The 532,542-nt window shown below is 46.1% G+C and overlaps 2 protein-coding genes and 1 pseudogene across 2 annotated transcripts; 1 reads left to right on the forward strand and 2 right to left on the reverse strand.

Moving 5' to 3' along the window:
• Positions 1 to 110,613: 110,613 nt before the first annotated feature.
• MYO18B (myosin XVIIIB) lies at positions 110,614 to 349,232 on the reverse strand. Its single transcript, XM_066260272.1, has 44 exons — positions 349,104 to 349,232; positions 337,508 to 337,658; positions 335,600 to 335,758; positions 326,851 to 328,071; positions 326,236 to 326,302; positions 325,348 to 325,460; positions 323,890 to 324,066; positions 318,469 to 318,667; positions 316,728 to 316,870; positions 315,814 to 315,914; positions 313,863 to 313,926; positions 303,436 to 303,580; positions 285,478 to 285,651; positions 281,186 to 281,276; positions 278,319 to 278,511; positions 276,193 to 276,273; positions 274,083 to 274,227; positions 271,549 to 271,708; positions 268,104 to 268,287; positions 267,104 to 267,326; positions 263,499 to 263,608; positions 251,753 to 251,818; positions 246,841 to 246,969; positions 244,947 to 245,090; positions 243,345 to 243,434; positions 232,772 to 232,891; positions 232,326 to 232,434; positions 230,355 to 230,479; positions 225,654 to 225,808; positions 220,559 to 220,682; positions 219,548 to 219,748; positions 215,594 to 215,704; positions 211,001 to 211,105; positions 203,654 to 203,806; positions 181,401 to 181,514; positions 180,417 to 180,533; positions 179,226 to 179,309; positions 178,022 to 178,159; positions 175,508 to 175,693; positions 142,725 to 142,855; positions 133,253 to 133,297; positions 131,520 to 131,657; positions 113,398 to 114,682; positions 110,614 to 110,810 (listed from the first exon to the last, which is right to left on the reverse strand). The coding sequence occupies exons 2-43, from the start codon at positions 337,544 to 337,546 to the stop codon at positions 113,410 to 113,412; spliced, it is 7,647 nt and encodes a 2,548-aa protein (XP_066116369.1). The 5' UTR covers positions 337,547 to 337,658; positions 349,104 to 349,232; the 3' UTR covers positions 110,614 to 110,810; positions 113,398 to 113,409.
• On the forward strand, positions 170,196 to 171,993 carry LOC136324192 (phosphatidylglycerophosphatase and protein-tyrosine phosphatase 1 pseudogene; annotated as a pseudogene).
• An 8,715-nt stretch (positions 349,233 to 357,947) lies between the features above and the next one.
• On the reverse strand, positions 357,948 to 465,698 carry GRK3 (G protein-coupled receptor kinase 3). The gene is made up of 21 exons (XM_066260274.1): positions 465,350 to 465,698; positions 445,021 to 445,097; positions 421,916 to 421,989; positions 410,341 to 410,442; positions 408,465 to 408,539; positions 402,661 to 402,722; positions 399,043 to 399,094; positions 397,241 to 397,332; positions 395,476 to 395,575; positions 388,228 to 388,306; positions 386,320 to 386,450; positions 383,769 to 383,863; positions 381,766 to 381,873; positions 374,414 to 374,480; positions 373,845 to 373,945; positions 371,621 to 371,687; positions 370,736 to 370,831; positions 366,629 to 366,791; positions 363,294 to 363,430; positions 360,589 to 360,702; positions 357,948 to 359,713 (listed from the first exon to the last, which is right to left on the reverse strand). The coding sequence occupies exons 1-21, from the start codon at positions 465,460 to 465,462 to the stop codon at positions 359,552 to 359,554; spliced, it is 2,067 nt and encodes a 688-aa protein (XP_066116371.1). The 5' UTR covers positions 465,463 to 465,698; the 3' UTR covers positions 357,948 to 359,551.
• Between the last annotated feature and the right edge of the window lie 66,844 nt (positions 465,699 to 532,542).

Below are 532,542 nucleotides of genomic sequence, written 5' to 3' on the forward strand. Positions count from 1 at the left end.
GTGGACTGTATTATACAGATCTGCTTGGGCTTATTATATGTATATATTTATGTCTAGACCCAGAAGAAAGTCCAGCTGAGGTTTAGGAGACAGAATAAGGAAAACTCCCGAGCCCATCAGGGACTTGGCCAATCTAACCCATTTTTCATGTGACGCCTCACTCGAAATTAAATGAGGCAGCGCTGTCCTGTTCAATTGCAGAAACATCCTCTCCCCTTCGCCTCCCTCTCGGACCTCATCAGTCTCTTCAGTATGGAATACTGAAAAGGCCAGGCCGTGTCAGGTCCCTGCTGACTGATATCCTGGCCTTTCTCCCAGCTCCCCAGTGCCAAGAGGACAGCCATTGTCCCCAGGAGGACAGAATTGGGCAGGAAGAGGAGGACTAAGGCCTGAGGTCCCTCTGAGGCTCAGGGGGGCCGTGTTTATCCATTACCCCACACTGTTCCGTAGGAGGAAGCCTCACCCAGTATCAGCAGGAATGGGAGCCAAGCAATTATCCTCAGACCTCCTGGATGGGCTTGATTCCAGGAGCCCAAGGGACAGTGGGTAGAAGTAGGAGAGCCCAGAGTCATCCCCACTAACCCCTGTGTAATGTCTGTATGTCCCCGTGCCCTCTTGGATTTTTAATTCACCCCTATGACAAAGGACTATCATTAGAAAAATGATCTCTTATTTTGAAATTTGATCATTCTGTGGCATCAGCTTCCACACCCAAGCGATGACAGGTTCTACAGTCATCCCGGTGACAATAAAGTTGGTATTTTTAAGCAGCTGCTTAGAGTTTGCCACTTGATGTCTCGTTTCATCCTCACAAACCACCCATGGAGGTTGTATTATTATAACCCAAGCTCCTACCCTAGCCCGTAGGGCCCTGCGGATCTGGCCCCTTCTTCTTCTCTGAACATCTCTGTGTTCGCCCTTGTGAAGTGCCAGCTGCAAACATTCCAAACTCAGTCTGCCTCTCAGGCCTTCGCTCTTGTTGTCCTCCTGAGAGATACACCCTTTGTTCATCCTTCTGTGGTCAGCAAGTGTCACTATCTAAAATTATCTTTTTTATTTACGTATGTGTTTGCAGCTAGACTGTATTATCTGTGTTCTCCCACTAGATTCTAAGCTTTATGAATGCAAGGACCTTTTCCAGCACAAAGCACATGGGAGGTTTTCAATGCTGCTTTGTTTAATATTGAATGAACGAACGAATGAATGAATAAATGAATGAATGAAGCATTAAACAGAGGCTCAGAGGGGTGATGAAATTTGCCAACTGTCACCCATTAGTAAGTGTGACAGAACTGGCACTCAAACCCAGGGCTGTCTGACCGCCAGCTGAAGTTTATAACCACTGGGCAACACTGCTTTTCCGATCAGGAGCAGGTAATGCTTCCCAGCAGCGAGATTCTAAACCAGTGGGACTTCGCAGCCAGAGACATGATCTAAGTGCCGGTGTCTGAATGTCTGTGAGCATCTCAAGTCGTTTTGAGAAAAGGCGACGTTAGTGGCACCGTTAAAGCCTGCTGTTCTCCATCCCATCACTGCCATCCCCATCTATTAGAATAATGGTATGAAAAATAAACAGCCTTTATGGACAATTTTATACGGCGCGTACATTGTTTGTTTCTCCTACTGTTACCATGGCGGTGATGTTCTCCCATTAACTTTAGGTTTCTACGTGATGGAAGGGAATGGAATAAAATTGCTTGGGGGGAAATTGCCAAACAACGGCTTTTCCTTCTCTGGATGCCCCACCTCCCCGCACTCAAAAGCAGCAGCATCTCACCGTGAATTCTGGTGCACAGGATAAAGGCTGCCTCTTAACAGATAGCCTCCCGTAGCTCCCCAGTGCCTGTAATCAGAAGGCCAAAGGTCTCTGCACAGCTGTAAGTCCCTGCTATCTGGATTCCTCTCCCGCTCCTTGTTCCCTTGCACTCTCGATGTCTCACGCAGGCACGCACTTGCTCACGCTGTTTCTGCCGCCTGGGCTACCCTTCTTTCTTCTACCTCTCTGCCGGGCCGCCTGCTACTCATTTTTTCTAGTTGAAGTTTAAGTATGAGTCTGCAACCCCCCATCTTTCCCACCCATCCCCCAATCTGGCTGAGATTCTTTGCCTCCCAGCTGTGAATGAGTCATGCAAGGACCCCTTTTGGGGGGTTTTCATGTTTCTTCCTTCTAGCCATCTGAGCCATGGGAACAGTGAGGGACAAGCAGCAGGTTGCATAGAGGGGCACGAGCACTGGAGGCAAAGCTATGGACTCAGGAGTCCCAGTTTCCCTGCAGTCCACCCAAACTCTGTTCTGGAAGAAGCACAGCCAGATTTAAGGGCAGGCGCACTGGGTGCACGCCCTGGGCCCCGATTTCTGAAGGGCCCCACAAAACCCCAACTCTACACTCTTCTAATGTAAGGGGCCCAATATTTTCTTCTGCACCCAGGGTCTCAACCAACCTTAACCTCCCTCTGGGAAGAAGGTCCATCAGTCTGGGAGTTGCCAAAAGCAAAGGAGCCATTAGTGGACTCCGAGCAAGAGGAGCAAACCAAAAAGTAGACTCGATCACAGACACCAATCGCTGTATTAATCAGTCTAGGCTTGGTTATGCTGCTCTAACAAAGAAACTTTAAGACATCAGTGGCTTTAATGAAACAACTGGTTATTTTTCATTCACAAAAATCCTGCGGGGATCCAGCTGCTCTCCAGGATAGCTGTCCTCCCTTCAGGACTTGATGATTGCAGTCACTTCAATCTTGCAGTTTTGCTATCTCTACATGTAGTTTCCCGGCAAACGGGAGTGACATATTTCTGTTCACATCTTTTTGTTTAGGAGGAGTCACACAGCTTCACTCTAACTGCAAGGGATGCTGGGATATGCAGGGGAGCACACGAGATAGTTAATGAGCTCTGCACAGACAGATGACAGAAACACTTCTCAGCAATTAATGTGATGACAGCAGGACATGGCCTAGTAGGCAGAAGCACAAAAAAGCCTTTGGGTGAAGCCTGGTGATTAGAAACCTAGAGATTCTTTATATTATAGTCTATATATACCACCAGCAGCAGTCTATTGAGGGAATGAGACTGAATATTGGAGATGGAGAATCAACATGGCGTAAACGGCTAGCTCCTTGCTAGGCATGATCCATATCCCTCACCACATCTCCAAGACCCTTGAACATTGTGCTCCTATTACAAATGAGGAAACAAATGGAGAGGAATAGAATGGCTTCTCTGAACCCAAAGTTACGACATTTCCACTGCACTTCCGATCCACCAGAACCACAGAAGGCATCCCAAAAGACTTCTTTTCACTGGATAAAAGTAATAATGATGATGTGAAGAGCGAGAAAGGTGATGGTGGTGATGATGATGATGATCATGATCATGACAATGATGGTGGTCATGGTGGTGATGATGATGATAATGGTGATGATGATGATGAAGATGCTAGCAAATCCTAATTATTAAAGTATTACTTCATGTTGAAAAATCTGATATCTCCTTAATTCCAATTACCCTATCAGACAGGCTCTACCATTATCCCCATTTCACAGATGAGGAAACTGAGGCTCAGAGAGTAAAAAAAAAACATACCCCAACTTGTTCAAGATCACATAGTCAGTAAACAGCAGAGGTAAAATATGAACATAAGGGCTGCCTATTTTCAAAGCCACTCCACCAGGCAGAAAAGAAAATAATTCAGCCCTGGCCAGTTGGCTCAGTGGTAGAGCATTGGCCTGGTGTGTGAAAGTTCCGGGCTCAATTCCTGGCCAGGGCACACAGGAGAAGCACCCATCTGCTTCTCCATCCCTCCCCCTCCCCTCTCTCTCTATCTCTCTCTTCCCCTCCTGCAGATAAGGCTCCATTGGAGCAAAGTTGCCCCGGGCGCTGAGGATGGCTCCATGGCCTCCACCTCAGGTGCTAGAATGGCTCCAGTTGCACTGGAGCAATGGCCCAGATGGGCAGAGCATCGCCCCCTGGTGGGCATGCCAGGTGGATCCCAGTCCGGCACATGCAGGAGTCTGTCTTCTCTGCCTCCCCACTTCTCACTTTAGAAAAAAAAATACAACCCCCCCAAAGAGAATAATTCCATTCAATGAATTGCTTTATCTACATACCTCTAATGATCAACTTTCATTGGCTATTTTTCTTTAAACTCGCCACTTCTTGTTTAGGCATTTCTTAGATGTTTCCACGACTTGCATCTTTTTTTTTTTGGAAACAGTTCTTTAAAAGAAATGAGAACAGACTGTCCTGCCCCACCTAAGATCCAGAAAAGAAATATGAATGCCTGATTATGTTCCCCGTGAAAACATACACCCCCACGTCACTTTCCTTAACAAAAGGCAGATGCTAATTAGAATTTCCACTAGCATTTACAGGTTCAGAGTTAATTACACAAGATCTATGTGAATTTACTGTAGCTCTCTGATGAACAGGGGAGGAAAATCAATAAGCATACCGAAAAATTTGGATGTGTTCTACGGCTAATTCCAATTTTATGTTATAATCATGTTTTAATGTTGGTCCTAATTACCATAATTAAGCTGCCTGTGACAGTGCTGGCTGGGACAGAAGCTGTTACTATTCTAAGATGCCTTGTCGAAGGCTTTTCCCAGATTTTGGGTACATTTTGCCATTTGGCTGGTTTGGGGTGTTATGGGGCTGGGAATAGTGTGGGTGGAGAGGTGATATCTCCTGGAACCCTAACTCTGCCCAAGAAAGCCTTGGTTCTAAGTTTACGGCTGGGCCAGGTACCATGCCTGTGTTGTTCATTAAACATTTATTGAGCATTTACTATGTGCCAGGTCCTAAGATGAGCACTGGGAATACGGATGAGAGTTTCCATTCCACTGGGGCTGAATTAGTCATTAAATAACTAATTATCTAAGCAAGAAATGCCAGGTGATAGGAGATGAGAGCTATTTTTGTTATTTATGCATGTAACGTTGAGTCTGGGAGGCTTCCCTGAGGAAGCAAATTCTTAGTTGAGACATTAAGAATCCCAGGAGTTAAGTAGGCAGATCATTAATAAGAGATGATCCCTGGCTAAGGAAACAGCATTTGCAGAGACCCAGAGCTGAAAGGAGGCTGGTAAGGAGTGTTATGAAGAAGGTGCAGGTTGAAGCTGATGAGTAAGTAAGGACCAGAACATGGGGCCCCATCATGATTGCTCAGTGCCTGGCCACTTCAGGCTCCACGCCTCCTTGCCTTCCTTTTTTCCTCCCACCCACAGGAAAAGCATTTATGAAACACTTACTAGAGTACCAGGACATAGATTTCTAGCTCTTGACTCTATTTAATGATCATCCATCCATCCATCCATCCATCCATCCATCCATCCATCCACCCATCCATCCACTCTTTCCAAAAGCATTTTTGTACCATAAATGTAAGTACTAGATGTGTTTGGGGTCTACCCTGGTACCCATTTACTAAATGCTATTCACTCAGCAGCCTCCTATAAAGGCTTACTGTGTTTTAAGTATATAGTACTTTAGCACTCTACTTTGATTTACTAAATGTTTAATCATTCATCCATCCAACAACTGTCTTACCACGAGGTCCCTCAGAAGTGGTCACGGAGGCAAGGATCTGAATGGAAGTAGTTGATTTGGGACGTGATCCTGGGAAATACCCGTAGTGGAGTAGAGAAGGAAGAGAGAGGAGGGAAAGGAACCCCCTAAAGTGTGTGGTATCAAGCAAATGACCACTGCGGGCTACTGGGGCTCTATCGCACTGGGGACCTGGGAGGGAGACCTGCCTCTTGAAGTTATCTTCCTGAGCCACGAGGGAGATGAGGTTTTTAAATGCCAACTTCATCAGTCCTGTCTCCAGGACTGCTGGGGTCATGAGAATTCCCCAGGACTCCTGACCTGCTCAGCTTGTACAGTAGAGAAAGCCCTCCAGCAAAGAGATGCCCATGCTAATAGCTGGGGGCCAGCACAAGGAAATATGAAGAGATGAATGGATATGGGGAAGGGGAGGCCACCATGTGCACCTACCACAATAGCCTATAAATACCTACTATGTACCAGTATCTGAATTTCACTGAGTGACACTCATTTGTCCAACAAATATTTCCTGTCCACCACAATCTGCTTTGCATGTAGGATCCTCTCTCACACTCCTCGTATGAGCCCCAGTGTACTGCTTTCATAACTCCACCCATTCATCAGGCATGTACTGTGCCCCTGATAGGTGCTGGGCACTAGGGACTTCAGCCTTAATCTCAGGCTCTGGGCAGCAAGGCAAGTCCCCACAGGCACCACCAAAGAAGACTGGACAGATCCCAGACTTCTCTTTGTAGATCGGAGGCCCAGCCAGTGCTGGAGTGGCCTCCTGAGGTCAGAGTTATTATGGGACAGACCAGCCATGGCCACTCTGGCTTCTGTCTATGAGCTGTGGAAGGCTGCACAGCAGTGAAGTAGGTAGCCAGGTGTCGGCGAGCCCCCTCCCTGCAGCCTGGTGTAGCTCCTGCAAGTGCAGGCGAGGACTATCACATTGGCTATCACATTAGCAGGGCTAATGCCTTCCTCCCCAAGAAAGAACAAAGACGACTTTGGAAATTAGCTATACAGGATGTTTAACCGCAGATCTGTGGTTTCCAACCTTTAGTATTCCGTGAGCTCCATCTATGGGACTTGGTAAACCTACAGACCCCTGGGCCCCACCCAGCATGGGGTGGGGTGGGGTGGGGTTCGAGGGACCTAGGGTGAGGCAAGGGGATCTGCATTTTAACTGCTCTATAAGTGATCCTGAAACAGCTGGTCTGCAGGGCACCCTGAGAGAAACATGACTTCAGCCTAAAAGCTACCTTTTACAGATGGGACAACTGAGGCCCAGGGAGAAGCCCAAGTTGCAATACCTTATAGCAGTGGTCCCCAATCCCCGGGCCGCGGACCGGTACTGGCCCATGGGCCTCAGAGAAAGAATAAATAACTTACATTATTTCCGTTTTATTTATATTTAAGTCTGAACAACGTTTTATTTTTAAAAAATGACCAGATTCCCTTTGTTACATTCGTCTAAGACTCACTCTCGACGCTTCTCTTGTAAGTTCGACAATTATATTTAAAAATACCACAGTTATTACACCGGTCGCATAATTTTATTTTGTGCATTTATCCATCCCACCCTAAAGGCCGGTCCGTGAAAATATTTTCTGACATTAAACCGGTCCATGGCCCAAAAAAGATTGGGGACCACTGGCTTATAGGGTCAAACCCCAAGCCCTGCGCCTCCAAGGCCAGAGCTGCTCTGCCCTAGAGAAGATGAGACTCCCGGGTACTTGCGTCTCAGGCCCGCTTCCTCGTATTGACAGGCGCTAATTGTGGTAATGAACTAAGGAGACCTAAGTTCACCCAATAAGCTGCAGGGGAGACTAACAGAGTAAATATGATTCTCATTAATGTAAATCAACCTCCTCTACTATAGAGATCTTATGTGAAGCTTTAAGACTTGGCACAGCCTAACTATATCCTTTAAAGTTTTGCTTCTTTATTCATTTAGTTTTTAGGGGAAAAAAAATTTCAGCATACTTATAAAATCCATACAGCAAGAGAAACCAAAGATAGACCAAGCTGCCATAATCCAATTCATGTATGTAATTATATATTTAAATAAAATGACAGGAGGGTGGGCACAGGCACCTTCCTATCTGGTCTGATTAACCGGCCAGAGGGGCAAGGGGTGCATGTGGGAAGGCGTGAGAGAAACAAATGTAGCAAGATGGAACAATACATATGGTTTAATGTTAATTGGATGCAGGATCCAAAATTCTTTATATACATTACTGCAGAGGTATAAAAATTATTTTTAAAAAAATGCATCTACGCAAGTCTTGAGAAGAACAAAATAAGAAAAAAAGGAATTTCCAGGTATTTTTTTTTTAGCATCAATCTCCCCTCCCCGTCCAAAAAGAAAACAAATAAAAGACAATTTTTTTAAATTAAAATGTAATAGCAAGAGCGAGTGAGAAAAAAATTTATATTTCTAGATGCATGTCCGAGGCAGGGATGCTAAAACCTTCCTGGAACCTAGAAGTGTCTGGTGGGTTTGTTAAAGTGAAATTCGGCCCGTCCCTTGGCAACGCAGATGCCAATGAGCTTCTCAAGTGGTTCTGGTCTCATTGTGACCAGGACACAATTTGGTCCGAGACAGTAATGTCTGCCCCTAGCCCCTCCTCACCCAGCACAATTTGATCAGGCCTGAAATCCCAGTTAGAATCTGTTTGCTGTAACAAGACCACATTAAAATGTACTCCCTTCCCCCACCCCCAGCCCTGGGAAATGATCTCTTGAGACTGATCTTTATAAGACAGTGTGACAAGGTGAGTCATACCTTCTGAACCTGGCCTGAAATTGGTTTCATGTACTAAAAAGAGCAAGTATTTAGTAACCACTTATTATGGGCCCCATGCTAAGAACCTGATATACTCTCCACAAGGTCAAGAGGTAACACTCTGGTTATTGCCATTTTCCAAGAGAGGAAACTGAGGCACAGAGAGGTTAGGTAATCTTCCCAAACTCACAAAGCTAGTGAGTGAAAGAGCCAGGTTTTGAATCCATATTATTGTATAAAATAATAATATGCTACCTCTTCCCAGCAGATACAAAAGGAGGGGACAGCATCATGACTCAGGGAATTCTGAAATGAAAGAAAACACACCAAGAGAAAGTGGGATAGGACTCCAAACCAAGCTTGATGACCATATTGTTTTTTAAAATTTTTTATCCAGCCCTGGCCAGTTGGCTTAGCGGTAGAGCATCGGCCTGGTGTGTGGAAGTTTCGGGTTCGATTCCCGGCCAGGGCACACAGGAGAATCACCATCAGCTTCTCCACCCCTCCCCCTCTCCTTCCTCTCTGTCTATCTCTTCCCCTCCCTCAGCCAAGGCTCCATTGGAGTAAAGTTGGCCTAGGCGCTGAGGACAGCTTCATGGCCTCTGTCTCAGGAGCTAGAATGCCTCTGGCTGCAAAGGAGCAACACCCCAGATGGGCAGAACATCGCCCCCTGGTGGGCATGCCGGGTGGATCCCAGTTGGGTGCGTGCGGGAGTCTGTCTGACTGCTCCCCGCTTCTAACTTTGGAAAAATACACCCATACACACACAAAATAATAAAAAAATAAAGTAAATTTTTTTATCCATTTATTGATTTTAGAGAGGGAGAGGAAGGGAGAGAGAGGAAAAAAACCACTGACCCATTGTTCCACTTATCCATGCGTTCACTGGTTGATTCTTGTGTGTGCCCTGACCAGGGATCAAACCTGCGAGCTTGGCATGTGGGGTCAAGGCTCAAACCAACTGAGCTACCTGGTCAGGGCTTGATGACCATATTTCCCGAGCCAAAATTCTTGTGTGTGGTTTGGAAAAGAGTGTTGTTTTTCATTTTGCAAAGGTATAAAGATGTAATCATGCTTACTTATATTCTTGTGGACTAGGATATTATATTAAAACAAAATGGCATCACTTTATGGAAATGAGACTAGATCCTTTAATCAGGGCGGAGATATGGGCTCTGGGCGTGGAAGGTATAAAAGCCAGGGTGGGTCTATAAAGAAATTAGGATACATCCTTGGAGTGTTTTATTTTAAACTCTCTGCTATTTGGCTGACTTCCCCTAGAGTCTGGTGCTGTAAGGAAACATGCTGAAAAACACTAGACGTTCAGACGGCTCAACATCTCAGAGGTTGAAATGTGATACAAATAGATGTATCACATTTGTCTTCCCACTCACCTGTTGGTTGGCATTCAGATTGTTTCCACCTTTTGGTGACTATGAATAAAATGGCTACAAGGATTTGTGTACAAGTCACTGTGAGAGCATAGGTCTTCATTTTTCTCAGGTAAGCAGCTAGAAATGAAATGTCTGTATCACATGATGGGTGTATCTTTACCCAATGGTTTCCCAGAGTGGTGGTAATATTTTACATTTCCACAAGTACAGTAGTGGCCTTGACACTTCATAGCCTTATCAACACCTGGTATGATCCATTTTTCTAAGTTAAGCCATCCCAGTGGGTGTCTAAGGATATGTCACTGTGGTTTATTTTTCATTTTCTTAATAACCAATGAAGTTGAGCATCTTTTTATGTGCTTACTTGTCATCCATATATCTTCTTTCAAGAAGGTATATGTTCAAATCTTTTACTCATTTTGGGGGGTAATTTTTAATTATTGAGTAGTAAGAGTTCTATATAGAGAGAAACAAAACGTTCATTGAATATGTGTTCTATTAATATTTTCTCTTGATCTGTGGTTTGCTTTTTCATTTTCATAAGTGTATCTTACAAAGAAAAATATTTAAATATTGATCTCACCCAGCTAATTGGCATTTTCTTTCATAGCTTGTGCTTTTGTGACATATTTTAAAAAACAAACAAACAAAAAAAACCTTTGCCAAACCCAAGGCCACAGAGATTGTTTCTTGGAAGTTTTACAATTTTCACTCCTATATTTAGGTCTATGATTTTTAGTAATATTTATATATGGTTTGAGGTAAGAGTGTAGGCTCATTTTCCTTTCTTTCTTTCTTCCTTTCTTTTTTCTTTCTTTCTTTCTTTTTTTTTTTTTTTTTTGCAAAAAGGTAGCCAATTGTCTCAGCACCATTAAATGAAATGATTGTCCTTTTCCCATTGAATGGCCTTGGCAGCTTTATTGAAAATCAATTGGCCATATACACATGGGTCTATTTCTCAACTCTCTATTCTATTCCATTGATCTATATGTCAATCTTTATGCCAATACCACACTGGTACTGTCTTGATTACTATGGTCATATAACACATTTTAAAATCAGGCAGCGTAGGACCTTCAATTTTGTTCTTCTTTTTCAAAATGATCTTAGCTTGTCTAGGTTCTTTGTCTTTCCATATGAAGTATATAATCTTCTCGTAAATGCTTGCAAGAAAACACCTGCGAAGATTTTGAGTGGGATTGCCTTGAATCTGTTGATCGAGGTGGGCAGCACTGACATCTTAGCAATATTAAATGTTCTGACCCATATATCTTCCTATTTATTTATGCCTTTTTAAATTTCTTTCAACAATATTTTATAGCTCTTAGAGTATCGGTCTTAAATGTCTTTTGCCAGATTGTCACCAAGTAACTCCTATTCTTCAGGCTTTAGTGGTAGTATTAACTTTAACTTCCAAAGGGTTGCTACTACTTTATAGAAATACAATTCCTTTTTTGCATTTTGACCTTGGTAAAGTCACTTACTACAACTGGTAGGTCCTTTGTAGATTCCTTAGGCTTCTTTCTTTGTAAAATCCTCAGGATTTTCTATAAAGATGATCATGCCTTCTGCAAATAATGTTAGGTTCACTTCTTCCTTTCCAATCTGTATGTCTTTAATTTTTTTTTCTTTTTTGCTTCCTTACCCTGACTAGAAAATCAAGTACAACACTGAATGAACATGATGAGAATGTCTACCCTAGCTTCATATCTCATCTCAGGGAAATCATCTGTCCATCATCAATAAGGATATTAGCTATGAGATTTTTTTTGTGGGTGCCATTTATCATATCAAAATATTTTTTCTATTCCCAATTTAACGAGAATATTTATAAAGAATGAATGTTAAATTTTGTCAAGTGTTTTTTCTGCATCTATAGAAAATACCATTTAATTTTCCTTCTTTAGTCTCTTGATATAGTAAATTTATTAACTTTCAAATTTTAAATGAAGCCTGCATTTCTGGCATATGCCACACTTCGTCACGATGTAGTATCCTTTTATAGATTGTAGGATCTGATTTGCTAAAACTTTGTTTAAAAATTGTGTTTATGTTATAAAAAATATGATCTGAAGTTTCTGTAATGTCTATGTCTGAGTCTGGTATCAAGGTAATGCTGGCCTCATTGAGTGAATTGGGAAGTGCCCATTTTTGTAAAAAATATTTTATGTTTAATTGTACTATTTTTTTTTCTATAAATGTTCGGTAGAATTCACCAGTGAAGTCATCTGGATCTGGACTTTTTGTTTTTGTTTTTGGAAAGCTTTCAAATACAGTACAAATTCAAGTTCTTTAATACACACAGGGATATTCAGGAAATCTACTTATTCTTAAATGAGCTTTGGTAGTTGGCTTTTCCAAAGGAATTTGTCTATATTACCTAAGTTATTGAATTTATTAGTATAACATTGTTCATAATATTGCTCAATTAGCATTCTAATATATATACTTTTTTTTTTAATTAAATAATTTTATTTTTTTAATGGGGTGACATCAATAAATCAGGATACATATATTCAAAGATAACAAGACCAGGGTATCTTGTCGTTCAATTATGATGCATACCCGTCACCCAAAGTCAGATTTCCTCTGTCACCTTCTATCTTGTTTTCTTTGTGCCCCTCCCCCTCCCCCTTTCCCTCTCCCATTCCCCCCTCCCCCCCGTAACCACCACACTCTTATCAATGTCTCTTAGTTTCACTTTTATGTCCCACCTACGTATGGAATAATGCAGTTCCTGTTTTTTTCTGATTTACTTATTTCGCTTCGTATCATGTTATCTAGATCCCACCATTTTGCTGTAAATGTTCCGATGTCATCATTTCTTATGGCTGAGTAGTATTCCATAGTGTATATGTGCCACATCTTCTTTATCCAGTCATCTATTGATGGGCTTTTTGGTTGTTTCCATGTCCTGGCCACTGTGAACAATGCTGCAATAAACATGGGGCTGCATGTGTCTTTACGTATCAATGTTTCTGAGTTTTTGGGGTATATACCCAGTAGAGGGATTGCTGGGTCATAAGGTAGTTCTATTTTCAGTTTTTTAAGGAACCACCATACTTTCTTCCATAATGGTTGTACTACTTTACATTCCCACCAACAGTGTATGAGGGTTCCTTTTTCTCCACAGCCTCTCCACATTTGCTATTACCTGTCTTGCTAATAATAGCTAATCGAACAGGTGTGAGGTGGTATCTCATTGCTGTTTTGATTTGCATTTCTCTAATAGCTAAAGAAGATGAGCATCTTTTCATATATCTGTTGGCCATTTGTATTTCTTCCTGGGAGAAGTGTCTGTTCATATCCTCTTCCCATTTTTTTATGGGATTGTTTGTTTGTTTGTTGTTGAGTTTTATGAGTTCTTTGTATATTTTGGATATTAGGCCCTTATCTGAGCTGTTGTTTGAAAATATCATTTCCCATTTAGTTGGCTTTCTGTTTATTTTGTTATCAGTTTCTCTTGCTGAGCAAAAACTTCTTAGTCTGATGTAGTCCCATTCATTAATTTTTGCCTTCACTTCTCTTGCCATTGGAGTCAAATTCATAAAATGCTCTTTAAAACCCAGGTCCATGAGTTGAGTACCTATGTCTTCTTCTATGTACTTAATTGTTTCAGGTCTTATGTTTAGATCTTTGATCCATTTTGAGTTAATTTTAGTACAGGGGGACAAACTGTAGTCCAGTTTCATTCTTTTGCATGTGGCTTTCCAGTTTTCCCAGCACCATTTATTGAAGAGGCTTTCTTTTCTCCATTGTGTGTTGTTGGCCCCTTTATCAAAAATTATTTGACTATATATATGTGGTTTTATTTCTGGACTTTCTATTCTGTTCCATTGGTCTGAGTGTCTATTTTTCTGCCAATACCATGCTGTTTTGATTGTCGTGGCCTATAATAGAGTTTGAAGTCAGGTATTGTAATGCCCCCAGCTTCATTCTTTTTCTTTAGGATTGCTTTGGCTATTTGGGGTTTTTTATAGTTCCATATAAATCTGATGATTTTTTGCTCTATTTCTTTAAAAAACGTCATTGGAAGTTTGATGGGAATTGCATTGAATTTGTATATTGCTTTGGGTAATATAGCCATCTTGATTATATTTATTCTTCCTAGCCAAGAACAAGGTATATTCTTCCATCTCATTATATCTTTTTCAATTTCCCTTAACAATGGTTTATAGTTTTCATTATATAAGTCCTTTACATTCTTTGTTATGTTTATTCCTAAGTATTTTATTTTTTTTGTTGCAATCGTGAAGGGGATTATTCTTTTGAGTTCCTTCTCAGTTGTTTCATTGTTGGCATATAGAAAGGCTATTGACTTCTGAATGTTAATTTTGTATCCTGCGACCTTACTGTATTGGCTTATTGTTTCTAGTAGTCTTTTTGTGGATTCTTTGGGGTTTTCGATGTATAGGATCATATCATCTGCAAAAAGTGATACCTTTACTTCTTCTTTTCCGATATGGATGCCTTTTATTTCTTTGTCTTGTCTGATTGCTCTGACTAGAACCTCTAGTACCACATTAAATAAGAGTGGAGAGAGTGGACAACCCTGTCTTGTTCCTGATTTAAGGGGGAAAGCCTTCAGTTTTGTGTCATTTAATATGATGTTAGCTGATGGTTTATCATATATGGCCTTTATCATGTTGAGATATTTTCCGTCTATACCCATTTTGTTGAGAGTCTTAAACATAAAATTGTGTTGTATTTTATCAAAAGCCTTTTCTGCATCTATTGATAAGATCATGTGGTTTTTGTTCTTTGTTTTGTTGATATGGTGTATTACGTTAACCGTTTTACGTATGTTGAACCATCCTTGGGATTCTGGGATGAATCCCACTTGATCATGATGTATTATTTTTTTAATATGTTGTTGTATTCGATTTGCTAGTATTTTGTTTAATATTTTAGCATCTGTATTCATTAGAGATATTGGTCTGTAGTTTTCTTTTTTTGTGCCATCCTTGCCTGGTTTTGGTATGAGGGTTATGTTGGCCTCATAAAATGTGTTTGGAAGTATTGCTTCTTCTTCAATTTTTTGGAAGACTTTGAGTAGAATAGGAACCAAGTCTTCTTTGAATGTTTGATAAAATTCGCTGGTATAGCCGTCAGGGCCTGGACTTTTATTTTTGGGGAGGTTTTTAATGTTTTTTTCTATTTCTTCTCTACTGATAGGTCTGTTTAGGCTTTCTGCTTCTTCTTGACTCAGTCTAGGAAGGTTGTATTCTAGGAATTTATCCATTTTTTCTAGGTTGTTGAATTTAGTGGCATAAAGTTTTTCATAGTATTCTACAATAATTCTTTGTATATCTACGGTGTCCGTGGTGATTTCTCCTCTTTCATTTTGGATTTTGTTTATATGAGTTCTTTCTCTTTTTTCCTTGGTAAGTCTTGCCAAGGGTTTGTCAATTTTATTGATCTTTTCAAAGAACCAGCTCCTTGTTCTATTAATTTTTTCTATAGTTTTTCTGTTCTCTAATTCATTTATTTCTGCTCTGATTTTTATTATCTCCTTTCTTCGGCTGCTTTTGGGTTGTCTTTGTTCTTCTTTTTCTAGTTCCTTAAGGTGGGAAGTTAAGTGGTTCACTTGGGCTCTCTCTTGTTTGTTCATATATGCCTGAAGTGATATGAACTTCCCTCTTATCACTGCTTTTGCTGCATCCCATAGATTCTGATATGTCGTATTGTCATTTTCATTAGTCTGTATAAATCTTTTGATCTCTGCACTTATTTCTTCTTTGACCCATTCATTTTTTAAAAGTATGTTGTTTAGTTTCCACATTTTTGTGGGATTTTTTTCCTCTTTTTTGCAGTTGAATTCTAGTTTCAAGGCTTTATGATCAGAAAATATGCTTGGTACAACTTCAATTTTTCTGAATTTGCTGATGTTGTTTTTGTGGCCCAACATATGGTCAATTCTTGAGAATGATCCATGTACACTGGAGAAAAATGTATACTCAGTCACTTTGGGATGAAATGTCCTGTAGATGTCTATCATATCCAGGTGCTCTAGTGTTTTGTTTAAGACCACTATATCTTTGTTGATTCTCTGTTTGGATGACCGATCTAGAGCCGTCAGCGGTGTATTGAGGTCTCCAAGTATGATTGTATTTTTGTCAGTTTTTGTTTTAAGGTCAATAAGTAGCTGTCTTATATATTTTGGTGCTCCTTGGTTTGGTGCATATATATTAAGAATTGTTATGTCTTCTTGATTCAGTGTCCCCTTAGCCATTATGAAATGGCCATTTTTATCTCTGAGTACTTTTCCTGTCTTGTAGTCAGCATTATCCGATATGAGTATTGCTACACCTGCTTTTTTTTGGATGTTATTTGCTTGGAGTATTGTTTTCCAGCCTTTCACTTTGAATTTGTTTTTATCCTTGTTACTTAGATGAGTTTCCTGTAGGCAGCATATAGTTGGATTTTCTTTTTTAATCCATTCTGCTACTCTGTGCCTTTTTATTTGGTGAGTTTAATCCGTTTACATTTAGTGTAATTATTGATACTTGTGAGTTCCCTATTGCCATTTTATATCTTGCTTTCTGTTAGTTTTGTGTCTTGTTTGATTCTTCTCTTTTGTTTTTCTATCTTTTGTTTTTATTTGGTTGTATTCCATACATCTTTCCTCTGTTGTTATCTTTTTTATCTCATGTGCTTCTGTGGTGGTTTTTTCAATGGTGGTTACCTTTGAGTAATGAAAAGGGTCCCTACCCTGTTCATTGTAGCAAACTATTTTGTGAGTACTTTTGCACTCCATCGTCCTTTGCTACTGTTAATCTCCGTCTTCTCCCCCTCTTTCTTTTTGTTGTTGTCACAGTTTAAATTTGGTTTTATTGTGTTCTTCTTGGAGCTTTTACTTGTGGCTCTGTTTTTTTTTTGTTCTTTGTATCTGATTGGAGAACCCCCTTTAGTAATTCCTGGAGTGGGGGCTTTCTGATGATAAATTCCCTCATCTTTTCTGTATCTGTGAATGTTTTTATTTCTCCTTCATATTTGAAGGATAGCTTTGATGGGTATAGTATTCGTGGCTGAAAGTTTCTCTCTTTCAGGACTTTAAATATTGGGGTCCACTCTCTTCTAGCTTGTAGAGTTTCTGCTGAGAAATCTGATGATAATCTAATGGGCCTTCCTTTATATGTTGTATTCTTCTTTTCCCTGGCTGCCTTGAGAATTTTTTCTTTGCTGTTGGTTTGTGTCAATTTCATTATGTTATGCCTTGGAGTAGGTTTGTTGGGGTTAAGAAAACTCGGTGTTCTGTTTGCTTCTTGAATTTGAGGCTTTAGTTCTTTCCACAGGCTTGGGAAGTTCTCATCTATTATTTGTTTGAGTATGTTCTCCATTCCATTTTCTCTCTCTTCTCCCTCTGATATACCTATTATTCTTATGTTATTCTTTTTGATGGAGTCAGATAATTCTTGTAGGGCTATCTCATTTTTTTTTTAATTTTTGAGTCTCTTTCTTCTTCTCTCTGTTGTGCCTCAAGTTGCTTGTCTTCTATTTCACTAATCCTCTCTTCTATCTGACCTGTTCTATTAGCTAAGCTTGTTACTTTGTTTTTCAGCTCGTGAATTGAGTTTTTCATCTCTGTTTGATTTGTTTTTATAGTTTCAATTTCTTTGGACATATATTCTTTGTGTTCATTGAGTTGTTTTCTGAGCTCCCTAAATTGCCTTTCTGTGTTTTCTTGTATATCTCGGAGGATTTTTAGGATTTCTATCTTGAATTCTCTGTCATTTAGCTCCAAGGTTTCCAATATATTAAATTTTTTCTCCATAGATTTTTCCTCTTCTATCTGTGTTACCTCTCTTTCTTTTGTATCCATGATATTCGATTTTCTCTTCCTTAATGGCATCTGAGGGTGGTTTTGTTGATAGTATTAATGAGATTTAATAAAGAATAAAAAGTTAAAAAAATAAAAAATCAAAAAGAGTTGTTTTTTTTTAAAAAAATTAATAATGAAATAAAGAAAAATAAAATAATAATTTTTTAAAAAAGGAAATTATTCCCCCCCTCCTTTTTTCCTCTCCTCTCCCCTTTTTCTTGAGAAAATCTTGTGGTGAACTGTGAATTATAACAAACAATGCCTGTGATGGAGGTCCTGAATTGGGGAAAAGTAATAAAGGGGCAAAAAAAAAAAAAGAAGAAAAAAAAAAGGAAAAAAAAAAAGGGGGGGGGCAGTATGGACCCACAAAAAGCAAATAAGGAAAAAATTTGGGTCAAGAATAAAATGATTTGCTTTTAGGTGTTGGTGTTGTCTAAGAGTTATGATGAGAGGAATAAGAGAACAGAAAAATGGGGGGACAAATTAAAAAAATACTATTGTATTTAGTGGAACAAGAACTAGATAAAATGGAGAGCCAGGGATGGGAGCACTGCTAGTGAGTTAAAAAGGTGAAGTAAAAACCCCCCAAAATGCCACAAACATAAGTTTGAGTCCCAGATAAGATAATTTGTTTGTTATTGAGGTTTGAATGAGAGGAGATGTAAAGGAGAAAGGAAGAAACTAATATAGAGGGAGAAAAGAAAGAGAGAGAGAGAAAAAAAGAGGGAACCAGTAAAAGAAGAAAAAAGAAAGGAGAGAGAGAGAGTTAAGGGTTTTGGAGTGCAACCCTCATAGAGAGAAAGGAAGAGGAGAAAAAAGATAATGGGAGATGTAACACTTATGGGTAGTGTAGTTCAAGGAGAGGAGAGAGTAAGACCGGCAGAGAGTTAATCGGCCAAATTGGAGGAGGAAAAAAAGTATCAAGAATGAAGATAAGAGAAACAAACGAACAAATATAATAAAATGGGATAGGTTATAAAGTCTGCAGATTATTCTTGATTTTGAGAGGTTATCTTCTTGTTTTTTCTTTTCTCTCCCTCTTCCTGGTCGGTGACTCTGTACCCCAGGTTCTGCCCCTTTGGCACGCTCAGGTAGAGGTTTGCAGTTGATAAGTCTCTATGGCAATGTCATGTATTGTGCTTTAGTCTCGTTGGGAGTCAAGGCTCATTAGCTTTCATAGGCTCCGACAGTGAGAGAGTCCGTGTTCCTGGAGCCTTTCTCCTAGTCTTTCCTTCCTCAATTAGTAGCCTGATAATCCAGCTATGGGGTTGTTGCTGCCTCTGCCTGGATAGTAAGAGGTTCAAAGAGCTGGCAACTCCCCACTCTATTTCCACTCAGCACAGGGCTCTGGGTAAGGCTCAGTCAGTCAGAGCTGCTAGCATAATCAGGCGGGCTTTCCGCCCACTCAAAGACCTCTGGCTCTGCCACTCTGTCCGGTAACACAGGCGGGCACCCACTTCCGGGGTGCTTGGAGGAAACTCTCATTCACTATCTGCGCGCGCAGACCAGGATATCCGGCCAGTAGTCTCACGCTCTGAGTGAAACCCCCAACCGCATGGCAATTTGCAGCGCTGGAATTCGCTCTCGCTCCGTCCCCGTGCGCGGCTTTTGCAAGGCGCTGGGGCGGCCCGAGATTCCGCTTTTGCCCACACAAAGGCCCCTGACTCTGCCCCTCTGTGCGATAACACGGGCGCGCCCTGCCGATGCACTCGGAGGAATCGCTCACTACCTATCTGCGCGCGCACACCAGGATATGAGGCCGGCCGCGTTTCCCTGAGTGAAACCCTCACCAGCACGGAAAATTTCCACCGTTGGAATTAGTTCTCGCTCCCTCCCGTGCGCGGCTTTCCCAGGGCGCTGGGGCTGCCCAGAGATTCTGCTTTCAGCCCACAGAAAGGCCTCTGACCCTGCCTCTCTGTGGGGCAACACGGACACCCACTTCTGGGGCTTAGGAAGAGATCTCTCGCCCACTAACTGCGCACCAACCAGGAGAACGGGTAAAATGGCTGCCCCGCTTGTCTTTCTTTGTTTGGGTTTGGCGCGAGTGTTAGCTTGTATTGCCCGGCTTGCCACAGGAACAGTTTTTCCTCCGCTAGGATCTCCGTGCCACAGCCTGGTTCGGCCTTTTGTGCGCGGCCTGGATGTATTCACCCCCTTTGCCCGCCTCAGCTTCTATATTCACAGTTACCAGAGAAAGCCGCCCTGTTTAGGTTAGTGAGGAAGGCGGAGCATTTCTTACTCCCTATTTCCTTCAGGATTTGGTTATATATTTAGCCAATTTTTCACTCGACCATACCTTCGGGTGTATTGTGAAGCATCTGGAGGCTCCAAGTATAGGTTTTTCTGTTTCTGGTTGAAGATCTTGTTGAGTTTTGGGGGAGATTTATCGGTATCGCTTCCTACTCCGCCATTACTCTGACGTCATCTCTGATATACTATTTTTAATGTCTATAGCAATGCTATCTCTCATTTGTGATACAGATATTGATCAACTTACGACCTATGCAACTTACGACCATTCGATATTACGACCATAATCGTTAGCCATGACTGCTCCGCATCTGGCAGCGGAAGCATTGCCCAGCTGGTGTACGACAGTGCGGGCCAGCTTCCAGCAGCACTACCATCTCCGTGTGCACCATTTTAACTGTTATCCCAGACTCGGTACAGCAATTTGTGTTTTGTGTCTTGGATATTTTTCATCAAACCCCCCCCAAGATGTCTACCCAGAGGAAATTGTCTTTGTCTACGCCTCAGCCTATAAAGAAGGAGAGAAAGGCCATTGATCTCCACATGAAAATGAGCGTGGGCTCATCTGACTTGAGCATGGGTTCACCAGCTTGAGTGCAGGGGCGCTGGCTTGAGCATGGGATCATAGACATGACTTCATGGTTGCTGGTTTGAGCCCAAGGTCACTGGCTTGAGCAAGGGGCCACTCGCTCTGCTGTAACCCCCTGGTCAAGGCACATATGAGAAAGCAATCAATGAACAAGTATGAAGAAGGAAAGAAAGTGAATGTGATCACACATGTTTATGTAAAAACCAACTCAGGTAACCCCAACTGCTGCCTCAGATGATGACATCAATGATCCGCAGCCAAGCACCAGTGGCCAATAAAATGTTTTGTTCATATTTCTATATTTTGATATGTTTTGCAATTGGGAAAATGTTTCCTATGGTATTTTTTACACCTGTATTTTGTAATTTTGTATGTTTTGCAAATATTAAACCAGTTGTACTGGTAATGCAGTGTTTTACTTAAACCTGATGAATGTAAAAATAAACAAAATGGTGTAGAGATGATACAAATGGCATAAAATGAACAAAGAAAATTATGATCTATAACAATGAAAGAAAATTATGATAAAATATGACTTAAAGATTTTTATAACATCATTTCACAGTACTGTACATATAGCCTACTCAACTTACGACCAAATTGTGTTACGACCAGTCTGTTGGAACCAATCATGGTCGTAAGTTGAGCACTAGCAGTACTAGTAATTTGCGTCTTCTCTCTTTTTTTCCTGATCATTCTGTCCAGAAGTTTATTACTTTTATTGATTTTTAACAAAGAACATGCTTTACTTTCATTGATTCTATTGAATTTTCCCCCCATTTTGTTGATTTCTGCTCTGATCTTTATTACGTCCTCATTTCTGCTTACTTTGGGTTTAATTTGATCTTCTTTTTCTAGTTTCTGAAGGCAGAAACTGTGGTCGTTGACTTCTCCTTTTCTGATATAAGCATTTGCTACTATAAATTTTCCTCTCAGTACTGCTTCAGTTGCATCCAAATTATGATATATTGCACTTTCAAAAAAATTCAGTTTCAACACATTTTAATTCTCTTCTGCTTTCTTCTCAGCCTCACTGGTTATTTAGAAGTATGTTTTTAGTTTCCAAATATTTGGGAATTTTCCAGGTATGTTATGAATTTCTAGTTTTATCCCACTGTGATTAGAGAACACACTTCATATAATTTGAATCATTTCATATTTATCAAGACTTGGTTTATGGCCCATAATATGGTCTATATTGCCACAGTATTTCATCGGCACTTGAAAGGTATATGTTTGCTACTGTGGTTAGGCAGGTGTTCTATAAATGCCAATTAGATCAAGTTGGTTGGTTATATTCTTCAGGCATTGATACACTTTTTGATTTTATGTCTCCTGTTTCATCGCTTATTAAGATAGGAATGAAATCTCTGACTATAATTCTGGATTTGTCCATTTTTTCTTTTTAGTTTTTAGTTTTATCAGTTTTCATTTCAGGCATTTTGAAGCCAGTATTTGACTTCTTAGAACAGGCTTATCGAGGTATAATCTGCATAGCATAAAATCCATCCATTTTAAAGGGTACAGTTCAATGACTTTTAGTAAGTTTATTAACTTGGGCAACCATCGTCACAATTCAGTTTGAAAACAGTTCCAGCACCCCAAAAGCACTGCCTGTTTGCAGTCAATCCTCCATTCCTGCCCTAAGCCATAGCTGTCTGCTTTCTGACTCTATAGTTGCACCTCCTCTGAACATTTCACATAAATGAAATCATCCGATATGTGGTCTTTTGCATTTTTTCACTCGGCATAATATTTTTGATACTCATCCATGTTTAGCATAGATCAGTACTTCATTCATTTTTACCAGGAATAGTAGTCCACTGAATGGATACATTGTATCTTGTTTCTCCATTTGCCTTGAGATGGACATTTGAATCATTTCCAATTTTTGATAATTACTGGTATGTGTAATGTTGCTATGAATATCTGTGTAGCAGTGCTTTTACTTCTCCTGGCTAGATTCTGATGGTAACTTTCTGAGGACCTGCCGGACTGTTTTCCCTAAGCACCCAACTTTCATTCCCACCAGCAGTGAGTAAGTTCCAGTTTCTTTATAACCTCACTAGTGCTTGCTATGGTGAGCTGTTTTTTTGACCCATTCCAATGTCATTTCATAGGATTCCATGTAATATTGCCACCCCATTTTATAGACGTGAAGGCTGAGACCCAGAGGTAAGAGGTGGCAGAAATCGGATTCGAATTCCCATTGGCCCATCATGCAAACCTGAGCTTCATGAGCTGTGTGTGGCTCTCTGCATTTCTCCCTGGCAGCTGGGTCCTGGCTCTCTTTCCAGCCACCCATGAGCCATACGCCAACCTCAGACCCTTTCCTCTGAGGCCAGCTTGGCCTGGAGGTTTGCTGCCTGTCCTGGCTACAGAGAAAGGCTCGTTCCCTACCTGTAAGGCTGAGACAGAAGGAAATCAGTGCTCACTTAGGTGTGTCTGAGTCCTGGGGGCCTAGTCCCAGCTTGGTATTCATACCATGAGCTTCCCAGCTTCTTAATGCAGCCCCTAAAAATTGTTCTATAAGCCACTCTGAGTCTATTAATACGTTACTGTTATAAGAAACTGTCTTTTAGGTTTGCTGAATTTGTGCAACTACCTAGAGAAGAAAAAAAGTTATATATATATAATTTATTTTTCTCCAGCTATTTATTGCTGACTCTTTTCTGAAAACACAATATTTCAGAAATGTCCTCTAACAACCCACGCCTCTTTGCAATAGCCCCTAAAAGCCTTCACGCGGGGGTGGGGGAGGCAGCACTTTCAAAACACTGGCCTGGAAACCTGGCTGACTTCTGATGAGGTTTCCACTGGTCTAGGGGGGAAAATGAGAAGAATCACGTTGAGAAAGCCACATTTATTTAATTTAAAGGGCTCTCCTCTAGGCTATGCTCCTGGGCTTGTTTGTTTTGTCTTTTATTTTTCCCCCTCTTTCAGGTGTTAAAATGTCCTTGCTTGATGAAATGGTGGTAGTCATTTTTATAAAATGTCTTATTTGGCAAAAAAGAAAAAAGAAAATGAAATACATTACGTCAGCCCATCCATATATCTTAATTTTGTTATTTATCATTATTCCATTTATACTCTGATTGACAAATGTCTGGGAATTAGTGACCTGGAAGCAAACACATGGGTGTGGGGGAAAATTTTTACAGACTTGGATTTAAATGTAACTCTGCCACTTTGTAGCAATTTTATCTTGGTTAATAATAATGATAACAACAAACAATAATAATAATGACAGAAAGAAATACAGAGCTCTTTCTCTGTGCTAAGCACTGTTCTAAGTACTTTATGTTCATAAAATTCTTTAGGACACCCCATGAGATAAATAAGAGTTCAAACTACCAGGGGGCTAGTGCTGAAATTAACCTGACAAGGGGCTGTGGTATCCTAGACAGCTATACGGCCCTTCTGCCTGGTTCCCTGAACAGGGCTTCAAAAACCCTGGAGTTTCCTGAGTGGTAAGCATGATAGGAGCACCTTTTGTTCCAATAAGGCGACCTAGTGGGTCCGTAGAGAGCTTCAGGATGGGGGTGGGTTGACAGAAAGACCAAGCCTTGATTAGAAGCTTGGAACTTTCAGCCTCACCTCTCAGCTCCAGGGGGTGGAGGGAACAGGGCTGGAAAATCACCCCTTGGTGGATTATATAATCAATCATGCCTACATAATGAACCCTCCACAGAACCCTTAAATGATGGGGCTCTGGGGTGGTGAGTGCATGGATATGCTGGGAGGTAGGTGCGCCCGGAGAGGGCACGGAAGCTCCGCCCCTTCCCACATACTTTGCCGTGTGCATCCCTTTTATTTGGCCATTCTTGAGATGTGTCCTTTATATAAACCAGTATTAGTAGGTAAGAACCATTCCTCAGTTCTCTGAGTCATTCTAATGAATTATCAAACCTTGGAGGTGGGCTATACAATTGTCCCAACAAGATTTACAGCCAAGTGTGTGTAACCTGGGGACCCAATACTTGCAATGGGCACCTGATGCGACAGCAGTCTTAAGAAATTGAACCCTTAAACCTGTGGGAGAGTTAGGTCAGAAGTGAATTGAACTAACTGTAGGACCTCCAGTTAGTTTTGAGGAATTAGAGAATCAGCTGGTGTCAGAAGTTTAAAAACTAACAATAACAACAAAAATATCTCTACCGGGCCAATACATTGCCAGATTCATTGTATGTGCCCAATTTTTTTAAATTAAATGAGAGGCAGGAAGGCAGAGACAGGCTCCTGCATGCACCCCAACCAGATCCACCTGACAAGCCCCCTATGGGGCAATGCTCTGCCCATCTGGGGCTGCTGCTCTGTTGCTCAGTAACCAAGCTCTTCATAGCACTTGAGGTGGAGGCCATGGAGCTGAGCTCAGCGCCCAGGGCCAACTTGTTCAACCAATTGAGCCATGGTGTAGGAGAGGGAGAGGGAGAGACAGAGAGAGAGAGAAAGAGAGAGGAGGGTGAGGGGTGGACAAGCAGATGGTCGCTTCTTCTGTGTGCCCTGACCAGGAATCAAACCTGAGACTTTCACATGCTGGGCTGATGCTCTACCATTGAGCCAACTGGCCAGGGGCCTGTATGTGTCCAATTGATATTTGTTTTTCTCTTTTTTCTCTGGGAATACCTCTCAATTTCTCATAGAGGGGAGATAGCTGGTTAACAGCTTGGGTTCAGAAATCTGGATTTAAGCCCAGGCTCCTCCCTCTCTTGGTTAGGAGACCCTGGGCTGGTTGCTCACCCTTTCTGTGTGTCAGTGGTTGGAGGTTGAAGGGCAGCGGAGGGCAGATTTCACTTTGCGTGATATTCGTCCCCTGATGGGGGTGGGGGGAGACCAGAAATGTGAGACGTGGAAGCAGCGTCTGGATTCTCTCCTGTTTGTCTCTTCTTGGCCGCATTCCACCCCTGACTGCAGTGATGTGAGACTTAGAGGCTCCCGCCCACTACCTGGCAGAGCTGGCTCCCCTGAGGCCCCCAGTGCCCTGCTACGCTCAGCCCCGTCTCGAACCCCAGTGGAGGGAGGCCTGGCCAGCTGCAGTGGAGCATTAATGAAAGCCCGATTCAAACTTTATTTCCTTTTGTCCAGAGAACCTGCCTGCCGTGGGCTAGGTGCCAGGGCAGAGCACTGTTGGCAAACGAGCAGAGCCAAGTAAAATCGCAGCTCACAGGGCCCAGCAGAGCCGGCACTGGCACACCCACCCTCTCCCCTGCCATACCCGAGCTCCTAGGAGCACCTATCCTTATACCCACGGTGCAAAAGAGAAAATGGAGGCTTGGATAGACAAAATTATTGGCAGAACATCTCAGAGTGAAAGAGGACAAATGGGGTTTGATTCCAGGTCCCCTCCAATGCTCACTGTCCTTCCAATTATAATATTTTTTTCCTTGTTTGCTCTTAGGCGTAAATGACTCCTTAACAAAGCTCAGAATACAATGCTCTTTTTGGACAGCTGTATGCAAAGAAAAAAAACCCAACAGGTGGAGGGAAGGATTTTAGTGGCATCAGAATTGTCCTGCAGGTTCTTTTTTTTTTCTGCAGAGACAGAGAGAGAGTCAGAGAGAGGGACAGATAGGAACAGACAGACAGGAATGGAGAGAGATGAGAAGCATCAATCATCAGTTTTTCATTGCGACACCTTAGTTGTTCATTGATTGCTTTCTCATATGTGCCTTGACTGCGGGCCTTCAGCAGACAGAGTAACCCCTTGCTCAAGCCAGCAACCTTGGGTCCAAGCTGGTGAGCTTTGCTCAAACCCGATGATCCCGCACTCAAGCTGGCGACCTCGGGGTCTCGAACCTGGGTTCTCTGCATCCCAGTCCGACGCTCTATCCACTGCGCCACCGCCTGGTCAGGCCCTGCAGGTTCTTGAATGGTACCAACTACCATTTTGTGAGCATCTAATATGTACCAGAAGCTGTACTTTCCATAAATCATCTCATTTAACCCTCACCACAATCCAGCAAGGCAAATACTGACTCTCCCCATTTTGCAGATGCAGAAACTGAGGCTCCAAGAGGGAAAGTAGCTGGCCCGAGATCACGCAGTCAGGAGGTACAGGGAAAAGGATTTGAACCCAGGACTGTGGCTTCGGAACACATCTGCTGTCACCCCTGAATTTCAACCAGCATGGCAGCAACCTGTCCGTCCTGTGACTGGCCCAGATGCGTGAAATTTTGGCAGTCTTTCCTGCACACACAGGACGTGATGCTGGTCACAAAGGAGCTATAGCTGCAGCGGAACAGCAAGGTGCAGCTCCTGTGGAAAGTACCCAGTTGGGGAGCAGGATACCTGCTTCTGTTCTTGGCACTGTCACTCACTGGTTACCCTTTTCCTCTTGGAGCCTGAATTCAGATGCAATCAAAGAGGGTAATTTTTCCCAACTCGAATGCCAACTCGGATCACTTGGTAATTGCTGAGTTTGCATGGAAAAGAAGCGTGAGGCTCATCAATCAGTTTGAAATGTCTGTCACTACATGGGGGGAGGGGGTAGATGGGTTCGGGGGCTGCTTCTGTGCTATGCCTTTGCAAATCCCAAAGCAGGGGCTCTCTAAAATTCTTAAAAAAAAAACAACCCCAATCCCTTATCTTGAAGAGCAGGTTGCTTCCACTTGAGCACCCAGCAAGGGGGAGGGGGGACAGCCAAGAGCTTAGAGTAACCAGATAAAGTACGGGTGCCCTGTATTTTTATTTGTTCAATCTGTTTACCTTATAGGAGCTTCAAAATTCAAGAGACTCCACGAGTACCTTGTCAGCAGCTCGATTTAATCTCCGAGTTGGCCACAGTTGACACAGTCCCGGCTAACCCCGGTTTCTGCGCGCTTTCTTCTTTAAAGCAACACCGCTTATCTCCGGAGCCTCTTTGCTCATGACAGGTGTCAACTTGGCCAAGTCAAGGCAAGGGAGTCACTTCTGGTGGCAGGCGTGGTTAAATCAGCTGTTTGGGGTAATTCGGGATGCTCCTCCATCTCTCCTGAGTGCCTTCTGAGTCCAGAGAAGGCTTCTGTCCTGGCTGACCTCTGCTGAGCCCTGCCAGGTCTCAGGGGTCAGCCTGCCCCTCACTAATGCCCAAAGCATTAGTGTCAGGTCCACGTATCAGTTTTCTTTAATTTTTAATATATTTTTCAACTGCAGACTACATTAAGCATTAGTTTGTATTAGTTTCAGGCGTATGTGTAGTGGTTAGTCGTATACTTTACACAGTGTTCCTCCTGGTATCTCCAGTACCCACCTGGCACCACACCCAGTGATTACACTATTACTGACTGTTTCCTAGCTGTACATGCCATCCAATCTGTAACCACCAATCTGTCCTTCTCAGTCCCTTCCCCTTTTTCACCCAGCCCCCTCAGCCCACCTCCCCTCTGGCAACCATCAGTCTGTTCTCTGTACTGATGAGTCTGTTTCTGTTTTGTTTCTTCATTTATATTGTTCTTTAGATTCTTGTCCCCTTTACTGCCCTCTGGGGAGCTCTGCGTGGCTGACTCGGGTCTGGCCATCCCTCGGCCATTGACAGTCTATGGTCTAGGGGGTCACACTGAGCTTCAGGCTTATCTGGGAATCTGGGAGCCCTGGGACACAACTCAACCTCAGAAGGCTTCGGTGGCTCCTGTCTCTTCTCCTGACTATAAAGATCAGGACCCCAGCGTCCTCCTCGGGACTCCTGCTGACTCTGTCTTCCCAGCCCACCGCCACGAGAAACTGGACGTTTTGCTTTCACACGTATTTCTGCTGTCTGCCTTGACTCTCCACGTTCTTCATGTGTGAACCCAGCTTCTAGACTCTCAAAAAAGGAAGAGCATTTTTTTCCCTCTCCTGCTCAAACATTTGACATTTTCCATTGAAATCCATGGCTTTCAATACCATAGTTTTTGTTATAGATTCACAAAAGTGTTTCTAAGAACTCAAAAGCCAATACTTTGATTCTTGATTCTTTTCTGGCCTCCCTTCCCTGAGGAGGATCCGATCAGATTCCCCACTGCTGTTAGAAAAGTAGGCAAAGGCAGGCAGGGACAAAGACCTGAATATAAATATGGTTTTTAATATGAATCTATTACCTCTATGGATATGTTTGGAATAAAGAATAAAATCCGCAAACAAAAAAGATTCTATCTCCCATACCAAAAAGAAAGAAAGAAAGAAAGAAAAGATCACGTAAACACAAGCTGTGCATCTTGTCTGCTTATTTCCAGGGATGTTCTCTCATCTATGGCTGTGATCCGGCTCTCCAAGGGTGATCCATCCATCCATCTCCCACCATCACCACACTTGGAAAAGACTGCCCCCAGACTTTATTTCTAGAGTGCTGGTGCCAATTTTTAATTCATCCTCTTGGTCATTGATGTGTCTGCTTTTCTGCCATATGTCTTGCACCTGCACTCTGAGTGAGGGACCCAGGCATGAATAAACCAGAGGTGACGCCTTCTCTCACAGAGCTCACAAATACCTTGCATGGTCTTGGGAAATCCTTGGTGAGCAAATGATCCTTTATTTTAATCTTTTTTTAAAAAATTCAGTGAGAGGAGGGGAGGCAGAGACAGACTCCTGCATGGGCTTTGAACAGGATCCACCCAGCAAGCCCACTAGGGGGTGATGCTCTGCCCATCTGGGGCAGACGCCATGGAGCCATCCTCAGTACTGGGCCAACTCACTTCAATAGAGCCACGGCTGCAGGAGGGGAAGAGAGAGAGTGAGAGAGAGGGAGAAATGAGAGGTGGAGGGGTAGAGAAGCAGATGGTCACTTCTCCTATGTGCTCTGATTGGGAATTGAACCTGGGACTTCCACACACCGGGCCAACGCTCTACCACTGAGCAAACCAGTCAGGACAAAGGAGCCAATTCTTATTGAACATCCCTTGGTCATTGTGCTAGTTTGCAAGGGCTACCATGACAAAGGCACATAGACTGGGTGGACTAAACAACAGAAATGTACTGTCCCCCGGTTCCGAAGGAAGTCAGCAGGGTTGGTTCCCTGACCCATCTCTGGCTTCTGGCACTTTGCCAGGGATTTCTGGTGTTCCTTAGCTTGTAGAAGCATCAGCCTGATCTCCATCTTCACATTCATGTCGTTTTCTCCCTGTGGGCAAGTCTGTGTTCAAATGGCCCCTTTGTATAAATAAGGGCAGCGGTCTTGCTGGATAAGGGCTCACCCTAGTAACCTCATCTTAAAGTAATGACATATGCAAGAACCCTATTTCCAAATAAGGTCACATCTGGAGGTCCTGGGGGGTTAAGACTTCAGCATACAGATTTTAGGGGATATAATTCAACCCATATGGGCTTGCATTCTGCTATCAGACACAAGCTCCTTGAAGACAGACTGTACCTTATACTTGCGCACCCTGAGGACGAGGAGAGGACATGGCCTGTAGTGGGTATCCCATAAATATGTCTTGAACCTGAGAATCAGACACCAATTCAAGGAGCAAAAAAAATGGCAATGGCCAAGTTAGTAACTGGCCCAGAGTCAAAGGCATAGCCAGTGTGAACAGAGGAGAGTATGTGAATATGTTAGAATGTGTGTTTGAGTATGATTCTGTGAGTGAGTGTGACATGGTGTTTGTGAACATCCAAGATATATGAGTGAGTGTCTGATTGTGCATGCAGGCGAGGAAGTGTCAGCTTGTGAGTGAGTGTGTGGCTAAGAGTGTGGATGAGAATGTGGAAGCATGTATGACTGTGGGAACATCAACCTGGGAGTGCGTGTGTATGTGCATGTGTGAGAATGGGGGTGCAGTGACTTCCCCGGAGCAGGCTTATGGCTAGGCTCATGCCAGTGCTGGCCTGTGGCCGTGGACATTAAGAGCTGGGACATGCAGGGAGAAGAGGGGAGGGAGGCAATTCTAACCCCACAGTCTCACATACTGTTTTTTCATGAACTCCACCCTTAGCAGGAAGCCCGTTAAACCTGAGAACAAGGTTCATGTGTGCATGGTGGAATTTTTATGGCTGGGAGCATAGAAATGAGAGTAAGGGTGTGTGTGCATGTGTGCAAATGCCAGTTAACCCTTCCTGAGGTGGATGCCACTGACCATAAGGATAGGTGCACCAATGGTGGAGCACAACTAGGTTAAAAGGTTTTTCATTTCTTAATTTCCATATTTAGCGTTAGTATTTAATTATTCTATGACATTTTACTGCCCACGGTAGGAAGTTAAGAAATAATAAACATACGTTTCTATGTCAAAGACTGCACATCCTACCAGTAGCTTGTACACATTTCTGAACCCTTCATATAGTGAATTCATTGGCACCTATTCTTTACCAGGTCCTGGGGGGTTGGGGGTGCTGGAGCTATAGTAGTGGTTATGAAAGAGGAGTCATTCATTCATTTATCAAGTGTCTGACTACTTCCCTGTGGCTCTGTGCTAGATACTGAAGCTACCATATGAAATTCATATCCATTCATTCAACAAATGCTCATTGACCACTTATTATGTGCCCTCCCAGAGAGGCACATTTATTCATTCACACATTCATCCATTCATCAAATTTCTGACTCCTACCCTTGGTTCTGTGCTAGACAGCAAGCCTACTACAGAGTACCACCATTTATTCAACCAACTCTCATTGAGCATCTACTACATGTGCAGCAGAATGACTCCTTCATTTATTCAGCAAATATTCACTGGGAGCCTGTTCTGTGCCTGTCCGGTCCCTGGTGCTGATCCGGGACCCAGATGTGGCCCTGGCCCTCTGAGCATCTTGCAGGGTCACCTCTGTGGTAGGAGTTTTAGGGGATTAGGAGCTCAAAGAAGAGACACCATTTCAGGTGACAGGACAGACATGCTCCAGGGGTCACCTGAGGAGCTGATGGTAGGGACAAGGGTGGGGCCACATCCTTCAGCTATCAGAGCCCATCTTCAGCTGTATTCTTTATATGCAGCCTCTGTGGCCACACGTGAGCCTCATGGAACCTCTGCTCACCAAGGCCAGGGCCCGCCGCCCCACCCCCTGTCGCCCAGTCTAGCAACCTCAGGGGCAGCACTTCTCCCCTCTGACAGAGATTTTAGCCTTCAGCCTAAGAGGTACCCTTCATATAGTGAAATCCGCCTCTAAAGCACTATTGTGACGCATGTCCAGCCCACGCCTCTCCTCTTGGCACCCTGGTCAGCCCTCAAAGCCTGGCCTAGGGGACCATGCATCTAATACAATGCTTGTCACAGCAGTCAAGGCTCGCCCAGCCCTCATTCTGAGCACACAATTCAAACACCACAATGGCTTACCAGCCGGGGCCGCAGCTCCCGCCCCAGCCCTCCTGCAGAAACTCTGGGCTCCAGGCAACTACCTAGGGATTCCGGCTTTATTTTTGCCTGAACAAGCTGATTTTTTCCTCGCTTATTCTCTCAAAGTTTTGTTCCTGGCACTAATGCTAGAGATGCTCCGGCTCTGCAGTGAACCGAAATGTTATTCATGCAGAGGAGTAAGATCCCAGCAAAGTAGAGACGGCAGCTCCCCATAAGACAGGGTATTAGTCAGCAGGGAAAAGCTGTGGTGATGAGTGGAAGGAAAAACTTTTAACTCTTGTGGTAACCACTTTCCACCTGCCTCAAGGAGTCTACTTGGGGTCCAGACACCAGGAGGCCTGTCAGGAATAGAGGCTAAGAAGGGCAAGGGGGCTGAGAGGCAGCCCAGGAGACGGGTCTCCAAACAGTAGCTGATTCACTCATTCATTCACTCACTCATTCATTCCATATTTATCAATCATCTTTTATGTTGCAGAGACCCTGTTAGGTGCTCTTGCAATACACTGATGAACAGAGTGACCACGCCCTCTGCCCTAATGAATCTTTCAGTTGTAAGAGGGAAAGACACTACAGAAAACTACCCAGCAGCCTATGGGATGGGAGAAGTTATTTGATAATTGTATATCTGATAAGGGGGTTCATATCCAGAATATATACACAACTTCTATAACTCAACATCAAAGAAAACAAACCTGATTAAAAAGTAGGTAAAGGACTTCACTAGGCATTCTTCCAAAGATGATATACACATGGCCCACAAGCACATGAAAAGATGCTCAACATGATTTGTCATTAGGGAGACAGATGCAAATCCAAACCACAATGAGATGCCACCTCATTAGGATGGCTGCCATCAAAACAACAGGAAACAGGGGTGGGTGGGGATGTGGAGAAACTGAAACCTTGTGCACTGTTGGTGGGAATGTCAAATAAGGGAAGTAGACCGGTAACAAAGAGACAAATACTGTAACATCCAGCTTACCATGAAGCACCTAGAGTAGTCCAATTCAGACACAAAGAGTAGAATTATGGTTGTCAGGGGCTGGGGGAGGGGGGCATGGGGGTTTTCTAAACTGGTGCAGAGTTTTAATTTTGCAAGATGGAAGGAGTTCTAGAGGTAGATTGTGGCAATGATTGTGGGAAAATGTGAATGTCCTTAGCACTAATGACTGTACAATTCAAAGTGGCAAGGCTTCCAGGTGGGATTCCAAGACGGCGACGGAGTAGGCAGACCGACGTTCCAGTCACCTCCTCCCAGGACCAAACTTGAGTTATAACTAAATTTAAGAACAATAGTCCTAAAAAGTTAACTGAGGAGTCCATAACCAAGGAGTCCCAGCAGCCGCGTGGAGACTGGTAGGGAGGGCGGAGACGTGACAGGGCTGCCCGCTCCTAGGAGGCTTTCCCTGAGAGGGGAGGGTCCTCAGCCCCAGGCTGCACCCCAGCCCAGAGTCCCAGAGCCTAGAAGAGGCGCCCACATAGCATGTGGCTGGAAAAGAGGCGAGGTTTCTGTCGGCCAGAAAGAGAGGGGAGCAGAGATGCAGGCCCCCTCCTCAAGGGGCCACATAGAAACTCTCAGTCACAGCCACTTACTGGGCTCCGGCGAGGGAGGGCTGAGAGGACTCTAGTCCCGTGAGGAGAGTGTGAGGTTGGTGGCCCAGGGAGAGATGCTGTGCAGAACAGCCACGGAAACCCCTGTGCTGAGTCCTTCTCCAACACCGCAGTTGCCATCTTTCTTGGGCGAGCAGCTCCCTCCTGGGGAAGCACCTGGGGGAGGGCAACTGCCCGCCCCACAGACCTCTCAGGCCCCGCCCTATGGAGACACTTCTCCAAAGAGGACATACAGATGGCCAATAGGCATCTAAAAAATGCTCAATGTCACTAATTATTAGAGAAATGCAAATTAAAACAACCATGAGATATCACCTTATACCTGTCAGAATGGCGCTCATTAACAAATCAACAAACAAGTGCTGAAGAGGGTGTGGAGAAACGGGAACCCTTCTGCACTGATGGTGGGAATGCAGACTCATGCAGCTACTGTGGAGAACAGTATGGCGTTTCCTCAAAAAATTAAAAATGGAACTGCTTTATGACCCAGCTATCCTATTCCTATATATTCTAGGAAATATTCCTATATATTCTTAGGAATATATTCTGAGAATCCCAAAACACTAATTCAAAAACAGATATGCACCCACCATGTTTATTGCAGCATTGTTTGCAATAGCCAAGATCTGGAAACAGCCCACGTATCCACCAGTGGACAAATAAATAAAAAAGCTGTGGTATATATACACAATGGAATACTACATGGTCACGAAAAAGAAGGAAATCTTACCTTTTGCAACAGCATGGATTGACCTGGAGATTATTATGCTAAGTGAAATAAGCCAGGCAGAGAAGGACAAGTACCATATGATCTCACTTATATGTGGAATCTAATGAACACAATAAACTGAGAAACAAAACAGAAACAGAGGCAGGGTCACAGGGAACAGATGGACAGCTGTCAGGGAAGGGGGAAAAGGGGATGGGATCAAAGAAGGTGAAGGGATTAGTGAAATTATACATACATAACACATAGCTACACAAAACAAGGTAGCAATAGCCAGAGGCAAAGGCAGGTAGAGGTGGAGGGACAGTGGGGGGACAAAGAGGGTGGAAAGAGACTTTGCATGGAGCATGGGGGCATGGCGCAGTGGATAGGGGGTGTTATATTGAGTGGGACACTTGAAACCATGTCAACACAATAAATTAAAAATTAAAAAAAAATTTCAGATGGTAAGATTTCGTATTATGTGTATTTTACTACAGGTTTTAAAAATTCTCCAAAGCCATGGTTTTAAATTTTAACAAAGGCTACATGGGAAAAGCACAGGGAGCTGTGACCAGGTCCAACAGGGGTTTCAGATCCTGTCGGGTGAGTGGTCTGGGAAGACTTTCCTGAAGAGGTGACATTTAAGCGGAGACCTGGAGGAGGAGGAGGAGTCACAAAGATGGAGAAGGAGGAAGGGCGCTCCAGGCAGAGGGAACAGCTTGGGAAAAGCCCGACGTGGGAGGCAGGATGTCTGTGGGCTGCACACATCGAAAAACGCCGGGGATATCCTAGCAGGAGGCGAGGTGGAAGAGGCAGCGAAGACCGGAGTATTTATCTGTATTCAAAGTCCAATGGGAAATTATTGGAAGGCTATAAACCAGATTCGTCATGACGAGATTCTTATTTTAAAGAGCTGACTCCGACTTCATTAAAAAGATAACTCTCCTGTAGAGTGGACTGCAGGGAGAAGAGCAGAAGCAGGGAGGCCAATTAGGAAGTTATTACTCCAGCGCAGGCGGGAGAGGGTGGCGGTCTGGCAAGCCAGGGCTGAGGTGCAGGTGGAGATAAGGGGCAGCTTTGAGAGATACGGATGAGGGGAGATGGGCCAACTGCTGGCGATGGGTAGTGTTTCTCATGAGTCCAGGCCTGAGCCAGGATTCTGATGGGGCTTCTGTGCCAGGTTGTGATCTGAAACGGGTAAGACCATTAACTGGAAACAAGTCACAAGGTCAGAATTAGAAGCAAGGAAGGGAATAGGGGCTGAGGCCAGGGGTTCAAGAATGAATGCATTGGCCCTGGCCAGGTGGCTCAGTGGATAAAGAGTCATTGCAGCACACAGAGGTTGCGGGTTCAATCCTCAGTCAGGGCACATATGAGAAGCAACCAGTGAGTGCACAACTAAATGGAACAACTAAGTGGAACCACGAGTTGATTTCTTTCTCCGTCTGTCTGTCTGTCTGTCTGTCTCTCTCTCTCTCTCTCAAATCAATAGGGGAAAATGAATGGGTGCTTCTATAGCCCTCAAAGCTGCAGATTTGCTTGTGAATTTCATGGCACCGAGGCAGGCCTGACACCCCGGAGGGCTGGAACATCTCTGTGTGTCTCCTGCCATTGTAACAACCCATTCTGCAAAACAGCAGAACATTCTAGTGGGACTAACCAGTATGAGGCTATTGAGGAAAAATTCTAAAGCCGGGCTCAAGGCTGAGCTTGTGAGAGCTAATGATCACCTTAAGTTTTCCGTGCTGCTATAGTAACCCTTCCAGGCGGTGGACCTGGGACCCCATAAGGAACGAAGCAGATTAAATTGGCAGCATCTGAAAGGAAGATGGATCATGTGACCTTAGGGAAGAAATCGCTATTTGGGTTTATTAAAAACTTGCACTGCTGTTCTGTGATGAACGTGTTTTACTTGTGTGAAAAAATAAAGAGACAAACATGCTGTTGGACTCATTCATTGCTGGAGGCCACTTGTATTGACACGGGTTCCTGCAGGAAGCTGTGGAGGCAGTTGGATATCAAGAGTCTTTAAATTGCTTATGACTTTTGTTGCAGGAACTGTACTTCGGAGATTCTTTCTTCATAAAATAATCCTAAATGTAAGATAAAAGCTTTATAGACAGAAGCTGCAGTGGTACCTGTAAATGTAAAAAAAAAAAAAAAAAATCTGAAAATAGCCTAACTGTCCAAACAAAACGAGGGCCAATATATTCTACATTGTTCCACTCAATGGAATATTATGTAGCCACTGAAAATGTTGCATGCATGCCAATCTAGGCAGTGCTTATAACACAGTGGATTGTAATTCATCTCAACGACAGGGAAGCAAATCCACAGAAGTAAAAATAACATTCTGAGCAGAACGGAAAGGAAATATATCAAAACATTAACTACTCTTCTGTTGCGGTGATGGAACCATTAATACTTTCCCCCATTCTGCTTTAATTGATGCAACAATATTTTTATAATGTGTGTATTTGATAATGAGAAAAGTTATTTTAAATAAGTTAATTTTAATAACTTTCTCAGTTAGCTTAATACGGGAGAAATTATCTGAGCCTTTCAAATACCCAGGTCTTCAAACACCGATGCAGGGTTCACGGGGAGGAAGATGAAAACCGTGCAGGCAGGCATGTTTGCTGATGATTGTGGACTTGGCTCGGCCTAGGTGTTAGACAGAGTCTGCGTCTTGGCTAGATGGACCTGCCGACTAAGTGACCTTGTGTGAATGACTCAGTCTCTCTGTGAGTGGTCCCTCTTCCTCATCTGCAGTGTGGAGATAATAATAGCAACCCCTTCATAGGGTTTGTGGAGGGTGATTTAAAATGATGTGGGTAACCACTTCACAATATGCCTGGCATGTGGTCTGCCCTCCATAAGCATTAGCTATTAGTAGGATAGTTATTGTGAAGGGACTAGCTTAAAGAGGTATTTGTACCAATGTTTGACAACTAAAGAATCCAGGTTTCATCGGTCCAAGAGAAGCAGACGGAATAGGCATTTTGCTCTGAGAAAAGGATGTTGCCATTGGGTTTCTATGGAGCTTTCTGAAGGAAGTTAATGGTACATGCCTGAGGAGCTACCCAGGGCATCGAATCAAATGGGTTCGTGCAGTCACTGTCAAGCCTGACTGGGGCCACCTTAGGGTACCCCTGGTTGAAAAAGCAGCATCTATTGCAGGAGTATTGGCCCCCAGTGACCAAAATGCCAGGCCAAGCTCGTTAGCATACACTTCTCAAAGTAGAGACTTGGTTGCCTCAGTTGCTCATTCCCAGTCCATGGCCTGTTTTCAGGAACATGTAATACCTCTTAACTCCTGGGAAAAAGCGGGCTCCCAAAGTTCAGTTTGGGGGACCAAGTTCTGTTCCTCCATTTGGGGAGCATGGCCTTGCACTTCTGTGGTGCTGCACAAGCTCTTTCCTTCCCTTTCAATGTTTCTCTCTTTGCTTTCATGTACCTCTGAACTCCTACTCTGCCTTCAAGACTTGGCTCAAATGTCACCTCCTCTGAGAAGCCTTCCCTGAATTATCGCCCAAGTATTAATTCCTTCTTATAGATGATGCTTTTGTACCTTGTGCACCGTTAGAGGTACACATACCTCTATTATAACTCATGTCTTGCTTCTCCTTTGTAGTTCTCAACTTAAGTACACCAAAATAGTTAATTTCAAACTGTCTAAGGTCTTCATAATGGCAGGGATCGTGTCTCTTTTGTGGTGGCCGTTATCCTTAGAATTACCTGGCACACCATAGTTGTTTAATCAATATTAAATAGATGAATGAATAAATGAACAAATGAGTGCATATTCACCTGCTCGGTTGCTCAGTGTTCCACAGAACAGGGACACTGTCAGGGTTAGGGTTGTGTTTTTCTTGTTCATTGCTCTCTCTCTCTCTCCTATGATGGACATGGGGATGCACTGCTCAGATCCCTTTCCAGGTGCTGTTGCTAGATGGTCCTGCTCTCAGCCCCTCCAGGGATGCTCCAGCCGCAGACAGCTGCCTCGCCCAAGGGCATGCCCTTCCTGGGATGGCCCACACCCAAAGACTGGGGAATAAAGGCCTGGTCATCTTGGCCCAATTTGGGTCAATACATTCTAGCTTTGGGGGTTGGCCAGGGTCAGTGCTGGTCTGTACATGGTCTTCTCTCTGCCCAGTCCTGCATCTTTCTCTACCCATCTCCAGAGGTCCCTCTAAAAGGTTCTCTTTTCTGCTTGTGAACTTTGTCTTAGGGTCTGCTTTTCCAAGAACCCACCCTACATCGTCAGTCCCTGAGCAGTCAGAGGCATGGAGCGGTTACTTACCAAAGAGTTCCTGAGAGAATAAATTGGTACGTGAACCTCCAGTGGCAGCTCTGCCTCCCTCTCCACCCCCCTGCTCCAGCATGTGCACTCTCCACGAAAGCAGTTGTGTCTTTTTCATCTCTGTAACCGTTAGCACTTAGTATCATGCCAGGTATACAGCAGGTGCTCCATAAATGTTCAAGGAATAATAGATATATGGGTCCCAGAGGACAGATTTGGGCAAGAGAGTATGGACGGGTAGCACAAACCCGTCTCCACTCTCAATCAGACCCTCCACTTGAACTTCTCTCACGGCAGCTGCCTTGCCAACCGTGGGCCAGGAGCGCCGTCTCCGGAGCGGTTAGATGGAATGGGTTTTCTTCTCCACTTCCTTCTCAAAGGCCCTTTCTATATCACTTATTAGAGGCATAAGATGCTTGGAACACAGCCATTCACTGGTAACAATAAAGTCCTCTTTTAAAATGACTTCCATTACCTGTGGTCAATTTGGGGCTTGCAGGCTATAGAAACAGATCTTAGCAGGCTCGGATTTATGGGGGCGGTGAGCACAAATTGATTCTGGCAATTAACATGGCAGTTCTCCAAAGCCCAAACCCATAAGAGGCTCCCTCTCCCTCCCCCTGCAGCCTGAGATGGGCCGGTCCAGAGGCAACCAGGGCAAGACCTAGCACCCAGACTGCACCCTGAGCTGTGTACCTTGGGCAAATGACTTCACCTCATGGAGCCTCAGTTACCTTCCCGACAAAATGGAGCCACTCCAGGTATCCATGATGCTCTAGAATAGTAACCATCACAAGCTAAATTTTGAATTGAGTTGACAGGGTCTGAATTCCAACATTGCCACTTGCCCAGCTATGTGACCTTGAACAAGACAGTCACCTTCTCTGAGCCTCAGCTATTTTGCCTGTAAAATGGGCCTATAAATGCCTTTTCACAGAGGCCTTTGGGAGAATTGAAATACTGTTTGCAGCACATTTAGAGCACTGCCTGACTCTTAGCGCAAGTTTAATATAATAGAAGTTTGCTACTGTAAGAATTCAGGCTGTGGATACAGTTCTATTGCCAAGGCAATTATTTGGAGCCTCTGTGGAGTCCACAAATTGGCTGACAGAGGCTGTACCACTTCCCCGTCATTGGCTGGCCCAGTTATTTCTTACCAACCTGGCATAATTCACTTTTTTTTATATTATACTTCAGTTTCTTTCTGATTATATAAGTCACACATGCTCATTGTAGTATATTTAGAAACCACAGAAAAGCACAAAGAAGCAAATAAATATCACTCAGAGATAAACATTGCTAAGGTTTTGGCTTACTCTCTCACTGTCTCTGTTCCATGTGGCATTCACTTCTGCGCATGTACACACATGGTGCTCTCCTCCATCATTGGGGTCCCGGAAGATTGGATGGGAAAAATCAGACTGTACCTTGCCTTTTTCAGTTAATAAACTTGGGACATTTTCCTGTGTAATAAAATATTCTTCAAAAACATGACTTTTAATCATTTCACAGTATTCCATTTTATGGATGAATTCTATTTATTTAACCATTTTCTCTAATAAGGTTTCTCCTGCTCCTACATTTCCTTCTTTCCTTCTTTCCTCCTTTCTTTCTTTCTTTCTTTCTTCCTTTCTTCCTTCCTTCCTTCCTTCCTTCCTTCCTTCCTTCCTTCCTTCCTTCCTTTCTTCCTTTCTTTCTCTTTTTTATAATTGTTATTTATTGATTTTAGCAAGAGAGGAAGGGACAGGGAGAGAGAGAGAGAGACAGGAACCTCAATCTGTTCCCGTATGTGTCCTGATTGGGGATCAAACCCACAACCTCTGTGCTTTGGATCGAAGCTCTAACCAACTGAGCTATCCGACCAGGTCACCTCCCACATTTCACAATGGTGAACAGTACAATGGTAAAGGCCTTTTCGATTATTTCCTTAGGCAAAATTGTTACAGGGGAAGTTCTAAGTGAGAAAGTTTACATCTTTTAGGCAGATTCATGCATCCAGGGTTCCTGTATCATATGATCTATTTGCCTATTAAATGTCAACATGACTTCTAACTCTTCTGTTGCCACATGGCCTCCAGAGAGGTTTACCGATTTGTACTCTTTGTAGTTAGTATATGAGTGTCTATTTCCTTGTACCATGTCAACATTGGCTATCAGCATTTTTTTAAAAAAGGTTTTGTTTCATATGTAGTTTTAAAATACAAAATCTTGGCCCTGGCCGGTTGGCTCAGTGGTAGAGCGTCGGCCTGGTGTGTGGAAGTCCCGGGTTGGATTCCCGGCCAGGGCACACAGGAGAGGCGCCCATCTGCTTCTTCACCCCTCCCCCTCTCCTTCTTCTCTGTCTCTCTCTTCCCCTCCCGCAGCCGAGGCTCCATTGGAGCAAAAGATGGCCCGGGCGCTGGGAATGGCTCCTTGGCCTCTGCCCCAGGCGCTAGAATGGCTCTGGTCATGACAGAGCAACACCCCGGATGGGCAGAGCATTGCCCCCCTGGTGGGCGTGCCGGGTGGATCCCGGTTGGCGCATGTGGGAGTCTGTCTGCCTCCCCATTTCCAGCTTCAGAAAAAGTAAATAAATAAATAAATAAATAATACAAAATCCTGCCTGACCTGTGGTAGTACAGTGGATAAAAGCATTGACCTGGAATGCTGAGGTCACTGGTTCAAAACCCTGGACTTGCCCAGTCAAGGCACATATGAGAAGCAACTACTAGGTGTTATGCTTCCCACTTCTCCACCCCTCTCACTCTCGCCTCTCTCTAAAAGCAACTAATCAAATCTTTAAAAAATATTCAAAAGTCAATCCACATTGGATTCCACCTGGATTCCACCACAAACTACGTGACCTTGGGTAAGTCAAGTCCATCCTTATCTATCAAATGAAGGGGTAAACTCCCATAGGATTCTCTTGGTTGCTCTCTTGGTTGCCAGTGACAAAAGTCAAACTCAGCTGGCTTCAGGGAGTAATAATCATTTATGGTCCATATAACTGTAAAGTTTAGGAGTAGGACTTCAGGCAGAGCTGCATCCAGTACCTAAATGATATATATCATCAAGAATTAGTTTCATCTGTTTTCCAGAGGTTGTGTTTTGGTTTGCCTCTTGGGCAGCCACCCTCCAGGTAGTGAGCCCATATTCTCCCAATTTAGTATCACCTCTTTTGTGATAGAATCCCAAGATTCATTCTGATTGGTCCAGCTTGAATTATGTGCCCAATATAAACCAATCAGTGTGGGGAAGGGGGCTTGACTATGCTAACTGACAAGACCTAAATCTTCTCTTTGATGCCCCCTAGAGGTGGGAAGTAAGGGCTTCCCAATGACAATCAGGTAGAATCCATGCTGGGCAGGTAAATCAGCCCACACAACTTCTGAGGGCCCCCTAACACTGACATTGTAGGAATCTGGGAAACTCTGGTTTTCCCCAGCACCTTTCTTACAGAGGTTTTGTATATCTGGTTTCTCCATGGCCAATATCTCCAGCCCATTAAATTCATGGGTGACTTGTTTCAATAATTTCTGCTTTTAGGGGGGCTGAAATGAAGGGGAGAACAATTACCTTAGAAATTTATAGACCTCTTCTCAACACACAGGGCCCTTTCCCTGCAAAGGCGCAAAGCCTGCCCTATAAATATTAATCAGAAGAAAACTGCAATCAACTCAAGTGAGAGAGGAAATGGCAAATTGCTTTTTCCTCTCTAGGACATAAAAACAAAATTCGTTTGTTGCATGACCAGAGACTGTCCAGTGGGCTGCCTGCCTCTTCAAGCTTTCAATGATAATAATAATAACAACAACAACATTAATAATAAAATAATAATGATATAATAATAATAATAATAATAATAATAGCAGCTACTATTTATGAGATACCTGCTATGTGCTACACATAGATATGGCACTTCATGGACATTAATTCTAACTCCAATTTTACATATGAGGAAATTGAGGCTCTAGAACTTTAAATCACTTGCCCAGGAAGACATAGCCAATAAGAAGTCGCGTCAGGATTCAAACCCAGTCTGCCTGACCACAATGTCTGAACCCCTTCTGCTTAATGGGCTGCCGAGGGTTTCTCCAGAGGGAAGACTTGATTGTCCTTTGTTCTTTGGTGCTGGGGACACCATTAATCAGACTTCTATTTTATGTCTTATTGAGGCAGGATAGTAGGAATCTAGGGGAATTCCTTGACAAGTGGAATAAGGGAAATGGAGAGAAAATAATTAAACAAGGCCAAACAATTTGAGCAATTTACAGCCAGCTAATGAATCACAAGGCTTTATCTTCCCTAGCCAAAGACACTTAGGAGCAAACAGTTTACACATTCCAGACTGTCCAGGGTAGTCCAGCCTCAATCCTGGTCCCTCTTTGATAGCATTCTTTAAAAAATGAAACCAACCAGAAAATAACCCTGATACCTCTTTACACACATTCTGATGAATCGACATATTGAAGGACACACCTGGAAAGCTAGTGAATATTCTGTTAAGACTCTCCCGAGACCTCACCTAGAATTCTCACAGCTAAAGGAAGATAAAAAGCTTCGAGATCAAGGACTTCTCTTTAGAGCACATCCATACCTTTCTCTGTTACTCTCAGGGTCCCCACAAGGCTTACAACCAGCGGAGCAGCGGGCAGCCGCAGCTGGTCCAGGACTTACCCTTGAACCTGTCTCCAAGGCCCCCTTTTGCTCTGACTTTTCAGAGAGCCAAAGTAGCTCCACCTGGGCTCTCTCCTTTTGCTTCTTCTATTCTCAGCCCTTCCTTCATTGCACTGTCCCTAGCTTTAGTAAATGTACTTCCAAAATCACCTGGACTATGTTGTGAAATCTTTCCTGCAGGAAGTCAAGAACCCACACACTATGAGCCAGACCAAGGAAGGCGTGCTCCAGGCCCTCCCGCCATCTGGTAACATTATGAGCGTCAGGGAGATAAGAAGGGGCATCCAGGCCACTTTTGCAAGAGTTGTCCATGTGCAGACTTCACAGGCAGAAGGCTCTGGAAAGATCTGCTTTAGCTCCAGCTCTGGGCAGGAGCCAAGTGTCAGGTTTCTACACTTTGTCCTGATTTCATGCCCTGACAACTTTGCCACTTAACTAATCTTAGGTCCATTATACAGATAAGGACATTGAGGCCAGAGGGATGATTAAGACTAGATCCCAGATCATTAATTTATTCAGTAACTATTTAACTGAACGTTTAAGGAAATACTTAACTGAATCTTTGCCAACTTCCACTTAACCAACCTGCAAAGGCAGGATTTGAACGAGAGCTGCATGGACCCCCAAACCCATGCCTATACACCTGACCTTTGAACAACATGGGTTCAAACTGCACGGGTCCCCCTTAAACATTTTTTTCCGGTAAATACATACAGTACTGCAAATGCATTTTCTCTTCCTTATGATAAAACATGATAATGGATGCCCATCGCCAGCTGATGGCGGGTAGTCATCGCTCATTCCCCTGAATTCTTGATGCCTCTCAACCGACCTGCATGCTTTCTCCAAGTCAGCTGCGTCTGTTCCCAAACCTGTACTTGTGATTATAATTATATGACTTAATTAAGTAAACAGATTGCATTAAATTTAGTGTGAAAAGAAAAAAGAAATATTTCTATGAACAGGAAACAGAATGCTATAAAAAGACTCAAGAACAAGGAGAATTTCTGGGGTAAAGACACCCTGCTATCAAACCAAATCTTGGAGGTTCAGCATCAACACATATCACACAGCAGTGGCTTTGCAAGAAAAGTGGCACGAAACTCCAACAGCAAAAACACGCTCAGGAAAACATCCTCACCTTCTGTCATAGGATGAGTGAATCAATGACCATGTCTTCAAGTTTTTTTTTTTATAAATTTTTATTTATTTATTTATTTTTTTACAGAGACAGAGAATGAGTCAGAGAGAGGGATAGACAGGGACAGACAGACAGGAATGGAGAGAGATGAGAAGCATCAATCATTAGTTTTTCATTGCGCATTGCAACACCTTAGTTGTTCATTGATTGCTTTCTCATATGTGCCTTGACCATGGGCCTTCAGCAGACCGAGTAACCCCTTGCTGGAGCCAGCGACCTTGGGTTCAAGCTGGTGGGCTTTTCCTCAAACCAGATGAGCCCGCACTCAAGCTGGTGACCTCGGGGTCTTAAACCCGGGTCTTCTGCATCCCAGTCCGACGCTCTATCCACTGCGCCACCGCCTGATCAGGCCATGTCTTCAAGTTTTAAAAAAGAAAATGTTAAGGAGTTTATCATTTTCATTTTCATTTTAACCCTCTTTGAGTTGTAAGGAACTGCAAAACTATTTTCCAGAGCGGCTGTCCCATTTTCTTTCTGTGCCCCCCCCCAACAATGTAAGAGAGTGATCTAATTTTCATCCATCTTTGCCAGCATTTGGTGTTGTCACTATTTTCCGGTTCGGCCCCTCTGATAGGTGTGTAGTGCTATCCCCTTGTCGTTTGTTTGTTTGTTCTTTTTTTTTTAACAGAAACAGAGAGAGAGAGTCAGAGAGAGGGATAGACAGGGACAGACAGACAGGAACGGAGAGATGAGAAGCATCAATCATTAGTTTTTCGTTGCGTATTGCGACACCTTAGTTGTTCACTGATTGCTTTCTCATCTGTGCCTTGACCGTGGGCCTTCAGCAGACCGAGTAACCCCTTGCTCAAGCCAGCGACCTTGGGTCCAAGCTGGTGAACTTTTGCTCAAACCAGATGAGCCCGCGCTCAAGCTGGCGACCTCGGGGTCTTGAACCTGAGTCCTCAGCATCCCAATCCGATGCTCAATCCACTGCGCCACCGCCTGGTCAGGCTATCCCCTTGTGGTTTTAATTTGTTTCCCTAATGGCTGGTGATGGGGAGCATCTCTTCATATGCTTAGCTGCCACCCGCATGTCTGATGCCCTTTTACAAGTTTATCACTCTGTCTGTACTGACAAACCGCTTCCTCTAATATGACTTGAGAGCAAGCTCTGACCCATGGGATAATGCTCAATATGCTCCTCAGTGAACAAACTCAGCACTAGACCAATGTCAAAGCTTGGACGCAGCCTGTCCTGGGTCAGTCTCCGTCTACAGTCCAGAGATTGCTGTCCAGAGCCTGCCGCCAACGGCCCCCATCCCACCCCTGCTCGCCAGCCTGCAACTGACAGCACCAATAAATTCCATCTAAGAAGGATTTGATGCCCGGAGACTTGCACTTGCTGTATAATTAGGTCTAGCAAAGCTTATGAATGTAGTCCCCGATTATAATCACTTTTTAATTATATTTACCTTTGTCTGCAGAGAGGTGAGATGTATTATTGGCTCTGGGACGTAACGATTCAAACCTTCATCCAAAGAAGCAGGTGCCTCGAGGATGGGCAGGCAGAACCAAAGAAATTAAAACAGGTCTGCAGACACAGAGCTCTGGCCTCCCAACGGTGTCTTGAATTCTGAGGCCAGGAAGTTGAAGGTCTTAATATTTTCTATTCCCTATGCACTGGGAGGGTTGGAGACTAATAACAGAGTTCAGTTCTTGAGCACTGAATATTTGTTAGGTATGCTAAGCATTTTCAAATAAATCTAATTTAATCTGGGAGGTAGACGTTGTTAGTATCATTCCTATTTTACAAAGAAAATGGAGGAACAGAGAGGGCAAGTGGCTTACCAGGGTCACACAGCTAGGGAGAGGCAGGGCCAGGATTCAAATTCAGCTTTGCCAGATGTCAGAGCTCTTTAGGGAATTCTGATGCTATAGATGACCATGACTTCGTGTTCCTACAGCTAAATCCTCTGATTAATACCCCAGCTCACTCTGTTTATCCTCATTGTCTCAAGAAGTAGCCTTCTGGACTGGTCTCTTAGCTATTGTTACCTTTACTTTAATGAGGAAAGGTTGGTAAGTGGCAAAGCCAGGATTTGAACCAAAGCGGCCTGGCCCCTCAAACCCATGCCTATACACTAGACCTTTGAACAACATGGACTCAAACTGCATGGGTCTCCTTCTACATGGTTTTTTGGGGTTTTTTTAGTAAGTACTTAGAGTATTGCAAATATATTTTCTCTTCCTTATGATATTATCAACACTGTTTTCTTTTCTCTAGCTTACTTTATTGTAAGCATACAGTATGTAATACATGTAACATACAAAAGACATGTTCATTGACTGTTTATGTTATTGGTAAGGCTTTTGGTTGTCAGTAGGCTATGAGTGGTTAAGTTTTGGGGAAGTGAAAAGTCCTCTGTGGATTTTCGACTGTGTGCTGGTCAGCACCTCTAACTGCTGCATTGTTCAAGGGTCGACAGTGTGTATTACGGGAGAGGCAGCATGGGTGAGTTAGGCAATCTCTCCGTGTATGGTCTGGGCTGTCAAGGACCGGCACCTGTGGCTCAGACCCTGCAGGGACTGTCACCTGACAACGCAGAAAGCCAGCTCTGAGTGAACTCCCACGGCGGTGATGAGACTGGCACCCGTGCCCTCCGTATGCACCCGTGTCTGCAGCTGACAAGAGGGTTGAGGTGTCAGAGCTGTCAGCCCAGACTCTCACCCGAGTGGTGAATTCCCAGCAAATGGGGTGTGCGTATATAATTATCAGAGATGTAGATCCTGACATGAAAACAAACTGTCTCAAAGCCCCATCATCTCTAAGGACAGCAGTTGAGGAGGGAGCTGGGGTAGAGCTGGCATGTCAGCAATGATTAGGAAAGGCGTATAACTCGGCACGCTGGGGAACGCGTACTGCAGGAAAATAGAGGAGGCATTTAATAGCACAGATTATGTTTGTAATTACTTCAGCAAACGAAATGTTCTTGTGCGCGGGTGGAGCTGCAGCAGAAGCCACCCGTGGTGTTCCCAAGCTGCCTGTGAGTCACCACGAAGATGGGGGCTGGGCTCAGGGAGCCAGAGAGCTCACAAGGCAGCGTCATGGGGCTTGCCAGTGATGCCTCCTTCCCAGCAGTCCTTCCCCCCACCCACCTGTGGGGCGTTCAGGCCCGTATCCGCAGCACGGTCAAGATCACAGACGCTGAAAAAAAAAAAAAAAAAAAAGATCACAGATGCTGGAGGCAACCCTAACTGGACTGAAAGCCTGGCTCCACTACTTACTGGCTGTGTAATCTTGGATAAGATGAGTGTTATGGGTTGACTTGTGTCTCCCCCTCCCCCTTAAATATGTGCACTGAAGCCCTAACCCTTTGTATCTCAGAATGTGACCCTATTAGGAAACAGGGTCATTGCAGATGGAATTAGTTAAGATGAGGTCATGCTGGAGTTGGGTGGGCTCCTAATTCAATGTCACCTGTGTCTTTCTCAAGACAGGCAATCTGGATGCAGACACACACACACACACACACACACACACACACACACACACATACACACACGGTCAGAATGCCATATGAAGATGAAGGCAGAGAACAGCAATGTTTCTACCAACCAAGGGACATTCAAGATCACCAGCTACCCTATTAGAAGCTCGGGGGACGCATAGATGGATTTTCCCTCTGTTGGGCAGATAAAATGTATTATGCTCACTTTGTTAAAGATTACGCTGCCCACGAGGAGGCCATCGCCCAGGTGATATTAATGTGTGTTGGGGTGGGCTAAAGGCAGGCAGAATCCTTGTAGCCTGGGGCTTGGTTTTGGGTTTAGGCCTTTCCCACCCGTTTTGATGTGGGGCGGTACAATCCAATCATGCCTCAGAGAAGTGACTTTGTATTAGAGACTTCCCTATTTTGTATATTGGATTAAAGGTTGTGAAGCTACACTATAAAATGGGGGCAGAACGGGACTTGGGGCTTGGTTCCTGAGGTTAGCATGAGAGAGCAGAGAGAGTAGAGCCAGCAGCGGAAAGAGGCCACGTGGAGGAGGCCAGGAAAAGCAGCCAAGATGGTGGAGTGCTGAGTGAGATGCCAGTTTGTACAGAGTTTGTATCTGGGATAAGGAAGGAGATGGGGAACTGAGGAGAATAAGGCTGGTGAGCTAGAAACCTTTGATTCTAGGAAACTCGGATAAGTCAGTAGCTTTGTGAGCACTGAATGTGATTGGGTTTTGGAGCCCAGTGTGTGTTTTTACTTGCCCACCAGGTGCAAGCTAGGATTAAAGACTATGGCCCACCAGTTTGTGGCTCCGTTGTTTCTTTACCGACTGTCCAAATCCAATGCAAACCTGCATGGGCCTGGCTGCTCTGATAGTGGCCCTGGCCGTGGCTTCTGGCTTTACACCCTCCCAGCCCTCAAAAGGAACCAACCCTGCTGACTCCTTGATCTCAGACTTCCAGCCTCCAGAACTGACAATATTTCTGTTGTTCTAAGTCACCCAGTTTGTGCCACTTGATTACGGCAGCCCTAGGACATTAACACACCAACTTCTCTCTGCCTGTTTTCTCATCTGTAAAGATAACAATGGTGTCTATACCTGTCACTGGTGGTGCGAGGATTAAACACAACTTACATAAAGCGCTTTAAACCATGCCTATGAGACGACACATTCTCAATCACTATAAGCAGTTTATTATTGAAAACCCTTTTTGGAAGAGTGTGGTTGGTTTCAATGGTGATTAGGCAAGGAACACCAACTTGGATCAGTACCTAACATTGAATGGCAGCCATCCTGGGTCCCTTTCACACCTTGTTTCATTTGACATTTAAGCATGAAGGCATTCTAACCCCATTTTGCTGACAAGAAAGTTGAAGCTCAAAGAGGTGAAATGACATCTTACTCCAGGTCTCCCAGGCTGTAAGTAGTGGATGAAAGAGTTGGGTGTCTGACCTGGCAGCAATGGCCGCAGCCTCCCCGGGGGCTCACATCCCGAGGGCGCTCGGCCCGGGAAAAGCAGGAAGGGACAGTAAGGGAACAGGCTGCATAAACTGTGAGAGCCACAGAGCCACTGGGGTTCTGGATTCAGGGCCATCATCATTCCCTGGCTATCTGACCATGGCCAAGTCACTTCCTGTTTCCTAGAGCCATAATGTTACCATCTGTGAAATGGAGACAAAAAAGGCTACTTTGAGGGGTTAAGGTGAAGACTGCGCTTAGTAATGCAAATGAGGCTCCTGATGGCTATTCGGTCAATCTTCATTATTATTACAACAATACAGCTGTGAGGAAGATGAAGCAAGAGCTAGCTGAGACCCCCCCTCCCCACCCCTCCACCCCTAGGCAAGAGGTGGGGCAAGCACCCTGCTTGGTAAGTGAGCAATGGGAAGGGAGAAGGAAGGCTGTGTGTGCATGCCTGTGTGCACATGTGTGTACACAGCAGGCAGAGTGTTCACTAGATGAGAGCCAGCTGCTTGTGCAGACACACACACTCACACATGCTCATGTGAGTGTTTCTCACCTGTCATTTCAAATGCCCAGGAAGACCCTTTGACTCAGCCAACTGTTCTTTTTGTAGCTAGGGAGATGACCCTAGTTCCTAACCCGACAGGCCGTGGAGAGATGCCTCAAGCAGAAAATAAAGTACAGGCCTGTGCTGTTCTTGTGATTACAAACAGGTCACATTTATAAAGGCCTAGCTTTGTCCCAGGTGCCGTGTAAGTGATCCTCATGATTATCTTGTTGACCCCTCTGCAGTCTCCCACGTGGGCCATGGGTTGGCTGGAGAAGACCTTGCCTCCCTTCATTCTGACCTCCATAAATGCTCTGTGAGATGAGATCATCAAGGGGCCTGCTGGGTCCCAGAGCCGCCTGTTTCTGATGGCCCTACAACCATGTTTACTCGGGGCATACGTCCCTGTTAAACAGGATCTGCACCATCCATGCCCTTGCTAGGAAGTTTCTACAGACACCTGGACTCTATTGGCTTTCCAGCAAATGCAGCAGCACCCTCAGCTCCATGGAAACACGGGGAGGGGAAGCCTCAGGCAGCGGCCGGGGGGCCGGGCGACCTCTCCACCCCCTTCTCCAGTAACCCAGGAAGTCCATTCTCTAGCATCATCACAATAGCCCTGGGGGAGTAGGTAACCCTGTTTTACAGAGGGGGATCCATTTGACAGATGGAGACACTAAGGCTCAGACAGGTGGCATCATCTGAGCATGGTTACCCAGTTAGCAAGTGGTGCAGGTTGGACAAGAACCCAAAGGTTCTGAATCCGGTGCTCTTTCCCAGTGCCCTAAACAACACAGTGTGATACATTAAAGCCACGTAGGACTGGAGCATTCTGCCTGTGCCCTGAGAAAGAAGCAAAAAAAAGACCCATGACTTCAGAAGGGACAGGGCTATGCGGCTGGGTCTTCCAGGCTGTGGAGAAAATTGGCAGGTGAGGAAGGCGTGGCAGTTGGAGGAGAAAACGGGGTATGCAAACACGTGGCACTGAGATGAGGTGAGTTGGGGAGTTTGGCGTGGCTGGGAAGAGGGGTGCATGGTGATCGTGTGAGGCAGGAGGGAGAGCCCAGGAGATGAGCCAGGAACCCTATTTAAAGCCTTTGGTGGCCGTGCTGACATGTGTGGACATCAGGGATACAGAACTCCACAGAGGGCAGCCGTGGCCAGGTTTGCTTGCTGACGGGAGGCAGGGTGCTCGGTGGTTAAGAACAAGCAGGGAGTCCGGCTGCTGCACTCAGATCCCAGGTCTATGTCTCCTAGTTGCGTATTCTTCCGTAAATGGTGAGACTTCTCTAAGCTTTGCTTTCCTCATCTTTAACAGGGGGAAGATGGTAATAAAAATATGTAACTCAGAGTTATAGGGAGGAACAAAGGCCCAGCATTCAGCAGGGTGCCTGGCACACAGCAAGTGACCAGTTAATATTCATTGCCTTTATCATTGTTATTGAAGGACATCTCAGGAGGCAACATTCAAGTGGCACAAACAGGTGTGTAGACAGGGGTCAGGGGTTTGGGGGCTGTAGCCAAAGTTCAGACCAGCAGTGATCAACTCTGGATCAGGAACAAAATACAGAGGGCAGACGGACGAGCACCACTGAAAGAGAATAAATAAGCTAACATATATGGAAGGGTTTTGTAAACTGTACACATTTGAATATAATTACAATTAGGGCTATTTTCATCAATTTTATTTCTGGGCCCGTCAGCTTTGGTTCTCTAGAGAGAGGTTGCCATTTAATTCTCCCAGATCAAATATTTAGCAAACACAACACTGAATAAACCCAGCCTTGCCTATTTAGCATGCGCTCAGTATTTATAGTTGCCAAGAGCAACTCCAGAGATTTACCACCTTGGCTGACATGATTCTCTGCGTGAGTTTGCTTATCTATAATAGGGACTGTACGTACTGGGTCATGGCCAAGAATTCAGGACCTGGAGCCCCACTGCCTGGGTTTGGATCTAGGCTCTACCCTTAGGCAAGTGACTCAATCTCTCTGTGTTCCTAATAGTAAAATAAAACAAATTGTAGAATTATCTTATGGAGCTGTTGTAAAGATTTAATATGCTGGTAGGACAAGGTCTAGAATGTGAGCATATCCACCACCACCATCACCACTACAGTCACCATCACCATCACCACCACCACCACCACCATCATCACCATCACTATCATTACCACCACCATCATCACCATCACCATCACTATCATCACCACCACCATCATCACCATTACTTTTATCATAATCACCATCATCACCACTATCACCACCACCATCACCACCATCATCACCATCACTATCATTACCACCATCACCATCACCACCACCACCACCATCATCACCACCACCATCATCACCACCACCATCATCACTATCATTACCACCACCATCATCACCATCACCATCACTATCATCACCACCACCATCATCACCATCATTACCATTACTTTTATCATAATCACCATCATCACCACTATCACCACCACCATCACCACCATCATCACCATCACTATCATTACCACCATCACCATCACCACCACCACCACCATCATCACCACCACCATCATCACCATCACTACCATTACTTTTATCATAATCACCATCGTCACCACTATCACCACCACCATCACCATCACCATCATCATCACCACCAGTATCCTCACCATCATCATTAATGCCACTCTTCTCACTATTTCATTTGGTTGTGCAAAAGTGTGGTTATTTTTCACCAGAATGTGTTCTGTATTTTAGTTATAATGTGTTGACAATTGTTACTGTAAACTAATAAATGTTTTAAAAATGTTTCAGTTTTGATTTCTAGTATGATCACTTTTATTGCTATAACCTATATACACAAAAGTCCTTCAATTAATTTTAAGAATGTGACACAGTCCTGTAACTAGTAGGACCGAGAAACAAGACAGAGCCTGGGCAGTTACAAAGGGATGGGCCTGTCATTTCCCTCAGGAACCTGGGAGCAGATTGTGGGGTTTCTGGCCTTATCCTGGCTAGACAAGGCTCCTATGACCACAGCTGAGTGGGCCAGATATTGTGGGGGTCAAGTCTGACACCCTCCCAATCAGCAACTACGAAACCACTGTGGGCTGACTGCCCTCCAGAAGCCTCAGACTGAACCTAATGGTTGTGGCCTCACTTCCAAGCCATTAACCTCCCTGCGGTCAGGATGGAGAGCTGGGCTCAGGCCCACATGCTTATCCATGCTGGGAGTTGCTTTGTTGTCTCTTTACTTTGGCTCCAAAGAGCACCCGTTCTACCAGTTAAAGCAGCCTTCATTCTAGAGCCCTTCACAGAGGCGCACACACTGAGGCTGATCCCTTGTCCTTAATGGTGTCCTTTTGGGGACAAGAGCAGGAACAAAGCTCTCTAAGTACATACTAGGCACAAGTCAGGGTGTCCTGACATTTTCCTGTGTGGTTAAGAATGCAGGTGTCCCACATATATATAGTCAAATAATTTTTGATAAAGGGGCCAACAACACACAATGGAGAAAAGAAAGCCTCTTCAATAAATGGTGCTGGGAAAACTGGAAAGCCACATGCAAAAGAATGAAACTGGACTACAGTCTCTCCCCCTGTACAAAAATTAACTCAAAATGGATCAAAGATCTAAACATAAGACCTGAAACAATTAAGTACATAGAAGAAGACATAGGTACTCAACTCATGGACCTGGGTTTTAAAGAGCATTTTATGAATTTGACTCCAATGGCAAGAGAAGTGAAGGCAAAAATTAATGAATGGGACTACATCAGACTAAGAAGTTTTTGCTTAGCAAGAGAAACTGATAACAAAATAAACAGAAAGCCAACTAAATGGGAAATGATATTTTCAAACAACAGCTCAGATAAGGGCCTAATATCCAAAATATACAAAGAACTCATAAAACTCAACAACAAACAAACAAACAATCCAATAAAAAAATGGGAAGAGGATATGAATAGACACTTCTCCCAGGAAGAAATACAAATGGCCAACAGATATATGAAAAGATGCTCATCTTCTTTAGCTATTAGAGAAATGCAAATCAAAACGGCAATGAGATACCACCTCACACCTGTTCGATTAGCTGTTATTAGCAAGTCAGGTAATAGCAAATGTTGGAGAGGCTGTGGAGAAAAAGGAACCCTCATACACTGTTGGTGGGAATGTAAAGTAGTACAACCATTATGGAAGAAAGTATGGTGGTTCCTCAAAAAACTGAAAATAGAACTACCTTATGACCCAGCAATCCCTCTACTGGGTATATATCCCCAAAACTCAGAAACATTGATACGTAAAGACACATGCAGCCCCATGTTTATTGCAGCATTGTTCACAGTGGCCAGGACATGGAAACAACCAAAAAGCCCATCAATAGATGACTGGATAAAGAAGATGTGGCACATATACACTATGGAATACTACTCAGCCATAAGAAATGATGACATCGGAACATTTACAGCAAAATGGTGGGATCTTGATAACATGATACGAAGCGAAATAAGTAAATCAGAAAAAACCAGGAACTGTATTATTCCATACGTAGGTGGGACATAATAGTGAAACTAAGAGACATTGATAAGAGTGTGGTGGTTACGGGGGGAGGGGGGAATGGGAGAGGGATAGGGGGTGGGGAGGGGCACAAAGAAAACAAGATAGAAGGTGACAGAGGACAATCTGACTTTGGGTGGTGGGTATGCAATATAATTGAATGACAAGATAACCTGGACTTGTTATCTTTGAATATATGTATCCTGATTTATTGATGTCACCCCATTAAAAAAATAAAATTATAATAAAAAAAAATAAAATAAAAAGAATGCAGGTGTCAGAATTAGTTCTGCTATGCTGTATCTTAGCTTGTGACCTTGAGCAAGTTGCTCTACCTCTCTGGTCCCCAGTGTCTGCAGCTGTACAATGGATATGATTATCACACAGAACCCTGTGGAACTGTGATAAGGATGAAGTGAGAATCCCATCTGAGGATGCAGATTAAGTAATCACTAATCAGTGCCTAAGACTATCATTAGTAACAGATATCACGACTATTTTAGTGCAACTCCCCCCCCACACACACACACACGCACACACACATACAGGTAAAGGAGCAGGAGCCAAAGGCTCAGAAGGATGAAATTAATGTCCAACGCCACACAGCCATTAAGCGGCAAAGTCAGGGTTTGAACCCAGTTCTGCCTGAATCCTAAGCATTCAGTCCCATCCATGGCTTGGGCTGGGATGGGGGGGCGGGGAGAGGAGTTGAATCTAGCATTTAAGGCAACAGCCTGCCTAGTGACTCCTGCTGTTTCCATCTGAGATCTCATTTTCCCTCTTTTTTTCACCTTGAAGCGAGTTGCTAATATTTGATAGGAAACCCGAGGAACAAAGACGTGAGACACAGGATTTGTGCAATCATTTTGTCTCTTCTTTCTGTCCCTAAAGGTGAGGAAGGGGTTTGCAAACAGTCTCTGAGTGGAGCAGCTATCCTGTTACAAACAGCTTCAAAACGATCCAGAGATATTTCAAATCATTAAGATTTTTTTCCCACTGGGGGGTATCAGTCATAAGAACAAGGGCTTAAAAACACTATTTTGATTTGCAATGAAGGAAGGGAGGCGATAGGAACGAGGTGTGGGTGGGGTGAAGGGTGGGGAGATGTGGGGGGAAGGGGCCCTTGGAGGGAAAGGAAATTAACATTTCTAAAATCAAGCCGCTGAATTAAGGAATTGTGAAACTGAAACTCCCCCAATTATGGTATCAAATGGAGGCCACGGAGACATGAAACTTACTCTGTAAATGAGTAAGATAGTGGAAAATTTAGCACCTTGCAGATCAAGGGCTCTGCCTGTTGGAGAGAAAGAGCTGCCTTTATCTCCTTGTTATCACTTGGGAAAGAAGTGAAAAACTGTCAGACTAAGTGTGTGTGTGTATGAGAGAGAGAGAGAGAGAGAGAGAGAGAGAGAGAGAGAGAGATACAGAGAGAGGGGGAAAGCCATGGAGAGCGACAGAGACAGAGAAAGGGAAAGAGACAGGGATGACGGGTGGGTTCAGTGAATGAATGACCCAGGTTTAGCCTGACAGAGGGGTCAGTGGGTCCCCAAGTTCTCTCTGTTTGTCCCAATGCCCTCTTTCCCTGCCCTTCCAAGCCCTCCAAATAAGAAAACCCACTGACCACCATCAGTGTGGAGACTGTGATCCCTAACTCCTGGTTGGGACACTCTGTCTAGGTGTCCCGTCCGTATCTATGGGCTGGACTCCTGCCTGGGAAGTGAGCAGACTCTCCGCTCTACCAGCAGGAAGGGATATAGCAGACCGGCCAGGATGAGGCACCAGAAAGCCCAGGTCCAGAAAGCCCTGGCTCTGCTGGGACATGCTGGTGATTTTAGGCAACCTCACCCAGTCTGGGCCTCATTGCCCGCCCTGCACAATGGGAAGGATCATTCCTGCCCTTCCTACCTCCCAGCACTGGTAAGAGACTTACATGAGATCATGGTTCTGAACTGTCTTTGAAAAGTTTAAAAAAATGTATATAAAAGTGAGAACCCCTGGTGTTTAGGTGGGGAGGGGCATCAAGTCCCACTTTGTTATATTTTCTGGACAACTCTTCAATTCTCCTCTAAACTAAGAGGAGTCAATCCGGGCAGAAAAAAACAATCATTGTGTTTTCAGGCTGTGGGAGGAAAATGCTCAGAGAATTTATATCTTGTTCTATTCCAGAGGAAAAGCGCTTACAACAGTCCATGAAACTCAATGGGGAGAAGAATGGTAATGATAATAGAATAATAATGGTAATAAAAAAGGAAAAACAAAGCCACTCGGATCAACTACAATAACATACTGCGGAGGGAAGTGCCACATGCTTCCCTTCTCCCCCACAAACCTCCTGTCCTGATCTCTAACCCCCTCTCTGAATGGGCCCGTGGCTGCTGGGTAATTCCATTTGGAAACGGTTTATGAACCAGACCTGCCAGTTTCATCGTGCGGGGCCCCTCCTCTCTTTCTGTCTTGCAGTGGATTCTGAAAGGAAATGGCTCATTAGAACCCTCCTCAGCTTGCTTTCCATATAAGCATCCCTCCCCAGGCTGTTAGGACACAGCCCAGGGAACTGACCGCTGGGAAGAAATCACCACAGCAACAGTCTTTCTGGCCAGGAGCCAGTCGCCCCTCCCTCCAGGCCTGAGGGCAGCAACTCGGTCATTGTGTCCTAAATCAAGGGGGTTGGCAAGAAGCGGAGTCCTCTAGACCAGTGGTCCCCAACCCCCGGGCCGCAGACCAGTACTGGTCCATGGGCCATTTGGTACCGGTCTGCAGAGAAAGAATAAATAACTTACATTATTTCCGCTTTATTTATATTTAAGTCTGAACGATGTTTTATTTTTTAAAAATGACCAGATTCCCTCTGTTACATCCGTCTAAGACTCACTCTTGATGCTTGTCTTGGTCACGTGATACATTTATCTGTCCCACCCTAAAGGCCAGTCCGTGAAAATATTTTCTGACATTAAACCTGTCCGTGGCCCAAAAAAGGTTGAGGACCACTGCTCTAGACATCTCCTTCCTCATGGCCTCGAATTCACCAGAAACAGGAAATGGAATTACATCATGGGCAAGAATCTTCTAGATTAAGTAGCTAAATTGTAATCAGCCGGGACCCAGGAGCCCCTGTGCCCCTGCAGGTGCAGCCAGCAACAGTGCTGTCATCTGGGTGGTCCCTCAAAATCAATCCTCACACCTGCCCTGGCAGGTGAGTTTCCCAGGTGGACAGGTGGAACCTGGAAGCGACACGACGACATGGAAGGTGTGTGGGCTCTGAAGACAGAGATGAGGCTGGAATGCTGTCTGTGGCTTGCCATGTGACTACTGCAATCTCTGGGTCTCGCCAGCCTAAACTTTCCCATCTACAAAGTGGTGGCAACGATTTCTGCCTTGGTTTGTGGAGTAGAGCAAAAGTGTACACAGAAATGTCCTGCTTCCGATAAGAAGTTATAGAAATAAAAACGTATAAAAGATGACTACCACTAACTCATTTTTAGGGGCCTCTATGAGGTTTAGGAACTTGCCCAGAGAAATGATGAGAATAGGGTTTGAAGCCTATGGCCACAGAGGTGATAAAGTGGATGAAGCCACAGTGGCTTCGAAGGTACATTCATCTACTCCCAATCCACTCCTTTTTCTGCACTGAGGTCTACCTAATTCACACTATTGTGTAAATGATTGATGGAGCCCTGATGTCATTCTTAGAAAGGTGACAGACATGGTGGAAGTCTGTTCACTGTAGCAGTATGTTGGGAGACATTTGAGAGTTAAGGAGCTATTTGGCCCGTACCATGTCAAGTGTTCATCTCCACAGCATACATTTATTTCCTACAAGGACAGGGCATCCTCACTGTTCACAGGCAATGGTGATGCCCATCACTTCCTGCTTATTTTCAGGCAAGGGAGACTTCTCTGGCTCCGTCCTAGGGGAACAGCTCATCAACTCTCTGCCACCCATCCACCCCCAGGTCAAAGGCTTTCCCCAGCACAGGAAGTAGCCTGGTAATAAATGCAAAGTGATGCTGCCTGTCTTGTTATATTTTCTTGTGCTTTCTGCAGGAGAAAAGGACGCCTCATGTACTTCATTTGAATTCCACGACCTTTGCAAACACACGCCTGCTTATGTTGCTCTGTTGCAAAGGAAAATGTGAAAAGCCTCGTGATGAGGGAGGAAGGTGTGAGACCCCTCAGAGTCTCCCTCGGTCGGCCTCAGTGATATCCGTGTCAGGAGGCCGTACATGTTTTTGGACAGAGTGGCGGTTTGTGCGATGCAGGGGTTTTAAGGAGCCTCTGTTTTCCCGTCTCAGGAACTGTTATAAAGATAAAACCGGAAAACGCAACTCCAGGGCCCAGCACAGCGCCCCCCACACTGTGAGCACTTAAAATAAAGCGTGCCGTGAATCAGTCTCAGGGGAGGCAGCCTGTGGCGCAGGGTGGCAAACTGTGGCTTGTGGGCCAAATGGAGCAAATGCACTCTCGATGGAAAACAGCCATGCCCACTCACTGGGGCATTATAAGTGGCAGAGATTGAGTGGACTAGTTGCTGAAAAAAAATTGCTATCTGGCCCTTTGCAGAAAAGGCTTCATGACCTCTGACATAGTAGAATCAAACTGAGCTGGGTTCTTGGCTATGGAACAGGTGGCTTTGTTTCCCTAAGCCTCAATTTTCCCATCTCAAAACTGGGAATGATCATTGAAACTTCTCATAAGGATGTCAGGAGCAGACACTACAGGGCCTGGTACATAACCACGGCTTAACTGGTGGTTCCCTCTCTCTTCCATGTCTGTAGTCTTGGCTTTGGAGGTCTTGGCCTGTCTTCAGGGCTCTAGAGCAGATGTCCTCCAATGCCCCTTCGCATCTGGGGTTCTGGCTTTCTGTGTCGACCCTCAGCTGCCCACTGTGGAGTCGGGAGCCTGGAGCGGCCGTGAAATTCAGGTCACATGGGCTGAAACATGCTGCTCATTTTCCAGCGGGACCTGCCTTCCCACCGGCTTCTAACATGCCCAGCAAAACGGAAACCAGAGAGACTGAATGCTTTTATCAAAGGAACAGCTCTGGAGGAGCTGGGAGGCTGTGAAACCTTGGGAAAGCAAATCAAAGGCGGACTTTGAGGAAACACTTTGTGAAGCAAAAGAAAAAAAAGAAAAAAAAATTCCATGGGGCTTGTGAGAGCACTGACTCATGGAAGGTAATTTACTTGAAACACAGGGAGGCTGCCTCTGTTCATGTCTCCGTGCTGAAAAAGCAGACCCAGAAGGGAAGTCGGACTAATACCCAGGCAATCTGTTTGTCAGGTAATTGGCATAAAAATGTAGCTTTTCCCTCACCTCTTGAATTATTTGAATGCTTCAAGAAAAATCTTCCATCCTCAAATTTTATGTGGAAACACAGTTGTAAAGAGTTCTTTATTATTTATTTTTCCTCCTATCTGTCTGTCTGTCTGTCCGTCCGTCCATCCATCCATCCACCCATCTATCCCTGTAGCTATCTGAATATCTACTAGATATAGATTTGATTCTATCTATCTATCTATCTATCTATCTATCTATCTATCTATCTATCTATCTATCTCTGAATATATATTTGATATATTAGATCCTGTTTATCTTCTTTCTTCCTACCTATCTAGTTATCTATCTAAATATATATCATACATGTATGTAGATATAGATATGCAATCCTATCTTTATTTCAGTCCACCAACTATTTATAGGATCTAATATGTTCTATATAACATAAGAGAATATAGGATGTATCATAGAGAGAGTGAGAGAGAGGGAATCTATGTATCAGGCACTGTGCTAGGCTCTGGAGAGTCAGTGACGAACAAGATAGACATGCTCAGACAAAGATGATCTGGCTTCATGGAGCCCATCATCCACCCTAGCTACAATGTGCAGGTTGGAGGAAGTGTGGAGGAGGGAGAGGCTTGGGTGGGGACAGCCTAAAGGGTGGGACAAATGCTAGTGGTTAGGGAAGCATTCCTGGAGAAAGACAATATCGAACAAAGAGCATTGGACTAAAATTCAGGACCAACATCTATGCTTTCTGTCACTTTCTCTTTATGTGCTAGTGAACTGAGTATCCTCGCACATAAAATCAACTCAGCATTTCTCAAAGTATTTATCACAGAACACTTGTTCTTCATGATAGTCTATGCAAGATGAGTTTCCAGGCCAACCAGATGTGAGATACCCACGTGAGATCTTCTATTAAGAACGCATACTGAATTTTAAGGCATAATAAAGGCTCTGACAAGTCCTGCAGTAAAACAAAACTGAATTGAACTCCATTTTCAAAACTTCTTTGATAATACATATTTTTAAGTAGAATTCACTGTCCTAGGATTCTACAGGATGCTTTTTGCAAATGCAGAAACATAACAATGTTTTTAAAAGCACCTTACTTGAGCGTATTTCTTTAAATTTACAAGCATGTTCATAACGTCCTATTTGATTCTCACAAAAAGTCTGAGAAAGTGATACCACAGCTCTCCTGTCCCTCCTTTCCTTCTTTCCTTTCTCTTGCCTTTCCTTCCTCTCTTCCTTTTTCCCTTCCTTTCCTCCTCCAACAATTTTTGGAGAGTCTACTTGTACCAGAATTTAAAAATTATAAAACATGAGGAGATTGAGGTCTACAGACAAGTGATCTGCCTAAGCACTCACTAAGAGCTGGAGTTACAATCCAGGCTATGTAGTCCAGGGGAAAATCGAAAAGCAGCGAGTCGAAGCTGGAGCTTGCTCTCTCACCTTCTTATAAAATAAAGAGTCACAAACTGAAACCGTACAGAGGCCAGGGAGGCAGCACAAATGATCCTAACGGGTTAAGTGTAGGGCAATAGGGAGTGATGGGGACTGAGGCAAAGTGGAGCACTGAGCCCTTTTAGGAAGGGTAGCCCTACTCTTCTCCAGCTGATGGTTAGTATATGGAAATCTAGGGTTGGTGTTTCCAGATCTGATTTTTCATGGAGAGCTCTAAGTGTAGCTAATATAGTGGTGCCTTGACACACGAGCACTTTAAATCACGAGCAATTTGAGAGATGAGCAGTCACTCGTGGGATATTTTGCTTTAAGTCACAAGCAGATGTTTGAATCATGAGTGTTGGGCAAATGAGTTTGTAAAATTTGTGTTTTTTAAGTTTGCTCACTTTTATTGTTAAAAAGGGTGCTGGGGCCCTGGCCGGTTGGCTCAGTGGTAGAGCGTCGGCCTGGCATGTGGGAGTCCTGGGTTCGATTCCCGGCCAGGGCACACAGGAGAAGTGCCCATCTGCTTCTCCACCCTACCCCTCCTTCCTCTCTGTCTCTCTCTTCCCCTCCCGCAGCCAAGGCTCCATTGGAACAAAGTTAGCCCGGGTGCTGAGGATGGCTCTGTGGCCTCTGCCTCAGGCGCTAGAGTGGCTCTGGATGCAACAGAGTGACGCCCCAGATGGGCAGAGCATCGCCCCCTGGTGGGTGTGCCGGGTGGGTCCTGGTCGGGCGCATGCGGGAGTCTGTCTGACTGCCTCCCCATTTCCAACTTCAGAAAAATACAAAAAAAAATGGGTGTGCTTGCCCTCAGAGCAGGGCAATTGATTGCAAATTGTGGATTACCTTCCTGCGTGGGAAGGGCCATTGTTATGCTAATGTTGGCTAGAGGAGAGGCTTTGGTGCCAGAAAAGTTTTAAAAAGAAGAGTAGAAGAAAGAGGAAGAGAAGAAGCCAGGATGGCAGAGTGAGCGCACAGAGGATGCAGAGTGCTGAAGGAGAAGCCAGTTTGTGCAGAGAGAAGGGAGAAGGTGTACAGATAGGGAACCAGAGGTGACTGGGACTGGTGGGGCCTTTGATTCTAGGAAAAACCAGAGAAGATCTTCCTGGTTGTGGAACCGGAGAATATGTAAGTGCCTTTGGGAGCCCTGTGTGTATTTGCTCGTTGGCCAGTATGAGTCTTGAATAAAGGAATGACCCACCATTTTTTGGCTCCACTGTTTCTTTACCATCTGCCTGAATCTAATGGGAACCTGCATGTGTATGGATACAACAGCCATGACTACTGGCCATACATTTGGTGTAGTTTGCAGCAGGATTCAGATCAGATCAGTATGGAGCCACCACCATCCTTGAGGGGTGGGGTAGAGGACTGGTTGTTGTTATGGTTCCCCATGGCTGTTCTTTCGGGGACTGTGGGCTGGCTGATTTTTACAGCCCTGCAAGAGGAAACCGTGCAAGAGGCTTCCTGAGGCCTGCAAACCGAGGAGTAGAAGGTGTTGGAATGGCCATGGGAGAAAGATGCAGATCCTGAAATCAGAGCAAGTGCTGGAGAAGGAGGCCGACCGGGTTTGTGAGTTGCACCTTGAAATGGAGCAGTCTCTGGAGAAGGAATTACAGGTTTGTGAGTTGCAATTTGCACTGGAAGTTGTGGAGAGCTGGCAGCTGCAGGAGCCTAAGCTGGAGCCGTGCCAGTGGAGTGGCTCTGAGTGGGCGGGAGCAAGTGTTTCCAGCTTCTCTTCTGAGGATGAGGAGACTGGGGCTGAAGTTGCTGTCCACAGACTCCAGAAGGTAAAAGCCCAGCCTCAAAGAGTACCTACTAAGCCCTGGTAGGTTTGCTATGATAATGGGACATAGGGGTGGATGACAGCACGCTCTCTGGAGCAGAGGTGGAAATGCTGGCCACCACTGCCACGTGCTCCCCCTTGGGGCAGCATCTTAAGAGCTGCCAGGATGGCAGGGATGCGGGGGAAGGCCTGAGGCCCCATGTGCGTGGACTGACTCTTGGACTGAGACCAGAGGGCCACCAGCTCTGTTGTTGGATGGGCATGCAGCTTTTAGACAATATGAGAGACCCTGATAGAGGGGGGAGCAGGTCTGGTTGGAATTGTATGACTAATGCTGTTGCTGTAATTTGTTTGTGTGATGTGCCTAATTCCTTGCACAGGAATGCCTGTGGTGTAAATTGCAAAGTGAGCAAAAGGGGTGGAATGTTGGACAAATGATTGTAAAATTTGTGTTTTTTGAGTTTGCTCACTTTTATTGTTAAAAATGGTGCTGAGCAGCTGTCTGTGAAATTGCTAATTACCTTCTTGCTTGGGAAGGGTCACTGTTATGCTAATGTCTCCTCCCCTCTGCCAGCATCTTTGCCTGACTTTGAAGGTAAATACACTTCATAAACCAATTTATTTCTTTACATTCTCTCTTATTATGAGAGAATATATATATGTGTGTGTGTGTGTGTGTTATTTATAAAGTACATTTTCTTATTTAAAAGCATATAAAACAAAAAGTTCATGTTTGGGGGCTGGAATGGATTAATTACATTCCCATTAATTTAAATGGGAAAATTTGATTTGACACATGAGCAAATTGAGTCATGGGCTCGGCCATGAAAAGAATTAAACTCATGGTGTCAAGGTACCACTGTATTTATGACACAAGTTTAATATTCATGACAGCCTCAAAACAGGCTGATGGGTTAGATTAGACTGAGAGCCCACTTGTTAGAAGCCCCTCCTCCAATGAATATGCTTCCATCACAGCCCTCAGTCCCCCTCATTATACTTACTAACTTAATGTATCTATCCCCCCCCCCCCGAATTGGGCTGTAACCCCCTTGAGGAGAGAGACTGTGACTTAATCATCTTTGTAGGTCCCTGTGCCCATCACAGGGCTGGCGTGAGAAAGGGGCATAACAAGTGTTTATTGAATGAAATGCTTCCATTCCCACCCTCTACAGCAGCTGTAAAAAATAAATATATGATAGCTTTTCATTAAAAAGAAACAGGATGAAATATGCATGAGCCTCCTACTCTCTGACAGGAGGCAATGTGTTAAGGAGAAAGAGTTTCAAATTATATTCGCCAGTGATGCTCCTGAAAGACTAAGCAGTTTTCCGGGCATGCGGCGAGATCTTGATCGCAGTCCTGCTTTGCGCCTAGTGCTATGTTTGGATCGTTCACAAAGAACCAGAAAGCCGCTTGTTAGAACAGGGCCCCGCCCTGGCCAGCTGTAGAGACCCGCTGGTACGCTAGCCCTCCACACAGCTGACCTCGCTGCAGTCATTTGGACAGTTCCTCCCCAAGAGCGTCTTTCCTCACAATCACGACGAGATCACACTAATTAGAAAATGGCTTCTCTTAAGAGATATGATGCCGCAGACGGAAGGTTTCATTACTGGCTTCAATATTAGGCCCATCTTAATTGGCGTCCCTGCTTTGGCCCAATGGCCAAGGTGACCTTGAGTCGAAGACTGAACCTCTCTGGACCTCTGTTTCCTTTTTCCTCATAATGTGGAGAATAATGTTGACCTCGCAGTTTTGTTCCTGCGGGGTTGGGAATAGTGTATGTGAAAGGCTTGGTATATAATAGGGCGTAGATGCCGAATTAAGTGACAGCCACCATCATCCAAGGAGAGAGTTTCCAAACTTCCTGTAAGCAGCAGATTTTCAATTAAATCATACCTGGAACCCTGACATGAAAAATAGAGCAAATGAGGATGCTCAGGTAGGGTATAGGGACCCGAATCTCCCTGCTCCCAAGCTTGGCCTCCCTCTCACTTGGGGACACTCTGCAGACCCCCAGGGCTCTAAGAAACACAGTCTGAGAGTCAGGCGTCTATTCTGACTGTCTCTTTCCAAAATGTGAAGGCTGAGGTCCAGATGGGGTGTGACTTCCTTGGTCTTCAAAGGAACCTGGATTTGGACCCAGGAAACTGGGTTCACAGGCTGGTTGGTGCTAAGAGATCGACGGGAGATTAAAAGGAATGGCTTTGGGATCTCATAGCCTGGATCCATTCTCCCCTGTCTGTGGGACAATGAGTGAGTCACCTTCCATCTAGATACTCAGTTTTCTCCTCTGTAAAATGGAGACAGTGGTGAGCACCTAACTTGCAGAGCCATGATGATAAATAAATAACATTTAGAAAAGCACCAAGCAGGGTACCTAGCACAGAGCTGACTGTATACCAAAATTAACAATAGAAATCTTTGCAACTGTATTCACAATGTCTGATGCCTGCACAGAAATTCATAGTGCACAAAGGTCTTGAATAGTCATTTTACCCTCAAAGACACTAATGAGGTAGTGATTACTCCTCCCATTAGACAGAAAAGAAAAAAAACCCCAGAAGCTCCAAGAGATGTAGTCATTTGCTCAAGGTCACAGGGGAAGCAAGATGGTAGAGGCAAGATGTAGACTTACCTTCTAGATAGGGTCTACTGACGTGACACTCAGCCCTATTGCCTTAAAGCCACAATCTCATCTAGCTGGATGGATGTGCTCTCTACAAAAACATCCTAGATCACAGATGGCTGATATATGGCACACATACCACCACTCTCCACTTCCATGTCAATAGCAGACATTGCTAATCAATCCCCACACTCTTTCCTACTGAGCCCTAAAACCCTTCCTTGCACAGGGCTGTTGTAAAAGGGCAGCCCTCTACCACAGACTGAGGTCGGGCCCAGGAGCAGAAACCCTTTGCCCATAGCCTGTCCTCGCCCTCACCCCCAGGCCCCTGGCCTGGGCAGTTGTGAGCCCAGGAACCCAGGCTGCTATGCCTTCCTGAGAATACAGGGCTCCATGTTGGCTAGGTCACTGAGACCTTTTCCTTTGTCCTCTGGCTCTCTGCCCAGGGACACCTGAGAAAAGGAACAGCTAGTACAGAAAAAGTTACTTGTGCTTAAGAAATCCTTTATCTGGGTGTTGAATCACATAATTAGGAGCCCTTCCCAATAAGACTGAGCACTCTCATCTGTACTGGCGGCCACTGTTCCCACTGTCCCCATCTCCCGGCTGAATTAGCTCCCTGCCCACTGCAGGTCTCCGACATTTTTCTTGTATATGGACTAGATGCCGATGAGAGTCTGCTTGCCCCAGACGAGCCCCTTTGAGATTCGGGCCTTTCCCAGGCGGGAGGAGAAAGAGAACCACCCGGGGCCCCTCATGTCCTGGGACTTAGTTTCAAAGACACACGGGGCTGGGAGGATGAAGAGAGCAGTCTCAGATGCACACCCCGAGTTCTGTGGTGGTTGTTCCCGTTCCCCCCTTTCCAGATGCGCACAGTTTTTCTTTGTTTTTATCCTCTGGTTTGATGGGGGAAATATGCCGCACCAATGCAGAGCCGATAGAATAGTTACTTTAGAATCAAAATGTACGCAGCTCTCTTCCCAATTACAGACTTGTCACATAGCTGACAGTTCTATCGTATTTCTGAAAGTGACAAACAGCTCCCCCCACTTCCCCTGAAGGTGTCTAGGTGGGTTGATGTGTGTGTGTATATGTGTGTTTGCATGTGTGTGAGAGAAAGGGAGAGACAGAGAGATGAGCCATTGTTAGAACCAGTCCTCTGCCTTCTTCATGCTCACCTGGCAAAACCTCAGCTGAGGTTAAACCCAAGCACTGGCCTTTTCCACATCTGTGGCTGCACAGATCAACATGGTTGGAGCCATTTTTCACTTTAAATTCACACCTGCTCACCTCACACTCCTATGGTTTCCTCACGATCCCAGCTGCTAGACAGCTCTCATAATTGTCTCTTTAAACCCTTCTTGATCTTGGCTAATAAATAGCCTTGCTTCCTTTCCCCTGAGAAAACAAGAAGAGATCTTCCCCATGCTGTGGTCCTGCCACCACCGTACCCACCAGTCCTCGCCACGTGACACTGTGCACAGGCCCCCTTCCGGTGCGCACGGAGGCCCCATCTGGGCTGCCAGCCCCTCCACTGGGGTCCTGGGGCCCTTGGCTCCCACCTAATTAAACACATCACCCCAGAAGTTAATCCCTTTTTTCCCCTGCATCATCAGTTTTTCTTTTTTTACTGGGTCATTCCCATCAGCAAGCAAACAGCTTCCTTCTTAAAACAAAGCAAAACAAAACAAACAGAAATAACAACAGCTATAACAAAAACTTCCCTTGGTCTCACATCCTACTCCAGCCACCATCTGTTCCTTTCAGAGAAAAAGGAAATGAAAGAATTGTCCAGATTCCTCTAATTTTTCTTCTCCCGTTTTCTCTTGAATCCACGTGAGTCAGGCTGCCCTGAAATTGCTCCTGGCAGGCTCCCCAGCGACCCTCGCCGCGCCACGCCACGTCCTATGGGGCCATCCGTTTGTCCATCCCACCTGAGCTGTTGGCCGTAGTTTCACAGCTGATAACTGAGATGCTTTCGTCTTAACACGCTTTCTTTACTTGGTTCCCTGGATCAACAGGCTCTCAGTTTTCCTCCTCACTACCTGGCTCCCCCTTCCTCTTCTTTTCCGGACTCTTCCTCATTGCCTGCCCTCTCCATACCCGGGCATCTCAAGACTCAGGACTCCTCCCCCTTCACATTCACTCCCACAGGGTCTCATCCAATCTCTGCGCTTCATAGACAGGCTGGGCTCCGGCACCTCCTGCGCAAAGCAGGCGTCTCCAGCCCCAGTCTCTCCAGGCCCAGAAGGTCCTGCTCAGCAACTTCACGCCGATGTCACTAGGCATCCAACATAAGCCCCCGCCCCCCCCACAGCTGTACCCCCCACTCCTCATACATGGCAACGCCATCCTTCCTGTGGCGTGGAGTCCATTTTGTTGCTTCCCTTTTCCCACTTTCCACATATCATTTGTCAAGAAGTCTGACCTTACACATAATCGAGAATCTGAAGACCTCTTAAAATATGCCACCATGATAGCTCATCTGAATTATGGTAGTTGCCTCCCAATGGTCCTCCAACCTTGTCCCCACAATCCATTCTCCACACAGCAGCCAGAAGGAACCTTCTAAAATGAAATCAAATCATGTCGCCTCTCCACTCAACATTCTCCAGTGGTTTCCTATCTCATTCGGGTGAATGCTCAGGTACCCTATCTGTTACAGGATTTCTTGTACACAGCCTCCCATGACCTGTGCTTGCCACAAAGCATGCTGGGCAAATCCCTGGAACATCAGACGGCTCCAATGAAACGTGCTGCCACGGGCGATAAAACTCTTCCCTCGGAGACACTGCGTGTCTATGGCGGAGGATCTTCTGTTTTTCCTTGGGCATTTTGCTTCTCAAAAAGCACTTGAGAAGCAAGCCAGTCTTCTTCAATTCCGAGGAAGGTAACTGCTGAAGAGCCTAGGGTAAAATATGAAAGCCTCCCTCTTCACGCTAACCCTGCCAGCAATCTTAAAGAGGGCAACCACCACCCTTTTATCTTCATCTATGGATGAATGTAAAACACACTGCCCGGGGGATGATGGATGGGGCAGGCTGCTGAACAGATGAGTGTCTCCCCAGAAGGTTGAGGCCCCCTTTGTGAAGGCGCATACATCATGCAGGAGCCTGCTGAAAAAGGCTCGACTTCAGCTGGGAGGGGGGAGAAAAAAGATGCTGATCCTTTTCAATAGCCAATTCCATTTCATCTTGAAAAAAAATTTGTTTTATTGTTAAACACATCCTACGTACAAAGTGGTGAAAATCTATATAGACAGTTCAAGAATAATAATAGCATGGAATATCTGTGTACTCACTGCTTGGCCCATAAAACAGAACATTATTAATAATTTAGAAGCTCCTAAAAGAAACCACTAAGAATTTTGTTTTAATCATCTCCTTGCTGCTCTTCTTTATAGTTTTGCCATCGGGTAAAGGTTCGTAAATAATGATAATAATGACTGTGGTAATAACAGCAGCAAAGACAAAAGTAATAATAGAAGCTAATATTTATATAGTGTTCACTTGGTTCCAGGCACTCTTCTAAGCGCTTTGCACATATTAATTATTTTCATCCTCATACAACAACCCTTTGAGGTAGGGACTGTTGCTGTCTTCAACATTCTGCAGATGAAGAAACTGAGGCACAGAGAGGTGGAGAAGCTCAGTAGGGACACACAGCTAGGAGGAGGGAATGCTGACTCCCGAGTTCTTAATGGCTCTGCTATTTTATCTCTCAATAGAGTATTTAGTTTGCTTGTTATTAAGCTTTGTATACCTGGTCTTTATGCTCTGAATTCTTAAGGGATTTATTTCTTTGGCTCAATATGAGCTTTCTGAGATCTATCAACAATAATGCGTGTAGCTATTGTTTATTCATTTTTTATAGCTGCATAGTATTTCATTCTATCCATCCTTCTGTTGATGGAGACTTGGGTTGTTTATAGTTTCTCAATCTCTGTAGAGATCTCACCACCAGGTAGAATATGCTCCTTTCAGTTTTACAAATGAGGGAGTTGAGGCTCTGAGAAGAGGCTTTCCCAGGTCAGAGCCAGCAAGTATAGAGAAAGGCTTCAGATCTGGAACCATCTGACATCCAAGCTCTCACTAATTTTTGTGTGTGTGTCATTGTTGTTCTGTGTTTAGACTTCAACTGCTGAGCATAGATTTTCTATTTGAATCTGTGGTGCTATTTTTAGCCCCTATCCCCTCTGGGAAATAGCTCTTAGGTCTCCTTTCTCTTCCTTCTGGGAGAAGCCACATTCATTCTTTCAGACACACAAGGCAAATGGCAAGCCCCGAGTTAAGTTCTGTGGATGGAGACAGAGGAAGGAGGCACACCTGACTTTGGAATTGCTCTGACCGTGGATGAGGAGACAGACAGTCCTATGGATAGGACAATAAAATGGACCTTAGGTCTTGTAGGAGAGAGAAGTACTAAGCTATCTAGAAACACGCAAAAAAGTGAAATCAGGGAAAGTTTCCTGAGGAGGAAACATTCAGGGCCTTGATGACTGAATAGGAGTTATCCTGTTAGATGAGGGAGCACATTTCTAATGGAGAAAAGCACAGGTCAAGATCTTGAGGTAGGGAAGTCATGGCATATTCAGAGAGCAGGGGGAACAATGAGGTGGCCTGAATGCTGACTGTCAGAGAAAAGGGAACACTAGAACAGAAAAGCTTGAGTCTGACCAGGTGGTTGTGCAGTGGATAGAGTGTCAGACTGGGATGCGGAGGACCCAGGTTTGAGACTCTGAGGTCACCAGCTTAAGCACAGGCTCATCTGATTTGAGCAAGACTCACCAGCTTGAGCCCAGGGTTTCTGGTTCAAGCAAGGGGTCACTCTGTCTACTATAGCCCCCCAGTCAAGACACATGATAAATCAATCAATGAACAACTAAGGAGCCACAGCGAAGAACTGATGCTTCTCATCTCTCTCTTCCTGTCTGTCTGTCCTTATATGTCCCTCTCTCTGACTCTCTCTGTGTCTGCCACACACACACACACACACACACACACACACACACACACAGCTTGAAGGTGAGTGCTATCAGATGCCAGGTTAAGGTGTTTGGATATGGTCTTATGGGCAACTGAGGTGGTCATCACTGAAGGTTCAAGGTATGAGGGTAATATGGTAAAACCAAAGTTTTGGCACAATCTCCTGAGTCCAATATGGAGCATGGTTTCAGGGGACAGTCATGAAGATTCTTTCTTGAGGGAAGGAAGTTCCGGGAGCCGACTGTGGGAAGTGCTGGGATCTACAAGGGAGTTTGCAATCCATAATTATACCTCATCCTTTGTTTCACAGCAATACTTGTCTCCTATGTGTTTAGCTCCTACTGCATTAGCTTTATGAGCTGGGAAAAATAATTGAAATCCTCTGTGTTGTGACTTCCTCATCTATAAAAGGAGCATAATGAAATCCAATAACATAAGGTAATTTTATGACAATTAAATAAACTCACACGTAAAGTAGTTAGAACAATGCCAGGTACATAATCTACAATTTTATTGAAAGTATAATATGATTATCATCATCATCATCACCACATTTTCAGGGCACAAAACCAGACTTGAAAACACACTTCATGATATTGAATCTTTTAAATATCTCAGTGGAGTAGGTAGCACAAGCATTTTCCTCCATAGACAGAGAAGAGAGAGGTTGAGACCAACATTACCAGAATCAATTAGCAGACTTGCAATCTCAAGCTATGTCTTCTTATGGGTTTCCAGCCATGACTTCTTACATTCACTCCCAGACCAAGACATCATCCCATGCCTTACCTAAAATGTGGAAGGTCTTAGAAAATGGTCAACTACTTAGATGCTACAAGAGCTCAGTCAGTACCTTGGACAGTGACAGAAATTCTTAAAGAATTGAGGGCTTCCAGAGAGGAGCAAGGTTTCCCCAATGTCCATTCTCACAAGAGTGCCAGCAGTCTTGCGATGAATTAAACGGCATTCTCAAGGAGGACTGGAACTTCCTTACTCATTTTATATTGTAATTCCGCAAGTCACCCCCTCCCAGCCCTGAGCTCTTATTGTTTATTTTCAGGGCTAACTCTTTGCTCTCACCACCATGGGTAGGATGTGCCCAGTTCCTGAACAGTTAATTAAGGTCAAAACTCATTTCCACAAGAAAGAGCAGTGAGGGTGAAGCTTTCATTATTCAGAAAACAGGTCTGTGTGTGAGAGGGGCTGGGGAGGAGATAAGGAGAAAGAAAGGAGTGAAAACAACAGAACACGCTGGCAAGCTCACTGGTTAGACTATTAGAATTACAACTCCAAAAATCCCATTTGTTGGGATGTCTAGGGGTTGAAGTGAGAACCAAGAAGTTCAAATTGTGACAAGGTCCGAGGACCACAATAAGGTCTGAGGGTGATGTCATCACACCTCTACTGAATCTGGGAACGAAGGAAGATTCACAAATGAACAAGATAAATGGAGTGATTTCTCTCTGCTTCGGCTTCTACTAATCCTCAGCTTTTGGATGAATTCTGGCCACCAGGAGCCTATGTGTATTGTTCCTGGTTTTCTAGCGGAAAAGAGATCCGGACCAGAGGCTGGAAATTCGGACACAGCACCAGATTGGTCTGTTCCCTAAATCCAGTCCTTTCTTCTCTCTGGGCTTCAGCATCCATATTTGTCAAAGGCAGATAACCCCTATGTTGGCTTCCTTGATGGGCTGTTTGGGTCTAAGTGCTATGATAGATAGAATGATATAAGTCCTTCACAAAAGTAAATCAACACACGAGAGTCTAGCTCCCATGTTTAGCTCTGATCACAAATAATTTCGTAGTTATCTATTTGTAACTCATTCATCCTTGCCTCTTTAACACCCAACGCAGTACCTAGCGCAGAGTGGTCCTCACTAAATAGTTGTGAAACGAGAGACAGGATAGCCTAATAGTTCAGTGAAGGGTCCTGCCCTGATTCTGCCACATCTCAGCAGGGTGACCTTGGGCAAGTCTCTTAACCTCTGTTACCCTCCATCTGTCCATTTGTGAAAGGACGATTACCCCTCATTGGGGCACTGAGAATGCAAAATGAGGCCCTGAATATAAAACATTGGGGAAGTTTCCAGAATTTAGGCAACATTGAACAGACCTGAGTGAACCTACTGATCTTATATATTTCAATCCTTTTTACCATGCGCCACCAAGGGAAGCTTCATGAAGATGCCTACAATTGCTCAATGGGTGCTCTGCCATTTTTGTGTGTGCAGTTATTTCAAATCTACTGTGGTGTGACTGTTCCATCAGCCAGCAGATATCCAGATATAGCCAGTGCATCTCCAGGTGCAGCAGAAAGGCAGACCGATCTCCACTGGCTCTGCCACTCACCTGCTGTGTGATCTCACGCCAGTCGCTCCTGGTCTTAGTTTCCCTACAGGTAAAGAGGGGGCCAGGATTGATTTCTGAGTCCCCCTTGCTGTTCTAAGCACCATGAATCATCTCTGTGCAGAAAGGAGGTCACCCTTTGCTTCCAGGGAGAAGTGGAACCTGATAGAACAGGAATGCCTGCTTTGGACGGAGCCAGGACGGTCCCATGGGCCTCAGTGTTGACGACCCAGCCCAGGGCTGTGCTGCCTGAAAGACACGATTCAGGGCAGAAACCAGAGCTGGCTGCTCCACATTTTGTTTGGGGAAACCTGAACTTGAGGGCGCTCCCGGATCCCACCCCCACTCCCCCAAGGAGTCATTTTACTCGGGTAACCATTTTTGCCCCGAGCTGATCACTCGCTTTAAAAAAAGTCACCAATGATGGTGATTCAGCAAGGAGACCATTGGTTCTGTACAAAAAGGACATACAACCCATTGTCTTTTGGGAAATGCAATGCTTGCTTTGGGAATTGAGGGGGTGGGGAAGTAAGATTTTCTTACTCCCTTTGAAAATTAGAGCAAGTACGGCAATCTTGAGATTTCAGCAGTAATGGGAACCAGGCTTTCTTTGTGTGGCCTCTGTCAGCACTGAGAACGTCCCTGACGAGACTTGGGAGAATTGCCCTGCCTTTGCCATTGACAAGCTGTGCGACTTTGGGCAAATGCTTCTCCCTCCCTGTACCTGGTGCTCAGTGCCGGCTCTGACACTGGCTCCTCCTACCTGAACACAAAAGGAAGTAACAGAAATTGTCCCGGATGGGTCAAGTGCACCTGCTCTGAGTTCAGTACTGTCCTAGGAGCTGGGGATGCAACAAGCTAGAGTTTCCACCTGCCTAGAGCTGATGAGTGAGAGAGGCAGAGATATAGAAAAGTAGGCAGGTAATTGCTTCACCAGGAGATAAACGCTGGGGGCAGAGGTGGAGAAATTACAGGTGTCTCGGGAAGATAAGGGAGAGAATACACGTGCGTGCATGCATGCGTTGAGGAGAGTCGGAGAACCTTTCCCAGAGGAGGGGCATCTAAACTGAAACCTAAAGGAAGAAGAATCATAACCATCATTTTCTGAGCCCTCACTATATGACAGGTTAACGATGATCTCATTTAACCTTTAAAACATTTTTTTTGAGGCAGGAGGTACTACTCTCATTTTCATTTCAGGGACAAGACAACTGAGGATCAGAGAGGTTAAACCATCTGCCCAAAGCTACACAGCAAAAACAGCAATAAAATTGGGTTTGAACACAGGCCCTTCAGTTTCCGAGGCCGAGCACCGACCAGCCATCACCTCACCTCTCATAATGGAAGCTGGACAAGCATTCACTTGGACAGTGAGAGGGAGCTCCAGGTGGAGAAAGACAGCACATGCACAGGTCTGCAGTGAATCTTAGGACTTGTATGCTGTGTGCACAGGCTGGAATGTAGCATGTAAGATGCAGAGGGTCAAGGGGGCATTTGGTGGCAGCAGATGAGGCCAAAGAGAAAGGTAAAATCTCTTAAGATATTGAGACTTTGTGCTGAGGCAAAGAGAAGTCACTATACAGTGTCCAGCATAAGGTGGCTATTGTCAGGCTATCTGGAAAACCATTCAGCCGCCTTGCCAAGAATGGAGTTTCCCTGCCTGGTGCTGATGGCCAGGAGGGGACTTTGCCAGGAGAGACAGTGAGATGTCATCCCAGAGGAGAGAAGGGCCCAGTTGCCCTCCCCATCCCCCTCACTCATTGTCATCTTCTCTCCATGTATGACCCAACAAGCTTCCATTCCATCATTGTGACAACGTCTCACAACAAGTCAGACTCATCAGTTAGAAGGCCGATGCTCTGTGACAGGCACAGCCAGAGGCTCGTGTGTGTTTAGCAGGAAAGACTACCTGCTACTCCTCAGTTATTCCCAGTTGTGGTTTGGGGGAGACACGCACAGAGAAAGAACTGATGTTAAGGTGGAGAAAGACCACAAGACAACAATGGACACAAGGTCGACATTTGATTCCTTATGCAAACTGTGCTCCCTGCTAGATTGGTTAGTGACACCTAAGCTTTGGAGCCTCAGTTTTCCCATCTTTAAAATGAACTGGCTAAAGGTGGTCAATGTTTTCCCAAGGATATTCCAACAAAATGGATTTACAAGATGCTCAGTGAATAAAGGAACCCGTAACCAAATACTGCTGGGGACGGCTCTGATCCTCTTTAGGAGAGCCACATCACACATCAGCAAGCTAAAGGCTCTGATAAGTCCTACAGGAAAGGTATTTACTTAGTTCATAGGCTTTTACACTTGACAATGGATTTTTCTCCAGTCATATAACATGTGAGCATCATATCAAATCAAACCAGTGTTCGCTGACACCCACATAAGGAAATTTTGGAATACATGCTAACTTCCTTGTTCTGAGAGTTTCTAGTTTAAGACTAAGAGTTCCTGGGAGTCAGAGAGAATACCCCGCCCAGTAGGTGCTGATAAAATATAGGATGAAAAGAAGAAATTCATGATTATTTCACGGCTCTGTGAATCCAAAGATAATTCCTCATCTTTCCTATATGATGCTCTTGGTAATTGCGATAACCACTTATTAATCACCTACTATGTGCCAGATTTTGGAGCATCAGATATGACCAACCTTCAGTGGTTTTCAGTTTCTGGGGGACCTGGACCAACAGAGGATGGTGAGTGTCAGCATCTTTTTTCTTCCCTTTTATTTTTTTCTACCCTGTTTTGACCACCATTGTTTTTTTTTTATTTTTTAAATTTATTTATTTATTCATTTTTAGAGAGGGGAGAGACAGAGAGGAAGAGAGAGGAGAGAGAGACAGAGAGGGAGAAGGGGGAGGAGCTGGAAGCATCAACTCCCATATGTGCCTTGACCAGGCAAGCCCAGGGTTTCGAACCGGCGACCGCAGCATCTCCAGGTCGACGCTTTTTAGCCACTGCGCCACCACAGGTCAGGCTTGACACCATTGTTTTTAACTGTTGCCTTGACTACTATGTGGTGTGAACACAGAGAGTGGAATATTGGGGATATAGAACTGGAGAAGGAAATTAACCCTTGGAAATGAGGATGATGATCAGTAAAGGCTGTAGACATTTGAAGGTTGGGTTTTAAAGGCTGAATAGGAGTTTTCCAGGTTGATGTTATTTCAAGGAGGCACACACCTGACTAAAAGTAAAAGGATATGAAGAGACAGAATATTTGAGGGAACAGCTAAACATGAAATGATGTTGGCTTTTCTTTAAAATCATCCCCCATGTCTCTGAAACTGACCATCTTAAAAGATGTGGAAGCAAGCTGTGGTCATGAATTCACCAAGATTTACTGGCAAAGATGCTGAAAATGAGGCCTGGCTGCTCAGAAATTGTAAACAAATAACCTGTGGACCAGATCAGACATGTGAAGAGTTCTACTGTACTGAAAAACATCTTTAAGAAAACTCAGATCAACACTTAAAAGTTAAGATATTTTACTTCAAAGTTCTGGCTGCCTCCTCCTCCTCCCCTCTTCCTTCTTGCTTTTCTTCAAGACAGTCTGGCAGCAACATACCTGCATTCCCATCTGGCAGCATCACTGGAGTTGGGAAGCTCCTTCTCCAAGACTAGGCACAGGGTCTGTAGTTTGCCACAGTCCCCAACACTCCCTATTGTCCTGACCAGGTTTGGATTTTTTTTTTTTAACTCTTGTCCACCAAGTTCTATAAAAATAATCTTCTGAGCTCCTAATAATTTAGACTGATAACCCTGGCTTTAGAGATTTCAATCCCATCTATAAATCCTCACCACCCTTTTCTCTCTGACCATGCTTAAACAAAGAACTTTTCAATACTCTGACCAGCTTTTCTCCAAGGTCAGTGTCTGGGAGGGGCTAGAGCACATTTTCACCTTTCTCAGCCCTGTTTTTAAGCAAGCAGAGGGTGGGTTTGATCTGCCTCGTGTGATCAGGGGTGGCGGAATTTACAAGACGGCTCCAGAGAACAGCTCATTCTCTGATACCCGATGCCAGCCCCAAGAGGGCTCTGGGAGTCTCAGAATCAGTCCCCTCATTTTGCAGATGGGGGAACAGGGAGAGAGAGCAGTAGGGACTCACAAGGCTCACGCAGGGAGTAGGGGTCGGGTGGGGGTGAGAAAGAATCAGCATTTTGTGAATTTCTATTAGGCGCATCAAAGGAGGTGTCTATGTTCTTCTCACAGTCACATAGTTGATGGCTAAGTCCCTTTTTACAAATGAAGTGATGAGTGTTTAGAGCAGTGGAGACCACACAGCCAAAAGTCTTCATTTTTTTTTTTGAAGTGATGAGTACTTAGAGCAGTCAGAGATCACACAGCCAAAATCTCGCAATGGTTCTGAGGTTGGGGAACCCAGAGTCAAATGGGCACATGTGCAAAAATCAGCTCTGCTACTGACAAAGGAGGAGTTTGCTCCACAAAGACTTTGAGACCCCTACTTCTTCCCATTACTGTCATGTTCTAGAGTGAGGTCGGGCAGGACTCAACTCCAGTTTACAGATGAGAACACAAAGACTCACGTAGTGGGAGGACGGAGGGGACCGTGACAGCTGGACCACTGACCAGTGGCTCCAGTCTCTTGGTCTGGAGGGTTTGCCCCTGCAGTGTGTGAGCTGGGGTCACCCCCTGTGTGCCCCAGGCAAGCCAATGGGTCTCAAACTCACACACTATAAGGACCAGGTGAGCACCAATAAAAGAGCACACTGAGTCTAGGTAAGTAAGTAGGGATGAGAACGGTGGTGAACTGGTGGCCAACATATGACATTTCCTTATTTTTGAAGCTCTGTACTCACCAAACACAAACATTTCAGTCTACAGGCCACAGCCTTGAGCCCCTACCTTAAATTCTCACCACACCCGGGTGAACCCCGGGTGTGAACCCCGCCAGGGTTGCCAGAGTTAGCCGATAAAATATGAAATGCCAGGTCAACATGAATTTCAGATAAACAATGAATAATTTTTAGTATAAGTACATCCTAAGTAATGTGTCATGGGATATACTTATGCTAAAACAAATATTTGGTTTTCATCTGAAATTCAAGTTTAACTGGGGTTAGGGTTAGGGTTAGGATTAGGGTTAGGGTTAGGGTTAGGGTTAGGGTTAGGGTTAGGGTTAGGGTTAGGGTTAGGATTAGGGTTAGGGTTAGGGTTAAGGTGAGCAACCTTGTTCCTCCAGCAAATCCAGTTGGCTCACTCAACACAGAAAATGCCTTGGCTCCAAAGCCACCTCCTGGCTCACCTTGGGCTCATGTTAATTCTGCACTCTCATCAGTAAGCCGTGGTGCTCAGCCCACAATTCCCCTGGAGACTCATCCTGTCACCTTGTCTTACTGCCTTTGACGGATGGGGACCAGAGAGACTCATCCGATGCAACCACAATAGGCCCTGCCTTGCCACCGGGGCTCCCAGCCTCCACAATGCAATGTCAGTACACTGAGTATCATCTGTCCTTCAAGTCTACACAAGAGGAGGAAGCACCCCTGCTCCTCACAAAGCCAGGAGCTCCAGGTCTCCGGCGTCACTGAGAGATTCCGGAGGTTCTTTGGGATCCCACTTCCCCAGGTCGCCTCCGATAAGCCGAGAATGTGTCATCTTACTTGGATGCACGGCTGGGGAGTGTCCAAATGGCTGAATACAAGGGTTTCTTCCTCTGCCTATCACATTTACACGCCCCCAGTTGCAAAAAGTCTCTTGTGGATGGCTGGGTGATTAGGGTGTTCTGTTTCTCGTTTTCCCTTCCAAATGTCCTCCATAGATGCTGCTGAATGCCGAGCCAACAAAGGGCCCTGTTGTCAGGGCGAGATGAGCAGATAGTGGGCAGTGATTCCTCGGACTGCGCTCGCTTCCTTTGCCAGGTCCGGAGGCCTGGACACGCACTCACCTGTCCTTCCCCTGCCTCTGGGGAGAGACGCAAATGGCCATTTGCACCCAGGACACAATGATCAGACCTGACCGAACTTCTTTTGAATTTGGGCATCTGTTTGCCTCCTCTCCCCCCTTTCTGCTTCTCTGGCTCCATGAGTCTGTTGTTCTTTCTCCCTTCCTCTTTCAACTGCCCCTAATGCACCTCCCTGACACCCATCTCTTCTGCCTTCTGGGTTGTCCGCAGAAGAGGTGAGCCTCTGCACAAACCCTATGGTGGGAGGCAGCAACCTGTCCCTAATCCCCTTTATAATAAGCAGTGGAGTCAGGTTCAAAGTCAGGTGCAATGGACCCCAGCGCCTTCGAGAGACCCAGACTAGGTGTTCAACCCTCAGGAAGTGAGGGGGTTTTGCTGTGCTCGCTTCCCCTTTCCCCTCGGCTCCAGAGGACACAGCAGATCCCAACCCCCTTGCAGCTTCCTTTGCTTTGCTAGCTCTTTAGCCCTGATCTGTGTTTCTTCCCCCTTCCAGATAATTATTTACACAGAAGGAGAATAATTAGCAGCCCAGGAAATGCGGCTTTGTCCTCAGCTTCCTGCCGCTGCCTGCCTCTCCTGTCTGAAGTGGTGCCTCTTGGAAGAGGGGACATCAAAGCCTGCCAGGGAGGCTTTGCACGGAGAGGGATTCTATTTTTTTTTTTTTTTTTTTTTTGGTCTTTCTGAGAAGGAAAGGAAGCTGATCTGGGCTTGTTTGTCTCTGCCTCCCCCCTGCTGCTGTTTCTCTGAGCCCCGGGACCTCCCAGCCACCCCAGAGAGGTTAGAACAACAGATTGCTTCCCAGGCTGGGTGGGTGTTTTCCTATTTGGGTTCAGTCTCTTTCCATGGGCTGTGAAGGGTATATTCTGCCTCCTTAGAAAATAAAAGAGAATGTTTGGTCTGGAGAACACAAACTCAAATGCTTGTGTGTGTGTGTGTGTGTGTGTGTGTGTGTGTGTGTGTGTGTGTGTGGCCAGCAGGTCATTCCCCGAGCTGAGCTGAGGGAAGCTGGCAGGAGGAAAGAGTGAAGACCGGGAATGTAGAAACGGAGTCACCTTATCCAAGCTGCTGAAATCATTAACATTATGAGGAAAGACTTTGTCCTTGTTCTAAACCAGCCGGGGAACTGAAACTTTTTAACTTTCCAGTCCTGTGTCAATGCCTGGATACACATCAGACCTCCAGTTACCCTCTGATAACCCCTGAAGGACTCACGTATCCAGACCACTGGATGTGACCGAACCACCTGGTATCCATTATCCCATCTGTGTGACATGTGATCGATAACCATCCTGCACCAATCCTAGGACTAAGAAGGCAGGACTGATCATTCTCCAGAATGTACTTTTTTTTTTTTACTCTAAGAACTCAACTGTTCTTTTTTGAAACACTTTTGAGTTTTGGGCTGATGGTGTGCCCAGTTTGCAAACTCTAAGACCCTGGAATTAATCTTTATTGTTTATTTCTGCTGCTGGTGGAAATGGGGCTTTCACGGGGTTACGAGAAAAGCATTTCTGGGGACCCACGTGTGAGAGGTTGAAGCTCTGTGGCAAGATTCGTTCGTTGGGGTTGAAATGGAAGGCTGTGTCTACCGTCTTCCTGAATGGTGGTGAAGTACACCCCGTGAGCAGAGTTCATACTGGCCATGAAGTTCAGAGGCCAATGTTTATCTAGGGCCAACAACAATTAAGTTGCTTTTGTGTTGATTTCATTATGTCATCTTAATGGTTTATTTATTCATTCAATGATTTTATTATTTCCTCATTTAAGCCCCTACTATGTGCTCAGTGCTCTAGTACTGCTAAGTTCATACAGTGATGAATAAGACAAGCACATTGCTCTCGGAGCTTATGACTGAACTGGGGAGAAATGTTTTAAATGATGGCTGCTGTCCTCACTAGGGAATGTTAAAGCTCATCTTAATAGAGTTGGTTGGGTCTGTTAAGGGTGACAAAAATTTAGGCTAACCTAGCTGGTTCGTTCAATCAGTTAGAGCATCATCCTGAAATGCCAAGGTTGTGGGTTCGATCCCCAATCAAGGCACAGATGGGAAGCAATTAATAGTAACTAAGTGGAACAACAAATGAATGCTTCTCTCTTTTTCTCTCCCTTCTTTCTCTGTCTCTAAAATCAATCAATAAGAAAAAGAGTGATAAAATTTACTTATGCCTACTATGTTTTCAAGGACTATCTTTGAAACACTTTACTTTCCTCTCCCCTCAAAAGTACTTTTTGATTTGTTAAGGTGCCACAATGGGCCCACAGTCACCAAATCAAGAAATGAATGATTGGGAGAAAGAGAAGCCTAACTCACCATCACACTGTTTTCAAACTCTGATCCTTTATGGTCTGAGTTGGAATCTACAGTCACAATTCCCACAGGTGGCAACTGGAAAGGCTAGTGATGGAAAACACACCATCTAGCAAATGATGTTTATTGTTGGAGAGTAAACTTTAGAGCTGGGGGTGGGGATTAAGGGCAGACTCACTGTATCCACTGGCTGGAAAAATGGGAAATAGCGTTTCACGTTGATCACAGATGGTAACCAGCCAAGGCAGCCTCGTGGGGTCGTGTGCAAAGAGAACTGGATCAGAGCCAGGTATCCCTCATTCAAGCCCCATCTGTTCCTCTCTCATATGTCACTTCATATTTTTGTTTGGCCACCTTGATGATCTCCTCTGCAAAATGGGACTAGTCATCTCTGTCTGCTCAGAGGGCGGTTTGAGTTACCCATAGGTTTATTGTGGAGGCTCTTTTTTGACGGTGAGCGGCGCTGAGCCACGCTGAGCCTGCAAGGTGGTGTTTTCATTGTTCTCGCCACGCATCAGGTTCTTCCCATTTCTGCCACTTGATTACACCTGTATTCTTGGCACTTCTGCCATTCCACATGGGTAATTTCCAAATTGAAACTGCCACTCAGCTGGAAGGCCTCGGAGTCTCTCGTTTATAGATCTGAATAACATTCAAGTCAACATATGTTGTTTTCTAGTTGCACCAAGTAAATTGTTCCAGGGCTGGAACCAATGATCTTCAGTGTTGGATCAGCGTAACAGCAGAGAATGGAGACATTTAGAACAAACACAGAATCAGGACGTGATCCAAGTGGAAGCATGGGACTGGGTGACCACGTCCTGTCAGAGCCTACCCAGTGAGTTTGCATATGACCGTCCCCAGGACGTGGAGGATGTTACTGAATGATTGCATTAGAAAGAAGGATTATGGATGGAGGCCACACTGTGCTCTTGCGTTGTTCCATCTGTCTGCTCCGTGCTCAACCCCTCACATCTATACAGCCTTCTCTCTCCAGGGAACCCGAAGTAGGTAGACCAGAACACCAGCCATAAGGCTTGACTTTGGGGACTGTATTCTGAGGACTTGGGGACAGCAGGGGGATTCTGACTCAGTGTGGCATGACACATATGTTGAGCCAGATGAGGTTGGGTTTTCTCCATCAGTTTGTTGGGTATGTGTTATTTTTATTTTTATTTTTTTGTATTTTTCTGAAGCTGGAAACGGGGAGAGACAGTCAGACAGACTCCCACATGCACCCGACCAGGATTCAGCCGGCACGCCCACCAGGGGGTGACACTCTGCCCCTCTGGGGCGTCGCTCTGCCGTGACCAGAGCCACTCTAGCACCTGGGGCAGAGGCCAAGGAGCCATCCCCAGCGCCCGGGCCATCTTTGCTCCAATGGAGCCTTGGCTGAGGGAGGGGAAGAGACAGAGAGGAAGGAGGGGGGGTGGAGAAGCAAATGGGCACTTCTCCTATGTGCCCTGGCCGGGAATCGAACCCGGGTCCCCTGCACGCCAGGCCGACGCTCTACCACTGAGCCAACCGGCCAGGGCGGGTATGTGTTATTGATTAGAGATAAAAAGTGAATCAAACTCAAACTAGCTCAAGCAAAAATAAATTTGTATAAAGAGAGGTGGGATTCATTAGCTCATGTAATTAAGAAGTCAGAGGCATGGTACAAGCTTCAGACTTGGCCGAGCCCAGGGGCTCAGGACACACTGACAGGGTTCTGCTCTCTTTCCGTCTCTCAACCCTTCTCTCTTTGGCTTGGCTTCCCACTCCAGAGGTTCTCTCCACCACAGAGCCATTGGATCCCCTGGGCCACTAATAGCCTTGCAACTCAACACCCCTAGTGGAAGAAAGAATAAGTCTTTCTGAAACCCTGGCCAGAAAAGTCCCAGCAAAGGTTCAGATTGGCCCAGTTTAAACTACAGTCTCATCCTCAGCTCAGCTTTGTGGACCGTCCTGGGTCACATCCTCACGCCTGTTGCTGGAGATGGTGGCAGTGAAGTCAGTCCCACCCACACTGGATGGAAAAGGTCTCTAACTGGAGGGTGGCATCCTGTTGGGTGGAGGAAGGATGGAAGCTGGACAGACAAAAAATGCCAGCCTTTCAGCATCTCAAACAATACGGCACGATCCAAGTCCCACGAGACGGTCTGCACGCAGAAAGGAAGAGTTCCATGCTCAATTTAGCTCGGAAAACCCCGCAATCTCAATTGCTTTGTGTTTTAAAGGCTCTGAGAAGGCCTGCAGGACAGAGATCGCTTTAAATGTGCCTAACCCAGCATTTCCTGAAATGTTTTGACCACGGATTCTTTTTGTTTTTCAGAATCAATTAAAAATAAAACAGATGGGCTAGGGAAGGCCAAGTGTGACATGCCAAGAACATTAAACCCAAATGATGTGAGGCAGGGGTGAAGTTGGTGTGACTGGACCACAGGGCTGGAGGTGGGAAGAGGTACGTTGAGAGTGTGAGCAGTTTGGGAACAAGCCAGGAGCGTCAGGTGGCTGGACGTCCATGGATGGTCGGGGCAAAGTGCATGATGTGCTGGAGTGGCCAGAAAGGTCGGCAGCTGGCAGCTGTCATCGCCTCTCAGGGTGCCCATCTCCCTGTGGGCAGGGGGGCAATACTGAAGGACTGCCATACGTATTCATCTGGTGTTGGTGGAGAAGCCATGGTCCTAGCGAGGATTCCTGAGCTGGTAGAACTGTCTGCTCCCAACGCATGGCGGAACAGGGCCATTGAGAACTGGAGGTTCTAACAGCTCAATCTCAGTGGAAAGCCTGAAACCGACTCTAATGGGACTTTCAGGTTCTAACCCGGGATTCAGGGGCAGGACTTGTATCTGTCAGGAAAACAAACAACTCTATATGGACTGAACACAGAGGATCTGGCACAGGGTGCTGGTTCTACAGGTGACAGAGGGGCTGAGAAGCTGAACAGGCCCCAGTGAGACACCCCAGAGAGAAATAATACAGCGGGAAGGCGCTGCCACCTCTTGGGTGAAGGTTCAAAGGGAGAGACAGTATTACTGGAGTTGGGGATCCCCCCGCAGTAGCTGGCATTACAGGGGGCTAGTCCAACAGGATCTGGTGCCACAGAAGGGGACATAGTTGCTACTGAAGATGCTGAACAGAGTGTGGTGTCTGTGTGTGTGTGTGTGTGTGTGTGTGTAAATAACCCTTCCTTCCCTCCCGTCTCCTATCATTGTCATTGCCGGACACAGACAGAAGCCAGCTGACTCAGGAGACTCAAATTCATCCACAGGAATCAGCTGCTTTTCAATTTCCTGCTTTGCCGAACAGAGCAGAAAAAAAGGCAAGAAAGGTCATGGTCCAGCACAGAATCCCAGCTTCAAAATGCAGGATTATATGGTTTCCCAAATATTCTCCTAGACGAGGATCGACCAACTTTTCCTGCCAAGAGCTGGGGAATAAATATTTTAGGTTCTTCCAGCCATTCAGTTTCTGTCACAAGTACTCAACTCTGCTACGGAAGCAGCAGCCACAGACCAGATATGAACAAACACGCTGTGTTCCAATAAAGCTTTCTTTGTCTGAACAATTCTAGGCCAGGCTTGGCCCACCAGGGTGTTTGTGTCTGGGAACTTATGAGAGACAGTGACCACCTTTGCACCCGACACCCAGGAGGTGAACTCTCACTTCTCCCAACAGAAACAGAATCCTGGGCTGCACAGATCACAAGGCTAATAAAAGAACCATTCAAACATATTCTTAGGCTTAAAAGGGTTTCTCCTAGGATTTCTGACATGCAAATTCTTTCCTGGGCTGCCACAGACATCTACTCCATTGTTACCACGTGGGTCTTTAAGATGCATCAACATGTTGCAACCAGGACCCACACACCATCTCCACCCTTCTCTAGGACAACATGTAATTTCTTCCTCCAAGAGCCCCAGGCCCAGGAAAGCTTGAACAGCAGGGGGTTGATTTGGAATTGTTCATAATGAACCACCAGTCAAGCACTGCTCTCTCATTGGTTGGAAGAGGTTAATTCTGTCTCTGGAATTGTGGAAATAATTTTCTAAAATGCCCTCTTGGGGTTCGAGGATGGATTGAGGCAGACGGCAGCAACTATTCGAGTTGGAATTGGTCCAAAGTGGTGCAGACAGCAGCTGCTTTAGCTCATGGAGATGCTGTCCCATTCTGCAAGCTCAGGGCACAGAAGACTCCGGCCTGAATTCCCCTTCCTGGGGGAGGGGTTCAGTACTAAACTTTGACACTCCCAAGACACAGAATCTCTCCCTGGAAGACAAACTTTTCTAGAGAGTTTTTCATCTAGAGTTTTCGAGACAATCCCTCATTTTTTGGAATTTCAAATGGAAATGGAAATAGTCATTTTGGCATGCGCAGTGCCCCTCCTCCCAGCCCCGGTTGCCCTGCTGTAGATGGAGTGCTCACACCATCTCCGTCTCCTTTGCCCCACATGTTGGTCCTCTTCTCTTTGTTCTTTTGACTCCCTTTGTTAATGCCACCGAGATCCATCCATCAGCCCAGTAGCCATGGCCTTCAGTGAAGTGCAGTAACAGCAAGAAGACAGAGACTTGCTCGGCTGGATGGGTCTTGGCAGAATTTGTTGACCATGTGCATCCACCAATCCCAGGAATCAGGAAAAGTCCTCATCCAAGTCTACTCCAGAGAGGTTCCCAATGTTTTGTGAGGGCCAATATTATATTACCCTTTTCTCCTGATTCTATTACCTTGTCTGGAGGTCTTTAATCTATATATATATTTTAAAAAATTTTTTTTTACCTGTTTCATCAACCTTAGAATCTTACCTTTGTCCCTGAAACCCAGGGCATACCACCTTCTCTCTCAGCCGTCGATCCATCTTTGTCAGACTGTATTTCCTACTCCTTGGCTTCATGCACTCACAGGTTACACTCAGGTTGTTGTCATCTCATAGTGACTGACCCTTCAGCTATGGACTTCTGCCACTCACATCCAGTCCCCTCATGGTGGTCCCCAGCCCTATTCCCATTCTTGTTCATCTTGACCTTGTGATCAGGGTATAGACCTCAGCTCGTGACCTTGCTTATCTGTCTCCAAAAATCACCAGCATTAGAAGTCAGACTTCCTGACTGCTTTGAAAGAAACTACTTTGGACTGATAAAATTTTTGATAGCATATACTGATTTTGGACTTGTGTCTGCTGAAGCCCTGGAATAGTGCTGTGCACAGTGACAGTAGTAAATAGGGTTTATCTCACTTGCCAAATTTGGTTGGTTGGGAGTACTTGCCTAGAGTCACATCCAGACTCAGCAGGAAAGAGTTCCATGATTGATTAGTAATGTCTGCAGCAGATAGAAGGTAGGAGAGTGATGATAGGTGTGCTACCTACCTGCTGTCCCTGTGGAAGGGGTTCAAATACTACTTGCTGAAGCTGAATGGGACATAAAGAGATCAGAACCCAGAGACAGAAAAGCAAGGATTGAAAATGAACATTGCTGCTAATTTGCTGGGTGAATATTTAGCAAGTTTCTAATCCTCTCTGGACCTCCCACTGCTTTAAATATTACGGGAAAAGTTGAGACCAAAACAAAAATATTGGACTTGGCGCCTCCCACCTGATGAACATTCACCCAAATGACTGTCACTATTTCAGAAAGACTAATAAAGAGGCTGTAGCATGTAATAATTAAGAGGGGCTTTGTGGTCAGACCAACCCAATATTGAAGCCTATCTGGGGCAGTCACAGAACTCGTCTGTACCTCAATTTCCTAAACTGTGAAGTGGCAGTCTAGGGGGGATTAAGGAAGATAAGGTTTATAAATCTTTTGGCTGGGACCCAGGAGACATCCAATAAGTCAGTGATCCCCAACCTTTTTTGGGCCACGGACCGGTTTAATGTCAGAAAATATTTTCACGGACCGGCCTTTAGGGTGGGATGGATAAATGTATCACGTGACCGAGACAAGCGTCAAGAGTGACTCTTAGAAGGATATAACAGAGGGAATCTGGTCATTTTTAAAAAATAAAACATTGTTCAGACTTAAATATAAATAAAACGGAAATAATGTAAGTTATTTATTCTTTCTCTGTGGACTGGTACCAAATGGCCCACGGATCGGTACTGGTTCACAGCCTGGGGGTTGGGGACCACTGCAATAAGTCATATATTTATTTTAATTTTTTATTGAATTTACTGGGGTGAGTGACATTGGTTAATAACATGATATAGGTTTTGGGTGTACAATTCTATAATACATCATCTGTATATTAGTGTGTTTGCCACCCCAAGTCAAGTCTCCTTTCGTCACCATTCACCCCCTTTACTCTCTTCTACCTCCCCGATCCCCCTTTCCCTCTGATAATCCCCATACTGTTGGCTGTGTCTACCAGGTCTTTCCTTTCCTTTCCTTTCCTTTCCTTTCCTTTCCTTTCCTTTCCTTTCCTTTCCTTTCCTTTCCTTTTCTTTCCTTCCCTTTCCCTTTCCCTTTCCCTTTCCCTTTTTTCCTTTCTTTTCTTTCCTTCCTTCCTTCCTTCCTTCCTTCCTTCCTTCCTTCCTTCCTTCCTTCCTTCCTTCCTTCCTTCCTCCCTCCCTCCCTCCCTCCCTCCCTCCCTCCCTCTCTCCCTCCTTCCCTTCCTCTTTCTCTCTCTCTCTCTTTCTTTCTCTCTTTCTTTTTTGCTTAATCCCTTCCAAAAAGTCATATTATTATTGATACTGTGACCATCTTAGACAAACTAGGCCACTTATCTTCCAGAGGCATCATATGAACTGTACGATCATTACCAATAGAGATCCATGGCTATTCTGTGGGAAAACACCCCTTTTTGGATGATACAACCAGTTTAGTTTGCTGGCTGCATCTTTTAAGAACTTAGATTGGGGTGGGAACATATCAAAGAGCCTTCTGATAAAGAAAAAGCCGGGGTCCTTGGGGACAGTCATCCTCTATGCCCTTTCTTATTTCAAATGCCCGCAGTCCTCTAAATGCCACGAACATGTCTACAAGGCCTGGCACACGGGCAGCTTTCAGGGTGGGAGGCAAACCCATTCAGAGATGTATTTCTGTTCTATTCTGTGGCTCAATGTACAGTCCGTGTCCCCTGTTGGGCCAATTACTGACTTAAAATGTTGTTAGGTAAGGCAAGCACGTTCATTATGTGGCTGCGAGCACTCAGGCCCAGTGGTTTCCTATTTATGCTGTTTGAGAAATCCATTCTCCCCTGGTCTCTTTGTGTGTGCGTGTCACTGAAAGGTCTCCCAATTCGCGGATTCCTCCCTGGAATCTGTCCACCTTCCCACCCCATGCCTGTCCGTCACTCTATCCCGCTCTGCAGGGATTGGCCAGAACGGAATTGTAGGGGCTGGAGAACAGAGTAAGAGCTGAAGTCATTGGTAGAAATAATGCTGAGTCCCGTAAGAGGGAAAGAAAGGAAAGGAAAAGGAGGCAGGAATTGATTTAGCAGGTCAGCGTTCATGTGGCTCATACGGAGGTGAGGTTGCGTAATGCCATGACCACAGGTACCTTCAATGAAGATGCTTGAAACCACTAAAAAAACCAACAGCTCTCCTGGTGTGAAAGGTAGACGCGGCTAGGAGTGAGGACACGGGGTTCTGGTTGCAACCTGTTTGACCTTGAGCAAGTAACGGAACCTCTCAGGCTCCTTCTGCACATTGAAATTGTTGGGTACCACCTCCATCAGACCACTGTTCAGCACCTACAACCCATCGATCTATGATTCCAAGAACCAAAGCTGGTGCAGGAACTAAGTCCCTTTGTGGGTTCTATTCTAGCTCCATAGAGACGCATCTCAGTCCTTCTAACAGAACCTCGACCAACCAACCACAGGCAGGTGTTTCCCAGACTTGGCTACACCTTAAATAAATTGTTAGGGCACAGAACTAAAAACTCAGCAACCTAGAGTACTGCTTACTCACCTGGTCAATCCATCTTTTCTTCTCTTCTGATAAATATTTCATTGCTAGAGACACAGACATAGGCGCTTCTTATTAATCCAGTTCCGCTACCAGTTGGGAAATAGAGGAATGCTCTCGCTTCACTGCTGCTGAGCGGGCAGAATGAGTTGGTGTCAGGCGGGGGATGACGCCTCCAGGAGTGTGGAGTCCTGACTGCATTCTCAAGCCAGCCTGAGAGAGAAGGCCTGGCCTCATCCGGACCTGCGTCTCTAACTCGGCCACAAACAGGCATGCGCTCTCTCCTAAACTGGCTCCCCTCATTTGGTTTTTCCTTATTTTCTCCTGTTTTTTTTTTTAATTTTTATTTTTATTTTATTTTATTTTAAATCTCTTGCTCTAATGGATAAAGCACCAGGTTTGCAGAGGTAACTATTGGGAGGCTAGATTTCTTACTAGCTAAAAAAAAATAAAAAATAAAAAAAGAATACTAGGGAGTTTCTCCACCCTCCCTGCCTCCTTGCTAGCCTCATGGTGAACAGAAAGAGAAAGCATTGCAGAGTGGTTGGATCTGCTTTTCCAACACCGGTCCCCACAATGGCTTTTTCTTCTTCAGTCCGGAGGGAGAGGTTTTCCTTTCTCAACAGAGGAAGCCTCTCCTTCTTGCTAGTATCATCAGCAGTGTTTACTGAGTTAATACGACAATGGTCTCCTTAGCAACCTCACTTGCGTAGGATTAGAGGAGACGAGTCTCTCTTTAATGATCAAGGTTACAAAAATCCCAACCTAGACCGGAACATGGCTTGCCTCAACATCGGTAAACAGAATATATTGAGACGAGGTTATTAAATAAATAAATAAAACCTAACAATCGCAACAACAAAAACCCAGGGATGTAAGATAGTTTCTCTTCAAGTAGCCAGGGAGGATTGTTAAGCTGCACGGTGGTACCCGGCAACCAAGGGCTGGTAGGAGTGGGTGGAGCACCATAACTGTCCCATCTGTAAAAGAACATAGTATTCTAAAGAGGAAAGACATTGGGCTTTTGATCAAGGCTCACAGATTATAAATGAGAGCTCCTAGCATGGACTCTAGGACGTACTGTGTAGTGACCAAGGATGCCTGACGGGTGTGAAGAGCTTATGATCTACTAGACTGCACGTTCTAAGAAGACGGGATCAGTCTGTCCTCATTAGCTATTGATGGGTAGCATGGTGTCCGGCACATAGCCAGACACATAGTTAGTGTTGCTTAGAGCACTTTATGTGTTATTCTATCGTTAGATCCTCATGATACAGGAGGAGGTAGATAAAAACCATTGCCTTGCATTTTACAGATGAGAAAAAATGAGACCCTGAGACCAAGTCTCTGGACTCAGGTCCCATGGTAGATGGCAGAGCCAGGATCTGTCCCCAGGTCCAGTTGACACTGGTGCCAAAGCTCTAAACTTTACTAAACTGTCTCAACAAACAGTTGCTTTTTCTCTGGGTTCTGTGAACAACAGAAAGAGGCTCAAAATCTCTCCAGAGTTCTCGGCCCTGTGTACCTGCCAAGTTGGGAGAAGCACGCATGCCGTGGAGATTGCCCCAGGGGGACTTGAAGCATCCTCCATGCTCTGAAATTCCATGACTCTGCCTGTCCACGCTCTGCCTCTCTGTTCCCCGTGGATGTATCTCCAGATTCAAAGCTTCAGTGATCCGGTTTCAACATGGCTGATTCTAATTCATCGAGGAGTGCCCATTCTCTGTTGTTTCTCCAACATGTGCATCCAAGTTAATCACAGTAATGGGATTGCGTGTCCCTGGCATGGGGCTCTGCTGCCCGGGCAGGTTTTCCTGGCAGGGAACCCATGCACACAGGACTCGGGAATGGGGAGGGCACAGATCTAACTGTACAGAGCCATGGTGAGGTGCTGCTAGCCTGCTTCCCTAGAGCAGGATGATGGAATAAGACGGAGGCAAACATGTGGTTGTGAATATCTGGGGCGAGGCAACGAAGTTCATGCCTCTCAAGTGGGGGCCCCTGAGAATAGGTGACCCAGCAGCACTGTCTCCTGAGGCTGCAGAATTTGTATCTGGTCTTGAGACTCCCTGCTCCGGGCTGATACTAGTCATTGCTGTAGAAAAACAGTCACCCAGACTAGAGGCATCCTGGGATCGTCCCTTTTTCTCAACCTCCACATCGCTCAGTTTCTAGGTTGTGTCAGCTCCTCTCTGTCTGAGCTCACCCACTATCTCTCACCTGGACTTCTGCACAGGCGCCCCATCCTCACTGCCCATCAGGCGTCTGCATGGCCCCCTTTCTATCGGGCCACATCCTTTGCTGCTGGAGTGATTTTCTTGGAGGGAAAATCGACTCAAACCCTCTCAAAGATTTCTGATGTCTTTATCATAAAAACAAACAAACCCCAGCCCTGGCCGGTTGGCTCAGTGGTAGAGCGTCGGCCTGGCGTGCGGAAGTCCCGGGTTCGATTCCTGACCAGGGCACACAGGAGAGGTGCCCATCTGCTTCTCCACCCCTCCCCCTCTCCTTCCTCTCTGTCTCTCTCTTCCCCTCCCGCAGCCAAGGCTCCATTGGAGCAAAGTTGGCCCGGGCGCTGGGGATGGCTTCATGGCCTCTGCCCCAGGTGCTAGAGTGGCTCTGGTCACAACAGAGCGATGCCCCGATGGGCAGAGCATCGCCCCCTGGTGGGCATGCCGGGTGGATCCCGGTCGGGCACATGCGGGAGTCTGTCTGACTGCCTCCCTGTTTCCAGCTTCAGAAAAATATAAAAACAAACAAACAAACCCCTTAGCGGGGCATTTAAAACCCTTGATGAGTTGGTCCCTGTCGAGTCCTGTGGCCTCATCTCTCTGGCCCTGATTCATCCTTTCTGAGCATCAATAGACTTACTCACCTCTGTGCCACTGCACCTGCCATTTCTGTCCCTAAGGGCAGGCTCCCGCTCTGGTCACCTTCAGACAGTTCTTTAGAGCTGACATGGACCTTTTCCACAAGGGGCACGCTTCAGCTCTCCAGGAAAAATTGAGGTGGCCATGAATTTTGGGTTAATTCCTGAGAGGCTGAAAGGCATAAAGTGCAAATAAAACACACAACCCTGCATGAACACTAATAAGATACTAAACAGATGATCGGGGATTAGAGTGTGGGTGTTTGATTGACACCCATGGATGTAAATCCCAGCCCCGGCACCAGCCCTCAGGCCATCAGCAAACCGCCGAACCATATTCAGCCTGGATCTCTGCCTCTGTATAATAGGAGTAGTCATATTATCTATCTTATTGGTTTTAAAAATTAGGTAAAACACCTAAAAATTCACGGCAATGGCAATGACAGCAGAGCCTGGGGTACCACACAGACTAGGTTGTGACAAGTGTCACATTCAGAGAAACACAGTCCAGCAGTCAAAGGTGCAAAAAAGCAATTCCAGCATTTACCTATCTCTCTCAAAGAGCCACCCAGTTCATAAGTTACAGCGCCATGTTTAGAACCTCCTGCCCCAATGTCCCTTATCTTCCTTCCATTCGGTGGTTGTCCCCAAGATGATGCCTTTCCTAACCTCCCCTCAAGTCTCAACTCTTAGTCAAACACTCAGCCTGCAAGCTGTCAACATTCCCTCTTCCCCTTTCTTTTCTCTTCTGTACACTTCTCTTCCCTCCTAAACAAATCTGTCCAACCTCACCTCTTGGTTCTCCCCCAACTGGCTTGTATTTTTCTGCATAATAAGTGCTTAGGGATCAAGGGAGGGAGGGAAGGAGGGAGAGTGAGGGAGGGAGGGAAAGAGGGAGGGAGAGAGGATGAGCAAACAATGGGAAAATTTTCCTGGGTCAGTGAGGGGTTGGGGATAATGATCTACATCCATTAGCCCCATATTCCTGCTCTAACAGCACCATTGCTATGGAGAATGCAATATCAACAATGAGTGGGTGAACTGCCATCTCCATCCTTGAAAACCGACCTGTAAATTGAGATGACCTTTCTTAGTCTACAAGAAGATGAGGTGTAAGATTAGCAAAGCCATCTCGAAGCAGCTTGCAGTCAAGTAGGAAGGATGGCTAGCTACCAAATCGATGCCTTTAACCCCCACAAACTGAGCTCCAGCAGCACAGCCCACGGCGGAGGAGGAACTCTGGATCAGTGGGAAACCACACCAGGTGTTTGAGTTTAGCAACAGCCGCTAACATACACAAAAATGCACTCAACCTTTTGATTTCATCTTCGAGAATTTATCCTACAATGACCTCAAACATCTATCCAGAGATAGAATCAAGGATATTCACTATAATATTGTAGAAGAACAAAACAAAACCCCAGGAAGAACCTAAATGTTCACTGAGGAGGATTGGTTGGAAAATTATGGTAGACGCGGGCAGTGAGTGTCGTCTTCTGTGTGTCTGCTTTGGGCTGATAGAGGAAACTCTCCAAGATGTGTTTTTAAGCGTAAAAATAAAGTGTGAAAGCATTTGTTTAATATGCTCTCATTTGTGTTTCTTAAAATCATTTTATACATTTAAAATCTGTATAAATGACATTTACGCTTGTCCATGCCTAAACAACGTCTCAGGAAAGGTTCACAGTCAATCACTAGGAGTGGTTTATCCCTAAGGAGTAAGACCAGGGGTAGCGGTGGGAAGAAAACATGTTTCATTGCATATTATCTTCATACTTATTTTTTTTCTACCGGCAGGCCTTACTTTATAACGACCCTTTTTCTATGTAGAAGGAAAATCGCACTCACTTGGAGATTGACCCGGATTCAAAGCTCTCCTATTCACTCATTAGGTCTATAACTTTGGCAGAGCCTTGCACCTCTCAGACCTCTGTTTTCTCACTGTAAAGCAGGAACGATTATCTAGATCTTGCTTGATTGTGAGAGTTAAGGGAGATCATATACACAAAATACCCAGCATGTATCTGGGACATAGCAGGTGCTCAATAAATGGTAGCCTTTTTTATTTGGCCCCGTGCCTTGTTGATCACACAACTCTAGGATACTCCCTGTTTCCTGGTCTCCCCCCTCACTTTCCTCTCTCTCAGAACTACACCTGCCCTTGAACGTAATAGCGATCCAGCCTTACTTTCAATCACTCGCTTCTTGACACGGTTGCCGTCTCTTTCCAGCAGGTTTTCTACCCAACCTTATCCAACCTCAGGCCCTACAGGGGAGCCCATTAGCAGCTGGACCCTCTCAGTCCCCCTTACCACCACCCACGAGCAAACACAATAATATACAATATTCATTGGGCATTTTCTATGCACCTAACACTGTTCTAACACTTAAGTCATGCAAATACCCAAGGAAGGAAGAGTTATTACCACCTTTATTGTATAGACAAGGAAATACACATACGGTTAAGAAACTCGCTAAGAACAGGAACGTGGCAGCACCGTGTGGTTGTTCTGCCTCCTGTATTCCTCCTGTGCCCTGTCTAGACAGTTCAGACCTAACAAGACATGGAGACCTCCATCTCATCACAACCATGGAAGAACCCTCATCCATTCCTATAGGTTTGTCATCCTCTTCCTCATCGTCCCTCCAGCCAACAACTGCCAAATGAATGACTGCAGAAGAAAACCGTTCATGGCTTCCCCAGACTGGCCTAGACCCGTCCGAGCTCTGAGAACTCTCCAGGCCACACTCCACTTATCAAAACTTCTGAGGAAGCCACTCCGCCCCAGTGACGCTGGGGTTCCGACTGGACTCCAGAGCCTGTAACTACATGCTCGCGGTGTACAATTATGATGCCCTAGGCGCATCTCTGAGCCCATCTCCAGCCACAGATAAATGACTCAGGTCCCCACACTGCCAACCCGTATTTATCTAGTGGCTGTGCAGGCGGATGGTGCATGTAATGACAGCCCATCAATTTCCACTGCGGGGCCTGCTGGGTGGTGCTCATTCTTGTTTTATTTGTTTTATAATCTGATTTCCCACCAGAGATAAACAGAGTTGTTTTTTCTGAGGCCATGCCTTATAAGAATTGAAATCAATTTAAGCATTGACTCAGAATCGCTTTACAAGGGCAGCTGCACTTTAAATTTGGACCCTCCGATCCCGGACTGATGGTTGCTCGACTGACGGTATTTTGATCTTAGATGGTGCGAAAGGGATATGCCTAATAAATTACACGAGATGGTCAGCTGTTTGTTTTCAAATAGGCTTTGTGTTCGATGATTTTGCCCAATTGTGGGCTAATGTAACTGTCCTGAGAATGTTTAAGCTAGGCTAGGTAAGCTATGATGTTTGGTAGGTTAGGTGTATTAAATGCATTTTTAACTTACAATATTTTCAACATATGATGGGACATATAACCCCATTATAAGTCAAGGAGCCTCTGTATTTAATCTGGATTTTGGCTTTGCAATGCAAAAGATGGTTTGCCTTTATTTGGCACTTGCTATATACCAGCCACTGGGCCCAGCACTTCACAGACCTTTTCCCACTGAATTCTCAGGGCAGCTTCAAGGGGCAGATACTATATGATACATGGGGAGACAGAAGCTAAGAGGGGTGATGTGAGGTGCCCGGGACCCCCCAGAGCTCTGGTCAGGACACAAACTCAAGCCTCTGGAATCCCGGCCATGTGATTATTCATTTCTCCATTCAGTCACTCATTTATCCTACAAGTGTATATTCATCATGGGCCCTGGGGACTCGGCACTGGACGAGACGGTCACAACTCTGCCTTTATGGAATCTATATTACATTTTGCCAGGAGCACACTGTCCTTGCAAAATAACCATCACTTTTGATTTGCCAAGCATTTTAAAGTTTACGAAATGCATTCGCCCCCATTATCGCATTATGAATAAATTTACTGCACTCCCTGGCGCTTAAATGAACGGCAGATGAGACCTGTGACTTTGGAGTGGCCTGTTACTGAAAGTGCATCCTCTTCCACTCAGTCTTTCCCCAACCGGAGGCATGTGTTTATCTATTCGTGCAATTGCATCTAAATGAAATTGCCATCTCTCTTTGATTCACTTCACTCTCCGCTTTCTGCTGCTCTTAAAATGCTCTCCAGGTCTCCAGAGCTTGGCTTTCCATCGCCATTGCGTTTGGATGAACAATACATGTTCTTCGGGGGCTGGGCATCACCTTGCAGACCTCCAGGGTTCGATTTGACAGCTGAGGACTGAGCAATCAACCTCTCTCATGGAAGCCCATGTATCTATCAATTCTTTTTGAGATTTCCTTTTTTTAAATAACTTTAACAAACAGAGAGACATCAGCTATGTGTCCATAGCCTTATGGACCATGATAAAGGATTTTGTTCCCAGGGTAATCGGGAGCCATTGAATGCTGTATCCCGATGTGAGAGAGCTGTCAGCTTCTGCACCACATTCCTTTCTGCTGACAGAAAAATACCCTGTAAGCTGATGACAAGCGCCATGCTCTGCCTCTCTGCTCTGTCCCTGAGAACTCCCTGCAGGTCCTTAATCCTCAGCTAATCATCATCATTATCATCATATCATTACACATGAGTCTAAGCTTTGATTTTATAAGCTAGGATCCACTATACATTTGTCTCATTGGTCTAGAGTTTGGGAGGCTTTTCAGCTGGTATCCTAAGTCTTTTCAGGGCATGCACCTAACAGCTGTATTTTGAGCTCCTGCTTCATGCCAAGAAAGATTTCCTGTTATTGTGGATTTTACTGCCTGGGGGGGTAAAACAGTGCACAAGCAGACCAATAATTAAAGTACAACTTGTGGGATGGGCCATAAAGAAAATAAGTAGGAAGTGAAATATTGAGTAACCAGAGGGGTCCTATTTGGAATCTGAGCAGAGAGGACATTTAAGCAGAGATCTGAGGGATGAGAAGGAGCCAGCCACATGGATGTCAAGGGAAAGAGGAGTTCAGGCACGAGGAACAACATGGAAAAAATTCAGAGGGAGGGAAAGAACTGACAGGAAGCCAGTGTCGCAGGGGCTGGTGAATAAAACATGATATTAGATAACAATAAGATTTCACCTAGTACCACTTGTTCTAAGTGGGAGACGATCAAAACATTCAGGCAAAAGAAGTTGACAGGTAGGGGCTGAGAAAACGCTCTACAGTAGAAACAGAACTGAAGCACATCAACATTTCTAGGTATTCAAAAGAGTAGAAACAAACAGGTAAAAGTAACTTTAAGAATATATTGTGCCTGACTAGGTGGTACAGTGCATAGAGCGCCGGCCTGGGATGCAGAGAACCCAGGTTCAAAACTCTGAGGTCGCAGACTTGAGTGCCAGCTCATCCACTTTGAGCATGGGGTCGCTGGCTTGAGTGTGGGATCATAGACATGACCCCATGATCACTGGCTTGAGCTCTAAAGTCACTGGCTTGAAGCCCAAGGTTGCTGCCTTGAGCCCAAGGTCACTGGCTTGAGCAAGGGGTCACTTGCTCTGCTATAGCCCCCCACCCCCAACCCTACCCCTGGTCAAGGTACACATGAGAAAGCAGTCAGTGCACAACTAAGGTGCTGCAACAAAGAATTGATGCTTCTCATCTCTCTCCCTTCCTGTCTGTCCCTATGGCTAAAATAAATAAATAAATAATATATTGTATTTACCCAATATAGCCCAAATATGATCATGTCAATTTGTAATGCACATATAAAATTGTTCATAATGCACTTTAAATGTTTGCATGTCTTTGCAACCTGGTTAATATGTTATATTCACTTTGAACCGGCTACATTTCAAGCATCGATAACCACATGTGGCCAGTAATTACCATAGTCACTATGGACAGAGCAAAGCTAGATTGTGTGAGGCCTCGTAGGAAGTCTGTGTTGGTGACCTCCCCCACCTTCTCCAAACAGACCATTCTTCCCAACAGCCATGCCCTTCTACAGTACCCTCTCACAATAAAAATAGGCCAACCAAAAGAATAAAGCAGAAGTGATGCTATATATTCCCAAGGATAGGCTTTCAGAGTGCTGCAACCTTCACCTTCACCTCTTATAATACTTGCCCTTGGACTTGGCCACCATGCTGGGAGGAAGCCCGAGCAGTCATGTGGTTAGTGTCACGTGGAGGAGGAGCCAGACACCCAGCTGGTGCCCCAGTTGAGCTCCCAGCCAGCAGCCAGCTCTAATTACCAGCCAGGTGAGTGAGGTCACTTTGGACCTTCTGATTGTCCCAGTGTCCCCACAGGAGAAGTGCACAGACAACCCACAGAATGAGAGAAATAATATATTGTTATCTTAAGCCACTAAGCTTTGGGGCAGTTTGTGTCATAGCTATGGAGAAAAAAAACACACCCTGGTAAGATTTTGTTTTTTATTGGGAGTGAGAAGGGGAATGACGGAATAATTCTGAGCAGAGGAGTGACTTGATCTGACTTTATTTTTAACCACGTCGCTCCAACTATTGGGCTGAGGACAGACTGCTGGGGCAAGAACGGGAACATGAAGTCTAGGTGGGCGCTGATCACAGCATTTGGGCAGGAAATGCTCATGGCTGTGACAAGGGTGGCCATAGTGGAGGTGGAGAGAAATGGACCTATTGCACATATTTTGATGATAGGGTTCTAAGTCCCTCTGATGGGCTGGTAGTATGGAGGGTGGATTCTGGATATATGTGAGGAACTCTCGGGACAAGCCTCTGAGGATGCTTCTGAGCCTTTGCCTCCATTGTGGTCCCCACTTCAGACTAATTCTGAGTCAGTGAAAGAAGTTGAAAAGGGTCCCTGCTCCTCTCCTCAGGGGCCGGGAGTTTACGGCATTTCCCCAGGTTGGGCGAGGACTGGCCAACGATGCCCACCCCTCCTCCGAAGCCTCAAGTGCGTAAGTGGATGAGCGTGGATAATTAGCAAGTGTCCCAAGGTTTTCTGATACTTGCTCCCCCAAACAGCTGCTGAAGTGCCACGATGGTGCTAATCATTACAAATTGCTACTTAATGAAGTCATAAGCGCAGACATTATTAAATGGAAATGGGTTGCCTGGTGGAGTCAGACCCATTCGTGAAGACTAACTGCTTTTTAAATTTTATTCATTTATTTGGCTGGAGCAGAACTTCCTCCCCGCACCCCCAGCCTCCACGAGAAGTGAGACGCTCATCAATGCAGAGCAGAGCTACCTCACTGCATCAGTTACCTGCGGCCACAATGATGTGCATTACAGATGTCCCCTAAGCCCGGGGGTATACAAAGGTAAGTGTTTCTCGCTCCTGGGCTTGGGTTGGTTAGCGAGGAGGCTCTGCTCTGCTGGTCATAGCTGGGCTTTCTCACCTGTCTGCGTGTGGCAGACGTGGAGGTGCACTGTTTCTATATTGCTTCAAAAAGGATATTACACTCGGTCGCAAAGACTGCAGTTCCGTAACAACTACCAGTTGTTGATCAGTTCAGGGTCCCCCTTAGCTTTCAAGCCGAGGCCACACGCTTCAGGGACGGCCTTCAGATAATGACTGAACACAGGTTAGCAGGGGCTGGCCATTTCTGCCCACTGCCGTGCTCCTATACAGGGGAGTCTTCGCTCCAGAGCCCCCCTTGGGTTGTCTGAGGTTTTATCAGATGTAGACCGTGACAAGGCTCTCTGCCCAATCCTACTTCCTCCACCCTTTAACGCTTGTCTGATCTGCACTGTGGGCCCCAAAGCTCTTTCCTGCTCAACTCTGCTTTCGTTCTGCTCTCACTGGCAATACCCCCCGATGAGCACCTTGCACTCTGACCTGCATCTGTGCGTCTGCATCCCATGTGACTCAGGGGAGACTCAGGGGATTGACTGGCTGGCTGGCTGTGGGCAGGTCGTGGATGGCCTTGGCTGAGATAACTGGGATGAGCTGGCTCTGCTCCCTGTGTTTCTCATCCATCAGCAAATCAGCTTGGGCATGTTCCCACGATAATGACAGAGGCTCAAAAGGGCCAACAGAAACACACAAGACCTCTTGCTATAGACTGAATGTTTGTGTTATTTCAGAATCATATGTGAAGCCCCAGTGGGACTGTATTTGGAGATATGACCTTTATGGAGGGAACTAAGGTTAAATGAGGTCATGAGGATGAGGTCCTAACCCAACAGGATAGATAAGCGTCCTTATAAGAAGAGACATGAGGCCCTGGCCGATTGGCTCAGTGGTAGAGCGTCAGCCTGGTGTGCAGGAGTCCTGGGTTCGATTCCTGGCCAGGGCACACAGGAGAAGCGCCCATCTGCTTCTCCACCCCTCCCCCTCTCCTTCCTCTCTGTCTCTCTCTTCCCCTCCTGCAGCCAAGGCTCCATTGGAGCAAAGTTGGCCTGGGCGCTGAGGATGGCTCTATGGCCTCTGCCTCAGGTGCTAGAATGGCTCTGATTGCAACAGAGCAATGCCCCAAGATGGGCAGAGCATCACCCCCTGGTGGGCATGCCGGGTGGATCCCGGTCGGGCGCATGCGGGAGTCTGTCTGACTGCCTCCCCATTTCCAACTTCAGAAAAATACAAAAAAAAAAAAAAAAAAAAAAAAAAAAAAGAAGAGACATGAGAACTTTTTCTCTCTCTCTCACCTACTAACACCAGGAGAAGGAACCACAGAATGAACTCTATCTTGCCAGAACCATGATCTTGGATTTTCCATCTCTAGAACTGTGAGCAATGAGCTTCAGTTGTTTAAGTCACCCGGTGTGTGGTCTTTGTAATGGCAACTCTAGCAGACTCTTGAGACCTAGGCCTGGAACTGGCAAGCTGTAGCTCCTGCCTCATTCTATTGTCTAAAAATTGTTGCACAGGGAAAGAAGTGCTTTGCCTATAGGGGAGGAACTCCAAGGTCTCAGGACAAAGCAAGGGGACAAGACAGATAAAGAACTGGGGCCCTCACTCTGACTGACCACTTCAGTTGCCACGGGACAAACCAGCCCCCTGACAGGAATGCCAGCCTCGAGCCTTTGCCTGGGCATCGCCTCTCCCTCCATGTCTTTTCTCCTTGTACTTGAATATTTGCATCTTACTCAACTGCCCAAGGCTCTCCCAAGCCCTCTTCTTCTGTGAGGTCCCTCGTGACCACTATCACCATCTCCTTGTGTCCCCCAGAACCTCCCTGGGTGGGCACAGAGAGTCTTCCACATGCAGGTCAAACACAAATAAAAGGGCAGGTCCATCTGCTCCAAAGTGAATCTTAGACAAGTATTTGTCAATGAATGAGTGAAACACAATAAAATCCCTAAGGGGAAATAGAAATGATGTCGGTACCTGCTTCAAAAAAATGAAGGAGAATTAAGGAAGACACTTCACGTTAAGTACTTGACATGCCTGGTCTGTTGTGAGTGAAGGCAGGCGTACACGTCAAGAGCTAAAACAACAAGCTGCTAGAAGAAAAAGACAGAGGAGAATATCTTGACTTCTCAGGCAGGCAGCGGTTTCTTGGGGTTCAAAAAGCATGAATCACAGAAGAAAAAAATAATAATAAAAGCTTCACCAAAAATAAAAAAAAAACTTTTGCTCATCAAAATATATCTGTAAGAAAATACACAAACAAGCCACAGACAGGAAGGAAATGGGACAAAACGTATCTGACAAAGGACTTATAGCCCAGACATAGGAAAGATTCAAACAACCTGGTAACATAAAGACAAGCAATTCAATAAAAATTACTTGGACTGACACTTCACACAAGAATAGATGCAAATGGCCAATCAGCACATGAAGAAGCACTCCACACCATTAGTTATTAGAGAATGCCAATTAAAATCACAGTGAGGTACAGGCCGCACACCCACCAGAATGGCTATAATTAAAAGAGCAACACCACCCAGTGTGGGTGAGAGGTGGGGGGAGCTGAGACCCTCCCACGCCACTGGTGGGAGCACACGAAACGGCCCAGTCGCTTCGGAAAGCAGTTTGGCAATCTCTCAAGAAGTTAAACATACACTTACCCTCTGACTCAGCAATCCATTTCTGGGTATTTAACCCCAAGAAATGAAAAGAAACGTCTGTAAAAAGATCTGAATGCAAATGTTCGTGGCAGCTCTTTTTATAACTGCTCCCAAATGGAAACAGGAAAATAGATAAAAAGATTGTGGTCTATTTGAACAATGAAAATACCACTCAGGAAAAAAAAAAAAAAGGCCATGAACGACTGAGTCATCCATAACTGATGAATCTCAAAAGCATTCTGCGGAGCGAAAGAAACCTAAACACATACACAAAAGTATATTTTGTGTCATCTCATTTAGGTGAAATTCTAAGGAAGGCAGAACTCACCTAGAATGTCACACATCAGGACAGTGGTTCCTTAGGGGAGGAGAGAGACATGTGACCAGGAAGGGTCACGAGGGAACTTTCTGGGGTGACTAAATGATCTGTTTTGATCGGCATTGGTCAAAATCAATTGAATAGCACCCTTTAGTTCTGAGTCTTTCACTGTATGTGAAGCTGATTTCAAATACAAAATATGAACTATTGTTATTAGGATAGCCATTACTGTTTTTTTTTTTTTTTTTTTTTATGCACCAGGTACTATGGTTGATACTTAAGGGCCTTGTCTTATAGTTACTGGGATATAAACACCATTAGGACAGGTTCCTATCCCTTTTATTCCTGCTTGGTCCCCAGTGCCTAGCACCACGCCTGGAACATAATAGATGCTCTGTAAATGTTTGTTGAGTGAATTCCCGAATGAACAAGCCAGTGACTGTTTGAAGAGGAGAGAGCAGGTGTGAAAGAAACACCTGACTTCAGAGACCGGAGCTGGGAGAAACAGTCCTGACACTCACAGGCTGCGAGCATCTCGGTTCTGCTTTGCGGGACAAGTGGGAGCTCAGCTAACACTCATGTCTGTGTATTTACAAGACAGCCTGGAGGCTGCTGGGGAAGGAATTTGGCATCTGGAGGAAATAATTTGCTTTTAGAAAAGAAGATGTAAATACTCCCCACTCGGCTAACTAGAATGGCTCCACTGGGCTCCCTAAAACAGTCCTTAAGAACACCCTTTAAATCCATGCAGGAAGACTTTGTAGGTGGGGGCTAGGAGAAGGATCCAGGGAAGGAGAGAGAAGCTGTCATTATGGAGGGTCTACTCTGCACCGGCCCCCGCCCGCCGCCCCCGTGCAGAGCACTTTCACATGGATGGTCTCCTTTATTATTATGATGATGAAGCAAGCAAGGGCCGCCAACTCCATCTCACAGATGAGAAAACAGACCCAGAAGTGTCCCAGGTGAGTTACATTCTGCTGGGGTTGGCACGGAAACCCAGGCCTGCCTGATACCAGGTGAAGGTGGGAGTCCCAACTCTGACAAGTCACTTTCTGGGCACCATGAGTATATAGCATTCTCTGATCTTCAACCTCCTCATCTGTGACAAGACAGTCCATGCCCCGCCTTCTGTGCACCCGCAGGCCAGAGCCATGATGACAACATCCTGAAGAGTGCTCAGAAGATGCAGCGACTCCCTGCTTCCCGGCTCCTCCCACCCGGGAAGAGGTGGGGCTGAGCAGAAGCCCAGGGAAGGCAGAGATGCACCTGCTTCTCATCTCATGCAGGGAAGGCTGGGCATGTCACCTGCCAGGAGGCCACCTGCTAGGTTGCCCATGCAGGGAGCACCCACTGATTTCTCTTTCCAGTGGATGCTGCCTTCTAAATCTATCCAGAGGGTCACCACTTCCCACCACCTCCACTGCCACCACTCTGGCGGGAGCTGCCTCATCCCTCACCTTGACTGGTGGCCTTTAAACTGTTCCCCTCATTCTGCTTTTGTCCTCTGGAGTCTATTCTCTACCCAGCAACCAGAGTGATCCTTACAAATCTAAGGTCAGATCACATCACAGCTCAGCTCTAAACCTTGCAATGGCTCTAGGGTGACCATCTTGTCCTGGTTTGCCTGGGACCTTTCCTAGCACTGAAAGTCCTTTGTCCCAGGAATCCTCTTAGTCCAGGGCAAAGTGGGATGGTTGATCACCCTAAATGGCTCCCAAATGTTTCTGTGTTAAAAGCCACCATCTTTATAAAATCCTACACCACCTGGCTCCTGTCACCTCTCCAACCTCATCCACCACTCCTCTTCCCTCACCTAACTCGAGCCACATTGGCCTCCTTCCAGATGCTAAGCACGTCATTCACACATCTACCTCAGGGCCTTTGCATTGGCTGTTCCCTCTGTTTAGAATGCTTTTCCCAAATTTACAGACATGGATGTCAGTCTCACACCCTGCAGATCTTTTACTTAGATGTCTCTTTCTTAAGGAGTCTTCCTCTGCCCTACTGTGTCTACAATACCCTCCACACTGCTCTTAACACCCTCAGCCCTCCTTACTCCACACCCCCCACTTTTCATTATCTATTTAGGCACTGCTTGCCTATTTTACTCTCTTCTCTTGTTTAGCATTTGCCCTTGCCCCTGAATAAAAAGACATTCCCCTGCCTGCAGTGTCTGCTCCTCAGCCACAGAGAACATCCCTGCCTGCCCCTCTCCCAGCCCCTGCCTTCCAAATTTGCCTCAGGGATCTCCATGCAAAGGTAGGATGGGCAGCAGTCCAGGGACCATGAGCCACGGCACCCACCGAGCTCTGATGGAGACAACTGTTACCTGCAGCTGAACCACCAGCAGCGAGGATCATTTCAGTTACCTCTCTCTTAGAGAGGACACATTTAAATCTATCCAATGGCATCTCATGGCACGGCAATTTGGTATAAGTCACTCTACCCAGCAGGCATGAAATTGGGTTCCTTTGAAGTCAGTGGAGCTGGCCGGGCAACCGCGGAGCCATCCTCGCGCCGTGTCCTTCCCCACCTTTGAGGGGGGTGGTTTGAGATCGGAGCTGACAACAGAGATGAATGACTGACGGGGCTGGACCCTGGCTTAGGGTGTCCCCACCTATGGCAGAACCAACCCCCCCTTTTAGCCTCTCCCCAGACTGGCCCGATGACCTGGCCATGACAATGGAAGAAGTCCAGAGGGACCACCTAAGGAAGAGTCCTGACCGAGGGGTCGGGAGCTCCGGATTCCGATCCCAGCTCCTTCATTGCTGACTCGGTCCTCACCGGGGCTTCTCAGCCTCCGTTTCCTTCCCTATAAAATACAGTGGCTCCCTATCATGGGAAATATGTTCCAAGACCCCCAGTAGCTCCCTGAAACTGTGGGTAGTACCGATCCCTCTATAGACTATGATTTTTCCTATGCATACACACCTATGATAAAGTTTATAAATTAGGTACAAAAAGAGATTAAGAGCAATAATAAACTAAAACAATTGTAACAACATATTGTAATAAAAGTTACATACAACTGGTCTCTCTCTCTCTCTCCATATCTTATTGTACTGTACTCACCCTTCCTCTTGTGATGATGTGAGATGCTACAATGCCTATGTCGTGAGATGAAGTGTGGTGATTGACGTAGGCATTAGGACACAGCATTGGGCTACTCTGAGGGTGACCGAAACAACAGCACTGAGATACCGTGACAGTCGATCTGATAACTGAGCCAGAAATTAAGTGACTAATGAGAAAGGAAGGTATACAGTGTGGAGAGGCTGGATAAAGGCATAACTCATGCCCCGGGTGGGACAGAACGGGCGGGCACAAGCTTTCAGCGCACTGCTCGGAGTGATGCACGATTATGAAGTCTTCCTTTCCATTTCACGTTGTTGGACAGCAGGAGGCTGAAACCCCGGAAAGCGAAACTGTGGAAAAGGTGGGACTCCTGTGGGCGCATCATCCTTGTCCTGGTGTTTTTGCGGCCCAGACAGGCTCTAAAATCTGTCTTCCCTCCAAACCTTTATTGCTGGAGAAGAAACCAAGGTCTAGAGCAGTGATCCCCAACCCCCGGGTCATGGACCAGTACTGGTCCGTGGGCCATTTGGTACCAGTCCACAGAGAAAGAATAAATAACTTACATTATTTCCGTTTGATTTATATTTAAGTCTGAACAATGTTTTATTTATTTATTTATTTATTTATTTATTTTTGTATTTTTCTGAAGTTGGAAACGGGGAGGCAGTCAGACAGACTCCCGCATGCGCCTGACCGGGATCCACCCAGCACACCCACCAGGGGCGATGCTCTGCCTATCTGGGGCATCGCTCTGTTGCAACCAGAGCCATTCTAGCGCCTAAGGCAGAGGCCACAGAGCCATCCTCAGTGCCAGGGCCATCTTTGCTCCAGTGGAGCCTCGGCTGTGGGAGGGGAAGAGAGAGACAGAGAGGAAGGAGAGGGGGAGGGGTGGAGAAGCAGATGGGCGCTTCTCCTGTGTGCCCTGGCCGGGAATTGAACTCAGGACTTCTGCATGCCAGGCCAACGCTCTACCACTGAGCAAACCGGCCATGGCTTTTTTAATTTTTTATTTATTTATTTATTTTTGTATTTTTCTGAAGTTGGAAACGGGGAGGCAGTCAGACAGACTCCCGCAGATGTTTTATTTTTTTAAAATGACCAGATTCCCTCTGTTACATCTGTCTAAGACTCACTCTTGATGCTTGTCTCGGTCACGTGATACATTTATCCGTCCTACCCTAAAGGCCGGTCTGTGAAAATATTTTCTGACATTAAGCCGGTCCGTGGCCCAGAAAAAGTTGGGGACCATTGGTCTAGAGGGATTTATCGAACCGCTCGAGGTCACGGCTTAAAAACTAGTACAGATAAGACTAAACCTGGGCCAGTTCCTAGACAGGACCCCATCACCTCCCACACAGAGCAGGCAGAGTTGGCTTTGTTGGATCCAAGGGAGATGGCGAAGGTGAAGGGGCATGTCGTGCCAGCTGACCTGTCTACGCTGCCAAGCATGGCCCTTGGTATTATTAGCAGGAATGCCTGGTTTGGAGCTAGAGCCCTGGGTTGTTCATCTCCTTGTCCTCCTTGAACTTCCATGCCTGATCTGAGGGGAGGAACCCTCAACCCTCTCCTCCCATGTTTACCTTCTGCCCAATTCTGGTTTGTCCTCCTCTACGTCTGCACTGAACAATGACTGCCATTGATTTAATTGGCCAGAGTTCGCCATAGCCACCAGATTGTTTGCCAGGGGGCAAGGCCACTGTGCCTTTAAGGATTGCATCCCCCAGAGTCCTCCCACCTCCTGCTGCAGACCCTCCCCTCCAAGCACAAGCTGGGGGCAAGGTCAGGCCAAGAGCTTTGGCAGATGCAGCTATGCCCCCCCCATCTCTGCAGCCAGCCTGAGCAGGAAGACCACCAACCTAGAGCACAGGAGATGGAGAAGCCATTCCACGGAGCTCTGCAAGCTGCAGGCGTGTGCTGAGAGCCCACAGGAGGGCCACCGGGCCTTCATGAAGCTAGTTACCAAGCAGCGTTTTGAGTCATTTTTAATTCTCCCTTGCAGGCATAGAATGCATAGAGTGATTGATAGGGCAGCGTTCCTCAACACCTGCCTCTTAGAAGTGCTATTTGAAGATCGCCAAGCACAGCTCCTGGCTCCTAGCAGACATCCAAGGAGTGGGAGCTATGATTGTTCCTCACAAAGGGTGACAAGGACACTCTCTCACCTTGTCACCAGGACTGCTGCTTAGTGTCTGTCACCATTTGCTCTGAAGGTAGCTGCCCACATTGAAAGGTAAATAAGCAACCAGGCTGAGAGTGGGGACACAGCCCAGGCTGCCCATCACCCCTGACGGACAAGTGGGGGAGCTTGGCCGGGCCTTAATTACACCTAGAGCCTCCCATGGTTGTATCTGACCCCGCTGCCAGGTTCCCCCTCTTCTGTTCTTCCCAGTTATGAGCTTTGGGATCGAGGAAGAATGCAGAACCTCAATTCCTCAGCCCCGAACTGCGCAGAGAGCCGGGGGCCTTGGGACAGGGCTGGGCTGGTGCAGACACAGGAGGCAGACGACAGGTGGGGCATCAGGTGACAGGGGTACAGCCAAGTTTATTTCCTGTCTCCTCCTGTAGACCGTGAACTTCACAGAGTCACCCTGTTCTCGGCTTTGTCTTCAGTGCCCTCAGCAGTGCCAGGGACACGGGGCTGTGAGGTCAATAAACACCTGAATGAATAAGTGTTCATTGAGTTCTAACACAGATCTGCCTTTGAGTATCTTTGGATACATCGGTTTTTTTGTTTGTTTGTTTGTTTTTTGTTTTTTTTCTGGGAGCCTTGATTTCATTACCTGTATAATTATCTTGAGGCTTTCTTCTAGTCCTTAGAGTCTAGTTTTTTTGTTTTTGTTTTGTTTTTAAAGACCTAGACACACTGTTTAAAATGGCCTTTGTGTCTGGAAGTAAGAGAAGACATTTGGGGTGGCCACTGCATCGTGACCTCCAACACTCTCACCTTTGAAGTCCCTTTGGTGATGTTAGCAGGGAAGCTGCAGCCGGGCACGGCCATGCCACTGGAGCCTCAGACTTGGCCATCAGGGAGCAGTGTTTCTGCCCCCAAAGATGAGGGGTGCCACCCTGTACCGCAGGCTAGTTGCCACGCCCTGTGCTGTGTGCTCCATGAACGTCAGGTGCCTCACAGGATGCTGGGGGGGCTGGCCCTTGGCTAGACCCATTGTCCTGATGGGTAGAGGGGGCTCAGAAAGAAGTGACCCGACTACAGGGAGGAGAAGGCAGAGTTCAGAGCATGAGCCGTTTCGATACTCCAGGTAGCAGACACCACAGAAGTGAAGGCTCGGGGTCCTGTTGTCATGATGTTGCCATGACAACAGGGTCCACTGTGGAATCTCTGGAGTCAGCTTGCAGGGAGGAGGACCCAGTACAGGAGTCAGAAGTACATTCTGCAACAGGTTGTGCTGGGTTGGTGGCTCTGAGAGGCAGGGGACAGGTGTCATGTTCCAGGATGTTCAGCTGCTTCTCTGAGCATCCCCGGGATGTCTCTGTCCTGCTGAACAATGAGGTAGAAAGCTTTGCCATTATTACTCGGGCTGGTGCTTTTCCGGGTGGTACATCACTTGCTCATCATTGAAGAATAATATGACAGGTTTCTTCCTTTACAAAAACATACTTCATAAAATCAACGTCCAGTACATCTTTAACAGGGAACTCACAAGATAACTTCATCTTTATTTTTCTTTCCAGCACTTCTCACTCTCTGACAACATATTTATTTTCTTGTCTGTCTCCCTGGCCAGGATGTTCCCTCTAGCAAAGCAGGGGGCGTTCTGCCTGCTCCACATCGATCCCCAGTTCAGGAAACAGTGCCCCGCACGTAGCGGATGCTCAACAAACATTGTCAGAATGAGTCATCCTGCTGGCACAGGAAGAGCTCACGGAAACTCACAGGTACCGGGTCTATTAATATCTGCAAATCTCCAGTGCCAGGGAGATGGTGGGAACCTTCTCCCAACATCTGTCTTTGCTTTTCTTTGGGGATCAAACTGGCAGCTTGGGACATATTTATCAGATTATGACATGAATAATAATTACTATGAATAAATTTAAACCTCGACCTATTCTTGCATAGTATGTGTTGTGGGCTGAATTGGGACTCCTACAAAATTTATGTGTCTGAAACCTTAACACCTCATATACTTCAGAATGTGACTGCATTTGAAGATGCGGCCTTTGGTCCACTCTTCCACTGGCCAGCTCCACCAGAAAGACGGGGAAAAGGCGAGGTCTTTCCTGATGGGATTCAGTGACTTTCCTTCTTTCTCAGCTGCCCTCCCCTTCCTGCGCCTACCCACAGCCTCTGGGGAGGAGACCAGAGCTGAGAGCTCCCCTTCTTGGCACGAGCTCCAACTGGGAAGTTGTTATGGGTTGAATTGTGTCTCTCAATCAATCCTCCCAAAGAAACGGCCTAACCCCCAGCACCTCAGAACGAGACCTTATCTGCAGACAGGATCTCTGCACAGGTAATCAAGTCAAGATGAGGTCATTAGGACAGGCCCGAATCTAATACCACTGGTGTTCTGATAAAAGGAGGAATTTGGACACAGGGACAGACACACACAGAAGGAAGACAGTGTAAAGGATGAAGATGATGGCCATCTATATAGGCCAAGAGAGGGACCCTCACAGCTCTCAGAAGGAATCGACCCTGCCAACACCTTGACTTTGGACTTCTGGCCTCCAGAACCATGAAATGATACATTTCTGTTGTTTATGTCACCCATTCTACAGCACTTTGTTACAAGTAGCCCCAGTAAACACAACAGTGATGCAAACAGGACTTTTCTCTCACTGGTGGGAGCTGTGGTTGGTTACCCAAGGACTTCCTGGGGACAGAGGCCCACTTGGGGAAGGGCATGGGGTCTATGCCAGTGGAGATGAAAAGAGAGTCAGCACAAAGGCTACTCAAATGCGGGCATAGCTAGTTCCATCTTTGTAAATAAAGAATAATAAGTGCATTTATCTCTGGGACCTATCATTAGGCTGTGGTGAGATATACTGTGTATAGCACTCAACACAGTGGCTTGCTCATAGTATGTGATCAAGAAACAGGCAATAGTTATTCTGTTAATACTTCAAGGATGTTTGAAGAAGCAGGTATCCAAGCTACAGGTGTGCCTATGAATGTGGTTTATGGGCATGTGCATATTGGTGTGTGTGTGTGTATGTGGTAGGGCTGTGTATGCCAGCAGGTGTATGGGTGGCTGGGAGCAGATGTTCACACATTCTTGAATGTTGATATGGGCAGATATTTGTAGGGATGCCCATATGTCAGTGTGAGCATGCATTCAGTGTGTGTAGGCTCATTAATTTGTTCACTAGTTCCTTCATTCATTCATCAAAATTCCTTGGCTGCTTTCCCACACATACACACACAATGTAGATAGTAAATAGACAAGGGAAATATGATAGAGGTAAGATGGGAGTTAAGGGAGAATGGAGAAGTTATTTCAGTTTGGCTTATCAGGGGAGACTTCCTGGAGGAGATGACACTTGTGCTGAACCTGGCCAAATGAAGAAAAGGAGCAAGACCACTGCATGTAGACATACAGGGAGAGAAAGAGCAGAATTTCACCCCAAACTACAAAGAGTTTGGGTTGGTTCTATTCCTTAGAGCCTTTCAACCCCCAGCTATAGCCCGTCAACCCTCCAAAGTCCCAGGGAACAGGACCACAGAACAGAGGGAAGGCACAGATGTCAAGAAGTCAATACTTTATTTTGCACCAATCAAACACACTGGGAACCCCATGACCCCCAGGCTAGGCTCCTGCTGGGCCCCTCTCGCCTCTGGGGGGCGGCCACACTGGCTGCGTCTGGACTGAGTGCCCCTGGGGAGGCCAGGCCGGTCTCTCTGTGGAGCTGGGAAGTCTTCGAGGGCAGTGCATCTCAGGAGGCTGGAAACAAACGTAGGTCAGAGCTGATAAATGGGACACTGGAAGTGCATCCTGGTGAGGACAGCAAAAGTGTGAGTGGGGGGGGGGGGCTGGTGGCCCATATTCCCAGGTGGCATCCTGCAGAGACCCCACCAAGAAGAATAAAGATGCATAGGCGGCAGAAGGGAAACATGTGGCGGGAAATGGGGACCGGGTTCCTGAAGGACCACGATGTCCCTGAGCAGGTAACCTGACATTCTACGTGGGCGCTGTGTGCCGGGCTCTGTCCTCGGGCTCTCTCACATTCTCACCCGACTCACAATGCTACTCTGCATAGTTGGTAGTATTATCTCCATCTTCCAGCTGAGAAAACAGATGCCCGGCAGAGTCACATCGCTCGCCCACGGTCTCGTGGCCAGCGACAGGAAGACCTGCACTCGTCTGGTTCTGAATCCTGTCACACGTGTGCATCACGGGGGACGGGGCTGTACTGCTTAGCTCAAGACTCCAGCGAGGAAGTCAGGGCAGAGGTACATTTTTAGGCCGGTGTTGTGTTATCACGGTGAGCACTGCTGGGAGGGGGAAGGGACCTTGAGTTTAAAAAGACATGGCAGAGACAAGATGTTCCATGATGACTGCTGCTAAGGGCTGCTCCCATTATGGACATGTGCCCTTTACTTGGCCTTTGGAACTGCGTTCTGTGTCCCCAAGAGCATAATAATGTAAATGAGTATCAGATCTCTCCTCGGTAATTGAGAGCAGAGAGAAGGCCATGTAAAGTCAAATTAATTTGCTCTGAAACATCCGAGACCATCTCCACGGATGGGGCAATGGCTTTTTGATGGGCTGATGGTGTCTCTCAAAGTAGCAGGTCTGCAGAAGTGGAGGGCGTGCCCAGCTCGTTTTGGTCCCGGATGCCTTCGGGAGGAGGGCTGGGGAGTGAGGCCAGGCCCTGGCGGAGTGCTCACCTGCAGCCTGAGCCTGGAGCAGCTGTGAGTTCTGAGCTTTGATAAGGGGGAGATTAATGTGGCCACGGACTGCCCCTGGTCTGTGGGTTTGTACTGTGTCAGGACCTGGGGGGAGGTTCTTCCTCCTCCTCCACTGATGCGCATCCTGCCCTAAGGGGCTCTGTTTTTCAGTTGGGGCCATGACGTGTGGTGTTCAGTGCCCTGAGATTTGGACATGCCCTTGGAGAGGTTGTCAGGGGCTAGTCCTGCCTCTGGGCAGAGGGCAATAAACTGAGAGTCAAGATGGCTGGTTGACCACAGACCCACTCAGGGACCTTGATCTTGAGGTCTCTCTCATTGGTTCAACAGTGAGGTTGGAGTCTGCGAGTTCCAACACCCCTTCTGATATATGACTACAAGGTCCACCTCTTTTGGGGGCTGATGGAGGCAACCTCTTTACAGATCCAGCTCCACCAGAGTGGCTGAGTTTATGCAGGAAGATGGCCGGACTATGGACCCAAGGAAAAGAATTACAAATAAAAGTGGCAATTTTGGACTTTCAGATTCCTGTTCTGTCTGAGTGATCTGGTACAAGTGGCTTAACCTCTTTGATTCTCAGTGTGTCAACCTGTAAAATGGGAATAAACACTAGTAACCGCCTCTTGGGGTGATTGTGGGTACTAAATGACCACTCAATGAAAGGAAGTCATTGTTCACCATCAATTCCTCTTCCTGCCTTTCTTTCAGAGAAGAGCCAGGATTAGGACTGGGAGCAGAAGGCGGGAAAAAAAGCACTGCTTCCCCCACGCTGCTGCTCTGTAACCTTGGCACGTGTCCCCACTCCTTAGCCCTGGGCCTCAGTCTGTCTCTGTATGTTTAGTGCAGGAGTTGGACTCTGCTATTCCCCAGGCCTCTCCACCCTGGCCGGACCCCACCACCACCACCACCCAGCGTTACGGGACAGAAGGACATCACAGCTCCTCCAGCTTCAGGCAGAATGGAGAAAACAGACGAAGGGTCGGAGAGACTTTAAAGGTCCAGCACTATCTTTAGCATTGTCCCTCAAGGCCCTCTCACTTTCTGAGTGTCTATAACATAAAGTACAAAGAAACAGGTGGCACGTGACCAGAGGGCTCCTGATAAATCAAAACCCCTAAGACCCTCTTCCTGGAGAAAATCAGCCACAGTATAAAAAGCAGCAGCAGCCACAAATTTCTTCTATGCTGGCCCACTGGGTGGGTGAACTTGTTCCCCCCCCCCCCCCACGACCCCAGCTGGGGCTTTTTTTTTTTCTGAAGCTGGAAACAGGGAGAGACAGTCAGACTCCCACATGCGCTTGACCGGGATCCACCCGGCACGCCCACCAGGGGGCGACGCTCTGCCCACCAGGGGTGTCGCTCTGCCGCGACCAGAGCCACTCTAGCGCCTGGGGCAGAGGCCAAGGAGCCATCCCCAGCGCCCGGGCCATCTTTGCTCCAATGGAGCCTTGGCTGCGGGAGGGGAAGAGAGAGACAGAGAGGAAGGGGGTGGGGTGGGGGGTGGAGAAGCAAATGGGCGCTTCTCCTATGTGCCCTGGCCGGGAATCGAACCCGGATTCCCCGCACGCCAGGCCAACGCTCTACCGCTGAGCCAAACGGCCAGGGCCCAGCTGGGGCTTTTACCTGAGCTGGTTCCTACTTCGGCAGGTACTTCTTCATAATGCTCTCCACACCCTCATCTCTCCTCCCTGCCCCAGGCTCTCTGCTGTCCGGGGACGTGCGCTCGCCACCGTCACCCTCCAGCCGTGGGATCCTTGGTCGACTCTTGATGCTGTCGGCGCTTTTGAAGGACACGATGGAGCTGGAGGAAGAGGAAGAGTCGGAGAGGTGAGCGGGGTCCTCCTTGGACTCTGGGCTCTTTTTCAAAATGGTCTTGATCCCTGAGAGAAAGGTCCGGTCGGCCTCTTCCGTCTCAAAGTGGACGTCTGAATGTTGCGAACTGTCTTGCCCGTCTTTGGCTGCTCCGGCCAAGGGCCTCGAAGTCTTGGGCTTCCGGATGGCTGGGAGGAAGTCATCAAAATCCACCTTGGCCTTGCGTTCATAGTTGAGGCTTGGGACTTTCCAGCTGAACGGGTCGCTGCCCAGAGGCTCCCCCATGAGGTGGGTGAACTGGCGATTCTGGAAGACGAGCGGCTCCTTCCCCAGGTCCGGACAGCCCACGTCGTCCAGTGACGACTCCAGACAGCGCCTCCGGGGACGCAGCGTGGGCGACAGGAGCGTGTCCCCGGGTGTGGTGGGGGAGCTCAGTTTCCTCCCCGTGCCTGGCCCTGATTCTAAGAGGGACTCGCAGGAACTGAACCGGGTCTTGGGCTTCTCAGGGAGCAGCGGGGTGGCCTCCCCGCTCTGGGAAGAGATGCACTTCAGGCTGGTGGACCGCAGGAGACCGGCTGGTGCCCCGCTGCAGCCCTCCGCTGCCAGGGGCGACTTGGACCCAGACGTCAGCGAGAGGTGTCCCTCGTCACTGCCTGCCCTGGCCCTCCTCAGCGTGGACACCCCGGCGGTCGGGAAGATGGGGAGAGGGGGCCCATCCTCCAGGCCCAGCGCCAGCCCCTGGCCTCTCTGGGCCCTCTTCCTCCGCAGCCCCTCCACGAACTCCGACAGGGCCGCCGAGGGGCTGGGCAGCTTCGCCCTGGACACCGGGGGCGTGTCTGTCCTCCGGGAAGGCGGGGAAGAAGACGGAGCTCCTAAGGCCTCTGTGGGCTTTCTCTGGATGTCACACTCTTCACCATCCCCCAAATGGCAGTACTTTTGCCGATGGCGGGAAAGGGGAGAGAGGGGAGAGAGGGGAGAGAAGGGAGAGAGGGGAGAGAGGGATTTGTCCCCCGCAGTCCTGCTAGGGGCGTCCCGGGCTCCTCTCAGTGCCGACGCCTGCTGGGTCCTCTCGGCATTGCCAGCCTCTTCGTTCGCCCTGTGCCAACAAGAAAGATGTGGTTGGTAGAAACTGTGCAATTCATACAATTTGTGCAAGCGGTGCAAGAGCCACTAAGCCCAGGCACTAATATTATTTTTCTTTGGAAATGCCATCCCTACCGCATTCTCAAATGAACCGTATGATTGAATGCGCAAATTCAAGCCATGTAAATGATTTCTTGTCGCTCTCTGAAATGCAATTTCGGTCTATAATTAAACCCAGCTAAGTACGTTCGAGTAGATTAAAACCACAGCTAGGACGAGTGACTTGGATTTATGAGGCGTCATATCTGACATGATGGGATCCAGCGTCCCAGAGCCTACTGTGAAATCAGTCATTTGTTTCTTGAAGACACAAGAGGGACCTGCAGGAGGCTGGTTATTTATTTAGGGACAAGCCCAGATGACAGTCCCACCAGAAGGGCTTCTGAAAGGCAATGACCCCAAACATACGCCTCAGTGGGGCGCTCTGTGACACCTCTGATTGTTTCACGGGAGGAGTGGGGTAAAACATGGTCCCTCCAACAGGATAAAATTGACATGAAATCCTCATGACCCCAAGAGCAACAGCAGAGGACAGACGGTCTCTATTCTGGGACAGCACCGGGCTCGGCGTCCACGCAGAGTCACTGGGCGGCAGCTGAGCCGAAACCACTTTCCTCCTGAAAACAAGGGGCCTAGGCTGTCAATTGCAGGGTGTTGCTTCCCGGAGAGACTGGAGCCCGCCAATCATTCCTTTAATAAGTAAAAACCGACTTGTCCTTCCCCTAAGACAAAGAACGCCATCCCCACCCACCAGCAAAGTTGTAATTTATAAGAAAGCAGGAGGGGTGCCGAACATCCGAGTCTGGGCACGGCAGACAAAGCCAGGGGCTGGGGTGGATCACTGAGGCTGGGAGTGCCGTGCACACAGGCCTCTGGTCACTGTCCCCATCTCTGTGTCGTTGCTCTGTTATGACAGGAGTTAGCCCTCCGCACAGAAAGGTGGTCAGGACTTTGAGGAAGGTTTCTTGCTCACCCCAGTGCGATGTCACCATTCCCACCCTGTGACCACAGAGGACAGGGCCGTAACCCAAAGGGCTTTGGAGTCTGGGAAGGAAGCCAAGCCAGTGGCCCCTGGGGCGGAAGCCCAGTGGAGAAGGAAGTGCAGAGAGAGCAGGGGATCAGGGTCTTGTCCAGGGATGTGGGCAGAGACTGAGACACCGGCTCCCGAGCTCCCCAGGCCAGAGCTCCAACCCCCCCCCATACCCCTCTCCTTTGGGGCTGGAAGGAGCCACTCCAGACCCAGGATCTGTGGAAGGTTGCCATGGCATTGGTGTTCTGTTAAAGGGCACCATGAGTGACAGGCCCAGCGCTGGGTCTGCTCAGCTGCCTCTTTTCACTCCCGAGGTCAGCCAGGTGGAGGACCAGTGTCATGGTGTGGGTGTGGCAGGGAGACACAGGGTAAAGGTCACAGAGCAGGTGAGCCACCTCCATCACCCACCCTCTCCCCATCCTCAGCCCATCTCCTGCCGGGTCAAGCTGCTTCTCTCCCTTCCCAACGTCCCACCTTGAGCGGCCCTCACGCTCGCCTGCTCCAGCCACACCAGGCCCCCAACACAGCAAGCCCTTCCCAGCCTGGGCTTTGCACCTGCTGTGCCCTCTGATCTCCCCCTCCACCCCACCCCCACACCAGTTCTCATGCAGACCTCATGGGGAAGTCAGGGGAGAAACGAAAAGCCCTGGGCACAGCGTTGGGCACCTCAGTCTTCAAATAATGGTCCCAGTCATGAGGAATGATTAATAACCAGTCACTAAGGGCTCTTCATAATGAACAGTTAGTGGTAACCAGCATGACTACTAATAACCTCTGAATCTCCTGAGCCTTGCCCACCATGGGGCCCAGTGAAAGCCTCAGCTGAAGTTCCAAGAGGGAGGAGCAGAGAAGGGACGGGCAGGTGGCCTCGCGTCCCCTCACTGCTAAGAAGGGTCGGCCCCCATGGGATAAAACTGAAGCCACACAACGTGCCCGGAGCAGCTGCCACCTCCCCGCTTCTTGGCTGTCAGTTTCCATCTCGGCCGCAGCTGGACGCAGGCTGGGGAGGAGCTGAGAACTCCTGTATGATCACCTGAAAGTGTGTTTGTCAACATCATTGCTTTGGAATTGTTCCCCTAATTCATGGCAAGATGGCATTGTCACCTTTTGCTTTTTTTTTTTTTTTTTTTTTAATAAACAGCTTGGAGCAGCCAGAGTAGTGGGTTGCCACAGAGCTGACAGAAGTCATTTCCATCCTGTCTTGGCCCCTGAAGGGAGCTGGTTGTGATGAACGTGTCTCAGGCGCTCAGTCTCATCTGTCACCTGCCACGTGGGGACGGTGGCATCGAGGGCTCCTGTCGCAGAATCACCCGGGACTCTGCCATCCCGCTCACCCCGGCTCCCACCCCCAGTGCTGGCTGTGGATGCCAAGACAGGGCATGAAGGACGGGAGGGGGAGAGAAGCTCCAAGAGGAGCAGGAAGAGGACGAGGAAAAAGAAAGGGCAGCAGGAGAGGAGGTGGGGGAGCTCGAGCCCGTACTGTCAGGATCCCGCCGACGCATTTCTGCGCCCTCTGAGCTGGCACAGTGCGTGCTCAGTAAACGTTATTACGGTGAATCACGTCTACCCTGGAAACCAAGCCTCCGAGGAAGAGGAAGGAGGCAGGATGAGAAAAGGGGAGCAGGGACAAAGAGAAGTGGCAGAAGAGGGAGCAGCACACAGCAGAGAGAGGTGGGAGTGAGAGGGGCGGGGAGAGGGAGGAGCCCTGTGGCGATGGAGGCAGGGCAGGGAGAGGAAGAGAGACGGGCAAAGGCAGGGGCATGGAGGGCAGGGGCACAGACGGTGCAGGCTGGCAGCTGGGCATCTGCCTTCCTCATTTTCAACCAGAAGGTGGGACAGGCTGGGGCCTGCCAAGCCATCAGCAGCCCCGGAGTGGGGTCTGGTGGTCCCAGCCTGTGCATGCTGCTGTTCAGGACACACAGACTCACTGATCCCAAGCCATAGGGACCCCAGCTCTGCCAGACTGGGGGCGGTCTGGCTCCTGCCCGGCTGTTACCAGATTGGGATCACTGAGCTCTGCCAAGAGGCCCAAGGGCCTGAGGTCTTGAGGGTAGGCTGGGCCGAGTCTCACCTTTTAAGACTTGTCTGGTGCCTTTATAGCCTCAGCTGGTGGGCTTGAAACAGAAACACAAGCTAACCAGTGTAGACTGCTGGGAGGCTGGCGAGGAGAGGGTGTGGGGGTAGCGAGGAGAAAGGAAAGCGCTGGGAGGGAGGAGGAAGAGGGAGAGAAGAAACAAGCCCGGGCTGAGCACTACCTCCTGGGTCTACCATTCAGAAATGCACCCACATCTCTGCGACATCTTTTTCTATTGCCTGTCTGTATTTCCACTCAGAGTAAGAGGCTCCCTGCACCCACTCCTTTCTGCATGGAGACGGCAGAATTTCATCTGAATTCAGATGTCTTCAGGCAGGCTTCAGGGTGAGGGTCCTAGTTCTGCTGTCTGAGACAGGATGGTCCTCTCTACTTCTGCCCCAGCCAGGGGCCTGGGAAGACTCAGTTGTTGTTTGTTTGTTTGTTTGTTTTAGCCGTCGTCATTGGATGGCTTGGCTCAGCTAGAACTCCCCTCCATTAGTCTCCTGTGATGGATGGCTGGTGGATAATCAAGATGTCACTGTGCCTGCCTCCCAGAGCCTTGGACAAGGGAAGGAATGATGGATAGAAAGCTCTCTGAGTCACCGGGAGACAGGTATGGACAAATGCCAGGCAGGGCACTGTGATTCTCTAAGCAGAGACTCCAGAAACATCTTGGAGACTTCTGCTGCCTGCCCTTTAGTCTATCCAAAACGAAACAGCATTCTCACACCCCTGTTATCACAGGGAGCCGGCCAGGCTGTCCCGTGGACCTGCCACCATGCTCTGTCACAGCAGAGCACGCTCCACAGACACCGAGTGAGGAATGAAGAATGCACCGATGTGTGCAATGCTGTCTACATCGCCTCACCAGGAGCAGACTCATCACCCCATCTTGCAGGTGAGGAAACTGAGGCTCACTGGTGAGAAACCGTTTGCTCAAGGTCAAGCTACTAAGCTGCAGGGCTGGATCGAACCCTGGTCAGCCAGATCTGAAGCTCATGCTTTTTTCTTCCCTGACGTCATGCACCCTCCGTCCAGGTAGAAAGCTGAGTAGAAACCTCAACTCGCTGAACTCCCTGATTGTGCATTTTCCCAAATCCACTGAGACATAATGACCAAGAAACGGGAGGTCTGAGTCAAGGAGACACTGGATTCGCTGGCATTAGACACAATCACACAGCAAAAAAACAAAATTTCCAGGTCTGGGCAGAGTTGGGGCCAAGCAGAGCTACAGGAAATTCAGAGAAGGTTTTAATGACACCATGAATCATCCCCAAATGCGAGCTGTCACCCTCATTCTTCATCTACACCCTAAAATTAAAGAGGAAATTAAAAATGTATTGATGCTCTTTAATACTGGTGAGGCCTGGGATGGGAAACCAGATGTCCTTTGAAGATGGCCTGAAGGTTTCATAACCGAGTCCAACACCACAATTGATAGTCTGCAGTAACACCTGATGTGGTGCCAAAACTGCACACGGTGCGCTGGAGACGGGAGGCATTTATTAAGCCCCTACACTGTGCAGGTAAATTCTGCATAATAATAGTTGCCGTACATTGTGCCTTTAGGCTCTGCAGGTATTACTGAATTTTATCTTCCTAGAAGTCCTCAAAAGCAAATCCAACTGTAATCTTCCCATTTCACAAACGGGGCTCAGAGAGGTGATAAATGGAAAACCATGGATTTAAACCAAGGTGTCCACCTCCGGGATCCAGGCTGCCTAACCACTCTGCTTCACTGACCCTTATGATCCCATTGTGCAGATCAGAAAACTGATGCTCAGCGAGGCAAGTGGGCTTGCTGGGGAAGTAGCAGAGCTGAGGCTGTCATCTCGGCCTGTCTGTTTATGCACGATGCTCAGCTGAGCTCACAGCCGGAAGATGGGCTGCCTTCCCCTCCCGGAGAGCGTGCTGTAGGTGTGGGCACTGGATAAACCCATGAAGAAGATTCAGTGGTGCAGGAAGGTCCAGGGAAACTAAGCCGTGGGCTGTGTGGGCAGCAGGATGTTGTCCAAGAAGAGAGCAGGTGCTGGAGCCGCGTGCACAGCCTTCCTGGAGGTGGTGAGGTGAGTCAGGCTATCGGAAGAGAGTAGGATTTGCATGGCGGTGAGGGGTCAAAGAAGACACTCTAACTAGGAGGAGAAGATACTTCATACTAGGTATTAGCTTACCCAGCCTGCAAAACCCGTGACAAGTGAGGGCAGAGGTCTACATTTCACAGGTAGGAAAATGACTTAGAAAGGTCACCCAGCTGAAAGAGATGGCTTGAAGCGAGGAGGAAGCCATGGGATGGGATAACCAAGGAAGCAGAGGACGTGGGGACGTGAGTGGCATCCCATTCCTCAGCCTGGCCACGCCTGGCTCGAAGGTGCAGACTTGAGTCAGAAAACAGACTCTCTAAACATCCTCTATGCCTGACAATATGACGATTTGATGAGACAAGCTAACTCTCAAGCCTTACTTGCTGTTCTCTCTGATCCTGAGTGGGTGCTCAGTCCTTGACACTGTTTAAAAACCTATCTGGTGAACTAGCCCCCGTGGACACCTTGCCTGTGTATCTTCTGTGGGTCAGCAGGGTTTGCTATGGCCTTTCTGCATATTCTTACATATTACCAGAAACGAAGTCAGTAGATTCTGAACAGTGTTAACCTATTAGGATCATACCTGTAACTCTACAAAAAAAATTTTATTTCAATGGGGGGTGGTGGTTAGGGGAACAGTCTAGCTTATAAGAGACTCAAGTCAAATGCACGATGTTAACAATAGGGAAAGCTGTGTGTAGGAAGACAAGACAGGATAGATAGGTGCTCTCTGTACTTGCCACTCAATTTTTCTGTAAGTCTAAATCTTCTTAAAAAATAAAGTCTACTTTAAAAAAAAAAAAAAAAAGGAGAGAGAGAGACCAAACAAACGAACAAATCCAAATGCAATGTGTATTCTTAATAGAGTCCTTCTTCTATAAAATGCAATGGTACAAGACAAATTTTAGGATAACTGGGGTCACAAGAATGTTGGGATCTTGGACAATACTGTGGATTTGTTCATTTTTTTAAGTGTGAAGATATAGAATTATTTAAAGAGAACTGTCATTATATAAGAGTGTAGTGGTTACCAGGGGGAGGGGGAGAGATTGAGGGAGGGGTGGGAGAAGGGGAGGGGCATAAAGAAAACCAAATAAAAGGTGACGGAGGACAATCTGACTTTGGGTGATGGGTATACAACATAATCAAATGTCACAATGATCTGGAGGTATTTTCTCTGAATCTATGTACTCTGATTGATCAATGTCACCCCATTAAAATTAATTGTCTAAATAAAATTAAAAAAAAAAGAACTGTCATGTTTTCAAGTTTCTTTCATGTTGTTTTCACATAAAAATGTGTCTAGATATATCTAGAAGTACATAAGGAGGTAAAGATAGAAATAAAGTCAATATGAAAAATCATTAGTCATTGTCAAATTAAGGTGCAGGCTAATAGTGTGGATGGTACCCAGACAACTTTGTTTTCATAAAAGAAAGAAGGAAGGAAGGAATGAAGGAATGGGGACAGAGAGAGAGAGGGAGGGAGGGAGGAGAAAGGAAAGGAAGTGACATGTTACAGGTGCCTCTGAGAAACCATTGTCCTATATATGGTTTAAAAAGCAAACACTTGTACTCAGCCTTCAATGTTCAGCCCAACTGCAGCCTCCTCCAGAAAGCCTCGTCCCATCTCCCGGGATGGGCTGTGGGTCTCCTTTGTCCACAGTCCTTGTGCTTCCCCATCACTCTGCACTGTAACTGCTTCCTCGCTTCTTTGCATCTCCCAATAAGACTGGCATCTCTGAATTAGAACACCCAGTATCTAGAAGCGTGCTTCATGGAAAGTTCATGGGATAAAAAGGATAAAGGTATAGAGGAATGGAAAAATGAGGGGTTGTAGAAATGTACAAAGGATGAACAAAAGGTTCCATCCACCCCATCAGACTGGTTAATTCAGACCCCGGAAGCTCTACTGATCAGACAACCAATGTTTCTTCTCAGGACTTAAAACAGATTCCAGACCAACTTCCAGTATACAGTAAACTCCTCACATGTCCAAACTCACACAAAGAGCCTGGCTTCATTTCTATAGAATTTTACCAACTGCTAGAATATCAGAATGGAGAGGGAGCTGGAGCCTACATCTAGTTTGAATGCTTCATTCTAACCGGGAAAAACAGAGAAAGAGTACTGCCCAGCTCACTCCTGGATGAGAGAGTGAAAGTAGTGGTTCTAAAATGTCAGCCTTTTACCTTCTGATATCATTCCCATCATGTTTTGAAAGAACAAACTGGGCAGGTAAACAATTAAAATCTCTAATTGAAGTGGAGGCTCAACTTGGGCTCAGTATATTTTAAATATGTTCTCGATGTGTTTTTACATTTTTCACGCACAGACATTGCCTTGCAGAATGTGGTGCAATAGCTATAGCCATGTGAGTGCTCAGATTTATTCCTAAGAGCACCCAATTGCTCAAGAAAATGCAATCTTAAATAAATGGAAATTATCCATCCACCCATCCATTGCTTCCTCTCTCCCTCCCTCCCTCCCTCTTCACATCCATCCAAAGCCTCCCTCCCTCTTTACTTCCATCCATTGAGTGCCATGATGTCAGACTCTATTGATATAGAGATGAATAATCCTTGTAGTTAAGAAGCTTAAACTCTAAGGGGGGAAGGAGGTTCACAAAGTTATGACCAAAAGGAAATACATGTGAATGTTCATGTCCACTTGGGCATAGAAAGTAAGGAAGACATGTCTACTCAGCAAAGGGAATAAAAACGTCTAGCTCAGCCTTCAGATTCCAGATATAACTGACTGGCTGTGTCAGAGAAAATTCTCAGTCAGAAAAACTAGTTTAAATGTAAAGGCATCAGAGAGTCACCAAAGCAGCCAGAACTTAAAGAGCCAAATCCTAGAAAGGGAGAAGAACAATGAAGTGAGCCCAGCACTTTCCTCTGTGACACTTTCCTCTGGAGTCATTTGCTGATTTTGAGGAAGAACTAATCTAAGGAATATACACTTCTAGATATCAAGATTTACTGTAAAAAGCTACATTAATTAAGGCCACGTTAAATCAACTCAGGAACAGACAAGTAATAAAATGGAACAGACTCTTCAGATAATACTCTTGTGAAATGTGGAAAATATTTATTTTAAAATACACATGCCAAATTAACTGGATATCCATATGACAATGAATCCTAACCCCTACCTCACACCGTAAATATCATTTCCCAGTGAACTGTATATCTAGATGTAAAAGTTAAATCAATACAATTTTTTTTGTAAGAAAACAAAGGGGATATTTTCATAATTTGGGAGTAGGCAAATGATTCTGCAACAGGATATTAAAAGTACCAACCATAAAGGAAACAAATTCTAAATTTGGATTACATTAAAATTGAAAACGTCTGTCAAAACAAACCATTAGGAGAGTGAAAAAGACAAGCCACTGAATGGGAGTAGATTCACACACTCAAGAAAGGACTTCTATCTAGAGTATACTAAGAACTTCTACAGATCAATAGAAAAGACAGACAACCCAAAAGAAAAAATAACAGGCAAAAGATTTTGTCAGACATCTAATCAAAGAGTATACCCAAATGAACATATAAGTGCATGAAAAGGTTTATTTATCAAGAACATACAAGCTAAAACCAAAACTGTGATACTACTAATATTCACTAGAATAGCTAAGCTTTTTCAAATGACAAGTCCAAGTATTGACAAGGATGCAGAGCAACTGGAACTCATTCACTGTTGGTGGCAATGTAAATTGGTACAACCATTTTGACAATATTTACTAAAAGTGAAAATACATCTATGATTCATCAATTTTAGTCCTGGGCTATGCTTACAAGAGAAATCTGTAAATTCATGCAACAAAATATGTGTGCAAGACATATTTTGTGCCACTCATAATAGTGCTAAACTGGAAACCTAAGTGCCTATTAATAATAGGATGCACGGATATTATTTTGCATTCACCCAATGGACTATTACAGACCAGGGTTTTTCAATAGTGGCATAATTGGTATTTGGATCATAAAATTATTTGTGTCCTGTAGGATACTTAGCAGTGTCCAGGACCTTGTACATGCAAAATTGCCCCCCACTTGAGAGCCATTGCTATGGACTATAGCGAAAAGAAAACAAATGAATTACTGCTACACATCACATTGTGAATGAATCTCATGAACATAATATTGAAAGAAAGAAGCCAGACTCCAAAGAATACTACTGGATGCTTCCACTTATACAGAGTTCAAAAATAGGCATATGTTATTTATAGTGTTAAAAGTCAGAATGGAGGCAACCTTTGAGGAAGGAAGAGGTCATGACTAGTTAATGTCCTGGTTTTGATTTGGGTAGTAATTACAGAGGTATGACAATTTTTGAAAATTTCAAAGAGATGTACTTTCTTATACATATATGAAATATTATATGTATATAAAGTATGTCTAGCTCAATAATAAGCTCACTTACTAAAAGTTTAGCTCAATGAGAGAACCTCAGATTCTAAAACAACGTTTTGAACCATCAACCATTAATCCAATGGCTTTACACAAACTTGCAGCTAATTTAGGTAAGCCCCCAGATTCCTGGGAGATTCACAGACCTCCCATCCAAGACCTGCTAGTTCTGGACAAAAACAGCCCTCCTGCCCATGGAAACCCTTCCACAAGGAATGCTGCCTCCAAGGATTGATCTTAGACATAGACTGACTTCTGATTTCACTTGCTTGGGCCTTGGATGCAACGTTGTTGTGTTTGCATAGAACATTTCTACACATTCAGTTTCAACATCTTTTCCCCTACTCTTCTTAATCCTGAGAAAACTTTAAAAAACCCTTTAGTCCTAGGAAGACATGAAATTACCCTTACGAGAAGTCTTTTCATTAAGTACATTCAGGATGAATTAAAAGGATCCTGAGCTCTGGTCCTAAGAATGCAGAGACCAGTAAATAAATGTACTATTGAAATAAGATTAGCCCAGATGCTTAACCTACTTTGAGAACAAGCTGTTTCTAATGTTAAGGACCATCCATTCATATTTACATAATTAATTTACTAATTACAAAAAGGCTCAGCTGATCGTGTAAGCAGGCTTCACAGTGACTCATCCTTGGTTTTCACTTCTGTAGAAGTAATTGCCTTTCCTTGAAAGTAATGCAACTTTATTTTAAAAACAATACCCTATAATTTAGACCTTTTTATTAATTCAAGCCAGCCTTATCGCAAGTAAAAATCAGTGGGGGGAAGGGACAAAAATGGGGTGGCGGTGGTGTCAAAACCTTTTCTTTGAAACTGAGAACCACAAGCCAAGAATATGGGGCTGTGAATGTTTACAGAAAGCAGTTTTTCCCCAGAAAGAGGAAACGTCGTAATGCCATTTTTTTAGCCAAAGAAAAAGCAGTTGTGTTACATCGGCACCAAAGCCAATGATACATACAACAGTAATTAGCGAAGATTACACAGTAATTAAAATCACGATGATTATGTGAGTAAGAATAATTTATACAATAATCCCCACGCTCACACTGCAATATGGTACACGTCCAACAGCAACAGTGTAGAGCCATGTTTGGTAATAAATTCAAGTCACAGCATCACTAATTATGTAGTGATAGATCGGTCATTGAAATTTAGGGATAAATGGAGTCTCTGACCAGGATACACACAATTTTATCTGGATTTCCCAAGGCTACCAAATGGGGACCACAAACACTCTAATATGTTTGAATGTTGGTTTCCCTTCTTTTTCTTCCTCCTTCCTTTCCCCACCCCTCTCCTGTGCTTTCCTCCCTTCCCCCTTCCTCTTTTATCGGCACCGTCTTGCTCACACCCATAATTCAACCTTCTCGTTGATGGAGACCATCTGCGTTGCTTATTATTATTATTTTTAATCCACCCAGTATCATTCTCCTGCTCCAGATAAGGCTCCCTGTTGGCCTTTGGGGAAATGCCCTTCCCCCAATGCTCCTCTGATTTGGGTGGGAATGACCCCATCTCCCAGAGCTAGGTGAGAATACCAACTTGAGCCTGTATCCATTCTGACTAGTTCAGTGATGGATATATGACTCACTTTGGGCCAGTGAAAGTCAAGCTCGAGACTGCTGTAGAACTGTTGAGAAGAAGAAATCCTTTAGGGCAGAGGTCACCAGAGTTTTTCTGTAAAGGGCAAATGGCAAACGTTTTTGGCTTTGGGGTTATAAGATCTCTGTCACAACTCCTCGATTCTGCCATTGCAATGCAAAGGTAGTCCTAAGTGATATGTTAAACAAACAAACAAACAAACAAAACCCCCAAATATGGGCACTGCTGTGAACCAATAAAACTTTATTTACAAAAACAGGTCAAGGGCCAGATTCGGAGATGAATAGCTGTAGAGCAGGGGTAGTCAACCTTTTTATACCTACCGCCCATTTTTGTATCTCTGTTAGTAGTAAAATTTTCTAACTTCCCACCAGTTCCACAGTAATGGTGATTTATAAAGTAGGGAAGTAACTTTACTTTATAAAATTTATAAAGCAGAGTTCCAGCAATTTAAAGCATATAATAATAATTACTTACCAAGTACTTTATGTTGGATTTTCACTAAGTTTGGCAGAATAAATCTTTATAAAACAACTTACTAGAGTTAAATCTATCTTCTTATTTATACTTTGGTTGCTCCACTACCACCCACCATGAAAGCTGGAACACCCACTAGTGGGTGGTAGGGACCAGGTTGACTACCACTGCTGTAGAGGGTGGGAAGCCACTGAAACCAGCAGAAACATATACAAGACTTTCATTTTAGAGGGATCATACTCGCTAAAGAGGAGAGTATAGACCAAAGAAGGGTAATGCTGGAAGGTCTTTGCCAGCACCCAGGAAAGACGATGGTAGCCAGTGGAAATGGAGGGTAGAAGAGAAGAGTCAAGAGTATTTACATAAGTGAGGGCAGAACAGACAAGATTTAGGGATCAGCTGAATATAGGGATGGGAGGTAAGATGGCCCAAGATGACTCAAGGGCTCCCGCCTGTACACCAGGAGGTACTGATAGCACAGGCGTGTGGGGAGCAAGGCATTTCCTCTTGGATATGCTGAGTTCAGACACCAGGAGACATCCAGCTGGCGATCTTCCCTGTGTGGGCAGTTAAACACAATTTAGAACATTTGGGAGAACATAAGAGCTGGAGGTCTAGATTTGGGAGTCATCTACTTATAGCAGGGGAGTTAAAATCACAAGAGGATTGTCTGGGATCAGATGGACAGAGAAACAGCCAGGTGAAGTCAGCATCCTGCAAACCCCCAGCAACTGGGGGCTGGCATAGGAAGAAAAAGACCAGAAAAGAGGGATTTGAGGAGCACCAAGAAGCAGGAACGTCTCGAAGGCCAAGTGAACATTGTTCCAAGAAGAGTTGCCAAGGTAGGAAGAAATGTCCAGAGAAAGATCAAGACTGAGCACGTCTTCTGATTTGTCTCCTTGGAAGTGGATGATGTGGTGGGAAAAGTTTCAACACATTGGTGGGGGCAGGCTCAGAGCTCAGGAAACGGAAGTATCGTTGTGGGGAAGCCTGGCTCCAAAGGGAAGAAAAAGGAATAACTCAGCAGATCTGCAGGGCCATGGTGAGGATCCTAAATACATCTGAGGATGTATTTAGGACGGGGGAGGGCCTGCAGGTGTTTATAGCCTGTGAGGAAGAACACCTGGAATGGGGAAAGTCAAGGATACAGGAGAGAGTGGGGATGCCGATGGCTCGCTGCACTGTAGGGACAGGAGAGACGGGACGGGACCTCATCTTCTGAGACCAGAGGGGAGATGGGGGCAGATAGAGATGAATTTACAGACATCACGGAAGCTAAGGCCATTATTATTTTTCACTGAATGAAACACTGATGTCTCCTGAGAGTGATCGGTAGGGTCTGGGGGAAAGTCAGAATGGTTTGGAATAATTGTCCAAAATAATGAGAGAAGTGACTTGGACCAGTGACAAGTCATTAGGAGTCTGTACAGTTGGGTCAGTCAATGCGTGTCAGTGCATGGACCCTGCAGAACTGTGTGGGGTCCCAAGGCTGGGGGTCCAGAGGGAAATGGGGCTGAAGCCTCCTTGGAAAGCTGCTGTGCTGTGAGGACAGGAGGCAGTGGACAGGGCCCCTTTCACACTCTCTGGAAGGCAGGATGGATAGGCCAGGGACACAGCAGGGGCCCAGGTGAGATGCCAGCCCCCGAACAGCCCTGACACCGCTCCTGAGCCAAGTGTGGCTGCCACCACCATGCCTGTAAACTGCCGCTCTGGGGGCTCTGGGTAATAGAGTGTCTGTCTCAGGAAGCTCTTGCATTTATCAGCAGCAGCTGCATGATTGCAAGGCTGTGAATCATAAAGCTTCACCTGTATTTCTCTGGAGTTGACATCCCTTATAAATAATACAGAGAATACATTTTTTTTTTTGGCTTTCTCCCTCTCTCTCACTTTTAGAGTGACCTTTCTCAGTCAAATTGGAAATGTCCAAGAGATTCATTTATTGAGCTCCACGATATACCAGGTAAAATGGGGGGTGAGTATACAGGGGCCTCGTTGTCTTCCACTCTAAAGAAGGGACACTGGGATGATCTGCTAGTATCTGTCAAGTTTAAAATGCAAAGGCTCTTTGACCCAGACAACCATTTGTCCGTGCGTGTCCGAGTGTGCATTTTTTTGAAGCCTTGCAAGTTAATAGCAACCCAGGAGACAACTACAAGTGAAACAAGAAGACTATAGTTAATAAACCGTGGCATAACTTTAAGATCTTTTACATGAATTCAAAAGAATGTGCTAGTCTTAGGCGTACTGAAAAGGAAAGGTTGCTGGGGTCTGCGGCTGAGAAAAAGAAGCACAATATAAGAATTTACGTACAGCATAATATGCGTAATATAGCATCACATCACTTATGGTTTTTAAAAGTCCACAAATAGGCTGTGTATTTACTGTAAGAACGTACATGTTTATAAGTATTTAGAAAAAGATATGGAAGGATACACGCCAAACTGAAGATGGTTAATACCTTTGTAAAGGGAGCTGAGATTGGGGTGGTGGCCAAGAGAATTTTAACCTTCTCAGTTATATTTTGAGTTCTTAAGTGGGAGACATTTTCACAGATTACCTGAGAATCTATGACTAGAAAGAGCTGGCCGTCAAGGCACCTGAACTCTAGGTCTATCCTTGCTATAAATTTGGCTGAGATAATTCCCTCTGCAGACCTCAGTCTTCTTCCTCTGCAAATGAGAAAACTAGACCAGATAATCCCAGTGGTTCCTTTTAACTCAGAAGTTCTAGAATCTTTAAATTGTGAACACAATTAATCCAAGGATAGGGCTCAAAAATTTCAGGGCTTAACGCCAAGTGATCTGGCCCTCAACAGATTCCTAATATCTTTTGGATGGATGTCGAATGTTGAATAACAACTCCTATGCAGTTTTAATATTAACAAGCCAGCTCTTTGCCAGTAGACTTTTCCAGGTGAGTGATCTACCCCCTGGATAAATGTCAGAGAGCCACGGCAATGTAGAGAATACAAATACAGGCTTTGGAGGGTTCAAATCCTGGCTCTTCCACTTACCTGCTGTGGGACAATGAGCAAATTACTGAACCTCTCTGAGTCACATCAAGGCTGCATCAGAATGTTTCTGTTCCAGCCTTGATGTTACACTCAGTTATTCACTCAACAAGCATTTAGTGAACACCAGTGTGTGCTAGTCCTGGGGACACCGACACAAAGAAAACAGACAAAATGCTGAGAGAAGTTTCTTGCCTCCTGCCCCAGGACTGTCCTTGGTGCAGGCACCTCCACTCTGCACTGAGCTGGACAGAGGACGTGGAAGGGGAGAGGACGGAGAAGGGGAAAGAGGCCTGGAGAGGGCTGCGTGGGAAAGCTGAGCACTGACCGCCTGAGGAGCAGCTATGGGGGCTGGGGAAGGGCCAGCCGTGCCTCCCCTCTGGGCCCCGGATTCCTGTTCTGTCACATGGAGCTGATGCTGTCTGTCTCGAATAGTTCCTCTGGGCATCAAATAAATACACTGATAAGGCAGCTAATTTTCTTGAGCTCTTCTGAGATGCCAGGCTCAGCATGAAGAACGACCTCCAAACCATCTCATTAACCTGGACAGCAACCCCGACTTACTCACGAGGAAGCAGGAACAGAGAAGTGAAGCAACATGCCCCAAATCTCACAGCTGCAGAGGAGCAAACACAGGGTTGGATCCAGACGTGTGCCGCGCTCTGCCTTCAGCCCGTGGACCGAAACTGCCGCCGCCTCCCCTCCCCCCCACTCAAATGGGTGTCAGACCCTTGAAAGAGTGTAGTTCAAGGACTGCGGATCCTTATCATGCACCCTTGTCACAGTTATAATTATGAAACCCAGAGATTACGTTAATGAACATCCACGCTGCTCTGGCTGCCTCCAGTTCTGCCTCTGCTGCCTTATACCCTAGCTGGCGGGGGAAAGCCGAAGCGCTCAGCTATCAGGAGAAAAAAGGTCCTCATCATTCGGGGTTCACAGAGGGCACGGCTCTTTCTCTGCACAGCCTTTGTTTTTTAATTAAAAGCAGTAATCAGATGATCTTGCTTTAATTAAATCCCCAGATGCACTCCATTGTCAGAGGCTTTCTCTTTGATAATTTCGACATCAAACCTTTCAGCCTAAGATGAACCACAGTCCTGCGCCCATTTGCCTGGGCCCAAAAGGTCAGCGTAAGCTCCCGCCCTCCTTTCTGTACAGACAGCTCCCTGCTTCACAGCCAACACGTTTCGGGCCAGCAAAGGGTTGTCTGGGTTTGCTCCATTCATCTGTGACTTTTTTATCTGATCACATTGGTTCCTCTGTTATCAGAGCAGTGTGCATTTCTTCCTAATTATGTACCAGCTTAACCCATAATTTCTGATTTACGGTTATTAGCTCTCAATTACAAGGGGGCCACCGCTGAAAAGGAAAAGCAAATGAGCTGAGAGGAACGGAACTGAGAGGCAAGAGGGAAGATGGAGTTAAGTCCCACAACAAAGGGTGAATCCCAAGGCTCGTGGTTTGGAGCAACTCCACCAACCTGTGAGGGTCCCATCTCAGGCCATGAGGGGACCCACCTCCCCCTTTGGCAGGGAACATATAAAATCGTGGTATTCAAACAAGGCTGAAATCTCTGAAGGACAAATCATCCAGCCTGTCTTTACACTGATTCACCATTAAGAAAAATACAAAACAGCAAAACCCTCAGGTGAATTATGTTGCTTAAAACATTTAAAATTGAGACCTACAAATGAAAAACAAGAAGAACTTGCCTTAGATAGAAAGCAACTATAATAAATACACAGCTATTTAAAAAAATGTTCACTCCCTACTGTTTAAAATCATTTGGAAAACCACGCCTTGTAGAGAACTTCATTAGATCCTCATCTTTTCAACTATTTGGGGCAGTAAATACAATTATACTTCCTATTCTTCAGATGAGGAAGTGAAGGTTCAGAGAAGGTAACTCATCTCCTCCAGTCATACAGCTTGGAAGTAGCAGGGTCATACCTCAAACTGTCCAGATCACGACTGTCCTTGCATAGACCGGAAGAAATGGAAGACTTGCATAATAGCCTTCAAAGTCCAAGATGCTTTGCGATACTGGCCATCCACAGGCAACAAGGAGATACTCTTACCTGGGGCTGTGGGCGTGGCTGCTGATGGCTGACTGTCGAGAGGATGTCCTCAAGGGGTCTGTAGCCAGGGACAGAGTACAACTCAACCAGGACTGCAGACTGCCCTCTGGCTGGGAGCTGAGGATGGAGACATTATCTCTAAAAGCAGAATATAAGATACTGTCACCACAACAGCAACCACAGTAACAGCAATAAGTAGATAGTCACCCCTCAACATAAGCTAGGCCTTGTGCTAAGTGCTGAACATGCATAACCAACCTCAAGCAATTCTTACAACACTATCCCTGCGGGGTGGGAGCTGGGGGTGTCCCATTATAAAGATAAAAGAATGGAATCTGAGAAGGCCAACTTGGGTCTTGGCCAAGGTCACCCAGCTAGTTAGTGATGAAGTTGAGATGCAAACCCTGATCACTCTGGTTCCAATACCCATGCTACTAGTAACGGGTCTTCCTCAGGAAGAGAAACACTCTAATATGGATGTTGAGGCATCTCCAATTTCAGAGTGCACCTGGTAGTTAGTTTTATATCAAATGATATGTTCATGGAATATGCAAGGTGTGACAGTCTTAACTCCTTGCCTGCCTTCACCGGAGTCTTTGTGGACAGAGTCTCTACTTCTATGCCCCCTAATTCTGAAAGCAGCCCAGGGAGAGAGTCTTGTGTGGGTCTCTTATTGATATGGGCACTCAGTTATGCCAGGAATCATGGGAAGGGCAACAAACATAAACCCAACACTGATCCTGTCCTCAAGAACCCATCTTAGCAGAGTAGACACCTGTGTAAATACTCATGGAATGAAGGAGAAAGTTCTCAATGCCATAGAGTAGGACAGAAAGTCGGTTCTAAGGACAATAAAGAGAGGTCTTGATTTGCTCCTTGGAAGCATAGGGAAGGCATCATAGTGTCAGTTGAGCTTCATCGTGTCTGAAGTTTAGGGCCTGTCCATTCAGGGTCTGGCGGAAGGAATCTGAGGTGGAAGGAGCAGCACACACACAGGTATGGAGGTCGTGGAAAGGCAAAGCAGGGATGATATGGGAAGTAGGAGTCCCAGGTAGAGAAGGAAGTAAGGGTCAGCATGTGCAGGGCTCCAATGTCAATATAAAACATCTAGCCTGACCAGGTGGTGGCGCAGTGGGTGGAGCGTTAGACTGGGTCAAAGAGGACCCAGGTTTGAAACCCCAAGGTCCCCGGCTTGAGTGCAGGCTCATCCGGCTTGAGCACAGGCTGACCAGTTCAAGCACAGAGTCGCTGGCTTGAGCCCAAGGTCGCTGGCTTGAGCAAGGGGTCACTTGCTCTACTGCAGCCCCTCAGGCAAGGTAATATGAGAAAGCAATCAATGATCAACTAAGGTGCCGCAACGAAGAACTGATGCTTCTCATTTCTCTCTCTTCTTGTCTGTCTGTCCCTATCCCCCTCTCTCTCTTTCTGTCTCTGTCAATAAATAAATAAATAAATAAATAAATGTCTATTTTGAGGTAATGGGGAGCCATTGAAGGCATTTGAGGAGGAGAGTGGCATAATAATTTCTGGGCCTCTCCCTGTCTAAAAGAAGTGGGCAGTTCAATAATATGTCCCCCACACTGTATGTTAGGACTGCGGAGTCAGAGCTCTCAGGGGCATTGCTGATGGTTCTCCAAGTGGGGGTGGGTGGTCCCTCTTAGGCTGGACACAGAACCAGGGGTCTGCTCCTGGCTTCAGGGTAAGCCACTCAGGTCTATTCCGGGTTAACTTACATCTCCTTTCTGCCACTGCCGCCACAGTCCACTGCCGTCTGGACACTAGAAGGAGACACAAGAGAGAGAGACCGTTAGCCCTGTGCTGCCAGGGACCAGGGAAGAACACTCTCTTAGATGTTAAACAAACTTGGGTTTGAGCCCCACTTCCAACCTTTACCGCTGAATGATCTTAGGCAAGTCATTTGCCTTCTCTGAGCCTCCCGCGCTCCTTTGTGAAATGTGGCTGACAACGGGGTTCTGCCTCTAGCGTGTGGGGCAGATGAAGTGAGAATACTCTTGCACAGATCATGGTTCTTGGCAAAGAGATAGTGCTAATTAAAAGGTAGCAACCATTATCACTACTCTAAGTACTACTAGTGCCGCTGTTGTTCATAGCACCATTATTGTCAACAAGCAAGACATTTGTTTTATGTTCCTAGTCAGTGCTGGCAAGTCAGACAAGAGGGAAAGTGGTCAGCTTCCCAGGGCATTCTGGGAAACTCCAAAACTAACAACAATGATGGCTGTTTTTTTACAGAAAACCCCTTTATTCCGCAAATTCATTTTACACACGACCTCATCTAACCACTTTGCCTGTCTCCATGTTAGAGATGAGCAACCTCAGCCTCATCAAAGGTCACACAGCTCTGAATCCCAAGTCTGTAAGAACTATTCAGCTCATGCTCTTTACCAGAGTGCAACCACCCAGTACGCGGGTGCAGACAGCCAACCCGCAAACCTCAGACCCCTAAGGCCTCGCTGAGTCCTGGCTCCTAGGACAGGACCTCTTCAGTCTCTGCTGGAATCCAGGCAATTCCTTCCTTGGAGAACCTGGCAACTTCCTCCAAGATATGCATCTGTAGCTCCGTGGCCCCTGCCCTTAAAGACCCATCTCTCTCGGGGCTTCTATAACATCTACCTGTCCCCACCAGACTGCCAGAGCCCCTCACGGGCCAAGAGCAGGTCCTATTCACCCTATAGCCCAGGGCTCAGGACAAACCAGAAGTTCTCTCAGGACGCTTGTTGAATCTAAACAAGAAGAGCCTGCAAACTTTAGCCATGGGCCAAATCCACACTACAAATCTGTTTTTATAAAGTTTTATTGAAACATAGCCAAGTGAACTCATTTACATTTGGTCTGTGACTACTTTGCTCTCCAATAGCAGCAGAGAGTAGTTGACACAAAGATCACATGGCCCCAAAATCCTCACATAGTTACTATCTAGCCTTTTGAAGAAGAATTTGCTGACCTCTCCAGTAGAACAAAAGCATCTTTTGTGAATGGCCCTGTGAGGGGCAGAATGATGGCCCCAGACATGTGGTGTCTTAATCCTTAATCCCAAGGACCTGTGACTATGCCTCCTGACATGGTAAAAGGGACTCTGCACATGCAGTTAAGGTTAAGGACCTTGAGGTGGGAGGTTTTCCTGAATTATCCAGGTGGGTCCCATCTAATCACCCATACCCTTAAAAGCAGAGAACTTGCCCCAGATTTGGTCAGAGGGAGATGTCGCAATGGAAGAATGATACAACATGCAACATGTCTGGCTTTGACGATGGAAGGGGCCATAAGTCAAGGAATGTTAGAATCCTGCAGAAGCTGTAAAAGGCAAGGAAGACTCCCTTAGAGTCTCCAGAAGGAACACAGCCCGGCAGACACCTTGATTTTAGCCCAGGGAGGTCCACATTGGACTTCTAACCAACAGAACTGCAAGATAATAGAACCTGTGTTGGTTTAAGCCACTAAATTTGTGACCATTTGCTGGAACCATCATAGACAACCCCTGGAAAAGAACCAAGGCATTTCTGGTCAAAGTGACCTTAACTTCTGAGGAGCTATATAAAATTTCTGATGCAGCTGTTAAAACAAACCACTTACAAATACTTTCAAAGTGTTTTTTTGTTAACAAAAGTGGTCAATGTGAGTAGACCCAACTCTCGCCCAGCAAGTGACGCGAGTCTTTTCTGAAGCGCCACTGGGCTGGGGCCGCAGAAAGGACACTAGATGGAGAGAAGAGGCGGCTGAGTCCAGCGCCCTGCTGTGTGGCCCCGGCTTACTCTCCTCCCTGCTTGGGATCTAGCATCTCCATTTGTGCAATGAGGAGTTTGGACCAACGGGCCGAGGCTTGTCCAAATTAAATGCTTGAAAATTATATGCAATTGAGAGGATGCACTCAGGCCCCAAAGCAGGTGTCCTGGGCCTTTTGCACAAATCTTTAATGAAGAATACAGAAAGAACTTTCATCTCCACAAAAGCACAGCACTAACATGAATTTTAGTGCAATATTGGAGGGTTCACAAGGGTTGTATCTAGAACTCATGTGTGGACACCCTCTTCCTTTGTTCTACCAGTTCACAGACCCCAGGTTAAGGACACTGGTTCCAGTCAATCAAATAGACTAAGAATAATATGGTTGGTGAGACCCCTTTGGAAATAGAGGGTTCTCGGTAGATAGGGCTACATCTTCTGAAACGTTCATAGCAAGAGGAATAGAACTAAGGTCCTTTTGGCTCAAGCCATAGAGGTCAACAGTGTGGAGTCATTCTTAGAAACAAAAGGGTGAGTTGTACATGGAACAAGGTTTCTCGTGCCCACAAGCAGGGAGGACTGGCCACCATTGGCTGTAGCAGGGGTGGCACTTGAGCCAAGATGATGAAGCGGGAGGGGCTTCGGGCCCAATCCCCACTCCAGAATCCCACGACTCTGGAATAAAAGAGACTGTGTCCACAGATCCTGCTGGGTGCCTAGGCACCCGAATGTCTCCATAATCCTAAAGCAACTCGACTTGAATTCTGCAGGAAGCGAGGTCTCTCTGCTGGACAGCCAGGCGTACTTCCTCACATACGCCATTCGACTGAACAACAATCTTCAATTGAACCCAGCACAGGAAAGTCTTTATAGCACAATATAACCAACAAAGGCTATTAATTTGTGACCACTATTCACCCACGCTGACTCCATGAGTAAGAGTCTCATGGAGGGCAGGGAGCTCAGTGTTTAAATTCACCCCTTCTGCAAGGGCTCTTTCCTCCCCAGACTAGAGACCCGTAACTTCGAGATGTCCCGTTGTGCTGACATCTTCTCTTTGCTCCTGCGTATCTAACCCATGCTCTCCACCCTGCTAGGTGCCCAGGAGGCTGACCTGCATGGACCACATCAAGGGGCTTCACTGCCCTGTGGCGTCCCCTTGGACTCAGCCAATGGGAACTCAATGATAGTTGGAGGGACAGAGGAAAAAAAGGCAGGGTGGAGTATTTATTCTCTTGGGTTTCTCCCTACAGTCTCTCCTCATCCCCTCTTCCTTTCTTTCCTCCCTCCTTCCCTCCCTCCCTCCCAGCAACTGCGCCTCTCCTCACCATTTCAGGTCCAGCCCAGGAAGCTGCCCCACCCTTAGGCATCGTTTTCTCAACACTTCCCCATTATCTTCTTAAGTAGTCCCTTTATTAAGCTCCCTCATTAGAGGTGTGCCTTGGGGTTCCTGCCAGCCTCTATTACAATAGGTAAATCTCTGCTTTCTGCTGGAACAGGAAGAACTGGGTTTCCCAGACCAATATTTTACATGACAAGCAAGGAGGCAGCAGGTATGACACATCACTGCACTACTAATATCTGCTACATCCTTTATCACCACGAGGTGGGGGGGGGGGGGAGAATGGTGGAGCATCTAAAGGGGCAATCTTGTAAGAACATGAGATTATCAGTAATCATCATTAGCCCTGCCTAAGCCTGTGACTCTGAAAAAGAACCAGCCACGAGAAGAAAAAAGATATAGGTATGGATGCTTATTGAACATAACCCCACATTTTTATAGCATCTGGGCACTGGCTGCATCTCCCTGTGAAATGATAGCATGGAATTTGCACAGAAGCTCTGAGGTGGAAGTCAAGGCCTGCCAGGCATTCTTTTTGTCCAGTCAAGATAAAATACCACCCAGACCAAGGGTGGTGTCCAGCTGGGATTGCACACTGCCTAACATTTAGGACTGTTTCAACCAAGCAGAATATATTTAAAATAAGGGGCCTGGGTTAGGAAGGGCTTCCGAAACCTCATCATACACTTATGGCATGAGAACATGCTCAGCGCACCTGACCCCAGTATCCGGAAGTGATCTGCAGGGAAGGTCTAGGGGGAGAAGTGGGAGACGGCTTTTAGGCAGAGGCAGGAGGAGTTCTGTCTGATTCTGAGAAGCATTAAACCAGATGGGAAGGCAGCACCATGGGTTATTGAGTTTGTGCTCCATGGTTCAACGAGCCCTTGAGTTATAAGAGTTTGCATTGGTGTAAAAAGAGGGTTCTACTTAAAGGAGGGAGTTTGAGACCCACTGACCCTTTCACCACATAAAGAAAGAATATCCGGTCTGCAAGCTCCATGAGCAGGTCCACGTTTGCCTGTTCCCTACTGTAACTCTGGGTGTCTTACATAGGAGGTGCTCCACTAAGATAATGATGATAAAGACAAGGGCGATAGTGATGGTGCTGATAATGATGGTGATGATGATGATGATGATGGTGGTGGTGGTGGTGGTGGTTGCGGTGAAGATGATGGTGATAATGACAGTAATTTTAATGTTGACTGGGCAAACTGCGATCCCATGGGAGACCTGCCCATGGTCCTGATCTACTTGGCGGTGCAGCCGAAACTGGGACTTTATCACCTGACACGTGTAGTCAGTGGTTCTTTCTCTCACCTTGGCACATGAGCTTTTACGGAATAACTTGTGCCAGGAATTTGTGTGCAGAGGATTGATGATGAGCAAGATAATTAAATGTCTTCTTCTGTATTCTTTTAGGGTGAGTCTCTGCCAGACAACTCCAGGTTGAATACAAACACTGCCTAGGAAGCAAGACATGAATGCACTGGGCCCACTTCAGAGTGACAGACACCAGTTCGCCAGAATGACTGGCTGGTTACTTGGCAGAAAACAGAGACCTTGACAAGAAAAAGGAGGGAGAGGCATGTTTGACAGGAGAGCAGAGCTTGATCATCAGATGTCCGCACATCTGATGGTGGTGAGGGAGTCAGCCTGGAGGTCCAGTCACAGCCCCGTCCCTGCCTGTGTGAGCGGGGCCGGTCCCTGACTTCTCTCAGTTCCAGTGTGTCATTGTGAACTTGGGGTGATATGGTGCCAACCTCGGAGAACTGCGAGAACAACGTATGCAAAACAGGTAGGTTGCACAGCCTGGCGCAAAGCCCTCAGGAGAAGGTGCCTATTATCAGAACCATCATTTATTTCCTGTGATGCCAGAGCAGACATTGTAGTTTGGAGCTCTCACTTCCCACAGGCCCCTGGGCTGGGTATCCGGGCCTTCCGTGCTACAGAGAGGCTTGGAGAGCCGGGTGACCTCTGTGGCATCGTTTAAACATGTGCCAGCCTATGCAAGGGTCCTGTGTTTAATTTGGAATGTGGTGTCAACCGTTTTAGAATAAAGGAGAAGTTCTTTAAGCTTTTCCCCAGTTCTAGGGAACATTAACTACTCAGAAAGAGGGGAGCAAATGTAAGAGCATTGTAGAAAAGAGATGTGGACAGCTGCAAAGCCCGTCCTACTCTGCAGTGGGAACCTCTGCAGTCTGGCCAGAGCCTGGGCCCACTAGTAAATAAACTCACTCCGAATCACGCCCTTACTGGCAGCTGCAATCTTTGGTTAGGCCCAGATATTCCAACTTGTCCCACTGCATCCTAATGGTAGCCAAGTAAAAGGCTACATGTTGGAAAATATACTGCTGAACTCAACACAGCAATAGAGGACTCTTTCTAGAACATTCATCTCAGATTGGGCCGGCTGGGATGGATACATTCTCCACTGACCCAGGAGTCAGGGGTTACCCGTTGACCTCTCCACACTCCTCCCAGCCCTGCCCAAACCACCAGCCAAGGAGATGGAGCAGCCGCAGACCCTGCACCAGGATAGATGGGGCTGTCAGCTGACGCGTCCCTCATTCCACGACTAATGAGTGTGCTCCAGGCCTGGGGTAACAGCTTAAAGCATGTCTCTATTAATCTAAAGAGGCTGACGCCACAGTCTAAGTCACCACTCAGGGCTCCAGAGGAGGCACGCACGTATTTAAATGTTGCCGCACAGCCCACCTGGCTTTCTGAGCGCGTCACCACGTTTCCAGCCTGGAAGGCCTGTTAGACTCGGATCTAATTCCCAACATGGGGAAATGTGACTTTTTATCATTTGAACAAGTCTCTCCAAGAACTTCACCTCCAGCTGAAGCACCACTCTCTCTCTCTCTCTCCCGGGGTTGGGTCTGAATCCTAATTGAGAGTTCAGTTGGGAGAAGTACCTCGGACAAATCCCTCAGGCTCCCATCCAAACCTCTTATCCAGGTAACAAGACAATTAAGAGGGGAGGGCAGCGCCAGCCGCCAGACTGGGGAAGAGCAGAGGCGGGCACTGAGCCGGCACGGGGAGCTCTGCTCGGGACAGTGGCTCCACAACCAGCAATGCGTTTATTCCTTTTCTACTGTGGATAACCATGTTAACTGCACTGTGACCAGAAAAATGGTTGGTACAACAATACTTGTCTGAAATGTGTTGAGACTTCTTTGTGGGCATTTTCCCCCCAGGCTTCTCCAGTCCCAACGCTAGTGCTGAAATCTATGCTCCTTGTAAATTTTAGATCCAAGGTTAGGGCCAAGGCTTGCTGAGCATAAAGACATTTTTAGGACCATGTGGGGTGGGGGCCGGCTTCACAGGCTCACCACCCTGGCCCAGAATGGCTTGGGCTAGGTACAATGCTCTGCTGTCTCTGTCTTGAATGAATTTTGAACAAAAAGAGCCATATTTTTATTTCACCGGGAACCCACTAATTACGTGCGTGGGGTTCTGGGGCATATCAGGGAACCAGGCAAGTCAATGGGCCATTGCAAGGGGGGCAGAAAGGGGGGGGAAAGGGAAGGAGAGGGTGGTGGGAGGTAGGGTGGAGTAGGAGGGGAGGAGAGGAGAGGAGAAATGCTTCTCTTTCACTTGCCTTCCTCAGGCATAAAGCGATGTGGGCAGCTCCAAAGCCCGTCCTGCTCTGCAGCGGGAACCCTGCAGTCTGGCTGGAGCCTGGGCCCAACAATAAACAAACTCATTCCGAACCACGCCCCTCATGGCAGCTGCAACCTTTGGTTAGGCCCAGGTATTCCAACTTCTTCCACTGCAGCCTCGTCTCAGCCAATTTAAAAGAGCGTGTGTTGGAAAAAGTACAGCATACACTTGGCACAGCAATGGAGGGCTCCTGTCTGGAGCATTTGTGTCTGCGGTCCCAGTCCCAGGTGGGAATCTGCTCCCTGCCTCTTGTCACACCTTCTGCCCAGCCCAGCCCCATACCCCCAAGCATGGCCCTTCTTCTCCCCTTGCCAATTTTGTCATTTTTTAAAATAACTTTTTTGTTTATTTGTAAAGGAGTCTCTTGCTATGCAAGTGAAAATGGTTCAAAAGCCTTGCTTGTGGGCCAAAAACCAAAACACCAGTGTCCAGAGCCTCCGATTCCCTTCCTAGGGAGTACAAACACTGGCGCGTCTATTAATAGAAAGCTAGCCCAAGCATCAAGTGGGCAATGCCGGCTACGGGGGTTTGTAATTACAGACATTCATTCTGTCATGACGCTAATAAAACCGGAGGAGGGGGCGGAGGACGGGACACCCCTCCATGTATTCACGGGCTGGGAGCAGCTGCAATGTTGTTTTTGCCTTTCCACCAACAATTTGGCAGCTGAACAAATTAGCAGGGTGCGGTGGAGATATTCAGAATCTGCATGGAAGCCATTTTGACTGAAACAGAAGGATTTTTTTTAGATAAAGCCCTCTCTTCAGAGGCAAGAACAGGAGGTTTTAGAGCCGCAGGGTCTCGGCTGCAATGATGCCGAGCAGAAGCCCCTTTGTGGGAAAGCTGGAGGTTACGGGCCTCTGAGCAGCTTATGAGCCGCCCGGGCCTGCAGCGAGGGAAGAATGGGTTCCCATTCTAAAGTCAGCTGTTTAATGTGCATCACTTATGGGAGCAACGTCTCCTAAAGAGGGTGCTGGTAGAGCCGGGGTGAGGGGTATGCATGTTCACTGCAGACATTTTAGAAAATAGAAATAAGCTTGAAAGAAAAAATGTAGGTCAGCAGTAATGCCTTCCCTCCCGGGACAGAGTGTTGGCACGTTTCCTTCCAGTCTTTTTCTGCGACTAGGTTTGGTCAGTTCTAGACTCCCGTTCTTCCCACCCGCTAAACCACAGCTGACCTGCCACTCTATTTCCCGCACTTCCAGTCTCACGCCCACATCTCCCACTGGTTAGCTGCTGGCCCTGCCCTCACCCCAATGAGAGGAGTGTGACAGGCAAGGGTCTGGGTAGGACACTGAGCGGTCTTGGGTTCTACCTCAGTGTATAATGCTAATCTGCTGTGTGACTTTGAAATTCTCTGAGGTCACGATCCTTGTGTGCAAATGGAGAAGTTCTAATCTTTGATTGTTCTGGACTAAGAGCTGCTGATGCAGATGTGCACAGGAGTGGCTAGCCAGAATGACCAATTGCTGATGCAGATGTGCACAGGTGTGGCTGGCTGGTGCTGGGAGGGGACCACATCTGAAAGTTAGGTTAAGGCTCCCTGTCCCTTATCAAAGCAAAGAAAACATCTCTCCCCACTGCCCAGGCTTTACTGCAGAGTCTGGGGTGGGGCAGAGGTGCTGCTGTCAGCAGGGCAGCTGTAATTTCTGAAGAAACAACAAGCTAAGGCTATGATGGCAGCTCTGGGGTCAGGGTGCTCTGGGCCATCTGCAGGAGCTGTGCCCCAGCCAGGACACTTCGGACTCTTTCTGGCTGAGTAGCCCATTCATGGCCCTTGAGTGGCCACTCATGGCAGCTTGAGACTTGGGTGGAGAGGGTGAGATGCAGCCAGTGTTTCGAGGAAGGCGAGAAGCCCTGGCGTTGAATTTGAGTGGTCGCGCCAATCACCAGCCGCCTGATACTGCATCCTTGAATCAGTTGTTGCCTTCACAGACTTTCTTATTCTGCACAAACACGGCTTACATTCTCGCAGCACTTACACGCCCGGGCACTGTACTAAGCGATGTTCATCTGTTATCTCATTTAACCTTCACAAATGACCCTATGAGGTGCATAGTGGGTTGAATATATAAAATGTCTATAAAATCAAAAGCAGGTGAACCTTAGCAATGTGAAGTGGTTTGTGCATTAGTATCATGTCCACTTGACAGATGAGGGAATTAGGCCCAGAGTGGACATGGAACTTTCCCAAGATCACACAGCGGAGTCCCTTTGCAGCCATTCCCCCAAATGGCTCCACTCCCCAAAGGCTTGGCAAGCTGGGCAGGGTGGCATCCTGTCTTTCCCCACCTGAGCTGGCCAGATTCCTGCCACCCCTGAACACATCTGGGCCTCCCAGCAGATGCAGCCCACAGACCCTGAGTGGGAGCTCTGGCCACTAAAGACCACAGCGCTCCCCAAGGTGCCACCCACCTCTTGTACCCAGCCCCACCGGGCCCCCTGAAGATTACCTCTCTGTGTCACTGTCGCTGGACACCACTTCTTCCAAGGCCGCCTGCAGGTCGGCAATCCTCCGTATGGACGTCTCCAAGTCTGTCTGGAGGGTTTGTCTTACGGCTGCAAGCTCCTCCACATACTTCTCCTGGACATGGAGATCACGAGCACAGTGAGCCTGGACAAGACCCCGCCACCCACGAGAGCGCTGGGGCAAAGACAGAGCCCAGGCTCAGCTCAGTGCTCAGCCCAGTGCCCACCCAGCACCTACGAACATGGTGGGTCCCCCACAATGGCCTCTCTCTGTGAACGGGTCATCAAACCCTCAGATAAGTGTTCTGAATTTTATAGAGAAAATGGACGCTTAGGGTGTCCAGGGCATGGCCGATGGACAGAGCTCACAGACCTCTGCCGGGGGTCTGAACCCAGGTTGTCTGACTCCAGAGACACACTTTGAAGCTGCCAGGTGCAGAGCCAGCACTCAGTATACCTTGGGCAGATGAGTAAATGCAGGAACCAGTGAAGGCTTCCTGGAACTGTCAGGGAGGATGTTTCCGGAAGCTGAGTCTGTGCCCTGGGGATGGATCTGGAGTGGGAGGCTGGGGGGAAGGGCAGAAAGAGAGTGGTTCTCTTTCAACTCTGTCACCTCGACTTCCCCAACTTCCTGTCCTGACTTTCTGTCCTCTGAGGTAGCAAAGGCAAAGACGGCGAGCTCAGCAGGCTCCCGCCAGAGCAGGCCAAGACTGCTGGCATTTCCCGAGAGCTTCCTGTGCCCAGCTCTGTGCTCAGTGTTTTACGCTCCTGACCTCACTCACTCCTCACGAGCTCAACAAACGGGTCACTCTTACTGCTCCCAATTCACAGATGAGAAAGTGAGGTCCGGAGAAGGGAAAGCCGACAGCAGCGCTGGTGCAGCTGACTCTCTTCTTATTCCTCACGCTTTTACTCTCTGACTCCACCATAATCAGATGTTGCTCAGACCCTGGAAAATCTCTGACTTCCATTTGCTACACATTATACCTCTACTCCATAACACAATGATTGTCAACCAAGGGTGAGCATACCCTCCCCCCCCCCCCCCCCCCCGCGGGGACAACGGGCAATGTGCAGAGACAATTTTGGCCATCACAACTTTGGGGGTGGTACCTGGCATCGAGGGGGCGGAGGCCAGGAATGTTGCCCCACATTCTAAAATGCACAGGGCAGCCCCCACCACAGAGAATGGCCTGGCCGAATGTCAACAGCGCCCCGTCTGAGAATCCCTGAGTTAAACCTGGAAACTCATCTTCAGGAAACTAATTCTAAAGGGAAGAAACAAAAAGGTAGAGCCAGGCTCTGCACTTGAGGGTGTTTGGAGCAGTGCTGCTTGATAACATCAGGACACTCAAAGCCGCCTCATCACCCAACAGTTGGGAATGGTTAGTGCAATCACAGCATGTCACTCTGGTGCCATTAGGCAGACATTAACATTAGAAATAAGGATCGTGGCAGTGTGGAGTGCTTCTGTGAAATAATGTTAAGCAGACTGAACAGAACAGGAAAATATCATGCCCATGTCTATGCAAATAACAAACAACACACTTGTGGAGTTGAGGCTATTCATCGATGGGGATGAAGAGGGTTTGCGGATAGCATTTTTCTTGTAAGCTCATTCTAATTATGCCAAGTTTATTTTTGGACTGTTGTTTTAAGGAACACATAGATAACACCCGATCAGAGTCTGGAGAGGTGAAAATATAAGGCTGTAGGGTCAGATCTATGTGTAATTCTCAGCTCCTCATTTGACTGACTAGCCATGTGACCTTGAACAGTTCTCAGCCCGGGATCATTTTTCTTTCACTTGTAGCTGAGGAAACCGAGGCCAGCAAAGTCACTGAAGGCAGTGAGGAGCAGAGAAGGGATGTGACCTCTGCTCTGTCCATCGCCCAGTCTCTTGGTCTTTCTGGGGCTATGTGTGCATGCCCCAGTGCACGTCAGTGAGGCCCAGCGCTGCTCCCCACGATAGGAACACTCTCAGTTCTCTTTGGAGATTGGCTCGCCTGTTTACCATATTGTAAGTCTGTGCTTTTCCAACGGGGGCGGCAGGGAGAGGACTGAAAGCCCAAGGGAGATGCTGAGTTGGTAAGAGGGGTGCCATGCAGAGGGACAGGGATGCAGTGGTGAGGAGCTGGCAGTGCATAGTAGTTGGTTGGAGCTGCCAGCTGTGAGATGCCCATCTTGGTGCTGACAAGGTGAGAGACATCTGAGGCAGGAGGCCAGTGGACCGTCAGAGGAAATAACACACGCAGTGGGACGACGATGAGGGAGGTGCTTGCCCCAGGACACCAGCGTGTCGATTCACAGAGATACTCAGACAAGAGGCTAGGTACAGAATCCCAGCAGCTTACACACGGCTGCTTCCCAGTGGGCCAGGATGACAAGGTTGCTGGGAATCGGCCCTCTCTCCCAGAAGACGAGACACTGTGTCTTTGTAGACACAGAGATGCTATCCAAAGTCCACGTCTGGGCCACTGAAGACATGTGGTGAATGTTCATTTCAGAGAGGAGGAAACTGCGGGCTAGAGCAGCACATGACCAGTCTGCGGTCCCGCAGCCAGGCAGCCACAAAGCTGAGCTGGGCATCCCAGTCTTGGGTTCTCAGGTGAGAACTCTTTAGACCACTCATGCCGAGAGATGAGAAAAGACCACAGATATCCCCTCGCGCTTGTGCCTGGGTGAATGTTGCCTGGAATCCTTAGCAAGTTAGGCAACTTCTCTGGTCACCATGGATAAAGGGGGGGGGGGCAGAAGCAGCCCCCTTCCTACTTGGTGGAGAAGAAAGGCTTGACCAGCAGTGACATTACTATCATTTAATGACCAGAGGAGAATACAGAGTAATTGGGTGGGTGTCCCATGTCACTGAGGAGCTTTGTCAAGGTCACTGTCCTTTCAAGGGCAAATAAGGAGCCTGGAATGCAGGACTCTGGCTCCAAAGTCTTTTCAGTACCCTGAGGAGGAAAGACATGTGTGGAAAGCAAGGGCAACACAGAGGATGTTAGCTGGACAGAAGGAGGAGCGGCGACAGCAAGGAAACACCCACAGGTGAGGGCACGCGGCCAAGGGCGGGTTCAGGAGACCTGCACGACCTCACACTCCCCACCTTGCCCCCGGGCCCTCTGAGCCCCATCCTCGGTACAGGGACGTGCATCAGGCTCTGTGGGAACACCCCAAGGAGACAGATCTGGGAAATTTAGAGTCTGCGTAATCAGCAATCAGCAAACCTCTCCTGCTTCAGCTCAAAAACCAAACAGAATCTGCTGATTGCAGAGACCAAGCCATTAGGCAAAATGGATGTGGCGTTCCAGGTTCCCTGGGGCAAAAAACTAGGCCCCATCCAGCAAGCGCTTGAGAGACGTGGAGGGGTACACAGGAAAAAGAAGGGGGCACAAGGAGGTACCCCTGTCGGGCCTGGGAGTCAGGCTTCTTCTACCTCTCATGACATCTGACTAACAGAGCCCAGGATTGGGTCAGGATGGCTGCATCAAATACCTGAACCTGCCGAACAGTGCAGCTTAGCCTAGCCGCCCTCAAACACGCTCAGAACACTTCTGTTATCAGTAACCCCGTCAGAAGCTAAGATGCAGGTGCAATTGCCTTCCTCTCCTTACAAGAAGCAGGGGATACGGATGGGTGTTTCCTAGACATGATAGGGTGCAAAAACACAAAGTACAATACCCAAAAAACACTGGCAACAGGTATACTGTGGAGCGTTGTTGTTCCCCCGTGATCGTGGGCCTGACGGGGAGTCATGCTACCCAGCCTCACAGGAGAGTAACGCACTGCATATTGCCTGTCGCTAGTCCAGAAAAAGATCAAAACTTGAAATTCAGAGTGTAATTTCTACCGAATACATATAGCTTTCACGCCACCGTAAAGTCAAAAAATTGTAAGCCAAATCATCGTAAGTCGAGGATCACTGACACCATTCATTCATTCAATTAATAAACATTTACTGAGCACCTACTAGGTGCAGCACTGATCTAGGCACAGGTGATACAGACGAAATCTTAACATCTCTGGAGCTTATATTCTGGCAGGGACCTCAGCTAACTATATATATTCCCGATGTCCACAACATAGCAGGTACTCAATACATGCTTTGGGATCGAATGAACAGGGTAAATCCGTGACTGTAAGTGGTGGGTGAAGGAGAGGTGAGGGCATCACACACACTCACTGTTGCATACACAGTACACACCACGTGTGCAGAGACAAATGCAAGAACAGGTAGCATGTGCACCTGCTGGCCTCCCAGCGCCGCTTCAGAGAGTCCCTAACCACGCCGAACTCTCAAGCTACTCCCCCTGGAGCTGCCGCTTAGAGTCGCCCAGGTGGGGAGCAGTTCCTAAGGTAAGTGAGTGGCTGCAACTGACACCATCTCCTCCTGTGTGCTCAGTTAGAGGCTAAGAGCTAAAACAGTTGTTTGTTTTCTCTGCCCAGGACCACTCCCTGTTCAGTGAGACCCTCTCCTGTCTGCAAACGCACGGGACTTCACGTGTCAGTGTCTGAGCCCCTGAACCCTGGAGGCCACCTTTCTAACCTTTCAAGATGCCCTCGTAAGAACGTCCAAAGTCAATTTCACAAGTTTATATTACAGACCAGACAATCTTAAAACACCCCCAAAACACAATGAAAATTCATCTTGCTATTTTGTTTTCCTGGTAAAGACAAATAGAAACTTCATGTTGCAAAAATATTACACACACACACACACACACAAAAAAAAAATTACACACACACATATGCTATCATAAATATATAGGCGTGGATGTGTACACGCCTATGAAGATATAGCTAGAAACACAAATATTCCTAGTCTGACGCATACTTAATAACCACCTTGAATGAACGAATTAATAAATGAATATTTATTTCTATTTCTCACATGTGCAAGCACTCTGCTAAATTTAAAATACTTTTCTCATGCAATCAATTTTAAGGAGCCCCAGAATCAAGCACTACATAAACGCATAAAAGGTAACTCGAGAATATTACAACGAAGTAATAGCAGGGTTATCTCTGCGTGGTGAGCTATCAGTTGATTTTTATTTTCCTTTGTATACTTCTCCAGATATTCTGCAAGGAATATGAATTGCTTTTATTATCAGAAAGCTAAAAATATCAGACTTTCTTTCTCTCTGATGCTACAAGGAACAGTCCCCTAGTCCGCCTGCCTGCTCCCTGCCTCTCAAGGCAGTCTTGCTAGCCTTATTATCCCCATTTTACAGATGGGCAGACTGAGTATTGGAGAGGTTAAGTCTCTTGCCCAGGGACATGTGACCAAGACATGATGACCCAGAGTAGGACCCAGGTCTCCAGAACGCGGCCCCCAGCTCTTTCCCGCCTTTGCCTCTGGTTGCTCCTTCTTCATCCAAGGATGCCTGCATGGTGGTGGTGGGGGGGAGTCTCTCCCGAAAGAAAGATGATGAAGAACTGCCATTGTTTCATTCAAATTGTCTGAGGGTCACTTTCCTGGGAAAAATGAGGCTGCAGGGAAAAATAAAAGCCCTGTGAATTATGTCCGGTTAGAGCTCCAAGGCCACATTAGCAACGGGGTGAGCATTAGCAGGGTGTTCGGCCTCGTTCCGGGAAAGAGCAGAGGTGCCCATCAGAAAGCCTAAAAGAACGCATCAGTTCCCTCTTTTAAGACTGAAAGGAGCCCAACCTCCAGCACGAGGAAGAACTGGAGAAAAGGTGGTCTTTACTGTCCAAGGTCCTTGCTTCTTTCATCATATTCACCCTGCAAGTTCATTGTTTTTAGTCTCTTTTTAGGATGTGGTAATAGACAGAGAGACTCATCAAAGATCCCAAAGTTGCACAGCTAGAAAGTGACAGACAGATCAAAGCTCAGACCTGCCTGTTTGTGAAAGGTCAGTAAATACCTGACTATTACCACCCTTTTCTTCACTCGTGGCAGGCATGTCTAGCCGATCCCTGCACAGATCCAGGCAATCTGGGGCCAGAGTCCAGTGCTGCTCTGGGCTCCACCTACCAGCATCAACAGGAACTCCCAACTCTGCCACACTTGCAACAATCTCAATCCTCCTGAAAATGCCTCCTGAATCCTCAAAGAAGTAGACAGCTTCTTTGGTGGGGGGAGAGGGGCAGGGTGGGAGGGTATTTCTCCTTGAAAACTGGTGAGTGTTCTATGGAGAGACCCTGGCGGGTGGGGACGGGGAGATGCAAACTAACACCATGGCAGCAGCTGGAGAAGCACCAGCTTTAGAAGGAGATTCTGAAGCGTTACTAATCTTTCTTCCCAGGTCCTCATCCATTAAAATGACAGAAGGTTGTTCCAAGGAAAAAATGACAGAATGTAAAACTGCGTACATCTGGTATACCTAACACAAGGGCACACACTTGACACATAACGAACGTCCCCATTTCCTTCTTTGTAAGTAAAGACTCCGAAAATATGAAGTCTGCAGATATTGCAGAGTGAAGACAGCCTCATTTTTTTTTTTTTTTTTTTTGAGAAAATGAAGTCTAAGAACCTGATGCTTTTTTGGTTGTGTTGCTGGAGCCCGAAGGGTTTAATACAATGCCTCCAAGGAGCCTGTATCCATCAGGAGAATAGAATTCATTCTAGATCCATTGACCGAGGGAATTTAAAACTAGGGATTAGTTATCCAGGTAATGAGACAGATGAGAAGGAAAAAGATTACCAACAGCAGGAAGGCACTGCCAACCTAGGGCTAGAAGGAAAAACCACCCAGTGGGAGGCGAAACATCAACAGGCCTGCCCTGGGGGAAGCTGGCATCATGGAACAGGGCAGCCCCTAATGGGACCTGGAATTACAGAGGCTCGGCTGCTGCCAGGGTCCCCCTCGAGACAGTGCGAGATAGGGAGAAATGCTCCGGCTTCTGTCCTCCTGTTTTTCAGCTGTCCATCACTGCCTGTCATTGGCCCACCCGAAGGCAGCTTAGGAAACATGGTTTCCTGCAATTCTGAGCAGAGCAGAGAAGGGGCAGGAATGGATCTGAGAGCAAACGGGAGTAGACACGGGCGCAACCCAGTCTATTATTAAAGACTGACAAGGGCGTTTTCAGTTTGCAAAAAATCATCGAATTGTACACACAAGATACGTACACATTTCTATATGTATGTTTTGAGGAAAAAGTTATATAAGAGATCCAGAATTGTAATTTTCAAGTATCACAGCATCAAATGCTAGATTACAAGCTCTAAGTCTGTATTCATTATTCATTTCTACATCACAAATTGCCTCAACGCCCAGTGTTTGGAAAGATCAGGTATCACTCAGCATCTATCATGGTTTTCTGGGAATCAGGCACTTGAGAGGGGCTTATCTGGGTGGTACTGGCTCAGAGTCTGATAGGATGACTAATGGTCACCACAGATGTCCGTGTCCTACTTCCCCAAACATGAGAATACGTTAACAAGAGGCGGGACAGTGAAATTGTGATTAAATCAAGGATCTTGAGATGGGGAGATTAGCCTGGATTATCTGGGTGGGCCCTAGATGTAATCATAAGGGCCCTTATAAGAGGGAGGTGAGCGGGTCAGTGGGGGAGAGAGCAGCAACGTGACGATGGAATCACAGACGGGAGCAATGCAGGAGCCACAGAATGCTGGCTGCCTCTAGAAGCTGGAAGAGGCAAAGACTGAACTGTTCCCTGGAGCCTCCAGAAGGAACCAGTCCTGCTTGTACCTTGATTTATACCCCTAAGACACATTTTGGACTTCTGACCTCCAAAACGTAAAGAGAACAGATTGCGTTATTTTGAACTTCTCTGTTTATGGGAATTTGTTACAGCCATAATAGGAAACTATAACATAGGGTTGCTCACGATGTTACAGTCAAGACGCCAGCCAGGGCCACGGTTGTCTGCAGGCTTGGCTGAGCCTGGAGGGTCCTTTCCAAGAAGACCCACTGTTGGGGGAGACCTCAGCTCCCTGCCATGAGGCCCATGAGCTGCTTGAGTGTCCTCGTGACATGATGGCTGGCTCTCCCAGAGCAAATGATCTGAGAGAGGGCAAGGCAAACGCCAAATGCTTTTTTCATAACCCAGCTTCGGAGGTGAGGTGTCACTAATACCGACATAATCTATTGGTCACACAGACCAACTCTGATACCATGCAGGAGGGGCTACACAGGAGTGTGAAGGCCAGAGGTGGAGTCACTGAGAGCCTCTGGAAGCTGGCTACCGGGGTTAACCCTAACATTTCTTCCTCTGTAGACCCCACGTCAACTGCCTCCCCACCCTCAAAGAAAAACCCTGCAGCCACCCTGAACTTCTTCTCATTTCTAGGAACACGTCTGTTTATGGATGGAATTGTGTCTCTCCTCTCCACTCTCAGAAACGTATGTTAAATCGTAACAGCAGTCCCTCAGAATGTAACTGTATTTGGAGATGGGGCTTTACAGAGGTGCCCAAGTTAAAATGAGGTCATCAGAGTGGGCCCTAATGCAATATATAAGAGGGACATTTGGAAATAGGGACACACAAGGAGGGAAGATGAAGGGCGGACACACGGGGAGAGTGCTATGTGTAGGCGGGGGACTGGAGTGATGCCTCTCCAAGCCAAAGACCATTAAAGATTGTCAGCAAACACCAAGATCCAGGAAGGGGACACAGAACAGTGCCTCCTCCAGAGCCTTCAGAGGCGCACAGCCCTGCCCACACCTTGACCTCAGAATACTGGCCCCCAGAACAGTGAGACAATACACTCCTGTTTTTCCACACCACCCAGTTAGCAGTCTTTGCTACCACAGGCCTAACAAACTGAGAGGACACCATGTGGTCTTGTTTCTTTTAACCACCATTACAGTCACGTGCCTCTTAACACATATACTTCTGAGAAATAGGTCCTTAGGTGACTGTCTTTGCGCAGACATCACTCAGTGAGTGCATGTACATAGACCTAGGTGGTATGGCCCACTACACGCCAAGGCTGTATAGGACAGCCTATTGCTCTTAGGCTACAAGCCTGAGCAGCATGTTACTGTACAAAACAACATGAGATTAAATCGAGCACAAGAGAAAATGATGCAATCAAGACAAGCAGTAAACACAAGATGTACCAGGCTGCTGCGGAGAAACACGGCATACTGCATTACAGCAGACCTTTCTAAAAGTAAAGAGAAAATTATTATCACTAAAATAATGATAGAGAGTATAGTACAGTAAATAGAGTCATTTATTCTCATTATCAACTATTACGTACCGCACACTATTGTATGTGCTATACTTGCCCCAACCTGGCAGGGCACTAGGTTTGTTTACACCAGCATCACCGTAGACATGTGGATGATGTGTTGCGCTATAACGCTGGGACAGCTATATTGTCACTAGGCTATGACAACACTAGGTGATACAGGTATTGATCGACTTACAACCTATGCAATTTACGACCATTCGACTTTACGACCACAATCGCTGGCCACCACTGCTGCCTCAGATGACATCAACGATTTGCAGCCAAGCACCAGTGGCCAATAAAATGTTTCATACATGTTTATATGTTTTGCAATTGGGAAAATGTTTCCTATGGTATTTTTTACACCTGTATTTTGTATTTGTGTATGCACTTGTATTTTGTAATTTTGTATGTTTTGCAAATATTAAACCAGTTGTACTGGTAATGCAGTGTTTTACTTAAACCCAATGAATGTAAAAATAAGAAACAAAATGGTGTAGAGATGATAGAAATGGTATAAAATGAACAAAAAAATTATGATATGTAACAATAATGAAAGAAAATTATTATAAAATATGACTTAAAGATTTTTATAACATCATTTCCCAGTACTGTACATATAGCCTACTCAACTTAGGACCAAATCCTGTTATGACCGGTCTGTTGGAACCAATCGTGGTCGTAAGTCGAGCACTAGCTGTATAATGGTATGGGACCACCATCAAGTAGGCAGTTCATTGTTAACCAAAGCATTGTTATACGACACATGACTGTACTTTTGTTTTCTGGTTCTGATAGGGTGCACTATAGATAAGTTAGAAAATAAAGAAAGTCACAAAAACATTACTCTTAAGTCATAGGGACATTCTTAATGACTACATTGCTCTATTTCCACCCCGTGTTCATTTCTGCATATGTGTAATAATGGATACACACACTCAGCCCAAATGGCTTTACCTGAAAGGCGAAATGAAGGTAGCCAAGAAAGCAGGGGACCTGGGAGCCCCCACTCGCCCCTGCAGCACGCTCTGCCAGGATTCTGCATTATCTCCAGCAAAAGAGCCTGGGGCCCCAGGCACCTGCTTGCAGTCCCTTCTTCCTTTCCTCATTCTTCTGATTGTTTAAAAATGCCCCCGGCTATTGCCTGAGGGCCTTCAGAGCTTTCTGCAATGCTAACACTCTGGGCAATTTGGGCTGTTTAAATCTAGGTGATAAGGATTTGGCCTGCAGAAAGTCTGAGAGGCTCAGGGCAGGAAGCCATGTGGCCAGGGTTGCTGGGCTGCTGGGCTGCTGGGTGGGCAGCAGAGGCTAAACTAGAGCTTGAGCCCTTCCTCCCCAGGCCCTCTCTCTATTAGAAAGTAAGCTCCTCTCTGATCTCCAGTTCACACACTCTGGATAAGCTTTTTTGCTTAAAACACTGGCTCCAGCTACTAGAGTAATAATGGTGCCGCAGACTGGGGCTCCAATGGTGAGGAAGGGGCTCTGTACTTGGTTTTGGGAGGTCCCAAGTTTCCCCTGATGGGTGGGGAGCGGTGGAGGGCAGAGGCTCCTGGTTAGGCGCAGAAGGGAATGTGCTTGGTCTCTTGGCCAGTGGGATGAAGATGGAGAAGGGAGGTTTTGACCAGCGTGCAACTCTACTGGGGGGTCTTTAAGTCACAAGGTTTACAAACAAAATGAAATAAAACCTCTCTCAAGTTCCTTACAGCTCTAGCTATTCAGAATCATAGCGTTCTCAGCCCTAAAAGCACCCCCCCCAGCCTGGGACTTCTGACATGGCATCTTCAGAAAGGGACACAGAAGGACTGTCACTGGAAGTCACTCATGGTTGACACCCACAGAGTCCTCGCAAAGCTGTCAGCTGAAGACAGACATCCTGACCTGTGGTGAACTCCAAACACCCTGGAAGCTCCCACTTCCCAGAGTCACCCACCCAAACTGCTTCCTGAAAAAAATTAAAAAAGCATTTCATTTTTCTGCTCAAACTCAGATATGACATATCTGTGCCGCCCAATCTCCCTGACAGAAGAATAATTATATCAACATAATTAAGTCTCAAATGCAAAAATTATCTGCACTACATATACCGACACTACACTTCCCGCATCAGAGGGCCACTGTTCCAGGCAGTAATTATCAAGCCACCTTTGACATGTCTTATTTCCATTTAAATGGAAATGAAGCTCATATATCTTCTCAGCCCAGGAGCCCATGCAATGGCGGAAATAGGGAAAATGGACTTGGAAACTGCTCAAGTGGCCACTGGGTTTTGTAGCCAAAGAAGTTGGTGTGAGAACAATGTATTATGTACCTCTGCTTCCTTCTCTGGGCCTCAAATATCTCATCAACGCAATGGGCTGATATCTGGCACCTTTCTTGGGCTCTCTGTTCAATATCATAAATGCAGTCTTCAGCATCATCTCCTAAGGGTTCTTGTAGTTTTAAACATCCAGTCTTCAATCCAGTCCCCTCTCCAGGCTGTGTCCCATAAAGCGGGCAGGGGAGAATCTCTTTAATCTGATCATGTCCTCTCTTGCCTAAGAGGCTCCAGTGCCTCCTCGCGTCCCACAGTCCAATCTGTGTGGTTTAGCCTAGGGAGCCCTTCCCAGTCTCCCTCCCAACCCACCCTGCAAGGTCCTTCTTCCCCCACTGCTCACACTCTGCACCCACACATCTGTCATTCCCATTGACTGCACCAGCTCCCAATCATGCAATGTTCTTTCATGCCTCTATGCCTTTGCACCTACCATCCCTCCACCTGGAATGCTCTTCCCTGCTCTGCCACGTAAACTCCTGCTCATCCTTCAAGACCCATTCCACAATCACTTCCCCCACGATGCCCTCTTTGGCTCACCTGGGTAGAATTAGCTGCTTTCATTTCTGTGCCTCCAGTATTTGTACAAGCCACTGGTGTAAGCACAGACCCCTTTCGATTGTAATTGTTTTCTAATCTCCTGCTATATTGAGTTAATTCTGAGTAGGGCTGCGCTCAGTCTTATGTCCCAAATGCCTCACACACTACCTGGAAGGTACGAGTCAAACATAAACCGCATTTCAGCTGAGTTCCCACAGCGCTAAGTTCATGATGCCGACCGTGTGCCGCAGGAATTGCCCGGGGCGTCAATTCATCCACGCTGGTAACCCACCTCCACCACGTAAAGCATGACCCCGGGAAAGTCGTCACCCAGCTACTTGAGCCTCAGCTTCCTCCCTTGTAAAGTGGGGGTGATGACGCGTTGCTGTGCTGTGGGACGCGCTGAGGCTTCTCGTGTGGAAGGTGATGCAGTGCACACAGTGTAGAAGGTGCTCAATCACACCAGCCCTCTCTCCTGTTCTCAGGACTCCGTGGCAATGCACGGGGTCACCTCTGTTTTGATGCTCTGTTACCCTCACCTTATATCCCCTGGTCCTCTCCCACTACTCATTCAGGCATCCGGTGCACTCAACCCTGCACCCCACTGCTCACAAAATTTTAATGCCCCAAGTATGGCCCTCACATCCTTCTTGTTCCCTGTCCACCAAAACATTCTCACACTCTGTCCCACTGCCTCGCTACCATGTCAGGATTCAGAAGAACACACCTATGAATCAGATAAAATCAGTATTGCCGATGTGCCAGTCACCCGGGGTCAGGTTAGGCTTCATCGCTGTCAGCACCCTTAGGTGTCCAGGGGCATCCCAGGAGAGAGTTAACTGGGGACCGCAAACATCACCTATTACTACAGAAGTCGGAAGATCACTCCTTGTATGTTCAGTCATTCAGGCCAGCAGTGACTAAAATGACTGCATCCCCACAGCTATGCCAGGTAGGCAGAGCCAGGGAGGGATGGCACAGGGGCGAGACCGACGACTGTGCCACACTCAACACCTGGAAATGGGCGCCACGTGGGCCCCAACTCCTCAAGCAGCAGCGACCACATCCCAGAGCCTGTCTCCTCCCACTCCACGAATCACCAATTCCCTTCCTGTTTGCCATATTGTGAAGCTCAAATCACATTCACGTGCTTTGTAAACTGTGAAGAGCTGAATGCACACGAGATCATTATCGATCACACCACTGCTTCCCGCTCCAGAGCTCCAGGTCTCTCTGCTGGCAAACCAGATGACCTCATCATTATGGAAGCCCAGCTGGAGTCCTCACCCGGACAAAGAGCCATCACGAATGAACCTGCCTGAAGAGAGAGAAACAGTCTCTCCCCAGTGAATCAACTCTCACCAATAGTCTTGTATGAATAAATACATCACCCAAGAATGGATCAGAACGAACATGGACCAGAGAGCTATTGGTATTGGCTATCCATGCCAGCTCCTGACCTTCCCCATGCTAGGACCAGAGTCAATAGGGTCTGGCTGAGAAAAAAAAGTGGAGGTGGGAGTCACTGTCTGAGAAAACAGTGCCTATGACATAAACACCAAAAGACACCAATACACAGAGTGCTGGGCGTGATGACGACCAGAGATTAAAACAATGATGGTTTCTGGATTTGATTGGCTTCCATCTGCTGGGGTGAGAGGGTGTTATAGAGACACAAACACCCTGGTCTCGCCTCAAAGTAGTGGAATGTTCCACCTGTTGATTGGGAAATGGAGGTAGTTAGGTCATTTATTCATGGGCTTTTTAGTGGAAGGGTTTCAAATGTTCTCAAACTCAATTTAATTCAAGGGCACCGTATGGCCTCCCAAGAGGGATTGAGGTGGGTTTTTATTTTCTGGACTGAAGAATACTGAGCCAAAAAGAAGAGCTTCTCACCTTCAGCATTGTTGACATTTGGGGTCAGATAATTCACTCTGGACAGATGTGAATTTGAATCCTGAATGAACCACTTCCCGCTACATGATTTCATCTTAAAAACACAACCCTCCCCTCCCCGTGACTTCAGGGGGTCTGGAATGAGGAAAACGTATGTGTGGTTCCAGTTCTTCCACGTGGGGTCCCTGGCCCAACACCATCAACATCTCCTGGTTGCTGGTTAGAAATGCAGACTCTCAGGCCCCATCCTGAACCTGCTGACTCAGAATCTGAATTTTAACAGCTTCCCCGGGGTGACCTGTGTGCATGCCACGGTCAAGAAATGCCGGCACAGTGATTGCGAGCATAGGTTTTGGAGTCCAAGGGACGATGACATATCCTGGTGCCAATCTGTCCCAGATATCTAGCCTTGGGCAAGCCACTTTGCCTCTTTTAAAATGTGTAAAACAGAGCTAAAAAAAAAAGATTACCTCGCTCCTCAGGTTCAAATTGCAGATTTAATAAGTGCTGCATAGGAAGCATGGTGCAGACTGTGCCACATGGCAGATGAGCAGTGGATGGTAGCTCCCAGGCCGCCCAGCCTCCTTTCAGGTGCCACTCGGACGAGCACAACTGTCAGCCGGGGCTCCCAGCGGCAGGACATAAAGACGTGGGAGCTCCCGCCATACACTTTTGTGATCTTCCTTTTGATGGAGTCTAAAATTATATCAGCCACTTGGCCACTCATGGTCCATTTACTCATTTATTGACTCAGCAGGAGAAAAAAACAACTGCTAAGCGGTGCGCTCTTTCTCTCCCCTCCACATCTCAAGGTTATGGCCTGGTGGCGCGTGCCTCTCAGATGAAGAGCCTCATCAAATCCTGCTTGCAGCTGGGGCCCACTGGTGCTGGCCAGGTCTATCAATCCTGACCTCGTGGGCATTTGGATCACTTCCCGCTTTTGTCCGAGGTGGGGGCCCTCATGGGGGTTGACCAGCACCCTGAAAGCCAGGTGCTGCTTCCCAATAGCCTCTCTTAATCCTCAGTTCAAGGACAAGCTCTCTGGCTTTCTCACAGGGCCACAGAGCATGTTAGCAACAGCCCCCAGAGGCTCTTTCTGCCCCAAATTACCTCTCTGGAGGGCAGACTCTGTCCTGGGAGAGACAGTGGTCTGAACCAAGCAAAACTCTCCTGAAAACGGCTCCATGTTCAAACGCCCTTTGGAATCTCTGGAAGTAGGTCTGTGCATTTTCTATGCAAATCCAAATAAGTGATGAAATGCTTTCAGCTTTCATGTTCCAAAGCAGAGTGGCAAGCCATGGTCCACAGGTCAAGTCTGCCCTGTGCCTATTTTTGTAAATAAAGTTTTATTGGAATACAACCACACTCAGTCATCTATGTATTATTGTCTGTGGCTGCTTTCGGAGTTCAGAAGTTGAGACAGAGAGATTCTGTGGTCTGCAAAGCTGAGAATACAGGTTGGACAAAAGCAGGCTTATGGTTGTGAGTACACAAAGCATGGAGTTTATTCTTGTACTGTTAACTAGAGTATTATTTTCCATACAAACAACTATAAACCTACTTTTGCCCCACTGTTTTTTTCTATCTGTCCCTTGGCAAACATAAAAAGAAGTTTACAGGCCCCGTTCTAAAATCCTAAGGTTCTAAAATTCTATAGCACTAGGAGCTAACAATTCTAAGAATATTAATTTCAACATCTAAACTTCCATTGGGTTGAACCACATGAAATCAACCACACGCCCCCATGTTGGGACTATGCAAACAGCAGATCTGCACAGTTCAACCTGGTAAGCTTTTAATATTATGTACGTCTCAATGGTTCAAGACGCTGTAAGTCCTAACATTTTCTGGCTTGAAGATTCCAAGGTTTTCTACCTCACAGTTCTGAGATGTGACCATTCCAAATTCTAAGATTCTGAGGGTCTAAGTGTTGAGTAGCCATATTGATAATTAGGAGGTGCTATTGGATGGGAGGGAGGAAAGGCATAAAATTAGCATACATAAAAGAGTTGTGCCAGTAGATTCATTTTTCAAAAAATGCAGGCCAGTGGTAGCTTGTGAAAAATAATACAGAGAGTAGACAACAATGTTTGCATCCTTGCCATCCCAAGACTAGGGTGGCCCAAGGCACAAATGGGGTTTAAACGAGAGGATCTGAGGGCCCAAGGGAGGCTCCACAGAGCAAGTGCTATGCTTGGTTGCTCCAAAACCCAGCCTCCCCCCCCCCCCCACCTATGGCACTGCTAAGATGAGAAAAACAGTACGTGTGCGTAAAAAAGGAGTTGGAAATGAAGTGGCATATGGCCTGGCTAGCTCCACCCTAGGGGGCAGTCTGGCAGAGAATTGTGAATAAAATGGAAACAAAGGGGGAGACTTTGGAATATATGAAAACAAGCCTGCCCGAAATCAGGCCCGCTGTCCACATGTTACTCCTGAATACTGGATATGTGGCCAATGTAACCAACCAACTGTTGTTCTCGTTTTATTTAAGTTTGATTAATGTATATTATACAGCCCCATGAGGTTGGTGGCTGCCACATTGGACAGCCCCATTCAAAGGGATTCCTGTATGTTGTAGTGAGATAGAAAGTAACCTAAATACCTGGGAAACCAGTGCCTCAGCTGTCCTGTCTGCTGAAACCTTCACGCAGGGGAGAACACTGGAGAAACTGCCAAGTTTCTAAGGGCCCCTGGGTTCGTGTTTCTCTGTCCAAGGTTTCCATGGTTCTGACATGCTAAAAGGTTTTATTATTCTATACTCTAAAGACCCAAAGCACTAAAGGGCAGATGTGCCCAGGAAATCCCACTGGCTGCTACTGACAGCTACCTGCCCCCCCCCTTTTATAGCAGGCTCTCAGTTTTGCATATGCACATGTTTCAGGGACTCACTCAACAGTATGTGAACACCCACTGGGTGCGTGGTTAACTTTTGAGTTCCACACTGGAAGGGTCAAGATGAAAGTGATGACCAACAATAGGAAGTAGATGGTGTAGCTGGGGGAAAATATATAGAAACAAAACAACTAAATCACTAATACAGAAGCAGGAACCATAAGCGAAATTAGGCAGGAGACTGTGTGGTTAGGGTCTCGATAGAACAAAGTCCTGTCTCTGGCCTCTCCAACCCTCTGTCTCGTCATCTGTAACACAGTCATAGTGAAGAACATACATCAGGGCTCCTCACGTTCAGACAAGGCACCCGAGGATCTTGTTAAAAAGCAGGTCATGACCCAAAGGTGTCGGGCAAGGCCTGAAATTCTGCATTTCTGCAGCCAAGCCTGCTGGTCTGTGTATCACACTTGGAAAGCACTCAGGTAGCCTTCTTTCATCGGTTTTACCTCCCCGTGATTTTTAGCAGGGGTTAGGGGAGGTACTAGGGAAAGTTATTACTTATTAACTATTTAATTGTTCAAGACACTGCTTAAATTCCTTATAATCCATTTGCAGATGAAGACACAGACACAGAGAAGACAGGTGACTTGCCCAGCACATACAGGATTTAAATCTAGCTCTGCTGTCTGTCCCTACTCCACTTTTTTTTCCCCAGTAAAGCTTAGAGAAGGAGATGGCAAACCACAGCTCATGGACCAAATCTGGCCCACTGCTTGTTTTTGTAAATCAAGTTTTATTGGAATACAGATGCTCATTCACTCATGTATCGTCTACGGTTGCTTTTGCACTACAATGACAGAGGAGAGTAGTTGTGACAGAGAAGATATGGCCCACAAAGTCTAAAACATTTTCTCCCTGGCCCTTTACAGAAAATACTGGCCCATCCCTGGCTCGAGTGTGCGCCATTGCTAGCTGGGCGCAACCTCAGGAGGTGTTGCTAGGCTCTCAGGGGACGGGAAAACAACCTTATTTCCTGAGTCCCTTCCTTTTGTTTGCTGAAAAGTAACATCAATCTTCTTTTTTTCTCCCCATCCACCAAGCAATTAGCTCACAAAGGCAGAAGGCTGAAGGATTCCCGAGTGTTTGTTTATAAGCCTCTCTCCAGCAGGCCGCTTTGTCTCTAAACCTCTGCCAAACTTTAATAAGCGCATCAACCACGTCATCTCCCACCAAAAGCAAACAGGAAACCTCCTCTCTGCACTGAATGGTGCATGTCATCTGCAGACAGCTGCAAATTCCCTCCACAAGGAGAGATGTAGCTTGTTGTTGCCTTTCTTTTTCCATTTGAAAACTTTTGGAAGAAGAAGAGAACGCTGCTAGAGAAACAAATGTGTTGATTCTAATTATCTAAGTGAGCAGCAGAGGTGACTTGTAGCAGGATGGGGTCCACGTCATTCACCTGGAATGCAGCCAAGGCAAGGCTGGGGAAAGGACAGAATTCCAATGAAGTTGATGCCCAGGACACTGAGCACAAACAAGGAGGTATCTATGAACCCACAGGTCACAAGGTGAAATGCAGCACACAAGGGACAGAATTCTCACAATTGTCAAACTGGAAATGATTCAACAACTGGTCCCTAGGCTTAGAACTCCCCTCTGACGGTTAGGGCTTGCCTACTATTGAAGGGGCTCTGTGATGCTCCCTGCTCTGTGTCCCACTCTTGGGGTGATGGTGATGATGGTGATGGTGATGATGATAGTGATGATGATGATAGTGATGATGGTGATGATGATGATGATAGTGATGATGATGATGATGGTGATGATAGTGATGATGATGGTGATGATGATGATGATGATAGTGATGATGATGATGATGGTGATGATGATGATGATAGTGATGATAATGATGATGGTGATGATAGTGATGATGATGATGGTGTTGATGATGGTGATGGTGATGATGGTGATGGTGATGATAGTGATGGTGATGATGATAGTGATGATGATGGTGGGGGGGTGATAGTGATGGTGATGGTGATGGTAGTGGTGATGATTATCATGATAAAAGTAATGATGGTGACAGTGGTAGCAGTGATGATGGTGATGATAATGATTGCTATGGTCTGAATGCCCTCCCTTCCAACCATGTGTTGAAATCCAAACCTCCTTTGGGAGGTGATTAGGTCACAGGGTGAAGGCCTCACAAAGGGATTAGTGCTTTTATAAAAGAGGTGAAGAGAGATTTCCTAGTCCCTTCCACCCTGTGGGAACATGAAGGCACCAACTATGAACCAGGAAAAAGACTGTCACTAAAATGTGGTGGGGCTGATGCCTTGATCTCTGACTTCCCAGCCTCCAGAACTGTAAGCACTAAATCTCTGTTGTTGATAAGCCACCTAGTCTGTAATATTTTGTTATGATCGCCCAAATGGACTAAGTCAATGAGGATAATAGGGAGATAGTAAGCTTGTTTTGTACCAGGCACTGTGACAAGCATTTAAACACATTATCTCATTAAATCTTCCCCACAATGTTGGGAGAGAGTGGTAACAATTATCCCCATTTCATAAGATAACAGAGACTAGCGAAGGTGAGTGTCTAGACTGAAGTCACTCGCAGTGATGGAGCTAAGATTTGCATCTAGGTCTCCTTGTTCCCAGTTCTTGCCCATTCTTTCAAGCTATTTTTTCATTCAATATGCATTTTTTTAAATTGTGCTAGAGAAAAGATACATAAATCTTTTTTTTTTCTTTAAAAGGGCAAATAGATATTTTCGACTCTATGGGACCAATGGTCTCTGTCCCAAAACCTCATCTCTGTCATTGTAGTGTGAAAGCAGCCATAGACAACACAGAACTAACTATGACTACGTTCCAAGAACACTCACTGTTCAAAGAACAGAAAGCTGACCAGATCTGGCCCATGGATTGCAGTGTGTGGACCCCTCACCCAAATCTAGACCATGGGTTGTCAAACTGTTTTATGGTGTTACTGTGGGGCCCAGGTGAGAGTAAGTGACACTGGATAGAGAAATTCTGCCTCTATTTACCACAGAGCTTCAACAGCTATGGATTTAAAAGGAGATTTGGCTACTTAAAAAAATAAAACAATACTTGGCTATCTTCAGATAACTCCTTGCTGTCTCTAAGCGAGAGAAGCAGTAGGTGTCTCTCTACCCTTTGAAACCAAATCCCCAAAGATAAGATGACCTATTTGTAATCCAGCTGAGGGCATGTGTAGACCCAAGCTGGACTGCACTTGCATCTACAAGAACAGGTAGTCATTTCTCCCCCAATGCAGATGCTTAGCCACAGGTGGGATTCCCACCAGTCGGACGCTGGAACCCAGGTTCCCTGGCTTCACAGCAGGCTCCTTCCATGATGTGAGCCACTCCCTTGAGGAGACACAAAGAAAAATCCAGCTGCTCTTTCTAGCCTCCTCTTCCTCTCTTGTATCCAACCTATTTATGGGACCTACCTTCCAGCCCCAGGAGTGACAGGAAAGGAACAACACAGAGGAGGGAAAAGTCAAGTGGGAAGCAAGAGACCAAGAAGAGAAGAGAAAATCTAAAAGGGCCATGGGGAGAGCAGAAAAGCCAGTGAGGCTTGAGGACACTGACTTGGACTCCGCAGTGGCCATTAGAGGGGCCAATGGAGGGGCCACTGGAGGGACCATTGAGGGGCCACTGGAGGGACCATTGAGGGGCCATTGGAGGGACTATTGGAGGGGCCACTGGAGGGGCCATTGGAGGGACCACTGGAGAGGTCAATGGAGGGGCCACTGGAGGGACCATTGAGGGGACATTGGAGGGACCACTGGAGGGGTCAATGGAGGGGCCATTGGAGGGACCATTGGAGGGATCAGTGGAGGGGCCATTGGAGGGACCATTGGAGGGGCCACTGGAGGGGCCAATGGAGGGGCCACTGGAGGGGCTCACCTCTCTGGAATCCACTTCCCTTTCTGGCACCTGCTTTCCAATTTTCTCTGGGGGAACTCTCCTTCCCCTCCTCTGCAGCCATATGGACAGAATGGGGCTGACTCTACTCCCGAATCCAGGCCTGAGCATGGATCCCAGAACTGTCCTGTCTGAGAATGCATCCTTCTGGCACCAGTGCTTGGTTTAAGGATGGGCATGGAACCCAAATCAGGCAATCGACATTAGCGAGATTCCATTTCTGGACCTTTGTTAGAGCTACTTGGGGTCCTAGAGGCCTTCTGATCACGGAGGTTGACAAATTGGTCATTTTTCAGCCTCATGACCACTGGCAAGGGAACTCCTACCTGAGAATGGAGATGGAAAGAGGGAGTCATCCAGTGGTATGCTGGCAAATACTTAAAACTGCCTCTGGAAGTTGAAGCAAAGCCCTGCTTTGTAGTACTTTCCAGGTTCCGTTGTATAGCTTCCCCTCATTGGCTACTGTCAATCTACCCATGTGACGTCCTTGAATGCACAGAGATGCGTACAGTTAGCTCTGGCGAGCCCCAGCACACTGGATTCAGCCTGCTGACATCATTTGAGCCCCTGAATTCCACTGGGCCCAAAACAAGAGGTCACTAGACATTTTTTTTTTTTTATTAAAGGAACCGATGATAAATTCCCTTTTGTTTAAACCGATTTGGGTCTCATTTCTATCACTTGCGACCAAAAGGGCTGTAACTTAAACCAGCTCACTCCTCCTTTCCCCGCTGCGTGCACTTGTAATTCCAAACCAGCCAATTCTCCCCGTTACCATTCTCTTTTCCCACTGCTTGGTCTGGCCTCAAGGTGTCTCAGGTGTCCTTCTCCCTTATTGTTTCTAAGAAAACAACAGCAACATAAAGCATCAACAAGAGATGAAGTACTCTTCAAACCAAATTACAGTTAGGAAATGAATTTAAACAGTTAAGAATCTGATTTGGGACCCCTTAGATTTCCTCTGGACCGCTGTCTTCTGCAGACATCCAACTGTGACATCCTGTTTTCAATTGTGGAGATTAACCTCCCTACGCCTCTCTGACATGCAATTAAGTGAAGCATAATCTCATCTAAACAATTTGATGGATTTATTTGAATAATTTCATGTACACCTGCAACTTTCAATCACTATCTCCCCGCCCCACCCCCCTTCCCTTTTTGTAAGTAATCAACTTGGCGGAGTTAAGTTGCTCTAATTCCCAGGAAGCCTAAAGTGACGAAAGTTCAATTGATGAAGTCTCAGGGGACAAGATTAGTATCTGCTCTTCTGTTTGCCATCTCGAGACTCTGCACATTATTTGTAATTGGTATTAGCAACTTGAGATTCTGATTAATTACAGAAGGGCCTGTGCTCAGTGCAGAAACCATGCCACACATCGGGGAGTAATAGACCCAATTATTCCTAGGTAGGCTTTCAGTAATAGATTTTATTATCAAGATATCTCATTTTGGAGGCAAACGCAAAGAAACTCATTTCATTAGATGATAGCACCTCTTGAATTGAGACAGGCACAATCACCGTTTGGGGCCAAGACAGCGTGGAAGGGTTCCGTTTCAGAAAATGCGTCTGGGGCTGGCAGCACCGGGTCCTAAGTCCCTTCCAAGATCAAATGTTTGTTCATTTGTTTGTACAGAAACCTTTGTGGGGGGACAAGCAGGACACCATGGTGCCTGTAGGCGGGAGAACATGATATAAACACCCAGGTTTTCCACTGTCAGCTCTCTGAGAATGCGGAGGCCATTAAGGGAGGGGAGCGAAAGCAGTCTGTGAACGAGGGAGTTTATAAATGTGTTGGGCCCTTTGGATCACACTGAGATAACGAAGCGGTAATTAGGAGAACTATCGCCCTGTCAGGAGAGCCATAAAGGTGTTATTTACACCCCTGCTCATGGCCCCACGTGCCCTTCATCTGGAATGCCTTTTTAAATACTTCAGTTCCCAGCCAAAATAATTTGTCTCTATGCTCTGAAGTTCAGAGCCACTTGCAGGAGGAGAACACAGAGCAGTTTTCAAAATGAACCCATTTGACCCGGTTTGGTGGATGCCCAGCTAAGCGGTGGGAGGGAGTGTGCGCTGACCTAGAGCTTGGAAACAGGGGCCTGTAGGTGGTCAGGAAAACAGAACAAGAAAGAACAACAACGAACATGAAAATTAAGCATAATCTGGCTTTGGGCTTTCGAAGACCCTTAGCAGGAGGGGCTGGATTCTCAGAAGCTAGGAGAAAGTAGACAGGAGGGAAAGATGAAGGAGCCTGCTTGCCCTCCGGGGTAGTCACGTGACACACAGCTAGAAGCACCTCATGAATTCCTTCTTTCTTTCTTTTTTTTTTTTTTTTGAGTAGATGTGATCATATCCAATTTACACACAAGTTGAAAGAATGTCCTCCAGAGGACCGAGTTCTGATGGTGATGTAATTTTGTTTACATAAGACAGTCAGTGAGCCATGAGATTTGACTTAAGAGCCTTTTTTAAAAATTTTTTTTAAATTTTATTTATTCATTTTTAGAGAGGGGAGAGAGAGAGAGAGAGAGAGAGACAGAGACAGAGAGAGAGAGAGGAAAGAGAGACAGAGAGAGAGAAGGGGGGAGGAGCCGGAAGCATCAACTCCCATATGTGCCTTGACCAGGCAAGCCCAGAGGTTTGAACCGGTGACCTCAGCATTTCCAGGTCAACGCTTTATCCACTGCGCCACCACAGGTCAGGTCCTTAAGAGCCTTTTGACGCAACACTTCTGCTCCTTCCAAGGCCTCCTAACCAGGGAATGGTGACCCCACCCCAAATAGACACCAAACAGTGGTGTGGGAGAACCGGCTCATACCAGCTTGCAAGAGCTGATGGCTGGCCCTGGCTGGTTGGCTCAGTGGTAGAGCATCGGGCCCATGTGTGGATGTCCCAGGTTCGATTCCCAGTCAGGGCACAGAGGAGAAGCAACCATCTGCTTCTCCACACCTTGTCCCCCAACTCTCTTCCCTTCTTGCAGTCATGGCTCAAATGGTTCGAGCAAGGTGGCCCCAGGCACTGAAGATGGCTCCATGGCCTTGACTCAGCTGCTAATAAATGGCTCTGGTTGCAACAGAGCAATGGCCTCAAATGGGTGGAGCATTGCTCCCTAGTGGGCTTGCCAGGTGGATCCCAGTTGGGGTGGATGTGGGAATCTGTCTCTCTGCCTCCCCTCCTCTCACTAAAATAAAAATTAAAAAACAAAAAGAGTTAACAGCTAAATTTTCAAGAATTTCACAGCCAGCTGTTAAACACAGCTATTATTAAAAATTAAGTGGTATAAACTTAAAATTAAATAAATCTTATGAAAAGCAATGGTAACACATACTCCAAACACACTGCTTTCTAATGATTTCACTAACATTTTTACTGTTATCTATGCTTTTAAAGTTAGATCTTTCCTATTTGTACAGTCCACATGCGTCACATAACGACCGTTCAGTCACTGATGGACCACGTATATGACAGTGGTCCCATAAGATTATAAAGAAATGGAAAAATTGCTAGTACCCGGTGATGTCCACAGACATCTTAACATTGCAGCATAATAAATTGCTCACACTTTTGTGGTGATGCTGGTGTAAACAAGTATAGCACAATCAATTAGATATAGTACATAATACTTGATAATAATGAATGTTCACTATACTATACTTTTTATCATTATTTTAGATACACTCTTTTTACTTATTTTAAAAAAAAGGTTTGCTATAAAACAGTACACCATGTTAATACCAATTTCAGCTTCATAAATCTCACGTTTACTGTGTCTCTTAATCGCATCATTTTTGCTTGTGCTTAATTTAATCTTGTGTTGTTTTGTACAGTAACATGCTGTGACCGGCTAGTGGTCTAGGTGTGTAGTAGGCTAGACCACCTAGGTTGGTGTAAGTGCACTCACTCTAGGATATTCACACAAGAACAAAATTGCCTAACAACACATTTCTCAGAATCCAAACACATTCCCGTCTTCAAGGGTCACATGGCTGTTTAATGGTGTGCTACAGCACGTAGCTTCCCAATTCCACATTCATTGACATCATATTGTTAGCTTGAAATCAGCTCAAAGGGAAGGATTTACACCACAGAGATGGGCAGACACAGAGCCAGGACTCTGCCTATCCTGGAGAGCTGGTTGCTAACCACTTCCTAGGGTACCACTGTCCCAAGCTTTTCTCCTGGAGGCCTGTTAGAGCACTCTCAGACCCAAATTCACTGTATAACCTCTCAATTGCATCAGTGGGAGGCTTTGTCCTTACAAGGGACATTCACTAACACAGAAGGCAGAAAAGGCCTTCATAGCTAGCCCCTCATCGGTTTCAGGCCTCACGTTTTTTTTTTCATTGTTTCCCCCAGAAGGTAGAAAATATACCCCAAAGTAACAGCAAATAAATAATTCACGGATCATATATAATAGATGCTGGCTTTAACAGAAGTAGAGCCATAAGTGGTTGTCTATTAACTATTTATGACTTTGCCCGGGCAGCTGACAAGCCAGGCTCAGGGAGGAGATCACACCCATGCTCCCATGTTTTATTTAAACATTATTAAAAGTACACAGTTTGCAGCAAGGCCTTCGATTCCACTCAGAATTAGATTCTGCTGTGAAATTGCCTGTGGGTCTTCGAAAGGTTGGGATAGAGTTTTGCTGGAACTTCTATTGTCTTTCTCCTTTGTGTGTAGGAACAAGAGCTCCAATTTCTCCCTTTTCATGGCCCACCCCCCAGTTTTTCTGTGACCTTGGGCACATCAAGTCACCCCTCTCAGCCTCAGTTTGATACCTGTACAATGGGAAGCACCACAGGTGTTACCTTAAAGATTATCATTAGGATGACATCAGAGCAGTGATTCTGAACAGGGGGCGATTTTAGGACCATCTGACAACGTCTGGAGATATTTTTGATTGTGATACGTTGTGGGGCTACTTGCATCTAGTGAGTAGAGACCAGGGATGCTGCTAAATATTCTACAAAGCACAGGACAGCCCCTTGACAGACTATTATCCAATCCAAAATGTTAATAATGCCAAGGTTGAAAACCCTAGGTCACAGAATCAAAAGCAATATTCATTTTTATGACTCACTTATTAAGAAGTGTACTTGAATGAGTAATGCTATGTGTCTAAAACTCATGAGTAACACAGTAGGTTTGAATCAATCAGACCTGGTTCTGAATTGAATCAGTCAGATTCAAATTCCAACTCAGCCCCTTGCCTGGAATGTGACTTAGGAGGAGTTGCTTCAGCTCTCCAGCTTTTATGTTCTTTATTAGTAAAATAGTGACAGTTACCTCCAAGGGCAAGGCTTAAATGAGAGGCTCATGCAAAGTACTTTACTTAGTGCCCAGCAACAGCGAGTGATGAACAAATCAACATTTATCAGCCGTTTATGGGCATGGGATGGGATATGGACGTGATGCTGGCAGATTTATGATGAAGTTTAAACAGAAAGTCAGAGAAGGAGCAAGAAGAAAGGAGAAAGAAAAGCAACATCTATTAAGCACCTATTATACACTATCATTGACACTTTTATATACATCATCTTATGTAATCCTCACAGACTCCCAATGAGATTGGCTGCACTATACCCCCCCCCCCCGTTTTACAGAGGGGGAAACTGAGGTTCTGAAATGTTAACTTAGCTTCCCAGGGTATCAGACTCCAGGTCCAGTGCTCTAACACCCTGTAGTGAGCTGAACAGCCTCCCCCTAAAATTCATGCCACTTGGAAACTCAGAATATGACCTTCATAGAAGTTGGGTCTTTACAGATATAATTAGTTAAGATGAGGTCATAATGAATTAGAGTGGCTCTAAATTCAATGACTAGTGTTCTTATAAGAAGAGGAGAGGATCAGAGACAGAGGAGAGAAGGCCATGTGAACACAGAGGCAGAAATTAAAGTCAGGTTGCCACAGCCAAGAACATCAAAAGCCATCAGAAGAGAAAGGAAGGATTCTCCCCTGAAGCCTTCAGAGGGAGTGTGGTCCTGCCAACATCTTGATGTCAGATTGTGGCCTCCAGAACTGTGAAAGAATCAATTTATGTTGCTTTAAGACGACCAGTTTTAGGTAATTTTTACAGCAGCCTTAAGAAACTAATGTACATCTTTCTCCCAACATGAATCAAAACAGTTCAAACCTAGATGAGTGAGAAGTAAAGCAAAGAATAGGGCAAGGGTGGTGAGGAGGAGATTATGCAGTTGGCATTCAGTAAGAAAGCTGCAATGAGAAAAGAGGAGGAGACGAAAGGGAGGAGGAGGAGGTAGAGTCTGGGTTTCTATTCTTACATACGGTTGATCTCTGACTTTCTGGAGACCTGGACATTGCCTGACACACAATCGGCATTCACTAGACATTTGCTGAATGCAAGTGTAAGGAAGTCACAATGAACATGATCAAATGACTGTTCCCCTAAAGCTGCCAGTCAATTTTGCTTCATCATATGAGAAAATCAAATGATACATCCTTTACGCAATCTTCTCCAGGTTCCCTGGTTGTCCCAAGCCACTTCTTTCCTTACCCTCGCATCTTATCTTGTGCCAGAATCATTTAGGGACACGTGCATCTCCTTCTCTCAATTTCGAGCCCTCCAAGGGTACAATTCCTTGTCCATTAATGCCCACATCTCCCAAAACATCAGGCACAGGACCAGGATGAGAGCAGAAGTGCCATCGAAGTTTTTCAAGACTTGGGAAGCTTATGAAAAGGACATCTGGCTTAGCAAAAAGTTGAGAAAAAAGTCAGGCCAAGATGATAAAGGGTAAACTCAACAGGTACAGCCTCCAAAACAAGTGCATCGGCCAAAAGCAGGCAGAGGGCAGGCCTTCCTGCCACCTTAGGCTCTTCCAGCTGTCCTTGACTTCCCCTGGACACCCAGGTGGACCACGGTGCTTTCCATCAGGTTTTGTAGCTATTGCAAAACAACAGGATATAAATCCACAGATGCGCTGTCTCATCGCCCAAGTGACAAAAGGACTTGAATGATTTAGAGCCAAAATATTCTCTTCTCCATAATGGCTCCTGGAGTCGCCAGGAATAGTACATTTACTAAAATTAATGGCAAAACCTCATTTTTCTTTTCTTGGGGAAGAGAAGTTCCATCGGCGGGATAATTGATCCTGATCTGGACGTGCCGGTGCACCGGCTACGGGTGTAAATCATTCACACGAAACAACTTGCAGCCTTTAAACCAACACCAGCAGTGACAAATGGTACAGGCTGGGGACAGGCGGAAAGGACCACGTAGGGAAGATCCATCAACATCCTTCCTGCTTCTCACCAGGGCTGAGTGCGGGACCCTTTTATTTAATTTATTTATTAATTTTTTTTTTTTTAGTCTCTCACAGTAGAGCCATTTTTCATTAGCATTGGGTTGAAAGGGCAGAATTAGATACACAGGGATAACTTTAGAGCGGGACGCACAGGTCTGCCAACCCCAGCTCTGCTACTCCCTGCTCTGCAGCCCTTCGTAAGGCACCTCACAAGTCCCCAGCTCCACACTCTCCACCTGCTGCAGTTCACCTAAGTGTGAAAGAAGACAACATCTGGGGGTCCTGACTGGGTAGCTCAGTTGGTTAGTGCGTCATCCCAGTATTTTAAGGTTGCAGGTCCATCCCCAGTCAGGGCACATACAAGAGTCAACCAAGGGGGGATCCTCCGTGTGCGGCGCGGGGGTCCCCGGGGGCCAGGCCGGAGGCCTCGGCGCCTGTGGAGCCCGCGCCAACCACGTCGCCTTCGTGGGAGGTATCCGCGGCCTCGCGGCCCCAGTCCTCATCGCCCTCCTGGCTCTCCTCGCGGCCACCGCCCGTGAACCCAGCGGCGAACTGGCCGCGGCTGCGCCAGGCTGCGCGGGGTGGCACGGCGGCCGGCACGTTGCTGGAGGGCGGCCTGGCCCGGGAGCTCTTCTACCCGACGCTGCCGTACACGCTCTTCCGCGGGGACGTGCAGGGCCGGCGCACCGCGACTGGTACCACCGCATCGGCCGCAGGGTGCTGCTGGGCGCGCTGCCGCTGCGGAGCATGATGCGCCGGCTGGTCGAGGTAGAGAACGTGCGCGGGCTCATCACCATGAACGAGAAGTATGAAACCCGATTCCTGTGCCACTCCACAAGGGGTGGAGGAAACTAGGAATTGAGCGGCTGCGACTCAGCACAATAGACAGGACTGGAATCCGGACCTTGGCTTACCTCCAGAAAGGAGTTCAGTTTGCTCTCAAGTACCAGTCACTGGGCCAGAGTGTCTACGTGCATTGTAAGGCTGGGCGCTCCAGGAGTGCCACTATGGTGGCAGCGTGTCTGATTCAGGTGTACAACTGTAGCCCAGAGGAGGCTGTAGAAGCCATCGCCAAGATCCGGTCCCACATCTACATCAGACCCGGTCAGTTGGAAGTTCTCAAAGAATTCCACAAGGAGATTACTGCAGAGGCAGCAAAGAATGTGACATATCACATGTCAAAGAAATAAAGTATGTGGATAAGAAAGAACTTAAGACAACCTTCCTGGCAACAGAATGAAAAAGTTGAACAGGACCAGTGGGGCTTAAGACTAGACTTGACATAACAGAAATGTGTTAAGTAACAGAAAAATTTGCTCCCTTTGTCTTGGTTTCATTTTCCTGAAATAACAGTTATACAGCTAGAAGGAAAAAAAAAAGTCAACCAATGAATGCATAAATAGGTGGAGTAAGGAGTCTATGTTTCTCTCTCTCTCTCCCTTCTTCTCACTCTGGAGTCAATAAAAATAAATAAATAAAATAAAACAACACCTGCAAAGGGCCAGAGCAGAGAGACTCAATAAATATTTGTCCAGGGAATGAATGAATGAATGCTTAGACTGGGGAGTTAGAAAATTGATTCTATTCCTCCCAGGAAGATTTGAATTTCATAAACAGAAAATAAGGTAGGCAATGCTTTATAGAAAGAAATGATTTGTGGTGGTGACAGGAGGCATGATCCCCAAAATGCCAGCACACAGACACCTCATATTGCCGGCGAAAGCTCTAAGTGTCCCTTACAGAGGAATGCATAAAATACACAAGCAATGGCCTTAGCCATATGACTCCATTCACTGTGAGCAACGTGAAGGCAAGAGTGTGTCTTGGTCCCCACTGGATCCCCAACATCTAGCATGAGGCTTGGCCCACAGTAAAAACTAGGGATATAGACATAGTGCATGAATGAAAGAACCAGAACCCCGGCTGCTTTGCAGGCTTTTGGTGAAGTTTAAAGAGAACACATGGAGCAGCCACCGCTCTCCCCCACAGCCCCCCCCCTCCCCCAGCTAGCCGAAAGGGGATGAAGGAAGGCACAAAGGTACAGTAGGCATGGATCTGGACAGATGAGAGGGCATCTCCTGAGAAGCCTGGGAACATTCCAGGAAGCCATGCCAATGAGAGAGGCCTCGGCCACAGGGTTCATCTTAAAATGACAGTGCTCACTGACCTCTCCATGGATCTGGGTTTTGTCTACCTTGTCAGCTTCTACAAAGCAAGGACCTATGATCCCTTGCCTGTCCCCACCAACACCCATCCCTGTGCCATGCCCATAGTTGGTGTTGAGTAAATATATGTTGAATGAATAAATGAATGATATAAGAAAGTATGGTGAAACATCTCCCAGTGAAACATCCCAGGTCCCAAAGGCCAGGGACACACTTAAAGGCAAGTAGGTTGGTGAGTGTGGGACATCCACTATCAGAAAGGGTCTGCCAGCCTGCCATTTCCCCTTTGAACATTGCTCACCCATAGACTCATAAGGAAACAAAAAGCTGTGTGGGATCACTGTAGACTATAAGCAAAGTAGGAACATGCAACCCTCTCCTGCAGTGGTTCCCTCAAAGGTTATATCCACCAGAATCTGTCAGTGTAACCTTACTCAGAAAAAGGGTCTACTGATAAAATTAAGAAAGAGAGCTCGAAATCAAGCTGCACTTAGGGTGGGCCTTAAATCCAATCACAGGTGCCTTTATAAGAAAAGGCAGAGGGATATTTAAGACATGCGTTCAGAGAGAACCCATGACCATGTGAAGACAAAGACAGAGATTACCATGATGCAGCTATAAGAATACATAGAGCCCCCAGAAACTGGAACAGCAGGAAGCATCCTCCCTTGAACCTTCAGAGGGAGCACAGCCCCCCTGACACCTTGATTTCATATTTCTGGCCTTCAGAACTGTGAATCAATTTCTATTGTCTAAAGTTACCCATTTTTTGGTATTTTCTTAAGATAGCCCTAGAAAACAAATACACTTTCCAACTACAAACACACCAAAATAAAAAGTTCAACCTTGGAAAATTTACCCAGAATCTTGCAGTCAGAAAACAGAGAAGGATGCAGGTATAATTTCAGCATGTATGCAAGCTTTGTGTTTTACAATTTTGTGGCATTTCTATTTTGATTCACATATAAGGGCTTCACTACAATCTTTTCATCATTTTAGGGCCTTGAAAAATCTTAATGTGTCCTGGAAAAGGGCATAGGAAGAGGAAAGTGAGCAGAGAGGGAAGCACAGGAGAGAGAAGAGAGAGAGAAAAGAGTAAAGGAGAGAGGAATAAACCCATTTTGATCTGGCCAGAATGCCTGGGTGTCTGGCTGGTTAAAGAAGACATCAGAGGAGGAGGATTGCAGATGTTCTCTCGCTCGGAGCCAGAGCTGGAGGAGGGGAGCTCAGCTGCCGAGAAGCAGGGCTGGTTAATGAGGAAGTTATCCTGTCAATTGGAGGAAAGAGCCTCTCTCTCCCAGGGCTACAGGGTGGAGGAGCTGCCAGGCAAGGGCTTGGACTTTGTCTGGGAACCTCCTCTCTGTGCGGATCCTCACTGCATCCCACACAACAGCCAGCCTGCTGGCTTGTCAAGGGCAAAGCTGATGGGAATGACATTGACCACAGGGGGCAATGGCCAGAGAAATATACCCACTGCAGGACAATTTGGGGAGACCTGTCACAAAACCAGAGTGGACAGGGCAGGAAGGAGTTAATGCCTGTGACCTAGAGACCTCTGGGCCAAGCCTTGGAATGCTGTGGGTCCTCCCAGCAATGGTTCTATGGTGGGGGGCTGGGGGGGGGGGCACATGCCTCCTGAGTTAGAGAAGCAAAAACCTGGAGTCTTAGGGCTATTTAGCCTCGTGGGGAAAAGGAGCAAGCTCTCTCAGATGTTCTGTGATCTCTGCAGGAAACTGTTCTTAGAAAAATACACTGAACAAAGAAACTTTCCCATTGGGCAGGAAACAAGTTTTACAGTGTTCTTTGGACCACACCAGGGAGCGAAGCATGGCTCAGTGAATAAAACCAGAGACTACAGAGTTGGACAGACCTGGATTCAAATTCTTATTGGCATGTAGCCACGGGCTAGTGACTGCACCATTCTGAGCCTCAATCTGGCAATGTTGGTATCCCCGTGCCTCAGTTTCCCTATCTGTAAAGTGGAGATAAGACTAGTACCTACCTCACATTCCTGACAGGAAGATTTTAAACGGCAAATGTTCAGCCTGGAACCTGGCCTATTGCAACTGCTTAACAAAAGTGGCTTTAACATTATCCTTTTTATCTTTTATATTTGTTGTTGCTATTAAAAGTCCAGAAAAAGCACTGACATTCACTAGGTGTGATTGGACACAAGTTATCTCACCTCTTTGAAGCCTTAGTTTCCTTATCTGTAAAATGGGATAATAATTCTGACTTCACAGTGTCCCAGTGATTACATATTATGGATGTGAAGACTTATGCAAAGTAGACCTATGCAAGGTAAACGTTTAATAAACATTGATTCCTTCTTCACATGAGGCCTCCCTGCCAGTGGAGTGGAATGTGTGAGGCTGGACCGCGAGTCTGAGCCATAAAGGAGCTGTGAGACCATCCAAGAGTGAATACCATTGGTCCACGTTGGGCCCACCCCCAAACCTTGCAGCCAGTGGCAACATCGTCTCTTTGCCTGCTCCTCCCCTACCGGTTTCTCCCTGCTTCCTGTGTCTTCCTGTGTCTTCTGTTTTACATAGGAGCCGCGGCAACTTGGCTTTCCCCAGTCTCAACTCGTTGATCGTGCAAAGAAGAGCACTGGGGCAGTACTTACCAGCTCCATGCACCTCCGGCTGGCCTCCGCCTCTCGCTCTGACAGCTCTTCCATGTCTGCCTTCAGCTCCTCCAGGCGCCGCTGGTAATACTGGCTGCTTTCCCGCTGCTGGGACTCGGCCGTGGCCGCCTGCGAGAGCTCCTCACCCATCTTAATCAGGCTGTCCCGAAGCCGGATCACCAGGACCTGCAGGTGGTCGGAGAGCAGATGGCCATCTTAGAGTTAGAGGCCAGGGGGCTCCAGGAAGAGAAATCTTTTGCTGAGTCTCTGTGTGTTTTTCATCGTCAGGCTAATTCTAATTTTTGATACAAAAATGAATTTACATTAAATATCTAGGAAATAATAACTTCTATTCTGAGAAGCAGTGTAGTATTACTGTTGAGAACCCTGCCTCTGAATAGGCTCTGGGTTAAAATCCTGGCTCTACCTCTTCCTGACTGTGCAACCCTGGACAGGTTATGGAACCCCTCTGAGAGATGGGCATGATTGAGTGCCTACGTCCCAGGGACATTGTCGGGGCTGAGCCCATTCAGTTATGCAGAAGGCTTAGCTCAGTGCCTGGCACATGGGACATCTGGATAAGGGCTGGGAATGATTCATATTTATAGAAGCCTTCACTCATCTCAAGCTTTGGTAGGTGGAATTGTCAGTGAAGAGTTCTATGCTGGAAACAAATGCTTCCCCAACACAGGTTTTGGTTTCCCAATTTGTAAAACAAGGAGGTTTGAGTAGAAGATCTCCCATGAGCCACTGCTCTGATCTTTTATGGCATGTTTCCTTTCTAGGGGAGGGGGGGGGAATCCACCAGGACACAATGAAACAATAGAGAGAAAAGAGCTGTGGGCATCACCAATGCTACAGAAAACAAACCCATAGGGCTGTTCTGCAGAATTCATTAGTTGGCCAACAAGCCTGGAACCAAATAATTCTGATGGGCAAATACTCAAGTGTTGACATAAAACGAAGCCCACATGAATATTTCAGGCCCTTGCTTAGGGCTCTGAACCCCTTTCCGGATCAAAGATGGAAGAAGAGCTTTATTATTCAGGTCTCCTTTGCCTTTCAAACATTTACCAACATTTTCGACAGTGGCAGGTGGGTTGTAAGAAAGTGAAGTAGTTCTCAAACTGTGTCCCTGAGGCACCCCACCTCAAGAACCTGGGATTCTACTAAATTTAAGTAATGAAGGCAGAGGGAGAAAAGTGAATTATGAGATAGAATCTTCCATTTAAAGTTATTCTATCAGAGTTTTCTTTTCCACTATCACTTGACCATGCTAGAAAAAGAGTGAAAAAAAAGATGCATGATATAGCCGAACATTATGTATTTAATTATTTAATATATCGCAGGTCAAAGTTTTGAGGTGATATGCAGAGACAATTATGCCTTGAGGGATACCCTGAGAGATTCTGAGAATCATGGAAGGTCAAGACAAAGAAGAATTTTTCTTTGTTCTTCCTCCCCCATAGAATTCTTAGAGACCGAGTGCCCATGAAGGGATTGAGAGGAAATGTTTCAGAATGAGGAGTGTAGCCAGACTCCTTGTCCAGACCCACTGTCGTATAGAGGGTGAGCCAGCTGGTTGCAGAGAAAGTAAAGCCCAGGGCCAGGATGAAGGTCGGGTGTCTACACCTGTAACTGACACTACCTGGCTTTATCTTGAATAAATCACTTGACCTCTCTGGGGTCATCTCATTCTATCCTACCTGCCCCATGGGCCCACAGTGACTGTCAAGTTAGAACAGCTGATGTGGAAGGATTTTCACAATGATAATATCCTCTGTAAATGTCTCATGTCATTGGCCTAAAGAGCTAAATGTGAATAAAATAATTGAACTCCAGTTCAGTCTATCTAAGTCTTACCTGTCCTTCAAGGTCCAGCATCAATGCCACCTCCTCTTGGAAGCCTTCCCGATTCCCCAGCTTGAAAGGACCTCTATCCTCCAAACCTCACAGCTCTTTCTCCATATTATGGTTATTTATGTACATATCTTACCCACATATACAAAGCTCTGTGGTCTGTAAAGCAGGATCTGTTTCATACATCTAAAACAGCCTAGCACATGGTCTAGGTGCAGAATAAACTACTGCCGAAGATGAATGTTGGGCACGTAAGTGGATGAGTGAGTAGATGGAGATGGCATAACTAGACTGATGGGTAAAAAGACAGACAGGGTCAAGGTCTGAATAAAAAAATAGAGGAAGAGAAGAAAGAATGAAGAAAGGTAAAAGAACACAGGAAGCGGGGGGATGATGGATGGACGGATGATAGCGTATGGAGTGGGGTCGATGGATGGAGGTGGGTGGGTTGAATGGATAGGTAGCCCGTGGAACAGTGTGGTTGAAGAGAGGAGGGGAGGAGGGAGAAAAGGACCTTACACAAGAGATGGATGGGTAATATATATCCAGATAAAGACCTAGGAGGGGATAGATGGATAGTGGAAGGATGAACAGAGCTTACAAAAAAGGCCTCACTGCTCTACGCCTGAGCAATATTCACACATCAGCAAGTACCTCAAATCTCTTAATCTGCACTTTCTGGAACTCTGTCTTGTTCTTCAGGTCACAGATGACCGCCTCCTGCCTGCTGACGATGGCTCGATCCACGGTGGACTGCTCCAGATACGCGATGCGCAGCTGAGCCACCTGCAGCTGGGGGCAGACACAAGGGGTCCATTGGCCACCTGCTGGACCTGAGTCACGAAATGGAGACACATGGAGGACCCAACCCAGGCCTGTTCACACGGCTCCCTTCTCAGCTCAGGTGCTGTATGTTGAATGCACAAGCAAGAACTGTTGATTCCAATCTAAGGACCCTCATATGTGACCCAGCCACTGGGACTCAGGTGCTGGGAGTTGACATTTCCTGGGCCCCCTGCATCCAAAACAGGACTTTTAATCAGTGCTTCCCCTACCTCCTTTCCCTGCTCTTCTAGGGAAGCAAAGTCAGTCTGTGAGCAGCAAGCTACAGCATCAAAAGACAAACCAAAGTGGGTTTGGGAGCCAAGCACCTGTATGAGTCCCACACCTGGCTCCACCACTTTCCAGCGGGGTGAGCCTGGGCAGGCCAGTTCACTCCCTTGAACCTCATTTCTTCACTTTTTTTGTGTGGGGACTGAAGGAGATGAGCGCCTGGTATGTCACTGGCACTGGGAAAACAGCCACAGCTGCTATATTTTGCTGTACTTGTTACTCAGGCCCACGGACATTTGCTTGAAACTCGGTCACTCTGACAGTCAGTCTGAACAGGCAGGGGCGAGAGTTCTGGAAGAGCTTTGAGAATTTCATGGATAACAGCAACCCACCAGCTAATGAGGGAATTTCAGGGATGTTTGGAGAGACTGTGATTCAAAGGAAAATTTCACAGGACATGACCCTGCCTTGCACAGAGCAGCCCGTTTCCTTGGAGCCATTCCTCAGAGGGAGAAGCCTTCACTGAAATGCTGATGAGTCTCATTACAAAGGGCACCTGTGGATGCTGAACAGGCACAGGTGAGAGGGAGAGAGAGAGAGAGAGAGAGAGAGAGAGTGTGTGTGTGTGTGTGTGTGTGTAACTCTCTGCTAAGACTGCTCTCCATTCATTCATTTGGTGCAAGGCAGAAGTGGAGTAAATGAATGAATGGCTGAATGAATGACAGTTTCCAGAACCCAAAGTGTGAGGTCCCAGAGGGAATCCCTTTCTTCTGCCCCCCACACCATGGCAGCGTTGAACACATACTTGTTCCTGAAGCTTGTGCTTCTCCTTCATGGCTTCCTCCAGCTGCAGCTGCAGTTCTTGGATCTGCCCAATGTCCGCAGCAGACTGGTGAGACAAAAAAAAATCTCCTCGAGACCACAGGCTTTGCTGGGAAACTGCCCCTGGCAATCTCTTCTCCCCCCACCCACAGATATCTGCATTTCTCAGAGACTCTAAGACAGTAGCTGGTTCCAAAAGTGTACCTCTCACATCCCCTCAACATCTTTCACCTCACTGGTCACCAGGACACCCCCATTATATAAGCCTAGAGCTTTGGTTAACTGTCTGTGGCTTTATTATGTACCCTGGAGAGTCCAGACAGAAATGGGCTGGTCATAGTTCTAGTACCAGATTCTGAGGGAAGAGAACTATTCTGAATGTCAGGTAACTAGGATTCTAGACCTGGATCCTGGCCTTAGCAAGCCCCAGACCTCTTTGCACCTCAGTATTCCCTTCTTTAAATGGGTGGGTCATCTTTGCTTAGCCCTTCTACATAGGATTTGTTCAGAGAATAAATGAGGCAATGTAGAATCAAGTTCCTTCAAAGAAGTAGAACCGAACTGTTAAATGTAATTGATTATATCCTATGAGAGGGATGCCAGAGGGGAGGAGGGCCCCTCAACTTCTATTTTCACGTGTATTTATCATTTAGGTTATTTACAATGGGCATATGAGTATGCTGTTTTTGTAACTGAACAAATAAACTTCCATTTTGAACAGAAGTTAAGTGTGATTCACAAATACAAAAGATGGCATAGGCTATTTTTGTGGTGGTTGTTATCATGTTAACATAATTGATTTCTTTTTGTTGTTATTCCTTGTTTAGCAGGAATTCCCTCAGCTCTAATCTCCGTAGGATGCATCTGAAGCCTGGCAGGTATTCTACCATCGAATCTAGCTGGGGGCGGGCCATGGGGAAGATGCTTCTTCTGGAGGGAGCTGTTGTGAAGTCACGCAGATCAGGTCAGTTATGCAGATCAGAAATCAGCCAGGGGTCCCCTTCACATCCCTAGCTCTCCCCAAAGCCTCTGCTTCTCCCTGTTCTGCCAGCATGCCTGCTACTTGTCTTCTGGCTTCATCCAAACCAGGGAGTGACCCAAACACATCACTTTCTCCACATACCCCACCAACTCAGCCATGGCCACCAAGCCTTCTTCCACTTGAGGCTATTACCTGAGCAATGAGGTCCTTGTGCTTCTGCATGAGGTCATTCAGGTCCTCCTGGTCCTCATCAATGCGCTTCAGGAGGTCTGTTCTCTCAAACTGCAGCCGGTACAGCTGCTCATCCACCTGGCAGGAAGTGAGACAATGGTCGGGGGAGGCAGAATGGTGGTGGGAGGGGACTGATAAACAACAAAGGGGAGCTTGCTGACAGGTGTGTCAGGTGAGTGACCGTCCTCACATACAGGTGGCCATGGGTGTGGCAATGCATGCCTTGGGCATGTGTGTGTGCGTGCATGCGAACACACACACACACACACATTCCTCTTAATCTAGGGCAACTAAAATCTGGGACCAAAGGGCCAGTAGGGATCTTGAGACGAGTTTTTGTCTACAAATCTCTAGTTACACATTTTACACATAAAATGCAAATTTAAGCCAACCCTATACACCTAGACAAAGGACTTAGAAACCCATGCCCAATTTTCACAAACATAACAGATCCACACATATGTTCATTTGTTCCTGTTCAGTGGTGAGTACATAGTAGGTCCACAGTAGGTTGCTGGGCGATAATGACCAAGTCCCCTCCCATGCTGGTGAGTGCAAGTAGGATTATAACAGATGCTGAGAACCACCTACAGTGGTGAGCAAGCTCTGAGCACACAACAGAAAGTTGTGTCCCCACTCAGTATGCTGAGCAAACAACAGGCTCATATTGGATGCATCCCCACGGTCCTGCACACAGGTGAGGTCCACAGCAGGTTTCTCTGCCTACCCTTGCAGCAGTGAATACATAGTTCACCCGCATATATGCCCTTATACCTTTATGATGCTCAGCTCATAGTAGGATGCCTGCACTTTCAGACAGTTGACCACCCAGTAGGTCCACAATAAGTCCCCCTTCCCTTTTATGATGCTGAGCACACAGTAGGCCTCGCTAGCTCAGAGGCCTGTGCTGGCCTGGGCCCCAGAGCTTCAGAAAGGGACAGGTACCAGGCTCTTGCTCCGGGCCATGCTCTCCAGCTCGCTGTGCATGCTCTCCAGGTCCGCAGTCAGCACCTTCTGGGTCTTCAGGGCATCCTCACACTTGGCTTCACTCTGCTCCAGCTGGACCAGCAGGGGGGTGAGAAGAAAAGAGAGGAGGCCTTGTGATGCTGCCACTTGAATGTCCTTCCCCTCACCCCCAGCCCAGCCCCTCTCAGCCAGCAGAATCATTTACAGTTGACTTTCGCGTCTTCACAACTATTCATCGCCCCACAAGTGGGGAAGCGTGTACATTTGCATTTGAGGCAGCATGGTTCCGAGCCCACTCAAAACTGAACAGGCACTGCCCCATGAAATAAGGCCAGGCCGCCTCTGCTTGTGGCCAGGAGCTAGTCCCCAGTTCCCTTTAGCAAATATCTGCTGACACCCAGATCGCTGATACAGGGCATGAAGGGAACAGTTAACTTGGCCCCTGCCCTCCCGTGGGGGAGACAGGCAGGAACAGGTAATGACAGCCTCTCTGAGGGGTACGGGTAAAAGGAGGAGGGCATGGGGATGCCCGGAATATGGGATGGGGACCAGGGAAGGCTTCCTGGAGGAGGTGCTCATAGATTGTGAACAGTGTTTTAAGTGGTATGTCAAATATTCCACATGTGAGCATTTTCCTGGGTCTGTGACTTCCATTAGATTTTCAGAGGTTAAGAGCCACCTACTTAAACAAAATTTCCCTTTCTCATTCTTCCACCCGCATGCACACAGTAGGCCTGGTATCTAGCAAAGTGGGGCCACCAAGAAGGTTCAATTACGTACGTGGCTCTAGAAGACAGTCCCCGTGGAAACAACCGCATCTGTGCTCACAAACCCTAAGTCCATTCTGCGACTGGCAGTTTCCCCTTGATTTCTGAACCCGAGAGTCTCTGAGCAGAACACACCCAAAGAAAACACTTGCGGCTCAGAGAGGGGCAGTGCTTTGCCCAAAGTCACACAGCTGCAAGAAGCAAAGGCACCACTTATACTGTCCAGACCAGAGCCCTTTCTAAACTGCCAGCCCAACATCCCTTCAAAACAATTAATGATGTTAAGGTTTGTGCTCAGACATGAGGGGGGAAAAAAGCAAGCTAGAGTCCTGAATTGACATGTATATAATCTCTGAGCCATGAAGCCGTTTAGTGAGGGGGCTCCTCTGATCTATAAAAGGAAAACAATGGAACCAAGATGAGGCTACCCAGACAACCAGCCAGGTGGGGAACTCTATGGGAATAGCCCACCTGGGATCATTTCAGTCTCCTAGCAAACTGAGCAAGAATGCCTTCCTCAGAATGTCCAGGAGCTCAGCCCAGATGTTAGAATAATAATAATGACAACGGCATGTGGGGAGAAGGGAGGCAGCCATTCCAATACCAACTATCAAGCACTGTGTTAAAGGTTCTACCTGCATTTTCTCTTTTAATCCGCATCTTAGGTTTTATCCTACAGGCTCATACTAGATGCATCCCCACGGTCCTGCATACACGAGGTCCACAGCAGGTTTCTTTGCCTACCCTTGCAGCAGTGAATACATAGTTCACCCGTGTATATGCCCTTATACCTTTATGATGCTCAGCTCATAGAAGGATGCCTGCACTTTCAGAGTGATGACCACCTGGTCACCGGTAATTATCGCCACTTAAAAATTTTTTCACTGAATCTGTTGGGGTAACAGACAGGTGAGGAAATCGAGTCCCTAGCCTCCTCCCACTGCTCCTCACACCGGCACCTGTCGTTCCAGCCCCTCCCCTCTGCCCAGCCACCACACTCCACGAAACTCCTGTTTTCAAGACCGAGAGAGCAATGTATTCCCTCAGTTGGGCTCAGAGCGGAGCCCGTCAAAGAAGGACTTGGTGGTCCATTTCTTTCAGTGATTAGGAGGGACTGAGACACGCTGAGAAAAATGATGTGGAACAAGGGAAGGTAATTGGCATTGTTAGAGAATAACTGACAGAGGACCTGAGGAGTCAGGCACAGTCTTGTCTTCCCGCAGGCATCTCTGGGAAGGTGGAGAGGTGGGATGAAGGGCTCCTGCACCACCCCACAGGCAGGCAGGGCTATACCAGCCCCTGATTCGTGCAGAAGTCAGAGGCCTCACTAAGGAGAGGCATTTCGGCCAAGACCAAAAAGATGCAAAGACAACACATAGCCATGTGCAGATTCAGGGGTAAGAGTGCCCTGGGTGGAGGCAATAACAAGTGCAAAGGCCCTGAAGCAGGAACAGGAACAAACATAGTGCTGAGGAACAGAAAGACACCAGTGCGGCTGGACAAGACAGAGACAAGAGGAGATGATCATTGTGAGCCAGGATGCAAAGATATGGTTTATTTTCAGTCTGTAGCGAAACCACTGGTGGTTTCTAAGAAGGAGGTGGCATGGTCTCCCTCCGGCTGCTGTGAAAATAGGGTGGCCGGTGTGGACACTGCCGTGGTCCTCCAGGAAGGAGGTGGTGCAGGTGCTCCAAACAGAGTGGAAGTGGAGGGAACAAAAGGGGGGGGGAGATCTTACAGTAGAGGAGTGTGAAGAACAAAAGGTCTGGGCAGCCAGCAGCAGATGGGCCATCATGGGAGATGATGTCAGATAACTAATAGAGAAAGAGAGCAGCATCACGCAGGGCCCCGCTGCCAGGCCAAGTGGCTGGGCCCCGGGCCAGGAGGTGAGTGAGAACCATTGTAAGAAACTCAACAGGGCAGAGCCGAGTGGGATGACAGCCATTCCCATCTGCTCGGTCCCTCCTCCGGCTGAGCGTTTCATCAGTATGATGCCATTGGTCCTTGTAGCCACTGGAGAAAGAAGGCTCTATTTTTAACCCCACTTTATAGGTGGTGTATGGTGTATGATCCAGAAATGCTCCTTCCTTTCCCCAGTCTCCCTGGAGCAAGCAGGGAGAGGAACAATTCATCTCCAGGCACAGATGAGCACAGAGCAAGCAAGCAGTCAGTGGAGATGGCTGTTGGCGGACATTTAGCTCACACCGGGTCAGAGAGAGGATTATCCTGGCCATGATGGCTTTGGCATTAATGATGCACCTGCTACTGTTGCTTGGGGACCATTTCCAGTACACTGTGTTTCATTGCCCCCCCACAACACCTCTAGGAGAAAGGTGCCGCCATCAGGATTGAACAATATAGGAGGAAACTGAGGCTCACAGAGGGGAAGTGACTTGCCCACAGTCACACAGATAAGCCTGGTTGGTCCAACTGCAGAGCCCAACCTCGTCTTCATCGCTGGGCCCCACTGCCCTTCTCTGGAACATCTGACCACACAGGTAGGACGGATGAAAATACAGAATTCAGCTGCACAGAAAACAGCTTCATGGCTTGGTGGTATCGTGGAAGCCACTCAGGCAGAGTCCTGTTGGCCCGAACCAGGCTCTGAGGACTATATGGTGAGAGGTAGCTAACTTGGAGGGAACCGAAGGAACTTGCAGTTTGATTCAATGTGGCAGCACCAATGTGGCAGCATCAGGACAGGAGCCTTCTGCACACAATCAAGTTCATCCCAAAGGGAAGAGGAAGGAACCGACGTGCATTGCCACCTGCCAAGTGCCAAGTGCCAGATCCTACCACGTGTGGAGACAATGGCTTGGGCGCTGGAGCCAGACCTGGGGACCCTTTCTCTCCCAGCCAGTGACTTAATGCTGACTGTGCTCAGCTCAGTTTCCTCATCTGTAAAACAGGGAGAGTTACATCATAGGATCTCTTCAAGATAAATGAGTTAAAATGTGAGCGTGCTTAGCACAGTGCCAAGCACTGAGAAAATGCTAAAAAAAAACAACTACTGGTGGCTGTTGCTATCGTTCATCCCTTTCACCTTCTTCATAGCCTGAGAAGTAGGACTTTTAACACCGTTTCAGGAGAATGGAGGAGGCCCAGCTCTCAGGGCCACACGACCAGGATGAGGCAGGGCCTCGGCACCCACAGTCGTAAGTTGGGACTTTAGGCTTCCTGGCAGATTAGAATCGGGGGTGAGAGGTCCCCACCCAAGAGGCACACAGGCAAGCTGGCCTAGATTTCCACAGGATCTGGACAGGCACGAGACCAGGAACTCCCCAGCCCCAGGCAGCCACCAGGTGGGCTCCGGGCTGCTGCTGACAAGTCGTTCTAAGGCTGAGCTTAAAAAAAAAAATGTCAATTTTGTTACACTTTAGAGAGTGGGAAGAAATAAAGGGCCATCTCAGGCTGATTTTTCATAATAGATGACGTGGTGTAAGAATAACTCACTGCACATTATTTCCATACTGAGGCTGTTTGGCGTTTTTACGAAGTTGGGTGGCAAGTCATGTTGGGCTGACACTGGAAGCGCCCGCGGCGTGAGCCTGCCCACCACTGCTTAGAAAATGCCTTCCCGGGAGGAGCTCCGGGTGGAGCAGGGAGCCGAGGGCAACGAGGGCGGCTGGTTGACAAGCAGCTCCTCGGGAAGGGTCACTGGGGTCTGTTCTCCAGCCCTGGCGGCCAGTGTGCTAATGAGGATCCCAGGTGGCAGCCGCCAGCTCACACCTTTCGGCTCCAAGTCACCAGCACATTTCCATGGACGTATTGATTCTGAGGCCGTGACACTGAGTAGGTTATGTGGTCTCTCTGAGCTTCGGTTTTCCCCTATTTACAAAGTGGGGGGAATCGTGGTTCACATTCATCAGGCAGGATGCTGAGTATGGTTGTGTTACTTGTGCACTGCACAAGCCTAGGGAAGCTTGGGTTTGTGTGGGACCTTCACAATGTGTGTGTGTGGGGGGGGGGTAGGGAGAGATGAAGGTCTCTGTGACTTCCATTCCTCTCCAGATCTATTGTGTGACTACACCCACAATAGACCCTCAGTGAGACAACTGTCATATGTGTTCACAGTTCTTTCTCTTCCAAATTTATTTCTTGTAAAAATCAATACCATAAAATCAGTACCATAATGCCATAGGTATGCAGGCATAAAGCACTGAGACATCTTTAATTGCAAGAAATCCCCCCTCCCATCCCTACATATAGTCAGTCATTCTATTATTCACTAATATAGTCAGCCACCCCTCCCCAGCCCCTTGTGTTAGGAGCCCTCTATCAAATGAGCATGTGCCCATTCCCAGTTCTCCACAAACTGAAGGTATAGACAGGAATGTGCTTCTGACCTTGTACACAAATAGAGGGTTTGTAAGCTCCGGCCTGGGGATATTTGGTGAGCCTCTGCCTCCCCAGCAATTGTGGGAGGGCACTGAGAGTCCTTGAAGCCTTGAGTTCTCAGGGGAAAGATGAGATGTGTGCTATCTAAGGTCAAAGCAGTGCATGAGCCTGGAGGGGGGTGCCATGCACATGGGTCATGAGGCTGAACCCTGTCCCTTTGCCAGGCACTGCTCTAAACACACACTTTGCATCAAAGGACGGGGACAGGGGGGTGCATTCTCTCAATATGACCTCTGATCTACCATGAGGTGGAACATTCGACATCACACAGCATTGCGCAGCGGTTAGGAGGAGACCCAGTGGTCAGGCAGAACTGGGCGCCAGTCCCGACTCCTCTATCTAGATGTCTGTTATGTTAGGTAGGTTACTGGGCCTCTCTGAGCTTTGGCTTTTCCCATCCACAAAATGGGGGACATAATGGTTCACACTCCTGGAGGACTGCCGAGTCCTGCTGTACTAGTTGTGCAATGCACGAACCCAGGGGCGTGCCACACACAGGTTATGAAGGTAAGCTCTTACTCTGTGCCAGGCCCTGCTCTGAACACTTTTTGTGCAATCACTTAACCTTCACAATAATATACTGAGGTAGAGTCAACAACCATTCCTGCTATTAGAGTTGAGGGATAGAGAGGTCAAGTGACTCACTGAAGGTCGCACAAGTCCTAAGTGGAAGAGCTGACACATGAACCCAGGCAGTCTGGCCACCAAGCTCCCCTCTGAGCCATTACACTGCACTTCTGTGAAAGATGCGCCCACCCGATATGTTCTGTAGGGGAAAACTGGTGATGTACCTGACTACACAGCATCTACTCTCTCTTCCTTTGATAGAAGTATCCCATCTTCCCTGCAGAAAGTATCCATTCCCCATGTGGTTCTGATGGGGCTGACCCTCCCCCTCAAGCCCCGAGAAGATGCATTGATTCCACTTGGCCAATCAGAGCACAGCTTCTGTTGGCCACACTGGTTGGTTGTAGGATGACAGTATGGCTGACACCAGGGTTTTTGCTGGCACTATGGAAACAACGTTAGCTTGTTCTGATTCAGGATGTCAGCCTGGAGTGCCTAGGGGCCTTCTTCCCACCAAGAAGGAAGAGATTGACTAAGAATACAAGGTGACATCAAGGTTGCTGAGGCAGGAGACACATTCCTAATGACATGGTTGCAGCACCTAGATCCAGCCAAGCCTGAAGGCAGTTTTAGACTCAGTACTTTTCAAATATTTTGGTCACTAACTTCTCTTTTTCTGCTTGAGCTGATTTGAGCTGGGTTGCTATCACATGGAACCCAGACACAGGATGACTGAGCAATTTGGGGGCGATCACACACACACACACACACACACACACACACACACACAGTGTCGGCCACCTAATAAGCACTCAGAGCCACTAGTGCCAGTGTTTGGATGCTATTCTGCAAAAAGTGAAATCAAAATAGCTCTACCTCAAATCCTGTGATAAAACAATAATCATTTATTGTTTACTTATTCTGTATATAGATCCCACCCCATAGTGGGTAAATATCCCCCCTTGTCAATTGTTCAATGAGGGAAGGGCGTGGAGGGGACCAGATTACTTCAACATTGACTGTAGCAGGCACGATGTGGGCCACTTGATGTTCATGGCCCACAACAGCCTGGCAAGGGAGGAATCAGCCCTCATCACGTTACAAGTGAGGAAGGAAACTGAAGCCTGGGCCGGGGAAGTGATTTACTCAAGGTCAGATTCAAGTCGATGAGACTCCAAATTATTTCTGGGCCACCACACAGCCCCCTCGGCACACAAGTCCTTCTCTATTGCGGAGTTCATCTCAGGCTTTCTCTCCCCAACACCCACGTCCTTTCATTTAGTGTGAGGGCAATTGAGATTCCTATCACATATACATCAACTACCAGCCGATGAATAGCATTACTTTCCTATGTGAAGCCATCTGCCCGGCTTTAAATACCTGGGTACAATGTTTGCTTTGAACTTGTTAAGCTATCGATGGGTTGGCGAGACATGGAATGAGGTGGGGTGAGGGAAAACTGATATTTCAGCAGGGTGGTTAGAACCTGGATTTCTGGGTCTGGTAGAACAACTCAGAGGATTTAAAAATACTGCAGCGCAAATGCCACGGGGAAGTGTTCTACGGAATGGTGTCTTTGGCAGGCTAATCTCAACATATTCCAGGCCTTGACATCCCACCAGGGTACTCAGAAGAATTAACCTTCAGCGGTAAGGCTCTCCCCGAAGGGAATTGCCAACATGTCAAACTATACACAGCCCTGTTATCAAATTTATTAAATGCAAACATATTGAAAATGTCAGGCCAGGTCCACCAAGGGTCTGTCTGGCTCAGAAGTTTGATGACAGTGGCTCCAAAGGGAAATTTCCAAAGACCATATGGTGGTTACTCTGTGTGCCCTTGCTCTCAGACTCCCTGGGCATATGCTAAATATTTCATAACTTTCCTTAGGTTGTGGCTAGAGGGCTACTGCTTATGGGTGTGTCAGAATGCTTTCTGAGTATTTATTGTTTCTGTCTTCTGCAGAGTCATTAGAATCCTCATTAATCATTACTCTAGGAATGCCCACCATGTCTATGTTAACTGCAACATGTAATGACTCTATGAGATACATATTTTTTTCCCTATTTTATAGATGAGGACACGGAAGATCAAAGAGGTTAGCTGACTCATCAAGGTCACACAACTAATAAATGGTGAACGGGGCCAGGACCTGAACGGATCTTGCTCTTAAAACCACCTTCTGAGTAAAGCAGGTCTTCTTTCACTTGCTTTAAGTCTTTCTTGGAGAGTTTCAGAGGCTTCTGAATTCTGTATTACAGGATCGAAGGGCTGCTGAGGTCCTGGAATGATTGATCAGACTTCAACAATTTCCCTGGTGATTTCCCCTCTGTGACGATTGATTTAGAGTACACCGATGTTCTCCAGAGAGAGAAAGAAAAACCTCTACACGTAGAAAAGAGGGATAAAATACTCACAAAAAAGGCTGTCCCTGCCCCAGGCCCCTTATATTCCAGCACCCCCTTGATCCGGCCCCCGCCTTGTGATTCTGATCAGGATAAAGGGACAGTGTGTCCATACTTGTCTTCAGGTAATTCAGAAGGTGTAACGTGGAGAGGGAATGATAATGCAAAGGAGGCAAAATGTTCAAAACTGATGAATCGAGGTGAAGGAGATTTAAGAATCCTTAGACAATTGTAATTTTTTACTGTAAATTTAAAATTCAAAATAAAAAATTTTTTTTTAAATCCAGGTTCCCTTGATAGTCTGTGACTTTGGGCAAGTTTCCTATATGCTGAACTTCCTATATACTGTATAAGAGGGACACACACTAGCTGCTTCCTGTGGAGAGTCACGGCCCCCCCCTCAGGCCCCACTCACTCACTGAGCATCTGCGGTAGACACACTCTCTTACACTCCGGCCCCCTGAGAAGGCCCCAGCTCATGGGAGTCACCACATTCAAGTGATTTTGGGGGGACAAAATTAGGTTATGACATCGAAGCGTCTGCCCAGGGCCTGGCGGAGCATGAACCATGGCCGCTCGCCAGCAGTATCCTTGCCGCTGAGCCGGGTACTGTTGCCCTCGTGGGTGACTGCGCAGCTCTGGGGCTGGGCTCGCCGCAGTTCAACGGGAGCAGGTCCTCCTGGGGGGACACCAAGGCGGCTCCCTGCCTGCGATGAAACCAGCTGTCCCCCACTTTGTTCATCACAGCCCTGGAAGAGTCAATATTTGTGGGGTGAGCAGGCCCACGATAACCATGTTTTTAACCAATTACAATTTGGTCTTTATCTCCTCTGACAGAAGGTTATGTTAATATTGAATCAATTCACTCTATCTAATCTTTTTTTTTTTTTTTTTTAAAGCCTCTTCAAATGAACAGCCGGGCGACCTGTCCTGTGGCTCCTGGACGGGGAGCAGTGGTCTGAAGGCACTTGCTCACACAAAGGACTCCCGTCAGGGTCATCTTTCCAGAGCTTACTCATTAGTATCAATGTCTTGTGGAAGCTGGGGTGACACCTGGTGACAAATGTCCCGATTAAAGGCGCTGAGGATGAATCAAGAGTTATCAGTCTTCCGTGCGTTACTGGAGAGGAGGGCCCTCAGACTGGTACTCCCCACCCTGGCAGTTCACCGTCCAGAAGGCACACAGGCCTGACGGGACCACCTGCACGAGCCCTGGTGTGGAGCCGAACTCCGCTTCCAGAGGGCCTACGGGAGCACTGGGGGCGTCCGGGAGGGTTGGGAGGGCCCAGGGACAGCAGCGGCCCCACAGGCAGTACCCTGGTGGATCTGGGCCGTGCTTGTTCTACTCCCAGGTACTGGAGTCAGATTCTGAGGGTTCGAATCACCTTTGTGATTTTGGGCAAGTCTTTTAATATGTTTAACTCATTCCAGTCCCTGCCTTTAAGGCTCTGGAAGGTAGGAGAGGGAAGCAGACAAGTAAAGGAGGTCATTTTGATGGAACGAGAGGTACTAGCCTAGGGGTAAATCCAGGAGACCATGAGAGGAGAGGTGGGGCCCTCACCTAGCCCCTGGGGGTCAGAGAGGACCCCCAGAGACAACACCCAGACCCAAGTTCAGAGGCTAAACGATCATGGGGCAAGGAAGGTTCAGAGGGGGGATGCAAGAGCCCAGCAGGGGGCACAGCTTGGGCAAAGGTGGAGAGGGGAGATCAGGTGTGGGGGACCCCAAGCTGTTCTAAGCTGCTGCTCGGGGGGGCAGGAGGGTAGAAGCTAACTGTGCACCCTCGAAGGGCTGTGTTCTGGGGGCAATAAAGAGCCACAAGCAAACCTTACACACAAAGAGCCAAGACTATTGTAAAGCCGGTAGCCACGGCCACTATCACAGCCGCCTGGCCCATGCAGGTTCTCATTGGATTCGGACAGTCAGTAAATTGGATTTGGACAGAGCCAAAAGCTGGTGGGCCATCACCTTTAATCCTAGCTTGCACCCGGCGGGCAAGTAAAAACACACACTGGGCTCCAAAACCCACTCACATTCAGTGCTCACAAAGCTACTGACTTATCCGAGTTTCCTAGAATCAAAGGTTTCTAGCTCACCAGACTTATTCACCTCTGTTCCCCATCTCCTTCTTTCTCCCTGCACAAACTCTGCACAAACTGGCCTCTCACTCAACACTCCGCCATCTTGGCTGCTTCCCTGGCCTCCTCCACGTGGCCTTTCTTTGCTCTCTTATCTGCTCTCTGCTCTAATGCTAATCTCAGGAACTAAGAGAGCAAGCTCCTGTTCTGCCCCCATTTTTTTTTTTTTTTTTTTATAATTTTATTTTTTTAATGGGGTGACATCAATAAATCAGGATACATATATTCAAAGATAACAAGTCCAGGTTATCTTGTCGTTCAATTATGTTGTATACCCACCACCCAAAGTCAGATTGTCCTCTGTCACCTTCTATCTTGTTTTCTTTGTGCCCCTCCCACCCCCTATCCCTCTCCCATTCCCCCCTCCCCCCCGTAACCACCACACTCTTATCAATGTCTCTTAGTTTCACTATTATGTCCCACCTACGTATGGAATAATACAGTTCCTGTTTTTTTCTGATTTACTTATTTCGCTTCGTATCATGTTATCAAGATCCCACCATTTTGCTGTAAATGTTCCGATGTCATCATTTCTTATGGCTGAGTAGTATTCCATAGTGTATATGTGCCACATCTTCTTTATCCAGTCATCTATTGATGGGCTTTTTGGTTGTTTCCATGTCCTGGCCACTGTGAACAATGCTGCAATAAACATGGGGCTGCATGTGTCTTTCCGTATCAATGTTTCTGAGTTTTGGGGATATATACCCAGTAGAGGGATTGCTGGGTCATAAGGTAGTTCTATTTGCAGTTTTTTGAGGAACCACCATACTTTCTTCCATAATGGTTGTACTACTTTACATTCCCACCAACAGTGTATGAGGGTTCCTTTTTCTCCACAGCCTCTCCAACATTTGCTATTACCTGACTTGCTAATAACAGCTAATCGAACAGGTGTGAGGTGGTATCTGATTGCCGTTTTGATTTGCATTTCTCTAATAGCTAAAGAAGATGAGCATCTTTTCATATATCTGTTGGCCATTTGTATTTCTTCCTGTGAGAAGTGTCTATTCATATCCTCTTCCCATTTTTTTATTGGATTGTTTGTTTGTTTGTTGTTGAGTTTTATGAGTTCTTTGTATATTTTGGATATTAGGCCCTTATCTGAGCTGTTGTTTGAAAATATCATTTCCCATTTAGTTGGCTTTCTGTTTATTTTGTTATCAGTTTCCCTTGCTGAGCAAAAACTTCTTAGTCTGATGTAGTCCCATTCATTAATTTTTGCCTTCACTTCTCTTGCCATTGGAGTCAAATTCATAAAATGCTCTTTAAAACCCAGGTCCATGAGTTGAGTACCTATGTCTTCTTCTATGTACTTAATTGTTTCAGGTCTTATGTTTAGATCTTTGATCCATTTTGAGTTAATTTTTGTACAGGGGGAGAGACTGTAGTCCAGTTTCATTCTTTTGCATGTGGCTTTCCAGTTTTCCCAGCACCATTTATTGAAGAGGCTTTCTTTTCTCCATTGTGTGTTGTTGGCCCCTTTATCAAAAATTATTTGACTATATATATGTGGTTTTATTTCTGGACTTTCTATTCTGTTCCATTGGTCTGAGTGTCTATTTTTCTGCCAATACCATGCTGTTTTGATTGTCGTGGCCCTATAATAGAGTTTGAAGTCAGGTATTGTTATGCCCCCAGCTTCATTCTTTTTCTTTAGGATTGCTTTGGCTATTCGGGGTTTTTTATAGTTCCATATAAATCTGATGATTTTTTGCTCTATTTCTTTAAAAAATGTCATTGGAATTTTGATGGGAATTGCATTAAATTTGTATATTGCTTTGGGTAATATAGCCATCTTGATTATATTTATTCTTCCTAGCCAAGAACAAGGTATATTCTTCCATCTCATTATATCTTTTTCGATTTCCCTTAACAATGGTTTATAGTTTTCATTATATAAGTCCTTTACATTCTTTGTTATGTTTATTCCTAAGTATTTTATTTTTTTTGTTGCAATCGTGAAGGGGATTATTCTTTTGAGTTCCTTCTCAGTTGTTTCATTGTTGGCATATAGAAAGGCTATTGACTTCTGTATGTTAATTTTGTATCCTGCGACCTTACTGTATTGGCTTATTGTTTCTAGTAGTCTTTTTGTGGATTCTTTGGGGTTTTCGATGTATAGGATCATATCATCTGCAAAAAGTGATACCTTTACTTCTTCTTTTCCGATATGGATGCCTTTTATTTCTTTGTCTTGTGTGATTGCTCTGGCTAGAACCTCTAGTACCACATTAAATAAGAGTGGAGAGAGTGGACAACCCTGTCTTGTTCCTGATTTAAGGGGGAAAGCCTTCAGTTTAGTGCCATTTAATATGATGTTAGCTGATGGTTTATCATATATGGCCTTTATCATGTTGAGATATTTTCCTTCTATACCCATTTTGTTGAGAGTCTTAAACATAAAATTGTGTTGTATTTTATCGAAAGCCTTTTCTGCATCTATTGATAAGATCATGTGGTTTCTGTTCTTTGTTTTGTTGATATGGTGTATTACATTAACCGTTTTACATATGTTGAACCATCCTTGAGATTCTGGGATGAATCCCACTTGATCATGATGTATTATTTTTTTAATATGTTGCTGTATTCGATTTGCTAGTATTTTGTTTAGTATTTTAGCATCTGTATTCATTAGAGATATTGGTCTGTAGTTTTCTTTTTTTGTGCCATCCTTGCCTGGTTTTGGTATGAGGGTTATGTTGGCCTCATAAAATGTGTTTGGAAGTATTGCTTCTTCTTCAATTTTTTGGAAGACTTTGAGTAGAATAGGAACCAAGTCTTCTTTGAATGTTTGATAAAATTCGCTGGTATAGCCGTCAGGGCCTGGACTTTTATTTTTGGGGAGGTTTTTAATGGTTTTTTCTATTTCTTCTCTACTGATAGGTCTGTTTAGGCTTTCTGCTTCTTCTTGACTCAGTCTAGGAAGGTTGTATTGTTCTAGGAATTTATCCATTTCTTCTAGGTTGTTGAATTTAGTGGCATAAAGTTTTTCATAGTATTCTACAATAATTCTTTGTATATCTACGGTGTCCGTGGTGATTTCTCCTCTTTCATTTTGGATTTTGTTTATATGAGTTCTTTCTCTTTTTTCCTTGGTAAGTCTTGCCAAGGGTTTGTCAATTTTGTTGATCTTTTCAAAGAACCAGCTCCTTGTTCTATTAATTTTTTCTATAGTTTTTCTGTTCTCTAATTCATTTATTTCTGCTCTGATTTTTATTATCTCCTTTCTTCGGCTGGTTTTGGGTTGTCTTTGTTCTTCTTTTTCTAGTTCCTTAAGGTGGGAAGTTAAGTGGTTCACTTGGGCTCTCTCTCGTTTGTTCATATATGCCTGAAGTGATATGAACTTCCCTCTTATCACTGCTTTTGCTGCATCCCATAGATTCTGATATGTCGTATTGTCATTTTCATTAGTCTGTATATATCTTTTGATCTCTGCACTTATTTCTTCTTTGACCCATTCATTTTTTAAAAGTATGTTGTTTAGTTTCCACATTTTTGTGGGATTTTTTTCCTCTTTTTTGCAGTTGAATTCTAGTTTCAAGGCTTTATGATCAGAAAATATGCTTGGTACAACTTCAATTTTTCTGAATTTGCTGATATTGTTTTTGTGGCCCAACATATGGTCAATTCTTGAGAATGATCCATGTACACTGGAGAAAAATGTATACTCAGTCACTTTGGGATGAAATGTCCTGTAGATGTCTATCATATCCAGGTGCTCTAGTGTTTTGTTTAAGGCCACTATGTCTTTGTTGATTCTCTGTTTGGATGACCGATCTAGAGCCGTCAGCGGTGTATTGAGGTCTCCAAGTATGATTGTATTTTTGTCAGTTTTTGTTTTAAGATCAATAAGTAGCTGTCTTATATATTTTGGTGCTCCTTGGTTTGGTGCATATATATTAAGAATTGTTATGTCTTCTTGATTCAGTGTCCCCTTAGCCATTATGAAATGGCCATTTTTGTCTCTAAGTACTTTTCCTGTCTTGTAGTCAGCATTATCCGATATGAGTATTGCTACACCTGCTTTTTTTTGGATGTTATTTGCTTGGAGTATTGTTTTCCAGCCTTTCACTTTGAATTTGTTTTTATCCTTGTTACTTAGATGAGTTTCCTGTAGGCAGCATACAGTTGGATTTTCTTTTTTAATCCATTCTGCTACTCTGTGCCTTTTTATTGGTGAGTTTAATCCATTTACATTTAGTGTAATTATTGATACTTGTGAGTTCCCTATTGCCATTTTATATCTTGCTTTCTGTTAGTTTTGTGTCTTGTTGGATCCTTCTCTTTTGTTTTTCTATCTTTTGTTTTTATTTGGTTGTATTCCATACATCTTTCCTCTGTTGCTATCTTTTTTATCTCATGTGCTTCTGTGGTGGTTTTTTCAATGGTGGTTACCTTTGAGTAATGAAAAGGGTCCCTACCCTGTTCATTGTAGCGAACTATTTTGTGAGTACTTTTGCACTCCATCGTCCTTTGCTACTGTTAATCTCCGTCTTCTCCCCCTCTTTCTTTTTGTTGTTGTCACAGTTTAAATTTGGTTTTATTGTGTTCTTCTTGGAGCTTTTACTTGTGGCTCTGTTTTTTTTTTGTTCTTTGTATCTGATTGGAGAACCCCTTTAGTAATTCCTGGAGTGGGGGTTTTCTGATGATAAATTCCCTCATCTTTTCTGTATCTGTGAATGTTTTTATTTCTCCTTCGTATTTGAAGGATAGCTTTGATGGGTATAGTATTCGTGGCTGAAAGTTCCTCTCTTTCAGGACTTTAAATATTGGGGTCCACTCTCTTCTAGCTTGTAGAGCTTCTGCTGTCTGCCCCCATTTTATAGTGTAGATTCATAACCTTTAATCCAATATACAAAATAGGGAAGTCTCTAATACAAAGTCACTTATCAGAGACATGATGGAATTGCACCACCCTACATCAAAAAGGGTGGGAAAGGCTTAATCCCAAAACCAAGCCACAGGCTACAGGGATCCTGCCTGCCCACAGCCCGCCCCCAACACACATTAATATCACCTGGGTGACAGCTTCCATGTGGGCAGCGCCATCTTTAACAAAGTGAGCATAATATATTTTATCAGCCCAACAACTGTGCTTAAATTTTACAATTCTGTCTTGAAAGATCACTGCCAGGCAGTGGCACAGTGGATGGAGTATCGGACTGGGATGCAGAGGACCCAGGTTCAAAACCCCGAGGTTGTCAGCTTGAGCGTGGGCTCACCAGTTTGAGCACAGTGTCGCTGGATTGAGTGTGGGATCATAGACATGACCCCATGGTCGCTGGCTTAAGGCCAAAGGTCACTGGCTTGAAGCCCAAGGTCGCTGACTTGAGCCCAAGGTCATGGCTTGAGCAAGAGGTCACTGGCTCAGCTGGAGCCCCCCACCCCCCCCCATCCAGGCACACATGAGAAAGCAGTCAATGAACAACTAAGGTGCCACAACAAAGAATTGATGCTTCTCATCTTTCTCCCTTCCTGTCTGTCTGTCCCTACATGTCCCCCTCTCTCTCTTTCTCTCTGTCCCTGTCTCTCTCTCTCTCTCTCTCTCTCTCTCTCTCACACACACACACACACACACACACACACACACAAAAAAAGATCAGTGGCAGAGTGGTGGCCTGGATGAGACCAGAGGCCAGCAGGCTTGTGAGAATGCCAAATGAGAGACACAGGTAGTGTGTGATCAGAGTTGGGGGAGAGGAGAAAGGGTAGATTCAAGAGCTGTTTAGGGGGTACAGTGACTCAGACTCGGTGACGGCTTTATTCTCAGGAAGGGTGAACACAGCCTCCTGGCTTGAATTAATTCAACATCTAAAGTGTTCAGTGCGAACTCTTCTCTGTTTAACAGAAATCACATAACATATTTCCCTTGGGGGAGGAGACAAAGGTCAAAGGCATGAATTAAATTAAAAAAAAAAAAAAAAAAGCAACCAGTGCCCCGGAGCAGATAGCCTCTTCCACTTCCTCCTCAGAGCCAGGTGCCGGCATCTGCTGCTCACAGATGTTATTTATGCACAGCGATTATCTCAATTATATATCTCGGTTCTTGGAATTGCTTCTGTCTCCAGATTAGTTTGTTTCCAGTGGAAACATACCATGGGAATTAATTAGTAATTGGCTCCTAAAGAACAGGTGTCATTAGATAACCCAACACATTGCCGCGTCTCCCTGTTGCACCAGGTCTGGTGAAATCCTGTGCCCACTGAACCAAAGTCTGCCCACGGCCTACGCCAGTGTGTGGGGCGACGAGGGAGCCAGCGGGGAGCTCTGGACCCTGAAACATTATCTCGTAGTTTTCAACGTAGAGAACTGTTTCAAAGCCATGGTCAAGGGTTCTTTATAACAGCCCATTTAGTTAGGAATATCACCCCTTTTTTAGGTGAGAAAAGAGGAGCCTCTGAAAGACAGGGTGACTTGCCCAAAATCAAACAGTTGATTAGGTAGCAGACTCAGGATCTGAACCCAAAGAGGGTGTTTTTTTCAACTGTGCTCCAGGAGTCGTCCGCGTTTTATCATCAGGGCCTTAAATCTCAGATATTAACTGAGACGTAGCTAGGGGTCCCAATGGAGGGAAGCTGGACAGAAACAGCCAAATAATTCCCTCAGTATCTAGATGGTGAGGTCATGGCATTTTTGCCATATGGGCTGAACGCAGGTATTCTGGAAGATGCTGGCTCAGGGATCCTTCCATGCCTCTAGTTGGCCTGACTTGCCACCCATCAGTGCTGCAGCTAGACCTGCAATCCTGCCACTGTTTTACAAGCACTCTGACCACACCCTTCTCTGCTCAGTAGCTTGCTATGGCTCCCTATCACCCCAGGGATAAAGCCCAAACTCCTTAGCCAGGTTCACTAAACCACTCATGAGCTGGCTCCAGCCTCAATTACTAATAGTGCCCTCTGGACTCTTGACCCCCAGGGAACTTCCTGCAAGACGAAATATACTTCCTGTATCCACGTGCCTCTGCTCCTCCATGCTCTGTTGCTTACTACAATGGCTGTGAGCATCTTACCTAACCAGCGACTCGTTTCCATTTTTTTTTTTAAGATTTTATTTATTCATTATAGAGAGGGGGGCGAGAGAGAGAGAGAGAGAGAGAGAGAGAGAGAGAGAGAGAAGGGGGAGGAGCAAGAAGCATCAACTCCCATATGTGCCTTGACCAGGCAAGCCCAAGGTTTTGAACCGGCAACCTCAGCATTTCCAGGTTGACGCTTTATCCACTGCGCCACCACAGGTCAGGCCTCGTTTCCATTTTTAAAGACACAGCTGAAGCCACCAGCTCCTCTCCCACAGCTAAAGTAAGGAGCTAAACCCCAACATCCAGCCAATAAGTGGCTCATCACCTTGCTTGGCAATAGTCTGCTCCTAGGTCTGCCTCTCAGGGGCAGGGACCTTGTCATCTCCTCCTGTCCCCTGCAGTCAGGCCTTGAAGTCATCCCACAGTGGAGACCGAATCAATATTTGCTGAATGCCTGCAATTATCTAACAGGTGCATCCAAACACAGTCCCTCATCCGTGCCCTGACAGAGTAAACCCTTCTCTGGGTTATCTAAAGCCATGATCAGCGAGCTGCACAGGCTGCAGCGTTGCTCACGTTCCCAAAGCCCTCACTGGCTTGACCGCATCGGCCCGCATGCGTACCTAGGACATCAAGCAATGTCACTCCACTTTAGGAAAAGGGCTCAAGGAAGTCAAGTCACTGATTGAAGGTCACAAAATTAGCCAGTACCAGATCCAGTTCTCTTAACTCAAAATTTAATTTTAAAATCAGGTGAACGCTAATATAACCTCGCTGTCAGTTTTCTCATCGACAAAAGAGAGGGGTTGCTGCTGAACAGAAAGGGTGTTTTGAGGGATAAACGAGGCCTATGATTTCCAAATGCTGGTCCTACGACCACATGCCTTGATGTGATTGTTTAAAAATGAAAATCCTGGGTCCTAACCCAGATTAAAAAATAATAATAATAAAATAAAGGATATATGGGGATGGGATCTAGAAATTTGTGATTTTTTAAAAATAATGTGTAAGTTATCTGAAGTGCAGCCAAGTTTGGGGACCCCCGAGATACTTAGAACAGCCTAGCACACAGTAGGTGCTTTACAAACATTAACAGATCCCATATTATGCAAATCAAGTTGTACGGGTCCCAAACTATTGGCCTTCACACTTTCAGACATATACTGCTGTTCGCTTTTGGGTAAATGACTTAACCTCTCAGGGCCTGTCTCCTTATTAGTAAAATTGGTACAAATAGAAATATCTGCCTCCTAAGGTTACAGTGAGGATTATCTATAATGCATTTATTGCTGCTGCCCAGACTATCTGCAAATTCCATCAAGTTCAAACCAACTCCAAGTTTGTCCCTCCTGGCCATCTCCATCAGCACTTACTCCAGGTGACCACTTCCACCGGCCCAGAGGGGTGCTCTAGCCTCCAGTCGACACTGACTTATTCTCTTCTCAGTCCATTCCCCACACAGAAGGGTGAACCTCTCCAACGGGAACTGGATTGGCACTCTCTGCTCAAAATCTCCCAATGGCTTCTCACCACCCTTGGAATGAAATCCAGGTCTTCCAAGCCCTGCACGTTACCGTCCTGCCTGCTTTTCCTTCTCTCAGAGTAGCTTAGCTGACCACCCATGTTAAACAGGACTCCTTGAAACTCCCTGTTCCAGAACCCCACTCATTTCCTCTATTACCTGAACTAAGGTGTGGGTATCTCTATTGACGTCACTGTTTGCTCGTCTTCTTTCCGATGGATGTAAGTTTCACAAGTTTCGGGAGGGAGGGTACCACACCTGTTTTATCATTATGTACCTATTGATAGATCTTTCACCTCGCCAGACACACAGTAGGTGCTGCAGAATAAACCAACGAATTGATGAAAGAGTGAGTGAGTGAAACTGTTCAGCACCACACCCAGCACTTAAGATGCAGCCAGGGGCAAATTTCTCTTCCCCTCCCTTCCCCTTCCTGTCTGCTCTCCTTGCCACTATCCCTGGAGCCTTCAGGTAAAAGACAAATACCATTCAACAGAAAGGAGATGAAGCAGTGCCCAATGTCATTGTTTCTTTATTTGATTAGCTCCGACTCCAGCATCCGGGACACGTGTGCTGGGAGCCAAAGCAACTGTACCCTGACCTCTGGTCCACGCCATCCCATCCTTATAACAATTTCCATGACAACAGCACCAGAAAGCCAAGGCTGCGATTCCCTTTGATAGGAGCCGGATGCAGAGACTGGGAAGGACTTTCAGAAGAATGAAACTCTTTGATTCAGCTCAAGGCGCCTTCATTAAATGCCACTATTTTCCAAAAACACACATTTTAACCCAGCAGAGGGAGATTTCTCATGACTACTTAAAGAGCGGGTAAAAAAAAAAAAAACTACCATGGTTCCTTTTCAGGGACATTCACCTGTGAGGAAGGGGAAGGCTTGGATGGTGAAGCCTAGGGAATATTTCAGTGGGAGACAGGCAGAGCACAGGGCCCCCCGCTAAGGGGACCGCATGACCCCTGGATGTCTGACCCCTGTCCGAGAATGTGGACATCTCTGTCCACCTGAGGCAAACCAAGAGGCTCAGGGTCTACCACCCACCTGGCTGGCCACACAGACTGGAAAAATAGTTACCAACTGTCCTGTTTGCCAGGGGCTGAGGGCTTGCCCTAGACACAGAACTAAACCAGGGTGGTCCAGACAAGCCAAGGTGGGTGGTCACCCTAGAAGAAGGCATCTTGATTAAGGAAACTGCTAAGAACCATTGAATCATCCTCGGGTTTAACAGCCCTGCAAATCTGGGGGGTTCTTTCTGAAACCCCACAAACCTGGTCTGATCATGCAAAAAACCTCAGACAAACCCAGCTTGAAGGACATTTTACGGGACACCTGGCCAGGACTCCTCTAAACTGTCAAGGCCATGAAATACAAGGTGAGGCTAAGACACTGTTTCAGACCAGAGTGGGACTAGGCAGGAGTGACCACTACATGCTGTGTAGTACCCTGGGTTGGATCCTACAAAGGAAAAGGACATTAATGGACAAACTGGTAAAATCTAAATCAAGTCTGGAATTTCGTGTTCTTTTTTCTTTTTTAAGCTTTTCTACTTTAGCTAATAACCTCTGTCTAAAACCTTTCATTTTACAGATGGGAAACCAGTGGCAGAGAAGGGGCCATGGAAGCTCTAGATCAGGGGTCCCCAAACTACGGCCAGCGGGCTGCATGCGGCCCCCTGAGGCCATTTATCTGCCCCCGCCGCACTTCCGGAAGGGGCACCTCTTTCATTGGTGGTCAGTGAGAGGAGCATAGTTCCCATTGAAATACTGGTCAGTTTGTTGATTTAAATTTACCTGTTCTTTATTTTAAATATTATATTTGTTCCTGTTTTGTTTTGTTTTGTTTTTTTACTTTAAAATAAGATATGTGCAGTGTGCATAGGGATTTGTTCATAGTTTTGTTTTATAGTCCAGCCCTCCAACAGTCTGAGCGACAGTGAATTGGCCCCCTGTGTAAAAAGTTTGGGGACCCTTGCTCCAGATCTTGTTTCTAGAGCCTGCAGCTAGACTCTGCTGCCTCCCGCTGCCTTCCTGGGGATCTGCTGATAGTCAGGGGCTTCTGCAGAAGGAAGGAAGAAGAACCTTGGGTTTGGCGTCAAGGAATGTGGCTTAGAGGCATGGCTCTACCTTTAAGTGGCTGTGTAACCTTGGGCAACTACCTCACCCTCTCTGTTCCCTGGTTTCCTCATTTGTCAAATGAGGTGGATGAGTCAACTGAATTCAACAGGAAGGCATTTGTATTCAGTATGTATTATGTGCAAGGGACTGGATGGGTGTCATCAGACATAAATAAAACATATTCCTGACCATGGGAAGAACAGTTTTATTCAGGAGGCAGTCCAAAAAGTGCAGATTACTATCTGAGTTTCTCAGGACATTCTATGAAGATTGAAAAAAAAGACAGAGCCACGTGGCATGACTGAGGCTACATGATAGAAGGCCAGAGAAGGAGGAGGAAGGAATGGCAACACTCTGAGAAGGTGGTTATCCAAGGGAGGCGTGTGACTTACATAAGAGGAACACCGAATGCAGGGGCACAACCCCCCCAGCGGGGCTCTGAGCCTGGTTATGTCATTCCGCTCTGGGACCTCTCCCCCGGAGGCTCCCACCACCACATGGGATCTGACCCATGGACACCTCTCAATCCCTGCCACCCCAGACCACACTAGTACCTGTCCTGAGGTCCCCCGCTCCAGCCTGGCCTCCCCTCCCCTCCCATTGGCCCTCAGACCCGCTGCTCTAGACCTCCTCTAAGTCACCCAGGGATGCTGGAGCTTGAAAACCTGGGTTCAAATCCTATCCCTGCCATTTTCTAGCTGTGTGACTGTGGGTGGGGGTCACCTCACTTGTGAGATGGAGATGATGACCCTCATCTCCCTCAGCTCTCCTGAGCACTCAGTGCGACATCCTGTATGTGCGGCAGCAGTGACCATCATTTCGTGATCAATACCAGTAGCATTTCAACAGGCCATCAAATGGCTATTATTGGATATTGTTGCTAGTAACATTGCATCATTAGCTCTATTACTATTAGTTTCATACCCAACCCTGGTAGTCAGTGGATGCACACATGCATGTACATACAAATACATGCGTCTATGTACAAATACAGATACGAACGCACTCCCGCGTATGTACAAATGCCTGTTCCGAGTACGTATAAATGTACATACATACATATAAAGGCATGCGTGCGCTGCACTCAGCCATTCTGCCCCAAGGCCCTGATCTGCCCGAACCCTCAAGTTGCATCCTGACTCAGCCCGGAAGAAGGGAGGGAACGAGACTCCTCAGTCATTTATAAGCCCCTCCTCCTCTCTCCATGTGACCCACCAGCCCCATTCCCTCCAGTGGCTGCAGCACTTCCCCAGCCCAACTCTGAGGGGACCCCGAGACACCCACCTGGCTGTGCACTTTCTCCAGCTCCTCCTTGCTGACCGAGGCCTTGCCGTCCTCCATTGTCCCCAGGAGGAGCTGCATGTCTGACAGCAGCGCGTGAGTCCTTCTGAGGTCCCTTCGAAGACGCTTCTCCACGTCAAAGTCCCGATGGCCGATCTGGAAGCCAATGGAAGGCACTCGTCAGCTAAGACCACAAAGCTGTGGCCAGGGTCTAAGTTCTCTGGTACCAGGATCCCTGGGTTTGAATCCTGCTAATTCACCGCATGACTTTGAACAAGACCCTGTTCCTCCCTGAGCCTCAGTTTCCTCACCTGCAAAATGGAAATGGTATCAGCCCACAGGGCTGCTGTGAAAATTAAATATCTGCTCAGCTTGACTCACAGAAAAGGCACGAATATGAGCTGTTATTACTGTTACCACAGCCTGTATGGATCCGAAGTCATTCTGTCTCGTCTTTTGCAACAAACTCATCAATATGGCCTCTCTTCCCCTTGCAAGAGTCCATGTCAGGTGAGGCCCTCTGCTGACAGAAGTCAGGACAGCAGTGACCCTAGAGGGGTTGTGACTGAATAGGGCAGGAGGGGACCCTCTGGGGTTGCTAATGTTATTAATCTGGGTGCTGGCTTTATTAGTTTATGAAAATTCATTGAGTTACACACATGGGATGTGATGTACCTCACTGCATGGATGTTATAGGTCAGTAAATAGTATTAAAAATAGCTGTGCTGCCTTTGAAGGTCTAAATCTAGCTTTTTCTGTCCCCTGAGCAGGTACCCTTTGCCAGTTCTAAGGACAGGCTGACGAGGTCACTTTCTACATAGGGACCTTACCCAGAAGTGAGTCCATTCCTTCCCCCAGAATCCTGAATTTACAAGCTCTGCGCTGCAAGCAGACAGTTGTCAAAGGGCTCCTGAAGAAGCCACACCCTAAACCTGGCACCAGGAGGGTGACAATAGCCAGCAGCCGACAATACAAACTAACAAACCATGGAAGACACAGAATCACGCAGGGCCTTGACTGAATCGTGGGCAGACAGCGGTCACCCCGAGACACAGAGTGCTGGCTGAGCACTGAGCTTGCATCTCTGAATGAAATGGACAGAGTGCTGGCTGAGCACTGAGCTCCGGTCTCTGAATGAAATGGACAGAGTGCTGGCTGAGCACTGAGCTTGCATCTCTGAATGAAATGGACAGAGTGCTGGCTGAGCACTGAGCTCGGGTCTCTGAATGAAATGGACAGAGTGCTGGCTGAGCACTGAGCTCCGGTCTCTGAATGAAATGGACAGAGTGCTGGCCGAGCACTGAGCTCGGGTCTCTAAATGAAATGGACAGAGTGCTGGCCGAGCACTGAGTTCGCGTCTCTGAATGAAATGGACAGAGTGCTGGCTGAGCATTGAGTTCGCGTCTCTGAATGAAATGGACAGAGTGCTGGCCGAGTGCTGGCCGAGCATTGAGTTCGCGTCTCTGAATGAAATGGACAGAGTGCTGGCCGAGTGCTGGCCGAGCATTGAGTTCGCGTCTCTGAATGAAATGGACAGAGTGCTGGCCGAGCACTGAGCTCGGGTCTCTGAATGAAATGGACAGAGTGCTGGCCGAGTGCTGGCCGAGCACTTAATTCGCGTCTCTGAATGAAATGGACAGAGTGCTGGCCGAGCACTGAGTTTGCATCTCTGAATGAAATGGACAGAGTGCTGGCCGAGTGCTGGCCGAGCACTTAATTCGCATCTCTGAATGAAATGGACAGAGTGCTGGCCGAGCACTGAGTTTACGTCTCTGAATGAAATGGACAGAGTGCTGGCTGAGCACTGAGTTCGCATCTCTGAATGAAATGGACAGCACCCTTGTCCTCGGGGACCAGAGAAAAGAGCACGGCCCCTCAATCTGAGAGGGAATATTCAAGAAAAGGGAGCCCGGTGCCTCAACCCTGGGGTTCAGTCTCTGCACACCTGGATGTCTGTGTCTCTGCCGAGCACAACCATTGCCTGAACACTCAGAATGACCCGGGATAGTCTAAAAAGAATGAGGGATGGAGAAGGAGGTGGCCAAGACTTGAAACCCTGGCTCACACTTACTAGCAGTAGGAACTGGGGCTGAGCGATGTCACCTTTCTGAACCCGAGTCTCCTCGTCTATAAAAGAAGAGGTTAAAAGGAAAAAAGATCCTTCTCCTCCGCCTTGAAATAAGACAAAAATCCGACGTGATAACAGACCAGAAAGCACTTTGCGGGCTGCCAAGTGCTTTACAAATATAAAGGGTTATGAGTATTGTCTGACGACCTGAAACGGACCCCTTTAGATTCTGCATTACTATGTCTCTGCCACGAGTTCTGAAGCCTTTGAAAAATGAGGCGGTTCTCAGAATATGGCCTCTTTGTTCTCAGACATATTGCTTTGTTAAGTTATAAATGCTAGATATTTTATACATACCTATATAAAATATATATATATTCATAGTCTCACCTGCTGAGCTGAGCTCAGGACTGGGCATTGTGCCAGGCCCTTTGTCACATGTCATTACATTTAACTCCTGTGACAATCTCCTAACAAGACATTATTAGTATTATTATTGCCTTACATCTATAGAGGGCTAAGCATCCTGCGCTGTTCTCAGCACTCTGCGGGCAGTAGCGCAGTTAGTCCTAGGGAATCTCGGAGCTGTGCAGCACCATGATTCCCATTTCGCAGACGAGGGAACTAAAGCTTAATGGAGGTGACACAGCGAGCAGTAGGTGGCAGAGTGAGGATAGGAACCCAAGTTTTCTGGCTGCAAAGCGGTCGTTTTAGTAAAATATATGAAGAGAGAGGTGTGTTTCGCTCTTTACTTGGCAGGAAAAGTGCGTCGAAGGCACAGGGGAACATCACCCAGCCCCGGCAGGGATGGGGTCGGGAGAACCCCGGGTAAACAGGACGGAGCCAGGCGAGGTGCGGGAAGGGCACTACAGGGAGAAGGCCCTGCCTGAGCACGGAGGGCTGAGAAGCAGTCCTGCACATTCTGTTCTGGGTGACGAGCATGAGGGTGTAACACATGGGTGTGGGGCAGGACCCAGAGGAAGGGAAGCTACCTGAGGCCAGTGCACATCTTGTGAGCTGTGTGGAGCTGTTAAATATGTATTATCAGGGGGAAACAGAGGGACAGTTGACACAATTGATATGGAGAAGGTAAGTGATCTATCTGCCCAAAGTCATGCTGTGGCATTGCAGGGATTTGAACCCAGACAGCTCAGCATCAGAATGCAAGTCTCTAACCACTGTGCAGCAGTGCCTACTGGAACCTGAATCCCAGTTTACTCAGTTGAGCCCTGGTTCTTCACCATGACTGTATTCAAGCAGCGTGCATGGCAACTTTCTTATTTTTGTGTGTTCTTCTTGCTTTGCACACACCTTAAAAGTGCCTTCAATTCTCCTGTGGGTCAAGCTGGCATCGGGTTAGTTCCCTGATGCAGGCACTGACCATGCAGTAGGGATGGCTCAGATTCTACCCTTTTCTCTCCCGGAAGGACCCCGACAATGCCGCCACCATCTCCTTTCCAGAGGAATCATTGCAAACAAAATTCACAACAAAGTCTCAGGCCAAGTCATAATGAATTGCTGCTATAGGAGGGGAGGAAAGGGTGAAAGGGCTCATTAGGTTAATGGGAAATAAATGTCATTCTGCTAGTTCACATTTTACAGTACAAAGATTCGAATTTAGATAAAACTGGTGAATAATTAACCCATAAATCTAAATAATGTTCAATGTTGTTGTGGGGAAACTATAGTCATAATCGCAACTGTTTCACCGTTAATAATAAAGACAGATTGTTTGAGGGCGGTTGTTAAAAGTCTGTGGTCAAGGAACTCTCTGAGCACTTCAAATATATGATCTTGAAAAGCTGTTAGGGAGAATCGAGCCACTCTCCAGATGGGGAAACTGAGGTCTGGAGAGGGGCTATGTGTTGCTGAATTAACGACAGGGCTGGACTGACTTCCACTATTGTGAGCAATGATGGTCCACAGATGGAAGGTCCTGGTTAACGAGATCTTAATCACGTTTAAGCAGCGTGGGGCTTGATTTTAAAGATACAGGCTTTCAGATAACGCACGCCTCATTTCACATCCACCGAGGCCAATAACAAGCTGCGTCATCTTGGGCAATTTGCTTTACCTTCTGAGCTTCCCTTCTCTCATTTATATGTAGGTACTAATGATGCCTGCCCTACCACGTTGTTGTGAAAATTAAATAAGGTTTTTTAGGGGAAAAAAAAACTCCATCTAAAAAAACCCCATGATATTAAAACTTATGGCGACTACCAAAAAAACAGAAATATGATTTGTAGCTTTAGAAGCAGCTGTAGTGCATAAGTGATCACAGACTATATGATCAATCTATTCTGGAAAGCAGTCAAGCGAAAAGCAAAGAAAATGGGACAATGACCCTACAAACACAAAACTCAAAAGAAGGGAGCAGAAAGCCAAATAGATCAGTCACCTATAATAAATGTAAATAAACTGTTCTATGAAAACTTAGAGGCTAAAATAGGATTAAAAAGTATCTAGCTGTTTAAAGAAAATATACGTTCACGCATTCAAAAAGGTTGAAAATAACAGAATTAAAAAAGGTCTCGGCAGGCAAACGAAAAGACACCGAGCAGAATAAATATAAGGCAAAAACCATTCATCAAGCAGCAAGGGACACACCAGGTAATAATCAAGGGACAAGCTATAATCTGCCAAGAAAATAAAGCAATAATAAACTTAGATTCAGCTAAAAATATAACCTCAACATACATAAAGGGAAAACTAACACAGAATTATAAGCAAAACTTGATAAAACCACAATCGCAGTGGAACTATTACAGAAGTTTCCCAGAAACAAATCAAACAGACCAAACCAAAGTTAACAGAAACCTGAAACCCATGTACTCTTATTGATCAATGTCACTCCATTAAATTAAATTTTCTAAATAAAATTGAAAGAAAAAAAAATAAAGTGATTTTTAAATATCATATAGTATTTAAACAACAAAATTAACAAGCTCCATTCATCTGCCATGGATAGAACCCTATGCCTCAAAAATAGCTAGATTCTTTACCAGTAAATAATTTATTAAACTTGACCATGAATTGAAACAGCAAAGAGATCTCTCAACATTTTTAAAGAATAAATGTTATGCATTCGATCCTGTTATGTGTCCAAAACTAAAAGTCAATGATAAAAAGTTAATACAAATAATTCCAAATATTAATAAACTTAAAATTCAATTTCTAAATAACTGACACGTTAAAGAAAGAAATCACAAAGGATATAACAAAATGTTTAGCATGTAAAGATGCAATGAAAGCAGCATTCAAGATAAATATATTATCTTAATATATTAAAAAATATATTTTCAGTAGAATAGAAATAGTGAAAGAGAGCTAAAATTTTCACCATTGAAACTCAATAAGAAAGAGGATACTGTCTGAATTTGTATTCAATTAGGATTTCAGGACAGTAATTAAATGTTCACCCTACTCCCTAAAAGGAAGTAGGTAGGCCCAAATAGGTTTGCAAGTAAAGAATCGTTTCATCCATGGTGACCACAGTGTACTGTTTGAATGTCCCTTCAAGAACTTGGTGATCAGCTGCGAAGGGAACAGTTTGTTGACAGCCTCCCGTTGCAGTGCATTTGGGATCTGTTGTGGTGTTTGAGCTGAGACCATGTTCTTCCCACAATCCCCAGCCAATGACTGAGCTGGGCAAGGATCTGCCTGACACTCTCGCTTACGTTTGAGGAGTTCTCTATCCAAACCTTAACGATGGGGTTCCAACAGAGGCAGCTGTGCTCCTACATGTCCTGGCTCCCTCGGCCAAGGTTTTTTGTTTTAAGAATGGGTGCCTGACCTACTTACCCCTCCCCCCAAATCCATATGAGCACGTATTTGTCCAAGGTCTGGCTGCTCCAGATGCCCATTTGAAGTGGACCCCATTCCTTTGTGTATAAACAAATGGGGGAAGGCTATTAATGGTGAGATCATTACTAATTAAAAGACACCGAGGGCATTGTAAGCAAATACATGAAAATATACCCTTATGATACATGAACAGAACTTGTAGATGCCACAGCAATTCCTCTCCAGTGTTGGGGGTTTGTGTAGCAGCAGCACAGGCAGAGAAAGGAATACCTGGGAGTGGAGGAGCAATTCCTCCCAACACCGAAGTTGGGAGCTGGTTCTGGGTCCTGCCGCTGCTTTGTTTATAGCAGCAGTTCTCCATAAAGGGGGAGGTTGGTTTTTGTCCTCAGTGGACATCTGGCAGTGTCTATAGGCATTTCTGGTTGTCACAGCTAGGAGTACTAGCATCTATGGGTGGAGGCCAGGGACGCTGATCAACATCCCACCGTGCATGGGACAGTCTCACCACAAAGAATGATGTAGCTGGGCCCTGACCGACTGGCTCAGTGGTAGAGCGTTGGCCCAGTGTGTGGAAGTCCTGGGTTCAATTCCTGGCCAGGGCACACAGGAGAAGTGCCCATCTGCTTCTCCACCCTTCCTCTCCTTTCTCTCTGTCTCTCTCTTCCCCCTCCTGCAGCTGAGGCTCCATTGAAGCAAAGTTGGCCTGGGCACTGAGGATGGCTCCATGGCCTCTGCCTCAGGTGCTAGAATGGCTCCGATTGCAGTGAAGCAATGCCCCAGAGGGGCCGAGCATTGCCTCCTGGTGGGCATGCCTGGTGGATCCAGGATGAACACATGCGGCAGTCTGGCTGCCTCCCCACTTCTCACTTTGGAAAAATACAAAAATTAAAAAAAAGAATGATGTGGCTGAAAAGGTCCACCATGCTGCAGACAAGAACTCTAATACACAGAGATGGCAACAACCCCAGGAAGCTGTCCTCCACAAGCTTAGGCAGTTAACTAACTCACCCAAAGCAATGTAGACAGAAGTGCCCAGCTCAGGTTGAAAGAGACATTTGCCTGACTCTGAGCCTGGCTGCCTCCAGCAAAAATCTTGTTCTCACGAAAAGTTGGCGGCTGTGAGCCCAGGGGCCATTCCCATTTGCCCCAATTAAAGCAAGGGTTGTCTGTACTCTTACTCCAACAGCTGCTGAAGACAAGGTGACTTCGTCTGTCACTCTGGCTGGGCCCAGTCTCTTTATTCTCCTGGTTTCTTCTAAGAACCCTGCATGTGTGTGGACGGTGGAAGGTCCCCTTTGAAGAGCCAGTGAATGTGGACAGGGACGGAATTGGTGGAGAAAAAGTCACTCAGTAGGAGTAGATGGAGTCCTAGCTCATCCTAAAGACCCCTTCAAATGGCCTCCACAGGAAGGCGCCGCTCTCAAAGGGCCCGAGGCAGGAGAGGTGTTCTCCCATGTCTGCTGGTGTCTCCCCCTTACCTGATCACAGAGGGTCCCGATCAAGCCTTCCAAATCCTGCTTCTCGTGGAGGACCATCTGTTTCTCCTCATATTCCTGCTCCAGCTGCATTTCCAGCTGGCGGAGCTGCGGTGCAAAGGGCAGAGTCACGTACAGGATAAACGAGCTCCCTCCAGACCAATCCCTCAAGGCAGGGACCCCCCAGGAGGAGGGCACGTGGCGTGCAAGGTCCTTCATCCAGATCCACAAGCCCTGCCCTAGTGGTCAGAAACAGGTGTCTCGGTTGGAGAACTCAGGAACCTAAAAGCTTGGGAGCCAGAAGACCAAGGGGAGAGCTGGTCAGTTATGGGGAGCCCCACCATTCACTGTGTCAGTTATGGGGAGCCCCACCATTCACTGTGAAACCCTACCCCCCAGTTCCCGCCCCATCCCCTAACAGATGTCTCCCTCCTATGCCATGACCTTGCTTGAATACTTATAAGTCTTGGCACTCTGCTGTTTTCAGGCTCTGCACAACACTAGATCCAACATATTAAACATAAATATACTATGATGTAGTGAACATTTTTAAAAGTTGCACTTGAGCTTACTCAGTGTTATGGACCGCATGTTTATACTCCTCCAAAATTCATCTGTTGCAACCCTCGCCTCAGTGCCTCGGTATTTGGAAGCAGGGCCTTTAGTCCCTAATTAGGTTTAGATGCCATCGTGCGGGCGAAGCTCCTACGATGGGATGAGTGCCCTTCTAAGAGACACACCAGAGGGTTTGCTTCCTCTCTCTCTCTCCACCTCAGACAAGGAGGTGGTGGTCTACAAGCCAGGAAGAGAGCCCTCCCCAGACACCTTGGTCTTGTACTTCCCAGCCTCTGGAACTGTGAGAAATAAATGTCTGCAATGTTCAGTTAGAGCAGCCTGAACTGACTAAGACAGCTGGCTATAAAAAATTCATTTAATTGACAGCTGGCTTGGATTTCTCTGCAATCACCCGGCAAAGCCCGGCATTCTCCACTAGAGGCGATTCCCTCCCCCCACCCCCGTGCTTTGCACACCCACTTCCCTACCTGCCTCTCTGAAATATGTTATCTCCTCCGCCCCTTCAGCCTCCCTCTGTACCTTGTGCCTTCCACTACCCTATTTCACAGATGGACAAACTGAGTCAGAGAGAGGTTCCAAAGCACATGCCCTGATGTCAATTTTTGCTACGAGCAGCTACTTATCCCTCTCCCGGCCCCAGCTCTCCTGCCACTCCTGACAGCCATCAGCAGTCCCACCCAGGTTGCTAACAATTGATTTCCTGCCACAGTTGGAGATAGACTGAGCAGAGCAGTCACTAGATGTGAAGTCAATGTTGGTATCTGTCACAGGAGAAAAACACCTTTGTCTGACCTCACTCTCTGCCTTTATAAATCTGTTCATGGCAAAGCCCCAGGAAGGTCTGGGTCACCTCTCCAGCTCACTGGGACCCTGGCTCAGGGCACTCCTCCTGCTCTGAGGAGCTCTTGAAATGATGCCACCTACAGTGAGGCCACATGGACAGGAACTGAGGGCTTTTGTCTCCTGATCCATGGAGGGGAAAAATAGTGATTGATGGTCACTTCGGTAGAAAGCAAGTTCATTTTGAAACTTTTCTTTAAGGCAGTGGTCTCCAACCTTTTTTGGGCCACGGACCAGTTTAATGTTAGAAAATATTTTCATGGACTGGCCTTTAGGGTGGGATGGATAAATGCAAAAAATAAAATTATGTGACTGGTGTAAAAACTGTGGTATTTTTAAATATAATTGTTGAACTTACGAGACAAGCGTCAAGAGTGCGTCTTGGATGGATGTAACAGAGGGAATCTGGTCATTTTTTAAAAATAAAACATCGTTCAGACTTAAATATAAATAAAACGGAAATAATGTAAGTTATTTATTCTTTCTCTGCAGACCAGTACCAAATGGCCCACGGACTGGTACCAGTCCACGGCCCGGGGGTTGGGGACCACTGCTTTAAGGGAAATATAAGGCACTCTGTACACATCTGCTTTCAGAATGAAGACAGGAGCAGCTAAAACAAATTTTAAAAAATCTACAAAATAATAAAATCTATATATCAAGCAAGGCAAAGTTTACTGGAATGTGTTCTGCAGAATATTTCCACGCGCTGTTCACAGATACGATGTGGGGAGTGGTGGGAAATCCATGCTAGAAAGAGTGTGGAAACCACTAAGTTAACAAGTTCTCCAGCGCAGGACTTATCAGAGCCTTTGGTAAGTCATCGTGCATGAAGCGCTAAGAGATGCAGCATTGCCAAAGGTTGACTTCTATCAAGTGCTTCCTAAATGGTCTTTCATAGTTCAAACATTTGCAAAATAAAAAATATCTGTGTCCTGGTTAAGAGTCTGGGGTTTGAAGTCAGAGAGACCCAAGTTCAAAGCCTAGCTCTCCTACTTCTCAGCTGGGGAACCTTGGGCATATTACTTCACCTGTAGAAACAGAACCCTCGTGAGGATTAAGTAAGTTACAGACATTAAGAACCCAGCCTGGTGCATGACACCCAGTGGGTGTTCACAGAATGCCATTTATTTCTCCCAAATATATCATAATGGAAAATAAGCAGAAACTGGCCCTTTGATGATAAATTCCAGCACTTTAAAGTTTACAAGACCCTTCCCATTCTTTTATTGCATCCTCAACAATAGCCTAGGGAAGTCAGAACATGTTCGATCATTCTCCCTTCTCACAGATGAGAAAGCAGTATGGGTTAGCAGTTAGGAGGCTTACTCAAGGGAGCACAGGTCTGGCTGAGCCCGAATCATTGACTCTTTTCTTTCTGGCCCTGGGCTCTAGGGGGAAGCTGCGGGGCCCCTCAGGCTGAGCCGTGGGACTCTGAGGGACAGGATGAAGAGCAGATGCAGCAGCGTCAACCACTAGGGGGTGAAGAATGGGCCCAGGTCTTGCACACGCCCCTGGAGGGTGACAGGGTGTCAATGCAGCCCGACTGGCCCCAGGACATGCTCAGCCAGGGTTCCTGTCTCCTGTGGCGGTCCTTACTGTCACCAAGGCCCCCTCCTGCCCTGCCCAAGATGATGCTCTGCAGGGGGCACTCCAGGGGGCTAAGTTCCAGCACCGGCCTTCACTTTCGCTTGACGGATAAATCACACCCGACAGCAGGTCAGCCATGAAGCTGGTTCCCTGGCTCCGCCTGGCAGTCCAGCTGCCTAGGAATCCAGTGCTGCCCTTCGGTCTCCACAAACAAGGGTCACGTTACAAAACTCTGCAATGCTTCCCCATCTGTCATCCCCTTGAACCTTCACTGTCCCTCTGCAGAGTAGCCATTATTATCCCATCTGTCAGGTGAGAAAAGTGAGGCTTATGAGCAACGTTAGGTGATTTCTCCAACGTCCTACACCTGGTTCTCGATGGGAGCTGGGCCTTGATCCAAGCCTCTGTGATGCTGCAGGAAACAGCAATAAATATCAACTTTTTTGGGTGTCTTATGAACTGACCCTCAGGGACCAGAGCTGGACAGGGAGCCAGGAGACCAGAAACAGAATGGACTTGAGTTGAAGTTGAGGGTTTCAAATCACTTTCCCAGAGTCACATGGTTATTACGTCGAAAGGGCAAAGATTCACATGGAGAGTCTATGACCTCCAACACTCGGGCTCTCGACCCCTACAGTCTAGAAGTCCCTCTACACAGCAAGACTGTTTAGGGAGCGAAGAGGAGGAGTCAACTTTGCAAAATGCTGCCTCTTCTTGGTGAGTCACAATGCACATGAGGTTACCACAGACCCAGACAAGCCCTAGAGTGACGAAATCAGCTAAATGAGGCTTTACTCAAAGCTCTCCAGCAAGTCTACTCTCAGAATTCATCTTCTATTTGTGCCAGTTCGTGTGTCTATGAGGGCATTTATCTCAGCACTGGTAATAGCAAAAGAAAATCAGAAACATCCCAAATGTCCGACCATAGGAGACTTGTTGGATAGATCAGAGCACATGGCCTAAGGTGAACTACTTTTAAGCCATTAGACATGTAGGTTAGATCAGTATTTACTGATTGGGAGGAGGCCCAGGACAAGCAAGTGAGGGAATAGCAGGCCTCACAACACCCTAACCCCTTAAAGGCTATCTCTACAAATACGTGTGCACGCACGCGCGTGTGTGTGTCTAGTGAAAGAGAAATGAAAGAAAATTTTAAAATAGTAATAATGATGCTTTCTAGGTGAGATTTTGAGGGTTGATGGCTTTCTTGTACACTGTTTGAAATATCTGCAGAGAACTTGGATAAAATGGAAGAAATTATTTGAAGTGCAAGGGAAACTGCCAGGCCCTCTTCTTGAAACGTGTTAAGTCCTTGCCCAGGTCATCGGTCACATGGCATTATGCACTCTTGGCAGAAATTTTGGGGTGATTATGCTCAACAATTCCAGAGGCTTCTGGAAGTTTCTAGATCATAGTTAAGACAGGCACTTCTGCTCCAGCACCCTCGAAAGCACTTAGGGAGCTAAGGTGTCAGGTGAGTGCAGAAAGTTTGTCCCCAGTTCCTGCACCCCCCCCCCCACTCTAAGAGAGAGGGCACCAGCCTGGGCCTGCCCGGTCCCTAGGGTACAGCTGCACTCGCCACTTACATACCCGCTTCTGGCAGGACTGGCGGATGTCCTCCAGCTCCTCCTCCTGGTCCTCACGGTCCTGCTGGTGCATCTGCTTCATCCGCTCTATCTCCAGCTCAAACCGCTGACGGAGCTGCAGGGAGGCAAAGGCGGCACATGTGACCCTCACCTGCTCCCCGACCCTCCGTGCCACCCTTAGCACTCCAGTTGCCCTTTCCATTTTTGGAGTGCGTGGAGGAGAGTCCAGTTATCCCCCCAAGCACCCAGGCTCAGACATAGTACATCGATAGCCCAAATGCTGCTTATATTCCTGTTTATGGCCGTAAACAGACATCACTAATCGATCACACTTTCCTACTGAGTTTAGATGTAGCCTCAGAATCTTTCTCAACACTCTTAAGAGGAACCATTTGTCATGCCTGGAGCAGACATCAGTGCTGGTTTTTGGATGGGTGGAGAGGTGAGTGGATGGATAGTGGGATAGTTTTGTTTAGGAAGATATGAAAGCCTGGAGGGGGAGATAAGTGGCCCCAGATGTTACCTCAGACAATTTTGTCTCTGATCAGTTCCCTTTCCCTGTAGAAAACAACCATCTTCGAATGTTATTATGACAATTAAATGAGATGACCCCATGCAAAGCACTCAGCACAATGCCTGGCACGTAAACATTACTTCCTCTTTCCCCGTCATTTTGAAAACAGAACGGACTTCCTGGCAGCCTCACATCGTAGGCGCTGTGTTCCCATGAAGGAGTCACCTCATCGGGGAGACCCTCCAAAACTGGCTCCGGACAGCCACGCGCTGCGCAGGGTCCTTACACCAAGTGATGTTGTGTAGCCGGTTCAGAAGTCGAAGACAGAAGCCATGGGTTCCAGTTCTAGTTCAAGGTTTCCCTTTCTTGTTCCAGTTAACCGAGAGACTGACCCAAGCTCCTGCTTCTCAAATTTTGTGGCCCATGAGAATTACCTAATACCTTTTTTTTTTTATTTAAATTTCAGAGTATCACCCTAGCCTGACTGAATCAGAATTTCCAGGGTAGAGGGCCCAAAAAACTATACTTCTCGGTTTTCCTTTATCTATGCTCTTTAATGTTATTGGTCTATGGAGAAGCATTTGGAACTCAATATGTGGGTTACCTGGTAGAAACTCATTGGCGTCTCCAACCAAGCTCTCAGAAGGTCGCAATTACTGTCCCTAACATGGAAATTAAGTTGAGACAAAAACAATCTTGGTCTTTGTAAACACTGATAATATCCTCTGGGGTGAAGAGGAAAAAGGATGGTGTACGTCAGAGTCCCTCTTACAGTTCTTGGCATAAAGTATGCTCACTTTAAATGTCAACTTCCTTCTCTGCCTTCTTTAAAATGACAGAGGTTATGGGAAGATAATCCAAAATGAGGAACTTAAGCGAGTAAATAAAATATTTCTTTTTCATTTTTTCCCTAGCCTCCTGGACACTCCTGACATCTGCAATACCATTTATGTCAAGCTTATATGAGCGAACATAAAATCCCCCAGAAAAAGTGCTATATTGGAATCAATAAATATCTCCTGGATGTCTGCAAGGGCACAATGGAGGAGGAAGTTATGGAGGAAGCTAATCATGAATAAAAGTGTTGAGTCAGCCTCGCCTCCCATAAGGTGACGGTGGACAATAAGGAAGCTGTATTAACTTCTCGGGTCCCTGAGGTCGCCATACTACATTCCTGCTTCCCGGCACTGACTGGTCCGCTAGTGGTATCTTAAAGAGTTAACACAATTTTACGAAAGGTTTGCTTTATTCTTTTTTATTTTTTTATTTTTTTATTTATTTATTCATTTTAGAGAGGAGGGGGGGAGATACAGAGAGAGAGAGAGAGAAAGAGAGAAAGAGAGAAGGGGGAGGAGCAGGAAGCATCAACTCCCATATGTGCCTTGACCAGGCAAGCCAGGGTTTTGAACCGGCAACCTCAGTGTTTCCAGGTTGACGCTTTATCCACTGCGCCACCACAAGTCAGGCAGTTTGCTTTATTCTTGACTCTGGGTTGCTATGGCTGCCGCCCCATCCTCCATGGCCCTCAGTGTCCTACACAGATATTCCTCCTCCTTCACGAACCTTCAGGGAGTCACGGGGCTGGGGGAAACTAGGGGATTGACAAGGCTCCAATTTCATTGTACAGATGAGGAGGCTAAAGTGGGAGGAAACAGGGAGCCTGCCTAAGGTCCTATAGACAGTGAGCTACCCTGAGGACTCCATCTGGATAGGGTGATACCACAGCCCCTTAAATGCCACACAACTGCCCTGCCTCCTGGCCTTCACACCGTCTGTTCCTCCTGCCTAGAATTCTCTTGGTCAGCCAGTTCGGACTCATCCTTTGGCTTTCAGCTTCGGTAAATATCACTTCCTGCAGGAAGGCTACTCTGACTGTTTCCCCAGTGGGGGCTCGTAAGGCCAGTTCTGCAAGTTACACTTTCCCATAACACTCAGCATGACTGTCGACTTCTGGAGGGCAGAGACCATGTCTGGCTTGTTTGCAGCTGCATCCTTAGCAGCTGCCTGCTGCATGGCACTAAGTAACTGCTTGATAAATACTGGTGCATTGGACAAGAAAAGGAGCTGTTTGGGAACTGCTCCAGACTCTTGCCCCGGCTCATCTGCCACACTGGGTGTCACAGTCAGCAGGATCCATCCTGACTGGGGACGGGGAGAGGGTGGTAACTGAGAAGCACTCCACGCTTCCCCCTTGCACTCTCCACTCCCACCCCCACTTCAGCAGAGCTGCTCAGAGTTCCCTGCTCTACATATTTATGCTCCTGGTCAGATTCTCTTGAAACATGGTTCCCAGCCTTAAAACCTCTTCAGAATAATTGCCCCTTGTGAAATCCCACATGAGAAATTTCTTTAGAGCTAAGCATCAGGAAAAGCCTTGCTTCGCCCTGAAAAACTGGCGTGCTTTTACCTTGGGGATAACAAAAGGCATGCAACTCACGTTTCCTTTTTCTCTCTGGCCGCCAGGAATTTTGGAGCTAAAACAACTATGTATGTATGAGGTCACATGTTTTACATATGTGCTTATTAATATACTGTCCCCATTTCTCCTTGCTGTTTATTTTAATTTGTGTTTTTCTGGTTCAAATTGTTGTATTTATACTTTTTCCTATTTTGTTATGCATACGTCTTACAAGATGTCTCAGATTCTTTATGGAACAAGGTGAGCACATAAACAAAAAAGCAGATAAATGAAATATTCATCTGATACTTTGCAGAGAACGTTGGTACTAGAGTAGTTGATATTCCTGCCTTATTCCCCTTGGTTACTTTGCATTTCCCCAAGTCTAGCACTCCAATCTTCCCCGAGGGTGTGCACAGTGCCGTGCACATAGTAGATATTCAAGGCACTGTGGAGTCACACAACACAGGCTCCAAATGTCATCCCTGCCACTCTCTGCACATTGCTGAGCCTCAATCCACGTCTGTAAAGTGGGTGTAATTAATACTAACATCTCACCATCTGAGGTCCTCGTGAAGAGTCATGAGATGATACGTGAGGAGAGCTTAGGGCCGAGTTTGGTGCACTGACCATACTCAACCCAAACTACATGCCTGGCCTCTTTCTAGGCGCTGCAGGTGTCCTGATAAGCAAGAGCAACAAAAACCCTGCCTTCCTGACATTTAGGTCCTAGCAGGAGAGAACAGCATTGAGCGAAATTTAAAAAAAAAACACTATCGGATGTGATGGCAGCAGGTGCTATGAAGGATACACTAACTCAGGGGATGAAAGGGGAGCATGGTGTGGAGGGAGCTGTTTTCAAGAAGGTGATCAGGGCCCGTTTTCCGAGGGGTAACACTGTGGCTGCACCATGGAGGACCTGAATGTCAGACCTCGGGGTTTAGAGGTCCTCTGAGGTGATGGGGAGCCACTGAAGGCTGAGGAGCGGCTGTCGTATGTGGACAACATCCCTCCACACTGGAGCTGACAAGGGGCGGCCTTCCTACCTGCTCCAGCTGCTTGATGGTGTTTTCCTGCTGAGTCTGGACTTTCTGTTGTTCGAGGGCACTGGATTCCAGCTTCCAGAGCCTGTCCTTCAGGCCAGCGATGGAACTGGCCCCCAGAGACGGCAACTCCAGCAGCTCCCGCTTTTGGGCCTGCAGCACCTCCACCTCCTGCTTCAGCTTCGAGGACTCCTGCTCCTTTTGCTACGGAGACAAAGGGGACAGGGGTCAGAGTCATGTGACCAGGCCCCCCTCCAGGGTTACCCCTCCAACCTGCTGGAATGGGGCTTCCATTTCTCAGCGCCTGCCATCTCCACCTCCACCCTGCAGCCCCTCACAGCGCCCCCTGTGGGCCACCAAGGGCTGCTCTCTGGACTAGCACAGACAGGCCAGGGTGGGAGAGCAACGCCATTGCCCCCAGAGTTAGACCTCAGAGCACATAAAGGGAGCGCCTGCCCCATTTGTCAGCTGTGCACCTGCTGAGGCCGAGACTGAGACAGAACAGGGAGGCAGAGTGCCTAAAAATGACTCTCTCAGGTTGGAGAGTCACCTACAGGGTCAAAGAACCTTGGGCTCAATCACGAAGGAGTTGCATGCCAGGCTAAGAGGTGTAGAACTTCTCCGCGGGGTAACGGAGCCACAGCAGGTGAGGAGCAAATGCCTGAGTGGGATCTTAATCAAGACCTTTGGCATTGAACAGGGCACTGCCCCTGAATGGCTACAGCTAACTCTCTCTATGGTGAGTCCCTCAAACCTGCCAGATGGGCACCTTAGAACCCATGCAGGTGACCAGCACAGATTCCATACTTCAAGCGAGGGAGGTTATATGATCAATTTGCTACCGACTGTTGGTTTTATTAAAGCACTCTGAGATCCACGACTCCAGGTGGCTGGCAGGCCAGGACACCCACACAGAGTTCCCTCCCTGTCACCATTTACAGCAGGTGTGTGGGGAGGACTCCTGACACCCTGAGACCCGGAGCCAAGAGGACCCCACGCCTCCCATCCCCTTACCTGCAGCTGTTGCTGAAGCTGGCCCAGTTCCCACCGGACGCTGGTGTTCTCCTGGGTCACTTTCTCACGGAGTCCCTTCTCAAACACAGACTCTCCCAGGGCCTGGGCGAGCTGCATGTCAAACCTGTCCAGGCAGAACACAGGTCATGACATTGAGGTGGGGCACCTGGGACAGGGAGGACAGGGGCTGGGGAGAGGCAGTCAGCCTACCAAGAACCAGAAGGGGGGGGCAGGGAGGAGAGGGAGAGAAAGGAAGGGAGAAGGAGAAACCAAAATGATGATCTGCTTGATGCTTTTATGTAAGGTTGTGGGTGTGGGGTAGGGATCTGGAACACCAGTGAGCACTTTTGGGGTTTCTATAGAGGTTTTCTTTTCTTTTCTCTTTTCTTTTCTTTATTTCTTTCTTTTCTTTCTCTCTCCTCCTTCCTTCCTTCCTTCCTTCCTTCCTTCCTTCCTTCCTTCCTTCCTTCCTCCCTCCCTTCCTTCCTTCCTTCCTCCCTTCCTTCTTTCCTTCCTTTCTTCTTCCTCCCTCCCTCCCTCCCTCCCTCCCTCTATCACTCCCTCTCTCTCTCTCTTTCTTTCTTAATTTTATTCATAAAATTAAATTTAACAGGGTGATATGATCAATAAGAGTACTTAGAGTTCAGGTAAACATTTCTATAGCATTTGAACTGTTCATTATGCTGTGTGCCGATCACCCAAAGTCAAATCATTTTCTGTCCCTGTATATTTGTCCTTCTTCACTCCCTTCCCCAACCCCTCTTTCTATCCCCCTCTCCCTGGTAACCACTTCACTTTTATCTGTGTCCATGAATCTCAGTTTTATATCCCACCTATGTGTGGAAACATATAGTTCTCAGCTTTTTCTGACTTATTTATTTCACTCAGTATAATAGAGAGTTTTCACAAAAATACTTAATACTTATTTAAAATGTCAAGAAAAACCTACATATAGATAGAGAATAAGAAAAACATATATGGAAAAATATTATCTATCTGGTCTTCCAATATATGCTGAAACCTTTAACTCTCCAAGGCCCAGGTTTGATGTCTAATGATTACCGATCGATGAATGGATGACTACAGATATCCATACAAAGAGGGACAGACTACATAGTTTATTTTATATGATGTCATTGGGTTTCTGTACTTACAGCTCCTAGTAGAGCATGATAATTACTGATAAAATGCTGGACATTTATACACTGTCTTGTTTTCATTTGTTTCCCCAACAGATAACACAAAGACTAGAACAGTCTTATTTAGAGGCACCCAGGAATTAGGAGATGGCTCATTTGGGGCCCACCTGCCCCTCCAGGATGGTGACCACTGGGTGAGAAGTACTTCCTGGATTTGACACCATTCCCTGCAGTTGTCTCAGCCTTCAATCCCTATCACAGATGTGGAAACCAACGGAGGTGGCTCTGCCAAGCCTCAACGAGCTGTGACTTTGGTCACTTACTCCCCGACCACATAGAAAGGCCTATGCTCTAGTGCAGTGGTCGGCAAACTCATTAGTCAACAGAGCCAAATTTCAACGATTGAAATTTCTATTGAGAGCCAAATTTTTTAAACTTAAACTACATAAGTAGGTATATTCCTTATCAAGGTAGCGCCCGCATGTGGTATTTTGTGGAAGAGCCACACTCAAGGGGCCAAAGAGCTGCATGTGGCTCACGAGCCACGGATTGCCGACCGGGGTTCTAGGGAACTTGGTGTGACCAGAATGGCCAAACTGGGCATGGGGTTTGGGTCTTGGTGAAAAGAAGGTATTCCATTTACAAGGTTATCCCATGTTCCTTAACACTAGATGGTCATTCTAAGCCTCAGACTCCTGAGAAAGCCAACCATGGGTTACTTGAGGCAGCCCTACCACTGGAACCACCCAGGAACTTTTTGACTGGCTGTCAGTGATATCGTTCAAGATGCGCTCTTAGCACCTCTGAACAGAAGCACTGTGATGGTAATAATGACCCAGCAATCCCAAAGTACCAGGCATTGGGCTGGGGTCTATGTTGTCCTTATAAAAATTCAGCAAGACACCTGTTCTTATATCCATTTTCCAGAAGAAAGGTGGAGTGATTTATTAGCCCAGATTTCCAAAGTGGTTGAAAGGGGCTTGAGCCCAAGCTCTCTACTGTCTTAGCTAGTCCCCCCCAACCTGCCCACCCAGGACAGCTGGCAAAGGACAGCAGGGGCCAGACAGTTAATGATGTTTCAAAGAGTCCTTGACTTAACAGGCCACCTCATGACAAACAGTGGCTTCTACAGACCCTACCTTCTGGAACACACTGACTGACCAACTGAGGCCAGCTGGGTTTGCACACACCCTCCACCCCACTAGGAACAGGCATGGGGTCCAACTCTGATGGGTGTGAGAGACAGTGTGCCAAGCATAGGCCTTACCCCGAGGAAGCAGGCTGGGGTTCTATCAGCCCTCAGAACTGAGCTTTGGCACACAGGGTAACCATGGCAACAAGAAGCCACCCCCATTCTGGATCACTCTGAACTCAGAAGCCAATGTCAGGACAGGAAACTACCAGCATGGAGGCATCCCTCCATCCTGGGCCCAGCAACCTAAGGAAGCAGCTGCGTCTACAGTTTGATGAAATTTAGAGACAAATGAGGAAGCACTGCCAACTTCTGGATTTCTCCCTCATGACAGTCATTCTGCCTGAAGCTCCACCATTAGGCTGAGACCTCTACTGCCCTCACTGGCTTCCTGCTAAAATGCTAATCCATCTAGAAAGATAATGGCTGCTATTTGCAACTAGCATCAAGACATCAATTAACTTCTGCCAAGAGCTGGTAGGAGAGTACAGGACATCACAGGAGAGGTGTGAGTCTTAAGGAAGTATAAGGATGAAGAAATGGGGACCTTCTGGGGGGGCATCACTGGAGATTCTTAAATACCTGGAATGAGGGATTCTACCCAAGAAGGTGAGGTAAAGGACAGAGAGATGGAAATTTCTGGCTGCATAAACTGCAGGGGCAGACCCCCTACCGGTCAGAGCTGAACCCCTCCACAGGGCCTCTCAGAACAGGAGTGGAACCCATCCACGAGGACCAAGATCATCACCGCGGGCGGAAACCTGGGGGATGATGGACTCTGTGCTTCTCCGTTTACAGATGGGGCCTGATAAAGCCATTCTCGAGGACTGGGTGGCCTGTGTAAACACCAGTGACTTTCCAGCCCAGAGAGGAGGTGTCATCTGACAAAATCACCCAGGAAATAACCAAGGCGGGACTAAGCCACTTTCCTCAGTGCAAGGGCAAGGTTTAGCCAGAGCACCCATGAGAAGATGGGAAAAGAAACAGATACCAATAAGAAAAGAATAAACCTCTCTCCCTTGGGGGGCATGCTAAGAACCCCCAAAAGATCTTTCTTTCTTTCTTTTGATGAAGAAGCCAGCTCCAGAAGGTTCAAGGATAAAGAAGAGAAAGAACGTTTAATGCAGATCAAGTTCAAAAGCTGTGCCACCCCATGCAAATACAACCCAGCCTGCCAGCTCTGGGAAAAGAGAAAAACCACGTCCCAGCATACAGAAGAATGTTTTTCTGTGTTTCAACCCTGGGCCCACTAAGAGAGCCTGCTTCATCCATAGGCAGTCCTGGGTTATGAACCAGACAGGTTCTGTAGGTTTGTTTGTTTTTATATGGAATTTGTATGTAAGTTGGGACAGGTACATTTACCTATTAAACGCAAGTTAGATGTTTGTCTTAACATAGTATTTATTTTTACCTATCTGTGCATATAAATAAACATTTTCAGACCTACAGAACCTATCTCATATGTAACCGGGGGACTGCATGTATTTGCCTCCTATGAAATCTCCATGAGGGCTTGTCTGGCTCGAGACAGGACCCTGTGCGCCTTTCCTCTCGCCAAGTGAGCTGAAGAACTTCCAGCACAGCCAAGGTGCCCAGGGCTGGAAGCATCGCAGGGACGAAGGTTTCGCACGAGGAAGACTGAGAGTGCAGACCTGGGTTCCAGTCCAGCCTGCACCAGTGGCTGAGACAGCATCCCCACGGGAACTGGTGGCCACTTCCCTCGTGTTTGTGCACAAGGTCCAGTCCCTGCAGAACTGTTTATGTGATCTGAGAGTCTAAACCAGGGGTAGTCAACCTTTTTATACCTACCGCCCACTTTTGTATCTCTGTTAGTAGTAAAATTTTCTAACCGCCCACTGGTTCCACAGTCATGGTGATTTATAAAGTAGGGAAGTAACTTTACTTTATAAAATTTATAAAGCAGAGTTACAGCAAGTTAAAGCATAAATAATAATTACTTACCAAGTACTTTATGTTGGATTTTCGCTGTTTGGCAGAATAAATCTTTATAAAACAACTTACTACAGTTAAATCTATCTTTTTATTTATACTTTGGTTGCTTCACTACCGCCCACCATGAAAGCTGGAACACCCACTAGTGGGCGATAGGGACCAGGTTGACCAGCACTGGTCTAAACCCTAAGTGCAAACGGCAGTGACTCAGGTTTTTGGCCCTTTGCTCATTCTCATTCCTCGTGTTCAACAATAGGGAGAGACAGGAACCAGAGTTTAGTCCCTCTGGATATATCGACTATACCATTTAGTCCTAACCACAGGGAGAGTGGGTGTGGTGAGGATTTTATCTGAGGCTGAGAAAGGTTAATGACTTGTCTAAGGTCACACTACTTAGAAAGAGGCACAGCTGGGACTCGAACTGGGGTGGGGGGGATGTCGGCACTTGTATTCCTAACCACCAGGCTGAGCTGTCTTCACTCCATAACAAACTCTCCACTTAATAAATGGGGAAGTCGAGGCCCACAGAAACCAGAAAAGCTCCCCAGGGTCACATGGCCATTGGTTACAGAGCTGAGACTGGGCAACAGAAGAGAGTCTTTTTTTCCCCACTGGATTCTTGGGAGGACCTTATAGGAATAAGGTGTAAGAGGAGGGGAAGAAAAATTTAGGCCAGAATGAAGGAGTTAAGCCCCATGGACGAGGAGCCCTGACAGAAGCGAGGGAGCTTAGGAAGGAAGCTGGAGACCCCCAAAGTCTCCCGCACCGGTGCAGCCCCCCGGCGCCGGTGAGAGTGCAGAACGGGACTCACTTATTTTGTTTCTTCTCAAGTTCATGATTTCGGCTCTGCTGGTTCTCCAGCAGGAAGCGGCTGTCCTCCAGGTCACAGGTCAGACGGTGGCACTTCCTCTTCAGCTGGTGGGCCATCTTCTTGGCCCCCTCATAGGCACCCTGAAGCTCCCTGAGCTGGGGGGGGAACAGAACGCATCAGCCCACTTATTTCAAGCAACTGCCACTAGAGAGGGAGAACGGACCCTGAAGGCGGAGACTCTGTTTTGACTGCTTTCTACTTCTGCCACCTTGAGGAAGCTACTTCTCTGACTCTTAGTTTGCCTGGAGGTGGAACGGGATAATTCCATTAACCTTTCGGGCTGGCTTTAAATGTTTCTCCATAGTCCTCCTGCCAATGCTCCCACGGGCTCTTCACTTGCCCTGCCTCAACTTGACAGCCCCTTCAGTGCTGTGTAATGCGTATCCCCATCAGTGATATGATCTCGGAGTGACACAAGCCAGAAGCAGCCAAAGTGGCACACGGAGAAAATCCAACCAGAAAACCCAAGAGAGAGAGGCTCGAAGGTCAGAGCAGTAGACGGCACTTCAGACGGTGCACTTCCACGGGAAGGCACACACCCAGCCACGTCGGACAAGAAGCAAAGGCTCCTGCGTCTTCCTCCAGGAAGCACCCTCCCGGATTTTCTAGCTTAGGTCTGGGAGAAAGGACAGCTCGGAATACTCGTGTTGAAGAAATGGCCTCATTAAAGAATGGCTTTAAATAAGCAAAATGCTGAGTTAATGAAGCCTGTAATTCTAAATTCAGTATTTGAAGGCAAATGAGATGTTTTCTTATATTCGGCTGCTCGGGAAAGGTTGCGGTTTTATTACTTTTTAATGTGGCATGACTATCCCCTTTCCTTGGGGATACTGACCCGACTTTATAATTCGTTATTAAAGAACTGGGCTGGTTCCCTGTCCGGCTGTCCTTCTGTGTTTATCTATAGCGCAAGCTGGCCCTTGGAGGACCACAATGTAATGTCTGTCTTGGATGCAACAGGTTAAACTATTACCACCATGGAGGATAATGGTTTGCTCCCATTGTTTATAAATTCCATGTGATCGCACCCCAGGCCACCTCTGCACGGTGATCTCATGACATTTTTCTCTCACAAGGAGGCGATGCATATAATAAAAGGACAAGCAGATAGGACCTCAGCTCTTATGGTGGCCACTTCTAATGGGCTGACCAAGAGAAAAAGTAGGTAATTACCACACAGCATATGATGAGGCTGATGTTTGGAGACACAAGTCAGGGGCTGCCAACCCAATCTGCCAGGGAAGACTTTCTTGAAGGAATGACATTTAAGCTGGGATCTTAAGAATGGTTAGAGATAGGGAGGTAGTGGAGAGAAAACATGTTCTAGGAAGAGGAAACAGCATATACAAAGGCCCAAAGGTAAGAAAGAACAAGATAATTTTTGGAAAGAGAAGAAAAATAGTGCAGTGGGCCCTGGCCAGATGGCTCAGTTGGTTAGAGCATCATTCCAAAGCACAGAGGTTGCTGGTTCGATCCCCATTCAGGGCACATACAGGAACAGATAGATGTTCTTGTATCTCTCACCCGCCACTCCTTTCTTGCTAAAATCAATAAATAATTTTTTTAAAAAAAATAAATAGTGTGGTGGAACAAAATAGAGAGCCCAGAAATGGGCTGACTAAATATAGTCAACCGATCTTTGACAAAGAAGCAAAGGCAACACAATGGAGAAAAGACAGTCTTTCAACTTCTGGGCCTGGAACAATTGGATATCCACATGCAGAACAAATGAATCTAGACACAGACCTCACACCCTTCACAAATACTAACTAAAATGGATTGTAGGTCTCAATGTCAAACACAAAACTTTTAAAACATCTAGAAAATAACATAGAAGAAAAGCTAGATGACATTGGGTTTGGCAACGACTTTTTAGATATGACACCAAAGGTATGATCCATGAAGGAAATAAAAAGCTTGGATTTATTAAAATTTAAAATCCCTGCTCTGCAAAAGACACTGTCAAAAGAATAAAAAGACAAGACACATACTGGGAGGAAATACTTGCAAAAGACCTCTCTGACAAAGAACTATGGCCCAAAATATATAAAGAACTCTTATAACTCAACAATAAGAAAAACAGCTTAATTAAAAATTGATGCAAAGCTCTTGACAGACACCTCACCAAAGACGACAGATGGCCAATTTGAAAAGATGCTCCGCATCCTATGTCATCAGGGTAAAGTAAAACAACAATGAGATTCCACTATACACATATTAAAATAGCCAAAATCCAGAACACTAACAACACCAAGTGCTAACGAGGATGTGGAGCAATGGGAACTCTCATTTATTGCTGATGGGAATGCAAAATTCATTGCTGGTGGGAAGATGGTTTGGTGGTTTCTTATAAAATAAAACATACCCTTACCAGATAATCCAGTAACTGTGGTCCTAGATATTTACCCAAAAAAGTACAAAACTATGTTCACATGAAAACTTGTACATGGATGTATATTGCAACTTTACTCATTGCCGAACCAAGATGGCCTTCAGTTGGTTAATGGATAAATAAACTGTGATACATCCAGACAATGGAATATTATTCAGCCGTAAGAAGAAATGAGCTATCAAGCCATAAAAAGTCATGGAGGAACCTTGGCATATCACTAAGTGAAAGAAACCAATCTGAAAAGACTGCATGTGGTATGATTCCAACTACACGGCATTCTGGAAAAGGCAAAACTATGGAGACAGGAACAAGACCCGAGGTAGCCACGGGTTACAGGAGAGGCATGACTAGGGGAGCACAGGGGAATTTTAGGGCAGTGAGACTATGTTGGGTGGAAATAGCATGGTGGATGCACATCATTTTACATTTGCCTAAACTCAGAGAATGTACAACACCAAGAGTGAACCCCAATGTCAACAATGGACTTTGGGTGATAATGATGTGTCATGTATAATAGGTTCAGCCTTTGTAACAAACGTACCACTCTGGTGGGGGATGTTGGCAGTGGGGGTGGGGGTACATGGGAAATCTCTGTTCCTTCCTCTCAGTTTTACTGTGAACCTTAAACAACTGAATGTGGTTACACTCAGTGGTGTGTTGAAGCTGGCTTGTACCAACTTATGAAACTAATTCTGCACATCTCTTCCCAAAGCCACATTCAGTGACAATGTAATATTAACTTGAAAGTGGCCATGGTGGGAGAATTTACACCATGGAAACTGGCAACTGGCAAATGCTACACATGGGGGGGGGGGGGTTGTCTGCTTGCTTCCGAGAGCTGGTTTATCGCATACCACACTGGTTGTTAACAGTATAGACTGGTTAGAATGCAGACTGGGAGTGGCTGGAAACAATGCAAGACAGGCAAAGGGACTAAATAATCATTTCATTCCCAAAGAAATGCAAGATAAGATTACATTTTGTTTCTAATGGCAAGCACCCTTTCAAGAAAGAAGGGGAAATTTCAGAATATCAGCAATGCAAAAGACACAAAACCAGGGCGACAATGGCATATGCAGATATTATGGCAGACAGGTGGAGAAGAGGAGCGGTCCGTAGACTCAGAAACATCCCTAAGGACAGCGGCTGTGTTGGAATGCCTGGACAGAGACACAGGCAAGGCCTTGGGGCAAAGGGCAGAGTTGGAATAAAGGCCCTGTATTGAGTCAGGGCCCTGAGAGCTGCACCTCAGTGAGAAGGGGCAATGGAAGTCCCACCCACTGGCCCGGGAGGTAGTGGGAGAGCTTGCTGCCACTCTGGCTCTGGGCGGGGGAGAAAATAGCCCCGTAAGAAACCAGAACTCCAGGGCCCGACCTCATGTGGGTTTAGAGCTTGAATTGACACTTTGCACATGTTGCAAAATTCTGAAAGTGAGAACTTAGCCTAACCTCAGGGGTGGCTGCAGACAAGGCTGAGAAGTGCTTCTTCCAAAGGAACTTCCACCACCCTATAAACAAGACTCCCCTTACAGTCAATAAAAAGTTTTTTTTAAATTAAGATTGACTCCTCCAAAATAAATAAATAAAACAGCTAAACACGCAAACACAAATTTACCACTAGAGTCAGAGGAATAAAAGAAACAATCCACAATGCAGACCACCTGGGGCAACGTGGTGGGTGCAGCGGAACATGTGGACGATAAGATCACGGTCAAAATTGATGAAACACACAAGGAGACAGCCTGCCATGAGCGCCGGCCAACCTGTGACAGGACAATCCGAGGGAGTGAACGGTCCTTTGAGGGGAGAAGCTGGAGGCAAGGAGACCCGTTAGGAGGCTGCTGCTCTGGTCTAGACGACGGATGCAGGTGGCAGGTCAGAACAGAGGCAATGGGAATGGATAAACTTTGACGACTGTAACATAATATTCTAATCATTTGATTGATGCGGAATCTGAGGCTCAAAATGTGCAGTGATTTCTGCAAAGTCAAAGCAGAAATGGAACTCGCCCTCAGACATCCTAATGCTCACGCTCTTTATAACATAGAAGATTGTTTCCCAGTTAGAACACCCACAGGTGGAGGACCTATTTTCCATATCCCACAGGGACCAGCATTTGTAATAAGAGTGGAGGTAGAAACACACGAAATGGGCGGTGCCCTCTGTCTCCCTCCCCACCTTGAATAGTGCAGGTGAGAGCCTGCTCACTCTCGGACACCTTTGGGATGAAGACTAGCTGCCCCCTCTTACCTGCTGGTCCAGCTCTTTCCTGGATGTCAGCTCGGAGTCCAGCCTCTCCTCGAACTGCTGGAGACGCTTTCTGAGAAACTCGTTCTCCATCTGAGCACAGTCGAAGCGCATCTGCCACTCGTCCGCTGTTTACCCAAGTTAGGGGGACCGGGATGGAAGGCTAAGTGAGTGAGGGGGTTCTCTTCCATTTCCTTGGCTCTTTGGACACAATTCCACCATATTAACAGAGTCCCTGAGACTTGACTTTGGACCCGGTTACATTTTTCCTGGGTTGACCTGACCTCCCCATTTATTTTGCAAGCCTCTTGAAAGCAGGACCCAACTAAAATTCTTCTGTAACCTCAAGTGTGTTATTGCTCAGTGCTGGATACATACCATAAAAAGTTCTTTTTAAACACTTAACTATACATGGAGGAAAAACAGATACTTTTAATAATTTACTCTCTGGCTTGATCCACGGTGGATGGGGTGGCATTGCAGCAGTGTGATTAAAGCGTTTTATGGCTTCTTCCAACTTTCCTATATTTTAGAAATCTCCTATAATGAGTATGTATTACTTTCATAATGCAAGACGAAATATTTGTGGGCTGGCTTCCTGGAACGCGCACCCGGGGCTGAGAGCCCATTTAACATTGTGACTAATGTGCTCGTGAGCTAAGCGCATTTCCCCTCTCCTTTGAGTCCCGTGTCTTTCCACAGGAGAGCAAACCTTGCAGTGTCATTTAGACATAAGTCACAGCCAGGATGAAACTGGAGCCAGGCTCTTCTGGGAAAGCTATGCTGTCCCCACTGCTGAGTCTACGCAGACACCTTTCCTAGTCTCAGCCTGTACCCCACCTTGTCGGGTCTCCCATATCAGAGAATCCCAAACTCCCGTGTACTAACCCCCCTGGTACACGCCTGCCCTCGGGGTAGCCAGGATGAGAGGAGAACAGGAGCGGAGCAGAGAGCGAACGCCCTTGCCTCTTCTCCACCGCCTCCAGATCTCCGTTCCTCTGAGTGCCCCTGACGTTTCTGGATCATAAATTCTCTGGGGGCACGGAAAGGATGATGTCAACATTTTATAAAAGCTGACAGACACCCTGGGCATCCTTCTCACCTAACTCAGTTAGACTGGGGAGAGGAGCTGACAAAGATGTCACCAAGCCCATCCGACCATGGCGTGTGTCTCCAGGCAACCATGCTGAGACAGGCACCACCAGAAATCCCTGGCTCTGCTGAGTGCCTCTAGCCTCTGGTGACTCAGGGGTCCTCTCGCCTCCTCTCCGATCATTCAATAACTGCTGAGTACCTGACGCTGCTTTTAAGTGGGGAGAGTAGTTGTGTCTGCCCCACAGGCTATGAGCACAGACAACGATCCCACTATTAGTGTTAGTAGTGATAACGATAAAGTAACCGCTATCCAGCACTCTGTGCCATGCACATGACTGAACCCTTGCCATTAATCACCTATGAATACATTTTTACAATAAAATAAACAAGACATAACTATTTCTATGCCCAAAGCCAGTCATCTAGTAAGAAATAGAGTCTAGATTTAAATCCAGAAATGTGATTTCATAAATTTCACCTTTAACCACTGAACTGCCTTCCTCAAAATTTATATTAAAAATATTCACAAACACACACACACACACACACACACACACACACAAAGATGCCTTGCCATAGAATCACCATTTTTTTTTTTTGTACTATTCTTTGCATTATTACTAAACAGCACCTGTTACACTAATGGTTTATTATTTGGGATACTGTAGGATTATCTGTTTAACATCTGTCTGTCCCACTAAACTGCAAGCTTCATGAGAGCAAGGACTGTGCCTGTTTGCCTTGCCACAGTCTCAGCCCCTAGTGTAGTTTCTAGTGCTAAGTATGTCCCTAGTGTGTATGAATAAATAAATAAACAAATGAAATAAAAGGACAGTTTTTGCTGTTAGCATCTAATCCCAAAGGTTCCAATCAGCTCACCTCCTCCACTGTGACTCCTTTCCAAGTCATTCAACTGAATTTTCTGCTGGGCTTCTTCCAACTGCTTCTCCACTTCTCCCAGTTTCTTTTGGACTTGCTCATACTTGCTCTGGAAGAAAGGCCTTGAGGTTTCCAACTGCAGCTAGATAGAGGCCTGGGCTGGTCATCTCTTACCCAGGATGCCTCCCACACCAGACCGGCCATTCCCTGCACAGCCCTCACACGGGACCTCCATAGCCAGGGAATGTCCACCCTTTGCACTGTCCTCACCCAGAATATCTCCAAGGCCAAACCTTAATAAGACCCAAATGTCCTCCAGGACCTTGCGCACGGACCTGCATCTTACTTAGGCTTACTGATCCCAGATATGAGTACAGGGGGACACGCCCAAGCACCCTCAGGTAGCCTGTCTTTTCGCCCCTTACCCCACACCCGGGACTGCTCACCCTCAGCTCCCGGACCTGCCGGAAGGCCCGCAGCCGCTCCGCCTGCTCACTCTCCAGCACCTGGCACAGCACGTCCCCTTTGAAACGCTCATCGGCCAGCTCTGTGGTCAAGTCAGCAATCTGGGATGGAGGGGGTCACAGCAGTGTCACTCAGTGGGGCCACCAACACATCTGCCTGCACACGCATTCCACCCGACCACCCTTGGACAAATCACTGGCTCTCACGGCAAGGCAACCCTTCAGTGAGATGACGCGGTTAAGAGCACGAACATCAGAACTGCATTGCTCTTGCTGTGTTCAGATTCTTGCCTGACACTCACTAGCCGTGTGACTTTGAACCAGGCAGGAGCTGACCCTCTGTTTTCTCAGCTTTGGAGGCCAGGGGATAACTTATGGAATTGTTCTGAGAATTAAGTGAGATCATCGCCATAGAGCTTAGCAAAGCATCTGGTGCAAAGTAAATGCTCAATTAAAAAAATGTTATTCTAGTAGAAACTCTCTTTAGCCATCCTTCAATAAAATATGTTGCTGGGCCAACCAACAGGCTCCCTCAGTGAGACACATCACAAATGCCCACCACGTAGCATAGGAATGCCTTCAGCCTGGAAACCTCGCTGTGGTTCGCCAGGGTCCATCAGCCTCAACCAGGCGATAGCCATGCACGCAGCGTATCAGCTGTGTGTTCCCGACCTGTTTATACCTGCTGCATTTATACCACAATTATTGTACCTATTCAATTAGCTCTTACATAAGCCTACAAACTATGACTGGACAAAGATTTTCCATGAAAACTACATTGAATGCTTCAGAAGGAATTTTTTAAAAATAAAAGGTGAGTTGCTTTTCAAAATTCTGTCCAATAAATATAGGTGCAAAGCTGTAAAAAATCAGGTTTCGGCATTCCGAGTCCTTTGCCGTTTGCTCACTTTAAAGAAGTCAAAGCTGGAAATCATGCAGCCACGTGTTAGGAACATGGTTTAAGAAGGAAAGACAACCTCAAGTCAGAGGCTCGTCTTCAGAAGGCTTTGGCCCTCCCTCTGTGAGTTAAGGTAGATATGTTTCAAGTTGAAATATCAAAATGTTGATTTATTTTAAATGAATTCCTTTTCACTAACTTTTCTTTCCAATTAACTGACCATGGACAGGTGCCAAATGGCAGATGGGCCAGGGCTTCTGTGGTATTGCTGTTGCAAAATGCAGCCTCCCAGGTCCAAGGATGTGCTAAAGAAAGTGAGGAGAGAAACGTACGAGTGGACTGTTTATGACCGAGGGGCTCAGAAACAACCTTGTTCAGAAGGGTCACTCATGAAACTGAGGCTACCTTTGATGCAAGGCAATGAGTGGATCAAGTCAAGAGGCAAGGAAGGGGAAAAAACTAGAGGCCAAGTATAGGGTTCAAGTCCAAACCCAAACACTAACAGATTCTGTGACCTTGGACAAGTGACTTCCTCTCTGGGGCTTTAGTCACTTGAGTTGTAAACTGCCCTGACTCGGGTGATGCCTAGTGTCCTCCTGTCGTTCTGATTCTTTGCCAAAAAGGTGGCATGTGAAGATGTCAAAGCACCTCACTCCCCCATCGGACCCTCCAGGTCACACTGAGGGGCCACGGTGCACTGTCCTCAGACAGATGCTGTGACCCTTCCAGGGTGGGTCCTGCCGAGCTGATCTCCATCGATACCATCTCAAAAACCATCCAGCTGCCCCGTGAAGAAGGAAGATGCAGATCTATACGTTCTGACATGAAAAAAATTCCAAGATACATTACCAAGGGGGAAAAAGCAGCCACGTGGCAGAATACAATTTTGGCCTATTCCCATTTGGTTCGCATTTGCCCAGAAAAAGGCGCTTGCAAACGGTTTCTAGGGAATTTTATTTTTCTGGAAGAGTGGGCTCACAGGGGACTCCAATTTCCTTGCGATGCATTTCTGTACTGCTGATTTTTTTTAATTCTTTTTGAAATCAGAAGGAAAACACAAAACAATAAATATCTTTAAAAATAGTAACAGTTTCAGAGACTGGGGCTCCTCTGTACCATCCACACTCTTCTGTGTTTCCTCCTCTGGCTCATCCACTTCCCATCTTCTTGGCCCCCCAGGGACTGCTCAGGCCAAAATGCAGGTGCAACAGCAACAAAGCAAAAAGGAGGCTTAAGGGCAATGTGTTGAAGTCACACAGCAAGTAAGTGGCAGAGCGGGGACTTGAACCCAGATCCAAGTCATGGCCTCCAGTCGGTGAGGGAGAGGCCCTCCCAGGACGCCCCTGGCTGGCTTTGGGATGGGGCTTCCTTTTGCTCTTCCTTATCCTGTTGTCTTTAAAGTGTTCTGGGGGAAACAACACGCTGTTGCAGTGACCTGAAATGGTTGTTAAAACGCAAATTCCAGGATTCCCGTATCCCCCAAATAATCATCTCTGCAGGGAGACCCAGGGGTCTGAATTTCAACACACCCCGGGCTGATTCTTAAGCACAACCAAGTTTAGGAATCATTGCAAAATAAATAGCTAGGAACGCCTCCTAATCTTGGCCTCACCCTGGGCATTAGCTGGGTGAGATTCGCTTAAGGGCACACCGGTGCACTGGAGCTGGACAAGGGACCGTTTGCACTGGGCCCGATACAAGCCAGTGCAGTCCAGGAGTGCCCCGGGTCACACCCTGCACCCGTGCCCTGAACCCCCGCATTGATCAGCATTGATCTCAGACACCAGGGTTGTGTTCTCTCCGCCTTCGCCAATTAGTGTGAAATTTAATTCGTACTAATCGGCCTGAGCAAAGGGAGCACAAAATTAATTTAATGCATTAATTTTGTGTTCCACAGAACCCAAGTCTGCAGCCCAAAGGACATTAGCCTTTTTAAAGTGGGGGAAACGGTGGGCGCTCTTCACAGATGCAAGAAGCCCCTACCCGTCCTCTGGTCCTCTGTCCCCACAAATCTCTCCCTCTTCCCACGTTTAAGGGCCCAAGGGCCTTGTCCATAGAGGTGAGGGGTGGGCTCCATGCCTAGAGCAACTGGGCAAATGCAAAATGAAAACCAGTTTAACAAGGGGGAGAGCCTGGCTTGCAAACCCAGAAGGGTCCTTACAGGTTACTCAAGGACCAGTTAACTAGGAATTGTTCTAAAATCCCTCCTGGTACCACCACTTGGTCAAATCACCAGAAACCCTCTTTCTGCATAGGGACAATGACTCTAGGGTCTGCCAGAAAGAAGGGACAGGAATGAACAAATTTGCTGTACATTTTGTGTCAAGTCTAACAAATCAGATATCCTGAGCACGGCACCATTGGCAGTATGGAGGAACAGCGAGTCATGGGGATGTGATGGACATTATATCAAGCACGCATGGTCTAGGACTGTCACTGCCACTGGTCATCCATTATGTAAGCACCTACTATGTGCCAGACCGTACCCTCAAGGACCTCACTGTCGAGTTGAGGGGGATAAGAAAACCGCATGTGTGGCACCCAATCTTGGACCAACTGCCCTGAGCTCCTGTATTCAAGGACTCTCAAGACTCCCCAAACCATCTTTTCTGTCAAGAGCAGACAGCACCCACCCTTTCTCTCTCCCCCAAGCTCTAACGCCTTGGATGCTGCCACCCACACGTCCCCCTTTAACTAAAAGGATCTGTTCATTTCAAGCCCTTGTGTGAGAAACAGCTCACACTCATCAAATGCTGGGGACAGACATGTGCTAAGCTCTTGGCATGTGGCATCTCCTTTAAACCCTTATGAGGAAGGTGTTTTTGTTATTCCCTTTTCACAGAATGGAAAACGGAGGCAGTGAGTGGAGAAATGGTTTGCGGACATCACAGCTGAAGTCACAGAAGGAGTCCCGCCTGGGTGGCCTGAATCCCAGGTCCTGGCTTACAACTATAGCACTGTCCTCTGTCCCACAGCCACCATCCAGCTCAGTCTCCACGCCCCCTCCCCCCAGGCCTCCGGGGGTCAGCAGAGCGGGAGTCACCATCTACCTGGAATAGCAACTCAGGGAGGTCAGGTTCAACAGCCAGCAGGGTTTAATCAAAAGCCAGATAAGACCTGGACCCCAACCACCCAGGGCCATGGGCACAGGGAACTGTCCCTAGCAGAAGTGAAGCCCCATCCCTGTCAACCTGAGAAACTAAAAGAGAAAACGAAAAAACTTTTGGGAAAGAAAAGAGAAAGAGAGACGAGAGAGTGAACCAACAGGTGGCTCACTGCAGAGCCACCTGGCTGGTGAGTGTGCTGCGACTGTCAAGGAGATTAAGCCGTGGCTCAGACTCAGCCTTGTACCTGCTCCCAGAGCTGCTGCGGTCATTAGCGGAAATTCAGAACAAAGTCTCTAGGTCAGTGGTGAGTTCTGGGGTCCTTCTCCCAGAGACCCTGGAGACCAGCCCGGGCATCACCCTGTGTATTTCTCTTCCCACTGGGCACATCACCCACTATGACCATGTGGCCAGCACAGGTTACCCCACAGAACCTTCACAGCAACTCTGAGAGGGAGGTACTGCAGATGAGGAAACTGAGGCATCAGGGCGAAGACACTCACCTGAGAACTCCCAACCAGCCAGTGGCAGAGCTGGCCATGAGTCAAGGCAGCCTCGCTCCTAAGCACACCACCAAACTGCCCCCTGGGGGCTCAAAGGATCCATGCTGAATGACTAGTAAATGTACGCGAACCAAGAATTACAGGGAGTGCTCCACAGCCTCCAGCACGCTGGCGGAAATGGGGTCACTCGTGGAAGAATGCCGGAGGAAGGGCCATGCTTCCAAGCGGGACATATGGAGATGCCACTTCACCGATTGGCTTTGGGGTAGAAGGGGTAGCTACAGGCTTTTACAAGCTTTAAAAGGGCCTCCTTCAAGGTTCCTTAGCACACACCCCCGAATAAAATAATGCCTGGGATGCTGCCACCCAACATCCCATCTTGTTCTTTGGTCTGCCCCTCACTTTTAGGATGGAGTCCAAATCTCTAACACGACTCTTATAACACCTGTGATCTGGCCCAGCCTCATGGCCTGATCACCCACCTCATAACCACCCTGCACACATGAGAGCTCCTACCACCAGGACTGTGGGAGCCGAACCAGGTCCCCACACCCCATCTCTGATCTGGCTGTGTGACCTCTCTCTGAAATGCCTCCCCACCTTCATCAGCTGGCTACCTACCTCCCACTCATCCTTGAAGACTCCTCCAAGAAGCCCTCCCTGATCCCATTCCCAGTCTGGGTAGATGCTCCTCCTTTATCACAGCCTGTCTGGAGTCAGCCACATCTGGGTGCAAATCCCAGCTCTGCCACTCAACAGCTGTGTGATCCTGGACAAATCACTTGACCTCTCTGAGGTTCACTTTTCTTCATCTAAACATGGGGGCACTAACGCTTTCCTCAGTTTGACTTGAAGATAAAACTAGATGATGTGGGGTCCTGGCCGGTTGGCTCAGTGGTAAAGCATCAGCCCTGCGTGAGGAAGTCCCGGGTTCGATTCCCAGCCAGGGCACACAGGAGAAGCGTCCATCTGCTTCTCCACCCTTCCCCCTCTCCTTACTCTCTATCTTTCTCTTCCCCTCTTGCAGCCAAGGCTCCATTGGAGCAAAGTTGTCCTGGGCGCTGAGGAAGGCTCCATGGCCTCCACCTCAGGTGCTAGAATAGCTCTAGCCACAACAGAGCAACGCCCCAGATGGGTTGAGCATCACTCCCTGGTGGACATGCCAGGTGGATCCCGGTCAGCACATGCAGGAGTCTGTCTGACTGCTTCCTTGCTTCTCACTTAGGAAAAATACAAAAAAAAACCCAAAAAACAAACAAACAAAAAAAAAACTAGATGACTCAGGTAAAGGATTTATCACAGCACCTGGCTCACATTGCTTATTAAATCTTACTTTATTAAATTCACTACTATTCCATCCATTCATTCGAGTCGATTTGAATGCTCTGTGCAGAAAAGCAATAGCTAAGATGGACCATCATCTTCAAGAACCTCCATCAGTCTGTGGGGGGAGGGTGGTGGGAATTCAAATACATAGTAGTTGGTCTGACCTGTGGTGGCACAGTGGATAAAGTGTCGACCTGGAAATGCTGAGGTAGCCGGTTCGAAACCCTGGGCTTGCCTGGTCAAGGCACATATGGGAGTTGATGCTTCCAGCTCCTCCCTCCTTTCTCTCTCTCTGTCTCTCCTCTCTTTCTCTCTCTCTCTCTCTCTCTGCCTCTCCCTCTCCTCTCTAAAATGAATAAAAAAAACAAACTAAGCTTTAAAAAATACATAGTAGTGTGAGTGGTGAAGGCTTGAAGTTTGTAATAACCACTTCCTGTACACCTACCTCCTCGCCGCAATCTTAGGGAGAAGAATCCATAGCTATTGCTGCCACCATTTTACTGATGACACACAGAGGGCTCAGGGACTTGAAGAATTTCCCCACAGTCCCATAGCAATAAGGAGACAAAGCCGGCCACCCCAACCGGCCCTCTGCTCCTTGTGCAGGGACACGAGCTCAGGTCACCCATCAGACCCATCCCTGACCTTATACAGTTCCCTGCTCCTTCGTTTGTGTTGCAGGGTAGGTAGAAAAGAGGTGAGGGCTCTGACTTTCATATGGGGAAACTGAGGCACACAGAAAGAACATTCCAGCTGTGCTCACCTCAGTGGGGCCTTGGCTAACCCCACTGTGGTCACCTATGAACACAAGCATGCTGTGGTCAGAGAGCCTCAGCAGCGTCTGCTGGAAATACACCATCCCTAGCGTTAAGGCCCAAGAGACCGTGACATCCTGAGTCAGAAAGGAAACCAGGCTGTCTCCCTCCACCCCACCCCCAACCCAGGGATTCGGGAGCACCATGTCTGTCCCCACAGAGGCGTCGTGCTGTGGCAGAGCACGAGACTAGACGGCAGGAGACCTGGGATGGGATCTAGGCTCAGTGACCACTTGACCTCGTGACCCCGGCACCTCCCTCACTCTCCTAGAGGTAGCCCCCTAAGCCACACGCACGACCACCAGAACCAAACTTCTCCAGCGCTGCGCAAATAAACTTCCTGATCTACATCTTCAGTTCCTGCTGGGTCCCTGGTGGATCCTCTCAGCACTTCCTTACCAAAATGGGACACTGTTCAGACTAATGAGGCCAGACATTGGCGTGCACGGGCCTCAGTCTTTTGCCATAAATAAGTTCTTGGGAGAAGCCTAAAATATATTGCGGAGAGAGAAGAAAACACCTCTCTCATACATCCTTGCCAGCTCCCGCAGCCTTGGAGGTACTCCCTACAAGCAGACAGGCCTGCTTTCTTGCGAAAATAAAAACCCCCACTTTGCATCAAGGCCGATTTTGCATGCTTGAGGAATATTTATAGCCAGCTTCTCCGAGGCTCCTCATCTCCTCTTCTGCTCCTTTGCAAATGAAGCACTTAAATCATTTTGCAATAATGTTGTTTCTTTTTTTAATAAGCCTAGTCAAATGGAGTTCCCGATGATGAGGCATAACATGTTTCAGCGAAGTTTCTATCAACTGTTCCCCCTCCCACTGAGATGAGGTGGTGGAGTGCAGAGCCCGTGAGTGGGGGCGGGGGCCACCTAGGGTGTCTTCATGATGCATGGCCTTTCAGGGGTGTCTGCTCCCTGGCTGCTAACAGAAAGTCACCAAAAGAAAGTAGGACTGCATGAAAAGAGATACCTTTTATCTGTTCCCCAGCCTCAGTGTGGGGCCCCGGACCAGCCGGTTCAGCAGGACCTGGGGACCTATTAGGAATAGAGGATCGGCAGGGCATCCCAAACCCACAGACTCAGTAGCTCTAAGGCGGGAGCTCCAGCAATCGATATTCTAACACCTCTTCTGCGGTGGCACACTTTCAAGTATGAGAACCATAGCTCTAACGCAGCCAGACCTCCTGCACCAGGAATGCCTCTGGGCCTGTTTAAGAAGCAGTGAAGGGCCCCTCCATCCAGAGTCCCTCCTGGATCTTAGAAGGTGGGCCTGGGGAAGCTACTGGGTTAACAGTGATTCTGATGTTCCTTACAGGTGCCAAAGCAACCAATATAAATCAACAGTAGCTTTTTAGAAGGGAAGGGAGGGAATCAGAGCCCTATATTCAAATAGAATTGTACTTGGGTCTCCACACGCTGCTCTTCATCAAATCTGACCTGCCATTGATGATAAGATGCTCCATTATAGAACATCAGAAAAGAAAGCGCTGCCAATTGTGGGTGTAAACGTCTGCTGATTGTTCAGATGCATCCCAATTCCAGGGAAGCACAGAGGTGGAAAACAATGTGCATCTGAGAATCGATAAAATACAGAATAAAACCACAAAAGCTCATCTACCATAACTGATGCAGGTTTAGGAGTTCTGGAGCCCTCTGATCTCTCCCTTGCCCTTTGGTGGTTTTGAAGAGATGGAAACTTCAGAAATACAACTTCAAATTATTGCATCAAAAAAAAAGTCAAGCCATGGAATGGAAAAAGAGGTCTGTACTGCATCTACCCAACCACTGAACTTACATCCACAACATAGAAAGAATTGCTACAAATCAGTAAGAAAAGCAATAGAAAAGACTTGAAAGACCAAGAAGATAGCCAAAAATTTGCAAATTAAAACCACAACGTGGCACTACTGCACACACACCAAAATGGCTAAATGAAAAAGAGAGACAACACCAAGTGCTGGCAAGGATGTGGGGCAACTGGAACTCTCATTCATTGTTGTGGGGGTGTAAACTGACACGGACACTTCAGTAAACTCTCTGGCGGCATCTATTAAAACTGAACATAGAAATAACTTAAAACCCGGCAATTCCACTCCTAGGCGCATTCCTCATGGAAACATCTGATTGGTGCATCAAAAGGCATGTGCGAGAATGTTCACAGTAGGCTTATTTGTAACAGTGCCAAACTGGAAACAACCAAATGTTCACTTAGTTCATTTATTACTTCAAAATAGTCAAATTTATCATTTCCCCTGGAGAATTGTGCGTTTGTGAATTGTTTAAGAATTCTTCCCTTTGGAGCTAGATGACATGGGTTTGAATCTCAGGTCGACACCTGCTGGGTAAATAGTGGTCTATACCAGTGGTCCCCAACCCCCAGGCCGCGGACCGGTACCGGTCCGCAGAGAAAGAATAAATAACTTACATTATTTCCATTTTATTTATATTTAAGTCTGAACGATGTTTCATTTTTTAAAAATGACCAGACTCCCTCTGTCTTACATCTATCTAAGACTCACTCTTGACGCTTGTCTCGTAAGTTCGACAATTATATTTAAAAATACCACAGTGGGTTTTTTTGCATAATTTTATTTTTTTGCATTTATCCGTCCCACCCTAAAGGCTGGTCCGTGAAAATATTTTCTGACATTAAACCGGTCCGTAGCCCAAAAAAGGTTGGGGACCACTGGTCTATACACATAATAGAATATGTTACAGCAAAGAGAATAAATGATACACAATCATCCACAACTGTGTGAATAAATGTCACAGACATAAATGTCAAATGAAAGAAACCAGACACAAATGAGTACCCACATTTGAATGCATTTAAGTCAAACTCAGAAACAGAAGAAAACTGATGTATGGTGTTAGGAGTCAGTTTGGTGTTTCCTCTGGGAGAGCAGTGGCTGGAATGGGGGGGTCAAGGGGGTCAGAGGAGAGCTGGCTGTGAGCGGGCGGTGTCTCAAACCAGGTGCCTGGTGGCACTGGTTTGCTCACTCTGTAAAGATGCACTGAGCTGTAACTTTAGAATGTGGGCGCTTATTTGTATGTTGGACCTTAATCTAGTGTTTAAAAAACAAGGAGGAAGAGGAGGGAGGGAGGAAGAAGAGGAAGGGAGAGGAGTTGGGGAGCGGGAGGCAGAAATCACAACACTGAGCCATCTAATGTGAGATCCATTTACACTCCCGCCAGCAGTGTGTAGAAGTTCCTGCTGCTACGCTTACCCACCAACACTTGGCTACGTGAGACTTCAGATTTGCCCATCTGAAGTGTGAAATGGTACCTGTTGTGGTGTTAATTTGCATTTCCTGGTTGCTAGTTAGGGTGAGCATCTTTTCATGAGTTTATTGGCCATTTGAATTCTTAAACATTTGAACTCTTGAAACTAGGGCACTGCAGATTCCTATTTCATTATTATTATTGTTGTTCTTATTCCCACTTTTTCCCTGTTGAAGTGAGTTGCCTTTCTCCAATGATTGGAGGAAGTTCTATGCATATTCTGGATACTCTTTTGCCAGTTATACATGTTCCAAATTTCATCTTCACATATGCAATGTGTCATCATTTTCTACTTTGATAAACAAGTTTATTTCTTACTTTAAACTAGTCAAATATATCATTTTGTCCCTGTGATTTGTGCTTTTGTGACTGAAGAACCTCTTCCCTTTGGAGCCAGATGACATGGGTTTAAATCTCAGGTCTACACTTGCTGGTTGTATACTTGGGAAGATAATACCCCTGGTCCTCAGTTTCCTCATCTCTAAAATGGGGACAAAAACAGCATGCACCTCACACAGTCATTCTGAGGAGGTTCGTAAAGCACTTAATGCAGCGTCAGACACATCAACCCACCAGCAGACCATGCCCTGCATAGGGGCCCCACACAGGAGGGACGGGGTACCTTGCTCTCTAGCAGGTCTGTGTTTTGCCGGAGTTCATTCCGAGAATTCTCCGATTTTTGTAGCTTCTGTCTCAGCGCTGTAAGCTCCTCCTACAAAAATAAACAGGGTGACAGAAGCATTCTGAACCAGAGGTGTAGGTTCTAGGAGCGTTAAGAGTGGCTGGGAACGGAGTGGGTGATTCAGCCGGCCTATCGGCCTGATGCCCCAACGCCACGTTCCCACAAGGGACTCTTCCTTTTCTTTCTCTTTCTCTTTCTTTGTCATTCTTTCCTCTTTTTCCTTCTTTTCTTCCTTTCTTTCTTTTCTCTTGTTCTCTCTCCTTCCCTCTCTTCTTCCTTTCCTATTCTTTCTTTATTCTTTTCTTTCTTTCTCTTCCTTCCTTCTTTCCTTCCTTTCTGTCCTCTCTGTTTCTGTCTCTCTGTCTGTCTGTCTCACTCCCCCAACCCTTGAACCCTTTCCTTCCTTCCTTCCTTCTTTCCTTCCTTCCTTCCTTCCTTCCTTCCTTCCTTCCTTCCTTCCTTCCTCCCTGCTTCCCACCCTCCTTCCCTCCCTCCCTCCCTCCCTCCCTCCTTCCCTTCCTTCCTTCCTTCCTTCCTTCCTTCCTTCCTTCCTTCCTTCCTCCCTGCTTCCCACCCTCCTTCCCTCCCTCCCTCCCTCCCTCCTTCCCTTCCTTCCTTCCTTCCTTCCTTCCTTCCTTCCTCCCTGCTTCCCACCCTCCTTCCCTTCCTTCCTTCCTTCCTTCCTTCCTTCCTTCCTTCCTTCCTTCCTTCCTTCCTTCCTTATACTGTTTCTGAATATCAGTGCCTCTGTTCATTCAAGTCTGCTCCACCCCAACCCAGTCCAGGGGCTGAATGCAAATCCCTGGACTGAGCCCACTTTAGCCCAACACTGAGCATGCCCGACGGCAACGGTGAGCACTGGGCTCGGCTCCTCCTCCCCCAAACGTCATGTCTCTGCTGGTGGCTCGGCACTGTGCCCGCTGGTCCAACACGAGGAGCAAGTGTAACCACCGCACCAGGCAGGCAAAATGAACTGTGGGACAGACACACAAAGAAGCTCTATGTGCCATGAAAGGAGAATGAGGAAGCTCTCTATTAAAAAAAAAAAAAAAGACATGGAATGATTTTCAAAAAATTTTAAGTGAAAAACTCAAGTTGTAGGAGCATATATGAAGTAATTCTACTCTCAGTGTAAGAAAGAAAAAAAAAGTGTGTGTGTGTGTGTGTGTGTGTGTGTTTGCTAATTTTTGCAAAGAGAAAGAACAGGAAGGATAAACCAGGAATCAATCCAAATGCTTATGTAGCCAAAGTGGGTGCTAACGGGTAGACTGAACAATAAGGGAAGTGTTTTCTGAGAGGTGGGAAGATAAAGCACTTGGAGGTTCCACCAGTGGGCCTCCCTGGGGAATGTGGTGAGTGTCCACGCGGCCCTGGCCAGGAACAGGGCACCTAACCAGCACGCAGGCGCCCAGAGGAGCAGGCACGGGAAGGACGGGGTCTGTGCCCACAGCAGCAGAGGGGCATCCGGAAGGAGGCAGTCAGGGCTGCCGATGGGGTGCGGAGAGGGAGTCGCTACCCGGTGCCCTGCCCACCTGGACCCACCTCCTTGGCGTGAAGCTGCTCATCCCCGATGGTGGCACTCAGCAGGGGCCGGAGGGAACCGAGGAGCTGCCACCACGGCCAGTCCTTGACCGTCAGGAACACAGCCACATTCTTCTGGATGCACCGTGAGGCCAGTCGATGGAGCTGCAGGGAAAGGAGACTGGAAAATTGAGGGGTCCTTTCCGACCTGGTGACGGTGAAGAAGAGTGAGGAGGCGGGTGGCGCAGGGGATGGAGGAGACAGGTTCATGTCCTAGTGGAAGGGATTAGATCCTTAAAAATACAAAACGCTTCCTTCCATGGGCTCAGGCCCTCAGAGTTGGGCATTATGCTGCCGTTTCGTCTTGCAAGACCTAATGATTACAATAGGATGAGGAGTAGAAACCAGTGTCCAGTGGGTCCCATCATTAATCAGATTAGATATAAAAGTCACCATGCAAGGCAAAAATGACCCTTGAAAATCCCTGATATTGCCCACTAGAAACTATGGCCATGACTCTGTTGTTCGTTGATAATTAGGGGATAGAGATTGTTTTAAGTGCATTTAACACAAAGTTCGTGCTTCTCAAACCTGAGCGCACATCAGAATCTCCTGTGGGGTTTTGTCAAAATACAGGTGGCTGGGTTCTGCCCCAAAGGGTCCGATCCTGGTAGATCCGGGGCAGGGCCAAGAATCTTCGTCGCTAACAAATCCTCAGTTGATGGGAATGTTGCCGGTCTGAGGAGGCCACTGACCTGATTCATTCTCATCATAGGAGGGAACCATGTTGACGGACAAGCCAGGGAATCCTTTCCCTCTCATCACCGTCCCGATAGCCAATGCCTGGCCAGTTGCTCTGGCCCTTCCTATGTGCAGGGTACTACCCTGAGCCCCTTACACGACAGCCCCATGAAGATAGGTGTTATTATCATCCATTTTACACACAGGGAAACTGAGGCACCAAGAGGTTAAAGTCCCATGCCCGGTGTTGCACAGCTTCTCAGTGGCAGAGTCAGGACTTGAACCCCTACTGTCTGGCAGCAGATAGACCCCAGGCTCTTAATTAACCCCTATTCCAAATCATCCCAAGGCATAAGCTACTTGAGTGCAGTGGGCCGGTGAGATTGCCCACAGTGTTTTAATTATCTATGTTCTTGTCTCTTTCCTCTTCCACCATCTGCATATATTTGAATTTGCAAATTCACTTAAGCACAAGTAATAAGACTCTGTGCTAGCAGGAGTAATTAATGGTAACGATAGTAAATTAATAGCAGCTAGTGTTTATTGAGCAGTTACTATGGCCCACGTACTGTACCATTTGCCCATAATCTCATTTCACCTTTACACAGTGACTAAGCGGTGGAAGTGGGATTAAAACATAGTTCTTGTTTGTCTCTGGAACCAAGCTGCCTTCTCTCCATTGTGCAGACTTCAGAGAGAAAATTCAGTCCTTAAGAGATCTCTGGAGATGGTGGCTCAGTGGCTGTGCCCTGCCCATGCCCTATCTGCTCACCTATGAAAGATAGGACAGGCTGAAACCATGAACAGACCCACAAAGGCTTGGGTGGCCTCATGGTTATGTAGATCAAGGCTGGCGTCATTGGAGATTTGATGTCAATTCCTAGCAACAACCATAACATCTTGCAAAAGATTACTCAACATTTCAGCACGCAGGGTGTGTTTGTGGATGGGTGGCATTGACACCATCGTGGGAGACATGCAGACCCCTGTGTGTACCCCAGACCCAGTGGATCAAAATCTGCATGTTAATAATATCCCATAGGGGTTCGTGCAGGAGAGCAGATGTGGGGAATAGGGGTTACAGCCCCCGGATCAGCATGGACCAGCACGGAGGGTGCTTTCCCAGGACCCTGGGCTTCTGCCAGGTTCGGAGGCGCCATGCCTCCATCCATACCTTCAGCTTCCTGAATTCCTGGCGTGACAGGAAGCCCTTGCAGGCCGCCTGGAACAAGACAAGGCTATGAGACACCAGCTTCTCTCGCTGCTTCTCCAGCCTGGAGACCACGCCCGCCTTGAGGAAAACCTGGAAGGAGGGAAAGCAGCAGGTGACTTCTCCACTGACCCCAACTACCTGACACAGGAAGTGGTGGTCAGCGGGACCCCCGCCTCTTGCATCCATCTGAAATATCTGTTAGCAGCTGCCCCTGACTGAGGGTCAAGTGATCGAAGAATCACGTCTCCCAATGGCACCTCCTTCCCTTCCTCCAGCCCCTGAATACGCAGAGCATGGTCCACACTCCAGCCGCATCGTTACCACCGAGGATCATGATAAAGGTACAGAATCTAGGGTCCCACTCCAGACCTACTGGATCAGAACCAGCATTTTAGTGCCATCCCTGTGGGATTCAAGCACACATTCTTCTAGGAGCCACTGCTGAGAGAAACCTGCCTAAACATCACCGTGCACCACAATAACCAAAAGAATGGGGTGAATGCAGATCCCCAGGCCTCGCCCCAGGACAGGGTGAATCTGTGGGTCTGGTGTCAGGCCTGAGGATGTGCACTTTTAATAAATGCTTCTGACCACCTGAGAGAAGTGGTACCGCAGAAATACTCAGTCCTGCCTTCTAAGAAGGGACAGAGAATGGGAGGGAAGTGAGGGCAGCCCCCCCGGGTCAGGAGAGGACGGAAGCTGGGCTGGTGCCCCTCCTGGAAGGCACTCAGGTATCCAGCAGAAAGCAGCTAGATTTCCAGGACCTGGCTCATCAATACTGGATGAAGGGCCTCTGCAGCAAGGTGATCAATGCCTCCTGGCACCCCACAGGGCCGCCTTCAAGTACACTGACTACAGGGAATACAAAAGGATTTTCTGTGAGAGCCTGAAGCTTTGGGGCCAGGCTTGCTCCTGCCCAGGTGGTCGGGGAGCTAAAGATGGTCTCACCTCCTCGGGCGAAGGAGAGAGGCAGTGATGGGCTCTGCACCAGTGATGGGGGAAGGAGTCACTTTCCAAAGCCCTAGTGCTTGTTTTTATTACAGCCTCTGCACATCTTTGCCAATGTGGCGGGGAACCCCAAAGGCGTTCAATATCTCTGGAAGCACTGATAGCTGCTCCTTTTCTTTTTTAATTGATTTTAGAGGGACAGAGGAAGGGAGGAGGGCATGAAGCATTCATTTCTTGTTCCACTTAGTTGTGCATTCACTGGTTACTTCCTATCTGTACCCTGACTAGGGATCGGACCCACAACCTTGGCTTTTCAGAAGGACTCTCTAACCGACTGAGCAACCGGCCAGAGGCTGGACAGCTCCAGTTTAATCAGTGATATTCTCAAGTCATCGGCAACATTATCAGTTAATGGTTAACATATCCTGGAACCTCGGATGTGTTCTGGATCTGAACAAACCACTGATAGGCTCGTAAAACATTTTACATGCATAATCCTATATGGCAATTATTACAACATCCCCCATTTTATGAAGGGAGAAACTGAGGCTAAAAAAGGCCAGTCAGTCCCCCATGAGCCTCCACCAGCAAGTGGCAACACCAGGATTGATTTCCCTCTCTCTGACTCCAGACAACACTACAATTATCACTGAATGTAATTAACATTTGCGTGGCATCGGCATTTTTCAAAGCTCTGTCTCCCATGTACCATCTTAACACTCAGGAAAAAAAAAAAACCCTAGGAGGAATCTATTGACTCAGAAAGATCATGCAATTGATTCCAGTTCACACAGTCAGTGATTAACTGGAACTCAAAACCTGAGCTCATCTGTACCCATTCTCGACATCAACACGAGGCTTCATTTCCTTACTCAAGACGATACGCACGCCCTCAATTTGGGGTTGGATTGCAATTTCAGTCCAGGGGGAACAAAGGATCTCAATGTTGCCTCCATTCCCCGGCACATATTTTCTGCAATAGAGACGACTCCGCCACTCCCACAGAAAACCCTTTCTCGGTGGGAAAATGAAAATTAACACAACCCATCAGGGCTTAGCTCTGTTTTTTGCAACCTTCCATTGCTTTACCGAACACTTCAGATCATCCAGGGACACCGAGACAATTAGCCTCATTGAAATAAAGACACGATTGACTCATTACCTATCAGATTGCCTCCATAATGACTATATTAATTTCACAAGCTAGTGAGTCCCAAAAGCTGCTATAAAAAAAAAATCAATGATCAAAGCGATGACAGCACGAGACTAGTTCATATATTACAAAAGGCGGCGGGTTCTGCCCAAACCGCTATTGATTAAGTATGAAGCTTTCATTAAAAAGATAATTGGAAACGACCGTACAGAGAATAGGAATAAGTCATCGTCTCAGCAGAATCTTATTCTGATTTTTTATTTGCCTTCGAAGAGCCTATCGCTGACCTGAAGGCCACCGTGTGTGGACTCTCACCTTTTTCATACATGTCACGGCCCTTGGCATAGGCCTGGATGAGGCACCAGGGGCTGACGATCACAAAGAAAAATCTAAATTATTTGCTTTTCACGGGCCCAGCTAATTATTGGGCCCAAGCAGAGTGTCACATCCTGATGGCCTCATCTTTAGGGAATGTATAGGAGCCCCCGCCATGCCAACTGCTTCTCCTCTAGGAATGCTGGAGGCTAAGGCTGAAACATCTGATTCGGTGACAGCTTCTGTGTCTGGGACTGCTGAGGAATGAGCTCTTCTCATCTGAGTAATTTCTAAGTAATTTTTATCCTTTAAACGTTACAGTGTTGTCCTATTTATTAAGCCTGTTACCCCAGTGACAAACACATGCAACAGGAAATGACAGCCAACCCCTGGAAGCTGACCGTGTACTGGTTCCCATCGCCGGCATGGGAGGTGGGAAGCAACAGCTCCGTTTTACAGGTGAGGAACCTGAGGCTCGGAGGGGCAACCTCACTCTCTCCAGATTTTCACAATCAGGACACAGTGAGCCTGGGTGTGGGCCCGCTCAGCCTGCTGTCTGTCCACTCCACAGTCTTCCCATCTATGAAGTGCCAAATCCCTCAACGGGTGAGTGTTGCATCTGCTCTTAAAGATCACAGTCTATTGCCTAGCCTGCCTTCCAAAGGAAACTTTGACCCTGATTTGCTCTTGATGTTTCTTAGTGAATACCAAGTATCACTAACAAGTAACAATGTTTTATTACTGGGGTGTATGGCTTATAGACCCCTTGCTGTCCCCACTGTGAAACTGCATAGTGACTTCTCAGCTTCCTCTGCTTTCTTCCTTGCTGGGCTCACAGGGACTGGTTTTGGCATTTAGGAAATAAACGAGTGGTTATCTAGACCAGTGGTTCTCAAACTTGAGTGTGCCCTGGAACCCCCTAGAGGGCTTGTTACAACCCACGCTGCTGGGTCTCACGCCCAGAGCTTCAGAGTCACCAGGTCTAGGGTAGCAACTAGGAGTATATGTTTCCAGGGGAAACGGATGCTGCTGCCTAAGGACCACACTGTGAGAACAGCTGGCCTAGCAGGATGGCGCTCTTAGAGCTGAGGACTCATTCCTCTGACTCAGCACCACAAAGACCTGTGTATAAAGATGGCATGATCTATTTACATTAATAAATAATAGAACCCATGGTATATTGAAAAGACTGGGTTTGGACTAATCCAGGTTTTCACAGAAGCTTCATCTCTACTCCTAACTATTAGACCTTGAAAAGGGGCTGACTTCCCAGAGGTACAGCTTCCTCACCTGTAGAGAAGAGACAGAACAATGACCTCACAGGAGGTGACAGAGGAGAAACAAAAACAATACGTGAAGTCACCTGGCTTCACACCTGGCTCCTGGTGGCAGCCCAGTGACTGGTGGGGTTATTCCCTCAACTGGAAATGTCTGCAGAGTCGCTGCCAACTCCCAGCAGGACAAATCAGGCTGAGCTCACAGCAGACAAATAGCTTCGAATATGCACATTAGCAGGACCATGAGGTCTATGGGGGAGGCTCATGTGTGGATGGGGCAATGATCAGTATAAATGACCGTAAGCTCTCCAAGGACGGAGGTGGGATGAGTCAGGCTACTCAGGGTTCCAGGAAATGCTAAGGACAAATAATGCCACCACGGTAAGCTTCTGGAACCCAGGGCCCTTCCCCAGGACCTCGAATAGCACTTGGAGGTGGAAGGTGATGGACAAAGGTTTATTGGCTGATACTAATCAATTAGTAAATAACTAATTACAATCTCTGTACCCCACTTCCCAAATCTGGGTTATAGTAATGGGCTTTCCACAAAAAAATACAGTGGGAGTGAGGGTCCCATAGTCACATAGTCTGGGAAGCCCTAAATACCATATTTTCCTCTTGAAAATTTTAAATATGAGCCTATTAGGGCTCTGTAAAATTCCCCAAACATTTAAACATTTTTGGGAAGGCTTTTGGCTCAATGCCAGCTTGGAAAAAGCTATTTCTCTCAACTCTGATCATGACGGGCTGCCTTCTTCTTCGCAAGCCCTTTCTTTTCCCTGATTGCTGCTCCTGGGCAAGGACTACAGCTGTGTTACAGCTGGTTGCAAAGTAAAAGTTGCAAGGCTCTGAGCGAGGATGAGTGTTTGCTGGCAGCTCTGTCTGAGGGTCCAGAAGGCAGACTGAGGTCCAGCACGGGAGCTCTTCCAGAACACTGACGTCTCCAGGGTGTAACCTCTAATGAATGACATTTCTCAATGTTATTTCCTCCCACGTTATAACATTGTATCTTCATGGCCTTATAAGATAGGCAGGGCAGAAAATCAATAGCCCCATTTTCATTTTATTGAAAAGTAGACAGGCAGATGTAGTGGACGGACTTCGAGGTAGGTCATGCATGGGTCCCATCTGGGTTCCTGATGTGATGGGCAAAATGGCGTAAGAAACGAGCTCTACTCACTTGGCTGTGCCCCACGGCCACTGACTTCTTCTCCAGGTCCAGGGTCTGCAGGAGCTCCTCCACAGCCTGGGAAGAAGAGAAAGGTTAGAGGAGAAGACAGAGAGAAGACAGGAGACTCCTCCAGTGGGACGTCAGGCTGCCTGGATGGCTGGGAGAGAGAGGATGACCCCACATGTCTGTGAGTTTTGGCTAACAGAGCCCTACCTCGCATGACATACCAGTGTATGTCATGAACATACACTGAGCACCTACTATGTGCCATCCACTCTTCTGGGACCTTCACAGGCACCATCTCATTTCATCCTCAAAGCAATCCTAGGTGGGTTGTTGCACTACCATGCCCATTTTTATAGAAAAGAAAACCAAAGATACAAAACTAAATGATGAATGTGTCTGCTATGGGAAACAGTATGGGGGTTCCTAAAATATTAAACACAGAATGACCATATGATCCAGCAATTCGTCTTCTGGATGTATACCCAAAAGAAGTGAAAGAAGGGAGCTGGATAAATATTTGAACTCCAAAAGGTAGAAGCAACCCAAGTGGCCATTGGCAGATGGATGAAAAATGGGGTGTAAACGTAAAATGGATATTAATCAGCTTGAAAGGGGAAGGAAATTCTGACACATGCTACATTATGGGTGAGCCCTGAGGACATTATTCCAAGTGAAATGAGCTAATCACAAAAGGACAAATATGGCATGATTGTACTTCTATGAAGTATCTAGAACAGTCAGATTCATAGAGACGAAAAGGAGAATGGTGGTTACCAGGGCCTAGGGACTCGGTGCTTAATGGGGATAGAGTTTCAGTTTTGCAAGATGAAAGAATTCTGGAGGTTGATGATGGTGACGGTTGTACAACTGCGTAAATGTGTTTAATACCAGTGATCGGCACACTTAAAAATGGTTAAAATGGCCCTGGCCGGTTGGCTCAGTGGTAGAGCGTCAGCCTGGCGTGCAGGAGTCCCAGGTTCGATTCCCAGCCAGGGCACACAAGAGAAGAGCCCATCTGTTTCTCCACCCCTCCCCTTCTCTTCCTCTCTGTCTCTCTCTTCCCCTCCCGCAGCCAAGGCTCCATTGGAGCAAAGATGGCCCGGGCGCTGGGGATGGCTCCGTGGCCTCTGCCTCAGGCACTAGAATGGCTCTGGTTGCAAGAGAGCAAAGCCCCAGATGGGCAGAGCATCGCCCCCTGGTGGGCATGCCGGGTGGATCCCGGTCGGGCGCATGCGGGAGTCTGACTGCCTCCCCGTTTCCAACTTCAGAAAAATAAAAAAAAAAAAAAAAGGTTAAAATGGTAAATTCTGTGTTGTGCATATTTAATCCCCCCCCCCCGCCCACACACACACACAAAATAAGTCATTTCTTCAGTGTTACAAGGTTACACGTGAGCAAAGCCAATTTTAATTGAGGCCTGTCTGGCCACATTGTAGCATCTGTCTTGACCGCTTCACATAACCAGGGCTGTTCCAAAGGACTCTAAGCCACTAGGAAATTCACCCACTGTGTCACTAAAGTCGACTGTGACAGTCACCCCAACATTCTCTCCTTCTTTCATTGTACTCACCAGTGACTGCCTTGCTCCCAAAAAATATTGACTGAATCAACGACATAGCCATTAACCCTCTCTGTGCCTGGCCTAGATTATGGAGGGAGAGCCTGTGTTTAATTCATCTCTTACTTCCTCCACTGCACCTGGTACTGTTCTGTGCATACAGTAGGAGCTCGTAAATATGATGACTGACTGAATGAATGAATAACCAAACAAGAGAGATCCGATGGGGTTAAGGGGGAGGAGGGAGAAAGGCAGACGCATCCAAGAGAAACAAATTCCCTGGCGGAGAGTCTTGGCTGCAGCAGTGGCCAAATCATCAGCTATTTAATGGAATTTTCCTCTTTTCATAAAGTCCTGCAGGCTGAAACAACCTTGACAGAGAGAGATACAGGTGGTGCCTGCTTTCTTTGCGACTGCCATTTCTCCTCCCACTCCACCCCCCTGCAGTCCCTCAAGGACCTTCCATCCACTGAAAATCAGAGTCAATTTTCAGAATAAACTGTCAGAAAAGCAATTGTGACACTCAAGAAGCAAAAGGTATTATGAGATGGGAGTAATTTACTAGATGAGTTTCAATTCCACGGGTCATCGGTATCACAGAAAACTTCCTAAGACACCCCCCCCAAAGAAAAAGAGCTTATTAAAAGTCTAGCCCAAGATTGTAATCTGGAAGGAAGTTCCCTCCTCTGACCTCCTGCAAGAACATTTCATAATGCCCCCCCAATTTAGTGGTTTCACTTATTATATTTTAGCCAAAAATGTTCCAAGGGAGCTATAGGCAACGGAATGCATAAAACCAATATCTCCAAAGTACAACATCTTTTCTCTCTGCGCAAGAGGAAAACAAAATAAAAATGGGCTGAAAATAGAATGGATAAAAAATAAATGAAACCTACAGTCAATGAAATTTTTCTAAGTCTACCTTAGAATCAATACTCAGAGATGTTGTGGGGGGAAGAGGAGGCAAGAATCTGGAGTCAGATCCACCGGGGTTTTAGCACTCATGAACCATGTGACCTTGGACAAGCATTTTACTCTGAGCTGTAGGCTCTTCCATCAGAAAGATGGAGGAGTGGGGGTGGGAATAACAGCACTATTTCAGAACATCCTGTGGTTGTGCTTGTGGAGGACTTGACATAGTACCAGGCATACAGGAAGCACTAATAGATATTATGAGCTAGTCCTAATGCCCTAGAGCCAGTCCCACCAGCTCTGTCATGCTCAAAACCTGGTAGAGGTCCTGGAGACCACAGACCAAGCTTCCATTTCCCAGGTACACCCCAAATGCTGCCACACACACAGGACACCCCCACAGCATTGGAGGATTCTCCTCCATCTCCTTGTTTCTTATAGCCCTTGAACTACCTGTGCAGCCAAGAATATTAAGTCTAACAAAAATATTCTGTCCTGTTGACCTCATTGTACAGAGGAGAAAGTTAAAGTCCAAATGGTGTAGCAAGTGAGTGGCTATAGGTATTGACCTTCCTTTTCCTCACCTGCAAAATGGTGACAAGATCCCCTGTGCAAACTGCACCAGCATTGGGATGAATAATTGAGAACCCGTGGAAATGACTTTGTAAGCGACTTTGGACTTAATTACTATGATTATCATCATTAATATTACTCTTAGAAATTGTCACTTGTTGGGTGAAATATCAATGATTTCATTTGGGTCGCACATTAATGTAATCATTAGCCAACAGCTGGTTGCCAGAATCCAGGGCAATACTCCAGGTTTCCTATAAGCGATTTCCTCCTTGTCCTGAAGGTCTGTGAAGCGCTGCCCTCGGAATTGTCCCGAGAATTGAAGTTTATTTCTCTCAACAGGGAATGCTGAGGAAAACGCTGGCCATTCTGCTCCAATGAAAACAGTTTCTCTGTGACCTGGAGTCTGACCACTGCTCTAAGTGCCTTACACATAACTCACTTTATTTTCAAACCTCTGCAATGGGTACTATTTTATGCCCATTTTACAGAGAAAGAAAGAGACATCTGGGGCAGTGAGATCATTTGTCATCTGGGGCAGTGAGATCATTTGTCAAAGGACACATGCCAAGAAGTGATGGAGGGAGAAGGAACCCGCGTTTGGGGCTTTTCCTCTGTCCTCTGAGAGTGGAGCCCAGCCCAGCCCCACTGGTCACCAGACGGTGTGACCCTAAGCGAGTCCCCCCATCCCGCCTCTCTGTTCCTCATATTCTAGGATGTGGGCTAATTAATCATGCCTATCCCACAAGATTGCAGTGGGGACCTCATGAGGTCACAAAAGTGGCACATAGGATAGAGCAAGGAGCTCGACAAATCCTCTCCCCAGAAAGACAATGATAAAAATGAATACTGTGTTCAAAACACAAGTTCAATCCTCTGGAAATTGAGCCAGGGGATACAACAAATTAAGAAACATTTGTTCAAGAAAAACCTGTTGAACCTCAGGTAAGAAGGGTGGGGGCTTGTGACAATCTCGACTAGGGCTCTTCCAACCCCCACCAGGCTCTGTCACTGCAGCAATCCTGCCAGGGTGAGGCAAGCTGGAGATCTAGCAGGAGGGGCTGCCTATATGGGGTTAAACACAGGAAAAGCCCACACCCAGGTTTACTGTCAGAAACACTAGTGATCTTGGCAGCAAACAAGTGAAAGTCAATGGCACAGCTGGCCTGAGATTGTTATCCTGGTTGGGGCAAGCAACGGACATTGACCAGTAGAAATTCAACAAGGAGATACAGGGGATGGGACAGCCGTAGGGTACCTTGAGAAGCTCCCACTTATTCCTGGCCACTAAAAGGCTGCACATGTGATCAAAGCCATGCACATGATCAGGAGAGACAGAGACAACCCTAGCTATCTACATTCCCCTATTTAAACATAAAGCCATGGGCCAAACAAGAAGTAAAAGCTGAGACACAATTGTAAACACCTGAGCATTGATCACATTTCCCAGTGCACACATGGTAACAAGAATTCAGTGAAAGCTTCATAGATTCAAGGAATCTGATCACAACCTCTACTGAACACTAGGCTAGGCTGGTGCAGACCAACCCTCGAAAGCCCACAGTTTATAATAAAAAAGAGAATTAAAACCTAAGCAGAGGCCCTGGCCAGTTGGCTCAGTGGTAGAGCATCGGCCTGGTGTGCGGAAGTCCCAGGTTCGATTCCCGGCCAGGGCACACAGGGGAAGCGCCCATCTGCTTCTCCACCCCTCCCACTCTCCTTCCTCTCTGTCTCTCTCTTCCCCTCCCACAGCCAAGGCTCCATTGGAGCAAAGATGGCCCAGGCGCTGAGGATGGCTCCATGACCTCTGCCTCAGGCGCTAGAGTGGCTCTGGTTGCAATAGAGCAATGCCCCGGATGGGCAGAGCATCGCCCCCTGGTGGGCGTGCCGGGTGGATCCCGGTTGGGCGCATGCGGGAGTCTGTCTGACTGCCTCCCCGGTTCCAGCTTCAGAAAAATACAAAAAAAAAAAAAAATACAAAAACCTGAGCAGAGATATCAGCAGTCTCATACCATAGGGGAGACAGACTCCATAAATCTAGTCCAGATAAGTTAGTTACTAAATAGTTGGGGAAAGGCCAGAATCTAGAGATGTGATCACATATTATCTAAAATGTCCAATTTTAAACTAAAAATTGCAAGCCATGCAAAAAAAATTTTTGAAAGTATGACCTATACTCAAAGAAACAAACAAAAGCAGTCAATAGAAACCCTCTCTGGGCTTAGAGGTTGAACTTGACAAAGATTTCCAAGCAGCTACCATAATGTATATAGAGTGCTTATTATATCATGCCTGGAACATGCTAAGTTTAACAAATTCAAGCAGCTGGTGGAGGTTCTGAGGTTATGAGCCCTTCTTTGACACTGTGCAGGGATGGCATACCTTTCCCCTCCACCATTCTAGGCTCAAATTATGAGTTCTGGAGTGTACCTAGGAGAAACCCAACGCATGCCTCCACTTGCAGAGAAATAAAGAGTCCCTTTGTGTCCTAGAATTCTGCAAAGAGCTTTCTCACAATGTCCAACAGGATACACCCAAAAGCATGTGGGCTGACATCTCTCCAGGAGCTGAACTTGTAAAACTGGCAGTGAGAGACTCCAGGAATAATGAGGAGCCATGGCTGAGAAGTGCTTCCCCAACTCACTCCTCAGCAAATGATGTGAAGTGGAGAAGCCCTGTTCATGGAATTGAATGTTCACCCAGGGAACTATTTGGCTGCTGTCAGCATTGTACCTTGTCCATGAAATGCTATGGCCCAACACCTGCCATCTCTTAGGCACCTACTATGTGCCAGTTGCTTTGTTGTGCCCAATTAAATCTTATCTGTGGGTATGAATAACTGGGAAGAGAGATGTGAGAAGTCAGGATTTGAACCCATGCCTGTCTGAATCTAAACCACAGGCTTTTAACCAGTGGATCTCTCACACACTGATTAATTCATCCCATAAGGGTGGGGACTACATCTCTGTTATTTTTAACACTAGCTCAGGACTGTAACTAGAATCCTGGCACAAAGCAAAAACTATATGAAAAACACACACACATGCATACACACATATAATTGTATGGTTAACACTGAATGAAAAACACAAAATTATTAAAACAGTAGACATGAAATGGGAACAGCAAGGTGAGCAGGAAAACAATGATGGATAAATAAATTTCAGAGGGCTAAGACCATAGGTGCTCATGAATAGTGGTTCAGCACCCTGAGTGGACAGCTCCCCCTCGCTGTCATGGGCTCTTTAAGGGCCTCTTTCCAGAAGAAAAAGACTCTGAGACAAATTTGGAGGAAACTGAGTGTCCAGCAGGGATTGAGATGAAGTAAGAGTGGCTGCCTTTGAGAAGACAGATTAACATTCCTAAATTGTGTTCTTCAGATCAAGTCCTCAGGGACAGAGATTTTGTTGGCTAAAATCCATCATCCTATAGGCACTCTCACAGGAGGAGGGTACAGGCGTTTTGTCCCATTGATCAGAGAGACTTGGCAACTCCTGACTCAGGAGCAGAGAAGTTGAGGGACCAGAAGCTGAGACATAGCCAAGGTGAGCTGAAAGAACTCCTCCACTGACCTGCCTGAAAGCCCACCATTCTGTGACTCGGGGTGGACTTCAGTGTAGTTTATGGTACAATTTTAACAAGATGGAAAAACCCAGGAAAGAGGAAAGAGACCCAAGATTATCAGAAGGAAATACAAGGTCCCTATGCAGAGCTGAGCATATGCCTTGGTATCTAGAAGAGACGAGACTTCCATGGAGGTCAGCATAAGGACACTGATCCCTAGAGAGAATCATGGAATGTGCAGAGTGAAGTTGAATGCCTTCATAATTTTGCTGAAGCCAGTTCAAGTAATAAAGATAAGGTTGTCTGGGGCCCTGGCCGGTTGGCTCAGCAGTAGAGCGTCGGCCTAGCGTGCGGAGGACCCTGGTTCGATTCCCGGCCAGGGCACATAGGAGAAGCGCCCATTTGCTTCTCCACCCCTCCGCCGCGCCTTCCTCTCTGTCTCTCTCTTCCCCTCCCGCAGCCAAGGCTCCACTGGAGCAAAGATGACCCGGGCGCTGGGGATGGCTCTGTGGCCTCTGCCCCAGGCGCTAGAGTGGCTCTGGTCGCAACATGGCGACACCCAGGAGGGTCGCAACATGGCGACGCCCAGGATGGGCAGAGCATCGCCCCCTGGTGGGCAGAGCGTCGCCCCCTGGTGGGCGTGCCGGGTGGATCCCTGTCGGGCACATGCGGGAGTCTGTCTGACTGTCTCTCCCTGTTTCCAGCTTCAGAAAAATGCAAAAAAAAAAAAAAAAAAAAAAGATAAGGTTGTCTAAGCCACACTCTGTTGAAAGGCTTTCGGTGAACCATCATTGCACAGCTAATAATGCCCATGCTCTCTGGCCCTGCCAACCATGACTCATGGTCTGGCCCCTGCCAACATCTTCAGCCCCTTTTTGTGACACCTGGCATCCTTTATGCTCAAGGTATGCTAAGCTAGCCATGCAATGCCACAGATCCAGGTCTTTGCACAAGCTGTACCCAATGTGGGCGCTACTTACCTGATTCCTCTAAATTATCCTGTGAGGCTCAACTCAATCGTTACCTGCTCTGAGATGTCTCCCTGGTGCCCACCCTTGCACCTACTGAAATTCAGGGGTATTCCCTGGGGCATCCCAAAGCCATCTCTCTGTGTGGAAATTGCTTGTTTTCGTACTTCTCCACCAGTGAGAATGTGCTCTGTTCACCCCTGTATCTGGTGCAAAGTGGGCACTTGGCTAAAGTTGGATGAAATCAATAATAATTTCAAATTAACATCATGGATGGCACATTCTGTAGAGAACTTCACTGGACACTGCTTGTCCTCAGCTTCAACTCAAGTCTTGTGTGAGCATGAAAAAAGTGCTCAATATCACTGATCATCAGGGAAATGAAAGTTGAAAACACAATAAGGTACCACCTCACATCCATTAGGATGGCTACTATAAAAAATAGGAAATAAGTTTTGCTGAGGATGTGAAGAAATTGGAACCCTTGTACGTTGCCAGTGGGAATATAAAATGGTGCTGCAATTATGGGGGGGGGAACAGCCTGGAGTTTCCTCAAAAAATTAAATAGAGAGGTCCTGACCAGGTTGCTTAGCTGGATACAGTGTTGTCCAAATACGTGAAGGTTGTAGGTTCGATCCCTGCTCAAGGCACATACAAGAATCAACCAGTGGCAGTATGAATAAATAGAACAGCAAATCAATGTTTCTCTCTCTCATTCTCTCCCTTCCTCTCTCTAAATCAATAAATTAAAAAAATTAAATATAGAATTACCATATGATCCAGAAATTCTGCTTCTGGGCATCTACCCAAAAGAATTCAAGCAGGGACTCCAGCAGATATCTGTACACCCATGTGCATAGCAGTGTTATTCACAATAACCAAAAGGTGGAAGCAACCCAAATGTCCACTGGCAGAGGGAGGGGTAATCAACATGTGGGATAAACATACAATGGAATATTATCAACCTTTAAAAGGAAAAAAGTTCTGCCTGACCAGTAGTAGTACAGTAGATAGAGCATCAACCTGAGATGCTGAGGTCCCAACTTCAAAACCCTGAGGTCACCAGCTTGAGCATAGAATTATAGTCATGATCCCAAGGTCGCTGGCTTGAGGCCAAATGTCACTGGCTGGAAGGCCAAGGTCACTGGCTGGAAGCCCAAGGTTTCTGGCTTGAGCAAGGGGTTACTAGCTCAGCTTGAGAACCCCCCTCCAACAAGGCACATATGAACAACTACAGTGGCACAACTATGAGTTGATGCTTCTCATCTCTCTCCCTTCCTCTCTCTTTCTCTCTCACTAACAAAAAAAAAGAAGTTCTGATGCACATTACAACCTGGATAAACCTTGAGAACACTATGCTAGGTGAAATTAGCCAGTAACAAGAAGACAAACACTGTATGGTTCCTTACATGAGGTACCCGGAGTAGTTAAAACTCACAGAGGCAGAAGGTAGGGTTGGGGAGTTAGTGTTTAATGGGTACAGAGTTTCAGTTTTGCAAGATGAGGAAATTCTGATGATGGAGGATGCTGATGGTTGCACAACAATGTCCTTAAAGCCATCGACCCCTAAACTTAAAGATGCTTTAAGACGGTAAGTTTTATGTACTGTATGTTTGACCACAATGAAAAGTAAAAAGCCCTGTGTAAGGAATCCAAGGGCCTGAGTTCAAACCCTCTACCTGGCTGGCTGGTGATTGGCTCAGTCACCTTTGCTGGGGAACGGGCATAATTCCCGGAGTGGGAAGGCTTCCTCTCTTGAGGACAGTTTCAGGTCAAGGGTCCGTAACCTTTCCACGTCACTGCAATGAAAGTTTGTGCACACGTGGTAAAGGCATGTACTCCTTTGTTTTGGGAAAACAAACTATCCAGGGGGTTCCCGCCAAATGAGAGCATGTTACTGGGAAACAGTCTTGGCATGAAAAACCAATGTGTAGGCACCACTTGTTAGGCACACAGGGGACCTCACCCAGACCCATTTGATACCCTGACAATGAATTCCCTCTGCTGCCGTCTGGCGTCTGATGACAATATTGACCTTTTCTCACTGTCAAACGTGTCTTCTTAAACCCTCAGGTCTTCGCTGTTTTACACACGCAGGTGGACAGCTGGCCCGCCTGCACACATGTTCATGTATAATTCATAGCCTATCACGCTGCCTGGCAAATGAATATTTATCAGCTTCTTCATAAGAGGCAGGATGATGTTTCCTTTTGTTGCTACCAAAATTCTTTACTGCAGCAAATGAAATTTGTGAGCAAATGAAAAATAATAATAATAATAAAAAAAAACACACAGTGAAAACTCCCCGGCAGGTCCATTCCGCTTGTAATTTTCCATTTGCCGAGGCCTCCAGCGTGCGCGTGGAGGTGTTTCGGTCGGATGCGACGGAGAACTGCTGAGTCGTTCGGAATAGAAACGCTTCCATATGCTACACCCACTGCCCCCGCAGACAACTCCCCACACCCCACTTCGGTTCTGTTTTCAAAGGCAGAGGAGCCCAAGACCCTTTCGATGGCTCCATTCCAGATGCTCTGAACAGCGATCAAGTTGGGGGGAGAACGAAGGATAAGGAACCCCAAATATAGATCAATACACAGTGGTTATTGGTGCCAAGCCAGGCAGAGTGTCATGGCTTCTAAAATGGGCTGCACCCACACCGGCTGGGTCTGATGTCCCCTCGCCAGGGTGAATTAGGAGGGCCAAACAGAAGGTGCTGCCTTGTCTTCAGAAGGTGGCCTGTCCCCTGGTCCCTCCTGCTGAGAAGAGCCCAGAAAAGAACTAAGGACTGTGACTCCGTTTGTTCTTCCAGCCTCATGACTCAGCGACGGAGGACTCCCGGGCTGACCATCTCGGGTGCACCGGGGCACCCTCGCCTGGAGGGGAGGCTTCCACGTGGGTGTAAAAGCACAATCTGTGTGGCTTGGTTGCCATCCCTCTGGCCTAGAAAGACCGTGATGCTGCTGCTAATAGGAGTTCATAGGAGTTGAGCCCTTCGTATGCACCAGGCTCTTTGTCTGGCATGTCAACCATACCATACGCGTAATCCTCAAAATGCCCCACTGAAGTAGGCATTATAATAGTTCCCACTTCACAGATGAGGACACTGAGGCAGAAACATGAAAGAACATGCTTATGTTCCACACAGGCCCAGCTGGGAGTCAACTGCAGGTCAGTGTGACTCTGGAGACCCTACTCTCTCAACCGTCCTCCCTGGGATCCAGAAAACTTGGGTTCAAGGACAAAACCCACGAATGCCAGGCTGTGTGGCCTTGGGGGAGTCAATTCATTTCTATGAGCCTCTGTTTCTCATTTGGAAAAGGGCCATAATAGCTCTTGTTTTGCAAGGCTTGCTGGGAGGATGCAATCAGATTTTGCAAACTCTAAAGAACTCTGTGGTCATCAGTCAGCTGGTGGCTATTCTCAATGGAAACACTATTAAGGTTTGGCACTTGGGGCAAAGACGAAGCTCCAACCCTAGGAGTTCACAGTAGAGTTGGAGAAAGGAGACACATGGGGGCAGAAATACAAGGTTGGGCATGTGCACCGGTTCATTCACTCAACAGAGACTTAACTGGACACTTGCCACAGGCCAGAAAGCACACAGGGGAGTCTACTAGTTTCACATAAGGGTGAGGGTTGCACAAACATTAAACCAAGGTGACGCGATGAAGAGTAACATCTGAGCCAGGATCTGAAGAGCAAGTTGACCCTGGCCATGCAAAGACTAGGGGAAAGAGCATTCCAGGCAGAGAAAACAGCTAGTGCAAAGGCCCTGAGGAACTCAGTTCAGTGTAATTCTATAAGATGGGGAGCCTGGTGTGAAACGCTGCCCATGTTTTCTTGACAGTGAAACCCTCTTTCCATAGACTGCGTCAGGGGCTGGTGCTAAGGGGAACTTTCCATCTCACTAGGAGTCCTTCTCCTCATTCTAATTCTTTCCTTACATTTCCTCACACAGGGTTTCAGGAGGGCCTCTCGGGGATGAGTAGTGTCCTAAGTGACACTGCAGGGGGTGCAATCTAGAGCAGAGATCTGGGCCACACCTCACAGCACCCTCCTATTTGGCCCCAAGGCCCAGCTCTCAGATCCCAGCTGGTCAAGATGGCCGCGTCCCTCCTCCTATGAAACAGAAGCATCAGGCCCTGCGCCCCCTCCGGCACCCATATCCACATACCTTCCTCTCATCTATTTCGTCAGTGGCCAACACGAGCTTCTTCATGAGCGGGGTGTCCAGCACCTGGAATCGCCGGCGGAACTGGGCGAGCCCCATGTGGTCAGCATAGCCTGGGAGAAGAACAGGAGTCCAGGTGAGAAGGCTAGCCCAGGGCCCTGCTCCCGGCCTGGCGACTAGCTTGCTATGTGGACTCATTTCTCAGGGCCTCAGTTTCCCCGTTTGCTAACTTAAGAGGTTGAGTTCGACCCGCATTTTCCAGATGCCTCTGCGGAACACAAACCCTATAAAATGCTCCACTGTAAGTGTGAAAGAGCCTGATTAGCTTGGCTTAACCCAGAGTTTTTCCCAAACTGGCCTGACCATGGGAAAAAAAAAAGGTTTTGGTCTAATACTTTTTGTCACCCTAGGACTGCACGTGGAAAGGCTGCACTGGATAGTCTGTAAGGGCTCTTTAAATCTAACGGGAGGACGGCACAGCTACACCCTCTGTGTGGAGCCTGGGAAGGGGCACCTGGAGAGCTCCCCAGATGGAGACACTCGAGATGGCCTTGGAAGGAGCCACAAGAGTTCATCAGTAGACTTGGTGTGGAGGGGACGTCTAGGGAGAGGGAGCTGGAGGGGGGAAATCAACAGTTTGTTGCATCATCATAGCAAAAGCCAGCACTGACTGAGCACTTCCGCGTTCAAGACACCTGTGCTTTAGACACTCTGGGGCCAACATCATTATACCTACTTTATAGATGTGGACACTGAGGCCCAGAGAGTGCAAGCCACCTAGCCCACAGTCACACAGATGGTAACTCTCCCAGCTGGCATTCAAACCCAGACAACATCAATAACTAATCCAGGGGAGAGTAGATGATAATGGGTCAAAGATGAGCAGAGACTGGGTCCCAAAGGAACTTCAATTTTAATTCCAGACCATGAGGTTTAGACTTTGTCCTGATACAAGGTCATGGCAGAGCCTCAGTGGCCTCAGAAAACAAATGAAAAAAACCCTAAAGTGGCCTGATGGGAGACGGTCTGTTGACTCTCACTCCATTTTGAGACTTTGCCTCACAGCAAGCCAAATGCATAAACCCTGAGGAAGAGCCAGAGTATCTGAGGAAGAGCCAGAGTATCCGCAGCTGGCAAACCTAAGAAGCCTTCCTGGAGGAAGAGGAGAGTCTCTGGTCAGGTTCGAAAGATGCTGACCGAACAGACAGGGGGTACTGCTGAGAGGTTACAAGCCTGCCCTTTTGGGTCAGACTTAGCTGGGTTCCAGTCCCATTTCTGCCCTTATTAGCCCTCTAAATGGAGACAAATGACCCTATCTCTTTGAGAATCAATTTTTTTCACTTGTCAGATGAGAGAATAACAGCATCTATTATCACAGGGTCACTAAAAGGATTAAGTCTGATGACGATTATAGTAAAGGAGGCTAACGTGCACTGAGCACGTTCCCATGTCCAGGCGCTCTTGAGTGTTATTGCCTTATTCACTCACCAAACCCTCTACACTGAAGCGTGAGCTATTACAGGAGAAAAAGAAACAGGAGGCATATCTAGGGACTTGCCAGTGCCGGTCACGGTCAAGCCCAGGCCAAGGCCTCCCAGAGTCTGAGCTGTACTCACCAGGATGTATGACTTATAACATTTAATGAGCATTTTCTATGTGCCAGCCTCTGTGTTTTGTAAGAAGGATGTCGGTACATGTGATGACACAGTGCCAGCACATGGTAGGTACTCAACAAGTAGCTTGTATAGTGCTCACAAAAATCAGGGGATATTTCAAAATGAATATGAAGCAACAAAATATCCCCAAATTTTTGTGAGCAGTGTATATGTATGTAGTATGTATGCATATGTGTGTATGTATATATATATATATCATCTATATATGTTATGTTTGCATAAATTCAAAACCACAAATATTTTATATATGTATGTATCTAGAGGTGCATGTAAATATTTCTTATAATGGTGTGAGAAAGACAGAGGCAGCTTAGGGCAGAAAAAAAAATAATAATAAGGGAATGAACCAGGTCTGGGAGGCAGAAATCGAAAAGTTCTACCAGAAGACGTCAACCCTTCACTCAGCTGGAAAACCCATCCTGACGGAGTTGGGCTGCACTGAGAATGTGGAGGATGGACACCGCAGTGACATGGGGCCTGAGGAAGGGGACGGGCTGACCTGAGCTTGCAAACAGAGGCTCTAACAGGCAGTCGAGGGTGCCCACAAGGGCCCCGCATTTCCTGCCAGCCAGCCAGGCAGAATCGATCAGCTGCCGGCTGTGGCCATCTCGCTCTTGCTCTTCCCGTGACATTATCTGTCTCCCTCTGCCTGTGGCTGGGCACGCGGGAGGGAAAATCAATGCAGTGCTGTGGGGAGTGAGGGTCTTGTCTCTGCTTCCAGCTGCTCCCAGACGCTCCGTCAAATACTCGTGCCCAGGGTTCCATTATTAACACCGTGGGAAGAGATGGGGGCCGCGACCACAAGCTGGGGTGTCAGTGATCACAGAGACATTAAACAAACGGGTGCCCACCTAGGCTCCCCACCGGCCCCGGCCATCCCATCTTCTGCAGAGAGAATGCCTGCACCAGAGGCCTTTCTAAATGTCAGGGAGGGGCGCGCATGCACGTGCTGGCCTCTGGGGTCTGAGAGGCAGAAAAGAAACAGAAGGACTCCGATTCAACTCAACACATAAGATGAGCCAATGGGGCAACTTCGGATGCATGCTTACTTTCTAAAATACAGCCCTTAATGACTTTATTCCTCTGATTAAAACCAGTTCATTCCCACACACACACACACCTACTGCCCCATCACCTCCTCAGCTGGACCTGAGGAAAACCAAATTTCCAAAGACCCAATTCATACCCTTCCCTGATGGGTCCACCCACCCCATCTCCCACAAGCCCCTCACTCATTGTGAACCCCATTCCCTGAAATCCCAAGCTCAGCGTGCCTCCCTGCCTTCCCATGTGCTGATCCCTCCCCCTCCACCCTAAGCCCCAGAGGGGAGCTGCATGCTTTGTTTCAAGATCCAACCAACCAAGACGTTCCCTCCTCTAGGTTTTCCCAGTCTCCCCAGTGAGAGCACAGAGCTGCCTCCTCCGGACACCCAGGTAGTGCTGCGTCCCTGCTGACTCATGCCCTGGTCTCACCGCATTACTATCCCGTTTCCACACCGACCTCCCAAACCGGGCTGAGCATCTTAACCACAGTACTACTCATTGGGGGAATTCTACTCTCTATCCCACAGCAGAAGCTCCTAACATATTTGTTATTGAAAGGAAGATGAATAAGACACAGCCCTAACCTTTCAGGAGCACATGGCTATTTCCAGAAATAAGATGGGCTTTGGAGGTAAAGAGACATAGGTCCAAATCCAGGCTCTGCCATGTCTCAGCAGTGTGACCTTGAGCAAGTCTTTTGCCTCTCTGAGCTTATATTTCCTCATCTGTAAAATGGGGGTGATCAGAGCTTCCCCTCACAGGGCTGCTGGGGAAAGTTAATGGAAAGCTCCTGGCACACAGCTGGTGCTCTTGTCCCTTGGGTGCCCCCTAGTGGCGGGCATGTCCCAGAAGTCAGAGACAAGGTACTCACTTTCTGGTGCCTCTTACCTGTCCTGTGCAGACGCAGAGCCTCCAGGATGTAGGACCCTGAAAGCTGGACCCTCAGTGCTGGGATGTCCAGGGGCAGGGGCCCGCCTGCTCCAGGCTTGTCCCCACCAGGCTGTGGTGGAGTCGGAGACCTCTGCCCACCCCTGCTCTCCACCATTAGGCTCGGCACCAGGCAGTGGATGAAGTGTAACTGAGACCTCCTGATCACGCTAGACAACGCATCCTAGGACCAAGAGGAAAGGGAGTCAGGGCCAGCTGTCTCAGCATGAGACAGACAGGGGTCTGGACATTCCTCAAACATACATTCAGCCTGGCCAGGGCAGCTCTTGGGACCCCTATGTCCTGTACCAACGACCTCCTCCCTACAGCCTGATCTGTACTCATGAAAGATAAGGGGCCTTTATATAATAGATCTTGTTGTAATAGATAGGAAAACTGAGGCATGAAGAGGGCAAGAAGTAGCCTAAGTTCACATAAAACCAGTAGCACGAGAAGTGACTAGAACCTAGCACCTAGCCTGCGAGCTTTTTCAGTATAATATGCTATGAGTTTTTCCCAAAATTTATCCTTCCCATGTCCCTCCCTTTGGCCCAGCCTGACCATTGACCAATCACATTTTCTCATTTGTTATTGGCTGTATGTATCTATGTAATGCAGTTACATCAGTGCTGGAGCCTGTCGCCTGCTCCCAAGGAGAGCCGAGGGGTGAAAATGCCGGCTTTTGGGAGGGGAGGGAGGAAGGCAGGCAGGCCTGGTCTGACTGCAACATCTGTCACCTTGGTCGAGAGAACAACTGTGGTTCCTGCAAACTTCCTGAAGCCACTCAAGTCAACACCAAGTAGCTGAGGCTTTGACCTCAGACTTGACCGATCACTTCCCAGCAGCGTGACTATGGGCAAGTTTCTTTGCTGCTCTGAGTCTCAGGTTCCTCCTTGGTGGAGCGCCCCTTCAGGCTCACTGGGGAAGGATCTGTGGCAGTGAGGACAGGGCACCCACTCACTATCTGGAGTTTGATCTGGGAGCACGGGGCTTTCCTCTTCACTGCGGCAAAGCTGCTGGCGAAGGCCCTCCTCATCGCGCAGTTCCTCTGCAGTGCCTGCTGTGAGGTGCCCTCCAGGCCTGCCACAGCCCGGCACACGGGGGACAGCTTGGTCCGGGCCTGGAACAGGCTCCTCAGCTCCTCCCTGGCAGGGAGGAGGGGAAGAGACAGGGGCGTTAGGAGCCTCATGGGAAACGAATCCACCTTGTTTCCTGCTGATCTGCCTCCTAAACCCTCCCTAAGAATCGAGAATCACACATGCTGTTCACCATACTTCTCTGCCAGACGAGCCTCTGCTTCATGACAAATGCCAGCTCCCTCCTCCAAGCCTCTCTCCTCCCCTGACCTTAGAGCATCTCTCCTTCTATGGATATTTCCGTCACTGACACACCTGTGGGAATTCTGTCAAGCCTGTGCTTTTGTAACGGGCAGAATCATCTCTGTTATCCCTAGGACAGGTCCACTACATAGCAGGTACTGGCTATGCTTCATGCAAGAATGAATGACTCAGAGGCTGAACAGTCAGCTTCTGGACCTGTCAATGAAACGTCCAGCCTTCCCTGGGCTCTCCTGTAATGCATAGGTTCTGATATTAGTGGGCCAGGGATAGGGTCTCTTAAATGTCTGCTCTGATAAACCTGAGCTGCCCTGCCAGCTTCTGTGGGCACAAGAGGATTAAGAAGGCTGGGCAGACCCTGCTGTGCGCTAGGATGTGGCTGGGATGCAGAGAAAGCCCCATGCCTCTCAGGTCTGCCCCGCCCCACCCCTGCGATAGAAGCACGCAGGCATCTTCCACAGCTCCCTGCAGGTGAAGGCCACACCCCAGCCCCAGCCCTCAAGATGTGCTATCCACCTCCCTCTGTGCCTAACCCAACTGTGCAAACTATTGAGGAAATGAGTCTCAAACACCCCAAAGCTGTTTAAAGTGGTTAAATGCATGACCAGGCACAAACATTAACAATGGCTTGAATATACTCATATTTAAATAAAAAATTAAGGAGAGGACCAGGAGGGCTCCCTAGAAGCAGGAGCCCTGGGAGGAGAGAGCAAGGAATGTGGGCACCCCCCCCCACCCTCTGGTACAGGGACAGAAGGTCGTATCCACAGTCTTGACCCCTGTATTTGGACTGTCTCATCAGTAGGGTTGGGAGACCTGACCTCTGAGGGCCTTCAGTTACTCTGTGACCTTGGGTGAGTCACATGTCCTCTTTGACGCAGCTTCTGATATATAAAGCCAAAGTGTCTGATCAAAATTTGAGAGTGCCTAAGAACCTCCTGAGAAGCTTGTCAGCAGAGCAAGTCCCCAGGGCCTTCCCCGGAGAGACTGGGTGGCACCCAGGAGTCAGCTCACTAAGCAAGCAGTCCTGGCGAATCTGGCGTTCCTGGCTGCAGAACTACACGTGAAGGAAAAGCACTGTTTGCTCTCAAAATCACCAACGCTTGGCTCTCAAGTGAACAAGACATCGCAATGGGATTTACTCCCAAGCCTGCCCTGATCTTTCACCACCCCCTTCCCCGTATGTGTTGGTGCTTCCTCCAGAATGTCCCTTGCACACCAGGCTATCTGATCCACAAAGGTTCCCCTCACCCTTTCCTAGGCCTCCAGCCCTCACCCAGCCCGAGCACAGGATCCTAGAGCAGCAAGGGAAGAAAGATGGCCACAAGAGGTGTGTTCAGGGCCTGCAATGAGCAAGGCTCCTTAATACGCCATCAGTCATGTGACGTCACCAAAGCCTTCCATCGAACATGTCAGCTTGGCGTCATCACACCCACTTCTCAGATGATGAAACCGAGGCCCAGATCATGCAGCTTGAAAAAGGCAAAAGCGGATTTCAACTGCTGCCTGCCTCCAAAGCTGTGCAGCAGCCACCAGGTCTTGCAGTCTCATCTAACAAGCCCTTCTTTTATGGTGGAAGAAGCAAAACAAACAGAAAACACCCTGGGGAGGGAAAGTGCCCAGTCACCTAGGTCAGCGATTTTCAACCGTTTTCATCCCATGGGACACATACATTAATTACTAAAATTCTGCAGCACACTGAAAAAATACATTTTTTCCCCAATCTGAATAAAGCAGGTATAATTTTGATTGATTTACAAAAAGAAAAATAATGATAATAGTAATTACCTACCTTTTTTGCTCCAAAGTGACATTTTAAATAGTCAGGTGCCCATACATGTATTTAAGGATTTCTGGTACCAAGAATTAACCCATCAGACACAACCTTATTACGTAACACGACCAATAAGATGCAACTCTATGATATGACCTATATGTTTATGATTCAAGACAGGGCATTCACACTGGCTGACTATAGTCATTTTTTTATTTGACAATCTAAGGAAAAGAGGTCAGTGTCCCTGACTAAAGAGTCGAGTGTTGCCTGTTTCAAAAATTCTTGTGGCACATCGGTTGAAAAACGCTGACCTAGGTGAGTAGAGACAGGGCTAGGACTTGGCTAGGGCCCCCTGGCTTTCCTCACACGGTCCTCTATATGCTCTTTAACCTTCCTTGTGCCCCGTCCCCTGCCTTGGTATCTTTTCTGGAGCTGTATGGCCATGAGCCCTGCTGCTTAAAGGTCTCCCATCAACTCTGGCCATATGTCCTGAGAACTGCAAGGATCAATTAGTCAAATTGTGTCTCAGCTCTGCTACTAGTTTCCTGGGTGAGCACAGCTGAGCCACTTCACCTCCCAAGGCCTCAGTTTTAACTTCTGTAAAGTGGAGCTGAGGATATGGTGTTGCTGTAAGGATTTATAAGATCCTTATAAAGTGTTTATCCTGATGGCAGGCACATGGTGAATAGACAGGAAATGTCCCCTCTACATTCTCACACCACCAGCACCTCTATGGTGGCCTCAGCTTCTCTTCTAGTCTCCAAGCTCTGCCCCTGCAGGATTCCAGCGCTGACCTTAGGAGGATCATATCTGCACACACACACACACAATTTCCCAGCAACTCTAAACTGACACAGTGACTGACGCCAGCCCTCAGCCAGCACTTCTGAAGAGAGCAGTCAGGGAATGCAGTGAGCTTTTTTTAATGCTACAAAACATTATCACTTCGGTTTTACAACCCCCTAGTTCTAGGATGTCCATAAAAGTTGTTCCAGTCACATCATCTCTCCAATACTTAACAAAAGGCAAAAAGCCAAAATAAGAAATCACAGCTTTTGAGTTTTTGTTCCACCTCCCCAAAGGCCAGCCCTTCTCCTCGGCTGAACTCACTCAGGCCCCAGGGAGACATTGCAGCACTCCAATTTGAGTTACGTTCTCTGCGTCATTAGGGATGGCTCCCGGGCCAGCTCCTGCTGGCTGGGTTGTTGTGTCTGCATGGCCCCAGCACAGCAGGGAATGAACCGCAGCACCTCGAGGGGCCCGGATCTGTTCCCAGGCCTGGCCAGACTCACCTTTTCGACTGCTGCAGGACCTGGGGGGCGTCCAGGGCCGCAAGGTTGGGCTTAGCCCTGTGGAGCCAGCCTGTGAGGTCATAGCGCACGGGGTCCTGTCCCCGCTGGTGGGAGATCTCACACTGGAGTGGCTGCTCGCAGGGTCGAAAGGCAGAGGTCTCTGAAAGCAGATGCAGAGCATGAGTGTTGGGGCCCAGTGGGGACACTCTGCAACCATTTAGCATCACCAAGAACACATTTTTTTCCATTTTAATATGTTTCTAAAGCTGACAGTTCTGGGGGCCCACATTTCCCCCACATTTTTTTTCCAGCCTTTTTCCAACGTGGATTTTATTCCTCCTCACACTCTTGAATTCAGAATACCTGTTTCCTCCAAACATCATTAATGCCATCTTCATGACATTATACCATACGCATGTATCACTGGGGCTGTTATTAATGTTTTCCTTAACTCAAGTCACATTTTTACAGATAAACCCATTAATAAAGAAGCATTATATTGTAGGTTTGGTGTGCAAATTATATATATATATATACATATATATATATATTTAAATATTCATGAAAATAAAGACATAGTTATTCAATATTTTGAAAATAGTTGTGTGCCACCTAAAATCATCTTGAATATCATCAACCAAAAAAATGTACAGCCAACTCTTGGGAGATGCTGGCAGACAAGGGACTGAGTGGGAAAAATAAATGGACTTGGAGTTGGAAAAGACCTGAGTTCAAATCCTGATACTACTACTTATTACTGTGCGACAGGGGTCAAGCTGCTTACATCTCTGAGCCTCGGTCTATTCTCCTGTGGAACGTGGATTAAATAATGCTTACCTCCCGGGGTGGCATAAGGATCAGAGGAGACAATGTGTGTGAAATATTTTTATAGAGTGCCTGGCACATAGTAGTCACACAATGAGCAGTGCTGAGTGTCATTGTCATGTCCTGCGTTGATCCCTTTGCTGGCACCCTGGAATCACAGAAGGTTTATCTCTACATGCCCAGTGTTCAGCATCATGCCAGGCACAAGAACCGAGTCTGGAAGAGCTTGTGGAATGAATGCCTCATGAATGAATGAATTTAATTAATTAATTAATTAATTTCTGGGTTTTAATCAGATCACTTCCAGTGCAATGATGCTTTCAGGGTAAGTAATGACCCTGGACCAATTCTTCTCAGGAGGGATAGCATTATCTTAGTACTGGTGTCTATTCTAAACGATCTTCCTACATTTTCCCATCCTGCTATTATCAACGCACTGACATGTACTAGGGTCTTGAGTCCCTCTCCCAAATCCTAACTTGCTACCTCACCACTGCAGTGATTTGGGAAATGAGGGACCCGCATTTCTTGGAATTCTGTACCAAGTAAACGCAGTCTGAGCATCTGCAGGCAGCTGGTGGGGTGTGTCCTAATCTTTCCTTAAAGGGAAACTAGTCATATTAAATTGGGATGCACCCCCATGACCTCAGCTGTCCTGGGTGACCTCTTTAAAGACCCTATCTCTCTCCATAGTCACAATTTGAGGTCCTTGGGGCTTGGGACATCAGCATATAAACTGGAGGGTAGGATATAATTCAATACTGTATCTGACCTGCAAGTTCTTTTTTTTTTTCCTTCTGCTTTTAACAGAAATAAAATTTTCACGGGTCCTAAAGGTCCCAGGCACTGCCCCTCCCACGCCGGGCACAGAAGCCAGCCCGGCCAGGAGCTCTCAGAGCCAGGCTCTCCGGGAGCAATTTGGGAATTAGTGGCTCTGAGCGTGGTCCACGGAGAGCTGCTGGGGCCATCAGATGTCGCCGCTGCAGCTGCTGCTTTAAAAACCTCATCCTGATGTGAGAGCAGGAATGCTTCGTGAATGTCCCAGACAGGGGCCTCAGCTGGTCCCCCAGGGTCGCGGCAACTGCTGGCCTGAGCCCCATGGACAGCAGCACTGAGAACTGTCCTGGACCCTCTCCTGGTCCTCTCTCAACTTCTCCCAGACCACTCCCGTCTGACGCTCACCCCGAACACTTCATTAAAATAGTCTGGTCTGTCACCAATGACCTCCATGTGACCAAACCCACGGCCAGTCCTTGGCCACACTTCACTGGGCCTCTGCGCAGTGTTTAATTTGGTCAGTTCACGTTCTCCTGGCTTCCCTCCCTGGCCACTCCTCCTTGGTCTCTTTTGCCGATCAGTCGCTAACCTTGTACCTGGTCCCTTCACAGTGAGATGTCCCAGGCTTGAATCCTTGGCCACCTTTTCTGCCAACCCTCAATCCCTTAGTGACCTCAGCCAGAACCAACCACAGGAGGCTGGTTCACCACTACGTAGCAGAGGGCCCAGCACACAGTCACGGCTCGATCTATTTGTTAGTACATAAACGAATAAACGCATGAATGAATGAAAGAACACACACGCTCACATGGGGGCATTTCTGCACTCGGACCCGCCCTGTGCAGGCCTCGTCAGGGCTTTCTCTGCAGCTGACAAGGGCAGATCCCAGCTCCTGGGCTAGTCTCAGTGCCCTTCTCCCCATCCCTCCTTACCTTCGGCCCCAGGTCTCTTCTCGAAGGCCGCACAGAGACGCTTGAGCACCGTGCTGTCGCTGGAGCCTTCCACCCGGACCTCCTCATCCAGGACCCAGAAAAGGCCCCTGGTGTCCTCAGCATCACCTCCAGCGGGTAGGCGGGCCTGGTGGGAAGTCCATGACATCATGAGGAGCCCAGGTCCCCAACAGACGCCTGTCGAGGGCTTCTCTTTCCCCTGAGAGGAGTCGGGGGTCTGGGTCCTGGGCTTCATGACTCAGCGTCCCAGCCTGGACCCACGTTCCCACTCACCTGAGTCTCTCAGTGTCGAAACTGCAAAACTGTAACAACCTCTCAGTTCCAAATAGTCCAACTCCCACCTCTACCCTTACTTCCTGTGTGACTTTGGGCAATTCACTATACCTCTCTGAGCCTCGTGTCCTCTGTGTAAAGTAGAGACTGGCCACACCTCCCGCAGATGGCTGTGTGAGGATGTCACAAGTGAAAGCGCTGTGTACATGACATTTCTAGATAAACAGAGGCAGCCAGGTGCATTTGCGCACGGCCAGACATGAAAGGGTGCACTCCGCCCACCGCTTCCTCTTAGAAGTCTTTGTACTTTGTTACCCGGAACTCTTGAGGGGGGAGAAAAGGTGTCCAAATCACGTTTCAGAGGAGAAGGTGAACTTGGCTCAGTAGCACACACGCAGAATTTTAAATGCAGCCCAGACCTTCAGAGACCATGTAGGTAACGCTGTAATTTTGCACATGGGCAACTGAGAGAGGCCTGGGGAGTTGAGGGGCTTGTCCAGAGGCCCGTGATGGGTCGGCGTAGCCGATCATTGTGCTGAGTGGCTATGGAGGAAACGTGATACGTAAGGTGATCAACTGTCTCTCGATGACAGGGACTGAGAAGCTTCTCAAGATGTAAGGATTTCAGTGCTAAAGCCAGCAAAGCCCCTGGCACACCAGGACAGCTGGCCACCTGAACTCGGAAATATTAGCCCATGCTCCTCGGAGGCCCATAAAGAAAGGACACGTCCAAGGTCCCACGGAGAGACACGGGCAGAACTAGAACTGGACCCTAGGCATCCTGTCTCTTCACCTTGGCCTTCTTTTCTGGGGTTGAAATCGACAGCCAGTGCATCCTTGGCAGGCAGCCGTGCCCAGCCACTGCCCAGGCATCTGGGGACACCATGGCCCTTCCCTCCTCACAGCCTCAGTCATTCCTCCCAGGTATGTGAACACGGCAGGGAGGTGGAAGCAGCCAGAGAGGTGCTGGTAGGGCTCACAAACACGGGAGCTCTGCAGGGGCAGGCACAGCCACCTGTGAGCCAGGAGAAGCCTTGGAACCCACCTCTGCCTGAACAAGGAAGGCGGGAACGGGCAGCCAGTGCTATCAAATGGCAGGAGAGTGACCTGCAGGATGCCTACTGTGCGTCCATCATCCTGCCAGGTGCTTTGTGCTCCAGAGCTCATTGACACTCGCAACAACCCCAGGGGGCATGACGTTCCCATTTTGGTGATGAGTAGACTAAGGGCTGAGACGACATGCTCAAGGCAAGCCAACTGAAATGGTCCGGGGCAGTCTTGGCAAAGGGCTGAGTAGAGGTGTGAGGCTGGGGTCAGCCAAGTGGTTTCTCAGGGTGGGGAAAGTGAGGTAAAGCTTCAGGAAGCCCCCAACCTAAAGCCTGTCTTTTCCCGAGGGAGCTTGGGGGCCTGGATCCAAGAGTGCCCCTAGTGGTCCCATTCTCCCCATCTCTGCCGGGCATAGCACCTCTGTCTAAATAAATACTTGATCCTCCCAGAAGAAAGTGGCTGGAGACCACTGGGCACTGGTCACTAGTTCTTAAACCCCCTCAGCTCTGACCACAGGCTCCCAGGTGTGGAAGCATTCTAAGAAACCAACTCAGACATAAAACAGAAGGTAGTGCTCATTGCAAGAATGAAATATTCAGATCAACGCAGATTCTGGGAGTACGTCCCAAGGTCAGTGGTTTCATAATCCCTGGATGATTCCGGGTGCAGACAGCACTCCCAACTAGTAGCTTCATGGTTCAAATCTGCCAGTATTTCAATTAAAAGGCTTCATGGTATCTGAGAGCCCAGGTTTGCTGGGGCCCCGTGTTACCTGGGAGGGATTCTGATCCACAACAGCTACCGTGGTCCCTGGGGACGGTTCCGGGGGGTCAAACTGCACAGGAAGGCCTTCCTGGAGAGTCACAGGAATTCAGCGTTAGTCCCTTCCGTGAGCTGAACGGGAATGTCTGGGTGACATTATGCACGAAGATGTTCATCACAGTGCTGTTTATCATAGCTTAATCCCAGCAATCACCCAGCTGTCCAAAGGACATGGTTAGTAAGACATGTGAATGTGAGTAACATCATGCTGTGAGGACAAGAGCAGACAGCACAATTGGTGCACAGAAAGATCAGAAATCTATCGAGAAGACAGGATATGAAAAAAGAAATGACTGGGATAAAATGCAGACAGCCGTAACGGCGGTTGCCTCCGGGTGGTAAGGCTAACAGACATTGTGTTTTCTGCTTCTTGACACTTTTATGTGTTGTCTAGTTTTTAAATAAAGGACATGTATTACTTTGACCATCAGAAATAAGTGAAATATTAAGGGGAAGTTATGGGGGAGCTGCTACCGTGTATTGAATTCCTAATACAGATTAGGCACCTTCTATCCGACCGACCTCATTAAATGCTCAAAACAGCCCCATTGGGCAGTGTGACAAAAATGATACAGCTAACCCCGTTCTCTCTCCTTCCATGTCTCTGCGCTCTCTGCAGAGACACTGCAGTCTGCCCCACCCAGAAGGGGAACCCCTTGAGTCAGAGCTCGGCCATGGACTTGCTGTGATCTGCTGAATACAGCAGAAGTGACACGGTCAGTTCCAGGTTGAGGTCTCAAGGGAGCCTGCTCCCTTCTGCTCACTTTCTTAGAACCCCGCCAGACCCATGAGACAGCCTGGGCTGGCCTGCTGGGGGACCGGGCATCCTTGGAGCGCGGAGGAGTCATCCTACCCAAGGCCTGCCTGGGTAAGCTCAGGGCCAGCTGACCCCAGACACGTGAGAGAGCCTGACAACCCTCCACCTTCCCGGCCTGCATCTGATCACCAGCCAAGAGCTCTCCGGGCTGAGGCCAGAAGAGTGCCCAGGCCACCCAGAGACGTGGAAAGCAATAACAAAGGGTGATTTTTAAAGCCACTGCATTTTCAGGTAGTTTATTAGGTCACGTGATTATGGCAAATGGTAACTGATACTGAAATATTATTTCTATTTTACATGTAAAAAAAAATCAAAGATCAGAGAGGGTGAGTGACTTTCCTAAGGCCACACAGCCAATGAGTGACAGAGTTAGAGTCAGACCCCAGGTCTCATCAAGGACTTTTCCTTAAGATTTATCCATGTGGATGCTTTTATGTGCATTGCTGTGTGTGGGCTCCAACCAAAGAAATGGCCATAATATTAATACCCATTATCTATTGGAAACTAATAGAGTCATTTCTAATATTTGCCATTAGAACTTGCTGGAGTCAAAGGGGTCTCCTTCAGGGAGGAAGGCGGGGGCACGTATCCAGGGTACTGGCAGTGGTCCACTTTCCAAGTGGGTGGTAGATGCATGAGTGTGTTTGGAGAAACCCATTGAGCAATACACTTATAATTTGTGTACTTTTCTTGTGTAAATGTTAGATTTCAAATTAAACTTTATTAAAAAAAATAAGAACAGAAGGGCTGGCAGGAATACGCCTGCATGCATTTCCTGGTTTGCACACAGTTTCTCCAGGGTGCCTCCCGGAAGGGTACTGCGTCTGCTCCTTTGTTAAATACTGCCCTGTTAGGATCCAAAGAGCAAGCCCACCGCTTTCACCCCACAACCAGCGTGACGGGCTTTCCACAGCAGGGAAGGTGCAGGCTAACTGTGAGAGGAGAAGCCAGCTAGGGTGGCGTGGGCAAGGAGGCACAGGGCATCCCAAAGAGGGGCAGCTGTGGGAGCCAGGCTGGGGAGAACCAAATTCCAGGGTGTTTCTGGACTGCAGGGTGCAGGGGGCCGTGGACAGAGGCTGGAGAAAGAGGGAGATGGGGGGTGGCAGAGGCCTGGGGAGCCAGACCTGGAGTTAGGGTTCTGTTTAGTGATGAACAAACAGGATGAAGCCGAAGGTTACTGGAGGCCCAGGCCCTGTGCCCTGTCTGGCCTCACACACTCTGCTGCACCCGGGGGAAGGCCCCGCTCTGCCCAGCTGTACCTCCCGGTATCGGTCTAGCGTGGAGACAAAGGTCCGCTGGTAGAAAAGCAGCTGCAGGCGCTCCTGAGCGTAATTGTGACACAGCTCCTCGAAGGTGGCAGCCCGGTCCTTGCCCTGGTGCCGGGGGTTTTGAAAGCCCGGAGAGTCCACCACCATGATGGAGGCCATTGAGAGGTGGTGGGAGGAGAAAGATCTGAGGAGAAAGGGGAGAGGCCCTGAAATGACATGGCATGATAGAGCCCGGGGATCAAAGCCTCCCATTCACAGAGAGGGAGACACTGAGACCACATGCTTGGGTGGGTTTGGAAATCCAGCAGATCTACTTTCAAAACCAGGCTCACCATGTACAGGCTGTGTGACCTCAGGTAAGTGAATTAACCTCTCTGAGCATGATTTTCCCAACTGCTAATGATGGTAGGGATGAGTAGAGTGATCCCAAGTCCTACGGTAAGTAAGAATCAAAGGAGTTCAAGTTTGGCAAGTGCCAACATGGACACATCTGGCCTTCGGGAAATGTTCTCTCCCACCAGGCCCAGTGTGGAGAAATGACTTGCTTAAGGTCATGTGGCAAATTGGCTAGAAAGTTAAAACTAGAACCTCCTTTTCCTTCTTAGTGACACATTGCAATAGAAAAACAATTTTGTTCAGTGCCTCAGTTTACAAAGTTCCTTCAAGCCATCACCTCTTTAGATCCTCTCAATGAATCTATCCAGGTGGACAGATTGTTTACATCTAAAATGCAAGAGGTAAGGGACTTGGGAGACAGTCACATGTGGGCTCCGGCCCTCTGCACTTGTGGAACTGCATGTCTTGGGAAAGTTGCCCAACCTCTCTGAGCCAGCCATGAAAGAGTTAATGATGAGCCGACCTCAGAGAGCTGCTGGGCTGGTTGGGTGTGATAGCTCTACATGGGTTGCCACATGGTAAGTGCTTGGTAAAAGCTATCTGCTCTTATCAGTAGTGTGATCGGAATACGCTTTGAAGGGCCCTTAGTTTGAACCTCCTCTCTTCCCCATCACTTACCAAGGTTTTCCATATGTACACTGGGGCCAGTTAAGTAAGTTACTTAACACTTGGAAAGTCAGACGCCTACTAGGTGCTGACGGATGGTGGCAGTGGGTATTGTTATCCCCAATGCGCCCATCAATGCACCCATCAATGTACCCATTTTATGAACAAAACCGTGAAGCAACTGCCCTCCGTGAGCTGAGGCAGCTTCCTCGGGTCAGCAGTTCCTTTTCCACCCCCAGCGCTCCTCGCTCTGAGTGAGCACAATCCCCTTGGTTTCCACTAATTTGGTCTCAGATGGTAATTATTCCAGGAGCAAGAGAGGGAATGAATTCTGTGTCCTGATGCCATTGGAGAACCCTGGCTGCTCGTTGCTACACACAAGCCTCATCCCCTTAACAGGATGTCAGAAGCCTAATTACGCTTCCTGCTTTCACGGAGGAGGGAGGGCCTTGCCGAGGTTCTGGGTCCACACTGCTGGAATTGCTTAAAGGTTTCCATGGATGGGTTGGAGTTGGCTCACCAGGATAGAAACCACGGGCTCCTGAGCCTGCAGCCCGCAGAGGCAGACGCATTTCAAAGACGCATCCTGGCCCTCTCAGAAACTCCCCTCTGGTTCCTCCCCATTCCCAGTGGAAATTTTAGAAAAATAAATGGATGAGAGCATTTCAGGGAAACTCGAAGGTAGGAAGGGGGAGTACAGCACTGTGTTTGCATCCCAGCTGCACCTCTCTGCCTCAGTTATCACATCCATGCAACGGTCTGATGGGAATAGTAAATGATGCTAAAGAAGCAATCAGTGCAGGCCTCTGCCCTAAGTTGGTGCCCCCAAATCGTTAGTTTCAATTGTTGGTATTTAGCATCATAATTAGGAAGAGTTATTTAACTTCATTATTTCTTTTAATTCTCTCAATGATGCTGGAGGATAGAGCTATTTTACAAATGCAGAAGAAGAGATCAGAGAGGTAGCCAAAGTGAAATTTCAACACAGTATTCTGCAACTAGAAAATCCACTCTCCAGGCTGTGGAGAAAAAGGAACCCTCATACACTGTTGGTGGGAATGTAAAGTAGTACAACCATTATGGAAGAAAGTATGGTGATTCCTCAAAAAACTGAAAATAGAACTACCTTATGACCCAGCAATCCCTCTACTGGGTATATACCCCAAAAACTCAGAAACATTGATACGTAAAGACACATGCAGCCCCATGTTTATTGCAGCATTGTTCACAGTGGCCAGGACATGGAAACAACCAAAAAGCCCATCAATAGATGACTGGATAAAGAAGATGTGGCACATATACACTATGGAATACTACTCAGCCATAAGAAATGATGACATCGGAACATTTACAGCAAAATGGTGGGATCTTGATAACATGATACAAAGCAAAATAAGTAAATCAGAAAAAACCAGGAACTGCATTATTCCATACGTAGGTGGGACATAAAAGTGAAACTAAGAGACATTGATAAGAGTGTGGTGGTTACGGGGAGGGAGGGGGGAATGGGAGAGGGAAAGGGGGAGGGGGAGGGGCACAAAGAAAACAAGATAGAAGGTGACAGAGGACAATCTGACTTTGGGTGATGGGTATGCAACATAATTGAACGACAAGATAACCTGGACTTGTTATCTTTGAATATATGTATCCTGATTCATTGATGTCACCCCATTAAAAAAATAAAATTATTAAAAAAATAAAAAATAATAAATAAATAAAAAAAAGAATGAAAAAAAAAAGAAAATCCACTCTCCAGCATTAAAAAAAAAACCCTACTCTGCTTAACTGCCCATGCTTGGACTCATTCACATGCCTGCAGAGAGGCTGACTGTGTGCCCAGGAATGGCTGCAGTTACCTGTTGATGAGTGAGACCACAGCGGCAAACAGTTCTTGGTACAGACCCGAGGCCATCCCCTCCACACACTCTACGCCCGTCATCTTGAGCCCTGGAGTTGTAAAGAGGAAAAGGTCAGGACCTTGCCTGGGACATCAGTCCAGAGACATCACTACTGGCCTTAGCGAACCCCCCTCCTTCATACACATCTCTCCCCGCCCCCCTGAAATTACATACCCATGTTCTTAGAACCAAGATCGAGTGTCTTATCAGGACCTCGAGGGTCCTACATAACCTAGTCCTACCTCCTCTCCAACATGCTTTCCTGCTCATCCCTTAGGGCTCAGCCCAATGTCACCTCTTCAGGGAAGCCTGCCTTGACCACCACTGCAATAAGCCAATGCCTAGCTCTTTCTTGCTTCTTTTTTTAAATTAATTTTTTATTGAGGTATAACTGACATACAAAAAGCTGTACCCACCTATTTATTATATATACTCTGATGAGTTGGACAATAAGTATCATCACCATAAACATAACCATCATCTCTAAAAGTTTTCTCCCAGCCCTGGCCGGTTGGCTCAGGGGATAGAGTTGCTCTGATGTACAGATGTCCCGAGTTCAATCCCCAGTCAGGACACACATGAGAAGCAACCGTCTGCTTCTCTTCCCCTTCTGTTCCCCCTCTCCATTCCCTCTTCCCCTCCCTCAGCCAGTGGCTCAATTGGTTCGAGCGTCGCCCCCAGGCACTGAGGATAGCTCTGTTGATTCAAGTATTGGCCCCAGACAGGGGTTGCCAGGTGGAACCCAGTCGGGGCACATGCAGGAGTCTATCACCCCTCCTATCACTTAAAAAAATAATAATAAATAAATAAAGTTTCCTCCCTCCCTCTTTGTGTGTGTATGTTATAAGAATAGGTAACGTAAGATTTACCCTATAAAAATTTTAATTACATAATACAGCATTGCTAACCGTAGGACTTACTCCTCTATTGATTATCTCATTCATCTACTCAGTCCTCCGCTCTCCTGGATTTATTCATCCTGAATAAGAGACACTCCATACCGACTGACCAGCATCTCCCATTTCCCCTCCCTCCAGCCCTGATAACCGCCACTCTACTCTCTGCTTCCATGACTTTGACTTTTTCAGATTTCTGATACAAGTGGAATTGTGTATTATATTATTCAAATGTGCCATTTGCTGCAACGAGGGTGAATTTTGAGGGTGTTAGGTTAAGTGAACCAAGCCAGACACAGAAGGACAAGCCTACCCTCCTTTTCTAGCCCTGACTACAGCCTGTCTTTCCATGTGTGGTTATTTTATTTACTCATGTCCCCTCACGGTGGCTAGGAGTGCCCCGAGGACGGGGATGGTCTGTGGGTTTGTCGGCTCCGAAATCCCCTGACCCAGAGTGGGAACTCCATAAATGCTTGTTGCTCCCTCTTTCTGGAGGGAAACTTGGCAGTTTTACGTCAGAAGCATAAAATGTTCATGTACTTTGACTTAATAATTTCACTCTTAGGCTTTATTCTAATGAAATATTCAGAGAAACAAAGATTTCTGGGTACAAGCATTCCCTCAATTGTTGATCAAACTGGCAAAAACCACCTTTTCAGAACAGCTTAAACATCCAACAATAGCAAATGGTGAGATAATTTGTGGTCCATCCATACAAAGGAATGCTTAAAAACAGGCATAGAAGAATACTGAATGAGATGAAAACGCACCTACCTGTCATGTTAAGGAGGAATAAAAAAGCTTACAAAGCTATTAGGATAGTTGCAGTCTCAATTGTGTTTAAACACACACACGTGCACATAGGCACACACACACACACATGCACACACACTCATTGGTCCCATTAAAACAGCTGGCCTTGGTTAGCATGAACTCAACAAAATGGGCTGAGGGTTGGGGGGACAGGGCCGGTGTCAGATCACAAATCCTGACCCTTTAGGCTTCTGGTTTCACGCACAGAATTGGAAGCACAATTTCCAAATCTACACGCACACCGGTGCCTGGGGAAACACTCCTGCTTGTACATTCCAGACAGCCTGCTGCAGCCCCGAAGCATTTCTCATCCCTCCTTTAGCTTCACCCCCAACCTGGGCCGTTGCTAGGCAACCCACAGCCTCCCTGCATCTCTCCTAAACCTGCCAGTCCCCTGCCTGCTTAACATCTACCCTGGAGACCTCAGCCTGAGAGGCTGACTCAGACTCACAGAGTGGTGTGTGCACATAGCTGAGCTTCTGTGTGTGTGCATATGTATGTGCACATTTTTGTGCTGTGTGTGTCTGTGTACATGTAGGTGGTATATGTCTTGAACACATTTGTGAATGTGTGAGGTATATGCATGTATCTGTGCATGTGTAGTGTGTATCCATGTGCATGTGTGTGGTATTTGTGTGTGCACATATGTGCATGTATCTATCTGTACATGTGCCCATGCACATCTGTGTGGTGCCTGCATGTCTATCATGTTTATGTATGTGTGAGGTGTATGTCTATGCATATACGTGTCCCATGTAGATGTAGTATGTGCCTGCAGATATGTGGTATGTGCATACATGTACATGTGTGTATGTGCATGCTATGTGTTGTGCACATGTATGCATAGGCATGTGCATGTGTGGAGGAGTGTCAGATAGCAGGTGTAACTATAGGTAGACAACAGCTCACACTTAGACCTAGAAGAAAACATGAAAGGCCAGTGGGATAAGGGACAGTAGCCATCAAGCTCAAGTCCCTAGAGGGTGAAGCAGCTCTGATGATCCAAGCAGCCTCTAAGAAATGGGCCCCATGCCTGACCTGTGGTGGCGCAGTGGATGAAGCGTCGATTTGGAAATGCTGAGGTCGCCAGTTCGAAACCCTGGGCTTGCCTGGTCAAGGCACATAGGGGAGTTGATGCTTCCAGCTCCTCCCCACCTTCTCTCTCTGTCTCTGTTCTCTCTCTCTCTGTCTGTCTCTCTCCCTTTCTCTCTCCTCTCTAAAATGAATAAATAAAATTAAAAAAAAATTTTTTTTGTATTTTTCTGAAGCTGGAAACAGGGAGAGACAGTCAGACAGACTCCCGCATGCGCCCGACCAGGATCCACCCGGCACACCCACCAGGGGCGACGCTCTGCCCACCAGGGAGCGATGCTCTGCCCCTCCAGGGCATCGCTTTGCCACGACCAGAGCCACTCTAGCGCCTGGGGCAGAGGCCAAGGAGCCATCCCCAGCGCCCGAGCCATCTTTGCTCCAATGGAGCCTTGGCTGTGGGAGGGGAAGAGAGAGACAGAGAGGAAGGAGGGAGGGGGGTGGAGAAGCAAATGGGCGCTTCTCCTATGTGCCCTGGCCGGGAATCAAATCCGGGTCCCCCGCACGCCAGGCCAATGCTCTACCACTGAGCCAACCAGCCAGGGCCAAACAAATTATTTTTAAAAAAGAAATCTTAAAAAAAAAAAGAAATGGGCCCCCAAACCACAACCCCAAACAATCTTGGACCCATTAACTCAAGACTGCGGACTCCAGGAGAGCCGCTCCTAGGGCGTTCTCAGAGGCCCCCGAGGTCTCTGTCCTCACTCTCTGAGGCCACAGCATCTGGCCAGCGGAGGCTGCAGACTTGGGACTCAGCAAACCCCCCATCAGCAGGTGCAGCACAAAGCTCTCCCCCTACACCAGTTCAAAGCACCTCCGTTCCTCCAGTTGCTTAGGCCGAATCCTAGAAGCCGTTCTGGTCCCTCACTTTCCCCCAGGGTTTATGCCATCATCTCTATTTGTCAACCTGACTTTGAACACATTCACCTTGTCTCATCTCTACTGCCACTTCCCTTGTCCAACCACCATCCTCTCACCTGGTGATTGGTATAAGGTTCCTAAGTGCTCTCCCTTCTCCCTCTCATTCCCAACCTCCCTCCAGGCTGCGTGCCATAGAGAGCAAGTCAACCCATGCCTTTCCTCTGCTCGGGCCCCTCCCTGGCTTCTCATCAATCTTAGAATAGAAACCCTGGTTTACAGACTTGCACATGAGCTGACCACTACCTGTTCCAAAATGCCATCTCCTACTATCCTCCTAGCTGCTCCAGCCATCCTCCTACAGTGTCCCTTCCCCTCAGCCCTCATGACCACTGGCAGAGCTAACTATCTGACCACAAGCACCGTGCAGGTAAGAGCCATGTCCACGTCCACCCACAGTGGCTTCCTTTGCACCTAGAAGGTCTGCATATAATAGACCCTCATTAAATCCACAATGAATAGGTGAGGGAATACTGGTATGTCCCCACAAGCCAATGGGGACCCAGCCCATTCAGAGTGGCAGCACTTCCATACCTGAGCTGGTCTCCTCATCCTCAAGGGCCCGTCGGCTCGACCCAGATGTCACTTGCTCAATGATCTGCCGCAGGTGGTGCTTGAAGGTGGCCGTGTTCAGCTCCTCATACTCACAGCCCAGGGCCTCAGCTGCATGGTTTGCCCACTCAAACCGCATAAACTGCTTCCGGCCCACTGCACAAGGAATGAACCGAATATGGCAGTGAGGTTCTGGAATCCAAGAGAACCTGGGAGACTCTCTTACCACCTCCCACCACCCAGGCATCTTACCCTGAGCAGAAGACTGAATACCCGCCCAGGCCTGGGCCCCTCGCAGATGGCCCATGGGACGGGGTCAGATTTCCCAAGAGACATGTTGATTCTGTTTCCATGCCATTGCATTGTTCACTTTTTGAAAGTAATTAAAAATATCATGGGGAACACTCCAAATGTGGAATTGGAGAATGGTTAGTAAAAGTATGATTTATCCACCCACGTGTTCGCTTATCTATCCACCCACCCATTCACCACCTCTACCGCCCACCTACCTATCCATTCAACTAGCCACTCAGCCACAGTGCAACCCTTTAACCAGCTGCCCACTTATTCAGTGCATATGTATTGAGCTCCTACACTGTGACAGGCGCTGGGAAATCAATAATGACCAAGACAGATGAGATGCCTGTCCTCATGGAGCTCACAGTCTATGAGGGAATGAAACAATAAACAGGTAAACTAATAGATAGTAAGATTAATTTCAGATGATAAAATTATTATTTTTTTCTTTAATTAAATAAAACAGGGTGATGAGATCAAGAGAGACCAAAGAAGTTGCTATGGCTCCTGGTGATCAGAGAGGGCTTTATCTGAGGATGTGGTATCGGAACTGGGTTATGAAAGGTGAGAAGGAGCTGGTCACATAAAGAACAAGGAAAAGCTCTAGAGGCAGAAAGAGGAGGCAGTGCAAAGGCCCTGAGGCAGGAATGAGCATGATGTGTTAGAGAGACACCAAAAAGGTCAGGTGGCTAAAATGTACAGAGGGGAGGGAGGAACCATATCAGGTTGAAGAAGCAATGGGAAGCCACTCTATGGACTATTGTAAGGACACTGAAGATCAGCAATGAAGACATTGTACAACATAGACAATGTGTACAGTCTAATGTTAACAGAAGAGCAAACTAGAAAACCACACCACGGTATGATGTAAACTATGTAAATCACTCTCAACTGCTGTAAATAAATAATAGAAAGAAGATACATCCAAATATTAACAGTCACAGCTAAGTATGGGGATTCTGTATTTTTCCCAATTTTCTACAAATTTTGAGTAGAAATTTTGTTCAAATTTTTTAATCCAAGTATAAAAAGAAATAAATGATTTATTAAAAACAAATAACAGGTTGTCGCTAAATAATTTTCTCCCATATCTGATGTTCCCATGAATGTGGTTCCTTCTTTGAAATAAGAACCTCAGCTGCCAACAGAGATTTCACAGTCCATCAGAAAGAGATCAGGAGGGCCCCACCTTGAAGGACACATCTGGTTTAAGTCAAAAGTAGAGATAGGGGCCCTGGCCGGTTGGCTCAGTGGTAGAGCGTCGGCCTAGCGTGCGGAGGACCCGGGTTCGATTCCCGGCCAGGGCACACAGGAGAAGCGCCCATTTGCTTCTCCACCCCTCCGCCACGCTTTCCCTCTCTGTCTCTCTCTTCCCCTCCCGCAGCCAAGGCTCCATTGGAGCAAAGATGGCCCGGGCGCTGGGGATGGCTCTGTGGCCGCTGCCTCAGGCGCTAGAGTAGCTCTGGTCGCAACATGGCGACGCCCCGGAGGGGCAGAGCATCGCCCCCTGGTGGGCAGAGCGTCGCCCCATGGTGGGCGTGCCGGGTGGATCCCGGTCGGGCGCATGCGGGAGTCTGTCTGACTATCTCTCCCTGTTTCCAGCTTCAGAAAAATGGAAAAAAAAAAAAAAGTAGAGATAGGGAAAAAGACATCTGGGACTTTGACACCACCTGAAGAGGAGGAGCTCTGGCCCCGGTCACTCAGGGGCCACAGATCGCTACTTCTTGTTGAGGTCTTCCTATCGCCTGAGACTCAGCACTGATCATGACAAGAGCCTCACTTAGTAGCTGCATGTTACAGATTATTCCTATTTTATAGATGAAGAAACTAATATTCAGAGAGGTAACATGGCTATTAAAAAAAAAAAGTCCTGGCCCTGGCCAGTTGGCTCAGTGGTAGAGCATCGACTTGGTGTGCAGGAGTCCAGGTTCGATTCCTGGCCAGGCACCCATCTGCTTCTCCATCCCTCCCCCTCTCCTTCCTCTCTGTCTCTCTCTTCCCCTCCCGCAGCCAAGGCTCCATTGGAGCAAAGTTGGCCTGGGTGCTGAGGATGGCTCTGTGGCCTCTGCCTCAGGCACTAGAATGAATCTGGTCACAACAGATCAATGCCCCAGATGGGCAGAGCATCGCCCCCTGGTGGGCATGCCGGGTGGATCCCAGTCGGGCACATGCGGGAGTCTATCTGACTGCCTCCCCGTTTCCAACTTCAGAAAAATATAAAAAAATTAAAAAAAAAAAAAGTCCTGCCACTTTCAAAAGTGATAAAGAAGGTGATAATGATGGCGGTGATGATAACAGTTACTGCTCATTTATCCCATTTTTTCATCATGTAATCATTGTTCAGCTCATGGTTTTTATAGTTATAATGTCTGTGTTAGAATTCCTGTTTTGACACGTGGGAAAAGCTCACTGCATGTTAGTTGTAGTTATCATCATCATCATCAAATCTTCACAAGAGTCCCAGAAAGCAGTCTTATCATTCCCACTTTATAAATGAGAAAAACTGACCTAGAGAAATCACTAGACATCAGACTGATAATAAGTGAAAGAACTATTTCCCCAAAGTCAATCCTTCCAATACCACCTTTAGGAAATTTTCCATATCCTTGTGACTCCACCTAGGACTTTCTTCTAAATGGACTCAGCTATCTTTTTCACTTAAATATATTATTAAAGGAAATGGTATAGCAGTACTGTCTTAAATGAGAACCCATAACCCATTTGTTGGAGAGGGTCATTCACAGACTGTGACCACCGATTCCCATAAGTGGGACCTGGGCAATGGGAAGTTCCTCAGCCCCGCCCTCTCCTTAGAAGGTTCCTCTGCCCTCTCCCCCACACACTGTCCCCGGTCTTCACACGAGGAGCTGTTCCAAAGGCCCAGCCTTGAGAGAGTGAGGTGTGGATGAGACCATCTGGACTGAACACATGACTAAACTCCTAAGGCCACTAGAGAAACATTTAAGATTCTTGCAGGTGTGTTCGGAGATCTATTCGTCTTGGAGACACAGCCCACAGACAGGGCCACTTGCTTATTAAACCAACCGCCTGCCCATCTGGAGTGGTCTGCCTCTCCTCTGTCCCTCCTCACCTTCTGTGTACAGGGGGCCAGTGTGCAAAGCAATTCCATTATCACTTGTCACAAATAGAAAGTAGAAATAAGTACAACATGAGCACAAAAATATCATTAGAATCTAATTAGATGCACTTACCTGGGAGCAAGAGGTCTGCCCTCTTTGTTAAATATAAAAGAGAGGCATTAAAGGCTATGAGCCCTGAATGAGACTTTCTTCTTCCTGTGCTGGAGGTTGGAGGCAAATTAAATAGGTGGTAACCGTCTAGGTGGGCGCTGTCCTGTCCCTCTCCTGAACCCCCACACTGCGGCTCTAAAACAGCCTCCCGCGCCCCGCCGGCAGTGGCCTTCCATCGCCCCCTGGAGCTGGAGAGAAGTCCGGAAGGCAACTGACAGCACCTGTGTCTGAAAAGAGGCGCAGTGAAGGGACTCAGCAGGACTCTTTGAATCCTGCCTGATTTAAGGGAGATATTTCCAAACACGCTAAGCAGGTCCCTGGAGGCTGGTCAGTGCATTAAATCCAACCCACGGGTTCCTCTAACTTTCTTCACACGCGGCTCGGCTCTGTAATGGGCTTTCCTCCGTGCGACCTAGGGACCCTCCACCTCTTCTTCTGCATGTCTCACATAGGACTTGTTATGATGACCCTTCCTCTGTCTCACCCAATGAAGAAAAAGAATCAGAAATGCCCATCAATATCACAGAGGCGACTTTAATGTTCTCAGATCAGCTGAGCAGCACATACAGAACACACAGTGGATATGTTCCTCACAGTCCTATGAGCTCAGCAGTAACATCTCCACTTGACCTAAGAGAAAACGGAGCCTCAGGGAGGATGACTTTCCAGGGCCATGCAGCTGGTAAGCAGCAGAGGCAGGATTTGAACTCAAGCCTCCTGGCTCCAGCACTCAAGACCCTAACCATGGTGTTATAGGGAGGGGCTTCCTCTCACAAGGGAGGGGGGGTTGTTCTAAAGCCAGAGGTTGAGGTGAAAAAATCAAGTGCCGTTAAAATTTCCCTTGAGAAGCTCTTAAGTTGCCCGTAATGTGCAGTGTGGTAGCACACTTCCACAACCTCACTCAGCAAGCTTTCCCTCTGGTGGAAACAGGCAGCTTGCCTTGAGGGGCCATGACATATAAAAAAAATATGTCTCTGTAACCACTGGCCTCGCCTTCCCTTTGCAATTTTGTCTGGATTTATAGAAGTACGATGCACATATGACAGGACTGCCCACCCTTGAATCTGCGCCATATTTTAAAATTATTTGCAAATAACAATTCTAATTCTTCATGGGTTCGTGTGTGGAAGACGCATGCCTGTGCGTGTCTACACTGGGGGGGAGGATGTTGTGTGACCTTGGCTGATCTCCCAACTGCCCTGAGAGATCTGCGCGCTGAGTGTTGTGAAGCCGGATTCTGTAGCAGAGGTCACTGAGACACGGAAAGGGACTCTGCCCTGTGCTAAGTCACACAGCACATAAATAACTGCTCTAGAGCTTGAATGTAGGTTTCCTGACCCCAAGGACAGTGGTGCAGGGTTAGGGGCAGCTCTGGTACCTCTGAGCATTCCATTTTAAACTGGACTTGAGCATATACATGGCTGTAAGTCAAGTCCAAAGGAAATAGGGACAGATTTCTGATGACAACATGGTGGGGTGGACTTGGAGCCGAGCTCACTGCTCCACCACACAGCCCCCTGGTCCTTCCTGTGCTTCTTAGTGCTGAGGGCATTCTTTCATACGGGTATTTGTTCATGCACAGGGCAGGCTCCAAATGCTAAAGAATTAACATCCGCAGCCTTCAACCAGAGACTGAAGACAACACCCTTTCAATGGGATAACTCAGCGAGCTTGCTCTATGCTGTCCTCCAGAGGTCCCCAGAGGGATTGAGCCTCAGCTGCCCAGAGTGGTAGCTGGCTTGACCCTTTGTCCTTTGTGGCTGCCTTCCTTTCCCACTTCCCTTCCTCACACCCCTTCTGGTGCTGCCTGGGATCACCTCCCACATAAACGTCTTGCTCTTGAACTCTTGTCTCAGCAGCTGCACCCATCTAAGGTGCTAAGGCTGAGAGAGGGCCTTCAGAGACTGACCACTCTTAGTAAGGTTTGGTTTACTTTTCCCTTGAATTACTCAGGCCAAATGAAGGTTCGCTGAAAGGGAGCCAAGGTCTTGGATCACTGTTCCGTCTTTGTGTCTCTGTCTGTTCCTCAGAAGCCACCTGCACGTCTGGGGTGAGGCCTGGCTCCATCCAGCCTGTGTGCTGGCCAGGGCAGGGCTGAGTCTAAAACTCTGCTCGTGGCAGGAAGGGTGTGGAGTGAGGCAGAGCGGCCACACATCGGGGCTCCTCGTAGCAGTTGTTCCATGGAGTATTCACTAGTGATATTGGGGAAAATGGACCCTGTATCATATTTTTTGTCATTGCTTGGTGAAACAAGTTTCTTAAATGCAAGACCTGTCAGAGCCTTTGAAGTATATCTTATCAATCTCCAAGAAGAGCATGTTCACCTCAGACTTATCTGGCCTAAGAATGCATTGATAGTGTATCTGGCAGGTCCAGTGTCCCATGACACATTAGTTCAGAAAATACTGGTTTAGCTGAAAGTGCCTTCAACTAACCAGGCGAGATGTCCAAGATCATTCCGCCAGTAAGAGGCGGGCTGGGATTTGAACAGAGGGAATGAACAAAGGAGAAATAAGAGACAGGAAGAATAAAGGAGCAAGGGGAAGTAATGGCACTTCAGTTTCGGAGCTGCTCAAATACACCCGCAAAGGCAGGGTTTCTTTCCTCTTTATGCTCAATACAAAGAAAGAGAGAGGGGAAGAAAATAACCTGACTGTTTTTCCCCTGTGCTCCATGAGTTCAATTGCTATCAATTACAGTGGCCTCCTGCATTTATTAATAACAAAGTTATTTCTCTTTCCAACAATAGCTGTGCTGTTGCTGAATTACTGAACATTATGTGACTTATTTATAATGCTGGTGCATCTGGCTCACAGTTGCTCACACTGAGGTTTACAATTCCGAGACCTGTGAAGAAGGGGGCCACGTGCAGGGAAGAGATAAGACTAGGAGGCTGCAGACGCTACAAGGAAAAGCGGCTCTCCACAGACAGACTGCCGGGTACAAATCCCACCGCCCCTGCTTACCGCGGGACGGTGCTGGGGAAGTCATGTTGCCCCCTTGACCCTGTTTCCTCTTCTGTAAAATGGGACTCGACCCCCATCGAGTTCACATGAAGCCTCAATGAGGTCATCTGTGCAGAATGCTTAGCAATGTGCCCAATAAATGTCAACTCATAATTATAATCACATTGAGATTTCAACCCAGGGCCATCCAGAAAAGTTCTATTGGAAAATGTAACTCCTTTAAGAGGCCGGGATTTCAAGTCTCTTCCTGCTTCTTTTGGCTCCTTCCTGTTCTCACTGCCCCCAGGTACCATGCTGCCCCACAAACCTGGGCATATGGTTCCGCCTGCCTGGCCCAGGACAAAGTTATTATCATCTACCCGAGGGCCTCTGCTCATCTGCACAGTCAGTGCTCCCTGCAAGGCCTGATCAACAAGCATCTATAAATTGCTGCTGAGTTCCTCATAACCCAACAAAAATCACGGCCCACACCCTAACAGCTGGCAAGACAGTACAGAGACCGTTCCCAGTGCTCTGGGGAATATGAACAGCTGTTCTGGAGAAAAGAGGGCTTGCTGGGAGAATCAGCTGGGGCAGCATCGGATTAAATCGAGCAAAATGGGCTGCTTTCCTGCAGGACTTCCCAGAGCTTTGAGGATGCCGATGTGTGCTGGAAATTTATCAAGAATGGGAGCCAGGGTAGGGGTTGCCTGAACTAAACTGATCTTATTTCTCTAAGCTTCGGTTTCTGTATCTGTAAAACGAGGTGGCTTCTCTCCCAAAGGGTCATTTTCAAGAGAAAACATGACATTCAGTGTGAAGCTGCCAGGGAAGGTCCCCAGAGCATGTGATCCAAGCATGAGGAGCAGTCATCAGGGAGACCTCAGCCAGAGGGGGTCACCATCACTCAGGGGGAACCGCAGGAGCAAAGGCGTGGGGATGTCTGTGAATGGCATCCCCAGCAGCAAGTCTGTGAATGACATGCCTGAGGTCACACAGCTAGCAAGGCAGAAGCCAGGGCCAAACCCAGCCCTGCCTGGCCCCCAGCCCATTGCTCCTTCCACATTCAAGTGTCCCTAACTAGGGAAGGCTGAGGAAGGGTCAATCAATCTACCTAACTGCTCCCTTTGACACTATTTCCTGGGGCCAAGGAAAGTCCAATCATAGCTGGTGTTTCCTGAGTGCTCACTGAGTACTTGACCTTGTGCCAAGCACTTAACCTTGTCAATGTAACAACCATACAAAAAGGTACAATTACTAATCCCATTTATTGATGACGCCTTGAACTATGCAACATACCATGGCATAAAGGATAGGGGGGCAGGCTCTTCAGTCCAAAATTGGGCTACTCCCCTTTCCAAGTCCATGACCTTAGCCTTCATTGACTCTCTGAGCCTTCATTGACTGATCCATAAAATGGGTAAAACCTACACATAGGGCTATGAGGATTACATAGAATAATCAATGCGAGGCACTTATTAAAATCATGCCTGGCAGAGATTGGATGCTCAGTAAATAGTAACAGTTAATAATCCCATTGCCACCATCATCACCACCATCCACACCATCCTCACCATGATCACCATGATCACCATCATCTTATCTTCATCATTGTTAGCACTACTGTTGTTGTCTGTCCCTGAACTCTGAGTCCAGACATTCACACTGGAGTTTTCACTGAGCAACTGCTGTCTCCCCAACAACAGGCTAGTGGATTCTCTGGTAATCAAGGCAGAAAGAGACTCCAGAGAGCACTAGTCCCCCCAGTTAGGCATGTCGTTTCCCCTCTCTGAGCCTCAGTTTCCTCATCTATAAAATGGGATCATAGCATCTACTCCATGAGATAGATGGGATGGCCAAAGCTCTTATAGACAGTGCCCAGTAGTCAGCACTGAATGAATGTTACCTGCTCTTATTATTTATGGAAACAGAGGCCAGGAAGAAGAGAGAGGATTTCATAGGGCCAGCCACAAAGGGAGTGACTTGGCCAACCTAAAACCTGGTCCCCTCCTTTGTTCTAATCATCCTACCCCACCCTCCTAAGGCACGGGGCTGCCAGAGAGTGCCACCTTCTAGCATCAGCCACTTCGGGGCTTTGTGGCTTTTCTTAATATAATTGTTTATGTCCAAGAGCAGCCATTCCAGCCTAATGAATAAATTCAATATGCTTAGAAAACACAGACTGAATCCTTGCTTGTGGCCCCGAATAGGCCTGGTTGCAGCGGTTGTCAGGCGGGGAGCCAAGCCACCAGCTGGGGGAGGGCAAAGGCCGCGGGGCTCGTGGCCCACAAGGAGGCAGGCGGGCGGGGAGGGCCCAGGCGAGGACCGGCCGCAGGGCTGCAGGGTCCGAGGACAGATCAATGAAACCTCCAGGTTGTAGGGCCGAGTGCAAATCCTCTCTTAATCAGAGCCCCGTTTCCACCCCGGGGCCAGAGCAGGGGTCTGTAGGTTGGTGCTTTGCAGATGGGAACACAGGGTCCCCAGGCCTTGCTCCCGCCACCACGCCTCTTTGCTCACCGAGTCCCTCTGCCTGTAGCACCTTCCCCAAGTTTTCCTCAGTGTGGGAGCTTCAGCTCAAGGGCCCCAGGCCCTGCACCCCTTGAGAGAGGCTGAACATTCCGAATGTTGGCTGTCTCCTGCCTAGAATTTTCTCTGCACATCACCAGTGCACTTGTCTGGTTTGATCCCCTTTGCTCAGACTGCGAATGTGTCATAAAAATTGAGGTTGGTGTCCCAAGGAAGCTGAGGACCTGCCATCCAGTAGGTCCAGAAGAGAGACCAGGAAGAAGGAGAGAAGGAGGAAATGGAGAGAGAGAGAATAGGGGAGACAGAAAGGAAGGGGAAAAGGAGAGAAAAGAAAAAAAAATGAGGGAAGAGGGGAGGAAGGTGATGAGGGGAGGAAAGAGGGGGCCAAGCAGAATAAACACAGCAAAGACCCAGGGGTTCAGAGACTGAGAATCTAGTCCCAGCTCCCCTCCAGCCTCGCTGTGTGACCCTGAGCAAGTGCCTTCCCCTCTCTGGGCCTCGGCCCCTGCCCTGTACAAAGAGGGGACTCAGGCCTGCCGGTCGCAGCCCCTTCTCAGCACATGGACTCTCCACCCCTGCAGGGAGGTCCCTGGGGCCAGGCAGATGGGAAATCATCCCTGGCTCCTGCCATCGTGCCGGGAAGTCTTCCCTGAGCAGGCGGAGCCTCGACAAAGTTGGGTTTGCCATCCAAGGCCCCCTGCACAGAGGAGCCATCTACGCCCAGACCACAGCTGTCCTGCTCCTCCTGACTGAATGGCTCTTGATATCTCTCAACCCAGACCCTGAAGAAATAAGCGAGGCTGGTCCCACTAGCTGGGGCCCAGACACCAACCCCAATCAGCATTCCCAAGGAAAGGAGTGGAGGCACGTGTGTTCTGAGCTCTGAACACCTGTGGCAAGTGTGCAGTTTGTCTCGTTAGATGCAGAAAGCAGTGGGGCGGAATGGAGAAGCCCCTGTTGGTGGCAGGCGAGTGAGTCACAGGGTTGAGTGGCAGCGAAGAACTGCCAGCCGCCAGATGGAGGACTGGCCTCTGCCCCCCCGAGCCGCGCATGCTTCACGTATGGGCACAAACGTGAGCTCAGAGAAGAAAAGAAGGGACAGGCCAAGCGTCTGTTTTGGAGTAGTGGACAGAGAGGGCAGCCCCCAAGTGGAGACTGCAGGTCCATTTTGAAGTGCCACGCCTTCCTCTGACCCTCAGTGACACAGCGCATGGCAGGCAGAAGGTCCAGCTGTGTGCCACACAGAGCTGTGTGACTCTGAGTCAGTGGCTTCACTTCTCTGAGCACTGGCTTCCCCACCTGCAAACAGGAATGATAACAGCAGTACCATCCCCGTAGGCTGGTGAGGGTTAAGTGCGCCAACCCGTGTAAATACCCAAGGAGGTGAACTGGACTGCATTCATGGAAATGTTAAACCTTTGACCCCACGGTTCCATGTCCAGAAAACCATGCCTCCAAAATGCTCACTCATGTGCATAACCTCCACATCTAAGGATGTTCCATGTGGCGTGGTTTAGAACACCAAAAAGCAGGAAACAACCTGAATGATCACAGGACTACGATGTAGATGGATGCTCACCCAATCTAGGCGAGCTCTGGCCATCAATATGAAGAACTAGGGACGCAACTATGACCCGGAGGGCGATGAGGTCAAAGACACACTGTGAGATAAAAAAAAAAAAAAGCAAAGGCCATAGAAATGGAGATAGTGTGGACTCATTCATGTAAAAATAGCAATCAAATATTAGATATGTGCATAGATGTAGCTAAACGCCGTTAGACTTTTCAGTGTTTTTCAACCGCTGGTCTGTGGACTAGTCTGCCATAAATTCCATGCCGGTCCATGAGAGAGTTAATCACCCCGATGTTGTATGAAGAGTATAGACCTAATGGTCTTAACTGAACTCACTTTTGCTCAGGTGATTTCTGCCTTAGTGGTCCCCGAAATAATTCTCCTATTCTCACTGGTCCCCAAGTATAAAAAGGTAGAACACCACTGGTGTAGTTACGGTAAGACCCCCATGTCGATTTCCTGGTGTTAATGACATACTAAGCTGTGTGCAATGTCACCGTGGGGAAAATTTATGAGACCCTACTATGTGTTGTTGTTCCAACTTCCTGCAACTCTGTAATTACTTCAAATCAAATAGTTGAACAGAAAAAAAAAAATCCAACCTGTCAGGGTAGTGAAACTACCCTGTGTGATCCTGCCATGGTGGTTATATGTCATTATATATTTGTCAACACCCACAGAACGGGCACCCACCAGGAGTGAGCACTCGTGTCAGCTACGGACCGTAGTTAACAGCAATGTGTCCGTCCACCTCGGCTCTTCCGCTGGTAATGAATTCCACCTTTAAACTTTAACAATGGTCACCTTTGAGAACCGAGGGATCTGGAGGGTGAAGAGAGACCTTTGTTCATCCTATAGTCTTCTATTTTGTTTCCACTTTTCACAGGAAGACAGCTTTGCAGTTTTGCATATGCCACAGCTTTAAGACAATAATAAAACACTTCGCAAAGTGTCATTTGAATATACGGTCATTGCTTTATGTTCACGCCATCACTGTTACTATTCCCACCGGCCATCAGCACGTGGGGTCTTGCCCCAGCTTGGGGAGTGTCTAGCCACCTCCTTCTACCTTCAGACGGACTGTCCTGGTTGCTGGACGTTGGGGTGCCCCAGCAGCAAGCAGGGGGCTGGGCTCTCGTCATTACTGCTGTCATCTCTTCTTCCAGCAGGCCCTCTAGGCTCCCCAATTTATAGTGCCATCCATTCAGGGACTGACACCTTTATTACGGCAGGCAGGGAGTCGCCGGGCTGACTGGCAGCCCGTTATGCGGCCCCTCCTTGGGTTATAAATGGGCCTAACTGTGTCATATATTAGACAATGGGGTCAGCGGCAAGTAGACTGGCAAATTTAGTGAAAGACAAATAAATTAAACCTCCCGCCAGCCTTCCGAGAAAAAGAGCAAAGCAACGCGACCAAGGCAGGCATTGCTCATCCTTGTTGCTGTTTTGGATTCTGAACGTTACTGTCATTTTTTGTGAAGTCATGATGGGCAGCGGGCAGCGTGACAAATGGACTCGGGCTTTCCGGGTATGGCCTACATCATCTCTTACAGCTACAGGACCTCGGGGGCGGGCGAGGACTCAAGGCCAGCCTCAGTCTCGTGGACTCCAGGTTTGCCAATGAAGACTCCCCTGGGCAATGGACAGATTTTCCATTCATAACAACAATAATAGTAATGATGTAATAAAATAGTAATAATAGTAAAAAACAGTAATAAATATAACAATGTATATAAATATACAAAATATATATATTTAATAAATGTACTATATGCAATATATATTTATATATATCATATATACATATACACAAATAGTAATAAGGATGACAGAGCTTTATATATTTATATTAAATTGGCAAGCCTTAAGTTATGCATATTAAATTGCACAATATATTAAATCACGTATGTAACCCTAAGAAGCAAGCACTATCATTGTCCCCATTTTACAAATGAAGAGACTGGTCTCAGAGGTCAAGAGAGTCACTAGTCACGCAGGAGAACCAGGGCCGAACACAGGTTATCCTGGCCCCTGAGGCCTGGCCTTTAGCTCCAATTATGAGCTCTCCTGCCTTTATTCTGCTTAGAAGGATGATCTTCCAGATGGAGGAATACAGACTGGATATTGAACGGAGATGGGAGGGTTTCAACATCAGCCACCACCAGACTGCAGTCACATAAGAAGCCTCAAAGCCAGAACCGCCCACTGAGCCCTTCCAAATCACAGACCCACAGAAGCCTCAGGAAATCCTGAAACAATTGCTATCTAAGCTACAGAGGTTGGGGTCGATGTGTTGCACAGCACGGTAACTGGACCAGTCACGAAGCAAGCAAATGTTGCAGTGAATCCTCACTTCAGTTTGAGCCCAGGTCTGTGTCACTCCTGGGTGCGCTAACCACTGCCCTGCAGTATCCTTGGCCCTCAGGACTTTATGCTAAGCTGGGGGAAAGAGCACTGGACTGAGAGTCCAGAAGTGGATTCTGGTTCTAAGCCTGACGTTCATTAGCACAGCAGTTTCATTATGTGTGCTGAGCAAGGAGCCTCACCTCTTGAAGGCCTGGGTTCTCCACCCACCGAATGGGTCTAATGACCGCCCTGGGCCACTTCAGGGGCAGGTTTAATGCCAATGGAGACAACTGACAACAAAAGTGCTTTGCAAAGAGAAGTGAGTCAAAGCTCGCTGCATACCTCCGGTGTTCCAGGTGCTATGCACCCACTGACTACATACTATGATGGTAGAAGGCGGATGGGGTTATCCTCATGTTACAGACACGGCAGCTGAGGACCAGGGAGGTCAAATCCCTTGCACAGATCAAATCTCACAGTCGGGAAGAGGGGGAGCCGGGCTCCAAAGCCAGCTCTAACTGCAGGGCCCAGCGTTTCCCTCCTCCCTCCCTCTCTCCTTATCAAGTGAGCTCCAGAGAGCATCGTTTGTGGCCTTTGAAACATACAGGTGCCAGCTAATTGTTCTATGGCCACTTTTTACCAAAGGAGACAAAACATGAGGTTGGATAAATGGTTGCCTGATGGCTTCTGAGGGATGGCTCGGGCCGTGAGCCTCGGTGAACAGCAAACCAGCCGCCATGTCCCAGAGTTTCCTGCCTGCCATGTGGAGCCAGCCCCCAGAGCCCCTCCCACTGCCTTCCCAAGGGACCTGATCCCAACAGCTGGCCTGGGAGACACAATGCAGAGGGAGGGACTCACTTGGCGCCTCTGCCACCGTAAGAACACATTTCCTCAGATCCAAAGCCAGCTGTGCCCGACCTCTTCAAAGAAGCCCACCTTATAAAGAACCAGCTCAGCCAGGCACCGCTTGGCCAGTCCATGGGAGGCAGCCCAGAGCCAAGGTTATTAGCCTCGTTACTTGGGTGAGACCCAGACAGCTACACACTGCCCCCTCTCCCCTGTACAGGTGAGACTTAGGCGAGTGCCGTAACTTGGCCAAGTCACACATGGCTAATGAAAGGCCAAGCTAAGATCTGAACCCAGGACTGGCTGACTCCAAACACCTGTGTCCTTCCCCCACCACACCCCGAGGGGAGGCGTCCCCCAGACTTTGAGGCTGCCCACGCCTCAACCGATAACAGGGTGATCCAGAGCCTTCATGGCCAGCCAACTGCCTAGAGGGCTGGGGACAGAAAAAAAAGCCTCCTGGGATAGACTACACCATGTCACAGGGGCTGAAGGTACCAAGAAGGGGGTGAGAGAAGGCCATGGTAGCAGAACCCTGCCAGAGCTCAGGGTCCATGGGGAGCTGATGGGAATCTCTGGAGGAAGAGGATATAACCCCAAGGAGCCCTGCTGGGGCCGTGTGTGATGTCAGTGCTGAAGACTCCAGGGGCAGAAGCCGAACTGAGTAGGGACCATGAATATGCGGGACCATGGGGTAACCTGGGTCTCCATCAGCTTGGGACTGCCTCATACGTACTCGGTGGCCTTTAATGGGGCAGAGTAGGACCTGAAAGGCCCATTGCAAAGTATAGGGCAGTGGAGCAACCTCTGCAGGAAGAGCAGCCCACGTTCCAAACCCCACCCTGAGACACAGCAGCTGTGTGATCTCAGGTAGATCACACGCCTTCTCTGAGCCTCCGTTTTCTAAGCCCTGCCCCCCACCACCACTATGAGCCAAGTCCTGTGCTCCATGTGTTTTGGCCTCGATTCATTTGATCCTCACAATGAACCTACAAAGTGAGTGCCATCATCAGCCCCATTTTACAGAGGAAGAAACCGAGGCTGGGAGAGGCCAGCCCAGGATTCCCAGCCAGCAGGCTGAGCCCCGACGCTTGCCCAGGGCCCTGTTCTTCCTCTGCAGGTGGCTGCATGAATCTCATCAGATCAAAAAGCACACTAGACGTGCAAGGACCTTTGAAACCACTAAAAGCTAAACCAATATTATCAATTATTATTGTTGTTATTGTTATAACAGTTCAAAAACCCTGAGTCTGGTTCAAAGGCCCCAAATTTCCCTACAGGGTCTGATACTAGCTTTTAAAAATAGGATCAGGGCTCTCAAAGGAAGGAAGCCAGGCGCCTGAAAGGAGAACATCATTTAATGGGGGAAAAAAGACCTGATTTATGGAATATTTCAAAATGATCTGTTATGACACAAAGCAAAGACATTTATATATGACTTTGAATTTCTTAATAGCTGATTTTAGAGCAACCTATTATGAAATCTTCCAAAGCAGAATATATAGTAAGTAAATCATCAAGCAGGCCGCCCAGGCAGACTGACGGCAGCTCTTCTTAAAATAATTTATACGCTGAGACGGTGTGTGTGTGTGGGGGGGGGAGACTGGGAGAAATTATTGCCGTAATCACGCGTTAATTAAATATTTATAAATGTGACTTCCTCATCTATCACAACAGGCGGCTACAGGTATGGGTCAGGTCCCCGCGCCCACATCAGAGGCTCCGGGAGGAGGAATTCAGGCACCAAGACTTCTCTGGTGACAGGTCAATAGGCCGGGGGAGGAGGGCTCCCTTAGCCTCTGTTTAGGCACTTTGGAGGCCGAGAGGGTTCAAGCGTGACAGCAGACACAGGAAAGCAGGTGCCGTCCATCTGCTAGACTCCCTTTCTTCCTAGACCTCGCAGAGTGCGTGGAGGGAGCAAGCCAGTCTGAGCTGAATGCAGCCAAGCAGCAAGTGGCTGGGCCACCCTGGGACAGTCGCCTAACCCAGGCCCAACAGCATAATGGTGGAGCTGTCTTCTATGGACGGACTGCTTTAAACCAGATGCCCCTGATGGCCTGTCCATCACCCCTCACCCTGGCCATCGCATACATGCTGCCCCAGAGGCGGCCCTGGCCTGTCGCTGCAGGTGCCTGTCTGTGCCTCTCCGCTTTCTCTGGCCGTGGAACGTGCTCGGCGCATGCGTCGGGCTGGCTGTAGGTGCAGGAGGCGATGGCCCTCAGGAGCCACCTCCCACCAGGGAGAAATAGGCGGTGGTGGGTGAATATTCCAGCTTCCTCTCCTCTGGGGTATGCCCTTCAGAGTCTCCCAGGGGTCCCCGGTGGGACTGGGTCCCAACTGCCAGGATGCAACCTGCTCATGAGGGCACCCAGGACCACCGGTTTCCCTTCCCTGGCTCACTTTCCAAACTCCCCTGGTGGTGCCTCCTGGAATCCCCTCCCAATAAGCTACATGCACCCAAATCTTTGTCTCAGGGCCTCCTTTGGGGGAACCTAGCCTATTTGGTTTCCTTTTCTTTATCCCGTGTAATCCTCACACCAACCCCATTCCTAGTCCGTTAAAAGAAGAGATCACTAAAACATAAAAAAGTTTGGATCTGAATTCAAATCTGCCAGTAAAACCAGTTCTCAAGAGCCCATATCCTGCGACTTACTGCACCTAACCTACTGAGCCTCGGTTTTCCAGTCTGTAAAATAGGTTCAATCCTTCCACGCTTCCCCAACCTACAGATGCCCATGCCTAATGCTGACCCTTCACGGCTTTGCTTGTCTGAACTGCATGGTTCCAACCCCCATCTCAGTCAGCTGGCAAAGCTGGCTAATGGTTTCACATCTCGAAGTCTCATCTCTCCAAATGAGATGCAAATCTCACAAGGAGGGCGCTATCTGTAATTTGAAGACTGTATAATTTTCCCTTGTCCCCCAGTACAATTCTTACATATAAACTTTTTCCTGCTAATGGAAATGCAAAAACTCTTCTTGGTTTGTGGGCTGTACAATGGCCAGCAGCAGGCAGGCTTTCATCCAGAATACAAAGCACTGTAAGTCCTCTGAAGGTAGGAGCCTCTCAGCTCTTGATCCTGTCTCCCCAGAGCCTTTTATGGTGCCAAAAGAGAAAGCAGAAGAGGAGGCTGGGTTAGGGAACTGTGGAGCCTTGAATACCAAGCTGAGGAATTTCACTTAATTTTGCAGGTAAGGGATGAGTTTCAGAAGGAAGCTAAGCAGGGCAATAGCATAACAGGTTTATGTTTTAGGAAGGAGCCGAATGGTCACACCAAGAATGGACAGAAGGAAGAGTGAACGCATCAGTCACCAGGCTACTGCAACAGTCCAATCAAAAGAAAGAAAGAAGGGAGGGAGGGATGGTGAGAAGGAGAGAGGGATGGAGAGAGTGGGAGAGAGAGAGAGAGAGAAAGAAAGAAAGGTCAACACCTAGTTTAAAGTGATAACAGTATCAATAGAGATGCCAGGACAAAAAATGCGATCACAGAGAGTATCTACGGGCAAAGTGAGTGCCTGGATAGGGAGGGGTCCTGCATGGGGGGTGGGGTGAACAAAGGGACGATCAGAACCACGTGGGAGACAAGGCCGAAGCAGGGACCATCAGCAATCAGACAAGTAAGGAAGGGGAGCGGACCCGGGAGGAAAAGAGTAACCAGGTCGCCTTTAGCACATGTGGCAGAAGTGTCTCCAAGATGTCCAGGTAGAAACATACCGCCTTTATGGCGTGGCCCCAACTTTCTCTCGCGTGTGCTAGAGCTTCTCCGCTCAGTCCAATAGCCACCGGCTACATACGGCTATTTAAGTTTATGGTAATTAAAATTTAATGCACATCAAATTCAATTCCTCGGCGCCACAAGCTACATCTCAAGTGCTCGGTAGCCACATGCGGGTAGTGGCTTCCGCCCTGGACAGCACAGAAGGAGAACGTCTCCATCCCTGCAGGAAGTGCTACTGACAGCACTGCTCTAGGTTTGCTTGAAAACTCAGCCCTGCTTGCTTCTCACTGGGCTTTGTTCGACAGCCTCCCAAAGAGCCGTCCCAGACACACAGATGACAGACCAACCCCGTTCCACTTCGCTGGGAGAAGGGCTTCTTCAGGCCCCGGCCAGTCAAGCCAGCTGGCAGCCCAGGTGAGCTGGGCACGAAGGACGTACCTTTGCAGGCCCCCGCCGCGCCGAGGTGGTAGATGGCTGCCAACACCCGCCAAATGGCTCGCTGCTCGCTCTCCGAAACGCCCAGCGTCTCCATGGCACGCTGGAGCTGGGCGAAGGCAGCCGCCGCCCTCTGCTTGTCTTCAGGCTGAGAGCAAAGGGAGAGAGGAAGAAAAAGAGGCCATCACGGCGGAGAAAATGCAAACTCACCACATGAAGCCCAGCTCAGTCTCGAGGGAAATTTGTGGTCGCTTAAGAACCACAGTCAATTACCCACAATTAAGCCAGGGAGGGATGACAATCTTTCTATCTGACTCCAGAAGGCGATACAATTTTTATTCATTCATGTGTTCATTCAGGAGATTTACTGAGGCTCTGCTCTGTGCCAGGCTCCAGGAATGCAAAGATGAGTGAAACCCAGAACTTGACTTTGAAAAACTCTCAAGGTGGACGTGGAAAGAGATATTTTTTAAAAAAGCAACTAAGTGTGGAACAGGCTAAGGGCTAGGATACGGGTATAAGTAGGTTGCTATGGGATATCGGAGGCAGGAATGCACTAATTAATCCCACCCAAGAAAGTCAAAGAGAATATCATAGAAGATTAGACAAAAGTGTGATTGAAGTTTAAAAGCTAAAACAGGCAGAGTTGACCCATTCAATGTAATAAAGGTCCTGGTAAGTAGAAGGAACATCATGAACAAAGGAGATCTTTGGAGACAACAGGTGGTCAACTGAATGTGCACACAGAACAGGTGTTCTTGGAGGTGGAGCTGACCGAGAGGGGAGGCTATGAGCACGTGAAGGCCTCAAACACAATATTAAAGGGTGTGAGCCTTACACTCCAGCCATGATTGGCAAATACACATTCCTATCGACATTCCTGGACTGGTAGCAGACATCAGTAATCGGTGAAGATCCCACAGCAAGCCAGTGAGTCCAGATTCCTTGCAGGACATCACCCTATGCAGCCACCACCAACAGCTCTACCTCAGCGACTGAAAGGGGACCTGCTTGCTACCTGCTCCCCCAACCCCCCATGGAAGCAATGGGAAGCTGCCCAAGAGTTTTAAGCAGGAAGGAAGAGACAATGACATGATCAGATGTTTATGGGTTGTAGTGTGTTGTTTTTCTTTTTTAGATTTATGATCCCAATTATGTTTGATTGAATATTAAAATTAGTCTGAAGCTCCTGCACACACACCATCTGGCCAAGGAGACTCAGCCCAGAAGCCTGCTGGGCTGAGCGGAAGTAAGCCGGGGAGGAGAATTCTTTTGTCAGTAACCCACCAGCACATAATGAGAAACTGATCTGCACTTGGACAAGGATTGGGTTCTAAACTGTAGGCTGTTAAAGCTGGCAGGTCCTTGGGTTTTGTGGAGCCCAGAGAGGAGACGATGCTTGCCCAAGGTCACACAGCAAATTAGTACCAGACACACAGGACTAGGATCAAGGCTTTTCTGACTGCCAGTGCAGGCCACTTGTCCCATTCATTCAATCCACTTCTTCTAACTGGGAAAGAATCCTGCAAGGATCACCGACCAGTTGGGACGATGTCAAAGCATGCAATGACATTGAAAGATTTGCTGTGGAAACATTTCAATTAATAGCAAAAGCATGTTCCACTGATCCATTATATTTCTGGGCCACCACAGGACCACAAAATCCCTAGCAACCAGGAGCGCAACCTAGCAACCGCAGCTGCTCCACTGGAGCAAAACTGGGAGAAGGAAGGCATCTTACCAACATGGTTATTTATGAGATTTCAAAGTAGCGGAGAAAGGACACCAAAGAACAGCGGAAATACATTTACTGTGGCTCCCACTGTCATCCCTGAGCATTTGACTTTAAATTACAGGCAGACACCATCATCTGCCACTTAGCTCATGTGAAGGGAGGAATGAGAACACTTCCGCGAAAGCTAATTTGCTTCTTTTTCTCTCCCTCCCTGCCCCGAGTCTCTGCGGCAACAGAAGATATGAAGGGACAAATACATATGCTTCTGATTCAAAAACAACTAGGATCAGGAAGACGTTTACCATTCCTCAAACTTCTCTGTATTATGCCCTGATAAAAGCCAGTCCTTGCATCAAGCTTGTAAAAATAGAAATGAGTGGAATAAGTCAACTCAGAGCCCAAATGTCTAACCACAGGAGAACGGAGAAGCAAAGGATGCCATAGCCCGGGCAAGTGTGAAGTACTACGCAGCAATAAAAAAGAATAAGTCACTGATACTTGCAACCACCTGTATGAGTCCCACGAACCCAATGGGAGTCAGGAATGTCAGATACAAAAGGCCAAGACACTGTCACTGTATGATTTCCTCTATGTCAACAAAACTAACCTATAGTAAGAGAAGTCAGGATGGTGACTCTGGGGTGTGAGGGGTACCCCTGATGGGGAGGGGACTCAAGGGAACCTTCATCAGAATGAGAAATATTCTAGATCTTGATCTGAAGTGTGATTGCAGTGTGTTTAAAAATATAGTCATCGAGTTGTACACTTAAAATTAGTGCCCTTGATCCATGTTACTGTATCTTACTCAACTAAAAAAAATTTTTTTAATGAAAAAATAGTGAACTCAGAAGTGCTCAGGGTTTATCTGATGCAATCAAAGATTCAAGGTCAACTGAAGACTGTAGGTAATTTAATTTAAACAATGAAATCCAGCCCTGGCCAGATAGCTCAGTTGGTTAGAACAATGTCCTGGTACTCTAAGATTACAGGTTTTGATCCCTGGTCAGGGCACATACAAGAATCAACCAATGGGCCCTGGCCGGTTGGCTCAGTGGTGGAGTGTTGGCCTGGCGTGTGGGGGACCCGGGTTCGATTCCCGGCCAGGGCACATGGGAGAAGCGCCCATTTGCTTCTCCACCCCCCCCTCCTTCCTCTCTGTCTCTCTCTTCCCCTCCCGCAGCCAAGGCTCCATTGGAGCAAGAGATGGCCTGGGTGCTGGGGATGGCTCCTTGGCCTCTGCCCCAGGCACTGGAGTGGCTCTGGTCACGGCGGAGCGGCCCCTGGAGGGGCAGAGCATCGCCCCTGGTGGGCGTGCCAGGTGGATCCTGGTCGGGCGCATGCGGGAGTCTGTCTGACTGTCTCTCCCCGTTTCCAGCTTCAGAAAAATACAAAAAATAAAATAAAAAATAAAAAAATAAGAATCAACCAATGAATGCATAAATAAATATAACAACAAATTGATGTTTTTCTCTCTGTGTGTGTGTGTGTGTGTCGTCCTTCTTCTCTCTCTCTAAAATTAATAAGTAAAAAAAAATTTTTTTTAATGCAATCCAAAATGCCCTATCCACATTAAACTGGGCTGCGTGAAGAGCATGCAGGAGATTCTAACAAGGTAGAGAAGCCAGGATTGGCTTGGGGGTCAGAAGAATTGGAAGTCTCTCAACTGCGTTCCCAGCGGCAGGACTCTGCACAGATCTCTTGCTCTTGCGCTAAGGCTCAGTTTCCATTTCTGTAGAACAGAAATAATAGCCTATCCCCTCCTAGGGCCATTGACATGTGTACCATGCCCAGCACAGTGCCGGCACACAGTGGTGCTCAACAAATACTGGTCTCCACATACCAGCGTGCCTCTCCTGCCATGCCTTAGCCCAAGCTGTTTGACCTTCTGGGGACACCCTTCCCCACTGCTACTCAAGTCCAGGCTCCGCAGGCATGGCCGTGTCCTTCTCAAGTGGCTCCCAGTACAATGAGGGAACCAATGTGCAAGCACACAACGACAGCACAGAGGAGTGTGGGGGCCTAGGAGGCTCAGGGGTGGGGAGAGCTGAATGGGAGGATTGGAGTATTCTGGAAGAAGTGGTGTGTGAAGCAAACAAAATAAGCAAGGTGACGTGGGTGCTCTGAACAGAAGGGTACTGGGCAGCAGGAAAACAATGCGTTGGGTGCTGAGGACCCTGAGGATGCTCATATAGACCTCTGTTACAGAGAGAAAGGCAGTGGGCAACCACGGTTTACAGCTGGGAGCTGCTCTCTGATGGAAAGCGTGGCTACTGGAGGTCTCTCTGGCCATGGAACTGGCACTGAGAGTAATCTCCACTGGTTATAAGCACAGTGGGGGTGGGGAGGGGGCGCTTCAGAAAGCTGGAGGTGGTCACGCTGGTGCCAAGGCCTAAAGATGGCTACACAAAGCTAGTGATCTCCTCATCACTAAGGACTACAGATGATTTAGAACCTTTTAGAAAAATGGTCAACCCTAGGGAAATAGGTCATGTACAAGAAGGAAAAAGGAAGGAAGGGAGGGAGGGAGAGAGGGAGGGAGGGAGGGAGGGAGGGAGGGAGGGAGGGAGGGAGGGAGGAAAGGAGGAAGGAAGGAAAGGAAAGGAGGAAGGAAGGGAGGGAGGGAGGGGAGAGGGAGAGGGAGAGGGAAAATGAAAGAATGAGAGAAAGAGAGAGAAAGAAAGAAAGAGAGAGAGAAAGAGAGAAAGAGGAAAGAAAGAAAGAAAGAAAGAAAGAAAGAAAGAAAGAAAGAAAGAAAGAAAGAAAGAAAGAAAGAAAAGAAAGAAAGAAAGAAAAAGAAAAGGTAAGTGACTCAAAGATACACAGTGTGTCAGATCCCAGAACACAAGGTCTTCAGCCAGGACACAGGAATGAGGTGACAGAGGGGAAGGAACAAAAGTGTCAAATTTGGGGTCGGGCCAACTGGGGATTCTAGTCTTGTCTTTGTCACTTAAAAGCTATATGCCCTTGGACAAATAGCTTCATATCTCTGAGCCCGGTTACTCCTCCTGAGAAACATGTGTGATAATACTTCTCCAATGACCCTTAGGAGGATTAAGTCAGAGAAAGCTCCTGGCAGAGCCTCTGGCACAAGCTCATAATCCCCAATCCTTCTGTGCTGTTGATACCTGGGTCATAAAACACAAATATGTCCCAGGCCAAAGTTTGCAGTGTGACAACCAGAAGCAAACTGCAGAGGAGGCAAGCATTATTATTATTACCACTGCTGCTGGGCATTTTTTTAAATCCAGCAATGTTACAGAAAAATAAATTATAGAGAAGAAGAAAATAATATAAAAGCTTTGTGATTCCAAATGTGTCCAGGTGCCTTGGCAGATCTCAAGTAAGTCCCATTTAAAAGCTGAAATGTGGCAGGCAGCGAGGGCACACTGCAGGGACTGGCTGTGGCGCTGACAGAGAGGGGAGGTGGCAACGAGGTCCAGCAACACCCCAGGGGTCTCCGTGCTTCTGCCCTGGGCCCCAGCTCTAGCTGACTGCCCGAGCCCCACACCCTGCTCCTCTGCTCTCCAGCCACACTGCACTTTTTGCTATTCCCCCGACATTTATCTCACTATCAGGTGCTCTGCATAACAGGAATGGTGGCCTCACTGCACCTAACTTCACTCTTAGTCCAAGACCAGTTTGTTGTCGCCTCCTCCAGGCAGCCTTCTTTGATATGCCTCTGCCAGCATATCCTCAGCCTACACATATATACCTCTATTCAGGCACCTACCACTCTGGCTTGGACTGATCTGCCTTTGTGGCCATGGCAGCCCCCATTCACCTTCAAGACAGAAGTCCTTTGTGACAGAGACCTAGCTAGGTTATCTTTCTGGGCCAGTGCCTGGGACTGAATAAGATCAATAGCTATCCATTGATGAACGAATGTCAATGAACCGCCAGTTAGTGTCCCCACATAAAAGTCACCGATGCTGGGGTAGAGTGTGTCTACCCACTGAGGCAGGCCCACAGTTCTAGTAATCCTGGGTTTGAAGACTCTGGAATCTCAGGCTGGCTGAGGGGTGGGAGCCCCAAACCTCATAATCCCCTCTTTGGTTTCCTCTGCCATTCGCAGCAACTTCCCCAGCTCCCAGGACACAAGCAGTGGATCTGAAGAAAGCACAAGATCCCCAAAGCCCCAGGAAATGTCTTCAAAGACACCAGCCACTACACTTATAATGAAAGTGTAATTAGCCTAGCTCTGCCCATCTCAGTAGCAAGGTTTAGAAAAATAAAAAGACATGGTGTTAGCTACATCGCCACATGTGGGGCACGCTCATTCATTCATTCACTTAACAAAACATCCTGTGTGTGCCTGGCTCAGGGCTGGGCCTGGCGTACTACGCAGAGAACAGGACACAAAAGAATCCCCATCCATCCTTGCGAAACCACGGTCGAGGGGAGGCAGACTGGAAGTAAACAGTGTGATACACAATGAGAGATTGTTTCCAAGGAGATTATTAAATAAAAAATTTAAAAAAAGACCATAACAGGAGGCCTCTACTTGGACAGAGACCTCAAAAGCTGGAGGTGGTCACGTTGGTGCCGAGGCCTAAAGATGGATACACAAAGCTTTTATGACTTCATCATTAAGAACTACAAAAGGGTTTAAAATCTTTTAGAAAATGGACAACACTAGGAAAATAGTTCAGGGAATCACGACTCCACTGTGACTGTCTGGTCATTAAAAATATTGTTTGCGAAAGTTTCCATGATGTGCAGTGTGTTACAAACTATATAAAATATTTATAGGAAAAATACTGAGAGGAAATCTGTAAAGTTACTGGCGCCTGTTTTTTTGGCTCTGTGTGTGTGTTTTGGTTTTTGTTTTGTCTGTATGTTGTGTTTTTTTCTGATTTGTTCATAGAAGGTATTATTAAGTTCCTATTTATTTATTTATTTATTTATATCAAGTGAGAGGAGGGGAGGCAGGGAGATAGAATCCGGTAGGCACCCTGACCAGGATCCACCTGGCAAGCCCTCTACTAGGGCGATGCTCTGCTCATCTGGGGCCACTGCTCCATTGCTCAACAACTAAGCTATTTTAGCACCTGAGGTAAGGTTACGGAGCCATCCTCAATGCCCAGGGACAACTTTTACTTGAACCATTCAAGCCATATCAGCAGGAAGGGGAGGGGAGGGGGAGAGAGAGAAGGGAAAGGAGAAGCAGATGGTTGCTCCTCCTGCGTGCCCTGACTGAAAATTGAACCTGGGACTTCCACATGCCAGGCCAATGTGCTACCACTGAGCCAACCAGCCAGGAACTATTAGGTTTTTAAAAATAAATGCTTTATCGGCCCTGGCCAGTTGGCTTAGTGGTAGAGCGTCAGCCTGGCGTGTGGGAGTCCCGGGTTCGATTCCCGGCCAGGGCACACAGGAGAAGTGCCCATCTGCTTCTCCATCCCTCCCCCTCTCCTTCCTCTCTGTCTCTCTCTTCCCCTCCCACAGCCAAGGCTCCATTGGAGCAAAGTTGGCCCAGGTGCTGAGGATGGCTCCAAGGCCTCTGCCTCAGGTGCTAGAATGGCTCTGGTCGCAACAGAGCAACGCCCCATATGGGCAGAGCATTGCCCCCTGGTGGGCATGCCGGGTGGATCCCAGTCTGGCGCATGTGGGAGTCTGTCTGACTGCCTCCCCATTTCCAGCTTTGGAAAAATACAATAAATAAATAAATAAATAAATGCTTTATCAAAAATATAAACTAGAAAAGAGATAAAGCCTGTAGCACAAAAAATCATGGCATGCACGGCTCAGAAAAGGGGATTCGGGACCTCATGGGCCACTAAGGCTTTGCCCCATCCAACTAGTCCAGTGCTGCCACGCCACCCAGGATAATACTGAATAATGACAAGAGTGATAAAAGCTGAATTGGCTGCGTTCCAGGCACAGTTCAAGTACTTAATAGGCTTTACCTCATTTCAGGCAAGGGGGACAATCACCATCCCTGTTTTACCAGTGAGGAATCTGAGACCCAGGGATGTGATGTTGCTTTGCCTAAGGCCTTCCAGTCTAAAGGCTGGGACTGGGATTTGAACCGGGTTCTGCCAGACTCCAGAACCCATTTCTTAACCACTGTCATCAGTGAATTTTCCAGGGACGATGCAAGCAACTATTACAGATAAAACAGAGGCAGAGCTGACCAGAGTCAAGGGGTTGGCCAGAGGAAGCTGAATTTGGGCTATAGAATTGCCAGGTAAAGTGCAGAGACATCTAGTTAAACTTCAATTCCACATAAACAATGGATATACTTTCAGTATAAGCCGACCCCCTGACAATATTCATGTATCAGAAGTGCTGGCCTCACTGCACCTACCCTACCTTTCCTTTCAGTCCAGGGCCTGCTCGGGTTTACCTCCTCCAGGAAGTCTTCTTTGATACGATGCCCACCCTCCAGAGGTCTGCCCATGCGACATGTGGGACACACTTACATGAAAAATAATTTCATCCTTTTCTGAAATTCAAATTTAATGGGGCACCCTACATTTCCCGAGCTTTATTTGAGTTATATGTGACAAATAAAAATGATCTACTTTTAAGTGTACAATGGGATGATTTAATATACATGTATACTATGAAATGATTAAGTTAATTAACACATCCATCACCTCGTGTAGTTACCATTTTTGTGTGTGTGGTGAGTACACTTAAGACTTACTCGCTTAGGAAATTCAAGTAGACAATAAATACAGTAGTCTCCGCTATCGTCACCATGCTGTACGTCAGATCAGGGGTAAAAAAATAAGTTCTGGGCATCCTGTGTTTTTATTTGCTGAATCTGGCAACTTCGGGGGCCCGTACATAGCAACTCCTATTCTTGTGGGCTATGTCCTGACCACCCAATTCCCTCACTGAGAAAGTACTGGCATTGCCCAGCCCCAGAAAACACGCCCAGGCTTGTGTCAAATACTAGCGAGCTTTCAGGCTTTATTTTTGTTGTTAGAAAACAGAGAAAACACTCCCCTGATCCCTGCCAGGTAGCAGAGAACAAAGGAGCACCCTACCAGTGCTCACAAGTCAACCTGTCTTAAAAAAAAACACCCTCTAGAAATGCAAAAGAAAAAGAAAAAACCAAACTGCTTCCCACAGCCTCCTTGACACGCCTCACGCTGCGACCCCCACCCCCACCCCGTGTGGATTGTGAACAAGCAGGTCAAGCTGGGGAGAGCTCACAGGGCGGGGCTCAACCCTGCTCCGCCTCAAAAGCAACAGGAAATCTAACAATAACCCTCTTGCTGATTCCAATAGATCCGCTGGGCCAAAACGCGTGAAATGAACAAGAACACCCAGTGCTGAGACAGCCTTTCATCCTCTGGCATCATCGCACTTGAGGTCTGAGCTCCTGACTGTCCCCCCAGGCCCTGCCCGATCATGAGGAGAAAGGGCATGCAAGAAGAACACACTGTAGATTCCAACCCCCCAATGCAAAGGCATTGGGAAGGGGAAGGGTGGATTAGACCCCAGAATTTAAAGATGGGGAGACACATCGCCTCACTCTGACCCACCCCACCCACTGCAGTGGTTCTCAGAGGGAGGCTCCTGGACCAGCAGCATGGCAACACCTGAGAACTCATGAGAAATGCATATTCCCAGGCCCTGCCTCAGAGCTACCGAATCAGCAGGTTTATGGACAGTACCCAGCAGGGTGTGTGCGCACGTGCGCACGCACACATGCATGTGCACACACACATCTGTGACAGGTTTATAAGGTATAATTAACAAAGGATGAATGACCATTTTTAAAATACACAATTTGGTAAGCTTTGACACACACGCCTGTGAAACCATCACCACAATAAAGACAATGGACATGTCCGTAGGCACCAACAGCTCCCTTTTATAATCCTTTCTCCCCTCCTCCTGCACCTCCCCTGTTCTGTTTTCTAGAGGCTCACACACATGAAGTCATACCGTGCTCTCTGTCTTTCATCTGAGATTTTTCTCTCAGCATAACCATTTTGAGAGCCACTGCATTCTGGGATAGAGCACCAGTTCATTTTGATGGCTGAAAAGTAGACTGTCTTTATGACTGCCTCACAATGTTTCCATCCGTTCACTTGTGAATAGACACCCTGGGAGTTTCCAGGTTTTGGCTGCTCCAAATAAAGCTGCAGTGACTTCACGCAGAAGTTCTGTAGGGACGTGCACTGGTGCCCCTCCACATACGCTCCTAGGAGTGGGGCAGTGTGTCACGTGGGAGCGGTGAGTTTCACTTCCTATTTTACATCCTGCCAGCAGTGGACGAGACTGCCCATCACCCCAAATTCTCACCTGCACTTGCTATGACAGCCTGGTCATTGTGTAGTGGCATTGCCCTGTGGCTTGGTTTAAATTTCTTTAGTGACCAACAGTGTTGAGAGTATTTTCCTGTGCTCGTTTGTCATCCACATACTGTTTGGTTCCATGCCTGAGGTGACGTATCTAGTAAGTGTCAGAGCTGGAGTTTGAGCCCAGAGAGCCTGTGGCCAGAGCACACGTGCTTACCATTACGTACACCACTTCCTGATTCTTTGTTTGTACATTTCATTTCCTCACAAGCTGAGACCCTACAAAGGTACCCTTTCCTCTGCCACAGGACCAGCCCTTGCCAACTGTAAACCCCAATGGCAAAGGAGACGAGTCACACAGGAGAGCTCTCCATCACCCCCCTACCCTGGCCACGGGGCCAAGCCACCCGCACACACCCAAAGGATGTCCTCCTCACCTTCGACCAAACGCCCATGCCGAATGAGCTGCTGTCTGCCATCTGGTGCAGGTGTAGCTCTGTCCTAGATGCACAGAAGGGACCAGACATAAGGGAGGGCCCACTCACATCAGTGGCCTGGCAGGGCAGGTGGTCACCATGATGTGGGGCTCCCCACAATGCCCCAGGAAGTCCCAGGGCCTTCCCCAGGTCCTATCCCACCTCCCGAATATTTCTCCCTCACGGCCCTCATTCGGCCCTTCCTCAGTGCCAGGAAACCCTGGAAGAAAGAGCCATGGACTTAAAACAGGGAAGCGGGTTCTAACTCCAGATCTGCCAACAGGATGTGTGGCCTTGCTCGAGGATATTAAGACCAGCCAACTCGAGGGAGCCCTTGCTATATGTGAAGTCCAAAGCTCACTCATGACAGCCCCACAAAATAGATGCAATAGTATTCCCACATTACAGATGGCAAAACAGAGGCAGTCAAGAGTTAAAGAGTTAACGTGCCTCCCACACAGCTAGCAAACAAAGAGCTATCTTGCCACCCAAGCCCTCCCCTGGCCTCTGTCACCACCCTAGAAAGTGACATGATGTTTAAAGCCCCTTCCAGTACACTGAGGTTCCTTAAAGAGGGAGACCTGAGGTGGGCTGCCCAATCCTGCAGACCTGAGAAACACAGGCAGAGTGGGAGGTGGAGGCACGGCCCCGCCCCGCCCCACCCCGCCCCCCTCCAGGCATGCTCTGCTCACAAACACATCCTCGTGGAGCCCAGCCTCAGAGCCCCACAACCCTCCATGGGGGCTCATATTGGTTCCTGGGAAGTGGAGTTCTCTCACCAGTCCCCAGTTTTCGCAGTTCTGGGAGGGCCTTCTCCCCTCGTCCTCTGATGATCCCAGACCCCTGGCCTCTGTCTCACACCCAGGACAGAGCCCTGTCAGACAGACTCTGAGTCCAATCCCAGCCCTGCCATGGGGAGTCCCTTCCAGGCAAGAGCTCCAGGCCCAGACCGGAGCTCCACGCAGGGGTACAGGACTGATGACCCCAATGGGGGTCACCAGGGAGGTGTGTCTGCCCTCCAGTGTTCTCAGAGACGAGGAAACAGAGGCCCCTGAGATGAACCACTCACCGGAAGCCAGGGAGCTGGAGGAGGGGACTCAAACCCCATGTGCAGAGTTTATATATTAATTACATTCTCCCTCCCATGGGCACCCCTACTATGCGTTACACACAGTGCCTGCTGGCTTCACATGGGATCAGGTTTAAACGACCGCAGACTGGCACTCATAGGTACCCATTCTACAGAAAGGGAAACTGAGGTTCAGAGAGGAACACACAGGGCAAAGCCTGTGGCTTTGAATCTAAACAACATCCCTCTGACTGTCCAGTCAGTCCTTTACAGAGTACGCCCATCAGGACCTATGGAGGTGACCCCCAGGAGGCCCTCCAAGATGCCTCGCCTGGCGACCCTGCTGGCCGCTCCACCCAGTGCCCCCTTGTCCCGAGGCGCCCCACTCAGGCAAACCGCCATGTGCACTCAAGGCCACCACAAAATTTAGAAACTTCTAGAACACTTGGCGTCTGCTGTCCTTGCCCTCCTCCCGTGCTGCTGTCAGCCCTGGACCAACATGCCAACATCACACCAGACAGCCTCCACCATCTCCCAGCACTTGTAACTACCTGTACATGTGAGCTCCCAGCTATCTGTGAACTATCTCGCTTCAGCCTGCAAGGTCAGCCAAGGTATTATTTCCACTTTACCGAGGAAGAAAGCAAGGCTCAGGGTGGATGACACTTAGCCAAGGTCACCCAGCCCAGGGGCAGTACCAGGCAGCTGGAATCAGAGGCCAGGATCCTAACCACTGGGGTCCACGGCCTCTCAGCTCTGGGCAGAGCGAAGGCGGGGCCTCTGGAGAGCGGGCACCCGTTGAGTGACTGCCCTCGGCGATCCCAACCCGGCCCAGTGGCTCACCTGAGATCCAGGTCCAGTCCCGCCAGCATCTGGGAGAAAACCTGGAAGCTGCCTTCCCCTTCCAGCTGCCGCGCCACCCGGCTCTTCTCCAAAAGCATAGTCTGCAAGAGGAGAGGACGGGCACCTGGTAGGCACGGGGTGCGTCGGCCCCACACCCGGTGCCCAGCGACCCTGAGTCCCCCACAGGGTGCCCCTCCTCGAGACAACATCTCAGGTCTGAACTCCCCTGGACACCTTCGTATCAAAACTTATCAGTCCCTGTCTCACCGATGTAGAGTCCATCCAGGGACTCCGCAAATGTAACCGACTCGTTCGGATGAAGGCGTCTCAGAGGAAGAACAATGACCCAGAGCCACACAACAACATACTCTTATCTCACAGAAGCCTCTAGTAACGTGACCCAAAGGGTCATGAATGGTTGGATTTCAGGACCAAGATGGGAAAGGGACTCCCTGGACTTCAGTGAGTTTTCCTTGAGTCTGCGTATGATCCGAGCGTCACACACAAACAGCATTTCTAATAACCTAATCCTATTTCCTGTTCAAACAGCACGTTTGGGGGAGGGGAGGGATGTGGGTGATGTCGGAGCCGGGAACAAGCAGGCGTGTGCTCGTCACACCCTGACGGCACGGGAGGCTGGCGAGCGTCTGCTTCTTTTCAGCTTCTAAGACCCAACTAATGAGCGGCTGCATTACATATTTGTTCATGAATATTTCATCCCCGTGGTATTCTGAGGTGCGAACGGGCCAGCTTGCTCTAGGAGGGGACTTTCTGGGTCACTGAGTGAGGTGGGGAGGTGCTGGCACCATTCAGATGCATTGTGCCAGGGTCCCAGGAGGCATGGGCTCTGCTACGTGGGGCTGGGGAACCTGCAGCCCCGGGACCACCCTCTCCCTTCCTCCGAGAGGCCTCACCTGGAGCTGAGCAGCTGTGACTCGGCCTGTGGCATTGAAGTCCAGTGACATCACCATGGTGAACCGGGTGGCGCTGCGGCTGTGGCCAGTGGACACGGAGCCAAAGGCCCGGAGGAGAGTGAAGGTAGCTCGAATCTTCTCCACTGTGGGGGGCACAGGATGGAATGTCACAATGGCCCTGGTGCTGCCACCCCCACCTTTCATAGGACTACCTTCCTCACTGGCCCCTGTTTCGGGGCCAGATCCCATCCTGGCCCCGGGCCCAGGCAGGCTCCTTGCCATACCTCTCCTGACCTTGACTCTAAACCACTCACATTTCAGTGCTGGCCTGGCCCTGTGCTGCAAGTGGGGGTACAGGGGGGCAGGAATGAATCAAGAAGGGAATGGCACACTCTGGTGACAGGGGCTGCCCTAGCACCTCCTGGGCCTGACGGGGTCTAGGAGGAAGGCAGGGCACTAACATTCTCAGAACCCCAAGACAGTGTGTTTTAAAACCCCTGCAGTTTCCCCACAACTATTTATTGAGCACCTGCTATGTATCAGGCATTGGGCCAGGCACCTGGATACAGCCTAGCCTGAATCCCACTCTCTAACACACAGCAGAACTACATTTTAGGGAAGCAAGACTGGCGTCTCTCCCTGCTGTGTCACCAGGCCCCCAGGCACACAGCAAGGGATCAGGAAGCACCCAAACGACCCCAGGAGAAGAGCAGCAGAACACAGTAGTTAGCAAGTTTGAATATGGGCTTGGTCCTTTGCTAGTACCTCGACTTACAGCAAATCAGTTAGCCTCCCTGGGGCCCAGGTACCCTGTCTGTAAGATGGAATCACACCAGTAGCAACCTCAAAAAAAAAAGCACCTACCCCATGCAGTTGCCATGAGGACTAAGACTTAACAATGGCAAGTGCTTAGAATGAGCTCCCAGTGTGCTGCTGTTAGTATTATATTTATTAGAAATGGAAAAGCAAATATTGCCGAGGCCATGTATTCCTGGCAGGGAGAATGCTGCCTCCAGGAGGGCAGAAACTGATTTGGGGGACGGGGGATTTTTACTTTCTTATGCATAGAGCAGATATACATATGTAAACAGATCATGGTATAACTGTAGCATTGGAATATCATGGTGGGGAGATGATTAGGGGATAAAATGTTTTAAAAGACTCCTTAAGAGAGAGAGAAAAAAATTTTTTTGAAGACACCAGCCCAGGGATCACAGCTGTGGCCAGACCGCCTGTCCCCTCCGCCACATGCCGCCACCTCCCGGCTACCAGCGCTGCCAGCACTTGGCGCAGAGCATTCAAGTCCTGCACACACAGAGACGCTCAGTTGCCCCCTGCGTGCCCGCTCCTCAAGGACACAAGCCACGCCCCCGTCTTTACTAGCAGGTCCTCCGTACAGGACAGCAGGCCGTGCGTGCGCTGCGCGGGGACACCACGTCAGAGGGGCGTGTCACCTGTGCCACACCGCCACAGGTTTGTGCGCGCTCGTCAGAACGACGCTCTGGAACGTGGCAGCTGAGTGCTTGGGGCTAACATGGTCAGTGTGGGGTGAGTGCCCCGTACACGGCTGTGAGTGTCGTGAGGAGGGGAGTGGCCCCGCCCAGGAGCGAGCACGGGATCTGTGCATATGCTGAGGGGATGCTAGGCGAATGGGTATAAGGAGGAGCAGCCCCGCACCCCCCTCCAACTCCTCCACTCCCTCCCCACAACCACATTGCAGGTCACCCGGAGCCAACTGTACCTGAGACACTGCCATCCACACTGCCAGCCATCCCCACCAGGTGCTCTAGGACCTGTTCGCAGCAGGTGGTCTTCCCAGCGCCGCTTCGGCCCAGGGCCACGATGCTCTGGTCTCTCCGCTGGCTCAGCAGCGCCCAGTATGCCCGCTGAGCCAGGGAACCAATGTGGGCAGGCAGGCCATCCCGGCGGCACCTGGGCACCTGCAGGAATATCCTAGGCATCAGCCTTCACACCCCAGCTTGTGCCCAGGAAGCACTAGAAGACAGCACTCTCCTCCCGCCCCCCGCCCCGGCCTCAAGTCCACATCCATGTCCATGCCCCTCTTCCTACTCCAGTCTCATCATGGAAGTCTCACATTTTACTGGGAAGAGCCCCATCCGGGCATCTAGTCCTGTGCCTGGCCCACTGTGACTCCTTGGGCAGCTTCTGACCCTACTCTGCTCCCGGTCTCCTCTTCAGCTAGTGGAAGGCTTGAACCAGACCTTCATCAGCTCATGGAGCTCATCTTACTCACTACTCAAATAATTGAGTAGTACCTGCCAGGTACTACTCAATAAAATGAAGCAGCTCAATAAAATGGCACAATCGATTAGTGATGCCTGCCATGGAAACAGAATGAGCCATGGTGGTATGTGTGCTATGTATTTGCCATAACATATTAGATAATACCTGAAGTCCCTTTCAGTTTGTTTATTTATGCATTCATCCATTCATTCATTCTTCATTCAATAATAAAATTTTGTTGAGTGTGCACTATGTAGCAGGCACTGTCCCAGGCACTGGGGGCACATACCACACAAAACAGATAAAGAAACCTCTGCCAACCAGGAGGAGATACCATTAAACACCTGTAGAATGGCTTAAACAATGTTTTCAAATTTTTTTAACACTCCCGACCAAGTTCTGGGAAAGATGTGGGGCAGCTGGAATTCTCATACCACGCTGGTAGGAATGCTGAATGACATAGCCACCTTAGGAAACTGGCAGTTTATTATGCAGCGAGATATGCACACATCACAGAACCCAGAAATCCCACACCGAGGTATCTACCCAAGAGGAAGTAATATTTATGTTCACAAAAGAAGCTCTATGTCCTTGATTATACTGTAAATGTATTCAAAATGACCAAAAACTACAAACAATACAAATGTCTTTAACTCGGGAACTAGGATAACCAACATCCTGGTTTTAGCATGGATAGTCTCATGTCCCAGAAAACCCATGTCCCCAGGACACAGGACAACTGGTCCCCCTACAGATGGATAAACAAGCCAGTGCAATAAAATATAATGAAGTAAAGGAACAAACAGCTATAACCGTAATAATAAGGGGGAATCGCAAATGCATTGTGCTAAGCGGAAAAACTCGATTAACAGGTCACATCCTGTATGGTTACATCCACTCGACTTCTCAGAAAAGGCGCAACAACTGTATAAGGACAGCCAAGGGCAGGACATGGGAGAGGGGATGACCACATAGAGAACTTTTGGGGGTGACAGAACTGTCTTGTAATTGATGGTGGGGGTGGTTATACATCTATACACATTTGTCCAGAACTTAACGGAACGGAACACCAACAAGGATGCTTATAACAGTATGTAAATTATACCTTAATAAATCTGACTTTGAAAAACAAAAAAAATCCCTGCCTGTGGAGCTTGTTTTCTGTTGGGAAAACACTGACGATAAACAGAACAAATAATTAAATTATATCAAACGGGAATCATTTTCAAGCCATGAGCCTGCATGAGATCACCAAGGAAGTGGCTGCTTAAAGAGGATGAAAGAGGCATGGGGCCGGGCCCTGAATTTGCAGAGGTCACGGGGACCAGCGAGGAGGCTTAGAAGGAGGACCAGCAGGACGGAGGGGACACCAGGAGGGAGAAGTACCGGAGCCAAGGAAGAGAGGGACGGGTCGGCTGTCAAACGCTACTGAAGGTCAAGTTGGAGGAGAATTGACCACTGAACCTGGCAGCTCAAAACTCACTGGGGACTTTGACGAGAGTTTGCTTTGCGTAGCCTTCAGGGAAAAGGGGAAGCACTGAAGACGGCGGGCGGGGGAAGGGCACCAAAGGGAACAGTGCGATGAGCCTGGCTGGAGGAGGACGGCAGAAGCCGAGAGGTCAAGTGGGCAACCAGTGGCCCCAATGAGGCATCGTCTGCATCCCCAGGGCTGTGCTGCAACTGGGGGCACAAATCCCGGTGTGGTGGCCCTCCTCCTAGCGTGGTCCCCCAGCTTGGGCCTGAAGGCGCCTCCAGTCCACTGTTGGCCTTAGTGTCCCAAACCCCGAGGAGGAGTAATGAATGAATCCAATCCTGGGTTTAGCAGGACCCCACAGCCAGCAAAGGTGGGAGCAGCCCCCATACTGCATGAGGCAGGCAAAGGGTCCCCAGGTCTGAGTTCTGAAGCAACCTCCTCCGGAACCACTGAAGTCCCAGGAACAGGCTATCTCATCCATCAGCTCCCCAGGCTCACTGTCTAGACCAGTGCTGGTCAACCTGGTCCCTACCGCCCACTAGTGGGCGTTCCAGCTTTCATGATGGGTGGTAGCGGAGCAACCAAAGTATAAATAAAAGGATAGATTTAACTACAGTAAGTTGTTTTATAAAGATTTATTCTGCCAAACTTAGAGAAAATCTGACATAAAGTACTTGGTAAGTAATTATTATTATATGCTTTAACTTACTGTAACTCTGCTTTATAAATTTTATAAAGTAAAGTTACTTCCCTACTTTATAAATCACCATTACTGTGGAACCGGTGGGCGGTTAGAAAATTTTACTACTAACAGAGACACAAAAGTGGGCGGTAGGTATAAAAAGGTTGACTACCCCTGGTCCAGACAGTAGAAGGGAGAATTCTGCAGGTCCAGGTCTCTGGGCACACACAGGTGCACGTATGCATACATACCCTTGCATGCTTGCACACGGACGTGCTCATGGGCACGTACACCCAACAGCTGTCAAGTCTCCACACACAGAGGCAGGCCTGTCTACACTTGACATGGTCACGCCACACTCATACCCACGAAGACCTGCACCCCCAGGCACACACCCAGCTCCCAGCCTCACAGTGGACCCAGACCCCAGGGAGAGAGGCCCAGCATTGCCCCACACCTCACCCAGGCCATCTTCAAGGCGGCCCCATTCCTAGCCTTACTGCAGGTCTGTGGTGCCACCTGGTGGCCATGTGAGGAACCAGGCATGGCTCAGACAAAGAACAGCAGGTGGATATGGGTTTGGGTGTGAGAGGCGGATGACTGGAGGGAAGGATGGGGCCCTTGGTTAAGGCTTCAGGGGGATCATGAGACTCAGAGGCAGAGAGGAATCTCAAGACTCCAATCCCTCCTCAAAGGGCATGACCCAGTGCCTGCACTATTTGACCCAGGTTCTGAAATGGATGCCTCAATCCAGGACAGCCTTGCCTTAGGAATGTATACAAAACGTTCCTTCCAGGGGCTCCTAAGAAGACAGAGGAGCCACTCCGCTGCTCCTGAGGCTCAGGGGCCTTGGGCTGCAGTAACAGAAGCGTGGTCCTCACAGCAAGAGACAGGAGAGTGCACATGCCAAGCCATCATCCGTTCAGGCCTGGCCATGGACAGCCAGGCTGGGGAGGGGCCCGAGACGCAACTGAAGATGTGGGGTGGGGTGGGGTGGGGGGGTGTCCTGGGGAAGAGAAGTCTGGAGGGGGGGTTTCAGGGCCACCGTCTCCTCTTTATTGGCCAGGAATGTCCCCTGGGACTCTAGAGCAGCAGTTCTCAACCTGTGGGTCGCAACCCCGGCGGGGGTCGAACGACCAAAACACAGGGGTCGCCTAAAGCCATCGGAAAATATATATTTATTATACAATACATTTTATTTTTTACAATACATTTTTAAATAAAATAAGAATTTCCGATGGCTTTAGGCAACCCCTGTGTTTTGGTCATTCGACCCCCGCCAGGGTCGCGACCCACAGGTTGAGAACCTGCTCTAGAGGGTTTTTTTTTTATTTTTCTGAAGGTGGAAACAGGGAGAGACAGTCAGACAGACTCCCGCATGCACCCAACCGGGATCCACCCGGCACGCCCACCAGGGGGCGACGCTCTGCCCCTCCGGGCATCGCTCTGCCGAGACCAGAGCCACTCTAGCACCTGGGGCAGAGGCCAAGGAGCCATCCCCAGCGCCCGGGCCATCTTTGCTCCAATAGAGCCTTGGCTGCGGGAGGGGAAGAGAGAGACAGAGAGGAAGGAGGGGGGTGGAGAAGCAAATGGGCGCTTCTCCTATGTGCCCTGGTGGGGATCGAACCCGGGTCCCCCGCACGCCAGGCCAACGCTCTAGAGGGTTTTTCATCCCCAATTGAAAGATGAGAAAACCGAGGCCCGAGAGGCATCATGATCTTTCCCAGGCACCTGCAGTGTGTTAGCAGGTGTTCTAGAGGCCTGCGTCTTCCCAGACCAATGGGCCTCCAGGACAGTGCCTAGATATGACATTTGACCTGTGACAGGGCTCCCTGCCTTCACCTTTGCCCCATTCCCTCTCAGCAGCCAAGGGCATCCTCCCACAAAGTGAGTCAGACCATGTCACTGCTCTGCTAAAATCTCCATCAGGCTCAGAGTAAAAGCAAAATCGTTTTGACCCCACCCACGTTATCTTCACTACTCTGGGCCTGTCTTCCCCGCTGGAACAGGAGCTCCACGAGGCAGGCTCACGCCCTTCTCCTCCCCCGCTCTTTCCTCTGTGCCTGGCATAGGGAGACCTCAATCACATCTCAATCAATAGTCCTGAGTGAATGAAAAGGATCGGTTCTCGTTACTCAGTTGCGGCTGCAGACCTTTCCACAAGGTGGCGCTGAGGGAATCCTTAGCTGGGACTGTCTTGACAGAAACCAGCCATTTCTACACTTCCCAAGAAAAAATAAGTAAAAGCAGAACCAAGGCTTCTGTTTCCTGAGTTACATGTGGGTGTCCGGGACTCCCCAGACCAGATGGGGTTCAGAGCGCAGGGGAGCCGATGACCTGGGTTTCATCCCAACTCCTCCACTGGCTGAATGTGAGAGTTTAGCAGCTGGCCCAGACAGTGCCCATCTGTAAACGGGGTAGTTATGGTGTCTGTCTTTTCAGGTGGTGTGATATGTAAAGGTGCTTGAAGCAGTGCTTCGCAGATAGCTGACACTCATTCAAATTTTCTCTCATTATTATTGTTTTTAATGCTCCTATTGTCTCTAAGTTACTCGTCTTGCCCCTCTAAGGAATAGGGGTCCCATGGTTCTTGATGACCCACAATGCCCATCACACCCCCACATCTCGTGCCTGGCAAGATGCTGCTCACAGACAGGTTTACAGGGGACTCTGGCTGCTCTGTGCCCCCCTGAGATGCAGAGCAATCTGTCGCCCTCCCCTCCTGTGCCCGTCCCTGTCCCCGTTCCCTGGTTGCCCCTCACCTTGCCTGCAGAGGGCGTCGGCAGCCCCCGGGGCTGGAGGGCGATCAGGTCTGGCCCGGTGGCGGTGTACGGCAGCTGAGCCCGGTAGCGGTGCAGAAGCGTGTTCAGGACACTCGATTCGTTGACATTGACCAGGGAGGCCAGGTCCTCGGCCTGATCCAGCTCCGGGGGGTTGGCCTGTGAACCGTCACAGAGTGTCCCGTGGCTGCTTGTGCCCCCACACCACCACCACTCCCTTACAAACAGAGCCCTGCCGGCCCTGTCCCTGGAAAGCTGTGCCAAAGACCAGAACAGAACACAAGGACTCGAGAGAGCCAAAAAACCCTACAAGTGACAGGGACGCCCCTTCTCCTGTGCCCCTGGTGTGGTCTAAGGGCCACCCCTCTGTTCACAGTGGTCCCTCCTTCCTGCGCCCACTGTCCTGCGAGGGGAGGGGCTCGGAACACAGCAAGATTCGGAGTCTGCTGCATCTCAAACACCAAGCTTGGTGTTCCCAAGCCAGGCCGTGTCCACTGCTGTTCCTCCTCTCCTGAGACTTGTGGGGGAGCGCTCTGTGCCCCTGTGACCCTCAGGGACAGAGGCCAACAGCAAAACTGCCCCGTTTCTCTGACAGTACCTCGTGTGTCCATCCCTTGGAAAAAAGCTCAGGCCCTTCTAGAAGCAAACGATGATTGTAGCTTCTTGGGGCATTTATGCTACAAGGCTTCCTACCATTCTTTCCAGCTTCAAGGAGTTTTCTGGGCCTCAGGCTCTGGGGTTTGGGCCAACTCTGAGCTCTCTTAGGAGTCATTCTTCCTTTTGAGAACACGGCCCTCTGCAAACTCCCAACACCACTGGGAATGGAGGGCGTGGGGTGGGCCAGGAGAGCAGAGAGGAATGAAGACGATCAAGGCCCACATGGGGCTCCTGGGGGAGACTCTTGATTAGCAGGCTTTGAGGGGTGTTAAACAAGCAGGACAGGACCTTTTCCTAAAATCATTATACTCTTATTTACCCTCAAATAGATTTATGGTACACCAAAAAAATTATGCAAAACAATCGGAAAAGCAAAACCAAAGGAATGATTAATACTCAAAATATACGCCATTATTCCCTACGCTATGGTTAATGGCAAGCAGCACAACTGCCTCTGAGTTCCCTGGCAGCCAGGGGGAAAGGGGGAACACGCTTTGCAGCATGATTTGCAATGACCATAAAAAGAAAAGCAATCAGATTCCTGGGTCAAGCAGAACTCTCAGTCCTAAGACCTAACAAACACATCTCTTAATGTTACTTCATAAAGGGGACACAGTGGGACAAAGTAATGACCCTCATAATATACCTCCAGTACAGCAATGAGTTCTTTAACTCCCTTCAAAGCATCAAGCCCAAGTAGAGTCTATAATCAGGTACAAAGAAGCCTCTAGAAGGATGGGGCAGGCCAGAGGGGAGCAGGCAGGGAGTGGGGTGGTGACTCACCCGATGAACATGCTCCTCGTCCACCTCCGTGACAGTTTTGTCGGCGTCAATGCAAAGTCGCACCCTTCCTGCCGGCAGGTCGGCTGTTCCCTCATCTGGCTTAAGCACCGTGGCTGGTGGACAGCCAAGGGGAGAGAGGAGAGGAGGGGGAGGGGGAGGGAGGAGGGGAGAGACAGGCTCTGAGCTGCTGAGCCAGGCCAGGGAGCTGGAGAGGGTGCCTGGAGCAGGTCAGAAAAGGACAGCCTCCTCTCCGAGTGAGGCCTGTTCACACGGAGGGTTCCAGATTGTGACTCCACACCCTTTAAGGACAGAGGCTGGGTCCAACTCATCTCGGGCTTTTATCAGCTGGCACAGAACCCCTGGATGGTGGGTTCACAACCCATCTCCTACCTAGACCTGGGATGGCAGCTGATGGCAGACAGGCTGCCATTTCCCTTTCCAGCACCCATGACAGACATCACTAATCAATCACTTTTCCCAGCTGCATTCTGACTGGGTCTTAGAATCGCTTCCCAGTACACGGTGGTCACAGCTAATGGAAAAAAGTGGGCTCGTGAGATGAAATCTATTTGTCCACCTGCACTGGACTCCAAGTTCCCTGAGGAACACTACAGAAACCAAACTATGCTAGTTGCACTAAGGAATTAGTTAAATAATTAATTACCAAGGCACAAATGTCTTCAAAAACAGGACCCAGTGGACCAGCTGCCAAGAGTGAAATGACACCTGACTACTCCCAGCCCAGTCTCAGTGGGTCCTGCCACTCACCTTCCTCCCTGGACTGTGAGCAGGACCTGGCAAACACAGCCAGCAGCAGAGGGCGCAGGGGGACAGACTTAGACACATACACACGCTCTCCACCCCAGATGCACTAAAATCCCTAATTACCAAGAGTAAATCCATCCTTCTGAACCAGCCAGACTTTCTCTGCTTCGTACCATCTGTCCTCAGGAGCCTGAGAGCAAAGATCACAATAAATTAAACCAGGATGACACTGCCCTCTCCCCACCCCTTTGTGAGGGCGAAGCCCTTACATGAGAGTTCTTTGCAGTGTGGTCTGGGATCACCTCAAGCAGAATCTAAGGGGTGGGAGGTGCTTCTTTAACTGCAGATGCACTGGCTCCACCCCTAGCCTTTTGAATAAAATGTCCAAGGTGGGGCCCTGGGAATCTGCATTTTCTGCAATCTACTCCTTATGGGGCCCCAAGTCTGAGAACTACCATGTGGCACTGTAAGCTCAGCCATGAGGGGACAGCTCGCATTCTTGGGATCTCCCTCGTACTATGGAGAATCTCCCCCCAGGACAGGTGCATTGGGGGCCTCAAGATTCCCGCTTGCCAAGGAGGAGGTGTGTGTCCTTTTCTTTGAGCTGGCCACCCCTCTCCAATTCCGTGTCCACCTTCTGTCTCTACCTGTCCACCCCCAGGGGCAAGTCTTTCCCATCCCTCCTCCTCTGGAAGGTCCCACCAACTGCTCCCCCATCCCGGGCTGCAGTCCCCTCACCTGGTCCAAGTCTCCACTCTGGCTTCTCTTGCTCTCCTCCTGTAGGACTGGACCCTCTTGTTTTTCCTGTGTCCGAGCCCCTTCTGCATGGCTCTCCAGAGCAGGTGGCCTGGGTCCTTCCTGTTCCATCTCTAGGGCCTTGGCCCTGTCCTGCTCCCCTCCGCAGGGCTCCTCTGCTTTCTGCCCTCCACTGTCTGGCCAGCTCTCCTTCCCAGCAGCCACTAGGGTCTCCCCACGTGCACCCGCCTCCTTGGGGGCTTCACAGCCATTCTCTGCCTTACTCCCAGACCTCCCTGCCTGCCCAGACGCACCCTGAGGCCTGCGTGCTCTCTCCATGGCTCTGGGAGCCTGCCCAGCCTTCCCCTGCACTTGGTCTCCCTGCTCCGCCTTGATCGGCACTTTGTCCGTCTTCTCCCCCTGACTCAGGGGCATACCTCCTTTGTCCTTCCTCTGGGGACCTTCCCATTTGCTCCTTCTGCCCAGGGAACCTCCCCACTTTTTCACCAGCATTTGGGCCCCGGCCAACTTCCCTTCACCCCCTGCATCCTTGGAGAGAGTCCCCTTTGCTGTCTTGTTTGAGACAAGGTCCCCTCCCTTCTTCTCTGATGTCTTGGGTTGCGCCCCCTCACCTGGCCCCTCTCTGCCCTGGGGCTCATCCCCTCTCAGCCCTTTGGTCTGGGGGGTCCCACCCCCTTTCCCCACTGTGCCTTGATCTTTCTCGCCTCTTGTTAGTAGCACAGTTCCTGCGTCCCCAAGACCCCCAGTCTGGGTCTTCTCAGCCTTTGGGGCTGTGTCCTCAGTGCTGGCCCAGGGACTAGGAGGGGTCCGTGGGCTCTCCCCCTTTCTTCCCCCTCCAGGGTCTGTGGCTGGGGTTGGGGTCTTGCAGGTGGGGACGTCATGGGGCTGGGCCCTCTGCTCTGGCTTGGCTGAGTCCGGGTCCAGCTTGGCCACCATCAGCAATACGTCGCCCCTCCTCACACCCCTCTTGAAGGGCAGGGTTTTTTTGGCTGGAGCCTCACTGGGGCCCGATTCCTGGGGCTTCTCTCCATTGATGGTGGTCATCAGCTCAGGCTCCGTGGTGCTGGCCCCCTCACTCTCCTTGCCCGGAATGTTTGAGTTCTGGGGAGAGCCCGACTGGTTGTCCTGGGAAATTGGTTGGTTTTCAGATTTGGTGCCACTGTTGGACTTGCTGTTGGGTTGGCTAGTGGAAATTTCTGAGGTCTAGGAGAGAGACCATAACCATCCTTAGCTGCTTGCTTACCTGACTGACAGCTTTTTCATTCACTCATTCACCCATTCACCCATTCATTTATTTGTTCACCCAGCCATTCATACATCCAAAGACCCTCAGGCAGCTATGAGATCTGATGAGCATTCCACCAGGCAATGAGCCCAATGCCTGCACCCTGGTTTTTGCTCAGTATCTCAAGAACAAGTGACAGAGTAAAAGGAGAGTGGACTTTGGAGCTCAACAGATTCAACTCCAAATTCAAATCCTAACTTTGCCACTCACAAGCTGTGTGGCCTTAGGTAAATGACCCTCTCTGAGCCTGTTTCCTAATCAATAAAGTGAGGACCAGAGTGGCCTACCATGTGCATGGGCTTGAGGGTTCACGATAATACGATACAGAAACAGTAGCTGCTACTGCTACTGCTGCCGCTGTTATTGTTGTTGTCACTATTATTATTGCCTTGCTTCCTGCTGGGCCAGAAAGGGGTTAGGGAAAGGACTGGGGCCTGTCACCAAAGGACCTATTCTTATTCTAGTCTTGGCTCACATATTTTCCAGCTGCATGACCATGAACAACACCAGCCATCCTCTGAGCTTCAGTTTTCTCCCCTCAGGGCAGGTAGAAACCACCTGACCGTCAGACTTTTTGCAGGACAAGATGTGGAGAAGCACTTTGGAAACCACAGAGAACTGAACAGAGTGGCTGTACTTCCATTGCCCTGGACACTGTACCCTGCCCCCCATACTGGGTGAGGGCCCCGTTTTCTGGCTCTGAGGTCTTGCACTCTTCCCTGACGTAGACATTTAGGCTATATCACATCCACGGGGTCTCCACCACCCACTTCCCCGCCAGGCCCCTTACTGCCTTGTGACGTCAATCCTACCCAGCCCTCCACCCTCAAACCAGGCTAGCTTATGACCTAAAGTGCTCACAGGGCCAGCTTTGCCTCTTGTGGACAGTTCCACCCTGGTCCTGGCTTCACCACCTGCCCTAGTCTGGGTTCTCCCCTCTTGGACCCGGGCTAATGCCAGCCTTCCACACAGCAGAGCCTGGGAACCCAGGGTTCCCCCTCCTCCTGCCCCTGAACCATCCCAGGACCATGCTCACTCCACCCTGCATAGCCTCACATCTGTGTCTCCTTTCCCAAGTCCAGATCTATTTCCAAAATGTCTGAACTGGGAATCCCTTCAATTTACTGCCAGTCATTTCAAACCCAATTAAAAGATTTGGCAGCTGCCCACAGCCTCCCAGAAAATCATTGAACACCACCATCTGCCATTCAGAGCCCTCCACCAGGAGCCCGCACCTCCATTCTTGTTCTCTTGCCTCCATGTATCCCCATGCTTCAGCCCCTCCAGGCATCTCCCACCACACAGACACTTCCCTGCTTCCATGCTTCTGTTCACGCTGAGCTTGCTGCCTAGAGTGCCCTTCCCGTCCTTCACTCACTCGTGCTCTTCTCAGCTTTCTATACCCAGCTCAAATGCCACCACCTCTGAAAATCTCTGCCTGGAGACCTCAATCAGAAACTGTCTCATATAGCCACGATGCCCCAGAGCAGCTCCATGCTAGCTCACCATCTGCAGCAGCAACCACATTGTGTGTCCCACGCTAGCACTGAATTGTACCTCTCTCCTGTTTTAGGTGGTGGATGCCTCCAGAGCACAGTCTGTACTCTCCCCTTCATTAAAATGACAATAATAATGATGATCATAGCTGTCATAGATAGATCCCTTGCAATGAGCCCTACAACACCATTATGCAACATCCTACTTAACCCTGGTAAGAACACAGTGAAGGAGCTTCTGAACTTCTCCCCATTTTACAGATAAGGAAGCAAACACAGAGATGTTAGGCGGCCTGATAGCAAAGACAGAATGTAAAAGCCAGGCAGGCTTCTCTGTGTTAAAGCCAGTGGCTGTAACTTCTGCATTTCATGGCCTTCCTTGTCTTTTTAGGGCTCACTGGAGTCTACGGGGAGATTTTTTTTAAAAAAAAACTGATGCTTTGGCCCTACTCCCAGAGAACTGATGTAGATCAGTGGTCAGGAACCTTTTTGGCTGAGAGAGCCATGAATGCCACATATTTTAAAATGTAATTCCGTGAGAGCCATACAATATGTTTAACACTAAATACAAGTAAATGTGTACATTTTATGTAAGACCAACACTTTTAAAGTACAGTAAGTCTCTGAATTCTTTTTAATAATGTTGTTATGCTGTTGCTAACCAATGATGAATAAAGTACTTCTTACCATTAATGCCACTTCTGGTGCTGCATGGCTTTGCTGATGGCTTTGTAGTCTGGTTGATACGTGGTGAGGTTAAGCTTCAAGCAGGCGTTGAGACTTCCATCCATTAAATGTAATCGTATGTTGGTCTTAACGTTCTCTAGATGTGAGAAAGACTGCTCACATGCATACATAGAGCCAAACATTGTCAGTACAGCAATACTCACATGCTGCAGTGTGTGGTATGTGACGGGAAGCACGTTCCAAGTTTTGACAATCAGCTGGTCCACGGGTTGAAGTTTTTTCATTTCTCCCCACGTGCATTTGCTCGCTAACTCTGCTTGCTGTCGTGCAAGTCTTTCCAAATCTTCATTCAGTGACTTGAACTTATTCACCCACATGTCTGAGGCCTTCAGGTCAGCAGCTTGTAGCTCAAAATCTCTGACGGAGACACTGGGGATGTAACTCAGGTCGGTCCTGTCCACTGCAACACTCGTGTGGGTGGGTGATGAACTTAAAAAGATGAGTGCACTCACAAAATTCTCCAAAGTGCGCTTTGAATGACTGCAGGAGATTAGATGTGAAGCCCGCTAGCTGCTGGAGATCAAGATGTTGAGCAGGGTCATTTGCTTGCATGAATCTTTAAACTCTCCCAGTTTTTCAAAGTGTAGTAAAGGACCTGTTTCAATGTTGGTGATGAAGAGTTCCAGCTTGTTTTCAAATGCAATCATTGCTTGTTGAAGGGATCAGACTGTATTTCCAACGCCTTGCATTTTCACCTTGAGCTGGTTCAGATGTTCAGTCATGTCCACGAGATAATAGAACTTCAAGAGCCACTCAGTGTTAGCTAACTCGGGATGCTTGACGTTTTTCATTTCAAGAAAAGTCCAGATTTCGCTCAGACAAGCCGCGAAATGGCTGAGCACCTTCCCTCTTGACAACCAACGCACATTGCTGTGCAGAAGCAGACCAGGACAATTATTCCCAACTTCATGCAGCAGTGTTTTAAACTGGCGATCATTCAAGCTCGGGCAACAATAAAGTTGACCATCCAAATGACCAGTGACATCACCTCACCAAGCTGCTCGCCACACATCTGAGCACAAAGCACCTCCTGATGTAGGATGCTGTGAAACCTTAGGATGGGTCTCTTTTCATGTTCACAAAGAAGCGCTAGGAATCCTCTGTTTTTCCCCACTATGCATGGAGCAGCATCAGTACACACTGAAATAAGTTTATCCATCGGTAGATTTTTTTTTTAGCGAACTCAGTGAAAGACTTGAATCCTCTCCTCTTGTTGTCTCTTTCATAGCCAAAACAGCAAGACTTTCCTCATGTAGTGTGTCACCGACAGCATACTTTGCAATCATGCTGAACTGGGATAAATGGCTTACATCTGTTGACTCATCCAAAGCGAGAGAAAAGAATGGTGCTGCATTTATGTACTTCACTTGTGTTGCCTCAATTTGATTTGCCATCATGATGGTACAATTGTGAACCATTCTTGCCAACAGAGGCATGTCTTTTATTCATTTGATTATTTTGTCTTTATCTGAAAAGTCATCAAAAAGTTCATTGGCAACATCAAGCATGAACGTTTTGGCATACTCCTATCTGTGAATGGCTTTCTGTTTCTCACAATTGCAAAGCACCAGCAAAGCTAGCCGAATTCCAGTCACCTTGTTGGGTCCAAACATGGAGTTGCTGCTGACTAGCTTGCACTCTGCACAGTAGCTCTTGACATGCTTTCTTCCTGCTGTCTCCCGCTAGATATTTTGATGCAAATGTAGTATGGCATGTGTTGAAGTGCCGCTTTATATTTGACCGTTTCATTGATGCAATTTTATCACTGCATATTAGACACACTGCAGAACCTGCTCTCTCCACAAAGGCAAATTCCTCTGTCCATTCCTGCTGAAAAGTACGATATTCCTCATCTTTTTTCTTTTAGCCATCTTCTTCGTCAAATGGGTTTCTGTAATTAGCTAGCTGACTACTTGATTAAAAGGAGGGAAATTTACTTCCTGACCTCACTACGACCCGTGTACATTACGCATTATCCAATAAAAATTTGGTGTTGTCCCAGAGGATAGCTGTGATCGGCTCCAGCCACCCACAACCATGAACATGAGCAGTAGGAAATGAATGGATTGTTATACATGAGAATGTTTTATATTTTAATGTTATTATTTTTTTTATTAAAGATTTGTCTGTGAGCCAGATGCAGCCATCAAAAGAGCCATAGGTTCCCAACCCTTGATGTAGATGGTCCAGGTTATGGCCCCCCAGGTGATTCCAACATGCAACCAGGACTAAGAACCCCCACCTTAGAGCCCAGGACCTGTGGCTCAGTCTGACCTTCTGCAGCCGGCAGGACATTGCCTTGGAAAGGGGATTGGCTCCACTTGGCAAATCTCAGCACTGTCTACACCAGTTTGAAAAGTGAGTCAGTGCCTTATTTTTAACCAAACCACTGCAGAGGAGACTTACGGGGGGGGGGGGCAAGTAAAACAACCAGTCCCACCCTCCTTCCCCCACCGCTCCCCAAAGGAAGAGAGTTCATTGGGCAGGAGGGCGGGGGGGGGGGGGGAGTTCGGATTGATTATCTTTCTTCCATACACACCAAAGCCCTCGGCCCTCTGCAGCTTCCATAGCACCTGGGAGAAGCAGCACCTCTAGAAACTCACAGCACATCCATTTTACAGATGAGCAAACTGAGGCCAAGACAGGGGAAGGGATTTGGCCTGAACCACAGAGAGTGGTGAGGCCAAAGCTGGAACCCAGTTCTCCTGACATTCTATACCAGGGGTAGTCAACCTTTTTATACCTACCGCACACTTTTGTATCTCTGCTAGTAGTAACATTTTCTAACTGCCCACCGGTTCCACAGTAATGGTGATTTATAAAGTAGGGAAGTAACTTTACTTTATAAAATTTATAAAGCAGAGTTACAGCAAGTTAAAGCATATAATAATAATTACTTACCAAGTACTTAATGTCGGATTTTTGCTAAGTTTGGCAGAATAAATCTTTATAAAACAACTTACTATAGTTAAATCTATCTTTTTATTTATACTTTGGTTGTTCCGCTACCGCCCACCATGAAAGCTGGAACGCCCACTAGTGGGCGGTAGGGACCAGGTTGACTACCACTGTTCTATACAGTCTCTCTCTGCCAGAGTATTTTTCTGGCCTCTCCCTGTCCCTCACTAGTTGGCTGGTCCTAGGAACACCAAGTCACCGCCCTGAGCCTCACCTTCCATCCCTGCAAAATGGTGATGGAGCTAATGCTGCTTGCAACAATGATATGAGGACCAAGTGAGACAGAGCTTCTGGGCTGAAGAGAGCATCCTGAGTTATTTACTGATTGGGGCAAGAAAATTAAATTGCCAAGAGCCAGCCATAGCTGTCTGCTTTGCGGAAAGCATGGCCTGAGGCTGCCCTGCTCCACGCTCAGGAGCATCTTGGCCCATGGTCCAGACATCTGTTGTGGTTAGAGGCCTGTCCATCCTGCATCTTGGCTCTGAGTCACCATCCCAGCCCAGCGGTGAGTTTGTCCCCAGCTCAGCTCTGCTTCTTCACATGTGCACAGTGATGCCAGCGTGTCCTGCATGCTCCTGGAGCTCTTTCCTCCCCAGGCCTCTGTGACCACCACCTCACTCCCCAAACTGGCCCTTCCCCCAGGCAGCTCACCAGAGCAGGGAACACACAGACTCTCACCTAGGCTCTGCCTTTTTCTGGCCTCATGACCTTGAGCAAGTCTCTCGACCTCTCTCTGAGCCTCAGTCTCCACCTCTAATAAGTGGGTATAATCTGACCACCTCAACACTGCACAGGTTTCACAGAAGCACGTGAGCAGCAAAGTGAACACTGTCCCGTCATAAATGGCACCCAGTAACATTTCAGTGGCACCTGACAACAGCTATGGGGGTCAACTTTGACTCCCACAGAGCCTGTCCTTCCCATTACCCACCCCTGCAAAGGAGTGTGTCAGCAGCTGCTGCTGTTCAGCTGCCGGAGGACTTCTCTGAAGCAGCCAAGTCATTGTAATTGGACAGGTGCAGCCACGCGGGGGCCGGCCCAGCAAACAACAGCTGAAGGGGTGCGGGAGGCAGAGCCAGGATGGCCCCTGGGCTCCAACCAACAGGGGGTCCTGCAGATATCACTGCAGCATCCATCCCACTTCAAGGGGCACTGGAGACACATGAGGAGATGCCAGTTTTGCCTAACACAGGTAGACTAGTTCCAGAAATACACTATTTGAGCTGGGTTTTGAAGGATGTACACGAGTTCAATAGCTCAAGATAAAAAGAAGAAGAAGAAGAACATTCCTCTCGGTATACTGTGCTCTAAGCCTACCTCCCCAGTGTCTTGCCCCATCAACCTGTCCAGGTTCCCTGGCTAAGGAGCTGGGGGAAGGGAGAGAGACAGCACTGGCCACCAACAGGAATAAATCTGCAAGTCCCTAAAGCATAGGTAGTGCATCTCGGCCAACAACTGCAGCTGCGCTATTCAGTACAATTAAGGGTTTTTAGTAGATACCAACCAATCAGAAGGGAAGCCCGCTGGAGCAGGGCACTGAAGTCCCGACCTGTGCCACGCAGTAACCCTTTAATCACTGGTCTGTGGCCATTCCGAGAGACTAAGGGAAGGTCCCCAGGTAAGTATAACAGCTGGGTGGTCCTTGGGGGGCTTGGGGTCATGAAAAGGCTTCAATATTTTAACAACCAATACAGCTATCACCAGCAAGTACCAACTGAATATCTTTTCTGCCCACATTAAATTGAGCTAACCATACACCCTGAGCTAATACCTAGGTTTCACTTTCTGCAAAAGCAGAATCAGATGATGCCCACAATCATACATACATCAACTAATACCACTCATTCGTTCATTAAACGAACATGCTGAACACTCTCTATGGACAAAGTACGAATAGAGCTACTCAAGATACAAAGTTGAATGAGACAGACAGTTGTTGCTCTTGAGGAATTCCTAGCCAAATAAATCAGACGATCAAGTAATAACTATGCCGACCACAATTAAGACAGGCACTGAGGGTGCAGTGGGGATCAGAGGAAGGAAGGTGATGGGAGAGCTTCCCAAAAATGTACTATGTAAGCTGGGTTTTGAAGGATGCAGAGGAGTTCAACAGGTCAAACTAAAAATAGGAAAAAGTAGGGGTAGCAGAAGCAAAGGCATAATGGCAGGTGACCCAGAGGAAGCTCCCAGGACAGGGTGGTGGGTATTGGCAGGCACCTGGCCCCCTTCCTTCAGGGCCTCTTACCTCTTGCTCGGGAGAGGTGAGCACTGCCTCTTTCTTCTTCCTTGCTTCCTTGGACTCTTTCTCAGTCTCCCGGACCAGCTGCCTAATGAAGCCGCCTGGGATGACAGAGAAAAGGGGAGGGGGAGAGGATGGTGGCGGGGTCTTGTCCTCTTCCCGAATCTGTTTTTGCAGAAGCAAGAAAGAAAAGAGCTCAGTGATTGAACCAACAGGAGCAGGTTGCCCTTTAATTTGCAAAGAAGCCTGGGAGGGGGCCAAGGTGGACATATATGACCAAGCCCATGTAAGAGAGGCCAGGGCAAAGCAGGGGAGGCTCGGCAGGGAACCGGGAGTGGACAACGTGTGACAGTGGGATGTATGAGCAGCAGAGGTTACTCCAGCCAATGTGATTTCTGCCTGGACTGAGTTTCCGCATAATAGGAATTTGGACGGTCAAGGCCACGGGTTCTCTTCCTTGAGGTCGGACAGACCCAACTCTAAAAGGACCTCTCCAAAAGGAGCTTTTCTAGTTTGCAGAAGGGGCTGGATCACAGGGAACCATCCAGTTTGTATTTAACAGATTAATCAATTAATTAATCACATAACCACTTAACTGTGTCAGGAACAAGGCAAAGTAGGGAAAGGCTCACAGCCATGATTTATATAAGGCTCCAACCTTCTGACTTCAGCCCACTCCACAGACCCTGTGCTGCGGCTTCTTATTGGGCCCTAAACAAGGACCTGGGCAGCCAGGGGCTCCTCAACACCAGGCCCTAATGCTGGCAGGCTGGACACCAGCATTTTACCCAGAAACATGGCCCAGACCAGAGTTGACTGGCATTGGGGTGCAGTTAAGGCCACTTCCTTGGCCACCGCAACCTTGGGGGCTGAGGTACGGGGACTGGCCCTGGCCCCCAGGTTGTGTCTTTAACCAGTATTACTGTGACAGCTCACAAGGAAATAAAAATCTTTCTGCAGAAGAGCTTCACACTGGTTTAAAATAAGCTCCTTATCAAAGTCCCCTGCGTGTGGCTGGCAAAGACGTGACCTCTGCAGCCCAGCTCATAAACAGGGGCTCCAAAGAAGATCAGGCTGGGACACAGAGCAGAGGCCACAGGATAAGGCTGTCGATGCAGACAGTTGCCCAGTTAGAGAAGCAGGGGACATGTGAGGCTAGGCTCACGCTTACACCACACCTCTCCCTCTCTGTGCAGGCTGAAACCCACGCGAGTGTCATTCTTAAGGCACACTCAGCTGGTGCAAACGCTGCTTCTTTCAGGAATATTCTCAATACTACACTCGATCAGTCGGGGGGGGGGGAACAGCCAGACAGGAGGTTCCCCCCACCCGGCCCCTCGGCCTCCCAGTCATCCAGCCCCAAGCATGAGGGTGGGATGAGGGGTAGAGGAGATAGCAGTCATCAGAGAAAGAGGCAGCCCTTCCGGGTGTCTTGTAAGAAATACAAAAGAGAGAAGAGGGATAACTGGGGATAAGGGCCCCTTTCCAGTTTCCCATGGTGACAAAGGCAGAATCCAGAGACACCCATTCCCATGGCACAAGCCTGGCAGCCAGCAGCTCCGTCTCTGCCCCACCACCCACACTCTTCCTCCCACACCAGCTCCTGTGTTCATCAAAACTGCCATGAGGGTGGAGACGGGACAGCTGGTCTAGCCCCCTTCCCCCACTGCCAGCTGAGGAACAGGAATGAGGAGACAGTCCTGCATGGAATCGAGGGCGTGGTCACTAGTGACCAGCTGGGTGGGACAGGTCAAGGCTAAGCCAGCCGGCTGCGGCTGGGAGAAGATGGAAGATGGGACTGGACGTGCTATATTGAGGCACTGGATGTCACTGTGCCCGAGGTGGGAGGGCAGCCTGGGCCATCCATGCTGTGATGGGTACTACAGCTGCAGCCCGAGCCCCAGCGTTACTTTCCTTCTGCTCCCACAGGGCGAGGCGTGACGAGATGGCCATGCTGAGACAGTGCCGGGGCCAGCGGATGGGATGAGATGAGATGGAGCTCTCTGAGACAGCACGGAATGGGCTACAGACACACACAGCACACCAGGTGGATGGACACAGGCTGCTACAGACACGTGGTGGGAGGAGAAGAGAGAGACAGGTTAGCTCACAGACACCTCCCCACTCCTACCCCCACCAACGCTACACAGCCAGGCACCACTAGTCCTGTGCGCCTGGGAAGAATATGGTCAGACAGAAGCAGCTGCTGGCTATGAAGCGGACAGTGCCCTGAAATCCTTTTCCTCTTGACCCCGCATGGTAACTTTTAATTGAAATATAACACACAATCAGAAAGGTACACGATCATAAGTGTCCATAGCTTAGCAGCTCTCACATAAACAACATACCTATATATCCAGCACTCTTGTCATATTATTTTTTTATTCTTCTATTTTATGTATTATTCTATTTTATTTTATCATTTTCTTTTATTTTTAAATTTTTTAATATTTTATTTTAAACTATATTACAAATAATTTTGATTAAATGATTAAAAATAAATTTTAATTAAATAAAATGTAAAACATTGGTAGTAATTATAACTTGTTAAAAATATTTATAGTCAAATACAATTTGAGTTAAAATATTATTTAAGTAGAATTGTGCACCTGAAACTGGTATAATTTTGTTAACCAGTGTCACTCAGTTAAAAAAAGAAAAAGGAAAGTTAAAGTGGAATCAGGTTGGAAAATAAAATATTATTTTATTTAGAAGTTCAAAGACTGGAGAATCTAATCTATGGTGATGGAGGTCAGAAAAGTGTTAGCTCGGTTTGGGGAGGGGCGCCAGGGACCTCCTGAGGTGATGGACATGTCCTAGACTTTCTAAATAAAGCTTTTTAAGAATAAAAATAAAGAAATGTCCTGTATCTTGATCTGGGGGATGACTACACAAAACAGCATATGTAAATATCCATCTACCTGTACAATTAAGATAGAATATTTTACTCTATGTAAATCAAATCTCCATTCAAAACGTAAACAGGCCACGGCCAGCCCCCTTGACCCTCCCTCATGCCTTCTTCTAGTGACTGTTCCCCCAAGGACAGCCACCACCCTGACTTCTTTTTTTTTTGTATTTTTCTGAAGCTGGAAATGGGGAGAGACAGTCAGACAGACTCCCGCATGCGCCCGACTGGGATCCACCCTGCACGCCCACCAGGGGCGATGCTCTGCCCACCAGGGGGCGGTGCTCTGCCCCTCCAGAGCGTCACTCTGCCGCAACCAGAGCCACTCTAGCGCCTGGGGCAGAGGCCAAGGAGCCATCCCCAGCGCCAGGGCCATCTTTGCTCCAATGGAGCCTTGTCTGCGGGAGGGGAAGAGAGAGACAGAGAGGAAGGAGGGGCGGGGGTGGAGAAGCAAATGGACACTTCTCCTGTGTGCCCTGGGCGGGAATCGAACCCGGGTCCCCCGCACGCCAGGTCGACGCTCTACCGCTGAGCCAACCGGCCAGGGCCTTCCCCTCACTTCTGATACCATAAAACAGTGCCTTTTCCATTTGTGAGGAAGCAGCTGGCTGCACAGGTTGACTATGCAAATGAGGAAAGGGTCACTTGGATTAAGGCAATTCATTGACCCAGCACTCTGGGGGGACAATGAGGCTTATTTAGCATCCTATGGAGAGCAGTATCAAATGTTCATAACTTTTGGTCTAAAAAAGTCCTCTTCTGAAAACGAGTTTGAGGAAGTAATCCTAAACCAGAAAATGTCCTCACTGTGCTGACTGTAGTGCCAAAAAAGTAAATAAATAAAGACACAGCCCAAGTGTCCAATAACTAGAGAATGTCAAATAAATTAAAGCCTATCTAACTCAAAGACATATTATGAATTCACTGAAAGGGTATCTAGGAAACATGTTAAGATAGGTATATTGGGGTATAAACTCTATTCCAGGCATAAAATTTGCCCATTTTAACTACGTAATTTGATGATTTTTGACAAATGTAGTCTTAAAAATAAATGTAGAAGATTTTTGCAACCATCTCCACAATCCCATCACCCCCAAAAGACCCTTCACGTTCATGTGAATGAAGTCACTCGCTGTTCCCACCCTCAGCCCCAGGCAACCAGTCTTGGACTTTCTCCTGCGATAGCCTGCCCTTTCTGGGCATTTGATATAAATGGGATCAGAAAGTGCGTCTGGCTCCTTTCATTTTGCATGATGTTTCTGAGGTTCATCAACATTGTCGTCTACATCAGTGCTCAAGCCTTTCTGTGTTGCTAAACAGTGTTCTATTGTATGAAGGGGCCACATCTCTGGCTCTCCATTCACCAGTTGATGGACACTTGGGTTGTGTCCAATGTGGGCCCATTATGAATAATGCTGCTAGGAACAGTCCTGGAAATCTTAGTGTGCCCATCTGCTTCCACTTCCTTTAGGCAGATTCTGAAGAGTGGCATGGCGAGGTCACAGGATGACTTTATGTTTGTGACTTGTTGGGAAAGAACCAGCTGGTTTTCCAAAGTGGCTGCACTATTTCCCACCCAACCTGCAGTGCAGGAGGCTTGCAGGAAGCATCGGAAGTAACTTGAGGGGGGTGGGGAGTTCTTGTTGCCTTATAACGAAGAAAAGCACAGTGTAAAACTGCACACACAAAAACCATCCAAAATGTGCAAATAAACAACCAAGATCTTGGAATAAGTCTCTTTCCTCTCTCCCTTGTAACTCAGAGGGCATTGTCCCTCAAGATCCCTCCCAGCCCCCTTTTAGAAGACGCCACCCCACTCCTCGCTGTCAGAGTCACTGTCATCCAAGAGTGCTGGAACGCTTTTCGGCCTCTGAGTTACCACTTTCATGACTTAGGCATACGAAGATGCCTTCTGCAGCGTTCAAAGCGCACCCTCTTCACGCAGGGGCGACAGCACATCCCGGAAGCTGGGGAAGCGGCCCTGGCAGGACCCCAGGGCATGTTAAAATCAGTTCTCATCTCTCGAGAACTCACTGTGTACATCCCTTCCCAACTCTGCGCCTGGTGGTGTCCCGTTAGCAGCTTATAATCAACCCTGGGAGTGTGTGCACCACAGAAGCTGGCAAGTGCTCTACAGATCAGGGTTTTTACTCAAGGAGCTGGCCGTCAAACGTTTATCAGGACAACACTAGCTGAGACCACAGCACTCCGACAGAGCCTAGCGTGGAGGGAATCTCAAGATCAAAAATCCAAGAAGCTTTCAGCTCTGATGAGGTCACGTGCGCCATGAGAAAACCCTGGAAACGTGTCCAAGTGCAAACAGCCATGTTGCTTGGCTTAAGGAAAAGCCCCACAATGTGGGCTCTTCAGCCTGCAAAGGCATGGGAGAGGAAAATGATTTGCGGAAGGCCAGATCTCTGGGGAAAGGGGCTGCAGGAGAGGAGGAAGCCAAAAGACCCTTCCCCATTCACCCCCCTGGGAGGCACGGGAGACGCAGAGTGCCGGCACAGCCAGAATCCACCTACGCGCCTGGGGAGCAGAGCCCGGGTTATGAATAGGCCTGACGTGAGGTGGCTGCCTGGCCCCAGCCCCCCTTCCCATCCAGCCCAGGCCTGGCTTGGTCAGTGGCTGCTTCCCAAGAATCACCCTCAGCTTCAAGGCTCCAGAGGGGGGAATCCTGGCTGTCCGTCCAGGCTGTCCTCAACTGGGACTGCGGGCCGTTCCCAGAGGACATGGATGGCAGTGAGAAGGAGCTCACTGTCTGTCCTTCACTCCCCGCATCCTGTCCCTCAGAGGCACCAGGCCAGCCCCACTGACCCTGGGGCCCGGAGCCAATCCTACCGGGCAGCTTTGTCAAGCCTTAATTTAAGCAAGTGTTCTTACCACCACACTCCCTTCCAGACCTGAAATTCACACCTGCCTCATCAGCTGCTGTTTTAAGCCCATGAGGAGGCCCCAGAAGCTCAGAATTCATGGTATAAAGTCTTGAGTCTCCCCTAAAGGGTGAGGGAGGCTGGTGAAAGGAAAGGCAACCCCAGGGACAGCTTGAAACCATTTTACACACACACAGGCTGGATGTGAGTGACCCCATAGGACCCTCAAGGCTTTCCCGTCACCCACCCAGTGGCCAGTACTGACCCAGTGGCCAGTCCTGCAGGGACCTCACCTGTCTCATAGAACAAATTGCCAAGTCTTTAAAGAGGCCTCCAGGCCCTCATGACCACCTGCCTTCACACCTCTCCCCCTTGCCTCTCCACTTCAGTGACACTGACCTCCTGGTTGCAACCTTCCATACAGGTTTCCAACCTCAAGGCTTTATACATGCTGTTCCCTCTGCTTCGAATGCTTTTCCTTGTGCATGGCTCACATCTCCACCTCCTTCAAGTCTTTGCTCAGAATCACCTTCTCAGTGATTCCTCCTTTGCCATCCTATTTAAATCGCAGCATCGCCCTCCACCCCTCCCACCCTATTCTAGGACTCCCTGCAGCATTTAATCACTGTCTTTCATGCTATGTATTTTTTTTGTTTGTTTGTTTAGTTTGACTCTCCCTGCTAAACATGGCCTAAGGGGCACAATTTCCATTTGTTCTGTTCGCTTATGTAGCCCCAGAGCCCAGAACACATTCTTATCGCTTAACAAATATTTGTTGAATGGATGAGTGAATGATCAAATATATTAATAATTAGGAGTGACACTGAGAAGGGACAGAGAAGGTAGTTGGCAGCAAGTCGGTGGCAGGGATTTCTGATGTCCTCTTGTGCTGTCTGCATTTGCATATAGGGGACCACATGTTATCATGAGTCAAGTTCCTGTCCTTCCACCATATTACCCTGTGGGACCCTGGGAAGTTCTCTGAGCTTCAGTTTTCTCAGCTGTTAAATGGGAGGAGGACACTCACATACTAAGCAGGTGTTTGAGTGCTGTTAACTACTCTGAATCACTATTTTCATTTGACACCATGGTCGAAGCTGCATAGAGACCCATCCCAGGGTGGTTCACTGACATTAGGGAGAACCTCCTACGTGCCAAGCACTGAGATAGCTCCTTACACCTAAATTGTTCCTAGCCCCCTTAATTCCTCCTGGACCTTGAATTCTCTTAAAAATCTGTTGTCACATTTAATTCCCAAGACAGCAGCACCACATGGCTTTCATCACTCCCATTAAGCAGACAGTGACTCAGAAAAGTTGAGGTACTTGTCTAATCTCAAGTCACCCAGCAAGGTCAAGCTGAGACCCACCCACAGGTGTGCCTGGCTCCTCCCAGGCATGCTCAGTTCCACGCTGGTGATAATAAGAGAAGGCCAATCTGGGGCCTCCGGGGTGGGGCTCAGAGGCAACCCGAGTCCTCGTGGCATGTTATAGAACCCTAGGAAATTAGCTCAAGTAGGTACATTCATGAGTGGGGACGGGTGTGCACTGATATTTACTTATTATCTGTTTGGTGTTAGTCATGGGGCTGAGTGTGTCATAGTTTGGAGATGGGGGTTCAAGTCGCTCAAGGTCACACAGGAGTGAGTGCAGGTGACCTGGATGCCTAAATCCCTACTCCTGCTGGGCCATGAGATCTCCACCCTCCTATCCAGGAAGGGAGGCAACAAAGCAGATCTATCAATAATAGTACCACTAAGATCCCTGCATTGCCCTGTACCGAGAACTTGACACATCGTGTCACTTGCTCTTCCTAGCTACCCACTTACAGGGGGGATTCTGTGAGTAGCCCCATCTCAGGAGACTCAGGCAGGGTGGGAGCCTTGCTCCCACACAGGTAGTGGCGGAGCTGCCTCTGGACCCAGGTGGTCTGACTTCAGAGGCTGTGCTCGTGGCCATTAGAGCACATGGGCCTCCCAGCATTCACTCTGTCACTGTCCGGCCCATAACATCTACTCAACAAAAGCTATATTCTTTTCTCATATCCTCCATCTTCATCAGTCTGCTGGCCACCTCCTCCATGACACCCTTGCAGCTTCCTGTCTCCTCCACCCAACCACCCCCATCACCTGACTCTGCTCTGCTGGCCACATGTCTTAGGGCACTATGGGGTCCTTCCTCGTTTCCGTTTTCTCTTAGAATTCTGTCTTGCCCACAGTTTGGCCATGAGTGTGTTTGGTCCCCCAGCTAGCTCACAAGGTACCTGGGGACAGGCACAAGGGGTTGGCCACAGTGAGGACAAATGTGGAGCAGGATGCTCAGCCATTACCAGCTGCTGCCCAGCATCTTGTCTCTCTGATGTCACACTGGAAGCCAGGCACACAGGGGTGGGAAGACAGTGGGGAGAGGAAGATGCCGGAAGAGTGGACAACACTGCCTTCCAAACCTGAGCTGTATGTCTTCTGTTTGCCCTTCAGACACGTCCTCCATCTCTTCTACCTTCTGACTCCTAGGTGGGTGCAGCTAATGGGGCTCACCCGCCAGCAGGGATCAGAGGGCATCTGTGTTCCCAGCCCGGCCCTGCTGGGCGGCCATAGGTTGGCTACCTCCCTGCGCCACAGGAGCCTTCAGGAAGCCCCAGCCACCCGCCACCCGCCACCCGCCACCCGCCACCCGCCACCCTCTCCTGTTCTGGCAGCAGCCCCCTCCCCCGCCTCTGTAGTCCCAGAGAAAGGAACGGCTCCCACGGCTGCAAGTCAGCATGCTACACCATTGTCTGATGAAGGGGTCAACAGATTTTTTTTCTGTAAAGAGCTAGATAAAAGAAGCCCCCCTCCTTCCTTCTTTAGCCCACTCTGTGCTCTAGAGGGCTGACCACTAGCATTGTGACCTCCAGGGCTCCCTTGGTCTGGTTAGTGTCCGAGGATTCAGCTCAATTCTGACACCAGCTACAGGGAGAGAGCACTGGATTCCACAAATGAAGAGCTCCGTCTCACTAAACCATCCTCCACTTCAGACGCCAACTGCAAATCCAGGTTGCTACCTGCACTTTTGCCCAGCCGACCAGCTACAACGGCAACAGCAAGTCCAGGTTGCTACCCACACAGTAGTTCCCCCTTATCCATGGGGGATACATTCCAAGACCCCCGGTGGATGCCTAAAACTATGGAGAGTACCAAAACATATATATATATATATATATATATACACACACACACACACACACACATACACACTATTTTTTCTCATACATACATGCCTTTCCATGGGAAATATTTTACTACTTTTCTTTGGCTAACCTGAATGACCAGCATTGTTGTTCTTGAGCTTTGGGGACATTACTAAGTAAAATAAGGGTGACCTGAACACAAGCACTGAGATACTTCCGAGACAGCAGCTCCCGGTAACTGTGCGACTACTACCTGAGGAACCGGGCAAAAGGAGGATGGGCTTCCGGGTGGGCGGAGCAGAACTTTGAGAGACTGCCTCTGCTGACATTGTATCGCAAGATTGGATCACGCAAGATGTCACAAGACTCAGCCCAGTGTTGCATTTAAACTTATAAATCGTTTATCTCTGGAACTTTCCATTTAACATTTTCGAACCACAGGTGACCTGGAGTTATTGAAATCTTATAAAGTGACACCACAGATCAGAGGGGATTTACTGAACTTTTCTGACCAACCAGCTCTAAGTCAGAAGCTCCTGGGACCCTTTCCTTGGGGTTAATTTTCTAGAAAAGCTCTCGTTACTCAGAGAAATGGTGCATACTAGACCACCAGTTTGTTATATATGAGTAGAACTTTGGAAGAGCCAGATGTTAGAGAGGCATAGGGCAAGGTATAGGGAAAGAGTGCTTCGAACAATAAATTATAGAACAATAATAGAACTAAAAAAGTGAGCCGATCCACTTGGATGGAAAAACAAAAATTCCTGGACCCATCAGCCATTCAGCAGCTCTTGGGCAGGTCATAAACCTCTCTGATTCTCCCTTTCCTCCTCCATAACACTGGAACTGTGTCACCCACTTCATTATCCATGGATTAAACCAGGGGTCCCAAACTTTTTACACAGGGGGCCAGTTCACTGTCCCTCAGACCGTTGGAGGGCCGGACTATAAAAAAAACTATGAACAAAACCCTATGCACACTGCACATATCTTATTTTAAAGTAAAAAAACAAAACGGGAATAAATACAATATTTAAAATAAAGAACAAGTAAATTTAAATCAACAAACTGACCAGTATTTCAATGGGAACTATGGGCCTGCTTTTGGCTAATGAGATGGCCAATGTGCTCCTCTCACTGAGCACCAATGAAAGAGGTGCCCCTTCCGGAAGTGCGGCGGGGCCGGATAAATGGCCTCAGGGGGCCATAGTTTGGGGACCCCTGGATTAAACAAAGTAATGGGTGTGGATAGGTTTGTGTTATCTGTCCCTGTGCAACAGTGTTGTGTAATTTATTATCTTAGTTCATGTTGCTTGTTAGATTAGGATACATAGACAAGTCTTTAGCAGAAATGCACCTGGTCCCAGTATCATTTTCAGTCTCCATGACCTTAGGTCACTGAAGCCTTTAAATCTCACTTCCTGACCTGTGAAATGGGGCTAGTAACTTCTGTTTGCACTCACAAGAATAACCAGCATGAATGAGACATTTCATCCCATCGGGCAACTCTCTCTCTCTCTCTCTCTCTCTCTCTCTCTCTTTCTCTCTTCTCTCAAGTCAACAATGAATCCAGTTGCCCTCCATGAAATTGAAACTCAAACCCCAGTTGGTATCCAGCACAGCTGAAAATGCACTCAGTCTTTCATGGGCGGACAGAAATTCCCTCGGGACCCTGGACCTTGACATTCCTGCCTTGCCGAGTGTGCATCGTGGCTGTGTATTGGGTAAACCCATGCAGCCGATTCTCAAGGATCTTTCCTGCCATGCCAGAAACTATAGTTCTTTACAAAGTAATCAGGGAGAGAGGCTCAGTAGGAAGCAGAGCAGAAAAAGAAAATTACAGAGATGCGTGAATCATGCCCCAGAGGGAGTTGTTCATAGAAAGTTATGTAATCCTTTCCTTTGAGGTTTGGAGAATGATGGTGGAAAAGGTTTTGGGGGTGGGGTAAACTGGGGAAATGGGGTCACTATTCCTAAAATGGGGAGCCCACAGGGCTCTCTAAATGCCAGCCTCGAAGTCAGGGGCTGTTCTAAGCCCAGTGCCATCATAACAAGGCGGTATGTCCTTGAGCAAGTTGCCTCCCCTCTCTGTGACCCAGCTGCCCTGTCTGTTCACAGATGGGCTTGGATCTGACAATACCCTTCAACCTTGCCTCAAACCCATGTTCTGCATTTTTCAGATAATTCCATTTCATGGCATTTGAGCATCCAGGGTACCGTGAAAATACTCAGTGGCACTTAATACACATCATGAAGTGGAAGAAGCCAGTCTGTAAAAGCGACAGGCTCTATGATCCCCAGTGTAGAACATTCTGGAAAAGGTACAACCGTGAAGACAGTAAAAAGATCATTAGTTACCACAGTTTAGGGAGGGAGGGGAGGGAAGAGTAGGCAGAGCACAGAGGATTTTTAGGGCAGTGACACTATTGGATATGAGACTACAATGATGGATACGTGTCATTATACATTTGTCCAAACCCGCAAGATGTACACAAAACCACCAAAGAGTGATCCCTGATGTAAACTCTGGGCTTTGGGGGACTACGATGTGCATGTTCATCAGCTGTGACGAATGCACCACTCTGATAGGGGTGTTGAAACGGGAAGCTGTGCCTGTGTGAGGGCAGGGGTGTATGGGAAATCCCTGTATCTTCCCCTCCATTTAGCTGGGAGCCTAAAACTGCTCTAAAAAACAAAGTTTATCAATTAAAAAAAAAATTAAGGACATGCCATACACCACAGCAACTAACGAGCTGCTTAAATCGGACCACTCAGACACAGTTTCTATCTGCTAGGTACAGCAGGGCCCGGTCGAGGGCTATCTCATGGCGGTCTTGCAGAGGCCCAGGCAGAGTTTCTGTTCCTTTGATGGCAAGAGAAGTTTCTGTTTAGCTTTTGGGCCTTCTTTTCTTATCTCAAAATGCCACCAGAAGGGCTTGATCTTTCACCCTGTGACATTTTGCCATAATCAGGCCCTAAGAAAACACCCTGTTTGTGTAATGACCCGATGATCTCGGGCAAGGTGGGCGCTGAGCAGCAGCCCTCTGTGGCTGTACTGGCCCAGGGCCCCGACGTTGGTGGACACCAGAACCGAACGTGAGGTTTTAAGTCTGCAAATTACCAGGCTCACACCTAGACGGTTTAGTAGTTCTGAGATGCACCTGGTAATCTGCATTTCAGAAGGCCCTGGGTGAGGCAGACGCAGGTAGTCAAGGACCTGCACTTGGGAGAACATGGCTCTGGTGTTGAACCCTGGAAGACACCTCTGCGGTGGTCTGACCCCACCCCCTCAGGTGGGGAAGGATTTGTCCAAGGTCACAGAGAGGTCACAGCAAAGCCCAAACTAGGCTAGCTACTCAAGGTGACCAGGCCTGTGTGCAGATGGCACCAAATAGCTATTAATCGGTGACACAGAGACCCTCAAAAATGGGGAGACCAGGAGGTTCCCCTCCTGCACCTGCTCCTCCTCCCCACTTCCTCTCTGTCATTATTTTCTAGCGCTCATCCTCAGTCTACACCACCCAGGCCCTCCATCCAGCCCACCCTGGACAAACTGCCCAGAGATAGGAGATGAAGACCCAGGTCAGTAGCAGAGACAGTCCCCACGGAACCACCATCCTGTCGGGCACTAGAAGCCCGGCTGGGACCCTCAGCCTCCAGGAGCTGGTGCACTGAGCCAGGCAGGCATCCTCCTGGCTGGCCACAAAGTGAAAGTAGCAGCCCAGTTTTCTAGGTCCCGTGGGACAGAAACTCAGTCCCCTGCCGGGTCAAGGCCAGTCTGGGCACTTGGGACCCAGGGGCCTTTTCCCACCTGGCCACCAGAACAGGAAAGCTGCATTCAGGCAGTGGCTCCGAGCCTGCGGCTGGCGAGGTTCTCCTGACTCCGGACCCCTCTCTGTCCCCTCCACCGCCACCACCGAGGCCTGTGAAACGTCTCCATTCAAAGAGAAGCGTGGGAACAGGTTGCGCCGGAGAAAACACCTCCTCTAGGACGGAGGACCAAGTCAGCACCACATGAAATTCAAACCGTGGTCCATGCACCGCCATTCCCCCTCCCCCACGGCGCACATGGCTTCCTTTGGAATAAAAAAAAAAATCACTAGCATTAAGGCTTATTATCCTCAACAGGGTTGGAAAGATGAAAGAGGAAGAGTTTGGCTCCCTGACCATAAACTGACAACCAGAAATCACTGGTCGTTGATGAAAGTAAGAACCCTGAGGTCTGCCGGCTAAGATTCTGCCGTGGAGGTCATCTCATGACTCTAAACATATTTTTAAAAATTATTAGCAAACAGCTGGGTCCCAACAAGGGTAGTAATCCTTAAAAGAGTCTACACCCCAGCATTTTGTTCTAAAATTCTTCCACCACAAAATGCTCTTGTTTTCTAACTAAGAGAGTGACGGGAAGAGAAGGCCGCGGAGCTTGTCCACACCAGAAAGGCCTAAAATAGACTGAAAGGCCGGAGGCCTGCCACCACAGCCCCCAAAAACACATTCTGGAAAATTAAAACTTGCTGATCAGCTCCTAAGGTCCCCATCGTAAAACCCAGGCCGACAATACCTTGTCCACACGAGGCCACAGGTCACAGGAATCACTCCCGCCCAAAAGGTCTCCCCAGGTGGCCACGCAGAGACCCCAGCAAGCTGGCAAAGCTGGGGTGAAGGAAGGACAAATGTCACAGGCACCCCTCCCCAGCTCTCACACACGGCCCCTTCCCTGACTGCTCCTCCCTGTCCCTCCCCCGACCCTCCCTCTGCACCAATGTGATAGCAGCAGCTGAGTCGACAAGTCATTTCTAAAATTAGCCAGTGAGCTCCAGGTCTGGCCAGGAGTCGGCAGCCCGGGGTGGCCGTTGACCAGGCATCGGACGAAGAGCATGGACATATTTGGTGGCACAGTGCAGGGGAGGGGACAGCTCCCGACGCAAACACTTTCTCACCCGTCAGTCCTGTCCCAGCCAGGCCACACTCTCAGACTTCTGTCTCTGCCCCACGCAGGTAACTGGATGCCATAGAAATTGGGCAAGGAGAGCCCGGGATCTCCATTACAGCTAGATTTTGAAAGGAAATAACGTGGACTAATGCTGCTGCCTCTTAAGTCAACAATCCGTGCATGCACCTGTGCCCAATAACGAGGCAGCAGTCACCACGCACCAGACACCAGCCTATGGGCTGCAATGGACTCATTTACTATTCCTCTGTAGTAGGGCTTCCCGGTGCCCATTTGACGTAAAGGGAAACTGAGGCTGTGGAGAGCCAGGATTTGCACCCAGGCAGTGTCGGCCCAGAGGGCACAGCCTTAAACACGACACCAAACCAGATACCATAAAAACTGCTTCCTCCATTGCCTAGAAGGAGAAACGTCGGGACTTCAACAGCTAAAGGATAGCGTGCAGGTCCACACAGCAAGGGGGGGTGGGTAGAGCCAGGGCTCAAATCTAGGTCTTTCCGACTCGAAAGCCCAGTCATCTGAATGTGACACACTGCTTGTCTTAAGAAACATTTCAGCTCTGGCCGGGTAGCTCATTGGTTAGAGCGTCGTCTTACTACACCAAGGTTGCAGGTTCAATCCCCAGTCAGGGCACATACAGGAGTCAACCAAGGAATGCATAAACAAGTGGAACAACAGATTGATGTTTCTCTCTCTCTCTCTCTCAAATCAATAAATAAAAAATAAACAAAAGAATCATTTCAGCCAGCAACATAGGGGTGCCATTTCTTCCCTTCCGTATCGGGTGCAGCAGGTCCCCAGGTGGGGTGCGATAGGACTTGACCTTGGCTGTTGACCCAGCAGCAAAGACAGAGGAAGGGGTCCATCCTGCTGGGGCCCGTGTTGCCACTGCCTAGAATATCCTTGAAATAACCTACTAAAAATGTCCTCAAAATTGTACATTTAACTTCTTGTACAGCATAAAAAAGTGCACCACACACACACATACAGGACACACACACAGATTTATGTCTGAACTACAAGAAATGAAAGGTAGCACAAATGTCCTCGAAACCCGCTCCTATTCCCCAGAAGTCATCCCTATTCTGAATTTTCTTTGATCAGTCACTCTTCTGAATTTTCTGTTCATCATTCCCTTTTCTTCCAGGCTCATTCTCCATTTGGGATGATATTCCTGAATGCCCTATTGCTTAGTTTGTCCATATTGAACTTCGCATAGACGAATCATACTATCCATGATATTTTGATGCCTGACCTTCACTCACTGAACATGATGCTTTGACATTGGTGCACAGACCTGCAGTTGATTCGTTTGCACTGCTGTGTGGTACTCAGTTGTAGGAATATGCTACATATATCCCTTCTGCTCCTGATGGACTGTTACTTCATTCACTATTTTTGTCTGCTATTGCAAACAATGCAATATTAAATATCTGTGGACACATCTCCTGGCATACTGGTGTAAAAGTTCCCAAGAGTGTACATATACCACTAGGAGTAGAAACCACGGTCGTAGGGTATGCACACACCAAGGAGTGGCTGGGTTTCCAGGCTCTCGCGAGCAGCCTGCAGTTACGTTAACGCATCCAGCCACCGGCTCCCTTAGGCTGCTGCCTTCTGCCCAGGGCGCTGACTGCAAGGCTGTTAAATGGTTTTCAACTCAGCAAGCACAACGCTTTCCAGGAAAACTCCATGGCTACATGGCCCCACTGTGACTTCCTTCTTTCCTGAACTAGCAAGACATAGGGAGTGCTCCCAACTTAGAAACAGGAAATACCCACCCTACCCTCACCCCGTGGACCAACAAGCAGTTCTGCCCAGGCCACTGTGGCTCTGGGAATACCACCTCCTTGGATTTATGGTTTAAAGTGACAGGCGCACGTATCACAGGGTCCTGAGCATGTCTCTGTGGGAGCACGGATGGAGAGCGAGGGGTCTTGTTGGAGGACCTGGCATGGCTTCTGGACAAACTGGAGACAGGACGGGCCTCCTGGGCTTCCTCATGGTCCCAGCTTTCACACACTCTTTCCTTGTATTACATCTTACAGGAGGAACAAGCAGTCAGTCCCCGAACCCCTGAAACCATGACGTTGGCTGTGCTCCAACTCCCGAAATGCATGGAAACGCTGCTCGTCAGTCAGTCCCCTCCCTCTTTATCAAACCAGCCTCTGCACGAATTTTCCCCAAGGTCAGGATTCTTCGAAATGAGTTTCCTCCTGATATCTCAACAACTCAACAAATGCAGTTTTTAATTGGGGGTGGGGGGACTGAGAGGGTGGAGCAGGAAATGGCATGCCCAACATACCAGTGGAGGAAAAAACCGGGCTTCGCTGCTCCAAAGTGACTGTGGAAGATGGTGATTCCGATGGGTGACACACCACCCACGGGGCAGGTGACCGTGGATATGCAACAGCATCCCGGGAAGACCCCGTTGTGAACGTGCATTGGTGGGTATACTGAGACAGGGCTACACACTTCCACTGGCACAACCAATGTGAAAGGAGCAGAAAACAAATCATTTCACAGGTACAACGTCCAGATTTACAACTGATAGATACATGAATTCACCAGAACTTCCAAGCTGCCCTTTTGCTGTTCCGCTTGTCTATCTGACCCCACCCTTACTTACTGGACTATCGCCCCTGAAACAGAAAAGTTCTCGGAAGCTGGTTCACCGCCTCGAGGAGAAGCGTTCCAAGAAGCCAATATCGTAAAACCGCAAAAGGAAACATACCAGGACTTTTGACTCGACACCCACTTGCTTGAGACCCTCCTTTTAACCCTATAAATTCATCTCCCTAGCTTGTACTGAGGCTCTTCTCTCTAGGAGAGGTGCCCAGCAGGGTTCCTTTCTTCCTTTCAATAAAGCGTGTTACTCTGGTCTTTCGGACTCCCATGGATTCCAACAACAATAAGTCATTGGCTTCACTTTGTATAGCAATGCACGGTAGAAAAACGTGTTTGTTTCTTTAAGGGCGTTACACTTTGCCAGGAATATAATAAATTCTGTTCCTATACGGAGGGCCCCCGTGAAGAGGCAAACAGGCAGAGAGGAAGGCCTGCGAGTGAGGAGGAACCCTCTCTCACGGGCCTGATCATTATTAGTCTCTCCACGTAGATCCTGAAGGGTCCCCGCCTAAAGGAGACCTCTCCCTGCATTTTAATCCTGTACGAGGGCATTGATTGGCCTGTGACACCGTTTTTCGAACCCTCTCGAAAACAGCGGAGGGAAAACAAAGTCCCGTTCAAAGGGGCAACTCCCAGAGGTGGTGTTTTCAAACCCAGCTGGTTTGTGTAAGTAGTTGATAAATCACGTGTCACAGTCGAATCTCGAGGTTGTCTTGGTGAGACCTACAGTGGGGGTTTGGCACAAACAGAGGAAGAGACGAAGGATGCTGACAGGTGAGCCTCGGCTCCTAAAAGGTGGGCGTGAAGGGAAGCTGACCGGCCCCATGCTCTCGGGCCCTTACACACGGCTGGGGCTTCACAACCTCATCTACATCTCCAGGCGGTGACAGTAAAACGCTTTAGTGAAATTCCTTCACCACGTCGCCCATCTGGAATCAAGCGTTCGGAGGCCTTCGGAAAAGGTAGATGAAAGCAGTGATTCGTGGGGAGTTGGCCGCTGTCAGGGGTAACTAAAAAGTGTGTCCCCAGTCTCGGCACTCATCAGCAGACACAGACCAGAGGATGAGCCGCTGTTGAAAAACAGCCCATTGCGGTGAGGAGCTGTCCGCCCTGTGTGGCTCTAAGAGTGATTTCAATTTCATTTTGTGAAAAAACGCAAAGGACTGCCACTTCTTGAAAAAACAAACTGTACAAATAAAAAGCAGAAAGTGCAAGGGATGTTTTGATGAAAACCGAAGGAGTCAATAAATAATATAAAATGCTTCTGTGCTTAGAACTCTTGTTTAATACATATGCGGCTAGGCAATCTTTATGTTGCCCAGAAAAAGCCATACCTATTTGTTATAATTCGTTAAAACACAGGAAAATTTAACTTAACAATAGAACTAAAAATGGCCAGTGTCTAGCTTATAAACCACATATCATGGAACACTGGCAACTGAGAAAACCAACCCAATATCAAGTCCTTCGGAACATGAATACATGGTTAGAAACAGTTCTCCATTTCCTACCCTAGCATTTTATATTAGAACGAAAGTCAAAAAGGAACCGGCCTGACCAGGCGGTGGTGCAGTGGATAGAGCATCGGACTGGGATGCGGAGGACCCAGGTTCGAGACCCAGAGGTTGCCAGCTTGAGCGCAGGCTCATCCGGTTTGAGCAAAGCTCACCAGCTTGGACCCAAGGTCGCTGGCTCGAGCAATGGGTTACTCAGTCTGCTGAAGGCCCGTGGTCAAGGCACATATGAGAAAGTAATCAATGAACAACTAAGGCAGGGGTCGGGAACCTATGGCTCGTGAGCCAGATGTGGCTCTTTTGATGGCTGCATCTGGCTCGCAGACATATCTTTAATAAAAAAATGTTAAAAATATAAAACATTCTCATGTATTACAATCCATTCATTTCCTACTGCTCATGTTCATGGCTGCGGGTGGCTGGAGTCAATCACAGCTGTCCTCCAGGACAACACCAAATTTTTATTGGATAATGCGTAACGTACACGCGTCGTTGTATGGCTCTCACGGAATTACATTTTAAAATATGTGGTGTTCATGGCTCTCTCAGCCAAAAAGGTTCCTGACCCCTTAGTTATTAAGGTGTTACAACGAAAAACTGGTGATTGATGCTTCTAATCTCTCTCCATTCCTGTCTGTCCCTATCTACCCCTCTCTCTCTGACTCTCTCCCTGTCTGTTAAAAAAAAAGAAAAAGAAAAGGAATCGGTTACCAGTTTTCAGAGATGACGTTGAGATTGTTAGGTATCAGAGAGTTAACTCTACTAGAAGAATATGAATGATTTCATTCTAAAATGGTTTTTTTCTGTGTTTTTGATGAAATGCATCTACTGCTGACCCATTTTCTCTCTGTGTATGTGTGTTTAAATAAAGGCAATTTAAAACATGGGGTGCTGCATTCATCAATCAACACTAACCTAACCCGGGCATGTCAAGAACACGACCCCAGAGGTGGCGAAGAGGACAGTCTCTGATACCCTCCAGGCCTTCGGATGCAGCCCCTGGGTGGGACTCCGCGACTCTGCTATAAAAGAGCAGCTCTCTTTATCTAAAGCCCACTGTGCCTTGAGGAAACCAAGAATTACCATTTTAGAGTTCAATGTTCATTCACTCTATGGTAAATTTTTTTAACTGTGGCCTGGTTAAAAAAAAAAGCATATTAAACATAAATCTAAGTTTAATCCAAGCCTCTCAAGTCAACCTTACCTGAGAGAAATAAAGAATCACATTAGCTCTTTAGAAAAAGTGTTTTGAATATTTAAACTATTAAAACTCACCCTAGAAATAGTCATGGCTTAAGCAGCAAGCCCCGTCCTTTTATTCTAGGGCAGCGGTTCTCAACCTGTGGGTCCCGACCCCGGCGGGGGTCAAACGACCAAAACACAGGGGTCGCCTAAAGCCATTGGAAATACATATTTTATGTAAAAATGTATAATAAATATGTATTTTCTGATGGCTTTAGGCGACCCCTGTGTTTTGGTCGTTCGACCCCCGCCGGGGTCGCGACCCACAGGTTGAGAACCGCTGTTCTAGGGGTTTTACTGGATGTGCAACGCTATGTGAAACTGACCAACAGGGCAGCGCACTGGCGGCCACCCAGATGCCGCGATGGCCCTCCCGTGGCCGCAAGGCACACACACCGAGGTGGGCGTTAGCTCTGAGTCCCCTGCACCTTCCCAGGGCTGCTAGATGACCTGCAGTAGCAACTTAATTTCTACAGCATGTCCTCATGGAGAAAGCAAATGGCTTCTTAATACGTTCAGCAGTTCAACAGTCAAAAATAAAGTGACCGTATCTAACAATTACTATTCAACTCCTCTGTGATAAGGGCTGCCTTATGGTGTCAAGGGAATTATTATTTTTCTTTTTACTAGCAAATCAACTCCTTTCTTCTTTTGCCCCATTTCTACTGCTGTTCTCTCTGACACCCGCTCCGCCCACCTCCCGGACACCACCTGTCACAGATCCAAAAGCAGCCCCACGCCTCTCCGGGCACAAACAACGAGGCATTCCCCTGGGGTGCGGAGGGGTTCACTCACCAAGCGTCTCTGAATGATACAGAAACAGTTCTCCGAATTAAGAATGAAAAAAAAAAAAGAAGCGCACGTGATTAAACCATACAAGGTAAGTCTTATCTCACACCAACAGGCTTCAAAGTGGTTAATTTGTGGGTTTTTTTACAGATTTATATCAATCAAAAAAAAAAAGTCGAACCTTGAGAATTTTTATTTCTTCTCAATAGATTAAACTTTTGAAACATCAGAAAAATCAATTCCACTGAAAAGTCAAATGTACTGAATTAGCCCAAGTGTAATTCTGAATAAAATAATCCATTAAAGAAAAAAAAACACACACTGTGACCTTTTCAATCTTATCATTAAATCGTACTGTCAATTGGTAAACGCCTTTTTTATAATGGCCAGTGAGGGCTTTAAAACAATTGTTTCTAAATACCTAATGGTATATTTCAAACTGCAAATCAAGATCAATCTTGCTTAAGACAGGTCGTTGCTGGTTGTTGCTGTCTCTCTTACTTTCTTTTTTTATTTTTTCCCGTTTTGTTGCTATCTTTCTGAGCAGAACGCTTCCTTCCCTCGGTGCATCTCGACCTCTGCCCCCTGCTTCTTACACACAGAATTTGAAACTGAAATTTCAGTGACTGGACCAGTCAGAGGCATGAGTAATGAAATATTTGAATTAGCAGTGAAAGAATAGCTAATTTCTAGAAGATTTGCTGAAAAATCATCCTTAAACATGACATAAAAAAAAAAAAATCATGAGCCCCAGTGACAGGAGGGGATAAATACACCAAAGAGAATGTTTTATGTTAAAATAAAAAAAAACCTTGGATTCATAAAGTTTTAAATTTACTCCATATATACTACATAGCAGCTTGAAGTAACCTTTTATTTTAAACTTTGCTTTATTGACTGCTTTGAATTATGAAATCAAGACTCCTTATAACTTTATAAAAATAATTATCAATTTGATGATCATCTTTGACAATGTTAAAATATCCCAACCATACACATATCTAAAATAATCAGAAAACTTGAGCAAACCTTTGTCTTTTTTAATAGTTCAACATCTAGGAATGATATAAAACTTTTAGAACCTTCTAAAACAGCCACGTATTCCAAGACTTCTAGACCAACGAACTTCTTTGACCAAGCAGGCACAGGTGCTGGCACCGAAGGGTCCCAGAAGTGTCTTCCGTCTGGCAGCAAGAACACTTACCTCATCAGGAGGGCTGCAGGCACAAGTTCAGGGAGAAGACCAGCTCCCCAGGACTGCCAAGCCAGACCCCAGCACCCCCGCAGGCCCCCCTTAGTGAGCCGTGCACTCCTATCACAGAGTCTGCGGCAAGTTCCACCTGTGTGAAGTCCTTCTCAGCCATGTCATTCTAAATCAAGTGTGAGTTGCGAGGATATACAAGTTTACAAGGAATAGGTTTGAGACAGAAAGGTTCTGAGGTTACCTTTCCAATTCATTTTTTTTTTTTTTTTTGTATTTTTCTGAAGTTGGAAATGGGGAGGCAGTCAGACTCCCGCATGTGCCCGACTGGGATCCACCCGGCATGCCCACCAGGGGGTGATGCTCTGCCCATCTGGGGCGTTGCTCTGTTGCGATCAGAGCCATTCTAGCACCTGAGGCAGAGGCCATGGAGCCATCCTCAGCGCCCGGGCCAACTTTGCTCCAATGGAGCCTTGGCTGCGGGAGGGGAAGAGAGAGACAGAGAGGAAGGAGAGGGGGAGGAGGGAGAAGCAGATGGGTGCTTTTCCTGTGTGCCCTGGCTGGGAATCGAACCCGGGACTCCTGCACGCCAGGCCGACACTCTACCACTGAGCCAACCGGCCAGGGTCTCCAATTCATATTTCTTAGAAGCACTTTCTAAATTTCTTTCTAAGAGATGAACCTTGCCTTCCAATCAGAGCAAAAATTATGCTTTTTCATTGAGATGCGAATCGGTGAAGTTACTGTGATGCTCAACCCAGACCCTAAAGGGGTCCGTGTGCCTTCTGCACAGGGACCACAGGAGGCCTTTTACTCTGTCCAGTAGAGACACAGACTCAGAGATTTCTAAACTCTACGTGCTCAGCATGCAAAGTCATGGGGACAAGAACAGTGACAGTGGCACCTACCGTGCCTGGGAGGACACCCACTGTAGGAACAGCTGCTTTTCTGTCTTGGGGTGTTTTTTTAAACAGAACTTAATTACTATTTAAAATCAAGAATCCATGTAAACAGTACTCCCCTCCTCCTTATTGGAAACAGCAGACAGTGAAATATGTGCGTTAATTTAAACTCTGATGGTTGAGATGGACAGTGACCCTCCAAATTTATTTCCCAAAGTAACTCCTATGAAATAAAACTCTTTTAGTAATTATCTTTCCAACTCTCAAAACAGAATTTCATTTAACAAGTAATCTTTCCCGGTGAACACAGCACACACAAAAGTACACAAAGGTAAAACCAAAAATTTGGAACCACTACAAATATCAAGGACAGGATGCAGATAATTATGATGTCAAGTTATGTATATTGTTAGTAGTTTTAACTTAGGAATGTACAATATAATTGCACTAAGAACAGGACAAGTAAGTGGACTTTTAAAATTATTGTTATTATTTTTAGTCTGACAGCATGGAGGACTTCACTGGGAAACACGCTGGTTCTTATGAGCCAGCATTTATTTCGGGCGTGAGACGGGCATGGAACTGGTCAGGGGAAACCATGGGGAAAGGACTCTACCAGTCTCAGGCAAACAGTCTTTACCCTCCAATGTCATTTTCATAGGACAACCCACCCAGTGCAAAATCATTCACTCATGACAGAGAAACGACAACATAAAAGTCCAATATACACAAGTAACCCATGTTGACACATTCATTCTTTTTGCAATAAAATTCATTTTAAATTATACTAAAAGGTAAAATCAAGTTCCCTTCCTGTACACAGCCATTGCCAATGTTTTTCTGAGGTCAGGCAGAAGAACCAGGATTACTGTGTCACACACCACGGCTCACTGTCAAAACCCAACAGACGCACCCCCAAACGTGCATGTGCACCCACACACGTGAAAGTGCTGTTTGTTTACTTGAAGGTTTCTGAAAATCGTTATTGCCCTGAAATTGAAAACCCCACTGCCTCTCCTGCAGAATCACCGTAAATTTTTCCAATGGTCTGCCGTTGAACACCATCGTGAGTGACTCCTGTGTCCTCTGAGGGCCGCCCCCTCCGATCCCGTGGACGGAGAGCTCCCTGTTGGAGGCAAACCCGTACCTGGGGGTGTGGCACCCACAGTAAGAGCCCAAGTGCAACCTTCTCAGACAGTATCTCCAACTTCCAACCCCAGGACAACAAGAAGTCGGTTCTGAAGGACACAGAAGAGACACAAGGTTGATCTCCCATCCCCCAGCAGATTGGAGCAAAGATGTAGAAAGTCAGCAGTGACTGTTTATAGATAAAATACGGCAACACTGGGACGATCTGGTACCCAACACTGCGGACAGTTAAATGCCATCTTGGCAAGTCGAAGATATGTTTGATATCAGACATAAAAATTAAAGTAATAAGTAGGAATTATCTCAAGTCCTAGGTTCATAGATACCAAAATAAGTGTGTAGCCAAGAAAAAAACTTTCTTTTCTTCAGTAGTTTTGAGTGTGAACCAATGTGATGGCGGCCAGGGCACTCCGGAGGGGAGGGAGGCTGACCCCACGCCTGAGGACGGTCACGAATCCTAGCAGGAGCATCCCGGCTTGCTGGGTCTTCCCCGCGATGGAAGAACCCGGGAGATGAGCGAATCCATCCTCTAGTCCCCATCCTTCTCCGAAAGGCTCCATGTCAAGGGCCCAAAACCCCTGGTACGAGCTTCCTCGAGGCACCGTCTTCCCCAGGACCCGCTCATCCTGGGCGTCAGAGGCCGTTGCTGTTTCTGTGACAAAGGGGTGGCTTTGAGAGCTCAACGACGCCCGCGCGAGACTTGTTGAGGAACTTGGGAGCTCGTCGCAACAACCGCTGGGCCTCCGTGAACGTTTCTGTCAACTCTTTCTTCCACTGCACAAACTCCGGATCGCTCTACATGGGAACACATGGAGAAGTTGTGACAGCTTCACCACGGTGCCAGCAGCTGTGGGTGCCGCTGGCAGCGACCGGTGTCCCTGGAGGCCCCCAATGAAAGCACACTCTATATTCCTGCCCCCGGGGACAGTGCTGGCTGGTGGGTCCTACACGAACATTCCCCCCCGCCCCCGTCTCCTTGTCGGGGAGGAAGGGCCATTCGAGCCCTTCCCCACTGACAACACTGCCTTCAGTTTCTTTCGAGATGATCTTTGAGCTCTGATTCCTAAAATGACTCAAGTCTATAAAATAGCAGATGAGGAGATTTGACGATTTTAATACTTTCAAATTTTTATACTTACTATTGGTTATCTCTCTGAAAGCCCCCTCCCTCACTAACGCACACACACCAGTGCCCCAGTAGATAAGTATTCAGGAATTCAATTTGGGCCACAATAGAACTTTGGGGAGAGAAACATGGTACTTCCCCTCTGATGGTCACTTTGGTATCGTACGTTTATTTTAAATACACCAACCTCAAACTCAAAAGCACACTGAAAGGTCTGGAGTAACAAATAAAACTATAGGGCCCTATAAGTATCAGACAGAGTTTCCAGATAGGGTAGTCAAATTACTTCACACTTCCTCTTCATATGTTTTAACATTTGCATCTTGAGAGATAATTATATTTTCTGGAAACCTTGTACCTTAGGGCTTTCTTTCTACACTTGATCTTAGCCAAAAGGCTGAGAAGCAACAGGGCTTTCTAGTTTGTAAGTGACAAAGCACGGACTGAGTAAATGTTTTATAATGAAGCAGCCATCTTTTCTGAAGATAGACAAATAGAAAAGATTGATCTAAATTCCACATATAAGAAAATAATAAAAACTCACCTCACATTGCAGGACAAATTGCTTTCCTCCTTTTATCCTCAACAAAATACACTTTTTGTCTTTAATCTGAGTTTCTTCCACAGACAAGATCTGTTCCATTGTCAGTAAATTTTGCTGATTATAAAAATAAAAATCAGACATTACTTCCAATCACTCATGATTTCTTAAGTTAAATTAATAAATAATACCAAAAAACTACCAACTTAGGAAAAGTACACATGCAAAACAAAGTTTGCCCTTTTTCTTTCTTTGGCGATATTCTGGAAGATGGGGACAGATGGCCACAAAGGAACACACACAAATGTTCAAGGGATAACATCTCAAAAAAAAAAAAAAAAAAAAAAAAAAAAACTGCAAGGAAAGGAACGTCTCTACAAGGTCGAAGGGCAAAGCTGCTCCCTCCACCAGAACTGGGTTTTGCGTGATGATGAATCACAGACTCTCTGTACCCCAAACTCATCTCGATTCCAGCAGCACAGCCAGGAGCGAACAAGAAACACTGCACGTGACGTGCAGGAGCCGCAAGTGTGCGGCCGGACAGTATGCACACGTCTGCTAACATTATTCTGGTAACATCAAAATGCTGTTGTAAGTACAGGTGACATCCTTAAAGGACTGTCATGCTAGGTCTATAGCACAATTTCTTAAGGTGAATGTTATAAGGGCCGTGAGTACCTTAGCATTTTATGTTTTTAGGGATAAATATTCCAGGAATCCTAAATGAAAAACAACACCATCATGAATGCCCATGTCTGTTTTTTCCTTATCGATACCTACGGGTCTGCCCGTGCATGTTATGTAGCTTCTCAAATAAAATGTTAAATGCTGACTCTTTTAATTGTATCTGATTTTAAACAAAGGGAGATTTTTAAAAAGTTTAGTTTTCAAATATCCTGAAAAGTGGGACAGTTTCCTTTTAATGTGCACAGCAGTGACTTAAAACACTGTATACCCAGCGCCACTCATTACCTGGAATTATGTATAATAAAAATAATAATGATAAATTATATATGAATTATAACTCAGGTACCGAGTGCATATATTTCTGTATATTACATTACATATTGTATAATATTGTATGTTATGTTACACAATACTTACCAGCATCTGAGTTATAATTCAGGAGCCCTGCCCCCACAAAGGGTCTTAACAACTGTAAGTCAGATCCTAGGTGCATAATTTTTAGAAAATGTCTTCTATGTCATTAGTAATAGTGAGAAGATCTTGTCTGTTTATAAAGAATGTGGTAAGATGGAATAGCAATCACTCATCATTAAACAGCAACTTCACCAACACGGGTTTAAAACCACATTCCAAAGTCAAATAAACAAGAACTGAGCTTCCTTCTTCCACCCTGCTGACCACCAGAGAACTGACAGGCAGTATTCCGGTATCTCCAACACATCAATTATGGTTTCACCACTGGAGCAATGACCTGCTTACCTGGTCCCCAGTGACTGACCATTCCCTCCCCAAGAGCAGAGAGCCCCAGGCTCCTCACACAGCAGGTGCTTAATAAACGCTGCCTGACTTACTGACAGGGGACAGTGTGGATTGAAAATATCTTCTATCTTGTATGGAATCCACTTACAAGTTTCCGACAAGGTGGAGACAAAAGAAAGTATGGTTTGGTGACTCTGCCTCGGTACCAAGCACTGCTTACCTCATTTCATTTGTCCCCAATGAGGGAAGGCCAGCTATATAATGAAGACACTGAACACCCAGGCAGACCTGTCAGAACCACTCTTCTCAACTGTCTAGCTGTGTGGTAGGCACCAGACCTTGCTTTTCTAAGATCTGGTTTCCTCTGAATAAAATACTAGCTGGACCCCCAAAGTTTCTACACATTAAATGAAGGGGATTTTTTGTATTTTTCTGAAGTTGGAAACTGGGAGGCAGTCAGACAGACTCCCGCATGCGCCTAACCAGGATCCACCAGGCACGCCCGCCAGGAGGCAATGCTCTGCCCATCTGGGGCGTTGCTCTGTTGTGACCAGAGCCATTCTAGCGCCTGAGGCAGAGGCCATGGAACCATCCTCAGCGCCCGGGCCAACTTTGCTCCAATGGAGCCTTGGCTGCGGGAGGGGAAGAGAGAGACAGAGAGGAAGGAGAGGGGAAGAGGTGGAGAAGCAGATGGGCGCTTCTCCTGTGTGCCCTGGCCGGGAATTGAACCCGGGACTCCTGCATGCCAGGCCGACGCTCTACCACTAAGCCAACCGGCCAGGGCTAAATGAGTTTTTTAAACAGCATATCATTGAAGGTGAATATGCAAAAAAAATATATAGTAGCTGTTATGATTTCTTTCTCTCCCATTTTACAGATGAGGAAACTGAGGCACAAAGCATCAGTGTAATGTGCTCCAAGCCCCAGAGTCACCAAGCAACAGATTTAAATGCCTCTATTTGATTTCAAAGTCCTAGGTTTGTTTTTTTTTTCGGATTTATCCGACCGATCTCCAGCCTTCTTCAAACTTATTTGCTTTGGACCTCACTGAATAGCACAGTCTATTTCCAGATATGACAACATCCTTCCTTGACTCAGAAATCTAAAAGTTACAGTCTGAACATGAAAATCTCAAGCATACAAGTTAAAATAGATACACAGAACTTCGGAGGCTATTGTACAAAACATGCCAACAGTAGGAAATAATTATCTGACATTCAACGTCATGACAGTAAGTGCTCGGTAACGAGCGTTAGACTTACACGGGACTCGCCCTCGCCTCTCCATTCAAGTCTGTTTGGAAAGAGGTAAAAATATCGCCGCTGCCACTGAGTCAGAAACGGGTTTCCCAGTTTCAGCATGTACCCATGCATAATACAGTCTTTTCCCAGAGCGTAATCTGAGGAACAGAAAATCACTCCAAGTTAAATACGGCCCAGAACAGAATGTCTATATTAGTCTTGGCGGGGGGGGGGGGGGGGGGGGGGGAGAATTACACATTTTCTGGAAAAAAAATAAATTTCTAGCAATATACAACATTACAAAAATCAGTTTTTTTAATTAAATTTATTGGGGTAATTAATACTAGTTAATAAAATCATACAGATTTCAAGTGTAGAATTCGGCACTTGAAATGATATGTCACCTGTATACTGCATTGTTTATGACCCACAATCAAATTTCTTCCATCACCATATGTTTGACCCCATTTACCTTTTACTTCCTCCCCCACCCCCTTTCCCTCTGGTAACTACCATACTGGTGTCTCTGCCTGTGAGGTTTTATTTGTCTTGTCTGTTCATTTGTTGCAGAAATCATTTCAGTCTTTAAATACATGGGTTTTTAAAGACTGGAGGTTTTTTCAGCTTTCTCTCTACTGACATTAAATAGTTGCTTCTCAATTTCTGATAAATTCTTTTTTTTTATTATTTAATCATTTTAGAGAGGAGAGACAGAGAGAGACAGAGAGGAGAGAGAGACAGGGGGGAGGAGCTGGAAGCATCAACTCCCATATGTGCCTTGACCAGGCAAGCCCAGGGTTTCGAACCGGCGACCTCAGCATTTCCAGGTTGACGCTTTATCCACTGCGCCACCACAGGTCAGGCCTGATAAATTCTTGATGGTCATTTATTGCTATGAAGGGCAAAAGTTTGTTCTGAAACTGTTTTTCCATTATATAAAATGAGAATTGAAGAATGTAGGCGGTAACTGAATTCAAGCTATTCCCAAAGTATTTTTGCCTCTATGTGGGCCTGGGGCTCTCCCTTTAACCTACCTCCTATTTTATAAATAATAACGGAGTGGGAATGTTCATGTCTACTAGGCCAGAGTAATGCAAGGATCAAAACGGTTTATTCCCTGACTTAAGGTTATATTTGTTTCTCACATATACGGTTAGATAGAGTCCAAGCTAATTCACACTCATGTCACGTCCTGATTAACTTTCTACAGGGAAGTATTGACTCTTTAAAAAAAAAAATGGTTCATTTTAAGTGGCTTGCTTTGCCTTCATTAAAAGCTTGGGTGACTGTGCTAAAGTCATTCCTTCACTCTCATTCATTCAATCAACAATATCAAGTGAACATCAAAGTGCTGAGCATGTTCTAGGCACTGTGGACTCAGCAGAGAACAAGAGGCAAAACTCCTCGCCTTCAGGGAGCTTACTTCCAGTGGGAGATTCAGATGGTAAACATATAAACGATATCCACATTGTGTCACGTGGCAGGAAAAGAACCAGAGAGGGACAGAACCAGGGAAGGGCAGCAGAGATGCATGCGGTGAGCTTCCTGGAGGTGTCGTTTTAATGGAAAAGTGCCTGCATTCCTAAAATCTATTCAAAGTCTAAGTCTTCCATTTTTACTTCAGAGATCTACACGCCTAGCCCTAAACGATTTTGTTCTGTGAAGGTAACTTCTGAGATCTTCAATCAAGACCTAGTTATGCCCAAAGTCCTTACTTACACATGAAGATAAATTCATTAAGTTGTCAGGTGTTCTAATAATAGGTCTAATTAAAAGGAAACACTTCAGCAAAGTCACTGAGGAATATCTTTTTTTTCTGAGGCTAATTTATCAAGATTCTGGTGAAATCATGGCCCTCCCTGGAGCAAATTACCATTGATAGAATTGCATCAATTCTGCGTAAAATCTGCTACAGCTAGCACGGTCCTGAGTGATCTCAGCGGACCATTTCTCTATGGAACAGCTTAGAAATAAAGCCACTCTCCCTGGGGAATGGGGGTAAGCACAGTTACAGGGCTGGACTACTCCCCTGTTGCGCTCGGGGAACTACTACGTAATGGGTGATTCATCTCAGACCAAGGATAGTTTTCTCAGTAGATGATAAATGCTACTGGGAAATCATGGACAAGACAAATAAAGCCTCATCAAGATGCCCCCGCCCCCAAGGATCTTATTCATAGAGTTACACTGTTTTAGGTCATTGTATTACACAAACTTAACCTCAAAAGGTTTTTGCTGAAAGGTAAAACAAAATGGTATCTTACCATAATCATCAACCACAATGATTTCAAATATCCAAAAGCCATAAAATCTTAGAAAAATCAAAGAGTGACAATATTTGGTGACTCAAGAATGATTGCTCTAGACTATTTAATAATGATGTTGCCTGACCAGGCAGTGGCGCAGTGGATAGAGCATCGACCTGGGACACAGAGGACCCAGATTCAAAACCCCAAGGTCGCCAGCTTGAGCACAGGTTTGTCTGGCTTGGGTGCAGGCTCACCAGCTTGCGCGTGGGGTTGCTGGCTTGAGCGTGAGATCATAGACATGACCTCATGGTCACCAGCTAGAGCCCAAAGATTGCTGGCTTGAAGCCCAAGGTCGCTGGCTTGAGCCCAAGGTTGCTGGCTTGAGCAAAGGGTCACTGGCTTGGCTGGAGCCCCCTGGTCAAGGCACATATGAGAAAACAATCAATGAACAATTAAGGTGCCGCAACAAAAAAAATGATGCTTCTCATCTTTCTCCCTTCCTGTCTGTCTCTCTTTTTTTTAAAAAAAATGCTCTATGTTATGTGTTCTATTTTGAAAAGCCTAAGAGGACACACAAATATTATAAATAAAAATACAATCTGTAATATAAATGTATATATATATGTATATCTCTTGACAAGTAATATGAAATGCTAAGTTCCTCACCAGGAACAGCTGTATACTTTGTAGGGCCAGGCAAAAAAATGAAAATGCAGGCCTTATTCAAAAATTAAGAATGCCATGATGGTGACAGTAGAGCATTCAACAGAGTGGGCTATACAGGTCCCATACCCATGACACTAGTCCTGTGCCAGACAGTGTTATACTCACTCTTAAAGGAAAAACTTCCCAAGTAACCCCCATATTCCTAAGAAGACACACTAACCATACTGCTGATTATCTCCACACATTTTAATTTATATGCTGACTAGAGACTTTGAAATGTTATACTGAATTTTTTTCAAGCCAGATAAAATTAAAACAATTTATGGCATTTCCCCCTCTCCATTAGAAAGCACTCTGTGACCCAAAGACTTCTTCAGCTTTATAAGAAATTTTGAAAATTAAGTGCATTAGGAATATCTTGAGAAACATTAGCTACTTCACCTTCTTCGTGGCCAAGTTGCTTATTTTTAGCTCTCTTCCTGGCCTCGATCTTATCCGTGTCTGCGTTCACCGCGTCATATATGGTTTCGGCTACTTCCTGCTGCCAGCGTTCTGAGATCACCAACGGGAAGTTCTTGTAGAGTTCTTGGTCGCAATCAAGAAGCTTATTATTTTAAGAAATCAAGATATTTATGAGTGACCATACATTCAAAGGCAGCAGATAGAAAAGTATCATAACTATGTAGGAACATAACCCAATGATGGCATATAGTCATTTAGAACCTACTACTTATTGTGACAAATCACCGCTAATGCCAACCAAGCCACCAAGCACCAGGAGTCACAGACGGTTATGCCTGATGACCACTTCTTTCTCACTCCTGAATCAGTTCAATTCACTCTAATTTTATCTTCATTACATTTTTGCAGATGAAAGCTAACATATATAAGATTTTATTTGAAGTACTAAAAGGTGTTGACAACAATATAAAATTTCAGTTACGGTGAGGACACTTCATTTACATCGGAAAATAGTTTTTAGAAACAATAAAAGGGAGAAGCCAGGAGAGTTTTCTTTTTATTAAAAAAAAAAAATTACTGATTGATTTTAGAGAGAGAGGGGAAGGGAAGGAAGGGGGAGGAGAGGGAGAGGAGAGTGAGGGGAGAGAGAGGGAGGGGGAGAGAGGGAGAGAAACACTGATTTGTTGCTCCACCCATTCATGCACTCATTGGTTGGATCTTGTATGTCCCTGACCAGGGATCAAACCCACAACCTTGGTGTACTGGGATGACACTTTAACCAACTGAACTACCCTGCCAGGGCCAGTCAGAAAAAATTTTTAACCACCTTCAATTAATCTGAAAAGTGAAGAAAATAAAACCAAAGCGAGGCTGAATTTATCATTCATTCCATGAACCTCCCAGCTAATCCAAATGTAGCAGTATTGTCAAATGTATAAGCATAAAGCCCAAACTACATGGAGAGTGTAAGCAACTTAGCCTTTAACCCTTGGAGTAGTGAGTTTTTTCATGCTTGCTGACTCCTGGGAGTGAGTTTTTTCAGTTCCAGTTTTATTAACTTAAAATTATGTTTGTTTGATAACCAATTTATGGAAACAAGATGAACACACATTTGCCCTTTTTTTTAATGTTGCCTTATACATGTACGATCGTACTCTAGATGGTCAGGAGGAGGCACGAGGACGTACATGAACGTTCGTACTACTCAGGGTTAAGAGGAGCTATAATAAAAATTACTCTTAATGGTTGTGTTTCTCTTCCAAACTCTCACTCAGACTTCTCCATTCCTCTCCCTAAGACCGCACTCTGAAAATAAGAAAATAGTTCTACGCGCTGGAGTGACAGTTTTGTGACAGAAAGGCCAGTGATCCTCCTGAGAGAAACCAACATGTGTCCTTCAAAAGCACAGGTCCCTCTATAAACCTGGTCTGCCTGCGGGACAAGCACAGATGGTCTGCGGCCTGAGACGAGTCCACTCAACGATTTCTCGACTTGATGATGGTGTGAAAGTGAGAGTCATTCAGTAAAAACTGAGTTTCAAATTTTGAATTCTGATCTTTTCCAGGGCTAGGGACACGCAGTACAATACTCTTGCGTAATGCCAGGCCGCAGCAGCGAGGTGAGTTTGCCCAACTGCAGGCTGACGGATGTGTGCGGAGCACAGCGGAGGAGGGCGAGGCCACGCCTGACACTCAGCAGGTCGGCTGTGTTAGACGCACTTTCAATTTACAGTATTTTCCACTTACCACGGGGTTTACTGGGCTGTAACCCCATCGTAAGTCGAGGGGAATCTGTACTGAATAGAGACTATGACAGGCATGTCATTTAGGAGAGAAAGCAAGGGGAGGCACTGCCCACAAGCGCTAAGCAGACAGTGGAACATCGAAGGACGTACATCCGGGTCCCAACCCGGGATGCTGTCCACCTGCCCCCACCTCTCTCCCTGACCTACCTACCACCACCACAACAACTTTCTGGTGTTAAGATCACTTTGATTCAGGGAGCCTCTCAGTTTTCTTCTGACATCCAAACCAGGCCCAGAGCTGAAAACTCTGGCTGCCCTGGGTGTGAACATTGGAGGTATGTGTGTGCGTGAGCGTGTGTAAGCATGTGAGTGCATGTGCTGGGGTGGCAGAGCACCAAGGCTGGAAGAGCACCCTGAGGTCAGGGACACTGGGACTGCTGCTTAAGAGCCTGGGAGAGTTAGAGCACTCCTTCCCAAAGCAGTTCTTCTGAGACTACAGCTGTTTTACGCACAAAACTGTTCCCCCTCCTATAACTCAGAACGCCTTGATCTATGTGACCTGCCCTCCACTCCTACAGGAACTAAAACTAAGATTTATATTTATCTGTGAGCTTATTTTGGTAAAGAAGACAATTATTTGGGTTGCTTTCTAAAGACAGAGACTAGACAGTTTCTTAAAATGCAGATTCCCCAGCCGGACAAGGACATCCTCAGGCCACCGGGCTCCTAGCTTCCAGCCACAGGCCACTTCCTGTTGCAAATGTGCTTGTCAGGAAGAACCCAAACCACAGCGACAGGAGCTGCTAGTGTGCACACCAGTAACACGCCGAGAGGCTTAACGGGTTGTGCCATTTATACTCAGGGAATCTTGGCAGTGAAACCAGTCGCTTTCCAGGGAAGAGACGCAAAGCTCACGAAGTTACCTAACTGGCCCCAGTCCACTTGGCTAGTAGATGCAGACCGAGCCCAGTCTGTCAGACTCCGAAGCCCAGTTACATAATTAAAGTAGGAGAATCTCTTTATAACATCAAAAGTGTTCGTGGGCTCCCACATCATAGTCATTTTATTTTTAGCACCCTAGACAGAGGGCAGGGTATCTGATGACATCATTCTGCTGTGACAGCACTAAGCCTTTTAAATAGCTTTGTAGATGGATTGTTCCCCAAAGCACTACTGTGGACCGGTACTTGCACACCTGAATCGTCATGTCTGTCAAGGACATGAAAGATGCCTAGTCGGGGGCACCGGGTCACGCGGCTGTCACCCAGGAGAGCCGCTTTTCCAGACCCCAAAAGAAGTGGCCTTGACCTTCTCCACACCCCCTTTCCCTACCCTCCCACTCCTGGGAAGCTGGTCCTGTGCAGCTCAGCCCCTCCTCTCCTGACACCGACTGTCACTCGCGTCCCCCGCTGCTCTCATGGGCTGCTCTCCTCTCCAGAAGTCTTCACATCTTCCTCCAGCCCTCACTACCCTTGACGGACCCATGTCCTGCTTGGTTCTAGTTCTGTGCATCTCTAGCTGCAGCTCCTGCTCGGCCCTGGCATTTCACCTGTCAGATCTACACCCCTCAGGAGTGTGTGTGTTAGCAGTGCCGCAGCCTTCTGGAGTCGGGACTACTTGGAAGCAAAAATCGGGGGGCTTGGATAAGCAGGGCATCAATTCAGGCAGCTGAGAGGAGACCGGGAGCAGCTGGGAAGAGGTGGGGAGATCCCGGGGAAAGCGGTGAGAAGTGGGGGCAGATGAGAGCTTGACATGTTCTGAGACACTTTGACTTGGCATTCCAAAGAGGGTGATTTTCTCTCATGACTCACCCTCTGTAATTATATCGTGTCTACTTGGGGAAAGAATGATCTGAATAAAAGTTTGAAAAATGCAGAGGGGTGCATTTAAAAAAACAGTGATTATTTGACTTTTGATTGACAAACACAACATGATTCATGCCGGTCGCTCCTTTCAGCCTGACACAGAGAGCTCTGAATACTTAGCAGAATTAAGGTGACTGGCTCTTGATCACAGAAGTATGGTTGCTTTTACAAGGTGGTTTTTTTCCTGCTTCCTATACATTCAAGTTTCATGTCAATCACAAATATATCCAAATCAGTAAAAAAAACCTCACCATTTTGCAGTTTCTCAACTATAAAGTTATTAGCTCCCATAGCTTTCTGAGTTTCTAACTAATTTAGGTCCTTGACTCCTACATTCTTCAAATGTGTAGATGTTCATTTGTAAGTTAGATCCCACCAATGGGCCAATACTAAAACAATCACAAAGTTTGATCTCTAATAAAATTTAAAAATCCTCCTACCCCCTAAAACCACTGAAAGCCAACATCATACGTGTACCTTGATGCCTTTGGTGTCCTCTTCATCGAATGAGCCGATGTCAAAGGCGTCAGCAGCGTTGACTTCTCCCCGGGGAGGGATCAAGGGTGGAGGGTACTGGAAGACCCAAAGAAGGAAGGAAGGGTGTCGGTTACCAGACGACCTCATGGCCCCGTCCCAATCCACCGCTCCACACAGAACAAAGTGTGCCGTCTCCACACGCCACACTCTCTGCAGACCTGACGTCAAGCTCACACAAAGCTCATTCCAGGTTACAGATAAGCTTCTGCACTGAATGGCCCCAAAGGAAGACCACAGACGAATTTAAGGAAAAAAAAAAAAGACTCATGTCCAAAGTTTTAAATAACTGTTACATGTAATGAAGGCTCAAGACAGCACAGGCTCCCAGCGCAACTTTAAAGAAGCACATTTTCTCGGGTTATGGAGGGCTTTGGAATACAGCAGGAGAGGGCACTCCCCACCCACAAAGGTCCGAGACCGACGCTCACTGAGCCAATGGCGGACTCCCATGCTAATCAGGAAGGACAAACAGCCCACTCCACTATTTCTCCAGTTTCAGTTCACACAAAAATGAGTTCAAAGCTGATTATCAACATTAAAAAAACCCAAACCTTTAATTTAGAGTATTTTCCTGTATCAATGAGAATATAAAAATATCTTTTTTTTTAAGATTTATATATATATTTTGGGGGGGGAGAAAAAGAGAGAGAGAGAGAGAGAGGCAGCCATTAGTGGTCCCCTAGGAGCCAGCCAGCCAGCCATACTTGGACAAAAGAGCAGGAAAGGTGCTATGGACGGGAAGCCGGTGGGGGGACCTCGGGGACAGAACCAGGAAGCAGAGACAGAGAGCACGAGGGTGCCCAGGGAGGGTCCCACGGGGAGCACCTTTTGTAAGTAGACATGCTGCCAGTCAATGCCTTTGAAGAAGCCGTGCTCCTTGACTTCCTGCGCTCTGTGGAAGACAGGGGCACAACAGGGTGAGTGTGCATCAGGGAACCCACGAAATATTTTGTGAAAACTGTCTATTATGAACACAGAGGAACAACTATTTCCAGTTCCTTAAGAAAGCAAGTAAAAAAAAAATACTCCTTTCACAGCAACACAGGAAACACGGTGATGTTTAGAAATGTTGCATGCCAAAGGTAGAAATATGATCCCACATGATAACTTATTTGGAACATTTAATCTAGTTTGGGAGAACCGAGGAGTTTTCTTTCATACATCATATATTTATTATTTTCTGTAATCATGAGAACAAATTTAAATAACAATTAAATTCAAGACCTATACATGAGAGAGATTTATAGCAATGCCTCCACGTCACAAGAGATACATGACAGAAATACAAAGCACCAAATATTTCATCAGAAGCAGACAAGAAATCTAAAAGAATCATGCGGCCGACCCACTTTATAAATAGAGGAAACAAGTTTTCCTGAGGGGCATTGCTAAAGCTCGATTTACACAGGACAGGAAAAGCACACACGCTGGGTAAAGCCTGCATCAGGAATGTGTGTCCCTGATGTCCCACACAATGGTTTTTCCCCAGCCCCGGCCCAGGGTCCTCCACCTGTCCATGTCGCAGAGCCCCAGGGCTGGCTCTCAGCCCTCGTCCTCTACAATCGCTCTCTGGGTGATGTCACCCTGCCCAGGCCTTGAATTAAGTGCCCTGTAATTAAAGATAATTCCCAAATCTGTGTCCCAAATGCTGGCCTTTGTCCTGCGCTGAAGGCGGCCCACGTAGCTAGGTGCCCACTCTGTATCTCCACTGAGAGGAGGCTCAAGGTCCAAGCGGAACTCCTGGTGTTCCTGTCCACACTCTGCCATCTTAGGACCGCAAGCCAGGATCACCCTCACCACCACTCTTCTCTTGCGTCCTCCCCACAGCTCTTCCTCAGCCTGTTCTGGGCCTGACGGCTTCTTCCCACCTCGGATCCCCAATGCCATGCTCAGTAGGGGCAGTGGGGTCTGAACATAGAGGATATGCTAATGGTCCTGCACTGTGTGTGGCCCTAGAGTGTAAATACGACTTCTTCATTTGTAACTTCTGAAGTCAGCTTATGTGCAAAAGCATGCAGCCTGACAATGATGATAGAATAGGGAGTCAACAATGCCAACCTGAGGATGTAAAAATCAAAATTAACAGTGACAAAAGCTAATCAGTGGAGAGAAGAGGACAATGAAAGACATGAATGCCAAAACCACTATATAGTGGGGACCCAGAGACACTGTTTATAATTGATGCCACAAGACACAACTGGGTAAGCATGTGATCTGAAGCTGCAAAGGTTAAGCAAAAGAGGAACCAAAAATAGTTCTTCATTATTTTGAGAGGGTGGTAGAAAGGAAAGGCTCTGTAAAAAGTAACGAGTAAGCTAAATATCTACTATAGAAGAAACTAATAAATTTAAGGAAATATGCATAGCACACATTATTTAGCTATCTATATAACATACATACAATACATAGATATAATATGTATACATACACATATGCTGCTCTAAAATGCACACATATATGTGCCATACACACATATAACATGATTAAAAGCTGTTTTTATATAAAGCAAGCCTGAGGGAGGGGAGAAATAAGGGAAAGGTCTGTTTTAAAGTCCTCTATAAGCTCTCCAGGTATTCCTGGGGGCTTTCCTGTTTTTCTTCGGGTGGTGGGGAGTTGTGGGGGCAGGAAGGGGACGGAAACTACATATAAGATGACAGTTAGTCAGTTATACATCAGAGAAAACACGTGAGAACCTGATCAGAATAGTAAACTGCCATAATTACAGATACAATCATTACTAAAAGTTAACCAAATGATGTATAAAACACCAGAATTCATCTCCACCACCTCTACGATTGATGTTTAAAGTCAAAAAGTGAGTGGCTTCTTCAACTTGTTAATGACCAAACCCATGGGACAGTATACATACTTCCCATGTGATCTTTTACCTCCCTGGAATCAAAATGGAAGATTTTTACAGAACAGAAATGATTTTCGATATATTAAAATGATGAATTAAGAAATTAAAAAACGAAAAAGAAACAAGGAAACAAAGAAAGGACTGATTTGCTTTCTGGTAAAGGTTCCGACGGCAGAAACACCAGCCTACCCGCCTCCGTGACAGCCAAGCCGCTTACTAACTTCTCGCTGGAGCAGACCCTCCAGGAGGGACTTCAGTTCCGGGGAGAAGGTGTCTGGAAGTTCCACATTCTTGGGGGGAAAGAGACACAATCTCAAAAGTGCCGTCATGGAAATGGTGCCTTCACACCCAACCAGATTCGAAGACCATTTTTTTGGATCAGAATGGTTTTAAACATTACAGATTCATCCTCATTGAATTATTTCCTCTAAAGAAACATAATTCGGTTACAAAGCCAATCTCCAGGCTGGGCCCAGGAGAGAGAGAATCAGAAGCTCTCTTCCCCTCTCTGCATCTCTGTAACCTTCCCTTCTGTTTGATTTCTTTAGTTTTGTTCCTGATTTTCTACATCTTTTTCTTACTAGTTGTTAGCAAATCTTGGTCTTTTGCTTTAGCATCTATTTTCATTATTTCTTCTTCTTTTTTGAGGTTCTTCTAGAGACTATGTCTGCACTGAGTTATTTTGAGACAGCAAAATTTTGCATTGGTTGTAATAGAAACATGAAACTGAATAAAAAGTGAGTTTTTAATCTCCTTACCACGGTGAGTGTCATCCGGTCTATTTCATGCTTATCTTTGGTTTTATGTTGTCTGAAAGGGCTGTGACTGCAGAAATAAAGGACAGTCTATTACAACATGGTATCAGCTAACTTAGCACATATCATTGATGAATAAGTATTGTGTCCTGTCACTGTTCATTCAAAGCTATAGAAATACAAAAGTCATCACATTGATCATTTCCAGAGGAAAGCACTGGTGATCAGCTATGTTAAGTCCAGAAAAAGCAAGGCTTATGCTTATTTGAACTACCTGCTGCCCTCATCAATAAAGTCCTAAAATATATTTTAGCAAATATATTCCAATCAATGTGGTAAAATATCATTAAAAATAATTAGTCAACAGGTAGTCATGAAAATGAAAATCATTTATGCAATATTTGTCACATTAGTGTTTGAGATCATTTCTATACAATTTTTTTTTTTAGAAAAATGGTTATTAGTCCCTCAAACAACCCAAGGAACTGCAGTCAAACCAAAGCATCACCAAGGTGAACACACCTCCCTCCAAAAGCCAGCCATTTTAAGCCATGCATTCCTTTGATGGTAACAGAGATAAACTAGCCCTCGGGTCTCCAGACTTCTGAGCCTGCCTACTCATTTTTACTTACGGGTCCCCCAGTTTGAACAGTCAGAAAACCTGTGTTCAAGCTGTCACCTGGCAGTATACTGGTGGTGAGCCAGTCACGTAAACCTTCAGCATCGATTTCTTCCTCTGTAGACGGGTAAATGCCTCATACCTTACACACGTGGTAGGTAAAGGGAACAACCAAAATAATCTATGCTGGTAGTGCAGACAACGGCAGTAAACAGTAGGCAGTTACTGCAGAAGTGCTCTGTGACATGAATAAAGGTGAATCTTACTTTCCAAAATGAATGTCTGCTTGACACCCTCTGTAGAACAAATTATTCTTACTCCTTACCATGTTTTAACTCTATGGAGAAGCTGGCTTTTAAAGGAAATCTTAGCATTAAGAGAGACTACTTAACATGCAAATTAGAAAAACATGGCCTTTATTTATTTATATGAAAATGAAAGATGAAATCGATATATAATATATAATTAATATGCATTTTTATATTGTAATTTATTTTATTTTATAATAAGTATTTAAACAATTAAGTTTTCTTATAGTAAAACATGCTTGTAAAATTACTAATCCTTTGGATTTATTTTTAAGGCATAGGTAACAAAACCTGAGTTGGGCTATTTTGTAAGATATTTCAAAGTTAACTCTATAAAAGGGATTAGAATGTTGAACACACAAATCAAAGGAATTTAGGAAAAAAACCCTAAAATTCCACTTATATTTGCTCTACCACTTACTGCAACCAATCGGCCATCCTACTGAACTGATTAAGTTACTCAATGACTCAACTCTTAACGAGACTGTAACACTTCAAAGTATTTATTATCTTAAGTATTTTAATTTTCATTTTGTACAAGAGAGGGCACTCTCACTCTTTATTTTCCCTTTTATCATGCAATGAAACACAAAGTAATTTCCACCTCTTGAAAGCACTAATTTGAAAAAGAAATCTAAACAAGAACTGGTACCAAGCAAACATACACTAATCTTTGAAATCGATCTTGATTGGAAATAGTCTTTTACCCTGATTGTGTCCCAAGACAAAACGGTACAATTACTGCATTTGAAAACCGAATAGGGTATAACAGCAAACAATACTGAGTTGTTCTTCACAAGAAAATATAATGTTAAAAAACAACAACAGCATCACTCTTTTACACAAAATATACAGAACAGATATTAACACATTCACGGTTCAAGAGAAAAGGAATAGAAGCTTATTATTACAATCTTACTAAAATCTCGGTTTCTCTGTTTGACACAGCTGTTTCCACAAAGTCCCTGAACGTGTACAAAGGGACTGTGTGACCTCTGCGTTTCTGTGGCCGCGTCTGACGTGGCTCCTGCGCGCAATGCCAGAAAGACCCCACTCCTGCTCTTGACCCCAAGGACTGGCCTGCATCTGGCGCCGGAAGGACAGGGCTGGGTCCTGACACTGGCGGAGAAGGACCGCTGTGTTCTGACAGCAATGCTCTGTACAAAATTTAAAAAGTCTTTCGTGAGACTGGCGGGAGGCTGGAGTCAGGGGCTGCGAGTGCCAAAAACATTTCCAGCACATGGGCCCGATCACTACGGATCCCGTGTTATAAATATAGCTCTTTCCATGGCCGACTCAAGAAGAAATGATCGGAAGTGTGTTTCAGCCTTTCATTTCTATGCTGTGGGGCTGAGAAAGTTTGGATTTTCAAGTGCAAATCCTGAGGCACATCTGTTTCCAATGCACTCTTGATTATTCTTTGTGAACAAAACCAAAGACTCGGTTTCTATTTTGGAAAATGTTAAAGAAAACCTCCACTGGTAATAATCGCCACTTGGCACGAGGCACGTGGTGCTCACAGAGCCTGTGTGATCACAGCTGCTTCCCGATGCAGCCACAGGCCTGTCAACAGCTTCCCAGGCGAGCCAAGCTCTCCCGATGGCACATGCGACACTCTGACCGCACCAGGGGATGTTATGGGAACACAGCTCGAACGGGCAGTGGTCAGATGTGGCTTTTGAATAACAGAGAGAGTGGGGGAGCTGCAAAGTTCCCCCAAACGAGTTGGGAAATCGTTCAAACTTTGACAAATGATGGAAACACACACGCGCGCATCATCACAACTGATTAAAAACCCTTACATCAAACATTAATTTTAGAATACCAGAATGTCTGCATGTTACATGCATTTTGAACCTAAGCCAATAGCTGCCAAAATATTTATAAACATTCCTTTTTTTCTCCACATGGAACAGACTTACCAACCTCGGGCAAAGCTCAACTTCCCCCAGACCACCACCTGGGCTCTCTCCCTGAGTATGACACCTTTGAAGATAAACAATCAATGGTGATCCTGGCATGTTGGCTCAGTGGTAGAGCGTTGGCCCAGCATGTAGATGTCCTGGATTTGATTCCCGTCCGGGCACACAGGAGAAGTACCCATGAGCTTCTTCACCCCTCTCCCTCTTTCTTTCTCTCTCTCTCTCTCTCTCTCTTCCCCTCCTGCAGCCATGGCTTCATTGGAGCAAGTTGGCCTCAGGCGCTGAGGATGGCTCCATGGCCTCTGCCTCAGGCTCTAAGAAGAGTTTGGTTGCTGAGCAATGGAGCAATGCCCCAGATGGGCAGAGCATCGCTCCCTGTGGGCTTGCAGGGTGAATCCTGGTCAGGGCACATGTGGGAGTCTATCTCTCTGCCTCCCTCTGACTGAATGAATTAAAAAAAAAATCAGTGGTGACAAGCTTGAGGTCAGGCTACTGTCCCATCAGGTCATTCCCTGAAGAGACATCTGAAACCCAGACTCAGGACCATGATTGAGGAGCAGACTAAGGACCCACATATTGCAGGGTGGCCACATCTTCATATGTGGGTGCTCTCACGCATCTGAGAGGCCTCTTAAGTGCATACAGTGATCCCCACCCAAACACAGGCCTCAGAGTGGCTCAGTCCATCACTGGGAGTCCCGGGACGCAGACACATTCTCAGGCCTGGAAACTTTCTCGTGTCCAGGTTCCTTTCCCTCCTGCCCCAAGTTGGTCTTCCAGGGCATCAAGAAAAATCTGGGTGTGCTGAGAAGTGTTGCAGCAAAAGCTGTGGGACACATGGTCCATGTGGGAAGTGCTCAACCACAGAAAACAGAACAAAAAAGACCCCTGGTGACCATGGCTGAACTTGACTGCACAGATGTCGGAGGAGGGAAGTACTCCAGAGCAGCTTCTCAGCCTCGGCGCTGTTAGCCTTTTGGGCTGGTGTCTTTGTTGGGGCAGCGGGGGCTGTCTGGGCATCAGCAGCATCCCTGGCCTCTGCCCACTAGGTGCCAGGAGTAGCCCCTCCCCAAAATGCCTCCAGGCACTGCCAAGCCCCCGCGGGTTGAGGGCAAGCACTGGGTAGTGGCTGGCCTGGCGTCTGCCCTGTGAGAGCCCAGCTTGCAGAGGGACAGGCTGCTGCCCGGCCAGGGCTCCGGTGCTCGCCCCGGCCTCCTGCTCTGCTTGTTTCGGTGTCTTATGGCCCTCATGCTCGGGTTCCCCTCTCTGGTGTATGAAAGCTGGATAGGATGCTCTAGACATGTTTTCGAGGTTTTCCCACTTGCCACCTTGTGAGGAACAGGTGACAGTATCTGCTCGTTTCCAGCTGAGGTAAGGAGGGCCCCTGGGCACAGCCCCTGCACAACAAAGGGCCCTCAGTCAACATCAGCTTCATGAGAACCACTGACATTTACAACCACTGATTCTGGTCATGGTATCATCATTCCCCCAACTACCCTGAATCAAAACAACCAGCACCATCCCAAATTTCTTCCACATCCAGGCATCCATCCAAAAAACAAAACAAAACAAAAACAAAAATCACTGTCGCACTGTGGACTCTAACGACAACATCATTAAGGCACCTGCCTCTTTTCTGGTCCCAGTACCGAGTGCCAGCCCAAGCGCTCCCTGACTTTTGTCTGGTTCTTACCCATGTCTCCTGTCCCTGTCCCTCCAACACTCCGTTCTGCTGCCTGGTCCTCGTACTGAACAACAGCCCTGTGTCCCTCCTTGGCTCCAAGGCCTTTAGCCTCTGGGCCCCCAGAACAAAGCCCTGACTCCACAGCAGGAATTCTAGGCTCCCCCAGGGCCTGACCCAATCCTTTTGACCTCCTCTCTCAGCACGTCTGCCCCTCCTGACAAAGAGCTGACCCATCACTCACAGGTCACCAGTGGGAAAGGCAACCTGCTCCATGTTGTCCCCACCCCAGAGAAAACATGTCTATTCCCACCACAGGTCTTCCTGCTGCCACCCATCCTTCAAAGCCTGCTCTGCGTATCTCCTGCACGAAGTCAGCCCTACTCCCTGCACCCCGTCAGAACGGGCAACCCCCTTCTGTGCTGCCCCCACATACCGCCGCACCCGTGCACACCAGCCCAGCTCATGTGGCTCGCAATCCTGTGTGCAAATCTACCTGCTCCCTGCAGGTTCCGTAGGGACCGCGTGCGGCTTCTGTCCTCCCGTTCCTCTCTCTTTCCTTTCCTCTCTTCCTTTCCCCAAAGCGTCAAGCACAGTCTTGCATGTGAAAGGTACTAAATAAATACTTACCAAATTTAATTTAAGTCAATTAAGTCAAAATATATTTCCCTACTCTTTGGTTTCAGCGCCATATCCTTTCCTGTGAATGGCTTTTGAGCAATCGAATGGCATTAGGTCATACATCCTAGTGAGGAAGTCATCAAATCTGATCCATTCTGCACTGGGAAGATTCTTTCCATTTCAAGCTCAATCAAGGGCCACCCAACAGTGTCAGGGAGCTTGTCTCTGTGAGGTGGGACCCACCTTTATTGGGCAGCTCAAACACTTGAAAGGACATTCTTGTGTCAAGCTGAAACCCTTTCCATCCTTAAAAAGCCTACCCTCTGGAGCTATACAGCATGACTTCCGCCCCATCAGTAAGATGGGCATTCCAAGAGCTGAAGCCAATCATATGGCTCCCCTAAAGACTACACCCAGCTCCTTATGAGCCATGATTTCTAGCTCCTTCTCCCCTCTCGTCATCCACCCCATCCCATCCTCATGACCAACCTCTGGATGCCTTCCTGTCAGCCAAGACTCCGCTCAATAGGAGCCATACTGAATGTAATTTTGCACCATGCCTGATCAAGGGCTTTGCAAATGAATGAATACCTTCCAATTCAGCACTCCGAATTTGAATGATGGCCAAATAAGACTGAATTCACCTTGTTAACCACAAATCACAATGCTAGCTTCTACAGAGTTATTAAACCAAACACTCGGAATAATACTGCTATGCCAGATCATCCCTCATTTATATGCATGGACATTATGATAAACAAAATAACAACATTAAACAAAAATAAAAACATGCACAAAGTCCTAATCGCAAGCCTTTTGCAGGTTTTCTCAAATCGTTATACTACAGACTTTTGAATCTTGAATTAACGCGATCAACAGCTGCACTGCTTTGCAGCTTTTTACCATCTTGAACTTCTAAGCGTAGATGCTGCATCTCTAACTTGATCTCCAATGGAGACCCAGGCAAAGACCCTGGCAAGTGTGCACGCACTCATTGGGCGCGGTGGCTCAGCCAGGCTGGAAAAATGTCTCTTGTGGAAGTGGCTTCCTCTGGCTGGCCTTGCAGGAGCTCTCTAATTAGGTCAGCTTGTCTGATGACATGAATTAAGGCCATCCAGGCTCCACAAATACAATAATTCAATTCAGGACCAACAAGACCTGACTCTCTAAGCGGTAATACAATTTTAGTTCCCAGCGAGCAGGGTGAGCAGAGAACAGCCGGATTGTCAGAGCCCTGAGGAAGCAGCAGGGGAGCTCAGAGCCCAGCGGGTGAGGAGTGGAGCCCAGCCTCCCTCCAGAGCGCTCTCACTGTGATAACCAGGTGCAGCACGCTCAGGGAGGCTTCCCAGGGAAAAACTGAGGAGTTTAGCAAAACACCAGCCTTGTATGTTCATGAGAGAAACATTAGAGGGAAGATCTTGACCAGGAAATTTTAACATAAAGCACTTTTTGTCTCTTTGTGCGTGAAGAATAATAAAAACCATATTTTGAAAACTGAAGCTCCCTATTAAAATAGGCTAAACATTCTTAAAATGAATGGAAATGCTAACAGTTTTTAAACGTTCAATACGAGAACATATTTTGAGAGTATTGTCATCATCTCATCCTTCCTCTTGGTTTCACTATTTTCAGTATTTTAGGACAAAGGGTCAACTATAACACAAATCCATTAAAAACACAAAATTACACAATTGCATTTTTGTGTGTTAAAAACAAATTGATTTCAGCAGGATTACAAATAAATGCACACTTCACGATGGCTTCATTTCTGGTCTTCACCTACTTCTGTAACCCTCAAAATGTCCCGAGCTCCAAAGCCAATCATGAGAAATTTCTAGGAAAAAAAAATCCTACCTTATTCAGCTACCCACATTTTAAGATAACACTTATTCTCAAATAAAGCATATCAATGAGAATATTTCAAAGTAGTCTTTTTTTTTTCATTTAAAAATTTTTTTCAAAGCAGTCTGATTTTAGATATAAGTATGTCGTGATTCCTACATGGTATGGAACAAAAACACCATACCATAAGCTTCTGTCCATAATCTTATGAGAATAAAGCTGTCACTTTAACGGGGCAGAAAGAGCCACAGTCATCGTTTAGATTAGCATGTGGCTTAAAGATTACTGTGTGAGCCAAGCCGCATTAGGGCCTAATGAAGTCTAAGTCGTGCCTGTGACCCAGCCCACGCCCTGTCACTCACCCCCGCAGCAGCTTGAACAGCATGCAGCCCAAGGAGAACCAGTCGGCACTGCTGTCGTACGCCGTCCCCTTCTGCAGCACCTCGGGGGCCATGTACCCGTGGGTACCACTAGGGAGAAGAGAGGGGCGTGCGTTATCCGAGTGCAGCCACCTTATAACATATTAACAGCTCATCACGAGGTTCGGGCATCGCTCATTAAATGGCAGCAACTGTAAACAAGGCACAGGGGACAGAGGAGCTTCCACACAAAGGCGAATCATCCGACGCCCAACGGGAAACAACCTTTCCTGTCTCAATTAGTGCAGGAATTAATACAAATAAATTACCATAAAATATGAAGGAGTCAAACCTCGATCTGCTGGCTCCAAAGCCAGTGTTTTGGCCCTAGTATACCTCTTGTTACTTTAAATACAGTATTTTATTGTGTGTTTAGCTTTTTTAGGCAGTGGCCTATCATCATTTAAACACGGAAACTAATCTTCCCCATCACCGTCACTGATGCTGCTCAAATACTGAGAACAGACCACCTCAAACTGATGTGTGAACTACAGCAAAAAGTGGGGAAGGCTCTATAAAGAAATAAATAGCCTGTATCTGAAAGTTAATCCTGTCATCAGAAGATTAACGCTTATGAGCTTTTGGATCCATATGCAGTGGTGACTTGACTAAATTGGAGAAATTAGCATACCAAATAGCTGGGGCATTAAAAATTCAAATAACTCTTAAAAAAAACGTCTGATGGACTCCCTGGGAGAAGGTCCTGAGACCAGAGGTCTGGCCTCATAACGTTAAAAGTGTTATCCAAACGCTAATGCTTTTATCACCATATCCCAGATTCTGTAGAAAGAGAAGCGTGTTTATAGAAATGGTGCTGCTGTTCACTGTTAACGATGGATTACAGCTTGAAAATGCGATTCTGATTTAATGCAGTCCCCCAGAAAGGACTGCCGTTCAGAAGCACCCCACTTCCACAAAAGGAAAGGTTTGTGGTGCATTTTCTGCATGGGTGCATCAAACGGGCTCCTGAGAGTGTCTGCATGGCCATTCAACACAGAGAAGAGTGTGAGCTCAAGAGGTACCATATGACACCATGTTAAAAGAATGATACATTTCAAAAGAAAAAAATAAAAAAAGCAAAAGTCGTCTGCTTTTCCGCAAACTATACACCTTTCCGTACTTTCCACCAAAAAAACCTGATAACAGATACACAAATGAAAACCCGCCGGGATTCTATTCGGTGTCCGTCAGCAGAGCCCTGGGACGTTCCCCTTGTCATTTTAGCAATTCTGGGTTCAGAGGAGTCCTCAGCCAGGGTCAACACACACAGATAAAGCGCCGTCACCGCCAGGCGCAGGTCAGGGTGCGCTCAGCAGCCGGGGAGGCTCCTCAGCGTGGACATGCAGAGGACTGACAGAATACTCAAACCTAACATGACCCACGTTCAAAGCCTGAACTGCCAACAGTAGACTTTTTCTTTTCAGTTAAAAAAATATTCCTAATTTCTCTTGAGAAAATTAAAAGGAAAAAGCTGTTTTGAAAAAGAAGGAAGAAGCAGAAGGAGAGAGAAACTTGACCTCTGCCTCTGCGCTTGGCACACAGACCTTGTCATTGATCCTTACTACAACATTCAGAGATTAATTACCACCTTCATAGGAGATCCCCAGGGTCACTAGGCAAAAACCAGCGGCCCAGGGTCACACGCCCAGCAGGGATTCGGGTGTGCTGCCGAGGCCCCTACCTTTCCCAAAGACCACCCGGTCCCTGTGCAGTTACACTGGGGGACTGTCCACGCTCCCGCAGACCAGGAGAGAGCGCACAGGCTCTTACTTCCTCTCCCGCACATGCGGACATGGGTTCTTCCCTGAGCCAGCATTATCTTATATTGAAATCACTGCTGGCAAGGTGAACGGGCGAGTGGGGACACGTGACCAGGTTGGGGTCTGAGGGAGTCAACAAGCTGCATTAGGAGGAGTAATAGCGAACAGAGTCGATGCACTACTCACACACTTGCATGCGGCTTCTTTTTGGAAAAATCACAGGCGAGACCAAGATCTGATATCCTAACATGGCCGTATTCATCCAAGAGGATATTTGCGGGCTAAAGAGAAAAAAGAGAAAATGATCTTTGAGAATTCCCCAAATGCCACAGAGACTTTGAGAACTTCTAAAACTGCAGGCACTTAAGATGCTATTATTTTATTGCCGTTTCTTCCTAAACAGAAATTCTAGCTTTACATTATCACAGACAAGGAGGGCATGATACGGAGAGTAAACTTTGTCATGTTAGCTTCAGCAGGAAAGTGGCAATGACAGGTGAAGGACCCTATGACTTAGGAAATAAAACACAGTACAGCTAAGAAGGGAGGACTGGGACCACAAATCAGCAAACAGCTTGTTCCTCTCTGCACTTCAGCCACTGGCTTCATGGCTTCTGTAACGCATAACGACTTCCAAACAGGTGACTGACAGTTCAGCACAGAAAGGAATCTTGCAAGACTGTACCAACACTGTTTTGACTGTACCTAAGAAGTCAAAACAGTCCACCATGCCACACCAGTCCCGATCAGTGTCATTTGTTTATGGGTGCATGATCAACACCGGGCTCCACCAAATCACAAATATAATTTTGACCGCAACGCTGATGAAATGTATCCATTACGATTAGATTTACTTGGCATAATCATGAAAAACAAAGCTCCTCTCCCTAACATACATTGAATTACAGTCGTGTCTTCATATTTTTTCTGCTGGAGATCAACTACTGTTTTGCTTGAAATAAAAATGATGGCACGCTATTAGAAAAATGAAGCACAGATAATCATGAGGGACTAGAATTAAGTTGGAATAGAAATTAAATAATACCACTGCCTACTAAATAGCTTAGAAAACAAAACTACAGCCTAAAGATGATTAGGAACCGGTTATAGATTTAAATTAAAATGCATTACAGTAGTTCTTTATGGGCCTTCAACATGCATTTTATTCTTCTACAAAACTCACATGAGGAACTAAAATGTCATGTGCCAACCAGTGTCTAATTATTTCTTCAATGAAAATACATTTTTTTCTTCTCTATGCTCACATGAAAGCTAAGGGAATAATTCTTTAACTTTGAAAGAGCTTTAAAACTTGCCAAATATTTTAATAATAATAATAATATGCTCAAGAAATAAAGTATTTTATTTTAGATTCTTAGAAGGTAATTATAAAAAGCAAATCAAAACATGCTTGCTCCTTGGAAGGAAGAACATAGTCTGTACACTTTGGTTGGTTACCTATGGTTCATTCAAGAAGGAATCTGAGACGGGAGGTGGACCCAGTCTCCTAGGGTCTTCCCATCCTATTGGGAAATGGCCATGCCTATCATTTTTCTTCTCATTATTATTTACACATTTATATATTTAGATGATCACGTCTACAGTGTGCCATGGCCCCTTTGTCTTTTGCCCTGTCTTCAGACAGCTGGCCAGATGAGTGTCCCCACAGATGTACTGAGCAAACTCCTAGCTTCCTCATCAGAGCAGAACCCAGGACCAAGCACTGTGGTCTGGAACAGAAAAACTCAGAATAGACTTATTTTTGTTTTTCCAACTGTAGTGAGAGTTACAAACTTTGTTTATTTATTTAGTCCCCCACTCCCCTCTCTTTTGGCAACCATCAGCTTGTTCTCTGTATGGACGGGCTGTTTCTGATTTGTTTATTCGTCTGTTTGTTTTTTTAGATTCCACATATAAGTGAAATCCTACTGTATCTGTCTTTCTCTGTCTGACTTACTTCATTTAATGCCCTTTGGGTCCAACTATGCTGTCACAAATGGCGAGATTTCGTTTTTTGGGTTTTTTTGCTTTATTTTCTATTTACTCTTTATTATTTTATTTACTTGTTTCCAAAGTCCAGTGAGGTTTAAAAACAAAAAACAAAATAAGTACAAAACAAGAACAGACACTCAAACATAGCCCTCTGGGGTTACGGAGTTGAGGGATCTAAAAGTCTATCTACTTGTGGTTTTTAAGGTGATCTCAAAACAGTGTGAAGCTGTGACAGCGGCCTTTGGGGGGACATCTGCAGGCTGCTGAGCGCTGCAGACGAGCTATGACTCAGCCAGGCTCTGCCTCGGTTCATGAGTGTGAGTCCTGCGAGACATATGTTCTCTGCCTGTCATCTTTGTACAGCTCCAGCTCGAACACACAGCCAGGATCGCATCAGCTCCTTAGCGAACAGTAATTGAATTACAATTAACTGTAAAACAAGCAACACCAAATAACTACTGTCCTGCGCTTCATGAATGAACTAATAAAAAATTCTGAATTAGTCTCTAAGCCGTACCAGGCACTGTCGCAGACACCAAAGTGACAGTGACAACTAGGACAGACACAAGCTCCTAGAACAGAGTTTAGAGTCTGGAAGAAAAAGACATCACACAGGTGACAATTGCTTTGGGGCTAAGATAAGGAAAACAACAGGATACATTGAACAACAAGGGGCTGTCTGGAGAGCTGGACCACACACCTACTGTGCAGGTGCGGTCACAGTGAGTCTGCCGGACAGCCTTACCTTCAAGTCTCTGTAAACAACAAACCGATTGTGCATGTGCTCCAGCCCCAGGATGATCTCAGTGGCATAAAACCGCATCTCCTTCTCAGAAAACACCCCGTGTTGTGAAAGGTGATAATGCAAATCACCCCCTAGAATCAGAGATAAAGAATTTAATTTAAAAATTGTTGTCATCCTAAATAGTTGGGACATAGTCGAAAACTTTTGCGTCGTCTATATGCCAATCTTCGATTTCTAAAGTTTGACAAAGCACTTTAAAAATTACAGAGAAAACTTAAACAATGAGAAGACTTAAATGCAGTGATGGCTAGGACAATATCAAACGAAGTCGTCATTCTCAGATTGGTAGCACAGCTCCCAGAAAACCCCACAGGGTGGGATTAGCTCTTCTGCTTGGGTTACTTCAATCCTATCTCATAACTGAGTCAACCTATATGTAGCGATACAGTAGCTGGCTTAGCAATTGGCCTTGTGGAAAAATAAGTAAATAGATAAATAAATTGGTCATATTGATAGTTCATAAAGCAAATACAGTAATTTGTTTTAAGGTAAGAGGAGGGGAGATAGAGCGGGAGACTCCTGCATGAGCCCCGACCAGGATCTACCTGGCAACCCTACCTAGGACCGATGCTCAAGTACATAGCTATTTTTAGTGCCTGAGGCCTACACACTTGGAATAACGAAGCTATCCTCAGCACCCAGGCCATGCTCGAACCAATCGAGCCACTGGCTGTGGGAGGGGAAGAGGGAGAGAAGGGGGAGAAGAAGCGAGGTAGAAGCAGATGGCCACTTCTCTTGTGGGCCCTGACCAGGAATCGAACCAGGTATGACCATACACCAGGCCTACATTTTATCCACTGAGCCACCAGTCAGGGCCAGTAAAATTTATTTTTCAATTATAGCTGACATAATATATTATATTAGTTTCAGGTGTACAACATAGTGGTCAGACATCTATGTAACTTACAAAGTGATCACCCCATTAAATCTAGCACACATCTGATACCACACAGTTAGTACAATATTATTAATTATATTCCCTATGCTGTACTTTACATTTTATAACTGGTAATTTGTACTTCGTAATCCTTTAACCTTTTTCGCCCACCCTGCAACCCCTGTCCCATCAGGCAACCAGAGTTTCTGTTTTGCTTGTCCTGCCAGTCACACAAATAAAATTCTATAGAATACATGCTGCTGTGTGGCTTCTGTTCATTATGTCTGTGAAATCCCTCATACTGTCAGATAGACCCCATCTTAAACACTCAAAACACAGTAAAACTTCATGTAAATTTCAAAAAAAAAGTATTTCATTTGTTGAACTGTATGTCCTTTAATTTCAGCTCTTGTAACTAAAAATAATTGTACTAGATACTATCTCACTGTCTGTTTTATAAACTATTTTTTTTTAGCTAAAACTTTTTGGGCATTCTAAGGGTCATCATTCATTCATAGTTTAAAAAATCAATAGACAGTTGATCTTGGCTAAAGGTACAGAAAATTGGGCTAAAATCCTTCAAAGCTGGTTTTTAAATACATTTAACCAATATTCTTACATTCTTATGAGATATTTCATCCCTAAAAGTCGAGGATCAGCAAACGAGCTAATTAAAGATCTAGGCCAGCTGCATTCCAGAAAAGCTAGTTTCACTGGAAGAGTCTATGAAAATCTTCTCTAGAAAATGCAACTTGCTGGGGAGAGACTGGGAGGGCTCAAGGGAAATCACAGTCAACCTTTAAAAATGAATTTTAATGAAAAACTAAAGAGTAAAAGGTTTCCTTAATCTTCAGGGGGGAACTAATTATCTGAAAGAGGCAAGCTGTCCATCAGCCTACATCAGCGCGTGCAAAGATTCACCGTCACGGCCAAGACTCTCAGGGTATCCAGACTTCGCAGGGTCTGCTTACCATTCATCAGATCCAAGATGAAGCAGAGTTTATCTGGAGTATGGAAGGCATAGGTCATACATACAATGAAAGGGCAATCCTAGAATAAAAAAATATATATATAAGAAAAGCAAAACCTTCCCTGAAAAGCACACCTCACATCACTGCATCCACCCACATCACTGTCCCACGCGTTGAGCACAGACACTTACAGGGTAACTTGGACAGTCACAGTAAAACAGAGCAGGTTACATGATAACATGCATAGAGACACAGCATTACTAAATGGGGCAACGAACTCCAAGGTCTTCTCTCTCTCCCTTGGCTTTAATCATGTCTCTTCTATCTATGTCTTCGCAAAAGGCTCAGATTCCACAGAAAGCTATTCCTGCCTTGCTCGTCTGTTTGTTGGTCTACATTTTGGTTCTGGTAGGCCAAATGCCCTTTCCAATCTCTGATTTGGAACTGGAACAACCATACCATGGCAGGTAAAATGTGATCTGTATTATTACCTTCAAACACTAAGAATAAAAGTGAAATTAAATTAGCATTTGAAAGTGAACAAGATACACCAGAGTCAAGGACTAAAGAACTCAGTGGCAACAATGCCAATTTTCCCAAAACTAATTTATTGATGCCATGCAATCTTAATTAAAATGAAACATGACAAGCTGATTCTAAAATGTACACAATAACCCAGACACACAAGAGAAGTTTATAGATAGGGGGTCCTCAGGTTACGACAGTCTCAATATATGATGTTTCGAGTATATGACACTCACTCCCATAAAAACCTGAAAAAGTGGAAATGTGAATGTCTTGACTCACGCCATTAGTGTCGTACTTACAGACTACATGAGCGAACTAGTTTGCGCACGGCAGAAGAACATGCAGTACAGTGTACAGTACAGTGTATTTATGTCCTTCTCCTTTTTCTGTGGCTTAGTTGTGTTTTTATGTTCTAGAGTATGATTTTACAATTGTGTTAGGATAGGTAAGTGACTTAGGCTAGGGTGTGTTTCGACTTACACCAAAATTTGGGTTATGTCACTGTCATAGGAATGGAACTGTGTCATAATCCAAGGACCCCCTGTACTCTTGAATAAAAACAAAGCTGGGAATCTCATTATGCCAGAGACCAAGACTTACAATAAAGCAACAGTAATTCAGACTGTGGGAAATTATTCCAAGGACAGACAAATAGGCCAGTGCAACAGAACAGAGACTCCTGAAATAGACCCACATGTAAATGGTCAATTTATTTGTGATAAAGTGACACTACAGAGCAGAGGGCACGGTGACATTTTCAATCAATGGTGCTGCGGCAAATGGATTTCTGTGCAATGAAAGGTAAGGAACCGCCCCCGCCTCACACCACACTGACGTCCACTCTGCATGGACACAGACATAAGGCTAAAACAATAAAGCTGCTAGAAGAAAATGAAAGAGTGTATCTTCCTGAACTTAGGACAAGTGAAGATTTTTTCAACAGGTCACAGAATGCACTAACAATGAAACACTGATAAACTGGACCAAAATGCAATTGAGAACTTCTGTTCCTCAGAAGACACCACTGAGAGAGTAAAAAAATAAAGTCCCAGATGGGAGAAAATATTTGTAATCCAAAAATGCAATAAGGAAAAACTCTTATTAGAACATATAAAGAACTCTTGTAAATCAACAGAGAAAAAAAACTGCAATCAATCCAACAGAAAAATGGCAAATAATAATAACAATAATAATAATTAAATGGGCACTTCATATAAGAGGCTATCAAATGACCTGCAAGCCTAGGAACAGATGCTGAACCTTAGCTAGTCCTCAAGGAAATGCCCATTAAAAATCACAACATGCCATCATCACGTGAACTTACAAGAACTGGCTAAAATTTAAAAAGGCTGACGATACTGAGTGTTGGGCAGGTATGGAGGACATAGATCTTCTACATGTGGCTGCTATGAGCGTACAACGCAGTGACTACTTTCACAAGCTGTTGGGCAGCGCCCGCAGAAGCTGAGCACCACCTGCGAATCTGTGACCAGCATTCTCGCCTAGGCTACACCCTTCACGGACCCTGCGCTCAGGTACCCGCAGAGGACTGCACGAGAACATTCCTCACAACACTACTCAGAAGAGCCCAAACCAGGAAATAACCCACATGCCTATCCCATGAGAGTAGATACCTAAATTCTGGTATATCTGTGCAATGGACATACCAGAGAACATGGGTCAGCAAATTTTTTCGACAAAGGGCGAGACAGTAAATATTTTCGGCTCTGCAGGCCCCAGACCGTCTCTGTCGTGTATTCTTTGCTTATTTTCTTTACAATCTTTTCAAAACATCAAAACCATTCTTGGTTCGTGGGCTGGACAAGACAAGGCCCTGAGCCAGATTTGTTCTGCAGGCTATATACATAGCTTGCCAAGCCCTATATTTAGCCACGGAGTGCACGGCGGTCGTGTGCAGCGACATAGACGATGTCACAAGCGACACTGAGTGAAGAGGCGCTACACACAAACAAGAACCTTTAAAGTTCAAACACAAGCAAAGCTAAATTATGGTGCTGGAAATCTGGGTAGCAGTTAGTTTGGGCGTGGGGGTGAGTGGCTGAAAGGGGCACAGGGAGGATTCTGGGACTCTGGTCACTTTCTACCCCATGATCTGGGTGCTGGACTCACATGTGGGCTCCCCCATGAAAATTCATCAGTGCTATGCTGGTTCTAGAATAAGGTCTATTTAGAGTCTTTACATACACTAAACACTTGCCACTCAACTGATTCAAATAAAAATGGCAAAGACTCACTATATCTACTTTTTGAACAGAAAAAAAGAATGACTAAATTCAAGTTTCAGCAGAATAACCTGCAGGGAAATTCACATTGTTCAAACCTCTGTATTAAGGGCATCCAGCTAAATGAGAGTTCAAGCATCCCTAACTGCTGAAGATTTGTGAACTTGAACTCAAATCTCCACAAATCTTCTGGGGAAAATTACCCCAGAGTGAATTACAAAATTCATTTTGTGGTTACCTAGTTTTCTTTAGAGTTTTGTTGAGATGGTGCTACTGTTTACTGACTTCAAGATCTGTGTTGCTGTAACTAAAGATGCTATTGCTTTTCTGTTAACAGCCATGTGACCTTGGGGGTTGGGGGCTGTCCCACTTGGAACCCAGCCATGATGCACCAGACCTTTCCAACAGTCTGCTGGAGATGCCTCATCCTGCCTCTTCCTAAATGGAGTTCCCCACGTACTCTGGTTCTTGATCCAGTGAGCGATTCATCTGCAGAGGGGGAAGTGGCTGGACCCAGGACTTAGTAAAGCCAGGGTCTTTCCTGGCTTGAGACAGTGACTGCCTCACTTCACCACAGGGACAGGTAGACCCCACCCAGGGGCATTTCTGAACACGATGATACACAATCCTTCTCATGACAGTGCTGAGAAAACGTCCAAAGGTTAAAGTATACGTAAGAGACTACATTACTAAGGTGGGGTGTGAACTGCAGATTTAGAATCATAGGCTATCTGAGTAGCAAGGGCTCTTTAAAAAAATTTAAGTTACCTGGTTCAACTTCTTTATTTTAAAGATGTTAAGAAAACGCAAGCTTCCCAAAAGGGAAATGACTTGTCTGAGGTCACAGAGAAATTTGGTAGCTGGCCAACATTCCAACCCCAAGCCTCCTGACCCTCTGCTGAATTCTACGCTAGGCTACTTCTAAAAGCCAGACTTCAGAGCAATGTAAAGTAAAACCTTGGAGAAAGAAAGATGATTCGGCTCCCTCCTCTAACTCGCTGACTGCAACACTGAGCAGACACCATCCAGTCTCGTGCGGACTCTGGGACACAAAGAACCAAGTACCAACCAACACGAACAAACAGGCAGCAATTTAATGAATGGTGATGATACAGTTAAAGATGGTTTCTGTTAAGATGTTCTGCCTTGATTACAAATAAAAATCAGTTTGTAATAGTGAATTTTTCGAGGTAGACTCTAAAATAAAATCCCTCAGCAAAGAACTGTCTTTGATAGTAAGCAAAATAGCTTGCATTTTGCAGCAACTCTGCATAAAACTGTGATAAAATGAGCCGTGAAGTATTTCTTTAAGAAATTTCTCCACGTTGCAGTCAGAAGAATTGTCTCCAACTGTAAGGCTTATTATGTTATCTTCCTACTTAACACATGTTGTTTCCAACTGCTGTAAGGTTTTTTAAATTCTCCACATCGGCCCAGAAAGCTCTTTATGGTCCATTCTGGCCTATGTCTGTTTCTCTCTCTGAGCTCCCTCTTGTGCTACTCACCCCGTCACATCCAGCACCAGCCAGGTGGCCTTCTCTGAGGTCCCCAAACCCTCTGTGCTCAGGACCTGACACATGCTGGCACCTCCCCTGACTCCACAGGAACACTTACTGACGTCTCCACCCTGGTAAGCGCCTTCTGAATACCTGTCTTTCATAGCTCTTGCCACATGGTCCAATTACCTGTACTCTTCTGAGATGATGTGAATACTACCACCTTCTCTCATTCTCTATGCAGCTCTATACGAGCAAGGAGCAAAGTCAGGTTTTGGGACCCCATCTTATAACAGACTGCTTGGCATGGTCTAGGTCCTCCACAAAGGAAGGAAAGAAGAGAGGGAGGGAGGGAGGGAGGGAAGGAGGGAGGAAGGGAGGAAGGAAGGACACATCAGAGGAACACTAAGGGATCTATGAAATGATGGTGCTGAGCACTCCTCCCAGCCATGGACGTACTTATTCTGCTTCTCAAACAAGACTTACCCTGTTACCGTGCAAAAATTACAGAACAAAACTGGCAACAGGACTTCCCACTGTCTGGGCGGTGAGGGGTAAACTACTCCATTTGAGATTGAAAGAAAAAAAAATACTTCTAGTAAAAAAACAAACAAAAGACAACTATAACAAGGGAGTGTAGCTAAGTATCATACCAACATCCTACAGCAGGGGTCCCCAAACTTTTTACACAGGGGGCCAGTTCACTGTCCCTCAGACCGTTGGAGGGCTGGAACAAATCCCTATGCACACTGCACATATCTTATTTTAAAGTAAAAAAACAAAACGGGAACAAATACAATATTTAAAATAAAGAACAAGTAAATTTAAATCAACAAACTGACCAGTATTTCAATGGAAACTATGCTCCTCTCACTGACCACTAATGAAAGAGGTGCCCCTTCCGGAAGTGCGGCAGGGGCCAGAAAAATGGCCTCAGGGGGCCACATGTGGCCCACGGGCCATAGTTTGGGGACCCGTCCTACAGCATCATGTTGGTAAAGGCTGATTTAAACTTCGCTGCAATGAGGCAATTTTAAGAAGATTACTAAAAACGTATAAAGTGGGCTCTGAAAAGCAAAAACAATGCCAAATAATTTGACTTTAATACAACTCTTTTGGTTAAATTTTATATGTAAAAAAAAAACCCAACTAAACAGTTTTGATATTTGAATAAAAAAATATTATATAAACAATTCTCTTCAATTAATTCAAAGCAGTAACCCCAGAAAACCCCAATTTTTTATTTATTCCCTTAGCGGTAGATAGGTGGGGAATTAAACAACACCTTAACCACATTCTCCCTCAGCTGAATTAAAAAAAAAAAAATGATGAAATCACTACATAAAAACTGTACGAATATTTGCCCAATACCAACGACTGTTTTCCACAGGCCTTCTAGAGAATAAACACCCAAAGCTGTGAGATAAGTCATTAAATATTCATAGTTTAATAACCACTGAAACTGCAGTGTGCGCACATCCACACTCGGAATCAAGGACAGACACTTCCAGCAGAAAGGGGAGCCAGTGCCACGTGGGCCGACTCCCGGGGGAGGGGTGCGTGCAGCCTGCTCGGCCTCCACTCCTGTCAGCTGAAACACTGGTCGCAGCACAGGGCACTGACTCTTGTCTGAGATGCTTCGTGTCCACGTGCGGGGAGCGAGAGGTGCGTAATTAAGAATTATTTATAGCTACGGCACTCTCATTCGTTAGAGTCAAGGTAAATTATGACATTCTTTGGCTCCAATAGCAGAGAGCTCTTCGAGAACCATTAAATCTACTGCCAGAAAAATATTAACCTCGAAGCAATCAGCGCAGGTGATAAACCAAAAGCAGGGGGCCCATAAAGCGCTGGCGGGAAGAAACCTGGGGGTGCTCCAGGGAGGCCAGAGACTCTGGGTGAGGAAACTAACCTCCTGGGTCTCCGGTTCCTTGCTTACTAGACGAAAGGGGTTCTTTGACCATTAAAATGTGATATTTTTCAAATCTTTCGGGTGTAGATGACCTTATTTAGACCCCAGCCATGATATCTGGCAGCCCCACATAGGTCTCGCTGCATATAAACCTTCCTGGCCTGGTGTTAAATCCCATGCGAGCTGTGCAGCACGGGGCCGGCCATCCCAGGCTCCTATCATTCCTCTCCTAATACCCGGCTCCCTGACCACCTTGACCGCTGGACGACAGGACTACAGGTGCACACAGGCAAGGCCCAGCCTCTCGAACGGTGAGTTCTTCTGGATATGTCTTTACATACATCTGTCCAAATAAACAAAAGCAAGGCCTTGATCCTCGGTCATACCATTAACAGAAAAAGAAATCAGAACGGGACACTGTTTTGCAAGTTTTTGCATGTGCTAAGCTAAACATGTTAGCTTGACATACAAATAAAACGTCCAACAGGCAGACATGTAGTCCTGGAAATGGAAATAGCCAAAGTCCACAGCAGATAGAGAGCGGCAAGTGCTGAGAAGATAAAGTCACCATCAAAGGAAGCGCTGACTGAGGACAACCTCGTGGGGACGATGCGGCGTTGACCAACCCCAGTCGCTCCCTCTCTGTCTGCTTATGAAGGACAGGAGCGACTATTTGTTACTTTTTCTCTCTGGTTTAGTCCTTCTCAGTTGTGCAGTCAATTCTTAACTGCACTCAAGTGATTTCTGTTGTTATTGTTGGTATGACTGTTTCCCTGCCTTCTCACCAACCGTATCCCACAGTGAAGTTAATCATAAATGAGCACTGAAGGCAGAAGGTAGCAGTGTTCCCAGTGATGGCTGCTAGTACCTTCCTAGCTCCCAATAAACAGAGATAATGTTTGAACTGGACACTATATTAACCCAGTGCTACGGTTCCCTGCTATAAATCCTAACCCACCTGAGAATCAGCTAGCCCCATAATTCACCAGAAAATGCCTGCACTTTAAACAAACTGTCTTGATATAAAACAAATACAAAAAAAGGGCAGTACTCCAGATGGACTACTTACTCCTGTGCTCACAAGCGACAACATAATCCTCTCGTTTAAGGCTAATGTTTCTCCTTGTTTCATCTTGATCCTCTTCTTATCTAAGCACTTCATTGCATACCTAGAAACATAAACACTGTTGAAAAATCAACACTGAAAATACATCTAGACTGATTTAAACAAGACACAGCAAACTGCGGGAAGTTTCTAAAGATTCGGGCAGTGTTTAAAAGAAGCAAATCTGCACCCAAGTGCCATGAAAAAAAGAAAATTTTATTACATGTATTAAGAAAGAGAAGATCCACTCCCCTCTCCAGGAATGGGAACATAACCTCCCCACACACACCTTCCTTAGGTGTGGGCTGTGCACAGTGACTTCCTTCCAGAGCACAGCATGGAGAAGGGGGAGGGTAACAAGAAACCAGGGTCACTTTAATAACAGGAAGCCTTGACATGATGTGATAAGAATGACATTTTATCTCTGGGGTCTTCCTTCCGAAAGCCCATAACCCCAGTCTAACTGTGGGAAATCATCAGACAAACCGAAGTTGAAAGACATTCTACTATATGTCAGTTTTTGAGAGGTGAAATAACAAATGTGTATGAGGAGACAAATTGATATCATTTACTTCTACAACATCCTGCGACAGCCTATTCTAAATATCTCAACAAGCTGCAATGATGAAATAAAACTAATAAATTTAGTGAAATGCAGTAAGCGACAAGTACACTATAACATTTAGGGTCAAACAGTCCTCTGGGGCAAGTACCAAATGGGGAGGAATGCTTTCATAACAGGATTCTGTTTTTACAATAAATTATCTCATTTAATTCTCACAGGAAGGCAGGTGACCTTTTTTTATCTCTACTCTACAAACTAGGATGTGATGGCTCAGAGACATAGGCTTTGCCCAAGCCAGAAAGACAGTGTAAAAGTGACTCTGACTTAGCTGTGTGACGCCAGGGACCCACAATCCGAAATCTCGATGTTATCGTGTCTCAGCACAAGGCCAGACTTCAGACACCTGGGTACCAGGAACAGGGTTTACCCTGCCCACAGGCCCACAGCAGGAAAAAGAGCAATGGGCACAAACTGAAGGTAAATTTCAGCCCCCACCTAATAAAAAACATGCAATTGCTGGACCAGGACAGACAACACAGAGGCCGAAGAAGAACCCCACAGAGACGCTGGGGCAGCAAGGGGGGCAGGCACTGGGCTAGGCGCCCTAATTACTCCTTCCTGCACTGACTCAATGACTTTACAAACCAATCTCACAGACTGTTCTCACTTGCCCACTGCTCTGACATGCCTGTCACTTAACCAAACTTGCAGGTTTTAGTCTATCAAATCATACTTTTCCATTCTCTTTTGCCTTCAGAGATATGTTCGCTTAAACTTCTTCTAGAGTAACATAAACTCTCCCCTCACTTCAGAATTCCATGACTCGTTCCCAGAAGACGCTGACACCCAGCTGATGTGCACCTTATTGCCTCATATCAACCTCCCATGAGACAAGTGACTGAGATGAGTGACGGAGCCCCGTGACCTTGCCCCTTGCCCCAGGGTATCCACCGTCCTCGTCAGCTACTCATCTGTGGAACCCACATCTCCTGGAATGCTGAACTGCACAGGCTAAATTGTGGGTGAGAATGAGAAGAGAATGTCTGTTTCTTCAGGAATGAGATCATGGGCTCCCAAAAATCTCTGCAGGAATTTTCTTTGGATGTAAGCAGAAGATCCCCTTGATAGTCCCTGAAAAAAACTGCATAAGCATCGAAAACTCACATTTTTCCAGTGTCTGCTTTCCTGCAACCGTACACCTCACCAAAGCCTCCCCGTCCAATGATCCTGTGTACGCTGAAATCATTCATGGTCAACTGTGAATTCAGGATACGAAACAGAAACATACAATGGCATAAAAATGATGATGTAAAGATTTTTTTCTATGCAAAACATGCACAAGTCATTAAAATGGCAGCTCTGAGGTGGGGACCTGCCATTTCCATCGCGAGGCTGCACGAGGTGGCAAAGGCTTTCTAGAACCTCCTGCTCCACCACCGGAATGTGCAAGGTAGAGTCAGATGGGAAGATAACAAAGTGGGAACCAAGTTAGATTGCTTTTCCAATCTCATAGATCTTGGATTACAGGACTCATCCCCTGAAGTCAAGCGATTGTGACATTTCTAGTCAAAATGAAAAGCAACGTCAGCGACTCTGAAGCCAAAAGTTTGGGAATTACTCAGCAATTCCAGGAACCATCAATGTAGCAAAATAAGTCCCTGTCAAGGTCATCTGTGTTTTCCTAAGAGTGAGCCATACGATCAGAAAACCCAACAGATGCTGGCCATGTGAATTTTTTATCGGTAGCATCAGTGAGTAGAGAACTCATGCTGGGCATGTGAGCATGAAACAAGACTGAGTGTGAGCTAACTATATAAAGAGGCTTTATTCAGAAGCACTTTCCTTTTGCTAAAAAACAACTTAGCAATGCCCTGCTTCATACAGAGTTCTAACAGCATTAGACAGAGCAAAGGCAGACAGACAACCCACGGTCATGGTAAGATGCCGCTGGACAAGAGCAAATGTCTACTAGTTTACAGATCCTGGCAAACTAAGGGTCAGATTCGTGGTTTCTCTAAATACCCCCTTAAAACACCATGTCTGCAGTCAGGCAGGGGCAACTGGCCCAAGGGCTTCAGGCTGGATACACAGCAGACATGGGACATGAAGACAGCAGGCCTGCTGAAGGGTCACGGACATAAGGAAGAGCCACCGCAGATAGAAGGGATTTTTAAAAATGTGTTACTGCCTCTTGCTTCCAAATCCTGCCAGGAAATGTGACGAAAGGGGAGGTTAAAAAATAAAAAATAAAAACCCAACTCCTCTTCCAATAGGCCCATTCAAGTAAAAAACACCCCCCACACACACAAAAAAAATTCAGTTGATGATTTCTTTTCCCCGGTCACAAGCCTCTGTGAAGGGCGAGCAGGAAGGAGAAGGTGAGAGAGGCTGGACAAAGAAAGGTATGTTCTACAAGTGACACAGAGATCGCATCCTAGAATTATGGATGCTGGAAGCTAAAAGAAGATGTACCTCTAGGGAAATACATGGTAGAGAGTAGCTGGGGTCTAAGGACTGCTTTAGCAGTGTCAAAATAATAATAATAATAACAACAACAACAATAACAACAACACTTTGGTCTAAAGAAAGATGCCATCGTTTTTATTACACAACAATACCTAACAAGACAGCAGACAAGGGTGTACAGGAATGACATTTGGTAGACTTGCATTTTCACCAGTATTTCCATTAAAGGGTCGTTTACTGCTTAAAATATCCTTTCTTAAATAAACAAACACATCCTTATAGGGATATGAAAAAAGAGAATTAAAACCTAACTTGTTTACAGCAGGGAAGGGAGGGTGACGTTTCATACGTAAAGCTGCAAGGACATTTGCTCAGGCTATGTGTCACCCTCGGGAGCAGACTGCACAGCCAAGTCTTTTCTCACATACTAAAGCCAGAGGGAGTTTTTATTAAAAAAAAAAAAAAAAAAAGAAACAAAAAAATAAAAAAATGATACTCACATGGATATTTAATTCTATGTTTTTCCACTGACAAAATCTAGTAAACTTGTCACTAAAAGAGAACATAAATAATTACTAGAAAGGTAAATATCAGATTAACTGGATTTAGAGAACAATGCTGTAACATAAATCAGAATTATACTGTGTACTTGTTTTACTTCTCAAACAGAGTAAGTTTTATTTTTTTAATTTATTTAATTTTATTTATTGACTTAGTGAGAGATGAAAGGAGAGAGAGAAAGACACAGGAACATTGATATATTCTTGTACGTGCCCTGACCGGGGACCGAACTGCCACCCTCTGTGCTTTGGGACGATGCTTTAACAACTGAGCTATCCAGCCAGCACCAGAGTAAGTTTTCTTAAACACATTTTTCATAATGTGTTCACCTATTGCCTTCATTTTATGATTCAAATGAAAAGCATCACATTTCTCCTATAACTGTCATTATGCTACAGGGACATCTTTATCTTAATCATCATTGTTCAAAGAAAAGTAACACAAGCCACATACATAATTAAATTTTTTATAATATATTTAATTTAACCCCAATATATAAAAAATAATCGTTTCAATGTGTAATCAGTACAAAATCATTATGGAGAAATTCTATACTCTTGTTTTTTTATTAAGTCTTTGCAACCTGGTGTGTATGTTACAATCATAGCCCCATGTTATCATCCAGACTATCAATCACATCTTGAGTGTTCAACACTGCTTATGGCTATTGGCTATCGTCCTGGAGAGCAGCTCTAAATGACAAAAAAATTAATGCTTACAAACAATTATAAAAGTAGCAGACACTCCAATGTGCCAGGCTCTAAAGGCTCATATATGCAACCCAACCCTCTATGGGCAGACACTATGTTGATAACCACTTCACAGCCAAAACTAAGGCATGCCCAAGGTCACACGGTGAGAACGGGGAGACTAAGATTTGAACCCAGACCAAGTACTGCCTCTCAGAGACACAACAGTGTAGGAGAGTAACCCTCAGACTAGAATCAGAAGATGCCCTATGTCACCCTGCAGTGATGTGCTCTCACTGATGAGTGCTTTTCCATCTATGAAGAAAAATATCTATTAAATAGATACATCATTTTCTTATTACTTTTTTTTATAAACAAGCAACATATCTACAAGGTGTTTTGATTTTTTTAAAAAAAATGTTTTCAAAAGAGATGCATTCTAGATTGAATAGTCCTGAAAAATCAAAGAACATTCTTGGTGACTTGGATTTCATCTAGTACCAGGTATGATTTCTCACACATAAGCAGTGTTCAGGGTTCTTTGGATGAATGAAAAAAAAGGCAAAAAGGATGAGAGGGAGGGAGAAAAGAGACAAGGCAGTAGTTCTTATGAAGTACAACTCGTAAGTACTATCACCATTATAATAAAATGCCTCAAGGCATCCAAGTATCCCAGCTCCCTGGGGGTTTCATCTAATATGCCTTCTCAGGGTCATTTAACAATATTTCCGAAGCTAATAATCAAACTGAAAATCAAAAGCGGAAGAACTTTTCGTAATTACATAGCATCTTTTTTCAGTGAATCTACAATGACTTTTTTATGAGTGTTTCATTGACTCGCCTAACATCTCAATGAGGTTGGTAAAAGAAAACTGTATTTTGAGATTTCAAACAGTTTTTTTTTAAAGCATGGTGAGAGCAAAATGCAAAACCACACTGGGTATACTCCATATTTATAAATCTATGACTGTTACTGTGAAACCCACATGGTGCATTGGGCTAACACCCCCTGGGGTTCAGAGCTGGCAACACGGGGTGGTGCGTTAGCACATTTTACCAACCAGCAAACTAGCTAACAGCCAGGGAGAGAAGTGCCCTGCTGGCCAAGGGAAGAGTTGGGTGGGGAAGAGTGCGTGTCTCTAACTCCGATCCCTGACTCGGCTTTAGACTGCTGAGCAGATGAAGTTCATGACACGAACATGGCTCACGAGCCTCACCTGGGAGAAGAACAGCCTCCCTCCCGGATGGAGCCCCACCTGGAACTGAGCCCTGTGTCCCTGCTGGGACTCAGGAGACGGCAAGAGAAGTCCCTGTGCTGCTGGAGGGTTACCGTTATTGTCACAGTGTGGTATGGCCACCAAGACACGCCCTCGCCCCCAAGGCCCTCAGCGCACAGCCAGTCCTGGGGAATGTTACAAGGTTCTCTCTATGGACTGTCCATGCTTTCCAAACCCCAAGCTCGAAATTCTTGGTCTGATGATGGATATTTCATACCAATTTGAGAATGTATTAACATAAAAAAGCACCCAAAAAGGTATGGTATATACACAAATGAACAAGTGGACTTTAAAAATAATCTATTTATATGAAATAGTAAATGTTTTAGGAGATCCAGAATTTCCTAAATGCTTGCCTCAAATGCAAATAGCCTCCTGTGTGTTTCCTATGATGGTAGCAGAGACTGGCGCCCTCGGCAGAACATGGCCATGCAGGTTGAACCCCTTCCTCAACTTAAATGACCACCCTCTACTCTCCCTTGTCCCCTAAGGCTCACATGAACGCCAGGCTGACCCAGAGTTGGGAAAGGTCAGATTTGAGAACCAAGAGCAATGGAGTGGGCCCTGAGCCAGCAACCCATCCCCTCGGTCTAAGGCAGCTGCTTTTGGGCCAAGTTTCTGCTCCTACTCAGAGCAGCGTAATTATTTGTATGCACATTCATTTCCCAAAGTACTGACTCTGCTCCAGGATAAAATTATCTCTTGAACTCTAGTAGAACCAAGACATGAGTTTGGTTTTTTTTCTAAATCACTTGAACATGCGGGGGGAAAATGTAATGAAGAGCATTTGTTCTTAAAGGGCAATTATGGATGGAACAGCTGCAGGCAGTTCCCGCAATGAGGCGCAATCGCCGTGTCCACTGTCCAGAACTTAGCCGGGTGTGTGGAGAAAAACACAATCAGGGTGAGGGCTGATCTGGTTTTAGAAAGTCTGATCCCCAACAGTTCATCATCACAGGCAAATCCTCCAAATACGGAAGAACTGACTGAAAAGCTGGTGAGCTGGACGCTTTTACAGATGTCACTGACATGTTTCAGAATTTTCTGACAATATTCTATCGCCTGAGTAACCCAAAGGGACATGTGTGTTAGGTACAGTAACAACATATGTGATGACATATTTACTGTACCCTTCAAACTCTACTAAAATCAAGCACAGGCTTGTCCCACTTTGGGAGACATGATTTCAAAGTCCAAACAAACGAAATAGATAATTATGTAGCTGTGCTTGCATTAGTAAAGGTGTCCCAATACAGTACTTTTAATATTGAGGTTCCCTAGCCTATGTAAATTCTAAACTATTTTGAAGCTCAAGAACTAAAAGTCAAGAAGACATTCAGATACACAAATCAAAACTATAATGTGAAGTATCGAGGAAAGAGACTACCACAAAGCCTGGCACAGAGCCTATGGTCAGTAAACACTTGGTGAATGAATAAATTAACACACAGCGTTTGCTGGGTTAAATTGGGTTATACCTGCACAGTACAGGATTTTATCTATATACTACTATTCTAATATAATGTTATATGTTAAATGTATCTCAATAAAAAGATTTTATACACACACACACATGCATAAAGTTTCATACCTTTCCAAAAATTTTTGAAAAATGTTGCCTCGAAGACTTTCACAAATTTCTTCTATGTATGGCTGGAAAGGAAAGAAAAGATATTCCACACTGCATAAATAGAAATGTGTCTCAGTTAAAAACAAACAGGTGAGACTCAGACAAGGTGAGGTTCGGAGTTTCGCACTTCTCCCACGGCGTCTTGGACTTGCCCTTCTCAGCACCTGTCCAGGTGTCACTCACAGAGGCATATGCATTTATTTAATCGTTACCTACTTGATGGCACAGTCTTTGGAGGTAAGGACAGGTCCACCATGTTTGGCATTATATCCCCACTGCAAGTCACAAACACTTCTTAAATGACCAGAATTAGCCCAGCGGGTGTGCGACCTGTGTGGTCTCATGGAGCTCCACGCAGAAGAGCACCAAGCTTTGCTGTCACCATCATAACGCTCTTAATCATTTCTGAACAAAGGGCCCTTTTTATTTTGTACTGGGCCCAGTAAGTTATGTAATGCATCATGTAGATTACTACTGTAAATTATCAGCATTATTAATGAGTTTAAAGACTAAATGCTAGGGGACCCATGGAGCAAAATTTTTTAAATTAACTATTTTTCTTATTGGTTTTTCACCCCTTAGAATCACAGAGCTAAAGGTGACCTCAGGGGGTGAGGGATGGATGAGGGGAAGGTCATCTGAATCCTCATTTTGTACATAGGCTGTGGGCAGACCCATTGCTAAGGTCTGTGAGCCAGATCATGGCTGAACTGGGATCGAGGAAAGGCTCCCGGCTCCCCTATGCTGAACTTTTCCCCTACAGGGAACAATCTACTTCCATTTCATTCCACTTTACACATTACCAAATAAACAACCTGACTTTTATTTTCCATGAGATGAACATTAAGTCAAGAACTACAACAATAGCAAATGCTAACATTTCAGTTTGGCATAGAATCAATTAGATAGATTTGTCAAATATCTTGATATCATCCACTCACTAAATAATGCAAATTTATTTTTTTTCTGTGTCTTCACAGATAATTTTGAACACTTAAAAAATGGGAAGACCAGACAAAAACAATCCAAGACAAGTGATTAAGACCAGGAAGTGCGCAGAAGCCACAGTGACCAAACTCAGGCAGTGAGACAGCCACAGCTCTCGGGGGCCTCACTTCCTGCAGCAGAAAGGAGACTGGGGCTGAGCCCACTTCCACCACCGCACAGGGCTACCACTGTCCTGGGCAGGGACTGGGCTGGTCACTAAAACCAGATGGGCTTTGTCCCCTCCTGGCAAAAGGGAAAGCTGAACTCTCTCTGTGAAGCTCTTTCTGACTCTGAAATCTTAGGATTCTATGATGACATGTAACATTGATCTAAGCTAAGTCCTCTACGGGCAAGGCTGAAGGCCACGAATCTCAAGAGGTTCAAAAGACATCAAAAGATAAAACAGATCAAGTGTTCAAAGACCTATAAAAAGGCTAAAATTGTATATCACAGATTTTTCTATTTACAAAAACTATATTACTATTTTTCATATTTTATCAAACATCCCATACAATCTGCTAATGAAGTAAGAGACAAAGGTTACTAGAAATTCTTAAGACTGAGTATATACACCACATTGCCACTTTCCAACAAAAGAACCACACAGTATTACAGTATGCCAGGTAAGCAGTGCAAAAGCCAGAGTTCAATATGAGTTCATGAGCTATTTCACCTCTCTGATTCTCAGTTCCTTTAACCTGTAAAATGGGGGAGCCATAGCTAACTTGCAATGCTGTCATGAGAATTTAGTAAAACTAAGAATGCTGAAAACCAAACACAGGGCCTGGCAAATTTTAGGCACCTAAATGTAAGCCAGGACCCCTTCCAACCTTTGTTACCAAATGTGCCTATGCAATCATTTACTTCTAACATCAATTGTACAAACAAAAAGAATAAAAAACATTTTGTATTTACTATCAGAGTATTTTTGTTTCACTCCCTTCTTCTCCTTAATAAGAAATATCAATTCAGGCATCATATTTCCTGATTTCAAAATCTTTTGTAAAACTACAGGAATCAGGCCTAGAGTACTGCTCAGATATGGCAAGTGTGTGGGCTCGATCCCTGGTCAGGGCACATATAAGAATCAACCCACGAATGTATAAATAACTAGAACAACAAATTGATGTTTCTGTCTCTCTCTCTCTCCCTTATTCTCTGTCTAGAATAAATAAATATTTTTTAAAACCTACAATAATCAAAATAGTTTGGTACTGACATAGAGAACAGACCTTATGGATCAATGGAACAGAATAAAATCTAGAAATAAATCCACACATCTACAGTCAATGATTCTTTGACAAGGGTGCCAAGAACACACAATGAGTAAAGGATAGTCTCTTCAATAAATGATGTGGAAAAATTGAAGAGCCACAGGCAGAATGCAAATGGATCCTTACCTCACACCATATACAAAAATCAGCTCAAGATGACTTCAAGTCTTAAGACTTGAAACCATACAACTACTAGAAGAGAACACAGGGGGAAAAGCTTCTTAACAATGGTTTGAGCAACAATTTTTGTGGGTAGCATATCAAAAACCCAGACAACCAAAGCAAAAATAGACAAGTGGGACTGCACCAACCTATAAGGCTTTTGCATGGCAAAGGAAACCATCAACAGAGTGCAAAAGGAAATTTACGGAATGGGGTAAAATATTTGCAAACCACCTATCTGATAAGTTAATATCCAAAAATATAAGACACTCAACTCAATAGCAAAACAAAACAATATAAAACCTGATTTAAAAATGGGCTAGGGATCTGAATAAACATTTTTTTCAAAAGAAGGCATACAAGAGACTAACAGGCATATTAAAAGTGTTCGACATAACTAATCATCAAGGAAGTACACACCTAAACCACAGTGAGGTATCACCTCATACCTGTGCGTATGGTTATTCTCAGAAAGACAAGATGTAAGTATTGGTGAGGATTTGGAGAAAACAGAACCCTTGTGCACTGTTCGTGGGAATGTAAACTGGTGAAGCCACTATGAAAAATAGTATACAGGTTCCTCAAAAATTAAAAATAGAAATACCATATCATCCCGCAATCCCACTTCTGGGTATTTATCGAAGAGTTTTCTCCACTCCCATGTTCATCACAGCACCATTCACAGTAGTCAAGATATGGAAACAACGTAAGTGTCCATTGATGGATGAATGAATACAGAAAATGTGGGAAGGGATATACACAATGGAAATATTATTCAGTCCTTAAAAAGAAGGAAACCCTGCCATTTGTGACAACATAGATGAATGTGGAGGACATTACGCTATGTGGAATAAACTAAACACAGAAAGACAAATACTGTATGATCTCACTTATATGTGGAATCTAAAAACATATTCATAAAAGCAGAGGTAGAATGGCTGGGAAGTCAAAGGGTACAAAGTCTCAGTTGTGAGAATGAGTAAAGCTCGGGAGATCTAATGTGCAGCATGGTGACTATATCAAGAAGAGTTGATCATGTTTTCATCACATAAACAAAATGTAACTATAAGAGATGATAGATATGTTAATTAGTTTAATTGTGATAATCATTTCACAATGTATACATGTATCAAAATATCACATTGTACACCTTAGATTACATACAATTTCTATTTGTGAATCATACCTCAATAAAGTTGGTGGGGGAAGAAATTTCAACTCAAAGGATGTCACCCAACTGTATGGTTAATGGCCCTTTGTATACAGGACACCCAAATGTCTAACTTATTTTTTATTTTATTTTATTTTATTTTATTTATTCATTTTTAGAGAGGAGAGAGAGAGACAGAGAGGGAGAGAGAGGAGAGAGAGACAGAGAGAGAGAGAAGGGGGGAGGAGCTGGAAGCATCAACTCCCATATGTGCTTTGACCAGGCAAGCCCAGCGTTTCGAACCGGCAACCTCAGCATTTCCAGGTCGACGCTTTATCCACTGCACCACCACAGGTCAGGCTAACTTCTGTCTGGACTTTAATATGTTCTGACGGTGCACATCTTACGGTGAATTACAGTAATACACTCCCTATTTTAACCATTTAATAATGACTATTTCCTCCACCTTTGAAATAAGAATCTATTCTATAGCTATTTTACCAGAACATTATTTTCATTTATTTTTCCATGAATAAACCAGTAGTGTTTCAAATGATTCTAAAGGAGTAGCTTCTAAATGGCTATTACATAAAGGCATAGAATAATTATGGTGGTCTTTGTATCTCACCTGAAACTTTTAAAAAAGTTTTTTCTATTGATTAAGAGCGAGAGAGAAAAAGAGAGAGAGGGAGAAGCATCAACTTGTTGTTTCACTAAGTTGCTCCATTTAGTTGTGCACTCATTAGTTGCTTCTCATATGTGCCCTGACTGGGGACTGAACATGTAACCTCAGTGTGCAGGGAGGACACTTTAATCACTGAGTCACCCGGCCAGGGCACCAGAAGCGCTTTCTTAATTTATTTGTACTACAAGAAAAGCTAAATCAGAGCTGTATAGTCCATAAATGGTGAGGTATAATTCAGCAATGTCTACTGTAACGGATAGCCTATCTGTGAACCACGTCAAAGTCAGCTGAAAATTGAAATTGGCAATAAAATATCATGGAGACAACAAAAAGCAGATATTTGTGTTGCACTTTTTGAATGGAAAAACTCTGGTAACAGCTAATGTGTACAGGGCATTGTGACAGCGGGTCCAGCACAAAGCAGCTCAGGTGCACCATTCTCAGAGTCCTCAGGGCCCCATCTGCAGGACAGCCCACCATCACCTCCGCTCCACAGATGGAAAACGTCAGGAGAGGTGCAGGAGGTGGCCCAGGCTTCTCAAGCCAGGTCACTGACGTCAGAGCCCAAGTTTACAACCCACTGGACTACACAGAAAGGCGCTGCAGCTTAAGAAGAGGCCGTTTATTTTGGCAGAAAGGTTAACACTTGATGTGTTCCTGTATCCAAACATCCTAAGAGCCAAGTCAGTATGTTCTCTATAGAATAATTAAATCCATTTTCATAAATAACTCAATCCTATCCTGAGGCACCAATGCAAAACTCAACATACCTCTCTGTAAATGGCTGAATGATTCAAAAAAGATGTTAGTTCTTTTCACTTAAGAAAATCATTACATTACTTAATGATATTCTTTCCTATTTCTTTTAATTCATAGAAATGTAAAAGAGTACATTATCCATTTGAAAATGTGGCCATGCCGTCGCAAGCTGTCACCTCTGCAGAAAACACACAGGATGGCAAAGGCTTTGGGAGGAGGAGAGCCCGTTACATCTAAGGAGCAGAAAATACACGGGTCCACTATCTGTGGACCAAGTTTTCCAAGTCTTTGTCATTTAAATCTACAGGACTGTGGTTTGTTGTGTTGCAAATACAAGGAGCCAAGGTTAAATCCAGTTCCTCAGACATGATGTGAAGGTTGTCCCAACATTCACTCTTTATTCTTAAAAATAAATGTGTCATCTGAGGGATAAAACAAATCTTGTCAGGTCCCTGGCCCCACACGGTGCCTGGGTGCCAAGTGGGCAAAGGCTTTTCCTTCCAACGTCTTCCTTGATTTATTGAAAGTTACTAGAAAGTTCTAGCGGCCTGTTTCGGGAAAGCCGTTATGGAGGATGTTGGTAGGAGAGTACATTTCAGAGAGCAGACAAGCAATATTAAACTTCAACTGCTCCTGACAGACCTCCCGATACCATGTCCTCTAGTACCTACACACACAGAAAGAAAATGCCACCAAATCAACGGTTAGGCCAACTAGATAGATTTATTCTGAAATGCTTTTAAGTTACCTGAAAGAGAGTTGTTGTCACTTGTTTCTTGGATAGATGGCTTTGTACATGGTCCACAGCTTGCTTTGAGAATGGCTTTTAAAAATAAAAACAGTATTTTTTTTCAAAAATTATAAAACATGACAAACCTGTTACACAGTATCACAACATCAATTTAACATAACAATTATTAAACAATAACCTAGAAACATAAAAAAACCCACATTATATTAACATGCCTCCATGTTGGAAAGAATGGCAAGTATGGAGGTAGCTAGCGATTAGCTGATGTGGTCCTGAAAGCACAAAATTTCTACGAAATTAAAATTTCTATGAAAGAGAAAATGGATGCCTGCAAACACGCCTAAGAAGTAAATGACAGGATCACAAATCTGAGCCAGGTGGTAAAGGGCTCAGGTTCAGGAAAGTCCTGCTGTGACCACAGCAGAGGGGAACTGGTCCTAAAAGAATGAAACTTATTACCTGACAGGAATTACAAACTCAATCCTCCCCCAAACTTCATATTACATCTTCAATAATGCACAATAAGAAGAATGGCTTAATAAGCATATCACACTGCTACAAAGCCTGCTCAATTACCGAACTCTATGAAAACTAAGTTTACAGAGGCTTTCCCAGCGAATATCTGGGTTCCAAGGTTCACCCATTCTCCAGCAAGGCACACAGCGCCAACGCTTCGCTCCAGCTCAGAAATTCTTTCTACCACAAGGTAGGTGGGTCCAAGGAACAGTACCACAATTACGTAACAAGAGGTGTCATCTTTAGCCACTACAGCTATACAAATGTCAGTAGGAATTGTAAACAATACAATAAAAACAGAATCACAAAACTACATCACTACCATGATGAGCACTGGCCGACAGAACGTTCTGCGGTGAGGGATATATTGCGTATCTAAGGTGTCCAATACAAGAGCCACTGGGCCACATGCAGCTACTGAGCACTTGAAATATGGCTTGTGAGGAAATTAGAAATTGATTTTTTTTAATTTATTCATTTTCAATGAGGAGAGAGAGAGAGAGAGAGAGAGAGAGAGATATGGGGGGGGAGGAGCAGGAAGCATCAACTCCAATATGTGCCTTGACCAGGCAAGCCCAGGGTTTTGAACCAGTGACTTCAGCATTCCAAGTTGACGCTTTATCCACCACAGGTCAGGCAGGAATTGAATTTTTAATTCCATTTAATTTTAAGTAGTTTAAATAGCCACATGTGGCCAATGGCTACTATACCAGACACAGCAGGCCAGGAATGTGAGGTCGTTCCTTTGGAAAACCTCTTAATGTAAGTTTTAATGTAAAGAGATTACATGGTAAATTTTTATTACTAATTTTTCCACTCACTCCTGGTAAGATAATTTCCTAGAAATCTAGTTTATTCCCATGACCTAACTGAACTGTTTATCCGATTTGGAAGAAAAAGTTGTTTATCATTATTTAACAATTAATGAACATAATTCATATAATAATTACAATCTTCCTTATTAATTCAAAGAATCCACTTAAGACTTATGTTTATCAATATCTGATTGGTCTAATTGGGAACATGTAACTAAATGAAAAATAATAAAGTTTAGTTTCCTTAAGAAAGTCTAGAATTGAGACTAGCCTTTTCTTCGATTGTCCTGAATTACTTGTTTCATTTCATCAATTTTTGCAGCGCAAGTATCTGCTTTATGGAGATACATTAAGAGTATATGGCACAATGGACACTGTATCAGTATTCGCAGGAAACAAGTGACAAACAGAAGAAATGGGTTCCCTCCTGGATGGGTATCATTTAATTTTGGAACACCTTCCTCCTATTTTATACTTCCATTCTAGAAACATTGCAGACTGTCTCATATAGATCCACTCCAAAGTAACAAAGAAATACTTACGTGTGAACAAGACAGCAGCTCCTTCATGATATAGGTATCATAAATTTGTCGACTTCTACAAAGGCGATCCTCGTCATTATCAAGCTTTTCATATTCTTTTATCTAGATGTTCAAAAGTTACCATTGTTAGGCATGTCTCCCCAGAAACTTACTTTATTCAGAGACATTACTTGTCTTGGGAGAAATCGCTTCCACCCGAGATCCTGCAAATTGTGGAACCCGCTATTCCACACGAAAAAACTGCTTCTAATGCGGTTATAATGAAGATGGGATAATTTAAACTCAACGTGAAACCTACAAATGGAATTTTTCTTATGATGAGCCTCATCACTAAAATTTAGAAACACAACATTGGGAAACAAACACTGCCATGGTTACAATTATCTTATATGTACTCTACCAGCCATGGACCACTCACGCCTGCCAACTCCCCTTTCCAAAAGCACAAGTTACATCTGGCTGTAATTCAGTTATGAGAGTTATGATGTAATTCTTGCTCAACTAGAGCACTGCAAAAACTAACGGGAGAAAATATACACATTGTCAAGGTTCTTGCAAAGAGGATTTTTTTTTTAAATCAACTAAATATTTTGGAAAGGCACCACCCATAGGTTAAACACTGTAACTTTATCTGCACTATTAAAGCTTACTTCAAAATGGTATACATTGCTAACTTCAGGGAGGTAACCAGACCAGTGTTAGCGGGGGCCAGTAATGAAATGTGCTTTAGAAATATGTGCCTTACATGGAAACGGCCCCAGTCATTCTAACCTGATAACGGAAGCTCTGGATCAGAGCGGAGTTTTAATTTCTTCACAGAAATACTGTTAATCCAAAAGAAAAAGAGAAAATGAAAACACAGATGAAACAGGGAGCTAGCAGGAAGACCGCTAGCGAAGATCTTCAATGCGATGACTAATTACTACACATGACAAATTGGGAGGGGAAATGTTTCCAACAGGTAGCCAGCCATTCTATTGAGTTACCTGGTATCTGAGTACTTTTTTTTCTTGAAGGATAAAAGGTGGGGCTGACTACTCCCAAGGGAGAGTATAAACTAATGGAAATAAAAGTTACCTTTTTCCTTTATAGTCTGGATTTGACAGTTCTGAAATCAAAACCAGTAAACCCCATAAGGACTTCTGATAACCAAAGGGCAGAGGGAGGGGTGTGCAATACTGAGGTCCCATCCAAGCCTCTCTGCTCACACATAGAAACTACCAGATCATCTTACACGCCCTGAAACACTGAGACAGCTGAGAGTCACACGTCTGTAACTGCCAGGGCTTAGAAAGGAGTCTTCTTGGAACAGATGATAAAACCTGACATAAAAAGGCAGGCAGACTGGGGTAGGTTCAGACCCCGTCCAAGAGGAGGAGACTTTTCATGAAGACACGATCCAGCAATAATCAAAGGACCTGGGCTTAACCAGCCCGAATTAATTCAGGACAAATCAAACATCAGGCAGATGCAACTGTGGTGGCTGCAAGGCAAGAGAAACCGGCCACCAAAACCAGAAGCAAAGTCAAAAAATAAAGTTAGGATTCTGGCTCAGCTGATTGCTTTTGTTGTTTTGTGTTAGCCAGGTGAATGCCAGACGCTAGGCTAAAGCGGGTAGACTGTTAGTGAACCAAAGGCCGATGCTTCTGCCTACACGTCTGAACAAATTCAAGGAATAATAAGCCTTTGTGGAAATATCATCCTTGGAAATAAGTGAAATGAAATGTAAGTCCACATTCTAGGGGAGCTAGAAAGCAGGTTGACACCAAGTTAAACAAATGCTGATTCTATGAAAGCTTTTCATGAACTGTAATGACCCAGTTATACCAAGAATTCTAGCTTCTGAGGCAAATGATACTATAAACCACAATACTTGCTTCATCAAGAGCCTGTGCTTTATAAACTTCAACTTGAACAACCAAAAATGTAACTCTTACTAGGTAAAGTAAGAACCTCAAGTATCTGTGGCTATCATTCAAAATTTACTGTTACCAGTAAGATCACCAATTGAACAACATGCAGTCAACTACCAGCGAGCTCTAGACAAGATGTCCTTATTGTAGCATAACATAGAAAATGCCACCTCTGCCCTGGCCGGTTGGCTCAGCGGTACAGCGTCGGCCTGGCATGCGGGGGACCCGGGTTCAATTCCCGGCCAGGGCACATAGGAGAAGTGCCCATTTGCTTCTCCACGCCCCCTCTTTCCTCTCTGTCTCTCTTCCCCTCCCGCAGCCAAGGCTCCATTGGAGCAAAGATGGCCCGGGCGCTGGGGATGGCTCCTTGGCCTCTGCCCCAGGCATTAGAGTGGCTCTGGTCGTGGCAGAGCGATGCCCCGGAGGGGCAGAGCATCGCCCCCTGGTGGGCAGAGCGTCACCCCTGGTGGGCGTGCCGGGTGGATCCCGGTCCGGCGCATGCGGGAGTCTGTCTGACTGTCTCTCCCCATTTCCAGCTTCAGAAAAATACAAAAAAAAAAAAAAGAAAAAAAGAAAATGCCACCTCTAATTCTGGCAGATAGGTTGTCCTGGCAACCTAAGTAGGCAGACTCCTGGGTTCAAGGTGCAAAGACTTTCCCTACAGTAGAGCAGAAGCATCGTCACCAGTAATAAACATACATTGGTCTTGCAGTCCCCTCCTGCCTCGGTAGTTACAAAGCTCACAGCAGAACACGGAGCCTAAAGATTCGGAACCCTAAGAGCAAGCACTTCTGGTCCACAGCTGTTCCGGTCTCCACCTTCTCACCACCTTTGCTCCACAACCATTCCGGTGGGATGGTCTACACAGCCACTTGCGGCCTCTGCCTTGCCTACTCAAGCATCTCTCTTTTGTCCTTAGTTCCACTAACTTCTCAACAGCATGCAACTGAGCTGCCACTCCTGCCCTCCTGGAAGCTTTCTTCTCTGACTCTACAAGGGTCTGCCTCTGGCCCCTCGTCCTCAGTCTCCCTCGGTAGTTCTTCCATCCCCGGCTTGACTTCCCGATACCTCTCGCCATGCCTCAGAGCATGATGCTGGGGCACCCCCTTTCCACCCACTATATTCTCCTGGGGTAAAGCCATTCAGTCACAGTGTCATACACACGTGTTCCGTGACTAAGTCTGGCTCCCTAGGGCTTCCTTGTCCCCCTGAGCTCTGCATTCTAAGTCATTAACTACCTATTTGACATTTCCACTTCCTCTCTGCCCCAGGCAAATGGGCTCTTCCCCTTGTCTTCTTTATCACAAAAATGAGTAAAGCCACACTCCCAGGAGCTTAAGCCAAAGAGGAATAATCATCATCGATTCTGCCCCCACCACCCCTCATCTCCCAATCATCAGCTGATCGTGTTGGCGTCACACTCAAAACAGATCGTAAACCCAGGCTATGCTTTGGGAAATAGTCAGCTAACTGCTGACAGAGTCATCCTCCTGTGGAAAAACAAACAAATTCTGGACATATACGACACCCAGCTACACTGAGGCACTGGAGTGACCAAAAGTACACAGATAATGGGGAAGGGGCATCAGACAGAAGCTGGAAAGTAAGAGAGGATACTCCTGGAAACAAAGGGCCAGAGGGGAAGAATCTAAAATTCTGTGTATATAAACTGTCAAAATCTCTGCTGGACCCCATAATGACATGTGAACACAGCAGACACAAAGCAGTCCAGATAAGGCTAAAACAACAACAACAACAAAAAATGAACAAGATTCCGTTGCTACCCATTGTATGAGAGGACAGAGTTTGAATAAGCCAAACTTATAAACCAAAAAACCAATACCCTTCGGGGAAGCATACAGAGTCTAGGCTATCTACAATATATCAATAGCAATATACAAGAAACATTCTAAAATTATTCTACATATGAAGAAACAGGAAAATGTGCCCCACATACAACAGAACAGACCATAAATGAAGACCAATCCAAGATGGCTCTCATGTTGGAATTATCAGACAGGGATTTGATGCAGCAATTATAACTATACTCAAAGACAAAACAGAAAGCATAGCTGCAATGAATAGAAAGGCAGAAAGTAGCATCAGGAAAATATTAACTATGAAAAGAACCAAATGGAAATTAAAAAACACAGTATCTTAAATTAAAAATTCAATCGATGAACATAATTGCAGACTAGAGATGCACAAAGAAAAAGTCAATGAATTTGAAGATACATCCATAGAAATTACCCAATAAGAACTATAGAAAGAAAAACTATTTGGAAGAAAACAGCTGAAAAAAGACATCAGTAATATTTAGGATAATATCAAAAAATCACATATGTATATAAGTAGAATCTCAGAAGGAGGGTAAAGAGAGATTAAGGTAGAAAAAAAATTTTTTTTAAATAATGGCCCAACTTTTACCAGATTTGGTGAAGGGAATAAATTTATAGACTCGAGAAACTGAGCTAATCCCACAAAGGACAAATACAACATCTAAGATTACTAAAATGCAGAGATTGTCAGAAATAGGAGTGAGGATAGAATGGGGTAAGCAGACACTTTCATATCTGTCTAAAAGAAATAAACTTTATACTATTAGAAAACACTGAAAGTGGATAGGAAAAGATATATCATGATAACAATAATCACAAGGAGACCTGAACTGGCTATATTAATATTCAGGGAAGTCATTTTCAAGACAAAAATATTACCAGCAATAAAGAGGAGCATTTCATATAAAAATATAACAATCACAAATGTATATGCACCTAATAACAGAGATTCAAAATGCATGAAAAAACTGACAAAAAATAAGACTATTCTACAGTCAAGAGTTAGAGATTTTATATCTAGTTTTATCAGAAATTGACAGAACTAGATATGAAATCAGTAAAAATGTAGAAAAAAACTTATCACATCAGCCACTTTGATCTAATTGATATCATAAAACATTCACCCAACACTCCTGTTTTAAAATTTTCCATAGGCTTGAGAGTAAAATCCAAGTTTGTGACTCTGGCCCCAACCATGTATCTGAACTGTTCTCATACTAGCCTACCCCTCTTACCCATTACAGCACACCACAACGATCTTTCAGTTCCTCAGACAAGCCAAGTTATTTCTCACCACATTGGGGGCTATGTCTTAGCCATGATTTTAGACTAAAATAGTCTCCCCACACCCACCCAGTTCCTATCTTCAAAAGACTAGCTTCCTTGTCACTTGAGTTTCAGTTTGAATGCCACCTCCTCAGAAAGCCAATCTTTGACCCATCACCCTAAAGTAGCCACCACGTCACAGTACATCAGTTTTGAGTCCTTTTTGAATCACTGCATAACAGTTACTATTTCCTGATGTATTTCCTATGTTTTGAACCTCTTTTGAGTCACTGTAAGCAGTTATTACTACTTCCTGATACATTTCCTGTTTATTTGTTACTTTTTCTTTTTGTCTGTCTCAACAAAAAAAGAAACTAAAAGACAGCAAGGACTTTGCCTTATCTTGTTCATCCAAACAATGCCTCCCAGCATTGGTGTTTTGATAAATATTGGTTGAGTGAGTGAAGAAAATTGTACATAGTAGCTTCATCTCTAATCTGTTTTTTATGATTTGTTTTTAAATCTAAGTATCATATACATATTTTTATAAGCTGCCTCCAAATCTAACTGGAACAAACAAGTGTATAAACCAACACACTGAGCAATAACTATGTGTCAGGTGCTGGTGTGTTGCCTTCACATACAACCCTAAGAGACAGGCACTGCAATCACACTGATTCTTAGTTGTGAAAACCTAGACAGAGATGCCAGACAGCTTGCCCAAGTTTATGCAGCATGTAACCAGTGGAGTCCAAATCCAATCCCAGGCAGTCTGAGTGTAGGGCTAGAACTCTCATCCACCCTGTTATCCCATATATCTGAACAGCATATTATAGATATGATGCTTTAGAAATCAACTGTCTACCCAGCATCTTATTTGAGACACAATTAGCCTGTCGAGTAGCAGGAGATAGTCACTAACGAAATTTCATAGATGAAGTAACCGAAGCTCCATAGTGAGTCCTGATACTGTGAACTCCTCATGTATAGGAACAATGAACTGATTACTTTTTCAAGCTCCAGAACTGAAACTAGGGAGGTGCTTCTGAGTTTGCTCAGTGATGGGCTCCATATCCCACAGCTAGTGAGGGACAGCTGCCCCTGGATCCTAGCTGGGCCTTCTATGAGTCAAATAACGGTCAAGATGAAAAGACTGATCCCACACACACGCAGCAAGCATGTGTTAAGAGTTACACGTGAGCATTACAGAGAATCCATGGTGTAAAAACCAAGGGAGTAAGCAACACAGAAGACTGGGACAGCTGTACAGATGGACTTGTTAGAGAGGATGAAATTAAATTTAGAATTTAAAGTGAGCGAGGTCTAGGCTTTCCACAGGCTGAGAAGGGGGAGCAGCACTCTAGGCTGGGGAGAGGACATAAGTAACAAAAAAGATGGATGGGCTCAGTGAGTTTGGAAATGTTGGTTACTGGAAGTTCTAATTAGGAAAGTAGGGAAAGATAAAGAGAGAAAGGTAGGTAATAACTAATAAAATATGTGAATGTCAGGATAAACTATTAGGACTTTAACCCACAGGAAATGGATAGCGTTAAAAGTCTGGGGTCACAGAAAAATTGAAATGCAATGTAAAAAATAAGACATTTTAGAAATCTTAACAAAAGAATTTTCCAGGGATTGGGGTCATAAAACAATAATCAGAAATAATCAGGCTGATAAAACCAGGGAGTGCGGGTAACTTCAATGCTCACAGACTGCACTGATTCAGAGAACTGTATTTGAATCTCTAGGCTGGATGCTTATCTTCAGTAAAAGAAGAAAGAAGTTCTGGCACATAATCCTCCAAGAGGATAATCTGACAGCCCAGATCCACCGTGCGCCAAGCCAGAAGAGAGGTGAGAAGAAGGGCTGGGGAGCAAGCCAACAAAGGGGAACTCCAATGTTTAAAGGTCAAGTGCAAACACATCAGCAGTAGTCACACTGGCAAGAAAAACTTAAGAAATAACCCCAAGTAGCTCACCCATCTGTTGCAACCTCGCAACAGCTGTCTGTTCAAGGCGAGTTCTCCCTATTTGACAAGGCGACTTAGTACATGCTGAAACTGGAAAGGTGACACTTTTAGCAACACAGGAATGAAAATTTTCTTTGACAGATAAAGCTGTGACATCCAGATAAAATGCCTGATTGTGATTCAGAATGAAATAATAAAGTTACTTCATACTGAGTAAAATTTTTTTGAGTTTAGCTCATTTTTATACACCACTATGTGTATATTATAATTTGACCATTCTTGCCAGAAATACGTTGATATAATTTTAGAACCATAGACAAATATCAAGTTTTCATGTATCAACAAACCAGGAAGAAAGGGATAGCCCTTCAATTTTCAAACCTGTACAAAAATTACTAATAGCAATCCTAACTGTGCTATGTTTTCCTTGGACCACTCAAAATGCTTTGGGATAAAGATACATTATGTTAATGATAACAGCACATGTTATTTCTTTTTTTCTTATTTAGAAATTAAATTTAATGGGGTAACACTGATGATAAGAGTACACAGGTTTCAGGTGAACATCTCTATAATATATATTTGAACTGCTGATTGTGCTGTGTGCCCATCACCCAAAGTCAGATCATTTTCTGTCACTGTATATTACTCCCCTTCATGTCATCTCTTAAATCTATTTTAATTTAAAATACTTCCTAATTAGTTTTAATTTTCTCTTTGACCCATATTATATTTAGTAGTATATTTGTTTCCAGGCAGTTAAAGATTTCTTAGTTAACTCTGTTATTAAATTAGAGCTTAATTCCATTGTGGGCAGAGAATATACTCTGAATAATTTCAATCTTGAAATCTGTAGAAGTTTTCTTTTTTTGTGTGTGTGTGTATTTTTCTGAAGCTGGAAACGGGGAGAGACAGTCAGACAGACTCCCGACCGGGATCCACCCGGCACGCCCACCAGGGGGCGATGCTCTGCCCCTCTGGGGCGTCGCTCTGTCGTGACTAGAGCCACTCTAGTGCCTGGGGCAGAGGCCCAGGAGCCATCCCCAGCGCCCAGGCCATCTTTGCTCCAATGGAGCCTCGGCTGCAGGAGGGGAAGAGAGAGACAGAGAGGAAGGAGAGGGGGAGGGGTGGAGAAGCAGATGGGCGCTTTTCCTGTGTGCCCTGGCCGGGAATCGAACCCAGGACTTCTGCACGCCAGGCCGACGCTCTACCACTGAGCCAACCGGCCAGGGCTGAAGTTTTCTTTAGATCTTTAGATCATGTGATCTACTTTGGTAAATGTTCCATATGTGCTTTTTAAAAATGAAAATTCTAATTTTGCAAGGTGTAGCATTCTATATAAGTAAGTTTGGTCAAGTTTGTTTATTACTTTATTAAGATCTTCTATAGCCTTACCAATTTCTTATCTGTTTGTTCTACAAGCTCATAAAGTAGTGTATCTCCCACTAGGATTATAGACTTGTTTTAAACCTGTCAATTTTTGCTTTGTATATTTTGAAGTTATGTTATTATTCAATAATAACATACAGCTTAAAGATTGTGACACTGGCCCCTTTATCACTATGAAATAATCTCTCAATGTCAAAGCTGCATTTGAGCATTAGCATACTTTAATATTAGCTATATCGGCTAATATCGGCTTTGTTGCTATATCGGCTTTGTTTAGGTTAGTATTTTATTTTATTGTACATCTTTCTCCATCCTTCTGTTTAAAGTATGTCACTTGTAAGCAGCATATAATAGGGTTTTTGGTTATTTATTGAGTCTGACAAGCTTAGTCTTTTACTTGTAGTATTTAGCCCATTTATATTAAATATAATTATAGATGGATTTATAGCTACCATCTTATTGTTTTCAATTTAAACACCTATTATTTCATGTCCCCCTTTTATTCCTTTTTGTAGAGTAATACAATCTTGTTTTATTCCATCTCCCCCTTTTAATTTGTTAAATATACAAATTTTATTCTTTTAAAAGTTACCTTAGAGATTACAATATGCGTCCTTGACTGATTACACACCTATGCAAAGTATTACTATTACTATTCTCCCGTAATTCTAGACTCTTAAAAACACTTAACCTTTCTCCTGATTGTTGTGCTACTGTCATATGTTTTAGTTTTATATATATTTTAAACTCTAAAGACATTATGTTATTGTTTTGCATGGTCAACACCTATTAATATTTTGCATATTTCTCCTTTATGATGTCCTTCATTCCTTTTTTCATTTCCACCTGGGATAATTCTACTTAAGGTAGCTCCCATTAGTATTTATTGTAATGCAATGACAAATATCCTGTTTTTGTCTGAAAATATCTTTATTTCATCTTCATTTTTGAAGAAAATTTTTGCTGGGAGTAGAATTCTAGCGTAGAAGATTTTCTTTTTTCAGTACTTGAAAGTGGGCCATTTCATTGTTTGATTTCTTTTTTCTAAGTGAGAGGTAGGGAGGCAGAGACAGACTCCTCCTGCATGCAACCCCAACTAGGATCTACCTAGCAAGCCTCCTAACAGGCGATGCTCTGCCCATTTGGGCCACTGCTCTGTTGCTCAGCAACTGAGCTATTTTAGTGCCTGAGGTAAGGCCATAGAGCCAACTTCAGTACCCAGGGCCAACTATGCTCAAACCTTTCGAGCCATGGCTGCAGGAGGAGAAAACAGAGGAAGAGATAGGGAGGAGAGGTGGAAAAGCAGATGGTCACTTCTCCTGTATGTGCTGACCAAGAATTGAATCCTGGACATCCACATACCAGGCCAATGTTCTACTGCTTAGCCAATTGGCCTGGGCCTTTTGTTTGATTTTTAAAAATTATTTCTTTTAAAATGTCACAGTCACATCAGTCAGAATATTGCTTCTTTAAAAGCAATGTGTCTTCTTACACCTTCAGGTTGCTTTTAAAACTTTTATCTTTGTAGGTATGTTTCCACAGTCTTATAATGATGGGCAAAGAAATATTTCCTAATAATCATTCTACTTAGCACTTTCTAAGTTTTTTGAATCTGTAAGCTGCTGCCTTTCATCATTTTGTAAAATTCTTAGTATTATCTCTTCAAGTATTGCTTCTGCCCCATTCTCTTTCCTCCTGTTCTAGCCTCCACTTCTACATATGTTAGACCTTTTAACCATGCTCCACGTGTCTTTAATGTCCTTATCTATTTCATTTTTTTTCTCTGTGTTTCAGTTTGAGATTATGTACTGATCTGCCTCACTAGTTATTATCTTGCATTGTAAACAATCTGCTATTGGTTCTAGCCATTAATTCTAATTTCAAATCCTATACATAATGTTCTAAATGTCCACTTGGTTTTCATAATAAAATTATGCTGAAATTCTTTATCCTTTCATCAATTTTGTCCATCGTTTCTTATAGCTATTGTCTTGAACAAACTATTTAGAGTTATGTTAAGCAGTTGTCAACTGTCTCCAACATCTGATTCATCTACGAGTCTGCCCTCTATTGCCTTGTTTCTGAGTCATATGATCTTGCCTCTTAGGTGTTAAATAGTTTTTACTGTATGTGAAACCCTGTAGATTCTTTATAGTTATTTTCTTTCTGCAGAGAAAGACAGAGAGGGCTCTCCTTGTATTCTGTCACACAGGTAGTGAGGGGGCTCAGCACCCACAGGGCTGAGCTGGGCTGGGTGTGAGTTGCCATTTTTGTAGGGTTCAGTCTGCTTCTCATTTGCCCTGTTCCTAAGGCATGGCTCTCCATGAAGGTCAATGAGAAATCTGTCTCCTCAGCATTGAAATCACGTCTGCCCTTAGGAGGCTTTCAGAACAGCGCTTTGCCTCCTGTCCCACTCACCCTCAAAACCTGGCAGATAGCTTGATAGGGAGACTAAGCCCAGGTGTGGGGCTCCTCCAATCATGTTCATTTTTTTACTTTAGCCCCAGAAACCTCTTCTGGCTTTTAGTCTCCCAGAAGCTGCCTTCTGCCAAGGGCCAAACCTGGACTCCCATGTGCCAGGACTGTGTTACACCTGGAGTCAACGGCTGACGCAGGCTGACCCAGGCAGGAAGTGGCAGCAGGTCCTCAACAGAGCATTGCCCTAGGGCTTTCGTCTCCCGCCCGTTCAGTCCTCAGACTCCGGCCCACGATGGGTCCACATTTCAATACCGCACGCACAGCAAGGCCGTGGGAGCTCTCAGTGTGTCTCCTGGAAGCTTCAGCCCACCGCTTTCGCTCCCCTCCACCCTCTCCCACCAAGTCTCCGATTTGTCACTCCAGCAAGGTGTGACCAGGAAACTGCTAGTTTCTCTTTCACCCAGTAGCGGCCCTCTGCCTCAGTTTTGTCTCCAGAATCAGCAAGTTTCTGCAGAAAATAGAACAGCAGGTAATCTTCGGTGCACCGCAGCGTGACTCTCGCTTCCGTGGAATGTCAGTCCACTCTCCCTCATGCCTCCGGAGCATTCCAGGGCCTTTACAGATAGGACCTGTACAGATGTTGTCAGCATCTCTAACAAACTATATGTTACATCTTGTATTACTTTCAGTCAATCTCTACTTACTAGTCTTAACATTTTCCAAAGTACAGTTTCAATATGCTTTTCAAATAAAAGCATTAGTAAAAAACAGTTATTTCTTACCTCTTCATAAAACTTCACCTGAGGGACAGCTTCATTAATTTCATTCAAACAAAAATCTTTAAATAGCAAGAAACCTAAAGGAAAAGGAAAAAATAATTTCAGGGTGGGCAGCACATTGAAATTTTACCCCACAGGGTATTTTTAAAGTAGTGTGTTTATACGTCAACCTCTTCCTTCCTTACCTTAAAATAATAAAAGTAAAGATTTTGAAGGCTAACTACACCCTGGAGGGGAATGTTCCAGGTAGTACCACATACCTGACTCCTTGCTTTGATGTTACGTCTCTGTTGGCAACCTCCCTCCCACTTTTTAAAAATACATGATAAACAGTGCTAGTGATCACCACTGCTTAGAGCCGCTGGTTACTCGCGTGTGCAGGATAAGCAAAGAAACAGTGATGCAAGCTGCATGGAAGTGCTGGTAAGGGTGGTCATCACGGAGTGAATCAACACCATGTCCATGGACACAGGACAAAACTCCCTTAAAAGATGGAAGGACTTTCACAACCTTTCTAGCCTCTTCTCTGACCACTTACATACTAACCCGGAGCCCCCACCAAGCACTTGCTGCCAGAGCAGATGACCCATCCCCAAATCATTTGTCACTCCTTTACAACCCCATGCCTCACCTTTAAACAATCGGTACTGGACGCCTGGAATACCACCTCCGTTGCACAGTAGAAAGCCAATAAATATTTGCTGAATGAATGTTTATTTACATAACCCTTCCAACCTGCCTCTGTCAAAGTACTCAGCACATTCTAATTAATTATCTGACTTATAAGTCTCCCACCTCATTTGCAAAGTTAGTGCCTAGCTTAACTCCCAACATACAGTCAACCCTAAATGAATGAATGATGTTGAGTAGGACAGGCCATTATCAGTCAAGAACAAAAGTCAAAATAATTAAAGGACTGCGAGAAGAAACAGAAGTCACAGAGGGAACTGAAGAGGGATTCACAAAAGTCCAACATGTAGGAAGAAGGTAGAGCAGAATTTCCCAGGGAGAACTGAGACAAAGGAAGCAGCTTAGACAAGATTTTAATTAAGGTTAGCCTAAGAATCATTTAACTTGAACTTGCCTGTTAAATGCTCCATAAATTCCCCTCCACAGTTCCAGGAACATGACCTTTGAAAACTGTAAATGGTCATTCATTGGAACTAAAAGAAAAGTATCCAGACTTACTTAAGTCAGCAAGGTCACACTACCTAGGGCTGGGTACAGACCAGCAGCAGGGACATGGACACACTCATCTTATCCAGGAGCCGAGGGGAGGCTGATGTAGGGAATCAGTGGCAAATTCAAGATGCAGAGAAGTAAGAAGAGTTGAAGATGGGAATCTCTTGCCTATTTGCATATTAATCTTTTCTCAAATAAAAGCGATGATTCTCATTTTCTCGTTAATTTCAAAGTCATTTCAAATTTCCCTTGTCATTTCTTCTTTGACCTGTGAGTCATTCAGAAATGTTTAATTTTCAGATATGAAGTGGTTTTTTCTCCTTCACGTATATTTCTGATATTGAATTCTATTATGGCCAGATGACATATTCACTATGATTTCAATGCTTTTACCTTTATTGAAACTTGGTTTGGGCCCAAAATTTGGTCCATCTAGGAACAAGAATACAGTATTGATAGGAACATGGAGGAAGGGTCAGAGAGAGAACAAGGGAAGGAGGAGGAAGGTGGGGAAAGAAGGAGGGGGGAAAGCAAGGAGAAAAACGAAGGGAAACCAGGAAGGAGGAGGGGAAAAGAGGGAGGGGGAATGAGAAAGATGAGGGCCAGGGGGAGTTGAATATATAAAGATCCAACTTTATATGTTTTTAGCTCTTCTTTAATGCAACTTCTCCTTTGTCAATGTATAGGATCAGCCAAAGAACTACTGTAACATTCTGCAGTGGGGGGAATACCGTTCTTTTTCTCATGTTTTCACAGGAACTGAAGCCTTCCTTTCTATCACAGCAGCTGTTACATGGAACAGCCAGAAGATATTTTGCCTTTTGGATTAATTCTAGATCATTGTGTTCCAGGATGAAAGCAATTTACCTTCATCAGACTTAAATTATATTTTAAAAAATAAAGTACTTCTCAGATCAGAACAAAATCTAAAGGACAAAAATTGGAAAATAATTTGCCTACCAGGTTCCTTTGATCAGTGTGAGTTCTCCAGATTTTACATGTGCTTACTAGATAACCGTGGATGTGTTTACCCTTGTTTCCATATGCGAACCACTGCAAACTGCAGGAATGCTGATTAACTTTATAACATCTAGGGAAGTCAAACTACCCCAACTTTCCACCACAATACTGTGCAAAAATTAGTAGAAAGAATTATGTTGCTTTTTATAAACTATTCACGAGAACTTCTGAAAGTGTTCAAGTGGTATCTAAGAGAAATTTTGAAATTTTACCTCCTAAAAAAATTATAAAAGTGAGAAGAGAAATATGAAGGAAGTCTTCCAAGAAATACTTGTCCTAGGTTTTGCCAAAGAGATTCAAACACTGGGAAGGAGGACAGAATGCATAACCTACCAACACAGACAGATCTGACAAAGCATTTACGGAGTATCCTCTAAGAGCCAATGGTGAGAGAGTTCTTTCTATAAGGGGCTTATGGGTTGGTGTAAGAGACAGACAACAAAGCAAGCAAATAAAATAAGTGTGTGATTTATAGGAAGTGAGATAACGGAATTTTAAAAAGGTGTTGAGATAAATGATAAAAGAGGAGCAGATTCATATAGAATCTCAGTAAGACTTCCCTGAGCTGTGAGATGAACAGAATACATAGAATTTCAGTTTAAAACAAGCAAGAATATCTAATCTCACTTCTTCTACTCAATAGTTTATAAGCGGTCTTAGCCAGTGCAATAAAGTAAGAAAAGGAAATGAAAGTTATTCAAAATGGAAAGGAAGAATTAAAACTGATTCCATCCATGACAAGCTGGTTATCTATATAACAAATCCTATCTACAAAGTAACTACTAAAACATATATAGCTGCCTGATCACTTACAGGGTTCGCAGCATCTACAGGATGTCCGTACAAAGCACAGGCTTCTATGGAAAATAAAATCATTCACACACAGAGGCGTGGGATAAAATAAGTAAGTAATAAAGGTTTTAGTAAGGCAGAGGTCAAAAACAACTATTCTGACACATCTAGGACACATAATATTCTCTACAAGTGAAAATAAAGGAAATCTTCAATGATAAATAGAAAAACAAATTCATAAATGAAGAAAAAATGGATAGCAGTATTAAGACTGAAAATTCCCATAGGGTATCATGTCCCTTCTGGCTGAATTCCCAGTGAGTAACACTCCCTTTCATGTCTTCCAAGTTCCAACAGGAATGAACAATATAAATCAAAATGAATATTTAGCTAATTATAATTTTCATATAAATCTTACATATATTTATTTTCATTTGACTCTAACAAACTAGAACTTTCACTTGTTGACTTCAAACTTTATGGAAAGAGAAAATTATGAACGAACTGTCATTCAGGAATACTGTAAATAGTTAGGTTTCCTAAAACCCAAATTATCCATTCCACTCCCAATTGAAATTCAGCACATGCATGCTCAATAAAATATTCTATTAATTAATGAAATCATTCATTTAGATAATGGAAGAGACGTGGGGCCCTGAATATTAAAGATCTGTTGGACGAAAGGACCAATGATAATGAATGTGGCCAAAGAAAAATGTATAGAATGCTCTAAGCCACTGACTCCTAACTTAACGGGGAACAGAAAAGAATGTTGGGTCTGGGGAGAAAACAGGAAAACTCAGGGGCAAAAAAATTCTACCTTAACTCTTCTAATAGCTGGATTACTTTCAGCCTTTTTTTAAAATATTTATTATAAAATGATAGAAAAAAATTTCTGACTATGTCACCAGACTGTGGTAATACCTTCAATAATCACAGTTCTGTGCACATCTAATTATACACAAACAAACTGACACTCAGAATAAAGTGAGATGTCAAATAATATTAAGTTAAATAGAAATATTCCAATAAGCCATCTGATCTAGATTTCCCAAAGGTGTCCAAAACAACGATTAACACTGGCTTTATGGAAATGAGGGTATGAGAGTATACCACAGATTAAACATAGCCAGGACAAAAGGGGGGGGGGGATTGAACATGCTGAATCTAATCATAATTTTAACAAAAAAGAAACAGAATAAGAGTTAATCAATTAGTACAAGTGTGTTCATTTTGTGATCATTCATGAGGCCATGTACTTGGGATCTGTGCCCTTTTTTCTATGTCTATTTCAACATGCCTTTATTTAAAACAAAAGAAAATCAATAAGCATTCATGGCATGAAACTCTGAAATGAAGGAGTTCTCAAAGCAATTATAATCTGATTGGAGGTATTGACAGGCAGACATAAAAGATAATACTTCATTGCACTGTATTAGTTAAGTGTCAAATTCGCTGTGTAAAGGAGAGAGGGAATGCATGACACTCAGATCACCACCCAGCGAATACACTAGGCTCGTCCTGTCTCCTCTCCAGTTCGTCCCACACGCGGCTGCCTTGGGTCTGATCGTGCTGTTCCCTTGCTTTTGAACTGTTCATTGGAGGCACTCAGAATGTTGGGTAAGGCCCAGCTCCATCTGCACTGCAGTGCACACCACACTCTGCCCACAACCTCCCAGCACCAAAGCCCAGCCGGTACCCTACCTGCCCCGCACAGCTGGATGTGAACACCTGTCTGTCGCTCAACATGCCAGGAGCCCTTCATACCTTCACAGGGCTCCTCTCTCTGAAGCAAACCCATTCCCTTCTCAGCAAACACCTGGCGATTCTCCCCCACCCACTTTTCCACCGTCTTTCTCACAACCACCCACCTCCTCCAGACTTCACCTGGTTAATGCAGTGGGTTTTGAATGACCCCCACCAGAGGCTAGGTGGAGCTGTCTCTTCCAGAGCCTGCAGCCCTGGGTTCTTGTCACTTTCACATTATCCCACTACAGAGCCACTATCTATTGCCTATTTTCTGAATGGATAAAATGGTTCAAAGATTTTTAAGGCATATGAAAAGGCTGAGAGAGAGAAGTTTCCTTCCCATCCTTGTACTTGTCTTCCCAGCAGTGCACCACCACCACCAGTGGGGAAGTGGCATGTGTCATTTCTGGCCCAGGGTTGTTAAGAAATCGGTGTGACTTCTTCACCCTCTCTCACCCAGTTAGATACAGAGGACTACAGGGCCTAAGGGCCCCCAGCACCACAACAAGGGAAGAGCTCAGCACAAGAAGGGAGTGAGGAAGGGGGGCCAGACACTAACCTGAACTGCCTGCCCTGTCACCCACTGAGAAAGGAAAAGAAACACCTATGTGTAGAGCCTCAGACATTTTGGGTCTCTTTGTTGTGTTTGTGTAACCTTCTAACACAAAACAAAGGCGGGCACAAATACCAATTCTTATTCTCACCGCACTATACACACTGCCTGCACCAGTCTTCCTTCCAGAACACGGCACCTTGGACAACTGGCTGCACTAGTAACCATGTATAACCTGGTGGCTTCCTCAGCCGCAGGATCTTCTATCATGGACGGAACATAGTATTTACATAACTCGTTCCCTAATGATGAGCATGCGAGATGCTGCCAATATACCCTCTCCATACATCATTTCTCATGTGCGCATGCGTGCTCGTAGGATACACTCCTCAGAATGGAACTTCGGAGCCAAAGGTTACAAAGGCATTCTGTGACCAGACCCAACCAAACCAGCCCCGCTGGATGGGTGCCGAGGTGTGCTCCTGCTTGCAATGGATCAGAGTGCCCGTTCTAACCCACTGCCACACCAGAAATGTCTTATACAACTTTTGGAGGTTTTGCCAATCAGAAAGATAAAAAATATAATTTTGTGTTTCTCTTATTTATTTATTTAAAATAAAGTTGAAAGTCTTTTCCTATGTTTTGGTCCCATTTGCTTTTGCTTTTTCATGACCCTTGCCCATTTTCAATCTGGGTTATGGACTCTGGCTCACAAGTGTCTCCGGACTTTCTGTATCAAGGTTCGCTAGTCAATCCAATCCTTGCTGCTCATGGAATCTGTCCACCTCCCCACCTCTAGGTACTCAGCCCCATCTGGGTGACCCATGTGTCCACTTCTGGGTCCTCGTCATGTTCCTGGCATTAATGGAAATGCCAGCACTTCCCCGTTAAACAAGACGCTGGCCTTTGGCACAGGCAGCGGGCGGCAGGTTAGGACCAAATGCACCTCTTTCTGTGCGAGTCACCAGCAGCTGTTTATTCATGGGCTCCACAGGGCGGTGGCCGCTCTTGTGTACTGGTTCTCTCTAATCCCTAGCACAATGGTCAGGACTTACTCGGCTCAATAAACATGTGCTAAGTTTCCAAAGTGGGAGATCAGCAGGAATTAAGATGTAGTCACGGATGGTTTCAGGAAGAGCTGAGTACAGGCTGGGCCCGGAGAGACTGACAGACCAGAGGGTCGAGGGGGGGGGGCTCCAAGAGTGGAAACTTCGGTTCAGCAAAGGGAAGAATGAGACTTCAAATCTGGACAGAGCAAGTTCTTCCAGGGGAGAAGTGGAGGGATGCTTCCTTACGTAATAATGCTCTTGAGGATGCTAGGAGAGTTGGGCACCGTCCAGCAGGCTACGGCGCCACTGAAAAGAATACCAATACCAGTACCACCGGGTATTTATCAGTTACACAATCATGAGCGTTTGCTGAACGCTTCGAAATGTCAAAGAGCCTGCTGAGGAATAGCTTTTAATACAAGTGGATGATTGTTTTATAAAAAATTAAAACTCAGCTTTCCAATCCAGGTCTGAGGAATTCAGAGCTGTGGCTCTTTCTCCTAAACACGAAAGGCCTTGAGCAAAGTTGAATTCTTCCCCCTTCCATTCCCCATAGCCTTCTGTGACAGGACCTTCATCCGCCACCACTCCTGTTCCCAGGTGGCCCTTACATCCTCATCCCATTCCCTAAGCTGAGCTAAAGCAGGTCCTTGACCCCTGTAAACTAGCACTGCCTGCCTACCATCACTCCCTTAATATTTCTCTTCAAACAGCGATTTTCAACCTTTCTCATCTTATGGCACACATAAATTAATTACTAAAATTCTGTGGCACACCAAAAAATATATATTTCTCCCAATCTGCCAAATTAAAAAAAATGTATAATTTTCATTCACTTATATCAGATGGCTAATCTGTTGGCTGTGTCATTGTTTTTATTTGACAATCTAAAGGAAAAGAGGTTAGTACCTCTGACTAAATACTCAGGTATTACATGATTTAAGAATTCTTGCAGCACACCGGCTGAAAATCGCTGTTTTGAATGTGAAGATGTTATCAAAAGCCTCTGAGACTCAAATGAAAAGAACCGTGATAGCAGAACGCCAGGTGGTGAGGCAGCCACGCCCCACCTGCTGAGACAAGAAGGCCCACATCCGCTGCTGAGGAACCTCAGTGACTCATGGCTAGAGGTGCTGTTCATATTTTAACTTGAAACTGAGCACAAAAAGACTGCTTACTAGAGCAATGAAATGGTTTCTCTGGTTACGATGCCCAAATTCATTTTGACTGATAACCAGCTGATTCTAGTAATTTCTCAATTACAGGACACAGGTATTTTAAAATGTTGTATAGAAAGTTTACGGTTTTTTTGTTTTTGTTTTTGTATATTTTCCAAAGTGTGAAGCCGGGGGCCAGGGTGGGGGGAGGCAGATAGACTCCCGCATGTGCCTGACTGGGATCCACCTAGCATGCCCACCAGGGGTGATGCTCTGCCCATCTGGGGTGTTGCTCCATTGAGGCCAGAGCCATTCTAGCGCCTGAGGTGGCGGCCATGGAGCCATCCTCAGTGCCCGGGCCAACTTTGCTCCAATGGAGCCTTGGCTGCAGAAGGGGAAGAGAGAGACAGAGAGGAAGGAGAGGGGGAGGGGTGAAGAAGCAGATGAGCACTTCTCCTGTGTGCCCTGGCTGGGAATTGAACCTGAGACTTCCACATACTGGGCCGACACTCTAATGCTGAGCCAACCGACCAGGGCCGAAAGTTTACGTTTATAAAGGCAGTTACACTCAGGGCTTCCTACCATCTCCCAGAAGTGGGGATGCTGCCGTGGGAAGCAATGCTGGCTTTTTCAGTGAACGCTCTGTCTACCCTTTGGGCAAGGGGTGGGGAGACAATTCCACAGCTGCTGTCCCATGACCTGTGTGCTCAGAACTGCTGCCCAATTCACCCCTCTGCTTCCATTATGTTCATATCGTCACCCATCCCAACAGTGCAGTCACCCACAAGGGCCACAGGGAAGGTGATGAAGGGGACACTGGGTGTGCAATCAGGGGATCACTACTCACCCCTGGAATGCTGTCATCACACTGAGAAAATAGTCACCCAGTATACAAATACTCAATGCTGCAAATAAGAGTTTTATAGCAATGGCTGTTGAAAGAATTTCATGTTAAAACAAAATAAACAAAACAAAAAGCCGATCCCTCTGATATGTAAACATACTGACCCTGAGTCCCTAGAGTCACTGGGGGGAAACAGCACCAGAAGTTATCTTTGGTCTCAGAAATTCTGGAGTCTGGTTAGAGAAACAACTCTAATGAGGCACCTGGTCCTATTACATTTTCCAGAGCAAGTGCCAAATGAATGCCACACGTGCAGCAGCAGGGACATCAGAAAATGGGCTGTTTATAGCTAAGCTAACCCATAAATGGGCGGATCGTTGAAAAGAGCACAGGCCAGGAGACAACCCACAGAGGGACACCAGACACAGACGAGTGTGCATGGTGACAGTGTATCGCCAGCCAGCGAGGCTGGGTAGCAGGAGACAAGGAAGAAGAAAAGAAGAAAAGACCGAGGCCAGTTCAGATGACTCAAATGACAGTAACAAATGGAATGTTACCCTGCGGTGGGGGTTCAGGATGCAGACGTGACATTATGAAAGGGTATTTTCAGATGACCTTATCACAGACAGAAACGGGGCTGGAGAATGAAAAGAAAAATAGGAGAACTGTCCCAAAAAATGTGGGTCAGGCTGCAATCCAAGTGCAATCATCCAGTACCTGCGCTGGATTGTAATCGCAGGTATAAATAAAGGTGGTGGCAGTGGAGATGGAAAATGACAGGGCATGTGCGACAAGGAGAGAGTCAGTAGGCATCACAGAAACCAAGCACACTGCCACACGCCCCACCCCAAATGGCCCTTCAGTTCTTGAGTCTTGTCCACCTCTCTGGCTTTATCTTCTCCCTGTTTCTCATTCAGTGCTGCCTGCCTGGGCCTTTCTGGCTGTTTCTAAAAGAGGCTGTGTGTTTTCCTTCCTCAGTTTATTACGATGCTGTTCCTTCTATGGAGCATGCTGTTCCTTCTCTGCTGAGAATGTGCTTCCACCTGATCTTCATGGGGATGGCTTTCTTTCCTTCTTGAAATCAATCACCTTCTCAAATCACTAAGAAACACCCCCTAGACAACTTATTTATTTATTTATTTATTTGCTTTTAAGATTTTATTTCTTGATTTTAGGGGGGCAGGGAGGAATAGGAAGCATCAACTTATAATAGTTGCTTCTCATATGTGCTTTGACCAGGCAAGCCCGGGGCCTTGAACCAGCGACCTCAGCATTATAGGCTGAGGCTTTATCTACTGCGCCACCACAGGTCAGGCCCTAGACAACTAATTTAAGCAATTGCCTGGTTAGTCTCCTTCTTGTCATCGGCTTTTCATTATCTACCGGGCACTGACAAGATGCTCAGGCCCCAGTGATAGTCACAATACCTGGAAATCAGATGGTCCCCATGGTTAGTGTACTCTAAAGTTTGGCTCCTGTTGTATGTCAACAAATTGTGTGGTTTTAGTCAACTCGCTTTGTGCTAATGTTCCTTAGTCTCCTGATCAATAAAACTACGAGACTGAAATAGATAAAGTCTAATGTTTCATTTAGGCCTAACATTCTATGGTTTCAGGAATTTAACTGTGACAGAGATTATTTCTGTTTTATTTTAATTAAAAACAGTTTTTTCAATTGCAGTTGATATACAATATCATATTAGTACTACCCCTTCCTCTTTTCTACCTAACCTCCCACACTTCTCCCCTCTGGCAACTGTCCATTTGTTCTCTGTATCCAAGTTTGTTTCTGTTTCATTTTGTTTATTCATTTGTTTTGTCCTTTTTAGATTTCACATATAAGTGAAATCATTTGGTATTTGTCTTTTTCTATCCAACTTATTTCACTTAACATAATACCCTCTGAGTCCATCCATGTTGTCAAAAATGGCAGGACTCCACTCCTTCTGTACAGCTGCATAGTATTCCATTGCATATATGCACATCCTCTCTACCCAGTCCTCTGTCAACAGGCACGCAGGTTGCTTCCATATCTTGGCTATTTTAAGTAGTGCTGCAATGAACACAGGGGTGCATATATGTGATTGGTTTTGATTTCATTCCTTTTTGCTATTGCTCTTGTGCTGTTTGAAAGGTGGGAAAGGGGGGAAAGAGATAAAGGAAAGAAAAGGAAGAGTGAAAGAAGAAAGGTGGAAAAGAAGAGGAAAAGAGAAGACAGAGGGTGATTTCTCCAGAACCACCTCTTATGGGACATTAGACACCCTTTGTTCCTGGCAACAGTAGCTATTTCAGGAAGAAACTAACCACTTCATGCATTGAAGTTCCCACATCAGTTAACCTAGACTGCACTACTGCCCCAGAAGACATTTCCTCTACAGAATCTGGAGAAAACCTACTACTTAGTTACTAGATTAGTCTGCCCTGCATACTGACAGAAAGCCCCGGCTCTGGAGCGTGTCAGATCCCACTTCGGATGGTTGACCCTAGCTCAGGCCATCAAAGTCTGCAAGATGCTGGACAAGTCACTTCACCTCTGAGTGGTTCTTCTCTCACCTGAAAAATGGAGCTACCAGTGACTTCCATGTGGGGTTATCCTGAAGACTAAATGACATGCGTACATATGGCACAGACCACGCAAGACCTTGATGACTACTGCCATCATCATTCAGATCTTTTCAAAGCTTCTGCTTCTTAGGTTTGACTGTGCTGCTATGGGGAAGCTAGAAACCGATGGTGTCATAGGTCAAGGGTTTCACAAGCAGTCCAGTTTCAGATATTTAACCTGTTCTTCCCACCAAGAGCCTAATTTTTTATTTCAAAAATAAAATTACACTTCAGGTTATGATACAGTAACAAGTTCTAGATTCAACCTCTCACCATAACAGCCAGAAAACTGTACAAAATACATGAAATGACTGTTTTCAGGCATGGAAAGGGCTCGAATCCCTGGAAAAAGGGACACTGACCAGGAGGCCTGGGGTAGGCCAGCTCTTGGCCTGAAGGTACTTTCTGAAAGTTGGTACTGGGGGGGCGCAAGCAGACCACGGTGGTCTTGCTGAGGCGAGGGAGCCAGGAGTTCAGGGAAGCCGAGGTGCCGGAAACACCAATAAAATAAATAAATGAAATGAAAGGTGTGGCTCAGAAGCTAGTAGTGACAACAACCTAACGTATACAACCCAACAAGACAGGAAAAGAAGGGGGAAAGTCACAAGAAACAAATAGGAGGATATGAGACTTAAGTCCAACTCTACTATTAATTACTCAACTGTAAATGGAAGAGTCAGAGTAATAGGCCTCGCTGGGTGGTTCAATGGATAGAGCATCATCCCAGGATGCTGAGGTCACGGGTCCTATTCCTGGTCAGGGCACATATGAGAGGCAACCAATGAGTGTACAACTAGATGGAATAACCAAGGAGAACAATGAGTTGATGATTCTCTCTCTCTTGAATCAACAGAAAGAGTTAATAGAATAGATGTACCATGCAAACACCAATATCAAAAAAGCTGGAGTGATTATATCAATATTAAACAAAGTTGATGTTAGAACAATATATTACCAGGATAAAGAATTTCATAATGGCAGAGGGGTCGACACATCAAGATGACGTAACAATCGCAATGTGCGCACAACTATCATAGGAGATCCAGCAAGTACTCTGCCAGACACGCACCAATGAGAAATGACAGGGTATGTTCACAGACTTGTGTAAAAATGTCCATAACAGCTCTATTTATACTTGCCCCAAATTTCAACAACCTCAGTGTCCACAAACAAGTGAACCGTGTTAAGTCTGTACTGTGGAATACTATTCAGCAATAAAAGAGACAAAATCTCTACATAGGCAACAATACAGATGAACCTCAAAGAAAGGTGCTGTGCTGAGGCCAATAAGCCAGACAAAAATGAGTGCACACTGTTTGATTCTATTTATATGAAGCTCTATAAAAGCCAAGTGTAACCCACTGTGACTTACAGCAGATCAGCAGGTGCCTGGGGCTGGGTGCGCTAAATACAAAGGGTCAAGAGTATGCCTTTTAAAAGTGATGAAAACGGTCTGTATGTGGATTGTGCAGTAATGCATGGAGTACGCTTCTGCCAAAATTCAGCCTCTATACTTAAAATGGATGCCCAGTATTATATGCGTATTAGACCTCTATAGAATTGTTCTTCCAAAGTAATAACAGCATATAGCATATTAATCAATAAATAACACACAGCAACAAAACCTGGATCCTTCTTTGTGTGATGTCTCACCAGAAGGAAACCAGGCACATTCTGATAACCAGACACTAAAAAGCAACAATGGGAGAAGAGGGCCCAAATCAAGGTTCCCAGCAAGCTATTCTGTCACATTCTTTTCCATCACCGACCCTGAACCCACCTGTTACTTTAAGAGTAGGAGCCACAAAACAAAACTAATTTCAATCTTCTTAAATAGTTGGAAATTATGTTATAAAACAAATGAATTCCCAAAGAGCAAACTTTGAAGACCAACAATGTTATTTTTTTAAGTTATAGTGAAATTTTCTATTTTAAATAGATTTCTTTAGCAAGTGCATCTTACAAAGTAAGAACATGTGCTTCTTTAAGAAGCTGCCCTCGTTTCTCCTTTTGTGCACCACTGTTTAAAACAGTCTCTTTGAGGGACTAGAACAACCCTCCCTGCCCTACCTTCACTGGGATTTCTTGTCTAACCCAAATCGTAAGACTTCTCTACTTAACAGCAAGCTGAAAGCTAGCAGAGTTGGGGCAGAGATCTGAGCTAAGGCTGACCTAAAAGCATCGGGCAGAATGCAAAGGAGGTATGACAATTCTCTTCTGGCAAAAAGCCCGCTATGCAAATCAAGTCACCAACAAGATGCATGAACAAAATCACTACCCTACATCCCCCTCTTCTTATCTGAGCCTTCCCGGCACCCCTGGCCCCACTTGAACCTGAGGACATGTGTCCCCTGCCAGTCCCCATCCCTTCCACCCCCTTTTGCGCCACAACACAATTCACTGCGAACCCTACCTTCAAGTCTGGAACCAGTGGCCTCTCATCACCTCCACTGCTGCCCGCCCATGGGCCAGAGCCAGCATCCCTGCTCATTGCAGGTCGCAGAAGCCGCTGCTTCCTGCCTCCTCGGCCCCACTTCCAGGGCAGCTAGACTGTGCTGTGAATACCTCAGTCAGAGCATGCCACCCTGACACCCAAACTTCCCTGTGTCCTATCTCACTCTGAGTAAAAGTCAAAGTCCTCATGATTGCCTCAAGAGCCTCTTGACTCCCCCGTCACTCACACTCAGCGAACATGGTCACATTACTTAACCTGATGTAGAAAACACGCAGTGTTTAGTACACAGGTAGCCATCACTGTCTTAAACTAATATTAATTCCTATCAAGAAGGAACTCAGAAATATTCAGGGAAATTAAACAGCAATAACTTAAAAGATCATGGAGTTGCCAGCCCGCAGACCAGGGGCCTAGGTGGCCATACGCCAGCGCCCCTACAGTTCTTGGGATTAGTTTGGATGAAAAGATTCTCTTATCCTAGTAAAATGAAGCTTGTCTAACTGTTTCTTGACTGATCTTAGAACTTGCATGAAAGCTTTAAAAAAAAAGCCAGCTCTAATAAACAGTGTTTTTTGTTGTTTTTTTAAAGACAACTACATTTTCTCATAGAACTGGTTTGGCTTTTTTTTTTTTTTATCCTCTTTGAAAGCTACCTCACATCTCTCAGATGTCCCCAGTTTGAGAGCAGCAGAGGCTCACGACAGGGTGGGTGACGCCTTCCAGATCGGGCGGACTCCAACACTAGCAACTGATACCCAAGCTTGTTGAAGCCAACAGAGGCAATAAGAAAGTCAACGGGAAAGAGTGCGTGCGGCCAACAGGTTTGTAAGTCCTAACAGTTCTCCCCTCTTCTCCAGTGTCCATCCTCTCTGGGCAGCATTTTTAGCAGGAAACCCAAGTTGAAACTGTAGAACCTGTGCTCCTAATTTCTCTAGGTTGAAAAATCCAATTAGCTGTGCTTAGTCAAGTGTTGATTTCTGCTATTTGAAAGTTTAAAGGGATCTTTAACTCTTTCCCTCACTAAAAGTCTCCACAAAGATAGGGACAATGGATGCAGAATTGAATGTGTGCCCCCTGCCCCGTTTTTCTTCTCAGTTGGAGGAAATTCTATAGATAAGAGAGGGTGGGAGCCCACTCCTTGACTGTCAATCAGGGGAGCATTTGTCAGAGGAAGGCCCTTCAGGGGACAGAAACCAATGCAGCCAAACAAAGGTAGAAACAAAAGAGAAAGCAAAGACATAGGCTGGTTCCCAGGTTAAGAGATCTCTCTAGAACCATATGCAAAAGTGCTCAATTTACTATAATTTAAGTCCAGCCTTTGAGTTAGAAGTTGCAGTTAGAAAAATGTGCAGATTTTAACAAAACAGTTCAAGCAGTGATTTGATAAATTATAAAACAGACTGGAAACTGCTCTTTTGAAACTGACAACAAAAAACCCCCAACACATTTTATTCTGTTCCTTTTGTGTTTAGTATTTCTTTGGTCTTATATAAATGCCAATGTTTATTAATAGGTACCTATGACATTTGTGCTCATCTTTATTTCTTTATTTCTATAGGGAGTGCTCAGAAATGTTTTTTAAAAGGACCACTGGTACAATTTCTATTTTCCCATTGTATTATTTTATAACAAAACATACATTTTTGTTGTCAAAGCCCCTAACAAGTATATTTCTTATGCCTTGACCTCAAATGCCAAAAATAATTTATATATTCTTCCTATGTAAATGTCCTTTGAAATCATGCTAAATATGTTTGAGACCAACATAAAAAAAACATTTACAAAATTAAAGTGAAAGTAAAACAAACAAAAAAAAGGCACCAGATTGGAATGAAAGAATATTGCTTTTATTCAGAGAGAGGATCCTATATAGAGTCCTAAGGAATTCACACACACACACACACACACACACACACACTCATACACACAGGAGCATCCATATATATACAAACACTAGAACTGGTAAACTAGTTCAGCAAGTTTGCAGGATACAAGATCACTATATTGATACAAAAACCCCTTCTATTTCCACGTTCTAGCAGTGAACAGCCAAAACTGAAATGAAGTAAACAATCCCATTTGCAGTAGCATCGAAAACATGAAAATACTTGGGAATAAATTTAACAAGAATACTAAAAGCTACAAAGCACCACCGAGAGAAATTAAAGACAACGTCAACAAATGTAGAGACACTTCATTTTTGTGAACCAAAAGACAATATTGTTATAACAGCAATTCTCTCAAAATTGATCTATAGATTCAACACAATCCCCATCAAAATCCCAGAACTTTTTTTTGTAACAATTGAAAAACTGATGCTAAAATTCATGTAGAAATGCAACACACCCACAACAGCAAAAGAGCAATTTAGATGAAAAAAAGAGCAAAGTGGTACGGTATTTATTTCCTAATTTCAAAACTTAAATCTAAAGCTACAATAATCAAGACGCCGTAGTGCTGGATGAGGACAGACAGGTAGATTAATGGAACAAAACTGAGAGTCCAGAAAGAATTCTTCACATTTATGGTCAATTAATCTTCAACAAAGGTGCAAAGCCAATCCAATGGTGAAAGGAAACATTTTTCAACAAATGGTGTTCAATTGGACATCCATATGTAACAAAGGGCGAATTTAGACCATTAGTTCACGCCATACACAAAAATTAACTTTAAAAAAGTCAACCAAAGACCTAAATGAAAGAGCTAAAAGAAATGATAAAACGTGTAGAAGACAATCTCTGTGGATTTCAATTAGGCAAAAAGTTCTTGTATCTGACACCACAGTATGACTCATAAAATACATATAAAGTAGACTTCATCACAATTAAAACTTTCTGTACCTTAAAAGCCACCATGAAAAAAAGAAACCAAAAACTGGGAGAAAATACTTGGAAATCATACATATGTTAAATAACAGAAAGACAATTTTTTTTAATGGGCAAAAGATTTAGACAGACATTTCATCAAAGAAGATATGTGTACAGCTAATTGGCACAAACATATCTGATGTCATTAACTGTGAGGGAAATGCAAATCAATACTACAATGAAGTACCACTTTTTTTTAACATTAAAAATTTTTTTTAATTTATTGAGTGATTTTTAGAGAGAATGAGACCGATTTGTTGTTCCACTTATTTATGCGTTCGTGGGTTGATTCTTGTGTGTGCCCTGACAGGGGATGGAAGCTATAATGTTGGTATATTGGGATGATGCTCTAACTAACTGAGCTACTTGACCAGGGCTGAAGTACCACATCTTAACCACTAGAATGCTATAAGCAAAAAGACAGACAACAGCAAGCATCGAGACCACAGCAAACCTGAGACTCTCATATAGTGACAGTGAGAATGTAAAATGGTACAGTCACTATGAAAAACAGTAATTCCTTAAGAAGTTAAACCTAAATTTACCATTTAACCCAGCAATTCCACTCCTAGTTAGTTACACAGTCAAGAGAAATGAAAACACACATGTCCACTCTTGTACATGAAAGTTCACAGAAGCATTGTTCGTAACAGACACAAAGTGAGAATAATCCAAATGTCCATCAACAGGTGAGTGGATAAAAAAAAGAATGTGGTCTATCACGTAATGGGAATATTAGCAGCAAAAGAATGAAGCACTGGGTACACCCACAACATAAATGAAACCAAACCAAAACCATACGCTAGATTAAAGAAGCCAGATGCAAAAAACTAGAGTCTACATACTGTAAGATTCCATTTATACGAGATGTTCAGAAAAGGCAAATGACTGCGGAGACAGAAGGCAGATTAATGGCTGCTGGGAGCCGGGATGGGAACAGGGAGTGACTGCCAATGGGCACAGGGAGCCTCTTTAAGGAGTGGAAATGTTTTGAAACGGGAGCGTGGTAACGGTTACACAACTCTGTAAATTTACTAAAACTCATCAAACTGTAACTCATCAAATTATAACTTACAATGGGTGAATTTTATGGCATGTAATACCATACCTCAATAAAGCTGTCTTTCAAAAAAAAGTTAAAATTGCAAAGGTTTGTTTTGACCCAAAATCACATTTCAGACATTATTGAAAACCCATTCGAAAAGATTAATATTTAAATTCTGGATTAAGATCTGAAGTCAGTATTATAAAATGAAATGTCTGTAACATTGATGTAATATTACATTAACGGTGATGTTCTTTATACAGGACAGTAACAGTTCACATACCTCATGCATAAGTATCTACTTTGGAGTCTCCTCATAATCAGAAACATCCTCCTCTAATAGAAGAGAGTACACAGGCAGAGAAGCTAAATAGACTGTTGACAGACAGATGAAATTTATCAAATGCCATGCACCTCACATGCGTATGATGAATTATCATTTCAATATATATTATAGAAGAAAATTGTTAACAAAATTATCTTGACCACCACTGACAAATTGATTTTACTGTCTATTCAATAACCAGCATCCCTTTAAAACTATTCCTTTCCTTCAATAAGCCAAAGCAAGAACAATGGGTCATTACTTAAATATGTAAATTTTACTGACAGCAAATTAGGAATCAACTTAATTAATCCACATTAAGACATCATTTCTGTGTAAGAAAGAGAAGGAGGATAAAGGCGGCCCTCACTCCTTTATTCTAAAAATTGGCAATTAACCACAAAGAATTGAGCATCTATCCTACTGTATTTGTTTCCTATTGCCATGTATTAAACTACCACAAAGTGGGTGACTTTTAAACAACATCCATCCTTTATCTCACAAGTCCAGGTTTTCTCCTTAGGGTCTTGTGAGGCCAAAATCAGGAGTTGGCAAGCTGAGCTCCTATCAAGAGGCTTCAGGAAAGAATCCGCTCCCACACTCATTCAAGTTGTTAGCAGAATTCAGTTCCCATGACTGGAAGACTGAGGTCCCTGATTCCTGGCTGCCTGTCAGCTCCCAGAAGTCGCCCCAAAATTTCTTCTCGTGTGCCCCCCTCTATCTGCACAGCCAGCAACAGTGAGCAGAAATCTCTCGTGCTTTATGATGGAGAGAGCAGATTAAGCCCACCCAGATCACAACCTTAGTTAGGTCTGCAAAATTTCTTTCAGTAGTAATGCTAGGAGGTGAAGGTCACTGGGGTTGTTTTAGAATTCTCCCAACCACACCTGCCTTTCCTCCATGAACTACATTTAAAGGCAACTGAAGAGCTCCAGTTGATGAGCACAAGTAATAAATGTGGGAGGACACGCATAATTAGAAAACTCGCCATCTTGCAACTCCTTGATGAAATGACTGATTTAAGCAGAGATAGTCAATGAAAAAGACATGGCAGATGGCAGCTGAATGAGGAACTTGAGAGCTGGCCACACCTGAGCTCACTTTCATGACACGACTCCAGAGTGACAACTCCATGTGGTGTCTCTCCTGCTACAAAGCTCACAGCTTCACCTGTGACAGACTCTTACTCAAAAAGGCCAAACCTAAGTCTAATCGAGCTGTTAGCGCTCACTCTCAGTTTACGCTAAAGGAAAGAGAAGGGTGATTTAAATAATGCCATGAAGAAGCAAACAGAAAAATCCAGAATGTGGAACATTCTGTGATACACTTGGCCCAGTTTCTTCAATAAGTCAACTACCTGTGTGGGGGAAGGCAGGCAGGGGGCACGGGCTGTTGATTAAAAGGGACATTATTAACAAGAATAATACAAGAATATCTGGATCCTGATTCAAACAAACCAAGAATAAAAAGGCATGTTAGCCAAAAATTTTTGAATATAAACTCAGTATTGAAGTCTAGTAAGAATCATCATAAATTTTCATTGGTTGGGATAAAGGCATTGAGGTTGTATAAGAAACTTCCATATCTTTAGGAGATGTATAATATATAGGACTGAGATGTCATGATTTTACTAATTGCTTTAAAATATTTTGGCAACTACAAAAAGAGGGGATGAACAAAGAAATTATAGCAAAATGCTGAAGAATTTTGAATCTGGGTGATGTATTTGTTTGGGGGTTGGTTATTCTAGTCCATTTTTGTAGATGATGAAATATGTTTATAATAAACAATTCCACTTAAGAGCTTTCGCTCATTCAGCATCTGCTGAGAACAAATCATCGTGTCAAGAGCTTCACAAGCATTTCCTGCTGAATCCTCACAACAGTCTTATGAAGTAGCTACTATTATTATCTCTGCCTTTATTGGTAAGAAAACTAATGAAATAACCACCAGTTCATGGCATAGCCCACAGGTCTGCCAATTACCCAATACCTCAGCACAGACTCACAGGCCAAGTAAATGAAAGGTTCCTCCTCTTTTCATGTCACAAAACATTCTTACAAATTGGCTACAACCCACATTGAAGAGCGTCCCCCAAACCCTGCGCTAACCACTGGTAGGAAGAGGTACTGGTAGGGCATGAGAAGTGAGAAAAGGAGTTGAAAGGTGGAGGTGGAGGTGGAGGGGCAGATAAAGGGCTGAAAGAGAAACTAGAGAACCACAGAAAAGCTGTGAGGGGTAACACAGACATCAACAAGCAAAACACGGAGGACTGTCACCGAAAGGAGCAGAGAGAACACATGGGAGAGACCAAGGGAGAAAGACGGGTGCCGAAGTGGGAATGCAGACCTGGAGAGGGAGACCGACTTACCCCTACACGGCCCATCTCCCACTCTTCCCCAGTCCCTAATGCCAGCCAGAAAATGAGAACACCACATACAAAAGCGGGTCCAGACAGACAAGCAGAGGCACACGTTAACTACACAGCTACATAATTACAGATCTATGTCCATCTTTACTGTGCACTCTGCCCCCCCCCAGCCCGGACACCAATCAGTCACTATTCTTCCCTGTGAGCTTCTAAGTATAAACTTACTTCTCCTGACCAGCTCCAAGCTCACAAATCAGAAGGAAGGGAAAAAGGAATTACTTATTTAAACCATTTTTAATATTTTAGCACCTTAACTGAGATAAAATTCACAAACCATCAGTGTCCAATGCAGGAGCTCTTGGAGAAGAGTCAGCGTGGCTGAAGCTAAGGCTCCTGGGGCCTATGTCAGGTAGGGTTTTAATCAAAACAATGGAAAGGACATGTCTGGGGGGCTGCATGTGTGCTGGGGGTTACAGAGGGGAGAGCAAGGAGCAGAAAGCACAAAGGGAGAAAGAATCCTCAGTGCATTTCAAGTGCAGAAGAGAGGTACAGGGGAAACAGGCTTGTCACCATCCACCCACCTGTATGTCTTCATTGCAGGGGACCACTCGCACAAACTGTATGTGAAAAAGGATCTTCCTCTCATAGCAGCATTATTCACAACAGACACAAAGTGGAAACAACCCAAGCATCCAGCAATTAATGAATGGCACAGTGTGGCATATTCGTACAATGGAATATTATCGAGCATAAAGAGGAAAGAAGTCCTGACAGGTGCTACACACAACATGGGTGAACCTTCCAAATACTATATGATCAGAGCTCGATGCAAAAGACCACATACTGCGGGATTCCATTCATTTGGAGTGTCCAACAGGCAAACAGAGAGGAGCCATTGGGTTAGTGGTACCCAGAGGTGGGGAGGGGAAAATGAGGAGTGACTGCTAAAGGGCAGGGAGTTTCTCTAGAGGGGGAGTTGAAGATGTTCTAAAATAAGAGTGTGGTAACAATTACACAGCTCAGGGAATACTCTAAAGGAAAACTACTGAGCTATATATAATGGGTGAATTTTATGCTGTGTAAAACATACCTAAATATATTTTTAAATTTAAAATGTTATTAAGTATATACATTTTTACAAATAAAACTAAATTTTAAAAATGTAAATTTTTATATTTTTTATGCTGTTTTCATTTTTTTTTAACAATTAATTAATTCTTTTTTCCCCTTGCCTCTCAAAGACACCGTGCTTCTCTCTCTGGTTACCATGAGAGTTTTCCTTTTCTTTTTGGTGCACAATCAGAAGTAGCAGGAACATTCATACAGATGACAGTAAAACAGTGAGGAGCAGCAATACAAAATAAGATAAAAGCCAAATGCTTTTAACTAATCTGTTCCCAACCAGATCCTGGTGATTAGGCTGACACATCGGCATGCGGTTAAGGGCCGTGAACTCCCCACACATTGTCCTCGGAGCAGAGACAAGCTACCCTTCATTCAGACCACGTCACCCACCTTCTCACCACGAGGCTCCATGGGTTACCACAGAAGCTACTGCAGGTCACTGTAACAGACTGGCTAATTTTTGTAGAGTTGGTACAAATTGATTTACAAAAATCCAAAGATTTTCTGTTCTGATTTCTAGTTTACTTGACCAAAAAGAGAACCGTAACTCTTTTTGAAGAAAACCTATCCAGTTCTTACCAGGTGACCTTCTACAGCACATTTTCTGTTCATTGTTTCCTGTCCAACAGGCTTCAAAGAATAATCAGAATAGAGAACTGTGAATCAGGACAAGTCACATCACCGACCTGCATCTACACATCCTTGCGTGGATATGGAGGGGCAACCCTGGATTATTTCTAAGAATATTCGGTCTCAAAGAGGTCAGTCTTAGTTTATGAATCATGGAAACAGAGTGGAATGCAGAATTAGAGATCCAGGAAACTGCAATAAGACCTTAAATTCTTGAAATTTCAGTCATGTCCTCTACTAGTGAAATAATTGAAAAACAAAACCTCAGTTCCTCAGCAAGCTTACCTGGGTGACCGTGAGAGGCCAGCAAGGTCGAAAGAATGACGGAAAGGGGGCATCCGTTCTCTGTGATTTCATGTAAAAATCCTAGATTATGTTTATCACATCACTATGAACAAATGAACAACTAGCCAGCTAGCAGACCAAATGATGAATCCACCCTAGCTGAGAATAAAATATTCTTTTGAAAACTTCTGGACAGCAGGGACCGATTTTTTGGAATGGGGGAAAAAGTATATAGACTAAAGCTCTTACTTAAAGCCGCTAATAGTCACCTCTAAAGAAACGGTCAGCCTCTCAGCAGGCAGGTGAGAACACACCTCATTTCCTCACTGGACTTGAAACTCCACATTAAAGCAATTCCGCTCAGCCCTAATTTCTCTAGGCACTAACTGTGGCAGCCACGGCACACTTCTACACAACTGCACGTCTGCATGAGCCAGGACCAGCATCAGCCATAGTTGGGCACTGCCAGAGGTCCTTGACCGCTGTGTATACCACAGGGGGGGTGTTCTGGTGACCTGCTAGGTACAAACTCTGAACAGGGTCACAGGAATAAAAGTCACTGATGTGGAACTGAGGAGAATGAATGGCATACAAAACCTGTAAACCCATGAGAAACGCCAAGATCAAGTGACCCAGCTCTACACTTTGGAAGGAGATAGCCAAGCATGAGAGTGGGGTGATGTCTGTGAAGACACAGCCCAACCCTTGTGACCAGAGACAGCACAACAGCATCAAGAAAAGCTGAGGGTCTTAGAAGTAAGTCTCAACAGAGATAGCTTTTTTCTGGTCACCAAGTACCCCATTTTGGCAACCTCCCAAATTTCCTCAAAACCTTGAATCAAACTAGCCTTGTTTCTCACTAGCTTATTCACAAGACATATTACTGAGAATATAAGTGATCATTAGGTACCCAATTAATTTACATGAGATTTCCTCCAGTCCCCGCTTGAAGGATAAAGCACGTAAAGCTTTGGGGACTGCATGCTGTCCTTACCGCAGTGTCACCCGATGTCACTACTGAAGTTACAGTATGCTGAGGGAACACGCAGGACTTACCAATTTTCTGATTGAAAATCTTGTCGAAGGTTATTTCGTTTCTCTCCTCCAGATACTTCTGCATCACGCTCCGGATACTAAAAGAGAGGAGCGACACATTTTTAACAATGACAGTCTGAACCATGCGTAACTATCACTAAAATGGAAAATACATGGATACAGGTTATAACTCGAGGATATTGGCTCCATGAGAGACCCCTCTGACTCGACATCCATGACTGCAAGAATAACTGGCTTGAACTCCAGCTGGGAACATCACAGCTCCAGCCTTGGAGCATGGGCATCCTTAACGCCACCGCTTTCCCAAACACGCAAGCGTGCGTACATGTAACTAAGGCTGTTCATCAGTTAATGAGCTTTTTGAAACAAGAGTTCAAGTTCTCTGGATATAAGATTAATATTTTTTTAAAATCACATCTCTGCACAGCAACAACAACCAAAAAAAAACCTGCAAGAAAACGTAATTAGAAGAAATATTTCACGAGAAAATAGAAAACATCAAATGTCTTGAAATAAATTCAAAGTAGTACAGAAACTTTATAGAGAAAATTACAAAAAGAGACATATACATAAAGAGACATTACTGAAGAGCTTAATAAATAAAAGATATACAGTGGTTATGAACAAAAAGATTTAATATTCCAAATTTCAAAGTCTACCCAAATTTATCGATAAAATCTATATAGTCCCTCATTAATATCCCAGTGGACTTCTTTATGGAGCACAGGAGCATAGCCACTCTTTATGAAATGTATACAACACAACACACGCTTGAGAATAGCAAAAACATAATTATATTAACCAGAGTCACCCCAATAAATTCAATTAAAAAAAAAAACAGCCAAAACATTTCTGACTAAAGAGAAGGACAATAATAGGGCTCATTATGAGGCTAAAAGAATTAAGACAGGATAAACAAGTTGATCAATGAAATGGAATAGAAAGCACATAAACTGACCACATGTGCCATGGAACTCTGCTATATAGTAGAAGTAGCAAGGCAGAAAAGTCAGGAAAGGAAGGATCATTCAGTAAGTGAACCCAAAAGAGATTATCCAAATGGAAAGTGTAGAAATTGACACTATCATCCATTGATGGGCAGCAATTTAAGCATTGCTTTTTTCACTTTTTAAAACAAACTAATTGAGGCATCATTTATATATAAATATAATTAAATGTATGTTCAAGTGCACCATTAAATGAGTTCTCACTTGTAAACCACTATCCTAATGGAGATATCAAATATTTCTATCACCCCAAAAGGTGCCTCTTTGCAGTTAATCTCCCCTTCTACTGGGATCCAGGCAACCACTGATCTCCATTCTTTTAATACAGGTTACCTGCCCCAGTTTGAGAATTTAATATAAACAAAATCATACAACACATTGTCTTTGGTCTGGCTTCTTCCTCTGGGCATAAGCAAGCTTCATCCATATTGCTGTGTGCATAAGTACTTAGTTCTCTTGTATTGCCAAGTAGTATGTCATTGTACTTCACCATTCATTTACCCATTCACATGTTGACAGACATATGGGTTGTTTTCAGGTTAGGGCTATTATGAATAAAGCCACTTTAAATATTTGTGAGTGAGTCTTTTTTTATGAGCTCGTGTTCTCATTTTTCATGGGTAAATATCTAGAAGTGAAACTATTAGTTATATGGTAAAATATACTTAACATTATGAAAAAGTGCTGAACTAGATTCCAAACTGGTTACGCACTGCTACATCCCCTTCAACAATGGATGAAGCTCTAGTTGGTCTACATTCCTTGCCAGGACTTTGGTTGTCAGTCTTTTTCGATTTAGCTGCTCTGTTGGGTGTGTAGTGGCATCTTATATTGATCTGTACTTGAATTCGCATTTCCCTAATGAATAATGATGTTGAGGATGTTTGAACACGATTATCAGAATACGTGTATCTTCTTTTATGATGTGTGTGATGAAATCTTTTGTCTATCTTTTAATTGAGTTATTTGTCTTATAACTCAGTTGTAAAATTTCTTTACATAGTCTGGAAACAAGTTCTGTATCAGCGTATGTGATAATAGTTTCTCCCAGTCTGCACATTGTGTCTTTATTTTCTTCATGAAGTTCTAAGAACAGAAGTATGGAATAAACGAGTTCCGGTTTAACTTCTTTTTCTGGAGGACACTCTGCGCTCGGAAATCTTTCACATCCCAAGGTCGTGGAGATTTTAACCTACATTTTCCTTGAGAAATGTTTAAGTTTTAGCTTTTGTGTTCAGGTCTAAGATCCAATTTCTGTGTATGATACAAAGTGAGACTGAAGTTCTTTTTCTCCTTATAATACTTAATTGTTCCAGCATCAGTGTTGAAAAAATCATTCTTTCCCCATTGAACTACCTTGGCATTTTAGCAGATTCAACACTAAGTAGGCTTAGGTCTATTTCTGAACTAACCTGTTGCATTGACCTTTATATCTGTCCTTACACAAATACAGGGAGTCCTCGGGTTACAACAGTTACATGCCTATGACAGTGACATAACCCAAATTTTGGTGTAAGTCAAAACACACCCTATCCTAACACAAGCCAAACACTTGTGCTTTTAACAGTCTAAAATGGCGTAGGTAAGCGTAGGGGGAGGGGGGGTGCCAACTCCCGCACTCGTGGGTCGCATTACTGCGTATTCTTCCACCGCCGCAACCAAACTACTTTGCCCACGTAGTCCGTTAAGTGTGACACTAACAGCAAAAGCCAAAACACTCACGTCTCAATTTTTTAATGTTTTTATGGAAGTGAGCGTCATAAACTCTAAACATCACAGGTTGAGACTGTTGTAACCTAAGGACTCCCTGTAGTGACTGGAGAGGCCGAGTGTGGGGGCTTTTTTTCATTTACTATCAACTAGTTGGACATAGATCAATTCTACCTCTCATGACCTGCTACATAACCGGTCCTGTTACATAAACACAAAATAATTTTTTAATTTTTAATTTTTTCTACTACTACTGTAGTTGAAAGACTAGCTACCAGGTATCTGCTCTCTACTGGCCAAAGAATAGGCAAGCTGAGTTGTACTTTCACACCTTACAAGCAGAGAAACTATAATATTTATTACCTAGTTACCATAGATAGCTCCTGTTATTAAAAGCCTCTATATTTTTTATGAATTTTGTTTTTTTCTAATATCCAGAATAAAATACAATTAAACAAACGTTTCAAATAACATACAACATGTTATATGTCATACTAAAAAAATAGTGGCTCATAAAACAGTTGCGAAGACCAAGCAAGATGGTAAGAGAGCTTATTAGAAGCACCACACAAATGAGAGTTGTCATCATTACCGACCACCAAGGAACCCCAAGGCAGATTGTTTTAAAAGATAAGATGACTAAGCTGTCATACCAAGAGTCAATTCCTCCAAAAGGAAGTTGCATTTTTCATTTTCAGGTACTAAATATTTTCCGCTAACTATTCATTAAACACACATCAGAGAGTTATGTTATCCAAGTCACAATAAGAAACTTCACCACTGCATTCAAAACCATCAAACTCTGCCAGATAAGACTGCCTGAAGAGTCTGTAAAAGTATCTAGTTCAGTTTAATGTCAACTCCTCTCAAGTTTCCTGGGTTCAACAGATCTTTGGCAGAAAAGTCTTGCATATAATTTACATAGCATTGGGCAATTCAGCATGAGACAATTTACATTCAGAAGATCACGACCCAATTAAGCTAAATGTGAATTCCTTTGTGGGTTTTTTCCTACAACATTTTGACAATCCACATCATGTTTTTAGTGCCTTTTTCTTGGCAACACATTACCCGATATTAAAGTGACATGGAATGTACTTGAATTTCACTGGCCAAAAAGACCCATCATCATATACAAGTCATCCCTGAACAGATGCAATCTGAAGGGCAAACTAATGTATCAGTTGACCTAAATCAAAGCTACTAAACCTTCCTGATCAAAACTGTCCCTTCAAATTGGTTACAATAATCATTTTAGAAGAATCCACTCACTTATTATCAAAATGCTACTGAATTGGCAACAAATACATAAGCAGCTTCATTCTACTGCTGTGCTGTTGTCTGTGTGACATTAGCACTCAGGGAGGGAAAGAACCCCAGGCAAGGAGAGTCCCCAGGAGAGCCTGGAGCATCCTGCTCTCTTCCAAGAGCCATTCTGCACGTACTTATTTCATTTCAAAGATTTCAAGGGCCAAACTCCTTAGCACATTATAGGGAGTATTTCCAAAGGGGCCCCTACCCCTCATCAACCACATCCTGCCACTCTTTCTCACATAGCAGCCACACTTGATTTTTTTCACTGCCCAGTAAGCCTGTAAGTATTATTCTCTCTAATGCTTCTCTTTCCATGAAAACCTCCCACACATCTTCCAAGATCCAGGTCGGGATCACTAATGCTAGGTAGGATGCCTTCCCAACTCCTGCACAGGTGAGTCTTCTCGCATCAGTTTCCCCGGCACGTCCCAGGGCCCTGCTGGATCATTTTCTACAACGTACTGCAAACGTACATGCTTTCTATAATAACTATGTGATATTTACATATAAATATGTAGCAGGTATATTTTACATGTACATATAAATATATATTGTAAATATATACATGTGCACATCTCAGATGTCGGCTGGGACAGAAGGAATAGCCCAGAGCCCTGGAGCAGACTGGGTCCCAGGGATCGACACCAGTGCTGCTCTGTGAATGGAGATCACAGCGGAGTGAAGAAAGAAGGTCCACGGTTGTAAATAAAGTTTCAGAATAAAGCTGGAAAGACTGAAGGTCTTCCAGGAGCCATCTGCACAATTTCCCACTTCACCAAGAAATATTTCCACTCTCATAGCAGAAAATCGTGTTGGTGCACTGTGTTGGGGTTTACAATGATGGATAAGTATGTGAAACCTGAAAAAAAGCATTTAATCATCCATTCTTTCAAAACACGTGCTGCATCCTTCCTTTGAGCCGGGCTCCGTGCGCAACAGTAGGAGTACGCAACAAGTCCCGTCCCACCAAGTCTCTACCACGAAGGAGCCCTTGTCTAGCGGGGTACCGGTGGAGCAAGCAAGAAGCCCCAATACAGTGTGACAAGCATGATTCTACAGGAGCAACTCCAGGGGCTACAGACCCCATTCAGTAGGGCTAACTATAGACCCGAGGGGCCACTGGCAAAAATAAAGTGAGAGAGAAAGTATGGGAACACTAGTGAAGGACCTTGTAAGTCAGCTGGCACCAAATAACCAAATGAAATAGACAAAGGAAATAGAAATTTTTTAAAAAAATACACAGAGGAAAATGGCAGCCCACAAGCAGTCTATGTACAGCTTTAGACTCACTTGTTTCTAACTCTGGGGGAAGAATACCTAAATGACCACCCATGAGATTAATACTGAGCCTTTTGTGGCTTGTGTAAAGCAAACATTTCCCCTGAAAAACTGACACATGACATTTTCTTTCTACGACCTGTGAAAATGCTGACTTGTTGGGTGCCAATCTCCATACTTCCCTGCCCCCACCAGAGTCCAGGCCTCCTGCTCCCCAGGTGTTTCCTAAGACAACGTGAACCAGTCCAGAACCTCAGTAAATGCGCATCATCCAGGCAAACAGACTCACAAACTAAACTAGGCTCCATACAAGAGTATCCAATGGAATTTCTTTATGCCTTGTCTTTTAACTTGGTTCATACCTTTACTCACACAAGAACGTTTAGCTTGTGCTATGTACCCAGTAATAATCTCCATAGGTTTGCAGGTCTGGGTTTGCTTGGTAGACCCCTTTAGACTCTGCAGTAATAAAAACATATTCTCTCCTGTTCTTCTATTCTTAATATCAATATTTTTATGACTCCCTCATTAAACACTCTGAAATTTATTTCTGTATACAAAGTGGAGGGTTATGACTTGATTAGATGGCCAGCTTTCACACACTGTCCTCCCCCTCCAGCCCAGATTCAAAATGCCACTTGATACATAAACCAAACTCAAATTATATTATACATGAATATAAACAGATGCATACCTATGACTTTGCACGCTGTACCACTTACATGCCAGCGCCTGCACCAATTCCCCCATTTTAAATGCTATAGCAATGTTGTGTATTTGGTGGAGATCTCCATTGTTTCATTTCAGAAAGATGTTAATGGTTACTTTTGCCCACTTTTCTCTTCTAGATGAATGAGGATCTGCTTGTCAGGTTCTTTAAAATTCTCCTTTGGATGCCTTGGGTTTACAGGTTAATCTGAGGCACCTTGACATCTTCCCAGCATGGAACCCTCCTATCTAGAACTACCTCAGAGCTCCCCGCGAACCCAGGCTTTCTCAGACTTCTCTTAACCAAGTTTTGTCTTTCTTCATACTGGTCTACTTGGTAATCAGTCAGTGAGCTCTGGTTTGGAGCAACACATTAGAAAACACTTACTTTAAAGTACTTATTTTGAAATGTTTTGACAAATTAATATCCAAATAATTTAAAAATAGAAAGCTGTGCAAGTAATTTCAGTGAGAGAGACTGACGTGGCATCACTTCACTAGGCATGGAAACATGCTCAGAGGGGGAGATCATCTTACATAGCATGGGTTATTATTTTTTTCCTGCTTAATTTACACATCAGAGCTAGGATTTAATGATACTCATCACTGAATAAGTTCAGCGAAGTTCATTACTCAGAATAAACGAATATGATTTTCTAAAGTTTCCTGTCTCACTATGCTTTCTCTCTTATAAGGCCTACTTGCATCTTCTCAACTTTCTATAAGAAGTCTTGGGGGCAAGAGGTTGTAAATCTGTCTGCACTACTCGGATTAGTCAGGACTCTGGTTGCAAATAAAAACTCTCCCCACGGCTTTGCAATTTCTTTCATAGAGCCTGTTTCTGAGTCATTTGATGCTTTCTCAAAAAGCACAACATCCACCCTTCGGTCTAAGTTGTTGGAACTGTGGTACGTTTTGCATCTATGTACGAAGCTGTCTTAGGAATTTATATCCTAAGTCACTGGTGCGCTTACACATGACATTGGGACAACTCAGGTTTTCATCAGCCCTGCAAGAATATAGTTGATCCTCACACCTATCCATTTGCTCTACTGTTTCTCATTTATTTTTTATTTTTCCATTGATTTGAGAGAGAAAGGAAGGGAGAGAGGGAAAAGGAAAGAGAAAGAAACATCAATTCTTTGTTCCACTGAGTTGTTCCATTTAGTTGTGCAATGGGTTGCTTCTTGTACATACCATCACCAGGGATTAAACATGCAACTCAGCACTCCAAGACAATGCTCTATCCATTAGGCAACCCAGCCAGAGCCTGCTCTATTGTGTTTAAAGATTGCACAAAAGAGTAGAGTACAGCAAACCCCCACAATTGTCATTCAACACATCATAAGAGTTATTAAGATTTTAGTCTGCTACTTTTATCTTCCCCCCAACTTTGCCCCATTTTTTAAAGCAAATCTCAGGCTACATGTCCTTTTATCCTTACTACTTCCATTTGCATTTCTAAAAATTATGGATTTTTTTTTATACAAACCAAATTCATGGTCCCTCCCAGCCCCACCCTGGAAATAACAATAACTCCTGGAGATCTAATACCCACTTTATACTCAATTTCCATGATTCTCTCATTACACGCAGATGGTGGGTTTGAACCAGGATATAATCAAGATCACACATTCATCTGATTGTTATATCCCTTAAATCTGCTTTAACCTAGAGTACCCACTTTTTATCATCACACCAGGGACCAAGATGGCCATCTATCCCTGCAATGTCTCCCACTATGGATTTACCTGTGTGCTTCCTCCTTTGTTCCTCTACCTCCAAACTTCCTGTCAGCTGAAAGTGACCTCTAAAGACTTGATCCGATCCAAGCCCACCTTTTGGGGGCAGGAACTCCCCCTAGATGGTCTAGGTACTTCTCATTGCCTTACCTAAGGAGGCACGAGTTTTTTCTTCTTAGTGATGTGAAAATTGCTGCAGAAATTCATTGGTGTTAATTCTTCTACAGAAGATGATAGAGGAAAACCAACCAGGACTTTTCGGTTATGCTAAAATGTAGTTCTTAAAGGACAGGCAAGAGACATCCTTAATTCTTGACCTGGCTGAGTGTCACTATTCAGAGACAGAGCTGGTGCCCTATTTTTACCGCCAGTGGTGAGCAAAGGGAAGTTTCCCTTTCCTGTTTGTTTGGGGATCTCTACGACGGGAGCATGTGTATATTTGCTTCCTATTGCTGATATGACATTTTACTGCAAACTTGGTGGCTTAGAACAGAACTTAATTATCTGACAGTTGTGGAGGCCGGAAGCCTAAAATGGGCCTCACTGGGCTAGGATCAAAGTGTCAGCAGCACTGTGCACGCAGTAGAGGCTCTGGGGGAGAAGCCATCTCCTTTCCCTTGTTGGCTTCTAGAAACTGCCCACGTTCCTTGGCCCATGGCCCTCATTCTGTCCTCAGCACCAGCACTGGCAGGGTGACTCCTTCTGATGCTCTGTCACTCTAACATCGGCTCTCCCGCCTTCCTTGTAATACACTGGGCCCAGCCGGAAACCCAGGACAATCTCTTTCTCCTCAAGTCAGCACATTAGGGACTCTCATTCCATCTGCTACCTACCTTCTTGCCATGTACCATAACACATTCACAGGTCCTGAGGAAAAGGGCATGGACATTTTAGGGGTCCATTATTCTCCTGACCACAAGGGTCTGAACAGACACAGAGTATTTTAATCAATGGCAGCCATATTTTTTTGATGTTCAAATTGTCCCACCTTTGGCCAGGAGAATCCCTTCTTCTGGCCTCTGCATCTGTTAGACGTGCTGCCTACCCCAACTCCTGAATGGCTCCTTTCTGATCCAACAGGAAACAGAGGTCCCAGCCTTCTTGCCCAATCCCTGACCACACCTTGAGTCAGGTGCCCACTGAGATGAGACTACAGTTATTTCTTGGGCTTTTCCATGGCTAGAGATGATACATACATATATTTGAAAAGAAAAAGAAAATCACGATTTAAAATGACTTTCCAATGCAAATATAACCTTACAGGGTTTTTACTTAGCTCTTGTCTTATACTCATGCATCTCTTCGTTTACAGTTAAAATCTTAATTCTTACTACCCAGCTATATTTATATACTCTATGTGAAATAATTTTAAATAACAACATTAAGAAAGCTGAATGCAGCTCTCTTTACCCTGAAAAGTACAGAAGACCCCTTGGGATCATCTAGCAAAACGAAAAATGCCCATATTTTCTTCTATGGGGGTCTATTCTATAGAACCCACAGGTCCTAAGACACACAGGTAAGCACATTCACTGCGATGGCACTTGTGATTCTGAACACAGGGTTAGGTACAAAATTATCTGACGGCACATCAAGCAGCAATTCAAAAGGCTGAGATTCACCTGCACACGTTAACATGGCATAGCTGAACACACACCACTAGGTAAAGAAGACAAGTCACACATGGGCTCGCTGATGTGCTCCCAACAAACAGAGCTCTACCCCTCTACATCTCAACCACCTTTGTGCGTAAAGGTTAAACATGTGACCTGTTTCATTAATTTTCTATCACAGGTCAGAATGTACCACTAACATTATCAAGTTCAACATAAGAAAATCCTTTATGTATTGAGAGTCACTGGTGAGTATGTTCGAGCCAAGGATACCCATTTACTTAGGGACAGGAAGAAATGGGAACTTTAATTTGTTTTTCAAGATATGGGTGCATGTGAAATTACAAAACAATGTTTGGGGTAGGGAAATATTAAGATCCCTTGACATGAAGCCTTTCCTAATTTATAACATTGCCATCACTATTGATTACTACCCTATTACTTAACATGAAACTCCTAACATCTTATCTCTTAAGGAATCACCTATATATTTGTTACTAAATCAGTGTCACCAGGGAAATTACGTGTAAGCTACAGGAGCACCTCTTCAGGTGCCTGAGTTGATAACCCTTTGTTGACTGAGGACAATGCATTTTCCAATTGTATTAGTCATGTTTGAAACTGGCAATGTTCTTCTACCCAAATCTAAGCACCTCCTTCTCTAAGATGATTTATGTGGCAAAAGTAGTCTGTAAGTCTCTAATAAATTAACAATTATTATTAATTTATTATTAATAAGCCAATCAATTAATATATGGGGGTCTCCCCCCAATTAACAAAGCACAGCTCTCAATAAAGTAAAATGCACAGAATTTGCACTGAGGCTCAATTGTACCCTTTGTTTCTCTCAGAACCTGAACTTCCCCCTTCTAAATAGAGATGATGAGTATTGTGGCGATATTTCCCAGAATCTGAAAATTAGAAGAAGAAAAAAAACTTGCCCTCTGAAAATAAAAATTTTAAATCGCCACATAATACAAAGGGGAGAGAAATGCCAGACTGCAGAGCTGGCGAGTGTGGCTTCAAACCCAGTACAGGATTTGCCCACCCAGAACAGGAAGCAAGGAAATGCAAAAAGACATGTTGTCACCAAAGCCGCTCACTGGCAGGGCATCCCCACCTCCAGGGCAACCTGTGGGACAGAGTGCTCTGCCCACTCAGGCTTCGGGCATCTAGGCTCCTGGGAGAGTTAGTGTTGAGTGTAAAACAGCAAATTTTACATTTTAGTTATAGTTTGACTTTTCAGATAATCTAACAGGTGAGTTGATGTGTTCTGGGGAATGGGAGACTCTAGCTTTATAAGATTCTCAAAAGGGTCTTTAATTTTAAAATAAGAACCACCAGCCTCCAAGAAGAGAATAGGCTGGTCAGGCTGACTTGGCTGATTGACGTGAATTTCACAGTAAGAGCCAGAGACATGCTCGGGACAGCGAGAAGGTCTAGCCTCTGAGTTAGAAAGGCTGAGGGCCTTCTCCAGGACCACAGGAAAGACACTAGTGTCTAAGGAGAGAGCTAGTTTCCCCCCAATTAACAAAGCACAGCTCTCTATATCTCCATGTCGACAAGTCTAGAATAACTTTTTTCTTTTGTAAACTTCTTCTTCCTACAGAGAATTATAAGTACTAAAAAGAATCAACATTCTTTTTTTTTGCTCTCAATTCAAATCCATCGCATAAATACAAAGGTATCAGACATCCCTCAGTTCAGTAAGTTATATACACATGCGGGAACTAAGTGTTAAGTCCAACACGTTGACTTCCCATCAGGATCATTTCAGTACTGATCCAAGTTCTACCCCAGTTCTCAAGAAAGTTTCCTAAGGGCAGGAGAAAGAGTCTGCACAGGATAGAGCCACTTTTGAAGAGTCTTGCTTTGGCTGGCTGTCTTGCGATCCATACATCCCACCTCACATAGTCATGAGCTAACCATAAGCTGTAATGCTAAACCTGAAACTCATCTCATATGAAGGAATCTCCACCATCTACTTCATTAAACTTTTCCAGGATAAAATGACCAGAGAAAAACAATCTTTATATACAAAGTAACCTGATTTTTAAAAATAATTTAAAACATCAATCCCCCATAAAGCAGGTCACTTGATTTAAAGGACAGAAACACAAAGATACTAGCTGGTTGTCCACTTGAAATTAAAAAAAAAAAAAATCAACCAAATTATTAAACTCTAAGAAATCCCTGACCACAAAAACTGGGTTTTTTTGGGGGGAGGGTTGGGAGGAGGACACTGACATAGTATCTTCTCATTCATTGCTTAAAATTGCTATTGTGCAGAGAACACCTTTCCCTTCTAGACCAATTCTAGTTGAGATGTTTTGCATAAGTAATGAGCTTTCCCCCACTGCCACTAACAAGTCCTAGATGGAAAACAAAGGCCACAAAAACTTGACACTCCATACTTAACATGTCATGACAAGGGTCACTGCATAAGTCCTTTCCCAGTTATAAGAAAAGAAATAGCAAATGTGGGTGAAAAAGTGGGACCCATTAAAAAACATGTATTGAAGTGCCATGACCTTGCCCATTAGGATTCATTCCATTATAAACTGGAATACAAAGTGCCCCGCCCCCCACCACACAGCCAAAGCCTCATATTTTTAAAAGATACATCTAAAATGTCATCGTAGCCTCAGACAGTCACAAGGCAAGAAGAAAGTCTGCAGTATTTCACAGCTGTGTAAACGCCTTCCCGTGTAACTTCTAGTTCATTTTTAACTTAGACCTTTATCAAAAGCAATACCGATATAGTAAACTAAGAAGAAATAACCTGAAAATATAACCAGTTATCTTTCTAGATAAGATAACAGAGAGCACTGGACTTACTTAATTACACAACACACAAACCAAGAGCTTATTATTCAGGAAAGCTGTGTTACTGAAAATGAAGAAAACAGCTGCCTTCCCAGCTAACAGAGCACCAGTTTTTGAATATATGAAACATACACCCTGAAATACTCTCAAGAAGACTTCAACACAAAACTTGCTTGCTTTCTTCCTAAAATATTTTTTATAATTTTAAATTTTTTATTTTATTGACTTTAGAGAGAGAGGAAGGGAGAGATATTGTACATCAATTTGTTATTCCACTTATGTATGCATTCATTGGTTGATTATTGTATGTGCCCTGACAGGGGATCAAACCCACAACCTTAGTGTACCAGGACCATGCACTAACCAATTGAGCTATCCAGCCAGGGCTCTTCCTAAAATATTTTAGCTCATAATTGTCTAAAAAGTACACATGCCTAGCACTTCTTAGTACTCAGCAAACGTCAGCTGTTGTCATAATACACATGGAGCCCGTGACTAGCTTCCAGATTCTGACTAAGGGAAACATTATTACCCCAATCAAACTGCAGTAATGAATTTTAAATCCTTTGAGGAACCAGAAAGTTTCTCCCTATAATGGAACTTTACAGGGACTCAACCACACACCGGAAATAGGATTCATTACCAGTTTTGCTATCACTAAATATATTAGGTAATTTTACAGATATCTTTTTAGTCTTCATAAATTTTAATATTCTTACTGAGCCAGGTAATATTCAGACAGATGAGCAGATTCCAAGGCAGTGTGCAAAGTTCAGCATGTGGAATGACTGATGGAACTGATCACAACTTCCTACAAAAGGCTATTTGAAGAGCTCTACCTTTTCAGGGAGATTAAACCTGTTTTGCATGCCCACAAAATGACAGTAAGAGATTGGTGCACAGAATGATTTATAAGAGAACTTTCTCACACCACAGAACTTGCAAAGATGCCCCGCAAAGACGACCCTAGATGTTAGAGAGAGGTCACCCATCCAATGCTTGACTACATTGGATGTCTTCCGAGATCTTTTCAAGCATAATATACTACAATGTTAGTCATATGCAATCTGTTGATGTATAAGGAAGACTGGAATGAATCGCCTTATGCTCAATACATTAAAGCCTGCTGCTTTTAGATCAGAATTTTCAGTTCATTTTACTGAAGCAAACACCTCTAAAGGATGAGTCAACTCTCCTAATTGCTTACTTGTCTATATTTAACAGCAGCATGCTTGTGAACTCATACTGAAGCCAACAGAGCAGGATAGATGAATGGATGGATGGATGGATGGAAAAATGAATGAATAAATGGATGGATGGATGAATAAAAATGGATGAATAAATGGATGGATAGATGGATGGATGGATGGGAGGATGGTAAAGGTGAAGGGGAGAAAAAGAAATGGGGAGAGGAAGGGAAGAAAGAACAGGAACCAAGTGAGGCACCAAGTGTAGACACACAGCCACAGGCACCATGTGTTGACAAACAGGCACAATACAGCTAAAGGAAGAAATCTGGGAAAATCACCTACTTATGAGTCTAAGGTCAACATTTGCTCTTCCTTGCCCCATTAACAATTCAACTTTTCATAAGTCCTGCCTCCTGAACCTGTCCCACAGAACACATGGCACAAGGGTCTCTGCAAAACACTGCCTTATACCTGCTACTATTTTGTGCTTTCTAAAGGTATGACGTCTTGTACTGCATATAATTCCAACCACCACCACCCATGGTACAATTAAACAAAATTACCTTTTAATATTTCTTCCAATCATTTTCTCTTGAGCTGTGTTTGAAATTAGTGTCCCCTGCTGTTTACAAATATACTGCATGGATAGAAAATGCTCACAAGAGACTGAGATTTTTATTGGGACAGTTCAGGATCAGAAATGAATAGATATCACATTGTACAGACAGGAATTTGAATACAGAGAAATTTAAGTAACTTACTGAGGACCCGTGGCAAGTTGTCAGTGGAATCAGGTCCATGTTTCCTGGTTCCTAATCTAGAACTTTCTCTTTTATTGTAGTATGATATAGTATAACAGGGAGAGCACAGGAAAACGAGGGATCAGCGATAAGAGCTGGCCTTCAAGTTCACTAAAGGGTGAAGGTTTGTCCTAGCTACTTCCATATAATCACCCTCTCCTGCCCCTGAGACCCTGGGAGAAGGAAATGGTAACAAACAAGAGTAGGAGCCCAAGGCTGGGTCAGGGCTGACTGTTACAAATCACCCATCACAAAGTATATAGAGTGCAAACATCTTTCCACCGTGTTCTCTGATGGGCTTTTCCTATCCTGTCCTGCACAAAGTAGTAGAACACGTTGGTGCTCTGCCCTAAGGCTGAAGCACCATGACCTAAAAGAAGACTTCCCCAATTAGAAGAAACATTTGCAGGAAATAAGCGAGAAGCCGAGCTATTACTTCTCTGGCATTTTAGACCCCTACAGCAATCAAAAAAGGCTCAGGGGTTCTAACTTCCAATCAATGACAAAAACAGTGAAGAAGAAGGGAGAAATAGAAGGAGCAGAGGCAGGTCTGGGACATCCAGCCTCATTAGCATGCAAATTACTTACCATACAAATGACTTAATAACAAGTAGAAGTTGCTAACTTAATCAATTTCCATTTCCCCATTACCAATGCTCAGAGAATGAGGTCAGGCAAGACCATGGTGCACACAGAACACATTTTCATCGACAATATCCTTCAAATACACAGTTTCATTAGCCAAGGAAGGTTGTGTGAATGGGAAGTGATTTTTACTGCAAATAAAGCCCCAAATATTGTTTTGCCCTTTTACTTTTTTCCCAGAAATGGATATCTCTGGGGGAGGGGGGAGAGGGGAGAGGGAGGTAGCCTGAGATGCCCTTTTTCTTAACTGTTGAAATACTGTTTGCTGGCTGAGGGTGGGGGGAGGAGGCAGAAGAGGCCTATTATACAATTTCTCATCAAGAGAAGCAAGATTGCACGTCTGTGTTAAACAGAACAGACATTTAACCCTCAAGCTCCTCATGGGAAATAAGAAACAAACTGCTTATTCACTTAGTCATAATTACTGTTTTCGTGGGTCCCGGGGGGGGGGGGGGGGAGAGCTGCTCTCTCTCAGTCTCCAAGGACCATCCTGACTCTTCTAATGCTGCACTGCTCGCCGATGGAGACAGCGGCCAAACAATGTCTCCCCAAACAAAAAATTATCGCTATTCTGTCTGTTGCTGGCAAAATAAGCGGGGAGGGTGTTCGTTATTTATTTTGTGAGCCAGCACAGCAAGGCAGAAAGAACCTGGATTCGGGGAAACCTTGGCCAAGTTCAGCTGTCATCTGGGCAGAGTTCCTTAACCTCCCTGAGCACCTGCTCCTTCAGTAAAATGAGGCTGATGCTACTTCTGTAATAACACTGGGGAACAAATGAACTAATTCTATAAACTGCCCGGTGGAGGGTGAGCTCCCAAGAAAGGGTAAGTTATTATATTGCTACTTCATGGAAGTTAAAGTTCTCTTTCCCTTGTCAGGGCTATAGGGACCCCAGCGTCCTGTTCTCTACGATTCTGAATTTCCAACTCTGCCAGCCAGCCACTTACTGATGAAGAAGACCTACACTTCCCTTTTACAAGCCTTGGTACTTGATCCAGACATTCCCACCCTTGTCCAAACAGATGTTTGGCAAAGCCAATTTCAGTGTGCTGTGGAGGCACTTTCAAGAGGCTGTCTCTAAGACACCGCATATAACAGATGGGGCTGCCTAGAATCAAGGAGGTCTAAATGGGCTGATAATTCAAAGCATTGCACAGTGCTTGACTTGGGCAGATTCTAGGTCCTAAATTGATTGCACTGGAACATCTATTTCTAAGAAGTGACAGCTACTCACAGCCCTTCCATCTTCAAGTAAGTCCCTGGCACAAATTAGCTTTGATCAAGAATGAAATAATAACTGAAAGTTCAGAACAAATTACATTTTGTATCTGTGCCTTTGGTGAAAGAGAAGCAAGAACATCACCACTGTTTTATACATAGAAACCCTCCCATCAACAAGAAAAGGTCCTTTATTTCTGAAGGCTATTCTTTCTTTCAACATTGACTTTTCAGTTCAAAGTTCAGCTGGGTGTACAGAGAGTGCAGGCTTAGAATACCCTTACCACCGGAAGAGAGAAGACTGTTTCAAGTTATCCACCGATCACTCAATGGAGTTCGGGAAATGACTGACGAAACTCCATTTCCACGAAAGAAGAAAACTGAGATACTTCTCGAGATTAATTCCATATCAGAGTTTTACAAATAGAATGATTCAAACTCATAGTATTATATTACTATGTAGAGTAAGGCTAGACAGCTCTTCAAAGGGAATAAGCAATGATTTATTGTAAAACAATCAGCAAATATAATGTGTTCTCTGAATACAGACTAATAAAAGTCATCCAAATGCTGCTTGTCCTCTGTTAAACAAAGCCTTCAAGCAACTACACTTTGAAGTAAGCACCTTTCTCGGCTCAGTTCTTTGTGTGATTCCCACGCGACTGTAAACCCGCTGCAGGAAGGGGCTGTGGTCTGGGTCAGGTTCCTCAGAGACTCCCTTTTGAGTGGCTCAGAGAGACAGCTCTACAATCACGCACTCAAATCAACCAAAATAAATAATATCACAAGTCTCCTTGAGGACTGTCTAAATGTCCCAAGGAAGTGAAAAATGGATCTTTAAAATGCTGTTTTCAGACCTACTGTCGTCTTGTACGGCTACCCTAAAATGACAAGCTTTGCAATTGATGATCCAAAATTTGCAAGGTCCACGTAAGCAGAAATGACACCCCAGGGGAAAGGGCAGTTTTGTGTTACTCAACCTCTTTCAACCATGGTTGTGGAAGCTGACCAAACTTCATTGTTTGAAAAAGGTTAAAAGAGTAATGAGCCTAACATAAAAGCTGTCTTGATCACCCCAGGCCTTACTTAAAATGTTAAGCCTCTCTAGGCATTGGTTTATGAATTAGACCCTATTAAACAAAAGTATTTCCCTTCTCACTGGTCCTAAGACGACTGACACACATGTCGGAATGATGTTTTTAACTGGGTCTGCACAGGGAGTCCTTGAATCAGTTTACTCTTCCCAATATATCCCATTATCAGCTTCATTAGCTCAACAAATGTTTCGGTAAACTACAGTAGCTCTATAATTTGAACAAATAGTCAGCTTTCACAGGATTTACACCCATTGGTTTGTTAACTGAATAATGTGTCAACATAACAAAATGGTTGCCTCTTGCTATCTCAGAGAAGTAACATCCCCCCTGGGCCGAATGTTCCATTTTTCTGAGATTCTTCCCCCTAATAGCACAGGGGACTGCAGTCCCAGCCAGATCTGGTTTCGTTCTCTTGCTTTTCTGTTTAAAACGGTGGAAAAGGCAAAGGAACTAAAATCAGGAAGCACAGAGAGGACTATAGTGACTTCAAATAATTAGCTGGAAATAAAGTCACTAGTGTGACAGGCCAGGGACTGGTTTTACGTTTGTCATTTAGATACTAAAATTACTCATCTAAAGCTCTTTTACAAGAATACCAAAGACTGGTGATCACAGGGACCACTCCAAAATGAAGTAGAAACTCTCATCAGAAAACATTTGACCAGCAGTTACCTTTACCAAAAGAGTGAAACTAAACTAGTCTTTTTGAGTCACTATGCTGAGGCATTTTAGCATGAAATTAACTTTCTTAACGATATGTAGAAATCCCCCAACCTTATATCCCCGAAATCCAGCAGGTAGGCCACTAACTGCCATCCAGTGGTAGAAAAAAACTTGCAAGATGTTTTGCCTGATAATCTCAATGTAAAAGAATCCTAACACAGCTCAAGGAGTGGTGGTTACTATGTAAATAGTCATATTACAAAACTCAAGCCAAAGCCACTGAGATAAATACAAAACAAATTAGGATCCCTGGAGGAGGTTCCAATGGCCTAATTCAAGAGTCTATTTTAAAAATAGCAACAGAATATCAATTACTAAAGAGCTGTTTCCTAAAATTGCTCTCCTGTTGATATTTCTCATTTCTAAAATGTCCTAAGAAATAAGCTTGCAGTGACTAATTCTGCCTGAAAAGTAAAAAACCTTACTAAAGAATACCACCTAAAATAAAGGCATTTATACAAGGAAGTGAATACTCTAAGCACGAAAGTACGTATGTTTTTAAGGACACCAAAAAGCAGAAGTCATACTAAGTTCGAAACACCAAGAAAAAAAATGAACAGAAGTTCCTAATTTTAGTAATATTATACATCACACACACACACACACACACACACACCCAAAAAACTGCGCTTGAATTAAGATTTACTGAATTCATATACAGAAATTATATATTTAGGGCTTTCTGCCCTTTAGGAAGAATAGGAAAGGCAGGAGAAAAAGCAAGCATTTTATACAATGCTTATAGAAACGCAGTTTCTTTTAATGAAATTCAGGTTTGATTTGGGGAGGGAAGAGGTTTTTGCTTTACTTAGTTTCCCATTTGCCGGAAATTTTAAACAGCACTGACTACCATTCAAGTCTGGAACAAGAGTATTAATTTCACAACACTCCGGAAGGTCTGCACTCTTCCCTGATTTTTACTGCTTGGCATTGCTTATCAAAAAGCACTCCCTGCAAAACCAACAAGATGCATGGGCTAAGAAGAACCTGCAAACCAAAAATAATCAGCAAACATGTGTTCATTTACACAATTTGGCTTTCCACAACAAATAACTCAAAGAGGCTGACATTTTCTATAGCATAGAGCTTGGTCTCATAAATGGACCTGTGAAAACAATCTGGTGATCACTTAGCATCAAAAGAAAGATTTCAAAAAAAATTTTTTTTTCTTTTCTTATGTCAAGGTAACATTGAAGCAATCTTGGGTGTCTAAAACTTCAAGGACTGATGCTTTCTGGTGCAGGTTCCAGTATTTTACAAAATTGCATGGCTTCAAATTCACCATAAAAAAAGATGCCTCTTTTTATCACTAATTCCACCAAGAGCTATTTAGCGTCAAGAAGCCACTTTCACTGTACAACACATGATAGTGTTAATTAGGAAAGAAACGGGGGGGGGGGGGGAGGGCCCAGGGGGGCAACCCTCTTGCTTTGACACACTATTTGAAACTCACTATTAATCTTATGAAGAACCTTTTCTGGGGGTGTGCTAAGGATATGAACTAGTGAAGTCTTTTATTAGCTCATCAATAATAAATCATTTTCAAGATAAAAGTATAACTTGGTATGGCCTCACCAAACCCCTTGCCAATTCCATGGGCGCCCTTCTCTGGTCGTTTAAACAACAAAGTCCGGGCTGGAATCACTCATTCAATGTGCATTTTTAATTAAGTCCTATTTCAATGTTTTAACAAAGTGCCACCAGTAGATCTGCAAGTTGAGAGAAGCAGCTCAGGTGACACACTCAGCACCAAAAAGAAAACTCAGTGGCTCGCAATCCAATTACTGCCTGGGGACACAGAGGAGAGGAAAAGGTGGGTAGGAAGCTGACTAGACTATTGGACCTAAAGGGGAGCAAGCACTGAAAACTGCAGCTTAAGTACCTGGGACAAAAGACACTACGCCTGCACTCCCCCGCTAAGGAGCCCAGAGGGGAACTGAGGAGAGGATGGAGTTGGAAAGGGTGACAGCAGGAACTAGGGAAGGGACGACCAGGATAGAGCACATGGGAATGACAGGAATGGGGCGGAAGGGGTCTATAAGGATGGGGCTGGATGGGAAGGGTAAGGATGGAGCAGAAGGGGTGACAGAGATGGGGCAACAAGGACAGGGATGGGGCAAGGTGGGAACCACAGCAATGGAACAGGGAGGGGCACTGATAAGACTAGGATGGGCAGCGATGGGTCTGGACTGAGAGACAGAGATGGGACAGGAGGAGGCGACAAGTGTAGAGCTGACCCACCGAAGTCATAACACATCCTACCAGCCCCTCGCCGCGCGGGTCACTTTGCGGCGCTCTCTCCTGGAGTCCCCCCGAAAGCCCTCTCCGCTGCCCCGCTTCTGAGACGGGAACTACCACCCCCCCGCAGCGCCCACTCCCCTAAGTCGCCGACCCTCCCAGACGCAGGGGGTCGCTGGCGGCCGAGGGGGACCGCGGCGCGGACCCGCGGAGCTGGTACCTGGGTTCAGGCAGGACGATCCTCTTGCTGGCGCGGGCGGCCGGGGTCGCCTTGCTCTTTTCCATCGCCATCAGGTAGCTGACATCGGCCAGCACGGCCTCTAGGTCCGCCATGTTGGCGAGCGGCGGCGGCGGCGGCGGCGGCAGCGGCGGCGGCGGCGGCTCCTCGGGACCGGGACGGGACGCGCTCCCGCCGCCGCCGCCCGCCGCGCCCCGACGTGGGGGGGCCGCCCCGGGGCAGCCCCCCCGCGCGCTCCCGCACGCGCGCGCCCCTTCGCGCACGCGCCCCCCGCGCCCCACTTAGTGCCCGGCGCGCGCTGCACTCTCGCGCCCGCCGGGGTCACCGCGCCCCGCCCCGCCCCCGCGCGCGCCGTCCGCGGCCCGCGCACGCGCCCCCGTCCCCGCCCCTTCCGCGAGGGGTCGACGCGGTGAGAGGGGCTGCAGTGGTCAGTGCTCCTACGCGCTCGGACTGACCAGCCAGGCCCTCCCACCCCTGGCCTCCTGACCGAGTCCCCGCCAGCACCGTCCCGCCCTCCGCTCGGGGAGGCCACGAGGGACTTCCTCTCCTTTTCCTGCTCCCGACTTCCCGCCCCCAGATCTTCGCTCTCACGCCCCTTTTTCCCCCCAGGACCACTGCAAGTCGGACTTGCACAGGATCCGACACCCACCACCCAAGAGGTCACCGTGCCCTAGACACAGTAGTTTTCAATAAGAAGAGTTCAATCAGCATTCCTTCAGGAGGTCTGGGGTGGCCCCAGCGATGTTCCTCCCCACTGATGATGCTGAAGGCGCGGTCAAAGTTGCCCTTCAACAGCGCCCCCAAACCTCCTCCTAACCCTGAACATCCCCTCTGTAAACTCAGCAAAGAGACACCCAACAGCTGGAGAAAGTTATGTCTCATGCCAAGCCGGTCAAAGTGGGGTGAAAGCTCCCCCTCTGGGCCGAGCCGCCTTTAGGGATCCCACGGTTGGAGGAGCTGTCTGCTCGAGGTGGTCACTGCTCCGTGGCCGTCAGGCGGGAGGTTTGAGTTAGGGTACTAAAATGATCTGTGAGAATGAGAATTAGTATTCCTGCTCTTGTGGTTATCAGTTCAAGAGATAATCCGAGAGCACCTACTGTGCACGCAGACCAACCACAAGGGTGATTTAGGGAAGTGGAAAAGCTAGAAGCTGAAACACTAGGGCAAGAGGGAATTTCCAGCTTCCTGCTCCTCACAGCCTGTGTCTGGTCAGCACTCCCACGTGGGCCGGGGGTTTCATGCGCTTCTTACTTTTCTGCAGTGATACACACACTAGTACACGTTCAGAGACCATGCGGCATACTGGAGCGGTTGTTAAGGGATACCCAGAAGTCTTCAGAAGACCTGATATTGAGCTGGAAATTTTTTTTTAATCCTTTTAAGTCATCCGCCTTGACTATATTGCAAAACCAGCTTAGATTTTACTAGGATTTGAGTCAAGATTCTGTCAATTGTTTACAGGGTTAACAGAGTTGACCGGAAATGGTTAAGGTTGAATGTTGTACATTACATGTAAAGTCACAGCAGAAGCAGCCTGATTTGGTTATCACAAGAACCCTGCCCTCTTTTGTTCTCTCTCTCTCTCTCTCTCTCTCTCTCTCTCCCTCTGTCACCACACCAACGCCCCCCCTCCCCCGTCCCCGGATCTGTTCCCTTTGTGCCTGCCATCGCAATTGGCCGGTTTACCAGACATTTCTCAAGATCCACAACATGACATTCGTCAAGTTGTCCAGAAAAGGACAAGAGGGGGTGTAAGAAGTAGGAGACAAGTTGAAGGACTTTGATTGAACAGCAGAAATTCTAAAATGACCTGTGGGCAAAAAAAATACAGGAATGAGACCAAGATTTGCATCAGCCAAATATCAAACTTGCATCTCCCATCCACTTATTTTTTTTCCCTAAAAATAGAAACACAGAATGTTTTGTCAAAGGTCCCCACCAGGAGGAGAGGTAATTTCCCCAAAAAGCCTAACACATTTAATGATTTAATTAATACAATGTCTTTCAATCATTCAAGCTTTCTCATGATCAGATCATCAAATAAATACATGATCTCATGATCAGATCATCAAATAAAACATGTAAACATGCACCTTGCCTGACACCCAGTAGGTCTCCAACAAAGATGACTGCACTTTCTCTGTTTATTTTGCTTTCTTTTACTCTAACATGCTAGATGCTGAAACTATTCACATTGTCTTTACACTTGAAGCAGGAAGACCCCTTACCAAAAATAACATCTCCCTGGGGCTTTCTAGGAACCAAAATGGGCAAAAATGATTAGCCTTGTAAACATAAGCAATTGCTCTTTTAGAAGAAAGTACAGGGAGTTCAGAATTGGATCCCCTCCACCCATGAAGTCAGCTGACTGGATCCCCCAGGGGTATCTTTACTTGGTATTAACAGTGTACCAACCTCAGTTCCCTGGCTCTCCCTTTTGCTCTCTCACTTTCTCCATCCCGCTCTTCTCTTTCTTTTCCTGGACTCTCTTCAGGCTGAACACTTTTGTGTTCGCTACAAACAAAAGGCACTAATGACAGTGATGAAGTTGTCATAACTGACCTGCTGCTAAACACCATCACCAGCCTGTAATCATTACAACCATTACAAGGAAGAGAAAAAGTAAATAGCCTCCCATTTATCAGCAGCCAATAATGCTTCCTTGCAAATAAGTTTCCTCCCTCTTCCTCCCCCTCCCCTGGACAATGTAAATGACTTTGGGCTCACTCTGCTTGTAATAATAGATAAAACTCCAGACATCTAATGTTCTCTTTTTCCCTTTTCTAGGACTTCCCTTCATTAGGGGAGGTGTTGCTGAGATAGATGCATTCAAGTTTATACTCTCCAGTATTAATTTGTATAATTCGATAGCAGCTTCAAAGGGAAGAAGCTAACTAGAGAACTAACTAGAGATTCTGGGCTGTACTGGGACTGCCAACTCACAGTGAGAAATCCCTGGATAATCAAAGCTGGGATGGGGGAGTGGCAGTTACTCTGGAAATTAGTCAAGCACACATGAAAAAAAGTCAACTCTAAGACTTCAATTAGAAGATTTTTGACCAGTGACTATGCTTGACCTTAATAGCACAATATTTAATCCAATCCCTGCTAAGAGACACTTGATTTTTGTAGTAAGCAGTCCCCTAAAATCTAATTACTTCTCAAGAAGATCACACACAATTGGGATTTGAATGAGTTGATTTCCAAGCATCTCACTCTGAAAAGTCAGCAGGTATTTCTAATGCGCTGGGGTCACTGTCCCATTTCACCTGTATCTTTTTACACATTTCTGCTATTGTCACACACATCATATGGACTGCTTTTCTGCTCTTTTAACAGCAAAGCTTTACTTTAAAGGAGGCTCTATACATAGCAACTCAAAACTGTAAAAGATCTGCTAGAAAGGTAGGAATCCAAACTTTGATTTAGATGGCACTGAAATTATGTTCAAGGCAGAAGTAACTTCCTTTAAATATGTGGGTGGAAACAAATTTCTCTACAGGAGCTCCTGGTCAGGGAGTCGCCCCTCCAAAGAGAAGATGTAGAGAGTTGTGATTCAGAGTGTGAGTTCAGAAACCAGATGGCCTGAATTAGAATCCCAACGTCAGTACTTCTGTGCTGTGTGACCTTAGACAGGTTACTTAATCTCTCTGTGCTTCAGCACTCTATCAATGACACTAATGGGATTTCTATGAGAATAATGTAATTTATGAAAGCACTTAGAACAGTGTTGAGGACATAGAAAGCACTCCAAAAAAATTTATTATAATTATTATCCTGGCCCTGGCTGGTTGGCTCAGTGGTAGAACTTGGCCCCATGTGTGGAAGTTCTGGATTTGATTCCTGGTCAGGACACACAGGAGAAGCGATCATAAGCTTCTCCACTCCCTCTCCCTCCCATTCTCTCTCTCTCTCTCTCTCTCTCTCTCTCTCTCTTTTCTCTTCTCTTCCCATAGTCATGGCTCGAATGAACAAGTTGGCCTCAGGTGCTGAGGATGGCTCCATAGCCTCACCTCAGGCGCTAAAATAGCTTGGTTGCCCAGCAACAGAGCATCAGCCCCAGACAGGGTCGCTAGTGGATCCTGGACAGTGTGCATGAGGGAGTCTGTCTCTCCACCTCCCTGCCTCTCACTTGATAAGAAAAAAAGAAAAACATACGTTATCCTTATTGTAATTGGAGGATCTCTACAGGATGCACAGCATGATGGAAAGAAGCCAGTCCTGGGAATGGAAAAGCAGACCTGGATGTGACTAGTTGGCTCTGGCATTGCTGGGTCATTATAAACAAGTCTCTTAAGCTTTTTAAATTCCCCTTTCCACCGCTACCTAATCAGATTGAATGAGCTGGTCTCCGAGGTCCCTTCAAATTCTAAAATCCTCTGGCTTTATTTAATCCGGGAGTGAATCCCTTGGCAAGCTGAAGAATATGCACACCCCTCAATAACAGCTTGTGAGTTTCAGTTTTTACTGTATTAGGCGAGACCTAGAGTATTCATAATTCTCCCTGACACCACAGTCCCAGGTGAAGTGAGCAACCCATCAGCAAGCTTCCGGAAACAAGCACGTTTGTATTCATCCCTGCAGCGGACGCCACACTGACCTTGCTCAGTAAATATGTATTGAATGAGTAAGTGAATAAATGAACAAATGACATAAAAGATTGTTGATCGTTCGCCTCAAAGACACAGTCTTCTATCGGAAGCTAATCTAAAGAGTGGGGGAAATGCTGTTGAAAACCACAAGTGCCCACTAAAGAGAGTGCATCCTAACCACCCAGTCCCTGCTGGTCCTTGCTGCCACTAATGGCCTAGAAGGCTCTCCAGCAGCTGAGAACCATGATGTACTTGGGCTATGTAAAGGTCGGTCTGGGATCTTCAGACCTGGGGATGAAGAGAGCAGAATGCCTTTGCCCAACAGGAGACTTGGAGAATGTGAATAAGAAAGACCAGTGAGACGGCCCGAGGCCAGGCACTCGGTAGGATGGGTAGCCAGTGAAAACCCCTGGATGGTGAGGTGGTCCAGAGAACCTTCAGGAATAGGAAGTCTGCTCTTCTGTCTTCTGGGCCATTTTAAGTTTGCTGATCGGCACACAAATGTCATTCCTTTCTGGTGACCCCTACCACATTATGGCTTGTATTTGTGGGGGCTTTGGTGGCAGGTTGCACGGGCAGTGGGGAGCCAGAACGCACACTGGGATAAAGGAGCAGCTCTAACACTTAGAGAACAAGAACTCAGCAGAGGCAGGACATCGTGACCAGCAATGACACTGGGAAAGTGGGCCCCCTGAGCCCCCAGATGCCCGGGGCGGGCCTTGGCTTTCCCATGGGATTGGAAAGCCCACCTGTCTCCCTCTCAAGGAGTGAGAAGATGACCCCTGGATATACAACTCACATAAGGCCAGAATTTTTCTGTATCGCCAAATTACCTTAACCTGATGGCCTTTCCTCCAAGATTCTATCTGAAAGGGCACATGCCACTCAGCTGGGAAATTATATCCCAAGAAAGGCCTCCCCGGTCTGCTAAGAAAAGTCTTCTAGAGCTCCCATGCCACACTTACAAGTGCAAGTCATTTGGAGGCATGCCTCATGGGCCAGTGACTGCAAGCTACCCCCCACCTCTCTGCACCTACCGCTTGTTCTAGTCTCAGCCAGTTCTGTTTCTGTTCTCTCGGTTGGGGGTAATAGCTCCTGAACTGGCCTCATTCTGTCTGAGATCATGGGTAGAGAGTCCAACAGGTCAGACTCAGTAACAAAATCATGGTGTCTGGACAGGGCCTGGTGGAACCAACAGAACCCCAGGAACCACTAGAAAGTTGCTTGCACGCCCCAAAGAGGTGCTCTAAACCAGGACTCCCAGACCCTGTGCTGAAATTGCCAACATGCAGATTCAAATTCAGACTCAGAGAGCTGAGGCCAGGCCGAGGACTCTGCATTTCTCACGAGCTCCGGATGGTGCCTCCGCTGAAACATTGGGATCTTAGTCCCCACCCCCAACCCAGGGAAGCAGCATCCGCACTGTGACAAGATACCCAAGCGATTTCCGGGCACATGAAAGTGTGAGAAGCCTTCCACTAGGCCACCCTAGAAGCTTTAGTTCAGGCCTTGAAATAGTTCAGGCAGTGGGCACGTGGGAGGATTCCAGATTAGAAACGGGTCGGATCAGCTGAGTCCGAGTGGGCAGCCCCTGCAGAAAAAAGAAGGAGAGACAGGTTGGAGAGGTCTGCAGGATGAGAATATGCAGGGTCTGGGAGGGAAATTGAAGCTATCGTTGGAGCAGTGGGAAACCAGCAGCAGGTTTCAAAGAGAAGAGGGATGACATCAGATGTGATTTTTGGTAAGCCTCTGCTGGCTGGAGATACAGGAGTGGTGAATGAGGGAGAGCCCCAGAGGCCTGGATGAAGGGACTGTAGTAGGCAGACCAGCACATCACATGTAGAGGAGCATTAGGTGTGCCAAGGTGGGGGGGGGGGGGAGTTGTCCACGGTGATTCGTAGGCCTCCAAGGCAGCAGTAAGTATGAAAGGAAAGCCTTCTTTCTCATTTCCCTACAACCTCCAGAACAAGTCTTCCTTATTCATCATCCCAAGATGCCCACAGCTCGCCAACTCTTCATCCTATGTTTAAACCCTCCTTCCAGTTCATCTGACACTTTATTGCCCCCTCCTCAAGAACCTTCCATAGCTCCCCATTACCTACCAAATTATCTTCTAACTCTCCCTCCACCTTTCTATGCTCTGCCTTCTATTTCTGCCTGATCCATGCCACAGTAGTTCATGCTCTTATTTACTCAACAAAGATTTACTGAGTACCATCAACATAGCAGACACAAAAAAAGAAATCATTTATTTGCCAAGACAGTCAATCCCAGGAGATTTATAATTATAATGAGTCACTTTGGCTATATAGAATAGAAATAATAATAATAATAGGTAACATGTATTAAGTGCTTACTGTGTGCCAACTATCACGTTCAACCCATTGTGTGGTTATTCATTAAATCTTCCCTGAACTCCAGTAATGGAGTGGATTAGTCTCAATTTAAATATGAGATTATGATGTTACTGGTTTGATCCCCAGTCAGGACACATATAGGAAAAGACTGGTGTTTCTCTCTCTCTCTCTCCCCCTTTCTCACTCTCTAAATCAATAAATAAAAGTTTTAAAAAAAGAATTAACCAATGACAGCATGAATAAGTGGATAAACGAAATGTTTCTCTGTCTCTCTCTCTCTCTCTAAAAATCAATAAATAAAATAAAATAAACATGAGATTAATGTCATTTCAAAACAAGCATAAGCCCTGGCTGGTTGGATCAGCAGTAGAGCGTCAGCCTGGTGTGTGGGAGTCCCGGCTTCAATTCCCGGCCAGGGCACACAGGAGAAGCGCCCATCTGCTTCTCCACCCCTCCCCCTCTCTTTCCTCCCTGTCTCTCTCTTCCCCTCCCGCAGTCAAGGCTCCATTGGAGCAAAGATGGCCTGGGCGCTGAGGATGGCTCTGTGGCCTCTGCCTCAGGCACTAGAGTGGCTCTGGATGCAACAGAGCAACGTCCCAGAGGGGCAGAGCATCGCCCCCTGGTGGGCATGCTGGGTGGATCCCAGTCGGGCGCATGCGGGAGTCTGTCTGACTGCCTCCCTGTTTCCAGCTTCGGAAAAATGGAAAGAAAAAAAACAAACAAAAAAAACAAGCATAATAACTAAATTAATGAGATTTGAACCCAGGCTGTCTGAGCCCAGAGTTTGTTTCCCTAATTCCTGTCTTCTAAAAATCACGGGGATTCTGGGTCAAGCAAGTTAACATAGCACACACTCAAAGTGCAATAAGTTGTAAAATTCCCATTAAAATTATCTTATCAGCTCATCTCCTACTACACACAAGTCTACTCACTGAGCCTGGGATCACACTGGTCAAATCAACTCTAATTTTGGAGGCTCTCACCCCTGGTGCCTTGGCCTAGAATACTCTCCTTCAAGTTCTTTTCCTGGTCTTTCCTCATTTGAGTCTCTGCTCCAATGCTATCCCAAGCAATAATGCAAGACTGTGAAGGATTGAATTGCGCTGTGAAAGAGGCTCTATTTCCTAAACCCTTTTTGCTTTTCTTTCTATTTTTGCTTTTCCTCTCCCCTTGTTCCTCTAGCCCTTTAGGCACTAATGCCTCTCTCTTCTCCATGCCCTCCTCCTTCATCAAAAGTGGCTGTCATGAGAAAGATCTCCAATCAGTCATTTACACCTTAGTGTGAGTTTGTTGGTAGGTCACCTTTCCCAGAAATGTCTGATCTTTAAACCATACACTTCATTATAAAACCATAGGCTTGCCCTGGCCTGTTGGCTCAGTGGTAGAGCGTCGGCCTGGCGTGCAGAAGTCCTGGGTTCGATTCCCGGCCAGGGCACACAGGAGAAGCGCCCATCTGCTTCTCCACTCCTCCCCCTCTCCTTCCTCTCTGTCTCTCTCTTCCCCTCTCTCAGCCGAGGCTCCATTGGAGCAGAGATGGCCCAGGCACTGGGGATGGCTCCTTGGCCTCTGCCCCAGGCGCTGGAGTGGCTCTAGTCACAACAGAGCGACGCCCCAGAGGGGCAGAGCATTGCCCCCTGGTGGGCAGAGCGTTGCCCCCTGGTGGGCGTGCCGGGTGGATCCCGGTCGGGCGCATGCGGGAGTCTGTCTGACTGTCTCTCCCCGTTTCTAGCTTCGGAAAAATACAAAAAAAACAAAACAAAACAAACAAACAAAAAAAAACCATAGGCTTTTCCCTTCTTACAAGCATTTCATGACCAGGATTGTTTGTGTGCCTGTGTGTGATGTGTTAGGTACAGCAGTTGTTTTCACCCCAGGCGCCATTCAGCTGACCTCAGTGGACTAGAGCAATTGGGGGTTGTGGCATAGCTGAGAGGAAAGGGAATGACCACTGATGGAGGTCTCAATTTGAATTTCACTTTACACGTTACCTGTATGATCTTAGACTAAATCACTTAGGCTAATCTCAGTTGTCTTCTCTATAACTAAGGGTAATTAACAATTATGAGGATTAAATGAGGATTATGGGGATTAAATGAGATAATTAAGGCACACAGTTAAAGCTCAATTGGTTTGAATGAGTGATGTCCATATGGGTGCAGTCAGGTATGACCAACCCTGTGCCTGGACTCAGGGACACCCTCAGATGCTCCCAGCGTCACTATGGCACATAATGGCTTCCGGAAAGAACTGAGCATGGAATTCAACTGGAGGCCACAGAAAGTCCTGGAATCCTGGCTCTTCATAGAATCACATTCTTGAGGCCAATTTTGAAGCATTTACGAATTAGCTGGGGATTGGAACCACTCCAGTCCTGAAGCTCTTTCTGTCACAGTGACCAGCCCATGTCACCCCCTGCCGTGCCAGCATCACCAAACCCGACCTCTCCAAGAGCAGAGGTTGGTCCCCTGGAGGGAATCATAGTCTGGCCACCATAACCCCAAAGAGGAGTGATAATTATGGAATTATGACAAAGACTCTCCTCCCCGTCTTGCCAGGGGACAAGTAAGGTCTCAGATTCTAAAAATTACATTAATCTCCATTCATTCATTTATTCGCTGTTTCCATCATTTCATCAATCATTTATTTAGCAAATATTTACTGTGGACCTACTGTTTGGCAGGCACTGGAATGACAGTGGGAGCAAGGTAGACCCCCTACCTTCACAGAATAACATCTGAGCAGCTTCACTGACAGTCAATCGATAATTTAATTAAAGTTGTACTATGTGCTGGCCTGGCCTGGTGGCCCAGTGGATAATGTCATCCTGGCATGCCAAGTGGCAAGTTCGATCCCCCGTCAAGGCACATATGAGAAGCAACCAGTGAGTGCACAACTAAATGCAACAACTAAGTGGAACAATGAGTTGATGCTTCTCTTTCTCAAATCAATGGGAAAAAAATCATTTTTAAATGCGCTGTGTGCCAAAAGGTTATAGATGTCTGCGAGTGCCTACAACAGGGTACCTCCCAATCAGGTATGGATCCAGGAGGGCCTCTCTGAGGAGGTGACATTGAAGTTGAGAACTGAGGGATGAGCAGAAAGGGGAAGGAAACAGGCTTCCAGGTGGAGGATGGGAGAAGCCCTGAGCAGGAGGGGCATGGCTGGAGAACAAGGAAGTCAGGGCCACGGAGCCCTCACTGAAAAGCTGGGGTTTTGTCCTGCAAGCAATGAGAAGCCAAGGACGGCATTGAACAGGAGGTATTGAGGGAGGGGGCTGGATTTTTCCGGAGGACATTCCTTATAAAGTGCTTTAAATAGGAATGAGAGGAAGCAAACAAATAGTACCTCTATCCATTCAGGCCTTCATTTTTCTAAACAAACAAGAATGAGGAGCAACATTAGGCCAAAGTGTTTCCACCCTTGAGGCCTTGAACAGAAATGCCTGTTTTGCCTCCTCCTTGGAAGTGCCAGGGACCAGTGTGTACTATGCAAATAGATGACCCATGCAAACACTAACTTGTTGGGGTGGCAACAACGGTTCTCCTGGGTCACTGCAGGATCTGGGTGCTAGGACTGTATTTGCCGGCATCTGACCTCTCCCCTATGGCTACCCATCTGTGTTGATCCATCAGTCTGACTACCTTCCACGTTGAAACCAGCACAAGGTTAGGAAACTCCTTCAGCTGAACCCTTGCTCAAGAAATGTTGCTGCAACTAAACAGCCCACTGGGGAGTCATTGGAACTATTATAATCACACTTAGAACCCAACAAATAGGCAAGAGAGAGAGTGGTTTCCCAAAACTGTGGGATTACAGTCCAGAAATCATGGGTTGCTTGGCTCCAAAAGCCTTCACCTGCTGCTGGTCATAGGATGTAAGCAGCCCCACAGAGAGTTTTCTAATGGTGGTTGTCTATGACCAGCACGCTAATGGGGTGAGAGCAGAAGGCTAGTCAAATCAGATTTCTTGATATGCATCTCCATACAGAGAAAAGGCTTTATTTAGTATTCGTTTTTGTTATGTAATTGATATGACCACAAACTTAGCAGCTTAAAACAACACACATTTTGCATTTCTGAGTTCCCATGGGTTAGGAGTCTGAGTATGGCTTAATGGGGTCCTCTGTTCAGGGTCTCACAGGGCTGCAGTCAAGGGTCAGCAGGGACTGCAGTATCATCTGAGGCTCAACTGGGAAAGGGTCTGCCGCCAATGTTATGTAGGTACTGCCAACATTTAGTACCTCATGGCCTGTTGGATTTAGAACCTCAGATTCTTGCTGTTAGCCAGAAGTTGTCCTCAGCTCCTAGAAGCTGCACTCAAATCCTAGCCATACGGGCCTTCCCAACACAGCTACTCACTTCATCAAAGATGGGCATTATAATCATGCCCTTTGCATATTGTACTGGTTAAAAGCCAGTCTCAGGCCCTGGCTGGATGGCTCAGTGGTAGACCGTCGGCCCAGCATGTGGAAGTACTGGGTTTGATTTCCAGCCAGGGCACGCAGGAGAAGCGCCCATCTGCTTCTCCAACCTTCTCCCTCTCCCTTCTCTCTATCTCTTTCTTCGCCTCCCGCAGCCAAGGCTCCATTGGAGCAAAGTTGGCCCAGGTGCTGAGGATGGCTCCATGGCCTCCACCTCATGTGCTAGAGTGGCTCCTGTTGCAATAGAGCAATGGCCCCGATGGGTAGAGCATCACCCCCTGGTGGGCATGCTGGTTGGATCTTGGTCGAGCACATGCGGGAGTCTGTCTCTCTGCCTCCCTGTGTCTCACTTCAGAAAAATACAAGAAAAAAAAAATGCCAGTCTCAGGTCCCACCCGGACTCCAGGGGAGGAGATGACACAAGAACATAACCACCAGGAGGCGGGACCATAGCCCCATGCCTTGTGCTTCGAGTCTGTCCACTCCCACTTTAGAAATCTTTCCTCCATTGAAAAGAATGAAATCCTTGGTCACTGGTTCAAATAACTTGCTGTTTATTTTTTTAAAACTGTATGGTTTGGCCAAAATTTATACTTTGAAAAATAAAAAAGAACTAGTTCTATCAACACACTGCACAAGTTCTATCAACGCAATGCACAAGGGAGTATAGCATTGAGTTAGGGTACGTGCCCAGTCCCAGAGGTGATACTTAATAAAATACTATAATACAGTCACACATGGGGATGAACTGCATGGGGACTGTGACCCTAAACACTTGCTCGGAGGTGACAGACTAACAACTGGTCATGGAATAGCGTATCCATCTGGAACCAGGAAACAAGACCGAGGCTGTTAAATGTACAGTTTGAATCTTTGCCAAAAGGCCTTACGCAAGCGGCTTGACCTCCCAAGGCCTCTGATGGTTTACTCAGAAAATGGGAACAATAATAAGCTTGTCATGATGATTTGAGATCATCTATATATCATAACATATAATGATGTATAGGACAGTGTTTTACGGTAGAATAGCTAAAATAAAAAATACAAACAAAACCAAATGTTGACAAGGATGTGGAGTGAATGGATCTTTTATACACTGTTGGTGTTAGTGTGAATTGATTTGAGCATTTTGGAAAATTATTTGGCAGTACCCACTAATGCTAAATATATGTTGATCATATGACCAAGGAATTTTACTCCAGGATATATATATATCTCCTACAGAAATGAGTGCTTATGTATACCTAAAAAAAAAACCTGTACACAAATGTTCACAGCTACTTTGTTCACAGCCAAAACAGAAACAACCCAGATATCTACCAACTATTGAATGATAAAATGTTGCATTGTCGTTTGATGAAATACTATACATCAGTGAAAAAGCAGAAACCATTGTGGCAAGCAGGAACATGGGGAAATTATATGCTGTTGAGTTACAGAAGCCAGACCTCCAAAAAATATGTATAGGAGACCACTTATATGCAACTGCAAAGCAGACAAAACTAATCAATGCTGTTAGTGGTGAGGATCGCAGTCATCTTTGATAGGCATTGACTGGGAGCGGGAAGAAAGAGCTGTATATACTATGTAGAGGTTGATGTAGTTGTTATTGGCTTGATTTAAGTATTAAATACCAACACAGTGCTGTCAATCCTAGGTTCTAACCCTTCTTGGTTATCGGACACCAGACTGCCTTGATTGTCCTAACCTGGGCATCAGAAGGGACAGAATATCTGTCTCTTCCAAGCCCAAGTTTTCCCACACACACTGATATTGACCAGGGAGGCAACACGGGCATGAAATGATGTGGTTTACCATCAATGTGCCCTTGATCAGAGGCAGACAGAGAAGTACAACCTGCATCCTGCCTGGAGTTCTCAAATGCAAAACATAAAAGCCTGTCTTCCTCTGCTCTCTCTCCCCCCACTGTGGTGGACCCTGCCCACAACACCCTACCAGGACCCTCTGAGGTCTGCATGTCCCCTGCCTCTCATTATCTTGTAACAGTAACCGGGGAGGTTTGGTATCCTGAGCCCCCATATTTAGAACCTGAGTAGCCCTTCCTAGTAAAATCCCTGTTGCTACTTTTCTTCCAAGGGTGTGCAAACTGGATCTTGCTCTGTGACCACAATGATGTCAGTGGCAGATGTTTTCTCTTCCACATCTCACTGATACCAGCAGGTGTTAAAACAACTCAGTGTTCATTATTCTTGTCTCTGGGCGGGACCCTTGGCAGAGGGCTGCTCTCCCTCACATCTATCTAATCATCTCTACCATAGTATTAGATCGTGTTTTTGTTGTGTTTTTTTTTTTAACTCTCCATCGCTTAGCACACTGTAAGCACTCAGCAAATGGGAGCAATTAGCGATCCTTGGCAAACATGAGCATTATGGTCACTAGAGAAGCAAGCCCTACAGTGAAGCGAAGTCACCCAGGCGGACCTACGGCAGCCTTGTTGAACTTGGCTTTAAACTGCTCTGATGCTCTCAGCTCTGGTTTGAGGTAACGAGGGACTATCTTATGGTTAAGTTTGTGTCCTTCTGAGATTACTTGATTGCAAGAAGAAATTCCCTAGATCAGCATTTTTTTAGGCTACCACTCAAGGCCGATTAGTAGGTCAAGAAATAACATTTAGAAGGTTGTAAGCAGCATTGTAAAACAATGAAGTAAAACGGAATGGAGTAAAAATCATCAGACAGAGAGCCACATAATTAAAATCTTGTTTTGTGAAATATTTGTCTCATGCGTGTGTGTGTGTACTGGACTGCTTTATAAAATGTACTTTACTTTTTAAAAAGTTGTTTTTAGAGGGAGAGAGACAGAGAAACATTGATTTGTTATTCCACTTATTTATGCATTCATTGGTTGATTCTTGTATGTGCCCTGATCTGGGATCAAACCCTCAACCTTGGTGTGTGGGGATGATGCTCTAACCAACTGAGCTATCTGGCCAGGGCCTAAAATGTACTTCTTACTGTGGGCCACAATCAAAGACTTTGAAAGTCCCCACGCCACGTAATGTATCCACAAACATTCTGGTTATTGCCAAAATAAGATAATAAGTTGATTTCACTCAAGTGAACTCTAAAATTGAGTCCCTAAAATAGAGGCCAGTCCCTAAGCCGTGATTGTTCCCACCAAGATATAACCACCCAAAGGAAGCTCTGCCTGTGGTGTTTGACAGTCACCTCACTCTGCCCACTTTAATGGAAAACGGGAAGTTGCAACCATAATGACCAATACAAATTGTTTTAAGTGAAAAGGCTCTCAGATCTCTTGGGTTGGGTAGTCAGCACTTTAGAGAACAGGTTTGAGAGTGTGCCCTTTTAAGAGATGGGTCACTCATTAGAGGCTCCTTCATAAGGCCAAAGTGAGTGCTGTGTGATTTGGAGCAAGCCACTTAACCTCTCTGGGCTTTTGCATCTTTTATGATAACACAAGGAGTAAGAGGGCTGGGAGGCAGTGGGGGAGACATAACATTTACTTTTTGCTTTTTTATACTTCTGTGTTGCTTTACAATTAGGAGGTGTTGCTTATTAGAATGTGATTTAAAGTTAACATAAAAGGAGAGAGTTAGGCTACATTATGATTTCTCAATGTTGGACATTCATGTCCCCTTCTAATAAAATGGAAACTATATATATGTGCTTGAACCATTTTTGCAGTCTTTGCTGTTGCTAGGCCAACTTCAGATCAGACACAAGACATCTACAAGAAAGAAGGGAAGAAAGAGAGAGAGAGAGAGAGAGAGAGAGGGCAGGAGGGGAAGGAAAGAAGCAAAGCCAACTTGAACATATGGCCAAGGGGTGTGGGTTTTACTGAAGATTTGGTGGAGATATGGAGGAGGGAATTACATCACACATCACACTGCAAAACTCAGATTTGGACCTCTCTTCTTTTTTCTGCCTGTTCCTTGAGTACAGGGACCATGTCTTTATTTTTCTTTTACTTTTATTTATTGATTTTAGAAACAGAGGAAGAGAGAGAGACAGATAGACAGGAACTGAGAGAGAGAGAGAGAGAGAGAGAGAAACATCGCTCTGTCTGGTATGTGCCCTGACTGGGGATTGAACCTGCAACCTTTGCCTATCGGCATGCCATGTCTTTTTTATTCTTCATCCCATCCCACTCTGCTGGATTTTGTTGGCAACTTGCTTACACTGGGAACCACATTTCTCAGACCACCCATCTCTGCGTGGTTGTGGGTTCGAGTTGGGAAGGTGAAGCTGTGAAGGCGCAGGGAGACCCCAGGGGAGCAGCAGCCATCGCACCGGGAAGGTTGTCCTTGCTGAGCAGCAGGGAGAGGCAGGCAGACACAGAGGCAGCTCCCGGTTTGCTTTCTTTCTTACCTATACCATATCCGCTTCTCCCTGGTTCTGCCGGGCAGCAGTGACACCAAGCCCATCTCTAGACACTTAGCTGTGAATTCACACAGACAGCAGCTGCAAACTTCTGTAGACTGCCACATCAGCGGGAAGCACTGAGCTTCCAGATGTGTCTACAAGCTCCAGCTCATTTACCTGCAGCCACACTTGTTCAGGCATTCTCTTCATCCTTAGCACCCCTTTATGGACTGTTTCTTCCCCAGCTTCTTGCACGAACATGTATATTCTGAGTCGTATAACATAGTCCTTAATCCACAATACCGTGTGGTTCTGCTTTTGTGACTGGCGCCACAGTGACTCACCCAGCCTCTGGCCCCCCAGCCTCAAAGGCAGCAGTGTAAGATGCAGCTGGAGACATCCATGAACAGCCAGACCCTGCAGGACCGTAGAGCCTAGATAAGGAGTGTGGGCTGAATCCTGAGGGCATGAGGGAGCCATTGAATGTGTTACATAGGCACGTGGCATCTCCATATTTTTGTTTTCAAACCAAAGTGCCGTGAAGAGAATAGATGATTGGGAGATCCAGAGAGACTATGGGGAGTCCAGTGAAAGGACTGTCACAGACGTCCTCAAGTATTTATTTTTATCTCTACAGATGGTGCAGTTGTTCAATGAAAGTTAAACTTTAATCATGGCATGAAGGGTAATCAATCACTTGTGGAGCAAATATTTACTATTTCTGGGTCCTGGCTTCTCCGTGAAACGTGGAGTGTCACCTCTTTTTCCATTCATGATCCAAAACTGAAGCAACAAAACGAACCAGCAAAGATGGATAAGTAGCCCTGAGATGACAGACAAAAGGGGACATTTAAAATAATTTTTGTTCTTCTTTTCCAAGTAAGAGGAGGGGAGATAGAGAAACTCCAGCATGCACTCTGAACAGGATCCACCTGGTGACCCACATCTGGGGCTGATGCTCTCCCCATCTGGGGCCATGCTCACACCGAGCTATTTTTAGTGCCTGAGGCAGAGGCTCCACAGAGCCATCCTCAGCACCCAGGGCTGATGTGCTTGAACCAATTGAGCCATGCTGTAGGAGGGGAAGAGAGAGAGAAAAAGGGGAGGGGAAGGGTCAAGAAGCAGACAGTTGCTTTTCCTGTGTGCCCTGACTGGGAATCAAACCCAAGACATCCACACACCGGGCCGATACTCTACCACTGAGCCAACTGGTAAGGGCCTAAAATTTTTTTTTTTAATTGATTTGGGAGAGACATGGATTTGTTGTTCCACCAATTCATACATTTATTGGTTGACTCCCACGTGTACCCCCACCAGGCACCGAACCTACAACTCCAGCACATCGGTGACACTCCAACCCACGGAGCTACCCAGCCAGGACAAGAGGGGACATTTAAAACCATGGCAACATGACAGCAACAGGAACCAAGTTGGTAGAGGCTGGTTCATCAGCTATAGTAGGAAAATATTCAACTATTGAACATCAAACAAACAAACAAACAAAATGAAAGGAAATGAAAATTCCAGCCTCCCTTGCCGTCCCACCACTGCAGTGTCAGCTCCGTCTCCACAGCCACAGACCTTTCGGTTCATAAGGACCGGACATGGCACACCAACTCCCAGAGCAGGTGCTGACACTATACCCCGGTGTGACATGACCTTCCTGAGAATCAAGCCCTAGGAGAAGCACCTACATTCTTCCTTCTCTGCCAGGAAAAGAGAGAAAACATAAGGAAGAGAAAGGTGGATTTTGACTTTATATTCTGGTGTTGGTTAACAAACAAAGAGAAAGATACGGCTGCCGGCGAGTCATTTTTCTGAATTTCTGCCTTGAGATTTACATTCAATAACAGTATTTTGATTGAGAAGGGTCCCCTGAAAATAGGGGCATGTGGATCTGGGCTGGCAGCAGTGGGGGGTGGACGTTACCCAACAGCTCCCCCCCCCCAAAGAAAACATTTTCATTTTTTCTGAAATTAAAGGAACTCTCTCATTCCCAGCTCACAACAGGGATGTGGAAAGAAGTGGTCATGTTCAACTGCAATGGCCCAGGGGACCTTTGGTTCCCCCAAGGGGGTCCTCAGACTGTGACCTGGAGGAGAGGCTGCGAGACAGCACAGACCCCAAAATACCTGGCAGAGTTAAGTGATAAGAGAAATGAAGCTTCCATGTCAGTTCTATTATTCTTTGAATGAATGTGCTTCTCTTCTTTTGTCTTTGTGTGTGTGTGAGACACACACACACCAACTTCTTTTAGAAATAATATTGTAATAACTATGGGTGGTGTCAGGTGGATACTAGATTTATTGGGGACAATCACCCTGTAAAGGTATATAAAGGTCTAATCACAGGATTGTACACCTAAAACTAATATAATATTGCAGGCCCACTGTAATTAAAAAAGAAAAAAAATTATTTTAAAAGAGAGCAGCAGTGCAACCATAGAGAAATGTAAAAATAAATGCTCTATGAACACCTCGAGTAACAGTTCCTAAGCAGCCGCCTGTCCCCACACCCCTTCACACTATCCTCCCTCCTGGTAAACTGGTAATTATTTCCCCACCTCTCCCCCATGACAACATCGCTGCCTCCATTTGGCTCCTAAGGTTCTGACAACTTTGCCAGCCTGTGTCAGGCCCTGGGGCACCAGAATGGGCAAGGGCCCTGCCCTCGAAGAATTCTCATTCTAACAGGAGGCAGAAAATAGCAAGTGATTAATGAACCAGATACTGTTAGATTGTCAACACCGCTGTGAAGGAACCGCATGGTGATTTGGAAAGAACACCAAACTGGTGGTCAAGGGAGGTCTCTTTGAAGAGGAATTGAGACCTGCGTAGATGCCAGAAAGAGGAGAAGCCATTAGAAGAGCACTCTAGGCAAAGAGAATCACAAGTGCAAAAGTCCTGGGGCAGGAACAGGCTCTGAGAACTTAAAGTTCAGTGAGCTGATGGTGATGGCTGGGGACAGCTTATAAGGTCAGAGAGATGGGCAGGAGTCAGGTAGTACAGAGTCTTGTAGAACCTGTTAAGAGCCACAGGAAGCCATGGAGAGGCTTTGCTCATGCATGGAAAGAGCTGTAATTTTTTTTTAGTGGAACATTCATAATCTTTTTGCCTGAAGTCACCAAATAATTACACTCTCTTCAGTTGTCAAGATAAACATATTTCTATGCCTAGATTACCGTAAACACTTGAAGTATTAGGAATTCATCCTGGGCTCAAATACTTTATGTTTTAGAACTTAAAGTAGTGTCGGAAGGTCATCTCTTTCAATATCATTTAACATTTCCTGATTACATTTTTTTTATTTGATTTTAAAAGTGATCATGTAGAATCCATCGAGAATACTTTGGGTACGTGATGAAATCAACCACTTAATAAACAATGATGACGATCGCCATAATTCAGGGATCGGGAACCTTTTTGGCTGAGAGAGTCATGAACGCCACATATTTTAAAATGTAATTCCTTGAGGGCCATACAACAACCCGTGTACATTACGCATTATCCAATAAAAATTTGGTGTTGTCCTGGAGGACAGCTGTGATTGGCTCCAGCCACCCGCAACCATGAACATGAGCGGTAGGAAATGAATGGATTGTAATACATGAGAATATTTTATATTTTTAACGTTATTATTTTTTTTATTAAAGATTTGTCTGTGAGCCAGATGCAGCCATCAAAAGAGCCACATCTGGCTCGCCAGCCATAGGTTCCTGACCCCTGCCATAATTGTTTACCCTATGCCCCCTGGCTTAGGTATGGGATCGTTACCTCTTTTCCTCAACCCATGAGAAAGAAACTATGGTAGTTATATTTCATAAGTGAGGAAGTTGAAACGCTGGAAAGTTAAGTGACTTCCCCAGGGTCACACAACTAATAAATGTGAAGCCATGTGACAAAAATCTATGCTTAAACTTCTGTCTTTATCCTCAAAGGATGCCCCTGTTCTGTTATTATTTTTTTTTAATAAACCTTTTATTTGGGGGGGGGTATTACTTGGTTTTTTATTTGCTTAATTTTCTTTTTTTATTCTCAATCCCCAGCTCCCTCCCCTCTGGCAACCATCAGCTGTTCTCCATACCTGTGGGTCTGTTTCTGTTTTGTTTATTCTTTTGGGGTTTTTTAGACCCTACACATCATACATGAAATCATGCAACACTTATCTTTCTCTGTTTGATTTATTTCATGTATAGAATAATTCCCTCTAGTTTCAGCCATGTTATCACAAATGGCAAGATTTCATTCATTTTTATATCTGAGTAATATTCCATTATATATATAAAATCACATCTCCTTTATCCATTCATCTATTGATGGACATCTAGGTTGCTCTCATATCTTGGCATACCTTACCTATTACTAGTAATGCTGCAATGAATACAAGGGTGTATATATCTTTCTGAATTATGTTCTACTATTTTTCAAATAAACTTTCTATTTGAGAATAGATTTAGGGATAAATTGTGAGGCAAGTACAGAGAGTTCTCATCCACCACCCAGTTTTCCCTCTCATTCACATGAACGATGTCTTACATTAGCATGGGAAATCTGCTAGAAGTAATGAACTTCTGTTCTTCAGTAGGGAAAATTCAATCGGGAAAATTCTACTTTCCTAACCCATGATTCATAAGGGAGTCATTGCTCCTAATAGGTTGTGCATGCTGGAAATACAAAATAAATTTAATAACCGTGGAGATAGATGTATGAATATGCAAGTCATGTTGGAGTGGTAGCCTGTGCTGTTTGCTCACGGCTCTTTCTTCCCTCCATAGCTTCCTGCTACAGCTTCACTGTAGACCAAGTGGACTCAGACTCCACTGAGGCATGACCCTGCAATTGGCTTTGGCCGATGGCCTGTGAACAGAGGTGACGTAAGCAGAGGCTTTAAATACACTCGTGTGTCGTGCCTTGGCCTCACTCCAGGTGGCCACTGCTCCTTCATCCTAGTCTCAGCATGAGAGACACATGGCACTGCCCTGGGTCCCAGCCCAGTGAACCTTGACTAATACCCAGACCCAGGGGGGGGGGGGGAGAAGTAAACGTTGTTTGTTGCAAACCACTGAGACGGGGGGGGGGGGGGGGGATGCTATGCCCTATCGCACAACTACAGCTGACCACAAGGGAGTATTACCAAAACATCTGGGGGCCACCCATGTTTCTCCTTCTGTGTTTTATTTGCCTCAGTGGGGGTGGGCAGTGTCCCTCCAAAAACAGACAACCAGAGGGGAAGAAGTGTTGATCCTACCTAGAAAATTTATACCTTGGGCTGCTCAAGAACTTGTCACAGGTTTTGCATTGACTACTTCTGTTTCTCATTCATTTCATCTTTTCCTTAAAGTTCTTAGTCATCTAATGTGGAGATATTCATAGAGTAGCCATCATGTGTTAAACAGAAGGGACACTTCACAAAAACGATCCCCTCTGCCCCCTTATAAAATTAGTTTGATTGTTCCCAATTTGCAGAGGGGAAGACAAGGAGCTTAACTGAATCACACAGCTGGTAGGTAGCAGCCCTCAGATGCAAGCATATGTTCTGGGTTTCCACAGTCTTTTTTTTTTTTTAATTTCTGTATTACATCTATTTGTAAAGTGGACACCTGGAATGAAGGGCTGGGGTTGGAAATGAAGAGCTAGTGTTGGGTGTAGAGACACTGACAGCTTGGTGAGAGAGGTCCCTTTGGACAAAATTATGTCTCAGTGATCCTTATGTCACCATCTCATCTGTTTATTGAGCACCTACTACATGCCAGGGGGTCCTGTGGGGGAAGATATAAAGCATCCCATAGTGAGGAGTTTGACTTTGTTTTGAAATCACAGGTATCCACAGGAAAGCTTTTAAGTCATGAGGAGTCAATACAAAGGCTATTGCAGGAGTCTAGGAAAAATATGACGGTGACCTGACTGGGTGAGGGTCATTCAAAAGGCACATTGGGGTGAAATCAATAGGGCAGGGTGGGTCCTGGGGGGTGGAGGGAACTAAGACAAAGGAAATGCTAAAGGCTACTCCAGATTTCTTCTCAGGGAACAGGGTGACTGGCGGTGCCACTCTCTTAGGGAACACTGAGGGGCGAAGTGATCTCTCTGTTAATCTGAGAGGGAGTTGGTGAACTCCGTTTTAGACAGGCTGAATTGCAGGTCGATACCTGCAAGAAATCCAAGAAGGGAAGTTGATGGGCAATTGAACAGGAAGGTCTCAAGTGCAAATCTCTATTTATTGCTATTCAAATAAGACCAGCCCATTCAAAGTAGGTTCATGTCCAAGTCCTGATTTCTTAGGGAACATCACCACTGAGGAGTTTGAAGTAGCCATGCAGCTCTGGGGTCTCAGGTTTAAAGAAGAACCCTGATAGGTCTATCATAGGACACATCACTAAATGACAATCACCATACTGGTGTTTCTTATTCATAAGTGTTTTATTACAGAAAATTTCAAATACACACAAAAGCAGAAAAATAATACCTTCATATACCTACCCATCCATAGAGATTCAACAACCACTATACATGTCATTTTTGTTTCATCTATACCTACCTAGTTCCCTCCCTACACTGGATTATTTAAAGCAAGTTCCAGACACTATATCATTCTATCCATGTACAGTAGAGTATGTATCTTTAAAACAGAGAGATCCTCTTTCTTTTTAAACACATAACCACAGTAGCAGAATCACTAGTAAACACTTAACAATAATTCATTAATATTATCAAACACTCAGTCAGGGTTCAAATTCTCCTGGTTGCCTCCATGACCTACAAACATATATATTTTACAGCTAATTTGATTGAGTTAAGATTTTTTTCCCTTTTCTTTCCAAGTGAGAGGAGGGGAGATAGAGAGACAGACTCTCACATGTACCCCGGACGGGATTCACCCAGCAACCTCCATCTGGGGCCATGCCTGCAACTGAGCTATTTTTAGCCCATGAGATGGAGGCTCCGTGGAGCCATCCTCAGTGCCCCAGGCCCATGCACTCGAACCAATCACCATTTGAGCCTTGGCTGCAGGAAAGGAAAAGAGACAGAGAGAGAGAAGGAGCAGGGTGGGGTGGGGGTGTAGAGAGACAGATGGTCGCTTCTCCTGTGTGCCCTGAGTGGGAATCCAACCCAGGACACCCACGCGCTGGGCCAACGCTTAAACCAACCAGCCAGGACCGAATTAGAATTTAAACAAGGTCCACACGTTTGCATTTGATTGATATGTATGAGTTTTCATTTTCATTTTGACTTTTCATAATTATAAAAGAAATTTACATGGTTCGCAAGTCAAATCCACAAAACAGGATATTTTCAGATATTAGTATTTTTAAATGTGTCATCCATTCTTCTCAGACTGCTTTTTATTATCTGGAAAAGCTTAGATTATATCTTCCAAAGGACAGAAATAATGCTAAGTGTCATTCAGGCTATTATAAATGATAGGGTATTTCTTTTTCCTATGAAAAGAAAAAGACTCAACCTTGCAACTTGGAACCATTTTAATTTCTTCTAACAAGGGCCTGTCTGTCAATTTCCCACAGTTTCAAAGCCCCACTGCACAGCCTGAATGAAAACACAATGTCCTCACGATTACTGAAATCAATTAAATGTCAAGGTTTTTCCATTTGCATGCAGCTTCCTTGAGACAGGAATGCTTTTCAGAAAATCTCTATTCTCTTTGGGATTTTTTCCCCCTTAGCGCTTTTATAATGAACGTGAACACAAACTCACCAGTGTCTATAACTTCCCTCCAGAAATACACCAACAGAATGTAGGAAGCATCAAGGAGTGAACTTGCTCTCTGCCCTGGAGGACTGGCACGGTCCGGGCTGGTTGCTCAGACCTCGTCATCGAGTGCTCTTCCACACTCGTGCCTCATTGCTGGCTGTCTCGGTCCTAGTGGTTCCACCGCTCAGGGTCTCAGGGATCCAGCCCTACTCTCTTGCCCAACTTGCCGCATTCATTCCTCTGCTAGCATCTTTTTTTTTTTCTTTTTTCTTTTTTTCCTTAAATGACAAGTGGGGAGGCAGAGTGACAGACTCCCACATGTACCTGGACTGGGATCCACCTGGCAACCCCCATCTGGTGCAGTACTTGCAACTGAGCTATTTTTAGCACCTGAGGTAAGGCTCCAAGGAGCCATACTCAGCGCCTGGGCTGATGTGCTCAAACCAATTGAGCCATAGCTGCGGTAGGGGAAGAAAAGAAAAAAAGAGAAAGAGAGAGAGAGAAAAAAGGTAGAGGGAGGGTAGAGAAGCAGATAGTCTCTTCTCCTGTATGCCCTGACCAGGAATTGAACCTGGGACTTCCACATGCCAGACCAACACTCTACCAGTATCTTTTTTTTATTTTTTCTTTCTTTTTTTTTTTTTTTGCGAGAGAGACAGAGAGATGGACGAACAGACAGGAAGGGAGAGAGATGAGAAGCATCAATTCTTCATTGTGCCACCTTAGTTGTTCATTGATTGCTTTCTCATATGTGCCTTGACTGGCAGGCTACAGCAGAGCAAATGATTCCTTGCTCAAGCCAGTGACCTTGGGCTTCAAGCCAGCAACCTTTGGTCTCAAGCCAGCGACCATGAGGTCATGTCTATGATCCCACACTCAAGCCAGCAACCCCATGCTCAAGCTTGTGAGCCTGCGCTGAAGCCAGCAACCTCAGGTTTTGAACCTGGGTCTTCTGCATCCCAGGCTAAAGCTCTATTCACTGCACCAACACCTGGTCAGGCAGCATCTTTTATAATGGATGGTAGCAGATGCCTCTGCCCCTGCCAACAGTCTTTCCCTTCCAATACAGCCACCAAAACGATCTTTCTAGGAAATCACAAACCCATTATTCTTAAACTCCTGCTTAAAAATTGTCATTGGCTTCCTGTCAATCAAGGGACGAAATCCAACATCCTTAGCATGGTATTAGCACCTTTCACAATCTTGTCCCAACCTCATGGTTTGCTGGTCCATAGACCCCCTTTCTGCTCTTCCCACTTTCTGTTCTGTCATACCACGCGTTTTTATTCCTCTCTGTCCTTGCTCATGGTGATTCCTTATCTCGAATACCCCTCTTACACATCGCTACCTAACCAACTCTTACTCATCATACAGCGCCCTCCTGTGGATTTCCTCTCATGTCCTCACCCAAAAGACTTCTTCCCTCCTCTATGCTTACATTATACTGTTGTTAGGCTTTATTTTAGTATTTACCTTTCATCACAGGGAACAGTTCAATACCTACCTTTTACTCTGAATAATTCAAGCCAACAAATTAGATGACCTACATAAAATGGTCAAATTCCTAGCAATGCACAGACTAACTACCAAGACTCGAGAAGAAATAGAATATCTGAATAGACCTTGTTATGTGGTAAGAGATTAAATCAGCAATCAGAAACCTCTCAACAAAGAAAAGCCAGGAACCAAATGTTTTCATTGGTGAGTTCTACAAATTAAAATATATATATTATTGGTTTTGGAAAGAGAAGAAGGGAAGAGGAGAGGAGGAGAGAGGGAGATGGGAGAGGAGAAGAGAGGCAGAGAGATATCTGTTGCTCCACCCACCCATGCATTCATTAGTAGATTTTTGTGTCTGCCCTCACAGGGGATCGAACCCACAACCCTAGCATATTGGGACAATGCTCTAACCAACAGAGGTACCCAACCAGGGCACAAATATTTAAAGAAGAATCAAGACCAATCCTTTCCAAACTCTTCTAATAAATAGAAGAGGAGGGAACACTTTCTGATTCATTCCATGAGGCCAGTGTTACACAGATACCAAAGCCAGACAGAGATATGACGAGAAAACTATATACCCACTTATTATCAATATATGATGGGAATGCCTGTATCTCAGCCCCCTTTGTGCCCTTATCATCCACCACAATGCCTGACACAGAGCAAGAATCAATAGAAACTTCTCTGTTCACAAACCATTTAAATGATAAGCATAGATGTGTCTGAACTGGAAGAGCTTATCTAATTTCAAAGAATCTGAATCCTGGCCCTGGCCGGTTGGCTCAGTGGTAGAGCGTCGGCCTGGTGTGTGGGAGTCCTGGTTTCGATTCCCGGCCAGGGCACACAGGAGAAGTGCCCATCTGCTTCTCCACCCTTCCCCCTCTCCTTCCTCTCTCTCTCTCTTCCCCTTCCACAGCCGAGGCTCCATTGGAGCAAAGATGGCCAGGCGCTGAGGATGGCTCTGTGGCCTCTGCCTCAGGTGCTAGAATGGCTCTGGTTGCAGCAGAGCGATGCCCCAGATGGGCAGAGCATCGCCCCCTGGTGAGCATGCCAGGTGGATCCCAGTCGGGCACATGGGGGAGTCTGTCTGACTGCCTCTCCGTTTCCAACTTCAGAAAATTACAAAAAAAAAAAAGAGTCTGAATCCTAAGAATGTTTAAAATGTTTATAAAAATCAATCAGGGAAGGTCTTTTAAGGGACAGGGAGGAGAAACTGGGAGGGAGGAAAGAATGGTTTCTTAGCTTGTCATTGTGGCTGTAAAACTCCTGTATTAATTACCCAGAAATCTCGCTGACCATCTTTGTTACAATTTCACCATGTAAGGTGTGTCGTCCTTTTCCAAGCGATAATCTTGGTTCCTTGTGATTCTTTTCTAGAAACTTAGAATTGTCATTGGGTGTAAAACAACACAGTTTCTACACCTCGCACTGCTGTAACCTTTATCCTTGATACATACCACAATTTCCAGTTTTGTCAAGAATGTTTTCATCTTCTCTCCAGCCACTATGAGAAAAGATATACAGTTGAGCTTCTTTGGCAGGTTTATCATAAATGTATGCGGATTACATCAGAAATACAATACTGATGTCCACAGACTGTATGCACAAGTGATATGTTTGGAACTCGGGTTTCAGATTCTGGCATACAAAAAAGTCCTTTTTCACTGGCTGAGGTTTTAGAAAAATAGATTTGAAAGACATCACTGCTTGATCATTATTCTCACATCCCTCAGAAGGTTAAGTTTGTCGTGTTCAGATTTCCCTGTGATTTCTCTCCTCCAAACTCCCCCAGGGAATGAGTTGGAGATTAGCATAACTCAAGTCTCACTGAAGGATGTAACGATTTGTCCTCTTTCTTGTGGGAGTGGCTGCCAAGATGAGAGGACAGCATCAGAGCGTTCTTTGTGTGTTTCCGTAACACAGTGGATAACAATATGGAAGAAGTATGGCTTCTCAACAGTTGAAGAGCCGCCTTGGTTTTATCAGACAGAGACCCCAATGAGTTCCTTGGGCTGGGGTTCAAAACAAATGGAGGGACAGATGGTGGGTGGTTCTTTTTGCTTTGTTTTGTTGTATGTAGTTGTTTTTTTGCAGAGTACTGAGCATCAGTGTAGGATGAGAGTGGAATTACTAAAAGGATATTAGAAGCTGTAGGGTGAGGGGTAAGAGGAAAGACGAGATGAGTGTCAGCACTACGGTCCTATGGGAATGAGTGATGAAAAATCCTCAAGTTTTTTGCTTTTTCTTATGCCTCATATATTCCCTCCCCAGAGTTTCCATAATAATTTTAGTAAAATACTCATTTCCCATTAACATAGTGTGCTGTTAGCCCTTGGTTTGTTTGCTTTTTAAAAATGACCCTAAGTGCTGAGCTGGCTTCCAGGGGGGCTCACAGTGAGAACAGAGGTCTCCATTAGGACCTGTTCATATTTAAACTGTTAAGCATAATGATCAATGTACCAGTTAGAGTTTCATTACAAGAAACAGAACCCCAGGTTTAGATGGTATGGAGAATGAAAGAAATTTGTTGACTTATATGAAAGAAACTTGGTCAATACCGGCTTCAGGAACAGCTTGATCAAGGTGCTGACTCCATTTCTCTGCAGTTGTCCTGGTTCTGCCTTCTCTCACATGATGGCTTAGCTTTCAAACTCACATTTATCACAGTGACAAAATGGCCAGAATAGTTCCATGTAGGACGTCTTCTTGAAGAGAAGAGAGGGTTCTCCTCAGCTAAATGGATCCTGAGACCACAAAATGTGACATTCTCCATAGTTCAGAAAACAATAGCTAAAGATCACTTTCCCAGCACATCTGTCTGCTCTTTGGCAAGAATTTATAGAACTACAACAATGAAGTCCAAGGGACACTAAAATCTGAAGTTGGCATTTACATAACACTATTATTATACAAATAAAATTTAAAAAGGGAAAGAGGGGCCAAATAGCTGAAAAGTGATTGCAGCACTTGAGTTTTTAAATATTAATACTGAATTATTAATAGTAATTAATACTATTGATATTAAAGAATGCCTTGCAGAAGAGCCCTATCCATCCTATTTCACAAACAGGAGGCGTCACCTCCAAGAGGGAATAGTAAGTGGTCACCAACCATGAAGACACTAGGAGTCATGCATTTGATCTAAAACAACCTCTAGTTTTCAGAGAAGCAAAGTCTCTCTCCCTTTTCAAACAGAAACCCAGTTTTCAAAAATCCTGGTCTACCTGGATTATAATGCATGTCTCTTCTTTCCTCCACACACTGAAATAGTAGCTCATGAAACCTCTGTTCCAAATACTGCTGTTTTCAGAAGATACATTCCAGAAATGAAAACAGGATCGTGAAGCGGTGTTTGCACTCCTGTGTTCACTGCAGCGTTATTTACAGTAGCCAAGATATGGAAACCACTTATGCATTCGTCAATGGATGCATGGATAAAGAAGGTGTATACACACTGGAATATTACTCAGCCATGACAAAGAGGAAATCCTGCCTTTGTAACAACATGGATAGACCTTGATGGCATCATGCTAAGTGAAATGTCAGGCAGAGACAGAGAAGTACTGTATCATATCGCTTATACATATGTGGAATCTAAAAAAAAGTCAAATTCATAGAAACAGAGTCAAAAAGTGGTTGCTAGGAGCTGGAGTTCGTGGGGAAAATAGAACGAGGCTGGTAAAAAGGTACACATTTTCAGCTATAAGATGAATAATGTCTGCCTCTGGCTGAGTAGCTAAGTTGGTTAGACCATCATCCTAACCAAGGTTGCATGTTCAATCCCTAGTCAGGGCACATACAAGAATCAACCAGCAAATGCATAAATAAGTGGAACAACAAACTGATGTCTCTCTCTCTCTTTCTACTTCCTCCCTCTCTAAAATCAATAAAATTTTAAAAATTAAAAAATAATGAATAAGGACTGAGGAGCTAATGTAAAACACAGTGACTATAGTTGATAACACTGTATTGTATAATTGACAGTTGTGAAGAGAACTTAAATGTTCTCACCAAATCTATGTCTATCTATCTGTGTGTGTGTGTGTGTGTGTATGGTGATGGATATGTTCATTTACTAGGTGGGAGGAATCTTTCACAATGTATACATATCCCAAATCATCATGATGTACACTTTTAATATCTTGCAATTTCACTTGTCAATTATAGCTCAATAAAGCTGGGGGTGGGGAGGCAGCACAGCCCACACCCAACTCAGTTTTTGTCGTATCACACAGCTTCGGTTTTCATGTCATTACAGAAACGTCAGCTTTAAGGAGAGAAATCAGGCCCCCCAACTCTCCAGAGGATGCAGAAACAGTGTGGCAATTCTCAAGATTTGGAAGCTACTAGAATCCTCTGCACAGGCAGGTGGAGGTGAGAAGCATTGGTTTCAAATGCAGAGTTTTAGGGCCCACCCCAGAGACCCTACCGTAGGATGACTGGGGTGGGGCCTGAGAGTCGGCATCAGCACTGGCTTCCTGGGGACTCTGAAGCTGGGACGGTTTGGACCATTCAGGGACCTGGTCTGGAAGCCCGGAGGGCTGGACCCCTACACTTGAGACACGCACAACAGGCACTTAATACATTTATTTTGTGCGGGTACACGACAGGGTGTATGTTATGAGCTGAATGTTTATGTCCCCTCGAAATTTGTATTCTGTCTTAGCTATCACCACTTATCACCTGGACAATTGTACAACCTCCCCTCTATCACCTTACTGGCCCCATGTTTTCATAATCGTTATACTTCATTCCAGCTTCCATTCTGGGGCTGGGAAGGTATTTAAGATATCAGAATCTAATAGTTCATTCTCATTTTGAAAACTCCCCCATGACTTTAAAGAGTTACAATTCCTCAACTTTGTGCCCAGGGTATTTGATAGCCTTTAAGGACCTGAATTTCCCACTATCTCTCTCTTCTGTGTTAAAAGATGCTTTCACTGCAAGTGGTAGCAAACCCAACTCAAACTGGTATAAGCACTAAAGAAAAAATGTTGGTTTATATAAATGGAGAGTCAAGAAAGAATGTGGGCTTCAGGCATAGTTTGATCCAGGGGTTCATGCTATCACTGGGGCTCAGCTCCATTTGCAGTTCCTTTGTTGGTTTTGTCTGTCCTTTGAACAGATTTCTAACTGGCAAGAACACGCTCCCAGAGCTCCCTGCCTCATATCAATTCCTTACCCAGACCAAGAAAGAACAGGCTTTTGTTCTAAAGCAATGAGCTCTAAAACTCACCCTGACTGAACCAGCTGAGATCTCATGCCCACTGCTGGTCATATCGATCAATTCAGGGATTATCAGTATTATTACCATCAAAGCCTTCATCGCACTGAGCTGCAATCTCAGTTGTCTCGCTGGCTTCAATAGATGGTGATTATATCATTCCTGTCTGTAACCCTATTGCCTAGTTCATAGTTGGTGCTCCATAAATGTGAATTGGATTTTTAAAACATATGGCTGGATGTCTTCTCTTCTCATCACACTCTGGCACTAGCCCAACCCACACCTCAGCAGTCGGTGGGTATCAGTGGGGCCCCATTCACAGTAATAAATAAGTAAATCCCACACTTGATTGCCTCTTTCTCCCATTGGCTTCATAGAACCTCAGCTCTTGCATGCCTACATGCCTACATACATACATACATACATAGACAGATGATAGATTGATACATAGATAACAGATAGATGATTGATTGATTTAGACATAGCTATTCTTGGTGAAAGTTATGCCAGGGCAGAAACCATATCTTATACTCCTTCTAAGACTCCAAAATCTATCCAGAGCTGTGCACATAGTAAATATTCTACACACACTTACTGGGTTACAGTAAACTGAGGTGCTAGGTGTGCAAGCAAAGGATTCTTAATGATGGTCTTACTCCTATGACCTTGAATCTGATCTTAGAACCATCTCTGGTAACACCATCCAAAAGTCCCTGGAAACAGAAGGCCACGCGAGATCAACACTGAGGCAAGGGCCCACGGTTGCCTTGTTGGTGGTGCTGGCTGTGGTCTATTCCATCTTGCCCAGGTCAATTTCCACTACAGACCAATGGGAGTTTATTTATTTTCTGGGACCAGACCCTGGAGGACATTAAAACTTAGACACTTTATTTTCTAAAAAAATTTTATCGATCTGTTAACAAGTAATCCAGGTGGTGGAGGGAAGGGTGAGTGCCCAGACTAGAAATTGGGTTAATCTCACTATCAACAGAGTCCAAGCATATTGGAGTTCTTCAATGTGATCCTATTCAATAGATAACCCAAAACAAGGTAGACTGACTAGGTCCTAGTTAAAAGGACTTCTTGATTTTAGCAAACGCTTAAAAATCTCATTATGAGGCCATTCTGCCTGGAAGGGCAGTCTGATGGTACATCTCCGAGCAGTATGGCGAGGACAGTGCCCTGGACTGGCAGTCAGGAGGCTATATCTTAGTCCCAGCTTTGCCGCTAATTGGCTATGTGACTTTAAACCAAGGGACAGTTTCCTCAACTATTTAACAAGACAAATTAAACACAAGTGAGTTCCTTGCTGACTTGCAATCTAGGATTCCACTTAGGATTTTGGAGTGGAATGGGGGGAGGAAAGAGAATCAGGTAGAGAGAAGGAACAGTGGTGTGCTGAAAGCAGTATATATCAGTTTTTATGAGAACCATTTTTACACTATTCTCTTCCCAACTCCAAGTTCTATGATATGGAAGTATTCACATCATGAAAATTGGCAGTTGTTAAGTTAGAGTACTTTTTTTTTGAGAATCAACTGATAAACATTTACCACATCACTAGAGAGTGGCTAACATTTATCAAGCACCTAGGGCAGGGGTCAGGAACCTATGGCTCGCGAGCCAGATGTGGCTCTTTGATGGCTGCATTTGGCTCACAGACAAATCTTTAATAAAAAAAAATAATGTTAAAAATATAAAACATTCTCATGTATTACGATCCATTCATTTCCTACTGCTCATGTTCATGGTTGCAGGTGGCTGGAGCCAATCACAGCTGTCCTCCGGGACAACACCAAATTTTTATTGGATAATGCATAACTTACGGGTCGTTGTATGGCTCTCATGGAATTACATTTTAAAATATGTGGCGTTCACAGCTCTCTCAGCCAAAAAGGTTCCCAACCCCTGACCTAGGTAGGGTATGCCAGGCACCTTAAGTAGACTATCTCTCTCTGTGTCTGCTAGCTTCCACAACCATATGACAAATTCTGTGAGGCTCAGAGAGGTTCAGTAACTTAACCAGTGTCACCCAGCAATTAGGAGATGGAGCTGATGTTCCAACCCAGTACTGATAGAACCCAAACTCCATGATCTCTATCCACTACCACACTTATCTCTCTGAACTTGGAAAGCACAAGGTGGTCAGAAGCCACAGATATAGCTGGATCACAGCCCTGAACGGTACCCCAGGAATAGAGGGGTGTTGGGTCATAGAAATGCTGGGTCTTGTTTCTCTGCCCAACAAAAATCCTATGATATTCTCAATCCCCCTGACAGTCTTCCAGCTCACACAGTCAATACTGAATTGGCCTGGACTCCACTCTTTCCTCTCCTCCATCCTGCTGGCTTTGCATTACATGAACTTACAACAACCAAGTCATTTGGCACCTTTGCCAAATGTCCATTTACAGGGTGGCTTTGGGTGTTGACGGTCAATAACATCGTACATTTACTACTGTGCTAAGCTGCTGGATGTACATATCATGAGCCAATTACAGGGCAGTTTCACACTGTTTTGACGATTGGTTAAATCCTGTGTTTCCAATGTGGACATTGCTATTGATGGAAGGTTCGACATAAGCTAATTAAGGGTGTACATATGCACCCTACTGCAGGCACACTGCCTCCTCGGTTCATTACTGGCTTACCTCTGCGAAGACCTTCTATCTCTCTCCTTCAGGAAATAGCTCTCAGCAGGGTCTGTAAAAGCAACCCAGCAGAAACGAACAATAAGGTCCATTAATATCAAAGATATTTTGAATAAAAGCCATCTGCCCTTATGGAGATAAATTGAGTGCCCAGAAAAGTGATTTTTTTAATGGTCCCTGTAATGTTAAGGCAACTCATGCCTCTGCCACTTACTCAAACTAAACCGAGCTGAGCTTGTCGGTTTTCCTGCGACCACAAGGACGCCCTTCTCACACCACACCCGATTGACTTTTAATCCACAGTGGATGTTCAATGGCTTTCTGGCGGAAGCAGTTTATTAGTAAGCCAGGTAGAGGGGTCTCTCTGGACCCTCACTGGTCATACAAATGAACAACATGAGTTTTCCTTGTAGCCTGATTTTCCACCCTTTAAATTATATTCCGTTAAGCTCAGTGAGCCCAACTAAGTACCTGGGGTAGAAATTCACGTAACCTAGTCTCTCCCACCAGTGTGGCTGGGAGCCTCATTCGCAGCTTTCAGGCTTTGGCTCAGAGTGTCTTAGAGAGAAGTCGGCTCCGGTTCCTTGGTAACCAGTGTGGAGACACACACACAGGAGGAGGATTTCGGCTTGAGACACGTGTGGCTTGCGGCTGAAAGGAGCTGTGTGCACCCGACAGTGAGGAAGTAAATACCAGGAACCGAAGTGAGTTTTACCCTTGATTGGCTGCGGGGATTTAGGCAAGTCACTCCCGTTCTGATATGGGGGGGGGGGCTTAACCAGGGGTGGAAGTCCAGTGACTTTAGAGGTGAGGCAGGTAAAGTATATGACTCCAGAGTGTGGGACGGAGAATTTAGGTAAACCAGAGAGCGCATGTCCCACCTAAAAGAATGCCAGCAATAATAGCAATGATAACACAAATAATAGTAATATTAGTTAGTTAGTGATACTAGTTAACACAATTGATCACGTGCCATACCAGACACTATCTTAAACATTGTATATATATTCACTCATGTGCTTCTCATGACACTCCTAGGAGGTGGGTTCTAGCTCCACTTTACAAATGAAAAAGCAGAAGCATAGAGACATTGAGTAACTTGCCCAGAGTCACACAGGTGATGAGTGAAGAACAGAATCCTCTGTGGGTAAGATCAGAGAACACATTGCCCATTTTTAGCCTCTGGACTAGGTGATCTTTAAAGTCTTTCCAGTTCGAGCAATCCAGATCTCTATGGAAAGCAGAGTCTGCACATAATAGTTGCTCACTAAAGCTTGACCAAGTCAATATTTTTAGGAGTCCAATTTTAGGGAACAGGTAGTAGCAACTGAGTAGTTATTTGCCAAACTCCATGGTACACACCTACAGGCATCCACTCACATTGGCAGAATGGAATAGAGGCTGAGAGTTTACAAAGCCTGTTGACTGTCAGACCCTTTAAAGGAAAAGTTTGCCAGCCTGACCAGGAGGTGGCGCAGTGGGCAGAGCACTGGACTAGGATGCAGAAGATCCAGGTTTGAAACTCCAAGGTCACCAGCTTGAGCATGAGGTTGCCGGCTTGAGAGTGGGATTATAGATATGACCCCATGGTCGCTGGCGTTAGCCAAAAGGTCACTGGCTTGAAGCCTAAGATCACTGGCTTGAGCAAAGGATCACTTGCTCTGCTGGAGCCCCTAATTCAAGGCATATATGAGAAAGAACTGATGCTTCTCATCTCTCTCCCTTCCTGCCTGTCTGACCCTCCTGCCTGTCTGACCCTCTGTCCCTCTCTGTCTTTCTCTCTCTTGCTAAAAAAAAAAAAGAAAGAAAGAAAAGAAAATATTTGCTAAGCCCAGAACTAGAAATACAAAGGGGGCAGAGAAGTACAAGTGGAAAGTGCTGGAGACAGCCAGGCGTGTTCCAGCGTTAGCAGGGTCAGGGGAGCTTAGCAATGGCCTTTGTAAGAGGAGGGTAGATGAAAGGAAAAGGGGTTCAAAATTTGACCAAAGACTCAGCCCAGGCCAAAAAAAGAAATAAAATAAAAACCCTTCTGATGTGGAGGTCAAGCAAGCTGGGAGGAGTTTCTTTGGCTAGGGGAAGACATGGTTAAAAGGCAAGGGTTTGGGCCAGATGCGGGGCTGATTTTGAAGGGGATGCTGTTGCTGTTCACTCAGCTCTTCAATGCTTAATCCTTCAGGGGAAGAAGCCCAGCCATAGGACATGCTGGAGTCCGAAAAAGGGGGGCTGGTGTTCAGATGGGGAAGGTTTCTCTTTCATTCACCCATACACTTCCTTCCCTCATACATTCATCAAGCACCCACTATGCTGAGCCATCAGACAGGCCACCGCGTGGCAGAAGAGGTGGGCGCACAGAACGTTAAGGAGAGCAGAGCACGTGGAACAATGAGAAAGGCGCAGAGATGGGAAAGAAGGAAATGACAAAGAGAGGGAAACACAAGCGGAGGAAAAGCCAGCAGTAAGGGGGACATACAGAGATATAGAAAGAGAGGGAAGAAGGGTAAGAGAGGAGGTCAGAAAATGAGAAGGATGCATTTTGAGCTGGGAGCTGCGGAGTAGATAATTCCCTTGCATTGTTTCCCTTTGCAACGTTGGTCAGACGGTGTTCACAGGTCTGAAGCTATTCTCAATCCTCAAGCACTCAGAGACTAAGGTCAACTCGGTTCTAACTGGTGGAAATTAATCTCTGACTTGCCGTGGGCAGTCTAGAACATGGCCTGAAGGGGTGGGTAAAATTAAACTTGGACACAGAACCAGCTCATAAGCAGAAAGTTTCCCAACATAGGTATTCAGTAAAAGAATGAAAAGAGCTTAATATCTGAGGAGATAAGACTTATAGTAAAAAGACACAGTCAAGTACTGTGGAATTAGAGCTGGAATGATGATGATGATGATGACGACGACGATGATGACAATGATGGATGATGATGATGATGAAGATGATGATGACATGGGATGATGATAACAGAGCAGCAAAGTAACATCTACCTTGGTTTAATATGTTCCAGGCACTATGCTAGTTGTTTTATCAACTTCATCTCTGAATCCTCCTAACAACTCTATGAGAGGTGTGACTATTATTTCCATTCTTCAGAGGCAAAAACGGAGGCTCTGAAAAGCAAAGCCACTCACCAAGGTCAAAGCCAGGAGGATCTGGGATTTGAACTCGTCTCTCTGAGCCCCAAGCACATTATAAGAACCATTTAGCCAGGGGTTTTCTAATTATGGGCCCTGGATCATCAGCATCGGCATCACCCCTGGGAGTGGCCGCTTGAAATGCAGATCTGCAGCCCCACCCGGATGCCCTGAACCCCAGTGTCTGGAGGAGGGTAGTCTCGGTTCTACACATTGAACCAGATTTCCCTGGATATTTTCTCCACTCTGGCTGAGGTTTGCGAATCACCATACGAGGCTCAGGTTCCAATCCAGTTCTCAAACTGATTCATGGGCAACCCTCCAGGAGTCCATGACCTACTAATAAACCGGAGTATCATTCAATATACATTCACTCCCTCTCCTCTCCCCTTTGGGGAAGTATATACTTTTCTGCTTCATTGACTTGAACTAGACCATTTAATTTACTTCAGTAGAATGTGAACAGACAGGATGTGATAGAACCTTGAATCATGTTGGCACACTGTGCCTTGTCTCTTGAGCTTTTGCCATCAACACAAAAAGAAAAGAGCCATTGTTCCTTCAGCCTAGGCTCCAGAATCAGACACATGGAGCAGAGTTGAACTGTCCCAAAACCTAGAGCCAAGCACTGGCAACCCATAATTGGAAATAGAAACATCAGATCTGACCATAAACACATGAGCAGAAAACTAGGTGCTTGCTATTGTCAGCCATTGAATTGAGGGATGATTTGTTATGCAGCATAATTTCAGCTATAGCTGACTCATACACCTGAAATATGTACCTTATATTGGGTATCCATTTTAATATTATGGGCCCACTTTTATGGAGAGAGGGTATGCAAAACTTTCATGAAATTCTCAAGAGTCCAGGAACCCCCAAAAGTATTAAGAGCCATGGATGTACTTGAAAATCCTCCCCCTTCTTAGTGGAACCCCAGGTTCTAGGGTTTGAGATGAGTGAGTTTTCACTGTTCCTCCTTGCCTTTTAGATTTTAAATGTTTATTTGACCCTTAAACTTTAAAGGGTCCCCCAAATTCTGAGGAGATAGTCTGAGTGACACCCTTAGGACCGACTTTCAAATCTTTAAACTCTTAAAATTATCACAAGATACAAAAAACCCAGAACAAACAAAATGAGGGAAAGAAGGAGGAAGGAAGGAAGGAAGGAAGGAAGGAAGGAAGGAAGGAAGGAAGGAAGGAAGGAAGGAAGGAAAAAAGGGAGGGAGGGAGGGAGGGAAGAAGGAAAGAAGTGAGGGAGGAAGAAAGGAAGGAAGGGTAAAAGAAATGGGAAGAGGAATTATTAAAGCATGGAGACATTTTATAAGATTTTCCTCCTCTTAAACCTGATAACTCACCCATTTATCTCTCCAGTGGGAGGAAATTTATCTCCATCTCTGAGATAAACATAAACAGCTCTGTCAATGTTTTACCAGAATCATGAAAAATTAAAAATATTAGGCTGCATTGGCTTCTATATAAATAAATAGGTACAGAATCTACATTCAACACCTCCATCATGAAAATGATGTTAACATGTCACAGGGCATTAGTATCTTCAAGACCATTGGGTAATATTTCTAGAAATTTACAAATATACAATATACATTTTTTGTGTTTTGTTTTTTGATCTGCAGGTTGTGAAGTGACAACCCCAAGGACTCTTGGTCGAAGGGGAAAGGCCCCCAGGAGGATGTGAAATGACCCAGCCAAGGCCCCATTTGTTTTACGTCACTGCTCACATATTATACAAGTTGGAGGTCAAGCAAGCCAATCTTTTAGCAATCTGTTTTCCTGTGCTGGCCTCATCCCCTCGGCTGTTATCGGTAGAGTATTTCCACATGGATGGATGGGTTTGCCTGGTCAGGGAGACGCAACTGAACTTAAACAGAGTCCAGCTGGCAGGATTTCTGATTGCCAAGTTGACCTGCTGCTTTCAAGGAGAGCAGAATTCAAATGGTGATTAGTGAAGTGATAGGCAGGACTGCGAGAAAGGGCATGGCATTCGTGTGCTAGAACCCAGGGCCACAGCAGAACTGGAGGAGGGATTTCCCCATCGCCTGGGAGGAGTTGGAAGGGCTTCTTCTCCCCTCCACCCCGGGATAATGGTCATGTTCTCTGTCCTTTCGTGTTTCAATGCATCTTTTGTTTGTCATGGTAGTCAGCCTAGGTTTGGATCCCTGATTTGCTGTGCATTATAAGGGCATTACTTAACTTCTCTGTGCTTCTGTAATCTTATTGCATAATGAGGATAACCTTCCTTGAAAATAAAATGAGCTGGTAAGATGGTCAGCGCAGTGCCGAGGATAAACAGAACAACAAATCAAAGTTTCTCTCTCTCTCCCTTCCTCTCTCTCTAAACTCAATCAATACAAATAAATAAATAAATAAAATAATGGGAACTAAGATTTCCAGTTCTGGGAAGGTGAAATAGATGGACTTTTTCCTATTCCTTCTACCAAGTACAGCTGGAGACCCTGGATGTTATATATAATTTAAAAAAAAAAACACAAAACCAAACATAAAACAGAAGAATGAAAGGTAGAGAGGAGAAGGGAGACAGGATAGGGACCTCAGACTTGGGAAAAGACACACAAGTGAGTAGTCTGGGATTTCTATCACCCATACTCTGAAGCTGGCCACCCAAAAAACACTAACAGGTTCAGACAACAAAGAACAAAACAAAACAAAAAGCAAGACAGAAGACTTAGATAATAAATGAGCTACTGCATCTAAACACAGAAAAATCGGTAGTCTCACACCAACTCACACTGGCCAAGACAGAGGGAGGGAGCCTAGACTTCAACCCTCTCAAAGCTGTAGTGAGGGGCCCCCATACTCCTGCTGAGATGGTGTCAGGGAAGTTCAAGAGAAAACCCAGGACCTTCAGCCCTCCAATCAGTAACGAGTCCCTCTGGCACTTCCACCTCCAACTGGTTGGTAATGTGGAGTCCCTCCTACTTGCCACTGGAGTGACGGTAGAGGAAGCCTAGAAGAGTCAGCAATTTCACCACTGCCCAGCGGTGATGAGGCTGCCCCACCTCAGTGCCGCGGATACCACGTGTGAAGCAGGAACTGCTCACCCAGTAGTCATAACCCTTTGGGTGTCAATGGTGGGAAATGCAGACTTCTATCTCCTTCTGGTGGCAGTCAGCTGACATTCCTACCACTTGTCACCTGCCAGGACAGCCACAGAGAAAGGCAGTTAAGACCCAAGGCTTAAATAAGATTTGGTCTCATAATATAATACAACAATAAAAATAAAGTCCAGGTTTCAATCAAAAATCACCTGTCATTGCACGAAGCAGAAAGATCTCAAACCGAATAAAATAAGATAATGAACAGATGTCAACAGCAAGATAGCAGAGATGTTAGAATTATCTCACAGTGATTTCAAAGGAACCATCAGAAAGATGCTTCAGTGAGCAATTATGAGCATGCTTGAACTGAGTGAAAAAATAGAAAGACTCGGCAAAGAAATGGAAGCTAGAAAATTGAAACAGATGGGAATTTCATTTTATATTTAAAATTTTTCCAATGATTAAGGGGTGGGGCAGAGAAGCATCAACTCATTTCACTTCGTTGTCTCATCCAGTTGTACACTCATTGGTTACTTCTCCTTGTGCCCTGACAGGATCAAACCCAGGACCTCAGCATGCCAGGACAATGCTTCATCTGCTGAGCCACCCAGCCAGGGTGACAGGTGGAAATTTTAGAATTAAAAAATATAACTGAAATAAAAAGCTCAGTGGACCACCTAACAGCAGGATGGAGGGGACAGAGGAAAGAATCAGTGAACTGAAATATAGCACAGTAGAAATGACCTAATCTGAGCAACAGAGAGACAATAGACTGAAAAAAAATTAATAAACAGAGACTCTGGGACCTCTGGGACTGTAACAAACTATCTAATAGTCATGTTATCAGAGTCCTGGAGGAGAGGAGAAAGAGGGCATAATGAAAATATACTCAGAGAAATAATGACTGAAGACTTCCCAAATTAGTCAAAACACACAGGTTTAAGAAGCTGAGCACCAAAGGCACATCATAATCAAATCCCTGAAAACTAAAGACAAGGAAAGAAATTTCAAAGCAGCCAGAGAAATGTTTGTGTGATTCGTGTATGTTGTTCTACGGAAACTCCACAATTTTACGACCCATTCTATTACTAAGGGACATGTGATTTGTTCATATTTTGGGGGGGTTTTATTTTATTTATTGATTTTAGAGAGAGAGGAAAGGGAAAGAGAGAGAGAGACATTGATTTATTGTTCCACTTATTTACGCATTTACTGGTTGATTCTTGCATGTGCCCTGACTGGGGATTGAACTCACAACTTTGATGTATCAGGATGATGCTCTAATCAACAGAGCTACCAGGCAAGAGCCTTTTTTCTTTTCTTTTCTTTTCTTTTTTCTTTTCCTGCTATTGGAGAATAGAGCTGCCATGAACATTCTCGTTCAGGTTGTTGGTGAACATACACAGGCATTTGTTGGGCATATACATTGGACTGGAAAGGCTGGTTCACATGTGTTCAGCCTTAAAAGAAAGTGCCGAACTGCTTCCCAAAGAGTTCCAGTTGGTCCCCATTCTTGAAACAACCAACAAACATTGGACAGCTTCCCAAACTCCTCCTTGGGGGTCATACTGCCTATTCTGAACATTCACTGGTCCAAAGACATCATGATGTCCTGACTGCCTCTCTATATTTGTCTCTCTTCCAATCTCCCTGTGTTGGCTGCACTTTTAGTTAGATCCCCATGTGATGGCCAGATGGCTGTCAACAGCTAGTAAAAAATGAGGCATTCCTGTCTCCTTTCCCAGCCCCCTAGCCTAAATTAAGAAATTATTGTCCATTAATATTCATCATGTGTCTCCCCATTAACCAATCAGTGATGGGGAGGGGTATCACACTGATTGGTCAGGCCTTAGTCATGTACTCATCTTGGGACGGAGGTGGAGTCAACTCCACCTGAAGTCCTTACTGGGGAGCAAGGAAGGGATGTCCAAGGGAAAAATGGTGCTGTTATTACAAGAGTTGCTGGGTAGCAAGAATGTCACATAACTGCTACAAAGGCCACATGCTAAACCATGTGATATAGGCAGAGTTCTACAAGCAATGGAAAATATGAAGGATTTCAGAATCAGATTCCAAGCGGAAGTTAGGAGGCAAATCCTAAAAGATAACATTTATAAGGGATAAATATAAAACTTTACACTTAGGTCTTAAAAATCGCGCATGATAAATTTTGCAAAAGCTCCTATGAGTAAAATATTCTCAATGCAAGTCAAGAGGACATTGTTGCTGGGTAGCTCAGTTGGTTATGGTATTTCCCCCAACCCCCATCCAGTGTGTCAAGGTTGCAGGTTCAATCCCTGGTCACGGCACATACAAGAGCTTGAATAGGTGAAACAATAAATCTCTCTCTATTCCTATCTTTCTGATTTTATCAGGAAGAAAATTAAAAGCCTTAGCACTACTATGCCCTTCAGAACTTCTTTCCCAAGTAAGCTTCACAGTTTATTACTAAATAACAACATGATGTGTTTCTGCTCATGTTGGCAAATGTATGTTAGTTATGGCTGTGTAACAAAACATCCCCCAAAATCAATGTCTCAAAACAATAGGATTTATTCAGCTCACAAATTTGAAGGTATGCTCAATGGTTTGTTTATCTGTGATCACCTAAACTTGAGCAGCAGATTGGCTAGATTTGGCTGCTCTGTAATGGCACAAGGACAGATTGTCTCTGCTCCACATGTCTTTCATTGTCCAGCAGTTTGGGTTTATTCATGTGGCAGCTGGTCTAAGAGATTAAGAGGAAGCCTGGGGTTGGAACTTGTGCACCATCACTTCCACTGTATTCTACTGGTCCCAGCAAGTCACACAAGCAGCCCAGATTCAAGGAGCGGGAAAACAGACTTTACCTCTTGATGGGAGTAGCTTCAAGTCATCATTTCAAAGGGTGTGGGTATAGAGATACCCTGAATTGAGTCATAATGTAATCAATCCATAGCCAACATCAAGGAAGAAACTCCATTAGGTTCTTCCTTTGACTGCCAACCTTGGCCCCAGAATTAGAACCTTATTTACTCTTTTATCTTTCTAGTGTGCAAATATTTATTACACAAGACCCACCACTGAGGAGAATTCCAAGAGTGCCCACTATGCACCAGGCATGTATTGTGCTTGGAGATAAGGAAATATAAAGAGAGACCCCCTCCCTCAAGTCTAGTGGGAGAGGCACACACATAAAAACCGAGAAGCACCACAAATGAGCAATGCCTAACCTTTCCTGGCAGCCCCAAGGAGAGCATGAGGAAATCTATTCACATTCATTAGAGAAGGGGCCACAGGAGAGGTATGTGAGCTGGGATGAATGAGGATTTTCCAGGCGAGCAAGACAAGGAAAGGCAAACCAAGAAGGAACAGCAGCGACAAAGGCATGGAGGCTTGCAATAGGATGTTGAGTACAGAAAACGGCAGGTATGGTGTAGGTGGTGGCCAGGAACAATGAGAGATGAACCTAGGAGCTATGGATTGTAGAGGAACTTGGGTGCCCTGCAGAGAAGCCCAACATTATCCTGAGACCCAGGGATGGGGCTGGGGGAGTATTAAACAGAGACGTGGGATGACTGGTCAGATTTGCATTCTAGGAGGACTTGGGATGCTGGGTAGAGGAGAGGCCAGAGTTAGAGCTGGGTGAGGGAGAGAGGATGAGTCCCGTTGAGCTTAAGATGCTAAAGGGGATACTTGGCCTGTGGTGGTGCAGTGGACAGAGTGTCGACCTGGAATGCTGGTTCAAAACCCTGGGCTTGCCTGGTCAAGGCACAGATGACAAGCAACAAGTGATGAACAGCTAAAGTAAAGCAACTGTGAGTTGATACTTCTCACTGCCCCCCTCCTATCCCTATAAAATCAATAAATAAAATCTTAGAAAAAAAATGATGCTGCAGGGGAGGCTAGTGGGGGTGGATCACTCATCAGATCAAAACACAGGAGGAGACTTGGAGAGCTGAAGCCGGAAGGGGGCCTGTGGAAACACCATCCCGCGCTCTCCAGTATTTTCGCACCCTTTTCCGTGTCTCTTGGTTGGCATTTCTCCTTCCTCCCGCACAGGCGTCCTGAAAGCCAGACCTCCGTCCTTCCCCTGCACCAGGAGGGGTAAATACAAAAATCCCACACGGAAACTAGTATCTGCTTTCTGATGGACTGTCTCTAAAAAGTGGCAGAACCTCAGACCCCAGCCAAGTGTCCTTTCCCTCCTCGCTACACACACACACATACACACACACACACACACACACACACACACACACACACCATCGCTCACGGTCTGGGACGCTGGCGTTTCGACATCTCTGCACAGATCTCTGTTTCTCTCTCAGGGCCATCTGTCGCTGACTCTGCTATAAATCTTGTTGTGTTTCCTTGCCATATGGCATAATTAATTGCTTCAAGGCACAAAGGACCCTACGGCTCCACAGGCCAGGAGCCAGCTGGCTCACCGAGGAGCGATTTGCTGTGACGGGGCATGGCCTGGCTACTGTACCCTGTCACCCAACTCCCACAGCAAGACCAGAGTTGGCTGAAGCCCCCGTTCCCTGTGGCAGCATCTGACAGCATCTTGGCAGCAGCAGGACCCTTGCAGCAACACGGGTGACATTTATAGATAATAAGGACACATGCCACCTATTGCCATAAATGGGGTCGTGTGTCTGTTAGTTCAACTGGGACCCCCTAACATCATTTATCTTTGTCATTTAACTGCTAAGTCGAGAACAGTCTGTCTATTCCGCTAGGGTTGTGGTTGTGGAACTTCTAAATCTTTGGATGACAACTGCTGAGGGAAATTGTAGTACAGCCATGGCAAACTGCGATGTTGAGAGAGCCCCTCACCCAACGTTCAGCCTTCACATCTGTAAACAAGGAGGATTAGATGAGCACTCAGTTCCTTTCTAGCTCGGGTGTGCCAAGATCGACCAACACATATTCAATCGACATTCCGTCCTGTCCCAATTCTAGGGACACAGCTCTGATGGGGCAGACATGGCCCTTGTTCTCACAGAGCTCGCTCCTAGAGAGGGAGAACCTTGCACACACGTGATCCCACACATGCCATCTACACACAAACAGATCAAAATAATCATAGGCAGTGGCCAATGGGATGAGGGACTGAAAGAAGCAGGGGAAGAGTTTCAAAAAGCATCAGGGGTACCACACGGAGGACTCCTTTGAGGAGGTGCCATTTATTTATTTATTGCATTTACATAGATTCTAGTGTCTCCTGAACACATCCCCCCTCCCCCATATTCCTCTCAACATCTCCCTTGCCCCCCTCCCGATAGTGCCCTCCCCCTTCCCCTTCAGGTTTAATTCCGTTCCTCAGTTCACATTGTTCCTTGGATTCCTCAAATGAGTGAGGTCATATGATATTTTTCTTCCTCTGGCTTATTTCACTTAACATAATAGTTTCCAGGTCCATCCATGTTGTTGCAAAAGGTAGTATTACCTTCTTTTTCATGGGCCCCATAGTATTCCATTTTATATATGTACCACAGCTTTTTAATCCACTTATTCACTGATGGACACTTGGGCTGTTTCCAGATCTTCTCTATTGTGAACAATGCTGCCAGAAACATGAGGGTGCATTTCTTTTTTTGAGTCAGTGATGTAGTGTTCTTGGGGTACATTCCTATAAGTGGAATGGCTGGGTCAAAAGGCAGTTCCATTTTTAATTTTTTGAAGAATCTCCATACTGTTTTCCACGGTGGCTGCACCAGTCTGCATTCCCACCAGCAGTGCAGGAGGGTTCCCTTTTCTCCACATCCTCGCCAGTACCTATCATGTGTTGTTTTATTAATAAGCACCATTCTGACTGGTGTGAGGTGGTATCTCACTGTAGTTTTAATTTGCATTTCTCTAATGATTAGTGATGTTGAACATTTTTTCATCTGTCTATTTGGCCATCTGTATGTCCTCTTTGCAGAAGTGTCTATTTCTTTTGCCCATTTATTGATTGGATTGTTTGTCTTCCTGGTGTTGAGTTTTACAGGTTCTTTATAAATTTTGGTTATTAACCCCTTATGTTCTCCCATTATGTGGTTTGTCTTTTTTTAACAGCTTTCTTTTTTTTTTTTTTTTTTTTACAGGGACAGAGAGAGAGAGAGTCAGAGAGAGGGACAGACAGGGACAGACTGACAGGAACAGAGAGATGAGAAGCATCAATCATCAGTTCTTCGCTGTGACACCTTAGTTGTTCACTGATTGCTTTCTCATATGTGCCTTGACCACGGGCCTTTAGCAGATGGAGTAACCCCTTGCTTTTGCTCAAACCATATGAGCCCATGCTCAAGCTGGCGACCTCGGGGTCTCGAACCTGGGCCCTTCCGCATCCCAGTCCGATGCTCTATCCACTGCGCCACCACCTGGTCAGGCTGGTTTGTCTTTTTATTCTGTTCATATTGTCTTTAGCTGTGCAAAAGCTGTTTAGTTTGATATAGTCCCATTTGTTTATCCTGTCTTTTATTTCACTTGCCTATGGAGATAAATCAACAAATATATTGCTGCGATAGATGTCAGTGAGCTCACTGCCTATGTTTTCTTCTAAGATGCTTATGGTTTCATGACTTACATTTAAGTCCTTTATCCATTTTGAGTTTATTTTAGTGAATGGTATAAGTTTGTGGTCTAGTTTCATTTTTTTACAGGTAGCTGTCCAATTTTCCCAACACCATTTGTTAAAGAGACTATCTTTACTCCATTGTATGCCCTTACCTCCTTTATCAAATATCAATTGTCCATATAGGTGTGGGTTTATTTCTGGGTTCTTGTTCTGTTCCATTGATCTATATGCCTGTTCTTATATCAGTACCAGGCTGTTTTGAGTACAATGGTTTTTTAGTATAACTTGATATCAGAAAGCATGATACCTCTCACTTTATTCTTTTTCAAGATTGCTGAGGCTATTCATGTTCTTTATTTGTTCCATATAAATTTTTGGAATATGTGTTCTATATCTTTGAAGTATGTCATTGGTATTTTAATTGGTATTGCATTGAATTTATAGATTGCTTTGGGTAATATAGGCATTTTTTTTTTTTTTTTGGTCTTTTTCTGAAGCTGGAAACGGGGAGAGACAGTCAGACAGACTCCTGCATGCGCCTGACTGGGATCCACCCGGCACGCCCACCAGGGGCGACGCTCTGCCCACCAGGGGGCGATGCTCTGCCCCTCCGGGGCATCGCTCTGTGGTGACCAGAGCCACTCCAGCACCTGGGGCAGAGGCCAAGGAGCCATCCCCAGTGCCTGGGCCATCCCTGCTCCAATGGAGCCTTGGCTGCGGGAGGGGAAGAGAGAGACAGAGAGGAAGGAGGGGGGGTGGAGAAGTAAATGGGCGCTTCTCCTATGTGCCCTGGCCGAGAATCGAACCCGGGTCCCCCACATGCCAGGCCGACGCTCTACCGCTGAGCCAACCGGCCAGGGCCAATATAGGCATTTTAATGATGTTTATTCTTTCTAACTATGAACATGGTATATGCTTCCACTTGTTTGTACCTTCCTTAATTTCTTTCATCAATGTTCTGTAATTTTCCAAGTACAAGTCTTTAACCTCCTTGGTTAAATTTACTCCTCAATACTTTATTTTTTTTGTTGCAATAGTGAAGGGGATTGTTTCCTTAATTTCTCTTTCTGACAGTTCATTGTTGGTGTATAAAAATGCCTCTGATTTCTGTGTACTAATTTATATCCTGCCACCTTGCTGAATTCATTTATCAGGTCCAGTAGTTTTTTGACTGAGACTTTAGGGTTTTTTATATACAGTATCATATCATCTGCAAATAATGATAGTTTTACTTCTTTTTTTCCAATTTGAATGCCTTTTATTTCTTATTTTTGTCTGATTGCTGTAGCTAGGACTTCCAATACTATGTTGAATAAGAGTGGTGAAAGGGGCACCCCCGCCTCATTCCTGATCATAAGGGGATTGCTTTTAATTTTTGCCCATTAATTATGATGTTGGCTTTGGGTTTGTCATAGACGACCTTTATCATATTGAGGTATGTTCCCTGTATTCCCACTTTGCTGAGAGTTTTGATCATGAATGGGTGCTGGATTTTATCAAATGCTTTTTCTGCATCTACTGAAATTATCATGTGGTTTTTCTCCTTCCTTTTGTTTATGTGATGAATCACATTGATTGATTTGCGGATATTGTATCAGCCTTGCCTCCCCAGAATAAATCCCACTTGATCATGATGTATGATTTTATTCATGTATTGCTGAATCCGGTTTGCTAATATTTTGTTGAGGATTTTAGCATCTAAATTCATCGGGGATATTGGCCTATAATTTTCTTTCTTTGTGTTGCCTTTGCCTGGTTTTGGAAACAGAATTATGCTCACCTTATAAAAGGAGCTTAAAAGTCTTCCTTCCTCTTGAATTTTTTGAAATAGCTTGAGAAGGATAGGAGTTAGTTCTTCTTTGAATATTTGGTAGAATTCACCAGTGAAGCCATCTGGCCCAGGGCTTTTGTTTGTCGGGAGTTTTTTGATAATTGTTTTGATCTCCTTTGTTGTAATTGGTCTGTTTTGGTTTTCTGATTCTTCCAGATTGATTTTTGGAAGATTATATGTTTCAAGGAATTTGTCCATTTCACCTAGGTTAATTTTTTGGCATACAGTTCTTCATAGTATTTTCTTACAATATTTTGTATTTCTGTTGTGTCAGTTATTATTTCTCCACTCTCATTTCTAATTTCATTTATTTGAGTCCTCTCTCTTTTTTTCTTGGTGAGTCTGGTTGAAGGTTCATCAATCTTGTTTACCCTTTCAAAGAACCAGCTCCTGGTTTCATTGATCCTCTGTATTGTTTCTTTAGCCTCTATGTCATTTATTTCTGCTCTAATCTTTATTGTTTCCTTCCTTCTACTACCTCTGGGCTTTACTTTCTGTTCTTTTTCTAGTTCTTTTAGATGCAGGGTTAGGTTGTTTATTTCAGCTTTTTCTAGCTTCTTAAATTATGCCTGTAGTGCTATGAACTTCCCTCTCAGTACTGCTTTTGCTGTGTCCCATAAATTTTGAGTTGTTGTATGCTCATTATCATTCATTTCTAGAAATTTTTTATTGTTTCTTTGATCTCATTGTTAACCCATTTGTTATTTAATAACATGCTATTTAGTTTTCATGTGTTTGAGTATTTTTCAGTTTTTCTGTTGTGGTTGATTTCTAGTTTAATGCCATTGTGATCAGAGAAAATGCTTGATATGATTTCAATCTTCTTAAATTTGTTTAGACTACTCTTATGCCCTAACATGTGGTCTATCCTAGAGAATGTAACATGAGCACTTGAAAAAAAATGTATATTCTGCTGCTTTAGGGTGAAAGGTTCTGAAAATATCTATTAAATTGAATTGATCTAGTGTGTTCTTTATGTCTGCTGTTTCTTTGTTAATTTTCTTTCTTGAGGATCTATCTAGTGATGTTAGTCAGGTATTGAAATCCCCTACTATTGTAGTATTGCTGTTGATCTCGCCCTTTATATCCATCAAAATCTGCTTTATATATTTAGGTGCTCTTATATTAGGTGCATAGAAATTTATAATGGTTATATCTTCCTGTTGGATTGCTCCCTTTATCATTATGTAGTGACCTTCTTTATCTCTTACTATAGCCTTTGTTTTAAAGTCCATTTTGTCTGATATAAGTATCGCTACCCCGGCTTTTTTTTTTTTTTTTCATTTCCATTTGCATGAAATATTTTTTTCCATCCTTTTACCTTTAGCCTATCTGTATCTTTTGTTTTGAGGTGTGTCTCTTGTAGACAGCATATGTATGGGTCCTGTTTTCTTATCCATGCAGCTACCCTATGTCTTTTGATTGGATCATTTAATCCATTTACACTTAAGGTTATTATTGATATGTAGTTGTTTATTGCCACTTTATTCTTTAAAACTATATTCCTCTTTTACTATATTCTTTCCCCCTTTGTTCTGTTTACAACAGGCCCCTTAACATTTCTTGCAGTATTGGTTTGGTTGTAATGACTTCCTTGAGTTTTTTTTTTTTTTTTTTTGTCTGGGAAGCTTTTTATTTCTCCTTCAATTTTAAATGATAGCTTTGCTGGATAAAGTAGTCTTGGTTGTAGGCTCTTGTTCTGCATTACTTTGAATATTTCTTGCCATTCCCTTCTGGCCTCAAGTATTTCTGTTGAGAAGTCGGATGTTATCCTTATGGGGGCTCCTTTGTAGGTAATAGCCTTTTTTTCTCTAGCAGCTTTTAATATTTTCTCTTTATCTCTTAGCTTTGGTATTTTAATTATGATGTGTCTTGGTGTGGATTTCTTTAGGTTTCTCTTTAATAGAGTTTTCTGTGCTTCTTGAACTTGTGTGACTTTTTCCTGCATCAATTTAGGGAGGTTTTCAGCTATGATTTGATTCAACAAGGTCTCTGTTCCTTGTTCTTTCTCTTCTTCTGCAGGAACTCCAATGATGCGAATGTTGTTTCTTTTTAGTTTGTCACAGAGCTCCCTCAGATTTTTTCATTCTTTTTTCTTTTTGCTGCTCTGCTTCTGTGTTTTCATTTCTCTTGTTTTCTAAATCGCTGATTCAATCCTCTGCTTCATCCAGCCTGCTTTTAATTGCTTCTAATATAGTCTTCATTTCTGATACTGTATTTGTCATTTCTGACTGATTCTTCTTTATTATTTCAATGTCCTTTTTAATACTTGTTATCTCTTTATTTATGTGCTCACTGTGACCATCCATTGTTGTTTTAAGATCTTTCAGCATTCTAATAATTATTATTTTAAACTCTGTATCCAGTAATTTGCTTATTTCAGTCTCACTCAATTCATTTTCTGGGGGTTTCTCTTGTTGATTTGTTTGGATTGCACTTCTCTGTCTTCTCATTTTGTCTGTGTTGCCCTGAACTTCCCTGGCCGGGTTTTTATCCACCTTTTGGGAATGACAGGTTATCCAGATCTTGTGGCTGCCTCTGCTGGGAGCAGGTGCCCTTGTAAATATCAGCTGTACTCCAAGGCTTGCTTTTCTCTACTCTTGGCCTGGAAGAAGTTCCTTTAAAAGTTCAAGTTCCCACCCTGGCCGGTTGGCTCAGCGGTAGAGTGTCGGCCTAGCGTGCGGAGGACCCGGGTTTGATTCCCGGCCAGGGCACACAGGAGAAGCGCCCATTTGCTTCTCCACCCCTCCGCCGCGCTTTCCTCTCTGTCTCTCTCTTCCCCTCCCGCAGCCAAGGCTCCATTGGAACAAAGATGGCCCGGGCGCTGGGGATGGCTCTGTGGCCTCTGCCTCAGGCGCTAGAGTGGCTCTGGTCGCAACATGGCGACGCCCAGGAGGGCAGAGCATCGCCCCCTGGTGGGCAGAGCGTCGCCCCTGGTGGGCGTGCCGGGTGGATCCCGGTCAGGCACATGCGGAAGTCTGTCTGACTGTCTCTCCCTGTTTCCAGCTTCAGAAAAATGAAAAAAAAAAAAAAAAGTTCAAATTCCCCTAAAATCTGCTTTCTGTTGCCTCTTATTGCTGGCTACTTGTTGGTCTCCGTACTATAATTCAGTGATTAGATACGGTATTAGATGTGGCTTGCCCCTTAGCCTCAGGTGTCATTCTATCCAAACATTTTATTTACTTATTTTATTTTCTTTATTTTGTTTTCTTGTTCTTTTTCAGTTCAGTAGCGTGTAGTCTCAGGGGTCCAGTGGGTATGACCCCTGTGCTCCCATTGTGTGGTCTGTCTACCAGGCCACCTCTGCTTTGCTGCGCTGTTGCTGCTGGGGCTTTTGGGCTCAGGTGCTGCTGGCTCCAGTCTGCCTCCGTGACCACCAGCTGCCCTGGTCAGGCTGGTATGTGCCCCAGCGCTTGTCCAGACGGCTTCTAGTGCCACCTCAGTTGACTAAGACCTCAGCAGCCGCCTGGGGGCGGGGTGTGGCGCACGCCCTCTCCAATTGCTGCTGAGGTTGCCCGTGCTTTTGTTGCTGCTGAGGGCGCACCCGAGCAGGTTTGTGCACCTCCCAGATCCCCTGCAGCAGTGGGCGTGACTTCCGCTGTCCCTGGCGGGCTGAGGTGCTTGTGTTCTCCCTCAGGTGACACTTGGGCATCTGTCCTCACTCTGGTCACCGGCGAGGGTGCGCCCGCCCAGGGCAGGTTTGTGCACCACCTGGATCCCTACAGCAGCTGGCGTGACTTCCTCCGTTGCTGGCGGCGCACACGCGCATGCGCGTTTTCCCTCAGCCTAGGCTCGGGCCTCCACGCCCACCAAGGGCAGGCAACTCAGTGAGCAGGGCTGTGTGTGAGCCCAGGCTTCCCCAGAGGCAATGGTGGTTCCCGGCTCCGCTGGCCAGCTTGCGTGTGCTCGCTCAAACCTCCGCAGCGGCGCCTCGCTGCCTCCAGCCTGTCTGCCCCGGGTGAGCACTCAGCAGTGCAGTGGGTGGTGTAGCTTAGACCTCTGCACTCCCTATTTGTGTCCCTAACATGGCGCCTGGCTCTAAGCGCCTTTGTTCTATCTAGGGCAGGGGTCCCCAAACTACGGCCTGCGGGCTGCATGCGGCCCCCTGAGGCCATTTATCCTGCCCCGCCGCACTTCCGGAAGGGGCACCTCTTACATTGGTGGTCAGTGAGAGGAGCATAGTTCCCATTGAAATACTGGTCAGTTTGTTGATTTAAATTTACTTGTTCTTTATTTTATATATTGTATTTGTTCCCGTTTTGTTTTTTTTACTTTTAAATAAGATATGTGCAGTGTGCACAGGGATTTGTTCATAGTTTGTTTTTATAGTCCGGCTCTCCAACGGTCTGAAGGACAGTGAACTGGCCCCCTATGTAAAAAGTTTGGGGACCCCTGATCTAGGGTAAGGGAGCCTCCGGTGGACGGGGCACTTTCTTTCCTTTACTGATGATGCTGGTTCACTTTAAATTTGGGGAGTGACTCAGCCCAAGGGTTAGGGTGTCCTCCTGGAGCCCTGGGAAAGTGGCTGTGAGTGAGGCTCTCTGTGCATTCCTGGGTCTGAGAGTCCTGCCTCCTCTCAAACGGTGTCTAGGCTTTTTTCTCAGCCATATATAGTCCGTAAGCCCCTTCCAGGCTCCAGGGCTCTAGGCTGGGATTCCGGTTTTGGGGATAAGGACCTACAACTCACTGGAAAGCCCTCCCCATCACGAAAGTTCCTCCTGGGCGCAGCTACCCGCTCCCTGTTCCCAGGAGCAGGGCAGCCTTTTCTGCGTCTCTGCTTTTCCTACCAGACTCAGTGTGGGCTCTTTGGTGGTCCTTGGCTGTAGAATCCTCTTAGTTTAGTCCAAAATTTGTCTTTCACGATGGGTGTTCTCAGATTTAAGTTGTAATCCACCTTGGTTCTGGGAAGTGGGAGTTGGTGCATCTGCCTACTCTGTGGCCATCATGGCACCCAGAGGAGGTGCCTTTTTTGTTAAACAGATTTATGGGTTATAATTCACATACCATAGCATTCACCCTTTCAATGTATATAATTCAGTGGTTTTTAATATATTTGCAAACTTGTGCAATCATCATCACAATCTAATTTTGAATATTTCTTCACCCCCCCCAAAAAAGCCACTTCCCATTTCTCCCTTCCCCTTCTTCACTGGCAACCACCAATCTACTTTTCTATCTCTACAAATTTGTCTGTTCTGGACACTTATTGTGAATGGGATCATAGTATATAATACGTGACCTTCTGTGAATAGCTTCTTTCACTTAGCATCATGTTTCCAAGACTCATCTACATTGTAGCATCTATCAGTACATCGCTCGGCTTTATTGCCAAATAATATTCCATTGTATGGTATAGCGCATTCTGTTTATCCATTCATCAGTTGGACAGGTGAGTTATTGCTCCTTTTGGGCTATGATGAATAACACTACCAAGAACATCCCTGCAGAGTTTTTATAGGGACCTGTTTTTATCACTTGAAGTGACGACGTTTAACCTGACATCTGAAGGCTAAGAAAGAGCCAGTCATTCAAGAATCTGGGGGAAGATTATTCTTGGCTGAAGGACCAGCACAGGCAAAGGTCTGGAGATGAGCGGACTCCAGGATCCTTTGTGTGTCTTGCAGACTTTAGAGGAATTAAATAAGTGCCTTATACGAGCTACACAAATCTAACTCTGCTGACCTTTAGTGGCCTCTTCCTGATCTTTGAGACCTATGGTTACTCAGTCTAAGGGGTCATTCTGGGCTCAAAGAAAAATTCTTTGGATTGGGCAAATTGGGGTGATTCTTGCAGGCCCCACAATTGGGGGAAGTGAGGGGATGGAGGGCCAAGAGAGTTAAATGGAGCTATCACAGTGGCAGTATAATATACCCATAGATGGATTTGAATGACAGATTCTGGCACGGGTGTACATGCATGTAACTTATCGCCCCAACCCCCACAAAACCCAGCCTGGTTGCCTGGCAACAAACATCCTCTCTTGGCTTCTATATCATCTTGGCCACCAGTGAGAAGAAGATCGTTTCCCCTTAAGGGGTAGGGGCTATTTGTTTTTATTCCCCAGGTTTTTTGAGATATAATTGATATATAACGTTGTATAAGACACTCATATGTTGTAAAATGATTACCACAGTAGCATTAGTTAACACCTCTATAAGGTCACATACTTTCCTTTTTTTTTTTTTTTTTTTTTTTGTGGTGAAGACATTCAAATACTCTCTTAGCAACTTGGAAGTATAATACAGTATTAGTGACCATAATCACCTTGCATCAGTTTCCAAGCTGGCTTCTCCTGCATGGACCTGCACTAGTTACAAGGGACTGAGCTCTCACTGGCGTGCACGTCCTTTGTGAGGGTCCAGGGTCAAATATTGGTATCGAAGTTTAAGACAGCAGCAGGAGGATCAATCTGCCCACTCAGCAGGGAAAGAACACAGGGCTGAAAGCACTTAGGATCATGGAGCCTCAATCTAGACCATAACGCCAAAAGGGAAAAGTCAGCTCCTGAAAGTAGATTCTTGAGCCCCTTTTAGCACCCCTGAGTCCACGAGTATTCTCCTTTTTATAGCCAATAAAGCCTCTTCACACAAGACCCAGGCTCCTTATGGTTTGGTTTTGCTTTTTTTTTTTCTATCATTCTTAACATTTTATCTCATAATCCATAAGGGTTGCTGGAGCACCAGACATCTATCACAGGCAGAAAAACAGAGGAAAAGGCAATACTACTATACTTTCACCTCTTCATCAAGTTTGCTTCTTTTTAAGGACTTTTCTTGGAAGCTCTCTATCTAACTTTTACTTATATTTATATCTCATTATACACTCCTATCTGCAAGGAAATCTAGAAAATATGCTTTTATAGTCAGGAATGTTGCTGATCCCAGGAGTAGAGTGTGGCTGTTACTCAGGTAGAAGGGGATGGTGGGTAATAGGCAACTAATAGCATCCGCAGCAAGGTCTTAGTTTAGTTCCCTCCTTAGAGAGGGCTCCCCTGCCCACCTGATCCAAACCAGCACCTCGCACTGTAAACCTCCACTCCGACACATTGCTTCTTCATTTTCTCTACTAGTTTTGCCTGGGCTCATTCACATGGCTCTATGTGGCTGGGCTGGAGGGTCTGAGATGACCCCACTGATGTCTGGCAGCTGATGCTGTCCATCTAAGGGACCACCTCTGATGTCCTCCATGTGGCCTCTCAACCATGAGTAGGCGAGACTGGGCTTCTGCACAGCCTAATGGTCCCAAAGTTCTAAAAGGGCAAGAGAAACTTCAGTGTCTCATAAAACTCAGCCTCAAATACACAGAGCAGCACTTGTGCTACAAAGCAAGTCACAGATTCAAGAAGATGAACAGATTGACTCCACGTCTTGTTATCAAGAGCAACAAAAGCACGTTTACAAAGGATCATGGACCCAGAGTGACGGGACCTTCTGGGGGGTTATTAGGACATTGGTCTGTCCCAGGGAGTTAATGTAACAGGATATGTACAGCTGGCATTTTTCATGTCCCCACTCCTGCTCTTGTCCCAGCCCGCTAATGCTTCTCTGCAGAGATCTCTGAGGCACACTCGGTGGCAGCAGGGAAGTCAGTGGGAACTGCACCACGGCAGGACATGGCGGCATTGACGGAGCTCAGGAGCAGGGGGAGCTGCCTCCCCCAGTTTGGCTCAGGGCCTGAGCTCGGAGAAAAGGTCACCCGCTCCTGCTGGCAGGAGGTCGAGTCAAATAGCCGTTAAACCAAACAAACACCCTCTTCCACCACCGCCCACGCAGATGTGACCGAGTCTTTTCTTGAGAGAAAAAAGGCTTCTCTTTGTTGTTTCTCCTCTCTGACCCCTGCCGCATGGAAACTAAAAATAATACCCACTGGGAGGGTGCTGTGTGCTTATTCTATTGTCCTAACATTCACAGAAACTGTACCATGGCCACTGAGACAAGGGAGGGAAGAGAACTCCAGACAGGAGCAGAAGGGTCATAGGTCTTCAGAAATCAAAGCTTACATTCCTTCTATGAACTCATCCACCTATACCATCCCACCTGCCAATCATCCATCTACCCATCCTTCCATTTACTCCTTTACCCATCCACCATCCACCCATCCATCCATCCACCCATCCATTCAACGTTTGCTAAGTGCCTCCTATGTGCCCAGTACCATGGCAAGAATTCACTAGTGAACATGACTCATTAAGAATCTGCCCTGACAGAGATCACAGTCCACAGGGGGAGTTCAGACAATAACAAAGTAAACAAAGCAATAAATGTTAGAATTGCTTTTTGGGTAAGCACATTAGCTACTGCCTAGGGGCTGCAATCTGAGCACCTCTCCTGGGTCAGGCATTGCTATCAGCACATGATTATTTTCTAATTTAATTCCCATTACTACTTTATGAGGTTGTTACTATTAATATTTCCGTTTCACAGAACAGCAAGGGGAAACTAAGAACTGTGAGGTGACTTGCCCAAGGTCACAGCTGGCCAGTGACGGAGGTTAGATTGGAGCCCCAGCGTGTCCACTGGCCACGGCAGGGCATTGAGAGGAGAAATCATTGCAGCCAGGGTCTTCCGCCTCTATTTCTTCTGGGTCTTGTAGCCACATCAGGGCCATAGCACATGGGGTCTCCCCCACAGTCACCCTCCTTGTACCTGATCCTGGTCTGATGACTCAAGTCTCTGAGGATGAGATAAACATTAACCCGGCTTGTCTCCGCCAGGCCCCATGACAGCCACATCTCCTGCAGGGCTTGTATCCTGCCTCCCAGGGAGCCACCAGCCACCAGCCACCAGCTTGGGCTCTCCATAGACATCAGCACATGGCTGGCAGCCACAGAGTCTCTAAAAAGGTCTTTGAGGACGTAAACACAGACGTCACCAGCAGACAAAGGGAGGGCTGGCCACCACAGGGGCTCCTTAAGAGCATCTGACAACAGTCGTGCTTCAAGTGTCCACACTGCCGCAGGTGTGCTGTGTGACCCTGGGCAAGATCTGCCTCTCTCTGGACCTCTGCTCCCCACTGCTGCTGGGCTCTGTGCCGGTTCCTCTCATTCATCCAGATGTTGAGAACTGACCGTGTACTAGGTTTCATGACAGGCCTTGGGGAGTGACTAAGTGTAGAGTTAGCTACAAGAGAAAAAGCACAAGGCGTCATGGGAATGCAGGGCAGGCCGGCCTGACCTAGATTAAAGGCCACGGAGGACTCCCTGGGAACGTGACATTTCAGCCGAGACTGAAGGGATGAACAGAAGACAACTAGGTAAAGCTGCAGAAATGGGAATTCCAGACGGAGGAATCAGGATCTGCAAAGTTCCCGGTGTGGGAAAAGTCACGAACCTGGGAAGCTGCCTGGATGGCTGGATCCCAAGGTGAGGTGGGGACGGTGCAGGAAAAGCACAGAGATGTCAGGGGGTCTGATTGTGCAGAGCCTTGGAGATGACATTGGGAGAGGGGACCTTGAGCAGAGGGAGATGGAGGATGATAGAGTTTGGGGGGGGGGTCCACATATTCATGAAACAGGTTCTGTAGACCCACAGAGGAAGGTCAGGTGGAACACTGGGGCTTCAGAAACAATCTTATATAACAGCCAGGAGTGGGTTCTGTAACGAAGCATGGGTTGGTGGATAGGGAGACAGAGACTAACAGCTTTAAGTGGAGCTAGAAAATTCTCACTATGCGAGGTCAGAGCTTAGAACTTGCATGAGCAACTGCATAATTCATTTACCCTCAACCATTGGTTTGAGCGTCTTCTTGGCCCTGGACCAAACCTGCAGTTAGAGGTCTGTCAATTGCAGGTAGCAGAGAAAAGAGACTGTATTGGCCTCTGTGTTTGAATAGCCAATGATCAGACCTTCAGGTGTAGCTTGGTCTAGGTGCTTGAATGATGTCACCAGCATCCAGTTTCTGTCTCTTCACTTCTCAGCTTTACTTCCTTGGGGTTGGCTCCATGTAAAGGTTCTTCCTCAAAAATGGAGTTGGCAGCTCTGCATTCCAATGTTCTCCATCTCTCCAGGAGCATCAGAAGAGTCCCAGGCTCTTCTCAGGACCTGAAGACATGCAATAAACTCTGATTGGCCCATGTCTAGACCAATCAGTGGGTAGTGAGGTGGGGTGGGCTGATTGGCTTAGCTTAGATCATATGTTCTATTACTGCATCCAGGGGGTGGAGCCAGCTTCTTTTAAAGCCCAGAGAATGACTCCTTTATCCAGGAGGGAGCGGGTCCCAGCAAAACTGAGGCACTGTTGCCACATAAAATAAGGAGGCAGGTAATAAGCTGTAGAAGAACCACTGCGTTAATTGGAGGGAACTGCCTTTCCCTGAAGATGTATGAGATCATCCTGGGACCTTCCAGGAGTGGAAAAGGATTATTTCAAGATTGCTAAGATTTGAGGGGTGATATCATAGCCAAGGGTGAGGCTGAGGGTCATTCAGGAAGATTAGGGGAAGAGTCAGTCACCAGAAATGGAAGAGTTGGAGGAAGTGAGGGATCTCCTGGTATGTACTGCGTCCTGAGCATACAGGTATGGTACCCTTCCAGTCTGGGCATCTGCTTGCCTCCTCTCCCCTCCCTTCCCACAAGCCTCTGTGCTCTTGGGGCGACCACAGGTCCTGACCACCAAGTCTGTCCTGCCTGCACAGACTCAGCATGTATCTGTTGTCCCTGGGTATCCCTTTCATTCTCAAAATGTCCTGGTTTGGATGAGAAATTAGGGTCAGCGTATACATCCCTCCATTCCCAAATCTCTGCCCACTTCCTTTCTCACAATAGCCCTGATGATATGGAGATTAAAACATGAACTTCCCTCTCTGGGTAGCTCAGTTGGTTAGAATGCCATCCCAATACACCAAAGTTGCAGGTTCCATCCTGGGTCAGGGCACATACAAGAATCAACCAATGAATGCATAAATAAATGGACCAACTAATCAGTGTTTCACTTTCTCTCTCTCTCTCTCTCTCTCTCTCTCTCCCCCTCCCCCTCTCTCTAAAAATTAAAAATTAAATTTTTTAAAATCCCTGAATTCAAAGTATATGCATTTGTTCCCCAAATGTCTTAGAATTCAGCAACCACAGGCCCCATATGTTCCTGGATATGCTTACACCCAGGCCTGGGCAGTGTCCTGCCCACAGAGACAGGTGGAATGATTCCTTTTTTAAGGAGCAAAAGAAAGAGATTCCACATCAAAACAGCTTCTGTCCCAAGGGTTTCCCTGTCTCCACCCCCTCTACATTCCTGTTCCCATTTGTCCCCACAATAAATCTCCTGTTTTAAGGTAATTGGCGTGGGTCTCTTTTTCCTGAAACAAAAAGAGATGTACCTAAAATAGGCCAGGGCCTGGGCCAGTGGCCAAATTTGGATGAAAAACTGGGTCAGGCAGGGGAGGGAGCCGCAGGCTGGGATCCCTGATTTGGGCTCGACAGCTCCCAACGACAGGGCACCCCTTTATGCCAGGCGAGGACTTGTGTTTAACAACCATAATCTTATTTAATCTTGTTATTGCCCAGGGCAGTGGGTACTCTTATCTACAATTCACAGAGGAAGAAACTGAGGCTCAGAGAGTCAGGATTTGGGGCTCATATCCCAATCTTCTGACTCCAAAGTCTGTGCAGGGGGGTACCAATCAAAGCTGGGCAGACCACAGCTACAGGTCTAGTAGGCACTGTTGTTATGCCCACGTTACAGACAAGGGGACTGCCTCAGAGGGTAGAAATGACTGGCCATCCACAAGCCTCAGAACGAGGAGGCATCATCACTGATATGAAATCCCAGGTCTGTCCCAAAGTCTCCCAACTCACCAATCCTTGGTCCTCATATGCAGGGTTTTAAGTGCGTACCTGGTACCTGGCACACAGTAGGGGTGCAATAAGTGTGAGTAACCTTCCTTCCCTTAGATGGAGCCCTCAGGACCTTGCTCCAGGCAGCCCTTTTCTTTCTTTTTTTTTTTTCTTTTTGTATTTTTCTGAAGCTGGAAACGGGGAGAGACAGTCAGACAGACTCCCGCATGCGCCCGACCGGGATCCACCCGGCACGCCCACCAGGGGGCGACGCTCTGCCCACCAGGGGGCGATGCTCTGCCCCTCCGGGGCATTGCTCTGCCACGACCAGAGCCACTCTAGCGCCTGGGGCAGAGGCCAAGGAGCCATCCCCAGCGCCCAGGCCATCTTTGCTCCAATGGAGCCTCAGCTGCGGGAGGGGAAGAGAGAGACAGAGAGGAAGGAGAGGGGGAGGGGTGGAGAGGCAGATGGGCGCTTCTCCTGTGTGCCCTGGCCGGGAATCAAACCCTGGACCTCCGCACGCCAGGCCGACGCTCTACCACTGAGCCAACCGGCCAGGGCCAGGCAGCCCTTTTCAGTATACCCCATCAGACTGTTGTCCACCCCAGCTACAAGGAGGGGCCGAGTGGCAAGCTGCACCGAGCCAGGGCATTGGCGTCAGTCCCCACACAGCCGTCCCTATCCTTGGCTGCATTTGCATTCCCTTTGAGAGCTGCCCAATTTGGGCAGCTCGAGCACAGATGTTTCTTAACGACCACAGTTTATCATGAGTATTTTTGGTCCCTTAATCTTGGTAAATTGTTGGGACTTTGTTGGTCCTTCAGGGAGCCAATAAAACATCTTCTATTCAAGACTTGGAAATGGCCACAGTGAGTCCGCATCATAATCAGCTGCAACTGCATACCGAATGGTCCCAGAACTTGGCAGCTTCCACAAGAAACATCTGTTGTCTCACAGTTTCTGTGGGTCAGGGATTCAGGAGCACCTTCGCTGGGTGGTTCTAACTCGGGATCAGCAGGCTGCAGTCATCTGAAGGCTTGATCGAGGATAAAGGACCTGCTTCCAAAAAGGGTCCTTCCCACAGTAGCTGGCTGGAGTCCCCATGGCCTCGGTACGTGGTTCTCTCTGTAAGGCTGCTTGAGTGTCCTGACAACATGGCAGCTGGGTTCCCCAGAGGGATGATTCTCAAGAGAGCAAGGAGTCCCAGTGTCCTAGTCCTGGAAACCACACTCCAGCACCTTCGTTCTATTCATTGGAAGGGAGTCAAGAAGCCCCGCCCATGCTCAAGAGTTTCACCCTTTGAAGGAATATCAAAGAATATGTGGATATATTTTTTTTACCAGTGCAGACACTATTGTAGAATCCAACATTAGCCCCCCCCAGTTCTTTCTCCCTTTTCATATTCCCACTCTTACCAAGTGACCATGCAGCATCTCCTGTTAAAGGGATGGAGGATAGCTACCCACCCTTTGATGTTGACCTTAGTCCTGTGAGGTGCTTGAGTCAGTAGAATGAGGCAGGAATGACTGTGCTGGTTCTGAACCTATGCCCCAAGAGGCTTCGTGTGTTTCTGCTTGCCTTCTTGCACCCTAACACCTCTGGGAGAGGACCATGTCCAAGGCAGCCCACTGACCCCAGGAGAGGATGAGAGATACATCAAAGCAGAACAGAGCTGCCCAGCTGAGCCCAGCTTGGCCCAGCCAACACACATTAGACGGGTGGGTTAGATAAATACTTGTTCCGCGGCACCAAGATTTTGTGGTTGTTTCTTACACAGCATTATGGTAGCTATACCTAACTGATACAGGTATGCAGGCTTGGGAATCAGCCAGTCCTGAGTTCAAATGTCAGTTTTACCACTCCCCAGCTATGTGCCCTAGACAAATTGCTTCATTTTTCTGAGCCTCAGTGACCTTAGCTATAAAATGGGATGATAATAACACCTTCTTCCTGAAGTCTTTGTATGATTAAGATCATGTCTATAAAGTGCTCAAAGAAGTATCTGGCACTATGGTGATTATTATAAACAAAATGCTCTGAGCCTATTGTTCCAACACAGATGTGCAGCCACGGGTTGTATTTGACTCTCTAGCTCAAGCATCTGCTGTAGCTCCCTAGTTCCAAGTTCTCCAGTGTGATCTGAAAGCTTTCTTCCTGCTCCTCCCAGGCTCACTGGTCACACACACTCTCTCTCATACCAAACAGCCAGTACCAGTGCACAGCTTAGACCCAGAACTCCAGCCTGAACATCTGAGAGCTTCCCTCCACTCCAGACCACCTCTCTGCACCGGCTCAGCTCCTGTGTGGCTGCAGGAGGGTCCTTAAATAACCTGGGCCACAGAGTGGTTCATAGCACAGGTTCTAGAATCAACCACATTGGGCTCTTCATTCTGGCTTCCCCACTTACCAGCTGGGTGACTTTGGGAAGTAACTATACCTCTCTGTGCTTCCATTTCTTCCTTGCAAAATGGGGCACACGAAGACACTTGGTTCATCAGGAAGTGTGGCGGACTTGATCCTATCAGACATGTAAGGTCATATTTTTACACCTGGCACGTTTAAAGGATAATAATAGTAGTTTGCTAACATTACTACTTACAATAACAGTTCCTCCATCTGTAAACGAAGGGACTGGCTTTGTCCTGCAGGCCCATCGGGCACTGACATGGAAGCCGATGCTAAGGGCTCCCGCGGGTGAGAGGTATATGGTAGAAAAACCCCTGTGGACAAGATTCAAGCCCCCCACTTCCACTCTGACACTCTCTTAGCTGCTTTGCCTATTGGGGTTTCTTAAGCTAGATTATCCAGAAAACGATGTCATTGCCTTAAAAAAAATTGTTTGGGGATTTCATTGCAAGGAGCTGACTCTGTGCTGAGCAGTGGACACGAGACATCGGGGTGCTGTCACTCAGACCCCTAGTGACTTAGGGGCCAAGGCGAAGCCACTCTCTGGCTCCAGACATGGCACGGCGCCCGCTCCGCTCTGCCACCCCCAGAACACCCACTCTAATGGCCCTCTCCTCCAGACCTCGCCATGCTCTGTTTCCTTTTGTATATTTTAAACCTGCTGCTTGGCTCCCAGCCGCAGTCTGGTAGAGAAAAACAACTTGGGGTGAAGACACAGTGCCAACCAAACCACCTCCATGAACTGAAAGCTCAGCTGGTGAACTCATCCCAGGGGCGAGGGGCGCCTGGTTGGGGGTGGGCTTTCTCCCTCCCCTTCCTTTCTGATCTTTTATTGAGAGCTTGTTTGGATTCTGTGGTTGCCACGATACGGGAGCACTGGTGGGTGTTTCTGAGAGGCATGTGGAGGAGTGTTTGTATCAGTTCCACACCACCGCAAGAGCTCAGCGGGTGGCCAAGCTTCAGGGCTCAGCAGGGAAGGGGTAGGAGGGTGGGGAGTGGGAGACAGGACTGTCTGCAGGAGGAAGTGAGAAAGTGGGCTGACCCCTGGAGATCTGCAACTATGGCCTCAAGGACCCAACCCAAGGATGTTGCCTGGAGAAAGTCTATTCACTCCAACGTGCTGTGTGGTCTGCAGAAAGTTGCTCCACCTCTCTGAGCCTTAGTCTCCTTACCTGTCTAGGAAGATTATAGTGTGTGCCCGAACAACTTCATGAGGGTGAGGAAACGGAGAGAAGCAAGAAAAATGCATCTTTGCTACAATGCCCAGTTTTACAGATGAGGCAGATAAGACCCGGATAAGTGAAGTGACTTGTCTAAAATCACAGCTGGGGAGGTGCCGCTATCCAATAACCCCATTCACACCTTTTCCAGTGCTCAGTGTGAAACAGCATTACATTTATATCAAACACTTGCATTGCAAGGCTCTATTCTTACTGTTCCACCTACAATAACATAGGAATCCTCGCAACAACCCCATAAGGTGAGTCCCCGCTATTTCTGTTTTTATGAATGAGAAAAACCAGGTTCCTTCGGTAACTTGATCATTTCCCAATCCACAAGTTACAGGGCCAATATTTGAACCCATTCAAGCCCCATTGCAGAGTACTTGTCGTGGGCATTCAAGAAGAGGTTAGAGAAAGTATGGGGTGAGCATGGGGGGTGTCTGTGGTTTATAACAACTCACAGAAGCAACCTAAACAACCTAGATTAGCAGCTTGCATTATGTCCGTACAATGAACCACTCCACACCTTTAAGATGACTTATCTAAATCTACCACATTTTGCCACATGATAATTCTTGGAATCATAATGCTGAGAGAAAAGAACAAGTTACTGATGCATAGGGTATCATGTTTAGGAGAAGTGTAAAACAAAACTATATATTGTTTATGGATATTCACAAATGCAGTAAAAGTAAAACAAAATAATAACAAAGATACAAGTGGCACCTCAAGGCAGGGGAAGGAAAGGGAATGGCTTTGGGGTTGGGGTACCAGCACTGTCTCTGTAACACTTTATTTCTTATACAAGAAATGTCTGAAGCAAGAAACAAACTGTTAAAGGAAAAAACAACATGCTCAATATGGTGTCACTTGTGTCAAAAGCTCACGATACCAAACCTGGAATTTAATATCTGATCTATTTGCAGTTTCTACCTCTCCCAGGAACATAACCTTAATCAACCAGTCTGGAATTTTCTGGTCAGCACCAGTGAGGTAATCTGTCCCGTGGGTCTTCTCCAAAGCCCTTCTCCCCCATGCTAGAAAGAAGAGGCAGTCGACATGATTTCTCTTCCCTCCAAAAAAAAAGATGTCCCAGCCTCAAAATAACCTTTTCTTTTGTCCTTGCCCCACCCTTCTTCCTATAAAAAGTTTCCATTTTGCACAGCCCCTCGGAGCGACCTTCTCGCTGCCGGCTGGGAAAGTGCCAGATTTATGAATCACTTTTTTTTTTTTTTTTATGAATCACTTTTAAAGCCAACAGAATCTTCAAATTTACTCAGTTTAATTTTGTTTTGTAACAGAACAAATGTGCTTTGAAAATGGGAGTGAGGTCTTGGCTGGGTAACTCAGTTGATTAGCATGTTGTCCCATTTGCCAGAGTTGCGGGTTCATGCCCCGGTCAGGGCACATAGAAGAATCAACCAATGAATGCATAAATAAGTGGGACAACAAATCGATGTTGTTGTTGTTGTTGTTTTCTCTCTCTCTCTCTCTCTCTCTCTCCCTTCCTTTCTCTCTAAAATCAATAAATTTTTTAAAAAATTTTAAAAATGTGAATGGAAAGGGGGCACTGTCATAAACCTGACAAGCTCAGAGGGGACACATGGCAGGCCTGACAAGCTCAGTGACCAAAAGTAACCACACAGAAATTCCTAACTGGGCAGGTTGTTACATCCCAGGCCTACAGATTCCTTAGCAAAGATCTGTCCTTACCATAAGGGAGCCACCACCCCTGCTCATGCCCTTCTAGGATATAACATTCCTTTGGAACATCAGAATGATTTTCTTTCCTAAGTGCCACAAAGGCACAACCACAGGCACCAGAGCACAAGACCACAGAACCCCTCACTGTTATTGTGTCCCCCAATACTATCTCCCTGTGCTGTAAATGTTAGTTATCAACCATCCCGTCCCCACCAATGTTAAAGAGCCGTGTCTCTCCATTCTTCCTCTTATCCACTCCTACAGATTCCCCCACTTCGCTCGCTCCCGCCTCCTCATCTACCGCCGGTGGCTGTCATGCACCTCCGTCCGTTTTCTTTACTCTAATGTATAAAATAAGCTGCAAAACTGCATTCTCCAAAGAGCATTTTCAGAATGGCATCAGTTTGGCTCAAATAAACTCATCAAAACTTGCTGCCCAGGCAGTGGCGCAGTGGATAGAGCGTCAGACTAGGACGCCAAGGACCCAGGATCTAAACCCTGAGGTCGCGGGCTTGAGTGTGCGGGCTTATCCGGCTTGAGCACAGGGTCACTGGCTTGAGCAAGGGGTCACTGGCTCTGATGTAGCCCCCCCCCCCCATCAAGGCACATATAAGAAAGCAATCAATGAACAACTAAGGAGCCACAATGAAGAATTGATGCTTCTCATCTCTTCCTTCCTGCCTGTCTGTCCCTATCTGTCCCTCTCTCTCTGTCTCCATCAAAAAAAAAAAAAAAAAAAGGAAAAGGAAAAAAAAAAACTCACTAAAGGTTTAGACCAGGGGTCTCAAACTCGCGGCCCTCCGAACAATTTTGTGCGGCCCGCAGACTAATCCACGAAGTTCAAAATATTTTGGATAAAATTAAGTAAGCCTAGGGGCCTACTTGTATTTTTCATTTCTCTAGCATCTTGCTCTGCGGCCCACATGCTGAGTTGAGTTTGAGACCCCTGGTTTAGACGTTTCTTATGTCAACAAAAATATAAACAACTGAGCCCTCTGAGCACCATAGGTGTATGCAAGTCTCCCACGGGCCCCTTACAAGGAGTGGGCACGCCAGAAAAGTCCCACCCCATCCCTTAGGATACCCACACTCCGCTAGTCACCCAGGTGAAGAAACTAGTTTTGGGTCTCCCTCCTTTCCCCCAGTTTCACGCGCTACCCAGAGGTGGTGTTCTCCAGTACCAGCTGGGCCGCACCACGTCACACGCCTCCCATGGCACCCCAGTGCCCTCAGGATCACACCCCAAGTTTTTTCTGTTGTCATATTTACGTTCCCACCCCAGGCTCTGCTACCTGGCCAGCCTTGCCTCTCGCCATCGTCTCCTCCACCCCGCAGGAGCCACAGGCTTGCAGAACTGCCTACACTTTCCCTCACCTGGTTGAGTTTTCCTCATCGCGCTTGTACACGTGACCCTCCCTGCCTTTTTCCGGAAAGCCTTCCCCCACTCCCAGCCTTGCGCCTCTGGTGCCCGAAGCCACGCCCCTCACCACGGTGACAAGCCTCCTAGGGAACTTTGTCGGAAGGGCCAGCCGGCTCTGCCAGCTGCTTGGAGATGGGTGACCCCTCAGTCCCCTGTCACCATTTCCCGTAGTCATTGCTCTGTGTGTGCTTGTTAACAACTTGCCTCGCACATCAAGGGTAAAACTCAGATGTTTTCATTCAAAACCCAATTAATCTTCCCCAAATCGTGTAATAAAAGGACAAATAAAAGAAAGGACACCCCCCTCTCGATTAGCCCACAGGTGTCCCTCTGGCGGAGAAGGGCTCCACCTGCCCACCCATCCTCATTCATTCCCCTCCCGCCAAGGCTTCAAGACCCAGAGACCACAGGCAACAAGCAAATGCACCCCAAATTCCTTCCACTGTCTCCTGCATGAATAAAAGCAAAAAGGTTGGGCTGCATGTGTGTGGGGGGAGGGGTGTACCCACGCAAGGGTGTACAGAAAAAAAGTTATTTGCTACTTGTGACTCCATATCCATTTTTAATAGAGTTGTTACATATATATCAAATATAATATATATAAAATATATGCATATCAAATAAATATTTATGTGTGTGTGTTTTAGACACTCACATCTCACTGCTTGCCTCCAGGCCTCAGTTTCCCCATTTATGAAATGACAGGCTGGGCTCCCTTCAGCCCTGTTTACCGGTATCTGAATCTGTAGAGTTGGAGGGGGTGGAGATCAACGCCCATCTTGTACAATTTATTCTAATTCTTCTCCTTCCCGTCTGCAATCCTGCCTGACGTCCCACCATTTGCGACCCCATCCAGTATCCTCTTTAAAACTAGATTTACCCCAGTACGAGTATCCCTAATAACCTAGAGCAGTGGTTCTCGACCTGGGGTCATCTCGCACCCAGGAGATACTGTGTGGAGACGGGGTTGGTCGTCACAACTTGGGGGCGATGCTGCCATCTAGTGGAAAGAGGCCCGCGATGCAGCACAAATTCTCGTAATGCACAGGAGAGGCCCCCACGACGTGCACTAAGAAGCCGTGCCCTGGAGTGAAGGTGTTTATTAGATTAGATGCCTTTTTTTTTCTTTTACACGCTCTAGACTGAGACAGCTGGAACACCCTGTTGGCCCCAAAAGAGGAGGGAGCATTGAAAGTTAAAAACAGAGGAGTTATGTTTGTTCCGTGGCAGCCAGGTGCCTGACGCTGGCCCCGTCACTTTGCAGGCCGGG

Source organism: Saccopteryx bilineata, chromosome 2 (genome assembly GCF_036850765.1).
Source record: "Saccopteryx bilineata isolate mSacBil1 chromosome 2, mSacBil1_pri_phased_curated, whole genome shotgun sequence".
NCBI classification, from domain to species: domain Eukaryota; kingdom Metazoa; phylum Chordata; class Mammalia; order Chiroptera; family Emballonuridae; genus Saccopteryx; species Saccopteryx bilineata.

Bases quoted from the DNA above. Each gene is read 5' to 3' on its own strand.
- MYO18B (XM_066260272.1), bottom strand. From the start codon at position 337,546: ATGGCCATCTCGTCACGCCTCGCCCTGTGGGAGCAGAAG. The intron at 316,871-318,468 runs GTACAGTTGGCT...TGCCCCCCACAG, and splicing joins TGTGGATGGCAGTGTCTCAG to TGGAGAAGATTCGAGCTACC. The intron at 181,515-203,653 runs GTGGGTGTCTCG...CTGCTGGTCCAG, and splicing joins TGGAGAAAGTGCACAGCCAG to CTGGAGCAGAGTGAAGCCAA.
- GRK3 (XM_066260274.1), bottom strand. From the start codon at position 465,462: ATGGCGGACCTAGAGGCCGTGCTGGCCGATGTCAGCTACCTGATGGCG. The intron at 395,576-397,240 runs GTGAGTTTTCGA...TTATGTTTCTAG, and splicing joins AAAGCAGACACTGGAAAAAT to GTATGCAATGAAGTGCTTAG. The intron at 366,792-370,735 runs GTACACGTATGA...TAAAATAATAAG, and splicing joins AGGACACCAAAGGCATCAAG to CTTCTTGATTGCGACCAAGA.